Raw genomic sequence first — 576716 nt, 5'->3', positions numbered from 1 at the left:
AGCTAGGCTATGCCACCATTTAAGTGCAAGAGGATTAAGGCTTGGGCTGTTCCAGAATACGGTCCAGATAGGTACCTTTTCACTTTCTTCGGGAGGGATTGCTAGTACTGTGCTGTATTGGATTTCTTGGAAATGTGTTCTGTGAAAGAAAGGTCAGTGTCAATGATGAAATGCAGTGATTTTGGACGGACCCTTCCAAGTTTTTTTTCATTGATCCGGCTGCTTTTGAATCAATGGATGTCATGAGTGGTGGAAATTTTACAGGGAGAATTGTGTTAATCAGTGTGTTAATAGATCTTGATGCTCCTGTAGGCTAGTTTGGTTCTAAGTTGTTTCATTTGGATATTAAAGACGAAGGGGCCATGATTACACCCTGGGGCTCTCTACAGAATGCTGGTAATTTCCAGAATCTTGAGTTTGCCATCCAGAAAAATTGTTGGCAGTTGGTTAGACAGAAAATGAACAATTTCAGAACCATGTCAGAGAACTTCATGCATGTTTTCAGCATGTGTATTAGTGCTTGGTTGTTATCTGTGTCAAAGGCTGCAGCATGTTAAGTAGGGTCAAGATTCAAGAGGAAGGAATCATTCTTATAGGTGATCAGGAAGATGTTGATGATCTGAGATATTGCAGGTCTCTCTTCTGCAGCGAGGTCACCAAAATCATAAACCTGTAGACGGTCATTTAGCTTATCCTGTCTAATAAGTGAATGGAAACTGCTTTCTCAATTATTCTACAGATAAAATGTTTGTTGTGGAGGTAGTTGGTTAGTTCATTTGGGTCCAAGGTTGGCTGTGTCAGTAGAGGAATATTTTTTTCCTATCAGAAAGGGTCTGCACAGTTTCCTTGACTGAGGCTGGTGGCGTTACTTGAGGAGTGTGAGCGCATTTTCCTTAATCAAAGTTTGAGGTTTGCAAGGTGGTTAAGAAAAGCTGATGAGAGCTACCCAAGTCAACCACACTGGATACCTCCAGGTCTCTACTTAAAAAAAAAAAAAAAGGGTCAGTTTTCAGTGGAAAAATGTGATATAGCCGTGTTGCCTTTTGGACCGTTTCCTGTTGCGGACACTAGCCCTACCCTCACAAGTGAGGTAGCATTTTTATTGGGAGACTTGGAGGAATGATGGGTGGTAGGAAATGTGTGGGCCCCCATAGATTCCAGATCTTTTCCTCACAGAAATGTGAGAAAAAAGTGTGCTTTTAGCCAAACTTTGAAGTTTGCAAAGACTTACTGGTACGGAAACGTGGCGTGACCCACACAAGGTAACCCCGCCATGGAATCCCCTAGGTGTTTACTTTTCAAAGATGTACAAGTTGGCTTGGTTTCCCTAGGTGCTAGCTGAGCTTGTGCCGAAAATCCACAGTTACCAACATTGCAAAAAAAAAAAAAAAGGATGGGTCAGTTCAGTAGAAAAATGTGATGTGCCCATGTTTTGTTTTGGGTCATTTTCTGTCGCAAGCAATAGGCCTACCCACACATGCGAGGTATCATTTTTATCAAAAGACTTGGGGGAGTGCTGAATGGTAGGTCAATTGTGGCTCCCCACAGATTCAGACGTTTTCATGACAGAAATGTGACTGAACTGTGTTATTAGTCAAAGTTTGAAGTTTGCAAAAGCTTCTGGGTAAGAAAATCTAGTGAAAGCCATGCAAGTCACCCCATCCTGGATTCCCTGTAGGTGTCAACGTTTTAAAAAATGTACAGGTTGCTAAATTTCCCTACATGCTGTCTGAGCTACTGTCCAAAATCCACAGCTCTCTATATTGCAAAAAATATAAGTTTTCAGTGGAATAATCTGATGTGTTCATGTTGATTTTTGGGCCATTTGCCTGTTGTGGGCAATAAGCCTACCCACACAAGTGAGGTACCATTTTTATCAGAAGACATATGGAAACATAGAAAAGTAGAACATTTGTTATTACCAATTATATTTCTCTGCATTTCTGTCTTCCAAATGTAAGCCAGTGTGTTAGAAAGAAGACGTGCTGAAAAATGCCCTCTGACTCACATGCTAGCTTTGGTACCCACAAATGCAGAGATTTACAAATAACCACTGCTCCTAAACTCCATGGCTGGTGCCCATTTCACAAATACATAGGTTTCCTTGATACACATTTTTCACTCTACATATTTCACCATATGATATAGGGCCTCATTATGACCCTGGCGGTGTTGCACCGCCAGGGCCAACGGGGGCGGGAGCACCGCCGACAGGCCGGCGGTGCTCCCTTGGTCATTCTGACCGCAGCGCTTTGGCCGCGGTCAGAACGGGAAAACCGGCGGTCTCCCGCCGGTTTTCCACTGCCCCTAAGAATCCTCCAAGGCGGCGCAGCTCGCTGCGCCGCCGAGGGGATTCTGACAATCCTTACCGCCATCCTGTTCCTGGCGGCTCGCCCGCCAGGAACAGGATGGCGGTAAGGATTGTCGTGGGGCCCCTGGGGGCCCCTGCAGTGCCCATGCCAATGGCATGGGCACTGCAGGGGCCCCTGTAAGAGGGCCCGCTAGTATTTCACTGTCTGCAGTAGCACCCGTCGCACCTTCCCACTCCGCCGGCTCGATTACGAGCCGGCATCCTCGTGGGAAGGGAGTTTTTCCCTGGGCTGGCGGGCGGTCTTTTGGAGACCGCCCGCCAGCCCAGGGAAAAACTCATAATACCCTCCGCGGTCTTCTGACCGCGGAGCGGTATTATGGAGGGCGGCATCCTGGCGGGCGGCCTCCGCCGCCCGCCAGGGTCATAATGAGGCCCATAGTCTGTACTCTGTACAAATTGAAAAAACATTATAAGGTGCAGCTCGGTTATTGGCTCTCGTCATCATCTTCGGCCCCAACAAAACCATATGGGACGACTCTTGGTGGCCCACCGCCCTAGGCCCTGCACCCACCCCCGCAAACCACGCACGCAACCTCTGCATCATCCTGGACCCCTCCATCTCCATGACACAGCAAATCAATGCTCTAACCGCCTCCTGCTTCCACACAATCCGCACTCGAAAAAAAATCCTTCAACTGGATTCCCCCAGAGACCAGGAAGACAGTCACCCATGCACTCATCAGCAGCAGACTAGACTACGGTAACGCCCTCTACGCCGGCACCACACTCAAACTCAAAAGCAAACTCCAGAGAATCCAGAACACAGCCGCACGCCTTGTCCTTGGCCTTCCCGCCACGAACGAATCTCACCACACCTCAAATCCCTTCACTGGCTCCCCATAGACAAGAGAATCACATTCAAGATCCTCATCCACACACACAAATCCCTCCACAACACCGGCCCAACCTACCTCAACGACAGAGTGAACATCCACACTCCCACCCGCAACCTCCGATCAGCCGACCTTGCCCTAGCCACAGTCCCCCGCATCCAACGCACCACCACAGGAGGGAGGTCCTTCTCCTACCTTGCCCCCAAAACCTGGAACTCCCTCCCCACCAACCTCTGCAAAACCAAAGACCTCCTGCTCTTCAGAAAGAACCTCAAGACATGGTTGTTCGAACAGTGACCCTCCTTCCCTTCCCCACTTGACCCCCCCCCCCCCCCAAGCGCCTTGAGACCCTCACGGGTGAGTAGCGCGCTCTATAAAAAAATGTGATTGATTGGTTACTGCCTCAGCAGTAAAGGGGCTAATTTTAGATTTATTTTCAAGTCACATGATGTTAGCGAACAAAGGCCCATATTTATACTTTTTGACGCAAAACTGCTCCGATGCAGTTTTGCGTCAAAATATTTAATGCTAGCTAACGCCATTTATTTGCGCCGCTCGGGCGTCAAATTTATACTTTGACGCATGGCGACGCAAACCATTGGTGAGGGTCATTTTTTTTTACTCAAACCAATGTGTCGCGTCATAAAGAAAAACAAAGTTAACGCGTCAAAAATGACTTTGAGCCGTTTACGATGTCGCAAACCAGATACGCACCTTTTTTTGACACAATTGCGTCAAAAAGCGGCGCAAACACTGCAAAATGTGCAAAGGAGCCCCAAAATGGATTCCAGAAGCTTGGAGAGACCCCAGGAAGATGACAACAGACCAGGAACCAGCCAGGAGGACCCACACAAGACCCAGGAGAGGGAGCAGAAGAAAAGGAAGTGTCAGTCCAGTGCAGAGGAGCAGGAAATACTGGTGAAAGAGGTGATGGAACACCAGCACCAACTTTTTGTCACACCTAAATTGCCAATTGGGAGGAGAGAGGCAATTTGGCAACAAATTGTGGACAAGATACAGTGTGGCTGAAGTATGGAGAGCAGACATTGAGTGCAAGAAACGCTGGCATGACTGCAAGCGCAGGACCAAGGAAAAGATGGCCAGGAACAGGAAGGCAGCACTGCAGACTGGAGGTGGGAGTCCAGCACCGCAGGCGGCCCTGGACCACATGGAGGAGATGGTGGCAGCCGTCATCCCTGATGAGATCGTCACAGGGATTCAAGGACAGGACAGCGCAGACCACACAGATGCAGGGTAAGTTGCCTGGGGCACAAAAATGGCTATTTGTAAACTGTAAGCAGGGGGGGGCTACCTACTACACAATGCTTGGAAATCATGATATTCAGGGAGTGGAATGGGCAAAGGGGCACGGCACGGGGGCATCGGCTATCCAGAGGAAACCTGGGGCACAGTACTACACTACACCAACAACCTTAGCATTGGGTATGCTGCCATGCCAAGGATGATGGAAAGGTAAAGCCATTCCATGAGGGTAGGGTACAACGTAAAACTGGCCTGCTTTCACATGACAGCTGGTATTCTCCCTACATGTACAAGGGCTCAATTAACAGTCTCAGGCCATATCCGCAAGTGGAATTTAACATTTGCAACAGTTGCCACTACCACCTCTGCTGTGTGCGGCGGTCAAGTAGCTAATGGCAGTTACGTGCCCATGGATCAAACACACCCAAATTAGAGGATTCAGGATGACAATGTTATCAATCCCCTGAAATCAATCAAAATGTGCCAAACCAGACAAATGTGAATGTCCATAGTCGCTACAAACATCAGCCATGGTCATAAACATTATGAGGTACACAGCAGTAATGTCATACCCATGCTGCATATGTCAGAGTCCACCCTGTGCCTGGGTCACAATAGCTGCAATGACACCATGCAACATCCCAACTGTTATACTGCTCCGACAACAGCATTTAGGGGGAGGACCTTTCTTTACTGGCTAGTGAAATACACCCGCACAGTCAGAAGGGGAAATGGAACACTGCTAGGACCATCAGTGCAGTGCAATGTAGCACACATTCCCCAAATTCAACATTACACACTACCAGTGCTGACATTTATAGTGTACCATGCCAGTGCTATACATAGTATATGCTAGGTCTCAGCAACAGATAGCTGGATGTGAAATATCTGAGACTGGGGCAGTTCCACATTGTTAAGTGTGGTTCAAGTGCCATCAGAACACCCACAGCCAGTGCAAGGCCACAACATGAGAATGGAAGTAGACGGAGGGTTGAGTAGGACAAGAAGGTGGCAACATACAATCTGGGCAGAACCTACACCTACAGGATATGACGCTGACATTGCCCCAAACTGCACACACTACATGTGACATGCAGGGGTGGGCAGAGACCTGGGAGAATGCTAATATGAATGACAGGGACAATGAACAGGAACCAAGATCACAATGTTCAACTAATCGGAAGTCAGGCACGTCACATTACAAATACCACAACACAGACACACTAATTGTACCATATCTCATTGCAGAGGACAATGGCTTTCCTGGGGATATGCCTGTCCTGGAATTCCTTGATGACATGGATGACGAACTGACAAACATCAGCCAGCAGACCCTCCAAGATGTCCTCGGAACCCTCCAGATCCCACCTTCAGTCGCAAGGAGGAGCACAGATACAGCAGCCATCACAGAGGACCCACCCACCACCCCAATTGTACGACCTGCCAGCTCCAACCCAGCTGAGGACTCTGACGACACTGGCACCAGCTTTGAGAGAACTGTAGTTGGAGTACAGCGTGAGCTGGCCAAGGAGGTGCGGGTGGGGATGCAAAATATGGCAGCCAGCCTAGAGGCGGTGCGTTCATGCATGATGACAACTGCAGAAGAGGCAGCAGCCATGCAAGGGCGAACATCTATCTTGCAAGAACTGCAACAAAGTGTGAAGGAAATCAGCACAGCAGTAAGGGAGTTGGCACAACACCTCCAGCAACAAACCTTTCAACGCGTGCACGAATGCAATATTGACCCCATCAGGGCCGACCTGGCTGCCTACCACAGTGATGTAGCTGCTATCCTTAAGAGCCAGCAGCTCCTCCTTGCTGCAGTACTCCCCTTAATAGCCCCACAGTTGGCAGCTACCGGGATTTCTGACTCCACGTCTTCAAACACTGAAGTGTGTGTTGCCCCTTCAAACCACCACCACCAAGGGCAGAGGAGACGACACACACATCAGGAGATGAAGACGTGGAACAGATCGCCATCACCCGTAAGAGTACCCGGTAGCACAAGTCCATGCCACATGGGCACTTATAACCAAGGTCCTGTGCTTTGTAACATGCCAGTCTTGCAAAATCTGCTCACAAGCACTGTTCTCCAGCCCACTGTTTAGCTTTTCACTCTGCCCTGTGATTGTCTCTCACTACCTCATTGGCAATTCATGTCCCTCTGCACTGTATGACACTTCACCACAGCATGTCCAATGACATGTCCCATTACACTTGTGTAGGATCACAATGGAAGGTGTCACACTAACAAACTCACAATCCTGGACTATGTTAAATAGCACTACATCACTTTAAAATAAATAGCACTTACACAACCACTTTTTCTCTGTGTAATGTGACACATCAACCGTGAGGGAGATTAGTGAAGTTTGCCTCATGTCAATGCCCATAGAATGTCAATACAACTGCCCTGAAAGAATGTGGGCTGATAACTATGCACTGTGGTCTGGATTGTACCATCATCTACCCTTCCTGATGGTTAATTCTGAGGTAACTTGAAACTATACCGTAAAATGCTGTGTTGGACAGAATGAGTCTTCTTCAAGGGATGTCTAAGCAGAAACAAATAGCCTTCAAATTATTGTTCAAGACAATCTTTACATATGTGACATTTGTCACAATTTTTTCCTTACACACCATACAGCAGGAATGGATGTGTATGAGTGTACGTACAAATAAGTAACCTGGCTGTACAATGTAACAAATGATAGGTGTGGATTATGTATACTATACTACATGAGATAATACCATCACTCACCTTATCAGGGTTCACTTGAACATCAGGCTGCAGGCAGGCGTAACACAGTGTCCTCAATACCAAATCTGGTTCCAAAGAATGTCAGATTGAAAACATACATCAAAAATTAACAACACATTGCGATCCATAGTAACCTTGAGTGGTGGGTGCAATGGATGGCAGATTCCTAGCGAAGTAGCTTTGGCATAGTTGCCAATGTGACAGCTCAATTGGGATTTGGATGCAGGATGGGACACAAATGCAAATACTAAATAGATACCGTTCACTCATACCAAGGCCCCGATCCCCAAGCATATGGCACATACTGAAAAGGAGTACCTAAATATTTATTTACCTGTAAAAAAGGATACTAAAACCAGGGGAAACACCTTAACTAACCTAATCTATCCTAACTACACATTACCCACAACTGGCCCTAGCTAATCTAAGCTAAACTTACTTATCACATTTAACTAAACACTCTAAACATCAACCCCCCCACCCGCCTTCTAAGACGGGACACATGGAGGACAACATATACTAACCTAAACACATACTATCTTATACTAAACAAATATATATTTTTTTGTAATTTTTTTTTAAACACAAAAACCCCAACATCATCCCCCAACACATAAAAAAATAACATGTAAAAATATCATACCCCGCCCCCTAACCCACTACTACTAACTAAACTAACAGCCTATTCTAACCTAAAACTAAGCCCCCTAAACCCACTAATTAAAAGAACCAGGAAAGAGGAGGGAGGGGAGGGAATCATTGCAGATGGTATAATAGTCACAAGTTTGCCCTCTGCAGTGTCTTCTTTATGGCACACACCCTCTTTTTTGATTTGTGACATCTCCTGCTGCAACCTGCCCAGTCTCCGCAACATAAGTTGCAAGTCACGTTGCATTGCTCTAAAATCAGCAGGGTCAATGACTGCAGCAGGGGTGGTCTGAGTGCAAGTTGTTGATGTTTGCCCGGTTGGTGGTGCCATGCTTGGAGGGGGAGGTGCAGGTGCTGCTGTCAGTGGTCCTGGAGCAGTGGAAGTCGATGGTCCTGCAGTAGTGGCTGTGATCCTTGGCGCCACCTGGGTTGTAGTGGTGGTGCTGGTGGTGGCGACTCTTGTGGACTCTTGTGGACACTGAAGTACCCCCTTGGGCAAATGCCCTCCACACTCCTGATTTGTGACACCTCCTGCTGCAACCTGCCCAGTCTCCGCAACATAAGTTGCATGTCACGTTGCATTGCTCTAAAATCAGCAGGGTCAATGACTGCAGCAGGGGTGGTCTGAGTGCAAGTTGTTGATGTTTGCCCGGTTGGTGGTGCCATGCTTGGAGGGGGAGGTGCAGGTGCTGATGTCAGTGGTCCTGGAGCAGTGGAAGTCGATGGTCCTGCAGTGGTGGCTGTGATCCTTGGTGCCACCTGGGTCGTAGTGGTGGTGCTGGTGGTGGCGACTCTTGTGGACACTGAAGTACCCCTTTGGGCAAATGCCCTCCACACTCCTGAGGCTCTTTCTTGGCGATAACGCAGTGCCATGTGGCGGAACCCAGACTCCACATCCAGAATGTGGCGGTAACGCATCGCCCGCCACTGAAACTCACATATCTGGCTGGCATCCATATTGGCTGCTGTTAAAAAAGATAAAACCACACATTAGGTACTTCATTGTGTGATATAGCTGCTGATGAGAATCAGACAATACATCTAATGTAGCTGAAACAGGCCATATCACCATACAGATCACAGATTCTCCCTGAGAAAGCCAACTTAGCCTACACATGTCCTATCTAACAGCACAGCAATGCTCTAAAAGAGGTGTAGCAACTTAAATGACCTATGCATCATTGTTCAGCCATTAGTCACGTAAAAATGCTGCAAGTCCTCCACATGTGACAGGCCAACTAATGAATATCTTCTGGATGACAATCAAGGGCCACAAGATATGTGATTTGTAAATGGAATTGTCAGGATGGTATGCAGTTGTTAATCATGAGTGGGTATCCTAGGTTTGGACAAGTGATTTACAGATTTACATGTCTGTGTACTAAACTTGGATCATCACGCCTAGGTAACACATTTCATAACCCTAAGCCTGTGCCTCGGGGAGGGGGGCACAGGCTTAAGCAACACATACTTTCAAACATCAAGGACACCCAGTAAGCTTTGGACAGCTGTATATGGGTTTAGGCAGTCCACCACAGGTAAGGAGGATGTCCAACTAGGATATACCCAAACCTTGGGCAATCCCATCCACATTTATGTTTGTAAAGGCAGACAACTGTCAACATCATTTGATACCACTAATACCTGTCCTACAACAAGCAGATAGATGCAAGTACACATCTGGCCATGAGCTGCATGCACACCTATGACATCGTACTCAAGTGCCACATACACGTAGCACAACATGTGGAGCTACATGCTGCTAGGAAGTCAAACATACAGTCGACCATGCTCATTAGTGAACAGGGAGGCTCAAGTCTGTGGGTAAGACTTTGGCATCCCTATTCTGTGAGATTCAGGGTCTGACTTGATGACTAAATCATGAATATGGCTCTCTGCTAATTTTTCTTTATAAACATTTCTAAAACAAATGTCACCCTCTTCACATGGCCATGGCTACAGGGCTGCACTACAATCCCAAAATATGACTATATGCTACTGATTGTCCAACTCAAAGATGAAAAAAAGTGAAACTCCAGTCAAGTTACATATCGGATCATGTGCCAGCACATCATACCTTGCTATGTGTCCAACACATAGGAGTCAATCACACAACAGCTGCAAACACAACACAGAACTGAAATATCAACACTTACTGGATATGTCTGGGTCTGCAAATCGAGCCACTTCTCCGATTGTGTAAGGTGCAGGTCCACCTGTAAAGCATGGAAGGGTGAAATGTGATCAATGTCTGTGCATTGTACAACACTTTCAAATAAAATTACTGTGTGTAACATTAAATCTGAAAGTCCAGCCTCTTAGGCATAATGATACTCCAACATACATACCACTGCAAACATGTATAGACCCTGTCACTCCAGTGATACACACATATCTGCACACATGCAGTGGCCCTAACTATCATGTGGTGACAAACATGATCCATCAATTGGTTGCAGACTCATTTATGGAGTGTACTCCTCTCATCATTTGTAGTAATGAAAGACATGCAAAGCCACATTCCTGGAGCAATGCAATACCAGTCACTCGGGTACTGTGGCTTATGCATCAAGGGACAATCATTTACTGTGTGACGCACCTGTGGGTTGATTTAAGGTCATGATTTATCATGCTTTCTATGGTCCCTTACATGTAGGGCATGTGTTGTGTGTAGGTTACATATGCTACATTAACAGTGTACCCTGATCCACATATGCCCCTTATGACACCATAATGGCAGGGATCCTGTGCGTTAATTGGTGACAATTTGAGGCAAAACATGGATTGGGCATTTTTAATATTTTAATACAACAATAAGATATATGCTGACAGTGTATATTGTGGTCATCCATGACAGACTGCATGGCATGGGCACAGTGTAGTCATTGCACATGAAATGTGTCACTCATTGCCCTGTGTACCCATCATGAGTTTTGGAAATCACAGTTAGCCACATTCATCATTTTACATTTGCCAAGTTGGGAGATCAGCGGGGATACAGCAAACTGACACTGTCACATTATTAAAACATGGTTTAGCAAATGTACCACTGTGTCAATCATGATGATGTAGGTTTCAATTTGTATGTACCTTTGGAATGGCAACAGTCACAGGAATACTGGTCTTCTGATCTTAGCGTACACCCATGTCTGTGATAGCCTCCATATTGTAGTTATTGTACATATGCTGCACTAGATCAGCAGGGGTGTACCAAACAAAACTTACAAAGTATTAGGGAACTTTATATGTATGATGGAATTGGTCAGGGGTCCCTTGCACGACATCATGCACGTAATACATTGTGACCATTCATTCCCCAATGTCAGGTATCCCATGATGATCCCATAACTTATGAGAAGTGCATGGCTACAGAGTAACACAGATGGGAAATGCATTAGCTGTGTTCCAGCTATTGTGCCCAAGACCAATAAAAAAACCCAGAGTTACAATGAACAGAGGGCCATGGATAGATGTTATCCCTCAATTTGTATCATTTGCTTAATTTTATATGCTACAGCTATGGAAAGTAGCAGCAAACATTTAGATATGAACCCGTGTGCATTACTTTGGCATCCATTCCTAATTTAATTGCGGCACAACCAAGTCAAACTATCAGCCTAAGATATTACCTGCGGTTAGAAAGAAATTGGTACGTATGGGCCAGAATACAATTCAGACATGTAGTCGAAATAATTGGGAACACATTAATTCTTGGAATTATCTGGTGAAAAACATCTCTTTCCTGGTACACTCACAGACCATGGAAAAAACATATGTTAGAGCCACATTTGCATCATCTATTGATGTGAAGGCAGCACTAATTTACAAGCTCCAGTTGTGTTTTGTAACTTAGTGCAGCGGTTGCGTCAACAAATGACAGTAATGTGTAGCAATTATTGTATAACTCAGGGCCACTGTATGTTTAACTTGCATTCCACATGTCCAAAAACATTGCCTGCAGCATATCAACAAATCTGCTACTGTCACTATAGAGCATTTAAATGTGCACATTACTCTGAATTGTACTCACCAACAGGGCCACCAATCACAATACCCAGGTGGTCCAGCAGGTCTTACTCTCTGGCAACAAGGTCAGCCCAGCGGTTCTTTAGTTGGTGGTTGTTGCGCGGTGTGTTGTAGACACGTCGCAGATGGTACAAGACCTTTGACCACCAGAGCCTCCTCGCCTCTGTGCGATACCCTTGTATCACCCTGCCACCTGCTTCGATCATCCAAGTTGGGAGATCAGCGGGGATACAGCAAACTGACACTGTCACATTATTAAAACATGGTTTAGCAAATGTACCACTGTGTCAATCATGATGATGTAGGTTTCAATTTGTATGTACCTTTGGAATGGCAACAGTCACAGGAATACTGGTCTTCTGATCTTAGCGTACACCCATGTCTGTGATAGCCTCCATATTGTAGTTATTGTACATATGCTGCACTAGATCAGCAGGGGTGTACCAAACAAAACTTACAAAGTATTAGGGAACTTTATATGTATGATGGAATTGGTCAGGGGTCCCTTGCACGACATCATGCACGTAATACATTGTGACCATTCATTCCCCAATGTCAGGTATCCCATGATGATCCCATAACTTATGAGAAGTGCATGGCTACAGAGTAACACAGATGGGAAATGCATTAGCTGTGTTCCAGCTATTGTGCCCAAGACCACTTAAAAAACCCAGAGTTACAATGAACAGAGGGCCATGGATAGATGTTATCCCTCAATTTGTATCATTTGCTTAATTTTATATGCTACAGCTATGGAAAGTAGCACCAAACATTTAGATATGAACCCGTGTGCATTACTTCGGCATCCATTCCTAATTTAATTGCGGCACACCCAAGTCAAACTATCAGCCTAAGATATTACCTGCGGTTAGAAAGAAATTGGTACGTATGGGCCAGAATACAATTCAGACATGTAGTCGAAATAATTGGGAACACATTAATTCTTGGAATTATCTGGTGAAAAACATCTCTTTCCTGGTACACTCACAGACCATGGAAAAAACATATGTTAGAGCCACATTTGCATCATCTATTGATGTGAAGGCAGCACTAATTTACAAGCTCCAGTTGTGTTTTGTAACTTAGTGCAGCGGTTGCGTCAACAAATGACAGTAATGTGTAGCAATTATTGTATAACTCAGGGCCACTGTATGTTTAACTTGCATTCCACATGTCCAAAAACATTGCCTGCAGCATATCAACAAATCTGCTACTGTCACTATAGAGCATTTAAATGTGCACATTACTCTGAATTGTACTCCCCAACAGGGCCACCAATCACAATACCCAGGTGGTCCAGCAGGTCTTACTCTCTGGCAACAAGGTCAGCCCAGCGGTTCTTTAGTTGGTGGTTGTTGCGCGGTGTGTTGTAGACACGTCGCAGATGGTACAAGACCTTTGACCACCAGAGCCTCCTCGCCTCTGTGCGATACCCTTGTATCACCCTGCCACCTGCTTCGATCATCAAGGGGAGGAAGTGGCACACCAGCCAAATGAATCCCCCCAGCTCCTCCTCACCCATTCTCCCAGACGTGGCCTACCCAACATGACTGAAATAATAAGAAAATTAAGGGATACAGAGAAGAATAAAGGGAAAGGAGGGAGGAAAATTAAATAAAAGTAACCCTAAAACAGCCCAGCTAGCCCCAAAATAACAATACCCACAACAGACTCCCAACAGTACAAAGACAAAATTAGACACCAAAAATGACAAAAATACATTTACACAGGATACCACAGACACTTACAAAACACCAAAAGACAATATGAAGGGCACACAGGAGACAAATTCACAATATTCACAGAGAGACAAGTCAAAACACAGCCACACAATCTAGAAAAATCACAGACCGCAAAGTGAAAGTGAAAGTACACCTACTGTACCAATTTTGTAAACAGGATATCCTACTACATCACCTCCTGCCTCAAATGCGGTGCGTTTTTTTTTATGATGCGTCAAAATAATATGACGCTTACAGTCTGTGCGTCATTTGTTTTTGACGCACATGCTTAAAAATTACCCCACATCCATAGTTCCAAATATTTTGCATTGGTAACCAATTTCATGGGGTACATTGTAGGAATTACCGCTCAGGGCCAATGGATGTATCATGGCTGTGAGCGTCATTTTTCTACGCATATGCAGCATTTTTTGACGCATTTGTGTCTTTTTTTACGCATATGCGTCAACATTTATGTCTTTTACTGGGTTTGGGTCATTTCTCACATTTTTATAGTACATGACAGCTGTAACTAAACAGAAATAGGCTGTTTGCACCTACATTGTGCATTCCAGTGTTTGGGCACATGTGGCAGATCACACTACTGCGGACCATGATCCTCTAGTTGTTGTACCGGATTTGCACTCTTCACTGACGCAATAGATACCCAAACATTTTTAATACAAATTGGTATTACCCAGTTTGAGCAGGTTGTGCGTCAATAGAGGATAGCAAGGCTACGCAACTTAATACAGTAACTCATTGCCTGTGTGTCAATGTCTGTGAATTGGCTATTTCAATTTTAGTTGGCCCTCTGTGTGAACATCACAAGACGTGTTTTCATAAATGTGCTTGTATGCATGTGTTGTAAATGTGGATAACCATCCGATGCTATTCAGTATGGAAATGAGTCAGGAAATGTGTTTGTCATACACGTAGCAACAAATGCTGTGTGAACTTCCCTGAATTTTGGGACAAAAGCATCTCCCATAACAAACCGTGCACAGGCTAGATAGTGGATGGTTGATTATGCCAATGTTACAAGACTAAGCCATCACATGTACTGGAATTTTGGATACCACTTCCTGGTCACTTGTTTGGATACTAGACATGAGTCTGGCATTTGAAAATGCTATGTAGGTACAGTGTTTGTGACACAGAGTCCGCAAACCTATCCAAAAATGTAATGTCACTCCACAGTTTGAGTCATATAAATGACCTATGTTTCTCTTGTGGCAGTGGAGGACCAGCAGACCAAGCAGCATGTGTTCCCATATTTCCAGTGGTTAATTGCACAAAGGTGTCCAGTTCAAGTGTGTGGCCATGTGTACCCTGTGTCATTATTGGGGTCCATGTTGTCACAGTTACGTGCAGGTCTAGTCATGAGTATGTGGAGACATTCTCTGCATTAACAAAGTATCCTTCAAAGCAGAATTGAACGAAAGCCAAAGAGGAATTGAGAACACACATGGGGATAGTACTGCTATGGCACTGCAGAAGTTTTATGAGACTGACAACAGGGCAACCTTGGTGTGCTCACAAAGTTGATGAATCAGTAATTTTAAACCGGCAGGTTTCCTCACAACATTTGTACACAGGGTGGTCTCTAAAATTCCCACTGCAACCGGGAACATCAGTGCCTCTGTGCTGATTAATCTCACAGCTATTCACCACCCAAGCCCCATCAATAGGTTGGGGCCGATGTGAATCAGCGTGTGGGCCGTCAGGGCACAAACATGTTTTGACATTTCATGCACATTAGCAAACGTTGTTTGTTGTGCTCAGGCACCATACCCAATCCATGCATACAGCCATGGTACACTGTCACTATTTGTCACTGATGCATAGATGAAACCCAGACAAGGGATGGGCCGTGATTAGGCTATTTGAAGACATGTCCCACCCCATGATACGATAAGTAAACTGATTACGCTATACAATGTATTTGAGTAATCATTGTTGACCTACCAGACACAATACCCCAGGAGGAAAGTGAGGGCATGGAAAGCAACTATGAGAAAAAAGTAGCCACATGGAACCTTTATGGTAACAGAAAGACAGGGACCAATAAGGCTAACAGGTTGGAGGCTCTGTCAGGAACTAACATGAACAAGGCAAGTACACAGTGAGCAGACTGAGACTGGTCAAATCTGAAACAACACTGTGGAAAATGAAAACTGTATTTGTCCTGTGTGCTGCAACGTTACACAATCACCCAAAGCCTGTGTTACACAAGTGATTTATACTGCAATGCATAACAGGGATATACATATAATGGCAGCTTCTAAGCCGTTCCAGGCAGCTGCAAGGGCAGTGCAGGTTCAAATGGCTGGTCTGCATGGAAGTGCTCACAGGTGTGTGCAGCTTCAGTCTCTCAAGTCCTGTAGGTGAGAATCAAGTTCAAAGGGTCAACAGTACCTTTCACATGGGAAGCAATGGACAGGTGATTACAGGTCCTACAGACTACCAGGCAGTGCATTATCTGACCTGAAGTCCATGCAGGCAGATGAACTATGACTATGGCATGCCATAATAAAGAGGGAAGCACACTGGAGTCAGAATGTGAGTCTGGGTGTGTGTAGATGAAGGATTATCTGGCTACAAATAGTCCATTTGAGGGAGCTTGCACCATGAGTATCACTTTGCATGGCAGTTGTTCTCTTGTGTTGTCTGTGACTCATCTTTGTTTGTGTTATTGTGTGGAATCCTAGGCTTCTAGGATGTACCATCGGTATTGGGATGTTTCATTATCTGAACTGGTGTTTGGCTGATTGACCGGATGTCAGCGGTATTTTTGTAGACTTGCAGTACATTGTGTACTCCCATGCATTATGTCATGTGAAAGAGGTGTCCATGTGTCTTAACTGGGGGTGACATGATACTTCCATACACATAATCAGTTCCACACTGGTGGTAACACGGTTGCATCTATATGGCCTGAACATCCCATCAAATTTAACATATGCAATAGAATTTGTTAAACATCAGCGAGGCCCTTTGATTTGGCTAGGTGACATTGTACAACACATCTCCATACGTTGGCAGCACTGATGTGTTGACAATTGACAATACACAAATATCCCATGTGTGACAAGTTCTCTGCAGACCTATTTATCTGCCCTTACTGAGTTGACTCATGTTGAAACGTGTACCTACACTACTGAACCTGGTCCAGTTCAGCTGGCTAACTTGGTTGTGGTGTTGACGGTTTAATTGTCAGAAGGTCCATATGCCTGTACATCTGTTGTATATATCTGTAATTGTCTCAAACCGTATGTATAGGAATGTGCACTTTGCAATATTGTCACATCAATATGTGTTCTTAGCACAGTCCACTTGCTTATTGGTAGTGGGCAATGTCAGACCAGGAGTGATGTGAGATGTTGGTACAGCCTCAATGATTCCATGTCCCATTCATTGGAGTGATCATCATCATCATCATGCTATGTGTGTCATGGTGTTAGACCTGCAGCGAAACACATTGCATACCCCTTACACTGTACATATTGTTTGGAAGGGTGTGTGATTGAGTGTTATTGATGTGATATTGTGAGATTCATCTTCCAAGTTGTACTGGCAGTTAAGGCCATGTCACTGTCACTGTGTGGTTTTAAATTGTTCCCTTGTGTCTGGGGCCTGGCATCTGTTGTTATTTGCATCTGTCATTTGTCCCTAGGTGTGTATCCAATTGGGTGAGGATATCAAACATGCCTAGCAGTGTCACAACCTTAGTGTCTTCCTGGCCACGTGTCAATGTAGTGGTGTATGTGTTGTGTGTCCTACGGGGTTGCTGTGCTGTGTGTATATAAGTAGGTTTCTGTACTTACCAACAAGTAGGCCATTTTCATATCGTCCATCATGGAAGTGTTGATTGATGGTGCAGTGGCGGAAGATGAATTAATCATGTACACTCCCAGGATACTTTGTCACGATGTTGGTGATCAAACCCCGGTGATCAACAATGGCCTGCACAGTGATGGAGTGTGTGTGCTTCCTGTTGCAGTATAGATGTTCGGTTGCAACAGGTGGCACAATGCGTACATGGCACCAAGCACGTGTGGGAAGCCGTTGATTTGGTAGAACCCCTGTTTGGTCTCCTTCTGCTTCTGCTGTGTGTTGGGGAAGCTGATGTGTCGGGGTGTGAGGAAGATGATGGCATCCAATACCTTGGGTAGGAAGGCAGAGAATGAGGGCTGTGAGATCCTGGCAACCAGGTCACCAGTGGTTTGAAACAAGCCACTTGCCAACATGTGGAGGACAGCTAACAGCTTGGTCTCTGGTGGAATGATGTGGGGTGTCTGCAAGCTGGGTGCCAACTGTGGCTCAATGTTGCGCAGCAGCTGCTGAATAGCTTGCCAGTTGAGTCTGTACCTCTGGATAATGTCTTGTTGCCTGAGTCCCAGAAGGGTTGTCCTGGACCGGAATATCCTCTCCTGCCGCCTTCTGCGTTGCCTTTGGGGTCCCTGCTAGTGTGGTGGAAGCTGCTGGTGTTGGTCCTCTGCTCTGCGTCTTCGTGCATGCTGGATGAATAGCACCTCCATGTCTTCCTTTTGGAGCTCTGCTGTTGCTTCTGTGTGTTTTCCTTAAGTACTGGTGTGTTTGCCCCATTTTAACGCCTGCCCTGACCCAGGCGTTATTTTTTTATGCAAATCGGGCTGTGTGTGTCATTTTCCGCCTCCGCCTCCCGGCAGTGCAGGTTTTTTGCGCCGTAGGATAAATATGGCACACAGGTGTTTAAGTCATTTTTTGGACGGGAACGCCTACCTTGCATGTCATTAACGCAAGGCTGTTTCACGCATCCAGAAAATGACGCACACAGCAGAATTTTGGCATTCGCCTGGTCGGGCGTCAAAGTATAAATATGGTGTAGGGTTTGCGCCACATTTGCTTCCAAAAAATTTATGCAAATTCGGCACAGGCAGAGTATAAATATGCCCCAAAGTTTCAAACAACAATTGGCCCAAGGTGTGCAAATGCAACTTGTATAAGCATATGTAGTTACCTTGCTTTGGGTTATGCAAACGTTTTGCCTCCCCTTTAATCCTTGCTCTATTTCTTTGATATTTTGTATTGTGTTTCTCTCCCTGTATCAAGAAAGGAATTGGCAACCAAATCCAAATAGAAGTGGCAAGTAACTGGCTTAAGAATTTCTTAAATGTAGGTAAACATGGGAGGTGTGGCCTGACCAGCTTCGATGGCTGATGGACTGTAGAAGTGCTCCCGGACCTCCTCCGCCATTCATCAACATCCGCACTGCCTGCCATCCCATTTATCTCTAGAGCTACTGTCTTTACCCCACTGGGGCAGGAATCCGCAAATCCAGGCATCTCAAATCTTGTGACATAGCAGGAAGGCTCTCTGCCTCTTGTTTTTCTTTTTTTTGTTGCTCCAGACAGCCTGATCCAACGTGTCCTCCAGATATGAGAAGGAGACCTAGACTGCAGCACCAGCTTTCTGAGGGACACTTGATCAGACCACTACTGCGCGGACACCACCACCTCGGTGGATGACATCTACAATACGGCGGAAGAAGTGCACCCCGACTGTGACGCCTGGGCCCACAAGCAGCCACAACACCTTGACAGAGTGAGGACTTGGGGCATGAAGGTGAGGAGCGGGTGGGTAGGGACATGTGACACCACCTGTCCCTTGTGGGGACCCACCTTGCTTTGAGCTGAAGGTTTCCAAAGGAGACAGTGGAGGGTTCAGATGAGCCCCCCCATATCTGTGCCCTTGAGACACGATTGGTCTCTAGCCGCTGGTTCTGCCTCCTCTTTGGTAGGGGCAGAAGGGCGTACGGAAAGTGGGCCGGACAGGAACACGAACGGGCCAAGGGGTTCTATACTTACTACTGGACAGACCTCTTCCAGAACTGGACACACCCTGCTGCTATGCTGGACGCAGCGGAGGCTAGACTGCCACTTCTCCCCCCCACCCATCCAACAGTTCCCACTAAAGCCACACAAACTGCAAGGGGTATTATGGGGAAAGACAAGGGCCCCACACATCCCACTGAACTCAAGATCTACACATTCACTACAGGGCCCAGGAGCAGAGGCACCCACCATGGCGGTGGCCCGCAAAACACTCAGGCCCTTAACTACTCTGAGATGTCCACCCTCCTCTAAGCCACCGATCCTTCCAGTGACACACTGGAGTTGAGAATCGGGGACGCAAAGGGGGACGTCTCCCTTCTACACCAAGACCTCCGCAATTTTTTGTGGGCAGGGTCATAGAGTGGGAGGGCAGGATCTAGGCATTGCATGATGAAGTCACAAAGCTCCAATGATCTATGACATGCCTGTCACCCATGTTATCTACCTTAGAGTAACGAGCTGAAGACGCCAAAAACATGTCACAACTAAATAACTTTTGCTTTATCAGGTTCCCAGAACAGACTGTGAATCCACAGACCCTGCTACCTTTTTGGAGAACTGGTTGACATCTTGAATGCCGAAGGACATGTTGTCGCAGTGGTTTGTGATTTAGAGAGTGCATAGATTCCTGGCTGAACGCTTTCTTCCTGGGGCACCCCATGCCCTTCTCCTCTTCCTTCTATGGAAAGCCCACAGGAAGGGTGACATGTTCTTCACACCTCCTGCATTATGATTATCCCTGACTGTACTTTGGCAACCCAAAAAGGACACGAATCCTTGGAGGAAGTAAAGCAAAAACTCAAGACCATACATCTCAAATACATTCTTATGTTCCCGGCGAAGTTCAAAATGATCCATGACAGTCATTCCCATTTTTCAAAACTCCAGAAATGGCCTGGGAATGGGTGACGCAGGACGCCCCCCTTACAATGGGCAGATAAGCAAAGAATTCAAACTTCCAAGTTTCTCTAGGGGCTCATCTTACTTCTGATTTGGAAGGACGAAAATGAGGCATATCAGAAGCAAAGTAGCTGGAGTCCTCTCTTCTGGACATGGACAACAGTGAGAAAACAAAGGGAACCCAAATAGAACAAAGATACACAAGGCCCACTTGATGGAGAGGATGTGGTGGATGGGGCCCTCTGGGATGCACCAGTGTGATGATGGCGACCTTCTTGACTCCCCCCTGCAGTATAACCTTTATTGACTCTATATGGCAACAGTTGTTATCCTGGTCCAGGAGGAGGTCCATCTCTATAGCCCTGACGTGTAATGAACAAATTTAGTTTTATGGGAAGTTCATGGTGACTGTTGCTTCTGGAGAGGAATTATGGGCAGGGGGAGGGAGGGGTTCTATGTCGTAGTCTGTTTTCTGCTTTACTGTTCTTGGATTCGACCACGTCACCACCCAACACACCCGACGACACATCTAGCATGTAACTGACACACATCACTAAAACCATCCTGACTAATCCCTTCCACCACAGAACCAGGCCTCACAGGGATAGGCAGGCATCAAGATTGGTTTCACCTGTAAGATGACCTACTCAATTCTTTCCTGGAATGTAAATGGTCTTCTAGACCGTATCAAACAGACAGCCAAAAAATCCCACCCATCCATTCTAAAGTTACAAGAGACACACCTCCTTGGGTCATGCTGTCCGTTCCTGCACCTTTATGGCTATGACAGTCTTCCATGCTGGTTTTGCCAGAGGGTCCAGGGGGGTTGTGATACTCCATCATAAATCCTTCCTTTTAGCGGTCACGTCAGTGGTCTCAGATTCCATTGGCCAATATAGTGGGGTGGAGGGTCGCCTACAGGGACAACAATACAATCACCTCAGTGTTTATATACCTCCTCACCTCCCCAACCAAAGAAGCCTTCACAGAGGTTTTACCCATGTTCCCCATGGGTGCAACAATCATTTGTGGAGATTTCAATACCACTCCACATCCAGGACTGGACTCCTCGCTCCCCTAAGCCCCAACCAGTCTCATAACTCAAGCCAACCAACTACAAGGTTGGATACTTGCACTGGGCCTCTGCGCCGTTTGATGTGTGTGTGGCATCCCTGGGACAGGGAATACATACACGGCTACCCACAAGACATTCTTACATATAGACCTCTTACTCTGTGGGTTACCGTAGCAGAGATCCTTCCTAGAGGTATATCTGACCATTAGCTGCTCAAGAACCAATGGGGGTGGTGACGCCTCTTGACGACCCTGCTGGCAGTTCAACGCCTGGCACTTGTCTTGTAACGACTACTTGGAATTCTTAACTACTGAAACACCAACTTACTTTGAAACCAGTGAAGGGGTTTGGCCAGATTTAAGGGAAAATGACGGTGTCCGTTGCTGCACTAAATTTGGCAGCATCACACACCATCATTTTCAAAACGCAGAAATACGCCGTATTTACAATAATATGGCGCACCCCTGTGTTTCCCCCTGCGCTGGCGCAAAATTGTTGCCGCACGTCAACGCAACCACCCTTGCACCATAGTTCAAGGATGGCTGCGTTGAGGGGGAGATTGTTTTTGTGCATGAAGGGACTCCTTCCTCCACAAAACAATCTTCAGTGGCGATTTGCTCCTTCTATGTATGCTGCAAAAATGCAGCACACATATGAAGAGCAAACAAACACAGTTTGTTGTGCCACTCTAACGCCGCCCCTGGGGTGGCGTTAGATTTTGGCGCTGTTTCAGATTTACAAAAACTTGTAAATATGGGGAAGCATCAAAATGCAATGGGAGTTGCTGTGGCACGCACACAGCAACACCCATTGTACACCCCTTCCACGCAAAGTGGTGAGTGTGAAGGGGCCGTATTTACAAGGTGGCGTTAAGGCACAAAAAGTAGCTTAACATCATCTTATAAATACGGTGCAGGGCATAGCACCGTCAGAACATCACTACAAGTGAAATGCCCCTTAGTGTCCTTGCCTGGCATGCCATGATACCCTCTAAGGCTTGGCCAAAAACTTTGTCTAGCGTTGGGAGAAAGCAAAGACACAGGAGATGACAAGTCTTGAATCCCTCATTCTTCGTTAGACTTTACCTTAGACAGGGCTCGGAAACTGTTAGAAGCCAGCTGGAATTAGCCACGCCAACTCACCCTGGAGCAGGCTAGACAGTGCTGGAGGGCCTCAACACCGTGGGTGTATAAACACAGATAAATACAGGAATTTACTGTATTTGTTGGAACATCTCTAGTAGAACAATCTCCTAATTCATAGACTGAATGGGTTCCTTAAGGTGCAGATCTGCAAATATTTCAGCAACATTTGCATCTTATTATCAGATCTTCTTTGCTTCCCATCTGCGTCTGCCCAGAGAACGACAGCACCCTCTCTTGGACTTTATCCCTATTCAACCAATTTCCCCTGCTGAGAAAGCAGACCTTGAACTGTCAATCACCGTTGATGAAATTAACAGGGCTATACAAGGGTTGAACTCCGGTAAAACACTGGGACCTGATGGGTTCCCACTAAAGTGCTATCGTACGTTTTGAGATTTCCTCACTGCCCAGTTAATGAACCTCTACACATAGCCTACTGACAAAGGTCACTTACCTACAGAACTCGACATGGCCGCCATAGTGGTGTTTCCCAAATCGGGCCAAACCGCAACACACTACCTTGTATCGTCCAATATCCCTCATAAATACCGAAGTCAAAATATTCATTAAAATTCTGGCCAGCTGAATGCAGCACGTCCTACCCACACTAGTTCACCCAGATCAGAGTGAGTTTATGCCCCAACATAGCACCAGTCATTGTATACCGCAGATAAAAGTGGCAATGGCCCGTCTCGCGGAGATAAGAGACACATGCGCCCTCCTTCTCCTCAGCTTCGAAAAAGCCTTCAACTTTGTTCACTGTGACTTCTTGAAGGAGGTCATGGCAAAAATGGGCTTTGGTCCTCGGATGCAAAGATGTATTAACTTGCTTTACTCACAGCCTGATTACTGGTTAATGGTTGCTGTCCGACTCTTTCTCCATCAGAAGAGGCACTAGACAGGGATGTCCCCTCTACCTACTCCTGTTCACTCAAGCAATCAAACCCCTGGCCAGACTCATTCACTGTGATGCACAACTGCAAGGGTGGAGATGGGATAAGTGTCCCAAGGAGCGGTCTGCACTCTACCCAGATGATGCCCTCCTCTTCTTGGTGAAGCCCCAACTCTCGGGACTAGGTGCCTGCAGATATTTACCCTTTATGCTGAGGCATACAGTCTGCGTTTGAATAAGGGTTAATCCCTACCTATTCCTCCTTCAGGTAGACTCCTCAACCACAGTGTGGCAAGACTCCATTCCCATTCAAAGGCTTAGCTTCAAGTATCAGGGGATATATACCTTTTGTGAGCATGGTCTGATCTGAAGTCTCAACGTGATCCCTCCTTCTGAAAACTGTGAAGGCAGATCTCCAGCGCTGGGCGTGCTCCCATTCAATGTTTTGGGACGCGCAGCCCTATTTAAAATGACAATTCTCACCTGGTTCCTTTACATGCCTCAAAACCTTCCACTAATGATTCTGCATTGATGGTTCCAAGACCTCAAGGCCCATAATGGCCATTCCTATGGGCAAACAGGCCACCCCGATAAGCTTAGTAGAAATGTAGGCTGACACCATATGATGGTGGGAGCAGCAGATTTTCAACTGTACTGCATAGCCTTGCGACTCCTAATCATTAATAACTGTCTCTCTGGGGGATGGGATGACGCAGCATACCGGGCTGAGCTTCCACTTCGAGGACTGGACAAGATGATGGAACTTTTATACGAGCACCCTCTTCTACACCGACTCCCAGAACTCGTTTGAGAAGTTTTTCTTAATTGGAGAGTGGTGCTCTGCTCTACAGACCGAGAACACACTCTTACACAACAAACCCCGCTGTGGCAGGGCAGGCATCTTCTACATACGGCACTGTTGGCTGTCTTTCACAAATGGGATAGGATAGAAATCACAGTGCTTGGGGACATCTGGCAGGGCATATCCGCTCGTTTCAGGAACTCCATACTCTATATGAATTGCCCAAGACACAATTCCAAAAATATTTACAAGAAAAACATGCATTGCTCCCATATGGGGCCTTTCTGATTGATCTCTCAGAATTTAACCCACTTGAGGCCAATCTACTTATGGGCGACCTGGGGAAGGGAGGAATCTCCCAAATCCTCAATACTCCAGATAGCGTTGCAGTGTTGAAATTAAAATGGGGAAAATTAAATTGTCCCCCCTAGGTAATCAGAATTGGTGACTAGTACGTCACTCTCCCCACCCCAAGAGATTGCGGTCTCCTTCAAACTGAGAATTATACAATTGCATTATCTTCACCTGAGATACCTCACCCCCCTCGGAGATTATGGCAAGCATGCAAACTCCTAAACCTGACTCGTTTCCGATGTCCGCAGCCAGATGCTGATTTTTACCAAAAGACTTGGTAATGCCTCCTGACTGCAAACTACTGGCAACAAATAGAAGCAGCTCTTGCCAGGGTGTTGGGGATACCAAATGGAGCTCTCACCTAAGCAAGCTCTTTTAGGAGTACTACATAAACTGGTAGAGGGGAGGGCAAGGGGGCCGATGCCTGAAAGGCTCAGCAATGGTGATTGCCAAGAAAGACATTGCTCAGAAATGAAAACTGAAGGATCCACCCAAGTTAGCAGGGATGGACTGGTGTGCCAACCCATCTATGTAACCAGGGGGTGTTCTCACAAACATGAATGGATTTGGGGCAAATGGTCGGAATATTATGGGCTCTTTGGATTTAAAAAAAAAAACAGGGTGCAGCAGTGGGTCATGAGTGTTCATACCATGTTTGTATGTCTTGGGCTATTTGTTATGCTTACCTATAAAAGAAATAACATTAAATTAGTTAAACATGTATAAAATCCTATACTGACCCTATCCGTAGAAGTTACCCACTCAGAAGACAGTGTCATCAGTTTGTGAACTTCTTCACCACAGCTGTAATGCCAGGAATCGTGCCTCACAACTTCTTACTTACACTCCTTGCCAAATGGAAAGACATCTACCCTCCTCATTGTGACTATAACTAGCCGAGCTCCTGCTTGCTTCGAAATTGTTAAGTCCTCCCGGCAGTAATGGAAGATCTTAGAAGATCAGAGAATTGTCCATGCATCACCTCCTGCAGAAGATCCATCTGATCCCACCAGCAACCACCATTTAAAAGGCCTCTTTTTTTAGAAGAAAACAAGTGAAAACTGCTTAGCCTTACAATTTTGAAATTTATTCTGAAAATAAACTCTGTCATTGCCAGTCAGGCCCCAGAGCTGGGACCATTGAGGCGACAATCATCAAAGTGGAGGATGGCTTCCTAATCACAGAGACCATGGCCCATATTTATACTCGGTTTGCACAGAATTAGCGTAATTTTATTTTTCCTTTAATTCAGCCCAAACCTAACTCCATATTTATACTTTGGGGCTAGACACATCTAGTGCCAAAGTTTTGAAGTTAATGTAATTCTGGATGGAAATGCAAGGTAGGCGTTCACGTCCAGAAAAGGACGATATGGCCTTTGTACCATATTTATCCAGCACGGGGGATAGGTGCCTTAAATAATGGCGCTGAGCCTGCTTAGCGTCATTATTTAACGCCTGGGTATAGGCAGGCGTAAGGGGACCTGTAGGCATATTTCCAGGGACACCCCCACCCACCTCCGGAGGACACCTAAGGATGTCGGACCCAACCCAGGTAAGTCCTGGTAAGTATAATTTTTTTTTTCTTCAACACCGCTCGGGGACCCTGACTTGGGGCCCACTGCACGGCGCTGACCCCAATGGCCATAATCAGGGGACATTCGTCTCTGGCTGAGAAGTAAAGGAGAATCAGCCACGCATGTTTCTATCATCCAAAATACCTCTGATTATATCTAAGACATTATTGAAGGCATATGAAGTTGCCAGCCCAAAGCGCATCCCAATTTGCCAACCATCCAGATAATTTTATTGTTACAGAAACTGAGAGAGCTGTCAAGCTACGATTTGTTTCCAATATTTTAATCAATAAAGGGAGAAGAGTTGTAGGCAATTAGCTTCTTGGTGATCAGGGTCCAGTTTGGATGTTTTCGTGTTAAAGTTACACTTTCCTTCCAATTGTTTGGCAGGAGTTGCTTTTCATAATATTTGTCACAGATTTAACACTAGTGTGATCAATCTGTTTTAAAGTGTATGCAAGGCAGGTATCTTCATGGGAGATAGGCTTACTAGCATAATTGCCTCATTTTTGCTAGCTGGCAAGGATTTTGCCCACTTGCCTAGCTTTCTCCTGTGATGGCTCTTGGGTTAAGAGAAAGTTTTCCCATTTCGAGAGCGTTATTATGCCTTCATATATAGGGCCATATTCACAAGAAAGTGGTGCATCAGATTTGATGCACCACTTTTCTTGTGCCCCCCCCAACAACACCATGTGTGCTGTATTTACAATACGGTGCACCATGGCACATGTTAGAACAATGGTGTGTAATCATTATTCTGCTACTGTGGTACTTTGCAGAATTAGTGCCACAAAATGTGGCGCAAATCCTGCAAAGTAAAGGATGGCCAATTGAAAGTAATGGGCATATCATTTTAACACCTGCCTTAGGCAGACATTAAAAATGACGTTAAAAATGGGGTAGTGAAATGTTGTAAATTTCACTGCACCATTTTGCCCCCTTGCACACATTATGCCTGGCGCAGGCATAATGTGGCACAAGGGGTTACAAAGTGGCGCAATACATGCATTGTGCCACTTTGTAAATATGCCTAAGACTGGCCTCCTTAACGCCACATTAGCATAAAAAAAATGGTGCTAGTGTGGCGCTAAGGCCTTATAAGCCTGGCACATAGTTTTCATTTTCTAAAAGAAATAGTTACCAAGTTGGCCATAGAAATTCTGACTATAGGAAATGTTGCCAGAAAGGCATCCAGGCTTGGTAAAAGGTTTTGAAGTTCCAAAAACAGCCTAGGAATGTTTTTGGCTGTCAGTGCTCTCTCTAAATGAACACTTGTTTCACATGATTTATCATATTTCTTTAACTGTGAATTAAAAAGTGAGCTATACATTGAACCGCTCAATTAGATGACCAAAGACGTGCATTTCTAAGTTCCACTGGAATTATGCTGCATTGGAGGGCCAAATTATGTGGTGGGTTTGACAACATTATGAAACAAAGCAAACTATGGGGCACCTTCTGTAGCAGAATTATTTTGTCATTCTAACAACTACTAATACTCTCTGGGCAAAGTTGAACCTCTCTATTGCCTATTTACACATAAATACAGCAATTGAAAAGTGGCATGTTAACCGTTGCAAAGGATTAGCTTTGCATTACCAATAGATGTTTGTACTTTTATTTAGCAATGTCTGATGTATTTCGGCTAGAAAGAAAATTTTTAGGCAAGATATAAAAATTATGGGCAGATGCTGGATTGTGATGCCAATGCAGCAAATCCATGATCATGAAGAAAATGCTGCTTCCTCAGGATCATAATCCCAAGGACCCGGGCATTTCCTTATACCAATGTACTGATAACTGGCTTGCCTTTACATCACCAAAAAAACCCACACTTGAGTGGATGTTCCAATAGCACTTTAAACTGAAGGGGATATTTACAAGGAGCTTGCACCACTGATGCGTCATTTTTTTTTTTTTACAGAGAGGCAGCACGCTGTTAGCTCCATATTTGCAAAGTGACTCAGTTGGCCAAATGCGTCGGTTTTTCTGAGCCTGCATCAGAAAGCCCTAGGCATGATCCAGCTGCCTAGATTTTAATGTACGCAGAGTGAGCGTTCCATCGGAAAAAGTCACTTACAACTGACGCAGTGACATTTACAAGATTTTCCTCATTTAATACATCTGTCAGATGTGTTTTACAAAGCCTGCAATGCGTCGCGTCAGAATTCCTACAGCTCCTAAACTCAATATAAGGACTGATGCAGTGGCTTTTAAAATGAATCCTGACGATTTGAGATCACTTTGCGCCCTGGAAGATGTCTGTTTTCTGCCTCCCTATTAATCGTAGTAGGTCTACACATGTGACAGTCATGTTGTAGGACCCCTTGACCAACCTGGGACCATGGCACCTATGATTTCATCATCTGCTGCTGCAATGCTATGTAACGTTGCATATTGTTTGCAGAGGACAGACCAGAATTATCATGTCTCCAAGGATGAAGGGGTCCCCAAGTCCAGGTTTGTGTACTCCAAAGGACACCAGGTAAGTACACAAATAAGGTAGGTAGTACATAGGAAACATTACAAGACTTGGAATCTTATTAACATGTTGAATTCTTAAAGAAATGGGGTGGATGAGAGGGTCAGTAAGCAATCTGTGGCTTGACTCTCTAACAGAAAGAGCGTTACTGAAGGTAAGTAACTTGTTCCTCTGATAGTAACTTTTGAATAGATACCAAAGCAGTACCTATTGGAGATTGGTCTGTGAGTGGACTCAAACCAGAAAGTCCTGCATGACTGACCTGGCAAAATACCCCTCTCATGAACCTGACCGTCCATCGCTTCGAGAATGTATGGAGGAACATTCACTTAGCTCTCTGGCAGCTGTCTAGGACAGGGTCTTCACTTGCTAATGCAGTGGCAGCAGCTTTGGGCCAGGTGGAATGATAATGCAGTTCATCTGGGAGGCTGCTTTCTGATCTTTATGCAGAGCATGATCTAGCAGGAGATGGTTCTCTTCTGCTCTCCTGCACTTTTTTTTCACTCTAGAGAACCCCACAAAGAGCTGATTATCCACATCCATTTCTCTTTTAGGATCCAAGCGATGGAGCTTCTTCTCCTCCTTAGAGGGGTGAGGTAGAACACACAACGTTGTCATAGTGGTGGTTTGACCAACATGGAATGGCATCACAACTGGCAGAAAGGAGCCCTGAGTCCACAGAACCAGTTTTTCTGGGAAGAAGGAGGCGTATGGTGGATTGACACAAAGAGCCTAAAGCTCGTTCACACGCCATGCTGAGTTGATGGCGGTGAGGAACACAGTCTTGATAGTAAGAAGCCATAAAGGCAGTTGTGAAGCAGCTTGAATGGAATGCACATCAGATAAGTCAGGACCATATTAAGGTCCCACTGGGGCAATACAAAGGGAGAATAAGAGTGCATGTGTTGCCACCCTTTTAAAAACCGCATCACAAATTATGACAAAATACAAGGACTGATCTGGCAACCGTAGGAAGGCGAAATGGCCGAAGGATAACCTTTTACCATGCCCAAAACCAAACAGTGCCGGGAATGAGAAAGAACAACTAACAGAACTTCTGATAACTTGGCATGTAGGGCGATCTACCTGGCAGGTGCCACACCAAGTCACAAATTTGTCTCAACAACTTCTGCATACAGTTTTTGCTGCGGGACTCTCAGCAGCCAAGATGTCATCAACCAAAGCTACAAGGAGGTTGAAGATGTTCAGCTGTTGCTGATTAATTGCCATGCATGAAGATGGAGTTTGTGAAGCCCGAGTGCAGAAGCCTGCACTGTTGCTGCAACAGCAGGTCCTCCCAAAGGGGCAGCATGATCGGAGAAAAAAAGTGTTCAAGTCCAGGGGTTCTGGATACCATCCTCTCTGTGCCCTCTCCAGAGCCACTAGGATGACTTGGGCACAGCTATTCCTGATCTTCTTGAGAACTTGGGGCAGGAGTTCTATCGACGGAAAGGCATACATGAGTCCCAAGTTCCATTCAAGGTGGAATGTGTCGCAAGACTCCTTGGATGCTCCAGGCACAGAACTGCTGACTTTTTGCATTCGCGGTGGTGGCGAACAAATGGAGCCAAGGTTCTTCCCATTCATAGAAGAGATCTTTTGCCACGTCCAGGTGTAGCTCCTGCACCAGCCTCACCTTGATGGATGGTAGGAAGGCTTTTGGAACCAAGCAGGTTGCCCTCAGTTCCAAGAGACTGATGTGGAGTTGAGACTCTGCCAGAGACCAGAGCCCTCAATTGTCCACCTCTCCCAGGTGACCACCCCACCAGGGACAGCATGACAAAGTCCGACCCCTGGAACGGCTCTGTTAGCTCCAGGTACAGAAGCAGAAACTAGAACGCACCTTGGAACAGTCCAGACCAGGAGTTTTCTTCTGCTTGGAGCCATGGAGTTTTGCTTCACATTTCCTGAAGGCCTTCAAGTTCATCAACACTAAGGGGCATATTTATACTCTGTTTGCGCCGAATGTGCGTCAAAACTTTTGACGCACAATCGGCGCAAACACTGCCCCATATTTATACTTTGACGTCCGACCCCGCGGGCGTCAAAGTTCCACCATGTGCGTCATTTTTTAGAAGGGGGAACCAGCCTTGCGTTAATTATATGCAAGGTAGGCGTTCCCTTCCAAAAAATGACTTTAAGGCCTGTGCCCCATATTTATACTGTGACGTCATTTTGACGCACAGGAGGGGGCAGGCCTTAAAAAACGGCGCCCAGCCTGATGGGTGCCGTTTTTTAACGCCTGAGTCAGGGCAGGCGTTAAGGGACCTGTGGGCTCAGAAGGAGCCCAGAGGTGCCCTCCCATGCCCCCGGGGACACCCCCTGCCACCCTTGCCCACCCCAGGAGGACACCCAAGGATGGAGGGACCCATCCCAGGGAAGTTAAGGTAAGTTCAGGTAAGTGTTTTTTTTCGTATTTTTTTTGTGGCATGGGGGGCCTGATTTGTGCCCCCCTACATGCCACTATGCCCAATGACCATGCCCAGGGGACATAGGTCCCCTGGGCATGGCCATTGGGCAAGGGGGCATGACTCCTGTCTTTGCTAAGACAGGAGTCATTTCAATGGGGGTTGGGTGTAAAAAAAAATGGCGCAAATCGGGTTGAGCCCAAAATTTTGCCTCAGACCTGACTTGCCCCATTTTTTGATGCCCAAGCTCCATTTTCCACTATGCCGGCGCTGCCTGGTGTGAGTCATTTTTTTTGACGCACACCAGTCCGCAGCGCCGGCTAACGTCATACAATAAATAAGGCGCCCGCATGGCGCTTTGGAATGGCGTTAGCCGGCGTTAAAATTTTTGACGCACAACTGCGTTGGCGCAGTTGTGCGTCAAAAAGTATAAATATGGGCCAAAGTCTTTGCAGGCCTTGGAGCTGTGGCTTGACCCAGGCACCCCTGATGGTGATCTTTCGCAGACATTAGTTTGCAACAGTCCCTATAGAGCTTGAAACCTGTCGTTGTAGGGGTCATATACCTTGCACACAGAGACATTTTGGGAAAAATCGAGGTAAGTCTATTATGAAAATATTTACTGTCTGTCCTTTCTCTAACTATATGCCAATATAAATATGCTATTGTACTAATGTTACAGAGACGTTATAGTTAGGTTCACATTTTGCGCACGCACAACCATAGAAATTGAGCACTTAGAGTTATCTCAAGTAACTATAAGTGGTGCCGTAAGGTAACTATAACTCGGGCCCTTGCCATGCGCTGCTAAGTTATCCCACATAGTACAACACTCATGGCATCTATGACATAATTGATAATATCCCTGCAACATTTGCTGTAAATGTTTGATGAGAAAACAGTGCATGGCGAGGGCACAAGTTATAGTTACCTTAGCACACGTGTTATAGTTACTTGAGATAAGAAACCTTTGGGGTTTTCTTGTATATATATATATACATATATATATATATATATAAATCCTACTCGTGGTTGCCCGTAGGTAGTTATAGTTAGAACCTAGTTTCAATAGGAAGAACGTGTTTTGTTTTGACAATGACTTTGGCGCAGCTTGAGGAATCTTCACAACATTTTCAAAACTTATATTTTGGTCAGTTCAGCTGCTGTGTTGAAAGTTTTGGGTTGATCTGTCAAGGGGCGCTGAGAAAAAAGGGGGGGGTCCCAAAACGTATTTTCCCCAATCATTTTTCCACAGAGTCTGTAGTCACGTTGCACTACACTGGTGAATAGCATTACATCAATTTTGGCAGGAAGATAGATCTTGTTGCGCAGATTGTGCTTTTTGTAATTTGGTGTAAATCCGTACAGTAGTTTTGGAGATATTAAAGGTAAAAAATATAGATATCTAGGGACGCGGATCCTGCACAGATCCAACTGTCCCCGTGTTGATATCTGATTGCCCACCCCAGGACATAGCAGTTTGATCTAACTTGGCCGGAACTTTGACGGCTATCGCCAAGTCAGAGAAAACACTCTGCTCCCAGCAAGCTAGAGCTGTCAAACAGCTCTTGTTTGCTGGAAGAAGAGGTCTCCTTTATTTCCCTGCCCGAGAGCAGTGAAACAGAGGAAACAATTGCCCTCACAGACAGGGAGCTGCATGTTTAGCAACTCACTGACTGTGACAGCAGATGCGACTACCACAGGAGGTGGGGAGCTGGCTGGAAACACACAGTCTCCAATTCACACTGGGTGCCCTGCAGGGCACCCAGGACTGATGGCCAGGCCCCAGGGGGAAGGGGTCCCCCGGGCCGAAGTCAGCGGGGGGGGGGAGGGAGAAGGGCCACAAGGCGCCCCTCCCCAAAAATAGAAATAAATAATAAACGGCCGGGCCCAGGAGGATGGGGTCTCCATGGCTGAAATCGGTGGCAGAGGGGAGGGTGCACGGCCCTCTCTGCCAAAAACAAAACAATAATAATAATAATAAAAGGCCAGGCCCTTTGGGGTGGGGTCTCTGGGGCCAAAATAAGCCAGGGGGGTGGCTCAACCTCACCTCCCCAGAATGGACATTTACCCAACTAGGTAGCACTTACTACGTATCCCGTAGAAAGTGCTCTAGTTAGATAGACATTTTGTGCAAAACTGTGAAAATTAGCCAGTGAGCTTCAGTTCTGGCCATGCTGTTTATATCACAGAAATTTAATCTCTACAGGAAGCACTTACAAATATAAACATAGAAGGTGTCCCAGTTGGAGCTCCACTTCTAGAAAGGACAAATGATCCTAACGCCTGGGCTTGGCAAACTATAACATCCCTGTAACCTTTGTTCTTTTTAAGTGAATGAATATATATATATATATATCTATATATATATATATATATATGTTCACTTAAAAAAGCAAAGGTTACAGGGATGTTATACTTATTTTTTATTCACCTGCGAGGGCGGGAGTTATAGTTACCTTAAAATACTAGTTATAGTTACTTACGATAACTATAACAGCTGAATTTCTATGCTTTTGTGCATGTAAAATCTGTACCTAACTATAACGCCCTCCATTTTCCATGTGCAGGCCACTATCCCCTCCCTCCTGCCTTGTCTGGTCCATTGTCATGCTCCTGCCCCTTGCCTCCTACCCTTCACGATCCGTTATGCTGCAACTGTCCTCTGTCTATCTAGTTTGGTCAGCTTACTGCCCTTGCCTCTTTCCCCTTTGCTCTCTTTTGTCCATGTGCATGGCGCTTTCCCCTCCTTATTGCTTTCCATGGTCTGTTGTGCCGCACTGCCAACCCACTTTCCCATTGTGGGTTATTGTGCTGCTGCAGCCCCAGACACCTGCGCTGTAAGGTCAGTTTGGTGCCCCCTGCCCATCTCCCTCCTGGCCTCCATTATACAGGTCTATGTCCCTACCCCATTCCGCCTGCATTCCGTGATCCAATGTACCATACTTGTCAACATTTTGAACTTGGTAAGAGGGGGAGATTTTGACAAAAAAGACCTGGGAAATTGATTTTCCCCATAGACTTACATTGAGAAAGAGGAGGTCTCAGGCAGAAGACAGATAAAATAAATCCCTTTTGGGCTTAAAACAGGAGTCTCCTTACTGAACGGGGTCTGTTGGTATGTATAGTTGTCCTGCCACTTCCTTCTTGCCTTAATGGTTTGGTATATTGCTGCAGCCTCTCTTGCCTGTCCTGCATGGTTGGCTTGTTGGCCCTGTTTCCTTTTACCCTGCCCTCTATGGTTCATTGTGCTGCCACAGCCCCTCCCACCTGCCCAATGTGATCAACTTGCTGCCTCTGTACCCTCCTCCCTGCCCTCAATTATCCGGGTCTGAGCCCTTAACCTCTGCCTCCCAACAGTATTCTATTGAACAACTAGGTTGCTAACATTCTATGGCCATATTTATACTTTTTGACGCAAACCTGCGTTAGCACAGGTTTGCGTCCAAAAGCATTGCGATGGCTAGCGCCATTCCAGGACGCCAGCCAGGCGCCATCTTTAAGGAATGGTGCAAGCCGGCACTAAGGCCCGGTTAGCGTCAAAATACATGACGCTAACTGGGTAGGGGAGGCGTAGAGAAAACTGAAGGTTGTGTGGGAAAGAATGGTAGTAGTCAGGTTAGAGTAAAAAAAAATGACTCTAACATGATTAGCATCATTTTTTTGACGCACAACCGCCATGGACATGACTCCTGTCTTAGTAAAGACAGAACTCATGCCCCCCCAGCCCAATGACCATGCCCAGGGGGGACTTGTGTCCCCTGGGCATGGACATTGGGCAGTGTGCCATGTAGAGGGGCTCTAGTTAGGCCCTCCTATGGCACTTTGAAAAAAAAAATTAAAAACACCTACCTGGACTTCTTACCACATCATTCTATTGAACAACTAGATTGCCAGCATTCTATGGCCCATATTTATATTTTTTGACACAAGCCTGCATTAGCGCTGTTTTGCGTCAAAACGTATACTGCCGGCTAGCACCATACCAGGATGCCAGCCAGGCGCAATATTTAAGGAATGGCGCAAGCCAGCACTAAGCCCTGGTTAGCGTCAAAATACATGATGCTAACCATGTTAGGGGAGGCATAGGGAAAACTGGAGGTTGTGCGGTAAAGAATGGCGCTAGTCAGGTTAGATTAAAAAAAATTACTCTAACCTGACTAGCGTCATTTGTTTGACGCACAACCCCCATGGACATGACTCCTGTCTTAGTAAAGACAGAGGTCAGGTCTCCCAGACCAATGGCCATGCCCAGGGGGACTTATGTCCCCTGGGCATGGCCACTGGGCACAGTGCCATGTAGAGGGGCCCAAGTTAGGCCCCCCTATGGCATGTTGTAAAAAACAATTAAAAATACCTACCTGGACTTACCTGGGATGGGTCCCCCCATCCTTAGGTGTCCTCCAGGTGTGGGTGCGGGTGGGTGGGGGTGTCCCTGGGGGCAGGGAACGGCACCTGAGGGCTGTTTCCATGGTCTCTGACCATGGAAAAAGGCCCACAGGTCCCCTAACGCCTGCCCTGACCCAGGCGTTCAATAATGGTGCTAAGGAGGCTTAGCGCCATTATTTAGAGCCCTCCTCCTCCCATGCGGGAGGATAAATAAGGCGCTAAGGCCTTTGAGTCATTTTTTGCCTAGGAACGCCTACCTTGCATCCCATTGAGGCAAGGTAGTTTTCTGCAGGCAAAAAATTACTTTAACTCCAATATTTTGGCACTAGACATGTCTAGCGCCAAAATATAAATATGGAGTTAAGTTTGCGCGGGATTTGCGTAAAAAAAATGACGCAAATTCGGAGCAAACAGAGTATAAATATGCCCCTTTAATGATTACAAAAGTGTGGCATACCTGACGTTGTCTTGATGTAATCAAAACTGTAATACTTAAAGCATTTCCTTTAGAAATTGTAAAAATGAGAGGTTCTTATTCCCATAGAAATGATAGTTAGTGCTCTAATAAACTAAAGTTAGGACATATTGTCTGAGTTCTCAAATAGCAACAAAGCACTTTTAAATTATTTGCTATCTTTACTTTTTTTATACAGTTGAACACTTAATTATATGTTACACTTAGGGAAGAGGATGTGGCGTTACAGCCAGAGCTGCAGATTACCTATGATTCTCGGCAAATCACTTAAACTCCTCATGCCTAAAACCCAAATGAATGTGACCTTGTGTAATGCAACTGATGCTTATGTAAAGCACTGCAAAACCTTTGGATCAAGTCAGCGCTATATAAAAGTGAAAAAAACTAAACAATTAGGGGCCTCATTACGAGGCTGGTAGTCGGACAGCCGTGGCTATGGGGGTCAGACTGCCTCATTGCAAGTTTGGAGGTCAGACCGCCATACGACCACTGTCTCCACCAGGATCCTAGATTCCCAACAAGGTGATGGCGGTCTTGGTTGCAATCAGCCAGGGCGGTGCTGAACTAAGCACCACCCGCTGATTACAACCTTGTTCTCCTCCAGCCTTTTCATGGCAGTTTCACCACCATGAAAAGGCTGGCAGAGAACTAGTGCAGGGGGCCACAGTGGGGCCACTGCACTGCCCATGCCATGGTATGGGCAGTGCAGGGGCCCCCTGCCCAGCACCAGTGGAATGTGCACAGTTTGCTTTGCAGACAGAGCACATTACGAGGGTGCTGGATGGCCATCTCTGTGCTACGAGATAGTACTTGGCTCCTTTAAGGGATCCGAGTGCTATCTCGTAGCACTGTTCCTGCTGTTCAGACCGGCAGGAACGCTCTATTTCAAGCTTTCCACCACTCAGCCAGGTCAGGCCGACGGAAACTTTGTAATAGGGTGGGGGGGACACCACCGAGTTTGGAGGTCCCGCACTGGGACCACCAAACTCATAATGAGCCCTTAAGTGTTTTGCACACTTTTGTCATTGGACTATACTTGGACTACATTTGGGTGATATTTGTGCTAAATGTTGGCTCTTTTTTCTCTGGTGGCATTCTAGGGAGACTTATTTGTTATGAAGCTTCCCAATTTTCTCATTTACTGCAGTATCCTCAGTAGAAAATGCTTTCAGTTTTCCACTTTGATTCCATCAAGATGGCGTTCAGATGTGCCACACTTTTGCCATAAATTCAGAATGTTAGCACTCTAGTTACTCATTAGAACACTTTAGTAAAGCTGCTGATCACCTGGGAGTTAACTGACAGACTGCTGGTGGTGTCGAAAGTGCATGCTTCAGGCTGCATGTCAGAATGTTTTAATGAAATAGAAAAGGAAGATATTTGAGAACTCACTTAAAACGTGTCCTTATTTTTCTTTCTACAGCACTAACAATAATTTCTCTGACAAAATGAACCCCCTTATTTTATTCCATTCTACATTAAATGTTTTAAATTTTACCAGTTTGATTCAATCAAGATGGCTTCCAAGTGTGCCATACTTTTGTCATAAGTAAGACTGTTAGCGCTCTTCTTGTTCTTTAGAACACTCTGGGAGACTGCAGTAGGACACAAGTGAATCAACTGATAGGCTCCTGTTGGAAGTACATGTTTTACTGAGAATGTCAGACTTCATTCTCATATAGCTGAGTAAGAAAATGTGAATTTATAGAAAATATACTCTAATTTTAGCTTCTGGAGTACCTTCCATAACTTCTGTGGGTAAATCATGAGAAAACAGTTTTCTCTCAAACATGATTCATGAAATCGCAGCAGAAGGCTTTTTCACAGGGTAAAATCACCTTAGAACACACCCACACTGCAATTCCTAAAATTAGTATGGTACAATTAACAAATTACTGCTATTGTAACTAAAATCTGTTATCACCCTTTATACGTTCTCCTTTTTGTGAGCCTCAAAACCTGCCATTCACTACAGTGCATTTCAATGGGATGCTATCATGTATATTGGTCCCAACATGGCTGGCAGCACTTCCTGGATCTAGACCTCCTGAGGCATTTATCGGTACACTCCCGGACTTGTGGTACAGAAGGACTGTCTTGTTCTCCAGAGGACTGCCCTGCTGCTTGAGGGGTGCCTAGATCCCCAGAGGACTACTGTGCTGTTTGAGGCCATCCTTGTTCTTCAGAGGAATTCCCTGATGTTTGAAGCTTGCTATACTCTCTAAGAAGGAAGACTGGACCAGCTCCTTTCATCCCATGCTAACCTGAGTGACTCCAGTGGTCAGCTGGCTCCAGAGGCCTTCCTTCAACTGCCTAGCTGACATGCTGCAACTGGCCCGTCTTGACATGTAATGGGACTTGCTTGAGCCCTGCTGGTCTCTAGTGGAGCCAGTTCCTGATTCTCAAGAGGTGCCTCCCCAGGTCCTTCACCATTGGATGGCATCAGTTGAACTCCTCCTGTGAAATCCTGAAGTTTTGAACTCTGCACACCAGACTTTCAGAGGGTAACTTTTCCAGCAGTACTAACCTGGTCTCTGTATCAAGCCTGCACAGCATCACCGTTGACCTGAACCTGTGACTTTGTCCCAGTCTAGCGCAACCAGTTAGCACTTTCTATTGCTTGGCACTTTTTTACTTAAACCTTTAAAAAATGCATATCTTTGGTTCCACTTCTTGGATTTTTATTGTTTTGGTCTAATGTATTTATTTACATTTACTTTTCTAAATTGGTGTGGATTTTTCTTGTGTTGTGTTTTCACTTTATTACTGTGTGTACACAGTGCCTCTAAGTAAAGCCTGACTGGTGTTGTACCAATCTACCAGAGGGTTAAGCATATGGTAATTTGGTGATTTTTCTGGTTCATCCGGACAAGCATTGTGCATGTTGCTTGGGACATGTTAGACCTGTCACCCTTACATTTTGCCTGCTTATCTTCTGTTTTTGCTGTGTCTGTCTGTTGGCCTTGGGACTCTGAGCACTTTACCATTGCTGACCAGTCCTAAAGTGCATGTGCTTATCCCCTATAACATGGTAATATTGGTGTATACACAGCTGGCATATTTAGTTTACAGTATGTAAGAATGTTTGTAGTGTGCCAAGCCAATGAAACCTGACTCTCTCCATGAAATAACTCCTTTATTTACAAATTGTTCTATGGATGCCCCTAAATGTCAGAATTGGCCTCCACTGTTGCAGATCCAGCATTTAATCATGGATGCCTCTCTTCCATATGCCATGTGTGACCCCTTGGACCAAAGATTGCATACAACATGCCAGAAGTGTACCATTAGTGCCATGCATATACAATGAATACGTCATTTCAAAATGTACCTCTGATATGGGCCAGCATTTTGTCATAGTTGCCCCCATTTCATATGCCACTATTGTTCTCCTCTACGGCAATAATTTTCTCAAGTGTGATAGAGGCAGCATTTTTTTCATGGGTGTTCCAATGCCACACATTACCTCCAGTGTGCGAGTGCCAGAATTTCCTCCAGTATGCCAGTGCCAGCATTTAGCCTTGGATGCTTGAATAAGCAAAGACCAACTGCAGGCTTGCAACCTTAACTTCACATTATTACTCACTCTCCTTCTTACTCGTCATGTTTCTCACTCTCTTGCAGTTACCCTTTCTCTCACTCATTTTCACTTACGTTCATTGACACTTTTACTCACACGTGCAGACTCACCCACTAAGTCATACACAAGCTCTCTAAAAAACACACCCTCACCCGCAGACTCTCTATATACTTTTAAAAGCATTTTGTTTATTTACCTCAGCTGCCGGCGAAGACCACATCTCATCTCCTGGTGCTTCATGTTTTTTTACACTAAGGGATTGTTAGGGCTTGTAGGGGCAAGCCAGTGGCTACAGCGATGACACTTTGCAGCCCCTATGTTTACAGGAGTTAACGTAGTTTAAAATATATTGGCTATTTAATCCGTGCACACCACGATTTGTGAAAACGCATCTTCAGACAAATGCTGTCTTGAGCATTTTGTCTCCAAAGGATGAGATTAACTTAATCTGATGGAGGGCACAGGTCTGCACAAGCCATACTGCTGATGAACAGTTTACATTTTTTGGCAAGAAAATATATGAAGTCACTCTCAACGCAGAATTATTCATTATTCGTTTGCATTAGCAAAACAAAGCGCTCTGAGGTGTTCATAATACAACATTCTTGACAGTATATAAAACTGCTGTTAAAAACACAACGAAAATGAATGATGAGTTTTGAGCTTGTTTTTCAATGTTAAGTGAGTATTGTCAGCGCCAATGCAGGAGAAATGTAAAAGGCAAATCTCTGTAGCGTAATATGCAAGCAGTGCTTCCTTTAATTAGAAAAATAAATATTGGCGACTTTTAAAAGCCCAATTGCAGAAGTATTTATTATTGCCTGTCACTGGGGGCTGATTTTTCTGTCAACTGGGCAATTTTGAAGGTCAGAAGAATACATTCCTTCTATTCAATAGATAACATTCAAAATTGTCTTTTAAATGGGAGAAAGGATTTGACTTTTTTTGGGGCAAACCATAACTTGAATGGATGCAAGCGCTTGTTGATTGCTCGCACTCCCTTGCCGCCTGTTTTAAATACCTGTATTCATTTCCAGAGTAAGTTTATCCTCACAGCAGTTAAAAATGGAAACCGATAAGTACTGGTGCAATCGCTCTGCTGTCCGCAGTGCCCAGAATACTGAGAGCTGGGGCCTGTGCAGTATGTCAGAAAAGCTTGTGCTGATCAGTGCACAGGCACCCATGCTCAGTTTACTGCTTCCAGTTGTGCCAGTTTTTAATCACACCTTCCCCCAGTCCTCAGAGGATGGGATCAAGAAGGCTAAAGCTCCCCACCCCATCCTGTGATAACTTGCGGAAGGTTGAGATCTGATCTGACTCCTTCACAGTGATCGACATGCAGCCTGGGCATTGCCAGGCTTAAATTCGAAATGGCCAGGTTGATTTTGCCTGCAACACTGCCTGGGGAGGTTACTCAGCATTGAAGGACAGAGCTTTGCCGGTGTGATGAGATCACAACCCTCCGGGCTATGAGATCGTCAGCCCAGCAAACACTAACTGATGTTTCAGCACGCTGCACAAAAGAAAAGAAAGTACAATAGGTGATTGCTGCCGCTTAGCATGTTACTGGTATAGGTATGTTTTATTTCATTTTATCCTGATTGCTAACATAAAATAAAACAAAAAAAGGCATTTCAATAGTGTGGACAGAGGCCGGACGATCACTTTTAGGAGCCGCTGCTGTACCCAGGGCCTGTAACCTAAATGCTACTAGTGGGCCTGAGGCACTGCTATTGCAGGGCCTGTGTGTGCAGTATACTGCCACTTTGACTTGCCATTTAAAACTAATTGCCAAGACTTAATCTCCCCTTTTATTGCACATACGTCACTCACAAGGTAGGCCCTAGGTGGTCCACAGGGCAGGCTGCAGTGTACTTAAAAAATCAGATATGTCCTTTTAAGTTTTGTATGTCCAGGTAGTGAAAAACACCTACATTCTTTTTTCACTACTGTGAGGCCTACTTCACTGATAGTTTGACAATGGGAATTCTTGAATACACTTTTAAGGTATAATTCCTGATTAGAAAGGAGTAGCTGCTTCATGTTTCATATCTTTGGAATGGTAGTGATACATCCTCTTTACTGGTAAAGTCAGATTTACCATTATTATTTTAAGATATGTAATTTTAAGAACGTGGACATTTCTCTGCTCTTACAGTTCTGTGTGCTGCAGCCTGTCTCCCATATACACGTGGAGTGGGCAACAGCCACACTTTGTGCATTCCCCCTGGCAGCCCCAAACACAGGAAGGTTAGGTGTTTCTGAGTACTCATCTGATTCCCCTTCCTGGGCTGGGAGGGAGGGGCTGACACATCTGAATAGGTAGTGGCCTGACCCCACACAAAAGGCTGATTATTCCCTACTGTTAGTCTGGAGCCAGGGCTGGGAATAAAGGACTTTTGTTCACTTCAAAGACCCTTCTTTGAAGTCCCCCCCACTTCAAAGACACATTTGGGTAAATGTATTGGCTCGCCAATACCCACCAAGTAAGATGCTTCTGGAGCTAGTACCGGACTCCATCAGAAGAACCCCTGTGCTGCATCAAGGACTGTCACTCTGCTGGACGGTTGATCTGATGGACTGCTTTTCTGCTGTGCTGCCCGGCTGCTCTCTGACCTTGCTAAGGGAGAGCTGGACTTTCCCATGCACCCCAAAGTGATCTCCAAGGGTTTGTTGGCTTGCCTCCTGTAGCTAGAGTCTCAGGGATATCAAAGTCTCTACTTCTGCTCCTGCGCCTGATTCGCTGGTCATGGACCCAGATACATGCACCAATGGAATCGATGCATCTCCTGCATGCTAAAAGCGGTAACTGACGTATCAACTCTGTTGTGGGAATTAAATCAGCACATCACACTTGGGGCCTGAGCAGCATCTTCAAGACCACAGCATTGACAGATGCATCCCCTGCCTGCTGGAAGCGGCACATGGCGCTTTGGCATCAACACAGTACTGAAACCACCTCATCACCCCCATTGCTGAAGGAAGATCAATGCATCCTTTCGACAGTATGGAGAAACCCAGTGCATCTGCTTCAGAATCAATGCCTTGCAGCTTCCCTAGTTGCCTTCGGAAATCAATCCATCACCATGCAAAAATCCATGCATCCCTTGACTGCGGGAGGGACATTGACGCATCAACTAAGGCATCAACCCCGCATCTTGTGCTTGCGATCAGGATCAAGGTACTCTGGGCCTGCATGGCTCCTGCACCCAGCCCACGCTCCATTGCGGTCGGCTTGAACTGTTGACTATGCCCCAGTCCAGTGCAACCTCAAGTAACCGCAAAAGTGCTATTTGCTTCTAAGTGCTATAACTCTTTTTTTATTTTTTAACAATTCATAACTCGACTTCTACTTATTGGATTTTTGGTCTTGATTTATTTATAAAATTATTGTCTATTTTCCTAAACTTGGGTGGAGTCTTTTTATGGTGTTTTAATTGTGTTGCTGTGTGAGTGTGTTGCACAAATACTTTACACATTGCCTCTTTCTGTAAGCCTGACTGCTCTGTACCAAGCTACCAGAGAGTGAGCACAGGTTATCTTTTAGTGTGTATCTGACTTACCCTGACTAGGACCATGGCTTCTCTTTGATGAGGGTTCATCCTCTGACAACCAGAAGCCCAGCTTCTAACAGGAAGGAGTTGCACCCCCCTCAATCAATAAACCAGTTTCTCACAATACAACAAATGAGCTAGCAGTCGAATGAACTGCTGCACATCCAAGGGTCACAGTATGGGTGAGTACTAATTACGTCAGTGTCAATTAAGTGAAAATTGATGCTACTACGTTGCCTAGAAAGACTCCTTGCTACCCATGGAAGTCAAACCTTGATGGCCAAACAATTCCAGTCAACAGCTATATGAACAAAATTGGATCTGTGACAAAATATTGTGGTAAAAATATTTTACCACTCTCTTACATACACAATAAAACCATAATGATTATAAATATATGAATAAGGAAATATATTAATTAATGTAGACAATAAATAAAATATTAAAAATGGAAAAATCCAAAAAACACATTTACAAAAATAATATAAACATTAGAATAAATGTAAAAATAAAACCAAATATTAAAAAAATATAAATAATAAACCATTTAGGGCCTCGTTATGAGTGTGGCGGTCTATAGTCTGCCACACTCACGGTGGCGGTCTGGACCACTGCTAATGCGGCGGTCAGACTGCCACATTACAACCCTGGCAGTCGGACCGCCAGGGCACGGCGAGCTCTGCCAGGATCTTGGATCCAGGGGGGTCTGGAGGTGGCAGAGGTCCTAATCCGCCAGGGCGGTGCTGCAAGCAGGACTGCCCTGGGGATTAAAACCTCGCTCTCCGCCAGCTGTTTCATGGCAGTAATACTGCCATAAAAAGGCTGGCGGAGAACAGGTGCAGGCATGGGCAGTGCAGGGCCCCCCCTGGCCAGCACATTCGCAACGTCCACTGTCTGCAAAGCAGACAATGAACATTGCGAGAGTGCTGGTGCCTGTTTCCTGCTAGGCCAGCCGACCGAAACTTAGGTTTCCCCCCCCCAACCTAGCAGGAGACCCATAATAGCTCTGGCGGGGAGGTCACGGCATAGGCGGCGGCCACCCTGTCGGAAGTTTGGCGGACTGAGTTTTCCGTCGGCCAAACTCATAATGAGGCCCTTAATATTAATGCTATCACCTCTATTTAACCAACATTATGAAACTATTGGAGTCTAAGAATATTAAATATACTATTTCTACTTTGGTTTATGTAACAGTGGGGAAAGTGTTAGACTTTGGAGGGGTAACATTTACTATTCCCACTCTAGTCTGTGCTACAGTAGGGAAAATGTTAGATTTTAGAGGGATAAACCTTACTATCCCACTCCAAAGAGAGCAATAGTAGTGAAAATATTGAATTTTGGAGGGGTGAAATTTACTATTCCCACTCCAATCAGCGCAATAGTATGGAAAGTGTTGGAGTTTGTAGAGGTAATATTTACTGTTACCACTCAGGTCTGTGCAACAGTAGGGAAAGCTTTGGATTTTGGAGGGATAAAATGTACTATTTCTACTCCAAAGAGAGCAATCGTCAAGAAAATGTTGAATTTCGGAGGGGTGATTTACTATTCCCACTCCAGTCAACGCAACAGTAGGTAAGATGTTGGACTTTGGAGGGGTAACATTTACTATTGCCACTCCAGTCTGTGAAACAGCAGGGAAAGTGTTGAAATATGAAGGGGTGAGATTTACTATTCCTACCCCAAACAGCACAACAGTAGAGAAACTGTTGAAATGCAAATAGCTTAATTTTACTATTTTTATTGCAGCCTAAAAAAGAGTAGGGAAAGTACTATCATATTAAAATCGTAATATATAAAGTATTAATAAATACATATATATATATATATATATATATATATTAAATACAAAATAAACCATCAATCAATTGACATAACTACCAGTAATTATTCAATTAATTAACTTCCTGCCCTAAACCCTTCAAACCTAGCAGCTACACAGAAAACATAACTTCAAATAAGTATTCCATTTACATAATTAAAATTAAATAAATACTAATTAATAATTGATAATTATTAATGACCTATTACTAATCCCAGCCTAGACCCCTACAAACCTTACAGCCTTAAACTAAAATATAATTAGAGTAATTAATTGGTACTTAATTGAAATATTTAAAATTCAATTAAATAATTAATTTACAAACAGTAATTATGACTACCCCTACAAATCTAGCATCCCACAACTAAAATATCAGTAACATAAACCAGTATTGCATGTTACATAATGAAAAAAGTTAAATTAATTAGAAATTATTAATTAATTATTAATGATTACTTAACTACCCACCCTAGACCCCACAAACCTAGGAGACCGCAACTAACATATCGGTAAAATAAAGGTTCTATTAATTACATAATTTAAATCACTTAAATAATGAACAAATAATAATTAATTGTTAAATATTTATTTACCTATGCCCCTACAAGCCTAACAGCCCCCAAATAACATTTAACAAAAATAAATCAATGTTACTAAATTTGCATAATAAATATCAATCATATAATCAAATAAAATATATTGAATAGTTCACAATTATTATTTACTAATTAACTTCCCACCCTATCCCACTACAAACTGAGCTCACTACACTACAAATTACCATGAAACAATTAAATAAAAAAAATCGAAATCATTCAGAATCACTAGCTGTTTTTATATAAAATAACCTTTATATAAACAATAGTAACACATAAAATTATATCAACTAAAACACATTCAAATAACTAGAAAACAATATTTTAACCATTATATTATTGAAGCAATATTGAAAATATTGATATTATTTGAAACAATATTACTTAAGTCAAACAACGATATTCTTGTCAATGATACTCGTGCATCACGATATTTGTTTATCACAATATTTGTTGTCCGATATTTCTGCCTCCTAATGTTTTTAAATCAATATTTTGTCCAAACATCAACAAAATTGAAGCGGAGTAAACTATTTTGCAGTGTTGTAACAAAGTCCAAAGTTTCTTGGTTTATGAAGTATATATAAATATATATATATATATATATATATATATATATATATATATATATATATATATCCTTTTCTGGATGTGTTACTCACCATGATCTGTACCTCAAGCCTAAAGATGCTTATTTGAATCTAAACTGGACTTCATGTCTCCCACACCACACTAAACTCAGCATCATCTACAGCCAAGCACTCAGAATAAGACGCATCTGCAGCAATGAAGTCACTTGTAAATACCATCTACAGGAGCTTGTTACATTATTTAAAAAGCAAGGCTATCCTCTGCATACCATTCTGCAACAAACTGACAAGTCTTAGCAGTTACCCAGGGAAGCACTTATTTGGAATACCAACAGAAGAAACAAAAGTGACAGAATCCCATTTGTGGTTGACTATCATCCATCAGCTCCCAATATAGAAATATAATACAAACAACTTTTCGCTTACTATCCACTTGTGAAAAATTGCAAAAACCTTTTCCAAAACCACCAGACATTGCTTTCCGCAGAGCTCCCAATTTACGATTGCTTATTGTGAGAGCTGAACATAAGCAAACTGTAACAAATGCAGTTCATTGCTGTGATACTAAAAGGTGCATCACATGTGAATACCTTTTACAAACATCATCAGTAACTAGCTCCTTTACAAGAAGAACCTATGGAATAAGAAAGCATCTTACATGTCGCTCAACATGCATTATTTATGTGATTCAGTGCCAAAGCTGTAAAAAACAATATGTAGGCCAAACAGTGAACGACCTCCGTACACGATTCAGGAACCACAAATCAACAATAATTACCAAGAAACTTGACCAGCCTGTAGCCAATCATTTTAACCTTGTGGACCATTTACTTTTCAGATTTGAAGATTTTCCCTGTGGAACATGTTTTAAAGGAAGAACTATTGGACATCAGAGAAAACTTCTGGATGTACTGTTTACAATGACTGCATCCAGATGGACTGAACATCACTGACAATACCACTTGATTTCTGCATATCTGAAGAGTTCTCAGGACTGCATTGATTCCACATTCCAATTGGAATCTTCACTCATGATGCTTTTTGAAAATCCAGCAGTGTCAGCTGTGCAGCCACTGAGCAAACAATCTTGTACTACCTGAGGAAGGCGGAAGCTGAAATGTTGTAGTAGAAATATATTTTTGTTCTTTGGTGAGATCATCTGTTTGAGTCACTTCTTTCTTGGATATATATATATATATATATATATATATATATATATATATATATATATATATATAAATATATATATATATATGTTCACTGAAAAAAATCAAAGGTTATCGGGACATTATAGTTGGGTTCTGAATTTGCACGCAGAAAACCATAGAAATTCAGCAGTTATAGTTATAGTTATCTCAAGTAACTATACTTGTTCCCTAAGGTAAATAGGGCACGAGCTGTCAGCTCCCCCCAAGCAAAAACAAACAGCTACCTCTCGAGGTAACAGGAGCCGGCCCTGGGGGAGTAGTGGTCCCGGGGCCATCTATTGCTCCAATAGGGGGGGTCCATGACAGATCCTCTTCATTATTTTATTTCAGCCTAAGGACATGGTGGTCCCCAAGGCTGTGGGGGGAGGCACGCAGCACCTTCTTTTAATTTAAATGAATTGCCCCGGGAGGTGGCAGTCCCCAGGGATGGCGGTATGGGTCTCTCCCATTAATAGTAAATTTTTTGTTCTGGGTAGGTGGCTGTCCCTGGGGCAGGGGTGGCCCAGCAACCCCACCTGCCTAACTATATTGAAGTGCCCCGAGTAGGTGGTGGTCCCCGGGACTGTGGGGGGGGCCATGCATGCCCCTCACATTTATTTATGCATATCTGCTCCGGGGAGGTGGCGGTCCTTGGGTTTCGGAGGGGTGGCACATGGGCACTCCTGCATACATTAAAAACAGTGGCCTGGGGAGGCAGCAGTCCCTGTGCTTTCATAAGCCCTAGGAGGGGGGGCCTTGTGCACCCTCTTCTATGATTGTGGCATGCTTCTGGAACCTGGTCCATCTCGGGGTTAAAAAAAATCACGACGGAATTTGCAGATTTGATGCAATTTTCGCAGTGATTTAAAAAACAAAATGAAGCCTTGGGGGACACCCGGGGGAACCACTGCACCCAGGCAAGGGTGGGAGGGTAACACTACCCTACCCCCTCCTTTTCAGTCGAGTCTCAAAATGGCTGCCAACACTCTCTGGTTGAAGTGTTTTCAGATCTCTGCACTAGAACAGGAGTATTCACGAAGCCTTTGCACCCCCAGATACCTGAAGATTCATCAAATGGCGCCAAAGATATAGGTAAGTCAAAAAAACGCTTTGCTTATGAAAACTAGGTCCTAACTATCACTACCTTCTGGCTATGGGAGATATATATATATATATATATATAGATATAATAAATCCCCACAAAATAAAATAGTCCATACAGTCAACACATGTTTCGTCCTACTGGATATTTCAAGGATGCAAAAAAGCAACATTAAGATTCTAGGTTACAAAGGTGAATATCATTAGTCTATTTAATAGAGTACATTTTTTGATGTTTTCTTAATAATGACAAGAATCGGAATAACCGTTAATGTTCCAATCTCCGTAGAAATGAATAAATTAATCCATAGGACTAAATTACAGTAGCAGTGAGTATAGATAACTGGCCCTATGTATGTATACACAACACCTAAACGTAATTAAACCTTATTAATCTTGAGTAGTGGAACCAATCTGCAAGCCTGAGCAACACGTATCACAAAACAGCATAAGTGCAGTGTGCACACAGTAAATGAGAAACTATTAAATAGTAGCACACTCAAGACATGCACAGAAGAAAGGTAAGAAAGAACAAAAATCCAGTAAAACAGATTGTGAGATAAGGTCCTCTGTACCAATGGAGATAAGATATAGTCTATAGATAAAGGTGATTTGATTCTATAAAATGAGAGTCTATTAAGCTGGAATTTTTTAGTTATCAGGAATAGTATTTGTGACCACTTAAAGCAAACACAATTTTAAAGGATACTCAGGCCCATATTTATACTTTTTTTGCGCCGCATTTATGTCGTTTTTTGACGCAAAACCGGTGCAAAGTTACAAAATACAATTGTATGTTGTAAGTTTGCACTGCTTTTGAGTAAAAAAATGACACAAATGCGGCGCTAAAAAAGTATAAATATGGGCCTCAGACTACATTTAATAATGAATGCAACTTTTTAAAGAGTTTATCCCTTGAAAGGAGGCTGTAGCAAATTACTCTGTCATTCAGTAAACAATTACAATGGGGCGTGCTGGAACCAAGAGTCTGCTGATTACTAAAAAGGGGGGGGCAAGCAATGAAGCCATGACAATTTTAAAATAATGTAATCAAACGGTGCTCATATTACAGAGTAAGATGAGGAAAAGACTCACAGTTTGTTGAGGAAATAATCACAGTAAAGAGGCTGTAGCAAAACTGATCTGTCATCCGGCAACCAATGGCAAGGCCATATCGAGTTTCCAGCATTTAAAAAGACATGTTCTTTGCCCAGAATATCACCCAAGATTTTGATAGAGACAATCTCATCTACTGCCAGCGCACTTCACAATTCGCAGATGACATATCTCGCCTGCAGCTGAATAGCCCAGTCCTGGAGAAAGACTGCTTGGCTGCTACTGCAGTGGGTGTTTGCCCTTCATGGGGAACACTGTCTTCATGCCTCCACCAATAACAACCGTCTTTGGTGTCAACAAGATATGCAGTGTGTCCCTTCTCCCTAAGAAACTCTAGAATGCAAGTTTCCTTCATGCTTTCAGGGTATAGCACACAGAAATAGGCAATAGGGTGTTAAGTTTTAGATAAGAGTTTAATGATGTTTTAGCAATGCTGAAAATTTTCATTTTATTCTCATTACTTGTAATGTGTTTCCTGGCTCTTTTTATAATAATCTGTGTGGTTGTTTTAGATGTACTGAGAAGCAGATTCTTTCAGTAGTAATAAATACTTTTAACATAAATGCATTTAATTCTTCTTAGTACAATGAGTGTGGCTGTATGAATAACCAAATTCGGTTGTTGCTGTTTCCACTGTGCCCCTGATGGCATTGCAAAAAAAACAAGCATTTGCAATGCAACTGGTCTCGCGTTTGCTCATGTTAGAGCTGATAGCGTTGTAAACTACTAACCCGACTTTTCACCTATCGGCAAAAGTGCATTTATGTACGTAAGCCGAAAAAGTGCATTTAACTATGTAAAGCGTTCGACTTCTGCCAAGCGAAATCGCGCTAGTAAATTAGAGAAAAAGTAGTCCACCAGCCGGACAGAAAACAGCGAGCCTCGCATGTTTTCTGTACTTGGTCGATGCGCTCGAGGAGGGCTAGCCACCGGAAAAGGCATGACGTATGCGTGCCTTCCACTAATGAAAGCAAGCAGATTTTATTAGGGACACCCACGAACCAATGAAAAACACTGACGTGATGTGAACGGGGCTCCAAGCCCTTTTCTAAACACTAAAGCGTCTGGCTGCGATACGCATGCACGAGTGCATGCAACGCAGGCTCCACCCTAAAAAAAGCAATACTTCTATGTCAGTTACATACTGAATAATGTCTTGCGGGGCTACAATGATTTGTCCTTCACACCAGTGCTGTTGTATTGAATTGGTCACTAGTATCACCCATGGGCGGAAGGGGACCCCCCCTTGTAGAGTTACGCCAAAGTTGTAACTTACTCAACACCTGGGCACCAGAAAGTAGCAGGTATAACAACCACATACTATTTCTGGCACCAACACCATCTCAATAGCCCCTTTGGCTAAAAGGGCCCATGCTCTGTTTCAAAATTGAGAGACAGTCCTCCATTAGTTGAGTAGACAGTGGAAGGTATGGCGGGGACACAAGAAAGGGTAAGGCATGGACTTTGTGAACAAGTTGGAGAACCCACCTGTCTGATGTGATTGCTTCCCAGCCTGAATAGAATCTGTCATTTTTACTTCCCACCAGATAGCTGTGACCCTGTAAGGCAGGGGTCTTCACACTGGGGGGGGGGGCAGCCCCCCTACATGGGGCTTTAACTGATCCCAGTGGGGGGCAGGCTCTGGTCAAAAGAAGCATCATGCTGATACCAGTGCTTTGTTTTAAGCTAAACAAAATGAGCAGCAGTCAACCTTTCTCTAGTGGGCCATCACTAACGTATTTTGTCATTTATATTTGTCTGAGGGCATGTGTCATAAGGAGAAGGGCCTCCAAATAGTCTTGAAACCTCTCTACCCCCATTTCTGAGAATCACATTGTGTACTCCTTTACACATTAGAAAGGCCTAGCCAACCAGTATAGTATTTTTGGCAATCATGCATTTGATTGCAATTTCAAACTAGGTTACAGAACTTAAAATGCAATATTTAAATACGTCTAGTCATGCTAAACAGTGCCAATGTAATTGAACTGAATAATTCTGAGTGGCTCTACTGGGTTTCTTTACACTGGAAGGTGGGAGGTGGCGCAGCATTAAAATGTTTGAAGACCACTGCTAAAGGGGCTTTGCAGGTGGAGCTGCAGCAGGGGGGTGAACATCACGATCTCTCCCGCTGATGTTGACCATGTTGGGGTGGGTTAGGCTGGCGAAGGGGAATACCTCAGCCAAAGCCACGAAAGCGACGTTATAATTGTTTCTGGCAAGGCAGTCTGGAAAGAGCAAGTGGTGGCCCTACTCTCCTTCAAACGCTCAAATGCAGAATCAGCCGTGTCCTTGATCAGATGAGTCCCATCATTCATATGCTCATCAGGGAACCCAGTTGAATGTAGCCACGCATGACAACATTGGTGCCTATAGCCCATCTAATGGAGTCAGTGGTGTCTAAGCCACCACAAATTGTGAACTTGGACCCATCACAACCACCCTGAAAGGCCTGATACAGAACAGGGTGAAGATCTTCAGGAACCCCTGGGAGGACTTCCACCACAGAGTCTCAGAGGGCATGAGCATAGCAACCTAGTAAGCTAAGGACCAAACTGGTGGATAAGAAGTGGTGTTCACTTAATGTCTTCATGTGCTTCAAACTCGTCTGTAGGAAAACTGTTGGGGTTGGTCGGCTGACGGAGGACAGCATTATAAGCCTTTAAGGAGAAGGGTGTTTCGACAAAAGGCCGGGCAGTGTGAAGCCTGGTAATGGTGTATGGCAATCTACTGGTTAACCGGAGGGCTTGTACAATGGTTATCTCAAGCTCCTAGTAAGGTATATGTAAAATCTGCCAAGGCATCATATAAAAAATAGGCGAAGCAGTCTGGCAAGGCTGCAGGACTTCCATAGTGCAGAGGACCTCAGCCACCCTATACATAACAATGGTGTAGGATGAAGTTTCTTCTGAGGCTGGGACCAAGAAGAGAGAAAAATAGACTCCAAGGAGATGTCTAGCCCACTGGCATCTTTCAAGGCCTCAAAAACAGCTCCTTCTGCTCTGGGAACAGGGGTTGGATGGAGAACGAGCTTTCAACTTGGATTGGGATGAAGAGTTGTCCCAGCACTGTGTTTTCTTGTACTTGGCGACAAAGGCTCATCTCACATTCCCGGATGCCTTTGGGTTCACCCACATGCAGTCCCTGCAGGTCTTGAAGTTGTGGCATGACTGCAGACACTGCTGGCAAACCTGGTGGGGATCTATCACAGGCATCTGTTTTGACAGTCCTTACAGGGCTTAAAACCGGTTGTCTTAGGGTGTTACATCCCTTGCGCACTTTGGAAAATTTGGAGAAAAAGCTGACGAAAAGCAGACTCAGATGAGAAAAGCTCCAGATCGGTGTCTAGAGTTGTAGGAGGAAAGGAACGGACATCATTGTGTGGGAGTGGCACGTTTATAGGCCCCGCACGTCATTTCCAGAGTAGAACAGCATCAGTACAGAGCCACACAGTACCATCTTCTGGCGCACAGAAGTACTAAGAAAAAGTTTCAGGATCCAGTCTGATGCCTGGGGAATATTTAAAAGGTGAGGACACTGCCGCTAGAAGTCTCTATCAGAATGGGTCCTATGATTTTACTACTTTGAACTCAGATGGACTGGACTTGAGGCCTTTAGACACTAATATATACATGAACATGTATCTTTCCAAACCCCTGGTGCCTTAGCAAATAGACAAAACCCAAGGTATAACAAATATATCTTTAACAGTAGCCATATACAGTGTGGGTAGATTATGCCAGTGGAGGCTAGCACATTCCAGCCTAACTACTGTTAATTAGCTCTTTTCGACATTTAGTGAAGACATGGTTTTAATGACTTCTACTGGGTCTTCCCAAATATACAATTTGTGTCAATGTTAATATGCAATTATTAAAGTAGAACAGGCATATTCAGGAAAGGAAGCTGCAGAAATAACTAACACATTTAAAGTAATTGATATCTTGCAAATACCCTCAAAATAAATGTACACCAACAGCATTATAATGTAATCCACTGTTTCCTAAAACATGTAAATCTTTTGCATCATAAACAAGCTCACTAAATACGGCTTTATTAACCCTGAAAGCTGGCAAAGTCCGATGGAAGCTCATAGGTGAGTGTCATGTTTAATCCCTATTATCTGACCTCAATTCAGAAAACCATGGCTAAAAAAAAGCAACCTATACTCCCAAGTACCTAGAAGATAAAACGTAGCCCATTTCCCGTGGCAGAAGATCAACATATGTGGCTCAAACATGGAATAATCTCCTTACCAATTATAGCTTTTCATTTCTATGATTGTCAAAAGCACAGGTCCTTGGGTTGGTATGATAGTATACAAAAAATACACAATGCCTTTCTGCATCATGCGTGGGGATTCCCGTTTAACATCCACTGCCTCACTGAAGACAATCCACCATTCATAAGTGCTTCTGCGTGCAGGGTCGAACTGGGACATCACATAGGCCAGGACACCAAAATAAAAGTGGACCCTATTAGCAAACCAGAAAGAAAAAAAAGTAGCCCGCATTTGCAAACCAGGCCAGTTTTGAACTTGTAAAAACATGATCGATGGTTTTTTTGCAAAGTATGTGAGATTGCAAACATTTGTATTTGCTGAAGGCAATGTCTGTGTAACATCAGGGAAACCAACCGTGAAAACTGACCTGTCAAACCAGCCATTTGGGCACTGCCTGGTAGCCTGACAGGCAAATCCGACTCTCTGGGTGTACTAATCCTCTAGGTCATTAATTCCTTTGCAAATCCATAACTCTGCATGGATTTTGTAAACCCTTTGATGCCAGGACTGAACTGTAGGTTGCTTGCAACACCTGCCACATTCATTCCCTCTTATAACATATTTTATAAGCAATTAGCCATGTCTCATAGGGACAAATGACAGCTGTTGTAGAAAGTCAGATGGTTTTCAGTATTTGTTAACTACGCAAAAACAGTAAAACGTGGTATCACTTTGTATCCTCTTTCAAATAAGTTGTTTGAAAATGTTCCTTGTTCAAAAATACATATGAAATATGTACTTTGATAAATCGAATAAGCTTGCTGCAATATTAATGCAAAAACAGGTGCCTTTACTCTCAGCGGTAGAGACTTTTACTTACAAACAACCCACTTCGCACCAGAAGTAAAACACCTGCTTTAGGCCCCGTTTGCTACGCATTGTCTCATCTTGCTGCAAGTTGTATTCTTCAAATACAACAGGAATAACTCATGTTGTCAAAAGCATTGGATCAGTCTCATTGACTGGCTCTGAGACAGTTCACTGTTCTTCAGTTTATTTGGCTGACATTCAACAACACTTCTGATAGCTGGCTGTGCATTTCTGATTTTTCTTTTAGTGAAGAAGTAAAGCCATGAATTTCAATGAGAACAGAAATCCTGACTATAGCACAGAGAAGCAGTCCAGGGAACATATAAGCATTCTATTTTGAAGGGGATTTGTTATCGGCTATCAGTGAACATTGGACCTGGTCATTTCACAAGCTCCTCAAGTGAGACCTTTTCTGGTGCATGAACTGTTTCACAGCAGTCTGCCTGGTTGTCCCTTTGGAGTCCTTACTGGATTGCACTGATGCTGTGCTTCATCTTGGGTGCACCTCATCTTCTGGCAACAACAAGACCTATGTTGTCAAATTCAGCTGAGTCCGTTCTGTAAACTACCACAGCTCTAGCCTTGCCATCAATAGCTTAAGTGTCTTCCATGCCTTCAACTTCTACATTTCGTGACAGGTTCATGTCAACACCATCAGTTAAAAAGAAGTCACAGAATGCCAAGAATGGTTCCCGCTTTTTTTGGAAATTAGATGAAGAAAACGTTTAAAATGTTTTTTCATTCCCAATAATTAGAAAACTATACAATTTGTCTCATTCTTTCATCGTATTTTTGCACATGTAGTCAGAGCCATTGGAATTATGCGATTGTGCGGTTGCTGCGATTTTCACGTGCTTATAGGTTTGCTGCATTTGTCCCATAATCCATCATCTGCCGCATAATCTGCAGATTTTAACAAAAACTAATTCTATCCCAAAGGGTTAAAAAGTTACTAAAAATTCTGCAACTTGTCTTTCCGCGCAGTGGAAGGCCTTTTGCAACGCTGGACTTGTCACCTTTCTGTTGCTTATTGCTATATTTGGGCATTAAACTGGTACTAATGAGGGTCAACCAATGCCCAGACAGTGTTACCAAGTTTTAAAATGACAAAATAATGAATATTATTACAAAATGTGCTGCACTATGCCGCATAATTCCAGTGTCCCCACATATAATCCTAGAATTAGTTATATATATATATATATATATATAAATATACATATATATATATATATATATATATATATATACGCACACACACACACACTGTACATCTTTATTATTCCAGGTATGTAATATATATATCATGTTTTGTCGCCCCCACCCCACCCCTTCTAGGGCCTAAAATCCTCCTCTTTGAATTCCCTTTCTGTGACTGACGTGTGTGGTCACTATTTCATTACAAGTAAATAAATGTGATCAAATCAAGTACACATTCTTTCTATTTCTGTCCTGTTCTTCTGGATATTATGATCAATGTTATGTAGACATAGTTGTAGTGTTTATTCACTGTTTTACGATAATTTATATATTATTATTGCAGAATGATAGTTTCTAGAACATTGATAATTGTGTTACATTGTCTTTCAAAGAGAACACTGTCTGATAGATAAAAAAAAAAAGCTGAAAGGACATTACCCCACTCTTTGCTGAAAATGTATCCTAAAAATCAGCAACAAAGCCTGGGTTAATCTATAAAATAAAAACATAATTAAAAAAAGAACTAGACACAAAGATAGGAGTCAGAGAGGACTTCACACCAGATGACAGAAAGACACAACACAAGATAGAGCACCTGCCTTAACTGAAGCTACTGAGCATTCAGACCTTATCAAGAAGCAAACACAGCTGCCTTTGTGAGCTGAAAATAAATGTATTTGTCTGAAATAAGGTATGCGTGTGCGACCCAACTTTAGAACCCAAAATAAGTTTGACTTTTATTAATAATATAATATTAGTTTATTCAATCACCTAGAACTGGCACATGCTTAAAAGAGGCCAATGAGGATGTTAATAGTATAGCTTCCATAGCACAATTGAGTACATTTTGGTATTCATTTTACTCCTAGACTTCCTTGCTGCCTTACTGTTCATATTCATTGTAGTAACAATTCATCTTGGGTGCACTAGACTAGGATTTTAATTTTAAATGAAACATTTTAAATGTAAATACTATATTTTAGTAATCCCCGAGTTTTGCTCATTTATGGAAAAAGGATTTGGTGTTCCACTAATTGAGGTAAATTGAGGTCTCATGAGATAAGGACAATCACATATTACACAAATACTGCACAGTGGGTTGTGCATCTGTTGCAGTTCAATTGGTTGTCTGATTCAGGTTAGCACACTGACTTAGTCCAGTGGGTCAGAAATACAAACCTGCAGTTCTAGAAAAGCTCTAAAGAACAGCAATGTAGACATCTCACCCTTTAAGGTTGAAGCCATCATCACCCTAGACTGCTCTAGAGGACCACGTGACACAAAACAGTCCCTATTATTTCCTGTGTACATACATAAATATATCCCTAAACCCCTTTAAGTACTTGTGGTTTCATCTATACAGAAGGCATCACCAGAGGCTGATGGGAAAGTGTTGAGGCGCTGTCTCGACCCCCAACCAATTTTTTTGTGGGTTGTATTCTCGCCACATCATAGTTGGCAGCAGTCAGTAAACATTTGGGCCTTTCATGAGACTGACACCTTGCAACTAGGTTCACCAGGATAACTGAAAGCTTGGATGGAACGAATGGTGCCATCCCTACAAGTGCCATAAGTACAGCAGGAAACCAAGGCAGGGATGGCTGTAACCATGTGAGCATATCCATGGCTTGAAGCTAGGGTAAGAAGATGTATCTAAAGCTGCATAATGTACATAGAAATGGAATTCCTTTTGCTCTCTGTACTCAATGGATTAAGGGTAGTTAATTTCAAAGACTCATCTGTGTAGTCCAGTGTAACAGGCGGCTAAATTAAAACAGAGGCTTTGGTATGACCTACAAGAAATGCACCACTAAAATGTGAAATTATGTAAGCCAGTGCTGATCAGTCTTTAGTGAAGGAGACACCTGCTGAGCAATGGACTAGTGTGATTAAACTCCAAAGCTGTACCTGCAATATGTGCAGGAGGCAAGTGAGGGCTGTAGACGGTACCAGAATCTTTGGGTAGAGTGGACACTAACCTGAGTAGCAGGAGTTGTTTTCAACCCCAGCCAATATTCAATGATGCTTTGCTAAACAACCACCTGTAAATCTCGAGAAACAAGGTTATCTTATGCACACGTCTGATTTTGGAAGGCTACACTCAAAGTATGCACTATGCTAAACATTATGCTTCAACTAGCTGAATTTACCCAATTGTGAGGAGATACTTGGACAATATGGAAAGAGGATTAGACTCCGTTGCAATGTAATGTCCGATAATCAACACCAAAAGGGTGATTCAAGTTCTACCAGATAACACAAAAACCTCCTCCAGAAAGGAGAATTGATTATCAACTCCTGAACAAAGCTCACCACTTCAAACAGCATAGCCTTTGGAATCAAGGTGAAGAGGCCTATTTAACCACTATTTTCACCTAAACTGGGTTTACTGGCAGACTTTGCACATACCTTGAGTGCCTAGGTAATACACAGGATATGGTAGTCTCTTAAACTGGGTTTCCCTGAGTTTCAAGACACTTTGTATTGCATCTGGGTAGGAGTCCCTATTCTTAAACTTGTATTCTTCAAGGGCAGGAAAATTCAATGGTAGGGTATTTGATTTGGAGTTCCTTGATCTACACAAAAGGCAAACGCTTCTTTAAGGAACTCATTCCTACAGTTTTGCACAAATGGGGCAGGCAGCGGCCAGGTGCTCAGAATTCATGCGCACTCTACAAATCTGCATAGCAGAACAGTAGTTCCTCCTACAGGTCTTTTTTTATTGTGGTCTGGATCCATGGATGTGTGTCAGATTCACACAGGGGGCAGCGCTGAGCACTGTGTTGGATCAGTGGATCCTTCCTGCCCTCAAAAAACATTTTTGGGCAACTTCTTGCCCATGATGGGTCCCCTCAGAGACCCTAAATCAGTGTGATGGGGTCAGGCTACCTCTATCCTAACCCCTTATGTGCTATTTAATCTTTATTTACCCAAATCCAGGGAACCATGTCTCAATTCATAAAATGGCAGCACAACAAGATTCTTGGGCAAACTTGTTTTCTGGGAACTTTAGGCAAGTCAAAAAATGCTTTTTCAATGGAAACTAGGTCTTAACTAACCCTACCTACTGGCGACTGCCAGTAGGATATATATATATTTCCACACACCCCCAAAACCCATGTGGACACAATCTACCCTGCATTTAAAATGTTTCATTTAAAATTAAAATCCTAGTCTAGTGCACCCAAGATGATTTGTTACTACAATGAATATGAACAGTAAGGCAGCAAGGAAGTCTAGGAGTAAAATGAATACCAAAATGTACTCAATTGTGCTATGGAAGCTATACTATTAACATCCTCATTGGCCTCTTTTAAGCATGTGCCAGTTCTAGGTGATTAAATAAACTAATATTATATTATTAATAAAAGTCAAACTTATTTTGGGTTCTAAAGTTGGGTCGCACACGCATACCTTATTTCAGAAAAATACATTTATTTTCAGCTCACAAAGGCAGCTGTGTTTGCTTCTTGATAAGCACCAACATTGCTACCAGCAGAGCAGCCAGTGAGGTCGTCCATCAAGCGGGGGTAGAGAGCATAGATGGGGGGTATCAAATAAAGTATGTTTGCCATGTTAATTCCCATAGACTCTTTAGACATGCCTGCAGCACGAACCGCTGGACGGAATTACACCAAATTTGACAGAAAGGTAGCTCTTGGTAAACAGATGAGACTTTTCCTTATTTGCTGTAAATACGTTCAGTAGTTTAGGAGAAATTAAAGGACATCCAAATATATAGAGTTGTGACAATTTCGCTAATACAGACGATCTCGTGCCGAGATCTGATTTGCTGCCAACACTTCAACCAGGAACTACCAGTGTTGATAGCCATTTTGAGACTCAGCTTCAGCTGAATCTTTAAAAAGAAAAAAAAAAAAGTTTAAAAAACAACAACCCAGAAACGGTAGCAGGGTATTGTTACCCTACCCGCCCTAGCCTTGGTGTGGGGGGGCAGGACCCACCAGGGCTAAAAAGCATTTTTTTTGAAAAAAAATAAAAATAAAATATTGCTGCAAAATTCGCAACTATTCGCAAATTTAATCGAATTTTTTTTTTCTCCTGCCCTTGCTTTGTTTTTTGCCTCCGGGTCGGCCAGGTCCCAGGAGCATTGCCAGAAAATAGGAGGGAGGCGCATGGGCTCCCCCTCCTAGGGCTTATCAAAGCCCCATGGACCACCACCTCCCCGGGGCAAAAGATCTTTAATGAATGTAGTGGATCTTAGCAGCCCCTCATCCCCGGGGAACACCATTTCCCCAGTGCACTGAAATTATGTATGCTGACGGGCCTACTGGGCCAACCTGCACCCTGGCGTCTGCCAGGGGCAAAAGATCTCCAATGAATGCGGGGGAGGGGGTCTGTGAGAAACACATATTTTCACCACATTTCTGTGACGGAAAGACATGAAATCTGCAGGGAGCCACAAGTTTCCTACCACTCTGTATTCCCACACATCTTCCAATAAGAACAGTACCCCACTTGTGTGGGTGTGTAGTGAATCCTAGTTTGTTTTAATGGGATAACAGGAGTTAGCTTAGCCATTGGCATGCGGACTCGTGCCCCCGCCACCTAGTGACTTTTAACCTACTTAGCTTGCTCTGTCTTAGCCCATTTAATTCTTCTAAGTTGGCTGCCTTGTTTATAGTTAGGCCACTTGTTATGATTTGCATTATCAGTGCCACCGCGTTAAGGCATCAAAATCAAGTGACAAAGACAAACAAACTGTAGGTGTTCACTTTTAGGGAATTTCCTTCTTCGTGCTTTTGAGGGAATTGTTTATATTAATTGCCGCCCCAAGCACGCCATTATATATTGTTTGGGAACACCCCTACGTCAGGGGTCCAAGTAGATCTGTATAAATACATCACACTTTAGACAGATAATCAGAGGGATTCCGACCAGAGGGCATCGCCACCATCACTGATATCGATGCTGCACGTCGTCTTGACGCTGACTCGGTCTTCATGTTCCTGCGGAGTCTGAGATAGAGAACTCATTCCAAGGTAACAAGGGTTGGGGGCTCCTCTCATGGACATGGCATTGACAGATTACGTTTATCATACACAGCTCTCCTTTAGGTAGGAGGTTAGGCCTATCATGATAGGGTATTAGGACATATTATAAACTTCATGTCTTTTCATGTTATTGCAAGCTGGTGGGGGTCTTTGTAATAATGTCTCTTGTCTTTACAATTCTGTTTCTTGCACTGTTCATTATCCTAATCATTGCAGCCCATGCAACTTATCGCAGATTGCAGTTGTGTTAAATAAAATCTTTTGAAACTTTACTGCATCTTCTTATTGCCTGTGTTTGGATGAGACATGATATATATGTGAGGAAGGAGTAATCTCCGTTTAACCACAACACTCCCTGAGATGTCATACTCTTGAGTCCATACGTAAAGGCTGCCACAAATCACCTTTTACTATTTGGGTTTTTGGTGAGGTGCTGCTAGTGAGCCGGAAGGGTTGGGATGACAGCTGCGACTTGTAGGATAGGCATAGTCGCCTACAAACGTAAGTACTGTCATCCTTAAACCAGCAATCTTGCCTAGAGCAAGAGTCCAAACTACAACAGGTGACCCAAGTGAAAATTACACAAAAGGCCCTTAATCTCACTGTTGAGAGATAATTAATAGGGGTAAGTGCTGTATTTGGGGCCATGCTGTGGTGCAACACATGCAAACTTACAAATCACACAAAATTTAGAAAACTAAACAACCAAGGGAGTCTTGGTGTGATGGGCCGTGCATGGATCCCACAAATGTTCTCACCCACAATGTTCTGCAAACCTCAAACTGACTGAAATCACACATTTTTCTTCCATTTCTGTGATATAAACTTCTGGAATCCGCAGGAATCCACAAAATTCCTACCACTCTGCATTGAAACCAAATCAAATGGGATTTATATAGCACGGCTAATAACCCATGAGTATCCAGATGCTGAGAACAATGCTGCTAAGGGGGCACAACCAGGTCATGAGCACTTTCCTGAACTTGAGAGGAAGATGTCCATGGGTAAAGGAAGAGGTCACTCTAGGATTTCACCACGAGGTATGAAAAGGAGCATCTTCCACTGTTGCTTTTCCAGATGCAGTTGTGGTGTGTGTGAGGGAGAGGGAGGCAGATCATATGTGTCGGGAGGGTTAGTAGAAGTTCAGGCGGTGGTTGATGTATGCTGGTCCCTGACTGTGAAGGGCTGTATAAGTGTGGATCAGCTATTTAAATTGACATCACTTCTGAATGGGGAGCCAGTGGAGCTTCTTGAGGTGGCGGGTGGTGTGGGTCCGTTTGGGGAGGTTGAGGATGAATCTTGCCACTGTGTTCTGTATGGTCTGTAGTCTCTTCAGGAGATGGTTGGTGATTCCTATGAAGACTGTGTTGCTGTAGTCCAGCCCGCTGGTGACTAGGGCTTGAGTCACGGTTCGCCTGGTACTGACAGAGCCATATGAAGATCTTATAGAGTATGCAAAGAGTGAGGAACCAGGCGGCGACTGCGTTGATCTGGTTTTTCATGGTGTGCTTGCTGTCCAGGATGATGCCAAGGTTGCGGGTGTGTCTGTCTGAGTGGGTGGGTATTCCCAAAGATCAGCACTTCTGTTTTGTGTGTGTTGAGTTTTATGCAGTTTTTCATTCAGTCGGCGATGCCAGTCATGCATCTGCCGAAGTCAGCTATTGTGGTGTGGGGGGGTCTTCTGAAAGTGAGAGGATGAGCTGGGTGTCGTCTGAGTAGGATATGATGGCAATTCAGTGGGTTCTGACGAGGTTGGCCATCGGGGTCATGTAGACATTGAAAAGAGTAGGGCTGAGGGATGGCCTTTGGGGATGCCGCAGATGATGTTCTTGGGTTCTGAGGTGAAAGGTAATAGGCAGATTCTCTGGGTTCTTCCGGTGACAAAGGATGTGATCCATTTGAGGGCGTCTCCTTGAATTCCAATGTGGTGAAGCCTTTATATAAGAGTGTGCTTGGACACGGTGTTGAATGCCACTGAGAGGTTGAGGAGGATCAGGGCCACCCTTTCTCCCCAGTCAAGGAGGGTTCTGATGTAGTCCGTGGCAGCAATCAAGGCATTATCTTTGCTGTGGTTGGTGTGGAATCCGGATTAGGAGCTGTCCAGAAGATTGTTGTTCCCCAGATGTTCCATGAGTTGGCAGTTGATGGCCTTTGAGGACTTAGGTGAGAAAGGGGAGCAGAGAGATGGGACATAGTTCTCGAGTTTGCTGGGTTCAGCAAATGGTATCTTGTGAAGGGGGTTGACTTTTTCATGGTTCCATTCTTTGGAAAAGGTAGCAATGGTTGTAGAGGAGTTAACAATGGTGGTGAGACTGTTGCTGATTGACTTGCCCCTGAGGTTGAAAATTTAGTGGGGCCAGGGGTTTGTGGGTGCTCCTGAGTGGACAGAGTTCATATTGGCTGCAGGGTTTGCATCAGTTTGACTGAGGAGGCTGAGGGTGCCTGCGGCAGTGGGGTAAGGTTTGGCGTTTTTGTAGATTGTGGAGATTTTGTCATGAAAGAAATCTGCAATAGTGTCACAGAGTTCCTGAGAAAGAGTGATGATGTTTTCAGTGGCTGAAGGGTTGGAGAACTATGATGATGTTGAAGAGTTTGTTGCTGTTGTGAGAGCTTGCTTGGATGCTGTTGGATAGGGCACTTCTTTTTGTCTCTTTCAGGAGGTGGTATTAGTTGAGGGATGCCTTGAAGATCGCTTGGTCTGTGGGCTCCTTGCTGGTGCGCCATTTCCTTTCTAGTTGCTTACAGTAGCGTTTCTTGGTTCTCAGTTCTGTGGTGTATAAGCTGGCCTGCTTGGTCCCTTGGGTCTGGCGGGCTCGACATAGGCAAGACTGTTGGGGAAATAAGTGATCCAGGCTGAGAAGTTTGTGACAGCCTGTTCTAGATTGGTTGCAGTGTCGGGGGGTGTTGAGGGCATCGGTCCACTAGCTCGCTGATACTTTGTTCCAGATGCAATGTGAGGTGCGTGGCAGCTTGGCGGTGGTGCCGGGAGATCCTGCAATGAAGTGGTTGATGGCAAGGTCTTTCCAGGTGATCTCGGTGACATGGCTGTAATTGGCTTGCTGGTCTTAAAGTTGGGGGTCAGGCATGTGTCCTGCGTTGTGTGTGGTTCAAGACTAGTTGAGTGAGGCCAGTGTTGTTTGTGATTTCGTGTAGGTTGGCAGTGTTGGTGTTAAGTTTGTTAAGGTGAAAACGGAGATCTCTGAGGAAGATGTAATGCTTGGAGTCAACGGCGAGCGGAGAGATACAGTCGGGGATGGCATCACAGAAGCCCGTGCGTGGTCCTGGAAGTCTGTAGGCAAGGATGCCATTGATGGTGGGTTTGCAGACAGTTTGGAAATGAAAAATAAGGTGTTCTAATTGGGGTGGTGGTGTCTGCGACGGGGTATTCAGTGGATGGTGTCTTTGTGGATGATGGCAATTCCAACTCCACGTTTGTTGGTGCGGTCTTGGTGTGATATGTTGTAGCCACCTGGAGTAGCTGCGGCAATGTGGGGCGCAAATGCGGAGTTGAGTCAGGTCTCATTGAGGAAGAGGATGTCAGGGTGAGGGAGGTGATGGAGTCCCAGTTCTGTGTGCATGCTTGTGGAGTGACTGTGGTTTGAGCAGGATGCAGAGGAGTTGGTGGTGGTCATGCAGGCTTGTGCTAGTGCTTAAGTGTTTAAGTGCTGCAGAACAGACAGTGCCGACAGGTGAAAGGTCCTGCTGTAGAACATGGTGCAGCGTGGCAGCAGTAGTTGTTGTGGAATCTGGGGTCAAAGGCTCAGAGTTCGGCAGTGGAGTATCTAATTGATGCAGGAGACCCAGGGTCCTGACTGACACTAGGAGTGGTCTGGGCACAGACAAGCTTGCCTTTGGTGGGCAGCAGTGCACCCATGCTGCACCCTCCATTAAATAGGTCCTAGGAGAAAGGGGGGGCCTGGTGGCAGTGTGTGGCGCAAGCAGGAAATGGGGGGCAAAAACAGGCAGGAAACGAGCAGTGAGTGGGAAATAATATAAGAAGAAAACAGGGGAAAAACTTTATTTAACCAGTCAGATACAATGTATAATAAAAAGAGCAAACAATAGAGGACAAAGGCAAAGCAAAACAGGTGATGACAGCAGTAAACAATAGACCAGGGGTCTCCAACTGGTTAATCGCAAGCTGTCCTTTTTTTAGGTAATGTTGCCCGCCTTCAACCAAACCAGCTGATCAGATTGGCTTAGCTTAGCTGAGGCGGGGCAGGCTGAAGAGGATGACATTATTTCTCATAGAGGGGGCAGTAATTCAAATGAAATACTGGCCCCACTGCTGCCGATGCTTACAGGAGATAAAGTCCGCTAAGCATCAACAGCATTGGGGCCAGTATTTCTTGTGAATTATGGTCAAACGTGCCAAGGGGTCTACCCACTCCTCCCCTCCCAAGCCCTCCTCGTGCCTGGCCCCTTTTGCCCTTTCCTCAAGTGCCAATGCCCTCAGCTCTTCCCTACAACCCCACTTGCCACCTGTCCCTCCTTCTCCCTTCTTGCACTGATTGTTGGGCAGGGGCCTAGCTTGGTCAGTAAGATTGCAGGGGAGGAAGGGGGTTAACTTCAGATTTCCCAACAGTCATAGGGGGTCATTCCAACCCTGGCGGTCGGTGTTAAAGCGGCGGCTAACCCGCCAACAGGCTGGCGGTTTAAAAAATGGAATTCTGACCCTGGCGGAAACCGCCAACAGAGACCTCCACTTTAACACTCCGACCGCCACGGCGGGACAAACAAACAGCGCGGCGGTCACCGCCAACAGACAGGCGGGAGACAATGTACCGCCCACCCTATCACAACCCACCAATCCGCCACCTTTTCCGGGGCGGTAGCCCCGCCGATAAAAACACGGCGGAAACAGACATTTCAAATGGAAAACGCTCACCTCCATACACCCCACGAGGAATCTGGACAGCATGGAACCCGAATTACACATCCTACCAACTATTGTATTCCTGCTCCTCTACCAGGAGCACGAACGCCGGCGCAGAAGACAACGGTGAGTACTGCACCTACGACACAGGGGAGAGGGGAGGAGAAAATATTACGGGGACACACATGCGCGACACCCCCACCCCCACCCACATCAATGCATAGCAATACATCACTGTTACAACCCCCAAACCCCCCCCCGAAAGAATGCAAAGACAAAAGGAATAGATCATAAACAGTCGAATATATTGTATTATTGCCTTATAAAAAATCACACATTTAAAACTAATATATACATAAATATTAAAAGTCCGATAATTCTAGCTGTCATTGTCCGTGGACCACTGGGCCCAAATCACATGGGCAAGGCCCACACAAGATACCTGACACCAACGGAGAGAACACTGCAGGGGCATCAGATAGAAAAAACTACAGGCACCTCAGGAGGAAGGGAAGGGGGGGCACCTCAGCCACATGAGTACACGACGCCAGATCCACGAGGGGCCTCCATGGCCACTGTCCCATCCTGGGGAGTGCAAAGCCACAGTCTCACAAGTCTCTACAGTGGGTGGGTTGCCCACTGCCATATCCTGGGGAGTGCAAAGCCACAGTCTCTCAAGTCTCTACAGTGGGTGGCTTGCCCACTGTGCCATCCTGGGGAGTGCAAAGCCACAGTCTCTCAAGTCTCTACAGTGGGTGGCTTGCCCACTGTACCATCCTGGGGAGTGCAAAGCCACAGTCTCTCAAGTGGATAAGTCTCCACTGGTACTGGAGGGGGACTAGTGCCCAGAGTGCCTTGTGCAGCCCTGCCCGACACAGATGCAGGCCTGCCCCTTCCGCCAATGGGCCAGCGGTGCTTGAGACGGCGGTGCCCAGCGGTGCGGTGCTTGAGATGAAGGGCCCAGTTCAGCGGTGCTTGAGACGGCGGTGCCCAGCGGAGCGGTTCTTGAGATGGCGGTGCCCAGTTCAGTGGTACTTGAGACGGCGGTGCCCAGTTCTGCGTTGCTTTAGACGGCTGTGCCCAGTTCAGCGGTGCTTGAGACGGCGGTGCCCTGTTCAGCGGTGCTTGAGATGGCGGTGCCCAGTTCAGCGGTGCTTGAGATGAAGGGCCCAGTTCAGCGGTGCTTGAGATGAAGGGCCCAGTTCAGCGGTGCTTGAGACGGCGGTGCCCAGCGGAGCGGTTCTTGAGATGGCGGTGCCCAGATCAGCGGTGCTTGAGACGGCGGTGCCCAGTTCAGCGGTGCTTGAGATGGCGGTGCCCAGTTCAGCGGTGCTTGTTTGAAAGGGCCCAGTTCAGCAGTGCTTGAGATGAAGGGCCCAGCGGAGCGGTGCTTGAGACGGCGGTGCCCAGCGGAGCGGTTCTTGAGATGGCGGTGCCCAGTTCAGCGGTGCTTGTTTGAAAGGGCCCAGTTCAGCGGTGCTTGATTGAAAGGGCCCAGTTCAGCGGTGCTTGATTGAAAGGGCCCAGTTCAGCGGTGCTTGTTTGAAAGGGCCCAGTTCAGCGGTTCCGGCCCAGGCATGGGTGTCACTCGCCACCTGGCATGTGGCTGGCAGGGCCTTCCTGCCCATCTGTCCGTTGGCTTGCGGGGCCCTCCTGGGCTGCCGTACCGGGCCTCTGGGTGTCCTCCTGCACACCTGGGAGGGGGCTGGTGGGGGACTCCTGGGCAGCTGGCCTGCTGCTGGACTTGTCGGGCGTGCTGCCCTTCCCACCCTTCCCTGGTCGTCTGTGGCCCTTTGACACCTTTGGCGGTGTGCCAGGTGGCACCCCACTTTCAGACGGAGCCAGGGTAGGGATTTTGGTCCCTGGTGTCCGTGGCCTCTCGCGCCGGGCACTGCTAACTTTTGGGTGCTTTTCTGGGGGTGGGCTGGCCGTGCCTTGGCTCCTCGCCGGAGTTGTTGCCCTTGAGGGTGGGAGACTCCACAGTCCTTGGACAACAGTCCTGATAGGTCCTGGTTTGGTGGTGGCTGAGGTGCTGATTGCAGTCTTATGAGATGGACGGGGTGGAGGAGTTGTTGGAAAGAGGTTAAGGTTGGCAAGGAAAAGCAATTTGGAAAGAGAGTGACGGGTAGGTGTAGTGGGTATGGGAGTGGAGGAAGAGGATGTGGTTGTAGGAGTGTGAAGTCTGGTGTCTTTGGGTGCAGGTGCTTGGGCTGGAGGCTGTCGTGAGGTGGATGGCTGTTGGGTGGGTGGCTGCTTGCGTTTGTGTGGTTTGGAAGAGGGGGTAAAAGACACACTGGGAGAGGACACAGGGGACGTGTAAATGGTAGTGGGGGTGGTGACTGCACGTGTGCGGAGTGTTCTGGTGGGTGTGCTGGTGATGGACGTAGTGGCTGAAGATGTTGTGCATGCAAGTGAGTGGAGACGTCACAGGGAGGGAGGAGGGAGATGAGGGGGACACAGTGGAGGCAGTGGATGTTGGTATGTCTGCATGTGGATGTTGCTTGTGTGATGTGTGGTGCTTATGTCTGGATGAGCTCCCCTTGGGTGTTGAGGTGTGTGCAGGCTGGTCTGATGGTGTGTCTGGGATAGGCAGAGGTACTGGGGATTGGGTCTGGGGGGAGGAAGTTGGAGGGGGGAGGCTAGAGACAGGGACAATTGCTGCCGTCAGTGCTGAGGCCAGAGCGTTGAACGATCGCTGATGGGCAGCCTGACCCGAATGAATGCCCTCCAGGTATGCATTACTCCGGTGCACCTCCCTTTCTACACCCTGGATGACATTCAAAAGGGTAGACTGCCCAACAATGATGGTCCTCAGGAGGTCAATAACCTCCTCACTGAGGGCAGCAGGGGTGACTGGGGCAGGGCCTGAGGTGCTTGGGGCAAAGGAGATGCCCACCTTCCTGGGTGAGCGGGCACGGGGCGAAGGCTGAGGGGCTGCTGGGAGGACGGTGCTGGTGCGCTGGGTGGCAGCTGTACCTGTTGTTGCAGGGGGCACGGGTGTTGCCGCCACCACAAGGGAGCTCCCTTCAGAGGACGAGTCGCTGCCACTGACATCAGCACGAGTCCCCGCTGTGGAGCTCCCCTCGCCCTCCGTCTCACTGGTGAAATCCGACTCAGTTGCATGGCCCGCCATGGCCATGTGAGATGCAGCTCCCTTGTGCTCCGATGCCACTTCTCCTCCACCTGATGATGCTGATGCACACATGAACAGTAAGACCACAAAAAAGGGGGGGGGGGGAGAAATAAAGACATGTTGAGTGCATGGATTACCGCTACCGTTGGCGGACAAGACAGACACAGAAGCCCCCTGCACTACGCCGCGCACTTGGGGTCCACTACGCAATCCGTGGGACATGGCCTACAAGCCTATCGACGACAACTGCACACATAGATGACACAGGGCCATGGATACCTGAACTTGGCACCCTACAGAGGTGGGGGGCGGGGGCACAGGGCCATGCCTTACGGAGGGGCCTAGCCTACAGAATTCGCCCTGGCCTAGGGAGACCCACAGCCCTCCTCCCCCACCCAGACACCTCCACTGCGCGCAAAGTCACCAGAATGAGACTGTACTCACCCCCTTGTGTCTGCTGTGATGTCCTCACACGCCCATCCAAATCGGGGTAGGCCACCGCCAGGATCCGGGACATCAGGGGGGTCAATTGACGACTGGCACCCCTCCTACGATGGGAGGCCATCCCCAGCAGAGCCTCCGCCGTCTTCCTGCTCCCGCGGCGGATGTCCTCCCACCTCTTCCGGCAGTGGGTGCCCCATCTGTTGTGGACCCCCAGGGTCCGGACGTCCTTGGCGATGGCACGCCAAATCGCGATTTTCTGGTGGGCGCTGACCTATGTGACATGTACAGGGAGAGAAAAATTGTCATCACCTTCTGCATGCTCGATGTGAGTGGGCCCCCCATCTCCACTCTTGCCATCTGGCACATGCTCTCATCTGTCGTTTGATGCATGCCTCAATCGCTCCCCTCCCCACCATCTTTCATCCACCCGACTCAACCCAGGCTTTGCCCACAAAGCATGGTCCCAGTGTACTTACCTGTTGGTCTGGAGGACCGTAGAGTAGCACATACTGGGGGAGGACCCCATCCACGAGTTTCTCCAATTCTTCAGAAGTGAAGGCAGGGGCCCTTTCCCCAGTCGCAGCAGCCATTGTCTCTTCCAGACCGAGGTCACAGCAGCACTTGCAGTGTAGGTCCTCTCCTGTGGAAGATCAGGTATCGAGTGATTAAGCTGATAGAAAATGGCGGTCACGCCCGCGGCGGTGCGTACCGCGACCGCCGGCGCACATCGTCATTGGCTCCTGAAACCCATAGGATTCAATGTGAACCAATGCGGCTTTGCACCGCGGTCTTCGACCGCCTACCGCCACGGTGTGCCACGCCAGCGCACTGACCTCACATCCCATTGTCACACTTCACAGGTCAGGCAGCCGCCATTTCAAGGGCCCACATGGCTTAATTTCTACTGCGTCACACATACCTAGGCCTTTCCTCAACACTCATACACACCATTCAATACATAGTGAATCGTGTTGTGTGCAAGCTGTGGGAACCTACCTGTGGGTTGATTGACTCTGTGCTCGCTGTTGTCCTTCCTAGGCACAGTCCGCTTGGCAATGCGAGGAGATGGAGGAATCTTCCTGTGTACAGACCGCTGGTGGACCGGTCGACAATGGAGGAACGACATGTCATTCTGACATACAGGCTTGACCGAGCCACTATACATGAACTGTGTGCCCAGCTGGAGGCAGACCTGATGTCACCCATCCGCCAACCCACAGGGATCCCCCCTCTAGTGCAGGTGCTGTCAGTACTCTATTTCTTAGCAAGTGGGTCATTTCAAACAACAGTGGCCATATCATCAGGGATGTCTCAAACTATGTTTTCCAAGGTGTTGTCCAGAGTGTTGTCTGCCCTGCTCAAACACATGCGGAGCTACATCGTTTTCCCTGAGGTGGGGGATTTGCCTACAGTGAAGGGTGACTTCTATGCCCTTGGACATATCCCCAACATCATAGGTGCCATTGATGGGACCCATGTGGCTTTGGTACCCCCCAGAGAAAGTGAACAGGTGTACAGGAACAGGAAAAGTTATCATTCGATGAATGTACAGATGGTCTGTTTGGCAGACCAGTACATCTCACATGTTAATGCCAAGTTCCCTGGCTCTGTGCATGATGCCTACATCCTGCGCAATAGCAGCATCCCGTATGTGATGGGGCAACTCCAGAGGCACCGTGTGTGGCTATTAGGGGACTCTGGTTACCCCAACCTTTCCTGGCTATTGAACCCAGTGAGGAATCCTAGGACCAGGGCAGAGGAACGCTACAATGAGGCCCATGGGCGGACTAGGAGGGTGATCGAACGCACCTTTGGCCTCCTGAAGGCCAGGTTCAGGTGCCTCCATATGACAGGTGGATCCCTAATGTACTCACCAAAGAAGGTGTGCCAGATCATCGTGGCCTGCTGTATGCTTCACAACCTGGCTTTGCGCCGCCAGGTGCCTTTTCTGCAGGAGGATGGTCCAGATTGTGGTGTTGTAGCAGCTGTGGAGCCTGTGGAGAGTGAAGAAGAGGAAGCCGAAGAGGACGACATAGACAACAGGAACACAGTAATAGAGCAATACTTTCAGTGACACACAGGTAAGAGTAGACACCGGCATATTACATTTACTTAAAGACTCCTACCTCTCTACTGTCTGACTTTTCCCCCCAGTGTATGGTAACTGTGTTGTGACTTTCCCTTCCGTTTTCAGAGGTGTGGACCCCACTGCGTGACATCTGCTTAGTTTCCCCATGGACTACAGCTGTGTGACAGCGGTTTTTTGGCATCACAATGTGAATAACAATTTTGGCACTGTCATGTCTAATACATTTGTTAAAATCACAGACAGACTCCAGATTGTTTATGTGCAATAAGTGTGTTTATTCAAGTGCTCTAATTTGGATGGGTGATTGCAAATCGGTGAGGGGTGATGGTGGAGGATTGTCCATGGCAGAGTCCAGACTATCAGGTTCACAGGTGCATTGTCCAAATGCCTGTGGGAAGTGGAGCAGGGGCAATTTAAGGTTGGACAGGGTGACAATGTGGGACAGTGGGATGACAATCAGGGCGGTATCCTTTGCTGGCGGGGGTCTTGACATGTTACTCTGTCTTCTTCCTGGATCTCATGGCCCGCTTGCGGGGTGGTTCGCCTTCTGCAGGGGGTGGGGTTCTGGTGGCCTGTTGGTCTTCTGTCGGGGCCTCCTGTCCACTAGCGGTGGTAGCCAGTTCTTGGTCCATGCTAGTGTCAGGGGCCCTTTGAGGTGCCACAGTGGTCTGCAATGTGGAGATTAACTCATTCAGGGCCACTACGATGGTACCCATGGCGGTACTGATGTTTCTCAGTTCCTCCCTGAACCCCATATACTGTTGTTCCTGCAGAAGCTGGATTTCCTGAAACCTGGTCAGGACCGTCGCCATCGTCTCCTGGGAGTGGTGGTCTTCTCCCAGGATGGAGGAGAGGGCCTCGTGGAGAGTGGGTTCCCTAGGCCTGTCCCCCCCCATCGCACAGCTGCCCTCCCAGTTCCCCTGTTTCCTTGGGCCTCCGTCCCCTGGACCGTGTGGCCACTACCACTGCCCCCAGGTCCCTGTTGTTGTTGGGGTGGTGAGTTAGCCTGGGTTCCCTGTAGTGGTGGACACACCGCTGATTGACGTGTCCTGGGGTCAGAGGTATGGGCCCGCTGGGTGGGTGCTGTGCTGGTGTTCCCAGAGGGGGGGAAGGTCTGCTGTGGCCTGTGCCTGTCTGAGGGGAACCGACTGTCCAGAGGTCCCCGATGGACCGGGCTGGTCATCTAGATCCAGGGAGACAGAGCTGCTGTCATCACTGTGGGCCTCTTCTGGGGGTGGAGGGGACATTTGTGGACCCTCCTGTGCGGTGACCTGGCGTTCGGGTCCTGCAGGGGTATAAAAGTATGGTTATTGCTTCTGTGTGTGCCAATGGCGTGCAATGGGTGGGTGCCCGTGTACCCCAGTGCTGGCATTCCTTTGTGGGGGCTGTTGTGATGGTGTTTTGGGGGGGGGGGGGGGTGATGGGTACGTGCATTGGGCATGCTTTGGTGATGGGTGTCCATGCTTTGGGGCCGCATGCAGGGCTAAGTTTTGGGATGGGTGGGTTGTGATGGTGAGACATTTGCAAGGGGTAGTTGTGAAGGGGGTGAGGGTGGGGGTATGAGTTGGCATGCAGGTGGGGTGGGGGGGATGAAGTAGTGAAGATGAGACTTACCAGAGTCCATTCCTCCAGATACTCCAGCGAGGCCCTCAGGATGCAGGATGTTCAAGACTTGCTCCTCCCATGTTGTAAATTCGGGGGGAGGAGGTGGGGGTCCGCCGCCAGTCCGCTGTACCGCGATGTTGTGCCTTGGTACCATGGAACGCACCTTCCCCCGTAGGTCGTTCCACCTCTTCCTGATGTCATCCCGATTTCTTGGGTGCTGTCCCACAGCGTTGACCCTGTCCACTATTCTGCTCCATAGCTCCATCTTCCTGGCAATGGTGGTGTGCTGCACCTGTGTCCCGAACAGCTGGGGCTCTACTCGTAGGATTTCCTCCACCATGACCCTGAGTTCAGCATCTGAGAACCTGGGGTGTCTTTGAGGTGCCATGGGGTGGTGTGGATGATGTGTGGGGTGGAGTGTATAGTGATAGGTGGGGTGCTATTTAGTGGTGTGTTGTGTGAGGTGCGTGGAAGTTCTGTGGGTATTGGTATTGTGTGCCTGTGGATGCTTGTTTGTAGATTGTGGTGTCTCTCTCTGGTCTTCGTTCGAAATTTCTGGTCGTAAGGGTTTGTGGGTGATGTGGGTGTGTGTTTTATAATGTATTGGGTGTGTGGGAGTGGTGTGTGTATGTGTATCAGGTGTGTGTATTTCGAATTGTCCAATGTGGTAGTGTTTTGTAGGTGTATTTCGACCGCGGCGGTGTGTACCGCCAATAGAATACCGTGGTTGAAAGACCGCCGCGTGGATTCGTGGGTCGTAATGGCATGGGCGTATTTCTGTTGGCATGACGGTGGAGGTTTGGTTATCGCCAGTTTATCGCTGACCTTTGGTGTGGCGGACTTTTGTGGATGACGGTATTTTAGCGGTTTGCCTAGTGTGGGTCAGAATGACCGTGGCGGTTTACCGCGACCTCGGCGGTGTTATGGCAGTCTTCTGTCTGGCGGTAAGCGCCTTTTACCGCCGAGGTTGGAATGACCCCCATAATGTTGAAATACATTATACGATAAGCTTGGCACACAAGAGGGGCTTAAGGGCAGCGTAAAGGGAGAGGAATGCAAATCGGTAGGGGCACTAAGTGAGAAAAAGCACATTATTTTGTGAAAAAACAGCATTCCCAAGCAGAGTGAGGGAGAGAATGTGTGTGTGTTTTTGTTTGTGTGTGTAAAATCCATGGTGAAATCCGACAGACACCTCACCATACCAGAATAAAAGTCCTTAAACCTAACTATTTATCACAAGATGTTTTTGTTAGGGGGTGTACTACCTCATACACCCCTCCCCGAAGCTACATCCCTGTTGTTGGATAACTTCAGTCCTCCCCCCTCCCTTCCTCATAGAGAAGTCATCGCTCTGCCCGGTCTGTGTGCAAGAGGCCAACAGAGGTGAGAGGCCCCACGACCCAGTGCTGTTGCTGGCTCCAGACAGGGCACTGGGTGTACTTTAGAGCCATCTTGTGCCCTGCTGGAAGCGATAAGCCAGGGGCGTAGTTTCTTAGAGAGTAAGACTACAAGGCGGGGGGATGAACTTCAGATTTCCCATCAATCACACTGGCATATAATGTTAAAATACATTACGTGACAAGCAGGATTCATGAGGTGGACTTAAGAGGCAGTGGAAAGGGAGAGGTTTGCAAATTGGTAGGACTACTAAGTGAGAGAAACACAATATTCTATCTATAAAATAGTTTTAAAAAATTCGGGCTTTCAAGACAGAAATGAGTGTATGTGTGCAGAAATGCCTGGTGAAATCTGACAGACACCTCACCATATCCGACTGAAAGCAAGTGTACCCAACTATTCTTCAGAAAATGCATTTATTTGGGGGGGTGTAACACCCCCCTGAAGCTAGGCCCCTTTGAGTAGCTGGTACAAGTGCTTGGAGCAGAGGCCTGCGCTTCCTGCAGGTGGCTTTGGTTTTTGCTGAGGCCTGCGGGGCTAGGGAGACTGGGGAAGTGGAAGAGAAGGACCTCTCCTGGGCAGGGATACAGGGAGTCACCGGCCCCCTAAATATAGGCCTAGGGCCCGGCAGCAGCTGAGGTCTAGAAGCCCACTGGCCAGGAAAGGTGGTCCGCAGTGGGCCAAGTGACCAGCACCATTAAGGGACATGAAGCCCTGAGATTATCAGGCAGTTAGAAACCACGGGCCGAACAGGGTGTGATAAAAGGCTGATTTGGTTTTGGAATGCTTGAAAGTAGCCATACTATGGCATGCTGTGCAAGGGAGTAGCCAGAAAATTGAAACACCCCACACTTGAAATACACCTCTATTACCACCAAGCAAGCAAATCACACCCTCCCTTAAGAGTTCCTTTCATCTTCTTTCCAGCCATCTAAACATCCACCCATTTACCATTTCATCCATCTATCCATTCCTTCACCTTTCCATCTACCCACCCATCTGCCAATAATTCCATCCATCCTTCCACAGTTCTCCGTCTGTTTATTCTTACATCCATTCACCCTTTCACCTTATCGTTTCATTCTTCCATCCACGCTTTCATCCTTCTATCTTTTCAACCGGTTACATTTACATCCGTTTATTCTTTTTCTGTTTTTTTCTTTTCAATGTTTACTTCCTATCATCCTTCCTTTCTCCTCCTGTTCTTTCCCCCGTGTACCCACCTTATTTCTTTTATTCTTACTTTTTCCTTATTTCTTTCTCATGCATACTTTTCTAATTGATCTCTCTCCCTGTGTTGTTTCACTATTTTAATTCTTCTCTTTTTCTATCATTGTGCTCTCAGTTGAAGCACCACATCCCTACTTCATGGTGTTCCACATAATGTTATTTATTAGCATTTTGATTGCAGACAGAAAAGGTCCAGAAATGAGTAATTAATGTTTAACTGAGACGAAGTTCACCAGCCCATGTGCCCAGGGTCAACCCCCACCTAAGGTTCCCTATGCACCCGGTGCTGAAGCATGCTTCTTGCATCTGGCTTTTGCAGCTCTGTAGCATGAATGTCAATTCAGCAAAAGCTCAGGGATAGTGAAAGTGACATCACACACCAGTACCCAACAGAAATCAAGTGCAAAAGTTTCCCCCTTGTGAATTGGGTACTTTGTATGGTACAAATTTTAGTCCTCTTCCTATTTACAGAAGCCAGCTAAACTCCACACCACCCAACAACTATGCTTTGATCACACTGAACCAAACCTCAGGTCATTTGCAAAAAAAAAAAAAGTCATCCAGTGATCACAATTAAACATAGCTACGGTGAGTTAGTTATCTCACTTTCAAATGGTGCTGTTTAATTTACCAGCATTGCTGCCAATCACAAATGGCCTGCAATACAACATCATTAACAATGTCCACATGATACTCTTGCCTATTATGGATTGGATGTTGACTTTATCAATACATTTACTCTTGCTTACAGCATTAACAGCTAATATAATTATGGATGAAGAACCAGGTCCCTCCAAAAGGCCAAAGAGTAAGACATATTACTTCCATCAAGAGTGGGAGAACATGTTTTATTTACACAAATTAAAGACAACTGTGTATGTTTAATTTGTGGAACAAAAGTTGCAGTGGAGGGGGAAAAAAAGGCAATGTTGAGAGGCATTTTTCAACAAAGCACATGCATTTTGAGAGGAAGTTCCCTAAAGGAAGCTGTCTGAGGTCACAAAGTAAACAAACTGAAATCTGCATTGCAGACACAGCAATATATATTTATATATTTGAATCATCCTTTAAAGTTACTCATCACTTGATCAAGCACAAAGCAACATTTTTGGATGGAGCCATTGTGAAGGAAGCAATGCTTCTAATGGCAGAGTCCTTAGTCAAAGATTTAAAAAATAGCCCTGAAATTATGTCTCCCATTTCAGATGTGCAGTTAGGGTCAAACACTATGGCAAGGAGGATATCTGCATTATCGGCCAACACGTTAGAGCGAAATTTTAAGAAATGCAAATATTTTTCTATTCAGTGTGATGAATCAATTGATGCAAGCAATATTTCCCAGTTGGCAAAGTTCACTAGAACATTTTTTGAAGATTTCACTGATAGAGATGAATTTATAACTCTATTACCTCTGAAAACCAAACTCAGAGGAGCTGGCAGCCACAAAGGGATGGAGAATTATTTTTTTTTAAACAAAATATACCATTGAAAAGGTTAGTGGCAATAACAAATAATGGTGCACCTGCAATCTTAGGCATCATTCTGGTTTTATTGCCAACTGTAAAGTAGACCCACATTTCCCTCAGTTAATGGACTACCATTGCATGATATTTCAACAGGCACTATGTGCCAAGGTAATGGGGTATGATCATGTGATGTCTCCTGTTCTTAAAATGAATAATTCAATTTGTGCAAATGCCAAGCAGCACCAATACTTCAAATTATTCCTTGAAGAACTATCGGCCGAGTATGGTGACCTTTTACTACATATTCAGATCCGATGGCTTAGCAGGGGAAAAATACTGCACAGATTCCTTTCACTATAGTCAAAAGTCAAAACTTTCATGGAGTCTAGAAATTAAGATACCACACAGCTATCAAACACTGACTGGTTGCTCGACTTAGCATTTTTGACAGATGTGACAGAAAAAATAAATGTATTGAACTCTGAATTACAAGGAAAAAGCAAGACAATAACCAACATGATTAGTTCTATGAAAACATTCAAATCAAAACGTAACCTTTTCATAAAGCATATACGAAAATAAATATGCAGCACTTTCCCTCTGTGCTCCAAATCCCTTCAGAAAATAAAGCTGAGGCTGAGCTCCTGGACATAGAAAAATACAATAACCTATTGGTTAGGCTTAATCAAGAGTTCATTGACAGATTTAGTGATTTTGAGCAAACCCCTTTGTGGATGTTAGTGACATTTCTGAGAAAATTAGTGTGCTTCTTAACCTTGTCACACTTCAAAATGACATTGAATTGAAAGCACAGCAAACGGACATTAATTTCTGTATTCAAACATCCACACTGCTGCATTGAACCTTTCCCCCCCCCCCGTTTGGATATACTTATCTTTGTGAATCAGCATTCTCTGATATGAACTTTGTAAAATCTAAGTTTCACACAGGTCTGACTGATGGACAATTGAATGACTCCCTTAGAGGTGCCCTCTCAGGCTATCCCCCAGATTACAGGGGATTGGTTGATACCCAGCAGTGTCAAGTCTCTCACTGAAATGGTGTGCACGCAGTTGCAATGAACACATATTCAGTGAAAGTTACTGGTGAAATCCCATATTTGGTGAAATTTACTTGTGAAATCCCAAATCCAGGTATCCGTTTCATTACTGATACCAAGAAAAAAGTAGCTAGAGAGAAGAATCTTCAGCACCTTTCCAAATGTGTATTTGCTGGAGAAGAACAAAGCAGTGTTTACTGGAGGCCTGGTTCATTGAGATCAAGAAAAAAAGATAACTATAAAGAGGAATCTTTGGCATCTTTCCAAGTTTTTTTAATATTTGAATAAGAACAAAGAAATGCGTACTGCAAGCCTGGGTTTCAGACACCAAGAAAAAGTAGCTGGAGAGAAGAATCTTCAGCATCTTTCAATTTATTGATTTTTTTGCTGCACAAGATAAGAACAAAGCAGTGTTTACTGAAGGCCTGGTTTATTGAGATCAAGAAAAAAAGATAGCTATAGAAAATAATTTTCAGCATCTTTCAAAGTTTTTTCATTAGTTGAACAAGAGCAAAGAAATGTGTACTGCAGGCAAGTAAAGGGAACAATAAAAATATAAGAATATAATTGCCAACATGACAGATGGCATATGAACTTTAAAGTCAAAATGTAACCTTTTAAAGAAGGGAGAGTAGAGGACAAATTCAGTATTTTCACAAATAGCTGCACAAAACCAAGCTGAAGTTCAGCTTTTCTGGACTTTGAAAAACACAGCAATCTTGTCAAATCTGCACTAGAAGAGTAATACCGCTTTGAATCCATCTACATTTGAGATTCAGAAAAGCTTTGCACCTGCTGACAGCCACGCACTGTGACTAATATAACTTCTTCGGAATTGACCTCCCAGACTTCCAGATAACACAGTATTAGAGCACAGTTCCACATTAAAAGTCAGATTGATTTTCTTGTATGTTTGTTAATTGAGCTGCATTACAATGATTATTTCAGTGACAGCTATTAATTGAAAGGTCATGAAGTGTGGTGACACCACAAATCCAAATTCATTCCTATCAGTGTTGCTAGGATACTCAATGTATTTTGATCAAATCACAGTATGGCCTCTGAAGAAATTAAGCTTAGTCAATGAAGCTGGGTGTGGGCGGTCTCTAGGAAAAATAAGCGAGTTGCTTCGCCTTGTTAGAGACCCCTGCAATAGACAGCAATGTCATGACAACTGTGCATGGACTCTATAGTCCATTTTAGTACCCTAGAGATCACAATGTCTTTGCTTTGCATTGTTGAACATTGCAACTTTTTTCTTCCGTGCCATTGTTTTGAAACACACCATCATTTCACTTGCTGTGCAGTCACTTTCCTGGGACTCTGTCTGTACATTCTCCGACTGCTAATTGGGCACAACAAGTGGCAGGTGTTGTGTCCTGTCCATTCAGCAATCGCTCTCAGGTTTCTATAGACATAACACAGTAGCTCTTCACTGTATCAAGCTAACATTATAAATTAGGTCCCATAGTGTCTGTTTTTAGAGAGGTGGATTTCAGCAGAGCTGACACCTATGGGGAACATATGCCCTCTGGGACATGCAGCCTGTGTAAACTGGGGTTACACTTCCCTAACAGGACCACTTAACCACGCAAACAGAGGTATGGGGTTCTCACTCTCAGAGATCATAATAGGCCTTCCTGCACATACCATTACAGGGTAGGCTCGGGCCACCAGATTAGCATTATAGTGGCACTATTTTTGTTATACAGTTTTCTAACTGCTATTCTGATTTTCATAATTATTGCCAGCATTGAAATTGCATTAAATTTGCTTCATAATTGACTATGAACCTTAGTGCTGCCATAGCATCATTTATTTTACGCTAAGACGGCACTGAAGTGGCTTTTTACACATTTCATATTTACAATGTGGCGCAATGCATGCATTGTGCTACTTTGTAAACACTTGCACCACATTATGCCTGCGCCAGGCATAATGTATGCAAGGGGGCCGAAGAAATGGTACAGGCATATCTATGAGATTTCCTTGCTCCATCTTTTAGTGCACTTTTAACGTCTGCGTTAAAAGGGGGCATGTCACTGACACCTATGTACTCTGCAAGAGTAGCGCCAACATTTTGGCACTACTCCTGCAGAGTACATCAATAGTGTCAGGCATTCTGCTCCCTGACCCTGAACTATGGTGTGCCGCATTTAAAATACTGCATACACATGGTGGCGGTAGGGGCGCTAAGAGGTGCAAGGAAAGTGGCACTGCACTGGGTGGAGTGCCACTTGTTAGTTACAATCTATATATTGCATACTTTCATAGTGTCTTTTTACTGTTTCTATGGATATGTATGACTGACCTGTTATCCACTGCTCCCTGAGAGATGGGCTAGAACGTCATGCCTTTTGGGTTGCCACAATTGTTTGTCACTCTGTAAGGTTAGGAAGGCAAGTAAGGCACTATGAGCTAGTCATTTATTTTGGTGTGACAGTACTGACTTGGCAGAAGTGGCGCAGCCCCTGCATTCTGACGTTCTGTTATCCCAAGGCACAGTTCTGCAAAATCAGACTCCCTGTGACATGGCACCAAACTTTGTGTCTGGTTCTTATATAATGGGTCACCTGATTAGTACTCCTCAATGTCCATAGTACCCTCACACCTACACCAGAGACATCCATGGTGTGTGGGATTTATCCTCCACAGTATTTTTTAATACAGATGGATGAGCTCAGACCTTTTAAAAGGATTTACCCACTTTTGGTGTTACCACTTTATTACCACTTATGTTTTTAAAATGGCGAATCCACCATGACCAGTTCAACTTGCAGTAAACTGCATACTATAATGCAGGCAATGATTAAATTTTCATGGTGGAGGCACACAATACTTACAGAATGGAAGCTTTTTTATTCATGCATTGCACCACCTAATGCATACAGAGCATATGCACTCTTACACATTGGGAATATACTATTTGGTTACAAGGCGCTCTAGAACATGTACTTGCCCCAGTACGCAGGGGATCCCTTGTAATGAAGGGGCTACATGGCCAGTCTTAGCTGGTTATACACCTTATCCTGATTTAAGTAACTTGACTGTTGCTGAACGTCCAGTTATATACTACCCTTGTTCGACTCTACCAATGTCTGGCTCAATTTGTTATGCACACTTTGATGGCTGCTCCTGCGAGAGTGGCAGAGGTAGGTGCACTACAGTTGCCTGCTGCTCCAATTTTTAGTCCTGTGATTATTAATATGATTGTGGATAAAGCACCCCAGTACGTGAGGAAATTCCCTTTTGAACTGCCAAAAAATAGACCAAATTGAGGCTGTTTCCCTTTACGGGACCACAGGACAAACAGAGAATATTAACTATGTGTTTACCACTTGAGATGGTACCCTCAGATAGCGGTCTAACACACATGGGATACAGCCTTTACAGCTGCCTATACCCTGATTCACGGCACGCTGTCTTTGGCGGTGTTACCGGATGTCCTGAAGAAAGTCCAGGATGGGTATGAGGCCAACCTGGCCCAAAATTTGGGTATGAAATTATTTAACAAGTTACTTACTTTTGATAAGGATTTATCTGGTAGAGGCATATTCTAATTGCAGATTCCTTACCTTAGAATTTCCCCCAGGCGTCAGACTGGATCTGGATATTTTTCTTTGAGCAGTACACTGCGCGCCATCAGGTGGTGTTGGTCGACTCTGCATGTGCCGTTGGCATTGTGGTCGCCTTGATGACACTGCAGTCATATATTGGCGTGGCCTCGGCATGGTGTTGTCAGTTTCTTTTCACAACTTTCCACACCAGTAGTGAACACTGAGAATGGGTACCAGAACTAGGGCCCTGAAAAGGGAATCCCTGTCCCTAGAAATGAGTTTGGAGTGCAGGGAGGATGGGGGTGGTTGGTAAGGAGTCTGCAACTTGAATATGTCTCTACCAGATAAAGCTTTACCAAAGGTAAGTAACTTGTTCATCTGAAAGAGACTTATAGTTGTAGATTCCTTACCCTAGAACAGATACCTAAGCTGTACCATCCTCGGTGATGGGCTGTAAACCAAGATCATACTAGAAAGTTCTGCAGGACTAACTGCCAAAGTAGCTGTCTCTGTGGAACTGACTGCCCAGGCAGTAATGTTTTGTAAACGTGTGCAGGTATGCCCATGTTGCTGCCTGGCAGATGTCCAGGACAGGAATTCCGGGTGCTAACACGGTGGTGGCAGCATTTGTTCTAGTAGAGTGAGCATGCTAGCCCTCAGAGGGTTGCTTCCTTGCCAAAGCATAGCACATTTTGATGCAGACCACTACCCATTGTGAGATGGCTTGCATCTGCACTGCCCGCCCCATCTTCACCCCCACATATCCTACAAAGAGCAGATCATCCACCCGGAAATCCTTGGTACGATTTAGGTAGAACGCCAACGCTCTTTTTGGATCCAGATGGTGGAGTCTCTCCTTTTCATGAGCCGGATGTGGGTGTGTAAAAAGTAGGCAAATTGGTGGATCGGCCTACATGAAAGGGTGTAACAACCTTAGGAAGGAAAGAAGACCTGGTACGAAGCACAACTTTGTCAGGATGGACAGATCAAAATGGTGGCATCGATGAAAGGGCTTGAAGCTCACTCACTCTGCGAGCAGAGGTGATGTCAATCAAGAAAGCAGTTTTTAGTGCGAGGAGCTGCAAGGGAAAATAATGGAGTGGCTCAAAAGGGTCATACATAAGTTAGGTAAGGACCAGGTTCAAATCCCACTGGGGCATTATGAACGGGGTAGGTGGGTACAAATGGGTGAGTCCCTTAAGGAGCCTCCCTACAATTTGAGACTTCAATAAAGAAGGTTGATATGGCAATCTGAGAAAGGTCAAAATGGCAGATATGTAGCCTTTAAGGGTGCCCAAAGCAGAGCCCTGCTGGGCAAGAGAGAGGATGAACAGAGGGACAGAAAGGGGATCAATAGACTTGTTGGTACACCATGCCTCAAATTTGGGCCAAAAACAGGTGAATACCGTTTTGGTGGAGGGACACCTAGCTGCCAAGATTGCAAAACATACTTCGGGCACAAGGTCAAAAGCTGTCAACTGCCGCCACTCAATCTCCACGTAAGAAGGCGGAGACTGAACAGGTTTGGGTAGAGAACTGTCCCCCTGCTTCTGCAACAGAAGATCCTTCCAAAGGAGTAGTCTGATCAGAAGATCCGTGGCCATGCTCAGAAGCTCGGGATACCATACTATTCATGCCTACTCCTGAGCTACAAGCATTAGCTACAAGGATTAAATGGGCCCAGTCTTGATCTTCTTCAGAACTCTGGGCAGAAGTGGTATTGGCGAGAAGGTGTACAGGAGGCCTGAGTTCCACTTGGGATGAAAAGCATTGCTGAGTAAGTGCCCCTTGGAAACTCCAATGCACAAAACAGCTGACATTGCGCTTTCTCTGCCAAGGCGAACAGATCTAACCAACTCTCCACACTGCTGAAAGAGATCTTGTGCCACTTCCAGATAGAGATGCCATTTGTGATCGACCATGCATCGACTGCTGAGTACATCTGCTCTGGCGTTCAGACAGCCCGCCAGATGTTGAAGCACCAGGGTCATGCCCTGGTGTTCCAGCCATGTCCAGAGGTGCAGAGCCTCTTGACAAACGGTCTACGACCCCACTCCGCCCTGCTAGTTGCAGTACCACAAGGCGGTGGGGTTGTCCATGAACACCTGCACTACTTTCCCTTTGAGAGAGAGGGAAGGAATGCTTTCAATGCAAGGCTGATCGCTTGGAGATCCAAAAGACTGATGTGGAGTCTGGACTCCGCCCGAGACCAGAGACCTCTGATCTCCGCCTCTCCCATGTGGCCGCCCCATCCTAGGAGTGAAGCATCTGTCACTACAGTGAGATCTAGCTGGGGAAGGGAGAGGAATCTGTCATTAACCCAGTCCTGATTTGAAAGCCACCACTGCAGATCTTGCGCAGTTCCCTCCGATATCTGGACCATGTCAGAGAGATTCTCCGGATGCCGTGCCCACTGGAACTTCAGGTCCCACTGCAGAGCTCGCATATGCCATCTGGCATGTGTCACTGGCAGGATGCAGGAGGCCATGAGGCCCAATAGCCTCAGTCATTCTCACAGAAATCCAGGATAGAGACTGAAACCTACCACAAACTGCAAGTAACGGCTGTGGGCAGTCAGGCCTGGCATGTGGAAGTAGTCGTCCTGCAAGTCCAACGCTACCATCTAGTCTCCAGGGTCTAAGGCAGACAGGACCTGAGCCAAGGCAAGTATTTTGAACTTCTCCATCTGCAGGAAGAGAATGCAGGCTCAGAAGTCGAGGATAGGGTGAAGGGTCTTGTCCTTCTTGGGCACCAGAAAGCACAAAGACCTACTTTTGGCACAGGAACCCTCTTTGACTCCCTTGGTGAAGAGAGCTGCAAATTCCTTGTGGAGAAGTGCCAAATGATCCTTCACTAAGCAGTCGTACGACAGTGGCATAGGTGGAGGTGAAGTCTTGAAGGGGAGGGAGTAGCCCCTTCGGTCTACTTGCAAAGCCCACCTGTCTATCTTGATGGATTCCCAATGGGGCAGGTGATGTTGAATCCTGCCTCCAACTGATCCAGGATGTTGTGACTGACTAGGAGGGTTTGGAGGCTGCAGCGGGGTGGGGTGGACTGGGCAGACTTCTGTCTCCCTGACCCACAAGCCTGTGGGATTCAGCGACCATGCAGAGGCTGCGCAGCATATACAGCTTGGTGGCTGACAGGGAAAGGAAGCAGGAGGGAGCCCCTTCCATGAGCAAGAAAGGGGCAAATAGCGGACTATGCTGGGTGAGGGGCTGCTGCAAGCCCAAGGGACTGAGCCGTAGCCCAGGACTCCTTGAAACATTCGAGCGCCGAGTCCGCTTTGTCTCAGAAGGGACGGGTGCCATCAAAGGACATGTACATGAGAGATTGTTGGACATCTCCAGAAAAGACAGATGTCCTCAACCAGGCGTAGCGCCATAAGGCTACAGTCAACGCAACTGATCTGCCCACAGAGTCAGTCGTGTCCAGCCCACAACTTATTGTGGACTTGGCTGCATCCCTCCCATCAGCAACGGCCGGCCAGATGATGGCCTGAGCCTCTTCGAGGACCTGTGGCAGCACTTGCGGGACCGTATCCCATAAGGAATGGGTGTAGTGGCCCAAGAGGCAAGTGGGTGTTCACAGACCGCAATGCCAGACAGGAAGAAGAAAACATCATCTTCCCTAGATGATCCAGTCTTTTTGATTCCGAATCAAGAGGGGTGGATGTGAATGCACCAGATGAGTAACAATCCTGGATGAGAAGGCTCTCAGGGTAGCAAAGAACTGGAACAACCTCCCGCTGCACCTCAGACAAAGCCCGTCGCTCACCATCTTCAGAAAGAACCTCAACACGTGTCTCTTCAGATGAGGCCCACCTTGAGACCCTCACGGGCGAGTAGCCACAATTTACAAATATTGATTGTTGGGACAGGAATTTAGGGCCATTCTGCGCAGGCTGATGGCGGCAGGCAATTGTCCTATTCACAGGAGCCCCAGTGCTGGGCCTGGACCAAGTACCTAGTAGGACATCTGTGAGGGCTTCATTGAGAGGTAAAAGGCGTTCGGAGGTGGACCCCCCAGGCTGAAGAACCTCAGTCAGGAGTTTAGTCCTGACCATCACAGAAGGAAGCTCAAGGACTTCAGCCGCCCTACTGACCATCATGAAATATGATGCTCCTTCCTCCGTAGCCTAGGTACGGGGAGACAGCATGCCAGGATCTGGAGAAGTATCCAGACCACTAGCCTCACCCAATTCCTGTGCCCAGTCCGTATCAGGATTATCTAGCTGGTATTCTACAGTGTCCAGTGACCACTCCAAACCTTCCCCGTACCCTTAGTAAAGGCGGTCATGATCCAACCTGGGGTGAGTAGACCACATTGAAGTAGGATCTGGTGTCGAGCGATGCCGTTCCGGCTCTGGGTCATCAGGGATAAGGATTGGGTTGATGTAGATTGTGGGTCCAACTGACATCAGAAGCGTCAACGTCTTTACCAGTACTGTGGAAGGTCATGTTGGCATGAACAGCGTCTGACGGATCCGATGAGGGATCCGGAGGAGTCCTCAGTGGCCAGAGCCAAAGCAACCGGCACGGAACCCGGGGGACCCCCTTCTGACCCAAAGATGCCATGGGGAGAGGAGGGGCTGTTATACCCAAAGATGAGGCGCAAGGCCTCGTAAATCTCTCTCAGCTGGGCAGGGGTGGCTCAGTCTCCAGGAAACTCTGGGAGGCGTGGAGCCGACCCAGATGTAGACTCTGTGGACGGAGGCCTAGAGCATCGATGCTCTTCTTGCGTTGCATGCACCGAGTGACAGGGCAAAGTTGTAGAACATTTGGCCTGCTTCGACTTCTTTTTCTTGTGACCCGAGGGCTTAGAGTGGGACAGCGAAGAGTGGTGGTGACTCCGTGAGCAGTCTTGTGATCTTTTTCCCGAAAGACACTGGGAGCGATGAGGAGTCGAGTGCTGGGCTGCCATGAGCTTCAGGGACGGCTCCCTCAAACCCTTCAGGTTCATGGCCCGGCACTGAGCACGACTTTGGGTCGTGGTTGCGCTCCAGGCACCACAAACACATGAGGGGCAGATCTGCCATCAGCATCCTTTGGTGACAGGAGTCACATGACTTAAAACCGGTCTTTCGTGACATCCTTGATGCACCAAAAAAAAAAGTAACAAATATCGACAAAACGGTTGAAGTTAGTCAAAAAATTACTAAGGGTAGCTCTCTCCAGATAGGAGTGTAGGATGACGCAGAAAGAAAAGAACTGACGTCAGCGCACCAGGGTGGCACCTATATACGATCGCAACATCGTCATAGCGAACTTGACACCAACGACGCATGCAGAGTCGACCAACACCACCTGCCCGCGCGCAAGGGTACTGCTCGAAGGAAATCTCCAGATCCAGTCTGACGCCTGGTGGAAATTCTAAGGTAAAGAAACTGCAACTAGAAGTCTCTATCAAATGGGAAATTTTCCTTTTGTTTCTGAGATGATTCTCTCCAACATCAGACGCGAAGCAGCCTGAGCAAGAGGCTCACCACAGTTTCTGCTGCTGACTGGGAACGTGAGCTGCTGACCATTATCGCTTAAGTTTATACTTTGGGGACCGGACCACCTAAACCACAACTTGGCAAACCTAGCGCAAGCAAGGACACTGCCAAGCAAAACCATGAGTTTGTTTAAAAAAATAAAAAATAAAAATCTAAAGGAAAGGCTAAATCTCGAGGCAGTTCTCCTCCAACAAAAACCTCTTGACAGAAAACAATTTGCGTGATCGTACGCATCTTATACCACCAGAGAGATACCAGCTGTCTGATACTTGTCGACCTCATTCCTTCCATAACACGTCTCACAGACAATACGAGAGGAGGGCGTTCTGATCTCAGACAAGAAGATTACGTGAAATGGAGAAAGGACTCTACACTTCACACAAAGATCAAGCAGGAGGAAGAACCTCCTCAGTTTAAACCCAATTTCTAAAGACAAAGGTTGCAGCCATATCCACCAAACATGCCACAAATCCTGAGAACCCTGCTTCTGAAAGGGAAAATGGCAGTGACTCTCCTTGACAGCATGGCAGAGGTCACCATAGTCTGCCAGACTCTCCAGGAGTTTCTGGCAGTGAAAGCAACTATCAATATGTGACAGTTGAGACCATGGATAGGCACATGGCTGGCCAGTCCAGATCAGCTCAATGATTTAGACATCCAAATTGAGGGTGACAGAGCACGCACTATTTGTGTAATTTTGTGGGGCAATTTAACATTATCCTATGAAATTCTCTTAGTGGACGTTGAGTGGCCCCCAGAGTTTGTCTGCTCTTCCCCGCAAGAAGTAGTAATCCTTTCTTCTTTCTCTGCCCTTGTCCCCGGGAAAATCAAACATGCTTATGCAGCAAAATGGGCTCTTGCTTAAGCCCCAGCTTTGCAGAATGCGTGAAAAGGTGCATGCACCCTTTCACTACAGGTCACCACACCCAGTCACTCTAAGTCACCCCTATGGCAGGCCCTCCTAGCCCAGAGGGCAATGTGCAAGTATCTGTGTATGAAGGCACCCCTGCATGAACAGAGGTGCACCTATGAACTCCAGCTCCATTTCACTGGACTGCATAAGTACGGGGAAGCCATTTTACCTGTGTACTGGTCCTGTAAAGCTACATAATAGTAACTCCAAACCTGGGCATGTTTGGTATCAAACATGTCGGAATCATACCCCAATACTGTTGCCAGTATTGGTAGTATGATTCCATGCACTCTGAAGGCTCCTTAGATGACCCCTAGCATTGCTCCTACCGGTTTTCTGGGCAGCACGTGCAGCTGCCACCCCTCAGACAGGTTTCTGCCCTCCTGCTGCCTGACCAGCTCAAGCCAAGGAAGGCAGAACAAAGGATTTCCTTTAGGAGAGGGAGGAGACACCCTCTCCCTTTGGAAATAGGTGTTACATTGTTTGGGAGGGGTAGCCTCCTCAAGCCACTGGTATGCTTTGAAGGGCACATTTGGTGCCCTCCTTGCATAAACCGGTTCGCACCAGTCCAGGGACCCAAGGTCCCTGCTTTGGCTCGAAACTGGGCAATGGACAGGTGGATGACCACTCCCCGGTCCATCACCACCCCAGGGGTGGTGTCCAGGGCTCTTCCAGGTGGCCACTTGATTCTGCCATCTTGAATTCAAGGTGGGCAGAGGCCCCTGGGAGCATCTAAGTAGCCAGGTCAGGCAGGTGACGTCACAGCCACCTCCTGATAGGTGGTCACCCTGCTAGGTAACCCATCCACCTTACTGGGTTATATAAGGTCTCCCTCCTGGATGGATCTTCAGATTCAACATGCAAGATTCCAGCAGGACTCCTCTGCATCTTTTACTTCATCTTCTGGCCACCGGGACTGCAACTGGACCCTCCACGAACTGACAATCTGCAACACCAGCGACAACTCCGCTCTGCAATGTTGTTTCTCCGGCTCCTTCCAGCAAGTGCAACACTTCCCTGGCTATGCTACCTCTAAGGATGACGAGTCTTCAGCCTGCACAAGAGGCAAGATGGAATCTCCCTTGGAGTGAAGGAATCCCTCCCCTGCATCCACAGGCACCAACTGCAACGACAACTGGCTGCGTGGGTATTCTCTTCCCTGGAGCTATGCGGATCCTGCATCACAGGTGGTGGTCTGGTGTGGTCCCCTTGGTCCTCTCTACCAGCTGCCAAACTTGGCAGAAAGCCTTTACCTCTTCTTGCAGGACAGTACCCCTGTGTACCACGAATCTTGCAGCTACCAAGGCTTGTTGGTTCCTTCTCCAAGGGATCTTCAGGCTCTGTGTAGCCCCGGCCTCCAGCACTCTTCCTTTCAAAGCACATTCTCCTGCCTGCTGCTCCAGCAACGTGGGACTCCTCTTCAGGTGTGCTGAGTGGGCCTCACTGCAACATCTGTGTCTGCTGCCTGTGGGGGCTACCTTCTCTTCTTGTGACTCTCCCAGCTGCTGAGAGTCACTATAAACTCCCCTCCTTGGGTTGAGTCACCTGGGCCTTGCTGATCCTCTTCAGCCTTGAAAAATCATCTTCTTTGACTTTTGCATTTGCCAGGGCATGTTGGTGGTTTTCCTGCAACATTGACTGACAAACACAGGCATGGGACATCACTTGCATCACTTCTGGAACTCCTCTTCTGCTCCTGTGCTGCACTGCTCACTTTTTTCATCCACCGTTGACCTGGTCCTGCATCTACAGAAGGGGGTGGGAGGGATAGTGGGTCCTTCCACAGCCGGACACTCCATCTCGAACTGGACTTGGTCCCTTTCCTTTGCAGGTCCTCTTCTGTCAGGATTCACCTTTGGTTTCTTCCAGTCTTGTTTGGGTCTTTCACAGTTCTCCTGTGGGTTTTGGGGAAAAAACAGGTACTAACCTCTTCTCTCCTGGTCGCTGGGGGGCACCGTGGTACTAACCTTTTGGGGTTCCTAGTTCCTCCAGCTCCCATCTACCAATTCCACTTCTATAGGTGGAGGGGACTGCATTTCACATTCCACTTACTTTGTAAATTGTTTTGTCTCCCCCTTGGGCCTTCAGTATTTGCTATTGGTTTTTCCATTTGCTACTGCTTTCTATGCTAATCACTGACTTCTAATGTGTATATAATAGTGTGTGTACTCACCTCCTTGTGGCGTATTGCCTCTACAGTATTTTAGTATCTGTGTTACTACAATAAAGTACCTTTATTTTTGTTACACTGTGAAGTTCTTTCATGTGTGTAAGTACTGTGTGGCTGAAGTGGTATTGCATAAGATTTGCATGCCTCTTAGATAAGTCTGGGCAGCCAATCCACAGTTGCCTATAGAGAGCCCTGGCTTCCTAGACACTGTCTACACCTCACTAATACGTGATACCGGGACTTGGTATAAGGTGATAACACCATAGGTGATCACCACACACCAAGCCAGCTTACTACATTGGTGGTGCAGCGGAGGGATAAGACACTTGCAGTTGCCTTACCACTCTGTCACTGGTTACTCGCCAACTCTCAGGCCCCAGACTCTAACTATTAGAGTCTCACCTTCCAAGAGCTTAGGGAGATGTGTGCCAGTAGAAACTTGGACAGGGAGAAATCCCAATAAAAGTCTGCGTCTTGGCTTACTCCTCCAAGCTGACCAGGACAATGCTGGCAGCCAGGAGGAAGAAGTAGAAACTGACCCTCCAGTCCTAGAGAGGGTAGATTTAGGCTACACTGGGGAAGGTCGGGAGGAACCTGTGGAATACTTCAGCCCTGTTAGAAGCACTGCAGGTAAAGAGAAGGGGGGGATGGGAGGGTGTCATTCCAATAGGTCCACCTTTACTCCTAGAGGGTTGGTACAGAGTTTTCCAAGGAGGAAGGATAGATCTTCCTCTGTCCATTCCCATGTCACCTCAGTCTCTGAGGGGACCCACTGCTCCACCTCAAAGGAAGATTCCTTAGACAGGGAGCTTAGGAAACTGAGGTTGGAGGAGGCCAAGCTGAGGAGGCCTTAGCAGTGGAGAGGGAAAAACAGGGTTTGGGGTTAGCACCCCATGGTGGCAGCAATTGGAGCTTCAGGGACACCAGAATCGGGGAGGACTCATGATTCCAGGAACCTGAGCAAGACAGTCCCACCTTACAAGGTGGGAGATTACATCTACAAATGGTTCACTGCTTTGGAGAGTGCCTGTAAAGTTCAGAAGGTCCCCCAAAGGCAGTGGGCAGCGATCATGTGGCTCTCCTCCTCTGACAAAGGCACAGACAAACTCCTCACTGTCATAGAGCAGGATGCTGACAATTGTACAGCTTTAAAAGGTGCCATGTTAGATGGTTTTGGTTTGATCACTGAACAATAAGATCAAATTTGGGGAAACCAAGAAGGAATCCTCCCAAGATTGAGTAATTTAGTTGACTGTTGTGTTTGTGTGAAAGCTCTGGAAAGCTGGTGCATGGGAGCAAAGTAAGTGACTACCAGGGCTTATACAATCTAATTCTGAGAGCACATTTTGAACAACTGTATATCTGATCAGCTGCACCAGTACCGGTGGACTCTGATCTGACCTCTCCCCAAGAATTGGGAAAGAAGGTAGACAAGTGGGTCCGCACCAGGTTGAGTAGGAAATCTCACACAGGGTGATCACAAAAAGAAGGAAGCAGGTAAGCATCAAAGGGTGGGGGAAAAAGACAGTCTTTGTGAGGCCCACAAAACTCCTCTGGGGTGGGAATAAATCCTCTTCCTCCAACTTCAAAAAGCCTTGGTGCTACATGTGTAAAAACAAAGGCCAAAGGATAGGAGACAGCTCCTGTCCTAAGAAAGGCACGAGGCCCCCACCACTACTAACACCAATCCTAATTTCCCTAGTAATAGCAGTAGTGGTAGGAGCAACACTAGTAGTAATCAGTCCAAAAGTGTAGCTGGGCTCACCTTGGGGACTGTAGGGGGGGGTCTGGGCTAGTCAGAGACCACCGAGGCTGTGTTGGTCTCTGGTGGGGGCATTGACTTTGTCACCCTAACTGCCTGTCCCCTTAATATTGGTAAGTACAGGCAGCATCCCCTAATCAATGGTGTTGAGGCTGAGGACTACAGGGACAGTGTTACTATGGTGACTGAAAAACTGGTGTCTCCTGAGCAACACCTACTTGGTAACACGTACCAAGTGACTGATGCTCATAATAACACTTTGTGCCACCCCATGGCAGTTATTGATTTCAGCTGGCGGGGGAGGGGGGTCTACTGGCCCTAAAAAGGTTGCAGTGTCCTCTGATCTACCTGTAGAATGTCTGCTAGGTAACAACTTGGAGACTTCAGCTTGGGCTGAAGTGGAATGGGAGGCCCATGCAGCAATGATGGACATTCCTGGGCATATCTTTGCCCTCACCAGAGCACAGGCAAAGATACACAAGGAGCACTGGAGCCTGGAACATTGGCCCAGGAGGCTCCAAAACCAAAGAGCAGAAAGGGTAAAAAGGTACCCCCTGCTCCAGCCTCCAGTGAGGATTCAACTCCTGAGGGAGGAGAATTCAACTCCTTGGGTGGAACCTACACCAAAAGGAGCTTCAGTCTGGCACAGCTGAGCTCTTGGGTGCAGGGGGCCCACCAGGGAGACACTCACTAAGTAACAGCACACCTGTCCCACACTGGAGAGCTTCAGGTAGCAAGCTGCAGCACAAGAGGCAGGGGATATCAGCAGCACCCATAAGGTGTACTGTATACTCCTATACTCAGAAGCAAGGGACCCTAAACCTAGTGCCACCAGAAGACTGGTTATCCCTCTAATGTTTAGGGAGTTCCTGTTAACTCTAGCACCTTATATCCCCTGTGCAGGCCACTTGGGTCATAAAAAGCCTTGGGACAGGCTTGTCCCTCACTTTCACTGGCCCCATATGTCAGAAGACACTAAGGAGTTTTGTCGCTCCTGTGCCAAGCCACTGGCAAGACAGGTGGCACTCCTAAGGTCTCTTTAATTCCACTACCAGTGGTTGGGGTGCCCTTTGAGAGGATTGGGCTGGATATTGTTGCCCCCCTGGACCCTCCAACAGCCTTTGGCAATAGATTCATCCTGGTGGTAGTGGACCATGCCACCAGATACCCAGAGGCCATTCCTCTTAGGACCACTAAAGCTCCTGCAGTGGGCAAAGCCTTCCTAGGAATTTTCTCCAAGGTGGGTTTTCCTAAAGAGATGGTATCAGACAGGGGTGCAAACGTCATGTCTGCTTACCTTAAAGCCATGTGGAAGTACTGTGGTGTAACTTATAAATGCACTGCCCCTTATCATCCACAAACAAATGGAATAGTTGAGAGGTTTAATAAAACTATCAAGGGCATGATAATGGGACTCTCCAAAAAACTCAGGAGGCGATGGGATGTCCTATTACCTTGCCTCCTCTTTGCCTAGAGAGAGGTTCCTCAGAAGGGAGTGGGCTACAGACCCTTTGAATGGTTAAGGGTCCCCTTGATCTTGTGAAAGAAATCTGGGAGCAACCTCTCAAGCCACCACAACAGGATATTGTGGACCATGTACTAGGCCTCAGATCTAGGATGGCCGAGTACATGAAGAGGGCTTCCAAAAAACTTCAGGCCAGCCAAGAATTGCAGAAACAATGGCATGGCCAGAGGGCTGTGCCGACTGTTAACCAGCCAAGACGGAAGGTGTAGTTCCTGGAGCCTGTGGCTCCCAGGGCACTCCAAGACAAATAGAGTGGACCACACACTATTGTGGAGAAAAGAGGGTGAGGTCACCTACTTGGTCGACCTAGGCCTTCTAGAAGCCCCACACCGTGCCTTATGTGAACCACCCGAAGCCCTACTATGAAAGGTCTGACATGACCTTGCTCATGGCAACTGATGAGGGGCATGAAGAAAAGAGTAACCCTCTCCCTGGCCTCTTCTCCCACAATACAACAGATGGCTCAGTAGATGGGGTTATACTTGCAGACTGCCTGTATGAGTCACAAACAAATGACTGCAGGAACCTCCTGGAACAGTTCTCTGAACTGTTCTCCCTGACCCCTGGTCAAACTACATGATGTGAACACACCAGTGGCAAAAGTGACAGCCTGCCTGTTAAAAATAAAATTTAAAGGCAGCCTGATCATGTCAGGGAGTGCATCAAGTCTGAGGTGCAAACAATGTTAGACCTAGGAGTTAGTGAGCCCTCTGACAGCCCCTGGGGCCAGCCCTGTAATCCTAGCCCCAAAACCACACTCCCAAAATGGTGAAAAGGAGATGCAGTTTTATGTGGACTACAGAGGTCTACTGTAACAAAAACAGATGCTCATCCTATCCCAAGGGCAGATGAGCTCATGGATACACTGGCTTCTACCAAGTATCTGAGCGCTTTTGATCGGACTACTGGCCACTGGCAGATCAAGTTGTCAGAAGATGCTAAGCCAAAAACTGCATTCTCCACTCCTAGTGGGCCCTATCAATTCACAGTGATGCCCTCTGGATTAAAGAATGCACCTGCCACATTTCAGAGGTTGGTGAACAGTTTTCCAAGACCTGGAAAGCTTCAGTGCAGATTATCTTGATGAGATGGCAGTCTTCGCCTCCACCAAGGAGGACCACATGTTCCACCTAGGGAATGTATTGGAGGCCCTGCCGAAAGCAGGCCTCACTATCAAGGCCTCAAAGTGCCTAGATAGGTTTATCTGGGCCACCTAGTAGGTGGAGGTCAGATCCAACTACTACAGGGCAAAATCCAGACCATTCTGGATTGGACTGCCCCATCAAACAAACCCAAGTCAGAGCCTTCCTAGGTCTGACAGGGTACTACAGGAGGTTCATTAAGAATGATGGCTCCATTGTAGCCCCTCTAAATGACCTCACCTCTAAAAGGACGCCCAAGAACGTTTTGTGGACAGCTAGCTGCCAAAAAGCTTTTGATGACCTTAAACAGACTATGAGCTCTGCTCCTATAAAAAGAAGCCCTGACTACTCCAAGAAAATGTATTGCGCATACAGATGCTTCTGAGGTAGGGATAGGGGCAGTACTACCTCAATTGAATAAAGAGGGCCAAGATCAACCTGTAGCTTTCATTAGCAGGAGGTTGGCCCCCAGGGAAAAGCGTTGGTCAGCCACAGAGAGGGTGGCCTTTGCTGTGGTCTGGGCTTTGAAGAAGCTGAGGCCTTACTTATTTGGCACTCACTTCGTTGTTCACACAGACCACAAGCCCCTCCTATGGTTAAAACAGATGAAACGTGAAAATCCTAAGGTTTTGAGGTGGTCCATATCCCTACAGGAAATGGACTATACAGTGGAACAAAGACCTGGGGCTAACCACTCCAATGCAGATGGACTCTTCAGATATTTCCACTTAGATAATGAAGACTCAACTGGGCAAGGTTAGCCTTATTGTTCTTCATTTTGGGGGGTGGGGTTATGTAGGAAAGTACCCTCTTTCTGGCATGGTTACCCCCACTTTTTGCCTGCTGTCAGTGTGTTTTTACTTTATTCATCTTGCTAACCAGGACCCCAGTGTCTGTGCTCTTTCCCTCTAAATATGTTGCTTAGGACTTAGCACACCCTACAATTGGCATACTGGTGCCCCCATATAAGCCCCCAGGGCATTGGGGCACCATGGGTTACCAGGATGCAGAATGTGTCTGCATGCCTGCCATTGCAGCCTGCGTGAAAGGTTGTGTGCTCCCTTTTACTACAGATAACTGCACCAGGTCACTAAGCCACCCCTATTGCAGGCCCCCCTAGCCCAGAAACTGCGGGGATGCTATTTTACCAGTGCAGGGGGCACAGATCACTACCTGGGTCCAGCTACAAAATGGTAACTCTGAACCTGGGCATGTTTGGTATCATACATGTCTGAATCAGACCCCAATAATATATAATTATATTCACTCTGGGGCTCCTTAGAGGACCCCCAACATTGATTCTACCAGTCTTCTGGTGTTTTCAGGGCAGCCTGTGCAGCTACCACCCTATAGACCGGTTTCTGCCGTCCTGCTGCTTGACCAGCTCAAGCCGAGGAAGGCAGAACAAAGGATTTCCTTTGGGAGAGGGAGGCAACACCCATCCCTTTTGGAAATAGGTGTTACAAGGCTTGGGGGCAGTAGCCTCCACAAGCCACCGGTATGCTTTGAAGGGCACATTTGGCGATCTTCTTGCATAAACTGGTATACACCAGTCCAGGAATACCGGGTCCCTGCTCTGGCACAAAACTGGACAATGGAAAGGGGAGTGACCACTCCCGTGTCCATCACCACCCAAAGGGTGGTGTCCCGAGCTCTTCCAGGTGGCCACTTAATTCTGCCATCTTGAATCCAAGGTGGGCAGAAGCCCCTGGGAGCATCTGATTGGCCAGGTCAGGCAGGTGATGTCACAGCTCCCTCCTGATAGGTGTTCACCCTGCTAGGTGAGCAATACCCCCCCCCCCCCCCTTTCCTGGGCTATTTAGGGTCTCCCTCCCGGCTGGGTCTTCAGATTCGAAGTGCAAGATTCCAGCAGGACTCCTATGCATTGTTTACTTCATCTTCTGGCCACCGGGACAACAACTGGACCCTCCAAGAACTGAATCTGCAACTCCTGCAAAGACTCCACTCTCAACAGTGTTTCTCTGGCTCCTTATAGCAACTGCAACACTTCCCTGGCTGTGCATCCTCTGAGGACGACGAGTCTTCACCCTGCAAGAAGGAATCTCCCTTGAAGTGAAGGAATCACTCCCCTGCATTCACAGGCACCAACTGCAACGACAACCTGCTGCATGGGACTTCTCTCCTCCAGAGCTACGTGAATCCTGCATCACAGGTGGTTGTCTGGTCCCCTTGGTCCTCACTACCAGCTGTCCAACTTGGGAGACGGTAAGCCCTTGCCTTTTCCTAGCAGGACAGTACCCGTGCACCGCCACTTTCAGCTACCAAGGCTTGTTGGTTCCTTCTCCAAGGGATCCTTGGCCCCAGCCACCAGCACTCTTCTCTGCAAAGCACAGTCTCTTGCCTGTTGCTCTAGGAACGTGGGACTCGTTGAGTGGGCTTCATTGTGACTCCTGTATCTGCTGCCTGTGGGGGCTACCTCCTCTTCTTGTGACTCTCCCTGCTGCTGAGGGACTTCCCACCTTGAGTGGAGTCATCTGGGCCTTGCTTGTCCTCTTCAGCCTTGCAAAAACCTTCTTCTCTTTCTTTTTCATTTTCCATGGCTTGTTGGTGGTTTTCCTGCAACATTGACTGCAACATGACCGAAGGCGTGGCACATCACTTACATAACTTCTGGAACTCCTCTTCTGCACTCCTCAATTTCTTCATCCACCGGCAACCTGGTCCTACATCTACAGAAGGGTGGGTAGTGGCTCCTGCCACAGCCGGACACTCCAACTCGAACTGGACTTGGTCTTCTTCTTTTGCAGGTCCTCTTCTGTCAGGATCCACCTTTGGTTTCTTCCTGTCTTGTCTGGGTCTTGCACAGTCCTTTTCCAAAGATCTCCTGTGGGTCTGGGAAAACCCGGTACTTACCTCTTCTCTCCTCGTCGCTGGGGGGGCACCCTGGTACTTATCTTTTGGGGTTCCTAGTTCCTCTAGCTCTCCTCTACCAACTCCACTTCCTTGGGTGTGGGACTATCTTTCACATTCCACTTACTTAGTGCATGGTTTGGGCTCCCTATAGGGCCTTCAGTATTTGGTATTGGTTTTTCTATTTGCTATTGCTTTCTATGCTAATCACTGACTTCTAATGTGTATATAATAGTGTGTTTACTCACCTCCTAGTTGAGTATTGCCTATACAGTATTTTAGTAGTTGTGCTACTACAATAAAGTACCTTTGTAACACTGTGTGGTTCTTTTATATGTGTAAGTACTGTGTGGCTGTAGTTGCATTGCATAGGCTTTGCATGTCCCCTAGGTAAGTCTTGACTGCTTATCCACAGCTACCTCTACAGAGCCCTGGCTTCCTAGACACTGTCTACACTTCACTAATAGGGGATATCTGGACCTGGTATAGGGTGCTAACACCATAGGTGATCACCACACACCGGGTCAGCTTCCTACAATACAATCCTGACTATGCTCAACACATAAAACCTATGTATGAATTAATACATGCAGGTTTTTCCAGTTCACATCGGACATCTGACGCACTGACATACTTAGATTACTACAATCTGACTTTCTTGCTACACCACATTTACATGCATGTGTCAATACTATAAACCTTGTCATCTGCATAATTGTGGGTGCCATTGGGTTTACTTACGTTTCCTTCAACAAGAGTGAAACAGTGACATATGTATATTAATTGCGTTTATACTCCACTGCAGAAATGCGTTTTGCATTCACTGAGAAAATACTGACTGCAGTGCAGATGACCATCCTAAAAGAATGGCCTCATGCAAAACGAAAACAATTGTTACACCAATTCCAGCCTTAGAGGCTATTACATAAGCTAGCATTCCAAATGCTAAAGCCTGTGCATCCTAGGTTGATTCAGTGGACAACATCCTTTACAGCCACGGATGTAGACTTTAGCTTTGATCTGTTTTTGTATGCCCACTGATATTTTGTCTCGAACAGCATAAATGTATACTTTATAATGATGGTTCGGCTCAACCTGCTCTAGGGACTAAACACCAGTATTCTGCGGTGTGCACCTCCGTTCATGGTGTTTTGTGGGACAGTAAGTTCCAAACCCAGAAATCTCACACAATCCCTAGGGGACTGTACTGCACCGTTACCTGAATTGAAAGCTTTGATCTTGGCACTAGCAAATATGGACCCCGAATTCCCCACACTTATTGGGTGTGATTCGTATTATTGTGTCCAGTCCTTTAATGACAATCTACATTATTGGTGTCAGAATGGTTTCAAAGACTCAAAAGGTAACACTATACAGCATAAAACGCTTTGGGTGAAGGTGGCAGATCTCAAAGACAGGTTGCCACAGACTCATGTACATAAATTGGGTCATTAACATGTGGGAACACATACTGTAGGTAATTCATTGGCTGATGAAGTGGCCAATTAGGCAACTGCTACTGTAGCTGAGATTACACGTTTGCAAACATGCATTGACAAAGATATACTGCCCGCTGTAAATGCTACGAGCAACGACACTCCGTTACCTAAGGATTTTCCTGCTAAATATACATACCATTTAAGTGAACATAATATACCATATGTTACACTCCTTGTAGTTGGTTATCAGCTAATTCCCAGCTTAGACCACAGGCTGGCTTTAGTAAAAGCTGAGCACAAAGGTGTTGCTTCTGCTCATGCTGGTGTAGCGGCTATTTCCCTGCTGCTGCAGCGTTATTGGTGCCATGGCTTATACACTCAGGCCAAGAAATATGCCCTTTGTTTTGAGATCTGTCAACAAATTAAGTGCTCCACTGTAGCACGCCCACCACAGACAGACCTGTTCATTTCTAACAAACCTTTCAGCTGCATTTATTTGGACAATGCAGGTCCTCTTAAGTAAGGAGAAGGATATGTCTTGAGCAGATAAATCGACACTGAAGGTAAGTAACTTGTTCATCTGATAGAGACTTCTAGGTACAGATTCCTTACCTTAGAATTGATACCCAAGCAAATACCTTCCTCGATGGTGGGCTGCGAACCAAGATCATACTAGGAAGTCCTGCAGGACCGAACAAGCGAAACAGCCGCCTCTGCAGACCTAACTGTCTAGGCTGTAATGCTTTGTAGATGTGTGCAGGGATGCCCATGTTGCTGCTTGACAGATATCCAGGACAGGAACTCCGTGTGCTACCTCTGTTGTAGCAGCAGTTGCTCTGGTGGACTGAGCGCGCAAGCCCTCAGAGGGTTGATTCTTACCCAAAGCGCAGCACATTTTGATGCAAAGTAGTATCCATTTTGAGATGGTATGCTTTAGGACTGCTTTCCCTTTCTTCGCACCCACATACCCAAAAAAGAGTTGATCGTCCACCCCAAAATCTTGGGTACAACTGAGGTAGAACGCTCTGTTGGATCCAGGCAGTGGAGTGTCTCCTCTTCATGAGAAGGATGTGGGGGTGCGTAAAAATTAGGCAAAGTGATGGATTGGCCTATATGAAAAGGTGTGACTACTTTGGGAAGGAAAGGGGCCCTCGTACGGAGCACCACTTTGTCATGGAAAACAGACAAAGATGGAGGCTTTGAAGAAATAGCATGAGGCTCACTCACTCTGCGAGCAGAGGTGATGGGATCAAGAAATGCAGTTTTTAAGAATAAGGAGCCGCAAGGAACAATTGTGTAACGGCTCAAAGGGAGCACACATCAAATAAGTAAGAACAAGATTGAGATCCCACTGAGGCATGATAAACGGAGTGGGATAAAACAAATTGGTGAGTTCCTTAAGGAATCTACTCACAATAGGAGACTTAAAAAGAGAATGTTGATCTGGCAATCTAAGAAAGGCTGAGATAGCCGATAAGTAACAATTAAGAGTGCCCAAAGTAGAGCCCTGCTGGGCTAAAGAGAGGATGAACAAAAGAACCTCAGAGAGAGGAGCAGGGAGGGGGTCAACAGACTTGTTGGTACACCACGCCACAAATTTATGCCAATGCTAGGCGTACACCGTTTTGGTGGAGGGGCGTCTGGCTTCAAAGATAACATCACAGACTTTAGGCAGTAGGTCAAAAGCTGTCAACTGCCACCGCTCAATCTTCATGCATGAAGACCAAGATTGGACAGGTTCGGGTGGAGGACCGTCCCCTGTTGCTGCGACGGAAGATCCTCCCGAAGAGGCAGTCTGACTGTAGGGTCTATGGCCATGCTCAATAACTCTGGACACCACTCTCCGTGCCCAGTGTGGAGCCACAAGGATTACTTGGGCCCGGTCGTTCTTGATCTTCTTCGGAACTCTAGACAGAAGTGGTATAGGCGGGAAGGCGTAAAGAAGGCCTGAGTTCCACTCAAGATGAAAAGCGTTGCCGAGCGTGGTCCGCCTTGGAAACTCCAATGTGCAAAACAGCTGACATTGCGATTTCTCTGCGGAGTCGACCATGGCTCCCTCCACTGCTGAAAGAGACCTTCCGTCACCTCCGGATGGAGACGCCATTCGTGATTGGCTAAACATCGAGGGCTGAGTTCATCTGCTCTGGCGTTAAGAGAGCCCACCACATGTTGAACCACCAGGGAAATGCCCTGGTGTGCCAGCCATGTCAAGAGGCACAGAGCCTCCTGACAAAGGGTCCAGGACACTACTCCACTCAGTTTGTTGCAGTACCACATAGCGATAGTGTTGTCCGGGAACACCTGCACCTCCTTCTCTTTGAGAGAGGGATGGAATGCTTTCAATGCAAGCCTGATCGCCCGGAGCTCCAGACGACTGATGTAGAGTCCAGACTCCGCTGGAGACCAGAGACCTCTGATCTCCACCTTTCCCATGTGGCTGTCCCATCCCAGGAGTGACACGTCTCACTACTGTGACATCTGGTTAGGGAAGGGAGAGGGATCTGCCATTGACCCAATCCAGATTCGAAAGCCACCACTGCAGATCTTTCGCAGTTCCCTCCGAGATCTGGCCCATGTTGGAGAGATTCCCCAGATGCTGTGCCCACTGGAACTTCAAGTTACACTGCAGAGCCCGCATATGCCATCTGGCACGTGTCACTAGCAGGATGCAGGAGGCCATGAGGCCCAACAGCCTCAGATTCATTCCCAATGAAATCCAGGATAGAGGCTGAAACATCAGAATCATAGCCTGAATATCCTGTACTCGATTTTTGTGAAGATAGGCCAAAAACTGCACTGTGTCCAGAACAGTTCCAATTAAAGGGAGTGACTGAGAGGGAGTCAGTGTGACTTCAGCAAATTTATAGTGAACCCTAGCGTGTGCAGGAGGTTCACCATAGTCTGAAGATGGAAGACTACTTTCTGAGGCGTGTACGCTTTCAACAGCCACTAGTCGAGGTAGGGGAGGACTGAAAGCCCTAACCTGCGCAGATGAGCTGCAACCACCACCATCACTTTCGTGAACACCCAAGGGGCGCTGGTAAGGCCGAAGGGGCCCACGGCAAATTGAAAGTGCTTGTGACCAACCGCGAGGATATGGAAATAAGCGTCCTGTAAGTCCAACAGTACCATCCAGTCTCCTAGGTCCAAAGCAGAAAAGACCTGAGCCGAAGTGAGCATTTTGAACTTCACCTTCTTGAGTAAGAGATTGAGGGTCCAAAGGTCTAGGATAGGGCGTACACCCTTGTTATTTTTGGGCACCAGAACATAGCGGGAATAACAACCACAACCTACTTCTGGAGCAGGGACTCTCTCTATGGCTCCCTTGGCCAAGAGAGCCCCGAGGTCCTCGCTGAGAAGTGCCAGATCTTCCAGTAAGCGGTCGTAGGATGGAGGCATTGCCGGATGGGACAGTCTCAAAGGGGAGGGAGTAGCCTCTTCGGATGATCTGCAAAACCCACCTGTCCATAGTGATGGATTCCCAGTGGGGCAGGTGATGGCGAATCCTGCTGCCAACTGGTTTGAGACAGACTAATAAGGTTTGGAGGCTGCAGCAGGGATGGGGAAGGACTGGGTAGACCACTGGTTCCCTGTCCCAAGGGCCCGTGGGATTCTGCATCCCCAGCCACACACGGGCTGAGTGGCGTGGGTGGCATGGTGGCTGGGAAATGGTTACGACAGGGAGCCCCTTCCATGGCCACGAAAGGGGCAAAAGTCAGACTGTTGGGGTTGAGGGGCAGTTGAAAAGCCAAGGGACCGAGCTGTAACCCAGGACTCCTTGAACCTCTCAAGCGCTGAGTCTGCCTTGTCTCCAAATACACGGGTCCCATCACAGGGCATGTCCAGAAGGGTCTGTTGGACATCCCCTGAAAAACAATATGTCCTCAACCAGGTGTGGCATCTCAAGGCCACTGTTGGTGCAACCGATCTACCCAGTCGGTTGTGTCCAGCACACATTGAATAGTGAACTTTGTCACATCTCTCCCATCAGCAATGGCTTGGGAGATGATAGCCCACGCCTCCTCTGGGATCTGCGGTACAACTTGTTTGACCGTATCCTACAAGGAGAGGGTATAGCAGCCCAAATGGCATGCAGTGTTTACTAACCGCAGTACCAGAATGGAGGAACAAACATCTTCCCAAATTGGTCCGGTCTCTTGATTCCCTATATGGGGGAGAGGAAGGGAATGCACCAGATGGAGGATGCAGGTCTTCGGGGACATTCTTGACACACCAAAAGTCACCAAAAAACAATACAAAAGTGTCGAATTCAGTCAAAAAACGACCAGTGTAGCTCTCTGTGGATCAGTGCGTGGCACGGACAGAAAAGAAATGACGTCACCTGAGAGCGCACCAGGGTCCTGCTCGAAAAAAAAAACTACGGATCCAGTCTGACGTCTGGGGAAATTCTAAGGAATCTACAAATAGAACTCTCTAATAGATAAACATGTCTCTCTCGGGCCATTTGGGCTCCACATGTCATTTTGTGGGTGCTTGCGCAGTACATCCCAGTGATTAACCCGCAATAGGCATATTTGAACACTTCAGACACAACTTTTGAACTGCCACTCCCATGTCCCCTCTCACAATAGCATCTCATGTTACAAGTTCACATCTGACCATCTACCCCAATGCTCAAGATGCCTGTCATCCCTCCCAACCATGTTACATATTACCAACTGCTTAATGGGCGGTCATGGAGCAGTGTGGGTGGCGTCCGTTCCTGCAGGCAGTCTTATGAATGAAAGAAAGAAATGTTCAATAACACATTTCGCCTCGCTCCTCACCCTACGCTTTTAGGTATTAGCAGTCCTGAAGCCCCACACACCCCCAACAAGCATCCATTACATGATGAATCATCAGAGTGACTGCCAGAAGATTTGTTTTATCTGCCAGATTTGTTTTATCTGTTTCTGCTTGTGATGCAGTAGTTTCTGTGTCCAAGTCCTCTGGATCCCTGTCAAGGGCAGTCCATTGGTTCTCCAATGTCCATGGTCATCCCTATTGCACCTCTTACATGTCTCGGGCTTCCTCAAATTCTGCTTGATCTCTAGTAGAGGTTGTCATGTTGCGTTTGCTTTTTTTTTTCTTTAATTATTTTTATTTGCCATCCAGTGGGGCTTGGCATTCCCATTCAATCCACATAGGGGGGACCATCCCGCTCCAGCCCCTCCCATACTGCCACTGGGGATGTGAAGGGGAATTCTCCCCTTGCAGTGATGCAAAGATGAGCAGGTAGAGTAGCGCATGCTTAGTTGGCGCAAATGTTTTTAGACTGCAATTAATGTTTTGCATTGGCACTGCATTGTGTTAGTGTAATTGAGGTAGATGTTGACTGGACTCCCCTCTCCCTCTACTTACCAAGGTCCATGGGATCTTGCTGTTTGCAGGATGTTATTTCCACCACGGAAATTAAGCTGTATCGCTACCATGGGTCGGCCCCCCCAGAATCGGTGACACACAGAAGCCATGTGTAGGGGGTTCGAAGCCTTGACTCAACACCCCCCCCCCGACCAGCACTGTTGAGATCGACCACTGTTCCACAAAAAGTCCAGCATATGGGAACCCCAGCCTTTTCCAGGATTACTTGTAGGTTGTTCCTCTGGAAATTGCCATCTGCATCATCTAGTTTGGCTGTGAGGAATCAAATCTCTTGTTGCAGTTTGTGTACGGAGGGGGAAGTGTTCCAAAAACTGTAGGGTGAAGCTGTGAGGATGCTGTGTCTTCCACTCTATCTTTTAATTTTTGGTGGTCGGTGAGCAACAGTCCCACGTCTTGCACTACAGACCCAATTTTATGCTCTAACGACTTTAGTGTTTAGAATAACCACAAGTATTTTAGTCTTATGAGACAAGGTACAGCACTTTTCCTGCTTCAGCCTAATGGGTGTACAGAGGGCCCGAGTTTTTACCACTGTGCAGTGGCCTCAAGGACTTAGGTCGTACCATCCTCTAGATTTACGGTTTGTAGTGGTTTACCCCGTTCCTCTTTAGTTGCCTCAGGTCCCAGTAAATGTCCTGGGGGGTCTTGTGTGGTGCTCACTAGGCCGTTGTGTGTCTCACCATAATGACTACTCTGCTCTGGCTCTCTACTGCCTTGATCTAAGTTGATTAATATTTGTATACACTAGTGCAGGCCTGTTTTTCAGTTCATGTGCTGGCTGCCATTCCTGACTTTTCCAGCGGCCCTCAAGGTGGGGCTCCCCCCCACTATCCGTCCCCTATGGGCCCAGCAACCTCTTCTCACTCCTGGTGCCTCATGAGGCAACACGTCTAGCTGAATTTTCGGCCTCTGCTGGTAGCACTCTTGCTTTAGGGGGTTCCACCGCTGTCATGGCCACCCTCAGCTTGAAACTAGATAATTGTGGAATACATTATCGTAATGTGGAAGAAAGAAGGGGATGAACATAAAAATAAAAAGCAAGCACAAGCAGGGCGGCACCATGGAAAAAAACGTTCATCATTTATGAAAGAGGCAAGTTCCAGTCCTCAACAAACAGCTGAAAACAAGGTGTGGGTGCACAGGCACATGCCTGGGGCATTATCATCAGTGGCGGCCTGTCCTTTAGGGCGGAGGGGCCACGCCCCCCCACCTTTTGCCCCCCATGAAGAGTGTCTGTCAGGCTGAACAAAGGTCAGCCTGACAGACACTCTTCATGTTCAGGTCAGGCAGCCAGGAGCAGACATGCGCGATTTCTGCAGACTCCTGGCTGCCTGAGCTGAACTTTGCTGGGCTGAGGAGATCACAGCTCCTATGGGCGTGACCTCCTCTGCCCAGCAAAGGTGCCTTGAGGACTTCCCCTGGGTGACGAGGAAAGCGTCACCAATTGACACTCTCCCTGGGCGCTTCAGTTTAAGCCCTGAAGTGCCCAGAGCGAGTGTCAATCAGTGACACTTCGTCACAGAGTGGGGTGGGGTCAGCAGTCTCACTGACCCCATCCCACTCTGTGACGAGGCTGGGACTGCTGCCTTCACTCATTGGAAGGCAGCAGTCCCAACCCTCCTGGGACCTGGAGGCCGAAGGTAAGTGTGTGTGTGTGTGTGTGTGTATATATGTGTGTGATGTTTCAAATTTTGTTTGGTGCGTGCATGCATGTTTTAATGGTATGAATGTGGTTAATGGATGTGCGTGCGTGTGTGAAAGAATGAGTGTTTGATGTTTTCAAATGAATGTTTGGTGCGTGCATGCATGTTTGAATGGTACGAGTGTTGTTAATGGATGTGTGTGAAAGAGTGAGTGTGTGTGTGAAAGAGTGTGCGTGTGTGAGTGAGTGTGTGAAAGAGTGAGTGTGTGTGTGAAAGAGTGAGTGTGTGTGTGAAAGAGTGAGTGTGTGTGTGAAAGAGTGAGTGTGTGTGAAAGAGTGAGTGTGTGTGTGTGTGAAAGAGTGAGTGTGTGTGTGTGTGTGAAAGAGTGAGTGTGTGTGTGTGTGTGAAAGAGTGAGTGTGTGTGTGTGTGAAAGAGTGAGTGTGTGTGTGTGTGTGAAAGAGTGAGTGTGTGTGTGTGTGAAAGAGTGAGTGTGTGTGTGAAAGAGTGAGTGTGTGTGAAAGAGTGAGTGTGTGTGTGAAAGAGTGAGTGTGTGTGTGTGTGAAAGAGTGAGTGTGTGTGTGTGTGTGAAAGAGTGAGTGTGTGTGTGTGTGTGTGTGAAAGAGTGAGTGTGGGAGTGTGAGAGTGCCGCCCGCCCCCCTCCCTCCTAAAGCTGCCGGCAGCCACTGATTATCATTTTTTTGCCGTGCCAGGGTCAGAAGCATTTTGGTTGCAGCTTTGTGAAGCACCTTCCAATTACACCTTTAGCTCACACAGTAGTTTAATTGTTGCTAGTAGGAAAGAGCCAGGCCGCAAAGAAATGGGTGGTAGTTTAAACCCTAATGAATTCTGAGACTACTGCTACTACCATTTTTTAAAGTAATGTTTTAAAAGTCCACATGCATAAACATCCACCACAAGAAGGTATTGAGGAGGAGTTACTGTTGGCTCAAAACGAGAACACATGAGCAGCCAAGTACAGTCTAAAATATGGCTATACAAGAATAGCAGGTTAAACAAAGTGCAAAAAAACAGAGGGAACAACAGTTGGTCACTTAAACATGATAGAGACCGTATTACCCAGAAAAGGCAGTCTTTTTACTTAATTGAATGCAGGATACAAATATTTTACAACAACCGCTAACATTTACTCGACGATTTGATAAGATGTCCACTACAATATTTTAGGTCAGCAGTAGAGAAAACGAGAAAAACATTTAGAGACATTGTCTCTTAAAAGGTTATATTTTCTTGGATGGCAGTCAAGCCCTGCTCGAGCTCCCAAGAAGTTGAAGGTCATTCAACCGCGAACAGATTCCTTTGTGAACTGCAGCAACTTATTTACACGAAATGCACAAATTTTGTTTGCAACGACATTTCCATTTCTAAACCAGAATTATTTTAAAACAGGCTGCAGAAAACGTACACTGGAAAACGTTTGTAAAATCTCTGATAAACCAGGTCTGCCCCACCTTCCACAAATATTTTTTACAATACATGGCTTAATGCTTGGATACTAATCGATATCAATTTGCAACTATTATGGCTATCATTTCCTTTGTACTAAAGGAAGCATTATGATATTTCTTTGTAAAAGAAAGCAAACACCTTGTTTTTAAAAAGTTTGTCATTTTAACATTATAATAACAGGTAAGATTCAATTTTTGACTGCGAAAAGTGACATATGGATTTATTTACTTAATCTTATGAAAAGATGGCACACTGTCTTTTGGTTATAAATGAAATTTACAGTTTGTGTGATGTGATCATCCTCCTTTACAAAAGCAAACATTTTATAGATGCCTACAAAAATAATTTTTGAGTCTTGCTTAGTGTTCTTTCACTAACAAGGGAAAGATAATCTGAGATTAAGAGTATAATGTTAGCTCGATATGGAGACGTTGGATAGACAGATATAATAGTTTAACAAACACTTGCTTCTGAACCCACACCTGCCAGAGTCCTCAACATCAAAACTTGCTGAAGCTTAACAGTCATTACACAGGAATCACATTCTTTAGGGGGTGGAGGCAGGTGATAGGCAGATAGCCTCTAAGAGTGCAGCTTTGGGGACAAAGTCCCAAGAAGACATGAAGCCAGCACCTGCTTCACAATCCTGCATAGAAGTAGTGACACTGTGGGAACAATCTACAAAGCCATATATTAAGGCACACAAAAAGCAGTCAATTTGCTTTTCTTTCCTCATTCTATTGTACTATGATGATCACTTAGATATTGTGCCCACTCTAGTGTTACTTTGCTGAAGCAGAAAAATATACAACACAGAAAATTGGAGATGTTCAGAAAAGGAAACTTACTTCAATAATTGCAGTTTGTGGGGTTCACGTCGAAATGGGATGCACTGCACTACTGGGTGTTAAGTAAAACATATATACGGTAGTCCTGTATCTTGGATGAGCATAAAATAAATATTCCCTTTAATTCGTCTCATTGAAAGAAAGGGAGAGCCTAACTACAATTATAACCTATTCCCTCTTGTCGAGACCTCTCCATTTCATCGAGCACAGCAATGCCCAAGTCTAGTACAGTGTGTGTTCATAAAATTGATTAGAATGTTCAGGACTTGTCACCTCTAGCCCTCCATGATTGCACAAGAGATATATTTCAAACCTAAAAATGTTTTTCACTGCTTACGTGAAGTGTTAAAAATATTAGGGGTAGGCATAAGTCATGTAATTTGCTGCAGCATAATTATGTGAAATAAGTGTGATTACGCAAGGAGCGTAACCCAGGATATTTTGCACTTCAGTGACAAAATGGACCACAGGATGCCTTTCGCGCTAAGAAAATAGCATTAAATGCAACAGAACAAGAACAGCAGCAGCCACTCGCTCTTATACTCTTTGGAAGTAATTTTCGCTCCACATCACACAAAGATATGCAAGATGGCATAATTGCTTAATTTTCTGTAATTTTGCATCACAAGAATAATGCGAAACTACCAAAATGACTCCAATTACTGGAGTAATTAAAATTATGCCCAGCCCCAATAAATACAAGAATTGCAGGGTTTGTGACCAGTCCCTTCTACATTTTCACCTGGGTGATTTGAGTTAAGACAGTTCTACTTTTCCTTAATTTCAAATGAAGCCAACATGCACACCCATCCTTTTCTGTAGTCTACAAAATAGTTTATGCAAAGGACTATGTGTGTTTCCTGGAAAGAAGCTGATTTTCCAACATTCACAAATCCAATGGGCCGCTAAGTTATCAAGAAATTCTACAATGTGCTTACCGAGTTCATTAGTTTGTGTGAAAAAAGCATTGAAATGTTTCTTTTTGCATCAAGAAAGATTTCCAGTGTATAACCTAACTTAGAAATTACCACAAATAGTTCTGTGTGAAGATTATGACTTTGTTGTATACTTCAGTGTGAGCCTTACATGGGACAGGTATGCCCAAAAATGGGTCCCATCTACACATTGCTACTGGAATTAAGCTACACCATACCGATGAGCCCTCATAATTGTGAAACCGATCTTGGATTGCTTGTGTTCTGATATAGGGAGAAACTGGAGCAGGGTCAAAACTAATTTGCAAATGACAAGGTCCAAACAGGTGTCATGGTGCAAAATGACAAGGCCTGCGATGCAGCCCAAAGTGGTTGAGATTAATTCAAACACTCCATCCATCACCTTTTTATATACTTCAGTGTGAAGAATATGAGGTGCACTAGTTCTAAAAAAAAAAATCCAATAAGACAGGAAACAAACTTTTCTCTTTTTAAGACGTGCAGCTTAGGCTAATGCTTGTTGTACAATGCGACAACTGTTGCTTCTCTCTACCGTTGCCTTCGGACTACAATAATTTTCTATTTCTTTTTAGTTTCTGTAAAACTCGAGGTTTTAAAACTGTGTATTGCTCGTATATCCATAAGCTATCCATAACAATGCTAGCTTGATACCTTTTGGAACAGAACAGTCCCCATTTATGTCTATGAGCATACCACACAGTTTTCTTACGAAAATGACATTTTTAATTATAAAAATATTTTACAGAAAACATAGCAAAATGAAATAAATCTAGTTACATTGCATATTTTAAAGTGAATATCACTACAGGTTGTCATTAAATAGAGGGACCAGAATGTCAAAGGACTGATGAACAGCACTGCTGCGCTGAGTGACTTCACAAATTAACAAGCATAACTTTGCCAATGCCTCCAGTCAAGTAATGATAATTTTTATTGTCCTTATGTGCATGTTTATAAGCTACCAAAAGACGAATGCTTGTGAAAGCACGGAACTGCATCAAACCCAAGGCAATGTTGATGTTTCTTGGACATTACATGGTAAATAGTAGAATACATAAGATAGCGGGTGACTGTGCAACACCTATAAGAGCACATAACTTTAGACCATTCCATGGATGGGAAGGTCCAAGGACAAAAGATCAATTACATACCCACACCATTTCAGAGAACTGCTGTTATGGCAGTCGGGCAGAAATCAAAATAATGTCCAAACTTTTACTAAAACAACCAGGTAGCCAAAACATCATAATCAGGGACCATAGGAATTATGTGGTGCAGTAATGAACTGGTAGCAACCCAGTGTTGCTAAGCCAGCGAAGCTTTTTGTATACACCATGTCCGTGCGTTCGATCGAGTGATAAAAACTGCATCAGAATAAAATAATTTACTGTGTAATTTTGTGTTCTCTTTGAGCGATACAACAGTGGCACATGAAATCGACATCTCAATATTTATAGTGTACTTGTTACAAGGTAGAGTATTCCTCTTTTTAAGCACTCCCAGTTTACAGTCCATAGTGCTGACGGAAAGGCAGACTAGTTTATTTTTTTCCTTGACCTCTAAATAGTTAGAACATGGATGAACTGAGATAGTTTTGGGTTGCGCACTCAACTCAATGTTTAATCATTTGGACAAGCAATTAACCATCTCCTCCGCACTATTTGAGAGGAACACTATGCTTTTGCTTTCACTTTTCATTCAAAGACGACATAAATCCCAGACTGAGGTGGTATGCATCTGAATTTCGAAAAGCAGAAATCAATTGTTTGAAAAGTACCAACAGCACCCTTTCCATATTTTTTCTATGGATAACTGCGGGATCGCTCTTCTTCTTGCCATTTCCTTGTCACCTGAATGTTTCTATAAGGTAGTCACTACTAAACAGTATATTTCTAGATTCAGCTACAATATTCAGTATCTTTGTGGGACGAACTAAACCTCAGATTAGATTTACCAATTTCTTATGTACATACATGTGTGTAAAACATTTAGCAAGTCTTAACCATATAGTAGAGATCACAACAGCACATCACACATTTACCAGTAGTGAGGGGACAAAATTGGGTGCAACTCTCCAAACATAATTCTGGAAACAAACATTAATAATTACATTCCAAAGAAAGCACAGTATTCAAAATAAAAGGCAATATTAAAACATTTAACACGCTGGCTAAAAACTGGGATTTCACCTGTTTTTTTCAAGTAGGCATTAACCCCAAACAAGTCTGAATATGATGATGGTCTACTAGCTTTGTAACTACAACAGAGAGGATCAAGATAAACATATAAATAGATATATATATATAGATATATATACCTAAATATATGACACTATGTACACACACTAAAGAAGAGTTTGGCTCACATTTTAATTTGCACCGAGTAACAAGAGTTCATGGCTTCATTTCCCCTCAAGGACCTCCCTGCAAGTTGTTTTGTCTTTTGAAAGCAAACATTTAAAAAAGTTGATACAGAATAAATCTATACTCTACAAAAAGCTAGAACGTACAGCTTTGGCTTATATAAATAATTCATAGCAGAATGTCGTCTTTAAAAGTATAGAACTTTACATAGAGTCATCAATTCTTAGGGGTATGGTTTTCTTTAATATAAAATATACAGGCGCTAAAATCCATTTTTTTATCTCTAAGATATAGATGTAAAAAGAAACATCTCCAACATATTCCAATTATAACTTAATATATTAATTTGTATTTCTTTTAATGCTCTTATTTTTGTCTAGGCTACTATTTTCTCAATATGTCATGCGTGCTCTTTATATTTCTCTTTCTCGTGCTTATTCCTAATTGTTTAAAAGCTTTCTTCAGCTTTTTCCCTGCAAATTCTATTTCCTTTGCACGTGCAAAAACAAATCTGGTAGCATCAGCCCTTTTCATGCACACGCTGTGCATGAGAGACATATGCTATGTTATGTGAATTATCTACAGTATTGCTTTCTTCGTTTTCTGCTGTTTGGAATTCAAACCCTCCCCTCCCTGTTGTTCCAAAGCCGATTCGGTGTTCATAAACTAACCACACCGTCTGAGTCCACATTCAAGGAATCCATCTGAGCAGGCCTGCTCAACCCTTGGCGTAGTGGGACTACACTGGAGTGGAAAGGTTCCTTTGCAAAATTGCAATATATTTATATAAAAAAAAATCCATATAAGTGCCAGATCAGTCATTTGTAAGCACCGGGAAGCCTCTGCACACATATCAAGAGTTCGCAGTAGGTATCCGTTAGTCCTGTGCATAACGCATACACAAACACACACAAAAACACACATGTTTATTATAATTCTATGCATGTGTATGCGTATATGTGTAACTAGACTTGCCTCGTCCTTATTTATCAACTTGGATATCTCAGGACAGTTTCTAGCTGAAACCATAATAATGGGCCCACGTTTGAGGTCTTATGTCACCCAGGTGTCCATCCTCATGCGCTTCATGGAGGGGCTTTCTCGGTCATCGGAGTTGGAGGGTCTTCCAAGCCCCATAGGTGAATGGAAATCATTCCTTGGATCTTCCCGATCACTGCCATCATACGAGCTACTGGAGCTGCTGAGGCTGTCGACCGGGGAACGTCCCATTTCCTGCCTAGACTGGTGTAGCTGCTGATGCTGCTGAATTTGTTGCTGATGTGGTGGCTGATGTTGCTGCTGAGGGAATCCCGATGGTGGGTTACGGTCCCGCGGAGGGGAAATTGGTTCAGATTTGATATTGACATTTTGGTTGGTATTAATGGATAAGCTTGAGGCCTGAGGTAACTGTCCTCCAGCTCTGCAAAGAAAGCCATTAAAACAAAATACATTTCAAATAGTTGGGCACCAATATTGTATTTGAACATTTTAATCAATGCTACAAAAGGCTACATAATCGTTTGATGAAGACAAGCAGAATGAGAGAGAAGATTTTTAGAAGGGTAATAAAAACGATTAGTCAAACTAGAGAAAAAGATTTGCGGAAATAAAGACTAAAAAGACTGACAAACAATGAGGAATAGATAGTAAGGATAAAAATCAGCACAAAGCACATCACACAAACTGTACAGAAAAGATGGCATTAGGAAGAGGAAAACAAATGAGTTGCTAAGAGCGTGGGTATAATTCATACCGTTTAAATGACAAAAGCAAAGTATGTGGTATTAGCTGGTAATGCAAGGATACATTTCACTGTGTTCAATTACTTGCCTTACAACATATTTATATATATATTTATATATTAGATAAAAAAAGCTTAAGTATGACTGAGGTATTTTAAGCCTATGCTTACTGCTTTAGGTTTTGTAAAACAACATTTCTGTATTGCTACTTGTGCTTCTGACAAGGAAACAAAGGCATAACTAACAGGAAAACAGACCTAATAAATGTAATAAAGGACAATGCATATGTAAGATTGACAAGTTACTTAACTTTGGTAATACTCTTTCTGGTAGAAACAATCTAACTTCCTTTCTTACCTTTTGACTATTCTGCGAGAGTCAGACTGGATCTGGAAACTTTTCAGAAGTACCTTGCTATGCCGTCAGGTGGTGCTGTACGACTCCGCACTGACCCTGTTCTGCTCTGGAAATGACATGCGGGACCCTGTATAAGTGCCACCCCTGCACACAGACAATTGGTTTCGTGGCTGTCCATGCCCCAGACACTGAGATCCAAGAATTAATTGTTTTTGACCAGTGTGGAGGTTCCTAGGACTTTGGATCTTATTAATGGATCGAGTCTAATCACTGAATGGGGAGGAAGAGGGGCAGTGAGGAATTTATCAGAAAGAAGGTTACCAAAGGTAAGTAACTTGTTTTTCTGATAGAGACGCCGAATCACAGGCTCCTCACCTTTTGAAGAGATAGCAAAGCAGTACCTACTGGAGGCGGGTCTGTGAAGGGACTCAAACCAGAAAGACCTGCAGGACCGAGCAAGTAAAATGCCTTTCTAGGCATATTTGACTGTCCAGACAAGTGTGCCTCGTGAATGTATAGAGGGATGTCCACGGAGCTGCCTGGCATATGTCTAGGACAAGGGCTCTGGTTGCTAAAAGCTTTTGGCCCTGGTGAAATGTGCACGTAGTTCTTCAACGGCTGCTTTTTAGCACATGCTTGGCAGATCTGAATGCACAGCACAGTCCAGAGGGAGATGGTTCTCTTCTGCATAGCTTTGCCTTTTTTTCCCACACCAGCGAAGCCCACAAAGAGCTGATTTCCTACAGAACATGAGACAAATTGGCCTGGAAAGGATCAATCAGTCATGTGCAGTACCAGACCACAAATCTGTCCCAACGACAGACATACAGTTTTCGTTAAGACACCTGGCTGCCAAGATGACATCAACCACCTGCGGAGAAAAGTTGAAGGTGTATTGCAAGAAAGGCATACAGGAGTCCCAAGTTCCACTTAAGGCAGAATGCGTCTCTGAGCGAGAGATGCCTTGCAAACTCCAATGTGCAGAAGAGCCGACATTGCACGCTCTTGGTGGTGGCAAACAGATCTAGCCAAGGTTCTCCCTATTTGCTGAAGACATCTTGCTTTGGGTGTAACTGCCACTCGTGATCCACTAGGTGCCAAAGGCTGAGCTTGTTCACTGTGGCGTTCAGAAATCTTGCCAGATGGTTCACTACTAGGAACATTCCTCCGCTGTCCAGCCACTTCCAGAGATGCAAGGTCTCCTGGCACAGGGTTCGTGATCCCACCCTGTTTGTTGCAGTACCACATGGCGGTGGTGTAATGAGTAATCTTCTCCATGAAGCACGGAGGGAAGGCTTTTAGCACCAAGCGGATGGCCTGCATTGACAAAAAGGGCGGTTGGGGGCCTTTGTACTTGGGTCAAGCTGTCGGAGATGGGTAAGGTAAAGGAAATTGCTGTTGACTCTTGTGACATCTTAGCCATAGCAATACAGCCAAAATCTGGTACCCCTGTACTATGTATTAATATCTATAACCGACCTGGCCCTATTAATCAGCAGTCTGACACTATTCATCTTCTGTATAATTTTTTATCTGAATTTCACTCTAAATATTGTATCATCATTGCAGGTGATCTCAATGTTCAAATTGAACTTGGCTCAGCTTTTGTTGAGTCCACCCAGGCTGAAGATGAAGTGTGGAATGTTCCCCCGATTTTATCTCAACCTACGTCATTTATTCCCTCCCCTAGGGCGTCTCAGATAATAGACCTTGCACTTACATACGGCCTTCGTTTTGGAAATGCCCGTTTTCCAAACGATAATCCTGCTAGGCCCACCTTTTTTAGAGGACACTATAGTAGTTTTTTGGATTATGTAATTGTAGATATACGAGTTTGGCATCTAATAATCAATGTAGAGGTGGGTCTTCTCCGTACTAGTGATCATGCCCCTTTGCAAATTGCATATAAGACAGCCCTAGTTTCAGTGTTTGATCTGCCCACTGATTCAGTTGAATCCAATCATTTGCTGGAACTGTCCACTAATAGGCGTGCTGTAAAGTGGCCCTCGTTTCTGGAATCTAATTTGTTGAATAACAAGCTTGGCGTTATGGTGTCCTGTCAACGGCTTTTTGAGGATTCCATCGTATTATCTCCTTCAGAGATTATGTCTTCCCATGCAGTTTTCTTTGTGGAACTTAAGGAACTTTTTACCAAGCCTTTTAAAACTCAATTAGAATCTTCTGCATCCAAATGCAAATGGTCCTACAAAAATTGTCGGGTGGCCAAACATCTTTTATCTGAAGCCTTAAAGTAAAAAAAACGGGATGTCATTATACAGGCGAGAAGGAATTACGCGTCTGTTTGCAAGTTATCGAAACTCAAATATGAGGATCACTTATGGGAGTGTCTGGCGGAGGCTGCTAGCAATCGTGATGCCAAGCTCTTTTGGACGTTGGTTTCGCGTAGTGATTCTGCCCTGTCAGCTACTCCTGAATGTCATATTGATCCAGGAACTTGGTTCTCCTATTTTGGGGAACTGTATGACTCCCAGTCGGATTTTGATGACACACTCATAGATTTTGCATTGTGTCAGCCTGAAATGCCGCCCTTTACCTTAAAAGAAACAGAGTTGGCAATCTGCGCTCAAAGATCTGGTAGGGCCCCTGGTCAAGATGGCATTCCTTCGGATCTGTATAAATCAGATCTATCTGTATGGACCCGGTACATCAATAGGGTATCAAACACTGCCATGAAAACTCGATCCTATCCGGTCTCGTGGAAAATGGCTATTATTGTCCCCGTTCATAAAAAAGGAGACAAGAGTTCCCCCGGGAATTACAGACCTATTAGTTTACTTGATAACTTGCAGAAAATCTTTTCGTACCAGTTGCTAGCTAGACTAAAACACTGGATAACGAAAAACCAGGTCTTAAGCCATCTTCAGGCGGGATTTAGGGACAAGGTCAGCACCATCGATCAGATCTTCCGATTTATTACCATCAAGTGGAAGATCGTAGACGCAGATAAAGGCCACTTATTTGTGGCCTTTGTCGACTTGAAATCTGCGTTTGACCTTGTCCCGCGTGCCAAGCTCTGGGAGGTCCTCAGTACTATTGGTGTTCCGGGTTCTATGATCAATATTATCAAGGATCTCTATTCTGACAACTGTGCTAAAGTCAGCTGGGGTGCCACTGGCGATCTGACTCCAGCTTTTCCAACTGCACGTGGTGTGAGGCAAGGGTGCGTTTTGGCACCCACCTTGTTTCTTTTGTTTATTAATGCTTATTTGCCATACCTTTTAGATTGCCAAAGTGATGCCCCTAACTTGGGTGGGCAGAAGCTCCCTTGTCTTTTATTTGCAGACGATACTTTATTACTATCACGTACTGCCATGGGCCTTTCTAGATTGCTCTCCAGATTCCTGGAGTTTTGTACTGACCATGGGCTATCAATTAATTCAGCAAAAACAAAATATATGGTCCTTGGGGATATTAGGCATAAAATGAAAAGGCCTGTTCATTTAGACGGTGTTCCCTTAGAAAGGGTGGGCACCTTTGACTATTTAGGCATCAAAGTGAAAGATTCACACTTCTGGCATGCTCAACGCCAAAAATCTTTATTATGCCTGAAGCAGAGGGCAGGTGGCATTGTTAGATTTGCCTCCAGATCCCCCAAATTTGCAATGTCCCCTGCCCTTGAAATATACAAATCTCAAGCTAGGGGGGGCGCCTTATATGGCGCCGAACTCTGGGGCCACTGCAACTTGGCGAATTTGGCAAGGGCAGAAAATCAGTTTCTAAAAATGTTGCTAAAGGTCCCATCGAGCACTCCATTGCTTCCTTAAGCGACTGGACCTAAACCTCTTTTCAATTTCACAGATTGCTGCTTTAAGGCCTCTGTTGTTTTGGATTCGGTTATGGACAACAGATGCCCTAATTCCTTTTCGCTGTGGGCTTCTTAATTTGGTGGACCGTGATTCTATTATCAAAATCAAATGGTGCCCCTTTGTTGAACAATCTTTTTCACAGCTCGGCTTTGGGTCCTATTGGCAGGATCCTATCTCCATTCCTAAAAACGCTGCACAGCTGTTAAAGGATGCTTTCTGGCATAATGTTCAGGTTGGCCAATTTGCTAGTTCTATTCCATTGTCTATGTCTGACAATTTCTCATCTGTCAAATGCCATTATGAATTGGAGCCTTTTATGGATGCAGCATTATCGCCATTTGCTCGTGCCCTTTTTAATAGGTTCAGGATTGGGTCTCTACCCTTGTGCTGCTTAACGTACAAATGGTCTAATTCAACTAACAGATCTAAATTATGCCCGATGGGCTGTAAAAGTGAAGAGACTGGTTTACATGTTTTTTTCCACTGTCATGCGTATCACAAACAAAGAGCAATTTGGCTCATCCCGCTTTGCAAACGAATAGGTGTTAGATCCAGTTTCCATGCTGAGAGAATTTTAAGATCCGATCCGTCCGTCCAGATAGTTTTACCAGTTGCAAAATTTCTTGAGTCAATCTGGCGGTTGAGATTAGCAGTTTTAAGGAAAAAGACTAGGTAGTTAATCCCTAGTTTTATTTATGTATATTTATTGAATTTGGATGCATGATTGCAGATTCTGTTTTATAGGATATAGAAATTGGTTTATTGTATTATTGATTATTTGTTGATCTATGGAATAATCAATATTGTTTTATGTTGTGTGAATGTTAAAATGTGATTCATCTGTCTAGACAGTTTTATCAGTGGAATTTTTTTTTTTCTTTTTTCTGGGAGTTAATTTTTAGGTTTATTTATGTATATTTATTCAATTGGATGTGTGATTTTAGATTTTACTCTATAGGATATAGATATGGGTTCATTATATTATTAATTATTTACTGATCTATGGAATCAGTTTTTTTCTGAGTGGACCCTTTTTATAACAAGAGGTGTACATTTGGTTGCTCATTCTGTTTTGATTCTTAAACTTCTTTATAACTCTTTTCTAAATTTCTATTGTGTTCTTATTTTTAGTATCTCCTTGCTCTTAAAAAAGTTTTTTTCTTTCTTTTTTTTTTCTCTTTCTTTCTTTTTCTTCTTTCCTTGATGTGTATTGTACTTTTATGGTATGTTTTTTACTTACCGAAATAAAGTTAAATGATGATGATGATGACAAAAGACTGATCTAGAGTTGGGACTCTCCTGGAAACCAGGGGCCTCTGATTTCGACCATTGCATGGTGGCTGTCCCAGCCAATAAGAGAGACAACTGTCACAATGGACAGCTTTGGGTGAGAGAGGGGTCTGCCACGGGCCTAATCATGGTTCAGCAACCACAACTGCAGACCCTTTGCAGGCTCAAAAGAAATCTGAACATGGTCGGCAAGGTTCCCTTGATGTCGGGCCCACTAGACACTAGAGACCACCACAGAGCCCAATATGAAACTTGGCATGCTCCACCAGCAGGATGCAAGTGGCCATCAGTCCCAGTATCCTCAGAATAGACCTCATTGAAATCCAGGACCGAAGCTGAAAGATCAGGATCATATCGTTAATATCCTCAACTCTGTTTTCCAGGGGAAAGGCACAAAACTGAACCACGTTCAGAATGGCTCAGATGAATGTGAGCGTCTGAGAACGGGTCAGGTGTTTCTTTGGCATGTCAATAGTGAACCTCAAAGAGGACAGGAGATTCGCTATAGTCCGGAGGTGGGCAACGACTGCCTGGGGTGAGTTCACCTTAAATAGCCAATCGTCAAGGTAGGGGAAGACTGGCACCCTGGATCACTGAAGATGTGCTGCCGTCATAATCATCATTTTCGTGAACACAGAGGGGCACTTTTGAGACCAAAAGGGAGGACAGCAAACTGAAAATGCTCCTTTCCCACCACGAACTGCAGTTAACACTGGTGGGCCAGCATGAAGGGTATATGGAAATAAGCATCCTGCAGGCCGACTGCTACCATCCAATCTCCAGGGTCTAGTGCAGACAAGACCTGGGCCAGTGTGAGCATTTTGAATTTCTCCTTCCAGAAGAGGGCTCAGGTCTAAAATAGGCTGCAGGTCTCCATCTTTAGGGCAACAGAAAGTAGCAGGAAGAGTAACCATGATGTACTTCTGGTGAGGGCACCCTCTTGATAGCCCCTTTGGCCAAAAGGGCTTGCACTTCCTGCTTTATAAACAGAGATATGATTCTCAGTCAGTCACTGGGGAGGACAGCTGAATGTGCGTAAGGGAAGAAAGGACGGGTAAGCCAAAGCACCTGTGAACAATCTGTAGAACCCACCTGTCTGAAAATACTGCCTGCCAGCCAGGGCAGAATCAGTGGTTTCTGCTTCCCACTGGGTGACTTCGCTCCTGTAAAGTACACGCTAAAGAGGTTTGGCAGGCAAGGCTGCAGTGGGGGGGCAAACTGAGCAGCTAGTTAACCTGGTCAGCGAGATTGGGGAGCACCACGGCCTTGACTGCAAAACTACTTGGTTCCGCAGCCAAAGCAACAAAAAAAAACACACAGTGGAACTGACGCGAGTGGCAAGGTGGGGTGGAAAGGCCCAAAATGAATACAGTAGCACTGCTCTTCTTAAAATTCACTAAAGAGGAATCAGCTTCATCCCGAACAGGCACGTTTCAGCAAAGGGTTTCTCCATCAGGGAGGACTGGACATTGCTTGAGAACCCAGTTGATCCCAGCCATGCACGGTAGGAAATGGCAAAGGTAGTGCGCTGCCAGCTCTCCAGACAGAATATGTGATGTCCAAGTCACAAGGAATCTTGAACTTGGCCACATCCGGACCATCTTGAATCGCCTGAGCGAGAACAGGCTGAATGTCACTGGGTGCACCAGGGAGGACTTGTGCCACTGAATCTCAGAGGGCGTAGGGATCAACAAGCAGCTGGTGTTAGTAGAGCTGAGGGCCAGACTGGTGGAGAAAAACACACATTTACCAAACGTCCCTACCACTCTCGGGTAGTGTAGGAAAGGTGTTGTGGATTTGAATAACTTGTGGAAGCTTGCACCAACAGGCTTCAGGGCAAAGGGTGCTGTTAAAGAAAAGCAGAGTCACCTGGAGGATGGGGATGGCAACTGACAATGGCAACTGACTGAGGGAACCGGAGCAAGGTTTGGTCCGCGACATCAATAAGGCATCAGTCAGTGCCTTGTTAAAATGAGGAGGGGCTAATAAGGCGTTTGCCCTGTTTGGAGAACTTCTGTCAACACGTTGTTCTTGACCTCCATGATGGTGGGTAGTTGGAGGCCAAAGACTTTAGCTGCCCTACGCATCACTATGGCATAGGAAGTAGATTCCTCTGTGGCAGGTCTAAGAGGGTGACAGAAAACTTGTTTCAGGGAAAATACTGAGACCACTAACCTCCTATAGGTACTCGTACCAATTATCATCCTGGTAGGTCTGATCAAATTCATCACCCAGGTCATAGTCATTGTCTTAATCTGTCCAAAAAAGGGAGTGTAAAGTGTGTTGTTTCCCTTGTGGGGGTGACATATCAAGTGCGGGGAAAGAGGTGCCTCTGAAAAATTGGGCTAACCTTGATCAAAGTCAGATCTGCGTCAACTCAGCATTGGCGAGAACAATGAAGACGTCCTCTTCTGGCTTTAATGGAGTCGGCGTCAAAGGTCCCACAGTAGGCGTAGGCCATGGTCCCAGAACCAGGGTCGGAAGTGGAGCTGGATGTAAGAAGGGCTGGATGTAAGAAGGGCTCAGAGGGTCCAACTGCATCAGGTGCAAGTCTGCCGGTAAGATTTCAGGTGGAAGGCCTCTCAACTCCTGGGGGACCAAAGGAGAGCCAGATGGAGTCGGTAGGTATATGAAGAGCTGTAGCATGGCTGTGTGGAACTCTTATTGTGCCAGAACCAAGGGCATGATTGGCTCTGAAGTCGGCTGCCCCCCCTTAGGTGAATGTGAGTGGTACTCCACACTGGTGCTTTGATTTCTTGTGCTTCTTAGACTTGCCTGATTATTTTGACTAGTAAAAAGAACGATCTCTTGAGCAGCTTTGATGACTCTGGGAGTGAGAACAGGAACAAGGAACAAGACTGAACTTTGGACGCCGACTGAGACTCAGAGGAGGTTCCATCGAGAAGTCTTTTTGTGCTTGTTAATGTAGAGCTTTGCCACACGGTCCCCGATGACCTTCAGGTTCATCGACGTGCAATCGCTGCTGGACTTGGATTCGCTACCCAACCCCAGACACCACAGGCATATCTGGTGGGGATCTGTCTCAGACATTTGTTTGTGACAGTACCTATGGGGCTTAAAATATGTTGTTTTTGGGGGTGACTTCCCTTGCACGGAGATATCAAGGGGATATCTGAGAGATGGGAGCTCTGTATCAGTGTATGAAGGCAAGGAAAGAAAGGAACTCAAGTCAGGGCGCAGGAGGGCACCTATATAAACCCTGCACGTCATTTCCAGAGAAAGACTGCATCACTGCGAACCCATCTGAGGTACTACTGAAAATGTTCTGAATCCAGTCTAACACCTGGGGAGTATTCTAAAGGTGAGAAATCTGCTTCTATCAGAAACACAATCTCTCAACTTCAATCCAGTCATATATTTCACATATCAGCCTCGGCATACCACTAAATAATATATTTCTTTATCTTGGTACCCGTGTCAGTACTCCTAGCTAAATATTACTTTCCAATGCATAGTCCCAAATATCTAGCCTGCCAATAACCATCCATCCTGTGGTGATATGTGTAGACACACTTGCGATATTATGCAGTAATGATGGGAAAGAAATGGCCCTGATGAAGGCGGTCTTTTGAATTTGGTGGTTACCGCCGAAACGCGCGTAGGCTTTGTTCCTACTACTGCTTGTTGTTTATATGAACGCTGAATTAATGAAGTTGAGATATAAGGAATGGTTTCTTACCTGTAACTCCAGTTCTCTCGTAGGGGTATTTCCATGATAGTCATAAGCACTGTATAGTCATAAGCACTGAATAGTTCCGCGCGCCTGCGGGGACCCCGGAGCACTGTTGTGTAGTATATTCTTAAGTGCAATCATCAGCTCCTTGACAAAAAAGGTCTGTGAAAAACACTTAAGAATAACAATGTGCAGCCTATGTGAACAGCTACACAAGCCAAAATTGTTAGAAGAAAAAACAGTTGTAGTGTAAATTTCACGTTTAAACCTCTATTTATTCTATAAATACATAAATAAATACATTCTCATATTTTATTTACACCTCTCATGAGAATAAAACAATGTAGGGCAGTGTAGCCCATAGGCTGCCATTATACAGAATGAAAATAGAGCTGTGCCTTTAAGAAAGTAAAGTCTTCCTGTTTCCCATCATGCACAGCAAAAGGCAGTTTCCTCAGTTCTTTTTTGGAGGCTATTAACCTGACATGAAGAAAAACAAAACATTTGTTGGAGTACCAACCTCCATAATATTCATATTCTATGTCAACTCCACCGGGGAGGAGGGAGGGTTGCTTATGACTATCATGGAAATACCCCTACGAGAGAACTGGAGTTACAGGTAAGAAACCATTCCTTCTCTCGTAGGGGATTTCCATGTATAGTCATAAGCACTGAATAGAGTAGCAAGCCCATCCCCATAACCGCGGTGGAGTAGACATAAGAATACTGAGAAAAAACATGAATCATGCAAACAAATTCTTGAGCAAAGCCTGTCCAACCTGAGCATCTGCCCTAGCGTCTGTATCAAGGCAGTAATGCTTAGTAAAGGTATGGACCGACCTCCAAGTGGCAGCCTTGCATATTTCTGCCAAAGGGACATTTCTCATCAAGGCTACAGTAGCTGCTTTCCCTCTGGTAGAGTGGGCTTTTGGCCTACCACCAAGGGATTTGTTTGCTAACTGATAACATAACATTATACATGAAACAATCCACCTGGATAAAGATTGTTTAGATGTGCCCAAACCTGTTCTGATTGGGCCATAATTAATAAAAAGCTGTTGTGATTTTCGTAAGCTTTTTGTCCTGTCCAAGTAAAATTTCAATACTCTCTTTACATCCAGAGAGTGCAGAGTTCTCTCAGCAGGAGTAGCTGGATTCTGAAAGAAAGTCGGTAATGAAATTGTTTGGTTCACATGGAAGTCGGAGACTACCTTAGGTAGAAATTTTGGATGAGTTCTCATTACCACTTTTGTAGAATGAAAAACCGTGTAGGGTTCCTGCGCGCAAAGGGCCTGGATTTCGCTGACCCTACGCGCTGAAGTGATTGCCACTAGAAAAGCAGCTTTCCATGTGAGATGCTGCAGCGATGCCTTGTGTATCGGCTCGAATGGCGTCAGCATCAGACGTGATAAGACAACGTTCAGTTCCCATGGAGGAGAAGGCTTTCTAATGGGAGGAAAAACCTTCTTTAAACCTTCTAGGAAATCCTTAATAATCGGCATCCGAAAAAAGGACGTTTGTGAAGGACTCTTTCTGTATGCCGTTATCGCCGCCAAGTGAACTTTTATTGACGACAGTTGTAAGCCCGATTTTGCCAAACTTAACAGGTATGGCAGGATAGATTGTTCTCCACAGGAAACCGGGTCAATGTTGTTGTGTAAACACCAAATGCAGAATCTCTTCCACTTGCTTGCATAGGCTGATCGTGTGGAAGGGCGTTTTGCTTCCTTCAGAATTTCCATACAGTCCTGAGGTAGGTTCAAGTGTCCATATTGCACTAGCTCAGGAGCCATGCTGCCAAACTCAACGATGAGGGGTTGGGATGAGATATCTGCCCTCTGAACTTCGTGAGAAGGTCCGGACGATATGGTAGCCTGATGTGTGGTTTGAGTGACCGGTGAAGAAGGTCTGGGAACCACCACTGGCGTGGCCACTCCGGAGCAATTAGGATCATTTTGGTCTGAGCATTGGACAGCTTCTGGAGGACCGCCGGAATCAGGGGAAGCGGTGGAAAGGCGTAAAGAAATGCTCCTGACCAGCTTATCCACAGGGCATTCCCCAGTGTCCCTGGATGGTAATATCTGGAGGCGAAGTTTTGGCATTTTTTGTTTTCTGGGGTTGCGAATAGGTCTGTAGAGGGGGTACCCCAGAGTGCGAAAATGAAATGAACGACGTCGTCGTGTAGTACCCATTCGTGGTTCTCGTTCATTACCCGACTGAGGGCATCCGCTTGAACATTCTGGATGCCGGGCAGGTGATTTGCCACTAGCGACAGGTTCCTGGCTAGAAGCCAATGCCAGATTGTCTGAGCCTCTCTGGATAAAATTCTGGACCTGGTGCCTCCTTGTTTGTTCACGTAGTACATAGTGGCCACGTTGTCTGTCTGAAGAAGGAGAGTTTCCGTTCTCAGAGAGGGAAGGAAGGCTTTGAGCGCAAGGTGGACTGCGCGAAGTTCCAGCAGGTTGATGTGATAGAGACTCTCTCTCTGTGACCACTCGCCTTGGACTCGAAGATGTTCCATGTGCGCCCCCCATCCGAGCAGTGACGCATCTGTTACGATGGTTTGAGATGGAGGCCGTTGTTGGAACGGAATCCCCACCAAGAGATTGCTGGGTAAGCACCACCACTTCAGGGATTGTAGGGTGTGAGGAGAAAGAAGGACTTTGTTCTCCCAATCGTCCCTCAGTTGACACCACTGATCCTCTAGATTTTCCTGCAATGGTCTCATATGGAGGCGAGCATTGGGAACGAGATGGATACAAGACGCCATCGAGCCCAGTAGAGAAGCTATTATTCTTGCAGTGGCTTGAGGTCTTTCCTGCAGTTGTTTGCATTTTTGGAGAATCGATAACCGTCGTTCCTCCGAAGGAAACACCTTTCCTAGCCTGGTATCTACAATGGCCCCTAAGTAATGCAACCTCTGAACAGGTGTTGCTGTAGATTTCAGAAGATTGACTTGAAGACCAAGTTTTTGTAGCAGTTGTAGAGTCCATTCGAAATGGTGCTGTGCCTCGAGACAGCTGGAGGCCTTTATGAGCCAATCGTCTAGATAGGGGTAGACGAATATTCGCTGTTTCCTCAAGTGGGCGGCTACTACCGCCATGCATTTGGAAAAAGCTCTTGGCGCTGATTTTAGGCCGAAAGGTAGAACTGCAAATTGGTAATGGCGTTTTCCGACAGTGAACCTTAGGAATTTTCGGTGTTTCTTGGTTACTGGGATATGAAAGTAAGCGTCGCAAAGATCTATCGCACATAGCCAGTCGCCCTGACGTAGATGTGGGTAAATTTGGTGTAAGCTAACATCCTGAATTTTTCTTTGCGAATCCATTTGTTTGCTGTCCTCAGATCTAAGATGGGACGAAACTCTTGTTTGTCTTTTTTCGGTACAAGGAAATATCTCGAATAAATCCCCTTCCCTTGTTGGCTGATGGGAACGGGTTCTATGGCTCTTTTCTGCAATAGGATATTGACCTCTAACTGCAGAGCTTCGAGATGGTGGTTGGCTGTTTTGGGTGGAACAGATGGTGGAGAACTGGTGAATCTGAGAGCGTAACCATGTCTCACAATATTCAATACCCAGGCGTCTGTTGTGATGCGTTGCCACTCGTCCAGATGATTTGCGATACTTCCCCCTACCGGAGTGGGTAACGGAGGAGGGGGAAGCAAAGATTCAGGGCTTAGACGTGGGAGCTTGTCGAGGTGTCTGGGTCTGAGGTGTTGAACGACCCCTTGTCGACCTTCTGGAGAAGCCCCTCTGATGCTGCTGCTGTTGCTGTTGCTGAGGGCGTGAAGACGTCCAATGTGGAGCCTGATACCTGTGGGTGAACAGTCTTCTTTGATATGGGCGGAATCCTTTTCGCTGTTCCTTAGGTCGCTCCATGCCTACCGCTTTCAGGGTATCCAGCTCCGACTTCATTCTGGCCATCTCATCATCGGCATGAGAGCCGAACAAAGTGGAGCCTGAGAAAGGCAGGTTCTGTATCCTCTGCTGTGCTTCGGGTTTAAGCGATGTAAGCCGCAGCCATGCATGTCTCCTGAGCGCTATACCATGAGCATAGTTATGTGCGGATAGTGTTGAAGAATCTGCCGCAGCACTTATAATCTGGTTAGAAACCATAGCTCCCTCGCTCACGACCTCTAGGAAATCTTCCCTTTTGTCCCTAGGGAGATGCTCCGCGAACTGCAGTATAGAGTCTCAGAGAGATCGATCATATCTCCCTAATAAAGCAGTGGCACTGGCTGCTTTCATGGTGATGGATGCCGTCGAGCATACTTTTCTTCCTGCAGCATCGATCTTTCTGCTCTCTTTGTCTGGGGGAGCAGAGGAAGACGGTGACGTCGAATGCGATTTCTTCGCTGCCACTATAACTACCGAGTCTGGTACTGGGTCCGACCTCAAGAATAGAGGATCTTGCTCTGGTGGACGGTACTTTTTAATGAGTCTGGAAGGAGCAGACTTTGTTGTAGCCGGCGTGAGAAAAATGTCCATTGCTGGCTCAATAAGACCCGGAACCAGTGGAAGTAAAGGTCGTGAAGATGTCCTTTGATGCAAGGTCTCAAAGATCACTGATGTCGATGGGGCCGGAGCTGCTAGCGGGATATTCAGCTTGGTTGCCCCTCTTACTAAGACCTCCTGAAATGTGTTGACATCATCTATGGGAGACACTCTTGGGGACGGTGAATCCGATAAGGTTGGAGAGTAGTCTCGTGTGGACGATGAAAAATGTCCATGATGTGATTCCTGACGACGGTGCCTAGAGGTAGATGTACGCCTCGAGGAATAACCAGAACGCCCTGCAGATCGCGTTGGAGTCCTCGGAACATGTTCTGGAGGAGGCGCCGGAAGAGGAGCCGTAGGCGTTACCGGCGTCTGAGGTAACGGCGACTGCCTTTGCGAGAGCTGTGGCGATGCTGGAAGTAGGATAAGCGAGGCCGAGGATTCCGAGGTTGTATAAACCCTTCTAGGCCTCTTAGATGGTCTTCTCGACGTCGAAGCACTCCTCGACGTCGAACTGCGGTGACGGCGAGTGCCTCTAGACGTCGAGTCGTCTCGCCGCTGAGAACCTCTCGACGACGAACCTCGACGTCGGTGCAGTGACGGTGAACGCCTCCGACGGCGAACACTCTCTCTCGACGGCGATCTCCCTCGCCGTGTCGACGGCGAGCCCGACTCGGATCTCCTTGACGTCGACTGTGTTCGCCGTGTCGACGGCGACCCAGATCCTCTCGACGTCGGGTGTCTTCGCCGCCTCGACGGCGAACGATGCCTTTTTCTCGCCGGCGAAGCACTCCTCGACGGCGAACATGTTGGCGCCGTTCCCTGCTTCGACGTCGATGCTCTCGACGTCGTCGGAGATCTATGTCGTTTTTCAGCAGGTCTGGAAGGAGTCATGGAGGAAACAGGTTGAGCCCTGGTAGAAGTCTGACCTTCTCCTCGCTCTGTAGTGGAATGGCCACTTTTTTTCCTGTCCTCTCTCGCCTGAAGTCGGATCTTCTCTCTATCACGAAGGGTTCTTCTAGAGAAGGTTTTACAAAATGTCACACGACTCCGGTTTGTGGCTGGATGGAAGACAAATTATACAGACCCTATGTGGATCTGTTTTAGCCTTCTTTCTTCCACAAGAAGGACATTTATCAAAAAGTGAAGGCATTTCTAACTAGAAAAAACCTCCAAATTCTGTCAGAATTTAACAGAAATCAGTAGAAAATGATCACTCAAAGGTAAAAACGTCGAGTGAAAATGAAATTCAGAAGATATTTCAATGAATTTCTGTCACAAAAGCTTTTGTGAGGTAGAGCTCAATGCTTCAGGGTCCTGTCAGCAGGAGCCGGAAAAAAGAACTGAGGCAACTGCCTTTTGCTGTGCATGATGGGAAACAGGAAGACTTTACTTTCTTAAAGGCACAGCTCTATTTTCATTCTGTATAATGGCAGCCTATGGGCTACACTGCCCTACATTGTTTTATTCTCATGAGAGGTGTAAATAAAATATGAGAATGTATTTATTTATGTATTTATAGAATAAATAGAGGTTTAAACGTGAAATTTACACTACAACTGTTTTTTCTTCTAACAATTTTGGCTTGTGTAGCTGTTCACATAGGCTGCACATTGTTATTCTTAAGTGTTTTTCACAGACCTTTTTTGTCAAGGAGCTGATGATTGCACTTAAGAATATACTACACAACAGTGCTCCGGGGTCCCCGCAGGCGCGCGGAACTATTCAGTGCTTATGACTATACAGTGCTTATGACTATACATGGAAATCCCCTACGAGAGAATGTCTTTTCTTTTTTCTAAGTAAGATGGAGACACAATCAGAAATTGAATAATAATATGGTACTTATGTGAATATCATTTCATTTTCAGAAAAAATAAGTGTACATTTCTTGTTTGTATTCTATTACTTTATACTTTAAAAAAAAGTTGTTTTGTATATGTTTTTGTTCTTGTTATGGTTGGACTAGTTTTATTGTCTTGTCTGATGTGTCAGTTCGTGTTTGTCTATTTATTTGTATATAGGTGTAAATATGTATAGAAACATTTTTTGTGTTTTCCCAGCCTTACTTCTATATAACTGTATATCCTTATATTGAGATGTGTTTTTGTTTGACATACATTTGTAATAAATATTTTTTGTCTATAAATTTTGTTCCAGTTTAATTGTTTTTTCCCTATGTTGGTTAAAAGTGAATATTATTGGTAGCTCATTTGCTTTTGCTTATATTTAAGTATTATTCCCAGGGACCCTCGATAGTCTTCTTCCTTCTGATACGACACTTTGTCGAGAGGGTTACATATTTGAGATTCTGTAGATGTATGTCGGAATATATACATTGAGAGAGTTGTTCTTGAGACTCTCCTACCACTGGGTGTATTAAGGTTTGTTTAATTTAATTTTGTTTCAGTTGGTTTGGGCACTTCTTTATTTACGTTTATTAATTTTGTTTCCTGGCTGACGGTTGTTGCAAGTTTCCCAGTTATTAGATCCCACTTGGGTCTACCATGGACGGAATTAAAACGTTTGGATTTTCGGAAGATCATCTGATTAAACTGCTAGGGCAATCTAAATCAGGAGTAGGATCGAGCTCAGGGTTTATTCAACCTAAAGAAGGTTGGTTTAGATAAGTGGAACTAAAAAAGAAGGCTAGATGAACAGAGCTACATGCGGATTTCATGTTAGAATACCTGAGAACAGGGGTAATACCAGCAGGCCTTAGGGTGAGAAGTATACCAGGTCTTTTTACAGAAATTAGCAAATTTTCAGAAAAATGGTCTTTAATATTAAATAGATGCTCCCGCAATTGGATGATCCTCATTATAGAAACTGCGAGGGAACTCATTGAAACATTAGCCACTGAAATCCAGACTCTTGAAGAAGAATTAAAAAATCAAGATTCTGTGCTTGAAGCTAAGAAACAACTAGAGATGGTCAACCAGGAATTAGACTCTTTTGATGCTTATCTGACAAAAAGAAAGTCAGATAAATTAAGAAAAGACATCAGATGGTTTACCCAGGAAAAAGCCTACCCCTATTTATCTGATAAATATTATCAGAACTATAATCAAACAGGACAATCTACGGACCGCCAGTTTTAGACCAGTAAAAGAATTGTCACCTTTTCAGATACATCTGAGTCCGAGGGGAAAGGTACTAGTGATCGATTGGAGCAGCCTGACAACAGGAGCTCCTTCCACGATGGCTTTAATCAGTCAAATCGTTTTTTATCCCGGAGAGGATCACAACGAACCAGATACAGAGGCCAACAGAAAGGCAGATTTTACAACACAGACAACCCTACACTTTTTCTACAGACGAGGAGACAACAATACGGGAGGGACTAGATCCCATACCTGTATTCGATCTTACTTCTTTTCAATTGGATACAGATACCGAAACAATCTTGAAAAAAGGTTTATCTTTTGTCCCCAGTGTTTCTATTAATTATTTGGGACTTTTTACCGATTTACATGTTTTCTTCAGACGGATTAGACTCAGGAGATTTTTTGAAAATAGGAATAATATCGTAGAGAATAATCTGTCTGGGTTGAAACCCATTTCCACTTTTACTCCCAGTATTGACATGGTGGGGCCTGAAATAAGAATATTTGAGAATTTAGTCCTTGAGAAAGTAAAAGAATTGTGTAAATTTACTCCTAAACCTAACCCGAACCTTACGAAAAACGAACAACAAGCTTTGTTAAAATTACAGCAAAACAAGAATATTGTTATCAAACCTTGTGATAAAGGGGGAGGGATTGTGTTGCTTGAAATAGATCAATATAAGCAGAAGGTTAATCTTATGCTAGGAGTATCAGAACACTACAGTAAAGCCAACAGTAGTTGGCAAAGGGAACTAAAAAAGGTAATTCAGGAAGTGAGTTTAAAAGCATATAACGAAGGATTGATTTGTGACAAGGAATATGCATTTTTAAACCCCACAACCACCAGAGTTCCCATCCTGTATGGTCTACCAAAAATACATAAGAATGAGATAGACCCTCCGTTCCGGCCTATAGTTTCTACTATAGGGTCCATCACTGAACCACTGTCTAAATTTGTGGAAAAATTCCTGAAAGTGAGAGTGGTACAACTCCCTGCATATATTAAAGATACGGGCCATATTATTTCAAAATTGGAATGGGTCATTTTTAATCCAGATTTTGAATTTTTGGTGACTATGGACATTGAGGTCCTGTATACAAATATCCCTCAATATGAAGCTTTACAGGCAGTGCGTCAACTATTTCTCAAGGAGGGAATGACTGATCATCTGCTCTTTGTTCTTGATTGTTTAAAGATCGTTCTGGAAGGGAACTTTTTTGAATTTGATGGGAAAGTGTACCAGCAGAAGAAGGGAGTAAGTATGGGGGCAGCATGTGCCCGAGTGTTGCGAATATCTATGTAGGCTTATTTGAACAGACCTACATTTATAATGAAATGGCCCCTTTCTATGAGAATATCAGATTATGGTCTAGATATATAGACAATGTTTTCTTCATCTGGTCTGGATTTGAAGAACAACTGAATGAATTCTGTGAATGGATCAATTTATGTGATCCTAATCTTAAATTTTCCATTCACAGAAGTAAGGATCAAATTGAGTTCCTCGATATTTGGATAAAAAAATCATGATTCTCACCTAGAAGTCTCATTATACACCAAATCTACAGCAAAGAACACCATTCTACATTTTGATAGTTATCATCCAAGATGCCAGAAACAGGGTGTTCCGTTCAGTCAATTTCTCCGGATCCGCAGAAATTGTACAGAACTTAGCGAATACAACATACATGCAGATGTTCTCCAAAAAAAACTGTTGCTGAGGGGTTATCCCAAGAGATTGATCAGGGAATCATAGAAACGTGCAAAATATTTCAATAGAGAGAGTATGTTTCAACAACGCACAAAGGAAGTGAAAGCACAACTTGTTTGTGTTATTCAACATTCCAACATGAATGACAAAATCAGGAGAATTATTAATAGTAATTGGCAAATCCTGAATACTGATCAAACTATTACTCCGCTAGATAGGCCTATTTTGGCGTTCAAGAAAAACCAGAACATCCGCAATAAACTAGTTAAGGCAGCCTTACCGAGAGACAGTGAATTCAGTCAAAAGTCCATTACTGGACTATCTCCGGTTAGGGGAAACCACAAGTGTGGAACTTGTAAAGCATGTCCTAAAGTCGTAGTGGGTGACATACTAATGTGGAACCAAAGAAAGTATAAGTTGAATGATATGACTAATTGTAAAACATCAAATTGTATTTATTTGATTACTTGTCCCTGCCCGGCTGGGTATGTGGGAGAGACTGGACGTGAAATAAGAGTTAGAATTTCGGAACACCTATCCAATATTCACAACAAGAGGGAGGGAGCTCCCTTGGTACAGCACTGGTTGAAAGAAAAACACTGTCTGGATGAATTGTCTTGGACGATTCTGGAAACAATTAAGGACATACCAGGGAGAGAAAGGGAGAACATTAGAAAAAAGCGGGAGGTCTTCTGGATTTTTTATCTTGGATACATATGGCAATGGGCTTAATGAATGTGAATGTATACCTTGGGAAAATGCTTTAGTTTGAATCTTTCTAGGTATCTAGTATCCCTTTTTTTGATTTAATCAAGAAGTCTTCCACTAGCCCTGTGAGAATATGATTTTGTTGTTTATGATCAACAGTGTTTGCGCTATTTTCAAGTTCTTACCTTTTTGGATTTTGAAGAGCTGATTGACCCTCAATGGGTATTACGATATATCTGACAGTTCGTGTGGTCATTTTCTAAATTGTATATTTTTCTCAATTTGATTCTATTTTTTATGCTCCTGAGGAAGTCCATTACCATAAAAATGAATTATTAGTATTGCCGCTATGGGTGTACTTATTTGGAGTGCATCCCTGCTCTGGTACTGTGAGAACTTAGGGATTTCTGTATCCAAAGACATCTACGTTTTATAGTGATGTCGCTAAGGAATTGAACCATCATATAAATGTATTATTAGCATTTGGGTTACTGATGTATGTATTGGAGTGTACTTTTACTCTGGTACCATCAGAACCTATTGACATTTGTACCAAAGTTATTATAAGATGGCCGACACGATTTTCTGTGCGAATCGGCAATCTAACACTTATGCGAGCAGTCTCGCGTTTTTTCGAAGCGAGAACAGGGCTTCCGGTGCCTGACTCTATAATGGAGTCAGCATTACCGGTGAATATGCCCGTCGGACGCTAGAGATCAGCGCCGTCTATAAGAAGTAGCAAGCGTTCAGGTATGCGTTTGAATACGAATATTAACCCGTGTGTATGTGCAGTGCTACCTCCCCTTTTTTAGTTTTTCATAAAATCTGTAGAGTAATTTAGATCGCTTTACATGCAAAGTGTTTTATATCAATAGTGAAAACACGAGGTTCGGTTATGATCGGATTCTGGGAGAGCGGATTTTGTTGAAATAAATACGGAAAGAGACTATATTGTGAAAGGTTAGGAGGGACCTACTATGGCTGACAAATTTCTCTACTGTGTATCTCCTTTGCTTTATTTAGCTAGAGGAGACGTATGGATCATGTTTATGAACCCCCAGAGAAGTTCTCTACCTTAAATAACCATTCGGGTAGGTAAAGGAATCTGTCTTTGGGCATATTTTTGAGACTTGAGGTTTTTTACCTTTTTTACCTTGTGTAATGAATTGGTGGATTTTGGAAAACCAAGTGAGGTAATTTTGTCTATATGGTTATATGTCTTTACAAGGTGTCATTTGCGAGTGGAAGTACAAAATTGAATTCTGTTTGTATTAGAATCGAGAAATCTTTGAAACAACATCGCCGGGTATTTATTTAATTTATTTTATTTTATCTATTTACTTAGTAATTTAAGAATGTGGCTATTGGTGATTTTATACACAAGGGTGATGGTGTTGTGTGGAATTTCTTGCTTGTTTCACTTCTATGGGAGATTCATTCTCTATTTCTTTATTAGATTATTATATATATTGTTTTATGTTATTTCCTATATATTTTTTTATATCCTTTTTGGTTTTGGTAATTGGTATTTTGTATTCTCACGATATTCAGTTATTTGGTTGGTAATAATCACTGGTGGTTAGTTCAGTCTCAAGAAATTGGATTAAAATTTATCATGTTCTATTTATTTTTTGTTTATCAGGTTGTATGGTAATGGGAAAGAAGAGAACCCACTTAATTTGCGATATTATGCAGTAATGATGGGAAAGAAATGGCCCTGATGAAGGCGGTCTTTTGAATTTGGTGGTTACCGCCGAAACGCGCGTAGGCTTTGTTCCTACTACTGCTTGTTGTTTATATGAGCGCTGAATTAATGAAGTTGAGATATAATGTCTTTTCTTTTTTCTAAGTAAGATGGAGACACAATCAGAAATTGAATAATAATATGGTACTTATGTGAATATCATTTCATTTTCAGAAAAAATAAGTGTACATTTCTTGTTTGTATTCTATTACTTTATACTTTAAAAAAAGTTGTTTTGTATATGTTTTTGTTCTTGTTATGGTTGGATTAGTTTTATTGTCTTGTCTGATGTGCCAGTTTGTGTTTGTCTATTTATTTGTATATAGGTGTAAATATGTATAGAAACCTTTTTTGTGTTTTCCCAGCCTTACTTCTATATAATTGTATATCCTTATATTGAGATGTGTTTTTGTTTGACATACATTTGTAATAAATATTTTTTGTCTATAAATTTTGTTACAGTTTAATAGTTTTTTCCCTATGTTGGTTAAAAGTGAATATTATTGGTAGCTCATTTGCTTTTGCTTATATTTAAACATCATTCTTTACTTTATTCAATGCTTCCTTCTGAAATACGATTTGAAAACCCCAAATTTAAATTCCAGTTAGCCCTCAGAACGATTAGTCAACTAGAAACCTGCTTGAACTGGGCTTTTATCTAGGGAAGATTATGCTATAGCTCATGATCTTTTTTATTTGAGAAGTGAGATGCTCCCTGGAGGAAGAAACCAGACAAATTAGTACAGTATCAGGAATTCAGGAGCCACACCAAAGAGGAGACCTGACATTCCAATGGCAGGTGACACCGCCCTAACCAACAGGGAGTGAGTCTCAGAAAGAAACCCTCCATACCTACTATAGCCAACCAAGAAATATGACAGGAAGGATACCCCAAAGAAGCTCCCAAAATGGTTACCCAGCCCCACTCTGATCAAAGCTGGGGACTTATAGGACAAGAAGCATTGCCCCCAGGGTAGCTGCTGGGCTTAACACTGAAACCAATCCTAGAAGTGACGTTCCTGTTATAATGCAAAGCTGTGATCCACAACACTAGCAAAATCTCAGGAGATAAATAGTCTTCCTGCAAAGAATAAGAAAGTAACTTCTTTTTCAGCATCATTTATGGCCTGAAGATTACTGCCGCATATGGGAGTGCCAGTCCCCATTCAGTTTCCTGTGCTAGTGGGACACTATGGGCCTGATTACAGCTTTGGAGGAGGTGTTAATCCGTCCCAAATGTGACGGATATACCACCAGCCGTATTATGAATTCCATAGGATATAATGGACTCGTAATACGGCTGGTGTTATATCCGTCACTTTACCGTCACTTTTGGGACGGATTAACACCTCCTCCAAAGTTGTAATCAGGCCCTATGTCTGGATGTAGTTTTTTTCCCTTGATGTTTTGTGCCAAAATTCCAAGATACCTGGTAGCCAAGTATTCAGAAGCAGAAAGAGCTTCTTTGTGGGCACGAGCCGTCTATAGTAGTTAACAGCAATGTTCCACAATACTGAGGACCGCTGCCTGTAACTGCTGCATAATTGATACTGTTCAATAATTTGTTTCTTTTTGGCAAGAATTGGTACAGAAAAAAACAAGGGGTGGCAGTGGGTTCGAGATTTTCTCCTTCCTATGCAAATTTGTTCATGGATTGGTTTGAGGAGAAGTGGAGATTTTCTGTATAATCTGGTGCCTTGGACTTGGACGTTTCATCACTACTCATCAACGAAATCCACACAAATTATCATACTATTAACTGAAGACTTTTTAGCGTGTGCCTCTATCTATGTAAATTTGTCTGAATAACTTGGTTTCTTCAGAAGAGGGGCTGTGGGTGTTCCACTCATGAGAGCACTGCTGTAATAGTAAGCTTGTTATGTACTGTTTGCTGATTTGATCTCTGAGCACCCTTTTTTCTCCGTTGTCCAACGCACTGTTATATTTTCTTAATTACAATACTAGTTTGCTAGCAGCCCAACCTGTCTTTTGAATACAAATCACCTAAGACCACCCATATTTGCACTTAGAAGTTATGTACACTTTGGCTATACCCTCACAAGCACAGTAGCTTAAACTGAAATTCCTGATAAATTAAGGTTGACTTTGAAATAAGATGGCTACAGCTATTTGAATAGCTTTTGCTTGCTCACTCAAAACAAGCATTACTGTGGTTACTATTTTGCATACACATTCTTGTGAGGACCTTTGGTACATATGTTTTTTAACTGTACTGCAATAATGCTTGTTGATTCCTGCGTCCCCCAAATGAGTGGAGTAAAAACGTGTGATCAGATTGTAATACCTAAAGGTAAACTTCAAGGAGACTACTGCCATTTCTCAGATTTGTAAATAGCTGGATTAGACTGCCAGAAAGTTATTTAATTGACTCAATATAGATTTCACACCTCACTTTAACAATGTATACTTTATAGCAATAAGTGTCACATATAGAACTGTAGCCTACATGTGATAATTGTGAGGTATATGCTGAAATGTGATGTTTAGGTACAACACTTACACAAAAGAGTTGAGCGGGGCCGGTCCTAAATGATGCTGCTGCCAGGCAGACACTTGCCCTAAAGAGAGCATCCCTGGTGAGTTAAAGCCTTGTAGTGTTGATAGATCTGCTGTAGCTAGGGAGTAATCTGAAAAGAAACAGAAATACAACAAATTCGGATATGATCATGTGCATGTTATTTAATATACTCCAGAAAGAAATATGTCACCCACAGTTTACAGAATGCCTGGCTACATACTCTTCTTTGGTTTGGTTACAGAGACAGGCAGTTACAAAATGTATTCATAACCAATTGAAAAAATCCCTCTACAGTGCAAATTTTCCTCGAGGACAGAACTTAATAAATAGCAACAAAACCTATTGTAAAGTCTTCATTGTCGTTTAACTATACTTAGTGTGGCTTTCAGATTACTACACATAGAAATAGAAAAATGCAGAACACAATCTATGTTATTTCCATTTCATAATTACAAAGTACAGATTGTGACCGGCAGGTAACCTTTCAGATACATTCAACTGAGCTGATTGGCCAAAGAGTTAAAGTACAAAGGAATTCAGTGGGTGCATTAAGACAAGTAGAGACTTCTAAATCATGGCTTCTCGTCGGTTCTACTTGCTGTAGATTCACATGCTGTGCATTATTCTGCCATCTAGTGTTGGGCTCGGAGTGCTGCAGCTTGTTTTTCTTGGAGAAGGGTTTTCGAGTCAAGGGATCGAGCGGCTCCTCCTCCTCGGTGGTACTGCTCATAGGCATTGAGTTCTTTGTTAGATTGTTTGGCCGCAGGCGGGTGAGAGAGTATAGAGAAGTATAGAAAAGAGTATGTCCATGCAAGTATAAGGAAATATATACAACTATATACAAGTACATACTAATAGACGGCCATAGGCTTCCGGGGAGGAGGGAGCACGCATGTAAATCTACAGCACTCCATGCCATGAACAGATGTCTACTGGTAAGTAACATTTTCCATTCAATGGCATATTTGGCTATGGATACACATGCTGTGCATAGACTGTAAAGCAGTATTCCCAAATAAATGCGGTAGCAAGCCTGTGGGAGTTGCAGTTGTTTGAAAAAGTGTTCTTAGGGCAGCCTGTCCTACACTGGCTTGCTAATAAGCCTGAACATCTGCGCAGTTATGTTTTGTAAATGTGTGTGGCTTTGCAAATGTTAGCTATGGGGATATTCCCTAAGAATGCTATTGTGGTGCCTTTTTTTCTTGAGGAATGTGCTTTAGGAGTAAATGTTAACTCTCTTTTTGCTTTAGCATAACATTTGTATACACTTTACAATCCATCTAGCTATGCTATTTTTTGTAATAGGATTTCCTTTATGAGGTCCTGAAAGCCACAAAAAGCTGTTCAGATTTTCTGAGAGCTCTTTTAATGTCTAATTTGTGGAGTGCTCTTTCTGCCAGAGTCTGGCTGTGGGAAAAAACCCACTAACTCAATAGTTTGATTAGTGTGGAATTGCGAGACAACTTTTGGTAGAAATGTAGGGTTTGTATGCAAAACTAGTATATCCTTTTGTAATTGAAAGAATGGCTCCTCTAATGTTAAGGCACATAGCTCACTAACACGTCTTAGGGATGTAATAGCAACTAAGACAGCCACTTTGTAAGAACCATGAGCCTAGAGAGTACAATATTAAGAATCCAGGCAGGCACTGGGGGTAGCCTGGATGGGGTTACTCTTATAAGGCCTTCCATAAAAGCTTTAATGACTGGTATTTTGAAAACTGAAGTATGTTGTCTGTTTTGTAAATATACTGCAATTGCGACTAGGTGTAATCGAAATTGATGTGTAAGCAAGATTTGTGTTTTGCAGGTCAAGCAAATAACATATAATGTTTTGCACCGATGGCTTTAAATGATCAATGTGTTTAGGTTGAGAGTAACAGACAAAATATTTCCATTTGGCTGCACAACAGGCTGTAGTTGTTTGCTAAAGTGCCCGTTTTAAAATATCCATACATTCTGCAGGCAAATGAAGATAACCAAACTCTATGACTTTGGAAGCCATATTGCAAGGTTTAGTGATTTGGGATCTGGGTGCCTTATTTGTTGGAGATGTTGTGTGAGACAATCCAGTCTGTTGGCGGGTTTCTCATGAGGTACTAGGAAGAGATACAGCAGAGTTGTAACCCACGGCTGGTGAGCCCATGTGGGTGCTACTAGGATCATTTTGAGAGACGTTTGCTCAGGTTTCCTCACCAGGAATGGAATGAGTGGGAGAGATGGAAAAGTGAAAGAAAATATCCCTGACCTGTTGATCCATAGGGCACTGCCTTTGGAGTGGGGATGTGGATACCTGGATATGAAGTTTTGGCATTCTGATTTCTCTGATGTGGCGAATAGATCTTTTTGAGGTGTTCCCCACTTCTGAAAGTATTTTTGAAGGACTACTGGGTGGAGTTCCCATTTGTGGACTTGTTGATGCGTCCTGCTTAGCAGGTCTGCAAAGTCATTGTCTGTGCTTGGGAGATACTCTGCCAGAAGATGTGTGGTGATGATGAACCCACCTCCAGATTGTTTGTGCTACCTGGGACAATTGGAGAGAGTGTGCCCCCCACATTTTTGTAAATAATACACTGCTGTCACGTTGTCTGTGCAGATCAAGATAAATGTGTGCATTAAGTGAGGCATAAAAGCTTTTAGGGTAAAGAAAGAATGCTTGAAGTTCCAAAAAATTGACGTTCATGCTCTGGTGACTAGGGTCCCATGAACCCTGTTCTGAGAGATTGTTGGGATGAGGTCCCCCATCCTGTAAGGGAGGCATCTGAGGTCAGAACTAGTTGGGGAACTGGGTCTTGAAAAGGCTGTCCTTTGAGTAGGAAAGAGATTTAAACTGGATGATCTACCAACACTAGATCCTGAAGATGACCTAGAGCTTGCGACCACTGGCGAGAGACACATTGCTGTAGGAGATGCATATGAAGTCTGGCATGAGAGACGATGGCAATACAAGATGCCATCAAACCTAGGAGTTGCATCAATGTTTTGACTGTGTATATTTGATCGACCTGTACTGAAGAGATTATTTGTTGAAAATTGTGAACACGTGCTGGATTGGGGTATGCAAGGCCCAATTGGGTGCAGAGTGTAGCTCCCAGATATGGTTGACTCTGTTGAGGCTGTAAGTGTGATTTTATGAAGTTCATTGTAAATACTAATTTGTGCAGGTGGTTTACTGTGATTTGAGTGCGAGACTGACATTGACGTAAAGTGTTGGCTTTGATCGGGGAGAATATGTGTATTTGTTGTCTTCTTAGATGTAATGCAACTACTGCTAGACACTTGGTGAATACTCTGGGAGCAGTTGTGACCATGAAAGGTAGAACTTTGAACTGATAGTGCTGTCTTGCAACTACAAACCTTAGATATTTGCGGAGTGCAGGATGAATTGGAATATGAAAGTAGGCGCCTAAGAACTAAAATGGTCACAAAGTCGCCTTTTTGTAGTAATGGAATCACATCCTGAAGTGTGACCATGTGAAAATGTTTTGAGAGAATATATTGATTTAGGGGTCTGAGAGTGCAATCCTTTTTGGGAATGAGGAAGTATAGTGAATACACTCCTATTCCTTTGTATTGTACAGGAACATTTTCTATAGCTTGTTTTGACAGTAGACATTGAACCTCTGTTTAAAAGAGCAAGATGGTCTGCTGACATTTTGTGTTTGCGAGGTGGAATGTTTTGAGGTGTTGATGTCAGTTCTAGACAATAACCATGTTGGGTAACGGATAGGACCCATAGGTCCGAGGTTATGTCTGTCCACTGTTGGTGGTAAAATTGAAGACCACCCCTACTATGAGGAGGAGGAATATGGAGGTAGTCAATCTTTGGCTGTGGAGGGTGAACCACAAGTATTGGTGGCTTTTCCTCTGCCCTTTGAGCTGTTTCCTCTGTAAAAAAACCTCTGGAGTAAGAGGAAGAGGTTTTATGCTGCTGTCAAGTTGAGTGATCAGATGACATGGTTGCTTTGTACCCACCCCTCTATAATGGGCAGTGAAAAAAAAACACTCTGTCTGGTTGGTTTTGTAAGGCACCCATCGCTTTAGCAGTGTCAGTGTCTTTTTTTCAGTTTTTCTAGGGTGGAGTCAACCTAGGACCCAAACAGGCGCTCCCATCAAAAGGCATGTTGAGGACAGCTTGTTGGACTTCTGGTTTGAAACCAGAGCACCTTAACCAGGTATGGCTCCTGGGGAGTATACTGGTATTGACCAATCCATGCAGCTATGTCAGCCGCATCTAATTGAATTATTTGCAATTGTCTGACCTTCGGGGACAATTTACTGTGAGAGTTTCCAGGAGGTGCTGAAGGATGTCTTCTATTTCATCCCAGTATGCCCTATCATATCTAGCAAGTAGTACCTGGGAGTTAGCAAAACACCAATGATTGGCCGTTTGTGCAGCAACCATTTTTCTCACTGCATCACGTTTTTTTCTCTCACTCTTTTTCTGGCAGTGGTGGTAACAATGGAATCTTGTGGCACTTGGGACCGAATATATATTGGGTGAGCCTTATATTTTTAATCTACTCGTGGTGTAATTACACAGGAGCGCACAGTTGTTTGAAAATGTCTTGGACATGTCTAAGCATTCCTGGCAACATAGGGAGGAATTGTATGTCCTTGTGTGCTGAAGTGAGGGTATCAAATAAAACGTCTTCCTCTATTGGGTTTTTATGCAATTGCACATTGTAATATGCATCAGCCCTTGCTATTACTTGCTGATTGCCAGTGGTTTCTTCTGGAGGTGATGGAGGAGCAGGATACAGATCTGGATCTCTATCCATAATCGGGTCTGTATCATAAGTATCCCAGGGGTCAGGGTCTTGAGAGTTTATCCTCTAGTTCTTCTCTACCATATACAGGTGAACCCTGAGATGTGTAATTCTCACCCACTTGAGAGCCAGGTGGAGGAGAGGGAGGAGTTAGTGATGGAGGAGGTGGCGGCAGCTCTTGTAAAGGAACGACTGGTGCAGTAGTAGAAGTATTTTCCTGATGTGGCTTTTTTGGTAAAGGTGAGGTATGGAGAGCCGCCTGAAAAGAAAGCTGCTTCTTCACATGAATGGTGGGAGAAGCCACAATTCTGCCTGTGTCTTTTTTCAAATTGTATTTTTCGCTGCTTAGCGTCCATAGTCTCTAGAATTGGTTCAATTGGAGACAATAAAGCAGAAGAATGGGTAGTCTCGGCTATTTTTGGCACCAAAATGTTCTGTTAGTGAAGAACTTTAGATTGCGAAAGGGCAGATGGTGTACTTTCGTTCGGTGCGGAAATGTACAGTACCAAAGTTGATGGCATCAAACTAATTGATGCAGAAGTTTTCAGTTCCGAACCCTTGGATTGTTTTGGTCGGAACGAAGGAATAGAGGCTGATTGTGAAGACTGATTTACAGTCTTTCTGAATTTCGGACCCGAGCCCAAGGGCAGGGCCCTCGACTCAAGTTTGTGACCTACCATGGCCTGAAGGCAGTGGTGGTCTGGTGACCTCTTTTGGGATCTTTTAACTGTCTTTGTGGAAGGAGAAGGCGCAGGTTTCTTACTCAAGACTTGCACCGAAGTGAATTCCTGGCTCTCGATGTTGGACATCATATCAGAATCTGTGTCTGTGACAGAGAATGCTCCTTGTTGCTCCAGCTCCACTTGCGCATGTTCATCCCCGAAAATATCCGGGGTGCTGTCCTGCGTCAAGTGGGACATTTCCAGCCTGTGAGCTCTTCGGTCCCAGAGTGTTTTCTTGGACCGAAACGATCGACATGCGTCGCAGGTGGCTTCATTATGATCTGGAGAAAGGCAGAGCGTGCATACGCGATGGTGATCCATGTGTGGAAATTTGGCGTGGCACAGAGGACAAAATCTAAACGGCGTCTACTCCGTTAGGGCGCCACGTGGAAATGGGCCTAGGGCTGGGTGAGGCCCACCCCGAAGGGTACGCGTTTGGAATTCAAGCCAAGTCAATGTATATTATGTTTAAGAAAACACAATCAAAATACAATACTGTCAATGGAAAGTAAAGACGGAAAGAGAATCTCGAACCGGAGCGAGCAGAAACATGTCCAAACCCAACAGCAGAGAAAAAAACATTCCAACAAAGAACCCGATGCCCATGCGCAGTACCACCTAGAAGGAGGAGCCACTCGATCCCATGACTCGAAAACCCTTATCGAAAAAAAACAAGTTGCAGCACTTTGAGCCCAACACTGGATGGCAGGATAATGCACAGCATTTGTATCTACAGCCACACAAGCCATCGAACATAAAGTTAGGAGAACACACGTCACAGCACAGATGTAAAGTTAAGTGAATACAGACAGCATGCTGTGAATATAAAACTCAGTGAAGAAGTGTACCGTGGGTGTGAAGTTAACACAGACTTAAAACTACGTACCAATGCAAAGTTTTAGCAACTCCTGCTCCTTAGCATGGGCAGTATAACGGAGTTAACAGTTGCACACTTTGAATTAGAGGTACTTAAGTTTGTATCAACTTTTATACTATATGATGCCCATGTATGCTTTATTCACACTGTCCCATCATATGCTGTATGCGTCATGATCACCGCTTCAGAGTACGAGATAGGCTGGAAAGTCCAAACTGCCAGTTGTTCTCACTGTCAAGTGCTCTGCTGGTGACACTAGAAAAGCAGTACCTTGGAAAATGCATTTGTAGCACGCAGAACACTTGGGCTTCTAGAATTGTGATTTGGACTTTAATGCTGCAAGTTTGGCCACTGCAGTGATGCAGTGAGGTATGCAACTGTAGAAGATTTTTCTCCTCCTTATGTATTTTTTTCATAACTAGCAGAAAATGTAACATGGTACATTAACATTTGATGCATATCTTAAAAAAAAAACAACAACAAAAAAAACACTGGGTGCCTATATACCCCACAGGAGCTGCAATCTGGTTTGTAAGATGATAATTTACGCCCGTTTATTATGCTGACTGCGGCTCAGGAGGCCCCTGCTTCTTTTATTCATCTGATAAAGGGATAAGGGAGCAACCCTTGACCCTGCTTCCAGTAGGCAGGTCGCTCCTCGCTCCGCCACCTCCTCACCGTCCGTTCTTTACTTTCCTTTAGAGGATTCCCCAAACGCTGCGTCCCCGCGGCCCCTCCCACCTCCCCCACCTCCTCACTGTCTGTTCTTTCCTTTCCTTTAGAGGATTCCCCAGCCGCTGCGTCCCCCCGGCCCCTTCCGCCTCCCCCCACCTCCTCACCATCCGTTCTTTCCTTTAGAGGATTCTCCAGCCGCTGTGTCCCCGCGGCCCCTCCCGCCTTCCCCCACCTCCTCACCGTCCGTTCTTTCTTTCCTTTAGAGGCTTCCCCAGCCGCTGCGTCGCTGCGTCCCCGTGGCCCCTACCGCCTCCCCCACCTCCTCACCTTCCGTTCTTTCCTTTCCTTTAGAGGATTCCCCAGCCGCTGCGTCCCCGCGGCCCTTCCCGCCTCCCCCCACCTCCTCACCGTCCGTTCTTTCCTTTAGAGGATTCCCCAGTCGCTCCGTCCCCGCGGCCCCTCCCGCCACCTCCTCACCGTCCGTTCTTTCCTTTAGAGGATTCTCCAGCCGATGCGTCATAGCGGCCCCTCCCGCCTCCCCCCACCTCCTCACCGTCCGTTCTTTCCTTTAGAGGATTCCCCAGCCGCTGCGTCCCCGCGGCCCCTCCCGCCTCCCCCCACCTCTTCACCGTCCGTTCTTTCCTTTAGCGGATTCCCCAGCCACTGCGTCCCCGCGGCCCCTCCCACCTCTTCACCATCCGTTCTTTCCTTCAGTTTTTACAGCCATCCCCTGCGGCCCCAGCCTTCCCATTCGCCCAGCCCTCCCTCCTCCCAGCTGCCACTCCCTCCCTCCCCCCCATTTATGGCAGCCGCGGCGCGGTAACGAGGAGCAACCCTTGACCCTGCTTCCAGCAGGTAGGTCGCTCCGCGCCACCTCCTCACCGTCTGTTCTTTCCTTTCGAGGATTCCCCAGCCGATGCATCCCCGCGGCCCCTCCCGCCTTCCCCCACCTCCTCACCGTCCGTTCTATCCTTTCCTTTAGAGGATTCCCCAGCCGCTGCGTCCCTGCGGCCCCTCCCACCTCCCCCCCACCTCCTCACCGTCCGTTCTTTCCTTTAAAGGATTCCCCAGCCGCTGCGTCCCCGCGGCCCCTCCCGCCTTCCCCCACCTCCTCTCCGTCCGTTCTTTCCTTAAGGAGGACTCCCCAGCCACTGTGTCCCCGCAGCCCCTCCTGTCTCCCCCCACCTCCTCACCGTCCGTTCTTTCCTTCAGTTTTTCCCGCCGCTGCCATCCCCTGCGGCCCCACCCCCCCAGCCTTCCCATTCGCCCAGCCCTCCCTCCTCCCAGCTGCCACTCCCTCCCCCCCCCATTTATGGCAGCCGCAGCACCGACGCGCCACTAGCGCACCAAAGGCAAGCCCGTCTGCACCCGTCCGCGCCCAGCGCCAGTCCCTCTCAGACAAACCTACTCCCCCCTCACCCTCCATTCACTCAACCCAGGGCCTCACCCCACCTGCACCCTTTCCAGCCCCACACACACACACTCATGGCTCCTTCACCTGCCACACCTGTCATTTCCCCTGCTCCTCATCCCTCACCCCACACACCAAACATAGCGACCCCCGACAACAAACACAACACCCCCAACGCAATACACACCTGCTGTGCCCCCACCCCCACCACCATAACACACCCCGCAACAACACCCTCATGCACCACACCAACACCACCCACCACAACCACCTCAACTGCCTGCTCCTCAACACCCGCTCCCTTCACAAACATGCCATAGAACTCTGGGACCTTATCACATCACACTCTCCTGACATCGCCTTCCTCGCGGAAACCTGGACCAACCCCTCCTCAGAACACAACATAGCCATCGCCACCCCCAAGGGATACAAACTCCAACGCAAAGACCGCCTCAACAGGCCAGGTGGTGGCATCGCCATCCTACACAAGGACACCAAAGTCACCACCAGCTCCCAAGACACTATCGACAACACAGAACACATGCACTTCCTGATCCACATGAACAACAACTTCACCACCAGAGGTACACTAATCTACAGACCACCAGGACCATGCCCCGCCTTCTGTGACACCATCGCCGACACCATCAGCTTGCACACCCTCACCTCCACAGACTACATCCTCCTTGGTGATTTCAACTTTCACTTGGAGAACCTACAAGACCACAACTCTACCTCCCTCATAGACAACCTTACCAACCTCGGACTCAAACAACTGGTCACCGCACCCACCCACTCAGCAGGACACACGTTTGACGCAATCTTCACCTCAAGCCAACACATAGCCTACACCCACAACACCCAACTCCACTGGACTGACCACCAGTGCGTCCACTTCTTCACCAAACCCCCCACACACCACCATCAACACACCACACCCAACCGCATGTGGGATAAGATCCCCACAGAACACCTGAACTCCCAACTGGCTCACAACCCCCCCCACCAACGACCCCAACACAGGAGCACACAAGCTCTCTAAATGGATCACTACCTGCGCAGACACACTAGCTCCCCTCAGAAAACACATTGCCACCCGCAACATTAAGAACGCCCCATGGTTCACCCCCGAACTCCAAGCGCAAATGCCGCCACGCGGAGAAAATATGGCAACAAGAACCCTCCACAACCAACTTCTCCACCCTCAAAACCACCATTCGCACCCATCACCAACTTATACGCACCGCCAAAAGAGATCACTACAAGACACTCCTTGACAACAACTCTCAAAACAGCAAAGAACTCTCCGCCATCAATGAACTAGCCAAAACCAAAGCCAGCAACATAGACCCCTCACACACACAGCCCCTATGTGATGCCCTCTCCAACCACTTCCACCACAAAATCCTGGACATACACAACAGCTTCATATCACACACACCCACCACAAACACCCCTCACTCACCCAACTCAACCCCCACTCATGACCCCCACAACACACGAAGAAACCGAAAAAACCATGAACTCCATCCACTCTGGATTCCCCCTCTGACCCCTGTCCACATCGCACCTACAACAAAGCCAGCCCAACCATCGGCCCCATACTCCGTGACATAATCAACTCCTCTTTCGACTCCGCCACCTACCCAGACCCCTGGAAGCACGCAGAAATCACTGCTCTCCTAAAAAAACAAAAAAAAACAAAGTCGACCCGGAGATCCTCTCCAACTATCGCCCCCATCTCCCTCCTCCCTTTCCCCGCCAAGGTGGCCGAGAAACTAGTCAACGCCCGCCTATCCCACTTCCTCAAAGAAAACAACACTCTTGACCCCTCACAATCCGGGTTCTGCAAGAACCACAGCACTGAAACTGCCCTCATCGCATGCACTGACGACATCAGGACCAAAGTCGACAAAGGCGAGACCGTCGCACTCATCCTCCTAGACTTCTCCGCAGCCTTTGACACTGTCTGCCGTCACACATGCCTCCACAACATAGGAATTTGCCACAAAGCCTTAGATTGGCTCACCTCCTTCCTCACCGACCGGACCCAGAGAGTACGCCTTCCACCTTTCCACTCCACCGCTACAAAGATCATCTGCGGAGTCCCCCAAGGGTCCTCCCTCAGCCCCACACTCTTCAACATTTACATGATTCCCCCTAGCCAACATTTACATGATCCCCCTAGCCAACATCCTCCGATCACACGGAATCACTATCCTCTCCTACGCAGATGACACCCAACTCATCCTCTCTCTCACCCGCAACCCCACCGCCAAAACCAACCTACACGCTGCTCTCCTCGACACCGCCAACTGGATGACAACTAACCACCTCAAGCTTAACACCAACAAAACCAAGATCATCATCTTCGGTCCCAACAAAACCACATGGGACGACTCCTGGTGGCCCACTGCCCTAGGCCCCGCACCCACCCCCGCACGCAACCTCGGCATCATCCTGGACCCCTCCCTCTCCATGACACAGTAAATCAATGCTCTAACCTCCTCCTGCTTCCACACACTCCGCACTAAAAAAATAATAATAATAATCCTTCAAATGGATTCTGCCAGAGACCAGGAAGACAGTCACCCATGCACTCATCAGCAGACTAGACTACGGTAACGCCCTCTATGCCGGCACCACACTCCAACTCAAACGCAAACTCCAGAGAATCCAGAACACACCCGCAAGCCTCGTCCTTTGCCTCCCCCGCCACGAACGAATCTCACCACACCTCAAATCCCTTCACTGGCTCCCCATAGACAAGAGACTCACATTCAAGATCCTCATCCACGCACACAAATCCCTCCACAACACCGGCCCAACCTACATCAACGAAAGAGTGAACTTCCACACTCCCACACGCAACCTCCGATCAGCCGACCTCGCCATAGCCACAGTCCCCCGCATCCAACGCACCACCACAGGAGGCAGGTCCTTCTCCTACCTCGCCCCCAAGACCTGGAATTCCCTCCCCACCAACCTTCGCAAAACCAAAGACCTCCTGCTCTTCAGAAAGAACCTCAAGACATGGTTGTTCGAACAGTGACCCTCCTTGCCCCCCACCTTCACCCCCCTTCCCCCCCCAAGCGCCTTGAGACCCTCACGGGGGAGTAGCGCGCTCTATAAAATTTTTTGATTGATTGTTGAAGTTCTGCTGGTTCCATCTTAAAGTTTCCAAAAGGATCCATGCTAAATGAAAATTTCAATAGGTGTGCGCAGTTTCCAAGAGGCAGTCCATCTTGGAAGGTGCTGTCAGAAGGACAGTTTGTGCTATGCAAAGAGTATTTGTGTGCTGCCCTTTTATTCCATCCTAAACCATGCATTATAGGGGGGTTACCCAAATAACTTCTAAAAATCTAGTTCAATATATCAGCAATATGTTCATACAGAAATGGATGTGCCCTGTAAAACTTTAGCACCTAATTGCGACTTTCTGAATCAAACACGTTTCACAATTATCGCGTCTGGCGCTGAGGTGTGTAAATTTTCTTAAAATATAGGAACTTGACATCAAGCAAGACAGAACTTTAATATTGCCAGACGTTTCTACCTGAGCAAGTCACATGTGCTCCTGATATACACTGAATGAAGGCAGGGGTTTACTGCCTACTGGGCTCTGAGAGGTGCCTTCAAGTCTTTAGCGAAAGGAGTTTAAGTAGAATGCTCGGAAGGTTTCTTCCTGTACGATCACCATTGCTGATGACTAATAAGGGATGGAGCGTACAGCAGTTGGTTGAGTGACCAGCAAGCCACTATCATTTTATTTACTGCCCCCATGAGTTGACTATGTATCAACAGCCATGGACACAGTGAACTGGAGCCTGTGTAAAAAGGGCTGAGTTAGGCCTGAAAAGAAAGACTAATGCTCGATGTGTCATAGCAGCTGGAAGGACCCATGCCACCCGTGACACCTTCAGCTGGTCCTGTGTTTAACAAATTCCACGTTGTATTCTGGGACATGTAGTTTTCTTTTTTGTATTATAACTAGGGGATTAAAAAATCCCAGCATGCCTATTTTTTCATTCCAAGTAGTCGTGGCATATCTGTTTATTCTTTGCACTTTGTCCTATAGCTGTAACTTCAAACTTTTTTCCCCAAGATTAACCATATCAATATTTGCTGAATCGACTCATTCTTTGGTTCTTAGAACCAACTAGACCCCTGGCTCAGCTCTGGCTCTTCTTTTCCCAACAAACTAAAGGTCAGAGGATGCTTGGAGTCTACTTATACATTTCAAATTAATTTGTTAAACTCTTGTGCACTTACCACATGGTATCAATGATTCCCTTTATAGCCCTCGTCCCAGAGGCTCCATTCCCTCACATTTTTTACTGCATGTCGTGTAAAGGAAGACACTCACTGAGCTCTGCCCAGTTTCTTCTACAAACTGGTATTGTAAGCTTTCTTATCTTGTGGCAACACATCTGAAAAACCTTGAAAAGGGATACGTAGACTCTAATTCTTGTGGGAGGAAAATACTGCATGCAGAAGATCCCCTTCATGATTGTACTTACTGCCTGCACCCTCATCATAAGGTGAAAGACTAAGATCTGTCACACCTTTTCCACAAAAACATTGCAAGACCGTAAGGCGAGGATTCTTCTGTGGCTTCAGAAAAAAATCTAGACCACCTGTCAGTTCTGAACAGGACAGTGACACTTCACTGACCTCTCACAAAAGATCAAGTAAGAGGGAAAGATTCTGTGACAAGGACTCTAGAGAGGACCCTAGAAAGGCCTTAAAAAAGACTCAATACAAGTCTGTCAATGGCACAATCAGAAAAAAGGAAAAACATCCCCAGAACACAGTAGATCTCATTCCTCATCTCCAAAGAAACCTGAAATACAGTCCTCAAGATCTGCTTCAGAACCGGCAATGGTAAAAACTACCTTAAACATCTCGTTGACGAGTTTGTCACCAACACCATCAACAACAGCGAGCACTACAGGGGCGTCAACGACGGCGCAGACTACAATGACACCGTCCAGTCTTGTGTCTGCACCCATTCAGACGACAAAGATCTCGTTGACAAAACCAGTCAGAGCCACAGAAGCTGCCATAAATGGTTCCACCATCGATGGCCTTGCCAATGACCTCGATGATAGACTCGTCAACGAAGATTCTCCCACCATTAACAGCCATGAAGGCCTCCACGATGATGCAGTCAATGACACTGTTGACGATCATTAAAAAAATCCTGCACCCAGAGCCCACCTCTCCTAGTAAGGTAGTCTCTATACCCTCCAAGCCACCTGCTGGATATAGAGGACTCTGAAGAGGAGGGCCCATTTGGAACAGCCTATAGTTCCTCACAGCTAAGGGTTAAGTGCCACAATTTTGTGGAAGAAGGCCAATACTAAGATGAATTTTATCAACGGCCCAGATTGGCTGACAGACCTGCAGATCAGGAACAAAACTACCAACGCCGTTCACAGTCTCATACCCAACAAGACATCATACAAGTGCAGGTGTCCTTATTGCAGGACCTATATGGCATGTTAAGGGACTACCAAATATGGATTTCAGGACCTGCTCGCTCATCTTCTCCTGAGCAGTTCACCGTTTCTTTTCCACCTCCATTGGCAAAAACTGCAGAACGTATATCGCCACCAATGACTCCCAGGATGACCCCGGCATCCAACACTGCAGCCCCCCAAGGGATGACCCATCTTCAGAGGGTGATCAAGAGGAAGGAGAGGTTCTTGAGGATAGATCAAACCAGAAATGGGATGATTACTTACTTCCTACGCCATCTCCACCAGGCCCCCAACCAGTGGATTCTCCTCCCAATGATATAGGAGGATTCTGTAACCTTATGGAGTGGGCTGTGAAAAGGTTTCAGCTCCTGATGATTGTGAAACATTTGGACTATTCAAGGAGCCAGCAAGAAAATCTTTGCAGACTATCCCGATAATAGATCACATTTGGCAAGAGAGCATGAAATAACACTGAATTTAGCTATGGTGGCTGCTATTTTACCTTGGATTGACCCAAAAAAAATGAAGGCCCTGGAAGACACACCAGTCTGTTAAGTGGGACGTCCAAAAGCGGATTCTTTTAACGCACAAGCAGCCTTGCACTGTTCTAAAAACCACTCTACACTGGTTTCAGCTACTCATAGATCATGACGGCAGACGCCTAGACAGCATAGGCAATCCATTTTCATCAATATCTGCTCTTACAGTACGAGTGGCTAATGCTCGTCCTATTGGGCTGCTACGGCCTGCAGATGTGGTCAGATATTGGGGCATTGATCCACCTGGTGACAGAACAATGGAAGGATGAAAAATCCTTCAGGAGGGAGAGAGAACGTCATCTCAAATAATAGACTGAGCGATGGACATTGCATCTACTGTGTTCTGCCAATTAGCAGGGCCGCAGTTTTAGGACGCCAAGCGTGGTTAAAGTCCACCTCATTTAGACTTGAAGTCCAGACAAAAATATTGGTAATGGCCTTTGACGGAGAAGCCCTTTTTGGAAAGCACATTGATGAAGCTCTGCAGACCATCAAGGCTGTTACGGAAACAGCGAGATCGCTACGAATGCTACAAATCTGTAAATTGCCCTTTTGGGGAAGCACATGGTAGAGGACTTTCCGCGTATCGAGGTACTTACCAGCAATTCCAACAACGTATCAAAAACAATACAGGCCATATTATCAACAGCAGTCCTATCATTCACCACCTGCAACAGCATACAACAAGCAAGGACCTCACCGGAAGCCAGTCTCTCAGGGGAAGGATTCCAGCGGGAAACAATGACCTGTCTTGAGTATCGGCTACACCCAATCCTTTATTACCAGTGGGCGAAAACATCTCCAATTACTCCCATCATTGACGGGAAAAAACTGGCAAGTGGGTATTGGACCTTGTCACCTTTGTACGTACCCTAGAATTCCTCAAACGACCACCTAAAACTCCCTTAAAATGAGCACACCCACCTCGTCTTCACTTACTTCAGAAAGAAGCTGCATCATGTTAAGGAAAGGAACAATAGAAAAGGTTCCATCATCCCAAAAGTGAATGAGTTTCTACTCCTGTTTTTCCTTATTCAAAGAAATCTGGGGAATGGCAACCCATTTTGGATCTACAGAAGTTAAATTCCCACGCAAGCAATTCTTCTGTATGCTCACTCTTACAGACATCCTAATGCTCCTAAATCCCAGAGCCTGTATGACAACACTAGATTTACAGTACTTCCACATCCTCATACATCCCAAGCATGGACAATTCCTGAGGTTTACAGTAGCTGGCACTCATTACCAATTCAAACTTGTTCCCTTTGTATCCAAGTCAGCGCCACGCATATTCACAAAATGCCTCTCTCCTGTGCCGGCTTCACTGAGAAGATACTAGGTAGTCTCATACCTTGACATCTGGCTGATAAAGGCACCTACAGCCAGTCAAGCAATGGAAGCCACTTCAGTTTGCCTGGCGCTATTCAGCAAATTGGGGCTCACAGTCAATCATCTCAAATCATGGAGGAGCTAGACAAGCAGTGGCTACAAACACATGGATCCATCGACGACCTAGCAAGAATCACACCACACAACAGCCCTAGAATGGTGGGCGTAACCACACCATCTTCCCAGAAGTCTTACCTTCCCTAGAGGGATGGGGCAGATATCTTAAGGATTTAAAAATTCAAAGAAAGTGTTCTACAACTCAAAAAGCCATGCACATTAATCAGCTGGAGCTCAAAGCAATTTATCTCAGTCTGCAAGCTTTCCTGCCAAGGATAAAGGGTGCCTCTGTGTTAATACGTATAGACAATACCACCAGCATGCACTATGTCAGCATGCAAGGGGGCACAAGATCATTACCCCTTTTCAGAGAGGCACAGATGATCTGGAACTGGATAATGGTGCACGGGATAACTCTCCAAGCAGAACATGTTCCTAGAAAAAGCAACCAAGCTGAGCAGGACGAAGTCAACTTGCCACGAATGGGAGCTGGATCAACCCACAATTGAGGAAATATTTTCTCTACGGTCAAACCAGCATTGGATCTTTTTGAGAGACAAGAGAACCGCAAATGCCAGTTCTTTGCAAGCTGGCATCCACACCCAGAATCATGGGGGAATGCCTTTTTGATCAGGTGCCTCCTCCCCGATACCTCTGATCCCAACAAGATCAAAGCTGAGAAATGTCACATCATCCTCATAGACCAAGGCAATACTGGTTCATGGAACTTCTTCTCTCCGAGACTACCATCCAAGACCATTACAAGCACTACTGACAACGAACAGAGGCCAAGTCCATCATCCAGACCCGACTTTCCTCCAGTTATGCGCATGGCTCCTGAATTCAATGAATTCCAAAACTTAAATCTCTATCAGGGATGTCGGATTATCCTCTCAAAGGAATGAGTCGATTCTACATCAAAAACAAACAAGTTGAAATAGAAACAGTTCTTCATTTGGTGTCAGAAGACAAACTTACACTCTCTCCAAGTATCGCCGGAGCAGATTCTGCCATATCTCCTTTCATTGGCTCAGTCAGGTTTAGTTAATTCCTCAATTAAAGTGCACTGGGCTGCAATTTCCAGATACACACGTACAGAGCATTCTCCCTCCTTGTGCTCCAACAGGATCGTAAAGCAATTTATGAAAGGACTGTTCACAGTCTTCCTCCAGTAAGGGCTTCTCCACCTGAATGGCACCTGTATATGGTCCTATCTCAGCTAATGAAACAGCCTTTCAAATCCCTACACAGAACAGACATCAAGTGGCTTACCTGGAAGATTGCTCTACTCTTGGCTCTGACATCCACCAGAATGGTTAGCGAGGTTCTGGCTTTTACAGCTCAAGAACCTGTAATGCTGTAATTCTCGGTACCAATCCAAGGTTCATCCCTAAGGTGCCCTTGGATTTTCATCTAAATTAGCCTATTACATAGAGGACTTTCTTACCAAATCCAACATCATCGGCAAAAAGATCGTTGCACATGCTGGATCTCAAAAGGTGCCTCAAGTTTTACTTGCATTGCACAAAACATATCAAAACAACAACTCAGCTGCTGGTCGCCTATGGTCATATTCACAAAGGGGCCCTGGCCACTAAGGCAACCATTGCTCTATGGATTTCAGCTGCAATCCAGTCCTGCCACTCAAAGACAAGGAAGCCTTTGTCAAATAAAGTCAAGATGCACTCACCCAGAGCAGTGTCCATATCAGCTGCTTTGTTTGCTGAAGTGCCGCTGGAAAAGATATGTCAAGCTGCAATGCGGAACAGCATTCATTCCTTTGCGCAGCGCTACTGTTTGGAATCAACTCCGCACAGTGATGCAGTTGTGGGTCAAGCAGTCCTTTTTTAACTATTTTAGTAAGGTGAGCCTCCACTGATTTTATGTGCTCGTCTAATTTCATACGTTTCTTGTATAACTATAGCTTTGTTGAACTACCATACGTAGATTTATTGCCCACCATCTGCACATGTATATATATATGATGAACGTTTTTTCTTCGTACAGTAACCGCTTGCTACTCTGATGCAAGCATGTGAATCTATGAAAGATCCAATACTGGAGAAGAAAGTGAGTTACTTACCTGTAACTTCAGTTCTCCAGTATTGATATCTTTCATAGATTCATATGCGAACGACCCTCCTCCCCATAGAAGCTTACCTAGATTTGGATGACACCCTTGTGCTGGAAAATCTGAGAGAATGGAACCTACTGCATGAGGGTTCTAAAGGGAGCTGTTGCCTGATTGGCTGGACTTTGGATTATTTTTAATGATGTGAATAAGCTATTAAAGTGAAATCCCTTCACACTATTTTTATGAAGACATTATACACTGCCATTTTGACGACTTGGAATGATTCAAGCATGTGCATCTATGGAAGATAACAATACTGGAGAACTGAAGTTACAGGTAAATAACTTATTTTCATACACAGAAACTGCAAGGTATCTGCATTAAGGTCTGGGAGGGGCAGCTGCGCTAAACGTGAAGTATAAATCTGTGGTTAATTAGATGGACCCTTGTCTGTAAAGGATTATCACTCATTGCTACTGTCTCCACTACACAAGCCCCTTGGCCCAGTGGCAGCTTGAATTCAACTTTCTGCTGGTAAGCGGTAAACGTCTTAGCCGTTACATGAGAATATAGAGACCCGCCTTTGGGACCCCCTTACTGTGTATCCGTTTTGTTGTTTAAATTATCCCTTTATCTGTTGTGTGTGCGGCTAGAGTGCATGAGTGTGCCTGCAGTTGAATCCTGGGTGCCCTTAGAAACAAGCGAAGCTTGACTGGTTAGTTCCTGGCAGGTGTAAGTAAACACCAAAGTACCTGAGTGATGCTGTGAGGAAAACAGAAGCAAACTAACGATATAGGCTGTTTCCCAATTCCTGTGTGTGCCTGCTGAAGTACTTGTGCCTAGAAAGTGAGGCTAGACATTCTCTGTTTACCCTGGATGTACAGCAGAGGCACATATGTGGCAAGAGCTCAATGTGGTATATGCACGAAACATCTGTGGCCATGTGCACGCCTTCTGTTGGTGGTGCCAGCATGGGGCAACTTTGAAAGGATGTTTTTGCTGACAGTCTACTGTAGGAATACAAGTGGACCGCATGGAGCAATGTGAATTGTAGGCAAATAAGTCCTGTCCATTCAAATCAGCCAGTAACTTTGTAAATTAACTAATCCACACAATAGATGCAGTCAGTGATGGATCATTCTGTTGTTTTAACTAGTCGCAAAGAGTGGCCAAATTCACCTTACCATATCAATGGTGGCTATGTTTGTGTTTTACTTATGCCTAAAGGGAGAAAGGGCAATGTGTGCCTAGGTTTTTTTAGGATACTGCTACAAATGCCTTCATTTAGGTGTTCCAATGAGGTCTTAAAACCTTTAAAAATGTGATTTTTCCATCTAAGAAAAATGCCGGTAAAGCTGAGCTGCATGTATAGCAGGAGTAGCTACCAGAGTTTTTAATAATGAAATGTGATATACTTATTGATTGCTTGCCCTATACTAGATTCCACGCTTGTGCCATAATCACAACAATTTCTTTTAAATGTGTCAATGAATTTCCAAGTAGCTACTTTACAAATTTCAGCTGGCGGGATGTTTCTTTACCAGAACATAGTTGCTGCTTTTCCTCTGGTGGACCGGGTCTTACTGGTAGGAGTTTACCGGCAAATTAATAAAAGGAGAAGGTGCAAGAAACAACCCAAAGTGAACTTTGTTTTGAGGTTGCCCAGCCTGCATATTTTGTACCAAAGTTAATAAACAGTCATTTTAATTTTCGCATTGTCTTGGTTTTTTGTCCGGATAGAAACTGAAAATTGTCATGGCATCTACTGAGTGGAGAGAGTTCAGCTGATTTAGCTGCATTACAGAAAAGAGTAGCAACAGATTAGTTAGTAAGGAGTTCTGATAATCCACAAGATAAAAAAAAAGACAAGTCATCATGATTACCCTATTAAGATGGAATACCGTATATGATTTCGAGCTTACAGCTCACTAACTGCAGGCATAAGTGATGGGGACTACAGAGCCACAATGCACTGCAGCATTTGTAGATGGCTTTGAAAGGGCTACCCACTAATTTGAAAAGCACTTGCTTGGAGTTCAAGAGGCAATGATGCCCTTTTTGGCAGAAGTAGTTTAAGCCTTCAAGAACATTTGTAATTACTCTGATTTTAAAAGAAAGGACGCTTGATCAGGCTCCTTTTCTCTGTGCTGTTATTGCTGCATGGTGGACTTTTAATGTGAATAACTGTAGCTTAGAACAACTGGCTACAAGAAGTAGATGGAACTATCACTTCTTGGAAGGTGGGATTTAAGCCATGTTGTCAGCAAACACAACAAAATATTTTCCACATCAAAGAACAAGATCACCTCCTTGTTGAAGGTCCCTTTGCTTATTTTAGAATGTTCATACAAGACCGTGGCATTTTTAAATGAACGTATGCTCTAATTTCTGCCATGTTACTGAAGCTCAAATATGTCCGGTTCAGATGGAATAAGTGACCCTGTTCCAAGGTCAACAAGGAGGATTGTATTGAAGTTTCGTGTGTGTGGTTCCAGTGAAATTTGCAATATGTCTGTGAACCACCACTGCCTGGTCATTCAGAGAGACATTCAAGATCAATGCTGCGTTCCTCAGTGAACTTGGCCTCCTTTTCCTGGGGATGAAGCTTGGGCATTTGGGGGTTCAAGCAGTGCCGAACAGGCCAACTTCAAGGGCCCTAGTCTAAGAAGAGATCTTGAAGAAACTTGCTGTTTATCATGCATTTGTGGATTTCTTCAAAGAGCCTGCTGAGTATATCTGCGTGTTGAACTTCATTTTATTTATTTTTATTAAAGCGTTTTTATAGGTACAATAAGATATTTGCAACCATAACAGTAGCTTGGCTGTTATTACAAAGCACAGTAAACTCAAGTTCGCAGCAGAACACAGTTAGAAAATGCACTATGCGACCTAAGGCCATACTATCTCACAGAAAAACACATCATGGACTACATCTAACTAGCAGTGAGCGGGATATCAGGCAAGATCATCGAGTTATGACCATTAGTCATTGAAGGTTATTGAGTAAAGAGCCCGGTAGTGGGGTTGTCTGAAGTAGGAGTTTGTCCACGCAAAGTGGTGCACAAATTTCACAGGCTTAGACTTAGCAGGCAAAACTGTGGCAAAGAGTTCCGCATTAATACTGTGAGTCACCACATAGATGAGCAAACTGCCTTTCGTAGGCAGCAGACGCTTAACTCCACTTCTTGTTTTGCAAATAGTAAAAGTTTCACCACCCGCCACAGTGTTGGCTTTGGTAGCTTAGCGGTGTACCCGATCACCACCGCTTCGGGGGTGGCAGGGATCTGGTATCCAAAAATGCAGGAAATTTCCGCCAACACCGTTGTCCAAAAGGCAGCAACTGTGCTGCACTTCCACACTAGGTGGAGAAACGCTACATGCGGTTGCTGAATTCGGAGACGTGTGTGTGGTGTAAAAGTGTCCAATCAATGCAGTTTTGCAAGGTGATAGTAGTCTGTGTAGAAATTCAAGGTGTAAATGTTTATGTCTACAGTTCATAGATATTGTTTCCAGCTGGGGACAGCAGTATGCCCAATTTGCATAATGCCCCTAAATCCCCTAAGTTGTTTTCCCATTGAATCATGGCTGGAATCTGACCCAGTTGGCGTGCACATTCAGTGTGAAATTATAAATATATTAAACACCCCCCCCCCCTTTTGAGTCTAAGTTCTTCTATAAGATGAGTGAGAGGGAAAACATTCTGCTAGTTCCGACGGGAACTCCAGGAGGTAGGTCTCAGGTGCGTGAGTGACAGAGTCTGTGGTACATAAAAATGCCCAGCATACTAGCTCCTACCACCACGCTGGTATCAACATCCGAGACATGGCCTAGAGACACCACTATACCTGAGTGAATCAACGTAGAATTCACAAAATATGGTACATAGTAGAAAAAGATCATATATACATAGTTACAACAGTGAGTACATAAGTCATTCGTAATATAAGGAATATTCTAAAGTAAATATTTTAGTCTGTTTCATCACAATAGTGCAATAAACTGTTACTTGGTGTATTAGCACCTGAAGATGAAGGCACTCATATCCACATTTAGAAAACATATAGCATACATTAAAAACAAAAAATGCATGAAAACAAAGACCATGGCAGACTCCAGGCTAAAACAGGGATACTTATGTCGGGTACAGTCTTCAAATTCAATAAACAAAATGGGGCTGTAGTTCTTAATTTTGAGATGAGTCCACAAATGAGGTGGTTAAGCGGAGAAAACACACAGGGACTACACTACCGATCACTTGTTTTAAATAAAAGTCGCAAGTATATTTGAATGACATTTCAGCTTAGATAACTCCGCCAAAAAAAAAAAGGTGTTGATGCATTTCGGCCCCTCTCAAATATGGGCCCTCCTTAGGGCCATGGAAGAGTGAAGTACCTAGTAAACACACAATGTATATACAATAATTATAATTAACAATTAAAAACATGGCCCTAGACAATATAGCACCTTGTGACTCTAAACTAAATCAAGTGCGGAAAGCAGCCAGATCAGGCAGAGCCAGAGAACAAAGTGCTGTTCAAGTAAGTGTTTGAGAAAGCCAGCCAAGATATACTGGGCCTCTCTTATATCGTTAGCACCAAACTAGTCGTGTTAGCACGCATTCATCTTGCAACTAGAGAGTCATCAAGTACCAGCCCTACTGTGAATTGTGGCAGTGGTTTACTACCATCGCCACGTGAGGATCATTGAGAAGTGCATATCTACAAAAAAAAGACTCTGAAGATGGCAAATCACATACTACCTTAAAGCAATTTAGAGAGAGATTCGGGAAGTAATGTGTCAGGGTACACTATGGTAGGATTCGTCATAACCCCTTCATGCTGAAAACATTCACACTAGCATGGGGCACGGAAGTGGCACGCCTGTGTTCGCTTCGAGCAAACTAAATTTTATTGAATTAATTGATCGGGCGTGGCAGAGGCGCTGCAGTTCAAAGCAGCAGCTCGGACACCGTGGTCTGAAAAATCAGCAATAATGGGTGATTAAGCCAGAAGCTAAACAAACCTGCCTTGCCTAGCAGGAGACCAACTGGGGGAGTAGTGACTTTCCCGTTATATGGTGGAAGTTTTCTGTGCCATGTAAGAAAAGGTATCCAAGCTGAGCCCTACTTACTTCTGGTCCGTGGGAGTCTATTCCCTGCCAAAGGGGCAAGTGTATGCATGAGCTGGGGGGCAGGTTAAAAAAATACTTGTGCTATCATGTGACATCTGAGTAAAAGGCTTTCCTGAATGGGAAAACGTCGGCCATTTTGAAAGATGGAAGCATCTATCAAGTGCATGTGAGTCTCCTAGAGCAAGTCAATTTGCTGTTTTATTGCTTTTAACTGTTTGCTATTTTAATACTTAATGCTCAAAAACCCCTTCTTTTAAAATCTGTGGCACTTCTTTTGGCCAGGTTTCCTGTGGCAGGGGTCAGGTCTGTCAGAGCCCGCCCTCCCTCCATTAGTGAGCCGCTAATTTTTATTTTTTGGAACCACGTACCAGGTCAAAAATGCTCCTACGTCGGCACCGGCACGTTTGTTGGGTCGGATGCGGCCGTGAAGCGGACGTGCGCAGCGGCGTGCCTAAGGAAAGCCCGTCTGCATCCCACCGGGGCCAGAGGCTGGGGATTCTGCTCCACTTCAGGCGATTCCAAGGCGAATCTCCTATGCATCCCACACCCTCCACTCCTTAGCAGCAGCTCCGTTATGCAAACATTTGAGACCATAGGCCTCATATAATAGTACAGAGAGGGTATGTGAATTTTGCGGTTGGGCACCTCTGACCTCATCTGCTTGCAAGCCGCTACAAGGAGTTAGTAAAAGGCTTCTCTTGAATAGGGCTAACTCCAGGAACCCTTTGGTTTGTGCTTTGATGAATGTGCAGTCCCTGCCCAAACACAAGGTAGAAATTGAAGACTTGATTGATTATCACAAGTTGGATTGTCTCTTTATTACAGAATCCTGGGCCAAGGCCGACTCCAATCCAGATTTCATTGCAGCGACTCCTTTTTCAGACTGGATAGATCTACGGGCAGAGGGGGTGGGCTTGCGATTATCTGCAGGTCTTATTTTACTTGTCAGTGGGAGCTCGCAAATCCATCACTGAAGACTTGCGAGGGCTTGTATTTTAAAATTCGGTAGAATAATCGTATTCTTCTTGAGGGACTCCTGATCTATAGACCCCCAGGCCCTCATGCTACTTTCTTGCAAGACTGGCCTAATTTAATTGAGCCACTGGCGATCTCCACAAATTGTATTACTTTGGCGGGGATTTTAATCTCCATTTTGATGAGTCAACACCCATATTAAGGACTTGGTTAATTTCATGGCAACTTTTGATTGGGATCTCATAGTCACCTCGGCCACTCATTCGGCTGGCCGCATTTTAGATGGGATCTTTGCCTGCCCTGAAGATCAAGTGACGGTAACAAACATCCCTCTGGAGTGGTCTGATCACCACCTTTTAATTTTTAGATGCAGAAATTCACATCCTGGTCAACATATGAGGATGAAACGCAATTCCCCAAGTCACTGGAGCAAGATTACAACGGATCAGTTAAGCCCAGCCTTAACTGCTGGGTGGGAAGCTGCAGGTAGCTTCCGTATGTCTGCTTTAGACGGCTTTCATTTTGGCATTAATTCCGCTTTGAATCAACTTGCTCCAGTGGTGATGAGGACTTCGTCAGTTAACAAAAAAAAAACAGCTGTCCTTGGCTCAATAGGAACCTTAAGCTTTTAGAAAGGAGATATCGCCAACAAGAAAGGAGATGGAAGCTAACTCCCAATTCAGTGGAGAAGGATAAGTTGAGAATAGTCCAGAAGGTCTATAAAGATGCTTGCTTTGAGGCCAAGTCAGACTATTTTACTGCTAGGATTAAAAATGCATCCAACATCCCCAGAGAATTATTTAAGGTGGTTTGGTCCTTGACTACACCCCCTCTTTCCACTGTGGTGGAGAACTTGCAGGAATTTTGCAATAAAGTGGCATCTTTTTTTTAATCCAAAATCCTACAAATTTACTCAAACTATTCGCACTCTGTTGAGATGCAATGTCCTTCCAATGTCTTGAATTCCACTTCAAACATCGACATTCCACTGCTTACGGATTTTCAGCCATTACTGCCTGACAGGATCACAGAACTTCTAATGGGAATTAAGTCAGGCTCCCCAAATGATCCATGTCCACCCTATATTCGACAGATGGTTCCTGAATTAGTTGCGTTGGCGCTTGTGCCAATCTTTCAGGAGGTGCTATCTTCTGGAGTCTTCCCATCATCTTGGAGGAAAGCAACCGTCATCCCTCTGAGAAAGAAACCGGACCGAGCATCACATGATCTGAACCACCTAAGACCGATTTCCCTACTTCCCATGTTGGCTAAATATTTTGAGAAACATATTAACCACGAGCTATCTACTTTTCTTCATCATGAAGGTAGCTTAGATCGGTCTCAACATGGATTCCGGAAGGCCCATAGTACCGAATCAGAGCTTCTGACAACCTCCGACGCAGGTTGTTTGACTAGGGACAGGGTGCAGTATTGGTCCTGTTGGTTCTTTCTACTGCATTTGATACAATTTCTCCTCAGATTATGGTATCTCGACTATCAATCAGGGATTAGAGATTCTGCCCTTAAGATTTTGGAATCCTTTCTAGGTGATAGACCGATTACAGTGAGCTAGGCCGACTTTAAGGCTCCTGCCTTTTTTCTGCCATGTGGGGTCCCTCAGGGCTCAGATCTCAGCCCTACTCTGTTTAATGTTTATGTTGCCCCTTTGGCCAAACTGATCCGTTCATACGGCTTTATATCTACGTCTTATGCGGATGACACCCAACTGATCATTTCTGTGTCCAGGAACAACTGGGAGGAAGAGGCTGATCAGTTTTGGAACCCTATGCGTGAGATCAATCGCTGGATGGGTCAGAATTGGCTAAAGCTTAACAGTAACAAAACAGAAATTGTGCTTTTCGGATCCAGCAATGAGGTGTGGAATTTCCGATGGTGGCCTTCGGAGTGTGGGGAGCTCCCCTCCCCTATCACTGCCACCAAAAATTTGGGAGTCATCTTCGATAATTGTCTATGTTTTAGGCCTCAAGTAAACGCCATGGTCAAAACTAGCTATTGGACCTTAAAAACATTGAGGAAAATCCTGCTGTTTCTGCAGCAGGAGGAGAGTGTGACTGTCATTCTGGCTCTGGTTATGTCAAGACTGGATTATGGTAACTCTCTGCTGCTGGATCTGGATAAAATGTCATTGAGTAAGCTCCAATTGATTCAAAATAATGCGGCCCGATTTATTTTGGATCTCCCTCGCTCGGCTTCTGCCAGCAACAGCCTAAAATGACTTCACTGGCTTCCGGTCGCAAAGCGGATCATATTTAAAACTCTATGCTTAACGTTCGAGGCGGTACATGGAGGAGGAGATTACTTAGCAGCTAGACTACAGTGGTACAGCCCTTGTCGGGAACTTAGATCTAAAATACTCACTTGATTCATGTCTGTTGCACTCGTAGGGCAAGATGGGGACACAAAGCTTTCACAGTTGCGGTGGCTAAGCACTGGAATTCGCTCCCTTGGGACATTAGGAAGGAGGATAACTTTCTGACTTTCAGGAGGTTGGTGAAAACCGTCTGTTTCCTCGTTAATTGGTCTGGCTCTGCATCTGGGTGTCTCTTCGGACTCATACTGTAGTCTTTTTAGCGCTTCGATGCTAAGGCCGGAATGCGCTTTAGATATACTTAAAGACAAGTGAAACGCTGGGATAAGTACACCTCGATTGGTCTTAGCAGGACCGTCATCCATCTAGAAGTACATGTGCTTGTATACATTTCTGGAAAAAATAAGTCCTGAATTTATGTAAGGATCAGTGACTCCTGAGCTTATGCGAAATGTAGAATGACCAAGGCAAGGCTGAAGCTGGACAATGACAGAAAGCAGAGGAACAATCTACGTTCCAAAGAAAGTATATGAAATCTTTTGTTCAGGTAAGTGCACAGTGCCAAGAAGCAATCTAGGTTACTAAAAGAATATATATACAAAACTATGTAGAGAAAGTTTGCTCAGACAAGTCCCATGTGCCATTTTCTCAATATAATAGTCCATTTTACTAATCAAAGCAATTACAATGCATTTATGAAGCATTTACATAAAACTAATCTGAAGTACAATTATTTATTTTTGACAGTCCCCCATAGGATTCAGGTTGTGCATTCTTTTGGATACTCTATAGAATTGATAATTCTTACCATCTGTCCATGAACGCTGTGCAAAGCTAATAAAAGTGTGTGTGTATTTAAGAGACATGTGAGGGGAAGCCGGCATGAACTTAAACCAGGGACCACATTTCGTCCAAATCAATAAGCCCGTGGCGAGCTGTCCCATATCTCTCAATCAACTTAGCCTCCATTCTGTCTAGGACAGTAGAGATTGCTGGCCCTCTGTTATTTGGCTGTGCTACAAAGAGTACTCACCACCATATATCATCTTCTGTATGCATGTGTTCTGTGAAATGCTCTACCAAGGGAGCTCTGCACACTAAGCATCTATCTGTTCCTTGATCAGAACTGGAGTATGCACGACATCACTGGCTTCATTATTTGTCCTATGTATGTTGATGTGCAGGGACATCTGATGCAATACAACTCATTTTTGGTGTTGCAATTCGAAAATTTAAATTGCTGGTGCGATTTACAATTTACGGTAATTGTCTTAGTTTTACTGGTAATTTGACACGCTGTACAATTGTTGCATTTGTAATGTCCACTGAGGGGGGTAGTTCAATCATTTCTCTAAGGCCTTGCTTCCTTTCAGTTGGAAGGGCTGTGCTGTCTGGACTCAATGGTCTCGCAAATTCCAACCCTTTCTAAATGAGAACAATGGTTTTGGGATCCCTACTGGGGTCAAGAGTTTCAAATTTCTTTCAATGATGGACCTAACTTTGTGAACCTTGGGGTTTTTTCTGATGACATGTTAAGGGGTGTCTTTTACATTTTTTTTTTTGATGCACAAACAGTGTTTCTCTACGTGTAAACCGAGCCCGCGCATATTCTGCTTTAACGAGTTTTTCTGGTATCCTGTGTTGATCAGTTTGTTTATTAATTTATCAGCGTTTTCAAAGTAGTCCTCCCTGTTCATGCAATTTCTCAGAATGCGGTGTAACTGCCCCATAAGGTAAATTTTCTTTCAGGGACCAGGGGTGGCCACTTGAAAAGTGCAGTAAGGTGTTCCGGTTAGAAGGCTTTGTATATAAGCTAACATATAATTCCATCTTTTCCAAATAACCATAAACCTAGGAAATTGACTTTTCTGGTGTTGCAGTGCATAGTGAGCTTTAGATCAGGTGTAAGGTGGTTGAGCCACTCCTGGAAGCCTATCAGAATAGATTTCTCACCTTCCCATATCATAAAGACATCACCCCACGGACCAGAAGCAAGTTGGGCTCAGCTTGGATGCCTTTTCCTACGTGACACACAAATCTTCCACCACATAACGGGTAACTCACTACTCACCTGTTTTGTCTCCCACTACGTAAGGCATGTTTTTTTTTTCCAGCCTCCGGCTTAGGCCCCATTATTGCTGTTTTTTTTTTTTTTTTTAGACCTCAACAGCTGCCATATAGACCGAGCCGCTGCTTTAAACAGCAACGCCTCTGCCACGCCTGGTCAATTAATTCAATCAAATTTAGTTTGCTTGAAGCGGACACAGGCTTGTGCCGCGTCCGTGCCCCCAAGCTAGCGTGAACGCTTTCAACGCAAAGAAGGGGTTATGACAAATCCTGCCATTGTGTACACTGACACGTTACTTAGCAAAGCTCTTTACATTGCTTTACGATAGTATGTGATTTGCTATCTTCAGGGTCTGCTTTCTTCTTGTCTACATGCACATAAAGGTAGAGTAGATAAGCACTTCTCAATGATCCTCACCTGGTGATGGTAGCGAACCACTAGCACAATTGACTGGCACTTGACTCCCAAGTTGGGTGCTAATGATACAAGAGAGGCTTGGTACATTTTGGCTGGCTTTCTCAAACACTCATTTGAACGTCACTTTTTTGCTCTGGCTCTGCTCATTCTGGTTGCTTTCTGCTCTTGATTTGATTTCGAGTCACAAGGTGCTATAGTGTGAAGTGCCATGTTTTTAATAATTATTTTATGTATATACATTAAGGGTTTACTAGGTACTTCACTCTTCCACGGTCCTGAGGAGCCCTGTATTTGAGAGGTGCCGAAACGCATCAACTTTTTCGGAAAAGTTACCTAAACTGAAATGACATTCAAATATATTTGGGACTGGGAGTGGGTGGTAGTGTTGTCCCTTTGTTTTTTCCCTGCTAAACTACCTCCTTTGTGGAGTGATCTCAAAATTAAGGATTACAGCTACAATGTGTTCACTGAATTGGAAGACTGGAGTAAGAATGCACCTGACATAAGTATCACTGTTTTAGCCAGAAGTCTGGTATGGTCTTTGTTTTCATGTATTTGTGGTTTTTAATGTATGTTATATGTTTTCTAGATATGTATATGAATACCTTCCACTCCAGGTGCTAACACACCAAGCAACAGTTTGTTGCTCTATTGTGATTAAACAGAATAAAATATTTTCTTCAGAATATTCCTTACATTACTAGTGACTAATTTATGTACTCACTGTTGTAACTATCTATATATGATCTTTGCCTACTATATACGATATTTTGGGTATCCTACCACCACGCTAGGCATTGATTTTTTTCAGGTCACCTCATGACCATTTGCTTAATAATTTTTCCTGCCTTGTTTAGGTTTGCTATTCTATTCAAGTGATCTGGGACATTTCTATCCTTTTGGCTGCATTCGTGAATATATGTATTGTAGGTAGTGACCTTACACAATTGAAGTAAGAGTATCTTGTACATTATTGCAGACGCGAGTCACTATTATTTGGAGGTTGCAGCATTTTCTCTACTGTGTGGTTCCCGCTTGAAAGGTTACTCTATACAGTTTAGAGTGGTTTGCACAGGATGTATGTCATTCTATTGTGATTTTTGGGATACTTTTGGTTTGTATTCCACTGTATGGTTTCAGGAGTGAGGTGGCGGCTTTCCTCCCCTTGTGATTTAGTCTCTCCATCTCCTAGATGCAACCTTGGGGGTGAATTGTAGGCTGATTCGCTTCATGATTTTATTGACGGCATAATTAATAATATTACTGTTTTTATCTGATTTTAATTACTGATTGTTATGTTCTCTATGTGGCGTCTATTTGATAGAAGGGGTCTAGGAAGTATTTTTACTATCAACACACTGTCCTGAAGATGGCCTTAAGTGCTTTAAAGCCTGGAGACAGAAACGTTGACTGATTAACCACCACAATTGCCATGGAATGGACTTATTTTTATTTTAAAAAATCTATTTAAATGAAATAACTTACAAGAAATTATTGATGAGGGGTTCGACGGTTGCCCTGGCTGTCTCGGCTCACTCTATAGGAAACCTGCAATTAACAAGATTATTAATTGACAGGGGGCTAGTGGTGCTATGTTGACCCAATTTATGTGTTGATTGGGGCTAATTAATTAAAAACTGTTTTTGACTACTGAAAAGGACCACACCTAACAGTGATTCATACTTGATGTATGTAATGTGGTGTAAAATATTTTTGTGTGAGTTTGGATGGTTTGACAACACAAAATCCTTCGAAGTGAATGACTAAGTTCAAATAGTTTTCTGCCTTCACAGGGTACTTGCTTGTATACATTTTACCCAGTTCCTTGGGGGATTATTGGGTCACCCTATTCTGTATTACTGCTCCCTGGGAAGGCACAGGGCCACATCTCTGTCCCGATAGATCAGGAGGCGCACTATGATTGGTTACAGTGGGGTGCCAGGAAGCAGTTGAGAGGCAATTGATTGGTGGACGTGCCGACCATGAACATACTGGTTAAGTTGTCCAGAGAGACCAAATTAGTTCTAGTAAGAGATTCTCCACAAATAGTTCCATCCTGGTCGTGCTGGTGGTTCAAGCAATGCCCATAGTTCTGAGGATGCTGTGATGCGATCGTGCCTCGAGCACTGCCTATAGTCCTTGCTCCATCCCCTGCATCCTAGTTTAGTGTCTTCATTCTGGTTCTCCAATTCCGAGATAGAACGCTCTACCCTATCTAGATGTGTGGTGAGTGTCCAGTCGTTCAGTGAGCCTGTCTAGTTGTGTGGTTGTGATATCCAGCCTCCCATCACTAGCCGCAATACTCACAATCAGTTTAAGCAATAGGCGTGTAGTATATGTTTCATGGGTGCTGATGCCATGCCATCCTGTGAAGATTGTGTCTCTTGTCGATCTTCGAGGCATTGCACTGGTCAAAAGATAGTTACATTTGCCGCTGATTAGACTTGCCCAACGTGGAGCACTGTTCTGTGGTTGACTGCAAGGGTGCAAATATCCACTGGAGCAAGGCTAGGAAGAGAAGAGGTGTAGCATGGCATACCATTGTTACTCACCTAAGTACATAATGTGGGTAATCCAAGCAATACGATGTGAGGTGCCTTTGAGGCACAGCCAGCAGACAAGAGCATTGTGGGGAGTGGCCCTACCACAAGGGACAGTGTCAACAATGAACAGATGGTAGTGGCAGACCGGGCCAACACTTCAGAGTCACAGGCAGTCATAACTTGTGGTCAGTAAATGTGTGTGGAGCCTGTGGCAATGGCGAAGTGGGAGCAGTTGGCAGCCACGGGAAAGCACATGCAGGTGAGGCCCTCCCAAGAGCCCCCCAGCATTCTGCAGTGATTCCAGTGCAGAGCCAGCAGGTGAAAGCACCATGGGTGAGGCCCAGGTACAGGGGGCAGCAGTGACCGCGCCAGGCAAAGGGCATTGGCTGGCCAGTGCATCAGACTCTCAGGCAGTCGCAACATATAATCAGTGGGTCTATGCTAGGCCCATAGCGGCAGGAGCTGTTGGCAGTCTCTGGGGGTTGGTGTGTGGCCTCATTTGCAGTAAGCCGTAAGTAGACATCCAGCACTTAACTTGGGTCAGGAACCTTCAAGTGTGTTGAGCAGCGGAGGAGGAAGGCAGAGTTCACCGTCAGCCACGCCAGTCCGTGCTCAGGTGAGTCCAAACTGGTGCATCAATCACAGCAGCTAGGGTAATCCCCGCCACTCGCCAGTAGACTGGGAGGCCCGTGGGTGGCCCCCCAGACAAGCAGGAGCCTGGGAGAAGTAGCCACGGGATCCTCCACTGCCTGCTGATGTAAAGAGCAGCCTGCCATTCGGGCCGAGACTGGGCCGCAGAAGGAGCATCACGCCACACCCACTCAGACAGTCCAGAGGGCGGCTCCGCCGCTCCCACGGCAGCCTCCTACAAGATTAATGGATTAAAAGGTTCCTCTCCACTAATACGCCACGGGCAGGCTGTATGAAGACGAGCAAGAGGGTGCATATATGGGTAGGAGGTCCAGGAATGTCTGATCAAAGTTCTGGATTGCTGGAGAGCCATGCTTAAGTGACCATCTTGATACATGGCAGGCCACGCCCACCCACTGAACTCCTTTAATTGACAAGTTCCTAGCTAAGAACCATGTCTAAACTTTCTGCTCCTCCCGGTAGTGGTAATGATCTGGTGACAATTTTGATTAGTGCACTGTAGAGGTGTCGTCTGCACTAGAATTTGATCCATTGATACAGAGCTGGAAAACTTACAGTAGGATACCATGTTTATGTAATGCTCAGTAGACAAAGGGCATCAGTAGCACGCATCCCACTAAGAAAGATAAGAGGACCGTTTGAAGCCAGTCCACCGCATTTGTGGGAAAAAGCGTCAAAGGGTAAACAGAGCTAAAGTCCAAATCAATGCTTTAGTACAGTTGCTCTTGTAAGTGACAAATTACCTTTAATTAATCAATCAGTCATTTGTACAGCGTGCTTTCACGCCTGGGGGTATCTGGGCCCTAGGGTGCAATGTCTTTGTGGAAGAGCCAGGTCTTGAGTCACTTCCTGAAGTCTGCCAGTGAGGGTACAGTTCGGAGGGGAAGGGGTAGGTCGTTTCAGGCCTTGGTGGCAATGTAAGAAAAAGAGCAGCTGCGCCACATTCTGGGTGTGCGTGCGAGGACCAGAGAGGAAGAGTGCAGGTGTCTGGTGGGTTGGTGGAAGTGTAGACAGTGGTTGATGTAGTCCAGTCCTTGATCGTGTAGGGCTTTGTAGGCATGCGTCAGTAGCTTGAAATTACATCCTATCTGAATGGAGAACCAGTGGAGGGTGATGAGGGTGCGCCTGAGAAGGTCAAGGATGAGTTTGGCAGCAGTGTTCTGTATTGTCTGGAGCCTCTTTAGTAGCTGGGAGGATATGCCAGCGTAGAAAACATTGCTGTAGTCAAGGTGGCTAGTGACGAGGGCCTGGGTGACAGTTTTTCTGGTATTGGCTGTGATCCATCGAAAGATTCTGAAGAGCATCCGGAGGGTGTGGAAGCAAGAGGAGGAAACTGCGTTGATCTACCGCTTCATGGTCAGCTCACTGTCGAGGATAATACCAAGGTTGCGAGTGAGCGTAGTCTGTAGGAGTGGGAGTGGGAGTGGGCCAGTGTTCAGCTGGCCACCAGCTATGGTCCCAAATGGAGGTGTTTTCCCCTAAGATCAGGACTTTCGTCTTGTTGGAGTTGAGCTTCAGGCAGTTGGTCTTCATCCAGTTGGCTACGGTGGTCATGGTGTTGCAGGAGTTGGTTCTGGTGGTAGAGGGGTCTTCAGTAAGTGAGAGGATCAGTTGGGTATCATCTGTGTAGGAGATGATGTTGAGTCTGTGGGATCTAATGTCGTGAGACAGTGGGGTCATGTAGGTATTTAACAAAGTGAGGCTAGGGGATGAACTGTGGGGTACGCCACAAATGATGCTTTTGGGTGTGGAGGTCAGAGGGGGTAGTCAGACGCTCTAAGTGCGTCCTGTCAGGAAAGAGGTGATCCATTTGAGGGTGGTGTTTTGTATTCTGAAACTGTGGAGTCTGTTGATGAGGGTGTGGTGGGAGACGTGTTGAAAGCAACTGACAGATCAAGGAGGATCAGGGGGACACCACTGTATGCCCTATTATAGGGCATACAGTGGTGTCCCCCTGATCCTATGTTCGGTGTTGCTCCTAGTCTATGCTGTCCTGAAACCCTGCTCTGAGTCTCTATTTAGACAGAAAACAACATTAATACAACAGACAAGTAAAATATTGGAAAAGGGGGGTAACAGACTTTAAACTCATTAAGGCAATGGAGAGGCAAAAAATATCAAGTAATAGACCTGTATCCATAATGTTCTTAAAAATGCAATCTAAGCCACAGTTCAAATATGTGGAACAAAAGTCATGGTCAGCATCCAAGAAGAATACACCTCTAAATCCATTACCAGTGTTGTAAGCAGTAGGCATAGCAGAGTACAGCAGTCCCTGTGGGGGCAGGCTTGGGGTTGTCACGGACACAACGGGAGTCGCAAGAGATTGTGCAGACTGAGACGTGTTTATCCTTTGGGTGTTCTGAAAAAATAAAATCACATTCAACATTCTAGAACAGTAGTAAAATATACCAGAGGTCATGTTATAAAAAAAAGTTGCAATTCTAATACAAAGCAGGATATATTGTAATATTAAAAAAAAAATAGAAGATGAAAAGAAATCAACACTCTTTATAAAATACATTTGTAAACAGTACTGTGGAAAAATGAGGAACCTATTCCACTTTGCATGAATGGAATGGTATTTTGGTATATAGTCAATTTGACAAAATTAAAATGAGGGCCCAAAGAATATATTTAAAACCATAAATGCAACAATAAAAATGTATCACAGGCTTCGTTCAATCGTAATAAAAAAATAACAACTAGATTTCATTTTACGGTCTCATTTGTTAGCTAATTTGACACAAAACGCTTCACTTTCTTTCCCTGAAAGCCGCAGCAGAATCACAGGCTAAATTGAAAAAGACCATAACAAATGTCAGAAATCAAACGTCTTCGACAGAATGGGCTCTCCTACTCTTTCTGGGCAACAGATTACGTAAATCAACGTGTGTTAAACAGAACGTTTCGTAGGCCAGGCTGTTTTCATCAAGGTAAGATACGCAAAACCGAAAGCTTGTAACACTTTGTACATGGTATCACCCCAGAGAGATGTGGTTTAAATGTTTGGGTTAAAAAGTTAATTTAAAAAAAGCAAGGACATCTACCACCATGATCGCTTCTATAAAGAATGTATGAGAACTTGGGTAGGAATAGACGAGTGTTAAAGACCCACACTACAGTTCACGCTAACTGGCGGAAAAACAACTAGTGAAGATGAGCGCTGTACACGCCAAATTCAGCATGGACGTGTTTAACAAGAAGCTGTAATATGCTTGGTATTTATTATATCATTTGTTATTTTTGTTGTTCACATTTTATGCTGTACTGTCGCGTGTCTTGTTGTCTTTTAATATTGTGTTCTCGAACTCACGCAGCATAGCTAAACACTCTGTGTTCGAGTGTTTGAGTCAGCTGTCAGTTTGTGACTGGCTCTCGACTCGGATGGTTGTGCCTTCGCTGTCGTGGGTCCCTACTATATGGATTAAACTTTCCTCTTTGGAGAAAACCACTTGAAGTTTCCAGGATCATTTCTTCATTAAGTTGGAGTGACCTCCTCTCTACAGAAGCATACATTCCCCCTTCCCACCACTCGACCGCAGGGTATGGATAGTTTAAGAGTAGGCCAGAGCTAAATTTATATGCAGCAGACGTTAGTGACATTAGGGAACAATCCTGCAGCCATCTTAAGGTTGCGTTCAAGATTGGCCAAACACAAAGAAAAGAAATGTAATGAGCAAAACGTATTTTAAGTGAGTGTTGGCTATTTACACACGCTCGCTTTCTCGATGCTGCAGACAGCAACGTTAAAAAGTAGTGGGAGGAGAGATATTAATTTTTGTTAGCTACCTATTTCAGAACAATCAATCAATTATACTTTATTTGGTTAAAAAAAATAATCATAAAAGTAGGGCAACCCAAAATACTTGTAAGACTTTTTTTTTTTTTTTTAAAGCCAATAAAATAAATAATAATACATGAAAACAGCATGCTTTTACGACATCGAGTCGTACACTTTAAGGGGCCACGAACATATAAGGGTCACAGTGTCTGCAGAAAAAATAAAGGAGGCCTACATAATCTAAAACTATACATCTTCAACGCTGGTTAAAAAACAAAACAAAAAACTAGTTTATTAGATATAAAAGTTACAAAGCAAAATAAAATGCAAAAGCATCTGGAGAGCAACATTATCACATTGACAGACTGGAACATTTGTCTTCACCGTCTGGCCTAGAGGAAAACAAATTAGACTCCATATAGTACAAAGTGGAAATCCCAACAGTAGTGCTCATTCCCAATGGTTAGATATTCGCTGCAGATACGGTCCAATGCCAGTGGAGGTTAGCAATGGAATAAACTGCCCATTAGTAGTTTTTTTTTTTTTTTAAAAGCTCAACGTAATTCGCCAGGTTTCGTCTGGGGAAAGTACACTTTAGCCAGGACATGTCAGACTTGGTAACGCTTTTGGGGTCGTTAAAAAGGGATGATCTGAACAAACTCAAAAAAGATCTTTTTTGACATAGGCAAGCCAAGGAATAAGTCTGCCCTTATCACAATTCACACATTCCATGATTACTTGCTGATTTAAGGTAGCCTTGGTATTATTCCAGATTGACAGTCTCAGCGGATCAAGTCTACTCAGTCCGCAATACAACTCAAACCAAGCTCCTTTGACAAAATGAGGACAACAAGGGGACTGAGATAATAACCTTCAACAGAAACGATTTAATTATGTCTGGAGGCAACTAGCCATTGTAAACCCACAAGCTCCAAACCATAACTAGCTTCTGGCACACACTGTGCATTATAGATTTTAAGGAAGGAGGCTATTGATTTGCCCCTAATCAAAGGAATTAAATCAAAGAGCACTAACCGGCTGTGAATATTTGGGATGCCTAGCAGTGATATTAGTGTTCCAAGTCCTGGTTGAATCTTAGTAGACTTTCAAATAAGGAAAACTACTCACAACTGACGAAATATTACCATTACAACAAACAGGTCTCAGATTCTGTTTCTTGGCACCACAAGCTATAGTGTGGGAATTAAAGTAGTTAATGTCCATCTCTAGAGTAGACATAAAAAAGGATAATGACTGTGTTGACTGCTTTAGGTTGTGAGGCGTCCAAGCAAATTACACAGCATCATAAGCACAAAGTAATTTTGGAACATAGTTCTTACCCATCTGTGAAACATCATGTCCGCTTTGGACCAATTGATAATTAAGATAATTTACAAATAGGGTGAATAATATAGGTGCTAAAATGCATCGCTGGAGAGCCCCCGTGTAGACTGAACAGTTCAGTACACTCTTCCATTTGGTCCGAAGCAAACCCTAGCTCATAAACTTAAATGAAAAAAATGCAAATAATTAACCAAGGCAGCATCTAGACCCTTATCTGATAGCATATGACACAGTTTAGCCCAATTAACCCATTGAAGGTGGTGAAAAAGTCCATAAAAGCTAGGTACAGCGGACAGTGCCTGGGCTCCACATATTCTATAAGAAGGTGGAGATTCGGGTACTGCTCCACTATACCCAAGCTCTCCAGAAATCCATACTGACAAGAACTCAGAATGTTTTGATGGTAGCCCGAAGATCTAAATTGGTTGATAATCACTCTTACGGGATTTTCTGCCTAAAAATCAATGTGGGAAAAAAAACTAACGAAAGGGATAGCCGTTTTAAAAAAATCAGTACGATTACAGAAGCCCAGAATGCAGGTAGTCTAATCATCCAGGCAATAAAAAAGATTTCTAAGTAAAGGGGTCCGGATATCCAAGCTGCATTTAAATCAACTGGGACCCACTCCGGACCAGGAGCATTGTTGGAGGGTCATTCTCAAAGGGCAGTAATAACTTCCTCCAAGGTAACCCTAATACAAGCATATTGCGCACGTCCAGAAAAAGCACTGTTAATGGCATCATTTTGTACAAAATACTGCCAAAAAACATTGCACCCAACAGTCTGCTGCAATGTGAGGGCTCAATATGGCCTTACTACGAGAGTAAATACCATTACAGTCGACTTTGTACCTTTAAGTTTCTTAGCTTAAAAACAAAAAGCATAAGTTACTGCCACAAATCTCCTTCTTCCTCTCCCCCAAGGGTGTGATTTTAGCTGGCCCCATATCTCCTGATTTCACCCATGTTCCTTGGTCAAGTGTCTCAAGTTACAATTTGCCAAGGAGAATGCAAAGATCAAACCACCTTGGGGGGGTGGGGGTGGGGGGTCTGCTTTTCAGGAGCTATGATTGGTTTTATAAGCGAAACTCTCACCTTAGTACAAATTTCTACAAAAGAACCGACTACAAGTGCGGCAGCCTGTGTTTCAGAGAGACAAAGCTCTCCTAAATTAAATTTATTAGGAGAGTTACTGGGTTGTGGAGCTTTCAAACCAATCTAATATTGTTCTTGGGGTGCATTAAAGCAGTGTATCCAGACCAGTCTGGGATGTGGGCGCCAGGAAAGTCAGACACGGCAAGGGGCTGTAATCCCAGATACACAAATATACGGTCTTTCTTTTATCAATCAGGCTAATCATGGTTCTAGGCAACAAAATATGATTTATGATGGATGTGCAACCACTGCCATAGTAAGTCGGAACAACAAGGTTAGCAACTGAGTTTAATTCCACAACACTAACTGGGTACATCTCCATAATAAAATTACCCAACTCATGGCCTTTTATGTTTGATCCAGAAGGGAGATAGGACAGGACAAAGTTGGCCCTAAAATCTTGGCTGAAGGTATCTACATTTAATGGAGAATTAAATTCCCCACAGATTAGAATATGACTATGGATTCATCTTCTTCTGTTCTGGGAAATAACATTATAAACAATCTCAAATAGTTTGATAAAAATATTTGAATAAGAAAATGGTCGTTATAAAAATTGAACTTACAGATAGTAAAGTTACAACATTCAATAAACAGCACCTGAATCGCATGCCCAGCTGTATAGGTCAAAATAATCTTGGCATTTAGAAATAACTCAACAGATAACCCCCTACCCCTTGGCTTTCCTTTGACTTGGAGGGCTGAGCAGCAACAGAACAACAGTAACCATTATGCAGAATATCCGTCACCTCCCAGGTCTCCTGCAGTGCAATATCAATGAACTCAATAAGAGCCAGGAACTAGCCTTGGACCTAAAGACATAGCCTGCAATGTTCCAACTCACAATTTTTATAACATCAGGAAAATGCGTGGAAATCTGGGTTGAACAAGCTTAAGGTTGTACTACCACAGTAGTTCTGCTCGCTACATGATAACGTCAAATTCTGTCAATCTATGCCCTTAAGACCTCTCCAGGAGAAAAACTTATGGAGGGGATAGAACTTTTCAGTGCAGTGGCTACAGGGACAATTTGATTCCACAAAACAGAGGAATGAGATAAACTTGGTTTATCAAAAATAACTAAGAGGAAACTAATGTATACAACTAGACCCCCTAAATAAGTTACACGCTAGTACGCAGAGAACTAACTAAATGGGGTTGGGGGAGTGGAGGGAGGTTCAAAATGAATTACAATAGTATTGCCCTCAAACTGTTTAGGATAAGCCTCAATCCACGCAATCCGTCTCACGTACAAAATCTGATCAAAGTTGGTTAAAATCAAAATCCAGGTGTCTGTTGTTCCAGTGAGTCACCTTACCTCTAAATTAGGTATGATTCTCAGTTGTCCCCTCAGCCAACGGAGGAACATTTGTCAAGGTTAACACAAAGGGACAGGCTTCAAGGAGCAATTTAACAGTGGGTAGCTTCCGTGGCAACCTCTGAAGCAAGGGACCTGTGCTTACGACACCGAATGGCTATAACTCTAAGATGGGATAGGAGGTGCAGTAGGAGCTCCATTAAAGTGAGAATCCACTTTAACTTCTATGAGACGACCATTGGAAAAAGCGCAGGGTAGACCCGTGTCCTTGTTTCTTAGTGCCCAATTTGCCACGAGTTGTGTACTGGACCTGAGCAGTTGGGGAGAGAGCAGAGTATCATCAGGAACATGCATGTCGTGATTCTTCAGGCCTGTTAGCAGTGAGTAAATATGCACCAATCGGTCAACAAGTAGCTTGACCAAATCCTTAAACAAGGCCACCCAAGTTTATCATATATCATGGCTTACAGACTATTGTGAGAGTAGATTTTCTGTCAATAAAAAGAGCATTATGAATTGAGCTTATGCTAACATGAGATTGTGTTTACACTGTCCTCCCTCTTGCCTCAATATATCATGCGATAACTGCTGCTGATTCCTGTTGTAAATAAAACGTGTATAGTTTTCACTTGAATACGCAGAAAGTGTGACAAAATTCGTCACTGTACTGAATCAAGAACACTGTCTCAGGGTTATGTTAAAACAATGTATCAGCTTAACTGTACAGCTAACACTGGGAGAATTGGCACCAACGTCTCTTGTGATAACTGAGTGCGCTTTCAGTGTGTCTCTTTTACGTTTAACAGTCCGCATAAGAACGAGGAAACATTCTTCAAATCGGCCATCTGAGCACTAGATAAGTTCCCGGCCTCATCCTCAGAGTGAGAAACAAGAACTGTGGAGCTGGCAGAGTGGAAAGGCCTTTTGGATAAAGCCATCAGTAGAAAGATGTCTCCCTGCAAGCTCAAATTCTTTGTTCAACTCATCTACTGCTCTTACAATGAATTTGTCACTATAACTAGAGCCCAGAGCTTTCTGCTTATCCATTTACGAGTCCCCAGCCTTGCACCAGAGTACCCACAAATAGCCGCACAGAAGCATTAAAGGCGGATGGCCCAGTCCAGCCTTACTTGGGAGCAGATGGGCCGCTCTTGGCCCAGGCAGGACCCGCGCTACAGGAAGTGCAGGTGTGCTTTCTAGCTCTCAAACAGTGTCCTCGCCTCCTTGGGATACAAGGAGCAGTCACAAAGAATACTGGAGTCTATAGTCCGTGGCTCCCAAGAATGTTTCAGAAACATGTGGTTTCTTATATTGTTTAAATTCAAATATATATATATAATAATATAAAAAGCAGTGGGAGTTCAGAGAGAAGCTGGAGAAAAAATGAGTGAGAAAACAGAGCCCTCAAATGTTTTATGAAACTATTCTGGTAAATACAAGATATGGTCATACGCTGCAAATAGCGTCTGTAAAGTAATAAGAATTTCAGAACTAAGTCAAATATTAGTGGTAATGTTTAAAAGTGTATGTCAGAGCTACTTTTCAAGTTAAGGATTGTGAACCATCTTCAAAATGATGTGGTAGTCAGTAGGTAAGCTTTTTCAGCAGAGGCATCAAAAAATAGGCCCTAGCAATTGGCATTATAACCTAACATCTAATCATATGAGGGGTCCGGAGTGAAGCTTCACTTAAAAAAGAATAGATTAGTTGTGTCCTTGGAGGCTTGGTCAGCAACAGCATTAATTGATCACCGTACTGAAGTGCCATCAATATTGAGCTAACGTTTCTTAAGAGTTGGCTTGTTTTTTGTGAGCATATCTCAGGATGACTGGCGTTTACTCGGGAATATCAGCTGGACATAAATACTCTCTCTCATGTGCTGCATTTCATTTAATGTATATGAATATAGTGATAGGTGAAATAGGAAACTTTATGGTTTCAATTTTACATTTTCATCCTTTTGCCTGCGTTCTCTTTAATGTCAATGTAGTGTCTCTAGCACACCTTTGAATGAAAATGGCATTATTTTGCACATTCATGTCAAAGATATTCAATTGTTGTGGGGTTTATCAGCCTCTTGGAGATTGAATACTGACTTTACCGGAGAGGTTTTTTAGAATCAGGGCTTGGATGACTAAAAAACATTGACAGAAGTGTTTTAGAGTGGAGAGTGAGGCAGAAGTGCTTGGGTGCTGGAGGTCTGCTTCCAGGAGAGCCTGAAAGTACACCATGAGTCTCGAGTGGGCCACAGTTGCAACCTCCATGTATGCTGAGGTGTTTGCTGTTTTTGCTGTGCATTCCATTCATCTCTCCTCGAAGTCGGCAGAAGATCTTCAAGTCCCATTTGGTGCAGCTGGTGGTGACCTATGGAAATATCATCTTTGTGGTTCTGATAGTAATCTTGGTGTCTCTTCTAACTGATGCTTTACGAGAGATCAAGAAGTAGGAAGTCAGTGAGAATGTGGACGTGAAGTAAAACCCTGTGGCAGTCCAGCACATTCACATGAAGCTTTTCCAGGCCCAGCGGAATCTGTACGTTTCCGACTTCTCTCTACTGCTCTCCTTTTTTTTAGAAGACTGGTAACCTTTATCTCCCAGCAAGCGACGCTGCTGGCATCCAACAAGGCATTCAAGAAGCAGGCTGAAGGAGCTAGCGATGAAGCCAAGAAGTATTTGCAGGAGAATGAAGCTGAAGAAGGAGCTGAAAGATGCCAGGATTGAAGTCTGTGATCTCAAAATGAAGCAGACTGATTATGAGGGAGACAACACAAAACTGAAAGCTGAAGTCCAGGGACTCACGGATGGGCTTGAGTCCACCAAGAAAAGTCTCCACATGTCTGAGAACGAGGTACATACCATCAAGAAGCAGTCCGAGGGCCTATCCAAGCAGTAAGAATGGAGGAGCACACAAAGCTGCAGGCAATCGTGGATGGTCCAAAAAACAAGAAAGAAGAATAGGGATGTGGGCCAGTGCCCTCTAGACTCATGGGCTGAGTGACCAGAACCGGTTTGTTGTCCGCAACTCGACGCCCCCCAGACTTGTGATGCATTTGCAACTCCTCCTCACGCTTTCTTCTCCAGCACCAAGCACTCTTATTGTAAAGTTATTTTGAAAGATAAAGCAAGCTGAGTTTATGAGGGCCAATTTGTTCTATTGCTGCGTTTGTTTTATTTCTATTTGTAGGGAAACATTTTTTCACTTGTCCATACAGAAAGCCATATCCAGTGGAGCGGGCCAGCAGCTCTGCCTGAAAACTCTGCTAGGGTAGTGTTTACGGTAGTTGACATTTTTTGGGGGTGGTTTGGCTAGTAAAAATAAATATTAAACCATTGGCTAAGTCAAAATATCAGTCCATGGCAAGTCTGCATTTTTTTTTTTACTCTTTTTTTTTTTTTACTTTTTACATACACAATTGACATTAAAAGTGAAAAGTAATAAAGAGTACAAACGGCACTGTCCACAGGTGTATATATAGTTTAAAAAAAAAGAAAATGTATATAAAACAAGCATTGGCAAGGCTAACAGGTCAGCTCTATGAGATGTGTTTATTTAGCCATGCTGGACAGCTGCTGTGCAATATGGTTGAAAGTAACTAGAAAAAAAGGTGCTATGGCACAGCCGGTGCTGACTGCATCATAGCACTTCTATTGTCTTTACTTTCAGCCATGTTGCAAAGGGTCGTTGAAAGTAATCAAAATAACGGCAATATGACGGCAGGTAAAGCTAACAGTGGAAAGAGGGTGGAAATGGCAAGTAACACGAGGACCGGGTGGGACGGGGGGACCAAACGATGCGAGGAGGGAACAAGCAATATCATTGACAGCAGAAAGAGAGTGGAAAGGGGACAATGAGGTTGAGGGAGAGTAAGCACCACAGGAAGGGGGGAGGGAATAAAGCAAGCAACTCCAGGGCAGTAGGTGAGAGGGGGACAGAATGCAAACACATGCACTCATATCAAGTGCAACAAGTCAAATAAAGAAAAAAAGGACCTCCAGAAGTGCGTGGTCAGTGGAAAGACACTGGCAGAAAGATGTACTTGATCCATGGTCCATGTACTAGACCGCACAAAGAGAAAATGAAACTGATAGACGCTGACCAATGAAAAGTAAGGAAATAAGGGACGTTGAACCAAACCAATGGTAAGTAACAGGTGGGCTCAAAGCCATTTTTTTTTTTGTTAAGAACACACTCTCAAGTCACAGCACATGCTTGGTCGCAGGTGAGATCTAGAAATGACCCATCGAATGTAAAAACATGAAATGAAAGCAGAAATGTAAGAGGAGATTGGCTTACTTGTTGGGGCACTGAAGTGGACTACTTTTTAAGCACATATACAAGAAAAATGTGCTGTCAATCACAATGCGCAAGAATGGCGGCAGAATGATGAACGACCAACTGAAACCACAGAAATGCTGCATTGAAAATTGTTTAGATTTCATATGAAAGATGAAGTTTTTATTTGTATACAAATGCTGTTTTTATAAAAATATTTGTTTGTATATTAATAGGATAAGAAATATGTATTGAGTGATGGCGTGTATTTATTGAAATATTCATATGAAAATAAAAGTGAAAGAAAAAACTATAAAACAAACTGAGAATGGAGAAGGGTATTTATTTTGAATAAGGCTTGTATACGGCTATAGGACAACCGTTAATTCACTTCCAGTAAGATTAGGTATGTGCCAGTAATATAATTAGGGGTTTTATATTATGAATATCCCTAAAGGAATCTTTTTGTTTGTATATGTACATTAACCCTGCACCTTTAATGGTGTGATGGGTAGTTCTCTAATTTGTTTGAGACTATCATTCTGTTCCACAAGGTGGATGGCACCACGGTCGTGAATTCATTGTGCCTTCTTTATTATGGAGTTCTTTATGCTCTGATGATCTCCCTATCTCAGCTGTGGGTTGCACGACTTTCAGTTTTGTCAGAATATCATGGAGAAGTGGCCTCTTGAGGATAAAGTGAACGTTCCTCTTAGCCGTCCTCGTTAATATCAGACATTACTTACCAGTTTCTACATAGCCTTGAGGATTTTGTTTTTGAGTGACTTACCAGCTCTTGTGTGGAGTTTTCAAAACCTAACTAAACTAGAGACAATTCCCTATACCATTGCACAGATGCCCCAGCGTTTCTTTCACTACGTTTAAACATCTTGAGTTGAGTCAACAAGTCGTTGCTGACAAAAACATGACAAAAGAAACTGTGTAGGTCTAGCCAATACAACAGGGGCAATGGTGTGGGGTTTTGGCTCAAAATCAAAGTGGGTAATGCAAAGCATGCCTACGGTCAATTTTCAAACTTTAAATAGGAAAAACTACGCTCTGAGTCGAACTAATAGATGGATGAAAACTATGCGGAGCAGAACTAATAGATGGATGAAAACTATGCGGAGCACAGCATTCTAACGAGGCATATTGAAAAATGTCAGCATGCACAGACAAACTATGATCCCAGTTATGTCCACTTTGAAAGCCTCATATGAATATAACCTGAAGCAGGGCACCTCCGTAAATGTATTGTGTGTAGTACAGAATATCTTATCTACAGTATGATGGCAATTCTGAATGTCTCAGAGTACTGGATCCAGATTTCGAAACCAGGCTATTTTTCCTGCAAACAGTTCAACTGTGATAGAGACAGATTTGAAAACTGTCCAGCGAGGGCTAGTTGATCAATTTGAACCCAGCATCTTTGGAGGAGATGCTCCAATGCATCCACAGAAAAGCCAAGTGTAAGATAGTTCCCAACAGCCCAGATTACTGAAAGCCTGAATAAGAGTTTTCAAAGGAAACCATGCTGTACTAGTTACAGCTTTACTACAGAATGTGATTCGAAAAAAGCTGGTTGGATCTGCTTGTCCTAGAGAATAAGACCAGGCTAACATTGAGATGAATGTACAACCTATATGGTTAATGTACAAATCCGAACGAATGTATGCCACTTCTTATGAACCTTTTAATTTAAAGAGGTCCTTAAGCACTCAAGTCACACATGAGAAAAAGAAGGAGTCTGGCCCCCGTTGTCAAGTTTTGTCATCACATTAAATTTACTCGAGAACCGTCTTGAGCGAAAAGACAGTCATCTCAATATGTGCTGTATGGGTCCATGAGACTGCCCCGCGGGTAGCTGTCTCATTAAATGGTGCTAAGAGATACTGACTGGATGGAGGCATTAAGTCAGACAAAAGGTTGTATAACAAAAACAAGCGCCAGCTGAGAGCACGTGGTACATACAATATGGAAAAAATGCTACACTTAGAAATTACAGAAATATACTTAAAAGAGAACAAACAGTATTTTCAAAGAAACATCCGACAAGGTAGCGTGCGCATTGGATGCAAGCTTCTGAATTCTTTTTGATAGGACTTTTTCTATACATAATGGGGTCTCTCGTTGGCACTGTGATGTCAATTTGACCCAGTGGTTAGGGCAGGGATTCCGAAACCCATTTTTGTAAATCAGTTTGTAAGAAATCTGTTCGAGAACAGCTGCACTCTGCTGTTTTTGGGGTCATGCAAGGCCTCTGGCCACTGATCCGTTTAGCTTTATTATTACAAAAAGACAATAGGACGACCGTTGTCACTTGCCTGAGAACTTCTTTTCCTTGTATAAATGTAATTTACACTGAATGCTAATGAGACTTAAGTGTGCGGCCGTCTCCATGTAATGGAAATTCGTGTCATTTGCGTACTATGTAGTTGTTAGATAAAAAAAAAAAGTGTCAGCATAAAAACCACAAGAGGGCGCCGTAACCTTGTTTTAAAACTGCATGCACCATTTTTGCAGAAATAATTGAACAAGAAAAGCTTCAAACAATTGTTTTTCGTAAACGTACACGATTTGGCATTGCATCCACACGAAGAAATTAATCACTGAAATTGTAAGTCAATGGCTGGCATTTCCTACATAAACACATGAACAGAAGCAAAACATGCAAATTGTATTGGTAAAAGCAACGATGCGTAGTGTGATCATCGCGGCAATCCTAAAACACTCATGGTGTCGAGTGGCTGTTAAAAGGCATTTTTAACTTAAGCTGATCTTAGTCTTTGAATCGAGCTTTGCCTGAGTTTACTATTCCACGTTAACTAAGTTAAATGTGCATCAGATGATATGACCGGGGGGAAACAGTCCCGCCACACACCAGCTCTACATTCATCTTGTTTGTATCTTAAAGTTGCTGCGAAAGCCAGTGGCACAAATTAGGAAAAAAAGTATTCCATTTGGCACAACTTTAGTTTTATGATGCTCAAGGTATTCTTAAAAAAAAATAAAAAAATCACAACACATCACAAAACAATGCATGCTTTCTAAATCCAGTAGTCTAAAAAGACAAGCATTAAACAGCACAGCATGCAAGTGCACCGTCATGACGTCATGCAGTCTTTGCCATGATTAAACGTGAAAACTAAGAACGGGAAAACGTCAATGCAGCGTCTGTGTTTGCACTACCGCGTGACGCCACGTCTCGCCGGCCTCGTGTACTCTGTGTATGCTGCTGCCACAGCTGCAGAAGGGACTGTGTGAGGAAGAACAGGAACGCGTCGTTATCTTTAACCGCTTTTCTGGCGTCAAGGGAGGGCGCACGTTTTAGCAAAGATGCACACTGCGCCTTAGGAAAGAATATCCGCCCCCGTTAGCGCGACTCGACGGCCCGCTCTGGTGCAGAGGGCCTGTAAACAGGAAAAGGCCCTTGTGGTTTGAGACCGCGGCGGGCATGGAATCATGCCTGCACCGGCTCTTGGAGAAGGTGACCTCACCAGGGCTGATGTAACTGCCTCCAGAGAAGGAGACATCCACTGCCCTCTTCATACAATAGGAGGATCTTGGAAATTAAGTCATCAACGTAAAGCACCGAAAAAAAACACTACAAAAAGGAAATTCGTCTGTCTCTTCTTGTAAGCGTTATCAAAGTCTTAACACCATAGGCAATGGGGTTGCAAAGATGGGAAATTATTTTTTCCTCGATAAACTGAATAACAACGGCCAATTTTGAATCCTTTTCTCGTTCAGTGAGTGCATGCAGAGTAATCACTAATTTAAACATGTCTATCGTGCAGTGAAAACTTTTGTAGTAAAGAATATGCAAAACGTAAAATACATCATGCTCTTGAGGCGGAACCTCAGACTCACCAAGTCTAGCTCATCCTCCTCCGTCTGTGCCCGCAAACAAGAGGGATACAAATTACTAAGTCACAGAGTTTCAGCATTATAGATAGTGCGGCAAAAAGACAATAACGCCCATGATCATATACACAACACACTTACAGTGAAACCCCAGAATCAAGGTGCAAAGCCACATCTGGGTTTGCAGGAACCCCCGAAGAATGTACACAGGGCCATTTCTATGTCAGGACTGGAGGCTCCGATTATGCTTCTCAATTCTTTACTACTTTTAACACAGGAGCCAATGAAAAAAACAGTAACATCAAAGAGGCTTTGAACCTTGCCTCCCATAACAACCAATAGTAGACCAACATGGTCTATAAAAGGGGAGGCACCAACTGACGTCCTCTTTCTTTGCTGCTTCCCAGTCAGTTAAGTGCCTCCCCATTTGTGCTTATTTGGTATTGATCTTGCTATTTTACGATGTTATGAGTTCTGGCGCTTTGCTCTTTCAAGCGCGCTCGGGTGCGTGTTGCGCCCGTATGTTATCCTATTTCTTTTATTGTTGATAAATCTTTGTCTCGCTCTGCATACGCGCTTCTTTCCACAGCTTTACGTTTTTTAACTTTATTTCGCCCACGTGCGCGGCCGTTCTGTGCCAGACTGGGCCCCTACCCCTGCTGTAGCGGATTATATGCATCTGCATGTTTGTAAGGGGTTTGAGAAAGAGGTCAGATCCAGATTGATATCGGAGTGTCAGTGTCCAGTTTCACCTCTTAAAATGGCGCTCACTCCTGAGATTGACAACACTATGCTCACATTCCTTAAAAAGTATAACAAGGATCCAAAGAAAGGAATTGACAGAGCCCTCAAAGCTTGTCAAGATAAGTTGCTGGACGCATCTGTCCCTCTCGCAAAAATACTCGAATTGGCTCTTCAGACTCAGGAGACCGGGGCGGCCATCCATCCGGAGGTGCTGGCTGGGTGGACGCAACATGCAATATGTTTCCTTGGCAATGCAAACTGCGCATTAGCGTCTGAACGTAGGAAATCCGTTTTACTGCGTATTGACCCTCAGTTGGCAGACTTGGCTTCGGTTGAAGCAGGCCCTCTAGCAGAGGGACAAGTTTGTTAAAGACACTGCAAAATCTGTTAAGACTTTCACCTCGTTAGATAAATCTCTGTCTTCCCTTAAAAGAATGTTTAACACACTTTTTGGACGGGCTGGTCGATTTCGAGGACGCTCAACTGGCCAACTGGGACATTCAGGAATTGTTAAAGAAAGCCATTGCCTTAACCTCCTGTTATCCACAGCGTTTCTGCAGCAACGTTTTTCTGGTACAAAGGAAGGGAGGTGGTAGGATACTAGTGCTCAATTTAAGGCATTTCAACCCCTTTGTGGTATATCGTCATTTCAAGATGGAAGGCATCCATCTGTTAAGAGATCTTCTTCAAAAAGGAGACTGGATGGTTCGTCTAGATCTGAAAGACGCTTACCTATCAGTCCCCATAGCGCCTTCTCATCGACAGTTTCTTCAATTTCAGTGGGGAGACAGTTGGTACGAGTACCTGACTCTCCCTTTCGGGCTGTCTTCAGCTCCGTGGGTGTTCACCAAACTCCTAAAACCAGTAGTGGAAAACCTTCACAAGCGAGGCATTCGATTGATAATCTATCTAGACAACATGATTATCATGGCTCAAGATCAATCGCTGTTACTGACACACCTGTTTTGGATGATTTCTCTTCTTTAGGATCTGGGGTTTGTGATCAATCACAAGAAATCCTGCATGATCCCATCCTAACGATTGGAGTTCCTGGGGTTCCAGGTGGATTCTGTACAAGCCCAGTTGCTTCTTCCTCCTCAGAAAATGAAATCAATCAAGAGAGAGTTGAGGCTGGCGTTATCGAAACAGATGGTTTCTTTGAGGTCCCTAGCTCGGATTGTAGGCCATTTGGCCTCTTCAATCCAGGTGTTTTTTCTGGGTCCTCTCCATTACAGAGCCTTGCAGAGATTGAAGATCAATTTCCTTTAACGGGGTTTCTCTTACGATCACATGGTTCCTATAGCTCTAGAAGCCCAGGAAGAGCTTCAGTGGTGGCTCTCTCACATGGAGGCATGGAACGGCAGGGCCATCTTTGGGGACATTCACGAGGTGGTGATAGAATCAGATGCCAGTCGTTGGGGCTGGGGAGCGAGATGCGGTCCTTTTTCGACAAGGAGGGAGATGGTCCTCAGAGGAATTGCATATCCACATCAATTGTCTAGAACTCTTAGCGGGTATTTTTGCCATCAGATCTCTGTCCCTCCTCAGGAGCAATTGTTGCATTCTTCTGAAAATGGACAAGGTGTCTGCAGTCCGGTATATCAACCGTCTGGGGGGAACGAGGTCTCGCCTCCTGGCGAATATTGCCAGGGAATTTTGGCATCTTTGTCTGGATCGGAAGATCATGGTGACAGCAGAATTCCTTCCTGGCAAAGACAACCTAGTGGCAGATTGGAACTCTCGATTCCTGAGGGATGCCAGCGACTGGAAACTTCTACCATCTGTTTTTCAGAAGGTCATGGGGTTATTGGGGCCTTGCTAGGTGGATCTGTTTGCGTCTCGCCTCAATTTCCAGATCCCCAAATTTTTCAGTTGGAGGCCAGATCTTCTGGCCATGGCGACGGATGCGTTTCTGCAGGATTGGTCATCTCAGATGAATTATGCGTTTCCTCCGTTTGCCATGATTCCTCGAGTAGCAACGTGCGTGAGACACCAAGCAGCGTCTGCGGTTCCCATAACCCCCCTTTGGAAGAGTCAACCTTGGTTTCCATCCCTTCTGGAACTCTCAATTGCCCTTCCTCTTCGGCTCCCGGTGTTTCCGCAGCTCATTCTGGACCCGGTGTGTTCCCCACATCCTCTTCTCCTATCAGGTCAGCTGTGTCTCATGGCCTGGAAGATATCGGGAGACACTCACAAGTGCAGGGCCTTTCGGCTTCAGCTTCCTTGTTTATACGACAAGCTTGGGCTCCTTCCACCCACAAATGATACTCCCTGGCATGGAAGAAGTGGGTGGGTTGGTGCATTCGAGGAGAGGTGGATCCCGTGGGATCCAAGGTCAAGGACATTATACATTTCCTGTCCGAGTGTGCAGACTCTGGTCTATGTTACAGGTCGGTAAATAATTTTAGATCAGCGATATCAGCTGGACATTCTTGGATCAATAATAAACCGATAGGGCAACACCCATTGGTTTGTAAATTGCTGAAAGGCATCAGAGTGGCCAATCCACCTAGACCGCGCTATTCTCAGCTGTGGGATGTGAATGTTGTTTTATCTTTTTTGTCTAATTGGCCAGAGAATCATTTGTTATCTATGAAACAATTGTCCGCAAAGTTAACTATGTTACTATGTTTAATTTCTTGTCGCAGGGGGTCAGATGTGAAAGCCCTTGATTTCGGAGGGAGGTTCTTTTCTCCTTCTGGGGTTTCTTTTATCATTTCCAAGCATACTAAATGTATGTCTTCTGTTTAGTATCCAGCTTTTCCACATAATGCCAATCTGTGTGTTGTCAAATGTTTAAAAGTTTATGAAGAACGCACTGCAAGTTACAGGGTGGATCCTTTGGGTTCTCTTTTTATTTCCACCCAGAAACCCTTCAAACCAGTTTCAGCGGCTACTTAAGCACGCTGGATTCGTTGGGTGATGTCTGAAGCAGGTATTGATATATCTCTATATGGGGCCCATTCTACCAGGGGGCCATAGCATCAAAATCGTTTATTTTGGGCTCCAGATTGGAAGATGTTCTTAGAGCGACCAATTGGTCTAGTGATTCTATGTTTAAAATGTTTTATTATAAACCTATAGTACATGTGTCTAATTTGGTGGTGGATCAGCTTTGAACCAGCATAATCGGAGCCTGCGGTCCTGACATAGAATACAAAATTTTCCAGTGTAGCGTTAAGAATTTTAGATTCTACTAAGGACAAGGAGGCGAGGATTATCCCACCCAGTATGTAATTAGAATTGAATGGTCTTATTCAATGATTGTATTATAGTCTTTTGTTTCCCACTCTGGAAATGTTATTGTATTAGTCTCGAGTATTATCATGGATTTTTCTTTCAGACACAGAAGGCAAACAAGGGTGAACCTGTGATGAGCAGTCGCTTGGTCGTTCTTGGAGATCTGGATTTTGGTTGATTGTTCTTCACCCCAGAGACTTTGGTTGGACTTGAGCACTTTTTGGTTTTCTGATTTTTCAAAGAAAGAGGACGTCAGTTGGTGCCTCCCCTATTTATAGACCATGTTGGTCTACTATTGGTGGTTATGGGAGGCAGGGTTCAAAGTCTCTTTAATGTTACTGTTTTTTCATTGGCTGCTGTGTTAAAAGTAGTAAAGAATTGAGAAGCATAATCCTCGCCTCCGTGTCCTTAATGGAATCTAAAATTCTTAACGCTACACTAGAAAATTTTGTATTAGTATACATGCTCTTACCCTCCATAACTTGACCCAGAGGTAACGGAGGGGACCTACCAATAGTAAAAGACCACGCTCTGGTTTCTTTGAGACTGATACATTCCAAGAGGAAACAATTACTTAATCATATTGTTGCTATATAGACACCAGCTTAACCACCTTAATGTACATTTGCACTGTAAAATAATCCTTTGATGCAAAGAAACCAGTTACAAACAAAAAAATACAAATGTGTACCAAATTGCTAGCAGAACTCAACTTTTTGCACTATGATATAAGCCAAAAGCATGCATGGAATGGTGTCAAAGAAGGTATGCACAATTCATTTTTTAAGATACATAAAAATAAAATATGGTTTTAATGGTGGGGTTTCCCTCAAAGGAGAAGATGGCAGTTTTACAAGGCACATAATAACTTATGTTATTACATATTGTGCTTGTAGGGCGTCTTTTCACTTATCAGTGTGGGGCTTTTCAGAGCACTCTCTAGATTAATCATAAATAAAAGTAGCATTCTCTTCAGCTGCAAATGATGCCCTAAATCAACAGTTTCAGCTGAAGCAAAAGTCGCATAGGAAATAGGGGAAGGTTCTTGGTGTCGAATATTTAATGACTATACCGGTCACTATGTTTTAATGACTTTCTACGTCTTTTTGATACCTTTCACCTGATACTATTACCTAAATCTCTGTTCATTGTTATGGTATAATAAGTAGTGGAAAATGTGGACTCTCATTGGTTCACAGAGGCCTCCTGTAAGTTTTGATGAAAAGCAGCCACGGGCTAATGTCCCCAAATAACTAATGATTGGCAGAATATTAGTCTACCTTATTATCAGCCAAAAAGGGAACATTCGGGGTTCTATCAAATACACAAGTGTATGTATGTCCATCATTCCCCTGTGATATATATTTGTTTTTAAACAATGTACTATGATTACCAACGTTGGAATGTAGACGTCCAACAGTTTATGGGGCCAAGAACCTACAAAATGAATGTCAGTATAAACAACAATTATGGTAAAAAAAAGTTCCATTTTGAGATACATCTCAAAACATTTTTTTTCGATAATTATTGGGTTAGTCTGACATTCTGTTGTAGATTCTTGGTCCCATAATCTGTTGGACAAATCTACCTTCCAACACTGGTAATCGTAGTACATTGTTTAAAAACGGATATAGATCACAGGGGAATGATGGACAAACATACTTAACATACATATATATATATATATATATATATACACATATATGTTATGTAGGTATGTAGAAAATGTGCCATGACGCAACCCTTCTTGAAGATATGCTTATGGTGGTAGCATGTTCCCTTGAACTAGGATCAATCCAAACAGGATGAGGAGGATGACAGAGAGCATTTGAACAGACAGAAAATCATTCATTTTCCTGCTAAAAAGAGGGTACTGGGCTTCAGGACCATAATTCAACCACCAACTGCTACCATCCAGCCGGCTAGAGAGCAGGGGCAAGAAGTGCATGGTAAAGATGGAGCTGGATGAGTAACATTCGTGAACTAAGGCATCAATGGAAAGGATAGACAGACGAAAATCCTCATCACATGCTGACCTTCATCTGTTTTTTCAGGATATGCCAAAGAAAAAAATGACTTAATTTAGAGTAATCTGCAAAAGTCCTGGTTGTAACAGCTGAAACCTAAGCTACCTCAAACAGTAGGCATCTACAAACAGATGAAAAAAGCTTTATGAGTCAAGGAACAAACAGTACTTTTTGTGTGTGAATCGTGTCCGGGGGGGGGGACGGGGGGGGACTGTCTTTGTCTCTCCATCCCTCTCTCCTATACGGCAACAGAACAATTTAATTTTCAGCAGAGGACTGCTCACCAGAAAATCTGATTTCCAGACAGGCTTCTGTCAGACATCCTTCCTGATCCTTCCTCTATCTAACTTTACAGTTGATGAAGATGTCCGTGCTTGTCAGGAATTCTTCGATTTTCATATGGGCTACTTTGCCGTTCCTAAAAAAAATTCATGAACCATGTTCAACACACAAGGATCCTAACTCACCAGTGGGGGCATCATTCCCTTGCTGGAAGGGGGTATGACCACACGGAGATCCGGCTTACGACTGTTCATGTTGAGACTTCCTCCTGGTGGTGGTGGGGACTTGGACAGCATCACCTTGCCCATCCCGTTCCCATCTGTGCTTCCTAGTAAGCCAGGAGATGCTCGAGCGTTCACAAACCCATTTCCTATCGTGGGAAGAAAAAATATATATATATATATATATATATGAAATAGTGTGACCACTCAACACCGCAGTTCACAAAGAAGACCAGTATCAGCTGTTTGAAAATCCCTGCTAGCATCACCTTGAATTAAGGATTACAGGGGCAAGCATCTGAAACAGTAAACTCTTGTTGATTACTCTGACAAGGTTTTCTTCTGCAAATTGGTGGTGATTCTGGCACTGCTGCAGGCACTCAAGTGTTTAAACGGGAAGCATCACCAGAGTAAGACCAGTATTTACCAATGAAGTCATCCAAATAGGAAAATGCAAGAAAATAATGAACTCCAGCAAACCCACATATACAGATTCTCTAGCAAGAAAATCATATGCCCACCTTCTCACACCCTTAAGATCCGCAGACGCTTGAACAGATCACTCCACTTCAGCAAAGGTGTGCTAGAGTTGGGAAGAAACATTAGCTAGCATAGGTTTCTTTCCACCACTATGAGACACTTCAAATCTCGATGGTTCCAAACTTGGCCCTGTAATGCTGCAGCAGAGCGCATCTTGGACAGGTGGGTGAGATTTTCTCACCTTGCAGCACTGAATACAAAAGCCACCTGAACTTAACCAATTATAACTCATGGAAATCTGCAATCTCTGTATAAAAGTGCCCACTGCTGTACATTATAAGGATACTGCAAGTCACTTCAGAGTTCGTGACCTTAAAAAGGGAACTCCTCAGTGACTTGCAATATTCTTAAAATGTACAGAAGGGGGTACTTCATCTCATACATACTTTTACACTCAGACAATTGCATATGTGAGAGAGAATGAGTAGATCTTAGGGGCCCCACTTACTCCAACGTGTTACTTTTTGGGCACAATTATTCTTTTCCATTTTTTTTTTTTTTTAAATTCAAGTTTGAAGTTCTTGTATGTTTCTTTGGCAACCTTCCTCCCGGTGTCACACCATCACCGTGGAACTGTAGGAAACAGCAATGGTTTTTTTCAGCACCATGTGCTCATACAGTTTGCAAGATGAGCTTTGCTCCTTGCTTTGTACATCCAAACATGGTATTTAAAAATAGTACTGATACTTGGGTCAAAAATGTGAAGCCAAGTCACACAGTTGTTTTCATTTTCTGGCAATGTTATTTTTTATGAAGAAAGTTTAAAAAATACACGTGCTTTAAAAAGACTGCAATCTCAGTTCAACAAAAGAAAACTTTACTGAAAGTAGCCGATACCAAACTGGTTATTTAGTGACAATTCCCTTTCTGGGTTGATTATTGTGCAAGTGTATGCTGCTAAGTGTGGTGAGAGCATGGGAAATATGTTCAGCAGGTACACAAAGGCACGCATAATTTACATGTATCCCTTTGTATGTTACACTTTTTGCTAATTCACATTCAGCCCCTCGTGCACATGTATACATTGTACCTGAAAAATCTATGGGGGTTACAGAAACAGAGAATGCTGGTTAACAGGTTATGGTGAAGTGCAAAGCGAATTAGGTTATATTTTCGACGAGACACAGTTGCCTATGTGACTTGCTTGGCCACGAGTAGGAATACACCGTAAGCTCGTTTTGACCATCACTATTTGCTCCTGAATGGTTGTATGCTGTTGGCATCAGTAAAGTAGAGTATGCCACTAGCATAGGGGTACCAGGGAATACAATTCCAGTTGTGGACATACACACTGGTTGCCTCTGGTGTACCTCTGAATCCGCTGAGCCTTGTCTGTGCCAATGAGGATCGATAGCACCTACAGTCAGTCCACTCTGTAGATCGTAAACTGCACTATCACCCACCTACCCACTACTCCTACCATCTCTCTCCATTTTTTTTATACTAATAACCCATTTTAGTCATCTATTCAATTATATGACAACCACTGCTCATTCACCAATCTGTAGGTCTGCTTACCTGTTTATCAATCTATTGTGCGTAACAGCTGAAGACTTCAGCAGTATTATTGTACACTCTACTACTCTCACTCCACTTAATCCAGCATTTGTCTGACCTCCTCATCATATCTCTATTTTCTTCGATTCACTTTATTCGCTCACTTTTACCGAAGATTTTCCAACGCCTTGAATTCTGCTTAATTTACCAAGGACCACTGAACTTTACAAAAATTCACAGCTGGACTTGCTTGGTTATGTTGTTAATATAGAAGAATTCATCCACGGTTAACGGGAGAAAATAATATACTGGACATCACAAATTAAAATATTAATTTGAGCGGGTTATTGTAGATTTTCATTTACCGATCCGAAATAGATCGGGAAAAAAAAAAAGAAAGTTGTAGCACAACATTGTTGTGTGTTTTTTTTATTTTATTTTTTTAAATAGGTGAGGCGCCCGCCCCCTCCTCCTACCCCCCAGTAAGTAAGCGCCTGATAGAGAACTTTCAGTGGGACAGGTATACCAGATAGCTTGTTTTCCCACTGGATGGTCTGGGGATAAAAAATAATAATTAAAAAAAAAAAAAACCTTCATACCCTCCTCCCCCCAAAACCAAGATCACACAGAAAGGTAGCACGCGGCCACACAAAATAAAGCTTTACAGTATACGAAGTGTTAATGCTGAGGACGGATACAACCAGGCTTATTAAGTATGGATAAAGACAATCATAAGGTGCCATATATTACTACAAATAATAGTGCTGGCTGACAGAACAAGCAAAAAAGAAGCAAACTGCTATTACTGTTATCCGAGTCTTGTTAAGTGGATCATTACCACCTCAGTATTGGGCAGGGAGACCCAAGAAGAAGCACTGGGATTGTGCTTACTGTGCCGTGCAATACCTGAAGCGGCACATCAAAGTTGTTGTGTGGCGCCTCAGAACAACTCCAGAGGTTTCCATGAGTGATAGGGCACAGATGGAGACCAAAAAGAAGGTAAAAACTACAACAACTGTCCTGGATGACCCAGAGGCTGAAACATCACTGGACCTCAGTGATGATGCAGATTCCCATGAAAGTGAACAAAGTGATTGTGCCAGGTCAATGCTTACCTCAAAAAAATGTGCACATGAACTGGTCGCCTGTGAGGAGAAAAGTCAAAGAAAAGTCGACATGTCAAAGCAACAAAATCATACTAGCACTGTCCACAGAGAGCAGTGCAAATAAAAGGATGTTCAATACCTTTCATTAGCGATAGCGGTGTATTGATACATTTAATGCCTGACGAAAAGTACAATTAGCTGCCACCATTACCGCGGCTTACGCCGTCAAAAACCAGAGTGTCCACTTGGGCTACACTGACGCACATGAAAGGCCGAGGTTCGATTATAGCAACAGCGAAACTTAAGAAAACAAAAGTACAAACACCAATCCATGTGCTTCAAGTTACAGCGGCATATGCCTGTTTGCTCAGTTTCAACACATCAGCTGATATGGGACTGTTGTGGGTGAATTACAACATGAATGCTCATCACAAAATAGTACGTCAATTCTCTTCATTGTTTCATGGTTTAGGAAACTTAAAGACTATGAAATTAAAACTGCATATTAATGAGGATGTCTGCCCTGTTGCTCAGAAACAGACATGTTTCTTTTCATTTACAAGAAGCTGTTGAAACAGAACTTAAATCATTACTAATGCACAATATTACTGAACGTTCCACTTGTCCAATATCATGAGTTTCTCCCATTGTAGTAGTGCCTAAAAAGGACTGTGAAGGTGTTGTGCGCATATGCATTAACACTCACTAGGCAAACAAAGCAACTGAACGAGAACGACATCCAGGGTCGCACATTGCTGATATAACGCAATTGAATGGTGCCAAAGTATTTTGCTAGCTTGATTTAAATAAAGGTTATCAGAGCTTGAAGAAGGTTGCATACATATTACAACCTTTTTAACACATGTTGGATTGTTTAGATATAAGAGACTTAGTTTTGGTGTGTCATGGGCTGCAGAACTTTTCCAACGTGTCATACATCGCATCATACAACCTTTTGTGAATGTATTCAATTATAGTGATGAGATATTAGTTTTTGGAGCTACCCACAAGGAGCATGATAAAGCCCTCAGACAAGTATGTCAATCACTCAATGATGCAGGGTTAACCTTAAATACGGACAAGTGTGAGTTCAATCAGAAAAAACTGAAATTCTTTGGCCATATCGTTTCTGATGGGGAATGATGCCTGATCCAACAAAAGTACAAGCTTTAACAAATATCGAGCCCCCACAAGATGTTTCAATGGTATGCTCTTTACTTGGAATGGCCAGTTAGCAAAGAGTTAATAAAGACATTTTTTTTCTTTTGCATGGCCACGAGAATGTGATAAAAGCTTCAAGAGAATCAAACATGTCATAGAAAATGCTACAGAAATGGTGTACTTCAATCCAAAGCTTCATTCAGAGATTGTGGTTGACACTAGCCGGGTCGGGTTAGGTGCTATACTACAGAGCATAGCGGACATCCAAATGCAAGACAACATATTGTGGCCTATGCTAGAAGTCTGTCTCAAACATAACATACTTACTCACAGTCTGAGAAGGAAAGTTTGACCTTAGTACGGGCTTGTGCACACTTCCATGTATTCCTGTACAGAAAGCTGTATACAGTGGTGACTGACCATCAAGCTTTGCTGACAATTTTCAGTAATCCAAAAGCCAAGATGCCTCCTTGAAATGAATGATGGGGACTTCTATTGCAAGAATATGATTATAAAATTGTGCATAGACCAAAATCTTGCTGCCTACTTTTTGAGAGTGTCTATTCAAGGTCATGGTACTCCACCCAAAATGGCTAAGACCTACATATATTTCATTGTCAAGTCAAGTACAGCAGCTGCTGTATCATTAGCCCAGACTGTCACTGCAACGAGTCATGATAGTGACCTGCTGAAATTAAAAGACAATTACACATCAGTTGTGGAATAAACACTTGACCCCTCAGTAATGATGGTGAAAATCTGAAGTACAAGAATGTTAAAGATGAATTGTCCAAAACTCAGGATGGTGTAATACTGCAAGGATCCAGATTCTGGAGAGTCTACGAGAGTCTAAAAGGTGATCGAAGTGGCTCACGAAGGACACTTGGTATTGTTGATACAAACAGAGCTCTCTGAGACAGAGTTTTGTTTTCATACTTAAATAAAAGAGTTGAAAAGGAACTCAAAGCCTGTCACATATGCAATTGCCTGTCAACCAAAGTTACTGAGCATCCTCTGAAATTGTTAGACCTCCCTAAACATGCATGGGAGAGAGTAGTCATCGATTTCTTCAGTCCGCTTGATAATGGACATCAAGTAATAATGATTATAGATGAATATTCACGTTTTCCTTTGGTCGAAGATCTTTCATCCACGACATGAATGAGTAATAGAAAAACCTGATGGCATCTTTGCAACATGGGGTATCCCAGCCTTAATAAAGCCTGACAATGGTCTACTCTTCAACAGAAAATAATTGAAAGAATTTCTGGCGCATCTGAACATACAGCATCAAAAGATCACACCCTTATGGCCACAGGCCAATGGACTTGTTCAGCGTTTTAGGAGTACACTAAAGAAAGCAGTACAACATGCAACTCTTGAAAAGCTCAGCTTGAAAACAGTATTAAATTCTACTTTATGAGCTTATCGTTTGACACCCCACTCGATCACTGATGAGTCCTATGACATTGATGTTCTGGAGAGCAATGTCAACCAAGTTATCTCAATGGCCACAGAAAGAGACAAAAGTGAAAACGAACAAGTTACTTCCCTTCAGTAACAAATGATCTGGTAGAGACTTATTCTAGCTGCAGATTTCTTACATCAAAATTTCCCACAGCCGTCTGTCTGGATCCAGAGATTTGTCCTTGAGCAGTACCCCTGCGCGCCGTTAGGTGACATTGGCAGATTCCACATCCCTTATTGGCACCGTGTTCAACGGACATAACATCCTGGGTCGTATAGAGGCATCACCCTGGCGCGCTGACATCAGTTTCTTTTCACGACTTTCCACGCCAGAAGCACAGAACCATGAAGAACACTGACCCTGGTGTGTCAGAAATGGGGCCCTGGAAAGAGAAGTCCCTGACCCCAGAAATCAGTTTGTAGAGCGGGGAGGATGGGTGGGTTGGTAAGGAATATACAACTAGAATATGTCTCTAATAGATAATTCGTTACCCAAGTTAAGTAACTTGTTCATCTGATAGAGACGTCTAGTTGTAGATTCCTTACCTTAGCATAGATACCCAATTAATACCATCCCTGGAGGTGGGTCTGCAAACCAAGATCATACTAGGAAGTCCTGCAGGATCGAGAGGGCAAAGTAGCTGTCCCTTCAGACCTGGCTGTCAAGGCAGTAGTGTTTGGTGAACGTGTGCAATGAAGCCCACGTTGCTGTCTGGCAGATGTCCTGGACTGGAACTATGGTGTGCTAACGCAGTGGTTGCAGCTATTGCTCTGGTGGAGTTATCAGGCAAACCCTCTGGGGTTGCTTCTTAGCCAATGCATGGGGGGGGTGGGCAAAAAAAATAAAGACTTATCTGTACACAATGCCACAAATTTGTTCCAACAGCAGGCGTTTACCGTTTTGGTGAAGGGACGACTGGCTGCCAAGATAACGTTACAGACTTCAGGCTGAAGGTCAAAAACTGTCAATTGCTGCTGCTCAATCTCCACCCAAGAAGTAAGAGACTGGACCGGTTCGGGTGAAGAACCGTCTTCTGCTACTGCGACAGAAGATCCTCACAAAAGGACAGTGTGATTGGAGAATGGATGGCCATGCTCAACAGCTCAGGATACCAGACTCCATGCCCTGTACGGAGCCACAAGAATTAGGTAGGCCTGATCGTTCTTGATCTGCTTGAGACCTCTGGCAGAAGTGGTACTGCAGAAAGGCATACAGGAAGCCTGAGTTCCACTCAAGACGAAAAGCTTTGCCAAGTGAGTGCAGTCTTGGAAACTCCAACACACAAAACAGCTGACATTTTGTGTCCTCTGAGGAGGCCAACAGATCTAACCAAGGCTCTCCCCACTGCTGAAAGAGACCTTACGCCACCTCCGGATGGAGACGCCATTTGTGATTGAAAAGCATTGACGGCTGAGTTTGTCTGCTCTGGTTTTCATAAAGCATGCCAGATGTTGAACAACCAGGGATATGCCCTGATGTTCCAGCCATGTCCAAAGGCGCAAAGCCTCCTGACAAAGTGTTCACGACCCCACCCCGCCCTGCCCTGCTTGTTGCAGTACCACATGGCAGTGGTGTTGTCCATGATTACCTGCACCATTTTCTCTTTGAGAGAGAGAAGGAATGCTTTAAGTGCTAGCCTGATTGCCCTGAGCTCTAAAAGACTGATATGAAGGCCGGACTCCGCCAGAGACAAGACACCTCTGATCTCCAACTCTCCTATGTGACCATCCCAGGGTTCTGCAAAGTCGGTCCTGGAGAGCCGGGTCCACACCAGATTTTTAGCATTTCCACATTTAGAAACGTGTAGATTTCTGAGACATCATTTTTCTGGATGTGGATATGCTAAAACCCTGGCATGGACCCGGCTCTCCGAGACTCACATTGCAGAACCCTGGGCCATCCCATCCCATCCCACTACTGTCAGATCCGGTTGTGGAAGGGAGGGAGGATCTGCCTCTGACCCAATCACGGTTCAAAAGCCGCCACTACAGATCTTGCGAAGTTCCTTCCGAGATCTGGACCATGTCAGAGGTTCCACTGATGCTGCACCCACTGGAATGTCAGCCCGCATATGCCATCTGACATGTGTCACCAGCAGCATGCAGGAGGCCCAGCAGCCACAGTCATTCTCACCGAAATCCAGGACAGAGGCTGAACACCAGTATTATAGCTGATTATCCTGGACTTGCAGCCCGGGAGTATAGGCATGAAACTGCACTGTGTCCAGAGCAGCTCCGATGAAAGGGAGCATCTAAAAGTGAATCAGGTGTGACTTCGACACGTTTATAGTGAACCCCAGCGAATGCAGGACGACCGCTGTAGTGTGGAGGTGGGAGATGACAGTCTGGGGTAAGCCCAGTCATCGAGGTAGAGGAAGACTGAAACCCCTAACCTGCACAGATGAGCTGCGACCACTGCCACCACTCTGGTGAACATTAGAGGGGCACTGGTAAGGCCAAAGGGGAGCACGCTAAACTGAAAATGCTCGTGTCCTACTGTGAATCACAAGTAACTTCTGTGGTCAGGCAGGATGGTAATATGGATATGAATCCTGCAAGTCCAACGCTACTATCCAGTCTCCTGGGCCCAGGGCAGATAGGACCCGAGCCAGAATGAGCATTTTGAACTTTTTCTTGAGGAAGAGATTGAGGATCCTGCAGTCTAGGATAGAGCATAGGTCCTTGTCCTTTTTTGGGCACCAGAAAATAGCGGGAATAACCACCACGACCTACTTCTTACACATCAGCATTCTCTATTGCTCACTTGGCTCAGGGAGCCATAACGTCCCCCACAGAAGTGCCATCCTCCATCGTCTGATCGTAAATGGTGGCATGGATGGAGGGGTCATCTCGAAGGGGAGGGAGTAGCCCCTTCGGACTATTTGCAAATCACACCTGTCTGATGTGATGGATTCCCAGCAGGGAACCCTGCCTCTTACTGGTCCCTGATGGGGAAGCATTAGACTAGGTAGGTTTGGAGTCTGCAGCGGAAAGGGTGGTGGACTGGGCCAACCGCTTGCTCCCTGATCCACAAAGAAGTTGGATCCCAAGTCCCCAGCCACACAGAGGCTGGGCAGCTTGTGCGATACGGAGGCTGGAGGGAAAAGAACATGGTTGGGTGCCCCTTCTGTAGGACACGAAAGGGCCAAAAAGCAGACTGAGGGGGGGTGAGGGGCAGCCGCGAGGCCCAAGACAAAGTCTGGGACTCCTAAAGCACTCTAGCACTGAGTTGGCTTTGTCTCCGAAGAGACAGGTGCCATCGAAGTCATGTCCGTAAGCGCAGCTTGGCCATCCCCCGAAAAGGCAGACTTCCTCAACAAAGCGTGGCACCTCGAGCCCAACGTCGATGCAACTGATCTAGCCACTGAGTCGGTCGCATCCAGTCCACATCATATTGTGAACTTAACTGTGACTCTCCCATCAGCAACAGCTTGAGAAAGAATGGCCTAGGCCTCCTCTGGGACCTGTGACCGCACCTGCGCAACTGTGTCCCATTAAGTATGAGAGTAACTGCTCAAAAGGCATGCAGTGTTCACGGACCACAATGCCAGACTGAAGGAAGAAAGCATTTTCTTGGCAAGGTGATCAATCTTTTGGATTCTCTGTCTGGGGCTGTGGAAGGTAATGTGCCTGGGGATGTATAGTTCTGGATAACCAAGTTCTCAAGGGTGGGGTGTTGGGTCAGGAATACTGGTTCATTAGGTGCAGGCCTATGGCGGTGGGCGACTGTCCTATTAACAGGAGCCCCTTGCTGGGTTTGGACCAAATCCCCTACATGACATGAGTGAGGGACTCATTGAAGGGCAAGAGGGGTTCTGACGAGGAAGCCCAAGGCTGAAGCACCTCAGTCAGGATGTTTGTCCTGACAGACACAGAAGGCAGTCTGAGGCCCAGGACCTTGGCCTCTCTTACCACCACTGAATGTAACGCTTCCTCCTCAGTAGCCACGGTAGGGGAAGAAAGCATGCCAACATCAGAGGAAATGTCTAGACCACTGGCTTTACCCAGACCCTGGGCCCAGACCATGGAGTCATCAATATGGTATTCTAAAGGGTCCAGTGACCCCTCCATACCCGTACCCATAAGAATACGGGAGCAAAGTCCCCATCGAAGTTTGAATAGGCGTAGTGACGCCAATCCAGCTCTGTGTCAGAATTGACAATAAGTATGGGATCAACGCCAACTGTGGGCCCGGGCAGCTTCAGGAGCATCGACATCTGCACAGTTGTCAGGGAAGGTCGCGTAGCACGACCAGCGCTGGTGCGGATCTGGAAATGGATTCCTGGGTGCCCCTAGAGCAGAGGCCGAAGCCACCAGCGTAGAAGCCGAGGGGGCCCCTTTCGACCGTGTGGGACCCAAAGGCACTCCAGCATTGTCGGACTCCCCAAAAATGAGGCGCATTGCCTCATAAAACTCTCAAGAGTTGGGTAGGGGTGGCTCTGGAACTCAGGGAGGGGCAAAGTCGACCCAGAAGTGGGCTCCAAGGATAGAGCTCTACAGCGAAGATGCTCCTTTTCACGTGCCCAATTGTCCAATAGACAGGGTGAAGTCGAAATATGCTTGCCTTTCTTTGACTTCTTCTTATGCTTTCCCAAGCGTCCTGAAAACTTCAAATGGGACAACAAAGAGTGCGGGCTCCATAAGCGGTCTCGGGACCTTCCTCTCAACCAGGAGCAACCCGAGGCACGACTCCCAAAGACGAGGTGCGGATCCATCACGGACATCATCCAATGACGGGTCGCAAGGCTTGAAGCCAGTTTTCCGTGATGACATCTCAACGCACCAGAACGTCAAAAAATCTTCAACAAAAGTCCTTTCAAAAAGTGACACTGGGGTGCGCTGCTCTTTGGATCTGCGCATGGGCTGGCGTGGAAAGAAAAGAACTGACATTAACATGCCAGGGTGTCACCTATTTAAGTCCTACGATGTTATAGACAGCGAAAAGAACTCCAATGATGCAGTCGACCGATGCCACCTTATGGTGCGTAGGGGTACTGCTCGAGGAAAAATCTCCAGATCAAGACTGAAACCTGGGGGGAATTCTAAAGTAAGGAATCTGTAACTACAAGTCTCTAGCAGATATGATTCGTACAAGGGACTTAGTTCACAAATAGAAAACGAAAGTTTATGCAGATAAGAGGCGAGATGCAAAAGACCTCTCTTTCAGAAAAGAAGTTTTGGTGATAACTCAAAAGCTAAACAAAAAGAAAATCTGAGGCCGCTTACGTTGCTGAACCTTTCCAAGTAGTGTCCAATAAAGGAAACATGGTGACTACCCAGTGCTCTTGGAAGTCTATTACCAGACGCTTTTACCATTTCAATCCTGTATTGCATCAGTGTTCAGCTCAAGATAGTGTCAGAAGAACTAATTCTGACAACTCAGTGACCATTGCTGATTTCATACCATCTTCAGCAATTTTCCAACATTAAAGATGACAGTTCACAGCTTCCAGTAACCAAATCGGATCGACTGATCAAGGCGCCAAGAAGATTGATTGTAGTTATATAGTTGTACCATATATATATATATATATATATATATATATCTATAGATATATATATATATATATAGATAGATATATTTCCAGTGAGTTTCTTAAAAAAAAAAATGTTGTATTTTTTTTATTATTTAACAGCGAGGGAGACTTAGTGCCTTGCACGTTTTAGGATGGAACCTTTCCAGCTCCCCAAGGACTGCACATCAGTGTGACGTAGCCACAGAATGTAATGTTCACAGGTACAGGCAGCAAAATAAAAACGTGCGATTTATAGCTCCATGTGAGGCCTTGTCATTCAGCGGGCACCAAGCTGGGGAAGATGCTATGAAAATGACCCTTAAAATCACTATCAATAACAAATAAAGGGACAGGGAGAGTTGAAGGTCCAGTGTATAATCTCCCACGGTAACTGTAAACAAAATGAATACACTGTTCCTGGCGAGAAAAGGGAAACCCTAAGGTTTAGGAGCTAGAGCCCTCACACATCCAATTGGATGTCATGCTTCATCATTGGGGTGCTCCTCGTCAGACCGGCGCTGCAATGTCTGACGGGCTCCCCGTAAGGGGGTTCTTTGCCGGAGATCTTTTTTAAGGAACTGCAGGGATGGACTACAGCCAGGTCGTATTTCAAAAGCAGGAGAGAGTTTAAAATTGGTTGAGGGCTCTTGTTTACTCTTAAAATCACTCTTAAAATCACTACACATCTTTTGCTTTTAGTTGACATCTTTGACCGAATAAAATAATGCACATTTCTTCTCTTTTAGCATTTTAAAAAGTTTAAACAGACTCCTACTTTGAGAATTCTATCCATCGCTATGTGATCTAGTGTATGTTTTCTGGCAAGCAAGCATTGGGATAACACAAAGGGGCTTAATGCAATTTAAAATTTTAAATGTCTCAACTCAAACGTGGGTAGGTTGATTACATATGAAAACCTTTCTGTGACAACCTAAGTTAAGATAGTTGGAGAGAGATATTTTTTTCCAGATAGGTGAGGTCCTAGGTATTTGATACTGGTGCAGTCAGAAAGTTCAATTTAGCTTTCGACTGAGTAAAGGGGTCTCTCAAATTGTTGGGTCTTTCATAAACCGAGTCTTTACTGATCCTAAAAAGGTTTCAGATAGTATGTATTTGTTTGATGTACGCTTGTATCTGTATTTTTTGTATTGTTTTGATGATCAAATTACAGAAATCGCTGAGGGTGGGGTCCCCCAGCTTCTATTAGTGATTCAGTGGAGGTCACCAGAAGTCAAAAGGTTAAGAATCGTTGGTCTGTGATAAAACAGTGGAGAGCGCATGTTATTTTATCACAAAATTAACAAGTGACTGTCGGGGTTCATTCTCAATCGACACACGATCTGATCAATGTTAACGTGCACATGAAGGCAGGGGGTGAAGAAGGCACCGACAGCATGAGGAACATTTGGTGGTACACAGTGAGTGTGGTCACAACAGTGGGCTGCAGTCAGTGAAAGGAGCTGCCAATGGTGGACACTATGAAGAGTGGATAATGCTTAGCAGTACCAGAAGCTGGCATTGGTGGGCAGTGTGAAGAGCTGCTAGCACGCAGGGCAGGTATACTTGGGCAGAACAAAGAGGCGGCACTGATGGGGTACTGTGAAAAATCAGCACTGGTTGGTAGGGAGAGCAGGTGGAACTAATTATTGGGTCGAACAATAGCACTGGAGTACAACCTGTGAACCAGGAAGCAGTGATTAATATACGCCGATGGCCCAGTGAACACTGTAAATCTGACATGAACCCAGAACTTCAGACTCCAGCGCCCTCAATCCAACACCATTCACAAGCACTAAAGTCACTTCCAAACTTAAAAAAGACTCACTTCAAGTTCAAAAATCTTGAACCGAATGCCATTAGACCAATAAATTAGTCTTCTGGTGATAACACACCAACATACTACAATATACAGAAAGCAGAGGCCCAGTACAGTCTCTAATCTCATTTTAAAAGTATTTCGAAAGTATATTGAAATTAAGTGTCCGTCTTATAGTGTCTACCTTCTATTGCGTATATATATTGATATTTGTGTATATATGGCCAGCTTACGTTAACAGTGAGGATGGCTGAATCATGAGTGGGATGGACAGTTGGTAATGAAAAGAATATATAATTAAGTGGGCCATTTCTCTAAGCTTCTCATGTCAGTAGGGCCCATCTACTTAAGCCTTCCATGGATCTATAAGGCCGGATGTGCAATAAAGAATAGTGTAGTGAGCAAACAGATTGATATTCAACATTAACGTGGTCTAGATGGCAATCTGGACCAGAAGCACTCATCCAAATGTAGGTCAGAAAGGGTCAGCCTCGTTGAATAGAAAGGACAGGAGAAGTCAGAGCAAAGTGTGAAGGATATTGGGATTGAAACGTGGCTGCATTAAAACATTGTATACTGAATTACAGAGTGTGGTTCTTGTGTAACAGAAGGGAACGTTCCAATTCACTAATAGCATTGTGATGAAGGTGGGGGCAGGAATGTTTCTCAGTTCATGTTTAAAAACTCCCACTTTTAATAAACATATTACTAAAGTATGAATCGCTAGCATGACAATATATTTTGAAATGTTTCTACTGTTGATTTACAAGCTATAGAGAAGAACACAATAGGCCAGATGCGGACTATAAAGGGAGGACCATTCCTTCATGTGCCCCTTTGAGATCTCCACAAATGATTAAAGTATTACAGATAGGTCCTTCAGACAACACTTCATCTGTAGCATTGCCAATGATGTGTATAATGCACAATTCTCTGCAGGTTTTTAATCTCTTCATTAGCACACCAACATTACATTTGCTCTCTTCAGACAACTCCTTGATTTCACCCAGACGAGAACACAAAGATGCTAAGACAGAGCAACGTACGCATTGCTGCTGCCTGTGCTCTATCAGTTGCGTGTTTATGACCGAGCGTTGCACAGCTACATGTTAAACCTATCCTGTGTCTGACAAAAAGCATGCACTGCTGTGGTCTGTTCTGCTCTGTGTGGCGAGCTAGGGTAGCCAGGACCGGTTCCCAATTGTGTACCTATTTGGTGAGTGTAGGTGAAACTTGGTAACATTGTTTGACTACACAAAAGACAATAATATTGGCTTTGTCAACCAGTGTTACTAAACAGAAGGCTTTTTCTGATTTTAAGAGGAAGCCCTACAAAGAAAAACCTCTCAGGCTGCCTCCACAGAACCTTTCTATGTAAGGTAACCAGACGCAGATTCCAGGTTTATGTGGGAGAATCTCGACTTGGTGTTAATTCTCCCCACCCAGCAGTGTCATTTCCTGTGGCTTTAACGTGAGATTTCTTCCAACAGACTGAGAAAACATTCCATGTGTTTGACACTGCGGTCAGAAAATAAACCCGGCCCAGTTGCCTGGCAGAGGCATGCTGGATTCTATGGAAAACAGAAGATTTCCTGACAGCCGGTAAGACGGATAGGACTTGGGGTGAGTGTCATGTGACAGGCCAAAGAAAGATGTCCCTTAATTGCACTCTCCCTTAATTACACTGTTGCATTTTCATGTCACTTCACTGAAACTTGACAAGAACTAAAAGTGCTCTATGGCTGCCAGTCTTATAGTAAGGTCTATACATTGCCACATTGAGACGCTGGTTCGAACACCCTAGGTATTTTAATGGGAAAGCAGCTCCTCTTGACCAAAACACAGGTCAAACTTAAGCAACGAAAGACTAACCAGGCCTTTTACAAGTATTGGACACACCCTTTTATGTTTCGTCTCGAATGGCAGTTTAACTACAGAATCCTGGAAATAAATAAAATAACTAAAAATGTTCTTTATATAGTGCTTTAAACAACATCTGTTGCCAATTTCTAAGTGGTACTAATACCAAGTGTTTCTACTGTCAACGGTAAGTGTACTTCATTTATCAACCTCAGGAAGATGAAATGTTGAGATGGCTAATTGTGCTAGGAGAAGGGTAGGCAGCTATCACCAAGCCCCTTTTTGCTGAAACCAAAAATATATTTTTTTATACATCTGATGCATACAATAACTGAGACATGAAATAAATCAAATATGCAACATTAGTTAGGATATACTACTGTTTGCATTCTAGATTTGAAATATTAACACAATATTAGAAAAACAGGGAACCCTCTGACAGAACACATTTGATTACACCTGACACCGAGACTAGAATTTGCAAAAGGTTGGGCCTCAGCGGTATTAAGCTGCCGTGGCTAGCCCTCTCTGGCATGCTGTATATGGCAAATACCACAACCTCTGTAGCTAAAGAAAGGCCCATTAACTTTGATCCTCAACTACCTGTTAGTCCTACCTTGCGCCTCGCCCAATAGGACATACTGGGCTACTTGGTGCAACTAGGTGACTTCCCAGTTACGATCATGCTTGTACCATACTCTGGTGGGACAATGTGACAACAGAATCACAGCTTATCTGACAGGCAGTAAGGTGATGATTCTCTAGGACAGTGGTTCCCAAACATGTTCGAACCACAGCCCACTTTTTAGAGTGACAATCTTTAAGAACCACATTCTTTAAATGGACATGAGGAGGGGGTGATTTTAATTTAACTAAAGCATCGTGTGATAGTGCATTGCCCTTAGACAATACATGTTTCATTTATATAGCTATTACGTTTGCACAGACATTCGGTTTCACTGATAAAACTATATGGCACTTGAATGATAATGTGCAGAAATCATGTTGCAGTGAAAATATATCATTGGTGCAACATTAAATAACGTGCCTTGATTTGTTTTGATCCTGTTAAAATCTGTGTTTGCAGCATGCTTCAGAATTACAGAAAAATTGCTTATTTTTGCCTTACTAACTGCTGAATGCATATAGTTCATTTATAGGTATTTACAATTTTGTGCGTGTTGCAAAAACGTGGCGCAACCTAAAGCCTTTTCTTTCACAGTACCTGAACTCCAGCAAGAATGCCACATAAATTCACTTTAAAACAACTCTTTTTGCAGTCACAGAAATAAAAGTAAACACCAATCACATATTAAACGAACACGCGGGAGTTTATCAGAAGACAGCATGAAATTTGACCTCTGTCTTTAAAGGAGCAGCAAATGTGTCAAAACAAACACATAATTTAAAGGCATCTTTATGTATTGCTCGGACTTCCCCGACCCCCCCAAAACAAATCAGCTCGCCACCCACCATTTGGTAAAAGCTGCTCTACGAAAAAGGTCTGTGCTGCCTACAGAGGCTTTTTCCCCCCGATGTGACGTGCCGGCAAAGGATGGTTGGAGTTGACAAGGGAGGTGCAGCCACCCTCAATGCAAGCAAGCTTCTTAAATCTCAATGATCTGCAGTTCAGACCAGAGGTCTGCTATTGACTCACTGGTTAATCCTACAGGCTAGGTAGGGTTAACTCATCAAGGTATCCCTTTGTGTTTAAGTGGGATGAGAATAGTGGTGACTAGAAAAGGGGTGCGGAGTATATAATTAGGGTGTGGCTGAAACTAACTTTCAGGGATTCCTTTAATGTGCCACCTAACCGGTATTTTGATGCACTTCTGAGTTATTGCACCCAGATCTATAATACAACAGCTGACACACACCTAACGCCAGTCAGGACTAACAGCTTTGTCAGTGGTTGTTAGTTTAGAATAAATGAGTAACAAGAATGATTTATTTATAAATAATTAATATTTAAAATGTTTCAATTCTGAAATTGTGAGATTCAATTAATCACTGAGGCCTGTTGAAGAGGTAGCTGCCTCCAGAGTGTCAAACATTCCTGTTACATTCATTCTACTAAACATGTATGTCCTTTTACTCTCTATATCTCGTCCATCTGCGTATCTTACATCTCATCTCTTTCCTGTTCACTGTCTTTTCCCTCTCACCTGAAAGCACTTCCTCATATCCTCTTCACTTCACCACCCCCCAAAAACACAACACAGCCACCCACCTATAAGGATTGTATTTTCTTTTATGTTACCTTTGTCAGTATTTTAGCAGCTGTGTTATTTCTTCACACACATTTGCACACAATCTGAACTGAAACGGGAATACGTGGCCTTTGCTCTGTATGCTGCTGAGAGGCCAAGATGATAGGAACCCCATTTTTTTTACCCACCGACAGGCACAGTGAGAAACTCACACTGCCTTCAGCCGCAACTCCAAAGTTCTCAATCGGGGTGACTCCGTTCAATAAATGCATGAGTAATATGCTACACGAAAAAAACATACATAAACACAACATCCTGTACATCTGCGGCCTACCTATATTGGCAAAGAGGCCATGCTCTAACATTTTGAAGAGTGGCGGTCAGACACTCTTCTTGTTCATATCAGACAGCCAGGAGATATACATGGTCAAAATGCATAGGCTTTTGGCTGCATGAGCTGAACTTGGCCAGGCTGAGGATTTCACAGCCCTGTGGGCGTGATCTCCTCAGCTTAGCAAAAGTGCCTCGAGGCCCTCCCCCTCGTGATGAGTGAGAGCGTCACAGATTACCTCAGACCTGGGCGCATCGTTTTTTAGGTCATGAAGTACCCAGGGCTGAGTGTCAATCAGCATCACCTTGTCACAGAGTGGGGTAAGGTCAGCAACTCTTACTGAACCCATCCCACTGTGTGACGGGCGAGGGACTGCTGCCTTTCCTCATTGGCTGAGGATAGCCAATGAGGGAAGGCAGCAGTCTCACTTACCCAGTGTATATCTGTTCGTGGCATGTTCTGCTGCAGATTCACATGCTGTGCATTAGTCCACCATCTAATGTTGGGCTTGGAGTGTTACAAGTAGTTTTTTCTTCGAAGAAGTCTTTTCGAGTCACGGGATCCAGTAACGACTACTCTTTGGTTCCATTGCGCATGGACATCGACTCCATTGTTAGATTGTTTTCCCGCAGAGGGTAAAGGAAGGGGAGTAATAGAGTATATAGGTATAAAGTAAGAGATGTCCATGCTAATATAAATGTATATACATATGTACAAATGTTTGTAACTTAAACGACTGCAGATGTCCGGGGAGGAGGGTGGGTGCATGTGAATCTACAGCAGAACATGCCACGAATAGATATACACTGGGTAAGTGACATTTTCCGTTCGATGGCATGTGTAGCTGCAGATACACATGCTGTGCATAGACTACAAATCAGTTTGCCCTCCCATAAATTAGCGGTGGTTAGCCTGAAGGAGTTGAAGTTGTTTGAAATAACATTCTTAGAACAGCTTGACCTACTGTGGCTTGTTGTCGTTATAATACGTCTACACAGTAGTGTTTAGTGAATGTATGTGGTGTTGACCATGTGGCTGCTTTACATATTTCAGACATTGGTATGCTATTACCTAAAAAAAAGCCATTGATGCACCTTTTTTCCTTGTAGTGTGCGCTTTAGGAGTAACAAAAAGCTGTTGTTTTGCTTTAATATAGCATGTTTGGATGCATCTTACAATACATTGTGCTAAACCTTGTTTTGATACTGGATTCCCTGTTTGAGGTTTTTGGAAAGCGAAAAATAGTTGTTTAGTCTTTCTAAACGGTTTTGTTCTGTCTATATAGTACATTAAAGCTCTTTTGATGTCTAATGTATGTAGAGCTCTCTCTGCCACAGAATCTGGCTGTGGGAAGAAGACTGGCAGTTCCACGGTTTGATTTATATGAAATGGGGATACCACTTTAGGTAGAAATTTTGGATTTGTTCTTAGTACAACTTTATGTTTGTGTACTTGGAAGAAAGCTTCTTCAAGAGTTAAGGCTTGGATTTCACTTACTTTTCTTAAATAAGTAATTGCCACTAGAAAGCCAACTTTCCATGTTAGAAATTGAATTTGGCAGGAGTGCATAGGCTCAAATGGCAGTCCCATGAGTCTTGTAAGCAATATATTTAGATTCCAAGAAGGAATTGGTGGTGTTCTTGGTGGAATGATGCGTTTTAAACCTTCCATGAATGCTTTAATGACAGGAACTCTAAATAAAGAGCTATGTTGTATATTTTGTAAATATGCAGAAATTGCAGTAAGATGAATTTGTATTGAAGCAAATGCCAAGTTTGATTTTTGTAAATTAAGTAAATAACATACAATATCTTTTATTGATGCTGTAAGAGGGTCTATATTTTTGGATTGACAGTGATATACGAACCTTTTCCATTTGTTTGCATAGCACTGTCTAGTAGTGGGTTTTCTCGCTTGTTTAATAACTTCCATACATTCTGATGGGAGTTGTAAATATCCAAACTATGACCTCAGGAGCCAAATTGCTAGATTGAGTGTCTTTGGATTTGGATGCGTGATTGGCCTCTGTTTTGTGTCAACAGATCTTGTTTGGATGTGAGTTTGGAGTGTGGTACTACAGACAGATCTAATAATGTTGTGCACCACAGTTGATGTGCCCATATTGGTGCTACGAGTATCATTTTGAGTGAAGTCTGATGCAACTTGTTGACTAGAAACGGAAGGAGTTGGAGTGGGGGAAAAGCGTATGCAAATATCCCTGACCAATTGATCCATAGAGCATTCCCCTTGGATTGGGGATGTGGGTGTCTGGATGCAAAGTTTTGGCATTTAGCATTTTCTCTTGTTGTGAACAGGTCTATGCTTGGAGTTCCCCACTTTTGAAAGTCTTTTTGAAGTACTTGAGGGTGGAGTTCCCATTCATGAGTTTGTTGGTGATTTCTGCTGAGGATATCTGTCAACTGATTGTCTATCCCTGGAACGTATTGAGCTAATAGATGAATTTGATTGTGGATTGCCCATTTCCAAATTTTGAGGGCTAGGGACAGTTGGGATGAATGTGTCCCTCCCTGTTTGTTGAGATAATATATGGTTGTCATGTTGTCGGTTTTTATAAAAACATTCTTCTGTGTGAGAAGAGGTTAAAAAGCTTTGAGTTCTAGAAAGACAGATAATAACTAAGTGGTTTATGTGTAGCTGTTTGTGATTGACATCCCACTGCCCTTTAATGTTGTGATTGGTTAGGTGAGCTCCCCAACCAATCATTGATTCATTTGTTGCAATTAAGTCTGAGGCACAGAGTCTTCAAATGGCCACCCTTTGCTTAGATTTGTGGAACTCCACTGCTGAAGGGACATGTATGTTTAGCGGTCTATCAACACTAGATCTTGAAGTTGACCGTGTGCCTGTGACAATTGTTGTACGGGCCGCATGTTTAGTCTTGCGTATGGTACAACTGCAATACATGATGCCATAATTCCTAAAATTGTCATGACAAATCTGACAGTGTATTGTTGATTTGTTTGTATTTGTGTGATTATATTTTGGAATGCTTGTATCCTTTGTGTATTTGGATATGCTAGAGCCTGCTGAGTGTTTAGTATTGCACCCAAATACTGTTGTATTTGTGCTGGTTGAAGGTGTGATTTTTGGTATTTTATTGAGAAACCTAGTGTGTGTAAGGTTTGTATTACATAACGCGTATGATTGTGGCATTGTGTATGACTGTTTGATTTTTATTAGCCAATCGTCTAGATTTGGAAAGATATGTATATGTTGTCTTCTTAGGTAGGCTGCTACTACTGCCAAGCACTTTGTGAATAGCCTTGGCGCTGTTGTTATTCCAAAGGGTAACACTTTGAATTGGTAGTGTTTTCCTTGAATGACAAATCTGAGATATTTTCTGTGTGCAGGATGGATGGGTATGTGAAAATACGCATCCTTGAGTCCTAAGGCTGGCATGAAGTCCTGTTTTTGTAGTAGTGGGATGATATCTTATAAAGTTACCATGTGGAAATGTTCTGACAGGATGTAAAGATTGAGAGGCCTGAGGTCTAATATTGGCCTTAAGGTGCCATCATTTTTGGGAATTAGAAAATAGTGAATACACTTCTGTTCCTATTTGAGACTGTGGAACCATTTCTATTGCTTGTTTGAGTAGTAGAGATTGGACCTCTTGTTGTAACAGAATTGTGTGTTCTGTGGATAGTTTGTGTGACCTTGGTGGAATATTTGGAGGAGTGTTCATCAATTCTAGGCAATAGCCATTGCGGATAATTGACAACACCCAATTGTCTGTGGCATTATTTTGCCAATTTATGTGGAACTGTTGTAGTCTTCCCCCCACAGGAGAGGTGTGGAATGGAAGGGAATGAGGGAAGTCACTGATTTGGGTGCTGTGGAGGCGGCTTAGAGGCCTGAAATTTCCCCTCTATTTTTGGGGTATTGTCCTCTATATGTGCCCCTAAAACTACCACGTTGGTATTGTGGCTGGTAGGTTGGCTTTGTCTGCGAGGTGGATGCCTCTGAGGGCTGTGTTCTGAAACCACCTTGAAACTGAGGTTTACGAAATGACCCCCTATATGGTGCAGAGTAGAGTGCACCCATTGCCTTTGCTGTGCCAGAGTCCTTTCGCAATTTTTCTATGGTTGTATCTACTTCTGGCCCAAAAAGATGTTTTTTGTCGAACAGCATGTTCAACACACCCTGCTGTATTTCTGGCTTGAATCCAGAAGATCTGAGCATTGCATGTCTGCGTATAGTGCTGTATTATGTCTTGTATTATGTCTTGCATCTCGTCCCAATGGGCTCTGTCATAGCGAGCAAATAGTGCTTGCGAGTTGGCTATCCTCCACTGATTTGCTGCCTGGGATGCAACTCTTTTCCCTGCAGCATTGAATTTCCTGCTCTCTTTATCAGGAAGGGGTGCATCTCCTGATGACTGACTATTTGCTCTCTTCCTGGCAGTGCTAACTACCACAGAATCAGGAGTTACCTGATGGGTGATTTAATCAGGGTCAGAGGGTGCAGGTTTATGTTTTTTCTCTATCCTAGGTGTTATGATGCGTGCCTTAACTGGTTCACTAAAGATCTAATCCGCATGTTTTACCAAGCCTGGGAGCATCTGGAGGCATTGATACCTAGAATGTGTTGAGGATAGAGTGTTAAATAAGAACTCCTCCTCTAGGGGATCTGTATGCATGGTAACACCATGATATGCTGCAGCCCTAGCTATGACTTGATTATAGACAGTACTATCCTCAGGCGGTGATGGTTTAGAGGGATAGCTGTCTGGATCGTTACTTGGAATGGGATCAGGGTCATAAAGATCCCATGGATCCACATTGTCCTGTTGTGAATCGTAAGAATGAGTGGGTGACTGCACTGGTGTAGGGCTGGTAGGAGGAGAGGTAGGTAGGTAGGGAGAGTGAGGAGGAGAAGAAGACGGAGGAGGTGGTGGTTTCTCCTTCTGCTTGGGCACTTTAGCTGGAGGCTGCATAGTGTCCAATTCCTCCTGAAAAGCTAGCTCCCTCTTTGTTTTTAAAGGAGGTGCTGTCATAATTCTCCCCGTTTCCTTATGGATGTGGATCCTGGATTGCCTTTCATCCATAATTTCTAGAATTGGTTGTACCTCTAACTCCTATTCAGAAGTTTTGTGGCTTTCTTTAAGTCTCTTTGAAAGTCCATGCTCCTCTGTGTAAGTTGGCCTTTTCGGCTCCGAAGTGTGCTTTTTAGGGATCGAAAAAGATGAAGAGGATGAAGGTTTTGGCTCCGAAACTGGCTTTCTAATTTTCGACTCCGAAAAGTGGTGTTTAGTGGAGTCGGAAATGGAGCTCTTAGTCGTCTCCGATGTTTTCGGAGGAGTGGCCTTTTTCAGTGCCGAACTGGGAAGTTGGTCACCAACAGTCTTTATTCGGGCTGAGCCATGGCCTTCCGGCAGTGGTGTACCCAAACCAAATGCTGGTCTGTATACAGGTACTTTGCGTGGCACAGAGGACAGAATCTGAATGGAGTCCGGTCCATGAGGCTTCCACACGGTCGGCCCGAATAGGCCCGAGTTGGGCATGCACGCGCCCCGAAGGGCGAACAAAGTTGTTTTCCTGACGGTAGTGCTGTGTCGATGGAAGATTATGAACCCGATAGATACAATACCGACGAAAAGAGAGTTTTTCAAAGTTTTCCAAATCAAAATCTTGGAGCGAAAGGAAACACGTCCGAACCAGACTGCGGAAAGAAAACAACCTAACAATGGAGTCAATGCCCATGCACAATGGAACTGAAGAGGAGGAGTCACTCGATCCCATGACTCGAAAAGACTTCTTCTAAGAAAAATAACTTGTAACACTCCGAGCCCAACAGTAGATGGTGGACTAATGCACAGCATGTGTATCTGCAGCTACACATGCCATCGAACACACACAAAAAAAAAAAAAAAAAATATATATATATATATATATATATATATATATATATATATATATATATATATATATGAATTTGTTGTGAATGGGTGTGTGTGACATTGGTGAATGCATGGGTGTGAATGAGTATGTGTGTTGGTGTGCAGCCCACCCACCCCAACTCCTGTCAAAATTATTGATTCAGGAAATGGCTAACACTGTTAGGAAATGCAAGATTAAGCAAAACATGTGATATATAAATACAAACTAAATAGCTGATATGGATTACCTTAACATTTTATGCTTTCCTTTTTCGGAAATTGATCAGTACTTTTGCCAGTACAGTTACAAATATGAATACAATACCCAGTTTCAATATGTGTTTTTAATTACTATCAGGTCTGAGACCCGGAGGGACCTGGCCCACCTAAAGACCTGGGTATCCCATTTCGGTCTGCGGCAGTGCAGAAATAGTAACTGTAGAAGTGTAGGACAGGTTGGCTAAAGCAGCACAGGTTGGCTAACTCAAGCAATAGTGACACCTTTGATACTAAGGAGTGCCCAGGAATTCTGAATCAGAAGACAATGACTCCAACCACAGACAGGCCCAAACTATGGTCCGTGCTTGGGGAGGCAATTTCACTGACCCTCAGTCAACTTTGAAAACCACAATACGAGCCCCCCCTCACAGTAGTGTGTCTGTAGTTAATGTCATGACCGTAGAATCAAGGACTTCAGACTTTATTTTGCACACCATGTCACATCTATTTTGACCCAATGGGAACAATTCAGCCTGCCAGGCTCTCACTGAACTGTTAGGCAAACAACCCAGGACCGAGATGCGGCCTCAAGCAATTACTAGTGGCTGAGATTAATTCAAGCACTTTTTTCTATACCTTAGTGTGCCACCCTAAGTGAGACAGGTATGCCCAGATGTGGGTCCCATGCACATAGTGTCATTGGAACTAAGCTACACCTAACTGATGAGCCCTAGCTGGGTAAAAACAGTCCTAGGTTGCTTGTGTTCCTGTTCAGGGAGGGTTTAGAATGACACTTCGGGCTGGACTGTTCCCGCTGGAGTAGGGTCAAGACTGATATGCATATGGCTGAGTCCAAACTGAGGTGGCATTGTTTATAAAGTAACGATGGACTGGGATGCGGCCACCAGCAACTACCAGTGGCCGAGATTAATTCAAGCATTCTATCCATCAGTTTTTTGTACACTATAGGTTGATTTAAGGCACCATTTAGCCAAACAGGGAGAGCCAATGTACAACACGATTTACAGGGGAAGCACAGACACTTTACTATTGTTTAGCAATGGTGAACTGCAGAGTTCTACAGCCAACAAAAACAGGGCCCAGACAAAGGCAAAAAATCTGGGGTGACCAACGAGAAAAAACAGATTTGTTACAGTCCTTCTGAGGTAACCCACTACTATTATTCTTCCAATTGCTATACACTGCTCATTTGATTTAATGTAATTCATTTTGCAGCATCACTGCTTTTAAAAACCAGTCTCACTCCTGCTTATGTAAACATGTGTACAGGATCTAGTATAATTTTATTCTTTTGGTGTAAACACAGCGCTCAGTTTCCACTCTAGCTGGGTTTTGACTAAGACGTCTACAAGCATGTGAAAACCTGAAGTCCTGGCACCAAGCCGTAATGAATGCTGCAGTAGTTTCCGTGTTAGGCAAAGGGCTTACCTATCTACTTACAAGATGTCTATGCCATAACTGCGGAAAAACCAAATAACATGGCCTTGCCATTTATATCCATTCAGCAACCAACCTGCCATTGCCTCATTTACTCTGCATTCATCTTTCTATTTGCAATTCATTAACCATCCACTGTCTACTAAATAGTATCCACTCACCAACTACAACTCATCCTCCAACATCCATTCATAACGCATTATCTGTAAACTCACAGTCCATGCACCCCATCCACCACCTCGGGCTTGCCCTCAAGACACTTGACAATTTTATATATTAACCCATACTTATCCTCTTCCGAATTGAAAACAATGTGACAGAGGTACTCTTCAGAAGTGGACACCAAACTCGAGTTGTGGACCCCAGAACTGGAAACATTTTACTCTGGGACTCGAAATAGTCCCAATATGATAGTAAGAAAAGAACACTCAGTGGAGTAGTCTAATGCGAAACAAAATAGTAGGATGGAGTTATCATGCATAACATTAACGTCGATGTGTGGCATTCCCAGGTGAAATAGTTGAATAAACTAACTTCTTTACATGCTTCGATTTCACGAGAAAGCACGATATGGATCCCTTCTTCTACCCAGTCTAAAGACCAGTAGATGAATCTCTTTTCTTTACTGGGTGCAACAAGGCCCTGCATGCCTGTTTGTAGTGCTCTACTAGAGCGTGAAGGCCTCAGTCTCTATGGGGTGTGAGCGGAACAATACAGTCATGACTTTTGCTTAGGAAAAGCAGAAAAAGAAAGTAAACATCATGAACCCAAAGACTTTCTGCAAACTACACGTGAAAAAATCATGTTCGTAGGAGAAAATTATTTACAAATGAAAGGGACACCAATGGGCGTTTTTTTGCCCAGAAATTTGCCATACTGCACATGGCTGAACGCTAACAATGGATTAGCGATCGCCTAGTAAGGACATTATCCATAGATGATGTAATATGTATTTGAAAAGGGACAGGAAAATCAACTATTTAGTTTTAAAAGAAATAAAGAAAACATACAATTTTTAGACAACTAGAGGCAAAATAATGGTCAAACAACCACTACCCTATATATCAAAGATGCATGATACAAAGAACCTTAAAAACTCTGGAATGTGTTTCGGAAAAATAGAGCATGGTACACTAAATAGAACACTCAAGGTCAAACCATACCCATGGGTAACCACTTTTGGATCATATACTAACGACTTTTTCGACTTCAACAAAACGTTATTAAACGCGCTTATTCCAGAAACAATAGACTGTCAGAAAAACAGACAGACTGTTTTTCCAAAAGAACAAACGTTTAAAGGGAGTATTAGTTTGTGCTGAACTGAATAAAGACACTAACCAGAATCACACACTAACACAACTCTGGAATTTCCTGACACTTCAAAGATCGTTGTGGATATTGTAGTTTGCCGAGAGCCCATTACAGTTCACTTACAATGGAAAGAAGGCCTTACATAAAAACGTAAGGAACTGTAACAACGAGTACAGTCCACAGCATCGTATGCACCTGCAATCCCTTAAATACAGGGAAAGCTACCTAAGAAACTAAAAACTTTTTATCCAACGTGATTCAAAGATCTCACGCAGCAACAGGAATGTGCAAATAACTACTACCTTATATATCACATAAACAAAGCTAGGCCTCAAGTCACATTGAACAATTTAAATAGAAAATTCTTCATATCTTGACATTAGGGCGAGAGGAAGCAGGAGAAATGGAGCTACTCCCGAAATTTAAAACCAACAGTTAAGTCGTTAATGAAAGCTAAGTAACTTGCCGAGTACGAAAAAAAAACAAAAAAAACATTTTGCTATCAAAGTAGGTAGATTGGGTAGCCTCTACATCCAGGGGCAATGACCCATCATAGTAGAAGACAGTTTCAAAATACAATAATACGTTGGACACAGGTAAGCAGAATGCAGTGAATGACTGTGAGGAGAAATCCCATGTCGACCAATATACAAAAGTAAATGTAAACAAAACTACACTGCAGAAATCCTCACAACTAGCAATGACAATGAGTTGTTCCAACCTAAACTAAAGAGTCAGTGTACTATGAAAGACATTGCTTGGTCCAATTCATCCAGAACTGCAAAACCTAGACAACCAAGAACTGCAGAAATGCAAATTCCTGCAAAATGTGATGACGATATCTGGAAGCAGCGAGGACTCTGACTGCAATCACAAATGATTTTGAGATTTCAATCTGGGACTACGCCGAGTAAAAAGAAAAGAGATGGTATTTACTCTGGGAAGGCAAGAAGTCCACAGATGGTAATTGTTATCAACTGCTGAGCAATAAAGCAATATAATTTGAAACACATCAGCCATTATCAAAAAGGTGCCCTTCCTTTCCTTGAGTTGGCAAAAATCTTTGAAAAAACAAAAGGAATACCACCACAGCGCAGAATATACATAGATACAGATCAATTTCTATATGCAACTGAGTAGTTCATTCTGACCCAATGTGAAATCGCAAATAATTAAGGAGTTAAAAAATCTGCCGACAGGAAGCATAACAGACAATAGTAAACTCATCTCTGACAAGTGTGTCACAAGGGCAAACACACAAAATCACTAATCGCTCCTGTAGACACTTACAGTCCCCTGCAATCCTGAACAAGACCTGAACAAGAAACAGTCTAAGAATGTTAGACGTTAAAATATGTAGACGTATTGTAAAGGAGAAAGAACGAGGGAGAATTCTAAAACTGAGAGAACACACCCCAAACAGGAGATTAGCACAAGTACAATGCAACAAGAAATCTTTCTACTCCCCAATATGCGTTTTCTTTGTCCCACTGCTCTAGTCTTTCTTCTCTTACCTGAAATATATTTATATATATATATGGAAAATGTCACTTACCCAGTGTACATCTGTTCGTGGCATGAGACGCTGCAGATTCACATGCTGTGCATATCCCGCCATCTAGTGTTGGGCTCGGAGTGTTACAAGTTGTTTTTCTTTGAAGAAGTCTTTTCGAGTCACGAGATCGAGGGACTCCTCACATTTCGGCTCCATTGCGCATGGGCGTTGACTCCATCTTAGATTGTTTTCCCCGCAGAGGGTGAGGTAGGAGTTGTGTATATAGTATTAGTGCCCATGCAATGGAGTAAGTATGTTTGTACATAATGTGATTAAAAGTGTTGTATTTACAAATGTACAAGATTATTTTTATCAACTTATAATGGCTACAGGCTCCTGGGGAGGTGGGAGGGCGCATGTGAATCTGCAGCGTCTCATGCCACGAACAGATGTACACTGGGTAAGTGACATTTTCCGTTCAATGGCATGTGTAGCAGCAGATACACATGCTGTGCATAGACTAGTAAGCAGTTATCTCCCCAAAAGCGGTGGTTCAGCCTGTAGGAGTTGAAGTTGTTTGAAATAATGTTCGTAATACTGCTTGTCCTACTGTGGCTTGTTGTGTTGTTAACACATCCACACAGTAATGTTTAGTGAATGTATGAGGCGTAGACCATGTGGCTGCCTTACAGATTTCTGTCATTGGTATATTTCCCAGAAAGGCCATGGTGGCACCTTTCTTCCTAGTGGAGTGTGCCTTTGGTGTAATAGGCAGTTCTCTCTTTGCTTTAATATAACAGGTTTGAATACATTTAACTATCCATCTGGCAATGCCTTGTTTGGATATTGGATTCCCTGCATGAGGTTTTTGGAAAGCTACAAACAATTGTTTTGCTTTGCGAATTTGTTTGGTTCTATCAATGCAATACATTAATGCTCTTTTTATGTCTAATGTATGTAATGCTCTTTCAGATACAGAGTCTGGTTGTGGAAAGAACACTGGGAGTTCCACTGTTTGATTTAAGTGGAACTGTGATATAACTTTAGGCAAACATTTGGGATTTGTGCATAGAACCAATTTATGTTTGTGTATTTGTATGAAGGGTCCCTGTATGGTAAAGGCTTGTATTTCACTTACTCTTCTGATAGATGTGATAGCTATTAGGAAGGCTACTTTCCAGGTTAAGCATTGAATCTCACAAGAGTGCATGGGTTCAAATGGTGGACCCATGAGTCGTGTTAATACAATATTGAGGTTCCACAAAGGAACTGGTGGTGTTCTTGGTGGAATGATCCTTTTTAGACCCTCCATAAATGCTTTTATGACTGGTATTCTAAATAGTGAAGTTGAATGTGTAATTTGCAGATAGGCAGAAATTGCTGTGAGATGTATTTTAATGGATGAAAAAGCTAACTTAGACTTTTGTAAGTGTAGTAAGTAGCTTACAATGTTTTTTGCGGACGCGTGTAATGGTTGAATTTGATTATTATGACAGTAATAAACAAATCGCTTCCATTTATTTGCATAACAATGTCTTGTAGTAGGTTTTCTAGCCTGTTTGATGACCTCCATACATTCTTGTGTAAGGTCTAGATGTCCGAATTTTAAGACTTCAGGAGCCAGATTGCTAGATTGAGCGATGCTGGATTCGGGTGTCTGATCTGTTGTTTGTGTTGAGTTAACAGATCTGGTCTGTTTGGTAGTTTGATATGAGGCACTACTGACAGGTCTAGTAGAGTTGTGTACCAAGGTTGTCGTGCCCAAGTTGGTGCTATTAGTATTAGTTTGAGTTTGTTTTGACTCAATTTGTTTACGAGATATGGAAGGAGTGGGAGAGGGGGAAAAGCGTAAGCAAATATCCCTGACCAACTCATCCATAACGCATTGCCCTTGGAGTGAGGCTGTGGGTACCTGGATGCGAAGTTTTGGCATTTTGCATTTTCTTTTGTTGCGAATAGGTCTATTTGCGGTGTTCCCCAGGTTTGGAAGTAGGTTTGTAGTATCTGGGGATGAATTTCCCATTTGTGGATCTGTTGGTGATCCCGACTGAGATTGTCGGCTAACTGGTTTTGAATTCCTGGTATGTATTGCGCTATTAGGCGGGTGTGATTGTGAATCGCCCAGTGCCAAATCTTTTGTGCTAAGAGGCACAACTGTGTTGAGTGTGTCCCCCCCTGCTTGTTTAGGTAATACATTGTTGTCATGTTGTCTGTTTTGACAAGAATGTGTTTGTGGGCTATTAGTGGTTGAAATGCTTTCAACGCTAGAAACACTGCTAGTAGTTTTAACTGATTTATATGAAGTTGTTTCTGTTGAGTGTCCCATTGTCCCTGGATGCTGTGCTGGTTGAGGTGTGCTCCCCACCCTACCACGGAAGCATCTGTTGTGATCACATATTGAGGCACTGGGTCTTGGAAAGGCCGCCCTTGGTTTAAATTTATAGGATTCCACGATTGTAGCGAGGTGTGTGTTTGGCGGTCTATTAACACTAGATCCTGAAGTTGACCCTGTGCTTGTGTCCATTGCGTTGCTAGGCACTGTTGTAGTGGCCGCATGTAACACTCCGAGCCCAACACTAGATGGCGGGATATGCACAGCATGTGTATCTGCAGCTACACATGCCATCGAACATATATATATATATATATATATATATATATATATATATATATATATATATATGGAAAATGTCACTTACCCAGTGTACATCTGTTTGTGGCATGTTCCGCTGCAGATTCACATGCTGTGCACTGTTCCTGCCATCTAGTGTTGGGTTCGGAGTGTTACAAGTTGTTTTTCTTCGAAGAAGTCTTTGAGTCACGGGACCGAGTGACTCCTCCCTTTCGGCTCCATTGCGCATGGGCATCGACTCCATCTTAGATTGTTTTCCCCGCATAGAGTGAGGAAGGAGTGGTAGAATGAGAATACTAAAGATGTCCATGCAATAGAATAGATATGTATGTACACAGTTTGTGCTAAAGGAATGTTTATTTACATATATACAATTTACAACTACGACTTAAACGGCCACAGGCTCCCGGGGAGGTGGGAGGGCGCATGTGAATCTGCAGCGGAACATGCCACGAACAGATGTACACTGGGTAAGTGACATTTTCCGTTCGATGGCATGTGTAGCTGCAGATACACATGCTGTGCATAGACTACAAAGCAGTAATCCTCCCCAAAGCGGTGGTCAGCCTGTAGGAGTTGAAATCGTTTGAAATAATGTCCTTAGTACAGCCTGTCCTACTGTGGCTTGTTGTGTTGCTAACACATCTACACAGTAGTGTTTTGTAAACGTATGAGGTGTAGACCAAGTGGCTGCCTTACAAATCTATGTCATTGGTATGTTACCTAGAAAGGCCATTGTTGCTCCTTTCTTTCTAGTGGAGTGTGCCTTTGGTGTAATAAGTAACTCCTTTAGCTTTGAGGTAACAGGATTGTATGCATTTGACTATCCATCTGGCTATGCCCTGTTTGGATATGGGGTTACCAGTATGGGGTTTTTGGAATACGACGAACAATTGCTTAGTTTTACGAAATGGTTTTGTTCTGTCTATATAGTACATTAGTGCTCTTTTTATATCTAATGTATGCAGTGCTCTTTCTGCTATAGAGTCTGGCTGTGGGAACAAGACTGGGAGTTCCACAGTTTGGTTTAAATGAAACGGTGAAATGACTTTGGGTAGAAATTTTGGATTAGTGCGGAGAACCACTTTATGTTTGTGTACTTGTATAAATGGTTCTTCGATAGTGAACGGCTGTATTTCGCTAACTCTTCGTAGTGAAGTGATGGCTATAAGAAATGCTACCTTTCTAGGCACTGGTGGTGTTCTTGGAGGTATGATCCTTTTTAGCCCTTCCATAAAGGCTTTGATGACTGGTATTCTAAAAAGTGACTTTGTATGTTTAATCTACAGGTAAGCGGAGATTGCAGTGAGATGAATTTTGATGGAGGAAAAAGCGAGATTTGCTTTTTGTAGGTGTAAGAAATAACTCACAATGTTTTGTATGGAGGCATCTAACGGTGTGATTTGGTTTGCTTGGCAGTAGAAAACAAACCTTTTCCATTTATTAGCATAACAATGCCTTGTTGGTTTCCTTGCCTGTTTAATGACTTTCATACACTCATTTGAAAGGTTTAGATAGCCAAATTCTAAGACTTCAGGAGCCAGATTGCTAGGTTGAGCGATGCTGGATTAGGGTGTCTGATCTGTTGTTTGTGTTGTGTTAACAGATCTGGTCTGTTTGGAAGTTTTATGTGAGGTACTACTGAGAGGTCCAACAGTGTGGTGTACCACGGTTGGCGAGCCCACGTTGGTGCTATGAGTATTATTTTGAGTTTGTTTTGACTCAGTTTGTTGACTAGAAAGGGAATGAGTGGGAGAGGAGGAAAAGCGTAAGCAAATATCCCTGACCAATTGATCCATAGAGCATTGCCCTTGGACTGAGGGTGTGGGTATCTGGATGCAAAGTTTTGGCATTTTGCGTTTTGTTTTGTTGCGAACAGATCTATGGTCCCCCCAGTGGTGAAAGTACTTTTGTAGTATCTCTGGGTTTATTTCCCACTCGTGAGTTTGCTGGTGATCTCGACTGAGATTGTCGGCTAGCTGATTGTGAATGCCTGGTATATATTGCTCTATGAGGCAGATGTTGTTGTGAATTGCCCAATGCCAAATTTTTTGTGCCAGCAGGCATAGTTGTGTCGAGTGTGTCCCCCCCGTTTGTTTAGATAGTACATTGTTGTCATATTGTCTGTCTTGACAAGAATGTGTTTGTGGACTAGAAGGGGTTGAAAGGCTTTTAGTGCTAGGGAGACCGCTAGCAGTTCTAAGTAATTTATGTGTAGTTGTCTTTGTTGATTGTCCAATTGTCCTTGTATATTGTGATTGTTGAGGTGTGCTCCCCACCCAATCATCGAAGCATCTGTTGTGAGAATGGCGTGAGGCACTGGGTCTTGAAATGGCCGCCCTTTGTTTAAATTTACACGGTTCCACCACTGAAGCGAAAAGTGTGTTTGGCGGTCTATCAACACTAGATCTTGAAGTTGACCCTGTGCCTGCGTCCATTGTTTTGCTAAAGCACTGCTGTAAGGGCCGCATGTGTAGCCGTGCGTTTGGGACAATAGCGATGCATGACGCCATCATGCCTAGGAGTTTCATGACAAATCTGACTGTGTACTGGTGATTTGGTTGTATATTTGACACCATAGTTTGAAATGATTGAACTCTCTGTGGGCTTGGAGTGGCAATTGCTCTGTGTGTTGCTCCCAAGTATTGTTGTAGTTGGGATGGTTGCAAGTGAGATTTTTGGTAATTTATAGAGAAGCCTAGTTTGTGCAGGGTTTCTATTACATACTGCGTGTGATTTTGACACTGGTGCTGAGTGATGGCTTTTATTAGCAAATCGTCGAGATATGGGAATACGTGCATGTGATGTCTCCTTATATGAGCTGCTACTACAGCGAGGCATTTTGTAAATACTCTGGGCGCTGTTGTTATCCCGAAGGGCAGTACCTTGAATTGGTAATGTTTGTCCTGTATGACAAATCTGAGGTATTTTCTGTGAGATGGATGGATGGGTATATGGAAATACGCATCTTTTAGATCCAGTATTGCCATGTAGTCTCCATGTTTTAGTAATGGAACTGCATCTTGTAGTGTGACCATGTGGAAATGTTCTGATTTGATGAAGAGGTTTAATGTCCTGAGATCTAGAATTGGTCTTAGTGTTTTGTCTTTTTTGGGAATAAGGAAATATAGGGAATAAACCCCTGTTCCTTTTTGTGGTGAGGTACTAGTTCTATTGCTTGTTTTGTTAATAGTGCTTGTACCTCTATTTGCAAAAGGTCTAGATGTTGTGCTGACAGTTTGTGCGCTCTTGTGGGAACATCTGGAGGGAAATGTGTGAACTCTATGCAGTAACCATGTTGGATGATTGATAGAACCCATGTGTCCGTGGTTATGTCTGACCAATGTTTGTGGTAAAGTGTTAATCTTCCCCCTACTGGTGATGTGTGTTGGGGAAGTGTGACATTGAAGTCACTGTTTTTTGCTGTGGGCCTGCTTGGTGGGCTGAAACTTTCCCGTTGATCTTGGGAATTGTCCCCTGAAGGATCCGCAAAACCCCCCTCTTTGATATTGGAACTGGTAGGTGGGTTTTGCTTGAGAGGTGGATGCCTCTGAAGGTTGTTGTCTAAAACCTCCCCTAAATTGTGGCTTCCTAAATGTCCCTCTATACTGGGAAGAATAGAGCGCACCCATGGCTTTAGCCGTGTCAGTGTCTTTCTTCATTTTTTCCATGGCTGTGTCCACCTCCGGCCCAAACAGTTGCTGCTGATTAAATGGCATGTTTAATACTGCCTGCTGTATTTCAGGTTTGTATCCTGAGCTTCGTAACCAAGCATGTCTCCTGATTGTGACTGCTGTGTTTACAGTTCTTGCGGCAGTGTCAGCGGAATCCAGTGCCGAACGTATCTGATTGTTGGAGATGGCTTGCCCTTCCTCTACTACTTGTTGAGCCCGTTTTTGAAACTCTTTAGGTAGATGCTGAATGATGTCACTCATTTCATCCCAGTGAGCTCGGTCGTAACGGGCGAGGAGGTCCTGCGAATTTGGTTGGTGTGGCAGCCTGCGACGCCACTCTTTCCCGCTGCGTCAAATTTGCGACTCTCTTTATCAGGAGGTGGTGCATCTCCTGATGATTGCGAGTTTGCACGTTCCTTGCGGCACCAACCACTACAGAGTCCGGTGGGAGCTGCTGTGTAATGAACACTGGGTCCGACGGGGGTGGTTTCTACTTTTTTTCCACCTGCGGTGTGATGGCCCTTCCCTTTACCGGCTCTTGAAAGACTTGCTGTGCATGCTTAAGCATGCCTGGTAGCATAGGCAGGCTCTGGTATGACGCATGTGTGGAAGCTAGGGTATTGAAGAGGAAGTCATCCTCCAACGGTTCCGAATGCATACTGACATTATGGAATGTCGCAGCCCTGGCCAAGACTTGGGTGTACGAGGTGCTATCCTCTGGTGGAGATGGTTTTGAGGGGTAGCACTCAGGGCTATTGTCTGAGACAGGGGGATCGTAGAGGTCCCAGGGATCTACATCATTCTGCGTTTGAACAGTATGTGTGGGTGACTGTGCAGTGGGCGTGCCAATTGGTGACCCTGTCCTTTGTGGTGAATGTGGTGGCAAAATATCTGGAGAAAAATGGCGAGTTGGTGATTTCTCTCTAGGCACTTTAGCTCTTGGCTGATCAGTCTCAGTCTCAGTCTCTGTTTGTGGTTGAAAAGCCAACTTTCTCTTAAATTTGAGAGGAGGGGCAGTTTGGATCTTTCCAGTATCCTTATGGATCTGTAATCGTGCCTGAGTTTGGTCAAACTCTTCAATGTCCAGCTCCTCTTCAAATCTGTGCCTCTCCTTCAGTTGTTTGGAGAGCCCATGTTCCTCTGTGTAAGAGGTCTTTTTTGGCTCCGAAGCTGGTTTTCTCGGCACCGAAATGCCCAGTGCGATGGTTGGACTCTGCTCTGAAAGGCTTTTTCGAGGCTTAGTGGCTTCGACAAGGCGATGTCGGCTTTTTTCGACGCGGGGTCTCGGCTCGAGTCGGATGACTTTGGCACGATTTTGGCCTTCTTCGGTGCCAAAGGTGTTGCTTTGTCACAGCTTTTTTTTATGGGTCGAGCCATGGCCTTCAGGCAGTGGCGTCCCCAAGGCCTTTTGTTTTTTCGGCTGACTTTGGGGTTGGGTCGGGGCAGGCGTACTCACTTTTTGGCCTGCTGTCAATCCCTGGATGGAGAGAGCCATCTCCTCCTCTTCGACGTCGAGGTGTTGCGATGATTTCGACACCATCTGCATGCGTCTCGCCCTCCGATCTCTCGATCATGGTGGGGGTGAGGAAAATAAATATATTCTTTACCATATGAAAAAGCAGCTCTCCCTATTCCAGGCAACAGAGGCAGGAACTGCTTCCCCATCCTACATCTCAAGGGCAGCCACATTAATAGATCCTTTGTATTGCACTATATGACGGAGACCTTAAACTCTGTCCTGGAGTGATAAGTGTTTCTGGTCAGAGATTGCTTTACTGTCATGTTGTTTCCCACGATGGATAATGGATGTGTGAGGACTGATCTGAGCAAATGGAGTGTTTTTGGTCAGCGGTACTGAAACAAAGGTTCCTTTGGTTTATCCTCAAGAGCGAAGCTGAGGGATGGAATGAGAAGGCACAGCTCAGATTACTTGACTGTAATCCCAGAACTTGAGGCCTGCTCTGTCTCCTGGAGGTACTCTATTGCGATACCAGTGGTGATGGCTGCAGTGAAACCCTCTTTGTCTCCTTCTGGACAGAAGAGCGACACATGGTAGAAAACAAAAAGGAGCCTGAAAAGAAGTGCTGTTAGCAACAGTCAGCTACAGGGTGGCTCACCTCAAGAATCTAAGTAGCAGGACAAGCAAGGGTAAATAAGAAAATGATGATTACTGGTAGGTAATCACAGTATTATTCTCTAAAGAAACTGCAGGGAAATAAAATGAATAAACATACATTTGATTTGGACTATTATTTTCTCTGCAGTCTGTTGAATGGGTGTATGGTCCGTGTCCAATTACTGTTAACCTTCAGGTTGCCGATGTTAATAGGAGGCGTTACTATTATCCAACTGAAAAGCAATCATCATTTTCAACACGATCACAGCAACCATCTCCACTGCAGTTCCATTTTTACAGGAAGGGGCACTGCTGTATTACCTAGCATCAATCTCGATATAAATTGACATCATTGTTTTCCTGCCAAAATTATCTTTACAAAGACAACAAGCAGCTCTTATTTCCCCTGAAGTCTATATCCACAGTGAGTGATATCACTATACATATCACCTACAGAAAGGTAACATTAATGTTTCCTGTCAAACCATTTTTGAAAGAAAAAGACAAGCAGACCACCTTCCCCACAACTGGTCTCGACTGGAAGTGACAACATTTTAGTTCCCAGCAACCATCTCTACTCGAAGTGACATCACTTCTTATTTGTTCTCTATTACGTCAATCAACTCCTCGGGCCATCCCACGGTCCCTGTGCTCCTAGCTAAGGAAGACTGTGTATGTGTGTGGGGTGGGGCGGGAAGGGCTGAGAAGAGAGACTTTACCTGATTGCACCCATTAAGGATCATAAAGGGTATTGGGCCACAAATCCTGCCTGACTAATCATAATGCGCACATGGTAAGTCCACACTATCCAAACTAACAATCACATTCAGACCCAGATCACACACTCGCGCAGCATCCTCAAACAAACTACTGAAATCTGATTCCATTTCATGCTCATCGAATCAGCTGTGCAGAACTCCAGGATGCAGACCTCATTACCTATCACAACCTTGACATACTCTTCACCACAAACACATGGCTCACCCCCACATCCTGCTTATCCTAGATGTACTTCACACAGGCTGCAGCATCCAGCATGAAGCCCATGGTCACAAGAAAGGAGGATTTTCAATCATCCGTAAATCGCCCTGTTCCTGCACCAGAGGCAAGAAAGCAACCCTCAACTCCATGGAGCTCTTTACATGCAACTTCACACTCTGCACCACAGTCTGAGCACCTCATTTACAAGCATCCTGGATAAAGAAGATCATAGACAAATGTTCGGACCTTCTTGCCATCTCGTCCATAAGACATGCCTGCACCACAATCCTCAGCAACTTCGACCTCCCACACAAATCAGGCATAAAAAAAAGACAAGAGGCACACTCCTCAACATGATACAACATGTCACAACCAACAGACTCAAAAGGCTACATCCTCTTTACAGTTGTCTCAACATCACCATCCATCCAATACAATACAAGCCTATCATACCCCAGGACTGTGCAGACAAACTCATCGTCCAACAAGCATATGGGGATCAACCCAAAAGGAGAATAAACCTTCAAATATTTCAAATACTTAGCAACCTAAAGTACAAACTCATCTCTCACTGTGCCACCTCCACATCTCAAGTCCACACCCTATAAAAGGCCTTTAGAAAATCACGTTAACACCCATGCCCCAACTATAACACACAAGTTCAATTGAAAACTTCAGCACACTGGTATTCTAACAACAAATGCCTATTCTGCACATAGGAAAGAAAATGGAAGAATAACAGCCCCCCTGCAAAACAACTTGCACTACCCAAGTCCCTCCAAGCAACATGCGGACCACCTATCCTATCCAAAGTCAAGCACCACAGCAACACCATCAATGAAGCTGCTGACAGAGGCAAATCACTCAAACAAATATAAACCAGCCCCTTTCTTGACCATCCAATCCCACACTCCACACAAGATCCAACAGCACCACCTCCTTTGACACCAACCTTCTGTGCTGCATACACAATGGTAATCATTTAAACACCTGTCACTCACAGACCTCATCAACATTCTCAATACCCTCAAAGCAACCACCAATTAAGATGTCTTATCCTAATACTTCATCAAAACCCTCTCAGGAGAAGCACTCTCACCCCTACTATCCACTAGCAATGCTCCTCTCACTCAAGGAATCTTCCTGTAAGCTCCCAGTAGGGGTCAGATCCTACCACACTGGGCCCTAGCGACCTCACCGTTACCTGCCCATTATGCATATACCCCTTCATTAGCAAGATCACTGACAAATCAGTCTGTGCGCAAAATTAAGATCACATAAAAGTAAAGGTATCTCCTGTACAGCTACCATTTTAGCTTCAGATGACACTGCACCATGCTACTTTTAAAATCACAGGCAACACACTCCTTACCTCAAATGAAGATGGCCTCTACCTCTTAATATTGCTTGATCTCGCAAATGCCTTCAAAACCATTAACCAATCCTCATCCACACCCTGGTTTCAAATGAGATTCACTGGCAAGAATCTTCATTGGCTCACTTCCCACCAATCTAACTGAAACCAGCTCAGTCAAATGGGCACCTCCAGATCCCAGAAAATACACAACCTGCAGAGTCCTAATGTTCATCTTGTCCTTCATCTTCAATCACTACATGGAGCACCTTGAGACTCTACTCACCGATTGCAGCATAGAAATTCACCAGCACACTAATAATAAACAAGTATAATGAAAGGAGCCTCTGCTCCATACTGACAGTGCCTCAGACACTGCCTGAAGCTCATCCAGACTTTGATATCTAGCGATTACCAGCAACTGGGCCCCAACAAAAACAAATTGCTTCTATCAGCAAGAACAATCAATAACTACTTCAAACCCAGCTCAACATCTGAATGGATTTGAACACCAACTTTCATACAATGTCAAGTCACTTGGATTCACCCTCAGCATTGACCTCACCCTCATGGAACACAACAATCGAGCAAAGATGGCCTAGTATCAACTATCTCTAGCAAATGTGAAATTATTTCTCCCAGAAAGCGACTTTAGAATTGCCATTAAACCCTTGGGCTCTTGCATCTGGATGGTGGAAAGGCTCTGCTACATGGCCTCCTAGGAACCCATAATAATACACGTATTGCAGCATACCTCATTAACGGCTTCAATAAATATGGCATCATTCGCACCATGACTAAACTCAACGGGCTCTACTTGCCAACCTGCACTATCATCACCCCTTTTTAAAAGGGGTGTATCATCAGTTCTTTTCTAAGTTGAAGGTGGATTTGGACAGTCCTGCTGGACAACAGGGTTGTTATTAGAGACTCTGGGTGCATAAATGGAGAAGTGCTGTTTCTATCTTTTTTTTTTTTTTGGCACTTTGTCCCTCATCTGTTGTGTCCTGACTACACTTGTTCCGATAGTGAGCTTGTCAGCATAAGGGCTGTTCCCTGTCACAATGACGTTCTAAGTGATGCAATTAATTTTGATGATCCATTATATTTTTAGATACCTGCTGACCCTCTAATCACACAATGACTATCTTTGCCCCGTACAATGTTTTGCTGCCTTTCGGCAACGTTCACACTATGCAAATAGTTCACACTATGCAAATACAACACACACATATGACATGCTAAGTCTACTGTGCCAAGAGTCGACCCTGTGAGCTGGAAGGTGGGGTACATTTATTCACTCAACTATTTTACCAGTTCACAACACAGGCTAGGGACCAGAGACTGTTTTTAGCAGACCATATTCTTGTTCTGCCATTTGTCCCTTTGGATCTCCTCTTTTAAAAGGATATGGTGATAACACCCCCTCCCCCCCCCCCCCCCAACCTAAAAAAACAACAGATTAGGTCCGCCAGAACAATTGACTCCAGTGGTAAAGTAGAGTCAACAAAGACCAAGTTTAGTTGCATGTGGTAATGCTGAATTAATATACTCTATGTCGGGGCTTAAATATATGGGGATATGATTGTTTTTAGAGGGCAATGCGTGCACGACATATACTTGGAGTACAATCAAGTCCACTGGGCTGTGGTGAGAAACAAGGGGGAAAGAGAATAGAACAGTATGACAGGATGTACGATAAAGTCTAACAAAACTAAACTGTCTGTCTTCATGAAAACCATAGAAATTGATTTTATTGTGGTATTCATGAAATAAGTACAATGAAATGGCAGATTTAGTAAACTGTGTATGTTCACCTCCCATAACAAAGAGTTACAAAACAAAACATATATACTTGTGAACATCCATATTTTGTTTTTCCAATTATTCCCCATTCTACAAAACAGGGACTGCAGTGCGGTAGTAATACAAGACATCCATCATGCTCTGCTGGTGTAACTTGCGCCCTAACCTAAGAGAGGCAAAGGGAGAAGAACAGTGCATCTTCTAACCCACTGCCTAGTTCTGGGCAAACAAAACCGATGAATTCGAAACAGAAGTTGTAAAAACTCAAACTTCTCACAGTTCAAGCTGGAGGTGGTGTGACCACTTAATCTACCTCCCAAAGCTAGAATAAAACAAAAACTCATGTTTGCTGACTGCGCTAGTGGTGAGAAGGAAGTGGAAGTGAAACCACCTTCAACCACATCAAATGTGCCACCTTGAGCAATTCCTAAATAAATTATGCTTATGAACATCCTTGGGAGAAGCAATGCAACCCATTAGTCAAGTCGCCTAGAACTTAAAGTAGCGAAATGCAGTAAATAGGCTGACCAAGGACTGATTGTTGATCCGACTTTCACATTTCTGAGGTCCATTTCGTTTGGGCGTTGCCTCAGTGAATAAATTGCCCAGCCACAAATCTGCCCGTGAAGCATGCTTCATAAAGAGCAGCCATTACTAGACATGGTTATTACTCGAAGTCGCCCTTGGATTCTCTGGACAGACTGTTAAATAAGATAACGTGTGCAAGAACCTTTGCCACTCGGGGAAACCCTCAAATCACAAAGCAGCATTTAGAGACATACTCTGGTTGTAGTTTGTATTTGTGAGGAGTGCAGGACATCCTCTCAAAGGAACATGAACAGGCATGAAACTAAATTCGCATGTTGGTCATTTCCAGTATAAGACGGCAATGACTTGCAGTCATTAATGACCTTCGGATATTCCGGTGGGGGAAAACTCAGGCAATGAGGAGGAATTGCAGAGCCCTTCATGTGCCACCGATACATTTCGCTTTAAAAAGATGCTCTCCAGAATATGATATGCTGTATGCGGAGGAAAATCAATTTACAAGGGAGGGTGGTGAAAGGTGAGAGGAGAGCGCTGTCTCCCAGAGTACAGCTGGTAGCCTGGAGGAGATAATGATCGCAGGATGACGCAATGTGTTGGCCTCGTGCCGAACAGAAGCACGCGCCAATCCTCTTAATGTAATCATTATTGTGAGCCGTACATTACACGTTGGATTCCACAACACAAGCAGACCTTAAATCCAGGTGCTTTGATATCGCACCAATGCTGTGCGATGACACCCAGATGAATCACATTTTGAGTGCGACCGATTTCTGGAATTGTTGGTGCGCCCCCATTTTATTCTGGTTAATGTTTTACTCTATTTTATTCCCCTCTCCTCACGGTATTTATTTTGGTAAATTTACCCCGCTTTAGTTGTATCAGATGTATCGCCCAATCCAGCTAGGAAGAGACTTCGTGGGCAGTAAGACTGCATTCTGTGGGCTGCTTACAAGAGCAGCTGCGGGGCGGAACAGACGGTTGTCCGCTATCCTTGGCACGGTCTTAGCCAGTGAAATGAAGACGGCTCTGGGGGTATCTGTAAGCGGGGTTTCAGAAGGCCACATTACCCCTGCCATTGTCCATCTTTCCTCTGCGCCAACTGGAGTTACTCCAGGCTAGTAACTACGTGTATATAGATAGATCTGTATGCGTCTATGCAAACACACAGAGCTCGGGCGGGGTCGATGTCATGCCACAAGGCTACAGATGAGGCAATCGATTGCGCTATGTGGTCACATTTTACCAAGCACTTTATGCAGCTACAATGTGTGCTTGCCCTGAGCTATCTAAAGGGCACGGCGCAGCTGGCAGCGCCACTCTCAGCCACCACGGAGTCTCCGACCGTGGCGGAACATACCAACTTTTTTCTTTCATGAAATTCAGGGTTCCAACTAAATAGTCACACAATACAACAAAGGAGAAAATTCATACATCGTACATATAATGCGTTCAGAAAAAACACAATTCAACATGTAATGCCTTTAATGCAGTTCTCACTCACCTCGGGTGATGAGACGGCGGCGAGAGCTGCAAACTCCTTGCGAAAATGCTGCTCCAGCCATTTAAGTGATATTTTAATAACGCAAAAATAGTTACCACCTTCATCCCAAGATGTCACCCGTTATCCTCAGGGTTCACTGAAAAGGCAATGGCATGCATGGGCGTCGCCATTTTAAATATCCTTTAACTATACCATAATGGGACTATGGCTTAGAAAGGACAGATTTACTCACAATTTCACAACAAACGTAACATGGATGGGAAGAGGAGGAAAGGCGCACGCAAAGGAATCATCAATAGCAGGTGTGCCATATAGGAAGTCCTACACATTGAGTGTGGCGCTTTTCGGCTATTTAGAGGGAAGACATCTCAACTCCGTTTGAACGTAATTTCCCTTTAAACCACACAACACTCCAGAGAGATTTCAGAGATAAATGCTTTCAAAATAAAAAAGAACATTATTTTCCTTAAAAACTGTGATTGGAACACTGATGTCTTTAACTGGGATTCCCCTTGAAAGACCTGTAGAAATAGCTATGGCGGGACGTATGTGAATGCCCTTCGAAGGGTCATTCTCGACCGAGGCACAGTAGATATTCATAAAAAAGCTGACTAAATGTGAGATAGTGTGTTTAGTCAATGCCCTGCCTTTTTTATTCCAGTAAAGCCACAAAAAAGCTGGTCATCAACTCTACTAACGTGTGTTGGCAATGTCATATGGCACTGCACGCCTGAGATCAAGATTTTGCAGATGTTCCTCCCTCTTGTTTGAATATGGAGGAGGTAAGAAAGATGGATCACTAATATTCTGAGCGAACTGGAATGTACACACCTCTTTGAGTAAGACTAATAAACAGCTACTAACTTTTACTGGTAGAATACTGAGCAGGACGGGCAAAGTTCTCCGACCCTCCAAGCTGAAGTAATTGCCACCAACATAACTGTCTTTATTTTGAAAGCAAATAAATAATGCTTTCATGCTTATACATGCATTTGTACATGGTATGGCAGTATAGTATTCTAGGAGCATTAGAATTCAATTCCAATTGTTCAATTTTGCAAACATCTGTACATGCTTTTAACTGGAACCACTGTCAGTAATGCAAGCTGAGCTCACAGCATTTCCTCACTGTGTTCACCCTGACAGCATTCTGGTTGGAAACTAATATACTCAAGTAATATCACACGCGCGTCATAGTTGCCACTCTAGCCATGTGATGCAATCTGGAGGCGATGGAGTCATTGCTAAGGGAAACTATTTCAGACCCAATCTTTGGAAAGAGGATTCCAATATAAATGTAAACCAGCATTAGCAAAGCCAACAGATCTCGCCTATGCAAGAGCTATTGGCTTTACCAATGTGTTTTAGCCATGTTGTACACCAGTGTGACTGCTGTTCAGCATGGCTAAAAGTTAGTGGAGAGTCGTGTGGAGTGTCATAGATTGGAATGACAAAGAGTGGAGTAGAGTGTTGTAGAGTGGAGTGGCAGAGTGTTGTGTATTGGATTGGCACACACTAGAGTAGTAGAGTGGACTAGTGTAGAGGGCCGCAACGTAGTGTTGCAGAGTATAGCGGCATAAAGTGCAGTTTATGGCATACAATGCAGCGTCATAGGATACAGTGGCACAAATTAGAGTGGCGCAGAGCCGAGTGGCAAAAAGTGCAGTGGCTTAGAGTGCAGAGTAGAGTTGAGTGGCACAGAGCGCAGTAGTGTAGAGTAGGATGGAGTGGTGTAGAGTAGAGCACCATAGAGTGGTGTAGAGTACTATAGAGTGGTAGAGATTAGAATATAGTGCTGTAGAGAGCAGTAACAAAGTGGTGTAGTGCTACAGTAATACACAGTAAAGTTCAATGGCAGAGTGCATTGACAGAGTTCAGTTGTGTAGAGTGCACTGGTGTAGCGTGCAGTGGTTGAGAGTAGACTGCAGTAGAGTGGGGAGAGTGCACTGGCATAGAGTAGATTGTTTCAGAGTGAAGTGGCGTAGGGTAAAGTGCAGTTGCGTAGAGTAGCATGGAGTGTAATGGCACAGAGTAGTGTTGTAGAGTGCAGTGGCATATACTGCAATGGTGCAGAGAAGACTAGAGTGGTGTACAGTGGATTGGCGTAGAGTGTAGGGGTACAGAGTTGAATGTTACAGTGTAAGGTACATTGGCATAGTGTATTGGCAGAGTGCAGTGTGGTGTAGAGTGGAGCTGTGCAGAGTAGATTGGTGTGGCCTACACAGGAGTGCTGTAGAGTGGCGAAGAGTGCATTGGCAGAGCTGATTGGTACAGGGTAGTGTAGAGAGGCGTAGAGTGAAGTGGCAGAGTGCAGTGGCGTGGAGTAGTGCAGTTACATGGAGCGGTGTAAAGTGGAGTGGTGCAGAGTAAAGCGCAGTGGTGTGGAGTGGTGCAGAGTAGAGTGGCATACAGCAGTGTGTGCATGGTATGGTAGTGCACTACCATTACAGACAACCCATTTTCAATAAAAAAAATAAAAAAAACATTACATTTGCACAGACATAGGTTTTACTAAAAAAAACTGTACAGTGCACAAATGAAAATGCGTGGAAATTGCATCACCTACTGTAATGATTGGTTCTGATCATATTAAAGTATTTGTTTCCAACACTTCAGAAATGAGAAACATGTGCTTCATTTGTGTTAACTGAGATATATTCTGAAATACTTGCACAGTTCAATTAAATGTTGTCTTGTGCTAGAAAAAAAAACTCTTTTATACCCCCAGGCAAGATTGTCACAAAAATCCTCTCACTTTGAAGTCAGACAAAGAAAAGTAAACAAGCGCCCTCGGAAGACAGCGTCTGACTTTTGACCTCGGCCTTTGAATGCACAGCAAATGTGACAAGAAGATTTACAGGTTTTGTTGAAAGGTACAGTAAACACAGTTTAGGCAATGGGAGGAACCAACTGAATCAGGAGAGCCTAAAGAAAACAAAAGCCATCAAATAGAAAGCCAGAAAATGTGAGTTATAAACCACAAAGCCAATGGTAATAAACAAGTGGAATGCATTCTTAGGTCAACTTTTTGAAAGTCCCTAGGATGTCTTTAGCAAACCAAACAGCTGCGCTTGTCTGGTAGGCTGCGACCTTAAAAAGGAGGGATTAAATTAAAAAAACATGATAGATATCCTGCTCCAAACTAAGCTGTTGGAAAAGCAATCCTTCTGTTTAATTCAAATCTTTAGGAGAATAGTATAAAGTGTTAACCCAAATAAGACATGGCTACAGAAAGTTAAATGAGAGCTCTGTTCACATGATCAGTCAATCCAGCCAATAAATATTTTCAATATGCCCAAGATGAGGCAGCAAACATTTTATAGACATTCAAATTCAGTCTGTGACTCAAAAAAACATGCTGACCTGAAGAATGCGGTTTCAAAACCACCTTACCAAATGCAAGTTGGCAACATGTCAGGATAACTAAAGGACCCAGTATTGCATCCTAAGTCCAGAAAAAAACAAACCTTGTATTAAAAAAAAAAAAATAATAATAATAGTCCTATTTTGCAAACTGCAGCGATGGGTTTAAAAAGGGCAAATGTAAAAAAAGAGAACAAACAGAAAAAAAAAAGAAGAAACTTGCCTCTGTCAGTCTTCTGACATGGCCCCAGCCACTCCAACTTCCTGCTCTCCTGGACCCACATCAACGACGAGGATACCATCAAAACCATGAGCACCATCCACTCCGGCTCACCTTCAGACCCCTGCCCCCACCATGTCTTCAACAAAGCAAGCTCCATCATCGCCCCCCAACTCCAAACGATCATCAACAGCTCCTTCGAGTCGCCACCTTCCTGGAAAGCTGGAAGCACGCCCAAGTCAATGCCCTGCTAAAGAAACCCAAAGCAGACCCAAGAGAGCTCAAGAACTACCGGCCCATCTCCCTCCTCCCCGGCCAAGGTCATTGAGAAGATCGCTGGACACTTCTCAATCTGGTTTCTGTAGCAACCACAGTACTGAGACCGCCCCCATTGCCGCGACCGACAATATCAGGACCATGCTCAACAAAGGTGAAACTGCGGCCCTTATCCTCCTAGAACTTTCGGCTGCCTTCAACACCGTCTGCCACCACACGCTTCGCACACGCCTCCACGACGCAGGGATCTGCCACAAAGCCCTGGACTGGATCACATTCTTCCTCTCCGGCAGAACCCAAAGAGTCCACCTCCCTCCCTTCCTTTCTGAAGCCACCAAGACCATCTGCGGCATTCCCCAAGGATCCTCACTCAGCCAGACCCTCTACAACATCTAAATGGCACCTCTCGCCAACATCGTCCGATCACACAACATCAAATCATCTCCTACGCCGATGACACCCAGCTGATCCTCTCACTCACCAAGGACCCCGCCATCGCCAAAATCAACCGGAATAAAGGCCATTGCCAACTGGATGGAGAGCAGCTGCCTGAAACTGAACTCAGACAAGACTGAGATCCTCGGCTCTAACCCCTCTGCCTCAGACGAGTCCTGGTGGCCGGCCACCCTAGGAACCGCACCAAGACCCACCAATCACGCACACAACCTAGGATTCATCGCTCACCATGACCCAGCAAGTCAACGCCGTTTCATCTTCCTGCTTCAACACCCTCCGTAAGATCTTCAAGTGGATCCCCACCAAAACCAGAAGGACGGTCACCCAGGCCCTCGTCAGCAGCAGACTGGACTACAGTAACGCTCTCTACGCGGGAACCACGGGCAAGCGCCAGAAAAAACTGCAACGTATACAGAACGCCTCCGCACACCTCAACATCCCAGGCCGCAACCACATCTCAGCCCACCTGAGAGATCTACCCTGGATCCCCGTCAACAAGAGGATCACCTTCAAGCGCCTCACCCACACTCACAAAGCCGGCCCTGCTTACCTCAACGAGCGACTCACCTTCTACACTCCCAACCGTCAACTCCGCTCCAGCAACCTCGCATCCACCGAACTACAGCCGGTGGCAGATCGTTCTCCCACCTTGCCGCCAAGACCTGGAACTCTCTCCCCATCCACCTTCAACAGATCCAGGCCCTGCTGACTTTCAGGAAACGCCTCAAGACCTGGCTGTTCGAGCAGTAGCCCCACCCCCACCACCCTTCCGCACCTTGAGACCCTAGCGGGTGAGTAGCGGGCTTTATAAATGACTGATTGATTGATTCTATTTTTGCTTCTGTGACTAGTACTGAACGACGATGCAATAGCATGGGGAAAAAAACCTTTTAAGGAAAGAAGGTGGAACAAAATGCATGGGAGAAATATTACATAGAAGATGGAAAGGAGGTGTAAAAAATAAGGCCAACAGTGGAAGAAGGAAAACTGCAAAGAAGAGACCTCAAAACTGGAAGCAAGAGACTGCCCGTCCATCATGCCAATCCCTACCACTCCCACTCCCCAGCGCACACATCAAATGATCTAAAGAATCCTAACAAACAACAACCAAGTCAAGACAGACATTTGTTAAGCTAATTTTGTGAGCTTGGACAACATACATTTTTTTCATTTTCCACATCACCAGGTTTGATTTTCATACAGATCTGCACAAAAGCCTCATACACCTGGCCAAAATTACTGCAAAAGAATACCTACTTGGTTTAAGTGCAAAATGCGTCAAACGTGTAATTTGACTACTTTTTACATAATTTGGCCAATATGATAAGTTCTTATTGAAGAGGTGTAAATCATATTAAGTAATTAGTTTCTGGGGATTGTAAGTTACTTTAGAAATTAGTGGTAACACTGCTTGGACGTTTCATTTTAGAGACCCAGCCTGTAAATAAATAAAGTATCTTCGAATGAATATATTTTCAAGAATGTACTACAAGACTAACCAACTTTTGAAACTGTTTAGTCTGAATTGTAACATTACTGATTATAAATGTTTTTAGAGGAAGAATCAAGAAAAAAACATTGATTCTGTAGAGGCCTTCCTCAATTTAGGACATCAGTTTATACAACAATCGGTTTTCATGTTCACTATAGAAACCACTTCATCACAAATTTCAGAAAGCAAAACACATCTTTGTGGTCAGGAGTTTAACTTCACCTTGTCGCAAATGCCTCTGCAAAGTTGATTAGGCATGTTTTCAACATGAGAAGGTGATCGTGCTGTCGGTGTTCATTACAGAATCCTCAACTCCAAACCTGTGATATAAAAGTCACGGTGGCTACTTTGAAATTCAGTTAAAGAATTAAGAAAAGAAACATAATTAACAATTCCGAAATACTACTGGATCAACGGCTGATGGGGGGGGGATTGTTTGTTTTCAGACAGTTAGTTCACCTCTTCTGCGCTCTCAAGGTCAGACCAGTACAAAGGCCTCCCAAAAACATCCTACAAGGGCATCGCCTCCTCTACAGTTGAAACTATCAGCTTACAGAGTTAACACTAACTCCGACCGAGACCATCAAGCTGCGGGAAGCGCCCACGTGAGGGAGCAGAGGCAGGTCGATGGTAGAAGAGAGGGAACGACACAGTGGAAGGCAGTAATGACAGACAGGCACCGATAGGAGGGAGAGTAACAGCCACCCTTCGAAAGTTCTCTCTTTGGCAATGACAAAGAAACCAAAAATGATGGAGCAACAACTGTAAACTGGAGGAAAGGCCACAAACTCGGTCAAAGACCGTGTTTAAGCATCTAATAGTCTTATCACTGGACGTCCAAGGAAGCTTCCATTGTTTTTAGGTCGAGCCTAAGCAGCGCGCATGCACTCTCGTTCAACGTGCTGTATCTACTTCTGTGGGCTTTCACTATGACCATCACACGCCCATGACTTTCATTCGCTGCTTGGCCTGCCTTTCAAAATCTCTCTGCTTTCTTTGGTAAATGCTTTACATTTGTCCCACTGACTGACTACGCTACATGCATCAGTTCACTTCTGGGCATTTAGTTAGTTTTAGCGCACTACTTTTTTCTTTTGACTGCTTGCGGTGCCGCATCCCCCTCCCACCCGTTGCTGCGTTTCCCGTTTGTCTCGGCACCCATCCCAATTCAGTTAACGTCCCTGTGCGGTGCCATCCCCCCACCACCTTACGCCTGTCGTTCTATTTGGCATTTATATGTTCGTGCTGTGATTTACACAGTGTGTCGTTTTTTTAATCAAATCAATCACCCCTTGTTTTTTGTTTCCTGTCGCAGCAGCGAGAAGATGCAGAAATGCTGCATATTTTCTCCCGGAATGCGTGCACTTCAATTTTGTCATACTAGGGTGTTTTCTGCGAACACGCCTTTATCTCGTCGTTTTGTTTCCAGGTATCTATGACTGCTACCCAGAGAGAGTGCGAGGAAGGGTAGAGTGCGAGGAAGGGTAGAGTGCGAGGAAGGGTAGAGTGCGAGGAAGGGTAGAGCACACCTCGCGTGACAACTGCATCTGCATTGCCCATGCCCACCCCCCTCCCACACCTCAAATACCACCTACAATAAAAGGCAGGCACCATTGTTTTAGAGAGTGGTTTGAAGTGGACTGGTGTTGAAAGGTGAGCGTGTCCTACTACAGTTTCAGTGCACTATAAATTACAAGTGGACCGTAGTATTCTGAACAGCTCATCACCTCTGCGAACGAGTTTTGAGTGGCTACATGCTTGTGCTTTTATCTCGTTTCTTGCATTCGCTTCCTGATATCTATCATGGTTGCCCAGAGGGGGGCTGCGCCTCAGTAAGTACAGAGAGCTAGGTAGGGTACGGCAGACCTCATGTGACAACTGCATCAAAGGCGGGCGCCATTGTGTTAGAGGGTAGTGCGACGTGAACTGATGTTGGAAGGTGAGCGCAACATACTGCCATTTCAGGGGGCTGTAAATAACAAGTGGACTGTAGGATAACCCTTTTTTATTTCCGTTCTTACTCCAGCTCATCACCACAAGGCGTTTCATGGGTCTATTTCGATGTGTATACTATTTTCTCCATCCTCTTTCTTCAGTACTTCTACCACAGTTCTCGGTACTCCACGTGCTCGGAGGCAATGGTGGCGCTAACCAGGAATCCCTTTACCTGCCACTCCTGTCTACAAAGTGGTCTCTGCTGGAGCACTCTGCATCCAGTAGCAAAGCAAGGATGCTATACACCCTTATGTAAGCAAACAAAGGGGAACCCACCTCCTCTTTGAATACTCTACTACTGAAAAAGGTAGGGTTCAGAGGACCCTTCTGATCTCTCGGCCCCAGTGCAACTGCACCGGTTGCCCTAATAGCTATGGCTCTGCCTTCACTCGTGGCTGCTAGCGCAGGGCGCAAGTTCTGCTAGCACATGAAGCTGCAGTAACTTTACTTGCAGCATGACCATCTGACACGGTAGTAATGAGTATTGAGTTTTCTTAGCGCGTGTACTCCTGCAGCATATGCAGAATGCACGCACCAGTGGTTAAGTTGGAATGGCGTAATTTGGGGTCTCTTCGGTACACAGTGCTCCTTGCTCATAGAAGAACATATGCACTGCTATTTAATTTGTTTTAAGTAATGGAGCAGGGTTGGCCCTCACCTTGTTCGTGCCAATAGCTGTACGTCACACAATGCAGTCCCCACTTACATAACTAAACAACCACCTGCTTTGTTAGAGGATTTTGCTTTAGTCAGTTGTCCGCTCTGAAAAAAAATCAGTTCTCTTATTTATTGTGTACCAGTGATGAATAAGCCTGTATCTCCCCTTTCAGAACTTTGAAGCACCTCACACGTTTCTTCTCTGACGTGTTGTACCTTGCCAGAATGCTATTTGTTCTCTAGATCAAGTACAAGCCAAGAGCTTAATTACGTCATATATGTCGTATATGCTGAATAGCCAATAAAGCTGCATTATTTACAAAGTGTCCTTTTGGTTTTATTTCACATTGACACGTGTTCCACCTTTTAGTTCGCTTTACCTACCTGGACCAGTTGAGCTGACAAACATGCTTATTTGAAAATCCTTTTGTATTAAGTGGATGTCACATATTCTATGAACTCATGACATTCTCTAAAATCAGTTTGTTATGCAGAGCAATACTTGCTGCACAGAATCCAGAAGTGCTCATTTGCTAAGAGAGATGTATTGGCTAATAGCTAAGCACTTGCATTGTAATCTCTTATTAAGGTCCCAAAGGCGAGACGTATTGGCTATGCCAATGCTTGTTAGTGTTGTCTGTTAAACATGTATCACTGATCCTCTGCCAATCAGTCCTCAGCGTACTTGGAACATTTCAACCAAACACACATTTTGGAGCGCTATGGGCGTCTTTCAAATGCAACAAAGGCCCCGAATAGTTCCTTGAAACCTCAGCAGATGGTTAAGGGGTGGCCTTCCCAGGTCACCTGTTCTCTGTTAACACGAGCATCCTTAATCAATCACTTAACGAAAGAAATCAAAAAGCAAATCATTTTTGTGTGCTTGTTTCGAGCAGGTATTTCAGTCTTCGAGTCACAGCCTATGTTACAACCAGAGCATTTCAAGTTAATAGTGCCCAAGAACTTTCAAAGGACTGTGTGGGGTTTGTTCCGTTTACTAAGGTTGTTCCAACTCATTTGTCTTTTTGCATTTAAAAACCACCATCCATTTTTCTTTCTGTGATAATTGCATTTTTCTCAAGGCCTGGATACAATTCAAATTACACTGGCAAAATGTTCTTAAATCCTAGAAATTACTCCACAGTTTGTGGTAAAACTGCATCCATAAAATGTGAACAGCTGGAACACATGCGGCTGTTGCTCGCACCACCTGGGTTTTTCGAAATGCAAGCTTGCATCAAAAACTGATGAATTTGCATTTCTCAATTATTTGTAATTTTACATAGTTTTTCCAAGTATTTGCATAATTACTCAAATTAAACTCTTGCAAATTTCGCACACACTACTTTTTTTCCTTGTATCCTCAAATAAGTGCAAAGATCCCTTTTTTAACCCCTCTCTTCCGCCACTCTACCAATGACAGTTGAAGCCTCAATGCAGTTTTGGTGAACAGGCTTCCACAAGTATATCTGCATTGCAAGAAGCAAGTCTTTGGTGGAATGAGGTGCAACACAAACTATCCGGTAAAAGGTGGAAAAGTTGAGCAACAAAAGCAAATCATTTTTGATGTTGCCGCGCGGAACGCTGTTATTTGAAAAGACACGAGACACCGACGAACACTGAGAGGTCCATTTCATACCTCCTCTTTAAGTGTGAAAAACGGGTTACTGATGAGGCCTGCAACACACTTGTAAGAGGGAAGAGACCACGGCATGAGGTGCAGTAACCATGTTTATACTGTTTGGGACTGTGCTTTGCGTTAAGGATAAGCAGCTCCTGGTGTGCTTGGCAGTGTACCGCGGTTATGCTCCACGGAATAAAATAGCTCGCCCAACATGTGCCCTGGAAGCCAACCTATCCATAGTTACTAAAAGCTTCGTCCCCCAAAGTCTTATACAGCACGGCTGTGGTACAATATTTGAGACCTAACAATAGACATAACATTTTAACTAGCCTTTGTGTTGGTTGGCGAAGGTAATGGTTGTGTTTTTAACTTGCTTACCTTAAGTAATATCATGCGAGATATCCGTTTATCGGAGCTATTTTCTTAACAGGTAGGACTGGATACACCTACATTTCAGAGCCCTCAATCTGAAAGTAAGCCTCCATACTTCTTCACAGAGACCAGCCCAGTCCTTATTCCAAATGGCAAAGCCAGCTACTGCCCTAAATACCTGAAAAGCCTCATCTCTGAATTTATCGGGGGTTCTGAGGCACTCTCTCTAATTTGAGTGAAGGCGCAGATCTGACCAGTTTGAAGAGGAGTTTGGCTATGGATGCTTCAACTATGTTTTAACTAAAGCTTATTTTTTAACCTGACATTCTATTGTTATACAAGCAAACTGGCTATTGCTGGCATAACTATTCTCAAACAAACTAAACGGAACAGTATTATAAGAATATTAAATTAAAAGATGCTTTCCACGAAACTGTTTAAGCAATGTGATTACCATCAAAGTCAACTAACCGTCACGGTCGCTGAAAGAGAACTGGAAGAAAAGAATGGCTGTTGATCATTAGGTGTCATCCGAAGGCTCGCTGGCTGTGGAACCCTAATTCTTGTTTGCACCCGACCCTGAATTTAGCAAAGAATGTAGAAATTGAAGATCAGGCCAGATGCCTACCAAAGATAAATAACTATGGTACACTGACCCTAAATTAAGACCCTGTCCTTGCACGTGGGGGTAACGAATGGACAGGACAAGCCAATGTACAACATATGACAAAGATAGAATGAGTGATGTGATCTGGGAGGTGACGCGTCTGAATCATTTTTCAAGTAATGGTTAGTGTACAGTAACATCTAAACCTAAGTTGATTTTTTCCAGCCAAAAGTATTTAAATAATTTTGAAACGACTGACACTGTAAAAGTGATCAAATATTGACTATGCGAATTTGTTAAATATAGCATATGATAAATGTACTCGAGTGCAGGGAAGAGAGGGTATTTAGGAAAACATTTTTCATAAAATCGAGGACTATAAAAACAATTGATCAGAGTCTTTGTCGTGGGGAAGTATAATTTATAGATTGCAATTAAACTCCTTATATACATATACTTCAAAGTATATTCTTAATTTAGGTAAGAAAGGGTTATTATTGAATCCTCCCACCCCCCAAACGGTCGGATCACCAGGCAACCCCACCAGATATGAAGTGGTCCCCCAGTACCCTACATCCTCTATAACATCTAGGAGAGGCACTACAGTACATGCGGGACAGTCTATAGAGGTATAGTGCCAGCCAAACCAGCCTTTAAAATATACTTCCTTACCTAAAGTGGACAGTGAAGAAGAGTCATGTTATGGCATTCCCAGGATGCATTTTCAATCTCTATTGTGTCAGCATATCTGCGGGGTCTTTCGCGCTAAGAGAAGTTTATATATACAATATTCAATATTGTGTCCATAGTGCCCATCAGTTTAGGTAACTGGGTTACACACCACTCCCTCATTCGGGCAGGGGCAACCAGAGCTAAGACTGTGTTCGAACTCCAGTGTCTAATTTGAGCATAGTGCTGCCGCTCAGACTCTGGAATACCATAAGCGACCAGCTATTGCTGAAAGGTTTTCGGCATCATTGAGTCAGACATATCAGCAATTAGAAGTTGTGGGGTAACAGCTTGAGCTGCCAACTTTGGACATAGGGGAACCAGGTACGAGTCTCGGCGCCGGCTCAACATCCTGCAATTATGGGCAAATAAGTCTTCCCATGCTTACAATTCAGCACCTTGAGACCCTGATGGGTGATATGCTGTGCTTTACAAATCCTGGATTTCTTTTGCATCCCCTTCCCTCCATTTGAGGAGAGAATGCCCCTCCAACCTCTCCCCGCCAAAGAAGGGTGTCAATTTCAGGTTAAAGTGGAAAGGGGTGTAGGAAGAAGGATTGATCACCAGGCCTTGTGCACTCCCAAAACTATCCCACGTCTTCAATGTTGTGGCCACAGAGGTTCTAATATAAGCGTTTACAGGTCTGTGTCGTTTCTCTAGTCACTAAGTCCCACAGGGGGTTGATGGATTATGGCATGGTCCATGTGGGACTTTTTCACTTATGCAGAGTCATCCCCAATCTTTTTGCCTCCTGCCTCCTATTTTTTTTGACCTGTTGCTGTTGGCTTTTGAACTCTGAGCACTTTACCATTTAACCAGTGCTAAAGCGCATATGCTCTCTGTGTAAATTGTATGGTTGATTGGTTTATCCATGACTGGCATATCTGATTTACTAGCAAGTCCCTAGTAAAGAGCGCTAGAGGTGCCCAGGGCCTGTAAATCAAATGCTACTAGTGTGCCTGCAGCACTGGTTGTGCCACCCACATAAGTAGCTCTGTAATCATGTCTCAGACCTGCCATTGCAGTGTATGTGTGTGCATTTTTAAACCGTAAATTCGACTTGGCAAGTGTACCCACTTGCCAGGCCTAAACCTTACCTTTTCTTACATATATGACACCCCTATGGTAGGCCCTAGGTAGCCCCCAGCGCAGGGTGCAGTGTAGGGTTAAGGTAGGACATATAGTAATGTATTTTACATGTCCTGATAGTGAAATATTGCTAAATTAGTTTGTCACCGTTGCAAGGCCTGTCCCTCTCATAAGTTAACATGGGGGCTACCTTTAAATCTGATTAAAGAGTAGATTCCCTTTGGGAGCAGATAGACATTGAGTTTGGGGTCTCTAAAATCACAATTTAAAAATACATCTTTTAGTAAAGTTGATTTTAAGATTGTGTGTTTGAAAATGCCACTTTTAGAAAGTGGGCATTTTCTTACTTAAACCATTTCTGTGACTCTGCCTGTTTCTGGATTCCCTGTCTGGGTCAGTTTGACAGTTGGGCTGGTTGCACCTCTCCTCTAGACAGTGAGGCAAAGGGAGCTGGGGTGTAGTCTGCATTTCCTGATGAGCCATCTGTGCTCGGAGGGAGGGGAGAAGTGGTCACTCACAACTGAAAGGGCTGTGCCTGCCCTCACACAATGCAGTCTCCAACCCCCCTGGTGTGTGTCTGGGGCCTGGCCTGGGCAAGGCAGGACCCCCTGGTGTGCGTCCGGGGCCTGGGCAAGGCAGGATTTCACAAACAAGAGAGACTTTCCTTTGAAGAAAGTCTACTTCAAAGGGAAAAATGGGTATAAGAAGGGCACCCAAAACCACAGACTTTAGAACACTTCTGGAAACCAAGAGGAACCTCTGCCTAGAGAAGAGCTGAAGAGCTGAGGAAGAAGAGCTGCCCTGCCTGTGACTGTGCTCTGTGGAGCTATCCTGCAGTTGCTGCTTCTGCCTGTGCTAGAGGACAAAGACTGGACTTTGTGTTGCCTTCCTTCTTGTGAAGATCTCGAAGGGCTTGATTTAGACTTGCCTCCTGTTGTTTGAAGTCTCAGAGAGAGCAAAGACTTCTCTCTGCCAGCACCTGGAGTCTCTGGAGAGACTCCTATGCTGCCAAGTGGTGCCTATCCAGTTCCTGGAACCATGAAAGGAGAAGCTGGCAGCCCAAGAGTGAGAAATCCACACACCGACTGCCGTGCGGGCAAAAGATCGACAACTCCTGATCTGCGGATGAAAAATCGACGTTCTGCCGGCTTCGTGGCTGAAAATCGGCGCTCGCCTGCAACGCGACCGGAAGATCATGCCCAGAGCTGGGGAAACAACACGTAGCATTGCTGACGGAGGCTGGTAAGATCGCAACCCGCGCTGCGTGGTTTTCGGATCATCAAGGCCTACCCTGACCCGAGAGTGCTGACTGGATCGATGCATCGCTCTCCTGTGGAGAGAAGAACCGACGCACGCCGACCCGACTAAAGGACGCAAGGTCTCGTGAGTGAGTGAAATCGACACATCGCAAGCCCTTTTTGATGCACACTCGCCCGTGCAGGGTTATTTTTGACGCACTCAAGGTACATTTTCACGCTAACAGCATTAGAGTTGTGTTTAAAATTACATGAAGACTTTTTGAATTCTTAGTGATAACTTGGCTTGTGTATTGTGGATTTTTGTCTGGTTTTGTTTAGATAAATATTTTCTATTTTTCTAAACCTGTGTTGTGCCCTTTTGTAGAGTTTTCATTAAGTTACTGTGTATGTTGGTACAAATACTTAACACCTAGCACTCTGAAGCTAAGCCTACTGCTCGTGCTAAGCTACCAAGAGGGTGAGCGGGGGTTAGCGGAGGGTGATTCTCTTTTACCCTCACTAGAGTGAGGGTCCTTGCTTGGACAGGGGGTAACCTGACTGCCAACCAAAGACCCCATTTCTAACAGTCCATCTGTTGCCAGTATTTCTCCAAGAGCATAACGGACCACTCCACTTATTAGTCCTAGTTGCGATGTTGTATAATAATGCTGGATATTAGGGACTGTCACTTCCCCTGCCGCTTTCAATTATTTAATGCGTTTCTGTAGGGGCCTTCCCCTTGCATACAAAAGCCACGATTTTACATTGGGTATACTTCAAGAAGGGGAGTGGTTTGGGGCTACCCATATCGTAAGCCTGGAACATGTAAAGGAGGCGTAGAAGTACATTAATTTTAACTGAATTAATTCTTACGAGCCAGGAGAACATCGTATTCTCCCAAGAGTGTAAGGCTTTCGTAATGGCCTTGAGAGATGGGTAGGTGGCATTAAAGAGTTCTGTGACCTGCCATTTAAGCAGAACTTTCATATATTTAATTGAGGAGATGACCCATCTAAATTGAAAGTGGGGATGATAAAACAGCCACTTCCTCGGCTGATAGTGTCAGATTGAAGATTTCAGATTTACTGTAGCAAAGGCCCATAAAATAACCCCAACTGCTGGGATGGAACTGTGTGGGGCTCCTAGCATTAAGAGTACATTATCAGAAGATTTTGAATTCCCTTGGCCTTAATGTATTCTGTGTCACCGCTCTGGTTTGTTGAACTAGGCATACCAGGGGTTCTATAAACAGGGCATAGATGAGGGGCAACATGTGGCCTTCTCAATTAGGTGAATGGCTGTCTGAACACTATCAAGGACCTTGCAGCCCTGGATGAAACTGATTTGGTCAATATGAACTAAACTGGGGAGCACCTTGTTAAGGGAGGTTGCTAAAATCTTCATGTATTATTTAGTATCAATGTTTAGCAGGGCAGGATGCACAAAATCTAACATCCCTTGTTTGGTTTTGGGATCACTGTTCAAATACCCTTCTCCCAACATCTGGCTCACTGCATTCGAAGTGATGCAAAAGTTAAACAGGGTTGTGAGTTCTGTGCCAGCTGGGGCCCATACATTTGATAGAGTTGGGACTTGAGGCCATCAGGCCCTGGTGTATTATTTGATTTGCGGGTCTTAATAGCCAGTCTAACCTCCTCTGGTAGGAACAGGCCCTCCATAAACTCCCTTTGGGCTTCTCCAAGGTTCACGACCTGCATTTTATCCAATAAGCCCCCCCCCATCACCATAAAGAGGGTTGGATGGAATATTGCATTCCGCACGCAGAATTGGTGGGATTTTGGAGACTCCACGCTTAATGCAGAGTTCCAGTCAAATTCGGGCAATCGCCACATGGTGGATTTTTTTTCCTCACACAAGGCTCCACAAAGGTAGGTTGCGAAGCAAGACTTGGCATCCTCTAGCGTGAATTCTGGTTGATAGAAGAACAGCTGGCGAAATTTTTCTAATGCGGTCACGACCATTTGCAGTCAGAAGGCTGCCACTCAAGTACAGAATGTTCTTGATCGGCAGCAAAATCAACTCGCGTAGCTGCGCCCTCTAAAGTAGTGCTTGGTGGTGTTAGAGCTCATTTCTCGGGGCAGAATGTGCTAAATCACAGCACGAGCAGTGCGGTGTCTTTCCGCACATTAGCGGAACTCTGCGGAATCTCAGGCGTTTTATGAATCTCAGCGGAATTCTGCGATGTCAAATTCCACCTACCTCTACGTAGAAGGTCGCAAACTCAAAGACCTTCCCCGCATTCTTGACTACTACTGGGGGGCCTAATTTCTCTAATGTATTCCCTCTCCCTTTTCACCCATAAAACACAGCCGAAAGCGGTGCCTACTTTATCAACCGCAACATACAAATGATTTTTGAGTTGTAGTAAGGAGAGTTCATCCCTAAAGAGTGAAATGTCTATGCAACTGAAATGAAATGTAGATTTATATATTGTGGCTTATCACCTGTGCGGGTCTCAAGGGGCTTTTGGTCCCTGGCCATTGTTAGTGCTCGGGTAGTACGACAGAGGGGGGAATGTGTTATGTAGCCTCTCATTCTCCAGGTCTCGGATTTCTGTCTCGGATTTCAGCACTTTAAGCCTATGGAGTTGTGTGTGTTCTGCTGTTCCTGCTATAAAATGGACTCGCATAACGGTCATGAATGCATCCCATACCCCAGAATGGGCACCTCTTCTCCCCCATGATGCGCAAAATATTAATCTACCTGTTGTTGTATTTCGTGTTTAGTAAATGGCTCTCTAAGTAGGGGTGGATGGAGACCTCAAGTTCAAGAGGGTTTTCTCCATCCTATTTCCAACTAGACTGTAATAGGTGCATGGTCTAATACAAATATGGGCCCAATCTCTACTGCTCGAAGAGCTCCTAAAAGGGGTCACTTACAAGTATATCATCCGTTCACGAGTGTGTGCGGTGTACGTGGCAATAAAAGGTAAAGGCTGTCGCTGTCTTATTGTCTCGCCATGCATCCCACAATCCTAATTCCTCGCTCTTTTTTTGTCTCCTGGACCCTCCATAGGAATTCTGTTCCCCCTCCCTGTCCCTGTGGGGGTCCCACACCATATTAAGGTCTCCAGTCAGAACAATGTCGCACTTGACTACTTCCATTAACGCTTCCTGCTTGTCAACTTGAACATTCATTATTTACTTGACACAACTGTAAAGATTAAAAAAAATATAATTCAACAAAGGCAGAAACAAAATCCTAGTAGTATTTGGGGATGATCATTACAGAAAATGAAAAAAATCCAATAAAGCTCTTGTGTATTTGTATGGGTTCAAGACAAGTCATAAGTAGCGTAAGACAGCGCCAAAAAAAAAAACTTTGTCTAACTTAACCTACAGAGATGTACAATAAATGCCAGTTCCAAGTTAAATTTAATTACTTTTACTTATACCCAAGGCTGCTTCGCTTATCACATCTGATTTTTAAAAAATGTGAATCCAGCAACCGTATATAGATAAAAATATACCTTCAGGGGTTTGGGACTGCAGCAGAACTGCAATTGTAATGTGGTTGTGGCCTGCGTATATCTGACCTTGAAGAACCGCCTCTCACTAGGAACTAATTTACACGGATGCACGTGTTATTTTGTGTCCGGAATGTTTTTAGTAGAGAGTGTTGTTGATTTGTTTTCTTGTTTGGTAGCAAGGGATGTTTTGTAAATGAATAAACACCTGCACTTTGCTGGGTAAGCACAAGCCAATAATTATTAGTTTTCCTTTGGCTAGTCTTGATGGCTTACTGTGATCCCTTATAAACACTGATAGAATCGTTGTGCCTTAATAGAGCTAAGTAGCAAGGGAAAACTTTAAAAGGCAGGGCACCGACTAAAGTAGAGGTGTCTTGAACAAAATGAACAAGTTACTTACCTTCTATGACGCATTATCTGGTAGAGACGGGATATCACCGCAGATTCCTTACTTTAGAATCCTCCCCAGGCGCAAGACTGGATCTGGATTTTTTTTCCCTCAGCACATGTGCATGTCAGAAAAGGGTGTCGCACAAGTCTGTACCAACGTCGTCCATGGGATGTGACGTCTATGGAGTCCATATAACCTCCTTTCCGATGCGCTATCATTTTCTTCTGTGACTATTATCTTTGCCCAAAATACGGAGCCACATATAGAAACTGCCTATTGAAACAGTGTTCTAAAATAAGACGCACCCTGGTGTCAAATAATCACTGAATTCTCAATTCAGGATATGTAGTTCCATAATGAAATCTTTGAGACAAAAGGACTCATCTCGCAGAGCAAGGAGGATTGGAGGCTCGTTAAAGAATATGCGGCTAGATCCTCTCTCTACCAGATAAGTTTCTTACCTTCGGTGACGCATTGTCATCTCATAGAGGCATCTAGCCACAGATTCCTTATTTTAGAATCAGATACCAAAGTCATACCATCCCCAGAGGAGGGTCTGCAAACAGATCATTAAAAGTCTTTAACTAGGACACAACCAGTCTAGAACAAAAGAAAAAGACTGGACAGTTCTAATATTATGTGAGCAATAACATACTTTGCCACATAAAAACCTGTGGAAGGAACCACAGGTAAGTAACGTGATAAGACATGAAAAAGCATGGCAATAAAATGCCCATGTTAAAGACAAATCTATATCAGAAGCCAACCAACAATATGAATATAAAATTATTCTCACTCTTAATGGGATCCAAACCCATGCATGCTCACTTCATAAGAGCTACGGAAAGGACCACAGTAATAAAAGTCAAAGATATTGAAAGCATGGGGATAAGGTTACCTATGACAATAGGCTAATTTTGCCAAATGACCCGATGAATATAAGCTTATTTACTCTTACTTCCAGACCCAAACTGTGTTTGATACCTGTGAAACACAGATCAGTAGGTAATGCCACTGAACAATACCTCAATGCCATATCAAGACTTGTCCTAGCCAGACCTGTCCTGTAAAAAAACACAGAGAAACGTCCATTGCTTGTGGAGAAAGCATAAAACATTATTTATCAAAAAGTTGAAGACAACAATAGGAACTAGTGAAATAGAAACCCTAGGACAATTAACTAGAGATTAAACAAATGCCTCCAGGATAGCCCTAACATATACTGACATAGGAGTAAAATAAATAAACGCCTATGTACCTATGTGTTAACAAAAGATTTTATATATAAATATATACACACATATGTATATATATATATATATATATATATATACACACACACTGTATATATATATATATATATATATATATATATATATATATATATATACACACACACACACACACACACACATATATAAATAAATCCAGTGATCAGTCAGACAATACTGACATAACAGTATTATAGTGGGCATCGTACCACTTAGGAAAGCAACAACCATCCAACCCGTCGGAGTAATGAAAGTTGCCTGAGATACCACCATTAAGCAATAAGATGAATAAGATATTAAGAATGAAAAAGAAACTTTGACAGCCTAGCGAAAATCAAGATTAGTACATGACCCTACTATATGAATGGAGTCCCATCAACAGATTATCTAGAAAAGGTTTCCCTTACTTAAAATTTAAAGGATTCTATAATAAAACAAATCCAAACAATTTTTTGTATTCTATCTAGGGACAACACTCCGCACAATGTGAACCCAAGCCACCAACAACTAGAGTCAACTGAATGATGAAAGCAGCTGTCACCTTAAAGAGCAATGATCCTTTAATATAAAATAAAAGTCTTCTACAGAAAGTATATGTATATGAAGCAAACATCTATTCCCCTTCTGTACAACAGATATGAGCATCTTCCCAGAGAAGAAAAAGTACACCAGTAGAAAAAAAATTCCTTAAAAAAATAAGGAAATCCTAAATAATAAAGCAAAAATGTCAGAACAACTTCTAAAGAGTAAAGAATATTAATTACTCTGTACAATAGAGTATACAGAGAGACTGTCTCAATGGAGACTTACAACAGTAATACATAATGAAAAATTAAATAATGTTCAAGGAACGTGTATAAAGCAACAAGTGTGCAGAATAGTCACCAAACTGTAATGGCTATAAGACACAACTTTCTTTAAATTTAAAATTAAGTCTTAAGGCCCACAAGATGATAACTTTGTTTTATAATGCACTAAATCTAGCAAAAGTAGAAAGCTTTTACTACTAAACATAAGTAATAACATAGGTCGGACACCCTTAGTGCTGTAGAATCCCATTAATGGAACATCAATTTGCTGATAAACGAAGCATACGATCACACAAATACCACACATAAGTATAAGGGACACTTCTACATATTAACCATGATTAACAAGTGGAATATTGAAGAAAATAAATATCTTATCAGAAGGTAAATATACTGAGACTCCCATGGAGCTTCAAATATCAAACGCTTACTATAAGGGAGACTAAGGGCCTCATTCCGACCCTGGCGGTAAAAACCGCCAGGGCCGCGGACCACGGAAAGCACCGCCAACAGGCTGGCGGTGCTTCCTGGGCCATTCTGACCGCGGCGGTAAAGCCGCGGTCAGAAAACCGGGTCCCGCCGGATTAACCCCGGTTGGCCCAATCCTCCATGGCGGCGCTGCAAGCAGCGCCGCCATGGGGATTCCGACCCCCTTCCCGCCAGCCTGTTTCTGGTGGTTTTCACCGCCAGGAACAGGATGGCGGGAACGGGTGTCCTGGGGCCCCTGGGGGCCCCTGCACTGCCCATGCCACTGGCATGGGCAGTGCAGGGGCCCCCTAACAGGGCCCCATTAAGCTTTTCACTGTCTGCACAGCAGACAGTGAAAAGCGCGACGGGTGCTACTGCACCCGTCCCACACCTGCAACACCGCCGGCTCCATTCGGAGCCGGCTTCAGTGTTGCAGGCCCTTTCCCGCTGGGCCGGCGGGCGCTCCCTTGGCGGGCGCCCGCCGGCCCAGCGGGAAAGTCTGAATGGTCCCAGCGGTCTTCTGACCGCGGAGCAGCCAATTGTCGGTTCCCGTTTGGCGGGCGGCAACTGCCGCCCGCCAAACTTAGAATGACCCCCTAAGTCTCATAAATGTATGGTATGATAACTTATAAAAAATAACTCTCTGCAGAGAGAAACTCTATACCGACAAATGTACGTTTAATAGTTCACATGCTGAGCAATCCCAACTCAGTGTGTTATATATATATATATATACACACACACACACACACACATACATACATAAATCAGGCATATGACAAATACTCCAACTACAGTAAGGTAGATACCATAAAGCTATCAACTCTTGAGCTCAAGCTAGAGTAAAGAAACTGCATGGCCTGTATATCAGGTATCATTAAGAACTAAAAAATAAAGAGCTGTCATTGACAGACCTGAAGCGAAAAGCCACCACTTCTGGACCAAATAGTAAATAATAATAATGAAAGCCACCTAACCTAGAAAAGGTAACAAGGCAACAGTGCACCCGCACAATGCGAAGAAAACACCCACTATGAAAGTATAGCTGGGTAGAATCCCACCTGCAGAAAGGGAGAACACCTTGAAGCGGCAGGTGTGAAAACCCACATAGGGTCCCGAAGCAATATAGACCCCAGGGAAGGTAAAAAAAAAAAAAATAAATAACCTGCCATTGACAGTATAAGAAAGAATAAGACCTGCAGAAGGCAGGAACTCCCCACCGGGTGCTACTGTTAAGTGGAACAGACACAGGAAAGAGGAGTGAGGAGGCACGAGGGTGGAGAAGAGTCCAAGCCACTATAGCCACACCTATTTCAGACACCTAGCTGTCCTTTGTAGAAAATTTGAGCAGCTTGATAAATGGGTGGTAGACACCAAACATCTCCAAAATCATGTCTCCCAGAAGGCCAAATATGGGGGGATTCCCCAGAAAGCAGAGTGAGGGTGTCGGAGACAACCGGCATGACTGGCACCATACTCGACTGTCACTGAAAAGGCGATGTCTTGACGTCGGGAGGGGCAAAGTGATATCAATCTTTGCCGCCGTGACGTTGCTGGAGTCGGCTGATCGGATACAGACGCCGAAGGTGGAAGGGCTGTGCACACGCACCATAATGGCTTCGACAACGGAAGCAGAAGGCCTTACTGAGGAAGAGGGCGAACGTGCCGGCGTGGACACAGTCAAGGCACTTTGTTATGGTGCTTACCGAGGCACCACATACAGATAGAGGGGGTCCATGGCTGACATTTATCGCCCACAGGACTTACAGGGTTTGAAATCTAAAGACAGACAGAAAAAAAACACATTGTTCTGTTGACGAAAACATTGAAGTAAGCTGCAAACAGCCGTTGTTCGATCCGCGTTGCAAGCATGGAAAAGCAGGAACTGTCGTCGGGTAGAAGGTTATACGGACTCCATCGACGTCACATCTGGCAGACAATATCAGTACGGAGTTGTGCGAAGCCCTCTTCCGATGAACAGACGGAAAAGATTTCTGCATCCAGTCTCACACCTGAAGAGGATTCTAAAGTAAGGAATCTGCTGCTAGATGTCTTTATCAGACATTAAACTATAATAATGTGTTAATGCTTAAAAAAAAAAAGTGGTCAGTCAAAAATAATTCTAACCGATTTTATAAATATTCAAACACTAAAACACTTTACATATAGAGCAAGCTTCGCACTAAGTAATCTAAGTGGTCCATACAGGGAGTGCAGAATTATTAGGCAAGTTGTATTTTTGAGGATTAATTTTATTATTGAACAACCACCATGTTCTCAATGAACCCAAAAAACTAATTAATATCAAAGCTGAATATTTTTGGAAGTAGTTTTTAGTTTGTTTTTAGTTTTAGCTATGTTAGGGGGATATCTGTGTGTGCAGGTGACTATTACTGTGCATAATTATTAGGCAACTTAACAACAACAAAAAATATACCCATTTCAATCATTTATTATTACCAGTGAAACCAATATAACATCTCAACATTCACAAATATACATTTCTGACATTCAAAAACAAAACAAAAACAAATCAGTGACCAATATAGCCACCTTTCTTTGCAAGGACACTCAAAAGCCTGCCATCCATGGATTCTGTCAGTGTTTTGATCTGTTCACCATCAACATTGCGTGCAGCAGCAACCACAGCCTCACAGACACTGTTCAGAGAGGTGTACTGTTTTCCCTCCTTGTAAATCTCACATTTGATGATGGACCACAGGTTCTCAATGGGGTTCAGATCAGGTGAACAAGGAGGCCATGTCATTAGATTTCCTTCTTTTATACCCTTTCTTGCCAGCCACGCTGTGGAGTACTTGGACGCGTGTGATGGAGCATTGTCCTGCATGAAAATCATGTTTTTCTTGAAGGATGCAGACTTCTTCCTGTACCACTGCTTGAAGAAGGTGTCTTCCAGGAACTGGCAGTAGGACTGGGAGTTGAGCTTGACTCCATCCTCAACCCGAAAAGGCCCCACAAGCTCATCTTTGATGATACCAGCCCAAACCAGTACTCCACCTCCACCTTGCTGGCGTCTGAGTCGGACTGGAGCTCTCTGCCCTTTACCAATCCAGCCACGGGCCCATCCATCTGGCCCATCAAGACTCACTCTCATTTCATCAGTCCATAAAACCTTAGAAAAATCAGTCTTGAGATATTTCTTGGCCCAGTCTTGACGTTTCAGCTTGTGTGTCTTGTTCAGTGGTGGTCGTCTTTCAGCCTTTCTTACCTTGGCCATGTCTCTGAGTATTGCACACCTTGTGCTTTTGGGCACTCCAGTGATGTTGCAGCTCTGAAATATGGCCAAACTGGTGGCAAGTGGCATCGTGGCAGCTGCACGCTTGACTTTTCTCAGTTCATGGGCAGTTATTTTGCGCCTTGGTTTTTCCACACGCTTCTTGCGACCCTGTTGACTATTTTGAATGAAACGCTTGATTGTTCGATGATCACGCTTCAGAAGCTTTGCAATTTTAAGAGTGCTGCATCCCTCTGCAAGATATCTCACTATTTTTGACTTTTCTGAGCCTGTCATGTCCTTCTTTTGACCCATTTTGCCAAAGGAAAGGAAGTTGCCTAATAATTATGCACACCTGATATAGGGTGTTGATGTCATTAGACCACACCCCTTCTCATTACAGAGATGCACATCACCTAATATGCTTAATTGGTAGTAGGCTTTCGAGCCTATACAGCTTGGAGTAAGACAACATGCATAAAGAGGATGATGTGGTCAAAATACTCATTTGCCTAATAATTCTGCACTCCCTGTATACTGATTGAGGGGATTAATAGCAGTCCTCTAAAATAGGTTTCAACTTTGGGCACCTCAGAGCACATTCTATCAGATATTCTTCAGTATTCTCTTTTATGTCCTACACGTTCACCAGCTGGCACCGTTTCTCCCTTGATTTAGGCTGCCATATACTGTCACATGTGAGAAGGCACCCCATAGCGTTATCATGCCTTTTGGAGGCCATACAGCCAAGTGGCACAGTGAAATTAAATTGAATAAACTAACTGGCAAGATGTAGAAAGGTGCACAGGTTTGCAAGAAAACAAATGATAATGTTAAAAATGATATGCACACTTAAAATGAAATATTAAGTCACTTTTACAGGGTTATTTCCCAAATGCGTTAATCCTCCAAAATCCAGGGCTCAAGGAAAAGTTTTAATGTTGTGATAAATTATTGAAAAAAGAAGTCTTACTTACCAACTGGACTGCTACCAGCTCCGTTTGACAGGGAGAGATCGGAAGAAGACAACATGCCACCTAACAGAACAAGGATGTATTTATTGCAAACTGTAAACAGACCTATTTCCAGCTAAACGGATCTTCAAAAACGACAGCTAGTACAAATGTTTAGTATGTTTTCAGTTTGTGAGCAATGTGTCTATATGATGGCTTCTACTCATTCAAAAACTAGGGGAAGACATTCAGATGTAGCAAGTAGAAGGACAACCAAACATCACGGAAGGCAGGCATTGTCAATATACCGATAGCGAAGGGGGAAATTGTGATTTCCTAGCCTGGAAATGCAAGCACATTTACAAAAGAGGCCAAATGAAAAATAAATGTCCAGCTCCAGGTGAGGAAACAAGGTCACACTGTCCCTCACTAAGGCCCTTTCTTCCCTCGGTCACGATACTGAGCAAGTTTCTACACCAGATGCTGTAGTGGGACTCCTACAGTGTTAGGCTCCCATGAGAACATAGCCTTCAGAACAGCTATACATGGAAGGGGCAGGCAATTTCTGAATTATGAGGAAACAGTGTAATGCAGAAAACACAGATCTTGTTGATCTGTTGCTTCATGCGTTATTTAATACGTATCTCGAGCAACACACATATTTCACGAAGACGTTGAAGATATTCCAACCAGAACCTACCCAACCCCTTCTGCCTCGTTTCCAGAACCAGACCCTTTCTTGCACAGAACCTACCCCTTCTGAATAATACATTGTATCACTTGTACACATTACATCCATCTATAACTGTTCAATTCGACCTCTCGGGGGCACTTAACACTGGATCATACCATTTCTAAATACCCCCTACCTTTAGCAGTGTAAGATTGATTGATTGTTAATCTAGCATTACTGTTTCTAGCTCATTCCCTCCATCAACTCCGTTACCAGTTGCTGTTCCCTAAAGCTCAGTCCTGCTCCCCTCTCTCTCACTTATACCTACTTATTTGAACCTCCCCACATACCCACCTTACTTTACAGGTATAATGCTGGCTGCCTATGTATCAATGTTGGGCCCTTCATAAACTACTGACGCGAAAAGACAAGGCACATCATTTAAATTCCTAATATTCCTCACCAAAACATTCTTGCTACATCCCAACATCAAACCTTGGATCTGCCTGCTCACCAATCCACCCAAACTCTACCTAACAGTAACTTGCTCTTAGACGATCTGCGAGCAATCGCCTGTTTCTCACTGCTCAAGCCTGGTCTACAAACATTTCCCGACTGGCTACACCAAGACAAAAAAACTATTCTTTTTCCAAACCCCTTCAACCTTGCTCCCCCCTCCCCTCCCACCCCATCGAACTTGGCACCTACCCCCACAGGGAACATAACATATAGGATGTATTTAATCAATGTTTGGCACACCAACTTCTGTTACACTTACTCTTCTGTTGCGTACTCTTGTATGTTCTCTTACACCACTCTTGTTATAATGTACAGTACAGTATTTTTTTAATAATGACAAAACCTACAAATATAAAAACACTATACTGGCTAGCTAAAGCACAATGGTTCTCTGCAGCACAATGGATGTGTAGTAATTTCTACACTACCGTGAATACCTGCAATACAGTGAATATTAATACAATTGATACTCCTAGTCAATAATATCATAAGTATCTGCAATGCAATGGATATCAAAGGTAGAACAGATACCTTCAGTAGAATGGATACGAATGTCACACAGCAGATATTTACAAGACAACTATTATATGTCATATAATGACTAGTGGTGGAAATGGCCCTCTCTGCAAGATCACCCCCAAACCTTTTGCCTTCCTCCTATTTTTGCTGGATTTTTAGGTTGAGCATAGCAGCGCGCAAGTGCTGCTTTCCCGACATGTTGGTATCTATGTGGGCTTTTAACCACACCCACCTCACGCCTATCACTCGCTCATGGGCTTGCCTTTCAAAAATCCTTTGAGGACATTGGTAAATGCTTTACATTTGGCCCTCCTTGGGGCGGTTTTGTTACTGCCTTGGGGACCAACCCTGTGACATGGATAATTGCACATGTGCCAATATGTTTGACTGCGAGTAAACTTCTTTTTCCTTTTGTCGCTCTCCTTCGCGCTCATGTTCATGGTGGCCATGGCGCTTTGGATCAACTTGCTTTTGTCAACTGTTTTACTTTTCATTTATGTGGCAAGAAAAGTCCAGTTAGGAATTTACAATGTTAATAGCTGTAACTCGAGCAAACACAAGCCCCATTGCATTGTAAATGCTTGTTGCTCTTGTTGGCCTTCGGATTCTGTGCTCCTTACCACTGCTAAACAGTGCTAAAATGGTTGTGATCTCCCCAAAACGTGGCTTCATTGGTTTATACCCAAATGGCATATTTAATTTCTTTGTGAGTCCCTTGTAGAGTGGTATGCCATAAACCAAGGTCCTGTAAATGAGATCTTATCAGTGGGCCTACAGCACTTATTGTGCCACCCACTTACGTAACCCTCAAAAATGTGTCCCAGGCCTGCCATTGCAGCCTAAATACAGTGTCACACTGACATGTTTACCTGGCATTTAAAACCTCTTACCAAGCATTAAACTCCCATTTTACTACATATATGTCACCCCTAAGATAGGCCCTAGGTAGCCCATAGGGCATGGGGCAGTATAATTAAAAGGTAGGGTATGCACTTTTGAGTTTTACATGCCCTGGTAGTGAAAAACTCCCAAATGTATTTTTCAGTACTGAGAGGCCTAAACATTTCATAATATAACATTGGGGATTCCTCATTACAATTAATAAGCTGTAATTCCTAAATGAGAGGAGGTAGATAGCTCATGTTTTGCACCTATGAACTTGTAACGATAAATCCCTGTTAATGGTAAAGTCGACTTTATTGTATGCCACTTAGAAAGTTGGCATTTTTCCGCCCTTAGCCCTCTATGCCTGCAGCCTGTTTCAGGTCACATAATTGGGTGCAATTGACAGTTAATACTTTGTGAATTCCCCCCCAGACAGTCTCACAATAGTGGGATTAGCAGAGCCTGAATGGGTCATTAACTGGCTTGACAGGGGAGGGGAGGGTGGCGGGACAGGAGCTAAGCACAGCCCCACCTTTAGAATAGTATACATGGAAGGAGTGAGCAATTTCTTTAACCCCTTCGCTGCCAGGCCTTTTCCCCTTCCTGTGCCGGGCCTTTTTTTGCCTATTTGGGGCAGTTCGCGCTTAGGCCCTCATAACTTTTTGTCCACATAAGCTAACCAAGCCAAATTTGCGTCCTTTTTTTCCAACATCCTAGGGATTCTAGAGGTACCCAGACTTTGTGGGTTCCCTTGAAGGAGGCCAAGAAATTGGCCAAAATACAGTGAAAATTTCGTTTTTTTCAAAAAAATTGGAAAAAGTGGCTGCAGAAGAAGGCTTGTGGTTTTTCCCCTGAAAATGGCATCAACAAAGGGTTTGCGGTGCTAAACTCAGCAGCTTCCCAGCTTTCAGGAACAGGCAGACTTGAATCAGAAAACCCAATTTTTCAACACAATTTTGGCATTTTACTGGGGCATACCCCATTTGTGCAATTTTTTGTGCTTTCAGCCTCCTTCCAGTCAGTGACAGGAATGGTCATGAAACCAATGCTGGATCCCAGAAACCTAAACATTTCTGAAAAGTAGACAAAATTCTGAATTCAGCAAGGGGTCATTTGTGTAGATCCTACAAGGGTTTCCTACAGAAAATAACAGCTGAAAAAGAAAAATATTGAAATTGAGGTGAAAAAACCATCAATTTTTCTCTACGTTTTACTCTGTAACTTTTCCCTGCAATGTCAGATTATCGAAAGCAATATACCGTTACGTCTGCTGGACTCCTCTGGTTGCGGGGATATATAGGGCTTGTAGGTTCATCAAGAACCCGAGGAACCCAGAGCCAATAAATGAGCTGCACCCTGCAGTGCGTTTTCATTCTATACCGGGTATACAGCAATTCATTTGCTGAAATATAAGGAGTAAAAAATTGCTATCAAGAAAACCTTTGCATTTCCAAAAAGGGCACAAGATAAGGTGTTGAGGAGCAGTGGTTATTTGCACATCTCTGAATTCCGGGGTGACCATAGTAGCACGTGAATTACAGGGAATTTCTCAAATAGATGCCTTTTTTACACACACTCCTATATTTGGAAGGAAAAAATGTAGAGAAAGACAAGGGGCAATAGTACTTGTTTTGCTAATCTATGTTCCCCCAAGTCTCCCGATAAAAATGGAACCTCACTTGTGTGGGTAGGCCTAGCACCCGCGACAGGATATGCCCCAAAACACAACATGGACACATCACAGAAAACAGAGCTGTTTTTAGCAAAGTGACTACCTGTAGATTTTGGCCTCTAGCTCAGCCGCCACCTAGGGAAACCTACCAAACCTGTGCATTTCTGGAAACTAGAGACCTAGGGGAATCCAAGGAGGGGTGACTTGTGTGGCTCGGACCAGGTTCTGTTACCCAGAATCCTTTGCAAACCTCAAAATTTGGCTAAAAAAACACATGTTCCTCACATTTCTGTGGCAGAAAGTTCTGGAATCTGAGAGGAGCCACAAATTTCCTTCCACCCAGCGTTCCCCCACGTCTCCCGATAAAAATGATACCTCACTTGTGTGGGTAGGCCTAGCGCCCGCGACAGGATATACCCCAAAACACAACGTGGACATATCACAGAAAACAGAGCTGTTTTTAGCAAAGTGACTACCTGTAGATTTTGGCCTCTAGCTCAGCCGCCACCTAGGGAAACCTACCAAACCTGTGCATTTCTGAAAACTAGAGACCTAGGGGAATCCAAGGAGGGGTGACTTGCGGGGCTCGGACCAGGTTCTGTTTCCCAGAATCCTTTGCAAACCTCAAAATTTGGCTAAAAAAACACATGTTCCTCACATTTCTGTGGCAGAAAGTTCTGGAATCTGAGAGGAGCCACAAATTTCCTTCCACCCAGCGTTCCCCAACGTCTCCCGATAAAAATGATACCTCACTTGTGTGGGTAGGCCTAGCGCCCGCGACAGGATATGCCCCAAAACACAACGTGGACATATCACAGAAAACAGAGCTGTTTTTAGCAAAGTGACTACCTGTAGATTTTGGCCTCTAGCTCAGCCGCCACCTAGGGAAACCTACCAAACCTGTGCATTTCTGAAAACTAGAGACCTAGGGGAATCCAAGGAGGGGTGACTTGCGGGGCTCGGACCAGGTTCTGTTACCCAGAATCCTTTGCAAACCTCAAAATTTCGCTAAAAAAACACATGTTCCTCACATTTCTGTGGCAGAAAGTTCTGGAATCTGAGAGGAGCCACAAATTTCCTTCCACCCAGCGTTCCCCCATGTCTCCCGATAAAAATGATACCTCACTTGTGTGGGTAGGCCTAGCGCCCGCGACAGGATATGCCCCAAAACACAACGTGGACATATCACAGAAAACAGAGCTGTTTTTAGCAAAGTGACTACCTGTAGATTTTGGCCTCTAGCTCAGCCGCCACCTAGGGAAACCTACCAAACCTGTGCATTTCTGAAAACTAGAGACCTAGGGGAATCCAAGGAGGGGTGACTTGCGGGGCTCGGACCAGGTTCTGTTAGCCAGAATCCTTTGCAAATCTCAAAATTTGGCTAAAAAAACCCATGTTCCTCACATTTCTGTGGCAGAAAGTTCTGGAATCTGAGAGGAGCCACAAATTTCCTTCCACCCAGCGTTCCCCCACGTCTCCCGATAAAAATGATACCTCACTTGTGTGGGTAGGCCTAGCGCCCGCGACAGGATATGCCCCAAAACACAACGTGGACATATCACAGAAAACAGAGCTGTTTTTAGCAAAGTGACTACCTGTAGATTTTGGCCTCTAGCTCAGCCGCCACCTAGGGAAACCTACCAAACCTGTGCATTTCTGAAAACTAGAGACCTAGGGGAATCCAAGGAGGGGTGACTTGCGGGGCTCGGACCAGGTTCTGTTACCCAGAATCCTTTGCAAACCTCAAAATTTGGCTAAAAAAACACATGTTCCTCACATTTCTGTGGCAGAAAGTTCTGGAATCTGAGAGGAGCCACAAATTTCCTTCCACCCAGCGTTCCCCCACGTCTCCCGATAAAAATGATACCTCACTTGTGTGGGTAGGCCTAGCGCCCGCGACAGGATATGCCCCAAAACACAACGTGGACATATCACAGAAAACAGAGCTGTTTTTAGCAAAGTGACTACCTGTAGATTTTGGCCTCTAGCTCAGCCGCCACCTAGGGAAACCTACCAAACCTGTGCATTTCTGAAAACTAGAGACCTAGGGGAATCCAAGGAGGGGTGACTTGCGGGGCTCGGACCAGGTTCTGTTACCCAGAATCCTTTGCAAACCTCAAAATTTGGCTAAAAAAACACATGTTCCTCACATTTCTGTGGCAGAAAGTTCTGGAATCTGAGAGGAGCTACAAATTTCCTTCCACCCAGCGTTCCCCCAAGTCTCCCGATAAAAATGATACCTCACTTGCGTGGGTAGGCCTAGCGCCGGCGACAGGAAACACCCCAAAGCGCAACGTGGACACATCCTAAATTTTGGAAAAAAACAGAGGTGTTTTTTGCGAAGTGCCTACCTGTAGATTTTGGCCTCTAGCTCAGCCGGCACCTAGGGAAACCTACCAAACCTGTGCATTTCTGAAAACTAGAGACCTAGGGGAATCCAAGGAGGGGTGACTTGCGGGGCTCGGACCAGGTTCTGTTACCCAGAATCCTTTGCAAACCTCAAAATTTGGCTAAAAATACACATGTTACTCACATTTCTGTGGCAGAAAGTTCTGGAATCTGAGAGGAGCCACAAATTTCCTTCTACCCAGCGTTCCCCCAAGTCTCCCGATAAAAATGATACCTCACTTGTGTGGGTAGGACTAGCGCCCACGAAAGGAAAGGGCCCAAAACACAACGTGGACACATCAATTTTTTTTATAAAAAGCAGTGCCTACCTGTGGATTTTGGCCTGTAGATCAGCCGACACCTGAGGAAACCTAGCAAACCAGTGCATTTTTGAAAACTAGAAACCCAGGGGAATCCAAGATGGGGTGACTTGCGGGGCTCTGACCAGGTTATGTTACCCAGAATCCTTTGCAAACATCAAAATTTGGCCCAAAAAACACTTTTTCCTCTCATTTCGGTGACAGAAAGTTCTGGAATCTGAGAGGAGCCACAAATTTCCTTCCACCCAGCGTTCCCCTAAGTCTCTCGATAAAAATGGTACATCACTTCTGTGGGTAGGCCTAGCGCCCACAAAAGGAAATGGCCCAAAACACAACGTGGACACAACATATTTTTTCACAGAAAACAGAGGTGTTTTTTGCAAGGTGCCTACCTGTGGTGTTTGGCCTGTAGCTCAGCCGGGGGGGGGGGGGGGCAGAAATGCCCTAAAATAAATTTGCCCCCCCAACCCCCACCCTCCCCCGCCGGGAGCGACCCTTGCCTACGGGGTCGCTCCCCCTGCGTGACATTGGCACCAAAAAACAAATCCCCGGTGCCTAGTGGTTTCTGCCCCCTTGGGGGCAGGTTGACCTAAACTCAGCCAATCTGCCCCCAAGGGGGGCAGAAATGGCCTAAATACAATTTGTCCCCCAGGGGAGCGACTTTTGCCTGATGGGTCGCTCCCCATCTCTAAAAAAAAAAAAAAAAAGAAAAAAAAAGAAAAATTCCCCTGGCGCCTAGAGGTTTCTGCCCCCCCCCCCCGGGGGCAGTTCGGCCTAATAATAGGCCGATCTGTCCCCCGGGGGGGCAGAAATGGCCTAAAATAAATTTGCCCCCCAACCCCCACCACCCCCCCGGGAGCGACCCTTGCCTACGGGGTCGCTCCCCCTGCGTGACATTGGCGCCAAAAAACAAATCCCCGGTGCCTAGTGGTTTCTGCCCCCTTGGGGGCAGATTGACCTAAAATTTGCCAATCTGCCCCCAGGGGGGCAGAAATGGTCTAAATACAATTTGCCCCCCCAGGGGAGCTACCCTTGCCTGATGGGTCGCTCCCCATCTCTAAAAAAAGAAACAACAAAAAAAAAAAAACACAAAAAACAAATTGCCCTGGCGCCTAGAGTGTTCTGCCCCCCCCCCCCGGGGGCAGTTCGGCCTAATAATAGGCCGATCTGTCCCCCGGGGGGGCAGAAATGGCCTAAAATAAATTTGCCCCCCCAACCTCCACCCCCCCCCGGGAGCGACCCTTGCCTACGGGGTCGCTCCCCCTGCGTGACATTGGCGCCAAAAAACAAATCCCCGGTGCCTAGTGGTTTCTGCCCCCTAGGGGGAAGATTGACCTAAAATTGGCCAATCTGCCCCCAGTGGGGCAGAAATGGTCTAAATACAATTTGCCCCCCCCAGGGGAGCGACCCTTGCCTGATGGGTCGCTCCCCATCTCTAAAAAAAGAAACAACAAAAAAAAAAACACACAAAAAAAATTGCCCTGGCGCCTAGAGTGTTCTGCCCCCCCCCGGGGGCAGTTCGGCCTAAAAATAGGCCGATCTGTCCCCCGGGGGGGCAGAAATGGCCTAAAATAAATTTGCCCCCCCAACCCCCACCCCCCCCCCCCGGGAGCGACCCTTGCCTACGGGGTCACTCCCCCTGCGCGACATTGGCGCCAAAAAACAAATCCCCGGTGCCTTGTGGTTTCTGCCCCCTTGGGGGCAGATTGACCTAAAATTGGCCAATCTGCCCCCAGGGGGGCAGAAATGGTCTAAATACAATTTGCCCCCCCAGGGGAGCGACCCTTGCCTGATGGGTCGCTCCCCATCTCTAAAAAAAGAAACAAAAAAAAAAAACACAAAAAAAAAAATTGCCCTGGCGCCTAGAGTGTTCTGCCCCCCCCCCGGGGGCAGTTCGGCCTAATAATAGGCCGATCTGTCCCCCGGGGGGGCAGAAATGGCCTAAAATAAATTTGCCCCCCCAACCCCCATACCCCCCCCCCCGGGAGCGACCCTTGCCTACGGGGTCGCTCCCCCTGCGTGACATTGGCGCCAAAAAACAAATCCCCGGTGCCTAGTGGTTTCTGCCCCCTAGGGGGCAGATTGACCTAAAATTGGCCAATCTGCCCCCAGGGGGGCAGAAATGGTCTAAATACAATTTGCCCCCCCAGGGGAGCGACCCTTGCCTGATGGGTCGCTCCCCATCTCTAAAAAAAGAAACAACAAAAAAAAAAAAAACACAAAAAAAAAAATTGCCCTGGCGCCTAGAGTGTTCTGCCCCCCCCCCGGGGGCAGTTCGGCCTAATAATAGGCCGATCTGTCCCCCGGGGGGGCAGAAATGGCCTAAAATAAATTTGCCCCCCCAACCGGCACCCCCCCCCCCCCCGGAGCGACCCTTGCCTACGGGGTCGCTCCCCCTGCGTGACATTGGCGCCAAAAAACAAATCCCCGGTGCCTTGTGGTTTCTGCCCCCTTGGGGGCAGATTGACCTAAAATTGGCCAATCTGCCCCCAGGGGGGCAGAAATGGTCTAAATACAATTTGCCCCCCCAGGGGAGCGACCCTTGCCTGATGGGTCGCTCCCCATCTCTAAAAAAAGAAACAACAAAAAAAAAAAACACAAAAAAAAAATTCCCCTGGCGCCTAGAGTGTTCTGCCCCCCCCCGGGGGCAGTTCGGCCTAATAATAGGCCGATCTGTCCCCCGGGGGGGCAGAAATGGCCTAAAATAAATTTGCCCCCCCACCCCGCCCGGGAGCGACCCTTGCCTACGGGGTCGCTCCCCCTGCGTGACATTGGCGCCAAAAAACAAATCCCCGGTGCCTAGTGGTTTCTGCCCCCTTGGGGGCAGATTGACCTAAAATCGGCCAATCTGCCCCCAGGGGGGCAGAAATGGTCTAAATACAATTTGCCCCCCAGGGGAGCGACCCTTGCCTGATGGGTCGCTCCCCATCTCTAAAAAAAAAAAAAGAACAAAAAAAAAAAAAAAAAAACAAAAATTTGCCCTGGCGCCTAGAGGTTTCTTCCCCCCCTGGGGGCAGATCGGCCTAATAATAGGCCGATCTGCCCCCAGGGGGGGCAGAAAAGGCCTTCCCAAAAAATTGCCCCCCCTGGGAGCGACCCTTGCCAAAGGGGTCGCTTTGTTGCGTGACATTCGCGCGCAAAAACAAACTCCCTGGTGTCTAATGGTTTCTGCCCCCCTTGGGGACAGATTGGCCTTATCAAAATAGGCCAATCTGCCCCCAAGGGGGGCAGAAATGGCCTAAATATATATTGCCCCGTAGGGGAGCGACCCTTGCCTAACGGATCGCTCCCCACCTAAAAAAAAACGAATTCATCACAAAAAAAAAAAAAATGGTCCCTGGTGCCTAGAGGTTTCTGCCCCCCCTGGGGGCAGATCGGCCTAATAATAGGCCAATCTGCCCCCAGGGGGGGCAGAAAAGGCCTTCCTAAAAAAATGCCCCCCTGGGAGCGACCCTTGCCCAAGGGGTCGCTCCCTTTTGCCAATTTCAAGAAAAAAAAAATCCCTGGTGTCTAGTGGGGTTTCAAAAGCCGGATTGCAAGCAATCCAGCTTTTGAAACCTGTGAGAGACTTCAAAGGGAAGGAAATACATTTCCTTCCCTTTGAAGCCTCTCGGGGCCTCCCCCATGGGATTGAAAAAGAAATGCAAAAGCATTTCTTTTTCAATCGCGCTGGAAGCTCTGCTTCCAGCGCGATGGGGGAGACCCTGTGACTAATCAGCGCGCGCTCGCGCGCTGACGTCACAGGGGGGGTTGGGGGGGGGTCGGGGGTGGGAGGGGAAGGGCTTCCCCTTCCATCCCTGACTTGGGGGGGTGGGGGGGAACCCCACAGAGGGAGCGCTCCCTCTGGGCTGTGTGCCGAGGACGTAGTGGTTACGTCCTCGGCACAGCAGCACTGTGCCGCAGGACGTAACCACTACGTCCGCGGCACAGAAGGGGTTAAAACAATTGTACTGCAGAAAACACAGATCCTGTTGATCAGTTGCTTCATGCGTTATTTAATACTTCTCTTGAACAACACACAGATTTCACAAAGACTTTGAAGATATTCCAACCAGAACCTACCCAACCCCTCTGTCTAGTTTCCAGAACCAGACACTTTCCCGCAAAGAAACTACCCCCTCTAAAGTAATACATTGTATCACTTGTACACATCACAACCATCTACAACGGTTCAATTCGACCTCTCAGGGGCATTCAACACCGGATCACCCCATTTCTAAATACCTCCTACCTTTAGCAGTGTAAGGTCAGTGTTTGATTGTTAATCTACGGTTACTGTTTCTAGCTCATTATCTCTAGGCTGTGCCCTGTCTCCTCACAACAGGCTTATAAACACTATTGTCCGTGCAGCGAGCTTGGAGCCAGGAAACTCCCAGAACTTCAAAGAACCTTTCCACAAATTTCTCCCACCTTCTAGGAGCAGGGCACCAGGTTACACAAAACCAGAGCTCTCATACCCACACTTCAGATTACTACTAGACCTTCAAAATGACTAATTTATTGACATTGTGTGGTTCACCTTGCAAGGGACTGTGGCTGCTGCTTGACAAGGGTTCACATCCCAGTCAACCAACAACTTAATTTCTCAAAGAGTGACAGTATAACAACTACTATCAATGGTACACCAGAAGCCTAAGTATACAAGCTAGGTCGAATACAAATTACCTGCAGCAAATTATAGGTACAGTATAACTACTCAGAGTACAACGGAAAGCTTTATACGGCAACACAATGCTTTCAACAGTACCTTAATTACATATCAATTTCTTATTATATCAGCTTAAAAATGCCTTTTAGTGCAGCCAATAAAATATTAAGATACAGGGAAAAAATAACGTCCTTGCGACCAGTCCATATCAACAAAGACAGAAACCGAGCCTACATTAAAAAAGCAAGTTACTGGCTGGGCTGAATACGTACGGTTTTGAGAGAGGTGAGACCAGACATAAAGGTACAAACTCACTGGTTAGGATTTCTTGTGTGACTCAGCTTCAAGGAAGCACAGATTTATGCTGATACTACCAGGAAGACGTCATGCGAAGCCGTTCTGGAAGGAAACTATGCCTCCCCACAGAGTCTGATATTGTACTTGAAATTCAAGGGACGCAGATCATATCTCCGAACATGCAATGATTTTTCACATTGCATCAAACAAGTGATTGTTTCAGACCTCAGATGGAACAATGGCATTGGTGTGGGTTGTCAAGAGAAGTATAATCATTACCCAGGATACCATGGATAACAGAACAACAGATCTGGTGGACAACTGAAGTGCAATAAACATCTGTAGGACAAACTTCATATTACAATGGTATCCACAGTTATATGAATTTACTAAGTCACAATACATTTACGAGAAAAAAAAGGGAATTAAATTACTGGAATGAGTAATACACCCCTTACCTGCGTTGCCTGTACTTCGAGGTCTCTGAGGGGCAGAGGGAGATGCAACGTTTCTGTGCATGGATGCTTGCTGCGGGGAGAGCATGCCAGTGTCGGTCAACGATGTGCTGGAGGCCAGAGATGGGGTGACAAGGGACCCCCCGTGATTACTGTAGGACAGCGCACTGGGGTTAGATACTGGTACCGTCACAGACATTGAAAAGGTCTGTGGGGGCAATGCAGGCTGGAACAGAAATAAAACAAAGATTAGAATAGCTAGGAAACATCATACAATAATATCAAGTTGCCAGCAAATACCATGTTCATTAGATATCAGTACAAGGCAGATTAGTAAAATTAGTGGGGCCTAAATTATGTACATTAACTTCCTGCTGCACAAAGCCAAGAGGCCTATATTCCCACTCTCTGAACCTTACTGTCTAGTTTGCTAGAAACAAGATCATACACTATAAAAACACTAATCATATATTTGTATATTACACAGTACTGCGTTTCTTATATTGAAGTAGTAGTGCTACACTGATACAAGGCATGGAATAGTGAAAAGGCAAAGCCTCTGACACCACAAGTAAACAAAATGGCCTAAACCCAAACTCCAAGTTTAAGTAAGGCATTCTGATTTATTATCTACGAAACTACATAGCCTCCACTGCACTCATATGGAGGTGTTTCACCCCAACATATAGACATGTGGCAAAATCAGGGGTATGCAATCTGTCTTTAGAGAACTCCCTACTTATTAGGCGTGATGACTCCAGAAAAAGCTCCGCTTACTGTCATTTAAAGGATGTACGCTTCTAAAGGACTCTGAAGACAGGATCTGCCCACAGACAGTCCATGAGTTGGCCCTCGGCATCAATAATGGACTTGCACTTAGAGGTAGGCACATCTGCAGAACCTATCGTCGTGTCTAACTGTGGGACGGACCTAGCACGCCTCAAACTACAGAAAACAAAATGTCTAAAAATGCAAACTATCCTCAAAGTTCTGCAGCAACAACAGCACAAGCTGCCCTTAGGGCCACTGAGCAAAAACTAAAATATTTCAAATAACAACTTTAAGATGTGTGGCATTGCTGTTCGAACACAAGCACACTGAACTGTTGTAAAAGGGTCTGCTGTAAAAGGGTCAGTGTCTCTTAATGGTGGCCCATGGGTATGAAGAAGTGCTTGTGGTATAATCACACAACTTTTTTTTCCAATCTTGCGTAAAGTAGAATTTAAAATCCGTCCAGACTGCAAATGATTTAAAAGCAGATTGAATACTCTATAGTGTGAAGCAAAATCTCTCAAAATTGCACACCACATTGTAAACTCAATAGATCACAAGACAAGATGTCCTGATTAAGAAAGACATTTTTTTAAATAAATTAACATGCATGTAAAACATACGTTATATCATATGACGAGAAAAAGGAAAGCAGTTAGTATATATCTTCCGGCTCGGGCGTGCAGTGTTATTACTGAGGCAGATACTGTATTCCTCCCACGTCTAAATCTGAAATTGTTGTACCGTGGGCTACTATCATAGGAAAGACTAAACTGCGTTCGTTGAGCTCTTCAAATAACAGAGCGGGAAATGTGCAAAGTCAGACAAAGTCTACTTCACCCAGGATGCATCAATACTGGGTTAGAGCAGGCTTTAGTAACCTCCGACTACAAACTAACAAATGGGAACAGTCTTTGCTGCAGGACTGGAGATGAGCAAGTTATTCTCTATACCCTTCAAGCTACTAGAGCCATCAGGCCAAGGGAACTAATGCAAGAAAGGATTCTCCTTGGCTGAGGAATCATGCCAGTCAGGTCTGTTTAATGCGCCTTGAGACTAACTAGTTCACTTGAGTTACGGATTGTCGACAAGCCACTCAAGTGGCTTGCCAGTTAACCTCAAACAAGCATTTGCAATGCAAAGGGTCTCGAGTTTGCTCGAGTTAGAGCTATTAGCATTGTAAACTCCTAACTGGACTTTTCTTGCCACATAAATTGAAAATGAAAAGTAAACCAGCTGACATAAGAGCCAATTCAAAGCGCCATGGCACCCATCTAAGGAGCGACACACATGGAAAAATGTTTGCTCGAAGTCAAACATATGGGCAAAAGTGCAATTATTCATGTAACAGGGTCAATGGCCAAGGCGGTAACAAAACTGCCCCAAGGAGGGACAAAAAAAACATTTACCAATGTCAAAGGATTTTTGAAAGGCAATCCTGGGAACGAGTGATAGTGATGGGCATGCAGTGGGCGTGGTTCAAAGCCCACATAGATACCAACATGTCGGAAATGCAGCGCTTGCGTGCTGCTATGCTCGACCTAAAATGCCTTGGTTTGAGGAAGCTTTGCCAGTCATTGAAGTACAAATTAATTGCTGCACAGCCAGTGAACGCATACTGATGGGAAATGCGTTACATAAGGTGGCAACATGACAGCTGCAGTGGGTGTCTTTCAGTAGTATAAAGCCCAAACTTATTTTAAATGCAGTCACAATGCTGAATGAGATGATCGGATTCCTACGTCAATGACCATCTTAAATAGGTTTCGTGAATGTACAGTTGACTCCATTATTTATTTATTTTTCTCTCTCAACTCACTAGTGGGCTGAAGAGAAAAAGGTTTTTACTGAAGAGCAAGTTCTTGTTGTGGATTGTCTCAGTAGCTAGAAAAAGGGAAGGAGACTGTGCTCAGTCACTCATCTTGCAAGGATTCCTCTGAGTGGCACCCTTTGACTGTTCATGGTAAAATGGCATGCTGTTTATTTCATCATCTACTGCAGAACTTACCCGGTACAACATTTAGTAATTCATGGTGTGCTTTAGTAGGTCTATATACTAATCCAACTGAAGTCTGCTTGGATGGGACAGATTACTTTAGGCTGCATTAAAGAAAAACTGTGATAACGATAGCTAGTGTTGAAGAACACAAGGCACATGAGCCATGATGAGCAAGATGTTTGGCACAAGACACAAACACTCATCAATACACTTTTCTGAATTACCGATTAATCTCTTGGGACACTGAAAGCAATGGACAGCATTTAAATCTAGAACAGATTTATACTACAAAAAAAGCTTTCCTGAAAATACAGTACTAAGATGAAACATGTTACATGCAACCGCCCGCTGTAACTTTAAAGCACCATTCAAGAGTGTTATATGTTTTTTTTCTTTTTTTAAAAAAAAGAATGTCTTTATGTCCAGCAATGCTCACAGAATTATACACTTTTTGGAGAAACCATTTCCAAGTTCTCAGGAGCAGTCACACACACTGGATCAATGTGCTGCCTCGTGACATGCAGACCATTCTCAAACAGTCTGCGGTGGGTGCCATAAAAGGGGCCTGGAGAACAGCTGTATTGATGGCCATTCATTAGAGAGAACAGCAGACAGAGTGTGTGATGGTTTCAACTGTATTATTTAGACCAAGGACAGACAATGAGGGTAGCTTCAGGCTCACATGCTGAAACAGATTGAGGAGATGGGGTGGCCAGCATACCCTGTGTGGTAGCGGGGAACATGGAAAGAAATTGGAACGACTTGGGGATTGATGTCGATCAGCAAACATCAGGAGAACACCTGTGTTGCAATGGGGGACTTCAGCCTTCCATCCAATACTAGTCATTCTTCTGGATGCCGTGACCACAGCGTATGTGAATCTATTCAACCCACAGTAGGCACCACATGAAAAGTATGCAACCTTAATTGGCACATTGCATTCTAATGGTAACATATGTTTTAACGAATTGTTATGGTTTTCAATAACAATGAATACACTTGAGACACGAACATGTGTTTGTGTGTGTGAATTAGGTTTTGCACTTGTATAATTTAAGCACTTTTTGCATAGCATTCTATTCCAGTTATTTCAGCATGATGCCCATTAGTCTACTTCTAGCCATTGTTTTGTCTATGTGCTTTTAGAGTTATTATAGCATCATCTTTGCTGGTGATGGAACTAAACTAGCTCCCAGGTGGTTAGATGATATATACTGTAGCAATTTCGGCCATGTAATGGTAGATTGGTTTGTGTCAGTGGTGGCTCTTCCTCTATACTCTCATCTACACTAATGCATCGGTCAGTACCTAGGTTCCCCTAAAACATGCTGTTCTGAGTTACAATGTTTCCAAACTTGGCGTCCCGATTAGTCCAGGATCTAAAAAAAGGTCTGACCATATTTTTACTGCAAGAAAAAAGCAGCACTCCTGTGCAAGTTTCATATAATTTGCCAAGGCAACGGATTTTTCTGCCTTTAAGGCTTGCGGAGTATTCCAGAGCAAAAAAATTATTCTGTCCAACTCTCACCTTCCTTAACAAGTTTCAAACAGTCTTGTTTTGGTAGATGTTGCCTCGGGTAGTGGGACTTCCATACTGCAATGAACACTTGATACAACTATTGTTCATCCAGAGTCATTTGGCTCTTCGAAGGACTCTAAAGACATAGCAGTTATACAAATTTTCTGTTGCGAGTTGAGATTTATGCTGGCCACTTGTCTTTTAGCAACAAGGTGCTCTCTAGAGTGTATGAGTGCTCTTCAAATATTAAGGGCTTTATTTCGAGTTTGGCAGATGGGAAAGCCCGTCCACCAAACTCCCAACGGGGTGGCTGCCACCTACACATCGACCTACCCGCCAGAGTCATTATGAGTTTCCCGCTAGGTCGGCAGGCTGAAACCTCAGTTTTCGCCCACCTGCCTAGCGGGAAACAGGCTACAGCATTGTCTTTGGTTCTTAATCAAGCCGGCTGCAATGCTGTAGTCAGCAGGGTGCACCAGCACCCTCTCAATGTTCATTGTCTGCGAACATTGCAAGGGTGTTGGGCAGGGCAGCCCCTGCACTGCCATGCAAAGTGCATGGGCAGCGTAGGGGCCCTCTGCATCTGTTCTCCACAGGCCTTTCCATGGCAGTGTTACTGCCATGAAAAGGCTGGCAGAGAACAAGGTTGTAATTCCGATCTCCACCAGGATCAATGATCCTAGCGGATCTGAGGGTCTAACCATCACGGTTGTAATGTGGCGGCCCTGACCGCCACCGCAGGTGTGGAGGTCTTAAGACCACCACACTTGTAATGACCTCCTAAAATGTCTAATTTTGCTTATAGCTGATATAGACCAATAAAAAAATGCCTCGCTTCATCACTGGTCAGGATTGCCTTGACTCCAAATCTAGGACTTGGATTCCACTCAAATAATGTATGAGTCCTCTATGTGTAAATACCACAGTAACTTCACAAGCCAAAATTACAGTGATGATCCAAGAAGAATGAAATGGAAGCCTATAGAAATACATCAGCCAAACTACCTCTGAATCAATGGTAACACAGGACAACAAAGCAGATGCCTGCACATACACATAAGTATGATAAAATCTGGCAAATAAATAACCCAGAACGGAAAAAAATAATGAAAACTAAAAATCACTACAGACATTAAAAAAAAAGCCATCTAAAGCTACATTTCTATATCGAAGCAAGCCTTCTCTGGTCTTTAGATTGGCATCTTTGTTCGTCTACATTTTACGATTCAGAAAAACCTAGGTCAACTTTTCTTCAGAAAAAATTATTTAAACATGCATGATGCCAAGATGAGGCTCCCTGAAAAGGTAAATACGCTATTCCATCCACAGATTTTAGCAAGAATGGATCCATAAAAAAATAAAAGGATGCGCCAGTGTTGCAACTGACGGAAGTACTAAATAAATGGGAGTTGAAAGATGCTGTCACTTTAATAATGGTGACAAGTCAGGAAGTGAGACTTTGGGGGGAATTGGGGAATGATTATGCAGCACAGGTTTCTCCGATAGGGAAAAGCTGATGGTTTCTGATCCAGATTTGTAGCCCTGTCCTTCCATTAACTCTCTAAGTCCACCCATTATTTTTCCTTTTTATTTTTAACCTATAAACACTTAAGAAAATACAACTGGGAGCATATCCTCCAGCAGGGGGTGAAAAGGGGAAGGCAGATCAGGAATAGAGAGACTACCAACTTTAAGGTGTATGGTTGGAGGTCTCGAACCCACAACTATTTAGGCTCACGGGCACGGACATTTCTATTTTAATCTCTCTACCAAAAACTTGCAAAAATGTAAATGCAAATAAAATAACAATTAAAGAAAGAAAAATGAGGTGGAATTTCTTCTTTAGAAAACGCATGTTACTGGCATGCCCTTGCTGTTGCATGGAAGAGCAGGGGGTGCATGGGTTTGGGGGTGGTTGCGCCTCTTCATGCACAAGATAAAAGCACAAGCCATACTTTCGTACTCACTGCGATCTTATGATTCCGCATCATATTATCAAACTCCTCGTTAATTTTTTTATACTTTTCTTCCGTATGTGGAGTGAGCACATAAGAGCTGTCGGGGTCCGGGCTGTCACACCCACGATGTTCCTTCTTGTTCAGAGCCTAAATGACGAAGTTAATAAAAAGGATCAACACATAACAGTAGAGAGAAAACGAAAAAAGTACTTACAGGGCCTCGCTTGAACATAAAATCACTATCTTCATTTAGTTTGCGGAATCTGTCCTCGGAGAGTGGACTGTGCTCAAAGTAATCGTCAGCATCAGGGCTCTCACAACCATTGAGGCCTTTTTTCCTTAACGTCTGAAAATACAATTGGAAAATTCACACTCACATAATACTCACTCCCCAACACTTAGAGTTCTTCGAACAAGAGGGCAACGTCTGAATGCAATACAGCCTGAATCACTAAAGACAATTCATCTGTGTGGGTTTAAGCCTCTAACAGAGGCCGTCCCATAAAACAGCAGTCGTGCCAGTCACTTGCAGGAGTAAAACACAGGCTCAGAGGTCTGGTTCGAAACAGTTCTAGCCCTCTGATGCTAAAGGCCTTTCTGTTAATATAAAGCAAGACTCCCAAATACGATGAGCATATTTCAGAAAGTTTCCTGTACACAGCATGTATCATTTGTTAGTATGTGCCCTGATGTACATAGGGACGGTACTCCGGCTTGTAATGAAGATAGAACAACTTTATTGATAGACGTGACCTAGCATCCAGCCTCTCCGGAGAAACAGGTTAACTGTCATCTCCGGAATGCTCGGACAGCTCGCGCTAGAGAACGCGCTCAGAATGCAGACACAACATATCCTTTTCCCTTCATATAAATAATGTAACCAAGAAAATAACTGGTATAAAACTAAAGCTAAAACGGAGAAAAACTAAAACTATTAATTTGAAACACAATCCTTCAAATAATAAAACATTTGTGAAACATAATCATTCCAAAATATAGTCTTTAAAATAACTAGGACACTTGCGATTCCTCATCAATTGTCCACGAACCACTCCCTTTGTCTGAGAATTCTCTGTCTTGCGTTACACTGGTACTTTGTGATTTGCTCTCTCCAGCCTCAGAAGCAGTACTGTGATTCACACCAGAAGTAGTTCCATCTTCATCGGTAATTCCTTCTTCATCGCTCCTTCCAGCCTCAGAAGCAGTACCGTGACTCACACCAGAAGTGGTTCCTTCTTCAATGCTCATTCCAGCATCAGAAACAATACTATGATCACTCCAGAAGAGGGAGCTAGAACATTCATCTTCAACTTGACCAGAAACACACTTTCCCCCTTTCTGATACAATGCCACATTTCTCACATTCCACTTCTCTCCTCCTTCAATCTCAACTTGAAATTTTCCCACCTTCTTCACACGAAAAGGACCTCTAAATTTCGAAACACCCGCCCTTACCCTACCTGACTTGACTTTGACCCAATCCCCCACCATTAGTCCGTGTTTATGCTCACAAGGCACACCTGTTTTGTCACTACCCCCAGATGCAACCCACTCTTGAAGCCAAGAAGGAATCAATTTCGACCCCATCTGTTTCCCTCTCATCACTCGAAACGGAGTCACACCGGTGGCACTATGAATTGTGGAGCAATATGCTCGTACAACATCAATCATCATTTTCTGCACACTACAATGGTTAGCTAAAGCTAACTGTATAGTTCCCTTGATCAATCTATTTACTCTCTCAACAATTCCATTACCCTGTGGATAGTATAAGGACGTCCTAGTGTGTCGCACTCCACAATTCTTTAAAAACAAGCACATCTCATTCGAAGTCAATTGAGTACCATTGTCCGTGATAAGGACCCTGGGTATGCCTTCCTCCATGAAAATATCCTCTAAAACTTTTATAGTTGTGGACGTAGTGACATCACGAACAAACCTAACCACCAACCACCTTGAGTGTACATCCACAACTACAACTGCAAAACGCATCAGAAAAGGAACTTCCCATAACGGACCAATGAAGTCTAAACAAATAGTATTATAGATCTTCAATGTGTCCTTCCACCCTTCCAACACCTACCTTCAACCTCTTCTCACTCTCTCTGCATAGTCTACACTGTTCCACCCAACCCTTAACTTGTCCATCCAAACCTGGCCACCAAAAATTCTCTTTCAATCTTCTGCTAGTCATCCCCTGACCTAAATGACCCTCATGAGCTAAAGAAAATAATTTAAACCTCAACCCAACCGGTGGAACAAAACGTTCACCCCGCATCAATACATTGTCCCCACAACACGACAACTCATCCAACACATCCAAAAAAGGCCTGACAGACAGCGGAAGGGTACTCTCCCTTGGACTCCCTAGAGAGACTAGTCTAAAAACACATTTAAGACAATCATCAACCGCCATCTCATCCTTCCATTCATCCAGCGTAAATGTACCTAAACCCCATTCAACCACATCACCGATAGAAGCCACAGCATCATCAGTATCACAAGACTTTACCGACTGAGGATCCACCTTCTCCCAGTCAAGGGACAACTTGGACAAACAGTCAGCCTGAACATTTTTCCAACCCTGAACATACTCAACACGATACAGATACTCCTGCAGCCTTGCAGATAGTCTGGCCAACCTCGCTGACCCCTTCCCCGCACCACCAGCAGATAATATTCTTAACAAGGGTTTGTGATCACTCCTCAAAGTAAACTCCAACCCCCACAAATACGTTCTGAAATATTCTGTGCCCCAGACAGCCGCTAAAGCCTTACGTTCTATAACAGAATATTTTCGCTCCGTTTGTGTCAGTGTACGAGAAGCAAACGCAACTGTCTTCTCTTGTTTTCCATGTACTTGTGATAATACAGCTCCCAACCCGGTGCCACTGGCATCGCCACCGGAATGCTCGGACAGCTCGCGCTAGAGAACGTGCTCAGAATGCAGACACAACATGCCCCCACCAGAAAACAAGTTTTGGCAAAGCCAACAGGCTTGGCGTTGGCTGCCAGCCTTTTGTCTTTGTAAGTGCTTGTTTGTCTTTTTGGGAAAAACTTTATCATTGGGGGAGCGGCTGCGCCCTGTCCAATATTAAAAAAGGCCCAAAAGGAAAACTATTTTTTGGTCTCAGAAATCGCACATTACTACAAGTAGGCGCTGAGAAGGGAATTACTCAGTGTGTGGATGTGCTCCTTGTGAAAGGAAAGAATGCTATCATCCACAGTGAAGGGGGGGGGGGGGGGGGAATGTCTGAAGTGGGCTGCCCTACTGCCCCATGATGTATGCTGTAGTGGGTGGAAGAAAATGGGAATGACGACGACAACAACAGACCAATGGATGAAGAGGGCTGACTAAAAGCCCCCATAAATAACGATATTACGTATAGAACTTTAGTAAATTTGATCGGTCTTGGTTAAAGCCTGACCTATAAAGTGCAGTATTTTACACCTGGGCTTTGCGTGTGAATGTAATAAATCAAAGGAATTCAGAGAGGTCCATCTGACTTTGGAGAAGAAAGCGAACAATATATTGTGAACATCAGAGTGATGTCATTGTCTGAAATACTTTCTTCATTCAGACACTGTGGCATGTCGATCAAGAATACACTCTCTGGAAAGTCTGCAAGGACACCGAGGCATATTAACATGTGTACACAAAGACTGGCAGCGGAAATCTGACTATAGTTAGACCTTCTGTGGCCTTCGACAACACTGTACACTTAGGCTCCAACTCTTTGATCATGTACCAGAAACGCTTCGACTACCCTAGGGGACCACTGCTGTCACTAGCCTTGACTGTTGTCACGTTCACAGCTTTGCACTTAACTAATAAAAGGCTCAACTCAAACATGTTTCCTGCGCATAGCAATTATGTACACTTGCGTGCAATACCCAAGAAATATTCACAAAGCCAGAAAACAGAGTACAGATTGTGGAGCAGCCCCATTCAACTTTGCTGGCTACGAAAAGCTTGCACAACTTAACAGCCCTACAATTGTCCACGGTGGAGTAGATCCCGATTCCAGGTGAGTGTCTGAGGAGCGGGCATAACTTCTTTTGAATTGTAGGTGTGAAGGAGGGCTTCTTTTCAATCCCAGCCATAGTAGGAGGGAAAACAGTTTTGACCCAGTCAGGTAGTGGCGTGGCCAGGAGAGTGAAGACGGGCATGACTAGTAACAGCTTGGTTCCACCCTATTGAAACGGCATTCTGGGTAATCTCATGGTAAAGTGAAGAAGAAACTCTGTAAAAGGAAGTGGGGGACTACACAAAAGTGGTTATTAGTGTTGGGTGCCTCCCTTTTTAACGTGGAGACTTCTCAAACTGGGCTTCCTGATCCGGGTCCCCACCAAATATTTTGGGAAACTGACTCCCACGGAGATGACGGTATGGGATGTTGACCTCAATTGTGTAGGGCAGTGGTTCCCAAACTCGTGGCCCGGGGATCCCTGAGGGTCCACAAAGCCTCCTCCGGGGTCCGCACTGCTTAAAAAATGTAATAATATTAACAGATTAAGACCCCAGCTTTCAGTAATGACTCAGTGGAGAGTCCCCGAATTCCAATAATGATAAAGTGAGGGTCCCTGGGTTCCAGTGATGATAAAGTGGGGGTCCAGAAGTCAAAAGATTGGGAACTACTGGTGTAGGGGGTTAACAAGTGCTTGCTTTTCTTTAGCGAGTGTAAGTGGAAATTCGAAAAATGTATAACTCTTCCCAATTTAGACTAGTCTTTCCACCCAATGTATACTCCACCGGCATTAACCAAACATTCGGTTATTAAATAACTAGGACATTTGTTATTGCTCCACAAGACGTCATGCTTAATAAAAGCGCAGCGCTATTTAAAAGTCAAACATGCATCACTTCCAACACAATCCTCTATAGACCCACTTTACCACTTGCCGTTACAAATATTGATTAATGGCTCTTTAGCCCAAATACAATTTCTTTCAAAAATCGTTTCAAACATTACATTACGAATGGAACTATAAAAAAATATTTCCATGATTAAATTGAATCTCCCGAATTTGTTTCTATTCAGAAATGTGTTTGGGTGTACTTTTAACATTTTCGCTGGCCAGATGGTAAGCCTGTGTTCTGGGTTATTTCCTGTTTACAGAATGAACTTCCGCGGTTTGAGCACCTGTCTCAGTGCACCCCCAAGCCACAGAACATCAACTGATAACCTATCATTTCTTGAAAGTGGGTGAAACTGAAGAAATGATGTATGCACAGTGAGCGCAAGAACGGTTTCCGCGTGCTGCACAACGCTAAGCCATCTCTCAGCTCGCCACACTGGTGAACAACGTGCACGTGGACATAAGTGATTCTTCGAAGGTTAGTGTTTGATGGGAAGCTGAGGATAGAACACTGGTCACCTTGTTCCACAATCTGAAATTAAATTATTTCTCAGTTATCTACGTTGCTGTCAAGTCAAAGGTATTCGTGCGCTTCACAAGGAAACTGAGTAGGCGAGTGCTAAACGGTATCAAGCATCATATTAAACAGGACATTACACACAGCCCAAGCTGTAAAGAAGTGAATTCAAGGCCTTCCTGTCAGTGGTAGCTTTGGGGTTTTTTGGGTCCCTTGTTGCGAACAAATGTTGGGTGTATTTGTGAAACACACTATCACCCGCAAGGGTACTCTGGCGCTGTCCGTCTCATTACTAAATTATACGATAAACCTCTTAAATATATGTCTTGTCCAGGACCCACAAATCCTTAAAATATTTCTCAGTGTAGAGATCAAAGTGAGTGCCACCTTTCCTCTTGCCTTCTCTCCTCTTCTATATATCTTCTATTTTCCTGCCTTTCACCATTAGTCTCCTTTTCTCCTGCCTTTATTGCTTCCTCTATTCCCCCTTTAATAATCTTTCCTCCTGTGCTCTCTCTGCACACCATATCTACTTTTCGCCTGCTCATTTTTACCATCACCATATTCTTTCCAACTCTTCACCCATGTTCCTAGCCTTCTCTCTCGTCTTCTGTCCCTAGCTCTTTCACTCCTGACCCCGTCTTTCACTTTTTTGATTTATATCCCTCCCCTTCCATTTTTCACTTGTCTCCCTCTCTTTTATCTGACTCAATCTCTCTCCCTTCCCCCCTCTGCCCCTTTCCTTCTTTGATTTCTCATTTGTTCCCATCTTGTTCTCCCTTGTAGTTCCTCACTTCTTTCTCTCCGACTATGCAGTTTCCTATATTTAACCCTCACGCTCCATCACATGCTTTCTCTTCCCCACCCCTATCAATCATTCTCTTTCTTCCACTCTATTCTCCTCTATCAATTTCCTTCCATTTTCTCTTCGAGCCCCATTGTCATTGTCCCTCGATTTACCCAAGGTTAGCATAGCCTTCTTGCTCTCCTCTGCCCTTTTCTTATACACTTCTTCCTGTCATTTACATTAACTCTTTTGTCCAAGTTTTTCTCTTTTTTTTTTTTAACTTCACTTTTCATTCGCTCGCTCTCTACTCTCTCATTAACTTAGTCCCACACACCATTGTTCCTGTTCCATGCTTGGTCCTAAAGTGTTATAAGCTGCACTAGTTCCAGATGTTCATGAGTTATAACAATAACATGAGCTCCTACGACATCCTTTCAAAACTCCCTCCGCCCGCCCCCGATTTCGCTCCACCCCATTACATCATTGATCCTTTGTAACAATGACAAGGAGTGGACAGGAACAGAAAAATGCGTTCGACGGCTGCCAACCTTTACAATTTGCTTTACCCTAGCCCGGGGGCTTGCTTCTGGGGGCGGAGGAATATTGGGTAGGCCCGTATGAGGAACGTAGGATGTACAGACGGGCAACAGAAGGAAGTCTTGTGAGGGTGTGAGCAGTAAAAGGGCGCAGGTAGCTGTGAGGATGTGTCCTCCCTAAGTGCAGATAGAGCCACTATTGTTTATAAAACTCCCAAAGACTATGAGCACCTTTATGCTAGGACTTATTTTCCAGTATGCCTGCGAAGTAAAAAGCCCTCAATACAGTGTGCCACACAGCATGATCATCCCTCTTTAGAGTAAGCTCATGTGTAGTATAAGGCAGTGCTTTAAATGGGCCGGTACTCTCCGGCACTTTTTTATTTTGAGAGGGCGAGTACCGGCATATCTCAAGAAAAACGTAATACTTTTAATTGGAGAGTACCGGCACTTATCAGAAACTAGCAGGTACTCTGATAGAGAGTACCTGCACTTCTATTTTTCCATTTAAAGCACTGGTATAAGGTACATGAATTGTACACGGACCCCAAGCAGTAAATGCTTGGTAAACCCTGTATAAACACCATGCATAGTACAGACCCACTGGGCAGTTTGTCCCACTGTAGAGTGCACACACATTGTGCGTTATTAACTCATACACAGTAAACTGCCCCAGTCCAAAGAGGGATGAGGTGCAAATCACTTGCCCTCATTACGTCTAGTCGGTGTTCTCGGTGGCTTCATTCTAGGCATTTCAGGAGACAGGGTGTCCACAAAGTCCACCTAATTCCTGTGCCTGGATGCGCCTCCAATGGGAAAAAGACAGCCAGTACCAGCATAGTACATTAGTTTACTTTGGATCAGGACTGTTAATGCAAAAAAATTACAAGGATCCCCGATAAAATAGTGTTGGTGCTGCCCACTGGCACAAATTAAGCACTCCTTTATTATTTCATTGATGTCACCAACTTCATTAGCTCTAAGTGTACATGAAAACAATAAGATCGAGGACCATATCATATGAAATAATTCAGCCCCTACCACCCGCAGCGTAGGCACGCTTCCTTAATCACGTGAAAAATACCTATTGATTCTCCCTGCGTGAAGGTATGCTTTATGAACAAATAGGTAGTTGGTCTATTTAAACTGGGCATTTCTAGGTACTATGGGGGATTGTTCCATGATCTTTGGCCAATCGAAGCCAGGAACCAGAACCCCCAAGTCTTCCTCCCAGTGTTCCAACAAAGCATCCAGTGGTGTCAACATGTCCACCCTGATCGCCCTGTGTAAGCAGGAGAGCAGTTCGAAAGTGACAGAACTCATGATCATGTATTGACAGCTGTTGTGATTAGGTGGTTCTGATGTGCCTGATGCCCAGTGCTTTCTAATCGCTGCCGTTAACTCCTTGTCGAGCAGAAAGTGTCCCTGGGGTAAATCAAATTCCACTGTAAGATATTCAAACAGGAGGAGCCTCTCAGCTCAAAACAGGTTTCCTACGTGAGTTATACCCATGACTGCCCAGTTCACCAGTCCCGGCCATGTGGCAGCAGCTCTAAGATACCCATGGGCAGGCCAGGCGAGTACGGAACCCACGTCCTTGTCTTGTCCAGGCACCTGACCCAACAGAGCAGCATTACTTGAAATTCGCTCATGTCTGCCATAAGAGGGCATTTGGTAGCAAGTAGTAGCTGGAACAACTGCTGGAGCTCAGGCATAACCTGTCCAACCTACCTACCGCCGTCATCCGATTGCCCAACCACTGGGTGAGCCAATGAAGATGCGCTGCTATGTAGCACAATTTGAACTCTGGAACTGCTAGGCGTTACTCTCCCACAGGGAGCTGCAAGGTTGTTAAAGTCATTCTTCTGTGACATGTACCCCAGATGAAGGTAATAGCAAGTGGGACCAGCTCCCTGAATACCGCTCAAGGAATCCACACAGACAAGGCTGCAAAGAAAAAGCAGCCTGGGGAGTGCAACCATCTTGGGAAGAGCAATTCAACCCGCCACCACTGACCAGGGAAGTGGCTTCCAGAAGTAAGTGCTCACACAAAGGGATCGAACAGGTGTTCCAACATTCCCTTCCAGTACGCCAGCCTGGTCCTGGAATATTTCTACCCCTACATACTGCAGACATCAGCGTTCCCACTGCAGCATCCTCAGGACCTCTGGAGGCATACGCCTCCCATCCACTAGGAACAGCCGCAACTTCTGCCAATTGACCCCCAACCCAGAAACGCGCAAAACTTATCTGGCAGCAGCACTGTTGCCTCCAGGTCAGCATCATACTAAGCCATCAGCATACAGGGAAATTTGATGTGGTTGCCCCTTGACCTCTATTCCCCGATAATGGGCCCCTGATCTGGTGCTGCTGGCTAGCGCCTCCATCTCCAGAAGGACAGTCATGCCTGATCCATTGGGCCACCACAAAGTGCACAGAAATTATACAGCAAGTTTATGCTCTGGTTGTAGGGTCCGTATACAACAATCTGGTCTAGCCTACAAAACCCCTTCCTAGCTGCAGTCTCTACGCTATCCCATACAGTAACTCCCACTCCAAGCTGTTGAAAGCTTACTCTGCATCAACAGCGAATACCACAGCTTCGACAATCATAGGTATCCACCTCCATCATTGTTAACAGGTTCCTTATGTTAAGCACTGTGTTGCGGACCGGGATAAATCCCCGCTTAATTCGGGTGTTTCAATTTCCATCATATAGGATAGCAGTCTAGTTGCTAAAAACCCAGTGGAGGATTTTATAATCTATTTAAGCATCAACAGTGGTCTATATGCTTTATAGTCATGTGAAAGCCTCCCTGGTTTCAGCAACGGCTCTTCACAGGTGGAAGGAAGCAGATGCTTTGCATCTTTGCTGCCCTCTACAGGTCCACTAGCTTGGGCACTAACATCAGCATACGTGACAATGAATTGGCCAGGAACTTGTCCATCCTAGATGTTTTCCTCCTCTCCATGCACTTCAGTGCAGCTCTTATTTCCTGAAATTTGATATCCCTCTCAGTTCCTCAGCCTCCTCTCGTGTGTGAGTCAGTAGAATTAACAGGTCGAAGTCAGTTATGGTACTCAGTGTGCGTGGAATCACTCACATAAAGGCGAGAATAGTACTCCTTAAAGTGTTGGTTAATATCAGCCTACCAATAAAGTCAGACTCCCTGGTCTGTTTTCAGTTCTACTATTACTGAACCCCTTCTAGCTGGATTAGGGAGGAAGCCAGCCCTATTGTGTTCTGTATGTGCCCGTATCATGTATTTCTTGCAGTCCAAGCACCTAAGCTTCTGTATCTGTCCCGCTAACTGCTCCTTGGAGTCTATCATGGCCTGCTGCAGTTCTGGGTGACCGGGCCTTCGTTTTTTCTGCCTCCAAGGTCACTATTTCATCCAGTAAAGTGCGCATGACGCCAACCGTCTCAGCTATACACTTCCTTCTAATCAATGTTTAAAAGCATCCCATTCCAACTGTGGAGTGGACGTTGTAGCAGTTTTGTCCTCAAAGTATAGTCTAATGCTATCTCCAATCACGTCCTTGAAGACTGGATGTTCGAAGGAATCTTGCTTCGGTCTCCATTTAGGGATACATGCTCGCATTTGCTCCCAGCTCGGATAAAGGAGTACAGAGTTATGGTCTGATATAGCTCTAGCAAGATATTCAACTTTGTGTACTGAGCCATGCACATCAGGGGGTGCACACTGTGTCCAAGCATACATGGAGCTCATGGAGGGCTGAAAGGAAGGACTAATCTCTGGCCAGCAAGGGGGGGGGAGAGGGAGGGGGGGGGAAGAGAAGGGTATAGAGTCAACAGTCTACCAATCCCCACCAGGTCTGCCACCTAGAAAATTATTGAGCCATTATAATGACCAGAATGTCCCTTAATGGATGGGGGTGGGGAGGGAGGGGACTGATCCAACGCAGGGTCAGCTACGTAATTATACTGTTCCCCTATGAGGACCTATTGCACTAGGTAGGTATGAAGACCACTGGTGTAGACTGTCCCATCACAGTAGAGCCTCAGATCTCTGCAACGTGGGGATCAGCAGATCCCAGGGTGTCCCCCACCACTCTGTCAACAATAGTGTCTCTGAGCCACTTCCCTTAACATTCCTCTTTTGTGTGTATGGTCTGTCGCACTCATCGAGGTGCTTAAAACTTTCAGAGCTCCGTAGCGTAGACTCCAGCCAGGACGGGCCTCCCACCCTGCTCCTCTGCTAAGTTCAGGCTAATCTTAACAGCCCCCACAAAGCAAGCACCTGGCGTGGGGGTCATGGAGGCCCACTAATGTATCTGTAGACTCCACCAGGTTCCCATGCATCTGGGGCCTCCAAAGCTGTCAAATTGGTTGCCAAGTTGCACCTTCTCTCTACAGGCACTGCAAGCAGGGTGACAGGGGGCTTGGGGGGGTGGTGTTGTGGCTTCTGGCTACAGGATATTAGGCCCTTCTGTGCACCGTGCTAGTCAATAGGATCACCACCATGCATTTGCTGCAGGGCCTCTCACCTCAAGGTGCTGCGGGGTCTCTGCTCTGGTCCCTATCTTGAGGCAGCCTAAGACCTCTGCTCTAGTCATGTACCTTAGCGGCCCTCAGTGCATGCGCCACTAGCCCTCTTCATCTGTAGGGGAGCGCTGCACCGTTTCCTCTTGCCCTTGTATCCCTCACCGGGATCGCCACTTTGATCCTCTCTGCCAACCGGCACCTCTCCTCGCTTGGCTGCTGGCTGGCATACTTCACTTTCGGGTGATGCCCCCTCCGGAGTAGCAGGTACCCTCACCTGGCTGTCAGTCTCTCCAGGGCCAGAACCCAGTGGCCTCTCACCAGAGCAGCCCTCCTCAAGGTTGCCACTGCTCAGCTTTTGCGCTGGCCCCCTCTATACCTCAGTCACAGGCTCTGTCTGCCATTTTATGATCAGAGCCTTATGGGTCTCGTCATCGTGCTGCTGTCTGCCTCTTTTTCTGCAGCACTGCGCTCTATGGATGTAGGGGAGCACCCCTCCTTTTATGGGTGCCACCAGCATATCTGGGGAGTCAGGATGACCTGGATGGGGCTTGCACGCCGGCAGCTCCACTTCTTGCACCCTACTCTATTGGCACATGGCCACACCCCAAAGGTAGAGCAGCTGCTTAATATCTGTATTCAACTCTGTACATCAAGTATCTGCAGTTGTCCGTGACTGCAAATTAAGCAAGTAATTATATATTTCGAAATGCTTGGATAATGACTATAATGTAGACTCACTCATTGTCAAACTGTGCCTCCCAAACTTGTTAGAACTACGACCCACTTTTTCGCTTGATACATTTTCGTGTCCCACCTAGCTTTAAATGACGAGGCAGGTTTTTTATGTAACTAAAACATTGTGTGGTAGCTCACTGTCATTTATAGACAGCAGATTTTCCACTGAATTGGCCACTAAACTTGCGCAGACATACTGTTTTACTGGCAAAAGCTATTCTGCTAACAAACGATAATGTGTGCAAATCTAGTTTTAGTGAATAATTATCATTTGGCATCAGAAAGAACAATGGGTTTAATTTGTTATGGTACTCTTAAAATCTTTGTTTCCATCACACTTCAGAATTACAAAAAAGTGCCTTGTTTTTGCTTTCCGAGTCGCTGGGGGAGTACAGTTCATTTAAAGGTACTTAGATATTGTGTGTTACAAAAACTGACATCATACAGCCTTTCACACTGTACCCCAGCACAAATGCCACATTATTCACTTTACAAACATCTTACTTTGCAGACAATGCCAGAAAGGTAAACCCCTTCCTTATGTTTAAAAAAGCAGCAATTTGTCAGAAGACATAGTATGAAATTTCAGTTAGGTCTTTGAAAAGCAGCAAATGTGACAAAATAAATAGAGAAATTAAAGGCACCTTTAATTATTGCTTGGACTTTAACACCTCCCCAAAAATCGACTCGCGACCCACCTTTGGGCCGCAACCCACAGTCTGGGAAACACTGGTTTAAAATATTTACAGCTTGGCTTTCAGAAATCATGTTGATGTATGTTAAATCTACATATGAATACATACACTGGATACATATTGTTACATTCTTGTAGGTAGGGTAGATCGGTAGCTTGGCTGTAAAGTATTACAAACCCTTTTTTATAAGAAATATTCTAGAATGTGGCGTTACTTCCCGCAACGTCACTACGGATAACTTAGACACGCAAATCAGCCCCCTAATAATTTTTCTCTGGACGCGTGACCTGCTTATTAGGTATTTGGAATAAGTACCAGTGCGAGGGGTAATAAGCCCGTCTAAATAAAAGCTCAAAGGTAATTATTTTTAAAGGTTTCACTTTTATTGAAGCACATAATTTAAAACTGACTAGCAGCTCGGAGGGTCTGTTTTGTAGAAGGGTGATAACTGCTTTGCAGAAGAAACGAGGCAATGTACCATGTTGCACAAACACCTATTTTAAGTGTGTACGTGCTGTATATGACCATGTTTGCATGCTCAACTGTGTGCTTCTCAGGTCATCCGAAAGGCAGGCAGGCACCGGGACACGTGCCCGGGATCGCATCGCGTACGCTCAAGAGCTCTGGAGTAAAACAGGGGCATCATATTACCACATCCCAATGCTTACGCTAGCGGCAGAGCTTCGCAGAAATCACTGTGCTGGGTGGATCACACTGGGCGCCCTGCAATGAGTATCAAGTTCTTAGCATGTGATGTGTGTCCCACAAACAAGGGAGGCCCCGGACACCTTTAAATCCACACCACCGGGTCAGAACAAGAACGGAACAGGTGTACCCTTGTGCAACGCCTGTCACCTCTCTCCTCACCGCCGTCCTGGCCAATCCAGCGGCTGCTTCCATGTCCTGGCCATACATGGGCCTGTAGCGTAGGGCTCTGAAGGTCGACGCTCTTATCCTCCAGCAGCTCTCAGCAGCTCCAGCTGCCAGGCCACGCTGCCTGATATTGGCGGTGAAACCATTAACTCTGTGCGTGCTGGCGTGCCCTAGGTTAATAACTGGAGCAGACAGTATCTTGAGGCGGGCCAGACAAAGGCTGCCAGTAAGGCAGATAAGGGATTAATTCAGTGTATCAGACAGATGTGCGCACTAGAAGACTGCGTTCCAACTACAGGGATGTTGGAAATGAACAGCGTTTAGTGGCCCACTGACCTCCATGCTTGCTTACATCGTTTTAGATGCTAAAAAGGGCAGCATGTAAGCCGAAGGTGGAATGGAAATGACATGTGAATGATAAAGGAGGTAACAAAAAGATGGATGAAGAAGTGCAGCTTTTGTAAGTGGACAAGGCTTAAGCATTCAAGACAAGCAAGCATTCGCAAAGCCAACAGGTCTCATCCTTTTAGACCTATTGGCTTTGCCAATTACCCATACTGTCCAGCATCCCTGATGTGTAGCATGATGGCTAAACCTAAGAAACTACAACAAGGGACTACAAAATTATGAGTAAGGAAGCAACACAAGGATGGACGGAAGAAAGACAGAGGACAGGGTGGGGAGGATTAGCAATGTGCAAGAAAGGAGGAGGACACAGGTGTAGGGGAAGCAAAATGAATGACGGGGTGCAGAGTAGGAGTAGCAATAGGTGAGAGAGGAGGAGGTGATGGATGGGGGCATCACAGAGGATGGGTTAGGAAGGAGAAGTAACGGCAAGAAAGAACGATGGCAAGTGTGGTGATGGCGGTGGATGTAGCAACAGAAAGGGCTGGATGGAGAGGTGAAGCAACGGCTGAAAGCAACATGAAACAGACAGAGAAAAAGCACGATAGAAAAAGCAACAGAAGGAGATATAGAGGGGTGAGCACAAAATGGAGTAGGCAGGGTAAACAGAGGCAATTTGGAGTGCAGGGAGATATTGCTGGAAAACACATGCACTCTCTTGGAGTGCTTAACCCAAAAGAAAAATATAGCACTTGAAAAGCCAGCAGTGGAAGAATAAAAGTCAGCCAATCAAAAGATGTTAAAGAGGCCCTGCTTGATGGGAAAGGAAACACAATACTGACAACGGTGGGATACAAATAAGTAGCATGCAAATAAGAGTGACAGAAAAGTCAACCAACTTAGGCAAGCAAGGGGTGGGATCCATTCCCTCGTATGTTCTTGGTAAGCCCAAAGCATGTATTTCACTTGACTTAAAGAAGTAGTTCACAAAAAGTGAGCCGTGGAAGGGCAAAAGTCAGCCATCAAGATGATGGTAAATAGGCTATGCACCATGAGAGGGACAACATAGGATGGACAAAAAAAGGCCACCAAATAATAAGCAAGCAAATAAGTGACAAGAAAGCCAACCAATGATAACAATGGGCAGTATTTAAGTCCACAATAGATCTTTTGCAACCAAACAACCTGCATTGTCTGGTACGAGCGACCTGAAAAAAAACACAGTATGCCGGTTTATATACTTTATGGAAATCACTGTCCACAAGGTAAACTAGGGTTCTCAACAACTGTCTGTGCCACACTGCAATGGTGCAAAACGGCTGCCTACGCTGACGCACTGGTATAATATGTGCACCAAACACTCACTTAAAAGTGCTGTTGCTGAATTCTAACACTGTAGTGTGCAAATCATAACAAAGCCTTGTTTCGATATGCGAATTGTAATTCTCATATCGAAGTTTGCCCACTACTAGAAATTTTTCTGAAAAACGTGTTCTAAACTGCCCTGTTTTTCGGGAGAAGATGGGCCACTCCTTGTTGATTCATTGAAAGTACAGAGAGATCCTGATTACAGTGAGGGCATGTGTTGCCCCTGTGCACTCCCATGCGTCAGGCCACACACTCCACTCCAAGGGTGGTAAGTGGTTCTCTGGGTAGATGTAGTCAAGAGCTGTGGCTTTTTCACGTTAATTCTCTGATGTGAGAACTGCTCTCAGCTTCCTAGTCCTTTCAGCACCTGCAGGGAGGAAACATTTGTGTGCAGAGAAGGGACCACTCTCTAGCCTTCTCGGCTGTTCTAATGCAGAAACACACCGGGGAAAGAGTAGTGTGTTTTCTAAGAGGGCTTCTTAGGAGGGTGTTATGATGCAAGTATGGACATATGCACGGCTACCTGTCAATATATATTTATTGTGATCGTTGTTTACTCACCTAACTGGGTGTCGGTGATGCATTACTAATGTGTTAATACTGCTTTACCGTAAGCTAAATGGGTATGCAGTGCCAACCCTGAAACAGCAGTAGAATGGGTACAGGTGAGGTACCCTTGGGAATCTCTTCTGTAAAGCTACTGGAAAAGAGCAAAGCTGGAGGCAGATTGCAGAACAGGACGGGGTGGCAGTCCAGGTCTCTCACCTCGAACTTAAAAAGCCCAAACATCACTTAGAAATAAAACAAGCATTTGCAATGCAACGGATCTCGCGTTTGCTCGTGTTAGAGCTAATAGCGTTGTAAACTCCTAACAGGACTTTTCTTGCAACATAAACCATGTACGTAACCAGAAAAAGTGCAATTAACTGTGTAACAGGCTCGATATTATGCAAAACGCTCGACTTCTGCCAAGCGAGATCGCGTTGCGAAAATAGAGAAAAAGTAGTCCACAAACCGAATGGAAAACAGCGAGCCTCTTATGTTTTCTGTACTTGGTCGATACGCTCGAGGAGGGCTAACCACTGGAAAAGGCATGACGTATGCGTGCCTTTCACTAATGAAATCAAGCAGATTCTAACAGGCAAGCCCACGAACCAATGAAAGACACTGACGTCACGTGGACGGGGCTCCGAGCCCTTATTAATTCCTAAAGTGTCTCGCTAGTGAAATGCAAGCGTATGAGACGCAGGCTCAACCCTAAAAAGACAGGGGTTTCACTGGTTTTGCCCATCCTGGTGCTTATTAGTTTAGTGGCTGTACGTGGTCCAACTTTAGATATCCTAGTTAAAAAAAAAAAATCCCATTATAAACAGATCATGTGCTTGAATCCTGGCTATTTATCTACATCTTTGGTGCTCAGCATGATCCTACGCAACTCCCATTTTCTTGCCTCTCGCTTAACACTTCTACAATAGGGGCAAGGCAGTAACAGGAAGACTGAAGTGGAAAGGGAAGACCGAGTCAGTTGTAAAATGAGAGAAGATGCGAGACAATAGAGAAGCGTGTGGAGATGGCATAAAGTACAGGCATGTGTTTGATAGAGGAAGAAAGCAAGAAATAGAGGAAAAAAGTTAACAAATCAACTCAAAAGTATAACAAACTAAGGGGAAGGACGAGAATCCGGAGTTAATGATGGAGAATAAAATGTATTCTGTAGGATAACTAAGACTGCACCCTAGCATGGGCACTCCTCTAGTGCACACCCACTCTCGCCCAAAAGGCCTCAATGGAAGCAATGACAGCAGTGCTGGGTACTGAAATCAGCACAGCCATTCTGTGTAACTCCCGCACTTGGATCACTCCAGTCCCCTTCTTGTACACTTATTTTACATTTAGCAATAATCGTTACACAAACGTATTGCGACAGAATGTCGGATGTAAGGCCGCAATTTTATTTGCATGCATGATTACCACATCAAACATTAAGCCATAAATCAATCATGGGTGTCATAAATCATTGCCAAAAATGGTCATAAATCAATCGCAAGTGACAGGCCATCGTAAACCATACATTGCTGTTGGGTAATAACACAAGGGGGAGGTATCTCAGTCCAGTCCTGACCTCTCATTGGCCTGTTTTCTAGCACTTTACTTGTTAGGCAATCACACATGCCGATTTGGGGGTCCTCAGCATATTGTTAGTTTGTCCATGTTTGTGGGGGAGGGCGGAGGAGGGAGGGGAGCTCCCCCAATGTGTTGTTGCCATTTGTTTTTTTTTTAAGGTGCAGCCTGCCTGGACCCTGGCTGCCCATAGATTTGCCCCAAAAAAAACAAAGCCTCCATGCCTTTCTTAGGTATGTATACCTCATCCAGGGTGTATATCTCTGGGGTCTCGGGTGGATTAGCCCATGCCGGATGTTCTCAAGCCCATTCCCTTTGCAGTTCTTGCCGACTAATATTCCGCTTCCTCATGGAATTATCCACTGCACTATTCAATATGGTCCCATGCCACCGGAGTCTGGGGGTAGTTTCGGGCAGTACTTAATTTGTAAATAAAAACATGCCGGTGCCCAAAGCCCTCCTCTTAAACACGCGGCAGCTGCAATTAAATGTGGGAACACAGAAAACTGAGGTGGCGTAATCTTGAAGCCATCTCGGGCCTCGTCAATCCATTTAAAGCCACTTCCTGCCCCTTCAGCTCACTCTTACAGCTTTCTACTTTCTCCCTTTGAGATGCTTTTTTGTTTTTCCCTTCATCCGGCTTTCCCATATGCGTCTTTTGCTCGCAGTAAATGCTTGAGGCAGAAGAATAAGCAACGGCCCGCATAAATAAGTGCTGGTGCTCATCACCGGAAACAACAAGCACAAATTAAGCACTGGTTTCGGACCAGATTATGGGGCTCTCACCAAAAGTTGTTTCTGTCATACCCATACGGATGTCGCTGAGGAGGTCCTTTCTGCCCAATTGAGCCAGGTCATTAATAAGTCTGAATTGGCCCGTTTTATTGGGGGGTTGATGGGGGTGGGGGTGACCTTAGGGGGAGATTATCAAGTCTTTTGAGGAGGAGGGAAGGGGACGAGAGGATTGGTCAGATGACCCTCAATGCAGCCTATGTCATTTTCTTTATTGTATGTTGGACAACTTCTGGGTGCTCGTCTGGAGATTTCAGGTTCATACTTCTACGCCCTGCAGTGGTGCCCTTAAATGGAAACAAATCCTTCCTCAAAAATCTTTACTAGGAGCCATGCGTCCTCATTGTTGGTGTAACCATTGGCTAGTTTCCTAAGCAAGTGTGTGTTGATGGGGGACCTGGCCAACCGGAAACTTGTCCACTTCCCATGACCACCCCTTTGCGCCTCACACACCTTATGGCCTCTTTCGCTTCTCTTTTTCATCTGCTCAATGCTTGCTACACTTGGCGGCTGGGTGATCACCCTCACAAGAGGAACAGGCGTGTTTGCATTTACATCCCAAACCCCATGTGCATTCGCCTGTGTCATATTTCCAGCATAAGGCTGGCAGCCCCCTGTCACCGGAGGCTTCCAGTTTGGGGCTGATTTGTATCTGTGTGCCGGCCTAAACCTCTCCTGTTCCCCTTGAAATGTGTGCTCCGAAAGGGTTGCTCGCTCTTCCCCAGCCATGCCTTCACTTCCTTTACCACTATAATTTTGTGGATGTAGCCAGACACATCCTCCTCGTTCCATTCTATCTCTGGGTGAGCCTGAATCTTTAGCCTGGAACCCTTAGACAGTTTCCAGGGGATGCAGGACTTGAGTATATGTGCCTCATGTATTTTGAACTCATACAGCCAGAGATTTGCAGCACAGTGGGGAAATTTCTCAACTATAACACATGCATTCACCCTGAATGCATCTAATCCATTGTCAAAGTTCCTCTCTTTCCTGGCTCTCTTCCTTTTGCATCTGTCCTCTTCATTTTTAATCACAGTGCGTGAGGTTTAGCCCCTCCTCTTGTATTTCCAATAGGGCGAATAGGTCATTGAACTCCATCCTCCATATTCTCTCTGTTGGACCTGGCCCTTTTTGCAGGGTCATCCCCAAACTTTTTGCCTTCCTCCTCCTATTTTTTTCTGACCTCTTGTTGTTGGCTCTAGGACTCTGAGCAGTTTATCACTGCTGATCAGTGCTACAGTACAGGTGCTCTCCCTTCTAAAGTTGGTATGATTGGCTTACACCTTACTGGCACATTTAATTTACATGTAACTCCTTGTGAAGTGGTATCTCTATACCCAGGGCCTGTAAATTAAATGCTAATAGTGGGCCTGCAGCGTAGCTTGTGCCAGCCACAGAAGTAGCCTTTCAAACCTATCTCAGGCCTGCTAACGCAGGGCCTGCATGCGCAGTTTACTGCCACAGGGACCTGGCATCTAAATTTACTTGCCGGTCTGGAACTCCCCTTTTGCTACATGTAAGTCACCCCAGAGGTAGGCCCTAGCTAGCCTTAACAGCAGGGTTCTATGTATGTAAGATGCAGGACATGTGCCTGGTTGTGTGGCCTGTCCTGGTAGTGAAAAACAGCCTCTTTGGTTTCTAACTGCTGTGAGTGCTGCCTTGCTCTTAGGATTTCTTTGAAATTGCCCTTCCTTATGTCTAGGGGGTTTTGTCTGATCTACAAGTGGTAGCGTAGACATGTTTGGTAGGGTTGTAATGGCACTGAGAAATGCTGCTTAATTTTTTATTACCATTATAGAAATGTCACTTCTAGAGAGTGAGTAGTTCTCTGTGCTTAGGACTCTGGTCTTTTGCAGCTTGACTCCAATCCACATCTGGGGCAGAGTGGCAGCTGGGCTTTGTGCATACTTTTTCAGACAGCCTGTACACAGGGAGGGTGGAGGTGTCACAGAGGTGCATCTGCATAATGAATGGTCTTCCTGGGGTGAGAGAAGGGAGGCGGGGCACACCTGCATTTATGAAGGCTGTGCCCTGGCCTCACACAAAGGGCTTGTTTATCCCCAACTAATATCTGGAGCCTGACCTGGAGGAGATAGGGGACACTTCTAGAACCAGTGGGAAATGGTTGGAATCTCTTCTTCCCCTTTTTGTGAAAGCTTGTGCAAAACTGAGTATAAGTACAGGGCATTTCCCATGTTAAAAAGAGACATTAATGGACTACTGAACTAGACACAGGATGCTGGTGGAGGGCTTTTCCAGGAACCGCCTGGGACTACCGCTGTTGTGCTGACCTGCTGGCTCACTAGGAGGAACTGCCACTCCTTGAAACCCTTCGTGTTAGCCTTCTTGCTGGGCCCTACCGCCCTGTGCTCCCTTTCACTGTCTCCAGGGACTGGGTGGTGTGCCCTCTGTTCCTCTGCAGCTTTTCCCTGGCTGGCCGTGGCACAGGAAGAGCGCTTTTATTGTGGAATCCTGGAATCGCAGAATGAGCGCTTCATTGTCTTGGATTAAGCGTGGGCAGATCGCTTTGTGTGAACAGCGCTTTGTCCTTAGTGCCCAACAGATCATGGAGGCACAGGTGGAGCGCTTCGGTTCTCTCCTTTGAGGGCACTTTTGTTGCCTTTTATTAAGTGCGTGCCAAGCGCTTTATTACAATTGGACAAAGCGCGTGAAGAGTGCTGTCTGTTTTGTTGCCGGAAGAATCACTGCTGCGACCCGGGTGGATCGAGGAAACCAGCGTGCACGAAGCACGCTTATCAGTGCCCCTGGGGCACAGGAGCACGTAGGAGTGCCCCGGGGGCACAGGCAGACACTTGCTTTGATGTGATCACAGCTGCAACCCGGGACGACTGTTGGAGACACTTGTACAACAGATCAGATGGGATCGTGCAGGCCACTGGAGGAGCGGCAGCTGGGAGGGGAAACCTCACTGAGGTCCCTCGCTGGGCCACCCCAGAGCCTGAGCAGGAGAAGCATTGCGCCCGGGGGGAAATGCATGATCCTCTGAGTCGTGAGAAGAGATGTGAGCCTCTGTTTCCTCACCTCCCGCCCGACTGAGGGTAAAGGAGACAAGGTGACCTCTGTCTGAGGAAGGGGCACCTCAGGTACACTGGCGATCCGATCTAGAGTAAGTTCCTCTGCTTAGGTCTCTGTGATAGGAGCACACAAGCTCCTCGTGATCATAAGTCAGGAGAGCTTCCCCCACGAGAGCCTGCTGTGGCACCCACGGCCGATCATTGTTGTATTTGTTTCCGGGGAGAGATCTCCCCACTGTAAAGGAAGGGGTAGGTGCCCCCCATCCCTCACATTCATGGGACAGCTCACATGACGGGAAGGGGATCCTCAACAGAGGTCCCGTCCCAGCGAAGCCAGTTTGGGATTCATTCGGCAAAGAAGGAGACCTACAGCTTCTTTATGTGGCCCAAGGAACTTGTCATGAACCATGCAAGGAATGTTTCATTTTAATGTGCATTGTGGTGACATTTACACAATGTAGTTTCTGATATATGCAGTCATGATGTTGTTTGACCTTTCTGGTAACATGTTTTCCATGATGTGCATTTCTACTGATACTGTTATCCTGACTACTGCTTATGTTGAAGAATAACCAGTAACCTATGTGTTTCATGTGACTACTGCTGGCTTTTGCAGAGTACCAGTAATTGAGTAATGTTATGACAACTGCTTGTGTATCAGGGTATTGCTGACAAGTTGTGTTTGGTCTAATAAGGTTATGCATAATACAGTTTATTTTGATATAACTCGGTGTTGTGTTTCCTTTGTGATGTGGGTAATGCATCATGTGTATTGTGCAATTGTTTTACACACTGCCTCCGGGTTAGGCCTGGCTGCTCGTGCCAAGCTACCAAGGGGGTAAGCAGGGGTCATCCTAGGTGTGTAACTCCCTCACCCTGACTAGAGTGGGTGGGTTCTGTCTGGCTTAGGTGCATGCCCTAGCCAACCAGAAACCCCGTTTCTAACACACTTTCACCGCTAGTGGGATTGAGCTTGCTAGGCCAGTCGCCTCAGTGATCATTGTGGGGTGGCCCAGTGAGGGTCATGCATATGCTTGGGGTGCCTGGCCAGTTGCTAGTAGGCTTTTGGTAGTGGGGCCATTATTAACCCCTGCTATACCCCATGCCATAGTGGGTGACCCCATTATGCCCTGGTCCCCTCTGCTCACTTGCTGATCTGTTTCTCGCACTCTATTCAGCATTGCGTCCTCAACAACACCCCCCCCTCCATAGACTGACTTTGTGCCGTGCCACTATTGTTAAATAGCAAATAGCAGGGTTGAAAAAGATTTCAAGCATAATTTTAATATTGCGCCAATATGCTCACCCTCTTCTGCCTACTCCTTTTCTCCGCTGATAGGTCCCGCCGTTGCTGTGTTAAACGCAGGTGGCGGGCCTGCGTGCAACAGCCACTTCTTTACGGTGCCCTTCTTGGGTATTCTGATGTTGCTCCTCTGGCGCTTTCTTGGTGTTTGTGAGAGGGGTTCATCCGCACTTGCTCCTCCTGTTCCCCCTTGGGAGTTCATTGCTGTGTTGTCCTGCCGTAATCTGGGGGCTACATCTACATCTTCCACCATTTTTTTGCAAAACCAGTCTTTGCTGCACTATGCTGTTTCCATTCTTATTTTATTGAGCATTTCCTCAATGTGATCGATCAGGTTGCTCTAAGTGGGCCTGGCCCTCCTTGCTCGATTTTGTTATCCCCACTCTCCCCTGTTACTGTTGGATCAGGGCGGGTGTGGCCTCTCAAGTCAGTTACCTAATATTTCTTAAGTCATTTCCATGTGTTTTACCTTTCTTCTTCTGACACACCATGACTAGAAACCTCCACTTTAAGTGTAAGGGGCCTGAGACCAAAATCATCCTGACAAGCAACACATATCTTCTCTATACGTGTGCACAGTTAGCCATCCTCCCATGGCTCTCTCCCCACTGCTCTGGTTTGGACCTGTGTCCCTAGCTGTATGCTGTGCCCTGTAAAAACAGGTCAATCCTGTGACCGAGGAAGTCTGCTCGGACCACGCCCCGTAGCTGAATCCAGAAAGAGGCTCGCATTACCCATCAATGGTCCACTGTGCCTTGAGCTCGTAAGCAACCCCGCCTTAACGGCCCTACAAACTGTGCCAGGGGTGCCTCAGAATCATGTTTTCACCTCAGCAGCGGTCCTCTGAGCCTGGGTCGCAGCGGTGAACACGGGTGCACTTATCTTCCAGCAGATGCCAAGTCAACTGCTGCCTGAGCAGCGGTCCTCTGCGCATTAGTATCCTGGGCCGTAGTGGTGATACTGAGAGCAATCCTCTGCTGGTCGACGCAGAGTCGCGTTGCTGCCCTGGCAGTGGTCCTCTGCACCCAGAAAGCCTGGGCCGCAGTGCCTCAAATTTTCAGAATGAGAGTCCGTCACTTTAAACCCTGGACCACCGGTGACTCCAAAACGGTATGCAGTGGGTTGCTGCAGAGTCTCATCGCTGCCTAATCAGAGGTTGTCTACGACCTGATAAATCCACGCTGTGGCAGTGCTCTCACAAAATCGGAGACAGCAATGACTACAGGAGACCGAGCTGTGGCGCTGGATGCCTCTCGGGCGTTAGGCCCCCAGGTCCAGTCTACATGTAAGAGATCCGCTGTTGTGCTCCATTTGCTGATAAATTATATACTATTCCCCATCTTCCAGTATGCCCTAGTTGTGAGGGTGGGGTGATATTGCCACACCGTTATAACCCCACTTGGCACCCATAGCAGTAAGACTCATGACCCCCTATTGGGGGATATAAACATACACTCTTCTCCTCCTTCCCCCATTGGCTCCTCACCTTTGCGCCAAACTTGGCGCTCTTTTCCTTACTGGGGCAGTTGCATGGGAGGGGAGGTCCTTTGAAGAGGCGGCCATCCAGCCACCAAACTGGTCATACTGCTCCTTACGGGTCCGAGGCGGCCATAATGGCGCCGGCCATAATGGCGCCGGCCCTTGATGACCCCTTTGGGGGCAGCCTCTACAAAAAGTGAAGAAACTGTCAGCATGACACACTACTACCCCTCGTGTGTGAACGTCAGTGTCCGAGGAGGTGACAACGTGCAGCAGTCATAAACATTAGCTCTCTACTCAGGTAGAGGAACAAGTCTGTCCTTTCTCAAAGGTGGTAAACTCTTCTTCAGGGACACTCACAGTACGGACCTCCTGACCTATTAATTCAGCCCCCGGTGCTGCAGTTTACTTTCCTTAGCAGTGACATTAAGCTGTTGGATGAGCACGTATTTATTTACACGTTTATTGGAATAAAAAGAAAAGCAGGTGTTGTAGAGAACTTATCCTTAGAAATAACTTCATTTTAAAGACACTGAACAAAAACAGTATCTAAAAATTCAAAATGTAAAAAAAGTGAAATTCATTAACATGCTGAAACGTTTCACCTTAGTGCATTAGATTATACCACTGCATTGAGAGGCATTTATTAAAAGAGAGAGTTTTCAAACACGAACACTGAAACAATCATGAGATGTGATTAGTGAACTAAGAGGCACGTCAGTACTCATGTTCACCTTCTATGTGGCCTAGGTGAGCGAGTCAATCTGTGGTCCGTGTATCCCAGAAGGTCCTTGACAGCTATTCAGGTAGTCTGGAACGGTTTACAATTTTAAATAACATTAGGGGATTTTTAAATTATGAAAATATATATATATATATATTAAAAATAAACTGTGGAGGAACTAAGTAGAAGCCTACGTAGGCACAGTGCAGGTACAGCTAACAAACTAGTAAATTCGAATGGTGGCCTCAACTGAAGCACTGCGCCAAAAAACGCGCTTTAGGAGCAAAATTAGACAAAGGGATATGCTAGAAACTTGCATATCACTTCGTTTGACAGAAATTGAACCACATTTTGGAAGCATTACAATTAAAATTAACGTTTTTTTGGGTCTGGTTTATGAATTAAATAACATTTTCTAATTTGTGTATCTGTTTAAAGGATACTCATGTAAGTATGTACTGTGTGTATTGGTTTTGAGGTTTAACTCCTATGAAATGCTTGGAGCAGGGTCCCTGGACACCAATAGTGGGTCATGGGGGTCCTCTAAAAGTCAAAAGGTTAAGAACCAGCGGCCTGGGTTATTGTACATGGACAGCATAATAGTTTGTGGCCTCTTGCCTGGATTCATTAGCAGTAGCTTGCTGCAGGACAACGTATGTTAAAATCAGTGTCCCAGTACTTGAGATACCATTTCATTACAATGAAACAACCGCATTTCAGCCCTGCTAAGTTTCCCAGGCGCGTGAATGATGAGCTGCTCCAGCTCGGGGGTTTTCTTTGAATTATTATCTGAATTGTAGGCTTGTTTACTTAATTATAAAACAGCATCACAAGTCCCAGAATTCAAAGAGAAAAAACTGGACTGGAGCTGAAGACCACGCATAGACCTGGGAAACTTAGCTGCTACGGTATGACTCTCCCAGGTAGCAATAGGAAGGAGACAGACAATATGCTTCTAACTTTGAACTGCACATTGCCGAGTGATTGATTATGGCGCAGGACACAGGCGATATGTAAACTGTTGAGAAGTATCTTGTCAGCCACAGTTTTCTTTGACCAGCAAGACTACTCCGTAACCTGTTAAGCAAAGAATAATACTTGGCATGTACTGGGCGTCGCCGTTATTTATAGGCCACGCCTCTGGTGAGGGGTTCTCAGGTACTCTTATCAAGCCCCGGCCCCCGCGGCAGAGATGCTGCGAGTGAGAGAAGGAATGAGAGAGGCAGCGCTAGAAACCAGTGGGAGAAAGATAAAAAAAAAATGCTAACCGGGGTTTGCTTTCTGGACCCTCATGTGAGACAGGAACAACGCCCCTTCCCACGCACTCGATTTATTACAGCAAAAAGCGATCTTTCCTGATCGTCGTATAAAATAGATGCTTAAACACTAACGACGAAAACGTCGATGTGATATAGGCTACAATTTTTCTCCGAGCTCCTGGGGTTGTTGGGAAGCCTGCTGCAAAGCTGCTTCCCATTTCCTGCAGGCTTTGAAGGAAACAGGCTAAATATAACGAAGATGTCCGTATGTGCGCATTGTGCAAAGTGCAGATGATGGCTCGGGCGAGCTGGAGGCCCCTGTTTGTCCCGATAACAATGGGGTTAACCCTGCCTTGACTCGAGAGGAAGGAACCCGTCTTGGTATCTGCAGCCTGCGCTCTGGAAGTCCTCACTCCGTATGAGTTCCTGTCATTGTGAAGGCCCCCAAGGCTAGCCTGTATTACTACTGATAATTTGTGACTCACGGGCTCCAGGCCTGATACCCGTACCTCGGCCTCCTTATCAGTCCAGCGAGAAATGTCGCTGCTGTAAAGGGCCGAGCACCATAAAAGGGCTCCCCAGACTTCCCAGGCGCTACGCAACAGCAGTATGGCAAAGTGTCCCACTCCCAGCGCAACAAGTGGAATGTACTATCTAACAGGAGAGAAGTGCCCTAGACCCTGACCAGCTTGAGGAGTAGTACAGCGGGTCACTAACATGCAGAAGGCCACTTATCCAAAAGAGTATTCCCCTCACTTTCCTGTCCAGTTGGAGCAGATTAGTGTGTTTTTATCTTTCCCATGTAAAAATAAAAGCAGCCCCCAATAATAGTGCCTCTCTTGTAACCTCCAGCAAACAGTAAAAGGTAGAATTACATTTTAGCCATGTGATGTAGGACTGTCATATGGCAACTTACGCCTATGTTCTTTGGACATGACTTGCTTAAGCCACTGCCAGCATCCACCGACCTTCAGGGTCTCCAACGTGCAGCTCGTGAGCTATTAGTAGCTTGCAAGCTACTCCTAAGTAGCTCTCCTGTGTGAAGCCCAGCCTACAAAACTGAAAAGTTTATATTTAAAACAAACATGTAAACTTGTCTGATGTGGTCAGTATTAAAAGTCTAATAATATTTGTAGCTCTGGATGATTTTCATTAACATAAGTCGATTTTACTACAAAAAAGATTGGAGACCCAATATAAAGAGTTGCTTTTCAGACATGACACTGGATTAAAATCTACATCTTTTTTCGTAAAAACCCTCTTTGTAACACTTGAGAGCGGAGAGCGCCTGCAAAAAATTTAGTGTGGCAACAGCCACCAAAAATGTAAACTAAGCTCCTCTCTTCTTGCAAGCTGTACTACTGTCCAGTCTCCTGGCACATCACATTTTCCCTGCACTTATATCTGGAACTGTGGGTTTTCCTTCCCCTGGGACGAAGTTGGGATGAAATTCTTTTCACATCTATGAAAAGCTGGAATGGAAGTTCAATAACTGGTAGGACCTGTCTCGGACCCATGCTCACACACCTTTCCCGGCTCAAAATGCAATCCTGTAACAATAGCAGCAAAAGCGACAGATGGGGCCTGCAAGTGGAAGAAAAGTTATACTTTGGCAGACATCTTCCAAGCTACTGAACGTCCCTTATACGAACTACAAGGTGACGAAAAAAACTCCATTAGCCGAACAAGGGCAGCACGGTTCATTCCAACCCACAGTCAGAAAACAAACTAAGCAGTAGATCTTCAAGATACCAGAACAACCCAGAGAGAGAAGCAGAGAGCTTTTCAATGACATCAGAAGACAGCAAAAAAGTAGCAACCACAGTAATAGCAAAACAAATAATTTTATTCAAGAACAGATTTTTCAGGTTACCACACATTTACAAACCCAATCCAACAATCTCAGCAAAATGTGGTCCAGAATATTACATTTTCAGAGACTACGTATCACTCTGAGCAACATTTTAAGGATCTGGTGTTATGCGCTACACTGTCAATCAATCATGTATCGTTCCAACGTACCACTGATCCATATCCTCTGACAAGTGTCTTGCAGAGATAAGAAATCACGATGTTTGACTATTCGCTAAGCCCTATCCATACACCGCCATCGGTCCCATTCAATTAACAGGACGTTGTGTAGCTTTTATTGTCTTACTTTATGTCAAAAGAGAAATGTCTGGGGTAATTACTTCCAAAAAAGGGGTTCCCTAGAACAAAGGTTTCCAAGAAAAGCAATATGCTTGAAGCAAGAGCCCTCACTCACCTTCCGGTGACATGCTTCATCATAGGGCCATGCTCCTCGTCAGGCCGGCGCTGCAATGCCTGACGGGCCCCACAGGGGGGCTCTTTGCCGGAGATCTTTTGAAAAATGATGTGAAACCGGTCAAGACGTGAAAAAGGATTGGTATAGAAAAAGTTAAAAATGACTAGAGGTAAAAGTTAACTATTTATTCTGATATTAATACCCCTGACATGATTAAAAACAATGTATAGGGATGTGGTAAAGTAATGTCTACACTCCCTAGACAAAAATATATACAGTTCACTAAATCTCGTAGTGAAATTGGTACAAAGGGAGAGAACACAGAATCCCTGTGTCACTCAATCAAGTGGGTCAACATGTTTCTCGCTATTTTTAGTCAATAATGATCTCATGCGATTCTTCAGGACCTTAGTACGTACCTAATCCTTATGAAAAAATGTTTATGAAAAGATTATTTCGAGTCCCCTACTAGGGAAGTCAGAAAGCCTCCAAATTTTAATGGTAGGGTCCCATCGGGGAAACATCAGGCTTGGAAATCCACTATGGTTTGAGGTGGAACCACGAGTGTTGGTTCACCTAAGAGCCCTTAGGTTCCTAGGTTGGCTCTTAGGTGAACCAACACTCGTGGTTTCACACAAAACCATAGTGGATTTCCAAGCCTGATGTTTCCAAGCCATTACCCCGTTCTAATCTAATGTGTTCTACTTGGTATGGAACCAACCTTCACACCACCTACTGTAAATAGGCCTTAACCGCTTGCTCATGAATTGTAGGTGAGGCGAAAACAGAATTAGACATGAACTTAGATGTATTTTTTCCATAACAGGATTACCAGATACAGGCCTAGTTTTTTACCAAAAATATACAAGAGACGCTTCAAGTTTAAAGGTTTATTTTCTCTTAATGATGTTCTAGTGTGTCCTTTGAAGTGGAATATTTCAACATATGTTTTTTTCGAGCTATACAGTGGAATGTGTGAATATGAGACATGGGTACCGCCCAATAAATCGTCTTGGATATTTCTTGCTTTTTAGACTAGCTGGTTTATGGATTCTGCTGTGATTCACTCACTGCCAGCTTTGTTATAATGGAATTTGGAGTGCTTACTGGCAGTGTTTGCCTTTTGAAATAAGGTATGCTGCAGCGTGGCTAGGGCAAAATGCTCTGGGTTAGTTGCACATGAACAGTGATACTCGCATGCGTAAGCTGAGCATGAGAAAGCAGTGTTGCTCAGTCCCGCATCTGCACACAGGTAGCCGGTCACAGAAGGGATCCTTAAGGGGTTGGTGCTAACCTGGGCAGGCCTTTAATACAAAAGAGCATTTATAATGTACGAAGGAGCATTAATAATGTCTGTATGTACATCTGTAGTGATTACCGAAACGTGCTTCACTGTATTATATACTATGGGCAAAAACTGCACCAACCTACAATTTCAGCACTGAGGCCTAGAGACAAATATTAAACTCCGATTATATGGTGAAAATGACCCCTGTCAATGTCACTTATCATATCTGCACTCCTGAAACTCCAGACTACACATCTAATGAGATTCCTTCCTTTGTTTAAAGGCCTACCCACATAAGGCAATTAACTAGTAATCAGAATTTCTCCTCATAGAGGAGTGGTTGGGGGTGGAATCTGCATGCGCTAATTACCTTCCACACTGCACCTGGCCTGGGACGGCCCACTCGCACAAAAATACTTTCTGGTCCTCAGGAGTGTGATCTTCAGAAGAAGAGGGCCCCTGACTTCTACTGACCCAGGTGCTCTACAAGTTGACAGACAAGTTGTGGGTCATGGAGGGAGGAAAGTAGTGTTAAAAAAAAAAAAAAAACAGGCTCTCAAAGAAATGCCAAATTTGAGGTCCGGAAGCCTCAAGAAACAACTCCAGCAAAACAAAGTTACCTGTGCAGCAAATCATTTAAAGTATTAATGAGCAACATGGAAATGTGTTATTGACAAGTTGTAAGTGAATCATTATATGCATTAATCAAGGTCACTGAAATGCTTTAAGGGCAATCACAATGTTAACAGTGCATTAGTACATGTCATTATAAATGTCATTGTAAGATGGTACCAACCTCAGTGATTTTAATGGTATTGCATTGAGTTATTTTGCATATTTACTAATGTGATGGCTCCCTGACAAAGCCAGTAGGCCTGCCTTTTGATAATTATACACCTTTATATTGTGTCCACTATATGTGGTGGTGGGTAGATCATGGAGTTGCAGGGCTTAGGACTTGCTGTGGGTGTGAACTGCTAGGTGGGTATTTCCATCTGTCACAATATGTATAATTGTAAATTAATGTAAAGTATTCAGGAGGTGCCCATTATAAAGTACTTTTCCTTTTTATGAGCAAAGATGCTGATCAGACAATAAATTATTGGATATGGTTTGTTGCATGCCTACGGACTGGGGTACTAGCCCACACCACTTCCCGAGTAGGCCTTGGACTGCTTTGCCTCACCAATGAGTACTGGATTCTCAGACCAATGGTTGTGGAGTTATTGTTTCTCAAGGACCCACACTTTTCACAACTAATAACCCACTTTCTAAACTGTGTAACACATCAGAAACAATTAAACAATGACTGCATTAATGTTTAAAACATATGAAAATACAAAATACAACAGAACCTTTGTTGGTGCTACAGGGATACAGGATTTTTAGTTCATCCAGGAAAAAGGTGTGAACATGTTGCAACTTGTGATAACGATGACAAAAGTCTTTCCCCAGATAATTTATCGAACTGATGTGTTACAAATTTATTACGTGGACAAATATTTGTATTCTGTATTAATTGTGGCAGGCTGTAGTTTCACTTAGGGTGTTTACTATGTTCTGAAAGATACACACATACATGCACAAGACTGATAGCTTTGAATATAGTTGTAAAACTCTGAAATATCATAACCCTCAATTCTTCCCATTTACTATCTGCTCTACAAACACAGTTCCTTCTTAGCTTTCGGTGTTACAACTTCTTTGTCAGTACTTTGCTAGTCACACCACAAACCTCAATCAACCTCTTGCCTGCACTGCAATTACTGTCTGTCTGATGGATACGGCTACACTGGGGCTAAGTCACACCCTTACAATAAACACAAAAGCAATAACGATTTTTTTTATTATCCTACATTTTCACCGTAATGCCTTCTCAAACCTGCAGGTGGATAAGTTACTAACAGGCAAAGGGGATCATGCCACATGGCATTATGGAGAATCATAGCAATCATTTTGGCAGATGGGAGTTTAGAATAATATGGAAGAAAATGTATGGACTATTAAACCCACCTGTTATTCGACTACTTATACCAAAGGAAATAAGTGTGAATAAAAACAAATACTCCATAACAGTTCATTCCAAACCTTTTAGAACCACAACACAATTTTTACAACAACCCACTTATCTTTAGTGTACATGAGGCAGGATGATTTTTTAATGTAACTATAGCATTGTGTTGTAGCACTGTCTCATTTACAGGAAGTACGTTTTCCATTGGAACTATCAATAAAGGTGCACACACAAACAGTTTTACTGATTCCACTATACTGCACACAAATGATGTGTGGAAATCGGGGTTCTGTGAATACATTTCATTTGTGCTTCACCAAGTAGTGGATTGGTTGCTTTTGATCCTATAACAATAACAGTTCATAGCACACTACAGAATTACAAAAATGTTATTCATTTTTGCTTTCCTACTGCTCAATGCATATAATTCTTTTCCAGGAATTTACATTTAGATGTGTGTTGCAAAAAATCAACACCCTACCGCCTATCTTTTTTATACTGCCTGTACTCCAGCAAAATTGCCAAATAATTCACTTTAAAAACTCTCACTTTGCAGTCAAAGAAAGTAGACACCAATCACCATGTTAAAAGAATAAGCAGCAATTTGTCAGAAGACATAGCCTGACATTTTACCTTTACAGCACCAGTAAACCTGGCAAGATAAACCAAATTGCTCAGACTTATCGGACCACCCAAAAAAGGCTCACTATCTACAGTTTGAGAAGTGCTGCTCTACATCATCTAGCCCAAATCTCCAGTTGCTGCTGATGGGTAAACCTACATACAAAACATCTATAGTAATGTCGCTTGTCACTACAAGAGTTCGTGTATAAAGAACTTAATGTTTGCAGAACCTTCACCTTGTCGAAACTATTTAATTATTAAAAAATAATAACACCATGCTTCTGGCCAACGTGGCTTACTTCAGATCTAACGAACATAAATAATAAAGTCTCATTCAATTGTTAACTGCAACTAGAATATGTCTCTACCAGATATTTTGTTACCAAAGGTAAGTAACCTGTACATCTGACAGACTTCTAGTTGCAGATTTCTTACCTTAAAATAGCTACCCGAGCAATACCATCCCCGGTGGTGGGCTGCAAACTAAAATCACGCCAAAAAGTCCTGCAGGACCGAATGGCCAAAATAGCCATCTCTGCGGACCCAACTGTCAATGCAGTAACGCTTGGTGAACATATGTAAGGACGCCCAAGTTGCGGCCTGGCAGATATCCAGGACTTGAACTATGCGTGCTATCCCTGTAGTAGCAGCAGTTGTTCTGGTTGAATGAGCGCGAAACCTCAGGAGGTTGCTGTTTTGCCCAAACAAAGCACATCTTGATGCAGAGAACTACCTATTGCAAGATGGTCCTCTGCTGCACAGTCTTCCCTTTCTTAGACCCACATATCCCACAAAGAGTTGATCGTCCACCCAGAAATCTTTGGTACGATCTAGGTAGAACGCCAACACTCTCTTTGAATCCAGACGGTGGAGTCTCTACTCCTCATGAGAGGAATGTGGAGGTGTGTAAAAAGTAGGCAAGGTGATAGGTTGGCCTATGTGAAAGAGTGTTACCACTTTGGGAAGAAAGGAAGCCCTGGTACGAAGCACCGCTTTGTCAGGATGCAGTGCTAGGAATTGTGGCTTTGAGGAAAGAGCCTGAAGCTCACTTACTCTGCAAGCAGAGGTGATGGCAATCCACAAAGCTGTCTTAAGGGTTAAGCGCTGAAGAGAACAGTTGTGAAGCGGCTCAAAAGGGGCACACTTGAGGTATGTGAGGACCAAGTTCAAATCCCACTGGGGCATGATGAACGGGACGGGAGAAAACATGAGTGAGGCATTTAAGAAACCTCCCAACAAAGGGAGATTTGAAAATAGAAGGTTGGTCTGGTAGCCTTAAGAAGGCAGAGATGGCAGACAAATATCCTTTGAGGGTGGCCAGAGCAGAGCCCTGCTGAGCAAGAGAGAGAATAAAGACGAGAATCTCTGAGAGAGGTGCAGAGGGGATCAACAGATTTGCTGATACACCATGCCACACATTATTTCCAATGGTAGGCATATACCTTTTTGGTGGAGGAATACCTGGCTGCCAAGATGACATTACAGACTTTGGGTGGAAGGTCAAAAGCAGCCAACTGTCGCCACTCAATCTCCATGCAAGGAGGCAGAGACTGGACAGGTTTGAAAGGATAACCGTCCCCTGCTGCTGCAACAGAAGATCTTCCCAAACGGGCAGTCTGATCGGAGGATCAATGGCCATGCTCAATAGCTCGGGATACCAGACTCTTCGTGCCCAGTCCAGAGCCACCAAGATTACTTGGGCCCGGTCTTGCCTGATCTTCAGAACTCTGGGCAGAACTGGTTTTGGCAGGAAGGCGTGCAGGAGGCCTGAGTTCCACTCGTGACAAAAAGCGTCTCTGAGCGAGTGCCACTTTGGAAACCCCAACGTGCAAAACAGCTGACATTGCACGTTCTCTGCAGAGGCGAACAGATCTAACCAAGGCTCTCCCCACTGCTGAAAGAGACCTTGTGCCACCTCCGGATGGAGATGCCATTTGTGATCAACTATGCATCGACGGCTGAGTTCGTCTGCTCTGAAGTTCAGAAAGCCTAGCAAGTGTTGAACCACCAGTGAAATGCCCTTGCGTTCCAGCCATGTCCAGAAGCAGAGAGCCTATTGACAAAGGGTCCACGACCCCACTCCGCCCTGCTTGTTGCAATACCACATGGCGTGGGTTTTGTCGGTGAACACCTGCACCACTTCCCCTTTGAGAGTAGGAAGTAATGCTTTCAATGCAAGTCGGATCGCCCGGAGCTCCAAAAGGTTGATGTGGAGCCCAGACTCCGCCTGAGAGCAGAGGTCTCTGATCTTTGCCTCTCCCATGTGGCCACCCCCATCCCAAGAGTGATGCATCGGTCACTACTGTGAGATCTGGCTGGGGAAGGGAGACTGAGCTGCCATTGACCCAATCAGGATTCGAGAACCATCACTGCAGGTCTTTTGCAGTTCCCTCTGAGATCTGAACCATGTCCGAGAGAATCCCCTGATGCTGCGCCCACTGGAACTTCAGGTCCCACTGCAGAGCCCGCATATGCCATCTGGCATGTTGGACCAGCAGGATGCAGGAGGCCATGATGCCGAGCAGCCTCAGAGTCATTCTCACCGAAATCCAAGATAAAGGCTGAAATATTGGTATCATAGCCCAAATATCCTGGACTCGTTTTTTGGAAGGATAAGCCAGAAACTGCACTGTGTCCAGAACAGCTCTGATGAAAGGGAGCGTCTGAAAGGAAGTCAGATGTGACTTTGGGACATTAATAGTGTACCCCAGCAAATGCAGGAGATTCGCCGTAGTCTTGAGGTGGGAGACAACTTTCAGGGGCGTGTCTGCCTTCAACAGCCAGTCGTCGAGGTATGGGAAGAATGGAACCCCTAACCTGCGCAGACGAGCTGCAACCACTACCATCACTTTTGTGAACATCCGAGGGGCACCGGTAAGGCCAAAGGGGAGCACGGTGAACTGAAAGTGCTCGTAACCTGCCACAAATCATAGGTAACATCTGTGGGCCGGCAGGACGGGAATATGGAAATAGGCACCCTGCAAGTCCAACGCAACCATCCATTCCTCCAGGGTCTAGGGCAGAAAGGACCTGAGCCAGGGTTAACATTTTGAACTTCTCCTGCTTGATGAAGAGATTGAGGGACCGGAAGTCTAGGATAGGGCAAAGGCCCTTGTCCTTTTTGGACACCAAACAGTAGCGGGAATGGCAATCACAACCTACTTCTGGCACAGGGACCCTCTCTATGGCTCCCTTGACCAGTCTCCTGACCTTCCTCTCGAACGGAACCGGGAACGACGCAGAATCGAGTGCCAGACCTCCATGAGCTTCAAGAACCACTCCCTAAAAGCTTTTGGGTTCATGGCCTGACACTCGCATCATGACTTCGGGTCATGGTCGCGCTCCAAACACCAGAGGCACACGAGGTGAGGATCAGTCACCAACATCATGCGGTGACAGGAGCCGCAGGGTTTAAATCCGGTTTTACTAGACATCTCTCGACGCAAACCAAACCTCTTCAAAAACAAATTTGACAAAATGTCGTAGTTAGTCAAAAACTGACTGGGGTAGCTTCACTCCAGATCTGCGCGTAGGCTAGCGCGGAAAGAAAAGAACTGAAGTCAGTGCGCCAGGGTGGCGTCTATATACAACCATGACGTCAACGACGCCCGTGGAGTCGACCGACGCCACCTAATGGCTCGCAGGGGTACTGCTTGAAGAAAAAATCTCCGGATCCAGTCTGAAGCCTGGGGAAATTCTAAGGTAAGGAATCTGCAACTAGAAGTCTCTATCAGATATACCCTAACATGTCAAGCCTAAAGAAGTGCTTCGTATTGGTAAAACAATGCAGATTTGATTATAACCAAGGTGCATTTTCAGAGTTTTGGAACAAGTCCGATCTGGGAGTGCAGTGCATCGTGCGAGTCAAACCCTGTGAATATCTCAGAATGAAATTTCAGAGGCCCTTGGAAATTTGATTAGGTGTACAGCGTGAAAACCACACTGATGTCTCACTGGTTGCATACTCAGCATGATTAGTGCTGAATATGTAAGTATATTTTAATCTCTGCAGTGCCTCGATACTATTGCATCGTCAGCTTAAGGTGCAAGCAAAAGTCGTGGCACCACAGATCCATTTAGAGCAGATTTACAGTGAAAACTTTGTAAAGTCAGAGTACAGCTAAGTCACACGCTTCAAATTCAAACCTTCTTCCACTTTAAAATACGCAAAGCTAATACCTTCGGAGCTGGCTATGCTGCACTCTGCAAATAAATAGCCTACCAGAGCTGTATGTTTACTTACTTTATAGATTAGGGTTCCATACAATAACGTTCCTCAGAACTAAGTGTATTGTTAAAAACACGCCCCTACACACGCTTCTCCCACTCTAAGCTCAACTGATCAACCCTTTGTAGAGCCTGTCACTATTTTTTTTTTTTGTTTTTTTTTTTATGAATCAAGTACACCCCATTACTTGTCGGTAGATAAACCTCAATTCCTATAGTATCACTCAAGATACCCAAAATTGCACTAAGGCCAAAACACAACCAGTTGTCTTACAGGGCAACCAAAAATCACTGTGACATACTACAAAAAATAGTCCAACAGATAAAACATGATTTTGGTTGAGTTCTACAAATCACTGCATAGATGTCCACTCAGAGGACTCAAGAGTTCTGAATTGGCAAGCAGCATCCAGCCATCCATCTTTCTATCTACTGTGCCTGCGTATGCGTATCACTTTCACAACAACATATGCTCTGCAGAGCCCTTGAATAAACTGGAGTCCTCAGAACAGCTCTGTGCATGGCATGTCTCAGGCAATGTAGATGTTCAATTTCAAAATGGAAAGAACCATTTCTACAAGGGGTGCAATGTACCACCAATGCACCCAGTAAGTACCTAATACACATATCACACTTAAGTGCTCTTTTAGCAACGCAGGAGATTAAAGGAGCAATATATTTCCTGCAATTTAGTCTATTTCTGGGAATATCTCACTGTAATTTTAAAACTTAATAAGAACAACCACCGACGAAGCCAAAAGGTATGCATTTGTGTTTCAAATTTACAGGCTTTTATGTTAAATGCCCCAAGATGTGATAACTGTAACCATGGAGGTAGCTGGCGTAGAAACTCACAGAAATTTTTGCTAATCAGATTGTTTTTAATTAGCTTCTTCAAAACTTGGTGTGATGCGCTGCTATCACACACAATGCTCAAAGGTACAACCCCCCTAGACAACCTGAATCCATAAACAGATCACTATGTGCATGTGAAAAATCAATATGCAATAAGCATCTCAACAAACTAATTCCATAGAATACAACCCCCTATCTACTTACGTATGCTGCATGAAAGGACTCTAAAGGGGGGTGTGGGTTGGGGCCAATGCAGTAGGGCGTAGAAGAAAGGGGCTCCCCGCCGGAATCCACCACCAGGGATAATCATAAAATAATAACCCCCGGGGCCATGAAGATTATGGCCGCCTACTATATCGAGGGCAGTGCAGGCCGGTGGCGAAGGGCTGAGGACTGCGTGGGCTGTGAGGTGGCCCGATCGAGAGGAAAGGATGGACATGGAGGAAACCAAGATGGCAGGTGCGGCCTTTCTCTAGCATTGAATAACCAGCCCGGACCCCTCTGGCCCGGCGTTGCTGGAGATCCCAGTCGCCCCGCCTGCCTTCCCATCTGCCTGTCGGACCCAGAGCGCAGAGGTCCCCGGCTACTTGATATCTGCGGCTGCAGTCCCTCTACCAGGTGAGAGGACAGGGACGGAAAGGGACCGGATGGAGGAGCTTGGATGATGGGGACAATCCCACCTGGTCCAGAGTCTCGGCCCAGGGTCTTCCGACTAGGCGGAGTTAGACGTGTGGGGGCACGGGACAGAGACAGCTGATCTCTCCGCGATACTGGGAGCCTGTCACCCTGTGGAGTTGGGCGGCTTGCCCCAGAGCAGCGGCATGGAGACCGCCCGCGAGGAGGACTGGGGCTGGGCCGCCAACTAGCAGGGCTTCCAGAGGAGTCCTGATCCGGCTATCGGGCAGCTGCACTGGTGCACCGTCATAGAAGGCCAGGGGCAAACAAAAATGGTGACTGGTCCCCTACAGGGCCTAGAGGGGCCGTGAGGTGCAGGGGGGCGGTTGCATGCCTGGATCAGGCATCGCTGCCAGGCACTGAAGGCTGAGAGCAGCCACAGACAGCGAGGAGCTGACTGACTGGGGGCCCCTGGTGACATTGGTTGAGCCACCCTGCCTGCTGTCGCGGGCAGCACTGAACAGGGCAGGAGCTCCCCCGCTGAGGATGGAGACATTCACCACTGGCCCATACAGCACTGAATTATATTTGGCATGGCTCGGGTGCCAGGAGCAGAGTGAGCGGAAGAGGATCTATTGGGAACGGTGCCCATCATCTCCACTTCCCAGCCAGCACCAAGCCTTGACGACACTTGAAGACCATATCCCAAATGACATAATGGGAAAATCAAGCAGAAAGAAAGACCCTGGAACAGAGAAAATACACCAAATGGACGACAGAGGAAGACCCAGTCATGGGATGGGGTACCCATGAGGGACCGTCCACAAACCTGTCTCTCCACGATATTCTACAAGCTCTCACAGCCTCCCGTGAGGCCCTCAAGGCCAAAATAGACACCAGGCAACAGACTTGGGCATACTATTAAAAGACCAGATGCGGCTAGCGGAAAGAGTGACACTGGAGGAACGGGACAAAATGGAGATTCCACCAGCATTCTCCTCCGCCTATAGCAGCCTGTCTACACTGGAACGAAAGATGAAGACACTTGAAGCCCAGGCAGAGGATACGGAGAACAGGTCTCGCCGCAACAATATCCACATTGTCGGCCTGCTGGAAAAGATTGAACATAATGACATGCCTTCCTTTTTGGAGTACTTCGTCCGCACTGATGTGGCGCCGGAGTACCTGTCCCCTTTCTACACCTTTGAGAGGGCGCACAGAGTACCAACCAGATCGCCACTGCCGGGGGCTTCCCCGCGGCTGATAGGGGCCAGAATGCTATATTACTGAGACCATATCCTTGGTCAAGCCAGGAAAAGGGAAGTGCTGACGGTGGAGAACAGTATGGTCCCTATCTTCCCTGACTTTTCACATGGGTGCATAAACAATGTGCCACCTTCCTGGAGGTAAAGAAGCTGTGTTCTTCAACATTCTTTACGCCATGCTCTTCCCAGCCACCCTAATGGTGGCGGCATGGGGACGCACTCTTCTTTCAGACCCAGCAAGAGGCTTGTGACGGATTGGAAGCCACAGGAGGACTTGAAGCAAACACCAGAGGAGCCAACCCCAGAGCTACCACAGGTGATCCAGGAAGCCCAGCTGCAGCAGGGCTGTACCATCTGTTGAGGAGGCACAGAGAGAGGCGGAAGGCCACTGCAGCAGTAGCATCGTTAGGTGGGGGTGAGGCCAGCCCTCTGTCTACTGCGACTGACAAAAGCGTACAAAACTTCGGAGTCCAACGGACAGTCCGGTGCCTCAATGGCTCCCAGTGTGGAACTGCCAGCGGTGACACCAGGGACCTCAGACGACATCATCTAAAGCTCCTCAGCAGTGCAGAGATGGAGATCTCTAAGGACACATCGTCCAAGGGGGCCTATTGTTCTAGTAACAGTAAGACCGGGTGGGGGGATGTGGAAGGGGGACCCTGAACCACCTCAGGCCTCACCTCGCTTGCCCTACCAAGAGCTCTTAGTTACATTAGTTTGTATGAGGGGTGGTTCTCTCGCCTGTCCTGGGGAATGGGAGTTGGAATGTTTCTCGGTTGTTGATTTAGCCGGATTATGCCGCCGCACCCCTAAGGGATTGATACTGTTAAGGGGTAGTTGGGAGAACTGGGCTCTATGCAGAAGTGGTATGCGCGGCAAGAACTCTGCAACAAGTGGAACAGATAGAGACAATACTGAATTTTAAGACTGTATCGACGATTATCAGGGGCATGCATAACATGATCAAATGTTACAAACTGTTTTCCTACCCACAGAGATGAGTAACCCACAAAGCAATGCTGCAAGAAACGCACATGACAGCCAAAGAGGGAATTACCTTACTGAGACGATGGAGGGGCCAGGTGTACTATACATCCTACTCCAACTATGCTCAGGGGACCCTCATTTGGATTAGAGCAGGAGACCCGTTCCACAAAACAGGGGCAGTCCTAGACCCTGAAGGCTGTTTTGTGGTGGTCACCGGCCGCCTGGAAGGGCGGGATATAGCTCTAATCAGCATCTACGCGCCAAATACTGACCAGAGAATGTTCCTGGCACATCTTTCGGGGACACTGGCCACTTATCTGCTACAATCTGTATTGATGGGGGGTGACTAACTGTGTGGCAGACCCTGACATAGATAGGTCACATCCCCCTTTTGGGAGTCCCCTGCCCGCAGGGCGGCCTGTGTGTTTCGAGACTGGCAAACCAATTGGAGATTAGTGGACTCTTGGCGCTGCCTCTGCCCACATGCTCAAGACTATTCCTTCTTTTCCACTTCACATGACTTACATAACTGTTTAGGCACATTCCTTTGCACACCATAGGTACATGGCCATGTGGAGGGGGGTGAAATACCTTGGGAGGACAGTTGCTGACCACACCCCTGTCCTTTTCCACCTACATTGGGAACTAAACAAACCATGCATACAGATTTTACGGCTGAAACCAGAAATGCTGGAAGACCTTGTCTTCCGAGAACAGATAGTGGGGAACATGAGGCAATATTTTGCAGAGAATGAGGAAACTGCCTTCTCTCCCTAGATCCTATGGGATGACTTCAAAGTACTCACACGAGGTAGATGCATAGCCAAGTCCGTAGGGATATGGAGGACATTACTATGGGAAGTCACAGACGCAGAGGGCGTGCTACAGGAAATTGAGAAACGGAGGCCGGGTTGTCCTGAGCTGCAGCGGGAGGTGCTCAAGACGAGGGAGAGTCACAGAGCACACCGAGAGGCTCTATTGCTTTGACTGTAAGAACTATATGATAAGAGCATATGCCGGAAGGGACAAGACGGGTATATTTCTGGCATGGTTAGCTAACCCTTTCAAAAGGGGTCGCCCATTGGGGAAATTGTGAGCTCAGAGGGTGGCAGAGGGCGTACCGGCAGGAGGAGCTCAACCAACAGCTTTACAGATAGTACACCTCTCTATACCAGCCAAGTACAAAGCAGGGAGGCTGAAGTACAGACCTTCCTGGAAGCGCTGTCACACCTTAACCTCACTGTTGAGGAAAGGGAGGTGCTGGGTGGAGAGGAGGCGTGGGTGGGGGGGTGGGCATCGAAATATCTGAAATCCGGGCAGCCATAAAGGTCCTCACAAGAGGGGAAACGCCGGGCACAGACGGGCTCCTAATTGAATTCTACGTCACATATGTGGACGGCCTAGCCCCCAGACTCGTACAAAGCAGCCAAAGACCAAGGGTGTCTGCCTGACACAACCAAAGAAGCACTGACAGTTCCACTGTTGAAACCCGGCAGGCCGGCACTCGACACCAAGGACTACAGGCCACTGTCAACGCTCAATAAGGATTATAGAATCCTCAGTTGGGTCCTTGCTTGCCTTTCATGACTCACCTAGTCCACAATGACCAAGCAGGTTTTATCGTCGCACAGAACACAGCCCAGAATATACGCCTTACCAATCTTCTTGACACGGACATCCCAGACAAGGCATCGGCTGCTGAATTTGCTGTCGATATAGAGAAGACCTTTGACAGACTGGAGCTACTTAAATGGAGTGTTAGGACACCTGGGGCTGGGTGGCGTTTTTTTTAGCTGGACGGAACTTTTATACACAGACCCTAGCGCCCAAACTTGGAACACAATCTCAGAAATACACAGAGTGGAGAGAGGCACTCGACAAGGGTGTCCCCTCTCGCCCTTGCTATTCACGCTGGCTACAGAGCCATTGGCCAGCCAGGCACAGACAGCTCATTGGTATAAAAGGCTAATACACAGGGATACCTTCCATTGCATAGGGCTCTATGTGGATGACCTGCTCATGTTCCTACGGAACAGCATCGTAACTGAGGGGGAGCCAGAGCACTCCTAGAAAAGTTTGTCCCTCTCTCTGGTCTGCAGGTGAATTGGCAGCAACAGCAACTCTGCCCACTAACAGCAGACCAAGACCCACCTGTGATCTTGGACCACATCCACTGGGAGCCTAGGTGTATATCCTATCTAGGAGTCAGAATTTACCATGCTAGAGCTGACATCCTGGAGGGAAATATAGGTCAAACAACTAGAGCACTGAAAACTAATCTAGACTTCTGGAAGGCGCTTCCATTGTTGGTGGCGGAGAGAGTGGCTATGCTCAAAATGGTGGCCCTACCTAGGCTACTGTACAACGCGGTTTTGCTGCCTTGGATCCCCTCTACTGTCTTTCAGGAACTGGATTCCTTGATCACTGCGTTCACTTGGGGACCGGGATGGCACCGATTGGCCCTGGCTACCACAAAGAGGCCGTGGGCAGGGGGATGGAGGGGGGGACTAGAGCTCGAGGTTCCTGATTACAAGTCATTATTTGGCAACCCAACTGCAATGGCAAACCCAATGGATCGCGCGGCGTAAGATACCGAATAGTGGTGTGAACCCATCGGTCCCACACCTATTTCTACTATACCCAGCATTTTCTATGGGGAAGGACAACCAGTCCAAACATGGCTTGTTTGATTTTTTTACTCTAAAGATGCATGTAAGCTGACTGCTTGTAGCTGCAGCCTAAATTATAAACTTGAGCCCCACTCCAACATTTTGAAGAATTATATCTCCACAGACTTGTAACGACATGCTATGGTGCTTCCAGAATGTAGAGCCCTGGGCTGAAAGTTCTCTGCTGAGTATGTCAAAACTGAATCTTTGCTGAAGCTGAGCTAACCTGCAATACTGAATATTTGTCAGATTCACTACGCCACTGTTGACCATGTCTGCGTGGAAACCACAAGCAAGCCCACCTCATACTGAAGAAAGGCTGGCTGCTGAAGAACAAACATTATTCGAATATCCTTGCAACATTCAGCACGTACACTAGTTTAACACCACTAAATTAAACAGTTGCTCTTAAAGAAAGAAATCAAATGCAACAAAGCCCCATAATAAAATAGATAGGAAGTAGACTGTAGAGGCAACTTTCCACAGCAATGTTACTGCTCTTTATAATGATGGGATTATAGGCAAGTTAACTATATCTTGCATGTTATTAACATAAATGAAGCATGATGACAAACAACCATCTAAAAACAACATAGGCGGAGCCACTGTAAAAATGTGAATGAGTTTTTCAGTCTGCAAATCTGCCACAAAATCCACCCTTTTATGTGTAATTTTGAGATTTAAACAAAAGAACAAATTACTTAAAAATTGCAACATTCTTTCTGGTGAATACTCTAACTGCAGATTACTTACCTTCAGAATATCACAGGCAGCAGCCTGGATCTGGTGAATTTTACAACAATGCTCGCAACCCACTGATAAACGGTGCTGTGTATCTTCATGACGACTCTACACCACCCTGGAAGTGACACAGTGGAGACGCATAAAAGCCTCACCCTGGCACGCTGACATCAGTTCTTTTTCTCCTACGCACTTCGATGCCAATCAGGAATTTTGCTCCAACTTTTGATGGTTTTCTGACTACTTCAAAACTCCGTCCAAACAGTGTCCCAACTGAGTTGTCTACGCGAAAAATGACAGGCTTCAAGTTGTGCTGCAGTTGCAGACAGCCAGTGTCAGTCACTGACCCACATGACTCATGCCACTAGTACTTAGACTATAGTTATAACCCAATGTTGTGGGATAAATATGCCCTCAAGCATCTGAAGGTGATCCAGGAGAGAAAGCCAAACTCTACATCAAACACAAGAGAGGGGCTGCTCAGTGTGCCAGTCATGGACCTGGTCCTGTGTGGCGGCCCTTTCCCCACTCAAAGCCTTCCTTTAAGCCTAAAACACACAATAAGCACAAGAAAGTTAATTCGGAATCAATCTCATCCCTCCACTTGGAATAAGGCAAAAAGGAGCAAGAGTGCCATTCTAAAGATAACACCCATGCATCTTCAAACTCTAAAGTGGCTCTGGTACTGGATCTAGTGCACGCCGAATTTCCCAGGACGTCATCGACCACACAGCAGATAGCGGCCTTCAAAAAAGGCCATGCTGCAGCGATTTTGGACCTTCCTTTTCCCTCTGGCGCTTCAACTGGACGTCTGCCAGTGGGCACCGAAATACCCCTTGGGGTTTGTACCGATGACCGGATAAATCTGAAAATGAAAATAAGTTTACGAATATCCATGGGAGTAGCCAAATAAACGAGGCATATGTTTTATTACAGAAACTGTGTACATGTAGGCTTGTTTCATTCTAATTGCAACACAGTCTATTTTATTATGGGAGGCAAGACTGACAGTTAATAAAATGGTGTACTGTGCACCATGCAAGTCCCGATTTATTGTTGGTGAATAAGATGTTGATTAGAATCTGTTGAATACACCTAATCCTCTTCATTTTACATATTTCATAAACTGTTGTTTTTGTACTAGTGTGCTAAAATGTCAAAAATAACAACATAACGCCACACACACTAGCACATAACTTAATTGCATAAAATGTCCTTCCAAGACGAATAATTTAATGGACTTTGCCCCATAACATCGTCTTTTTACTGCTGCATGAGTCCAGTGGATACGATTAAAACACAATAGCAATGATTTATATTAAGTACACAAACTTACGTGCCTTCTTGACTGTCAAATTGATGTCTGCACACCGTGTTAAAAAGCAAGCCCACCATGTTACAAAAGTATTGCACTTGACCATGTCGCACCTAACACCATATTGTTTTCACATGAAAAGCTAACACTACGTGGAATTGAGTAGAACCCGGTTAGGGGGTATGATGAAGCGGCCAACTTGGTACAGTAAAAAAAAACTAGACTGCACCTAAGTGTCCATAACTCAACCATTGCTTGAAATTGAAAAATAGAAGTGCAGGTACTCTATACCAGAGTACCTGCTTATTTCTGAGAAGTGTCGGTACTTTCCAATTAAAAGTATAACGTTTTTCTTGATAAGTGCAGGTATTCTCCCTCTCAAAATTAAAAAGTGCCGGTACTCCGTACCAGCCCATTTAAAGCACTGCTCATAATAGAGAAGAAAAAAAAAAACGAGGGCGTAAGGGGCACTTAATGACCACAAGAAAAGAGGTTGCGAACATTGTTTCTAATGCTTATCAAGCAGCCATGGCTTTGTGAGAAGCCGCATGAGAAAACGTGCAAACGTTGGGAATAGGGCCACGCCTGGGCCAGGGCCCTGAGGATTATTGCTGAGAAACCCAAACACATTTATAGACAGTATAGGCAGCGAGGAAGAGAAGCAGCAGACGCAGCCCTTGCTCAGAGGGCATGAACATGCCTGTGGTCTGAAAGACGGTCAACAACACAGATGGCAAGGATGGCAATGCAGAGAGGCGGCGGCAGGCTGACGACCTTGGAACCGGGCAGCACACGATATTGTGCTGCTTCCTTGCGCGTTGTTGCTGGTTACACTTCACGTACGTGCTAACTGAATCGTCACCAGGCGCGGCTTTTTGCACCTTCAGAAGAGAGAACGAGAAGCCAGGGCACGTGAGAGTGCGCGCGAGGGGAAGGAAAGCCGGGTTGACTGTGCGCGCGTGAGGGGCACAGGAACCAGTGACAGAGAAGGCGGGACATGTTTTGTCAGAGATAGAGTGTAGGGCCGGTCAGACAGAGATAAACATGGGGACAGAGAGAGAGAGAGAGGATTCACTACCTGGGAGAGAAAGAGGGCAAGCAGTGCCCGAGAAAGACAGAAGGTGAGGGTGAGCGGAGTCTGCCTTAGATGGAGAGACAACCAGTGACTTGGGGAGAAGCAAGCAAGCAACACTGATAAGGGAAGCAGGGTGAGAATAAGAGAGAAAGGGCGATGAGCAGGGCATGAGAGTGGGAGCAGGGCAAGAGAAAGAGGAAAGGAGACAACCTCTATGGCCTGGCACTGACAGAGGAACGATAGTAAGAATGTTCACGATCTCACAGAAAGCTGCATTAAAGCCAAAAGACTAAAGATTTAGCACAACAAAAAAAAAAAAGAGTGAGTGCGCGAGTGAGAAACCGAGCAAGTGAAAAATCACGATGGAAGAATCAAGAAAAGATTTCGGGCAACAAAAGAATTAGCCAGAAAAACAAAAAGGTGGGTTATCTAAGGAAAGAGAAAATGAGTGAATTGTAGGTATAAAATGGGAGAGAATGAAGAGAAAAGAGAAGGACAAATGGAGAAAAGTAATAAAGAGGAAGATCTAAGAAAGAGGAAAGTAGAGAAATAACCATCGACTTACAGAGGAAACTCTCCTCTCTCGTTCTGTGCCTCCCAAACACACAGCGGACCTAGTCTTCTTCAATATTCACTATAAAACCTCCATGGACCCACCAGAACTGACCGTTCAGCAGTGCCATCCTCTATTCCTTATACTAGGCCAAATCTTTCTCTTGGTATCCCTACCCCATAGCACTCTCAAGGGACTGGACCAGAGTTATCCACAGTGTATTTCTATCCTTATCCCATTATCCTTCCTTCGTCTGAGACTGACCCTAATCTTGCAGTCACCAACTTTAACAATATGGTGCATGCGATAGTGGACACTCCTGCTCCTCTTCATCAACCCAAAAACAAACAACAATCGCCGCCCTCAGGCTCATAACGAGTTGTGCAAAACCAAAACTCTATGCAAAACGCTGGAAGGCAAATGCTGATCCAGATATGTTCCTGAAGAAAGTCCTACAAATCAGCATCAGGTTTATCAGCTCCACTAGACTAGCATATTTTACACTCAAAATTAATACAGTGAACAACTTACCTAAAAAAAAAACGTTCAAAATGGTATACACACTAATTCCTGTCTCAATTCCAATCGCTTCCTGACTCTCAGACTTTCTGCTATACCCGGTCTTCCTTTTTTGCCAGTAAAACTGACATCTACAACCCCTTGCCCTTGAGTCCTCCAGACATCTTAGAACAGTTTCATCTCAATCACATACCCAAGAGTTACACTCCTTTCGTCTTTCCTCCCATGCCCTTAACTAGGTATCAAAAAGGCACTATCAGCCACCAAATCAGACTCCCCTTTGTATCCCTTGCAAACTAACTGAAAATAATTATCCCTCATCTTACCACCCTGTGAAATCTGTCCATTCAGCAAGCTGTTGCCCATGCCTAATGCACACGCCCTGGTAATTCCCATCCGTAAAACATTCTGCTGAACTAATGGTACTCAGCAGCTACAGACCGATTTTGTTCCTCCAGCTCACAGCTACAATCACAGAGAAGTTGATTAATACACAACTTAAGTCTTATCTGGAGACCAATACCATTTTGAATCTAGCTCAAACCGGGTTTAGGTCTAATTATTATACTGAAGTGGTCATCTATCTGCTGGAGACAATCTGAGATACATTTCAGACCAGGAACTTTTGGTTGCCCTGAACCTACTGAATTTATCTAGCACATTTGAAACTACTGTCCATAGCATCCTCATCGAACAACTATGGGACATCAGTATTTGAGACAGCACCCTTGACTGTCTGAAATCCTTCCTCATGGGCCATAAGCAACCTATGTGCGCCACCTCCTTCAAGGCAGCTGACACACCTATTAAATACTGCGTCCATCAGTGTTCTCCCGAAGCCCTATTATTTTCATTGTCTGCATGCTCCCTTTAACACCCCTCACCCCCCCCAGAAAGGTCCTTCATATTTCAAAATCTACATCATGCAGATGATACCCAGGCCATTATTCCCATACATAAAGACACTAAGGGTACTAAAAACAAATTCCAACTCTGTATGCGTGTAGTTTCCAACTGGATAACTTTCTGAACCTTAACTCAGATAAAACTAAGCTTTTCAGCTAGGACAATAGAGAATCCTGGCACAATGACTGGTGGTCAGTGTTCTTCAAGCCACCCGAAGCCCTAATTTCCAAACTGGATTACAGTAATGCTCTTTAATTGGGCATTACATCTAGTTTTTTGTCCCAGCTTCAGAGGACACAGAATGCTGCTGCCAGGGCTATCTTCAATCTGACCGCTCTCACACACACATTCCCCTCAATTAATTGCTCCCGCTATGGGGTAAGATTCTTCTACTTCTGTGGACCAATGCTCTGTAACGCTGTTCCCCCAAACTTAGTATGGGAAGAAAACTTTGCTGCTTTCAAAATAAACTGAAGAACTGGTTTTTCACATCCACATAGTCCTGTCTCCTGAGAGTACACGGATCTCATCTGATGGTCTTCTGCGCTAGGACACCCTTCTTTGAGTATCAGTGCGCTTTATAAGCTTAAGTAACATAACAGGATTCAGCCGACAGAGAGAGAAAGAGAGAGAGAGAGAGAATATGCCATAAGAAGAGATGAGTAGAGAGGGGTACAGAGAAAAAATATATAGGGCTCAAGGGTTAGGCAGGGCAGTTAACTGAATGTTCATCGCTTACAAATGTGTGCTCTGGAGATTACAAGTTTGAATATGGACATGGTAGATTCAGCTTTCCATCCATTTTCAAAGATCTCTTAAATGAATGGCATAAGCTGGCTATTAGCAGCATCTGTTATTTACAGTGCACAGACACAGGCTCAAGTGTTTTACAGAGCAAGAAAGAAGCTGCTTATTGGAAACAGCCAGCAAGGAAGATGTGAACGAACCAGGAAAAGAGAGTAAAGGACAAAGGTCAAGATATTCAAATAAACAGATATACAGGAACTAGGGTCTAACAAAAAAAGGCTGAATTGAGGTTGGTGTACAAAAACCATAACATTTACAAACTTTTGAATAGTTTCTGTTATGTCGACTATTTAAAGCAGTGTACTGATATGGTGCGTCAAAGTTATAACACAAGCAAGTGCAAAGCAGCAGATGTACTTCTAGTGGCTGAATTGCATGTGTGTGATTTGCAACTCTGAATTCCACCCTGCTTGGCCAAATTTTATTAGAAGTCAATTCATTACTTTACTTCTGTGATGCATTTCCTGGATAATCAGATTTGAGAGCGCTTTCAAATACCGCTCTTTCATATGCTTATTAAACTATAATGCTGCTTAACTACCTACAAGAATTCATGACTTATGTGGATGGCACATGAACCTGTCTGGTCTCTTAGTTCACTCAGCATCTCTAGCGTGGTGTGGGCAGTGCATGAATGTTTCAAAGTTAATTTTTGAAAGCATTACTTTTAATAAATGGCACGCAAAGTAATATAATCTAACATACTTAAGTGACACTTTCATGTATTAAAGAAAGTTTTTCGAATTTTGATGAGTCTTTGTCCTATTTTTACAGGTTTGCTGAACGAATTGCACACAAAAATATGTCGATGGTTTTGCTCGTGCTCTGGCTCTTACAGCCAAGACTTGGCTAACCTCTTTTTTAAATTGCTGGCCTGCCTCAGTGCAGAGCATCTCAAAATGTCAGCAACTTCGGGTTTATTGCCGTGTCCCGTGATGATGCTTCACAACTCCCCCAAATGATAACTGTCCCACTGGCTCCACCTCACCAAACTAAAGACTGCTGGGATAGGTAAGCCACTGCATTCTGCAAAGGCTCTGCCTTTCTCCCTCGATTGGCCACCCCGAGCCACCTCTGGCAAGTGTATTCGGTAACTTTAACCTGACAACGTGCTGTACCTGCGACGGCAACTCAAACGTGCCTTGCAACGACTTGTGAACTATTTAAAGAAACATAAAACAATAAAGTCCCAGATTGGAAGGCCGCCGCCGTTTCCCGCCAGGAAGCCTGGCTGTTGACACACAGCTTCCTTTCCAAGAGGTACTGGGGGTGGCGGCGCAGCATCAGATGAACACTTACATCAACACAGGCCCTGGAGCAGAGCCAGCTCTTCGGCGCTACCTGACCTGCTTGCACAGACCGGGGAGATAAAAGCCTGCCTTGCTCGAAGCTCCCCGCGTGATGCATGTGCTGTGCTGGAGTAAAGCAGGGCGGGTTAAATTAGGTCACGCTCTTCGACGTCACCCGATGTAACTCAAGCCAAATGTCACAATTCTCAGGAGGTAAACAAAAACCGTGCCGATTCGGACTGTGCGCACAACACAATCCTGCCCAAGTCGAGGCCCACGTGCTACCTGCAGGGCCGCCTCCAGTGCGCACTAGACTCACCGTGGCAAGAACAAAAGTACCATCTATCGCTGCACGATGTGACAGCCAAAGCCAACCCGAGCAATTCTGCAATGAGCTCACCGGCCGCGTACTGCCGCGTGCCAGCAAACCCATAACATGGATACGTCAGAAAACTGGCACCCAAATGTGATAGTACAAATAGTAGTACCTAGAACAAGATTTCACCTTCTAGCAGCGCTTTCCGCCGTCACATGCGCCATAATCTTTCTTCTCCCCAGAACCCGTCAACAAACTCCGTATACCTTTCATTTTCATAACAGCCACAAAACATACAAATTAAATCAATTATCAGACAACCTCTCCTGAGCACAATGTAGCTTGGTTTTACTGCTCCAGGTTAAGAATCGGTTTGTAATGAGTGTGTAACTTAGATATAGAGGTGTCTTTGACCATGCACAGCGCTCCGCTGTCTTTTAGCTAGGTTCCAGCTTTGGAAATGCCATATACATAAATATACATACATATACATTCATAACGAACAGTTTACATATCACTACAAATGCGTGCTTACACGTTCAAATGTGAGAACAAGATTATATTAATTTCTATAAAAGTGAAACCTTTTTAATTAATAGAGTAAATGACCCAGTGAAAGTTCATCTAGTTAGCATAAAATGCAAAATGGAAGGGGAGGGGTATGGTTTGCAAGCAAGGGTCTGAACTTTTAGTGTGATATTTTCCATGCATAATAATGTACTACTTAAGTAAAATAGCCCTTTATTGCCCACAAGTAATCCTGCTCTCCTGCTCTGCTCTCATAGACATTACTATCTAAATTTACCACACCAACGTGATCTGCAGATAGCGTTTTCATAAACAAACTGTAATTTTAATGTCCAGCAGGGGCTAATTACATTAACTATATTGTCACAGAACACCACATCAGTGTTCTTTCAAACCAAGATGACATCCACAACTTTTAATGTTAGACAACAGGACTCCAACCGGTACTGTTCATTCTTCACCAACGCAGCCACAGCATTTGGGGATTCTGATGAAGGATCTGACCAACTTGTAGCGTCAGCAGCTCAACCCAGTGGCGAAGAGGAGGCCAAGTACAAAGGGCCAACATGTCATTTCAGATCCTCCTCATTTAGTCCAAGGGGAATCCGAATCAGCTCACAAATTTGGTATGTGCCTCAATAGAAACAATCAGTAGTAATGCAGATAGCATGCCCTGCAAACAGATGAACCTGAAGACATCCCTCACACAACCATGCAGAGAAGCTGGGGTCAATTCATGTTCTGGTGAAGAGACACACATCTGAACCACCATAAGCAAGGACAAGATAATCACTTTGGGTGAAGCTACCTCCTATGGTCCTTCAAGGAGAGGCTGTTTACAGCATCATTCATCAACTGAAGGAGCTTGCAAGGTGGTCATCTACCAGGAAAGTCCACTTTGGTAAATTAAGTTCACAACCACAGGCAGAATGCCTCCCAACATAGGTTCTATGACCCCACAATATTAGATCTATTGATACGGTGGCCATAGGTGTGTTGTTAGAATCTGAATTGTACTAACAGACATTGAAGAGAGGAAGGCTTTTGTGACAAGGCTGATCACCTGAAGCGCCACCAGGATTAGGTACAGACTCTGTTCCGGCACAGACCAAAGCCCAGCATGGAGGCCTCCGTGAGTACAGTAGCCTGCACCTGCAGAGGGGTTGAAGGTACAACTCACCACATGGTTGGAGAGGCACATTTACAAGTGCAGCTCCATATGAACCGACTCAAAGGCCTGCATGGAATTAAGACAAGAGTTGAGGGTTGACTATGAAGCTTAATTTTTGAGAGAGGATCATATAGTGCTAGTGATGTCCCTTGACCAGAACCATAGAAGCTACTATCACCAACCACTCGTCCAAGTGCGGAAAAATATGGACTTTTAAGATCTGTAGTGAAGCTGCCATAAATGCAAGCACTTTAAGACATCGGATGTCATCAGTCTAAACGGAAGCAAAGTGAATCTTCGGTAATGTCTATAGGCGAGGGAGGATGTGAAGATGAAAATAAACACACTGAAGATTCAGGGACATCAGCCAAACCTAACATTTGGGTCCAGCAGGGGATGGATCAGGAACATCTTGAACTTGTCTTGCCGAATAAACAAATTCAGGATGTGAAGTTCCAGGATGAATCTTACATCTCTGCCCTTGGAGAGAAATATGTAAAAGAGAGTAAAATCTCATGTCTATTTCTACCATGGGCATAACTTCTACGGCCTATCTTTTCAGCAACTCCAAAAATCGATGATGCATACAGAAGCACACACCTTGGTGGAAAAAGGGATGGGCAGGAAGAGTAGGGCCATAGCCCTTGCAGGATTAGCTGGATGACCCAGCATTCTGTTATGATCATCTCCTAAAGGGTGAAAAAAAACAGGAGACCACCAATAGCGCATGCCTGGACGATGGTGGTTTTAAGGGGGTGGAGGTTGGTTAGACAGTCAGAGGTTGGAGATAAGGGGTAGTTTGTTGGGGGAGAGACAGGATCTGCTGCTGATGTTTGTGATGGCATATCCCAGATTAGCTCCTGCCCTAAAAGGAGGAGAACATGTGCACAGGATCACCTGTGAATGTTGGGACTGCTGGAATGGCTAAATCCTAGAATAGTGTCTCAACTTTCTGCACTGCTGAAGAAACTGCCTCTCCGAGTAGGCTACAGTGCTACACCCACAAAGAATCCTGTTGATCTGCTATTCATAAAGCATTCCAGAGGGGAGTCGGCCTTTTAGCAAAATAGGTGATGGTCATTATGTGGAATCACCTTATTAATAGCGTAGTCATTGCCAGAAAAGCCAGTGGAAGATATCTAAGCATGTCAGCCTAGGGTGACAGCTCTGTCACAGATCAAGCCATGGTGTCAGTGGGCCACAGAAAGTTAGTTAGGTCAAATCATACAAACTATAAATGGCCAGTTTTGTGAACTTTTTTTCCATGTGGTCTGAAACTGGTAACATTCAGTTTAGACACTCAGCATAGAGTGCAAATATACCAGCCAAGAAGATTTGTAACGGTCACTCCATCAATGTTGTAGGAGTGAGGAGGCTCTTTGCCTCCGAGCCACTGTATTAGTTACGGTCATCGTTCTTATCAAGCATGGCAGGGCCACCGGAGTTGGACTGAAAGAGCTATCCTTTCTGGTAAATATCGGGGCCCTAAGAAGATGTTTCACCAAGGGGTAGTCAGCAATACATGGCTTAGCTTTCTCCTTTGTCACACAGATGATCTCTCAGCCTTTGAAAGCAGTGCCAAAGGTGGCTGCACAGACCAATCTGACCTTCCTAAGCCTCCAGAGACTGCAGCCGCATGGACTTGGGAAGCATCTAGATAAAGATGCTGGAGTTTCAAAACGCCTTGGTGTGGGGTCGCCCTTGAGGAGATGCACAAAGGGTATCAGAGCAGTACAGAGCAAATCCAGGAAAGACAGCCAATAGACCTACACCTGCACAGGTCGGCCGATGGAGTTTGAAACTTTAGCTTCTTCTTTTCTAGTAGCAGAATGGCACTTTGTGTTCTTCTGTGAGAAGAATTTTTGGGACACTGCTCCTTATCAGGAGACCTACCTGATGGAAACAAAGAAAACTTTGGCATGTCGCTGAGGGCTTTGGATAAAATCAGCTTGGCCTCTCACTTCCTGGTGGCCTTTGGGTGCATTAAGGGACACAAATTGCACACTCAGTAGTTGGTACTCGATAAAACCCCGCCATATGCAGATGATGCCTGGGTCTTACAATGACATCCCTTGCAGAATCTGCGACAGGGTGTCAATCCTGAAATCTTAGGAGGAAACATCTGGCCTAGTCACTTTCAAAAAGTGAAGGAATTTTTTGGGTAAAAACAGTTGGCACCTAATGCACTCTGATGTCACATCCGGCAGGTTGGTGTGGCTGCTGAAGCCTCATGGTACTATACAGCGACACTGAAGAGCTGTTTTTGGTAACAAATAAAAAAAATAAAAAAATAAAAACGTTTCCTGGGCCCATTTTGCCACCTGGAGAATATTTATAAAACAAAAAAATCTGTGGAAAGATGTACCTATTAGAAATAATGACAGTTTGCCACACACACTCACAACTCGGGTATACACACAGTCAAAGTCCATGTTTAATCCTTTTGACCAGCTGTGTAGCAAAACAAAAACAAAAGATCTACAGAATGACTGAACAATATTGATGTTTTAAAAGTGTGCTACTTTTTATAAAAATGACTGCAGCTGAAGCGTAGTGTGTTTTTGTAAACTCATTAAAACATGGATAGGTTTCGAAAAAATGCAAAGTTTTTTAAACTAGTTACACTGACTATAACATGGAAAATCTTAAACCGATTAACGGAACAGTAATGTGTTTGGTTTCAAGGGGGACTAATTAGAAGCACTGTACAAATAATCAAAATGTAATTAGCTGATCCATACGTAGTTTGAAATAACTCTTCCCTGGGGAAGTAAGTTAGAATTATACTTGAGCCCACACTGTCCATTAAAAGTAATCTTCACCACTAACAAAAACGACAGGTGATTTACACAGAAACATTAACTCACACATCCAGTTGGCCTTAAAGTCAAGTTAACACATTTTGTACACACTTAAATTATCATTCGGGCCCCCACCGCACCCCCAAACTTCAGTGAGTATTTTTTGCATAGTTGCTTTTCTCATGCAACAGATCCTTCCGTATTAAAACTCACCTTACAATAGAACATTAAACACTAGGCTTATTACGAATAGGTACAGGCAGTAACAAATGTGCCCGCAGCCCCAGCGGAGCACAGAGCTCCAGTGAATCCCTTCAGCACAATATCAGGGCCTGAGAGCTCCTGAGTAAGGGGGGGGGGGGCTCAAGTTTTGTTACGCCACTGGGTACAGGATAACATGCGAATAATATACAAATAGTTTATGGACAAAAGCTACTGAGACTTGTTGAAAATCGGGCGAGTAATCCTTCCTCTCCAGCAGCTTACCCTGGCATTCAGGTTATACTACAGATTAAGTGTTCCTCAGACCCACTTCTAGGTTCTATAAATGTTGTGTCTTCTGGACAGCCTTCCCAGTATATTATAGGCCGTATAACTCACATACCATAGGCTGAGGCAAAAGTCCGTGCATTCCAGTTCAATTTATCTGTTCTGTGTTCTTTACCCAGTGTGATTGAATATCTGAGCATAGTGAAGGTGCTCCAGGATTATTGCTTCCAATCTGCAGTACAAAGGATCAAATAGAAATCAGACACACTTAAATGATCTGCATGAGATGACCGTTTGTGGGGAAGGACGGCTTTACACATCAAATAGATTGTGAGCCATTGTGTTCTGTGTCAGGAGGACTGAGACATCCCCATTTACCAGAAGCATTTCTACAAATGGCGTGTGTCACGCAGTCCACTGATATTAGTAAAAGGCTTGATCTGAGCTTGGTTGGGTGAGTACATTTGCTAAATATATTGTAGGGATAATGGAATAAAGTTCTGATTGGACCAAATTATGTCGGAGTTGATCATACATTCCTATCATCCAAATGCCAACAGTTTTAATGAATTCAGATGTGTCCTCAGATAAATGCTGCAGCTAGCTACAAGTACATGAATTTATTTGAACTGAAAGGAAAGAGGATTGAGATATATTGAGGTTTTATGTGAAATCCAGGCGAAACTGCTAGGTATTCTAATTTTTTTCTATAATGAGAGGAAGGACATCAAATTCGAATGTTGCCAGGTTTGGATGGGTAAATTGAAACCAGTGGAGTAAAGTTGTGGTGGAGACAAAGCAGTCCGCACCAGAACTATAAAGTGGAACCAACAAAGAAAATGGGCAAGAGATGGATTTTGTGCGTACATGAAGGTAAGCCAAAATGAAATGCGGAGAGGGTGAGGGGGGGGAGCATTCAGAAAAGCACTTCTTCGTCTCAGAGATTAAAAAAAACAAGTGCAGAGAGCACTACACACACTAACACAGATATATATCATTATCGGAGTGACGATGTTCCTGATTGGAGGGTATAGGGTCAGTCATTGATAATTTTATCAGTGAGTTGGGAGGCAATATAACAGTGGGGAGAGAGCACCAAAAGCCAGAGAAGACCGCTAAGGCAAAGAGTGATCCTAGAGACCTAAACCACCAACGCATCACTGAACATCTAACAGAGCAACATACCCCAATCCCATCATTTCTTAGAATGCTTCCCACTTAAACTACTGCATCCCTTAGGCCTCAGTAACTGGCTCCTTTGCCAACTACACGTTTTGGTGCTGGGATCATCCGCTGTTTATCAGTACCTAAAGGAGAACACCACACATCTGCTCTCTTCACAGGTCTCAGGGGTCACCACTCCAGCTTTATTTACCAAAATACATACCTTACTAGCATCATGACGTGCAATACTGTGCCTACGCTAACCACACACGGGGCTGATTCAGGTGCAATGGTCAGAAACACTGAATCCTTAAATAACACATGGTGCTGTGCTATCACGCAATTTTACTTCACAAGCAAAGTGTGCACATGAAGGAATCACAACTCTCATGGCAAAGGTTAAATAAACGAGTGCACATACAAGAGCTTAGTAAGAGGACATGCAGACTGGGTCCTTCAAATATCATGCACTGGAACTTTTCAATGGATCCACGGTGCACAAGTGTCACCTCACAGACTGGAAGACGGCCCAATGGCATTCTCACACAACTTTCAAAGTATCCACATCAAATTCTGATACCTCCGTAAACAAAACAAAAAAAAGCTTCAATGGTTCCTTGAGATGATCCTAACATAAGTCAAAAGCCTCTGCCTTCCCTAGAGATGCTGGCACAACTGTTACCACCACTAGTGTGGTACTAAAGTAATTTTCTACGCACCCACAGGCCCCTGCAATTTGTAAAATTTTCAGATTCACCACAGCACGCTCAGACTACACAGATAATAGAGTGCAAAATGCTACAAATCTTACACAAACTACAAAGCACCCACCAAAATATCTCAGAAAGAACAAGAAATACGTAGACATCTGAAATTTGCGATATGAAACAAGCTTTACTAAATGCATTACATAAGCACTATCTGAACATCTATATAAATTAACGCATAGATCGTAAAGAGTTTTATCCCATCATCCTCCTGTTATGCTTCAACCACAGTGCAGATAAGATATGTCAAATGTTTGACCAGGATTTAGGAGCAGTGCTGGCCATGGAAACAGGTCTTCGAGCAAGAGTTGATTTCCTTGGTCGCTACTCGCCTCTGTACATTGGAGTCTCTGCTGCCTCTTGTCTGAGCCATTCTTTAAAGCATTCTTGTCCTCTACACTGAACAAACTTTTCCATGTAGTGCCAGATGTCATATAGCTTCTCTAAAACAAGCACCTTTGTGAATCTGGATCTTTGAGCACTAGCAATTGACTGAGTGCAAACTGGGCACTGTACCAAGACCAGCACAGTACACCTAGCACTCCTCTCTGCACAGTCTGCAGATTACTAGCTATCAACCCAGGAGGCCATGAGCAGTCAGGTCCGTACCAAAGTATGAATATCGATAGCTAAAATCAGAAAATAGTTTTTGACTTCCTTGCTTAGGAAAGCATCCACAGAGAACGAAAAGAAATTAAGTTTGCATACCTTCCTTATTTGTGATGAGTGGACCAGGCATCAGAGTGCTGTACGTGTGTCTGGTGGAGTTTTAATTTAGAAGAAACGATACACTGAACATGAAAATGGGTCAGTGGACAAATGACATAGGACACCTTGAAATATATAGACCCTGGCAGCGTGAGATAAATTTGGTACTACTGGGGTTGTTAAAGGTGTAAGCAAAACACATCAAAAGTACAATGGCTGGTTGAGCAAGAACAGTCTGGTGCTGTGGATATCAGACAGAGGGAGTCTGTAAAAGAGGGAGTCTGTAACAGAGGGAGTCTGTAACAGAGGGAGTCTGTAACAGAGGGAGTCTGTAACAGAGGGAGTCTGTAACAGAGGGAGTCTGTAACAGAGGGAGTCTGTAACAGAGGGAGTCTGTAACAGAGGGAGTCTGTAACAGAGGGAGTCTGTTTATTTAACAGCATCACAGCTTTCCTAGAAGGTTCTTGAGGTCTTTCTTCAATGTACTTAAAGTAGAAATTGTGCTCAGAGAAAGTAGTAGGGAGTTCAGGGTTTAGCAGTAGATCCAGAGTAAGCGTGTTAAACGTCCTCTGTTTCAGGCTTTTCGGGCTTTCTAGATATAGTCCTGTTCTGGAAGTGCACTTGTTTTGAGAGATTACAAGACATGCCAAGTGTTTGGGAGTATTTAAATGAACATCCTTATACGGTAAAGAAGCAAATTTAACTTGACATCCTAATTTCAGGTGAGCGACCATAGGTCATTTAATATCACAGTGGTGTGACTATTTCCAGCCACAAAGTGGGTGGGGGAATGCAGCACTCTGATCTAGAGTCCAATGAGGAGCGGGTTTCTGTAATTAAGCCAGCTGAGAATCAATGCCTGAACCATAAGTACCATAAGTTTTAGTGTTCTCCTGGCAATAAACAGTTTCATCTTTCTTATCTTACTTTACTAGGTGCTTCTCGTTATGTTATTGGTATGATTGTCCAAATGTAACTTATTACATAGTGTGAAACTCAAAATGTTTTAACCACATTAAATAACATTTTAGAATACTGAGGGGTCTAAGCCAGATTTGTGCTGTTGAGTGGTCATCCGAGGGTAAAAAACAGCAAAAATTCAGGTTTTTCCTGTTTGAGACAGAGTTAACATTAGGACAGCTGCCCTTTGATTTGGTTTAGAAAATTTGCAACATAGGCTACAACTGCACAGGAATTTTATTTTTAGGTAAAATCCAGTGTCAACAGTATATTTCGGTTTGTCAATATCCAGATTGCTGAGGAGGTCTCCCAGAGGTCCACATATAGGTTGAACAGTGGGGGGTGGCAAGGTGTAGGAGGCTGGCCTGGCTTATAGTGGGTATCTTGTGGTACTTACACCCTGTGCCAGGTCCAGTTATCCCTTATTAGTAGAATAGAGGTGTTTCTAGAAGCTTAGGCTGTTAGAGGTAGCTATGGCAAAGCTTAGGCTGAATTAGGAGACATGCAAAGCTCCGACTATACCACTTATATCATATAGCACAATATCATAGGAAAACACAATACACAGAGTTACTAAAAATAAAGGTACTTTATTTTTATGACAATATGCTACAAGTATCTCAGTGAGTACCCTCAGTTAGAAGGTAAGTAATATACACAAGTTATATGTACACAAACCCAAAACAGGTGAGTAAGAAAAGTCATGCAAACAGTGTAGAATTACAATAGGATGCAATAGGTGAACATAGGTCTAGGGGCAGCACAAACCATATACTCCAAAAGTGGAATGCGAATCACAAATGGACCCCAGACCTATGGGAGCTTGTAGAGGGTCGCAGGGACTGTAAGAAAACAGTCAGGGTGTCCAAGATACCCCACCCCAAGACCCTGAAAAGTAGGAGTAAAGTACACCTACTACCCCAATAGGACACAAAAGTCGTGATAGGGGGATTCTGCAAGAGCCACAAACACCAGCAAAGCACTGAAGATGGATTCCTGGACCTGGGGACCTGCAAGGCAAGGGGACCAAGTCCAAGAGTCGCAATAGTGTCCGGGGGTGGGGGGCAGGAGCCCAGGAAACCCCGGATGAAGGTGCAAGGAAGCTGCCTCCGGATGGAAGAAGCTAAGAAGCTTAGGATTCTGCAACAACAAAGGGAGCTAGGAACTTCTCCTTTGGATGGAAGATGTCCTATGGCGTGCTGAAGGTTGCAGAAGTGTTCCCACACAGAAATACCACAAACAAGTCTTGCTAGCTGCAAGGGTCGCCGTAGAGGTTTTTGGGTGCTGCTGGGGACCAGGATGCAGCCCTTTGGAGGAGGAGACAGAGGGGGCACCCAGCAACTCAGAGAGCCCCCAGAAGCAGGCAGCACCCGCAGAAGTACCGGAGCAGTCACTTAGAAGATTTGTGAGCCGGAGCTGGCTCAGAGTCACAAAGGAGGGTCCCACAACGTCGGAGTACAACTCAGAGGGTTGTGCACTGCAGGATGGAGTGCTGGGGACCCAGGCTAGGCTGTGCACGAAGGAATCCTTGGAGGAGTGCACAGAAGCCAGAGCAGCTGCAAATCAAGCAGTACACAGGTTTGCAGTCTAGTGTGGGGAGGCAAGGACTGAAGGATCACTGGACTGTGGGAGTCACTTGGATAGAGTTCCTGTGTTCCAGGGACCATGCTCGTCAGGATGAGAGGGGACCCAGAGGACCGGTGATGCAGTCTTTTGGTGCCTGCGTTAGCAGGGGGAAGATTCCGTCGACCCACGGGAAATTTCTTCTTGGCTTCCAGTGCAGGGTGAAGACAGACAGCCCGAGAGCATGCACCACCAGGAAACAGTCAAGAAAGCCGGCAGGATGAGGCGCTACAATGTTGCTGGTAGTCGTCGTGCTACTTTGTTGCGGTTTTGCAGGCGTCCTGGAGCAGTTAGCTGTCAATCCTTGGCAGAAGTCGAAGAGAGAAGTGCAGAGGAACTCTGGTGAGCTCTTGCATTTGTTATCTGAAGAATACCCCAGAGGAGAGACCCTAAATAGCCAGAAAAGGAGGTTTGGCTACCAAGAAAGGAGGATTGGCTACCAAGAGAGGTAAGAGCCTATCAGAGGGGGTTTCTGACGTCACCTGCTGGCACTGGCCACTCAGAGCAGTCCAGTGTGCCCCCAACACCTCTGTTTCAAGATGGGAGAGGTCTGGGACACACTGGAGGAGCTCTGGGCACCTCCCCTGGGAGGTACTGGTCAGGGGAGTGGTCACTCCCCTTTCCTTTGTCCAGTTTCGCACCAGAGGAGGGCTGGAGGATCCCTGAAATGGTGTAGACTGGCTTATGCAGAAATGGGCACCATCTGTGCCCATCAAAGCATTTCCAGACGCTGGGGGAGGCTACTCCTCCCCAGCCCTTCACACCTATTTCCAAAGGGAGAGGGTGTAACACTCTCTCTCAGAGGAAATCCTTTGTTCTGCCTTCCTGGGCTGGGGCTGCCCAGACCCCAGGAGGGCAGAATCCTGTCTGAGGGGTTGGCAGCAGCTGCAGTGGAAACCCCGGAAAGGCAGTTTGGCAGTACCCGGGTTCTGTGCTAGAGACCCGGGGGATCATGGAATTGTCCCCCCAATACCAGAATGGTATTGTGGTGACAATTCGATGATCTTAGACATGTTACATGGCCATGTTTGGAGTTACCATTGTGACGCTATACATAGGTAGTGATCTATGTATAGTGCACGCATGTAATAGTGTCCCCGCACTCTCAAATTCCGGGGAATTTGCCCTGAACGATGTGGGGGTACCTTGGCTAGTGCCAGGGTGCCCACACACTAAGTAACTTGGCACCCAACCCTCACCAAGTGAGGGTTAGACATATAGGTGACTTATAAGTTACTTATGTGCAGTGAAAAATGGCTGTGAAATAACATGGACGTTATTTCACTCAGGCTGCAGTGGCAGGCGTGTGTAAGAATTGCCTGAGCCCCCTATGGGTGGCAAAAGAAATGCTGCAGCCCATAGGGATCTCCTGGAACCCCAATACCCTGAGTACCTAAGTACCATATACAAGGGAATTATATGGGTGTACCAGTGTGCCAATGAGAATTGTTACATTTAGTCACTAGCCTGCAGTGACAAATTTATAAAGCAGAGAGAGCATAAACACTGAGGTTCTGGTTAGCAGAGCCTTAGTGATACAGTTAGGCACCACACAGGGAACACATACAGGGCACATACTATGAGCACTGGGGTCCTGCCTAGCAGGATCCCAGTGACACAAGGGCTAAAACAAGATACATACAGTGAAAAATGGGGGTAACATGCCAGGCAAGATGGTACTTTCCTACACAAGGACAGACACCTCTGGATGTGGATGGGTGTGGTGGAAAACATGGCATTTATTGCTATATAGTGCCATTCAGTCACCCTGCACAGCCTTCCATCTCAGTCTGTTGTACTGGGTTGACTGGCATATAGGGCAATTAGTGTCTGCTGGGCTGGTCTGACAAGTCACTGCGTAAGCCTTTTTAGAGATGAGCGCGCAAAGCGCTCTGTCCCTGGTGTAATCTCTCTGTGGGCTTCTAACCACGCCTATGTCAGGCCCATCCGTTTGGTTAGTTCGTGGGCTTGCCTTTTAAAATTACCTTGATTTCACTAGTGAAAGGCATGCATACATTATGCCTTTTCCAGTGTTTAGCCCTCCTCGAGCGCACCGGCCAACTACTGAAAACATACGAGGCTCAATGTTTTCTGTATGGTTTCTGGACTACTTTTTATTTTGGAGGCAGCGCGATCTCGCTGGGCAGTAATTGAGCGTTATGCATGACATCGCCCCCTTTACATGGATAATTGAACTTTTGCCGATCCGTTTCACTGCAAGCGAACTTCGGTTTCTTTTTGTGTGTCTGCTTTACACATACGGCTGCCGTTGGCTCGCTTGTGTGAAACTCTTACTTTTCAGTTTATGTGGCAAGGAAAGTTCAGTTAGGGGTTTAAAATGCTAACAACTCTCTCTCGAGCAAACGTGAGACTCATTGAATTGCAAATGCTTGTTTTGCTGTTTATAGGCCAGTTTTGTCTGCTGGGCTCGTTTTATTGTTGATTTCTCTGATAGTAAAACAAACGTTGCCTGCAGTAGTCTCCCATACCCTGCAAAACACTGATAGAAATTGTCATTACAAGTATGGGCCACTTTTTTTGGCATCCAGTTCGTGGAAAGCCTGAGTTTGTAAATATTTATCCACACGTGTCAATATTGGGCTTACCCAGTACAATGTTATATATCCTGTTTTTTCCATATGTGTATCATGTTAAGATCCCAATGTAGGTATGCCTCGTGCGTGGTAAGTGTCTATATATTTATATATTTTCCTCCCACTGCAGAAAAAAACGAATCTTTCCAAACCTTATCAAATCACCACTCTGAATCCTATTTCTCTTCCAAAATGTCCCCCCCAACTCTACTCTGACTCATCCCAAACCTCTTTTACTCAGTGCAAACTACCCAATTTTTATCTTTTAGTCAAAGTTTACTTGAGCGTCTCCTTAAGCGTATGAATGACAGTTAAAGTAATTCCTTATCAAATATGCGGTCACTGAGACACTAAAGAAATGGTGTAAACCTATCACCTACACAGTGACTCATTGGAGAGCGATCTAAAAAACTCTCGCAGGGAAGGCCCAGCGCCAAGCCCCCATCCAGATACACTAAATTACAATGTAGAACACTGTAATGCTTCAATACGACAACACCACTCCAATCTAAAAGTTGCGTTACTGGGGGTTTCACGCTCCTGCTAAATGGTACTCATTTTTAGTATTCGTGGCAGCATGTGCTTTAAGTCACTGAGCATTTTTTCAAGTTCCACATTGTCCAACTGCACTCCCTTAAATAAAGTTGTTATGCTTAAAAAAAAAATATATTTTGCTTAACAAAATGTTTTTATTGGTGTGATATACTACGTTTCTTTTTTTCGGTAAAGAACTGCTGAAAGACCCCGGTGCTGTCGGAGCCAAGTTTTATTGACCGAATCAAAAAAGAAAAACAGAAAAATCGTGGCTTCTTTATTTTTGCGTGTAGCTCTCAATTTACTATTCAAAGAATACGACGAGGTCGATGTGTACAAGGAATAACAACAGCTTAAAAAAAAAAAAAGAAACCTGACCGAAGAAAACAAGCACTTGAACTTTCACCAGGAAAACAGAGCTGACGTCAACTGGGCTATTTACTGAGCTCTGCCGGCAGTAACCAGGTAACAGGCAGGTCTAGCCGAGCTCTCGCTGCAGTGCGCTAAGCATCGAGGGCCCTCAGCAAGCACGAAGACGCAGCACGCGCCATTCTGCCGCCCAAGAGGCCTTCTGAACGGAGGGGTGCGCATCCATCGCGAAGCCCGTCAGCAATTAAGGGAGGGTAACGAGTTCCCTTCGAGTACCTCCCGCGTTTGTGCAAGACTAACGGGAATGAATGTCTGCTGCCGGGCGTGGAAGTTCTACCTATACCCCATTCAGTCCCCAGGCCACAGCATTAGCGGTTTCCGGATAAACTGTAGCTAGTACGGCAACGAAGATACAGCAGGACCAGGAGATGTGAAAAGGCACTGCCGCTACATCTGGTCTGCTGGCGGGCCTGGTATTCGCACAACTCGTGGACGCTTACAGGGCGAACATATTGACCGTACCTCAAAGAGCGTTCCAAAGCAATACTAGGCCAGGACAGTAGCACAAGGAGCGCTCTACCCATGCAAATAATATAAAAATACAGGGCATCCTTTTCCCCAGAACCTCTCGACACAAATGCAGACTTCTCTCCTAATTTACCTCAGTGCGACCGCGTCTTTCACTCATTTAAAATCCAAAAACAAAATGAACACAAGTATCCCCTTTTCAGCATTTACCTACTGAACACTGTTACTACTTTGGATTCTAAAGGAGACTGAGTAAACTGAATGTAGACAGCACATTTTGATGTCTTTGTGGGACCTCGCTTACTCAGGACACTCTTGAAGCCTACCAGCAGACTGCCAGACTGATCGTGGGCAGCCATGATGAAACGCGCTGCAGTCTTCCCAACGTTAACCATGCATTATGGGCCTTGAAGTGGTGCCCCAAGTTAGAAATCAAGCCTGAGGTTAGTTACAGACCACTGCAGGAGTATAACTAAACAGACAGTTTATTAATGCAACTCTAATCAAAAGTCAAGGGACTGTGATGGGAAATTCGAAAGTTAATCAAGGCACAAGTGGCAAGGATTTGAACTGTCTAATTATCTTGGATATCTCAAGCAGTGCGAAGTTAAGGCAGCTACTTTGGTCATGGAGGCTATGTCCCTCTCAGGTCACCTCTTATGAGGGGCTCAAGACAGTGACAGGGTGTTGCACAACTTCCTGGAAGATAGCCTGAAGGATCAATGGAAATTAAAAAAGACAAGACAACATTAATTACGAAAACAAAAACTATGAATGTATATTTTTCAGAGCTCAAAGAAATCCAATTCCATCTGAAAATAGATATAGTTTCTGATAACAACTGAACTGGGGCTAGGTCAGCCAACAGCAATGCTATTCCAACCAGTAGGAATGAGTAGTGTCAGAGGGTGTCAGCAGCACACTGAAAAAAAGTTGAACAGGGAATAAGCGAAAGACTGAAGATTTCTTTTTAAAATGCACATACAAAAATAGGCTAGCACAGAAGATAAATTTACCCTCTTCCATTCCAAACAATAATTTCCTCTCCACATACTTTAAAACCAACAGTCAATAGATGCTTTTGTTTCAAGTTAAAGCTACAGTCACTATTCTTTGGACAACGCCTGCTCACTGTTGAGGCTACATGCACCTCTTTCGGGGTTTAGCTCTGCTGAGTACCTACCTTGAGATTCTCTGTAATTCCATGATTAGAGATTCTCTGTAATTCCAGGATTAAAGATCCTGCACAAGGATGAATGTTGGGTCTGTCAATTCAACATCCTTTCTTCTGGACTGCTGAAAAGGAACTTCTGTTTACTGGGCTCCTCATCTGCTTAGAAAGTTAACCAGGATCTTTCTTGCTAGCCTACTAAGGGTTGTGTGCCATTCGTCAGAATCCTCATCCTTGGCTGGCTGAAGGAGAACTTCCATGCTCCCAGGAACCCCCTTCTGGTCTGGTAAAAGTTTGACATTTCAACAGGGATCCCTGATCTTGGTTGCCTGGGGAAAGTAAGCTCTCTCAGTAACCAGGATCCCAGTTCCTTGCGAGGCTTCCCATGAATCCATCATCTTTGTTCCTGTTCTGACAGAAAGCATCACGTCTATAGTGGTCTTACTTCTGGCCCGCCCAAAAAATCCCCCACCACACAGGAACCTTCTCAGATCTGAAAAGATAAAGACCTTCCCATTCTTAGTCAGATGAGATGGCTTTTAACACTTTATTACCTATAACCCTTGTCCCTGGTCTGCCAACAGTGGTCCCTTCTTTCCCAATACCTCTCCTCAGATAATACCATGTGATTAGGATTCCCTTTTGTGGTCTGATGAGAGCTAGCATCCCATTCGTCCTCAACCCCGGTTCAAGATATGTTGAAAGACAGTTTCTGAAACACTCCTAATCAAGTAAGATGAGCAACCATCTTTTCTAGTATGCTGTAAGAATTTGCTACGAACCTGTGTCCTACTTCATGATCTGCATATAGATCGTTCCCTTCGGAGCCAAGGGAGAGGGCTACCCATGCACTTTTAACAACTGCTTCTGTCTGCTGATAGACATCCTTAGCACTCAAGACATCCTTCTCTCACCTGTTGAGAAACTGCAATTGGATAAGGGGCCTCATTTAAAGTTTAATGGAGCAGAAGCTCTGCCATATATCTGTGGAGCTCCAGGTCCACCAAAGTTCATCACCCACCAAATAACTGCCTTATTCAGAGGTGGGGAAGTGACAGATTTCCAGCTGGTGAGCCACGCTGGCTCTGCTGTCAAAGCCTTGACTGGCAGCTTGTCCACCACAAGTTTCATATGTCAATCTACCCCAGAAGGTCTACCCTATTTAGAAAAGTCCTGCATAAGTACATTTTTCCTGTTTGGGATCACCAAGAAATAAGTAAAATCGTCCCCCACATGCAGAGAGAAAACTTTGTAAGCATAAAGGTCATTGATTCAGAATCTACCATTCTTCGGAGTGTTTGTGAAAAACAAACAATGGTTTTCTGAGTGGGGCCAAAACAACATGGTGCCCACTCAATATACTTATCTACTTTTCCTGCAAAGCTGCACTGATGGATCTACAGAAGACAAGCAGATATTCTCCACACTGGTAGGGAGCTCATGATATGGCGTGCAGTCCTTTGCCAAAGGAGTAAAGACCATGGCCGGTGCTGACCTACAAAGCATCAGCTTCTAATATACAAATTATCCTATTTTAAGAGAGGCATCTTATACATTGATAATCTTAAGGGAGAGGATGGGGTGGTATGGTTGGGGAGGTGGTGAGAAGGATATTTCTATGTGCCCAGTGCCTCCCTTCCTAGTTAGCTGAGACAGCTTCCAAAGCACTTAGTGTGAATGAAACCGCACCCCTCAAAGAACTAAGATAGGACTATGCACAAAGCAATGACTGAACTTTCTCCAATGCTTACTCTCAAAAGTGATACACAATATGAAACCCAACTAGTACACCTGCAGAGAAAAGAACATACATCAGTGATTTGTGTAAAGACACAGTGAATGAAAACATGTCGACTGCAGATGCTTTATAGCAAATTCACAACACTAGTGTGCAATCTATACATGGGCAACCATTACAAATCCACTGCATACGTCTGCAGACAGCACTACAAGCAATTACCAGCCTTAGTTTGCACAGATGCCGATAAAAAAAAAAAACACTCTTAGCCCTGTAGAGATTTCTCTATAGTCCCAGGATGGCTCAGCATGAAGCCCCACCAGATGGTAACATAATTAGCCTACTATGAGCCAGACACCACATCCATTGCATCAGTCTGCACACAAACCTCTACAGCCTTAGAATACAAAGAGCTCCATATGACTTCCATTGCATTTGTCTGCTAAAGTCCCACTATCAATCACTGGTCTTAATAGACATAGAAATCAATACAATTTCAGAGTATTAGTTTGAATAGAGGCTACTAACAAATATGCACCATTAGTCTGCACAGACAACTGTAAAATAAGCAGCACTATGTGCAGAGGCCAATAAAAAACTGGAACATAAAACAAATGGGTATGTGGATCTCAATCATGACACCCTATGAAGTTAAATTATATGTCAAATTTGACCATTCACATTTATTGTTCATCCAAAGGTGCTAAAACAGATCAGAGTACAGAAGCCGCAGTGCTCATAAGTCCAGTAATACGACCATTAACATACAATGAATGTATGCAACATGGATGTCCACAATTCCAATATTCAGTACAGTATTATTCCTGATTCAAGCATTGAAAAGTATTCCATTTTGGACAGTTCCCAATCTAGTGTCGATATTTCGACCCACTAGCTAATCTGAGTGGGTCTCCCAAGGCAAATTAAACAAGTGAGCATGGCAGAGCTCTAGGAATGGGCCTTCAGTTTCTGGCGTCCACTGTGGAGGCTGTCCCCCCGGAGAAGGGACCATTGTTGAGCCAGTCTAGAGATCTCTATTGAGACAGGATACATACAGCTCAGAGGTACTGAGACACGTTTTTGTCATCAGGAAATTCACGCAAATTGACCTGTGAGTTGAAACGTCGACACTGGAGGGGGGAACTGTCCAATATGGAATAATTTTCTATGCTTGAAACAGCAATAATACTGTACACTGAAGTTGTGGACAGTCACTGTGTGCGTATATGCATCATATTTTAATGGTCTCACTACTGCACTTATGAGCACTGTGCCACCTGCTTTCTCTGCTCTATTTTAGCACCTATGGATGAACAATAAATGTGAATGATCACAACTGACATGTAATTTAACTTCATGGGTTTTCATGATAGAGACGAACAGAACCATTTGTTTTATGTTTCAGTACACCCAGTTCCGTTGTTTGGGTCGACTGGGGTTTGGTCCTGTGTATTTTTCTACAACAATTGAAAGCATCCTTTCAATCAAAACCTACCTCTCATTTATGGTGTTAAACATGCATAGGACCCTTACAAAATTCATTGTATTAGGCTGCATACCAGTAAGGGTGTGAAGTCGTTTAACTTAGATCACATTTCCCTCTTAAACCATGATGTTGTTTATCAGTACATTGAAAAGCCTTCTTCATGCAAGTGCACACTTTGCAAAAAAAAGTCTCATGAGCTACTAGCAGGAGATGCTTGGGCAGAAACTGGCTCTCTGCAGGACATTTTCTGCAAGAACAAGTCTTGAAAGCAAACCCGTGGCATTAGTTTGAATAGAGACCAAGAGCTAATCCAAAGCATTAGAATGCATACCTTACAACTCATCTACGGCAATAAACATGTAGACGACTGCGTTAGTCAGCGTGGAGCCCCATGACCGACGATTAGGCTTAGTCTACTGACACACAAATCCAGCACAATAGTCTTCTTAGGGACCACGAACAGAACAAATGCGTTGATCTGTATCTAATAAATGTGCAACATTAGTTCAACAAAAATCCTTATCATTAGAATACAGACCAATGACTATCTGCAGCATTTCTCTGCAGAGACCAGCACCACAAAACGTTATTCTGAGACATCGGGATTTATACTCCCGAAGTCACAGCATCTGGATAAATCGCTAAACACCTCCCACTGTACAGCTAGTGTGGATTATCCCTCTGATTTGCGCGTGGTCAGAGTAAATCAACATACTAAGCGATTAAATGAATTGTAAACTAACATTTGTCTCCACATTCTGTAGGCCACATCATGCGGAAATTTTAAGTCATGGCCCACGGAACTTTGTTATGCAAACACGATGGAAACAAAAAGTGTATATGAAGTGTTCATTATCGTAGGATGAGGTCATTCACTGTATAACACAAGGGTCGTCCATCTTGAAGACGCTACATTTAAAGATAAGATAGCAAATGACCTCCCGATTTCAGGAAAGACATTTTATTTCCCCGTGCCAGCGTTAATTTGTCTGAACTCGGAACCAGGCGTTGCTGCTCCGAGGTGGTAAAAAACACATTGATTGAGTGGTGCTTTCCAAACATGCTTGAACATCAAATTGATTTTGCGAAAGGACACCGTGAATGTAAAGGGAAATGGCGCCAAAGTCACCTTCCTGTCTGGGTCTGCAGCATCTGCACAGCAGAGAAGTGAGAAAGTCTTGCAGTTTCCCACAGGTTGTAGCATCACAGTGGGCGAGGCTGCACGTGGCAGTGCTCTGCGACGGTTGAAAAAACATCTATCCTGCATCCAAGACGACACGCAATTTATTTTCCTAGGAGGGAGGCTATTGGAATGCCACAACCACTTGTGCACCTTGGATTTAACATACATGTCTTTCCTTTATAGGAGCACTGGGGAACTCGCAGGGCAGAAATGTGTGTCCAGTGTTTTAACAAACTACTACATAAGCAAAATTATAGGTTGAAATCCTTCTTCACAAATTAACTATTTACGGTTTTTAAAAGGTCCAACAGATTCCGCTGCATCAGAATCCCAATGAGGAAACTGTAATAAATAGTAACAAAGATGAAAAATGCACCCAGCATTGTGAAACACAGGCATTCGCTGAAACCAGAATGCGGCCTACAGGAATGGTAGTCCCTGAGTGGTTACTGTGCTGGCGCATACTTTCTCCCCCACACGAGGAAGGAGTTATAGCAGGAGTGTGTGGGGCACGATTCTGGGAGATCGAAATATCACACGAAGGTGTTAGTCGTAGGACAGACTCTCGACATCGGAAAACACGACGAACTTAAAGCACGCTTTTAACTATGAATCTGGCCTTTTTTTTTTAACCAGAGTAAAGGAGCTTTTTCAAGCAGTTGTGTATTCTGACTGAGAATCCAGACTTTCCAGTGGGATGGAACTCTCTCAGAGCCATACATTTGAACGGAGCTCCAGGCCCAGTTGAACAGCAGGACTCCTCCTTTAGAGCGCACTGATTACTATTCGCAAATCGTAACAATGGGGCTATTCCAGAAAATAGCTTTCCTCATTGGCCCTACATGTCTCCCAGTAATATGGATGAATACAAGTCAGCTTCTTTTTATCGCTTATTCCTGTGACATACAAGTTACTTACCTTCGGTAACGAAATATATGGTAGAGATGCAGATTCCTTACCTTAGAATTTCTCCCAGGCGTCAGACTGGAGTTGGAGATTTTAATTTGAGCAAAACCCTTGCACGTCGGTAGGAGGCGTCGGTCAACTCCGCGGGCGTCGCAGTGATGACGTCGGGAGTAGTGTATAGACGCCACCTTCGCACAGTGATGTCAGTTTCTTTTAACGACTTTCCACACCAAAGCGCAGAGCCGCTAAGAACAATGAGATTGGTGTGCCAGAGCTAAGGACCTGAAAGGGGAATCTCTGTCCCTAGAAATCAGTTTGCAAGCGGGGAGGATGGGTGGGCGGTAAGGAATCTGCAACTAGAATCTGTCTCTGCCAGATATTTCGTTACCAAAGGTAAGTAACTTGTAAATCTGATAGAGATTTCTAGTTGCCAATTCCTTGCCTTAGAATAGATACCCAAGCAATGCCATCCTCAGTGGTGTGCTGAGAACCAAGATCAAACTAGGAAGTCCTGATGGACCGAACTGTCCAGACAGTAGTGTTTAGCAAACGTGTGCAGGGACACCCATGTAGCTGCCTGGCAGATATCCAGGACAGGAACTCAGTGTGCTAACGCAGAGGAAGCAGCAGTTGCTCTAGTGGAATGATCACGCAAGCCCTCAGGAGGTTGCTTTTTGGCCAAAACGTAGCACATTTTGATGCAAAGAAGCACCCATCGAGAGATGGTATGCTTTTGCACCGCCTTCCCTTTTTTCGCACCAACATACCCAACGAAGAGTTGATCTTCCACCAGAAATCTTTAGTACGATTGAGGTAGAACGTCAACGCTCTTTTTGGGTCCAGATGGTGGAGTCTCTCCTCCTCACGGAAAGGATGAGGGGGTTCGTAGAAAGTAGGCAGAGGGATGGACTGGCCTACATGAAAAGATGTAACCACCTTAGGAAGGAAGGAAGCCTTAGTGTGCCACACTACTTTGTCAGGGTGCACAGACAAGTATGGAGGTTTTGGGGAAAGGGCCTGAAGCTCACTCACCCTGCGAGCAGAGATGATAGCAACAAGAAAGACAGTTTTGAAGGTGAGGAGCCGCAAGGGACAACTATGCATTGGCTCAGAGGGAGTACACATCAAATAAGTAAGGACAAGATTGAGGTCCCACTGAGGCATGGTAAATGGAGTGGGAGGAAATAAATGTGAGAGTCCTTTTAGGAACCTACTCGCAATAAGAGATTTAAAAAGCGATGGCTGATCAGGTAACCTAAGGAAGGCCAAAATGGCAGATAAATACCCTTTAAGGGTGCCCAAAGCAGAGCCCTGCTGGGCCAAAGAAAGAATGAATAGAAGAACCTCGGATAGAGGGGAATAAAGGGGATCAACAGTTTTGTTGGTACACCATGCCACAAATTTATTCTAACGACAGGCGTATACAGTTTTGGTTGAGGGAAGCCTGGCTGCCAAGATAACATCGCAGACTTCGGGTGGAAGATCAAAAGTCGTCAACTGTCGCCGCTCAATCTCCACGCATGAAGGCCAGGGTTGGATAGATTTGGGTGAAGAACCCTCCCCTGTTGCTGCAACTGAAGATCCGCCCGAACAGGCAGTCTGAGTAGAGGATCAATGGACATGCTCAAGAGCTCTGGATACCACATTCTCCGTGCCCAGTCCGGAGCCACCAAGATGACTTGGGCCCGATCGTTCCTGATCTTCTTGAGAACTCTGGGCAGAAGAGGTATAGGCGTAAAGGACGCCGGAGTTCCACTTGAGACGAAAAGCGTCTCCGAGCGAGTGCTGCCTTGGAAACTCCAACGCGCAAAACCACTAACGTTGCGTGTTCTCTGCGGAGGCAAACAGATCTAACCAAGGCTCTCCCCATTGCTGAGAGAGACCCTGCACCACCTTCGGATGGAGACGCCATTCGTGATCAGCTGTGCATCGACGGCAGAGTTTGTCTGCTCTGGTGTTAAGGGAACCCACCATATGTTGAACCGTCAGGGTAATGCCCTGATGTTCCGTCCATGTCCAGAGGCGTAGTGCCTCCTGACAAAGGGTCCAGGACCCTACTCCACCCTGTTTGTTGCAGTACCACATGGCGGTAGTACCGTCCGTGAACACCTGCACCACTTTCCCTTTGAGAAGTTCAACGCAAGCCTGATCGCCCGAGCTCTACAAAATTGATATGGAGCCCAGACTCCGTCAGAGACTAGAGCCCTCTGATCTCCGCCTTTCCCATGTGGCCGCCCCAACCCAGAAGTGACGCATCTGTCACTATAGATAGATCTGGTTGGGGAAGGGAGAGGGATCTGCCGTGGACCCAATGCGGATTCAAAAGCCACCACTGCAGGTCTTTCGCAGTCCCCTCCGAGATCTGGACCATGTCCGAGAGATTCCCCTGATGCGGCGCCCACTCGAACTTCAGGTTCCACTGCATAGCCCGCATAGGCCATCTGGCATGTTACTAGCAGGATGCAGGAGGCCATGAGGCCTAGCAGCCTCAGAGTCTGTCTCACTGAAACCCAAGACTTAGGCCGAAAGATCGGAATCATAGCCTGAATGTCTTGGACTCTGCTTTCGGGGATAAGCCCGAAACTGCACTGTGTCCAGAACAGCTCTGATGAAAGGGAGGGTCTGAGAGGGAGTCAGGTGTGACTTTGGTACGTTGATAGTGAGCCCCAGCGTGTGCAGGAGGTTCGCAGTAGTCTGAAGGTGGGAGACCACTTTATGGGGTGAGTCTGCCTTCAACAGCCAGTTGTAGAGGTAGAGGAAGACTGAGACCCCTAACCTGCGCTGATGAGCTGCAACCACCGCCATCACTTTCGTGAACACCCGAGGGGCACTGGTAAGGCCTAAGGGGAGCACAGTAAACTGAAAGTGCTCGTGACCTACCACAAATCATAGGTAATGTCTGTGGGCAGGCAGGATGGGGATGTGGAAATAACCGTCCTGCAAGTCCAACGCTACCACCCAGTCTCCTGGGTCCAAGGCAGATGGAACCTGAGCCAGGGTGAGCATTTTGAATTTCTTCTTCATGAGGAAGTAGTTTAGGTCCCAAAGGTCTAGGATAGGACGTAAGCCCTTGTCCTTTTTTGGTATCAAAGTAGCAGGAATAACAACCACGACCTACTTCGGGCACAGGGACCTTTTCTACACCACCCTTGGCCAAGAGAGATGTGACTTCCTGGCGGAGAAGCGCCAAATGATCCATGGAGGCATGGTTGGTGGAGCAGATTCGAAAGGGGGGGTGGGGGGGGGGGGGGAGGGGGGAAGTAGGCCCTTTCGAACTATCTGCAATACCCACCTGTCCGTGGTGATGTATTCCTAGCGGGGCAGGTGATGGCAAATCCTGCCACCAACTGGACGGGAGTGAGGGGACTGACTAGGAGGGTTTGGAGGCTGTGGCGGGGGTAGGGGTGGACTGGGCAGATCTCTGGGTCCCTGTCCCACGGCCACGTGGGATTACGCATCCCCTTCCACGCAGAGGCTGAACAGCATGGGTGGCATGGTGGCTGGGTGAAGGACTCAACAGGGAGCCCCTTCCGTGGCCACAAAAGGGGCGAAAAGCGGACTTTGGAGGGCGAGGGGCAGAGGAAAGACCAAGGGACCGAGCCGTAGCCCGGGAATCCCTGACTCTCTAAGGCCGAGTCCGCTTTGTCTCCGAAGAGATGTGAGCCATCAAAGGGCATGTCCATGAATGACTGTTGGACAGCCCCAGAAAAAACAGAAGTACGCAACCAGGCGTTGTGTCATAAAGCCACCGTCATAGCAACCGATTTGCCCAGAGTCTCGGTCGTGTCCAGCCCACAACGGATTGTGAACTTTGCCTCATCTCTCCCATCGTTCACAGCTTGGGAGACGATAGCACAGGCCTCCTCCGGGATCTGCAGCAAGACGTGCACAACCGTATCCCACAAAGAGTGGGAATAGCGGGCCAAAAGGCATGCAGTGTTCACAGACCAGAGGAAGAAAATAACTTCTTGCTAAACTGTTCGAGTCTTTTGTATTCCCTGTCCGGGGGTGCAGAAGGGAATGCGCCTGAAGAAGAGGAAGCCTGGATAACAAGACTCTCAGGCATGGGGTGTTGGTACAGGAATTTAGGGTCATTCGGAGCGGGCCGATGGTGGCATGCGATAGTCCTATTCAAAGGAGCCCCTGTTTTGGGTTTGGACCAGGTACCCAAAAGGACATCGGTGAGTGCTTCATTAAATGGCAAAATGGGTTCTGAAGTAGAAGCCCCAGGTTGAAGCACCTCTGTCAAGAGATTAGACCTGACCTTAACAGTGGGAAGCTCAAGACCAAGGACCTCAGCTGCCCTACGGACCACGATACCGTAAGTCGCTCTCTCTAACATAGCCACGGTAGGAGGAGACGGCGTGCCAGCATCAGGAGAATTATCCAGACCACTGGTGTCACCCAATTCTTGCGCCCAGTCCAAAGATGGGTCATCCTGGTATTCTTAAGGGTCCAGGGACACCTCCAATTCTTCCCCATATTCGTACCCATAAGAAAAAGGGTCCAAATCTGAACTGGAGCGGATAGGCCCCGTCAAAGGCAAAGGCGGCGTCGGCCGACGCCGCTCCGACTCAGTCGTCAGGGATAAGAATCGGGTCGACGTCAATAGTGGCCACTACCGACGTCGGGAGCGTCAACAATCGACCCAGCGCTGGGGAAGGTCTCAAGGGTGCGACTAGCACCAGTGCAGATCCGGAGGTGACCTCGGTGGACGGAGCCGAAGCCCCGGCGCGGAACCCGAAGGCCCCTCATTCGAAACCCTTGGGCCTGAAGGCACCGTATTGGGGTCAGAGCGCCCAAAGATGAGGCGCATGGCCTCAAAACTCTTTAAGCTGGGTGAGGGTCGCTCTGGGAAGAGCGGAGCCGACCCAGACGCAGACTCCGAGGACAGAGGCCTTGTGCGTGGACGCTCCTCCCGCGTCATGTCAGTCAAGCGAAGGGGTGAAGTTGGAAAGCGATGGGATCTCTTCGACGACTTCTTCTTCTTACCTTGACTCAAGGATTTAGAATAAGACGAGTGGTGATGGCTCCACGACCAGTCTCGAGACTTACCTCTCGATCGAGACCGGGACTTACACGGAGTCGAGTGCTGGCCCGCCATGAGCTTTAGGGACCTCTCCCTCAAAGCCTTCGGGTGCATGGCCCAGCACTCGGAGCACGACTTCGGGTCACGCTTGACACACCACAGACAAACCCGATGAGGGTCCGTCACCGACATTGTACGATGATAGTCCTTGCACGGCTTGAAACCGGTCTTCAGGGATATCCTCGACGCACCAAATTTCTCACAAAAACACAACAAAACGGTCAAAGTCGGTCAAAAAGAGACCAGGGTAGCTCTTCTCCAGATCAGCCCGTGGCGTGGAAGGAAAAGAACTGACGTCACTGCGCGAAGGCGGCGTCTATATACTACTCCAGACGTCATCACAGTGACTCCGACGCCCTAGGAGTCTACCGACGCCACCAACCGATGTATAAGGTTATTACTCAAAGAAAAAACTCCGGATCCAGTCTGACGCCTGGAGGAAATTCAAAGGTAAGGAATCTGCAACTAGAAGTCTCTATCAGATATACTGTATAGCGCGACTATGTCCGCCAGAGCTTTCTTCATTGAAAAATACACAGGTACTGTGTGGCGAAATTCTGTCGTAAGTTTTTATGTCCAAAACAGTTTTCTACATCTGGTTCTGAAACACACTTTATTTTGGATGGTTGCCTTCTATGAAACTTCTAATTACTGAACTTAAAAGGTGGCTTCATCGTCCAATGAATGAGAGGATGCATCTGCCTCAGAACATGGATTAGTGGTGGCGGTGATGAGTTGGCAGTCAAGACTTCTAATGGGAGATGGTTCAAAGGTAGATATTAGCTACAGTTTACGATTATGATAGTCACCGTAAAGATGAGCAGCACAGGGTAAATATTTTTGTAAAACAACACTTAAACATATCAAATGATCACTAATAAATCACAAAACAAAACATCACTGATTTATAAATAGCAAATCTGCTTTCCACAAACCAACATTCATAGAAGAACTGAAATCCTTTCACATTGGAAAGACGATACCACTGTTATGCTAATCAAGTCTATCAAACCTTACGCCAGCGGTCTTCAAGCTTTTTTTGATGCCGGGACCCCCTCTCAAGAATTTATGGGCATAAGGACCCCCTCCTGAAAAAACTTCTAGAACCTGGTACTCCTCATCATCGACAATCATAAATGTCCTCAATTCCCACTGCAAGTCATTTTTACGGTGAACAAATCATATTAGTGTTTAGCAAAACAAAGGTCAGTGAGTGTGGATCAAAGCTGTGGCTAAAAGCAAGGGTTCTAATTTATGAGGAATTGGTGTAGGGCAGGGCAGCAACTCTTCTTGCTACACTGCCCTACGCCAATATAAAAGGGCAGGAATGGACCATATTTATGAGATACAGTGCATTTCTCTCCTTTCCCCCTGTGCTGGCTCACAAATTGCAGCCTAGTGCCAATGTAGGTAGGATTGTTCTGTGCAGGAAGGGGCTCCTTCCTACACAAAAACAATCCAGATAGGCATTTTCCTCTTTCTGTGTCTGCTGCAGAATGCAACACATATGGAAAGAGGAAAAAACTAGGAGAAATGAAAACATTTCTCCTCATTATGTCTGCTCTGGGATGGTGTACGGCTTTGGCACTGCTCCAGTTTATGTGATTTTGAAAATCTGGGGCAGCATTAAAATCTATGGGTGTTGCATGGGAACAGATACCGCAACGTCCATGAAACGCCTCCTTGGTGCAGAGTAAGGCAACACAGCAGCTTGTGCTGCTTTGCCTTACTCTATATATGAGGCCACGTAGGGTGGCTTTGCGTTGCCTCATTGGTATGATTGAGAAGCTTGTGTTGGCGCAGTGACGAAAAAAAAAAAAGTCATGCTCCGGAGACGCAAGCCTCTCATAAATAAGTCCCAAAATATTCTATATTTTTTTTTTTTTTTTTTTTTTTAGGTCTTTCACTGTCAGCTACATACAAAATAACCAGCGTAAATGAAAAATAAATAAAAGAAAGTTATTACTCAGTGGGCAATATACTGTAGAGCATTATGAAACCTCTGTTTGTTAATGCACTGCTGAGGTCTGTGTGGAACCGAAGAGGATAGAAAGCACTGTAAATATGTAAGTCATTATTTTATATTTGCAATACACACAGTATAAAATAGACTAGTACAAAATGTGCAAAATGTTTTACCATAAAATAGTGCTTCCAAAATAAAGATTTTAGTAATACCATTTATTTTTACATAACTGTCCATTCAACACTTCCTTTGGGGTAGTAAACTCTATGTAAATACAATTACAATTAAAGGCACACACTTCACGGTTCAGTTGTTGTCTCTTTTTACTACCACTCAAAAAGAATACATCTGTCATCATAGTGATTTTATCAGTATTGGCTCCCAAGCATCCTTTACATTTGCAGATTACAGTTTACATTTGCAGATTAACTAGTAGTGCATATTTTCATTTCTTTCAGGCAAGCAGGCACTGTGGAAAGAACGCTTCTTTAGATATCGGCCCCTCCCATCGGATTCACTTAACAGGAGACTCACTGAATGACAATTCAGCTGGAGCTTTCTAAACTATCTAAATTAACCGCCCCAGGACGGCTGTCGTTTTCCAAAATAAAGATGTTTTGGATTCCAGGCAGAAGTGGCTGAGGAATGTGCTCCCCCCTTCTGATGACTCCATGGCCCCCCTGAGGGTCCGACCCACAGTCTGAAGACCTCTGCCTTACACCAAAACTTTGAAAGCTAAGTAGCTGACCAGTTCTGGCACCCCAAAATTAGATTGCACTTATCTACCAGAGTCCAAAAATACAGGACAAAATCCTAGTCTAGGCAGCCTTCTCAGAAAATAAATCTTGTGAATAGAAAGCTCATAAGTGATTCTACTGCCAGATTAATGGCTTATTGCCCAGAATGGACCGAACTTGCAGATATAAGGGCCAGAATGGGCACTGACCTATGCTTGCAAATACAGATGAGCCCACAAGGACATGAGGCATTACATGCATCTCAAAAGTCAGTTTCGAGCTCCTAATCTAGCTAAACTCTCAGGCCAACTGAGCACTAGACCTCTGCACATACCAGCCTTTCATCCCATCACCCCTAATTTCGGTTTAGAGACACTTCTAGCATCCAAGTTAGTGATCTGCTAATAAACCTGTGCTCATACTGAGAGGATAAGAGTGGGTAATGTGAATAGCAAAGGGATGGGCTGGGCCCACAAAGACAACAATGGGGTGCAGGTGGAAGGAAGCATGCTTGCTAGGCAAAGTGACTTCTTCATTAGGCTTATATGCAATGTTTAAGACGTCTCGAACAGTTTTGGAATCTGGTCAGCTTCTAGGAACTCCTTGAGCCGATTCATGGATTTAACAGCACTGCTGATCATCTTAACTTTGCATTTCTTTGGGGCTTGTTTCTAGCTCTCTAGCCCTCAATAAGTGGAAAGCTCTCAGCTTTATTTTCCGGCAAGCACCAATACAGGAAGCATAATTGTCTGGTCAAGATGAAATTCTCCAAAGTTCTGGAGTGGGGTTCCAACTTAGATTCACTGCTTAGAAGTTAGTTAGTAGCCTACCATGTATCCTCGAACTCTATTATTTGGGGGGAAACTTTTCTTGCTTCTAGAAAGGTGATGCTGGATGGAGAAAACGTATCCTTCTCGCAGCACGCCTTGCTAGGTTTTCCTGTTATGTGCAACGAAAAAGGCATCACACTAGAAGGAATGTTGTTTGGGGTTTGTGTGTATGCATCACTGACTGGTCCTGGAGAAAAATAAATAAGATTTCTATGGGAATAATCAATCCTACATTTAAAGTTTATGTTTTACATAAAGTAATGTTTCTAAGGATAATCTTAAACCAGGTGACTCCCAAAGTAATCACAATAATTTTTCCGTCCATATTCAGTCCACTACTTGCAATCAGCATTCCTCTCAAGTTTGTTCCACTAGTATCTTTCAAAGAAACAATAAGTAAGACGTTAAGACTGACAACGAATGGACTTAATTTAGTCTGGTGTGGTGGGGAGTAGACATCTCTGCTGAGTGTGGTTATACTTCAACACAAGTGTAGGTGTGAAGAGGGGTTTGTACCACCTTGCAAAATATAGAGCAGGGATACCAGTTTAGGAGGCCTTCTGTTTTGGGTGATACAAAGGGTGGCCTGAGTTAGCACTAGAGATGCAGAACATAGGGTTCCCACGTTTATGCCCCCCCCCCCAATACAGTCTGAAAGAAAGAACATCAGGGGACAATTGAGTACAGGACAACTGGTATGAATAGCTGCAGATTTATGTTATAGATTTTCAGATCTAGAAAGTGTTCCTCGGTATCAGTAGCACATTGTGGACAACCACACTTTACCAATACAGGACTTGAAAAATAAGATTTTAATTTGATACCGTGTAGCATCCCACAGAACCAACGAACATTTGAAGCTCTGTAATGCATGAGGGACAAGAGCCTTAAAGCTAATGGACTGAATGCATTATACTAATTTCCTCAGGGAAATCAGATAGCGTCAAAGCTTTACTTCTCTATACAGTCAATAATTCTACGAAAGTTTTTGAAAGCACTGAAAACAAATTACAGAGGAAGAGGTTAGAGTATACTCTTCTGCCGAGCAAGTAATGTACAATAAGAACAAGGCTACTTTAAAAGAGGGAAGCTCAGACTAATAAGGCTACACAGGTCCACCATTCAGCCAGTCGTCCTCCCCACAGAAAAACCATGCAAACCACGCCACTGATGACTTAACCCTTCACATCTGAAGACTGCCCTTTGTTTTAGAAATCTTCATGTACATGTACTGTGGAGCTGATTTGCCCCTACACCTACTCAGAACCTATTCAATGCAATATCCACCCATCCTTAAGGTTGCTCCTTTCTGCCCCACTATATTTTGGTATAACATGGTTCCCACAGACCCAGCCACCTCTCCTACTCAATATCAAAGCGCATAAACTTGCCATCGCCCTTGTCAAAGGTTTTTCATTGCAGAGTCAAGGGAGAATCTGTGAATGAGCATAATGGCACTGCACGACGCCCATTTACTTTTAAACAGTGCCATCTTAGCCACTGGTGGCCCTTGCAGAACAGCATCTGCATTACGTGTTGCACCTGTTCAAAGCAGGGTCCATCACTGTAGTGGTGCAGGCGTTCTACTTAAAATAAGTCAATTGTTAGGCAAAGGATAGGCTCAGAAAGAGGGGTGACGGAACATTGTTTTTCCTTTTCTCAGCACTGCTCCGAGTTAATTGTGTCTATTGGTAATGACATACCCACATCTGCACTTGAAAGGCAATCTGCCCTCTCACCCCGTACTGTTTAAACCTTGATTGCCAACAAGAAAAAGGCAGAAGGTTGGGAACAATATTTTATTCTGCATTTCACAAATTTTCCAAGGGGCACTGTGACATGATGGCATCAGCCATTCTTGGCTTTTCAGTTCAGCAAACTGCATGATGCACTGTGAAGTGCTCGGTTTTGCTTTTAACATGGTCACCGTGGACTCAAACTCCTGGCTGTTAAGGGTTGTTGGCCAAAAGGCCAGAATTGACTGTAGACATTATACAAAGCATGGAGCCATTTGTCAACAATGCTTTCAGATTTTACAGAGTCTAGTCCATTTGAAAAGCTGCTTGCTTTATATGTGGATTCAAAAGTAAACTCTGCTCAAGTGTTTGTGGGGGTTCTGGCTTTCATTCACATCGTGCATTAAAATAATCATTAGGAATGGGTTTTGTGTAGCAGACTGTTCTGTAGCAAGCAACACAAAGGTACAGCATGGATAGTAGCAGTGCAGACTTCCCTAACACAAACAATATGTAAGCAACTTGTTGCAGGAGCAATAATACATGATTCGCTCACATACAGGACAGGTATGACACAGGTATCTTACACACTAAAGAGGGAGTGAGAACAAGTTAAAGGACTGTGTTAGGTTACACTCTGTAGACAAACATACAGAAAATGCCAAATGTCTAATGGACTTGCCATACATACATTCACTTCTTCAAATAGGATTATGAACCCTTGTCTACCGTGTGTGGTGTGTTTCAACAGTGGGTCCCACCTCTAGCACTGTCAAACATCTGCGAGTACTACTGTTCACTGGCTGCACAGTCTCCCAAGATGAGTATGTCCCTTATGTCTACAATGATGTTGTCATTAAACATTCAGACCTATATTAAATGGTGTGTGGATGAGTTAAAAATGATTTTACCGATGACCTACCACAAGGTTAAAAATAGTTGGGTCAGGCAAAACCCCCACTTTTCTTTTCCATTGACTTGTTCTGCAACCCAAATATTGCCCAAACGGGCCTCTGTTTTTCACATAAACTATTTGGAAAGTCCATAGTTCGTAGGGTATATTATGCAAGTGCATTCAATATAGCCTTTATTTTTCATTAGATTGGCTAAGACCAGTGGAAACACTGCTTCACACAACAGGCAAACAGTGCAAGATTCTCTCCTCCAAAAGAGGGACACACCCAGGGCAGCAGCAGCACAAGCTTTCTCCATCACTGGGCACCTACGAATAGGGCAGCAGGGGCACATGCTTTGCTTACTCGCAGAACAGAGCATGACATTAACAAAGCAGGCTCTTCTCATACAAATCACCAAAGGCAATTTTTCATCCAGCGCTGAAACAGATCCAACAGGGCAAACTTGTACAACCTTTCACAGAACATGTACAATTAAGGTACGAGTTACATGCATATTACATGTATATTACAGGCAGATCTCTGGGTGCTTAACTCGCTGAGACGAATATATAGGTGGATGACTGAGTGAATTTGCAAGTTTTGACACAATTCTCAGGCAAATCACATCGGCAGCCTGAACGTTCCGCCTCCTGATTCCTTGGTGAGACGTCCTCAAAAGTAGCCGTAAACTAGTAGCTCATTGTTAATTGGAGCAGCCTAACCACAACCTCAGACAAGCACATAGGTGCCAACCTTTTCAAAAAGGTTTCCAATGCACACCCCAGGCAGTATGCAGTCCCAGCCTTTGTGCTGCACTGGCTCAAACGGTTGAAGGCCGCCACTAGTACTTTCAGATCACAGTTTACGTCGCATGGAGCAGTCCCTAGCGGTATGGTTCACCTTTGGGATGTGTATGGATCTGGCGTCAACATGCACATGCAAAATGCCACAGTCTCTAGGTCATTATATTGTTGGCATGTTTGAACTATTGAAGGTGTTAAAAGTAGATGCTATTCTGGAGATATTTGGATACCTAAAGTTTTCATTGAGCTTTGATTTTGGGATCGGTATTGTCAATGTGTGAGCTGAATCGTACCTAAATGTTTTGACAACCAATTTTGGTTGCTACTATGTTTATTTAGTCGGTAGGTATAAAAGCACGTATGAGAGTTACATACTGTTAGTGATGCACAGAAATATAAAACTTTGTAACAATTCTACATCTATAATGATGGGCTATGAAGGGTTGTGTCGTGCTGCGATCATAGCAGTTTTTCCTTTTAACTACATCTTGAGGTGGGTATTCATTTTCATTTTTGGTACATAAAGAAAAAACTGAAGGAAATATAAGGCAACAAGACAACACACAAAACACCACAACATGCAATAACACGTGAAGTGCAAGTTAATCCGTTGGTTTCTTGCAGTTTTAACTATTCAAAATTAAACTGTACAAGTTAGCAATTACTCTTAGCTGCAAAATGACAGACGTCTGAGTTGGACGTTCTAGCCGCGCAGCGACGCAGGCACTGGCCGTAAACCGTAGACAAAACAGCAAATATTTTGAGACAGGTTCCAGTATTGACTCGTTGAATTGAAAATAAACAGTCTGTTGGCAGGCGAAAAGAACCTCCTATCGTCGGCATTTAAAACAAATTATCTGGCGATAATGCTGTCTGCAATCGTCGTGCGAAACCCGCTGAAACCTCTCAGCCAAAGCCCAGCTTAAAGTGCAGCCCGCCTTACAGCAAACACGAGTTCCAATTACCAAGGGAAGCTGTGTTCTCAGAAACGCGTGTCGTTTGGACCCCATCGATGCTGTGCTCTGCTTATCAATAACCCACAGCACTTCGCACCAGGAACGGGAAGGAACCATTAAAATAATACAAAAAACACACCAGCGGATATTTTGCCTCTGGGGCGGAGGCGGCGAGGAGTTCTAGTCTCGGTTGTGTGCTGGTGTAAACATGTTAACATCGCTTTCTGCTGTACTTGCCATTTCCGCAAATCGCTTCCTACAGGCGCTGCGAAGAGTAAGCCGCGCTGACATGTTTTTAAACGTGACACAGATCATTAAGGATGGCGAGAATGCTGACGCGGCTTAAAACTTACTTTGTCGCCAGTTAGTTAATGTCACTATGCATTGCCTGATGTTTAAAGAAAAATAAACTGCCATAAGTTTAACATTTCAAAAATGATCGGCTTGGGTTCCACAGAAAGGGTATAGTCGAGTGTGCGGGCAAGCCAAGCTTTGGTCCCCGTCTGCTGCCACAGTGGATGCACGGGTTCAAGTTCTGACAATATCAGGAACTGAGTCGCGTGACAAGAACTCCTCGTTCTTAAAATTGTGCTGCTAGGCCTTTTGTCCCATAAATTTTAAAAAGCGCTTGAATGTAAATGTGGGTTGGGGAGGCGGGGGCACGAGCAGCGCTTCAATTCAGGTTTTTTTGTACAAGACAACTAAGTTCACACCTAAAGTTTTACAAGTCGTTCAACTTTTTAGAAAGTTAAAATTCTTTAGAAATAGAAAACTTCTAGGAAAAGAAAAAATGAATCAATTACTAGGGTGAGGTGCGCGACTGAATGTTTACAATCCACATCTTTAGTTATGTCCTAGAGATAGCTGTGCCACTAAACACGTGTAACAAAACAAAATTCTTAAATGCCACTCTGAATGTATTAATTACGTCAACTGTTGTTCATATGTTGCTTCCTCCCACCACGGCATACGATTGGTTGGGCCCACTGGCACTCTTGCGCTGGTAATGTTGGAATTTACCCCATTATATGTGCACCTCCTCCTAAAAGAAGTGCACTTCAGTGAGGGGGGATGGGCAGGTGCAGTAATCTACCAATGAATTTCTTTCCACTCCTTTCTTTTCAGTCATCCTTGTGTGTTTAAACTGTATTCATGCTTCAATAATTCAAAGGCTAATACAGATTAGAACATTGGAAGTTCGCAGCTCCATTGAAAACAATGGAGTGCTGCGGGCTTTTACTGGCCGGTAAAAGCCCGCAGCGCTAACATTCCAATGGGCTTTGTTCACAGCAGCAGCTGTGAACAAAGCCACACGGAGCCCGAGGGGATTCTAATCCCCTCGGGCTCCGTGAGCAATTTGTTTTTTTTAAGAGAACATTCTGCCCTGAGTGGCAGAATGTTCTAATAGCCTTAGAACCCGCCGTAGCGGGCTCTACCGGCTATTAAAGGCCCTTTCCCTTGTTAAATGCCCTCGCCTTCGGCTCGGGCATTTAACTCGGGAGCGGGCCTTTAATAGCCGGTAGAGCCCGCTACGGCGGGTTCTAAGGCTATATTATTCACACTGCCTGGACACACTACACTGGCTGCTGTCTTCTAAAATATAGAGTTGTTCCACTACCCTGGACAACAATTCCTGTATATTAATGGCCAATAAGATTCCCAAAAACCTCAACTAACTCCCAGGCTTATGTGACATCATACAGTGGAAAAATACATCAGTGGAGCACCTTGAGGTGAAACTCATAAAATATAAGCAAAAATGGCTCAGATGAACTCAGTGTAACAATACGACTGAACATTATCTTCAATCAAATCATCCCTCAGAGAACGCGAAAGCAAAAAAGTAGAAAGTAGTAACTCTTTTGCAGTTACACATAGCACAAACTTGACCCAAAAGTATAGGACCACTTTACATGAGCACCAGTGACATTACACAAGGTCACATTCATTCTGGGCACAGGGCGATTACGTGATTTGCCAAGAACAACAGAATTGAGAATGCATGTCTCGTCTTCTCTCCAACTTTGAATGAAGGATAAAGCAGGTCTATGAAAACAATGTACAAATCAAACATCAAAAAAGGAAACATTAAAAAAAAAAAAATCAAACAAGAGTACCACAGTCAAATGCCTCTCAAATGAACTCCATAAGATGTTATTTAAATTGTACAAGATCAAATCTTCAGTCTAACAGCTTTTCCAACCAAATTACTAATTAATTAACTTTAATACCTACTAAATAAAAATAAATCCACACAGTTTCAACAACCCATAAGGGAGTTCACAGGAAAAAAATGCATCCACCTTGTCTTCCTTCCAACGACTTACAGAATTCCATGAGCCAGTGAAATTGACTGGTTTAGCCTTGCAATGAAATAAAAAAAAAAAAAAATCATAGCATCAAGCTCAATGGCAATATCAACAATAAATATTCCCTAAGTCCTTAACCCCTTCGCTGCCAGGCCTCTTCCCCCTCCTGTGCCAGGCCTTTTTTTGCCTATTTCGGGCAGTTCGCGCTTAGGCCCTCATAACTTTTTGTCCACATAAGCTAACCAAGCCAAATTTGCGTCCTTTTTTTCCAACATCCTAGGGATTCTAGAGGTACCCAGACTTTGTGGGTTCCCCTGAAGGAGGCCAAGAAATTAGCCAAAATACAGTGAAAATTTCGTTTTTTTCAAAAAAAATTGAAAAAGTGGCTGCAGAAGAAGGTTTGTGGTTTTTCCCCTGAAAATGGCATCAACAAAGGGTTTGCGGTGCTAAACTCAGCAGCTTCCCAGCTTTCAGGAACAGGCAGACTTGAATCAGAAAACCCAATTTTTCAACACAATTTTGGCATTTTACTGGGACATACCCCATTTTTGCAATTTGTTTGTGCTTTCAGCCTCCTTCCAGTCAGTGACAGAAATGGGCATGAAACCAATGCTGGATCCCAGAAACCTAAACATTTCTGAAAAGTAGACAAAATTCTGAATTCAGCAAGGGGTCATTTGTGTAGATCCTACAAGGGTTTCTTACAGAAAATAACAACTGAAAACGAAAAATATTGAAATTGAGGTGAAAAAACATAATTTTTTCTCTACGTTTTACTCTGTAACTTTTCCCTGCAATGTCAGTTTATCGAAAGCAATATACCGTTACGTCTGCTGGACTCCTCTGGTTGCGGGGATATATAGGGCTTGTAGGTTCATCAAGAACCCTAGGTACCCAGAGCCAATAAATGAGCTGCACCCTGCAGTGCATTTTCATTCTATACCGGGTATACAGCAATTCATTTGCTAAAATACAAAGAGTAAAAAATAGCTATCAAGTAAACCTTTGTATTTCCAAAAAGGGCACAAGATAAGGTGTTGAGGAGCAGTGGTTATTTGCACATCTCTGAATTCCGGGGTGACCATACTAGCATGTGAATTACAGTGCATTTCTCAAATAGATGTATTTTTTACACACTCTCCTATATTTGGAAGGAAAAAATGTAGAGAAAGACAAGGGGCAATAACACTTGTTTTGCTAATCTATGTTCCCCCAAGTCTCCCGATAAAAATGACACCTCACTTGTGTGGGTAGGCATAGCGCCCGCAACAGGAAACGCCCCAAAATGCAACGTGGACACATCACATTTTTTTGAAAGAAAACAGAGGTGTTTTTTTGCAAAGTGCCTATCTGTAGATTTTGGCCCCTAGCTCAGCCGGCACCTAGGGAAACCTACCACACCAGTGCATTTTTGAAAACTAGAGACCTAGGGGAATCCAAGATGGGGTGACTTGTGGGGCTCTGACCAGGTTCTGTTATCCAGAATCCTTTGCAAACCTCAAAATTTGGCTAAAAAAAAAAAACACACGTTCCTCACATTTCTGTGGCAGAAAGTTCTGGAATCTTAGAGGAGCCACAAATTTCCTCCCACCCAGCGTTCCCCCAAGTCTCCTGATAAAAATTATACCACACTTGTGTGGGTAGGCCTAGCGCCCGCGACAGGAAATGCCCCCAAAGCGCAACGTGGACACATCCAATTTTTTGAAAGAAAAAAAGAGGTGTTTTTTGCAAAGTGCCTACCTGTAGATTTTGGCCTCTAGCTCAGCCGGCACCTAGGGAAACCTACCAAACCTGTGCATTTCTGAAAACTAGAGACCTAGGGGAATCCAAGATGGGGTGACTTGTGGGGCTCGGAACAGGTTCGGTTACCCAGAATCCTTTGCAAACCTCAAAATTTGGCTAAAAAAAAAACACATGTTCCTCACATTTCTGTGGCAGAAAGTTCTGGAATCTGAGAGGAGCCACAAATTACCTTCCACCCAGCGTTCCCCTAAGTCTCTCGATAAAAATGGTACCTCACTTCTGTGGGTAGGCCTAGCGCCCACGAAAGGAAATGGCCCAAAACACAACGTGGACACAACATATTTTTTCACAGAAAACAGAGGTGTTGCCTACGGGGTCGCTCCCCCTGCGTGACATTGGCACCAAAAAACAAATCCCCGGTGCCTAGTGGTTTCTGCCCCCTTGGAGGCAGATTGACCTAAAATCGACCAATCTGCCCCCAAGGGGAGCAGAAATGGTCTAAATACAATTTGCTCCCCAGGGGAGCGACCCTTGCCTGATGGGTCGCTCCCCATCTCTATTAAAAAAAAAAAAAAAATTGCCCTGGCGCCTAGAGGTTTCTGCCCCCCCCCCCCCCCCTGGGGGCAGAAATGGCCTAAAATAATTCTCCCCCCCCCCCCCCCCGGGAGCGACCCTTGCCTAAGGGGTCGCTCCCCTTGCGTGAAATTCACGCAAAGAAAAAACTCCCTGGTGTCTAGTGGTTTCTGCCCCCCCTTGGGGGCAGATTGGCCTCATCAAAATAGGCCAATCTGCCCCCAAGGGGGGCAGAAATGGCCTAATTATAATTTACCCCCTAGGGGAGCGACCCTTGCCTAAGGGGTCGCTCCCCACCTAAAAAAACAAAAAAAAAACATTAAAAAAAAAAAAAAAAGATCCCTGGTGCCTAGAGGTTTCTGCCCCCCCCCCTTCCCTTTGAAGCCCCTCCGGGCCTCCCCCAGTAATTGAAAGAGAAATTAAAAAGCATTTCTCTTTCAATCGCGGGGAGGCCCCTGTGACTAATCAGCGCGCGCTTGCGCGCTGACGTCACGGGGGTGGGGGGGTCAGGGGTGGAAGGGGAAGGTCTTCCCCTTCCATCCCCGCCTTGGGGGGGGAGGGGGGTGCACAGGGGGGGCGCGCTCGTCCAGGGCACAGAACCGGTTAACCTAAAGCACACTTCCTTCAGAACACACATCATCATACACACAGCTCTCAGTTAACAAACATAACATGGACCCAAAAGACAGCAACAACCATCATTTCTAACTTCTTAACCCCTTCGCTGACAGGCCTTTCCCCCCCTCTGGGGCCAAGCCCTTTTGTCTGGCTATTTGGGGTAGATCACACTTAGACACTCATAACTTGTTCACATAAGCTATCCATGCCAAATTTGTGTCCTTTTTTTCCCAGCAACATCCTAGGGATTCTAGAGGTACCCAGAGTTTGTGTGTTCCCCTGGAGGAGACCAAGAAATTAGCCAACATACAGCTAAAGGTTCATTTAAAAAAAAAAAAATGGGGAACAGGGCTGCAGAAGAAAGCTTGTGTTTTTTCCCTGAAAATGGCATCAACAAACGGTTTGCAGTGCTAAACTCACTATCTTCCCAGCTTTCAGGAACAGGCAGACTTGAATCAGAAAACCACATTTTCAACACAAGTTTAGCATTTTACTGGGACATACCCCATTTTCACGATTTTTTATGCTTTCAGCCTCCTTCCAGTTAGTGACAGAAATGGGTGTGAAACCAATGCTGGATCCCGGGCTGCTAAACATTTCTGAAAAATAGACAAAACTCTGAAATCAGCAAGGGGTCATTTATGTAGATCCATCAAGGTTTTCCCACAGAAAGTAACAGCTAAAATAAAATTATTTATTGAAATTTAGGTAAAAAAAAAAAAGCAATTTCTGTCCATATTTTCTTCTATAACGTTTTCCGTCTATGACAGTTTTTTTTTTTAAAGCAATATACTGTTACGTCTTCTGGACTCTTCTGGTTCAGGGATATAAAGGCTTGTAGGTTCATTAAGAACCCTAGATACCCACAGCCAATAAAGGAGCTGCACCTTGCGATGGGTTTTCATTGTATACCAGGTATACAGCAATTCAATTGCTGACGTATACAGAGTGAAAAATAGGCATCAAGGAAACCTTTATATTTCCAAAATGGGCACAAGATAAGGTATTGAGAAGCAGTGGTTATTTGCACATCTCTGAATTCCACAGTCCCCATCCTAGCATGTGAATTACAGGGCATTTCTCAAATAGTTGTCTTTTTTACACTTGGTCTTACATTTGGAATTTAAAAAATGTAGAGAAAGACAAGGGCAATAACACTTGTTCTGCTGTTCTGTGTCCCCCCAAGTCTCCTGATATAAATGGTACCTCACTTGTGTGGGCAGGCCTAAAGCCTGCGACAGGAAACGCAACATGGACAAATCACATTTTTTCATTGAAATCTGATGTGTTTTTTGGAAAGTGCCTAGCTGTGGATTCTAGTTCAACTGGCACCTAGGGAAACTTACCAAACCTGTGCATTTTTTTAAACTAGACACCTAGGGAAATCCTGGATGGGTTCACTTGTGGGGCTCTCACCAGGTTCCGTTACCCAGAATCTTTTGCAAACTTGGCCAAAAAAAAAAAAAACACGTTTTCCTCACATTTTGGTGAGAGAAAGTTCTGGAATCCTAGAGGAGCCACAAAACTGCATTTTTGGTCCTGGGCTCAGCAGCCATCTAAGAAAACCTATGAAACCCAGATATTTCTGAAAACTAGACACCCAGAGTCAGTCCAGGGTAGTGTGACTTGCGTGGAACCCCCAGTGTTTTCTTACCCAAAATCCTCAGCAAACCTCAATTTTAGCGGAAAAAAAGAAAATAAATAGAGGCCTATCTGCCGGGGGCAGAAATGGCCTAAAATAAAATTGGTCCCCCATGGGAGTGACTCTTGCCCAAGGGGTCGCTCCCCACCTGTACATTTTTTTAAAAAGTAAACAATCCCTGGGTCTAGAGGTTTCTGCCCTACTTGTGGGCAGATGGGCCTAATTAATATAGGTCGATCTGCCCCCAAAGAGGGCAGAAATAGCCTGGCACTGTAAAAGTTACAACCCTTTAACAAAGCTGTCTTAACCACTAGGAACAACACCAACAGCCTTCCCTGAGGCACAGAATTTAGGAATTATCATGGCTTATGCCCTCTCCGTAATCCCACAAATCAACCAACTGACCAAATCTACATTCCACACCCTGCAGACACTGGTACATCTTCACTCACCTTGGATTCATGTAGAAGGTCCAGACAACCAATTCACTGGTTTTATCAGGTCTGAAATATGCTAATGGCTGTACCATAAACAATCGATATCTACAACGAGATGACATTGATGAATTCAAAACATATCAGGGAGACAACTTTTGCACCTTAAGATTTTCCACCACATCCCCTCAGTTTCGAAGGTTTTGAACAGGCTGCCTGTTATCTGTTGTTGCTTATTCACCTTTCCTGCAAGGTCACTCAAGGTTTTTTTCTTTTTTTTTCCTGGACTCTATTTTTGCTGGTATTAGGACCCAGTGCACAGTGACTGCCCCTTAGCTCAACACCACATGCTCTGGCGTGAAAATGGTACTGGCAAAATTTGGTTTGCCCCCTTTGATCTATCGAATTGTCCTGTAATCAATCCTCTAGAGTTAGAATGCATGTCCGTGGTGGGAGAGTTTACAGCTCTGCCTCAGAAGACAATAGCTTGCCTCTGTGCACAGGAAGAACTAAAGAGTGTTTACCGCTGACCTCTTAGAAGGGATTGGCTATCTTGGAGTGGACAGGGACAGATGACAAGAAAAGGACAGCTTTAGCGCTCCCTTTTTGATTTTGAGATGCGAAGGAGGGCTTCTTTTAGTCATTCCCAGGACCCTGTTAGCCTGGCTCTAGACCAACCAGATAAAAGAACCCGTTCGGACCTTGTAATGTAGGAGAAGAGCTCATTTAAAGAGGAGAGTGGCTAAGGAGACTATGCCAAGCCTGCCTGGTGGCTTAAGTGTTTGGATTGGGTGGTAGAATTTCACTATTACTAGCTAGTGCACAGGATAAATATGGCATCTCAAAAACCACCTCCTCCATTTGTGGACTTAGGAAAAGTTTACCCGAAGAAGAAGGTCCTGTTGGAATAAAAGGACTCCTGACTGCAGGAAAAAAAAGGATCCAAAGACCCCAAAATTTGCTACAAGAAAGAAAATTCCTGAGGGCCTAGGGACTGGAACTGATCTCCAGGTGGCAGATAACTTACCTGTTTACTTGCTTAAGTGGCAAAACTAGCAAAAGGGCGCTTGACTCAAAAATGCCCTGCAAATCACAAAGGATCGGGCCCAGCAGGAAACCTGGAAAGAGAGACACATGGTTCCCAGAACATTGGCACGAGGAGCTATAGGTTGTACGACTAACCAGAAGGAACTTTCACAGCAGTTGAAGACTAAGCCCAGAAGTGAAATCTTTGACCATGATGATCTGCTTGATGTATCAGACTTCTTCTCCATGGCGGTCCACCACTTTAATTTTGCTGGAGAGCCCAGCAGCCGCCATTTGCTGCCAGGCCGCTACGCATCTGAAAACGTGCTTTTGCTCATACTCATCCCCAGCGCACTTCCCTATGCTTCACCCCCCAATCTGTTCCCCTTTCATTCCCCACAATTGTTAGCCTACCCCTCGTAGTCATGTCAATATGTGTATCTTCCTTTAAGTTAATGAGCTAATCTTGGATGAGCTTATTTTTTGGGTCTCGTTTAGATACAACTAAATGTGTTTCAGAGAATAACGATGCTCCACTTTTTTGCTTTATTTTATGATAGCACAATGTGGGTAGGAGACACTAATGTGTACGTCGTCTTTAATGGCTGTTCAGAGATGGGATGATGAAAAGGGACAGGGTGTGTTATCAGTCAGTTAGCCAGAGCTGGCACAATGAGTCTGCTGCCTTGCTGTTGGCGCTCGAACACGAGAGCTACTATTATATCAAAACCAGCCATACACATGATACGCCCAATTTCTTCTATGAGGGTCACTAAAAAAGCTGGGACAGAGATTGCCAATCTTAACCAACACCTGTGGCACAACCTTTGTAGGGCTCTGAATGATTCTTCTAGCATACATGGTGTGAACATTTTTCTTACAGCTGTTGCAGATGAGGAAACTATCTTTATTTTATGTGTGTGTTAGACCTGGCTTTCTTAGGGTGGTGTTACCCCAGATCTATTGCCTTTTTACCTCCTGTTTTGTTGCTGTACCTTTTTGTTGGCCTTAGGAATATGAGCACTACCCCGAGTGCTACCGCGACTTGGCATCTAAAATCTCTTGCCAAGCCCATAACTCCACATTTCTTACTTATAAGTCACCCATACAGTAGGCTTTAGGTAGCCCATAGGGCAGGACACCATGTAAGCAAAAGGCAGGACACGTACCTTTACGTTTTTAATTTCCTAGTAATGACAAACTCCTACAGTCATTTTTCATTACTGTGAGGCCTGTCCCTCTCACATGCCAGCACTAGTGATTCCTCATAATATCTTTAAACTGTAATTCCTGATCTCAGAGGGGTAGCTTCATCATGTTTAGTACCACTGGAATGGTAATAATAAATCCTCTTTACTGCTAAAGTCAGATTTATTGTTATTATTTTAGAAATGTCACTTTTAGAAAGTGGGCATTTCTCTGCACTGTATGCCTACAGCCCATCTCCAATACACATCTGGCTTGGGCTGGGTGACAGTTACACTTTACCTTTCCCTTCAGACACTACACAGGATACTCATCTACATCTGCATTATACTGCATATTGATGGGTCTTCCTGGGTTAGGAAGGGTTCACACTGAGAAAGCTGAAAGGGAGACCTGTGCACTTCACAGAAATCCTTTGGAGCCCTCCGCCCCAACATCAAAGGCACTTTCCAGTATAAGTACAGAGTCTCTAACACAGTACACTACTGGACCCACAAAAAACAAAAAACCTCTGGAGTAAAGGCTGCTGCACCAGGAGGATTGACACTTTGCTGAGCCTGACAGTTCCCAGGAACTGCTGCCCGCTGACCTCTGCCCTACAAAGACATACCACAAACAACTCCAGAGTGTCTCCAAGGGCTTACTGGCTGCCCCCCGTTGTATCTTGAGGTCTCAGGAATGCCAAAGACCTCACCAGAAGAAGAAAGACTTGCCATTTTGCCTGCCACTGCAGTGCTGCCTGAGCGCCTTAAGAGTGTGGCAGCAGAGGCATCGGTGATTCCAGCATAGTCTCTGGCTAAGAAACAACAACATTTCGGGCAGAGGAAGACTGCACCTTGCCCGCAAGGAGTATCTAGAAAGCATCACATTGCACGGGTGAGCCGCAAACTGATCTGAAGTTCTGTGTATCACTCAACCCCACTCCCCTCAGCCCCATCTGCCGCTATGCAGCTTGACCATCTAGCATTGCGTGCCTCGTGTAGCAGGCTTGCCGACATCCCAATGTCTGGGAGCACAGACTTACCTGACAGCCCGGGCCTGTCTGACGCACAGCCAGTACTGACCTGACTGCTTCACCAGCCTGCACCCAGGTACTCTCTTGGTCCCGGGCCCATTGCCACTGGGATACTTAGGTGATTGCTGGACTTGGACCCAAGCGGTCCTAGGTTGATTACCAGTCGCTCCTCGCCGGTGGGGGAATAATACTGCATATATCTACTAACAGGCCCTACTTGATCAAGAGCATAATGACCTTGGCAATAGCCACTTAAGATGCATTCCCTGACATTACCTTAAAGTCCCTAAAACGAGCCCCGCATACTTGGAAACCCTGCTTAATCAGTTCAACTGTCTTTGAAAATACTGCGTGGACTCATCACAGACTCTTATTTCTTGCCATGACCGAATGGTATTCTAACCATAGTTGTTTCAATAACTAACTTCTAAACGGTTTATTTGATTTTTGTTTTTTTGGTCTTCTATTTTCTACATAAAGAGTCACTAATTTTTTTAACCTTGTGTGGAGTCTTTTTGTGATCTCTTACTGTGTTGCTGCGAGTGTGTTGCACAGATACTTTACACGTTGCCTCTGGTAATCCTGCAAGCTCTGCACCAAAGTACCAGAGTGTGAGCACAACATATCTATATAGCGTGTAACTTTCTTGCCCCCAACTACTGTGGTGGGCTCTGCCTGGCTTAGGCACAAACCGTAGTCAACCAGAAACCCCATTTCTAATAGTGTGCATATTGAAACCCTGCTAGACGGCTCTATAAGCCAACCACCTGCTGGAGCCTGGTGGCACACAGTGCTCAGCTCTCTTCCTTTACACTCTGTAAGAGCCAACAGCACCATTCTCTTTCCGATCCCTGGTGCTACGCCTTGCTGCACTGGGAGTCCTTAACTGGAACCCGCCACCATGAAGTTGAATAACTAATTCTCTGACTAGGTTATTGTGACTGCCTTTGTGTGGGCTACCAGCAGTACACTTCAGTAGTCTGCTGGAAGTGCAAAACCAGTGGGTCAGGCTCCATTACGCAAGCCACAGTATTGCAGCTCTGGCTACCATTTGACAACCAAATTTACTTCAAACTGCATTTTTGAATGCATAAATCCATCAATCTTGCCACGATATCTGACGAAGCGTATTTCTATCCCATCCTGCATAACATGGATAAAAAAATTCTACTTTCCATCTGTAAAATCAAAATCTTGGGATAGCAGAGTTTTCCCTAGCCGGGTTCCATCATTGTGGAATTTGCTCCCAAAATCAATAAGATTAGCACCCATCTATCTTTCTTACAGGCAAGAGCTATATAAACACCAGTTTTAAAAAATGTGACACCAAGATTAATGCTAAGATATCCTTTGTAGGGTGTGCCATATCATAAGACAGATAATACCTGCAAGGTTCAGACTTTCTATTTCAAGCCGCCTGTGACAAACAGAACGTCAATGGCCCCACGTTTTACCCTAGGTTTCTAAGGAGGCCTCCTCAAACCAGGTCATAAAGGACTAGCTTTCCAGAAGGTAGCATTTTTGTGATAACCTAATGCAATCTTGGTGTCATAGTCCTGGTTTGCACTTAAGACGCAAAACATCCAGAACTCAAAATAGTGTTCTCATGATTGCTTGGGTAACCCAGATTTATATACTGATGAGATATAAATGCCAAGTGCACATGTAGAACACTGATTCCCACCTTTGAAGGGGTATGACACGCCTGTAACAGTTTAAAGTATCACTTCCTAGGTGGGGTACTTCTTTATGTAGGTTTTTGAGGTGTGCTGAGAGAGGGGAGATAAACAGCAGGTTGCACGGAGAGACTTTAAAGATGTCTGCAACAGAGGGTGAGACTTCGCTATATGCTGCATGGTGGCAAACCACTCCTACATCCTGGATCAGAGACTTTCATATTTTGCTGTCCTAGGCAGTTTGTTCGTTATCTTTTGATGTTTGCAGCATGGCACTAACAGCTGAACACCATCCTTGATGTGCTCCAGGCTTGAAAACAATTTCTTTCCATGTGACACTGTCATAAAGCCCTCACCCACAGTTTATAGAAAGAGTAAACATTATCTAGTCAATCTTCTTCTACTAACCACAAGAATAAAAATAATTAATCTAATCTTTAAGACGGTCCACTCAGTAACAATTTGATATAACCCATGACACCATTTTATTATATACCTGTTCACTACCTTCTCCCTCGTCGATGGAACAGACCTATAATGAATGAAAAACTTTTAAGCCTTGCTGGCAAACTGAAGGCACAGATAAAGGTTACTTCATCACACTTTAATAACCACTCAATACTAACCAGACAGGCCTGCCAAAATCAAAGAGATCTGCCACAAATTACTAGTCAGCTGAAGACTAACAAATCCCATCCCACAGGTCTCAAAGAGTGACTTACTCTAACCACTGACATCAGATTGTGACAAAAAGGATGAGAATCCATGTTTCAAAACCTCTTGAGTTGTCATCTCATAATAGCAAATCATAAGATAGAACTGTAACGCAGTCACTTAAGGCTCAAAGACAACTCTTTTCCAGTTACGGACCCATACAGTGTAGCATGCCAACTCCATCAAAACACCACAGCAGAATAGTAAACACAAAATATTAATACAATATCAGAATCCAACTGATCCACAACTTCCATTTCATAACCAAATGAGATAACTGTGCATTAACCACTAGCATGTAAACATCAAGGAATACCAAATATCCTAATAAACTGCAACCTATTCAGAATGGAGATCTTCCCAGATTTTAACACAAAAAAGGAAAACGTAATCAACCTTTAAATCACAAGCTTCAGTACAAGCTATTGTATTTGGAAAACAATTACAGATGATAGTTACCTTTAGAGATTTCACATTATTACATTATGCTTGTGCTGATTATTTTGCAGAGTTGGGTGTTCGCCAGAATACTTTATAATGCCAATGGTTTACCTCATGTTTCTGTATAGTTTGTGTCTTGGGGACCCTTGAAGAGAAAGTGAAGCAGCATGTGTGCGTCATCTTCAACTAAAAACCCAAATGCGTTGTGAAGCTGCAACAAACCCTAGGCATGTTTCTGAACTTAAACCACCCTACAAAGTGGTAAAATATCAACACAGTACATATTCAACTATCTTGTGTACAGTGACTACTCTAATACTAGTACCTGGAATTTTTTACATTTTTTATTTTTTTTAAGTTTTGATGTGAACCGCTATTTATCCATATCTGCACAATATCGCAGAAGGGCAATAAGATATAGTTTTATAGATGTGCTTAGATCTAGGAACCGCTCAATGTGGGGAAAATCAGCTCAGCGCCATGGTAGAGCAAGATATCTTATTGCTTTCACTACACCGCGTTCCCAGAGATAAGCTCTAATCCACAGTTCTGAAGTTTACGTTGGTCCCAAACCAACCCCACCATTTTCTTTCCCATCTATGAAACCCAAATCCTGTTCAGGACACGTTCCTAGGTTGTTCATGACAGACTGTCAATTTCATTATAAGACTGGAGGCTTCCATTATGCACTATTCCTTTAATGCTACTCCACAAAGCACTTGAAATGAGTTAACATTATAAAGAAAAAATTCTAGAACAGAACCATCAATCCATATAAATAGTATGTGTAGTCAACAAGCTGCTCCTCTTAAATGCTGCACCTCACGGATAAGTACAATTTTAATATTGTCCTTTAATTATGTTATGTAATTTATGGTTGGTTTATTTTTTCTTGCCTGCGATTCCAATTTACGGAATCTGGTACTTGTTTTCCATGCTATTTTAAAAGGATTTATTTTAATGTTGCTGCTCATTGCTCCTTAATTTCAGTGTCTTATGCTTATGGACCCCATCGTGAGCACTTTTCTCTATGCTTGCACTCCTCAACAGATCCGATCCCCTCCAACTAAAAACTAAATCAAGAGAAGGCTCGGATCAGCGTGATTCAATAAAACCATAACACGCTATACTCTGCGTACCTGCTTGAGCAGACAACTGCATCATTTGGGGGATTGGAGCTGACAACTGCTTCATTTGGGCCAGAGATGCCCATTATTGAAGTAGGCTGCATAGGGCCGACGTGTTCACCGAATCGGTGACGTGTCGGCCAGTGGAGCATACGCAGGCTTTCCTTGTGAGCCGTAGGGGCACAGTTCGCAGCAACTTACATCAGATCGCCTCATCTATTGCAACAGTGACGCATCTGCCGGGGTTAGAGGAAATTAGAAGGCAACTGCCTACGTTTACAGGATTACAAAAATACAGACGTTTTTATAGAGGTGTGTGGGTCTCTGCAATGCATTACCTTGGAAACAGTGACAGTTGCAGAGTACCTGATCAGCTGTTTGCCTGGCAACTCATGAGCTGAAAGTTTTCTTGTTCTGGTCCTTTGAGATTCAATTATTAGAATAGTATGCTAAGATTATGCTTATTGTGTGGGCCATTAATCCCTACCATTACTTTTATTCTGTGGGTCATTAATCGCTATCTATATTTACATAACTAAATCATCCTGTCTAGCCAAGAGAGTGAAAACCCTGAACCATCTCAGCACCACATCAATGAAGAGATGATTATAAAAATTATTCATAACCAAATGTGCACTTGTTTGCGAGAGGCCTTTAGTCAGGTTTCATCAATGAGGGTTTTCCAGGCTCGAGGAAGAACAGGATTTAATTTCGAAGAGTAATCCTATTTCAGAAAGCAAGGGGGGCAAAAAGAAGCAGAAAGCCAAACATATTGACAAGGGCGCAAAACCCTGTTAAAAAAAAAAATGGGAGGTCTAAGCACCTCAGCGCAATCAGGGAGTCCAAGCACCTCGAAACAATTTGGAGGTCCAAGAACCTCAAAGAAAACGGGTCTAAGCAACTCAAAGAGATTAGGAGGTGTAAGCACCTTGCTCAGTATGGGTGCCCTAAGCAACACAGATGAAAGACGTACGATATGACACGACAGACTCAGATGTTCTAAGCAACACTTTAATTTCCGCTAAGGAAGAACCTCACGTGCATTCCCCTGCATGAGTATGTTTTAGACTTAAATGAAGGGGATCCTGAAGAGGATAAACTTTTTATGGAAGAGGATACCACCTCCAGTAAAACTGCAAGGAGAGGACGGATATTGTTCTCCACGGATAGCATAAAGCATTCTAGAAGCACAGAATGGTGGCCTCTTGAGCACGTGGCACAGCATATAAAATGCAGGATTCGAAGTCTTCTTGAGAAAGCACAAGAAATATCTTAAGGGCGGAATGCTCAAGGCCGGTGATTGAGGATAAAGTATGCTTTACGCCTAACCTCGACCCAGAACTCATCATCTTTCTATTTAAACTGGGACAAGATCCTAGGAAGGGGCTGAAAAGATCTCAAATCTTGCCAGGATTGCCTTCTGTTTTTGGTTGCCCGGCAGAAAGGGACTTTATGCCAGCCCGGTCTCCCAAAGGTCCCATTTCTCAAGATACCTAAGAGGCTCGTATAGTGGTTTCCAACCAGGATCAACTGTGCACCCTTCTATCCACAAAGAGGACGCTCTGATGGAGCAGTGGACGATATGCGGCAAAGCAGATGCCATTTTATTTTCGAGGCCCACAAAGATTCATCAGTTCAACTGGATAACTTATGCAGAAGGGCAACAGGACAACTGCAGGAGAAGCTGCAGCCTCATCCAAAGGTTAAGGTACAAGAAGGGGAATGGAGAATACCGGATTCCTAAGTTACCACAGACATCTGTTTTTCTGAAAACTCCTTTTGTGCAGCCAGTCAAAGAGCTGAATATTATAGAGGTTATTTTTTCTTAACTGGAAACGTGTCCAGGCTATTTGGAATACTTAAGTAGCTCTATGAGGCAAATCTGTCCAAATAATGGAGTTTAAAATTGTGAGGCCACGCGCAGAAGCTAAAAACTGCAATGTAATAATTATAATTGCTTAAATAATAATTATAAGGCCGTACTGAGTCAACAGGTGTGCTGCTGGTGAAAGGTGCAGTGGAAATGCCGTTTTAGGTCAGAGAATACAGAAGTATAATAGCACAACCACATGGCGCCTCAAAGAACTAACCGTGCGAGTCTTTACAAACCACTAAGGAACGGCAGCTGCCAAACATCAGACCGTGGTCCGAAGCCTCTTCTACTCGCAGCTCTTGGTTAGCACAGTAACCTTCAGCGTTCTGTAAAGAAGTTTAAAAGACATGTCGAAAACTAGTGACAATGGTAGAGGCCACGCAGGAATAACAGCACCCAGGAATGGGTAAAGGTAAACCAAAGGAGCCGCTGGACTGCTACAACACTACAGAATATCCCAATGGTGAAGAATCACGACAAAGACGATAGATATTGTCACCTGTTAAAGCAAGAGAATGATAAACAGGCATAGAGAAGAAGGCAGTGAAATATCTCATGCATCTGATTATGGAAGCAAAGTATATTACCAAATTGCTAGATGTCAGTAAAGCGCTGTACATAATTTATCAGGGTTTTCGGGGAAGTATGCGACATTGTACCCTCCGGATTGATTTACACGGCAGGTCCCTGATAGGGAGCGACAGCTGCGGTGGATTTCATACGTGATTTATGGGCTGGAGGCAGGGGCGGTCAATAGAGCAGGGTGCAGAGATAAGATGGCAGGAGAGAGGCGGAGGGCCGGGACCGGGACAGGCCGCTGGTAGAGGACACGGTGGTAGAGAGCAGGGCGCTTGAGAAAGGCGACAACGGCTAGCGGGGAATCCGGACCACGGTGGCGCTAAAGTCCAGTTGTTCGAGAATCGTCGACACTTGCTAACCTCTGATACAATGGTGCTCTGTACTTAAGATGCCACTCTACAGCCATCTCAAGCGCTTTTATTAGAGACACTACAGACAGGTCACAAGAAGGAAGCACGGAGGGCGTGGGAATCCGATAGGGTGCAAAACACGGTTAGAACATGGCTGGACTGGAAGTGAGGACGAGGAGCCCACGAGCAGGGATCACAGGCGGAAGCAAGTAAACGGCCGGAGAAGAGACACAACGGAGAAATGGAAGGAAAGATTAGGATGGAGGGCGAGGTACGGGGGAGTTAATGGCGGTAAAGACACGCACATGAAGAAAGGCAGAGCTCGGAGGCGTGATGGGACGGGGAGTGAAGATGAGCGAGCGGTAGACCGGCCACCAGGGGGGTGAATGGCAGTCGAGGTGCAGAGAGAGGCGAGAACCAGGAGGAAGACTGGAATCAAAGATGAGAGAAGCGGGCGCAGGGGGCGGAAAGGAAGCAAAGAAGCGCAGGACTGGAGAAAGGGAGATGAAAGTAAAGACGGCGAGAGGCCGAGAAGGGGGCGCCGAGTTAAATGGGGAAGATGGTTGGCTTATTTATCTATTTTCATCTTGACTAGTTCTGAACTATATGACTACTATGACTCGAGTAACAAGAAAAGCTGTGGGAACTAGAGAGGCAATGTGTATCCCAACATTTATTAATATATGTAAAACAGAATTTAATTCTCCATCACTACCTCCCCCCATTGACAATACATGCACATCTCAAGGTGTCCTCTGTCTGGTTCACTCAGTGCAATTTCTCACTTTATATTCTGGTACTTGTAGTCTAGATTTGATCATTCTAAAAGAGGACCTTGTGCCGCTACCACACTATACCATACAAATGTAGCACTACACCCAAAAAAAGAAGTTACTTACCTTCGGTAACACGCTTTCTGGTGGATACTTTAACAACAGATTTCTCACCATGTAATTATCCCCAGATGCCACACTGGTCCTGAAAATTCAAATCAGTGGTCCTGAATGCCAGCAGGTGGCACCGTGGACACTGCATCAATGCCATACTGTTTTGAAAGTGTCAAAGAGAGGCGCACATAAGCATCAACCCCCTCACACATACCTCACTTTCATGAACTCCTCTGCGACCTCGGGCGCAGAGCCTACCTGCAGACTGAAAAAAACTGTGCAGATTCCTAGATTGGGATCTTTTTTGGATGGAAGAGCCCATACCACAGAACAGGGAAGTTAGGTCGCTGAGGAATCTACATTTAGAGTATCCACCAGTGAACAGACACTTAAGCAGTACTTTCCAAGGTGGTGGGTCTGTGGAATAGCTCAAACCAAAAAGTCGTCAATGACTGAGGGGGCAAAATGCCCATTTTGACAGACCAGACTGTCAAGGTGGAAGTGCTTCGACAAATATTTAGGACAGGCACTCTGCATGCCAATTCAGCGGTAACAGCTTTGGCTCTGGTGGAATTAACCTCTGAGTCTTTGGAGGCTGCTTGTTAGTTAGTGCATAGCAGATAATAATGCAGGACTATATTGTAAGATGGTCAGTTTCTGCACCACCTTGCCCTTATTTGCCCCAGAGAACCCCACAAGGAGCTGTTCGTCCATCCAATCATGGGTTCGGAAGCCTCTACTACTCACTCAAAGCTTAGTGCTCTCTTAAGATCCAGACTATGGAGTCTTTTACCCTCTTTTGACCGGTGAGACTGAGGAAAGAAGGTCAACAGAGTGATGGCCTGTCAAAAATGAAATGGCATCACCACCTACATTAGGAACACAGCTGGAGCCCTTAGCATCAATTTGTCAGAGAAAAATGACGTAGAAGGCTTAATAAAAAGGGCCTGAAGTTCACTCACCTGAAGTGCACATGTTATCACCGGCAGGTACACCATGTTTAGGGAGGACTACAACAATGAACAACTGCATTGATTCAAAAGGGGTACACACCAGAAATGTGAGGACTAAATTCAAGTTTCACTGTGGCAATACAAAAAATGTTGGTGGAAACATATGATGCAAAACACTGTATAAAATGCATCACAAACAGTGATTTGAAAAAGGATGGTTGGTCACACAAACCTAAAAACGCTGAAACAGCCAACAAGTAACTTAATTGTGTGCATGGTAAGAGCTTTGCTATGTTTCACATTCAACAGGTCCAACTGCCAGTAGGGTACCAGACCACAAACTTGTCCCGATGCCCTGGATATACAGATTAAATAGATGGACAAAAAGAAAAAAGGGAGCACACTGCCTCACACTCAAGCAAAAGGTTAGCCCCAATGCATCATGGTAAATGCAGTCACTTCGTTTTGTGCTGAAAAAGTAATCAAAAGTCTTTCACCTAAGTAGGTGCAGCAAGTGCTGTGTATCTCTGGACACGTGTTTCTAGGTTTAGCCCGTCATCAGCAGAGAGCAGCCAAGTCTGTGGGGTTGCTTGAAATGCCGCCAAAAGTCTTCTCGGGTTTATGTACCACTCACTGGCGCACAGGTGCCTCTCCAGAGCTCGTCAGCTCGTTAGCTCAAGGGAGCAGTCATTGGACAAAAAGAAAAAAGGGAGCACACTGCCTCACACTCAAGCAAAAGGTTAGCCCCAATGCATCATGGTAAATGCAGTCACTTCGTTTTGTGCTGAAAACCTACTTAGGTGAAAGACTTTTGATTACTTTTTCAGCAATGACTGCTCCCTTGAGCTGACGAGCTCTGGAGAGGCACCTGTGCGCCAGTGAGTGGTACATAAACCCGAGAAGACTTTTGGCGGCATTTCAAGCACTTGCTGCACCTACTTAGGTGAAAGACTTTTGATTACTTTTTCAGCACAAAACGAAGTGACTGCATTTACCATGATGCATTGGGGCTAACCTTTTGCTTGAGTGTGAGGCAGTGTGCTCCCTTTTTTCTTTTTGTCCAATGACTGCTCCCTTGAGCTAACGAGCTGACGAGCTCCCTTGAGCTAACGAGCTGACGAGCTCTGGAGAGGCACCTGTGCGCCAGTGAGTGGTACATAAACCCGAGAAGACTTTTGGCGGCATTTCAAGCAACCCCACAGACTTGGCTGCTCTCTGCTGATGACGGGCTAAACCTAGAAACACGTGTCCAGAGATACACAGCACTTGCTGCACCTACTTAGGTGAAAGACTTTTGATTACTTTTTCAGCACAAAACGAAGTGACTGCATTTACCATGATGCATTGGGGCTAACCTTTTGCTTGAGTGTGAGGCAGTGTGCTCCCTTTTTTCTTTTTGTCCAATGACTGCTCCCTTGAGCTAACGAGCTCTGGAGAGGCACCTGTGCGCCAGTGAGTGGTACATAAACCCGAGAAGACTTTTGGCGGCATTTCAAGCAACCCCACAGACTTGGCTGCTCTCTGCTGATGACGGGCTAAACCTAGAAACACGTGTCCAGAGATACACAGCACTTGCTGCACCTACTTAGGTGAAAGACTTTTGATTACTTTTTCAGCACAAAACGAATTGACTGCATTTACCATGATGCATTGGGGCTAACCTTTTGCTTGAGTGTGAGGCAGTGTGCTCCCTTTTTTCTTTTTGTCCAATGACTGCTCCCTTGAGCTAACGAGCTGACGAGCTCTGGAGAGGCACCTGTGCGCCAGTGAGTGGTACATAAACCCGAGAAGACTTTTGGCGGCATTTCAAGCAACCCCACAGACTTGGCTGCTCTCTGCTGATGACGGGCTAAACCTAGAAACACGTGTCCAGAGATACACAGCACTTGCTGCACCTACTTAGGTGAAAGACTTTTGATTACTTTTTCAGCACAAAACGAAGTGACTGCATTTACCATGATGCATTGGGGCTAACCTTTTGCTTGAGTGTGAGGCAGTGTGCTCCCTTTTTTCTTTTTGTCCAATGACTGCTCCCTTGAGCTAACGAGCTGACGAGCTCTGGAGAGGCACCTGTGCGCCAGTGAGTGGTACATAAACCAGAGAAGACTTTTGGCGGCATTTCAAGCAACCCCACAGACTTGGCTGCTCTCTGCTGATGACGGGCTAAACCTAGAAACACGTGTCCAGAGATACACAGCACTTGCTGCACCTACTTAGGTGAAAGACTTTTGATTACTTTTTCAGCACAAAACGAAGTGACTGCATTTACCATGATGCATTGGGGCTAACCTTTTGCTTGAGTGTGAGGCAGTGTGCTCCCTTTTTTCTTTTTGTCCACAGATTAAATAGATGATGCCCAGCCACTAGGATATTAACAATCTCAGGCATGAGATGAAGAGAACTCAACTTTCGCTGCTCAATCTTCATGCATGCAGGTGCATACTCTGTAGGCTAGGATTTAAGTCCCTGCCCTCCTGCTGCAATAAGAGATTCTCCTGCAGCTGGAGCCTAATTGGAGGGCAGATACTCTGACAGACTCCACAGGTCCAATTTGGTGCTAGTAGGATGACTTGGGCTCGGGTGTTCTTGATCTTCTGATCTCTGGACAGGAGAGGTAATGGTGGGAAAGCATGCAGGAGTTCCGAGCTCCTTGGTGCAGAATATGTCTCCAAAAGAGCTTTCTAGGGAACTCCAGCATTCAAGGTGATGACACTGTGCAATCCCAGCAGTAGAAAACAGATGTAGCAAGGGTTGTCCCACTGCTGGAATATGCTATGTGCCACCTCTGAATGCAACTGTCATCTGTGATCGACTAAGCGTCACCGACTGAGTTCATCCATCCTGGCAATTAACTATTTTGCCAGGTGGTGCACCACTAAGGAAAACCCCCGAATCAGCCAATTCCAGGGGATATGGAGTCCTCTGGCACAGGACTCAGTGCCCCGCCCTGCGTGTTGTAGTACCACATGGTGGTGGCATTGTCCATGAGAACCAGCACAAACCTCCCTTTGATGTTAAGCAGGAGGGCCTTCAATGCCAAGCAAATAATCCAAAAATCTAGCAAGTTGTTGTAAAGTCGGGCCTCGCCAGAGGCCTCTGATTTCTACCTCTTCCCGAAGACCTCAATCCAGTAGTGATGCATTAGTCACAAACATCAACTCTGGATGGGGAAGGGGTCTACTGCACTTCCAACTGAGGTCGAGCACCTGAAACTGCACACTTTTTGTAGTCTTCTCCAAAACCTGGAAGGAATCGGACAGGCTTCTCGGTGTTGGGCCCACTGATACTTAAGGTCCCACTACAAAGCTTGCATGTGCAACTAGGCCTCAGAGTCATCCTAACTGAGACCTAGGACAGACTTTGAAACATCTGGATCACAGCCCAAATGTCCTGGACTGGCTGTTCCGGAGAAAAGGCATAACAGCCTCAGACAAGGAGAATCTCTGAGGAGTCAGGTGTGACTTCGGCAGGTTGACTGAGAACCCTCATAACAAGGAGTTTGCCATTGTCTGGAGGTGGTTTGTGATAATGTGGTGAGCCCCCATTAAACAGCTAACTTAGATTTCCTGCCAGGGGGAGAGTTCGAAAGGTGTTGCACTTTATTTTACTGGGGCACAAAGGTACCACCAAGCTCTGCAGTTTGTCAGAGCAATGCTTAGCTTAGGTGCCAAACAGTGCGTCAGTAAGGACTTCATGAAAAGGGAAAAAGAGGTTTGGTCCATGCCTAGCCAGGCAGTAAGACTTCTGTGAGAATGTTAATTTTAACCTCCATAGTCAGGAGCATAAAGTGAAGGACCTCATCAGCCCTTCTAATTACTGTTCTGAAGGAAGTACTCTAGTCTGTCACTGGTCCATGGGTGTTACCAACCAATTGTTGGGTGAGGTGGCTGGCCTCCTGGACCATTTACCAGTAGTATGCATCATACTTAGTGGCAAGTTCTTGCCACTCCCCTCCAATTTCATCTCCTTAGGGCTTCAACTCACAATATTGGATGGCTTTCACGTTCATCTGGGCACAGTCAACTATCTCAGAACTCAAGCAACAACAGCACACCTTGTAGAGATCAGTAACAGACATCTGTTTGCGGAATCCACTTTAAAACTGAAGTCCGGAAGTCTCAGGGATGACATCACCTATACACTGGGAAAATATGAAGGGAAAATGTTTCTTCACAAGTGAGAAAAAGAAGAAGTGGAAGTCCACATCCCAGTCTGAAGGCGCAGTAAGAAAGGTAATTGTATCAGTGCGCACTGGGTGGTGCTTATGTGCAACTCTGTCACTTCTGGAGCGGAATGGTGTTGACATCACTTACTGGCACATAGGATACATGCTTTGATTTTTCCAGATACAATCTGATGACTGGGGATATTTCGAAAGCGAGCCATTTGTGGTTCAATGTGCCCATCAGAAACAAAGACATATAGGTCTAAAGCTACACAGTTTTGGGCTAAGAAATTTGTAAACCACACATGCGCTAAAGCATAACCTGATGGCACTCAAAAAGAGAACCACGTCAAGTTCTCAGTTTGTAAATGGCAAGCAAACCGTTAGTAGTTTTTGCACCTAGAAAATAATTTTAGCACTGGTAAAATAAAAAAGGTTGAAAATGTAGATTACAAGCATGGACCTTCAACTATAATGGCAAGATATCTTGAAAAATATTTTTTTTAACAGGCAAGGGTACATAAAGTGAGGTTGCCCAATTTGTTATTTTTCAATGTTAATGCATCAACTTGGCTATGATGTGACTTTATGAAGGAGAAAGGATAGTAGTGCAAAAGGCTTAAACATGGGCCGAGAAAAGCATGGAAGTAGGGGGAGGAGGCTGCTGTGCCATGGCAGGTGTAAGCAGCTCCTGTAGTCGCATATATGCAGTAAATAGTAGAGCTCCAAATATTGGAAAGCAGAAAAAAATGCAGGCCTGGTTGTGCCTCATGAAATAAACGGAGAGCTATCGCAAAGAGATGCGTGCTTTAAACTGTTTGGAAGTGACCAAAGCGTGCCATTACCCTTTAAGTCAACCAAGGCATTCCCAAGCTGCAAACACAAGAGCAACCCTTCAAATAAAAAGCGTCACCATGAGAGCCCAATTACAAGATTGTATAATTTTTTTTAATTAAAAAAGACATTATCCAGCTTCGACCTAATTCACTGTGCTAAATTTCCATGCCCGCACAGCCTTCCTAAAAACTATGGTACAGTCTTTCCTGCACAACAATAAATGAGCAATAGTTGGCCAATAATGTGCTATTAAAGTTCATTAAGTTTATTTTCCGGACACCGTTTTTCACACTGAATGAGCCTTTTTTCTTTTTTTTAGCAGAAACCTATGGTCACGCTCAATGGATGTGAATCTCACATCGTGGAGCACTTCAAGCTCAACAAGGCAGGGCTCAATAACCCACTAGCTTCGATAAAGGCTCACATCAACATTTTTCTGTTACAATATGAACTTTCCATTCAAAACACTCATATCTCATTCGTGTGCGATCGTGCAACTAGACATCTTTGTAAAGGTAAAAACCTTACCAGCACTTTCAATATTAAAGTAAAATCAAAATGTTATAAGTGTTGCAAGAATTAAAAATGGTCCCCACTCCAGAACTCAAATTCTGGTCACACAACTAACTTTACATGAAGGAAAATATATTTATTTTATTTTTTTGCCCGATTTTAGCATATGGAATCTGGAGGAGTGCACAAAAATAGGTAAAAGCAATAAGGAAATTCCTGACTAGCTTCCTAAACACAAGAACCTACTATTGCCAGCGGATTTATTTTTACTCCCCATATCTACAACATTAGAACACCCACTGTTCTTAATAAAAATGACGATGGCGTGTGTGCTGTAGCCCAAAGGCTTCTCTCCCACAGGGACCCAGAAGGAACGCATATGGCTTTATGACTATTTCTGAGTACCACAGACGTTCTTGTGCTTTGGGGCAACGAGACGCGCCCCAGACTTACTTCATGAAAACACACAATAAATGTTGTATAGCTGTTGGCTTGGCGATTGTAGAGGAGATTGGTAAACATGTAATTGGAGATCGAAAATAATAAAATCACCTGCTTTTCTGACGTCACGTTGGATAAGGAGGAGTTCCGCTGTCGCGTGCATTACTAGAGAATCTCGGTTTCTATGTCGGCTCAACCTGCGCTCAAGAATAAGACTGGCGGCTTAATATTAATGGTCTGAAGAGGTGTCCTACGGTTGATAATCATGGGCCAGCAGAGCCGGCAGCTCGGTGCTGCCCCTGTGGTGCTACAGATCCCCCTCAGCTGGGGTTAGCATCTGCTCTTGTGCTGCAGGTGTGCGCTCGGCATAAGGGATGCCCTAGAAAGCACTTCTGTCGAAGCATTTGCCTGGAAAGGACGCAGACAGAGGGGCAGCCTGCTCGTCTAGCTAGAACAAAGGCTGGGACAGAAAGGGGCATAACAACAGTGAATCAGCAGGTCAAAGCTGGGGAAATGGGAAGTATGTAAGGAAAGAGCGAGCCGAAAAGCACTGCCACACGAGGCTTCATCTCGGATCTGAAATGGAGGACTAGGACTCGCCCTTCAGATGTGGCTCGGCAGAGGCTTCTGCTGTGCAGTTAGGCCCCAGAAACAGTCCACCCATTCAGTCACGGCAAAGAGGCACACTCCACACAGCAGCAGGGCTGTGCTCCACTACTTTGGGATAATAATGTTTCCACATTTTATCTGGACACCTGCACATGTTAAGAAGTCTATTCCTACATACACGTGTGACCCAGATTCTGGAGTGATTTATTTTTCATTTCCCAGCACTTTCTGCACATTGTACTTCTGTAACTGATGTCAAAGGTCAAGCAACATATCCTGGGGCGTTTACAAATAGGCAAATAAAGGATTTTATTTTTTAATGGAAGTCCTATTGCTTTTACAAACTTACTTCTAGATATTTAAAGCTTTAGGCAAAGGCTCCTACAAAAAACTCAAACACTATAAAAAACAGTTCACAATGGACAGCACACCGGTGCAAGTTAAGGCCGACAACGATGGAGCAGAGGTCGGAAACAGCAGACCGGTTGTCTCAATCAAAGGTTTTACCTTTAGACTTAGTATCCAATTGCTGGGGTAATTTCTTATGGTCAGTCCAGCCCCCAGCTCACCAAGGCTGGCTTTTGGCTGGGCCATAGATCTTGATCTAACCTTGTCTCCTGCAGTGTCAGCTGGACCCTTAGAGTCGGGGGTCCATCGGCTTTTTGCGACTCTGAATCAGGTAAACAGGAGGCCAACCACTTGTCCGTTGGACAGGAAATCCAGTTTTTGGGTTCCAGCAGGATTTAGGGGGGTCCTTGAGTCCCCACTTTCCATCCGGAGCCAGAAGTCAGGATGCCCCTTCTCACAGAGCCGCTTTGTTCGGACCATTCCAGGACCTTACCAGGTCCAGGAATGTTCTGAAGAGGTGGTAGTAGAGGTACCAGATTTATCTTGTGCATTAGCCAGTGACTGGACAAATTCTACCTATCAAGCCTAAAAATTCTTACCCCTTCCAACCCCCACATTCTTTGGCATCACTTCCCCTTTCTCTTCCCGTAAAATTATCCAGGAGCCCCTGTTTCAAGACAGCAGGACCTAGCTGCCACCGGACAGGCCAGTCTTCAGCGTCTTGGGAACTCCCTTACCTGACTGGGTCAAAACTGTTTTCTCTTCATCAGTGGCTGGAGCTGTGGTTGGAGCTTAGCTACCGATGAAGATCCTGGGATGAATAGAACTAGACCTCTTTGGCATTTTCAAGAGAGGTACCCCTCTAAACCTGCTTTTTATTCTGCCATCTGTTTCTGCCCACTCCCAGACAGCTAAGCCCTGTTAAGCAGACAGAAGTTAAAACACATATACCTTTTCTTCAGCCCAGAGGTAAACACTGCCCCTAATGTCACAAATGTTAAGTCTCCTAGATAAGAATGTGTATTTCTGCTCTGGAGGTGTGACAACAGGCAGGACTGATTTTAAGTCATTTCTGGCTTAAGCAGCCTACAGTACATTTTTACAGATTTACTTTTCTGCTGACGTCATCAAAAATCTGATTTCACTTTTAAATCAGATTTTTTTTAAACTAAGCAGGAAATAACTCTGAAGCATATTTCTAGTCCTTTTACTAAAAATAGTGGAAAATAAGCACGGGCAATGCTAATATGCCTGACATTGGCAAGCTAGTGCAAGTGTCACTTTCTGAAAAACATATATCAAGTATATGCTACATGAAAAACAAAAGTCCGATATCGCCTAAATGTGGTGGCCGTATGCCTTCACTAACAATTTAAAATATTAAAATAACTATCACACAATTTTAGTAGAGCAATGTGTGCTTCATTGCAATCAGATCTACTTAGAACAGGCATTAAACCCTTTTTAAGCTCTAATACACATCACTTGAAATTATGATTTTTACTGGCACAAAGAAAATATACCAATTTCCTTTGCATTAAGGAAAACTGGAGAGACAGTTTACACAAATGTGGAATAAGAACACAGGCTAAAGAATGGAAAGAAAAAAAAGTATGATCTTGATGCCTTGACACTGAATTGTACTACTTTTTAGTCAGATGTGCATATACGATAGCAGGAATTTGTTGTACGTTTGTGTTTGTGCAATATTAACATGCAAATTGTGGTTTCACACTCGATGACACATACATGCTGACATGGTATGGATGCTTTCTAAACGAATTTTCCACAAGATGCAGAAGCACATTTTCCTGAATTCTTGTAAACCAGGGCTCAATATGGGCTTAGAAGCCATGCTTTCCAAAATGGATGTCACCCTTGCATTCCCCCTGCACATCTGACTGTCAATATTTTGCTTCCCGATGCTGTTGGACTTACATTTCCAACAAAATCATTAGAATGTGACATAGATGCAGCTCACTTTTATATAAAAAGGACACCACTGGTTACCCTGGTTTAACTTGACCACTGCCACAAATTCCTCTTTACTCAATATTTGGGAGAGAGAGTTTAAGGTTTCAGTATAGCAACTGAAATGATTTACTTATGCTTAACATATTAAATCATATTTTATGCCTGTCAATGTGGAGCACATAGTATGCACTGTTGTTATTCCTGTGCTTCCAAGTCATGTGGGCATTAGTATTTCCCCCACCTTGTTCGGTGACTGAAGAACGCCATTATTTACTTATTTCTTAATTGCCCAGTCCCATCGTCAAAGCCTTCTGGATCGCTAGTGTAAGATGCTTATTAACTTACTCCTTCCCTAGCAGGATCAGCTGTGCCTGTGAATGAAGAGACTCGTGCACGGTCGCCTCCTGCAACCGTGAAGACAAGCGCATTACTAGATGACAACCTAGCAACAGACAAATCCTTCTATGCCGAGACAACAGCAGCACGCCTGTTACCGAGTAGATGATTAAGTGTGGTGGCTTTTGTGAACACAGAACTATGGAACTGAAAGACTAGGTCCTCAGTGCCCTAGCCAAGTGTGTGTGAAGGAACAAATCACAGGATATGACGTTTCACTGTGGCAGCATGGGATCTGAATAACAATGCAAATGGCAGCCATTCCCCCCTCCCCCCCAACTGCTCAACAGCCCACCTGTACTAAGTCCCATCCAAGGCAACAGCACATACTCAGTGGGGAGGTATCCTTTGACATCTGGGCAGTTACATTTTTGTGGAAAGCAACGTTTATGGCATGTGTTTTCGCTGGGCTAAAAACCACGGCAATGCGGTCAGGTCGAACTGCAAGTGAGGATAGAACAATTTTGAAAACTCCTTAAAAGTTTATGTTTAACTGCATGAATAACTGGAAACATCTCAATCTAAAGCAAAATACTGAGTTTATGAGAACTAAGAAACAAGCTCATATAAATTAGGCCAATGGCCAAGACCAAAACATTTATGGATTTGCAGAGAAGACTTCATCATTCTCACAGACCGCAAAGCACATGTATACCTAGATTCTAATCAAACTGCTGTCAATATGAAAATAAGTCAATATGAAAATAAGCAAAATAAGGGTTCCCGCTTTCAGCAACTTTGAAACAGAATAATAAAAATAATATTGCTGTATTTTGTCTTGCAGCATCAACAACTCTTCGGTAGTTGACAGTATCATTATGCTAATGCATACACAGTTCAACGCAGCTAGACTATCGGAACCATGAAAATATATCATGGAAACAGCCTCCCGGGAATTGCATGCAAGTCATGGGGGCTGCCGGGGTTTGACGACACAAGGCTTTGCTGATGGTTCAACTCTACCAGACTGTATTAACATGTGGCACTCTAGGGTCTGCAGCATCCGAGGCCACACAGATGGAACATTTTGCTAAGTGATTTTGCTAGTGTTTAGTGGTACGTGCCCTTCAGTCATCAATGAAATCCTTTGAAGATGGTTTCCAAACAATCAAATTGAGAACTTGTATTTCAATTTACATACCCCCCCCAAAAAAAAAATATATATATATATATATATATATATATATATATATATATATATAAATAAAGGAAAAACACACTCTACGAAGAATGTAATGCAATTAAGTAAAGATGCAGATTATAATTCACCGGGAGTGTCACAAAACTTAACATTCCATACATCAGAAAACTAAGCAGCAACCGGGAGTAAAGAGCACTATGGAGCGAGGGGGAATACGCACTGACGACAGTCTCCAATACTGCTGCTAAAAAATGAGTTGCAATCAGTGTTTTATAGATTAACCACTACAGGCCTAGAGACATGCACAATGGTCAACAGTATAAGCAGTGGAACAGGAGGCTCAGATGTAACAGTAAAGACAGTCATGAGATCCTAGGCTATTTAGTAAAAAAAAAAGTAGGTGACTAAATATGAGGGTGTGAAAACTCTTTAGGTGCCACAAAACATATTGTGAAGGTTCTAGTCCAGCCTTCGAAGAGCACCACAATATCCTATGATAGTTGGTTATTCCTTTAGTGGGTGGGAAACCCACCTTAGGTAACAGAAGAACATTTTCCTAAAGTTACTGGTGCCACAGACTGAACACTCTCGTCTTCCTTCATCCCTCCTCTGTGATCCTGCTTTTTATGGTGAGACGATGACCCTTCCTCCTCCATCCCAAGCCTGTCCTCCTCACCAGTTCTTCTCAACTCCTTCCTCCCCACGCCTTAAAGAATGAATCCCTACACTTAAATTTTCAAACCTATCAAGCTCATTTTGACTTACTGTATGTGCAAACTATCAAGCTGTTGGTCCTCACCGTCCGCATCCCTCTTTATCTCACTTCTGAATCACTACCTAACAGGTACTTACAAGTTTTGCTTAAAACAGCAGTAGTCAAATCAGTACTACAAAAAACGACTGCTCACCATTCCATTCCCCCTAAATACAGCCTGGTCTCCCATGTCCCAGTCTTCTCTAAGTAGTAGAGCGCACCTGACATTTCGCCAGACCTGACACATCTTACTAAGTCCTTTTTAATCAGATGTCTAAGCTCTTCACTACACCGGGACAGAGACTGACATCTTCCAACTTCACTACCTCAGCCAACACAATTACCTATAATGTAACAATACTAGGTATTGGATGGGCCTATCGGGCACTCTGTCACTGCCCAATGAAGTAGCTCTAAAGAGCCAGAGGATAGGTCTTTTTGTTTGGTTCTGTGGGGTGTAAACAACTGAAAAAGGTCAGACAGGACAGACCAACACTGTTCATACTCCTATGACCTCTGCAGCATTTAAAACTGCTCATCATTCCACTACAGCTCTGTTAGAAATGGGGTCTTTGGTTGACAGTCAGGTTACCCCCTGTTCAAGCAAGGACCCTCACTCCAGTCAGGGTAAAAGAGAATCAACCTCAGTTAACTCCTGCTTACCCTCTTGGTAGCTTGGCAGAGCAGTAGGCTTAACTTCAGAGTGCTAGGTGTAAAGTATTTGTACCAACACACACAGTAAACCAATGAAAACACTACAAAATGACACAACAGCAGTTTAGAAAAATAGGAAATATTTATCTAAACAAAACAAGACCAAAACGACAAAAATCCACCATACACAAGTCAAGTTATCAATAAAAATACAAAAAGTGCCTTTAAGTAGTTTTAAACACACACTAGCGCTGCTAGAGTGAAAATGTACCTGGTGCGTGTCAAAAATAACCCTGCACGGACGGGTGTGCGTCAAAAATAACTCCGCACGGCTGTACATGAGTCAAAAATCCAGCCGCACGATGATCCGAAAATCCCGCCGCGCAGGTTGTGATCTCCCAGCCTCCGTCAGCGATGCTGCATGTTGTTTCTCCTGCTCCGTACGTCGAGTCTTCGGTCGCGTTTCCTGCGAGCGTCGTTTCTCAGCTGCGGAGCCGGCAGCGTGTGGTTTTTGCAGTTGCAGATCGGATTTGCGTCAATCTTTTCCCCGCACAGCGCTCTGTGCATGGATTTTCTTGGCTTTATGCTGCCAGGTTCTCCTTTCACGGTCCCAGGAACTGGATGGGTACCACAGGGCAGAGTAGGAGTCTCTCCAGAGACTCCAGGTGCTGGCAGAGAGAAGTCTTTGCTGTCCCTGACACTTCAAACAACAGGAGGCAAGCTCTAGATCAAGCCCTTGGAGATTTCTTCTCAAGATGGAAGGCACACAAAGTCCAGTCTTTGCCCTCTTACTCTGGGAGAAGCAGCAACTGCAGGATAGCTCCACAAAGCACAGTCACAGGCAGGGCAGCTCTTCTTCCTCAGCTATTCAGCTCTTCTCCAGGTAGAGGTTCCTCTTGGTTCCAGAAGTGTTTCTAAAGTCTGGGGTTTTGGTTGCCCTTTTTACACCCAATTTCTCATTTGAAGTAGGCCTACTTCAAAGTAAAGTCTCTTTGGAATGTGAAATCCTGCCTTGCCCAGGCCAGGCCCCAGACACTCATCAGGGGGTTGTAGACTGCATTGTGTGAGGGCAGGCACAGCCCTTTCAGGTGTGAGTGACCACTCCTGCCCTCCCTCCTAGCACAGATGGTTCATCAGGATATGCAGGCTACACCCCAGCTCCCTTTGTGTCACTGTCTAGTGTGAGGTGCAACGAGCCCAACTGTCAAACTGACCCAGACAGGGAATCCACAAACAGGCGGAGTCACAGAAATGGTATATGAAAGAAAATGCTCACTTTCTAAAAGTGGCATTTTCAAACACACAATCTTAAAATCAACTTTACTAAAAGATGTATTTTTAAATTGTGAGCTCAGAGACCCCAAACTCCACATGTCCATCCGCTCCCAAAGGGAATCTACACTTTAATCAGATTTAAAGGTATCCCCCATGTTAACCCATGAGAGGGACAGGCCTTGCAACCGTGAAAAACGAATTTAGCAATATTTCACTGTCAGGACATATAAAACACATTACTATATGTCCTACCTTAACCATACACTGCACCCTGCCCTTGGGGCTACCTAGGGCCTACCTTAGGGGTGTCTGACATGTAAGAAAAGGGAAGGTTTAGGCTTGGCAAGTGGGTACACTTGCCAAGTCTAATTTACAGTTAAAACTGCACACACAGACACTGCAGTGGCAGGTCTGAGACATGATTACAGAGCTACTTATGTGGGTGGCACAACCAGTGCCGTAGGCCCACTAGTAGCATTTGATTTACAGGCCCTGGGCACCTCTAGTGCACTGTACTAGGGACTTACTAATAAATCAAATATGCCAATCATGGATAAGCCAATTACATACACATTTTATAAAGGAGCACTTGCACTTTAGCACTGGTTAGCAGTGATAAGGTGTCCAGAGTAACAAAAACAGTAAAATCAGAGTCCAGCACACATCAACAACCTGGGGAACAGAGGCAAAAAGTTAAGGGAGACCACGCCAAGGATGAAAAGTCTAACAAGCTCCTAACCACTCTTGTTAATAGTTGAGTATCTGAATCAGTTCTTTTCCTACTAATGGTTCATTATTTTAAATTCCTGCTTCATTGTCCTATGCATCAGCAGCCCTCAGGTCTCAGTCTTGGCTTTATTCCTATCTCTCTCCACCACTTCCCCAGGTGACAGTTTCTTCTTCATACTTTATTATCTGTATGATGATACCCAAATCATCAATTGTCTAGTTTTCACTGTAACTCCCCCAGCTCCTCCTCAGAATAGCTCTTCAACTCACTCATGCTTAACAATCTGGATTGCTGAATACAATGGCTATATAGTCTTGATACCAACCTCATGCCACTTTCATCAACCACTCCATATCACTTTAACTTACTCTTGCAGGTTATTTTCACCCCCGCTTTACTCACTATTTTTCAGTCTGTCTTCCTAAGTCTTCATCTGTTGTATTTTTCTCTCTTGCTCGGAGTCGAAGTCTGTTGAGGAAACAGAAGTACTGACTCCCAAAAATAAGTTCCAGTGGGCTCTACCTGCATCCACCAGCTTACATTAGGAAATGATTGCATCACCACAAATCCAGAAAAGCCTTTTGTTGGCAGGAGCGGTTGGAGATGCATGTGTAATTACTGTGGCCAGTCAGCATGGAAGAGACTCTTCTCTAATATGCTTTGCAAACAAGCACAGTTAAAGCCAGTAAAGTCTGGTCTTCATTTTGAGTCCTGAGTAGACCATTAAAAACCTGCTTGAGAATGGGGGGGGGGGGGGTTGGGTGGGGGGGGCACATAAATGTCTGCTTTACTTATAGACTATATATCTACGAGATTAATAATTCGATGTAAGATGATTTAGAATACTTTCGTCATGTTACATAGTTTAAATACAAGCAATCCTCAGAAGGTGGAATGATGCACCAAACAGTCAAATATCAACTAGTTTGATCTGAGAGGAATACTCCTCTGGGCGGAGCCAAAGGACCCTATAAATATTTTAAAGAACTGGGAACAACAGGTATGTAAAAAGCTGTGTAGTGTAGCTGGACCTAAAATATTTATTAGTGATAGGGTGTTTAGTGGAGTATTAATTGGGTCACACTTGCAATGCAGCTGTTTTTCACACACTGGGAAGTAGGAAGTGGCCAAAGAAAAGAAGAATAAAGTGGCTTAAGTCAATCCAACCTTGTAAGTCTTGACAGCCCAAAAATCAATCTCCCAACCCCTTGAAATACCATCTATCTCGATAATTAGACTACACGCAGAAACTACAGTACACACAGAATGGTTAAGAACTGCAAGTGGCCCCATCCGCTAGGGAGGATTGACTAACTGCCACTTTATTGGAGGGAGGGTAGATTGTCATCACCCTTTGCTTTGCTACAGAGCATTATTGCTAGAACCTTCTAAATTGTCTTATCCGCATTTATCTACATCAAAACCCCAAAAATTACAGGAAGCGCTTTATATTTGTTTACTAAGACAGTCTTCTTCCCTAACAACATTCTGGAAAAGAAAAAGCGACAGCTAACGCCATACGAAACAAGGAAAAAAAATATTTCAAAAGAGAAACTACACAAGATAAAATGCATTATAACACTTTAATGTTAAGCATTTGAGTTGGTTTTTGTTAGGTCTGCTCACTACCAGATGGATGGCAAAAGATCGGCTCATTAATCTTTACCCAGAAAGCAAAAGAAAGCGCTTTTTCAAACAGAAGCTATGGATCAGGCGTCTGTATCTGGGTCAAAGAAGGGATTCCCTTGGGAGATACATCTCTGCCCAGGGGAGCCAATTGCACATATTCGCTCTACAAATGAAACTGATAACCTCGTTTATATTCCAAGTCAAAACACTGTCTGCAGGGTATCAATGCTGTTAATATTGCCTCCACAAAATGTGCACTCTTTAGCTACATAGCCAGACAATTTATACACCAGAACCTGTATAGTGGCAAGTCACTTTTCAGATATTACTTTTAATTTTCTTATTGTCTACTTTACCCACCCGAGAATGCACATCAAAAAAGGTAACGTTTGAACTTACTCAAAATAGGGTAATCTCCAAATGTAAGTAAATCTATTGAACAGGCGCTCTTTGAAAATGCTTACTTAGGGTATTTCTCCAAGTCCATTTGAAAAAAATACGCTGTTCTAAAGTATTTCAATAATGGCTGAAAGTGAAAATGCCTTGAACGACGTGCAATGAACTGCATTCTATAATGCACAAGACTGGAACCCGGCAATGGGATTGCTATATAAAAAACACGAACATAACAAGCAAAATGAATACCACAGAAAGCGACCAAGGACAACGACGCCAAAGCCCCACGTCATGGCCAAGGGTACTACCACCTCTTGGATTTGGACTTTCGAGAACATACTATGTACTGCTAGTGTAACTTGATAACACCTGCACTGGGCTACCTCGAGGGTTATGCCGCTCACCAATACAGGCAAGGAGTCACCCATACTAATATAGGATTACACATCTGGCTCTTGATCACAATCAGTAACTGCAATTGTTGAGTCCTTTTTGTGGTCTCACTACAGACTTTGTGATCCGAGGAACAATGCAACCGAGCAAGGTGAATAATCACCTGCATAATACAGGATTGAGGAGCTATGCAATCCAGCAACCTAACCCAACTTTTTCAGCGGAAGGCAAAATAAATGTTAATGTAACATTACTGTGCTTGGTTCAGGATCTCTTTCAGGGATCTAGTATGGTAACCCAGGCTCCTGTAGGAAGCTGCCATGGCAAAGCATGAGTTAGTGCAGTTTTTTCAAGTCTACTGCAAGCTGTGCTGCCCATATCTAAAATCTATGCACAGCAAATGCATCTGATGCAGACCCTGGCCAATCCACCTCTTTGGACCAGTCAGGATTTGTTAATGGTCTTGAGGCACTGGACAGCAACCTGCTAAATGAAGGAGAGGCTTTGTTGACTGAACAGAGTTTCTGAGACCGAATATCAGATACATAGCCTCACTGCTATCCACTTTTGCTTTACAACGCCCAAGTTCATATGTGATTTAGAGGTATCCATTTGGGATTGTTATGTGCATCTTTGGCACTGTTTTGTGATTGACTTACCAAGATTACATTGAAAAAAAAAAAAATAACCTCTTCACATAGCCATCGGATATATGTTTGCAAAATGAATGTCCTCAGTCCTGTGTTTACATAAAACCTTTACTTTTAGTTATTTGATATATACAGGCGCCTGGCTGGTCTAAATGTGAGCAGTGATTGGGAAGGGCACAGTTGTGTCTCACCAAGACAGCATAGTTGTCGGCACCTCATCCATTTTCTTAAGAGAGAACAGAAAAGTATCCCGTATTAAGGGTGGTAAGGGTCACCTACAGCACCTTTTTATGTAAAGTGAAGCCATATCTGCTAAGCAGCTTAGTTGACTGTCAACTAGAAATGACTGTACCAAGGCGGAAAAGGAGTCTTCTCAACAATTATGCCTGCACATGATGTTCCCTCCATGCACAGGCTATTCTGCCAGTGCGCAATTTCACAGGAGGGTCAGGCTGCATTTGCACTCTTTTCAATGAAATGGAAAAGTTATTAGCAGGATTTTTTTTCTCCAAATCAAGGAATATGGCTTTTAGTCAAGAATAGAAATGCGAGGTTTAAAGACGGCAATAAGCATTTATGTACAGGATATCTTAATTTTCTTTAATAGCAATTATTACTAAAATGAACTGTCTGGATTTTATGGATGTAAAGCTGTGCCACTGGTGCAAGGATTGGTCCAAAGATTAAGAATAATTTTGCAGCACAATCCAATCGCATATTTTACGAGTAGGAAGAATCGATCATTATTAACGAGGCTCTATATGCAATAACCTAACATGCCACTATCAAAAAAATCGCGCCCTCCACGTTTTGAGTGATTCATGGTATTTTGTAATATTCCTATTTCCAACAGGAAAAGGCTGATAATTAGCGCCAGGAGGACAGACTGCAACTGTCCACAGAAATTAATTCAACAGAATGCATACGTAAGAGACCAAACATTCAAGCATGTTGCCAATATGGGTCTATAAATAAGGACTCTACAAAGGGGCAATTCAGAGGAGAGTTATTGAAACAGAAATTGGCAATAAGGCTCTTCTTTCACATACCTCATATCATGCAGGTGGGTATGGAAGTATTGTGCAGGAAAGTAGTTTCCTCTTGCCCTCAAAGTGCTCTTTCAGATTACGGTGACTTTAACATAAGAGACTCGCTAATCAGCTAAAAGAGGGGGATCAGGGTGTCTCTAGAGTTTGACACTGCAAGTGAAGAATCTACCGATGAACGTCTTTGCAAATTCTGCATCACAACTCCTGAGGCAGCCGGGCGGCCTGTTCTGGAAACCATGACAACTACTGACATATGCCACACCAACATAAATGCAACAAAAAATGAGCAACAGTTTGAAAGAAAATTCATAGTAAAAAGCCTCAACTATTCTTGTGATGGGAGTCATACAAAATAATTTGCAGATTACAGTGATGTCAAATTCTATCCGTATCTACTTGCCCAAAGGATTACATGATACAAAACGTCTACCCAGAACAAATATTCCAATTGCCACTTTTAGTACAATGCAATGAGGTGACAAGTTAGGGCATCATTCTTATTCTATCAGAGCTACGATAACAGCCTCTTTGATTGTGGCAGAGATCACACTAGATCAGGGATTGCATTCCAACAATGTTCGGATTACACATCTTTCTGATTACACGGATACCTCAACATACCATGTCTTGTTTACCTCATATCTTTGAATATTCACAGGCTCTTCCTATGCAAATTTACTGTTTATAAATGAGCTACGTTTAGGCTTGTCTCCTAATGGCAGTAGGGCTCTAAATATGCCTGCGTTTTCGACTACTAAGGATGGCCGATTGTAGAAGAGCTCAGGGAATGCCATTCACCTGAAATCTCAAAATATCACTGTCAAAACCCAACACCTACTTGCATCTTAGTGCCTAAGTCATCAACAGAGGATCAATGAGGTTGTCCCCCTTCAGAAAGTCTTCTCTTGAACTGAACGTAAATAACCAAACTTGACATGAAACTAGAACTTTACTCAGAGTAGTGCCTTTACATCCATTCACTAGCATTTAGAACTTGACATCACAAAAAAATTGGACAGGCTTCCAAGGGTTAATTATAGCTGCAAATCTGAGTTTGCATTCTGTATGTGGGTTTGAATGTAAAGATAAACTAATCAAAGTAGACATGTTAGCTTGTTCTCCCGCTGACCATTTTCTGTACCCAAACTTGGAATCTGGTATGCAAACTCTAACAGTTTGGCTTGTCACAAAATAAATTTCTGTTGCAACTGCTAATACAGGACTCAAAAATGGCTCAGGACTGTCTAAGTGCCTCCATCCCTCACCCCAACTGAAATAAAACACCTACTAGGATTTCTGTACTGGGTTTGCTATCCTTGCTTTTGGGGTTCGCAAACATGCGGCAGGCTACGATTAATAAGGGTCTTAAACTTAGCTCAAAATTCACAAACTTGTGGGCCAATGCTGGGTCCCCTATCAAAGTTTGATAACTCTGACCTGGGTTGGGACTAAAATAGGAATTTAAGTGTCCTACGAATCCAAAAATTCCAGACACACTTGGAAGCTGTTTAAATTATGATAAATACATTACTTTCTCAATGTATTTTCTGTTTAGGAACGGGCTGGGGTCAGATTGTGTTTTAGGAGGTCTGCTCATTACGCTCATAGTGAGCCTTTTTTTTTTTTTTTTTTACTCTGTGTAAAGTCGACTTCCAACCACGTCTGCAACTCAGTAAGGAGATTTACCGCAAAGAGAGAAAAATATACCAAGGACTCCCCCCTAGCTTGGGAGTTTTTCTGCACATCTCCTAGAGAGAAGTTAAACGCAATAAGGGTAAATTGCAAAATCTGAACAGAAGTTGAGCGAGGGGACCGAAATTTCATAACTCTACGCACCTTCAAATTCAATTATGAAAATACAAAATAATTAAACTCCAAAGAAGGTTAAAAAAAAAAAAAATGAACTCCAGTTAACCAGAACAGAAACATTACAAAAATGTCCTTGACCAGCGCTGAAGAAACACAAGCAAACAATTCCCACTTCAGCCACTCTGCATTGCATCCTATTGTGTACCACAAATGGGTGATGTGGAGAAGAAAATCCCTTGATTGGAAAAAATGTTATAGTACTAGCCAAAATTCCAGCAAAAAAAATATTATTTCCAATTTTTATGTGGCCAATGTATGTGTGTGGCGTTTTCAAGTTGGCAAACACTACACAATATTAAAAAAACATAGGAACACCACTTTGCTCATGAACAGACTATCATAATGAAACTCAATATGAACCTACATTACGGCACAATGTGAGGAAGGGCATACTCGGAAATACTTTAGGAAATTATGACTTGGTTTCCCATTTACGGCCCACTCAGTCTGCTGTTGCGTTATATTGCAGCAGCCTGTCTACCTTGTTCATAAATTTGATTAACCTAGACATAATATGCATAAATTCACCTTGTATGCAAAAATGTATAGCATGACGCGTATGAATACCATACAGTTTTAAAGCACTTCAAAGCCAAAGTGTACATTCTTACAGAAGCACTGTATCGAAAGAGTAGATGACCCTGCATTTCTTTATGTTGTGTACAAAGTCTACAGTGGGTGGCCGAATCGACTTCGGGAGCAAATCATATGAGGGTAACTAACACTTCAGAACGTACCTGCATGAACCAGAGTTTGAAATATGCTTTGAAAGTTTCCACTAGATACCCCTGCAGTGTCAGTTTATGTAGAACTTTAATGTTAGCCAAGCGTGGTCTCTTTCGCTAATTTTTCGTTTGTCCAAGGTAATGAAGCTAGTTTATTCAGCAATATTTAAAAATGCCAGGGCAGTTACTTTTCCAAGAGAAATTCGGCATCCAGGAAGGAGAGGGCGGTGGAGAGGAACGAGTACCATGAATTCTTCCTTCTCAGAGTAGATCGAATTTCCTCCCAAATGTACAGTTTCAAGGATGCGACCTGAGCATTTCTTTCTTTAAACATGTATATTAAGAAGCCTAGTTTTTGAACCAACTGTTGCTCTATTTACCCGAACGCCAGCCATATCTGAGCTTGCGAGTCGCACGGTGGGATTCTACACAGCAGACTATATACTTTTTTTTTTTTTAATCTTTTTTTTTTCAAGTAATGCAGGTTATTCAACACATGTTCAGGGTATCAACATACATCACGTTTTCTTGGTTACAAATGTCAATTCGCGGCAAAAGCAACAATAGCACAAGAATCATAGCAATGGTGTCCCCATGCATAACCGTTATTGAGTAGTGGACATATATTGTGTCTATACTTGACCTTTAATGTGATGGTCGGCACCAGTTGAGCCAGTCTCCTCGCATACTAGCGCCTCTGGCCGATGATGGTATATTGCCGGATAACTAATAACACCTAACAGATAGTAATCCCTGCGTAGGGCTATGCGGGAGTAGACCTGAAAATGCATTATAATTTAACAAGAAAGAAAGAAGAAGAAAAAAGGAACCTGCTTGGCGTATGTGAGGAGGGGACGTCGGCATCTTCGTCTATATCTATTTATGGCTCTCCGACCCCTGGCCCCAACCTCCAGTTACCGAGGACGGAGGGGGAGAAGTGGGAGTGAGCGGTTCAGGCTCTGTGTTCTCATTTCAAAAGGTAGAGCAAGTTTGTAATACGTTTGTAGGGAAATCTAATATTGAGAGTTCGCAGTAATCCCTGCTCTTGCTATGGGGTCAAACAGGTGTTGTCAATATTCAGTAGACGAGAGTCGGGGTTAAAGGAAGAATGACTATGGGGAAGAGCTTGTTTGGGTGAGTCACGTGGTGACAGATCAACGGGGGTGTTCTGATGTCGTCTCTCTGCCAGTCTTTTGTGTGCTCAACTTATCCTCCAGTTTCACTAGGTCAGTGTCCCAAAGTGTTACCCCTCCCTCTCCACCCTGTGCATGCCTATCTTGATCTAATGCATTAACCTCTGCCGTGGTCCAACCCAACACCACCCGGAGTCAGGCTTGTGCATCTGGGGGGCACGTGACCTTTCAAGCCATGGCGATCACGCGCTTAAACAGTGTTAGGGCAAGATCAACAAACTTCATATAATACCTGGATCGTTTAGTCCGCTTGGTCACCCCCAGTAGGCAAAGGAGTGGGTCTGGTGCGAGGGATTTGTCTATAATGTCAGATATATGTTGCATGATGCACCCCCAGGCACTGCATATCGCGGGCATCTCGAGGTGGCTTCTGGAAACATGCGGTGAAGTCTATGTGGGGATAGGGATATTTGGTGGACACAATTAAAATGTGTGAATTTTAGTCTAGCATTTCGTGAGACATGCCGCACCTGGGCTAATGCCATTTTCCATTGTTGATCTGTCAACCCGATGCCCAATCCCCCATCCCATTGTGCTTTACTGCGAGGATGTGGTACAGCTGGGGTATCCCTCAATAGGATATAGAGATTAGATGCTGCTTTTTTCACCTGTCCTTGTGTTACCATATAATGGAGTCCCAGGTGCGTTGCTGGCTTCGGGAGGCCGGACTGGCATATTTGTTTCACAACAGTGCAAAGGGCAGCGTGTGCGAGAAACTGTGCGGGGTCTAGGTGGAATGTTGTACTAGAGTCTGTGAAGGAGCACAAGCGTCCATCATAGAGATCACCTACGCGCAGTAGCCCCCCCCTTCCTGCCATGTGTGAAAATCGTATACTTGCTTAAGAGCCACAGCAGACTATATACTTACATTGTTTGATGTTGAGAAAGCATCCACATTTATCTGGGAAAGCTTCTGTTCCAAATGCGACCCGCAGGGATACGTTTTGCTTTGATTACTTTTAGTATAGGAATCAGAGACTGATTCAGTGTTTTATGTAGGAGAGCTTAGCTTGGAAGGCAAATATTATCAAAGAGGATATCTTATATTTTCATGCACTGAGATGTTGTAAATGACGTCCCAAGTCATTTAGCAAGACCCCAAGACATTTGGATTTATTGTGTTCAGTGGGGAGCCTGTCTCCTAGGTGCCGCGCCCATTTCTTTTTTAATTTCCGCCTAAAGACTACTATGTTCGTTGTTTTCAAAAGCTGCAGTCATTTGACTTTCTTTACAACAGTTGTTCAAGCGGTTTAATAGTTTTTGGAGGCCAACTCCGGTTTGATTCAAAAGAACCACACTGTCTGGGCTGTAGCGATGTTATGTGCTGGGGGCAGATGCTTGGCGGATAAGAGTCAGCTGCATCCACTTATGCAAACAGGTCAGAGATGAACAGATGCAAGAACATCTGAGCAAGTACACAAAGTTGCTTCTGCTATCTCAATCTAAATCTTGGCTGAAAATGCCTTGTTTGTCAACTTCTGCCCACGTATCCGCGCACAGAAGATGTATAGTGTGAAACAGTTTATCAGGAGCATGCCATCTCACCGGTTTTCCTAGAATGTATTTCTGTTCACGTCGAATGTTTTGGGGAAGTCAAACTAGAATAAAGAAGTTCAGTGGATTGCTTCCATTACAAAGCATTTGGAACTGGGGCTTAGTGTACCCTGCTTTACCTGATGCAATCATTTTTTTTTTTCTGATCTTATGTTATAACAAAGTTTACAATATATTGAGGTGACACTGGATTCACTTGATAGGTAATGCATATCAGTAAACATTGAAGTAATTGGTATAGATGGCATACCAATGATCTAAGTGTGGTTTTCTTTTGAAAAATTAAACTCGCAAATTGTCAAAATGCAATTTACAACAGTGACATAAAACACACCAACTTAATTTGTTGTAACTGCACTTAGCTATTAAAAGGTGTATACTCGAGTTAACATGTTGTAATGCACTATGTTAGTCGAACATTAAATCATTTTGAATGTTTGCTTTACATGTTGAAAGCTAAGAGGTCTGCTCACATATTTTCGTGGTTAATTTGCATGAGATATTTTCTTTTTCTTCCTACTGCAGATGCTGTATTTTTCTAGAAGCTTTCTATTAGCTAGTGAATAGGCGTTTGCTATGTATTAGAACAGCGATTCCCACCCTTTTGACATTTGTGGACCCCCTTTATCATTACAGGAACCCCCACTGAATCATTATTGTAATCCAGGGACGCCCCAGTGAATCATTACTGGTAAACGGTGACTCCGGAATATACATTGTTGATGATTTGAACTGCAAAACAATACACAAAAATACAGAAACAAGCATTCATCAAGCAAATACACAAATGAGAACACATTTTATTTAATTTGCAAACAAATAAAACAAAGAAAATGTAAATTGCATAGGAAGGTTGGGGCTTTTCTAAATTCAATAGGAGCCCCACATCGTCCATGCTATGTTCTGTTTGATGCACCTGCACTGCTTCCACAAACCAATTTGCAGATATATATTTAATTTTTAGCCTCCAATTTCAAGTTCCATGACAATTACAATACATTCTAAAATGTTAATTTGTAAATTTAGCCACTAAATGTATATACACTTTATTAATCTGTTAATATTACTTAATTTTCTAAGCAGCCACGGACCCCCCAGAGGAGGCTTCACAGATCCCCAGGGGTCCCCGGACCACAGGTTGGGAACCACTGTATTAGAAGATTGATAGTGAGGTTCTCATCAGGAGGAGGAGAAGATGCCATGGCAGCATGATTCATGGGAAGAGTCATCTGAACCAAAGATTCTGCCCTCTGTAACAACTCAAGGACATAGCTGTGTACAAACCATTGTAAAGATGTGTGAAACCAGAGGGTTTTACATGCTCTCAGCCTCTGGAAAAGAACGACTGGTTTCTGAGAGTTGGAACGAGCTAAAATGTTGCAACAAGAGTTTTGTTGCATTATATTAGAGTGTATTCCTTAGACTAGGGATGTTTGGACTCCCATACACTCTTGCCTGTAGTCTCTTGCACACATTGTGCACTAGTGAGATTCATGCTGACTTTGAACTCTTTGAAAATCTCTCTCTCATATCTGCAACTCTCCACAATTTGGTTCCAAAGGCTTCATGTCTGAGCACTCCTATTCTCTTATCAGAGATCTTTATTTGGTGTTCAAGTAAATACCCTACTTATTTATGTAACCAAATGCCCTTACTCACGACCTAACCTTCCTTAATTTAGATTAAGGGTTTTCCTTCATGGAACACACTTTCTGGATATTCTGTATTCTCTATGTAATTTTGGTACCTGTGATGTTTTTCCTCAAATGTAAATAATCTGCTTTTAAATAATTTACATTGGTATATTTAAATTTAGGATTTAAAAACCTTATCAATTTACTTTATCTGACTAATTTGGTCATAAAACCTTTTAGACGTTCTTCAAATCTTTGTTGTTTCCTGTGGAGCCTAATGACTTCACTGTTTATGGTAATATATGCAAATGTTAGCTCCTAGTCACCTCTTTACACCAACGAACAAAGGTCCGTACAACCAGTGGCGGGGTTTATATAACAATTACATCCATAGATTAAGATTCAAGAATCTTAATCTCTCAGCAACGAATATCGACATCCCTTTGCAGAATTAATCAATATCTTCACAAAAACAGTTCTAAAATCTGCAGTGTGATTGTTACAAAGTTTCCAGTACTCGTACACCCATGAGATACTGTCACACACACTACATTTTCTAAAGTTACAGTAACACTGTCAACATCCAAGTGTCTTTGCTGAAGGTATACGTAGATGCAGCTGTGCAGTGGCAGAATCAACAGCTAAATCGCCGAACAAAACATTTCTGTAGCATATAGTACCCACTCATAATATAAAGTTACTGGAAGTCACAGAGTTCTGGGACAATAAAAAGAACAGCTAAAGCTTCTTTTGTATGATATGGAACTCCGGTCTCTGCAATTCACATTTAACATAAGGTATGGCATAATCGACTCCTAATGCATGGTTGCATTTTCGCTCGTCCTCCATTATATCATCACAGACATCTTGTTTGTTATAACAAACCAGGTTCTCTTTTAACATCAACTTTTGTTTTTTTAACTTATTAATCTGTATTTATTTTTTGCTAATTTTATTAGAATTCTTCCATATTTATTTTGTGAAAAAATTTAACTGCAGCTTCATTCATTGATATTTAACCAATATGGACACTTGGATCACTGATGGCTTTTAGTGTGGTCATAAAACATCAATGATGCATCACTCATATGCAAACATTGAAGTGTAAAAAAAAGTTGAAGCGACTGCAGTTTGCAACATGCAACTCAATCTTGACCATGCTCAACAGGAACAGTCCAGCTCAAACTGATGGGCAAGGATCTCCCTGCACAGGAATGTAAGCATCCAAGTCCAGTTTCTTCTAGATTGGGGCTCCTATTTCGGGTGTAGTCTGGTTCTAAAGTCACATTGAGCTTGGCACCCCATGGGCATACATGTTGCACTGAAGTATACAAAAAAGTGAAGTATGTAACGCTTGATTTATTCTTAGCCACTGGGAATTACTTGGGTCGCATCCCAGTCCATCCCTTTTTGGCACACCATGCCACCTCAGTTGGGATCCAGGCATCTGCAAATCAGTCTTGACCCTACTTCAACAGGACCAGTCCAACTCTAACTGCAGGCCAGATCATCCCTGAAACAGAACAGAAGCAACCAAAGACCAGTTTTATTCTGGTTGGGGCTCTTCCGTAGTGACTGGAGTGTCATGATGAGCAAAAACCCTTGGAATGAAGGCCTAAGCCATCAGCAGTAGAACCGACTGATTCAAGCAGTCCATCCATTACCTTTTTTTGTTACAGATGACTCCTTTAGTGTAACAGGTATGTTCAGATGTGGGCCCTGTGCTCACTGCGCCATTATAATCAACTTACACTGTACTGACAAGCTCCAACAAGGCGCAACTGATATAAGGTTACTTGAGGTCACTTCTGGAGGGAGCTTCACCAGGCAGTTTGGGACAGACTCTTCCCATGAGGATCAGAGTTTGCACTGATTTGCATATGACAGGCCTGGAGGATAAAAACGATGGACTGGAATGCGGCCCGAGTAAGCACCAGTGAGATTAATTCAAGCATTCCATCCATCACCTTTTTGTTTCTTGGATATGAAAACATTAGCATTTTAGGATAAACACTGGGACATCTGCATCTCTTTCAAGCATCACTAGAAAACGTTGCCCCTTTTTTTTTTTTTTTAACTATCTTGACTTTTAGTGGGTGCATCCACCAGCCTGGCATTCATGACTGACAGCAGTGAAAACAACTCAAAAGAATACTTATTTTCCGCTTTTCCCCACACTTAAAAATAAATACAGACAGAGAAGTAGGCGTTTTTGGACTATGTGAAAAACAAGTAAACACAACCGAGAACCTTATATATGAAATATAATCTAACTACTGATTAGTATAATGTAACAAACACGTCAATATGCAGCTTGTAATGTTTATGCAATACACGTATGTATAGTAGTTCTGTCATTAAAAGAGGAGTCAAGCAATCCATCTACTAGATTGGAAATAATTATGATAAATATGGTCTGATATTGTTACAGGATTCATTATGTTTTATATACTGTGTAAAGGGGAGGCATATATCCATTAAAAAATTACAAGTTATCTGAGAGTTCCATCACCTACCTTTGCAGTACTATAAACCTTTTCATACCCACACATGAAATAATTTGGTTGTCCCTGAAAACAAGTCTACGGTAGTGCTTCAGAGCATCTCCAACAAAAACAAACAAAAATACAGGCACAAAAACACACTTCTGACTTACAGGCCACATTCAAATAGTCACTGTGTTCAAACATGGACTGAGGGAATGCTCTCAACATATTAGAGAAGCTGTTAAATATGGGAGTCTGAAGACTTCACATTTAGGATAAACCCACACTTTACCTCAGAAAACAACATTCACTGCTTTCAGCCATCTATTCTAAGCAAGTGAGGGGGCGAGGATGGCAGTGGTAATTTGACACTTGAGGACAATAGTGGGGGAATCAAGTCCTACCTGGAAACAACAGGGAACATGCAGTCGCTTGTGATCATACCTTTTCTTTGAACCAACCTAAAGCTCTCCTGGAGAGCACTAGTGTTGGTATACACTTGGGTCTTTAGATTAGGAGCTATCAGGACATGCTTTAAGCAAACATCTAGGGGAACGGCAGGGGGTGAAACCTAGGAAACTTCGACAAGTGGTGTTAACCTACTTGTGCAACAGGCCATAATCACAAATTACATCATGGGTGCCCAAAGTGCAGTAGATCCATGTTGCATTTTTACAAGCATCACTATGTGAGTGAGTTATTTAGATTTATTATATGTACAATGCATTTTACGTAGTTAACAGTATCGTACAAGAAAGCCACCAATGTGATCTATGGCAGGACATATCCATCTTCACAAGCTCTACAAAAGCAAGTTGATGCATTATACAGACCTAGTTGCGAGGAGTCATACTGCCACTCCCCCTAGACTAAACTTATACCTTGGTTCCCTCTCCTGATCAGTCTTTCAAGAAGCCACATTAGTCAAAAGAACAACACATTAGAGGTTGACAGAAGGGAAAAGGACCCTTGCTGTCTTCACCATTACCAAGGCCCCTAGCAAAGCCCTTCCAACCTTGCCTACCCACATCTAAGTTGCAAGTCACTGATCGCCCTCTAAACACTCAGTGATCACTTACACTACGAAGGACGTTAAGCGGATCTTCAAATGCAACTCACCATTTTTGCCAAGGTTAGATCAAAGCCAAGCAAACAACGTTTCAGCTCAACTAGCACCCCTTCACAGCATCACAAACTAACCCTGGGAGATTTACTCAGCTCCACGAAGCAGGATAAAGGTACACAATTGACCAGTGAACCTACATGTCTAACCACTCACTGACGGCCGGCCTTCTTCTCTGGTTTTCTAACTGGACTAGTTGGAGATCAGTCACCAAGTGGGACCTTGCTGCGGTGTCCTCTCGAACAGGACCTAATCAGGGTTCTTGAAAACTCTGCAGCACAACCTGGGCTTCCTGATGCCCCAGGAGCTGACCCCTCAGCAGCAACATGCGAGCTGGGTGTACCCTGAAGCTTGAGTCACTGGTCTATCACCTGGAATGTGGTCCACGTAGAAAAGGCCCAGAGCATGATGTGCAGGACCACACTGGCTGGAACTGAAGCCACCAGGTTTAAATTCAAACTAATGTCTGAATGAATCAACATCCTAAATTATGTCATGCTGTCAGGAACTTCCACCTCAACAGAAGAACTAATGCTCACCTCGAAAGGAGAGAATCATATACATACCATATCACCAACACATAAAGGGGACTAAGTAGGTGAGCAAAACCAGGATGTTCCACCGCTCCTCAGCAGCTTAACCTAAAGGACTAATCATGTACCTCAAAAGCAGTGCAACACAAGTCTTTACTATCACCAGCACTAAAAAAACAGTGAGCCTTCCCTTGCCCTCACAGGAACAAATTCAGGCAGCTTACAACTGTTCCACCAAATAAAGATAGGAATTGCCTATCCAACAATAAAACACCCATTGCCTTATCCGATATCATCAAGCTCCAAATAAGACAATAACCATTGACTCAGCTATACTTGGAGCTGTTTTATTACCCCTCATTCTTCCACCCACAATGTGCAAAAAAAGGCTCATCAGACACATCCCTATAACACGCAGCAAAAAGATATGTCCCACTCCCATTTAAAAAAAAATGCCAATCTTGACAACCAGATTGTTATATAAAGACAAAAACCCGCTTAGACAATAGAAAAACACTTAATACGCATTATCCATAATGTGAGTTCAGCATATATCCATTACATACAGATTACTACCCTCATGGATTCCAATAATGTAGACCAGTGGTTCCTAAACGTTTTAGACATGACCCAATGTTTAGAACAACAAACTTTTGCGACACACCTACCTTTTGGAAATATGGGTTCGCCACATGGAAAAATTCACACACTATTTAGTCAACGAAAACACAATATTATTAGGCATGTCATATTCTTTAGCAAAGAAAGCCAAAACTCCAATCAGAAAATACAAAAACCTCATAGAAGAATCATTGAGTGCCAACTAGGTCCCACAACTCAAAACACTGCGGATTCAATAAGACATCCATACCCATTCAATCAACTACTCCAAAGTCATTAAAAAAAATTGTTGGCAACTTAACCGCCTGGAAGAAACCAAGAATCCTACCACACAAACTGTGGTTCAACCAAGATCCACACACCCTCAGAAATATTAACAAATATCTATAGAATTCCTGGGCAAAAGACAAATGACCTACAACCAAATCAAAGCTAAAAACAATCATTGATAAAGCCAATAGATTTCGCCTATTCAAGAGCTATTAGGTAGTGTTTCGCAGAGTGGAGCAGGAAGAGTAGAGTGTTGTAGATTTGAGTAGAGGGAAGTAGGGTTCAGTGGCAGAGTGGATTGGGGTGAACTGGGATGGACTGAGTGAATTTGATTGGGGTAAGGTGGACTAGATTGGAGAGGGGTGAATTGGGATGATGAGTGGGTAGATCATATTGGATTTGGGTGAGGTGGATTGGAGTGGCGTGGACTGGAGTGAGGCAGGTAGTTTTAGACTGGAGGTGCAGACTGGCATAAGGCAGAATGTTTTACGTTGGAGTGTGGGAAGATTGTTTAAGACTGGAGCAGGGCATATCAGAGTGGGGCCAACTGTTTTGGATTGGAGTGGGATAGACTGACGTTAGGCAGACTGTTTTGGATTGGAGTGGGGCAGATTGTTTTGGAGTGGGGTGGAGTGGTTTGGATGGGGTGCACTAAGGTACTGTGGATTCGACTGAATTGGTGGGTGGACTGGATTGGTGTGGGGTGGGGTGGACCAGATTGGAGTTGGCAGACTGAAGTAGGGTAGATTGCCTCGCTCCATTCTGCCCCACTCCAATCCAAAACAATCTACCCCACTCCAATCTGCCTCCCCCGTCTACCTAAATCAGTCTGAAATAGTCTGCCCCAAGCCAGTCCAAAACAATCTGCCTCGCTCCACTCTGCCCCCACTCCAATCCAAAACAGATTGTTTTGGACTGGCTTGGGGCAGACTATTTCAGACTGATTTGGGTAGACAGGGGTGAGGCAGATTGGAGTGGGGTAGACTGGAGTGGGACTAGAAAGAATCAAACTCCTATCATCTGACCTACTGAAAATTTCAGCCCAAGCTTTAGTCAACTCCAGAATTGATAGTGGCAACACCATACTTGCAGGGCTACCATCCAAGGCTCTTCTCCTGCCCAAAGCGATTCTCCATTCTATGGCCTGTTTAATTTGAGACAAAAAATGTAAGTCATCTCTCACCTATACTAAAAGAACTACATCAGCTTTCCATTGAAGTCAGAATCAAATTCAAAATAGGATACATTACTTTAAAAGTGCTCCATATAGGAAGACCCAGCAACCTCACTGAACTTATTAAACTTTCAGGCAGCACCAGAAACTCCTGAAGCAAAGCTTCCCTTCTGTTGGAACCCCTGAAATTCTAAACATTGATGGCTCAAATGCAATCTTTCTCTGGCACTGTAACCATGACATGGAACTCTGTTCTCACCATCCAAGAATGGATCAGGAGCTACGTTCTTTCCGAAAACTCCTTAAGACTTTCCTTTTCAAAACTAATTTGAAAATAAGGACTAGTCTACCCAAACTATAAGGTGAACCACGGAAGCTACAGGCACATTTTAACATCTACATACAAATTACTCACCATCTAAACTAGATAGAAGTCACTAGGTGTCACCAATTTACTGCGCAAATCTGGGTAATGGTTCAACTGTTAGTGCTGTGCATAGTCACTGGGTGTGTGCTATATATCCTCATTTCAGCCTTTCTCAATTCCCCACCGAGCCTTTGGTCTCCATTATAATTTTCTATCTCTTGCACAGACAGAACTGTTGTCTAAATCCCGTAATGAAGCAACATCTTGATATACAGCAATATGCAATCTGGAAGAATGGTCCCTTTCCTGAACAGACCACATCAGAATGGTGAATCAAGAGTGTCCGGAGAGGAACGTGCATGGTAAGAGGTGAACTTAAAATCCAGTGGCAAAATACTGCATAGTGGTACTTTTGACAAAGAGACAATATTTTAGTTTCATCGTTAAAAAAGTCAATATGCGCACGCACACTATTATTTTTTTAACAAAAAGTGTAAATTCAACGAAATGTTATGACAGTGAAGTAAAACACAACAATGATTAAGAGTGATTAGTGAACAGAACGGTCTTCATAACAGGATAAGGCATCCAAACAGCAAGGACGTCCTAAACAAAAAAACAATACATCAGCAACTAAAATACTGATGTGTCAGCACGGCAAATACGTTAAAGAGTACACACTGGCTCTACTCTCGAAAGTACTGGTTGGGGCCCGTCACGAGTGCTTAATTTGTGCTTGTTGTTTCCGGTGCTGAGTACCAGCACTTATTTTTCAGGGCAGGGGCTTATTCTTCTGCCTCAAGCATTTGCTGCAACCACAAGACATACATGGGAAAGACGGAGGAAGAGAAAAACGAAAAAGCGATACAAAGGGAGAAAGTAGAAAGCTGCAAGAGTGAGCTGAAGGAGCATGGAGTGGCTGTAAATGGGTTAGAGAGGCCCGAGAGGGCTTCAGGATAACGCTGCCTCAGTATTCCGTGTTCGCACATTTAATTGCAGCAGCCACATGTTTAAGAGGAGGGCTTTGGGCACCGGCACCTTTTTATTTACAAATTAAGCACTGCCCGTCACTAAACCTAATGGCACACAAATAGGGCAATTTAGCCCATCCATGAAATGCGATGATGTTGGACAGCTTACTCAAGCAATGGCAATCCTGGAAAAACATGAAAATTAATATCTGAAGGAGGCCGATACAAAACGTATATATATTGGACTTTCTTTTTGTTTTTTTAAGAACTGATGCCATGAGATTATCTACACAACAAAAGCTGATTTTAGCCACAGCCAATAATAATTCTTGTCTTTTTCACCTACTGTCTTTGCCAATGCTTTTTTGTCAGTGCTTTGCAAAATGGGGAAAAACTGCAATTGCAAGCATATGCATGATGACACTGCTGGTATTCATGTCAAACCTTTGGCCAGTGCAACACACGTGCATGCCTACAGAATAATGTAGTTACCCGTTTTATTTGTTGGTCCAAGATGGCAGATGCAATAAGTGCAAAGAGAAATTTGTTACATCCTTGAAAAGGTATATCCTTGAAAAAGGATCTGTATTTTTTTAATTAACTGAATTGGCTGCATTTAGGAGCTGGAGGGACCTCCAAGAAATATAAATATCTATATATAGATATAGATATATATATATATATATATATATATATATATATATATATATATATATATATATATATATAGATCTATATCTCTCTCTCTCTTATATATATAGCTCCTTAAGGGGTAAAGGAACAACGGAGGAGCATTGGGGGGCAGGGGGTAAACAGCAGGGAGTGATCAGGGGTGCAACTAATGAGGTTGAGGCTGGTGGGGGATAAATACATTTTATTAAAAAAAGCACTGGTAGGAGGTGCAATGGGCAGAAGAGAGAGCACCACTGAGCATGTGGAATGGGTTAGAGGTGGGTATTTTAGGGGGACTAATCGTAAGAAAGAAAAAGTGCAGAGAGGAACAAAACGTGCACTCACATGGGAGGCCAAAAGCAAAAGAAAACAAAGTAGTTGCCTGAATGCAAGCAATGAAAGGCGACATTAACCAATCAAATGAATTGTAAATAAACTAAGCTCCAGGAGAGATGCAAGCAGAAGAGAACGACGAAAAGCCACAGAAGAAACAACCAAATGAATGTCAAAAATAACAATGCTTTTAAGTCCTGATCTGGCACAAAGCTCGCTTTAGGGTATGGTCCACAAGCGGTCTTTCACAAAAAAGCGATCTCAAGGTGACACTCAAAAAGGAGAACTAATTATTACAAACAGAGGTGAGTCGTATCACAAGAGGTGAGTTGTTCATTGACTTGAGACAGGTACTGTGAATCAGACACTGAGCATACTTCATCTGCATTTCTCAGACAATGTGCTCCCACATTCTTTTCTCAGCCTTTCTGGGTTCACGAGATTGCACAAGGCAGAAAAAGCTGCGATTAAACACTGGGAATATTGCAATTATGTGTTGACAAGCACAAGGAACATCTCCCTCTCACCTGCCAATTGCTAACCTGTTAAAATAACAGGAACAGCACCAGTACATTGTGAGGTGATTAACTGCATGTGTGATCTTTTGGCAAATTAAGGTGCAGACGCTTTGTACAGGTTAAAAAAAAATCTCAAACATATTAATACATTTCTTTTCCAGTGTGCACATATCCTTTGAACTCGTTCTCTCAGTTTCTACACAGAGTTCTGTATTATACTAATTTCAGTTCAGATTGTGCCGCAAAACAGGTATACATGCATGTGACAAATAGTCAACCCTCTACCTCGGCCCCCCGCCGCCCCCAAACTTAGCTCAAGGGATGCATTTAGTAGTGATGCTGAACCCTCAATCTAGTAAATACACAAGAAAGGATCTCTAAGCTCCTCGGCTAAAACTGCACAAACTTTAGAAAACGCACAATGCAGCAGTCAGACAGCTCCTCAACCTATCGAGTCAGGCCCATGTCCGGTGTCAATTTCCTTCACTGGCCTCCAAACAGTTACTCGGATCACATAATAATATGTGCGTATGTCACAGAGCTGTCCGTGGGTTGGGACAACCTATCTTTAGCTAACACTTCTCACGTATAATCAAACACGACCACTGAATTCTAGGTTAGCTACACTACTAACGGTGTCCCCCCCCACAGACACAAACTGACTGAAGCTCTTCCTCCGGCCAGTCAGCTTTGGAACTCAATGCTCGCGTGAATAACAATTGACAATCACCTCAAAACAGGGCTCATCCCATCATTATACAGGAAGATACATAATATTAACAACACAAATTGATACGTTCCTGAGTGGCTGCAAAACAGCACTCTCCACAATATAACATGCTTTACATTGTACCATGGATGGCACATATTTCGGAACCTCATGCACCTCAACCATTAACTCAACCACAGGACATACTACAAAGTCCCTTAAAACGATGCACTAGGAAAGAGGCACCTATGAAATGACGCTAATCACAGCACTCTGCAACCTCGCCAAGGGTACGAGTTGATATATGAATACATTGCACATTGAGATGACATACTTGTCACTCAAGTCAAACGCAACAACATGTTTAGATCTATTAAGGTACATAAGAGAAAACAAATGTCTATCTGGAGAACCTCCGCACACTACATTCAGGCCATCCAAATAAACAACCAGGCACGACAGCGCCATGGCCGCAAAGCTGATAGTATGAAGAGAGCAGACATTCAACACTGCCTTCTAGTTCGTTACCAACAAACCGGGTGAACTGAGAGCACATGACTAAGACTTTACGTCATCATGCCTACTGCAGGCTGCCTTAGTCTCGAACAAAAAAAAAAGAGTTCATGTATTAAAAGATAAGCAGAGACTAGACAAATTGCTTTTAATCTCAGAAGCTTGAAGAGGTCATTAGGCAGTGGAGTGCAAGGAGTCATGTGGCATAGTTTCTGAGGCAGGTAGCAGAAGGGAACAATTTAGCACATTCAAAACACAGAATCCACAACCTTTGCCAAAATAACCAAGAAGCATGTGGTGTAAGTGACTATAAAGCCAGTCAGCACAGATACCCGAGTGCCATCTAACACAGAGATCTAAATGTGCATCCTTCAATGAGGCCAAAGGAATCATTGACTGGAGTAACCATGGAGTAATGTCACAAAGTACGCAAGGAGCCATCTGCACCGGTATGCAAAGGACAATTTGGCACGTCATCAGGCATAAGTGGAAGAGGGTCAATTTGATAAGTGCGTCCAAAGACATTGGGAGGTTTATCAAGAGCATAATTTGTTACAATAATTGTCAATTGTCAATGTATAATAAAAGGTATGTAGCAGTGCCTGTGCGCATTTTACTCAGACCAAATACAGTATGTGATTCATTTCTCATAATTCTATGGGTAAACATGTGCATCAACAGTGCAGTAGAAATGTTGAGATGGACCTGCAACATCTCTACAATATGACCCAAGACAGAGGGAGCTTTTCTGTGGTAGGAGGGCACCAAGAGTGATCAGTCTCCCTTTTCATCGAGGCCAACAAGTGCAGGTAGAGAGACACAAGTATCTCCACCTCAAATGAAGGTGTTACATGTGGCGGACCCAACGTGGCCCCTGTCCCTTACATACTGCATAGAGTGTGTAATGTATGATGCTCAAGGGAGAAGAACAAAATTAAAGCCCGGGAAGGGGGGGTGGGGAGGGTTCTACGTGCAGACGTGTATTGCACCAGTACTTGAAGACAATGAACCAGAGAAGGAGTGATCAGGAGTGATGAGGAAATACTGCTTCGGCTTAGAGATCCATTGGGTAATTTGAAACACTGGGCTTTCCTGGATATTAACAGAACGGCTGCTCACATCTGCGGAGCACACTGAGTTTGGTACTCTCTAGGTTGACGATTTGAAAACTGCACCGTTTTGGAAATTCCCTTAGCGGCTGCACCTGCTGCGTTAACTTTGATGCTCGGCCCAGGTGTCTCTTGGCTTTGCTTTACACATCCGCTGTGCATTGTTTACGAGATGTCAGTTCGAAGAAAAAAATAACATTTAGAGCCACATACCAAGTTATCTATCATACAGTAATAAAACAACCTGAAATAAAAACCCGAAAAGCCACACAACAAGCAGACAGCTTCTAGTAGAGAAGCGGTAATGCTACAACAGGATGTGCTGATACTTCCTTCATTAGAGGAAAGGAGAACGCTCATGGGAAGCCTGCTGAAGGATGAGCTATAAGAAAACCCAAGAAGAGGGACAGAACAAGGACAGAGTAAATTGACTATGGAGACAACGGAGACACCTCAAAGGAATAGCTTGCTTCGCACCAACCAAAAACAATCTTAGATTTTAACCAGAGGTTTTCTAGCAAGTGACCTACTGCTGCCCTCAGCTTCTATTAGCATTCAGTTCGTGGTACTATAGATATAGATATTACATCAACTGCCAGCCTTTTTGCTTTGTCATTGCTTGTTTTGTCAATGTTTTCGTAAAACGCATTTCTTAAGACACTGCCGGGTCCATACTAACATAAAAAACAAACACTGGCTAAAAGAAAAAACTTTTTTTTTGGTCTCACAAAGAACACGTTGCCATGGCGGGCCCTGGAAGTGAAGGGAACTACACTTTGTGTTGCTGAGCGGTTTGTGAAAGAGCAGAATGTTTTCACTCAAAGCAAGGCTGAACAATGCTCAAGCTGGCTGACATATTGCTCCATACTTGTAGTGAATGACAGAACTACGTGAATGACAGAGACCACAGGCCGAATAGAGCTTGCTATATCTAGTTATAGTTAGGTCAGCATTTCAATAGAAAGTGTTTTTTTGTGTTGCTAATAACTTTGGCACAGTTTCACAAAACTTTCCAGAAAGTGTTCTGTTTTTTTGCCTATTTGGGGTAATCTATCAAGCGAGGTCTAAGGTTAAAAAAAAAAAGGGGGGGGGGGTTGTTCCCAAAACGCAAAATACCCCTGCATTTCCATAAACTTCTTTAAGAAGCACTACCGCAAAAACTGCTGAACAGAATTACACCAAATTTGGCAGAAATCTAGATCCTGATCTGCAGATTGTGCTTTTTGTGATTTGGTGTAAGTCGTTCAGCAGTTTAACAATTAAGTTACAAAAATATTTGCTTATCTGGACGGCTGGGTCTGCAAGAGTCTCCAGAGCCTTAGGGGGGCACCAGTTTGAAAATATAGTGTTCCGATTAGCCCAGGGAACTTTTTTCCCTTTGGGTCATCTTGCTGCCACGGAAGTGAGTGCTCTGACTGGCTACCAGCAACATGAGAAAAATGTTGCTGGCAGGCATTCCTGGACTCCGGGACACAGTCCCCTGTTCTGAACTTAAAAAACCTATTACGCGAAGAAAGGGTAAGGATACCCTGCCCCCCAGCCCCATGTGTAAGGGGGTGGGGAGTGGCAAAATCAGTTTGAGTAGGGAACATAACCATAACATATTGCTCCTGCCCGGAGGAAGCAGCATAAATAGCTGCTCCCTCCGGGCAGAAGCAATGCCAACTTCAACACCATGCAGGGAGCCTGTAGAGGCCCTTGGACATCCCTCACCAGCCCTCAATATGTTGTTACATAATAAAGCCCAGCACAATTGGACAGTATAGACTCAGAGCGACGGCCACACAGCCTCCCCCTCCCACCCCACCCCACAATTTACAAGAAATATGGCCATAGGGGGTGAGGTCATCAGGGCCTAATAACACTCTGGGAGGGAGAGGTGGGAAGGCAGCCCTCCTCCCCCTTTAAAATAAATAAGGCCCTAGGGGACATTTAGCTAAACTAACTTCAACTTGTGCTCCTGGCATGCACTGCTTGTGACCTCACATTACATCACTTATGACATGTTCTGCCATTTATGACATCAGTGATGACCTCTCAAAGGACATTTATGACACCACTGACAACATCATCCAAGCTTCTTTTGTACACACTACTCTATAAACTAGTATGGCTTTAGCCTGAAGGTAAGTACAAAATAGTTCTGAATAATATAAAGCATCATTAATGCCATCACAGATACAACTCCCTTAGGTCTAGCAAGCATGTGTTAGGTATAACATTGACCTTAAGTGGTACACTACATGGGTAGCCTACTTCACATTTACAAACAACCACAGTTATATGGGAAATCCTCACTGCACACTGTTCAATATGTATACAACTGTTAGTAGAAAGCAAGTTGCTCAAGACACTCAACCTCTGTTCCAAAATAAATGCCCCATTACAAACCGCTTGTATTTTAGCAAACCCCTCAGTCACCAAAACTACATCGAGAAACAAGGCTGATGAGTAGATAAGTGGGTACTGTAAGCAGTGTTTACTATCTGGAGAGAGTTCTCTCTGTACCACACTGTTTGTGGTGTATTTCTCATAAGAATTTCACTGTCTACAGAGTATTAAAAAGCTATCCACTAAGAATAGCATACACTTTACCCAACACTTGTCAAAATACACTATTGGCTTTAAATAACCAAGGTGTGAAGGTGCTAAAGATCATAGTACCTGCAGATTTCATACTGTGGTGAAAACTTTACAGATAGCCCATCTTCTGAAGCAAAAGCAGCACAGGTACATATTAGTACGTGGTGCACACAGTCTTATACGTTATGTATAAATTGTCATGCTGAGACAATTCTGTCTAATAACTCACGGCGGTTTACAATACTTAATATCTAGTACATAGACTCTTTGTGCTGTTGGAAGCTTTTTCTGCAGAACCATAAAACCTGTGTGGGACATACTGGTCACAAGTTGTCAATTATCATCTACACACAGTTATTCTTCAGCACAAAGATTTATAAAGTGTTCAATGCCTCTACACACCTTTGATGCATCAGAAGCACAAGCGTTTTGTAAAAACTTACACACATTAGCTGGACACACATAGAAAAGTAATGTGGTAACTACTCGCCACTATGTAAACTATAAAACAAACTAACACACACACTGGATGACGTCATCAATTATGTAATTTGAGATATCAGAGAGATCAAATGATGTCATAGAACATGTTATGAGTGATGTAATATGTGAGGTCATAAGCAGTGCATGGCGGAGGCACAAGTTATAGTTAGCTCTCCTAACTATAACTGGTGAATGTGTTTTTTAAGTTAAAAATGTTAATGTTATAACTGACATACACCTAACTATAATGTTGCATTAACTTTGTTTTTCAGTGAATCTATATACACACGCACATTTATTCACACAAACATGATTATTTAAATATACATACATATTTACACCCCCCCTCCCAATTTAGAATCACTGCATCCAGAATGACTGACAATACCACTAGGTTACTTCTAAATGGAATCTTCACTCATGGTGCTTTTTGAAAATCCAGCAGTCAGCTCTGCAGACTATGCAAACAATCTTGTACTATACAAGGACGGTCAAAGCCTTGTAGTGGAATTCTTGGGAGAGGGGTGGTGTTGGAGCAGTGTTTGCCTGCCTCTTTTTTTTTTTTTTTTTTTTTTTTTTAACGTTCACACTACGTAGCTAAAGAGTGGTTTGGGCAAGATAAATTCTGGGCAGATAAATGAGGCAGAAAGCCAACTGCAAGCTCGAAGAGAGAAACAAGCATGCTTTTAGTTGTCTACACCTGCTCAACACAAAAGAGGTCAGAAGGGCTGCAGCACCTATGACTGTCAGCTTTAAGTCAGAAAGTTGGAGGGGTTGCGAGAGGTCTCTTCTGCCTCCTAAACAGTCCTGCAACTAACAGCTGTATACAAAATCTGGGAGTCCAGTGAGTCGCACCATAACAAAGAGCTAAAGAACAGGTCTTACCAAACCCAAAATGGTTTGGAAGTCTTGCATACAATTTTGCTGCTCATGTTTAAAGGTTTTGACTATATTGAACAGGACACTGAGTGCGGAGAGAGTGGAGGTGCAACGAATGCTAGGTGGTGAACATATCACATTGTTGTTGCGGGACACCCCAACATGCTCTGTTACAGAAGGCTTGGTTGGGGGGTCACAGCAATAATATCGGACACAGCAGGCCGTGCGGTTCTACCCACACCAGAGTTCTGCATAAGCTAAATGACCAAGGAGGCCAAACTCAGGTGTAGGTTCGTTGACTTAGCACTGATGCCTTTCAAACAACTGATGGCGATGTCGTGGAAGGCCCTGTGGCACCTCCTGTGAAGAGCTGGTTGGGGGATCTTCTAAAATGGGCAGGGCAGATTAGATGTCCTCAAACGGGCCTGGCTATCCAGCAGGAGGGACTCAGTAGTCACTGAGTGGCATATATTTGTCCTGGACCTGGAAACTAAGAACCATGACAGACCGACTGACTGGAGGGCCCAGGAGACACGTCGTAAGACCTATACGTTATATTATCTTTATTGTAGTATGTGTAGCCTGCAGGCTGTACACACTGCACCCAACTATAACAGAGTCAGGCATGAGGTGTTCCAGTGCTCATTGTATTTTGCTTCATGATGCTGTTCCCTGCTCTTTATTTTTTAAGAGATAGTGATAAGTATCCGGGCCAACAACTCCGAAACAATTGTTTGTTTATGGGAATTCACCCAATCTTGTTGTTTTATTTCTTTTTATGAAAGGTTTAAATACCAATAAAGAAATTTAAAAAACTGACTGTTGAACATGACTCGGTCATAGTAGACAGCACACAACGGGTGTTGTGTGCCTAAGTAGTTCACAGGCCTCAATGTACATTTGGCTACATTTGCCAGAACCCTGTACCAGGTCAAGGAGGAGCTCCGTGCAGTGCGCATTAACAAGACATAAACCTACCAAGAACACCGGAAGGAATAATGACTTTAGACCGTGGCAGAGAGGAATTACCGTGACACTTTGATCACAAAATCGCTCAACTTGATCATCTACTGGAGATACTCTGCCCTTTAATAAGTTCATAATGAAAACCTTAATTTAAAAAAAATAAAAAAATAAAAGCAAGAATACCTTTTGCCTGCAATCTGTAGGTTTTAGTATTCTATACAATTTATCTTCGATCTGACAATCTCTTTAATCAGTAAATGAGCGTGTAGTGCCGCTTTTGGCATTTGTACCATAAGATTCATAATAATAAGAATCCACTTGCAAGTCGGCATTGTCTTTTTGTCTTCTGCCTAGGGGACGTGTTTAACCATGCCCTCCTCTCGGGTCTCAAACGTGTGTGGTGGCCATGGTGAACACAACACTAATGCAGTCTGCTGGGAGGCAATTTATATTAACAACTCGTTATTTACAATCCACACCAAGTGAATGAAGTGCAATTGTTACCATCAGTCTTAGCCAATGTAGCTCGACTTCCGCCCACAATACCACCTATGTACTGCACATTCAATATTTACATCATTGTAAAACAAACACTGGTAAAAGAAATAGGTCTGGCCTAGGTAATTTGGTGTGATTGTTAATTTGTATTGTTTTATTGCAAGCACATGCCACAAAAATAAAAATAAATAAATGTGGGCGCCATATCAATGCAATAATATTTGTTAATTTAAAGACGTTGGCGGGTGCAGCCGTTTTATTAGTGATGTGCTTTAAATACCAATACTTTCATTTGTGGCGTGTACTTTTTAAATTTTATTACTTGTAAAGCAGACAAGAGTAAACCACACCTTAACCAAACTCTTAGATCGCCAGCAGCTACAATTTTACTTAAAAACTTCACAGTAGCAAATTTAACAAGCATTTGCAATGCAATAGTTTTGTAAACTATTAACCGGACTTTTCTTGCCACATAAACTGCAAATTAAAAGTAAAACAGTTTCGCCTAAGTGAGCCAATTCACAGCGCCATGGCCGCCATGAGCATCAGCGTCACGGCCGCCATGAGCATCAGCAGTGAAGAGACAGAAAAAAGGAAAAAGAACTTTGCTTGCAGTCAATTATCCATCTAAGAGGGGCTATGGCCAAGGCGATAACAAAACCTTCCTCAAGGAGGGACAAACGTAAACCATTTACCAATGACAAAGGATTTTTGTAAGGGCAAGCCCACGAACGAGTGGTAGTGATCATCGTGAGGTGGGCGTGGTTAAAACCCCAAATGCATACCAACACGTTGGAAAAAGCAGTGCTTGTGCGCTGCAATGCTCGACCTATAAAGGAGACAGAAAAATATAGCCATCTAACTGGGCACCAAGAGAGCATGCAAAATAGATAGCTAGCATTTAAGTTAATATTTATTATTAAAAATTTTTTTTTTTTTTTAAAACACCGTACAAGCCAGCTTTGTCACTGAAGTGGAAGAAAATATTTTAGGCGAGCGAGAACGATGTGCACAGGATTTGTTCAGTTACTCAAAGCCAAGGATCCATTGGTAACGAGGACCGGCCCACTGCCCAATGATCTGTGCTGTAGTGGGCAGAAGCAAAATGTGATGGGAATTAAACCAGTCCAGTGGAGGAAACCTGTTGATCAAGGAACCTCCATCCATTTATATTATGTATGAGTTTTGGGAGTAAAAAATAGTCTGGTGAAGCAGCCAACGCTTTTTAAAGATCAGACCTTAAACGAATCTTATGGAAAGATGAACTGGGTAATTTTTGCATTTAAAATGGCATGTATTTCACCAGAATAAACCCATGTTCATTTCTTTTATGCACTAGACTAGACATTAAGTTCCAAAAGCTGAATCGGGGGGTTACTAACTGCTGAAAGAGCTCTGAGAGTGCTCCCATCCGACTCCACACTCCAGCACTAAAATCCGGAGGTTCCCACTCCATCAGAATGAGGACTTGGCTGACCCATGCCTCCTGGCCTTTGGTGCAGCTTTCAGCACTGATCGAGAGCAGTATTTGATGCTGAGGAGAGACAGAGCCACTTCACGCGGGCAGTCGCATAAACAAAATGGTGACTTTGGCTGCCTGAGAGTGATCGAGAGGACACATATTAAGCCCAGTGGAGCCCACTGTGAGCTAACGGTGCCCAATGAGACAGTTCAGCTAATCTGGGCCTAACACAGGGTGGAAAGAAGAGACTGCGATGTGGAAGTGCAGGAGCACAGGTGAACCTCGAGTTGCAGCTATTCCTGCTCCGGCTGAGCGCATTACTCTCATCTCACACCCCCACTCGTGGAGGGCGGGTGGTAGCGCAACGCTTAGCAACTGCGACCCACATTTTGTAGTCCCAGAGTTACTAGGGCAGAGACTCCAGAGTTGTGAGTGGAGAGACTGATGTGAATTGAGATGGTAGCTGCGACTGCCTGAATTGGATTGGTCTGTAGGCACTAGACTTAATGGAGTTGTGGTGAAAAGCCCAGGTGGGGATGAAAGTGAAACCTTTGTCTGATGGGAGGAGACACTCATGAAATGTGAAATTATAATTTTTCTACAGGTTTGCATTCTAAGTAAGTGCAGCATTGGGAAATGCTGAAGTGGGAGGAGGTAAGTAAACTGGACAGTTGAAATTTTGCCCTGTGAACTCTGCATTGATGAATAGCTGTCTTTTAAAAGCAGAGCGCACAGATTTGATAAGTAGGCTGCAACCACTCAAGCCTGTGGGGGTCTACAGTCATCCAGCGACAACAACGATGACGCAAGGTGCTGAAGAGCCGATCAAATTAGATCACATACTGACTGTAATTAAGAACTCAAGGAAGGCCATCAAACGTGAAGAACATGCAATGACAGTGGATCTCACACAACTCACGCACCAAAACATTTCAGCAAGAGTAGTGGCAGCGATGAACTCCAATCTGAGGTGAATACTCTTCTTTCACAGATGACTGAGGTACAGAGGAAGATGTGGGTGTTGGTGCCCCAGCAAAAGATGCAGAGAGGCAGTGACACTGCAACAATGTAAGGGTTGGTGGCATTCCTGACTGTGCTGATGGTTGCAAAAGGATTAGATGCTGGGAGAAATGGATGAGTGACAGTGGCTTCTCAAGGATTGTTGCAGCACTTTGTTATGTAGAGGGCACACAGGGTACCAGCAGTGTCACCTGTGCCTTGAGCTCCACCACAGCAAGTAATGGCCATGTTTCTCAATTATCGGGATCAAGACAACCTCCTGCAATCTGCCAGAAAGGTAGACCATTAATAACCAAAGGGTCTTTCTCTTTCCAGTTACACAGCTGCAGTCCAGGTCACGTATCGATCTTTCTTGGAGGTTAAGCATCACCTGCAGTAATTTGATGTAAAATACATTCTGCTTTTACTGGCTAATCTCAAAATACTCCTCCAAGACGAAACACTTTGTTTCTGTAAAAAGAATAAGGCATGGACTTAGACAAACAAACGGGCATCAAATCACGGCTTTTCACATGCTGAGGAGCTGCCCCAGGGATGTCGTAAAACAAGGAGAGCTACTGGAAGGATCAGGTTTAGAGAGCCTACCACGGAATATCAGCTTCCCAAGTGGTTGCTTTGAACGTCGCAGGCCGACTGGATTGGAGATCGCAACAGATAAAGATGAGAATACTCACTTAGATTCTGAATTCCAGGGATTGGAGGATGAGGAAGATCTCATGAGGAGTGGATGCCACCATAAGTAAAACCTATGCTTCTAATGATAAAGGGGCCTGACCAAGCCTTTTCAGGGGTCTCATCCTCTTACCTGATTCACTAGTTGTGTTTCACTATAATTTGCTTTACAATAAGGGTGGTAAGCCTCAGTTCCTGTTGAAAATCTTGCTATGGAGATGCCATACTTGGTGAAAGCAGGGATAGAAGTTCTGGTGGGTGTCGTACCTTTAGGTAGAGTTGGAGGGGGTGGGGTGCAAGACTGTGGGCACTAAATAAATAAACAGCTGACAGGATCGGAATGGGAAACCAGAGCAGCCCTGGCAACAATTTTGTTAGATCAGCCCCAGGGTTTTTGGGGGGTGCGGGAGGGTGGTGCAAGTGTGAAGCACTGCTGCCTTTGTTACTGGGGCCAAGTTTGTAGCACTGCTGCAAAACCAGCCCACACTGCTGCAAAACTGGCCCCCACGATTCCAGTCTTCTGGGAAACAGTTGATGCCTGCTATGGTCAGTCCAGCCCTGATGTCTGAGAGTAAGGAGAGAAGTGAATAGGTCAACTATGGCATGGCAGTAAATATGTCTGAGTATACAGAATGGGATGTTACCTATTTCATTGCGCATTCACCCACCCCAAACTTGTGCCAATCACACAACCTGTTGCATGTATGATTATGCAGTTGGCCAACTGCATCCTTTTTCAACGGGGTCCTGATTCAAAACAGTGAGGGATGTTAGTTGTTTTGTGTGTTTGATTGAGCACAAGATTGGTACACGTAGGAAGTAATGTGTGCTCCACTGACTTCAGATTAGTGTTGATTGATTGAAGAAAGAGTCAAAAGCTGGGTTTGTTTTTGCAGTGTGTTGGAGGAGGGGGGGGGGGCAATTAAACTGCTTTTGCAGCACCAGTGTTGAGGACAACGGAGGACTAAAAATATAATTTCCCAACCTGGAATGTGAGGGGGCAGGGTAATTAGGCTAAGAGACAAAGTGCATGCATCTGTAAAGAGAAGAGGTGAACAGTTTGCCTGTCTAAAAGAGATGCATCTCACTGGAGTGAGATGAGGTTGCGGGGTCAGTGTAAGGGGCAGATATTTGGCACAACATACTCCTCTTATGCTACGGGCGGGGGACCCTCGCTCGCATTGATCTGTGAGTGCCCTTTCAGTTGGTGGGCAACAGGAGTGACACGGAGGGTAGATTTACAATTTCAAAGGGAAGACTGGATGGTCAGCTGATAAGGCTGGTCAACCTTTATGCCCCAATGAAGCACAGATAGACTTTCTTGATTTGATGGCTGGGATGGTCCATGAGGACCAGGAGTGCATGATGCTCTGGGAGGTCCTCCGGAGATTTTATCTGAGCTCCCTCAGTGACTCTGGCCAGGCCCCTGCCTATGCTGCCAGGCACTCAGCCAGTTCTGTTGGCAATGCGATTGACCTCTTGGCTTGCTAACTGGGAGTTGTTCAACATTTGGCACATAAAACACCAATGCGAGCAGGAGTATTCATTTTATTTGCACGCATACACATTATAAACTAGATTTGATCTAGTCCTATGCCTTGTGCATCAATAGGAGAAGTTCCTGCACACTGACTATCTCAGCAAAACATTGTGGTGGGATGTGTACACCAGAGTACCTGTGTGCTTTCTCCAGCCCGCTGCCTTCCTTTACCTCTCCATAACTCTGATGGCACAGTACCATTTTTCGAGGAGGATGATGGAACTGCCGGGAGTGTGAGAGTTGAATGGGAAGCCTTCAAGGTCATAATCTGTAGTTTTTGTATGGGTAGACATATGGAACGCAGACAGATGTGGAGTGCAGTATTTCTAAGCTTGAGAACCAGTTCCAGATGTTGGAGATGGCTGGTGTCACTGATCTACTGAAAAAAACTGTAATCCTTTTTAGTTTGCACAAGTTGCAGAGACTTTGGGAAGGTTAAGTCGGGTAAGCCATCACCATTATAAAGCCCATGTTGCCAAAAGAGACAGTGACATCAATAAAGCTGGTAGGTTGCTGGCCCGAATGATTAAGTAGGACAGGGTCACATTACCCAATTACTAGCATACACAAAGTAAATGATGACAGTTGCAACCTAGGTTGGGATACATGAGTTATAAAGATTTTATACTGCATTGTATAGGTGGATTGGGGGCCGTGATTTAGAGGCACAACGTTGATACGTACATGCTGCTGGCTTGCCTTGATTGACCGCAAATTTGGTGTAGATCCTTGAGCTTCCCATCATACTGGAAGTGAAAAAGCTTGCAATAAATGGATTAGTGATGGAGAAAACGCGGGGGTTGATGGCTTTCTTAAGGAATTTTATGCACATTTCTGGAATGAGTTGTCTCCAAGTCTTTTGAAGGTATATAAGCATGCTTGGGATGAGGGTTTGCTTTCCCCCAACCATGTCAGAGGCAATTATCACCTTGATATAAAAATTAAAAAAACACAGGTAGACATCCACTGGTCGTAGGCTCTTCTCAGATCTTGTCCATGTTGAAACTACACTACAAGATCCTAGTCAAGCTACGAGTGACATGTTTGTCTCCATTGCTACTGGGACTTGTTCACCCTAATAGGTTAGGCTTAATTCATGATAGGAATAAGTCACTAAATATTCACAGTCCCAAGCCATCATTTTTTAGCCCACCATGCCACCTCAGTTTGGACCCAGCCATATGCAAATCAGTCTTGACCCTGCTCCTCATGGGATTAGTGCAGCCCGAACTGTCAGGCCAGGTCCTCCCTGAATCAGAACACAAGCAACCCAGAAGTGGTTTCACCTTAGTTCGGGCTCTTCAGCTAGGTATAACCTGGTTCCAGTGGCACAGTGAGTCCAGGACCCAAGTCTAGGAATACCGGCGCACTCAGGGAGGCATGCAAAAAGAACAAAGTGATGGGTGGAACGCTTTTTGGTAAACAGTCCTCTCCTGGGACTCGGAGACTCTGCAGTTACAATGAGAAATATGAAGAAAGCCTTGGGTACTCGTTTAGAGTGGGATTCGGGAGAAGGGTGAGATTACTGTATGTGGAACCCATGGCAAGGCTGGATGGTGTCTAAGGTAATGGCTGGCTATTCAGTGGGGTATGCATCAGGGCTACCCACTCTCCTCCCTGCTGTTCGCACTAACAATGGAGCCAATGGCACCAATGCTTAGGCTGATTGGATTCTCTAGAGGAGTCACAGTGCAAGGTTACACATGTGGTGTTTTTCTACGCCAATGATGCATTTCTATACCTGTGAGATCCAGGGTTGGATCTGCCAGTGATGTTGGCTCAGTTGGAGGTCTTTGGCAGGCACTATTGCTTTCTAGTGAATAACAACAAATCCTGTGTTTTCCCACTGAAGGCTGGGACTTGGGCTCTAGTTGCAGATCCACCTGAGCTGCAATGGAACTCTAGTTCCAAAACATATTTGGGCATTCAAATCCTTCTTGAGATGTCAATGCAGAAGAGGGTAACATGGAGAGGTTAGTTAGAGTCATCACAGAGTCTGTACATTTCTGGACTAATATGTGCTTTAAGAAATGGGTAGACTATCGCTATCCAAGATAGTGTTGTTGTACTTCTTTTCCAGTATCCCTGTCTAGGTGTCCACAACAGCCTTCAAAGAAGTTCATGGATTTCTATTGCATTTGTAATTTGGGGGCCTTAGGGGACAAATAGTTTCAAAGTGGCGTTAAGTAAATTACAGCTAGAGGGGGTTTTATAGCACCCGATTTCAAACTGCACTACAGTACTTAGCAGCCCTGTTGACATGGGTTGTGGCCACACCAGAGGTAGAGCATATTGGTGGCTTGACAAATATATATTGAGATTTCTGTTTGAGGTACTTGACACCAGGTGACACTCACAGAATGGATCTATATTGGAAATGGTTGCCAGGCACTGCTGGAAGAAATGCCTGAGCCGTGCTGCTTTGTTCACAGCATACTCTCCATTGCTCCCATTATGGTTATATAAAAGCTTGAAGGAGATTGGAACAATAACTGATAAGGAATGTTGGAACCAGTCTGGAGTGAGGGTTCTGTTCGGTGAGCAAGTACTAACATCTGACAAATTGTGTCGGAATGTAGAAGTCCCAAAGGGGCATTTTTAATGTTCAAAGCCTTGGTTTGTCTTGGAAGAAGGGTAGTGCAAAATCTCCCACGCACGCACACCACACCTAATTGTATTTTTAACACACAGGAGGGCAAAAAAGGCCATTAGGATTTAATACCACTGTCTGGGGCAACAATCAAAAGGTAAACATCGCTCATTTTTTGACTATTGGGAACATTATTAATAAGTACCTCATTTCCAAACAATGAGTGATGTTTGAGTATCCTTCCTTGGTATCTTGCAATGTCTGTTTTAAACCAATCCAAATTAAGATCTTGCAGAGGACATACCTCACCTCCTTCAGGCTGCATATTTAAATGCGTTTGGGGACTGCCCCCACTGCCAGAGCCCTGAGGTGGAGAGGACTCAAATGTTCAGGCACTGTTGTATACTGATCAGTTGCTGGGAATTGGTGCATGACTTAGTAAAGGCGGCGTCTATCTGGGATTACCCACACTTGCCAGCGACAAAAAGTTTGGGTGTATATATAAAAGAATTAAGATAAAATAAACTAAAAGAGATTTGCTGATGTAGTATGGCTCCTGGATAGGGTACAGATAGCAAAGACACTAAAGTCGGTTCAGGGGCCCCAACTGAAAGTTTGTTTCCCAGAACTGCCTAAATTGGTGGGTCATGCAGCAAGCAGATGGAGGGATAACTGGTTGGACGGTGTGGGATGTCATGGTACTTACATTAAAGGCCAAGGGGAAGAACCAGGCCTCATTAGCGCCCACAGATAATATGGAATAGGGCAGCATTGGAAGCAAGTGGCATGCCAACATGTGCCAATTGCCCTTCATTGGACATGCGTTTAAAAGAGGAAACACAAGTTAGCATTAGATACTAGGGCTAGAGCATATTGCGCCTTCGGGAGAGGTGATGCCGGTTATAGAACATCCTTCCCCTATTTTCCTCTCCCCCGCTTGCACAACATGTATCTCTCCCTGCCCCAAAAACCCAATGGTTTACCATCACTCAGAATTCTGTAAAAACCGCTGGAAAGCAAAAGATTCTGATTGTTTACTCTCAACATCAATTATCAGTTTTGACCATATTTATGTTTTTCATTGCTAATATGAGGCCTCGTCATTCGATGTAACGTTTTATTTGTTCTAAATATTTTATTGGCATTTTTAATAAAGAGGAACAAAGTAAAACATAAGAAAAAGAGTTCGGTACAAGCAAATACAAATAGCAAGACATGTATGCAATTTAAATACATATGAGCATGGCCATCAAATGAAACAAAGCTTATTATTTTTGAAACATTCACAGAGCATCTAGTAAACCACTTTGGGATGATTAGCGAATGGATTAAATGTGTGGATGGCTCCTGTAAAGTATCCGAGTAACATATATGTAACATATGTCATAACTGTAGCCAAGGCAGAGGGTTAAGGAATAAGAGGGGGTGAGTTTTGTAAAATAGTGGATAATTTATTTTGCCATAGTTACAACCAGGGATTATGATAAAATGGCAGGGATTGGTAGGTTTCCAATTTTGAGGATACGCTGCGAGTAAAGATATCAAGCGTTTCCCATATGTGTTGAGAGATTACAGAATAGCTTTTATTGAGGGAATAAGTTATATGTGTACACCTCAATTATGTAACGCAAACCCACCAAGTATTATAAGATACATTGTTGATGGATTTCCCTATGAACAGTAAATGTACAGTTTAGAAAGCTGAAACAATGAAGCAGTTTTCCTTTGCTATGGGGCTGACCACACGGCAGCTATTTTATGTTTGTGTGAAAAAAACAATACAAATTATAAAAATAAAGAACACTAATGGACATGGATCTCTAAATTCACTTCAACTCGATTCTTACTTCTACTTTGCAATTTGTGTACACTCAACATCAAGGCTCAGAGTAGAAAAATCAAAGCTATCCTGGCATCACCGAAATAGGTACCAAAATGCAAACGTCTCAAGCTCCACAAATGAAAACCTGCTTCAAATTAAACAACTGATGAAAATAAAAAAAATAGACATTGAAATACAGAATAGATGCCTAAATCCATTTGGAAAAGCAACTGGTTTGAGATAAGCAACAATTCTTGGAAATCAAGGCAGAATCGGACAATCGGTCTTAAAAACGCAGCATTGTAGGTAACCATTAGTCAGTGTATGAGTCCTTGATACCTCTTAGCACAGACTGACATACAAAAAGAAATAAGTTGAAAACCACAAACATAAACCTGCCCTTCAGTCCGTCACCTGCCTCTGCCCTCATAACTTGATCTTTCTAATCCCACAAGGATCCAATTTAATTACACTAAATTACATTTAGTTTTAGAATTCACTTATTTATTGGTGACTAATATGCTACGAAGAACGGTTTGAACCTAATGAAATGGAATTTGCAAAAATACACAGAAAAATACCCAAAAATGAAACCTTGATGTTTGGATCTTGCGTGACAAACAGCTAATCAACTACCCTTTTGAAGAGGTCTAGTTTGCCATCATCACCTTGCATCTGGTAGTCAACCACCACACAGCCTTCAACTCTACTTCACTGAAAAATTATGGGCATGGTTTAAAAAAAAAAAAAAAAAAAAAAAGAACACACAACAAAAATCAGGTGTCATTCTTAACTACTACATCCAGATGGCATCTCTTCCGCCATCTGATTGACTAACCAAGAACGCAATTATTTGGTGCACTTCATCTGAAGGCAATGAACATCTTTTAACTGAAGTAGCAATCAGGTCGAAGGGGTATGTAGTCACGGTGTTGTATTTGAACTCTGCAGGGCAAGGTTCAAGCAGCAGAGAAGGGCTGCGAGGCTAGAGTCCCACAAACTTGTTTCTAATAGATTACTTACTGAGATGTTGAGACTGTGGCCTGTGGATCTTAATGTTAAGTAGGCAGATCGGAACACGGATGCTATGGTCTAGTTAGCTGTGACTTACAACATTGACTACAGGCTTAATTCTGTTCTGATCCCGCACCCAAAGTAAATTCTTTCTCATCTCTGTGACTTGATCATTTTACTGAAGTCATCTTGCCAAAATAACTACTGCATTTAGCGCCACCTGTAACTTTTTCAGTGGCGTTCTGCCGCAGGGAAAATTAAATGAAACAGCAGACTAAGGTGAAGCAGACTATCTAATGACAACACCTCTTAGAAAACAGATAAAAGTTTCCTCAGAGTTTACTTTTATCGCTTTACCATGATCAGGGTAAATGTCACCCCGAGTTTTAGATTTTGTTAAAGGATTAAGCGACTTCCAATCAAAGGAGAATAGTCAGTAAAGTCTCCGAACACTGGAGTAAGGTGGGTGAACTCAGAAACGGAATCTGTCTTTTGCCAATTTAGCCACAGTAGTTTTATTTTCGACCAGTTGCCGATACGTCAGACATACACCTGGAATAGCAGAAGCGGGACAGGGGAAGGGCAGCACCAACCACTAGCAGGGTATCGCTGGCATAATTCTCAAACACAGGGCCTCTGCTCTTGAATTCGTTAGAAAGTTGCTTGATATAGATGTTAAACAAGCACTTGGAGAGCTGGGAACCTTGTGGCACTCCGAACCGTACAAAGGTAGTTGATGACTGGAACAGGAGAGTGAATCAATCTTAATTCTTGTTTATTAATGCCACCCACTGGTTTAGTCTAACAGACATGTCGTCCACAGCGTCAAACAGAGAGGACAGATTAAAAGGTCCTTTATAGGCTATCCACTTGAAACCCACAAAAACAAATAAAGCTATCTCAGTGCCACGACCTAGACAAAACACATTTAAAATGTTGCCAGTGGACTCACGGAGTCCTACAAGTGAGCATTGTTCCTAATGAATAGATTAAATATCTTTGCTGATTATCTGGGTCATCTGATCCTGGTCCATGGCTTCCAGTTTTCAATTTAGGGTAACAATACCTAGATACTGGTCTGTTCAGAAGGAAATATTATGGAAGCAGTCCACTTTCAGATTTGGTTGATGATGGTCCAGGTATAGATATCTAACCATTGGCTCAAACTTACCTCTGAAAAGACTTAGGTCAGTTACTGGCGACTGTAAGAGCATATGGGGTTGAAACGTTTAACAGTACCAAATAGAAGTTTCCCCAACACCACACAGCTATTAACATCTCCTTTTTGTGTGACCCAGTTATTCAGAGGCAAAGCTGACACATCTCTAGTTGGCTCAAACATGGACTAGGAAACACCCTTTAATTAGGGTTGTCCTAAAATCCTTTGCTCCAAATACAAGTAGTTAAGAATGCTGTGGCTCACGCTTTAGGGAGTGCATCTATTATATTCAGCAAAATATGTATTTACCATATGTGCACTATTTCTATCACAATTTCATTAAGACTTTTCCTTATGTTCACCATTCAATGTACAACACTACTACCTCTTTTCCTATAGGGCAAACTCCCTACTTATGTTCCTGAAGGAGTCCTCCGGTATTCTGAGCTTGGTGTTCTCTTCTGTAGTTTCTACATTTTTGTTGCCCGTAACCTTCCCAATATTCGTCAAGAAAAGATGCAGAAGACTTCCCATTAACATGTGCTAAAACGAGAACCATCTCAACTTCAGAAAGGAGCTCAAAACACAATTATACTTTTTTCTTTTCTGATGAACAATTATGACCTTTTGCCTGTAGTTCGTATCAATGACATCTGCTCTGGTAAACTAGAACCATATAAAAGGCAAATCAAACAAGTATATTTGCAAACACTGTTTCTTTATTTGCTCACCTGTACAATAATCTAGGTATTCTTATATACAGCCCTCAAATGCAGTCTTTAGCTATTTTCTCCCAGCACTTCAATACATCAAGGTTTAATACTCCATAAGAACAAATTAACACCTCGTTTAGAATTGGATCTCACAATGCAACCTTCTGGGTGCTCTAACCAATGTCATTTGAATAACTCACTTCTCTAAGCCAAATGTGCAGTTGACATGCCTTTTATGATTTGCCCGGAGTTAATGTTAAGCCCTTTCTAGAACTCAAAAGTTGTTGGTTGAGCACCGTTTGGGACTCGTGAAGGTCTTTTTGAGCACTGCCTCAGCAAGAAATAAAAGAGCCCCTGCAAGCGGTTCAGTGAGGATAGAGAGTATTATCGCTCATATTCTTAATGCTGAAGATCTACAAAGATTTATGAGCAAAACGGGCCAATGATGAGGAAACTGAAAGAAAAGCAGATTATGCCTCCTTCAAGATAAAATAAGATTTCTGGGCAGGCACAGAAAAAAAGATCGTTGAATCACAGAAAGAAACCGAACAGCTTTTAGGGCCGTAACTACCATTAGCAATATTGATGGAGATGCTTTTGAATCTAATCAATTTATTAGTAAACAAGATATTTACCTTTGTTTTAGCTTTCTGTGGTGGACACTCTAATCGAAGATTATTCACTTTAGAATATCCCCAGGTGCCAGATTAGACCTGGAAAAAGTTTCAGCATAGCTCTTGCATGCTAGTAGATGGCAACGTGCTGCTCCATATCGAATTCTTTCTGCCCCAAAGTAATGGCTGGAGCTGCAACGAGGCACAATCCAAGAGCACTGACATGAGTTGGTTTCTGGAGTCCATCCGCACCCTTGGATGTAGAGCCCAAAAATGAATTGTTTGTGCCAGGAGGCACATCTTTAACTTGGGATCTTTTAGATGAAAAATAGTCCATTCTACAGTTTAGTGAGGCTGGACGGAGGTGAGTAATCTGTAGTTAGAGAGTGTAGCCACCAGAAATAGTGCTACAGAGGGTAAGAAACTTGTTCTTCTGATGGATACTTCTAACCACAGATTTCTCACTCTTAGAATAGATATTGAAAGAGTAGATCCCACGGTGGTGGGTCTGTGGATTGACTCAGACCAAAACGACCTGCAGGACTGAATGGCCAAAATGCCCTTTATGTCAGACCTGGCTGTCAAGGCAGTAGTGCTTTGCTAACATGAGCACATATGCATAAGTTGCAGCCTGACAAATTTCCAAGACAAGCAGTCTGCATGCTAAAAGAATGTTAGAAGCATCATTTCTAGTGGAATGGACCACAACACCTTTGAAGGCTGCTTCTTAGCCATTGTGTAGGAGATCTTAAAACAAAGGACTGTCAAGCTGGGGAAAGTCAATTTCTGCACTGCCTTGCCTTTCTCTACCTGGAAAACACCACAAATAGTTGATCCTCCACCAGATGGTCCTTGGTATGATGGATGAAAAAGCAAAGTGTTCTTTTGAGGTTCAAACAATGCAGACGGTTCTCCTCTCGCGAGATGTTAGACAGGGCAAGAATGCTGAAAGTGTGATGGACTACCCAACAGGAAACAAAGTCACTAATTTTGGCTGAAAGACCGTCGTAGTACTCAGCACTATCTGTCTGGAAGGAGAGTGGTGTAAGGCAGCCAAACAGAGAGCTGAAAAGCTCAATCATGCAATGAGCGAAGGTGACTGGAAAGAGAAAGGCCTTCTTCGTGGTTAGGATATGTAGAAAACAGCTGTGCAACAGCTCGAAAGTGGTACACATAAAGAAGGTAAGGACCATCAAGGTTGCAGTTTATCCTAAAATGGGTCCATGTTATGGGAGCCACACTAAGTCTCAAACATATCTCAGCACCTGGCAACAGATTTTGTTAAAGAAAGCCTGGATGCCAGAATGACATTCACTACTTTGGAGGGTAGCATGAATGTTTTCAACTGTCACTGCTTAATCTCCACATATGGTGTAGGATGTGCAGACCTGGGTGCAAGATCCAGTCTTTCTCCTATGACAGAAGACCTCCCGAAGCAGCAGCCTGATCGGAGAACAGATGCTCATGCCCAGAGGTTCCAGGCACCAAACTGTCTTGGCCCAATCCTGAGCCACTAAGGTAACATGGGCCCAGTCGTTTCTGATATTCAGCAGCAGGAAGGCGTACAGGACTCCCATACTCTACTATAGTAGAGATGGCCTTCTTGGAAAATCCAATGCGCAAAAGTGATGACACTGGGCATTCTCAGCAGTGGCAGAGAAATTAGGCCCAAGTTTCTCCTCATTGCTTGTGTCACACCTCCAGGAGTAGCTCCCATTAGTGATCTGCTAGGCATCACCAGCTGAGTTTGTCCTCCCTGGTGTTTGAAGATCCCTCCTAGGTGAGGTACATTTAGGGAATTGCAGCAAGGTGCACAGGCAGAGGCCGGGACCTCACTCTGCCCTGCTTGCTGCAATACCACATAGCAGGAATGTTGCGCATGATGACCTAAATCGGCCTCCCCTTGATGGACTGCATGAGACTTTCAACACCAAGCAAACAGCCCGCAACTCCAGTAGGCTGATAAGGAGGTACGGCTCTGCTGGAGACCTGTGTCCTCTGATCTCTGCCTCTCCCAAGTGACCTCCCCAACCCAGCAGTGACACATCAGTCACCACAGCCAGTGCTGGGTGGAGTAGGAATCGGAATCAGCTGCAGCATCTACTCCTTGGTAGAGGACAGGGAGCAAGACCAACTTCTTAGAATGGCGAGTATTCTCGCAACTTGGCGAGACTGGGACAAGGCCTGCTTTGACTTATTGTACTTCCTTTTTTAACATTTGACTTAGCCGAAGAATTGGGCCGCAATGATGTAACCGGCCCAGAGAGCAGGAACAGTACTGTACCCTCTACTTCAAGCAGAAGCAACCCTTAGGTGGCTTCCTGCAATACTTGCTGATATACAGCTTAAACTCAGGACCCTGGAACAAATTCGGACTGTCAAGGAGCACGCCTCACACAACTTGCAGTTGTGGGCTGACCCCAAACATCAGAGACACTTTATTGGGATCTGGCAGGGACATTTGTTCGTGACAACCCTTACAAGCTTGCCACTCTGTAGTTTTAGTAGGGGACATGTTCCCTTGCATACAGGAAACACATTTGCAGAGAAAAAGCTTAGCAGCTAACTAGAAAAAGTAGGAGCTACCTCTAAATCCGCACATGAAGACACAGTATGAAAAGAAATTATGTCATGAGCACCTATATGCATCTAGAGCAGTAACTTACTGGACAGAGCAGAATAAACGCAGAGCTGCTTGATGCTATTTACTTGTGTACAGGGGTTATATTGAAAAATATCATGGATTCAGCCTGGCACCTGGGGATATTCAAAATGTGAGGAATCTGAGGTTTGAAGTATCCATCAGAAGATCTTTAAGAATTAATATTGTTCTCTTTACTGTAATGAGAAACCTCTAATGAATAAGACAACCAAACCGGTTTGGCTCCTTAAATAGTGAAGACAATTATATGTTGTCTCTTAATATTTAAATGAAATAAATTACTACTCAATACTGAAACCGAGAACAAACACTTGGCTTATCTTCATTATGTTATTTTTTAAGCAACCACTATCTCCCATGTTAAACTATTCTGATATCGTGCAAGCAGGCAAAACATCTCACTCTATAGAATTGATGGTCACCTCTCATCTTGAAAGAGGGAAAAGATCTTTCACAATGTGCAACTTACAGCCCAAAGCTCACTCACAAATGTAGAATTAAAGGTATTCACAAGGATTCTTGCAGTAAAACTGGAAAAGTATCCCCCACATATTAGATCATTCTCAGAATGGCTTCATTAAAGGAAAAAATTGATTCTAAATTGTAAGATATGCTCTTGATTTAACTCAAACAGAGTGAGACTGTTTACAGCTGTAGTCCTTGACGGGGAAAAGAGATTTGACACAGAGAATGGGACCTTCTTAAGGCAGACGTTGGAGAAGTTATTTTTCCTTCTTGCTTTGCAAATATAGTCTACAGCAATGATTAAGTATCTAATAATGGTGTCTTATCTTGTTTTTCCTCTCCAATGAGGCCCATGTTAGTATTTCCCCCACTATCAAATCATATTCAATCTTCCTTTCAAGACCCTTTGGAATTCACCCGAGAATTGACTATTTGGCAGCAGCCATTCAGTGTGATGAATATACTTGTTGTCTTAAGCCAATGATGCCTCAATACATCCCGGGTGTATAGTGATCTCTCAACTAAAAAAGTAATGTTACTAAGACAAGGGTTTTTCCCGTTCATAGAGCTTGCATAAAGAGACAATGTGGGCAAAAGGGGGAATTGTCTGAAAAATATAACAAATATATAGGAATACAAATAGTTTAGAAGTTGAGTTCATCTCAAGACAACTTCAAAGAAGTACTGTCACAAAATATGGAGGACTGAGACTGATGATTAGGTGTTAACGATAAGCATAAGGACACAAATAACATTTTCGGCACATGTTCTCAAGTCTACTTTCCCACTGTGGAAAAATTTCTCATTAGCATATAATGTCTTTAAGGGTTTCTTTTGGGGGCATGAAGAAGCTTTCTAGCCAACCTTGTGTTAGGTGCTGGGTGTCCTGTTCTGAACCAGTATGAACCCGCTTTTATATGACTTGACCTTTGATAACAGATTTCTTATGTGGAAGAAACATAAGCATTCTATTAATTGAGCCTTGTAAAATGCATAAATTAAACAATACCCAGGGATACTGAAAAGAGGCAGCAGAGGGCCAAATTATGCAGCACAGTTGACTAAATTATGCAGCAAGAAAAGGTAAATTATCTTGAGTAATGCTGCAAATTCTGTGATAGTATTGCTACATTATTTTTCTCATTTTTTACACTTGTTAACACTTATCCAGTATATGTTACATCTTATTAGTACCAGTTTAATACCCAAATATAGCAAGAGGCAACAGAAAGGTGACGAGTTAACCTTTGCAAAGGTCCTTTCACTGCGCACTAACACAAGTTGCTGTTTTTAGTTACTTGTGAACCATATGAGCTAGAAAGATTTTTTTAAATTACAATCTGCAGGCTATGCAGCAGATCATGAATTATGTGGCAAATAGAACAAATCCATAATTATGCTGTAAATGCAGAGTTCGCACAATCACATAGTTCCAGTGGCCCTGGCTATACCATTTTGATGTACGTTATTGCTAATCCTAGAACCGCTACCAATGGTCTTCTACAAGGAAATTTGGATGCCTTTCATGGATCACTTGCGATTATCTTAATCTTGTGTCTTGCTTTTAGCACTGCTGTATTCAAATTTGTTCAATCATGTGATGTGCAGAACATTCCATTCAAATAGCTCTGGACAATAATAAGACCATGTCCCCAGAAAGCCAATTCTAAGAAGCTTGATCTTCGGAATATAAACCCAAGAATTTCACAAAAAGGGCTTTTACAGTAGTTCAATCTGAACTGTGTACTAAATCAAAAATAAAATTGGCAAAAACAAAGGCATCCTTTGCAGCAGTGAGCTGAAGAAGGAATTAGTTACCTCCACAATGTCGGAGTTGGTCCTGCTTTCGTGCGGCTCGTTGTACTCCGTGTACTTAAGAAGAACTTTATCCATGTCTGTGCTAGCATACTGGAACAGTTTGTTGGAGCTGTTGAAGATAATCAGAGCAATTTCGCAGTCGCAGAGGACGCTTAGTTCATAGGCTTTCTTCATTAACCCAAACTTCCTCTTAGTGAAGGTGACCTACAGAAAGAAGAGACAGTAGGTTTTTACTTTCCAATATTTGGGAAACATGGAAGTATGATTCTAAAGATCTTTTGCCCTTTGTGTTTAAACTACTAACCTCACTGAAATTTGACTTTGAAAGTTATGAAACCAGATTCCTGGTGCCTACGATGCACAAGCAAAGGAGGAAGTGTCAGCACATAATTAATGGCCGACCCCACATGGTGCTCTAGTTTGGCCAGTAAAAAATGTAATGATATCTGTTTAATTAATAACTAGTATTCCCCTTCAGTGAACTCAAAGTCAATATGTAATGTTTTACTTAAGAGCCAATAGGACGTGGTTTCCTTTTAAGGATGCGATTTGTCCAACATCTAGATAAAAGCCTTAAACCTGCAAAGCTGAAAGTAGTTTAAAAAAAAGAGAGAAAATTCAGTAAAGCTGTAGCCATAGGAACGTATCGGGAGACCTGTCCCTGACAGACTGTTGTAAATAATTTTAATGAGAGGTTCTCTTTCTGGCCATCAATTGATAATTGCTCCTATGCTGGACAACATGATGTACTTTTATTTCCACAACGACAAATTTGCAATTGCTACAAACTTTGCTTAATGCAGTCAAACCGAATCTCTTTTACCATCAACAGAAATCGAATGTAAAAGACACAAGTTGTTAGGGTAATGAAGCACATTTTTTCAGAACACACTTGTTGAATCTTTTTGTAAAGTTTGTGTGACCTTCCCTTCATCAACAAACCATCAAAACTCGTGTCACGCTTTTACATGGAGGCATAAGGAGAATAAATTAAGCTAAAGCCTTATTTTTAATTTGCTCCCTCTTAGTTCTTCAATAAGTAATCACTGGGGTTGCTCTTCTTTGGTTCGATCAATGCAGTGCTTTCACCCACTACGTGGGACAAAAGAATTACGGGATCTTTTTGAGAGTGTTGGAGACCTAAGAACACTTGCCCGGGTGTAGGAGTGAAGTACAAAACACATTTTATCAACTAATGCTTGTCTTTATGTTTTCACATATGTATTTGCTTCCTACAGTATAAACAGCATGGTTGCAGAGACCGATGGCCCCAAAACACAATCAGCACCAAGCGCTTCTTAGTCTGACCAAAACACGTTTGGAATCAAGTGAGTTTTGGTCAGATCATGACTTCCTCGGCACAGAAAGTAATTACAGTGCAACCACAAGTTTATACCACAGCACCAACAAATAAGCAGAAACTAACAATTGTAGTTAACAAATTGTGATGAATGTTGGTTTATGTTGTATCTTTGCCTAAAACCCTGACCGCTGCTATGATTGCTCGATAAATCCCACCACTGTATTGACAATAAAAACAAGATCACAACCTGGAGAAAAAAATTCCTACAATATTCTTTCCCAATGCATGCCTATAGTGTGGCACCCAAAGGCATAAGATGGCCAACAACCATCCTCACAAACAACCTAACAAGATCAATGACTCATGAGCATGATAACAAGAATTACATAGACTGATGCGGACATCAATAACTAAAGTAACGAAATGGAGCTTAGCAGTAAGTACTGCAGCAGCATCTGTACTGCCTTACAGGGGCAAGCCATCTTGAAGCTGTGAAAGTGACATATGTACTCATCCCAATTCAATGGTACTCAGCTATTGACTTGTGAATTAAGATAATAAGTGCCAAAATTCCATCCTGGGAAAAGAGGTTTCCTACAGATCTCAGCACCAGTCAGTTGAAAGACTGAACTACCTTAACTGATAGTTCACTACAATTTGAGATGCAAAATGATTAACCATCACTGGAGATAACACTCCAATCACACCCTGTCATATTTGCATGGCTGCAATTATTTCTGTGTGCCTGGCAAGATGTTGTAGTCTCACAGCAAAGCAATTAACGGGGCTACGACTCAATTTCTGTACCCTTTAATCATACACGTAAAATGGAATACATTTATGACATGTATGATCGGTTCTCCTGTCAGGGAGGCAGGTCAAGCTCAACAGTAAATGTTATAGTTTAGAGAAATGTACAACTGTCTATTATTACTTATCAATTCAATTGCAATGACAAAAAAAGACCTTGTTACTTCCGCAGCCTGATAACTGAGCTGCGGAAAGCTTTTTTAAAGGGTTCACCCATGCACAAGTAGAGGGAGGAGGAAGACAAAGCAGAAACAGCTAGAAACATCAATTTGCATAAATCTAATACAAGCTTCATTCTCAAATAACAGGATTTTTTCCGTGGCACAAAACGTTGAGTGGGCAGAGCTAAAGGTATCGAAATCAGAGCAATGGTTTGCAGATCCCCCACCACGCACTTTTTCTCCCTTAATCACAGTCTTGGTAAGAATGGGAAGGGATAAATCCCACCTCAGTTATATCAACTTTTTCATTTCAGCCTATCCAAACGTCATAACTCCAACTTCCAAGGGATCCACAAAGTTGCATCATTCTACTTCAGTGGAAACAAACCATGGAACTCAGTCTGCAATCATGCAGACAATCCAATAGCAGTAGCTGCCCGTCAACCAAAATCACGTACTCGCCAAAGTCACAGGCAGTATCCACAAATGTACCGATAGAAGAGCTCTAAAATACTATAGCAAGAAAGCATGATGGACCATTTCTAAATTTCCTCTTGATTTACACAATGCTCTACAACTCACATTCTTAAGACATGTTGCATATTACAAAGAGGCAAGGGGTTCTTGTTCCAAAAATATCACCTGCACTGCACTTGAGTTAATTGGTCTTGGAGTGTGGGACACAGGAGACAATGCTGAAAATCAGTGACAAGCATCTGTTAGGAAAGGGTAGGATAGTTCTATTTTCGTTGCAACATCAGAAGATATATGAAAAGCAGCCTTCCACAGGACACAGTCTGAAAAGTTACATACAAACATGGAATCTATACATAATTTTGCTGAGACTTGTCATGCCAAGGTATAGATTTGCATTTTGTTGTACTGAAAAACTAGGTGTGGAAGTAAGGCTCTGAAAATTAAATATGAAACTTGAACCTTGGAATCTATAAAGGCCACATAGGTTTATCCTAGATAAATAAACTCTAGCCACAACCACACAGTATCAAGTACAGCAGTATTTCAATCGATAGCATTCTAAAAAGAACATTTACTTATGGAGAGTTTTAAACCACTAACTAGCAAGCCAACTGAGCATACAGGGTTAACAGACTACCCCCTCCTAAAGAAAACATAAGACAACACAAGAGGACAAGAAAACAGATACACAAGTTCACTCAGAGAAAAGAGAAACTAACCAGGAAGACTCCAATAAGAAGCAACATGCCTTAGAAGAAGATTAAACACGTGTCACTCTAACATTATTACTGACTACGTATCTTTTGATGTTATATATATATCTTTCCAATTTCCGATTTAACCGCCCCCCAAACATTGATCAGTTTGTGAGGTTTGCTATAATGAGAGGAGCTTAGAGAGCCCCGTGAGAGCTTGACTCTTACTGTAGCTCCCACTTTACCCCTCAACGTTTTTACAGCCTTGAGCCGATCATACTGTTCCTTTCTTTTATTCTGAAGCTGAAGTACTCCAGAAGGCTCCAGCCCTTCTCTCCAGTTCTTCAACTTTGAACGGTTGAATGTTTTTTTTTTTTTTTTTTTTTTTTTTTTTTAAATGTGCCCCCTGCCAAGGAGGACAAACATTGGTATAGTGTTTCCTGAGCAACTGAAGAGGTTTTGTGGTTACATATATTTTTTTTATTGTTTTGAGGTTAAGCACATCAGGCAAATACCCATAGTGTCCCATAGAAAATGAAAATGACCCATAGTGTCAGCATTATATAGTTCACTACTGACAATCATCGTAAAAACAGATGCAGTGCACCCTTGAAAAAAGCAGAGTATCTTAAGGATAATGAGAGTAGATGATGCAAGTATGACAGGGTCACAAAATTTGCCACTGGTGGCAAACAATGTATTTGCGCTTGTAGGGGGTTGCTACATCCTGTGCGCTTTTTGCAGGGCTAACAGTTCATACCTTGACCATGTAATAAGTTCGGCCACCCAGTGTAGTATCTAGGGGAACCCAGGGGACTTGCAAGTCAAAGAGATCTGGTGTTTGGCCAGTACTAATGATCACTGAATTTGCCAGTTACTTCGGTAGCTTTGGTTCTGGGAAAGAAACCTGATAAGCACACAAGTGGTGTAGAGGACAGATCATAACCTGCAGCACGAAAGACTTATTGTAGGAATGGAGACCAATACCCAATAACTGAGATACAGGACAAAACCACATAATAGAAGTCTGTCCCCACTTCGTCACATCTGGGGCACTCTGCAGCTGCTTCCGGGGTACATATGCTTGAACCTTTTAGGTGTAAAGTAGACACTGTTGAGGTAACAATACTGTATTAATTTTAATCTGAAGTTTTCTACAAACACCAGGGCATGCCTGTAGCACTTATTTCCAATCACGATCAGCAATGGGGTATGGATATACATAGCACACTTGTCCCACAATGTTCCGGTGGCTCCAAAGAGAGATGGGCCATCAACGATGCACCTTCGCCAGTACGGCGCAGCGGAAGAGAAAGTGCTTTGGCGATAGACCATATGCCAATTGTAAGTTCTGATAATTTGCCAAAATCATCAACTGCGCTAACAGCTCCTGTAATATCCTCCAAAGATCCTGGAGGTACAGCAGTGTAGTCTTTTTTAAGTGTTAATATTCTCGCAGAAGAGTGGTCCTTCTTGAATGTCGGTACTCCTTTGGAATTCAGATGTGTAGAATGACCAAGAGCAGGAAAGTAGAACATTACCTTGTTGTCATTTCTACTGCAGTGTTCCATGAAAATGCTGTTCCTCCTCACATTCAGGTGCATCTTTGATGTTCTGCAGCAGGAGAGATGGGCAGAGAGGTGGGCTGATGGAACTCCAACATCTATAGAACATGCGAGGGACTCACTGGCGAACCTTGCTGTGTAGTGTGAGCCAGAGTCTGTTCCTAACCCTGGGACAACGGTGCTCTGCTCCATTCAGCGCATGCGATAAGGTCCGCTCTCAATTTCACTCAGCACGCACAGCAAGGGTCATGTTTGGAGCTCACTTTAGAATGCAGGCCCTAGACGACTGAGAATTCCAAAGGTAAACAATGCTCAGAATAGCATGAACAAACGATAATAAATTGGCCCCTAGAAATTAAGAAGAAAGCATAAATGTCACAAAAACATAAAAGACAGTCGCATCTCGGAACTCTCTTTATATCAAGGTGTCGCAACCTTGAGTAGTGCGGAGGAGATACTTTAAAGAAAATAGATTTACCACAACAACTTGCGGGTAGTACTTAAGTTTGCAGTGTGGGACATAGCAATGAATGAGTCTTCGTAGATGTTGCACTATAGAAGTAAAACTATATACAAGCATATTCTTAATGCAGAGGTAGTCAGAAGTGTGGTTTCACAAAAGCCACACGTCGCCATTGTGGAAGTAAAGGTCTGAATGTGAAAGATGAATCTTGAACCATAAAATCCAGAAAGGCAAAATAGGTTTATTCTAGATTGAGAAGCTCTAGCCACAACCGCGGCGTCTCAGGTACAGCTCTAACTTCCTTCACGTTTTAATCTAGAATATCATAAAAGGAACATTTCATTGGAAGTAGTTCAGAAGAAATCTGGAGCAAACCAGTTAAGCACGGAGGATAAAGAGACTATCACACAAGGCTTTTTACTGTGCCAGGTCCAAGAGATCCTGGACACAAATTAAGTTGGAAAGTATGTGGAATGAGTTGTTTCTTATTCCCTTTCAGTAACATTTAACCTCCATGTTACAATCGCTAATTTCATAACTGAAAAGATGTTCAGAATTGCACTGTGCGACCTTGACATGCGAACCACTCTGTTTGCAAGTTATTTCCTGCGTGCATATGCGCCAAAGCTTGTGACCCTTGTTGTAAAAGCAATGTACATAAACAATTCAAAGCATATAAGAAATAACTACGAAGAACCCGTCATCTGCACCTTGGTGCTGGGACTTATTTACCAGCAGGTATCACCAATGGGTGCAGTTACACCACCTCAAAACCTACTAACGCTGCCATCAGGCAGGGCCAGCGCCGAGTGGGTACGGGTAAGCGGGGCTCAAACGCCACGCAAACTCCTCAAGTCTACAGGGTGAGGGACCTAATGGAGACTCACCAAAACTCAAAATACTCAGTGTCTCTAAAACAGCCTACCCCTTCAGCCACATAAAACACTAATAACTTAAGCCACAAACCCGCTACTGACTGGAAAGTTATATGGGACAATTCCTATGCACGAGCAGCGAACTAAGCACTAAGTGCATTTCACCATACAACTGTATAAAATTTGTGTACTTACATTTTTCTGAAAATACTACAAATAATAAACTGCCTAATGATGCCTAAATAGCGAATCTTATGGCTACCTCAGACAATATTGGTCAAGTATGGTTCTGCGATAGGCTGTAGCTTTACCAACACAAAAGGCTCTGCAACAACACATAAGGCTCTGCAACAACACATAAGGCTCTGCAACAACACATAAGGCTCTGCAACAACACATAAGGCTCTGATCATCATCGAATGGGCTTTTAGGTGGAGCCAGCAGAACTTACTCAGTTTAAGAAGGTGATTCTGTAACATTTTAATCCAACAAAAAGCTAGTTGCCGTGTACTGAACAGACAGCAGTGGCATTTACCACAAAATGCCCTACTAGAGTAAACTGATGTGCAATCGACAACCAACAGTGACAATTATGACTGGGAAATAATCACTCACAGAGAGATGTAGAGTTTAAGCAACAAAGAACACACTGACGTTGTGTACAGATCGGGTCTGGCTCACCCGCAGCAGAATTATTCTTGTATTAAAGGAACACTGAAGCGATTTACCCCCATAGCTTCTCGTCGGCTCAATTGCTGGTCTCTCTGCAGCTAAGAGCACACAATGAACTGTGCACGGACACAGCATGGAGATTACAGGGGACACTCCCCTCCACTTTGTGTGTATAATATAAAAACTCTTTTGCTTGTTCTCGGACGGTGTAGTCGGTAGGGAAAGTCTGTGCTGTTTCCTTGGGGAAAAATAAAGGGTTTAGGAGAAGCAATAAGACTGTGCTCTAAAACGGACTGCAGTATCGCCATGCAAGAAAGTCAGAGAGGATAACTACAGGGCGACTAAATGCTGAAAAGGGAATAACAAAAAATAAAAAGCAGGCAGTATATTCCTATGTATTGAAAATGGTGCAAATCTCCCAATAGCTAAAAATAAATAATCACACGAGTGTGCATGAATTCAATTACCATTAGCTTTTTCCGTCAGCACAATGGCATGTGTCTAGTCTCCATACAGGGGAAGGGTTAGGCAGAGATGAAAGCATGACGCGCTGACAGCACTAACTTGGGCAATCATGTTATGTTTGCTGTCGATCAAGATCCTGAGGTTCTTGCATGGGTGATGGTTGTTGGGACTGAGTGATGTTGAGGAGTTGGTGGTTGTTAAGGTATTCAGTGAGCTGTTTGTTGAGGATGTTCTTTAAGACCTTGGCCAGGAATGGTTGAGGGGAGATTGGTTTGTATGTGGCGAGCGCTGAAGGGTTCACAGAGGGTTTCTTCTGTAATGGGAGGACAGTGAGATGTTTACAAGTCTCTGGGAAGGCCATGAATGGGGTAGAGAAATTCAGAATGGGTTTGAGCATGGAGCTGATGGGTTACAATCCTCTGGAGTATGCATGGAGGGAAGTAGAGGTCCAACGTGCCCCTGAGAGTATGGAATTCATGGTGGCGGCAGTTTGACAGGCCATTTGGTTAGCATTGATTCTTTGTATAAGATCAAGAGGAGTTTGACAAGATCGGTCAGGTCCAGTTGCAGGCTGAATTTGCTGGTAATGGGAGTGATTTTGTTGCTGAAGAATTGAGAGAGACTGTTGCAGAGGTCCAGCGAGGCAGTGATAGAGTTGGAGGCGGCAGGTGGGGAGGTGAAATCTTTCAGAATGGCAAATATTTATTTACTTCCGATTGTTCTGGTGGTGCCACAGTCTCAGGGCTGATTTGAACGTGCTGCTGTCTGCATTATCCTGGCTCATTCTCCAGTTACACTCCAGCTGTTTGCAGGGTCCTTTCACAGTCAGAGTTCCTCAGTGTACCAACTTGTCTGGATCTTGTTGTATTGTGTTTGAGGGGGTCAGGGAGTCAGCACAGGAGGTGATCCAATTGATAAAATTCTTGGTAGCTTTGAGAAGGTTGTTGCTGTGTTCATGTCAGTGGGTGTTGAGAGCGGTGGTCTGTTACTTGGCAGTGAAACTGTTCCAGTTTTGGCAGTCTGGTCTGGTGACGGTGCGTTGGACTGGGATAGGGATAGGGATGCTGAACCTGACAAGATTGTGGTCTGTCCAAGAAACTTGTGTAGGCTTGTTGACTCAGATATTGCCAAAGTTGAAGAAAATAGGGTCCAGGGGGTATCCTGTGTCGTGGATAACTACCTTTACTCGTTGGGGACACCAAGGATTCAAAGGTCTTCAATGAGAGCTCTTGAGTTGGGGTCCGCTTGGCCTTCCAGGAGGAAGTTCAGGTCTCAGAGTAGAATGTTACTGCTAGTATTGAGGGCAAGTGGTTTGACAAAATCCATGATGGTGTTTTTGAAGTTGGTGCGCAGCCCTGGTGATCTGTGAATGAGTGTGTCACTTAAGGTGAAGATGGGTGTAACAGGGAGCTTGAACGACAGGGGTTCCATGTTGGAAAATAGCATGTCCGTGGACGTGGTGCAGCTGATCATACTCTTGTGGCTGATAGTGATTTCACCTACTTGCTTTTGAAGTCTGTCTTGCCTGGCAATCTTGAAGCCAGGGGGGATGACTTTGAAGATGTCAGGTGGCAATGCAGAGTTGAGCCAGGTTTCCAGGAGGAACCAGTAGATAACTGTGACTGTCGTGCAGCAGGTCCCATATCGTGTTTGTCGAGTGAGAGGAAGTTGAAGAACATGCATGCAAGTGTGGATTGGTGGTAGGGTGGTTGCAGGACTGTGTAAGTGTCAGAGTGTGGTGTTGGGTCCTCTCTGTGTGGTGGTGGGTGTGGCTAAGTGTATGAATGCTTCTTGCAAGTTCAGGAGAATACAGTCTTCATTGTGTGTGGTGCAACAAGGCAGCAGCGTGTGGAGCAAAATTGAGTCTTACAGCTCATTTTGAAGCTTGACTTGCTTTAAGCATAAGATACAATTGCAAATTGGTAATCACTGCCTAAGGCTAAAAATTAATCTGATCTGTCAGTAGTTCTCATTTACGTGCTAGTGTCTTTTTGTCAACTGCACATTTTTAAACTTTCCATTCTTAAAATGTCGTTTTAAAAGCAAGGAGGTGGAAATTTAGCAAATATGCTCTATGTCCCCATTAATTTTCAGTAAGTTCTGAGTGAAGTAGCAGCTAGAACCTTTTTTTTTAATGGAAGCCTACTAAATAAGATACTATTCTACCTAATATTTCAATGCACAGATTCTAGTTTGTAACAAAAATATTTGTATCAGGTTTTAGCACAGTATGCCATGAATGTGTAAGAAATCCTTGTGAATGACAATCTTATTTGTCTTTTCAGAGTTCTGGTTAGATTAAAGAACAATTAAGGATTAGGTTTGTCGATTTATGACGTTTGCAGAACTACTCAATCTAGGGTGACCGGATTTTCAGATATGTACACCGTTTCCGGCACCTAAAAGATTTTAAGCCACTAATTTATGTGCTGTGCAATAGGGAAAAAGGTGCAGCCCAAACGGAGACCTGATGATAAATCTGTTGATAAATCTGTTAGGGGTAAGGGCCAGAGAGGGTCTGTCGTCGTTGACTTCTAAGGAGTCCCACTCCAATCCACGGACTGGGACCCGATAAACAGAAGAGACCCGATAAACTGAAGAGACGTCCAAAGCAACAGACACATGTCTCACTCCCTGGGGACGCCCCAACACTGGGACAGGGACTACACAGGCACTGAGGGAAAGAATGCTCCCGAGTCACCTACTGATACTGTGAAACATACACAAGCTGAACTGAGATACAAGACGGCAGATCACACCTGTGTGCGTTTGGTGGACGGAAGAAAGGTTAGGCTTTGTGGACACTACCTACGGAATAACTAACCCAAGACCTGTCCATATAAATGGCAAGTGCAGCACCAGGAAAAAGAGGAACAACAAAAATATAAAAAAAAAAAAAAAACACATAGGAACGTGCCGTCTTCCTCACCTGCCTATTCCGTTCGTCCATAATCCGCGTTATCTGAATTTTCTTCCGTCCCATTGTCGCTTCTTTCTTTCTCCGACCACGAACAATTTAATTCAAACAGCGGCAGCTCAGGGATGTCCTAGCGCATGGTATGGCGTTACTCTCAGCGTTTCCCTGCCAACATTCCACAAGAGATTCCAGTCCTCCTGACACAGCCTAGAGAAAAAGATATACATTAACACCTACATCATTAATGTGGAGATTTTAAATGACAGCTCTACCAACAATACAGAATAACATCTATCACAAGGTGACAAATTAGTATTCACACAGGCTTAATACCCGTTAAAAGGAAAAATGGGACAAACAGCTCTCCATTTTCGCATTTCATTATGTTTATCAATCATGTTGCCAGTTTTTAAGCATCAACCCCAGGTTGGTAAGGCTAACACACCGAGATAAAGTATTTTATGCATTAATAGCTTGTGCATCAGCAAGAGGTAAGGAATTCAAAACAGAGCGGCAAATACGTGCAGGTCCAATCAAAGCTTCCAACAGTATCCCACTCTGCAGTTCTCATGTCATTTATATTTCTCTTATTTGTGGTTTTGTGCAGCGGGAACTAGACTCATCCTAGGCAGCAGAGAGCTCCACATGTAATCAGGAGAAAGTGAGAAAGTAAAAAAGCATTTCAGGAATGAAAGGACACTTACAAAATTAGAGTGTTTGTGTGGTAGCCGATGAGAGTGGTTTAGTGAAGTCCACCTGGTTTAGGAACTTAAAATCGGTCAACAAAATATTCTCAAAGTGATATTTCCATTTAAAACTCTGAACTTTCTTTAGAAGTTGTTGTTGACGCTATCTTTGATAAACTGCTAAAACATAACAAAGCGCCTGTGCAAGATCGGAAGCTGCGTTGTCCTCAAGAACATGAGGCAATGTTCGCCTAACAAGACCATACAGACAGCGAAATAATTAAATGAATGCATTTAAATAAGCTTTCCTGAGATGAGTAAGAAAAAACCATGAAAGTTTATTAAATATTTAAAGTATTACAGAAGGCAAAAATTATTAATAATTTTGCATAATAATCCATATGCAGGGATTTAGCATAAGGATCAGGAGCTGTGACATAGTCAAGTCTCACCGAGAAAATATTTTAAGTCCTAAGCAAGAGACAGACCACAAGGGTCCGCCCTCCGAGGCAGGGCAAACCAGGCACGGCTCACCCCCAAATATGGCTCGTTATAAACACAATAAAAATCACATAGCATTAAATAAATTAAATGTAACAAGACTCAATCATAATACAGACAGAAAAGCAACAGTACATTGCACCATCCCAACCTAGATGAATATTTATTAGTCTTTTCTCGATCTAATGTCATCGGATGTGACAGTATACAAACCTGGTTCCCCAAAAAGCAATGGCCGCCTCACTGAATGTATAAACTACAAAGAGCAAGCAGGGAAGGGTTTGAACAATTACATTTGGTAGGGAGCTTCCTTTGGGTTCTTCAAGAACAGCATGTGACTGTACAGCATTTCATTACTGCACATTTTGCTACGTGTGATGAGGAGAAATTAAAACATGGACACACAGAAATACAAGATGGAGTCTAGGCTAGTTCAGCCAAGTTTTGGGCCTTGTCTGCAAAACCGTATTTCCTGTGCGTGTCCAAAGTGCAGTATTTCGTCTTTGGCGAAAAACATTTAATACATGAGGCAAGCGTTGTTAATCGGAAGACATAAAAACATCGTTATAAAAAAGTCAAGAGGTTGTAGGGTAGGATCACAATGTCAGTGCAGGAAGTAATCCTTTACTAGGGAACCCTAGACCTGCATGCAGCTCCTTCCCAACTGCCCAGCTCCCCTTAGAACACACTAATCGATGCAAGAAAGGGGATACTCCGCATGGAAAATTCCTGCTGCCAAAGACAATACACACCATAATACACCCCCCCCACACACACAATAAAGAAAATTCAGAGAGACCGGACAACTACACGTAATGTAATAAGGAACAGGGAAGGAACAGCAGCTACAGGGAAAAAAATATATAATACATTATAAGGAAACGTAATTATAAAATGAAGATTAACCCTTATTCACAAACATAAAAGGTCCCGTTCTTTGTCCCAACTATCGCTATGCCAAATTTACCAGTGGTACCTTCACCCCCAAGGGAGCCATTTGTACCACCACCATCAGCAGCAACTGGCACGTCCTCGACCTCCACCTCACTACCATCAGACACTTCACTGCCACAACTACTCATATTCACACACACATTCTATAGCCAAGTGCAATTGTTTCCCTCGCTCACCAACTAACCTCGCCTCTTGTGCACCCTCCTCAGTGAATACTCAAATGCCACATCTTTCCATCCATCAAGGTGGAGAAGTGTGGCTCAATGGTTAGAGCGGCAGACCCTGAAGCAGAGATCTGGCTCAAGACCAGGGTTCAAGTCCCGCTTCGGCAGGTCTTGGGCTCAATTCCCCTTGACCAGATAATTCTCGCCTCGGTGCCTAATCTAATTCATGGGTCCCACTCTGCAACTCTGGGCAATAGCTTGCTTAATCTCCACAACGGCCCCAACAGCGCTTGGATGCCTGGCTTCACCCTGGAGGTGCTCAGGAGTGGGCGCCTCACAGGGAAAAGCCAGGAGGGGTTCCATAGCGGTATGAGTACAGCGCCTTGAGACCCTAACGGGTGAGTAGTGCGCTATACAAGTGCTAATTTACATTTACATCAATGAAGCAGAATTGCGAAACGGCTCCTCAACATTGTACGGACCAAGTAATGTGCTGTCACCATTCAGTACCGTTATATCCCTTCTCACCACTACTGTTTGGCAACCATTAACTTCACACAGCGTTTGTGATCAGAATAGGTTCCACATGCATTTTGAACACAATCAATTCTTTTTCTTGACTTCATCTGGAACCCATTGCACACATTTACTCCTCCCCATTCAGCCCTTTTTCAACCCTGGAGAACGGTGTGCGCTCTCCCGTTAGTTCGAAAGCGGTATGTTCTATCACACTATTAGGAGCCAAGCTACTATTATCATTAGCGGTATAATAGCAACCACATCAGACAAGATTACATTAGTCGTCATAATATGCAAGACTACCAGCAGCTATCATCACTCCGTGCATCAGGCACAGCTGCTAACAGTGACATAAAAAATACCTGTGTAACGCCTCTACGTTGTAACACATACCAGCCATAATTGCAATGCTCCTAGCACCAAGTCTCAACACCATTTCATTTTTATCACTCAAATATCAGCTTTAAATATACTTTAGAAATTAAACCATTTTCTCCAGACATCCACTTATGAATTCTGAAAATGCACACATTTTTGTCTTTGATACAAGTTTTCAATTTTGGGATGGATATATTAATTTAGCCAAGAAAAGGTGTATTTAGTTCACTGGGCTCCACACAGGAGAACTACTTACAGACAGCTGGAGAGTTACCAGTAGCTCATTGGAGAAGCCTGTAATAGACTAACAGTATCCGCTTGACTTTCTTGTTTAACTTGTTTCTCCATGCCAACTGTACAATATTCTTTAACAACTATAAAGTCTCTAACCTACCATTATACCAAGGCAGACCTGTGCTTAAGCCCATTCCTCTTAAAAAAAAAAAAATACCCATAATCTCAGATCTGAATTGGGGGCTGCTGTAACTCACAAAGCACTTCAGAAGATCCTCGGTTATGAAAAATTCCATCCATGAACTGTATAATGCGTTCTGCAGCCACCCTTTCAACCACTTTGACCTCCACCCCTTTGGAGAAGTCATCTACCATAACTATCAAGTACATGGCATCTCGACACTCTTTGACCACAGGTGCCATAATATTGTTAATCTTTTCACCAAGGCATAAGGGGTCGGGGGCGGGGAGGGGGCTGTTGGTCAAAAGGATACCTGGGACTTATCTGCACTCTCACATGAAACACAGACTTCTACAATGCACAATACATCCTTAGCTATTCATAGTCACCAATAGACATCTTTAACCCTCCTTTTCAACTTGTTGACATCCAGGTATCTCTCATGAAAACCTAGAGTACTTATTTTTCTCAACTTCAAGGTTAGGACCACGCTTTCACCCCCACACCACCAGTTCCATTCTCATATGTCAACTCGTCCTTCAGTCCCTGAAACGTTCCCCGACCATCCTGCTTCAATACATTTCTTCATCTTGATCAAAACTTGTCACTTGCAGTGTACTACCTTCATTCATCTCCATTGACCACCTCCTCTACCACATTTCTCAATGCAGCGACACAGCATTCAACCCAATGGTTAACTGGGATTTCTCTGACTGGTGAAATCTACCACTGTTTACACCAAGAACGTACTGTGGCACAAACAAAAACTGCTCATCTGCATGTCAGCCATGAAGGCTGCCTTAAGGGTGCCCATCCAGCAACAAACCTGAGAACCACCAAAATCACTCAAATATCTCCACCAGTCATCCCTCCAGAGAAGTAAAGAAATCACTCAACTATAAAAAACAAAACTGCAGGTGAACAATGACTCTGTTCAAGAAAACTTCAGTTCACAAACGGGGAAAGCTCTTATACATCAAGAACACCTTGTGTTATGCCCAAGCACCCACTAAACGCCATCCACTATAACATCTTATGGCCCTCAGACTTGGGGTAGGAGCAGAGAGTATGTCATAGGCATACTAAGACTTCCCTGACCCTGCTAGTTGGTGCAAAGGTTGGGTCACAGGCTGCCAGTCCAAGCACCTCTGCAAAACTGACAACTGCGCTCAGAAACTGAACTGTGTCAATGCTGCCTTGTCCTCATTTGGTCTCAGATTATGGAAGACCTGTTTGAGGTTTGGGGGGGGGGGGGAGCAGGGGGCTGGAAGAGGGAACAATACACACAACCTTTAAGAAGGACTCCCTAGAGACCAGGCTCCATGGCACTGCAAGGGTGGCGCATGTACATGATTTAGGATCCTTTTGTTTAGCGAACCTCTAACCCCAACAACATGACAGCCTCATCCATCTGTAAAGGAAATTTACAAGTGATTGCTTACTATAACCAATTGTTCCAGAGATAGCATTTTTTTGCTTAAGTGCATACTTTCAACATGAAGCTAGTTCTGTCAATCAGTACCTTCATACCCTATGACACTGAAATATTTCGACTGTGTTAAGACAGAAGTGACATGGAAGCCTTTGGTGACTACTGAACACAAAACACTCATTTGACTTCAATATGAATTCGACTTTGCTTTATTTATAAAAAAAAACATAATTGAACAGTTTCATATCATAGAAGGCCATTGGTATGTTACTCCAGGAGCATATTTCTGCATGTGACTGACCCTTCTCACTCGCAGGGCACATACAGTGATTTGAACAATAACAATTCCAACACCATGGACAGGTCTAATGCTACAGTGATTAAAAAATAAAGTACACCCTAAGAGCCTATGGCTTTACATATCAAGACATATCTGAAAATCTACTTTATTCTGTCATTATTTGTTAAATAAAATTATAAACAGTCAGCAGTCAATAACAATGTACAACAACGTCCACTCCAACTTCTTCATGAGCTAAGAATGTAAGTAGAATTAGGTGCTGTTAAACGACTGCACAATTATTTCACCATCAAGAAGTGCTATCACCTGTATCTAGACTCCGAAACTGTCTATTTTCTCTGGGGAATTTAGGTTAGACTTATCAGTGCAAGGTAGATGAAGGTCCAATGTGCCTTCAAATGTAAAATCACATAAACCTTAAGAGGGTGTATATTCCATTTCAAATTGAGTATGTTTTCATATAAAGAGGCTTAAAACGTATGAGATTTCGTTAAACATTTACAGTATAGTCAAAGCTCGAGATTTTCAGTCTTGGGCTTCAATTTATCATTCTATAATTGAAAGACGCCCATAACCGCTTTTTTTTTTTTTTTAAATAATTGCCCTGCCTTCTTATTCATATTTATTGTGTGCGTGACAATGTTGTAATATTCCATGTAAATGGGCGACAAAGCTATCCTGCGAAATCAGCAAGGATTTAGAGGTACAACGTTCCAAGCCAGGTCAGGTCAGGTATTCAGCACCCTGGTTTGTATGGAAGATATGTAGCATAATCCTTTGATACTGCTTGATGGTCCCAACTTCAACAACTTGGAAAAGGTGCAAGACACTATACAGAAGGGTGAGCTGAGAACGACTAATCACAGTGAAATTGTCACTGGAAGACTTACCAAAATTCAGAAATATCTCTACATTAGATTGGCATCTAGCCAACAATATTGTACTTAAAAGGACGTAAAGTCATAAGGTCATTAATAGACCTGAAAGCGATCATAATCCTGTGGCAATATGAACTGACCTTGAAGTCGCGAGGCATCAGTCCTGGACAGCTAGTGGGAAGAAGCTATTATCCAGCTTATGTCCTTGGACTAAACAGATTAAATGGGGTACGGTATGAACTATGGAAACAGGCCAACAGCCCACTAATGCTCGAAACTGGGACAAGTCGGGTGACCGACCAGTGGGGAATAAAGATTAATAAACTCCATGATGCAGTTAATAGCTCCAAACATGCAGTTAATAGCTCCAAACAGCATGGGCAATCAGTGGCCAAAAGAAGAGAAGCTGACGAGTTCTTAGCATCCCAGGAATATCAACGTAGCTAAAAGGTATGCAGGCAGGAAGGCAGAATCACAATATAGGAAAAATAAAACCCCTGCTGTGGAAGCCCTAAGAAGGCAGACAAGGAAGGAGCATAAGAAAGTAATTTGGAAATTGAAGATAAAGGACACAGAAGAATGTTGAAAACGAATACATGCATTGATGTTACCAAGGAAAAGCAGATAATTTTGGGACCATGTCAACACTCTGCTACATACATCTGCCAGCAAAGATAGTATGGTTTCTGTTTGTGATTAGGAAAGCCATGTGGAAAAACTTTACGTGGATCCAGATTATGTAGATGCTCATGGCACCGCAGGGCCTCAACATGTACTAGATGGCCTTAACAACAGGTCGTTAAATGTCACTGCCAAGTCAGTGCAAGTTATACTTCGCAGTATTCAGCGTGATGGCTCCAGGAAGCATCTTTAGTGCCGATCATGATTTGTGGGTCCAGCCTTTGACTACTTTATTTAATGATTGTCTACATTTTTCTGTGATTGCGAGGCCTGGAAAGGGTCAATATTGTACCCAATTCATAAAAAAGGGGATATTACCTGACCCAAAAATCATAGGTCGATAGCACTATTGGATGTGGATGGCAAGACCTTTGCATAAGTGCTCCTACAAGAGCTTGAAAGTTGGATCACTGAAAATAATATTATACCAATATACCAGAATGGGTTCAGATCTTGTTCTTCTACAAGAGACAATGAACTTGCCCTCTCATACCTAGGTCAGAAAGCACAGAACTCTCCATCCCAGCCGCTGATTGCCTGCTTCATTGATTATAGTGCGACTTTTGATGGTGTTGAGCGCCATATTCTCTGGAAGAAACTAGCTGCGTGGGGGAATCCCATAAAGTTGCTGGCATCTATAATTGTGCTTTACTCTGACCCATGGGTGTGAATTAAAATATCTCAAACACAAACAACAAAGCACATCTATACTAATAGAGGTTTAAAGCAAGGCTGTGTTATTGCCCCGACTCTTTTCAATCTTTATAATACCAATCTGGGTGTGGAGTTGCTTAAGGGAAATGCATTACCCCCGAAACTGGGTCAGACTGTGCTCCCCATAATCCAGTATGTTGACGATCTGGTCCTGCTTGCTCAGACTTGGTTAAGGTTGAAAAGGGGTCTGGATATATTACAATGTTATAATGAAAAAAATGCATTACAGGCAAATGCGGATAAAACTAAAGTTTTTATTTTTAACCGCCAACCTAAAAAACATCAAATGGACTGGAACTTGGGGAAGAAACGGCACCGGCAGCAAAAGCGGAGAGAATTACCTATGTTCTATCCAAACTTAACCATCGGCTTGAATCTCCAACCTCAGATGCAATGAGGAGAGTCATTAAGATAAAACTACCAACAATTTCCTATAGGCATCTTGCATATCACGGCAGGCTTACTGCATTGCTTGAGAACTGACAGATAAAAGCCTATAAAAAAATATTTCAGATTTCTAGATCCACCAGGCATGCAGGGATACGCTTGAAATTTGACCTAGTAATTATGTATATGGAATGCAAAATGGATGTAATTAAGTTTTATCATCATGTTTGCAGGGCCAACACTGATAGTCTGAGGGCGCTCTTGAAAATAACGTTTACAGATAATTCCAGTAATTGGGCTATCTTAGAAGTGCAGAGGAACTTTTTAATTTGCCCCCTTCCAATGTACTAGGCCCTCTTATAACGATGGCTCTCCTAAAAAAGACTGAAGGAGCATGGGGTGTGAGCCTCAACGGAAAGCGATCTTGCTAGCATCAAGAACATCAGTGGCGCGGAGGGTGTAGTGGAGTCGTATGCGACTATAAGTGGCCAACTGTATTTGAAAGCGGCATTGGGAGCTCGAGCCTTTCAGAGTATTCTGCGGATGCAGCTATTAACTCTCCCTGCTTGGGACTACAAATGCCACTGGAAGTCTCCACATCTATCTGCAAGAATGCACTTTGTGTAAACGTATGCTGCTCTCCGGGCCTGGCCTCAGAAAGACTATTACTACTAAAACCCTTATTTTTGAAATACAGCCTGAGAACATGTACAGACTCCTTAAAATATACATTTACAACGGTGGCCCCCATGGAGCTGGCCTGCTTTGGGAATTTTTTTGCCAGAGCTGGCAGGGCTCTACAGTATGCACGTGGTCAGCAAAAGTTAGCAACTTGTAGGGGCAGCTTGGCATGAAAAGGAACCTCATTATTAAAATGGCTGCTTCCTCCACGGTAACTCAGTATTTTGTCTAGGATTTACTGTATTCTAACGGTTTTTGTTGCAAACAATAGCCACGAATACAGGTTAAGCAAATTACCAGTAATGAATGAAAGACAATACGTAATACTTACGCACTTTACCTGTTCATTTTAGGAGGAAGGTCCTGTGATGGTATGCACTTTTATTTTAATCTATTTTTTGACTACTTATGCACTTTACCTGCTTATTTTAGGAGGACAATCTTATGATGGTATGTACTTTTATTTTAATCTATTTTTGACTTCTATGGCAATGTGCGATAAGATAGTGCCTGATAGGTATAGTACCTCCTTATTGTAGGGAAATGACCTGAAAGATAGCATACATTATTTACGCACTTTAATGGCACATTCCAGGAGGACGACCTGAGTGGTGGGAAAGTACTGTTTATGAATTTGCACTATGTCAATCTATAATAAGATAGCGTCTTAACAGAGTTATAGTACCTTCTTAAAATTAGGGAAATGATCTGAAAGATAGTAGGTAGTACTTACACACTTTATTGGCCTATCACAGATGAATAACTTGAATGATGGAAAAAACTGTTTATGCATCTGCACTTTTACTTTTTTTACTGATTTAAGATTTCTACGACAGTGCTTCATAACGCACCCTGTTTTAACATTTCGTGTTGGTGGGATTGTCAAGAGGTTTATATCCTATGGGAGGTAGTTGATTTCTGGCACTTTGCTAACACTGCAGTATTTTCACTATTGATATCACATTTTTCATCCTTTTCCATTGACTATTGAAAAGTTAGCTACATCAAGATGGGGCATTTTTTACTGTTCATACGTAGACAAATACTGACTTATGGTGATTTTATTCTGTTCTATGTGTGCAATATAGTGTGATATACATAGGCAGATATGAGTTTTGATGCTGATATGGATTTTTTAAATGTTTACATGTGCAATGATTTCAAGTAATCATGCAATAAACTTATTACTTACTTATACAGAATGTCAGAAATCTACTGTAGACCCCAACATGCACCAGGGTGTCCCAATACAAAGGCTCTTTTACTAAACATTCAATTTAAAAAGGTTACTAGGTTTGAAAAGCAGCCTGTTGTTTAGTTCTGTGAATGGGGGATGTTAGTGGAAGACTGATTGCACATTAATTTGTTAGTTGCACAGAGAAGTCTGCTGGAAGTCCGAGTCAAAACAAAAGCAGCGTGGGCTATATGCTCTAAAATAGTCCCTTTGTATATACAAAAGACTTCAGACATGTTAAATCATGCCACACACTATCACACTCAAAGAAAATGACCAACCTACACTTGTGCAAAATCAGCTTACGAACCTTACTACAGGAAGGGGAGTTGAGTGGGGCTGGTGAGGAATCTGCAGGTAGACAGTATCCATCATAAAGACTGTTACCAAAAGCAGGTAACTAGGTTTCACTGTCGCGGAGATCTTCTTTTTTTATTTATAACAAAGTATTTTATTAATTTTAGTGCAAGAAGTAACAAACAAATCGGACAGGGAGATGGCCCCTTCTTTCCAGGGTATAGCAAACAGACGAGCCTCCACCCTTCTATTAACACATACAGTAACCCAACTCAGTGTTTTAATACATTCCGGCGATTTCCCAGTCCCCCTGGGGCATTCAGTGAGACTGATCTCTATTGTATAACATCTGATTCCTCGTTAATGGAGAGTATGTTTGTGCCTTTGTCTAATTTCACTAGACGGGCAGATGTTCCACAAACCAGAAGAATTACCGATATGTGGACACCATACACTAGCTATAGAGTTCCGCTACTCCCCACCCCCAGCCCTCACACAAAATAGGTTCAATGCCTTAAATCTTGGTGATAGTACTCTGGTCGGGATTCCTTTCAGCAAGTATTCCAACAGGGGTTCCCACACCGTTTTGAGTATCCCACCGTCCCCACTGAGTCTTGTTGTGTCTCCATGGCCATAAGTGGCCCTATGCAGGCGTGCCACTGATTAATATCCAGCTGGTTACTTTTCTTCCAGGAGGCTGCAATGGTTGTTTCCGCAGCCCACAGGCTGTTCCAAATGGACGTTTTGTCTGACCTGGATGGATACAAGGAGTCACTCGCTGTAACCCCAAAGACAATTAATCCCAGCAGCTCTGTGACCGGGTACCCTAGCGTGGAACGTAGGCCTGACAGGACTGCTGTCCAGAAGGGGCATGTCTTAGGACATGTCTACCATATATGTAATTGGTCTCCCAAGTCGTCGCATTCTCTTCAGTATAGTGGACTAGCTGTTGGGTAAAGTGTATGCAGTTTCATAGGGTACATACACCAGTCATATAAAACTTTGTAATCCGCTTCCCTAGCCTGCTATACAACAGGTGACGTTAAGATCTCTCCAAGTGTGCGACCACTTTCTATCTGAGGGGGCAGTCTCCCAGAATGTTTGCCCACCTTTAAGCTTATGGATGCGTCTGGGGTACTGAATCGGTTAAGAGTACAGTGTTTACAGGCTCAAAGGGAGCGATTTCACCCTTAGCCATTCTCAGGTATTTCTCCATTGGAGTCAGGTCCTTCAAAATCGATTCTTTTAAGTTTAAGTGAATAACTAAGTGTCTGATTTGGGCATATTGTAATCTCTCGGTCCCCCCACCCTGAAATCTGTTTTATATTCCTCAAAAGTTTTTGCTGTACCCCTGTGCAAGAAGTCTCCCACCATGAGACAGTCCCATCTCTCCACACCTCAAATGGGCTTTGGGTGAGAGCTGGTGTGACCAACGGGTTAAAGTGAATTGGTGTGCTTGTGGAGGGGGAATATGTGGTTACAGTGCCTGTTTTGTTAGCCTCCTCCCAGACTCTTACCACCTTATTTGTTGGTGTTCCCAGATTGACATATTGGGGGAAGGGGGGTCTCTTATTCTTTTATCACTATACCAAATCCCATAAATATGGACTGGCAATCACCCTGTCCATATGCAACCAGGACGTGTCTCATTCCCTAGCACACTATTCCACTAGGACTCGTAGCTGGCAGGCCTTGCAGTATGTTGACATGTCCGGCAATGCTAAGCCTCCCCTTTTGGTCAGCATAGTACTTTGTATGCTATGCTTCCCTCTGTCTCTCCTTGTACCAAATATAGTTTACAAGAATGCTTTTAAAGGATGCAAAAAACAAAGCAGTTGGGATTCAGGATAGGTAAGCCATGAAACTACACTTATACAGCACATTCACAAAATTGAGAGGCTCCTCCATCGTCTAGTTTTTCTTTTAAATGAAGTCTAAAAAGGGCTTAGAGCCAATGTAATACTTACAACTGGAAGGCTACCTTGTCTCTCATTTCTTTGTTAGGGTCGGGTGCGCTAGCGCTGTGGCTTCTTTTGTAATCTCTCTATGGGCTTTTAATCACGCCCATCAGTTTTGTTGGCTTGTCTTTTTAAAATTCACTTGATATAATTTGTGAAAGGCATGCATACGTCATTCCTTTTCCGCTGTTTATCGCTCCTTGAGAGCACCGGTTAACAACTGAAAACATACGAGGCTCCATGTTCTCCACATGGTTTCTGGACTATTTTTTCTTTTTATTTCCTATGCAGCGCGATCTCGCTGGGCAGTAGTCGAGTGCTTTGCATCGACCCTGTTAACAGATAATTGCGTAGCTGCTGATATGTCTGACTGCGAGCAAACGTCTGTTTCCTTCTGTGTGCTCCTCCATGCCATGGCTTGGCGCTTTGAATCGACTTGCTTATGTAAAACTGTATTACTTTTCATTTTCAATTTATGTGGCAAGAAAAGTCCAGTTAGGACTTTACAACGCTGAAAGCTCAAAGTCAAACAAATGTGAGATCCATTGCACTGCAAATGCTTGTTTTTCATTTGTCAGCAATGGCAGCTGGTTTCATTTTACCAGTCGTTCCCGACCACTTTTTGGGGGAGGACAGGTGGATTTTGCTTTCACATTATTACATTTGTGACGCACACACGTTTCGTCTACCACTAACCCCTCCACCCCCCTCTTGTCCCTTTGTTGCTTGCCCTCTCCTACCAAGTCCCACATTTTCCATTCTAATCACAGTAAACCTGCAGCATCACTGTAATGCTGCACTGTTACGTGGGGAACCGTCAGTCACTTTGCATGCTGGTATTTTCAAATCAATATTAATTAATTACACAACGGACTCAAATTAATAATTTTCTTGCACGCAGTTTACTCTTGAATGTGTGTAGGGATGTATCCCGTAAATGCTCTACTTGAGGCATTGAGTATCACGCAAAACTGTGTGTTACTGTGTTATTTGAAGCTGAATTTAAATTGTGACTGAAATCTCCCATCTCTCGCTTCGTGCAAGGATGCAGGTGCTGTTTCGCCATATGTGCATGTAAATTTGCGTTCAACTTAAGGGTGCTAGAACGAAAATAGACATTCAAACACTCCCTCTTCCATCACATCCGTGTTTAGATTCTCGTTCTCTATTTGAGCAAGGTAGCATAGTGGGTTAAATACCTACTGCAACCCTTCAATCACAGATTTGAACATCATTTTAAATTGTGGACTTTTTCCACTTAATATACTATCACCATTACTTGTCCTGACAGCATCACGACCTCTCAGCTGGTTAGGGGCCTACTGGAATCTTTGTGCAACATACTATGGTCCCAGAAAGATCTGATGGGACTCTGGCCCATCCCCCTCACTCCCTAGATTTTTGTCACCCTATATCTCTCTAAAATATCTGAAGGTTAAGCGTTTGCACCTGTGAGCCGCCTGTAAAGAATGCAAAACAGTGTGTCGCGCCTCCCTCCACCCATTCACCACTTCACCTTCCCACTTCACATGATTGCTCAGTGGGTTAAACACCCACAGCGGAGGTTGGACTTGGAGTCTGCTAACACTTCAGTCTTCCAGTGTGGATGAAATGAGCTCCTCGGAGTTGGGATAACAACATCAGCTAACCATCACTGCACTGGGAAGAAGGAATGACTATCTGTAATATTTTAGTATGCGGCTAGTCAGCACTATATCGAAAAACTACCCCACACCCATGAAGGTACCAAATGCCGCTGCTTTCCTACTGCAAGTCCCTTTGTGGTATCTGTAAAGACTGCACTGCAGCACAGACTACTGCACAGACAGGTTGCACCTGTTGTGAGGTTATTTTAGCACTTATGTAGGCACATTTATTTAAGCTTGGGTCTGAGGCCTGTGCCCTCTCACCTCGACGCTTGCCATTTTATTCATTTTATTATTATAGCTTGATTTTAGTGACGATGTTCTATTATTTTACTGTGTGCTTACTCCAAGGCTATACACAATAGTTTACCGGGAATTGCCAGTCCAGGGAGTACAATGTCTTCCCTACACAGAATATTGAGTGTTGTCACACCAGGGCAGTTCTCCGAACAACCATATATTTTATTATGAAACAACATGTTCCCACCAACTTAGAGAAAATACAGCCAGCTTGCCATCTCATGCTGCAGGTCATCACAGTTTCTGTTGAAACCTCACGCTTTCTCTTTGTCTACGTGGGAGGACTCCAAGCAGACTAACAGACCTTTTCGTTACCTCCAACACAGGTATGGGGATTGGGCTTCTTTCCCAGGACTAGAAGGGCGGATTAGGGCTACCACTGCTATTGCTCTCATGTAAAAAGTTAATAGTGTAGGTAGGGATGTTAGGGGTGCTAATATGATAATATGGTGGGACTCTTCCTGTGTTTCTTTCCTGGTCACTGGTGTTATAGTGTTGTGTTTCATTATCTTTGCATGTAGGAGTCTTGTATAAATGAGAGAAAGGGGTACGATTTAGTCTACCATGATTTCCCCAAAGAGTGTGTCATGTGATAGGTTGCCACAAACCACCTTTACCTTTGGTACTGTTAAAGTGCTGCTAGCTAGCCAGAAGGGCTAAGCCGACAACTGTCACACAGTGTGATCAGACCAAGTCTCAGTGGTGCTGCCACCCAAAATCCAGCAGTCTTGCTACTATAACAGGAGTCTAAGACACCAGTGTGGCATACCCAAACCCCAGCATTACTCGGAGGGCGTTATAGCACCCTTTGTTTATCCAAATTGTGCAGTACTATATGGTAAAGTGTCAGGTCAATGTGTGTGCATACTTTTTATGGTGCTGGTACAAGTCTGAGTGAGGAGACATTAGCGTTACACAGTAGAATGGCAAAGATGTGCTAGGCACATATAACAAACCAATGTAGGACAAGCACTTATTGTAATGAGATTATTTTGGATTGGCATAAAGATGCTCAACCCACCCGAGCCCAGGACAACAAGCCTTGGCAAAGCCAATAGGTCTTGCCTAGGTGAGATCTATTGGCTTTATGTTTTTTAGTCATGGTATACAGCAGCGCGGCTGCAGTGCAGCATGGTTCAAAGGGAACTAAATCGCTATCATCACACAGCCAGCGTAGATGGAATCACTGCTGTTTTTTTTGCTTTGCCAATGCTTGTTATTTACCTTCTGATGGATACTTCTGCCTACATACTCCTTACTTCAGAAATACATTTTTAAATCAGTACCCACCCCTGGAGGCAGTTCTAGAAGAACAGGTGAGGAAATCCTGAAGAACGGATCACACAAAATGACCATTCCTTTCCACCCGAGTTCACACAGTGATGCTAAGCAAAGCTGCACCAGAGTTACAACTAGAGCCGAATATCTTAAAATTTTGCACAGCTCCAAAAACCCACTTGTTTACAAAGGATTGATCTGAAGACATTGCGTATGTGAGTTGCTGTAAGGAGTGCTCTAGTTTGCTAGTGTCAGGACATCCCCAGGTTACTGCACGCTCTATAAAACTAATAGATAAAATAAATAAGGTGGAAGGGAAGCCCAAGACGATCTGCAGGTTTCAGTCACCTCAACGCCTTTTGCAAAGTCTGCAGTGAAAGATTTTGCAGCACTGGAAGGGGCATGGATCTTCTCAGGGAGCTCCTTTCTTTGCAAGTGCTTAGCGCATTTTAATGCTTAGTACAATCCAAAGGGACAAGGTTGTTTTTTCATCTGCCTTTCCATGTTTTTTTGCTGCTCGAATACCCTATGAAGAGCAGGTCATCTCAACTTGATCTCTATCATGTGGTTAATATAAATACATCTTTCAAAAAACATTAACACACTTCTAAGTTCAGCCTGCATAAATGTTCCTCCTTCTCCTTTGTAGGATTGGGGGTGTGGGGTGAAATAAAATGTGGGCAGAGTGATAGTTTGACCCAAGTGGAAGGGAGCAACCAACCATTGGCGGAAAGTTGCTTCAGTTCAAAAGGACAAGCTTGTCTGGAAAGAAGTATATGGCAGAGAAAAACAACCACCAAGAACACTGTCTTCAACAAAAAAATACTGAGCGGCTCAAACGGGGCGCCCATCGGAAAGTTAAGATCAAGGTTCAAGTCCCATTGAGGCATGGCAAAAAGAGTTGGTCAAAACATGCTAATTCTCTCAGGCTTTATGTGCCGTCCGGAGATTTCTGTAGGGATTGACAAGCAAGTACCCCTTGATCCTACCCACTGCTCAACCTTATTGGAAGAAGAATAACACAAACTGTATGATGTTCCACAGATGGGCCATAAAGGGATCAACCTGGCGTTCAACACAACACCTAACAAGTCTGTTCCCTCTCCAAAATAAACTGACTTTGTGTAGGGGCAACAAGAGAGAGGATCATGTCAACCACCACCTAAGGCAGCTGAAAAAAGTTCTGAGTTCAATCACCAAACATGAATATTTAGGGTCTGGAGAGAGGAGAACCGGCCTCCAACTAGGAGTCGTCTTCCATGAGAGGAAGATGGAAGACAACACAGGGCAAAGGCGCAGGAGGTCTGTGTACATTAAGCCTATCAGCCAGTCGAGGCCGATGTGAGATTCTTGGGCCCAGTCTTGGCGAATCGTTCTTAGAACCTGAGGAATTTTAAGTATGGGATAACTCCGTGAAGTGGAAACTTCCACTTCAACTGATACAGGTCCCTTTCAACTACAGGGCTCAATACATCGGCAAATGGGTGCTGTCCTGAGTGCTAAAGACCCACGTGAGGCATACCCCACTGAGCAATGCATATTTCACTCACGGATGTCAAGATGACGTCAACACAGGCTGTCCGACCCAGTGTTCAACAAGTCAGCAAAATAGTTTGCAACTAGTCAAATCCCATGCTGTTGTGCCCATGCTCAGAGTCTCAGCAATTCAAAATGGAAGGTGAGATCCCCCTCCCCTCTGCTTCTTAATATGCCATATTCAGTTTCTATTGTCCGTCAAGATCTGGACAGACTGGCCACTAAGGGAAGGGAGGAAGGTTTAGAGCACTAGCCAAATTGCTTGTAGTTCGAGGAGTTGATATGCAGAACTTGCTCTTCTGAAGATTAGATGCCTCTGATCGCCTGTTCCTCCAAATGAAGTGGCCACAGCTAGTAGGAGGACAGAAAGACCTCCCTTGAGTCAGGTTATTCTCTGTTGACCGTTAACTCATGTTTGCTCCGGTGTTCCTGGAGATCAGAGTGATTTCTTCCCAATCTCCTTTGTGCAGACAGACCACTGAAGGGCCTTTACATATCCGCATCCATGGGTGACCAGTAGGATACAGGAATCCAGGAGTTATAGAATTGTCAAGAGTATAATCTGAAACCCTGTCCAAAACAATTAAATAATACTCCAAATGGCCCAGAACTTCTGTGGAGTAGGGAGGCTCAGACTGATGGTATATTCAGTACTGCCAATAAGAACAGAGGAGCTGAAAGTCCTCCAGGTGAGATTTAGGAATACTGATTAAAACAAAGATCAAAAAGCAGGGACACTGTCACCTGCAAGTTATGAAACACCATCTGCAGCAATCCAGTTTTCAGCAGTCAGTCGTCCAGATATACCTGAATCCCTGATAACCTGGGATGGGCTGCAACCAAGGGCATCACCTTTGAAGACTCTTGGTGCAGATTTAAGCCCAAACAAGGGGACAACAAACTGGTACTGAGCAGGCCCTACACTGAAAAGCCAGTACCTCATGTGTGACTCAGGACTGGTATTTAAAAGTATGTATCCTTTAGGTTGAGGGACATTACCCAGTCTTCCGCTTTCAGCAACCAGAATACCAAAACGAAGGACAGTATTTTTAATTTTTTCTTGCAAGAGTGAAAATTTAAGAGCCTTAGGTCTAGGACTGGACAAAGACTGCCGCCCTTCTTGGGAACCAGGAAGGACCCTTGCCCAATTTCCTGCTCTGGCACCAACTCCACCACTCCTTTCTGCTAGTGCTGCAGTATGGACAGATGGTTCTCAGACTTAAGGAAATGTTGGTAGGTGGGTTGCCGTTGGAGAGGTACTGTGTAGCCTTTTTCTACAATTTGTTGGAACAATCGGTCCTATTAAATGGCCCTCTAGATCTGAATAAAAGCTGACACCCAACCTCACACCAGCAGTGCATGCTCCTACCAGGATTAACTACAGTGGCTTCCCTGGTGGTGCTGGAGAGGAAGCGGAGTAAAAAGACTGGGCTTTGTGGTCTCTGCTCTTGCCTCCGCACAAAGCAGTTTTACTGCTGTTGGGATCACAGCCCAGCTGTGTTGCTTGCTATGAAAGTTCCTACAAAATCCCTTAAAGCTCAAAAAGTGGCAAAGCTCTTGGAAGAGGACTGCAGGTTCACAGATCTCACTGTTGCTCTTCTGGCCTTGAATATTTCTAAGACTGCATTAGCCTGGTTCCAAATGCTGATGATATGTTCATGTTTTAAGATTTTGCAGAGGCCCAGATACAGAACTTAAACAGAGGTGTACATACAATCATCTGTATTAATATTCAAAATTACTTTTAATTGTTTACTTTAAAAGTGTGTTCTAAGACAACCTTAACGATCACAGACTGATAACTGAAGCAATTTGTACTCATATTTACTGTTTAAAATATGTGATAAGGGGAAAAATACCAGCTTTTGGCCATTATGCTGATTTTTGTACTGGCCAAAACATCTAAACAGTGGTCACGCAGGTAAAAACAGGGTTATTGTGGTCCTAGGTTGCCTTGAAAAGAAATACTGGCCGCAGCTTTCAAGCAAGAGACTGTGTAGGGCTTGGGGAGGGGTGAGTGATAGGTGGGTATTTCATGAATAGGATTCGGGACTGGCTGTGAGTGAAATGGAAATATAAAATTGCAGGTATGCACTAGCCCAGAGTAACTGTTCCCTGTTGAGAAGTGCTGGCACACTCCCTTTCAAATTAAGGAAACACAGATAGTCACAACATAATAGCATGAAAGTAGGGGCTGGTTATGGCTCCAAAGACGACAACATTGTGGGCGGTTTTAGTTGGAGCTTTTCATCGGCGATCCGGATGGGGTTCTGAAGAGTGGTATCTGAATGGAACTTTGTAAAGGATGTCTGAATGATGGTCTGTAGTATGGGGTCAGGGTAGGGCTTTGCAGGTGACATCTGGTGATTTCTAGAGAAAGTCTGTGAAGATTTGGGGTGCAATATATGAATAGCTGAGTAGCCTTACCGTGCAGTACACGCACAAATACCGTCTTGGGTCCAATCAGGTAGGTTTTCTCAACTTGAATGTTAACCCTGGGTAGCTGTGGCTGACAGAAGTAAGGCGTAGCAAAGGAACAATGTGTAAAGCATTTAACACCACCAAACAACGAAATAAAGTCACACAATATGAAAGAAACAAGACAGCAGGTTAGAAAAAAAGATTAGATTTTTATGTATCTTTAGAGACCACGTCGCCAAAATCGAACTAGAGCGTTCCGGAGACATAGATTTTTAAAGGAATTAATACCTTTAGCATCAACCGCAAACAGGTCATCAAAGACTTTGGAAACTTTTGAAAAGTATGGAAAAGTTAGTTCGGCAACTGTCCAGCAGGTCAGAGGGCCAGAGAGGATGCTTAGGGCAGTTACCTGGCCAGGAGAGCGTTTTTAGAGCAAGACCCAAACTTTACAGGATGACCGCCACAGGCAATAATGAAGTGGTCCTGATGCTGAAGGATGCAGGCACAAATACGCTCAAGGATGCTCCTGAAGCTGTGCGGTCCAACGGTCAAGTCCTCAGTCCACAGGTGAGTGGGAGCGACTCTGGCCATGGAGGGGTCCAACGAAGTCCTCTTTGCAGGGTTCCAAGGGATTCCAATGCTGACCGTACACTTTGGCAACACAGTGGTCACAGTGCAAATCTTTGGTGGAGGCTAATGTCCCTTTGGGGTGACAAATCCAGCACAATCAACACTCACAGGTACATGAGTGAACCTTGTGGCTATTTCCGAATTGTCCTTAGATGCACCCAACATTCAGTAGTGGCAAGATTTCTGTGGTGGCTACCAATGGTAAGAATTGGGCCTCTCATTGTACTCTTCCAATGGGTGCAGAGTGTTTTTCTTCTCATGCTCCTTCCACATCCGAGGACTGAAGGTCAACATGTCAGGGGTGCCATATTTATACCAGGAAAGTGTCCTGAGGGACCACACGGTTAAGCGCCAATAGGCTACTTGGTCCCCTCCTATCTAGTCACAAGATACTGTGACGTGTGGCATATGGGTATCCCATAATACCATATTCTTGTCCCTTCCCAAATGGCACGACTCTTCCTCGGCCGTGCAGAGAATGGTGCCCCCAACATAGAGGTGTGGCTACCTATGGACAACACGCCTACTGTAAAACCGGGTCTGGGGCAAATTTCCCGCTTCTGGCCCTGTCTCTATACTGTTTTCAAAGACAAAAGACATTCTACTCGGGGGTGTTGGCCCAGGAAGCACATCAAATGTGGCTTCCCCTTTGAATCATGCCTTGGGGCTAATTCCCAGAGTGGACATTCCAGCAGAAGAGTTGACACCTCGCTGCTGCTGCACTGTCTTTGTCCTTGAGCCTGGGAGTCATTCACATGTCTCCCTAGCTGGATGAACAGAGAAAAGAGTGGTCACTTTTCTAAAAGTAGTCAACCGTTAACAGTGACATTAATTTCAACCTCAGTGTCTGATCGCATTTAATGTCACAATTAATTTGATACTTCAAATGACCCATTTTTGTAGTCCCAGTCAAAAGTTGACCAGGTGGGGATGCTGTGCGGTAACCCTGTGTTAGACAATGGTGCTATCAACCTTACCCACAGCAAAACAATAATTTAGAAGCACTGCTGTTGAGACATACTGAAATGTATCTATAGCTCCCTGCCATAGGGCTCCAAAGCCTTCCTTAGGGGAGACTGGCATAGAATGCCAAGGGGCAGTGTGACTTTGCCATAGGTTAGAATGGCAAAGTCGAACTGCAGTGGCAGTCTGGGAGCCACTTTGTTCCTTGTCACACAAAGGGTGGGACAAGCAGTGCTGCAGCCCTGAGTGGAGACACTGCCTTACGTACCGTGTACTAGGTACTTATAAGTAAGTCAGGACTTGCCAATTGGATGAGTCCTATTAGACATATGCAATTAGACATATACTTTGCATGGGGTCAGAATGCAGGGACTGAGGTCTGGATAGCAGGCCTCAATGGACTAGAGTCTAAAAACCAGAGGAATTAGTCGAAAAATATGGGGTGAACATGCAAAAAGAGGCATTTCCTTACAAAGTCGATATAGGGATTTGCCCAAGCTGGAGATCTGTAGATTGACTTACAGTGTAAAAATACAAAGTGTTCAGGATACAACTTTGTAGAGAAAACGTTAGGATGACACTTTTCAAAGGTGGTCTAGATTTGGTTTTAATGAGTGGACCTCAATGTGACTTCTGCCCCAGTGTAATTCACAATGTGCCAAAGATTTAGTGATCCTCCTTACACTCATCTTCATCCACGACCTTTAAAGGTTTGAGCTGGGTTAGGAGGGTTGGGCTCAGCATAATCAAGGTTGTCGATCACTGGTGAAGAATCGCCTGCAGGTTTGTATTAATTGACTCATCGAGGCATTGATGATTCTAGAACTGAAATGATGCACTCCGACTGCCATCCTCACACTGCTTCTCTCCTACAGGACTGACTATTTGCTCTCCTCCATACCAAAGTAACTACAACCAGCACCCTGTGACTAACCATTCTGTGTGTCATGCGCCACTGAATAACATATTGAACTACCAAACAGATCCCTACGCACGCAACGAGCATCCCATTATGAATAATACACGAACCTTACCTCTGAACACCACAGCGATATATGAACTGGGTCAAGAAAAGGGAAAACCTTCAAACAATTAAACTGGAGCAAACCAAACACCCACGGGAGGTGAGACATGCCAGGCCTTTGAGCATTTTGAGACTAATACAGGGGGAAAAAAGACCGGGGACCAGGTAGAAAACTGTTCAGAACCTCAGGAAAAACTGCTGACTTAAACCATGTAGCCGATCATACCTAAAGAAAATATCAAGTCACTTAAAACCCAAACTCAAGGGTAAGCTATTGAATAACTACTGAAAACCTATTTGCAGCTTCACAACTTAAAGAACACCAGCATAACTAGGTAACACATGGAAAAACAGTAATTGTGTGGCCATTCAGATGTTTGGCAAACTGCCATACCATCAGGCTACAGTTCTACAATAAACTCAGGTTAAGCAGAATATAAGAATGACCTGAGCACTCACTGTGATGCACCACTCGGGGACAATGTAACCTAGATTAGGACAGGTCTTTAGATCCTCAGACATCACAGACCCCATTGCAGGTATCCACCACACTTACTCACTACCCAGACATCTCCCGCGGAGCACTCATCATATTGGCAAATTCACAATCTGTCCCAAAGCCATAAGAGAACAAATAGTCTATGAAAGTGAGCTACACAAAAAACATATTAAGTTATATTCTATCTAAAAGCAGCCTTTCTGAACTCATTCTTTTTTCCTTAATAGTAGTGACATGCAGCTTACAAGTCTTGTGCTACCCAGCGGTCCAGTTTAGAGATAAACGAAAATTCATGGCCATTTCGAAGGATGTCTAGCAAGACTAAAAAAAAAAAAAACTCAAACTACAAGATTTCCTCAACAGCCATGTTTTCTATTTTATTTTTTAAAGCTGGAGTAATAAGTGAGAAAGCAAATATCCACAGGTAGATTGTTCCAGACAATCTCTGAAACAGCAAAGGATCACATTTGTGTGATATCTACAGACTAGTAATGTGTTTACCTTATCAGGTGTCAGTTACCAACGTGGTTATTTATTATCCTTTTTCCACACCATGTAGAGTTCATTAAAGCTACCTGCAGCTAGCCATGATTCTGATTTTAGAGTGTGAAACTTTGACCATCTTAAAATTACATATGTGAAGACTTCACTTGGGTAATTTCTAAGTGTATGTACACTCACTGCATGGCATGGGAAATGTCAATTTGTCTTCCTATTTCACAGTAAGCAGTGTATAAGAAATACTGTATAAAGAAACTATCAGAATCTGTTAATGAACGCACATTGGAAAGGCCTAAAGAGGTACAGGTATACAAGGTGTCTAAAGGGAAATCGGGGTACGGGGATACACATTGCTTTGCTGTAGGCAGTGTGATGGCGACAGTTGAGAAATCTAAACTCCACTAGAGTGACGTAACAAGAGGGCACATAGTGCAGCCTGCTCATACATATCTATTACTAAAACTGTGTTCACATTCGGACTTGATAATTCACATGGTGTTATGGTTCGTTCGGATCGTTCATGGTTCCTAGATGAAATACTATGATTGGAACAAAAAAGTAACGTTTTTCCATTTTGATGAATCGGAGACACTTCTTGGCTACGGTTTGCAACTGACAAGGATACCAGAGTGCAGGGCTCGGCAACCAAGCAGGCATGTTAAGTAAGAGGCCTCAAAATATTAGAATACATTTAAATGAGGACGCTAGATTTTCAGAGTTAAGGGGTCATTGTTCTAACATGCTCGTCTTTAACAATCTAAGTAACCCTCTTCCATTTAACTCTGCAAGCACGAGGCCCCGGCCAATAAAAGTGAAAAGTGTTTCAATAGCTGCTCGTAAGAAACATGAAGTTAAACAATTCCAAAAGGTATGGGTACTTAGGCTCTAAGCACGTGACTACCAGCACAAACATTACTGGGTACGGAGCCACATTTTGAAACCGTACAGGACACAAAAAAGCTCACAGAACCTAATTTCAGCATTTCGAATAATGGAAATGACTAACCAGATTTAGTAGGTGAAGTCATGCAGGAGGCACCAGTCTTCATTTCACCTACACTGAACATGCACAATTTCCTCAAACTGTCCAAAGGAAAGGTTTTGTTGGTTACCATTCGCGTTTTGAACGGAAAGCAACTCAAAATATATTGTTCGAACCCAGAATAATGAATTAGGCACGTTACTTAACTGGCCTCCGTGTAGCTCAGGAGTCTCCAACTGGTAGCTCGCCAGCACCCTGAAAGTAACACACACACACCCCTCGCCTCCCACCCCCGCAACATTACCATCTGTCTCCAAAGGCACATGGAGATTAGTCACTGTGCAAGTCCTTCTGACCTGTTAATGACCCCTGATGTGATCATGAGGTACATATTTATAAATATATACATTTGTTTTTTTCATTACATATTAGTCAATATTCTTGGATATAATATTTTGTCACTTGATAATGAGACATACATCTGGATGTTAACTTCTAGTAACCCTGCAAGGTAGGGTTACTATTGTGATTGTATTTGATGTGGCTAATACTGCATCAAAGGTTGAAGCCAGTAGTAGCTCAGGACTCTTCACAGATAAGAAGTAGCTCTCACTATAGAAAAGGCTGGAGACTCCTGCTGTAGGAAGGATGGCTGGAACGATTACCATTTCTTAACAAAAGTACTGTAATATATTTCAACTGCACTCTACAAACATGCTCCTAGAGTAGTGGAGTCGAATTTAATCCCACGAGGACCGAATATATGCTGGATATTCAGAATAACCCTAAATAAAAGGTGTTAGGTATGGATTCATATGTCCATTTATCCTATAAATGGTCCCCAAAACTGTAATGGATTCAACCTTGCTCGTCCTAGGTGATGGCACCCCTTTCGTAAAATACATCAGCCCAGCTGAGACGTGCAAGTAACGCAATGCAGACCTGCCGATAAAAAAAGTTGCAGGTCCTAAGTGTAATTAAGAATGGAAACTCTTCTAAGAAGCGTTGGCACCGTACAGCAAACCTGACGAGACACGTCAGTACAATTTCAATGAGATGCACTCAATTTAGTTCCTTACAATGTATTATTAAAATAACTTGGGCATTATTGGAGTCTTCCAGAGACTACAGGATTGCCTCGCAGAGCTGCAAACCCTAACTGGGAACACTCTAGTTTCACTTTGCACAACTAAGTCGCGTCTCCATGTGGTTCTGGACAGTGCCCCTCGGTGTCTTCGCAAGCAGTTGTTTAGAAAGGAACAGGGCTCGGCGACGCCTGCAGCCACATCCTATGTGAGCCATGAAGGAAGCAGGCACAGTAAAGCTACCTTGTGGCCTCCTGTACAGTGCAGTATCTCGCACCGCTGTGACAGCTTTCCTAGGAAAAGGCTGGTTTGGAATTTCTGAAACTCGGGGACAATTTCACACAGTCGGGTGGAATGCTGAGTTGGCGCCGAGGCTTCCAACAGCACTGCCGCTACCGCGCTGAAAATCGCCTGTTTGTGACACCATAGGGTGAGATTGCGGTGGGCAGGTCATACATAGCTCGATGGTAAATCGGGTTCACTGATATGTACAAGAGAATTAAGTGTCCTGCTGTACGTCTCCGGATTGAATCATACCAACAACAGGTAAGGGGGCAGAAGCGCTGGGAGGGCTCTGGCCAGGATCACAGGCCCATAATTCTGGTTTGACAGTGGACAGCCAAGCCACCATATTACGATGAAAAGGTCTCTGAATCAATTCCCTATTGGAGGCCCCGACCGGAGAGATCAATGATATGCAGAGCAGCTCGTGCCCAAACAGCAATATGCTACGTTACACTTAATACAGGTCTCACCTGCCGTTGGGCCCACTGCTTTCGTATAATCTGTGGTCGTCACAGACGTTCATTAGACTAACTTTTAGTCTAAAACACAAAACACATCTATTTGGAAAAAGGACTACTCAACTGTCCTTAATGCAACTTACATATTTAGACGAATTGTTTAACACTCGAGTCATGCAGCGCTCAGTGACTGAAGTGTAAAGGCTCTGTTGAAGCAGATATGCCAATTAGAAATTATTAATGAATGTTTGTGTTTTGATTAATAAGAAATTGATAGAAACATATGTAGAGAAATTAATGTGCAAGTTTGAAAATGTGCCCACGGAGAGCGACAGCCAGTTTATATGAACTTGTACTAAAATGATAAAAAATGTGTGAAATAATGAAAAAAAGTAATAACGTAGTAATATGTCATATTAAGATGTATAGCCTATGTTTTACATTATATTGTAGAGTTAATGCAGCCGAAGTTGTGGCCTAGTTGCCAGGCCTCATGCAGAAGCTGAATTTCTAGTGCGCTGCACAGAAGCTGGTGCATTGAACTGTCCATGAACTGCATATGTTAAATAAAATCTGCTTAGCTAGAATTTTCCGCAATGTACCAACAGACAGGAGATGAGGGACTAGAGTATGTAACAATTTTGGTGTAAGGCAGACTCTATGTACTTTCACAATAGGAGCAAAGACTGGACAAGATGCAACATTTTCGATACCGGATGAGCCAGATAATAAGGACATCACTGATTTGCAAAATTAATATTATTGGTCAGGGTAATAATTGGTGATTGACTGACCAATTAGGAATTAGGGGGATGGACTGGAAAACCTTAATAAAAAGTCATGACAAGGGGCAAAAACTTCAGATGCAATGATGAGATGCCAGGGGTGAATTGGTGATGTCAGAAGACGCAGTTCGAGATTCTGTCACTGGGCTCATGCTCTTGAGAGCCTGATGCGTTGCTGATCAACTGATGACCTGAAGACGAAGACTGACTTTGTTGCTGATCCATTCTGTGGATAGGTAGCTATGACAATGTGACTGTTAACTCTGTGTCTTTCTTTCTAGGTACCAACTGTGCTGGTTAAGTAAGTTTTTCTTTTAGCTAGATGTTTTCGAAATTCGTGTTTCTAAATTGTTTTCGCATGAAGTCCCACATGCTAATGCTAATTGGGTTAGGTAAGGTGTTCTTTAAGTGACGTTGACCGTGACAAATCATTGACGAAACAGATAGCTGGACTCTGCTATTAATGCCGATATATTAATCTTTGTTAGCTTATGCTGAAGCCGTAGAGCGTATGTTTTCTCAAGTTCTGATTAGATTATGTTATTGGTGGTCATTAATTAACTAATTCTTAGCTGATCGAATAAAATTTAAATTAACCATATGACTTAGTATTGTAACTAAAAGGGAAATAATTGATAAAACGTATAATTGAGTTGTAGTTAATCATGAAATGTTGATATACTGTCTCATGTTTAATGATTCTCTTAATGGTTACTGATTACATTGATAATTGACTATCATCGATTACTACATAGCTAGGATACTTCATGCGATCCAAAAGGTCCATCGGCCTATACGTGTCCCCTTGTAAGTTTACTTACTAAGGACCAGGTGCGCTAGCAGCTCCTTACGACGAAGGTAGGTTTAAATCATTTAATTTAAGCTCTATATTGAAAATAAGGCCAACACCCAACCCAGCTGACCTCTAAAATCCAACTGACACTTTCCCATCAACCACCTTCCACATTCTCTTACCCACATACATTCTATGCCACCACACAAGGTGGAGGTCCAAAGATAAGCACAACAGACTGGTTAAAGGCTGCAATAGTAGTCTGTGATGCAGGAACAATTTTGAAAGCGGGGTGCTGCTATCACTGTTAAATCACTGACTGTGAAAATTTCAAGTGCCACACTGTTAGAGTTGACCCCTTCTGCAGGGCCATCCCCAGACTTCTCATTTTTGTTGGCTTTAGGACTCTGGACAAAGTGCTTCTGCTCTCCACTCAAAACATGGTAACATTGGCCTAGCCCTAAAAGGCATATTTACCTATAAATCCCTATTGAAGCACACTACATGTGCTACTCATGGGCCAGCAGCACAGGCTGTGCCACTAACATAGCCCTTTTACCAGGTCCTGTCATTTCAGAGCCTGTGTGCAGTTTATAACTGCCATTTTGACCTGGAAAAATAACCCTTTTGCCAGGCCCAAACCTTCCTTTTTAATACATATAAATCACTCCCCCTGGGTAGGTCCTGGACAGCACAAAAGGTAGGGTGAAATGTATTTAAAAAGCAGGACATTTACTTTTAAGTTTTACAAGCCCTGGTAGAGGAAAACTCACAAAGTTGTTTTTTCACCATTACAAGGTCCATGTCTCCTATAGGATAACACGGGGATTACGTTATTATATTTTATAAATGTAATTTCAAATTGTGTAGACAGACTTCAAGTTTTAGGTCTCTGGGACCACAATTTAAAATCCAAACTTATGGTGAAGTGGATTTTAAATACATTTTAGAAACCTGGCATTTTCTTTCTTTAGCTATTTGATGCCTGCTGCCTCTCTCTGATCACGTCTGAAGTAGGTGACGTCTGGGCATTGTGTATTCCCCCTAAACAGCCACACACAATGGGAGCTTAGGTGACTTGATGGGCCTTTTTGGCAGGATGGGACGGAGGAGCTGGACCCAGCCTCTCTTAGAACTGAATAGGCTATGTCCTTTCCCCATACAAAGGGTTGCATACTCCCCTATAATGAGTCTGGAGGAAGGGCCTCTGTGGACTTCAAAGGCCTATCTTTAAAGTCATCACCACTTCATAAGTTATCACTGTGTATAAGAACTGGACCTCAGACAACACCACTTCCGTACACTTGTCGATCTGTGAATACTCTGCCAAGAAGGAGGACTGCTGTGATGTTGAAAGAATTGCCACTCTGCCAGACTGCTACTCTGAAGGAGCTGCTTGCTGCCTTGCTGTGCTGACCTGCTGCCTACTGCCCTATTGTCTGGAGAGAAAACTGGAACCAAGCTTGAACCCAGTGCCCCAGAATGACTCAAAGAGCAAGTATGCTGGCCTCCTGATCTGAGCCTCAAGGACATAACAGGCTCCCACAGCTCATCAACGAGCTCCACACCCTCCAAGAGGTGCCTCTCAGGTCCTGGGCTCCTGGAAGTAAGTTCTTAAAGTCAAGCTTCTGGGCTCTTCACAAACAGGTCCATTTGCTCCAGAACCTAGTCGCTTGCCCAGCAATCCAGAGTGATCAGCCACAAGCATGGTCCACCCGCTTGGATTGTCACAGCGAGGCTCCAGCCTGTCTATCTGCAACACCCAATCTGCTCCTAGCACTAAGCCCACTGATGCCTGTGAAGCTCTCCTTCCGACCCTCTCCAACGCAAATAGAACTGTTGGCACAAAACTTGAGAAGGTAAAAAACTTCAACTGGATGACTAATTTGGAACTGTGTCTGACCCACACTCTACTGCAGTAAGCCTGAATCTTTGACTCACCCGGTCCAGCGTGACCAGATTGCTGCGATTAACGATTTATGCTTTTAGGTGCTGTATTGCAATTTAGTCTTTAAAAAATCCTAACTCAGGTTGCACAGATTGGATTTTTGTCGTTTTGGTCTTGTTTTATTCATTACATTAAGCTCTATTTGTCTAACATGGTGTGGGATCGTTTTTGTGTGGTGTCACAGTTTTACTGTTTCAAGTGTTGCACAGATACTGTACACATTACCCTTAAGTTAAGCATGAGTGATCTGTATCAACCTGACTAGGGCTGTGGTTGCTGCTTGACCAGGGCTCACAGCCCAGTCAACCAGTAACCCAATTTCTAACAATCTGACTTGTCAGTCAGACTGAATCCTGTCAACTTTTCCTCAGTCTTTAGTGCTGGGATACTCTTCAGAGCAGCTGTTTGCGCTTTATAAAACCTGTTCATTCATTCAGTGTCAAGAAGAGGAGATAGGGCAATCACCAAGTGAAGGCATTGTGCTTGCACATGGGCATATCAATCACCAGCGTCAATGGGGCATGATCTAAGAATGTGCACAGCAGATGCTCAACAGACATTGTCCAAGCACACACAGCATGTTTGCTGATCCAGTAGTCTGCCAGAGCCCAGGGGTTGTGCACTGATAAGGTGTGTGTGCGCCCTCTTTGCTGGAGGGGAGCTTTTTGCACTCCTCCATACGTCTGTTGACTCATATCACCCAGCACCAATGCCGCCCGTTGTACATGCAACTTTATGGCATAAGAGCAGTCCATATGTTTATTTGGGACTAGAAGTTCTCGACCTAGATAAATTGTCTGTGGGAATAAAGTGCATCTGTGCCATACTTGCCTGAGTAAGTTTGGGTCATTTGTGTTGGGGATGCATGTGTTAATTAGTGAGACATGTTTCCAATTTATGGTAAACTGTAACAACCTGGTGAGACATTTAGCACATGAAGCGGTCGGAAACAGACTCCGCATTTGGCCAAAAGAGCTGTGCCTTTGGCATAAGAAGAGTACATGACCTACGCTGTGTATCCAACCCATTTAATGGCATAACAGGAGCACGTGACCATAACAAGGTGTGCTTCCTGGAGTAAGGCTATATCTATTTTATGCTGGGCTAGAAATGTGAGGATTTGCATAATTTTAAGCAGGTTAGTTAACCCAAGAGCACCCCATGTCAAAAAAATGGATTGGTGCTATTCTGTTATATCGCACGCATAAAGAGTGCCAGGCTTAGCTAACTGGGGACATGACATAAGATTGCCTTATGTGTTGCATACCTTTTCCGTCGAAAAGAGTTGCAAACCTTTATGTACAATATAATGTACATTATAGTAGGTTTTGCATGGAGGTGCATCTACCCTTACCAAACATTAGCCTCCCCCAACACTAGCAACCCCAATCAGCCAGTTGCTATTCACCCTAAAAACCACTCTAGCCCACACAAACATGGTGTAACAACAGTCATGTGTACAAAATAGGTTTAATGAGTGCAGGGGGATTACCTCAGAGGGAGTCCAGTGCGCCTGTTGACCAATGCTCGCAGTAAAAAACATTTGCTGGGTAAATACTGTACGATGTGCAAGAACAACACAGCAAATGCTAATTAACAGATTCAATGACAAATTAACCACCAACTATTAGAATGGAGAATTTGTGGCATACTTCAGTATACAGTGGGTTATCCTTGGACCACAAGCTAAGCTACAACTGTCTGGTACATGATGTTTTCACCAGTACCTCAGAAACCTGGTGTCATAAGATAGAGTCCGCTGCCGTTCACCCCGACATATGACCTACCTACCATAGCTGCAGTGCCACATACTGCTTCATCAACAAGCATCTAAGCAGTACAGCGTTTATCTGAAAACAAGCTCATGTTAATCTTGGCACCCTACCACCACCATAAATTTACTCTACTTCATTCAGTCTCTTATCTGGTGCATGCAAATCTCACACAGTCAGAGCTGGATGCAGAACTGAGTTACTTCACAAATAGGCAGGGCTCTGCAGCATTGGAAATACATGGGGTCTGTTGCAATGTGTGCTCTTCAGGCACGGGCCTTAACACCGCATATTGGGTCCCAACTATGGCACAGTTTACACTTGATTGGCAGGCATTCTCAGAGAACTTCTTAGATGTCAAGAGTGAAACCTGATTAGACTAAAAGGGTATTGCACTCATGCGTTAATGTCATCTTCTCTTGACAGATTCGGAGGGAAACATCAGAATCCCTAGAACTAAAGAGTCTGGTGAAGGAGCACTGCACGGTCCCAGTGACGTGCGAGCCTGCTCTACCATGAATAGGGTCAGCCCCAAAAGGGATTTGAGCAGGGCGTCTTCGCAGTCAGCCATGTTCCCAGTATTGACAAACTAAGAGATGCCCACCAGGAGCAGGTTACTGCACCTTGACCTAGCCTTGGGGTCTTCTTTCTTTGCTTAAGTAACACTTTAATACCGTGGCTATATCCAACAATTATTCACTATGCCTCAGGATAAAAAGAAGGGTTTCTATAGCTGTTATATCCTTCTTCTGGTGCTTGTCAAGGGCAGTGGTAATTTTGTCCACCACTGCTGCAAGTGTGTCTAGCTTACCATCAATAGAGTAGAGGTTCTTCTGTATGTGAAGTAGAAGCGTTTTTTATGCCTAGAACTTCAGCCCCACGGAAGCCATCTGCGGGCATCGGACCTGTCTGGAGTCAGCGCCTTCTTTGGGTGCTTTGTCTCAAACTGGAGCTCACACTTCAGCAAGGACGATTCCATGGTGGCCTAACACAGAAGCGCCAGGTAGAAGCTCTACGATTAACCCCAAGGACAAGGCCACAGCCCGGGCTGCTGGTTGGGGGGAGGAGGGGCTATCCAAAGGTGATCTCGAACTGAGTGATGCTTGGCAATGACAACAGAATTTTTGCTTATTTCTGGCAGTGCACATCAGTAGCACTGTCCACAGACCTCCCCCGCATGCCTCAGCAGTAGTGTCTGGTACTCAGCTGAAGTGCTGTGCTCTACCCACTAAATAAGGGGCTATCCAAGGTGAAAAGCATACCAGCCAGGTCCCACCCTATGCCCAGAAATTGTCGGGTGGGGGGGAAGAGGACAGCTGTGTCCAGTATAGCCAACACGTTCTTCACTACAAGTGGTCAGTCTGGCTCAGGCAACAGACAGCAGGGCCTCAGGTAGCATGCGTTCTACCTGGTCACCAAGCTGCTTCTTTTACTCAGACCCTCCCGTCCATCTACCAACGTGGAACCCAGCAGTCCCTTAATACACAAACAGTCCCTGCAACTGAGTGCAGTTCAACCCACGCCTCACTGAAGTTAGGTATTCAGGGCTCACAGGCGTCTACTTTGTCTCATCCTCGTCTACACAGTAACCGCTCTAAATCCACAGCAAAATAGTCTATTGGAGCCGTTTTCAGCAATGCAGCTCCCGTGTGGTCTTTGCTGCTACAGTCTATGTAGTGTCAGGTAAAGATGTTCTTTGATGCTACAATGAAGACTGATTACTGGCCTAGCACAAGGAGCCCCTTGAAGGCGTGGCAATCTGTGGCACCCTGCTCATTGAGCAGTCCATTTGTTGAAATACACCACTTCAGAAATCTTCATTTAGCCAAAAAAAACATATGAACTAAATCAGCAACCAGGAATTCAACGTGTGCATTCTTCAAAATAAAAGGGATCCTAATAGTAAAAATGATACCTGTGGTTGAAAAAAATAATTTCTACGACATATAATGGGGATGGGGAAAAAAAAAGACTACATTTTTATTTTTTCTTTGAACCACCACCACTGAAGACATTTCGAAAAGTAAACAGGTTTACATAGCACAAGAAGATTTGAAGGAGCAGTGGTAGAGGTACCTTGAACAGCCCTTTAAAACGGAATGTGACAAGAATAAGTCCTCACAATTAAACATTAAATCCTCAAGGAAAAGGAGGCGGAGTCCCAGGTTTCAAGACTATATGAAGAGTGTGGGGAGCAGACGTACAACACATAAGCATCAATGGCTGCCAAATCATGCCTAAATGAATGGGAAATGCAGTTTCCCAACAAAGTATATTGAAACAGCTCAACTGAAACAAAGCTAGGACAATGGCCTTAATGATAGTATGATATTGAAATATTAGCCACCTCTTAAAAACGTCTGTATATGCAAGATATACCTAACTGCATGTGCAAAGCTCGTCAAAGAATCCACTCAGTGTATGTTGATCTTTCCAGTCGTACATTTCACTTGCAACACCATAGTTAGCCACCGTGGCCTGCTATTCCATAAAACTTTGTGGGTTGGATGCAGACAGACCAGTATTCTCATAGGAAGTTGCTAAAGAGAGAAACAGAGTAAGCAATAACGTTGTGAGTGTTAAACGTTTAAAATAGATTTTTCACACTTACTGCACTACTGAAAATACACGTATTTGAAAGCAGCATATATGATGCAAAGTGCTGCCAGGAGCCACAACGCTCTTTTTTGAGAGGGAGGTGTGTTTGAAGGCGTTTCTTAACACGGACAAAAAGTATCCCCAGGGAAGAAAAAAATACGAAGAATCCGATATACAAAGCAGCTGGTCGATGACAAACGCTCCTATTCACAGATTGCAACAGAAAAACTGTATTTATTTATGTAACAAACCCAGCATTTTTTTTTACTGACTCCTAAAATAACTTGAGAATAGAAATCGATTGTTATTTGGAAAGAGTGTGCTGTAGGATTCCACTTTCAAATAGCGAATCCTATCAATATGTACTAACGATTTAGGACCAAAATACTTCTCAATTGACGAGCTACTGACCGCTAAGTTTGGGTGGTAACCTATTAGCAAAACTGAAGGCATCCCTTGGGGACTCCTCTCCCATTTTGAAAGTTAAAAAAAAAATGTTTGTGGATAGGCAGTGATCCTGTGGACCACTGCCAACTCTCAAACAAAAAAAGTAAACTTCCTTTCAAGCACAGTCTTGTTTCCTTCAAGGAAAACGGGATGATTTTTTTTTTTTTTAACTTTATTAAAAAGGCAATTACTAAGTGGTCTGCTGACCCCAGGAAGCCACCATCCCGGTAACGGTCTTCAATGGTAGTGAGTAGCAATTTGCGAAACACCTCATTATTAATGATGAGGTAAATCGGATTGCAACCCAATATGATTTGGATTTTTAAGAAGCCATCTATAAGTACATACGTCAGTTCTTAAAAATCTTTCCTCATGGTAAAAATACTGATTGCAATTTGCAATCAGTACTTTGCAAACAGATATTTATACATCTGTCCCAAAGTGTTTTTTATTAATGGTCTACACCTGCAAATGTTCTACTCTGAAGAGAGTCAGCAGTTGTGAAGTTAGGTGTGAGAGGCATAAACCAAAGGAACTAGCAAATGTTGTAGTATGCTCTGGAGAATGCAAGTCTCTTTCAAAATAAATTTTAAAAAAAAGTAAATCGGAAGGTTGCACATAAGTAATCTTCCAAATACTTTGTGAATCATCCTCATAGTGTTTTTAGTGCCAAGTACTTAAAGAGTGAAAACAGGCTTATTACATAACCCCAATGATGCTCATACCAGTCACAAGTAGTTAAGTGCTTATTTTGCTTTAGAAACCATCAATTGAATTTTTGCTTAAAACAATGCCGTAAGTCCCTTTCCAGTCCCTTAAAACAATGTACTAATTATTTGCACAGGTAGTAAAGATTATGACTTGAATCCAGTGCTTAATTTGTTAATAAAAAGGTGCTGGTGCCCAAAGTCCTCCTCTTAAACATGCGGCTGCTGCAATTAAATGTGCAAACACGGAACACTAAGGCAGCGAAATCCTGAAGCCATCTCGGGTCTCTTTAATCCATTTACAGTCAGCCCCTGCCCCTTCAGCTCACACCTGCAGCTTTCTGCTTTCTCTCAAAGTGACCTTTTTCATTTTTCTCTTCCTCCGTCTTTCCCAAACGTGTCTTTTGCTCGCAGCAAATACTTGAGGCACAAGACTAAGCTCCGGCCCACAAAAATAAGTGCTGGTGCTCAGCACCGGAAACAACAAGCACAAATTAAGCACTGCTTGAATCATATGTGCACATCTGTATTTGTCAATTGTTTTCTCAGCAAAAATATGATTACATGACAAAGTTATCAGGCACAACAACTGAAAGAAAAGGTTGCATCAACGAAAAACTAATTTTTCTTACTACTAAGAAAGGTACAATACAACAGGAAGAATATTTTACGTGACAAAGCTGGACATAGATTTCTGCCCAAAGACAACTGGCTGACTTTTACAATATTCTCAATTGAATATAAATATATCAATTTGTTGATGTTACTGCGATGCAATAACTAAACTGAATTTCATAAATTCCCTCCTTTCTACGCAGTCACAGACAATCTTTGGGATATTCCCCAGAACTGTTTAAAAAAAAATTGTCCAGTGCTAATGCAAGCATTACAGCCCAAAAAATACAGGTGACTGTATATATTTCCTAGTGCTGCCCTATGGCGTCCTGATCCTTATTTAGATCACCTGAGAAAGTGGGAAATAAAAATTCTCTTGAAAAAGATGTAATACTTCTTGTGAAAATGGCCTTGATTTTAACCTGGTCTTATGATGTAATAAGAGCAACAAAGGGCCTCAGTTGATACTCTAGATCAGGGGTCTCAAACCTTTTCTGTAGCGAAAGCTACTTCTGATTAGTGAATAACATCATGAGCTACCTATTACCAGACACCCCATCCCCAGCTCCCTTGACTTTAAGCCTAATGTCCATAAAGCCAGGTACTATGACGGGGGGGTGTCAGTGAGAGTTTGGTCTTTAGGGATGTATGAACATGTGTGCACAGAAATGGGCTATATGTATATGGGTAGCAGAGTCTGTGTCATATGTATTTGTGGCACAGGACATACCTTTCACCATATGTGGCATCATTACATCTATAACACATACAACCATTTTTTTTTTTTTTTTTTAAATGGGAGAATTTTAAAGTGCAAAAATGTTCAGAATGTGGAACTTTATTTGCCCTTTAAATTTCTCCTATTAAATAAAATGCCTATTTTTCAGTTACTTTAGAAAAAAACTGAGAACATTAAAATGAAGTCAACTTAATATTTACAGTAACATTTCATTTCAATTTTCTCCAATTTAAAAGTATTGAGAAACATCATTTTGTTCTCATGCTCCAATACGGAGTTGACAAGGACTTTTAGTTAAGATTTAAATACCTAAGTGCTTCAGTTGTTCACCTCTGTGCCCTGGGTCATACATCTAACTTCAGCACTGCTCCTTACCAGGCCCTGCTATGTGCAGCCTGATGATAATAATGTAAAATAAACTCACGATTGATTGGTTGAAGACACCTGCTCTAGATCCCTAAAACAGACAAGGTGTGAATGCTAAAATATGGCACACGTGAGGAAATGTGTACATATCACAAGCTAGAACTCCCACTCTGACCAGCACTAGCAAGATCCAGCATAATTTGCAATACATTTGCTTAAAAAATAATTGTCATTAATTTCCCCTAATTCTGCTCCTTGCAGGATGTGGTTCCTTTTACAGCACCAAAAAAACAAACAAAAGGATGCCACTAACAACATTGATTTAAAGAACCTGGGGAATGCACACTTTCAGTTCTGGTGCTTTTCTGCTACCAAGCTAAGATTCCAGACCTCAAATATAACAAGCATTGTCAAAGCCCCTAGGTCTCGTCTATGCAAGAGATATTCGCTTTGCCAGTGTGTTGTAGCCATGTTGTACACCAGCATGGCTAAAAGCTAGTGGCATAGAGGGGAGTGGAGCAGAGTGTCGTGGAGTGGGCACGGGTGGAGCAAAGTGTCAGAGTGGAGTGGTGATGGATGGAGCAGAATGTCGTAGAGTGTCAGAGTGGAATAGCGAAGAGTGGGGTAGAGTAGCATAGTGTGGAGTCATGCAGAGTGGTATACATTGGAGTGGCATAGTGTGGAGTTGTGTAGAGTGCATTGGCTAGAACGGTGCACAGAGTGGTGTGGAATGGCACAGAGTTGAGTGATGCAGAGGGCAGTGGCGCAGAATACAGTCGAGTGGCAGAGTGGAGGGGTGCAAAGAAGAGTAGCATCAAGAGGTGCAGATTATAGTGCTGTAGAGTGTAGTGGCATAGAGTGCAGTGGTGTAGAGTAGTGCAGAGTTCAGCGGCACAGAGTACAGTGACAGAGTGCACTTGTGTAGAGTACACTGGCATAGAGTGGCGCAGAGTGGAGTAAAGTGGCACGGATAGATTGCGCCAGTGTAGAGTGGGGTGGTGCAGAGCAGAGTGCAGTTGCATAAAGAGTAATGGCATACAGTAAAGCGGTGTGGAGTGCAGTGGCAGAGTGCAATGGTGCAAAGTAGATTAGAGTGGCGTACAGTAGGTTGGCGTAGAGTGCAAGAGCATGGAAGAGTGAACAGAGTAAAGTGCACTTCTGTAGAGTGTACTGGCATGTAGTGCAGTGGCATAGAGAAGTGTTGCAGAAAGGTGTACAATACTGTGGCATGCTATGGCATGGTGTAGACTGGTACATGGCAGAGTGGAGAGGCACAGCGTGAAGTGGCATAGAGTGCAGTGGTGTGAAGTGGCGCAAAGATCAGAAGAATGGTGTAAAGTGGAGAGGTGCAAAGTAGACTGCAGCGGTGTGGAGTGGTGCAGAGTGGAGTGGCATAGAACGGAGTATGCATGGTATGGTAGCACACAGCCATTTAAAATGTACAGACATACAGTTTTACTAAGACAACTATACCATGCACAAACGAAAAAGTGTGAAAATTGCATCACCTAGTGTAGCGATTTGTTGTGATCATATTAAGGTATTTGTTTCCAACACACTTCAGAAAGAACAAAAAATGTGCTTTATTTGTGTTACTAATTCTGATATATTCTGAAATACTTACACATTTCATTTAAATGTTGTCCTGTGCTAGGAAAAAACTCTTTCCTACCCATTTAATCTAGCAATATTGTCACATAAACCCTCTTGCTTTGAAGTTAGAGAAAGAAAAGTAAACAAGCGCCATCGGAAGACAGTGCCTGTTATTTGACCTCGGCATTTGAATGCACAGCAAATGTGACAAGATAAGATTTAAATACCTGTTTACAGAAAAGGAGTTTGTGCAACAATACAGTAAAAAATATGGATTAGAAAACGGGAGGAAACAACTGAAACTGGAGCGCATACAGCAAAATAAAGCTAGCAAACAGAAAGACAGAAAATGTGAATTAGAAACCACAAAGCCAATGGTAATCAACGGATGGAATGCATTACTGGGTTAACTTTCTGAAAGTCCCCAAGATGTCCTTAGCAAACCAGACAGTTTCACAATGCCAGAGAATCTTGCCCTCTCAAGAGTGCCTTAAAGCTTCAGTCATTAGGAAGGAATGCCTTCACATTTCAACAGTAGTGTGACAAGCCGATTCTGGGAAGCTAGTCCATGCTTTACTACAAATCTGTCCACCAGGTCCTAATCATTTTTACACCACCCCGAACCCTATGGTATTGACCAGCCCTGCTTGCCATCAACTCTTCTCACTATATTGAGGTGTCCAAGGTTACAAGATGTTACACTACTGCACTGTATCTAGAGCACAAAAAATAGACCCTTCATTATATCAATGGAACTTTGTGCTATCTCTGTCAGAGCAGTGCCACCTTCTAGGAACAAGGTCCGTTTCAAACGTAATTGGCACTGCTCCCCACTGACAGCACCTGCACTCCCCACACTCCAACTTCACAAGGAGTCTTCTGTACAATCTAGGTTTCTCCTGTGTATGTATATTCTATTTCGTTACTCACAATTCTGCTTTACTTGATTGCAACAAGGTAGAAAAGCCTTAATATTTAGCAGACTCCTACCACCAACATGTACCATGTCTCAACTACAGTCAAGCACGTTCATCTGTATTGACTACTACAAGACAAAAAATGAGCAATCAATAAATAAAATATAAAACATCACCACAAGACCTAATTTTCGTTCTTGGGTACCCACTGAAGGTGCCATCTCATCTCTCTGTGGCAAGGGAAGCACAACGACGTGAGATGTCTGATGATTAATGTAATGGCCATTGCTTCTGGGTTGAAAGTCCTATATAAGCAACACAAAACTATAATAACTGCATTTTAGAAGCAAAATCACATGAACAAAAAGAAAAATGACAACAGTGTATATACTGAAAACCATAAATACATGTCTTCTGCTGTTAAGTTTTATTTTACTTTTAGTTACTTAAAGGGGGAGATATCCTGAGCTCTGTCTAAAACCACTTTGGGGAGTGTTTTCAAACTACAAAAAAGACCAACTGGAAAAACAGTCTTTATGCTGTCTGAATTACCAAGGCAATCTTAGTGAGTGTGTGTGTACTTCCATAGAGCCAACCTACCCAAAAAAGCAGAGGCGAACTGTGCATGGTCAAGGACCAGCTTAAAGTCAGTGAGTAATATGAGAGGAAGCTAATGCATTCTGATGCAGTGTTCCTTCAAGAGGAGAGTCGTCCAACTCTTTCCTAAATTGGAGCAGTGTTGGGGCTGACCTGATAAATAGAGATTTAGTGCCATATCCTTGATTCTTACATGGAAGTAGCCGGTTGTCTTGTTTTTCTTTCTTTTTACACTTCTTAGTCTGCAGTCTGATGGCTCTCAGCACATCTGCAGCCAGGGAACCATCAGAGGTGGAGAGCTTGTCTGCAAGATAAGCAGTGGTGCTGGTTGTGATGGCTTAGTAAATGATGCACCTAATTTTCAAGATTTCAAGATATTTCAGGCTGGCATGGGAGTCAATGGAGTTCCATCAGGGTGGGGGTGATGTGATCAGATTTTTTTGGCCCTGGATGAAGCGTCCTGAGGTTTGTAGGATGTCCCTAAGGGATACCAGTGGGGAACCTGTGAGGCTATAGAGTGAGTCATTACCACCATCCGGATGCAAAAGTACAGGGACGTGAACAGCAGGTCTGGAGTCTTGCTTTCCTGGTTTATAAAAAAAAAAAAGATGGTTTGACTTGCTTTAGAAGAGAGGCGATATCAGGCAGTTTTTTTATTTTGTTTTCCTTGTGGAAGAGGTAGGTGCCCAAATTGTTTCAGCATCCGATGAAAGTTAGGGATTGAAACTGTCAAGGTTCATGTCACTGAGACAGGTTTGTTTTGCACCTATGTACTGCTCTATGTAACTAATACACCCATGCATTGTAAAGGAGTTTCTTGTATTGATATAATAAATGAGAGGAGGTGGTATGTATGTAAATATGTGGTATTTCAATATCACAAATCTATGCAAAATATGGTGTAGTGTTGTACAGCGTGAAGAACAAGCATCAAGTCAATGAGAAAAAGAAGAGGTAGCTAGGTAGTGGACTGCTAATGTGATACAGTGCTCTTTAAAGGGGGGGGGGTTGTCTTCAACACTTTCCTAAACCAGAGCAGTGTTAGGGCAGCCCTGGTGGATAAGGTGGTGTTGGTGCATAGATGGAAGAGGTCTGATGCATTTTCTTGCCCCATTACATTGCGAAGTGTAATGTTGTCCAGCACGCGGGTGCACCAAAAACCAGAGATGATGAACTTGTCTGCAAGATAAGCAGGAGGTGCTGGTGCCATCAGAATGGGGTTGATGGGTTCATTTTCCACAAGCCCTGGATGAGACACGTTAAAGCATACAGGAAACAATAAGGGGTGCTACAGTAGAGTCTGGGGGGCTACAGAGAAGGGTGTTACCACCACCTAGATGCAAAAGCAGGGGAGCTTAGACAGCAGCAACGTCTGAAGTCACTGGAAAAGACTATTTCACAATCTTAAGAAGAGAGCTGGTACCCGGAGCTGTTTGTATATTTTAGCAATATGTTCCTTGAGGGTGAGGTCCAGTCTAGTGTGAATACAAGTGACTTGGCATTGAGAGAAAGGTTGGGTTCAATGCTGTCAAGGTTCATGTCACGGAGTCAGGTTTGACAACAGGAAAACAGGTTTAGCTAATAACAAGAATTCTTGGTTGGGTTGAGCATCAGGAATGCGATGAACAGCCAAGTTTGGATAATGTGCAGGAAGTGTTTGTGGCACTGTGTATTCAAAAGAGAATGGGACAGATTAAAAACCCTAGCACACAGCCTTATCCCTTCCATCTTTTTTACAGGGCTGAAAAAGCGAAAAGCACATATTATAAATTATATTAATTCTCAACTATCTGTCGACTGCCAAAATCACGAAGGTTGACTGCATCTTAAAGCCACCCAAACCTGTGACTTCTTGGTTGATGCTGATCACTGCAAGGCACAGACGGACAACCAAAAGGTTTATCAGACTTTATCCTTTACACAGTACCGTTACCGTAGGTGAATTAATTTTACATTTGCTAAAAAGTCTGGTGAATAGGTATACTTCAACACCCAAGTTAAAAAAAATAAATATAGAAATATCACTTATTGCGCTCAAGCCTACTTGTTTCTAAGCACTTTAAATTTTGGGTGGTAACCAAGTTTCTTTAGTGCATTTTGTTTGCGCCACGAAAGGCACTTACTGCTGCAAACTTAAAAGCATTTTCCGCAGTTTTATCTTACTTGAACATCATGCTTAAAAGCTCTCGGGAACACTGGGTCCCAGCGATCTTACACAGCAGGCCCACAGTTATAGCGATGCACTGAGCTCCATTTCTAATACCCTGGCTAGCCAAACTTTTTCCATTTCAGCTAAAACTGTGAAAGCACCAGAGATTAAAGCCATTTGCCTTTTAGGGTAAAAGTTGAATCATTTCTAAGTCTAGCGTTTGTTCCGTCCCCCACCCTAGTGAACTATGCCAAATGTATTTGATTTTCAATGAACTTCTCATCAAAGCGAGTCACGCTCTGAATAAATTGGTTCTGAAGTCCCAGTTGACAAAAGGTGCCTAAAATCACGTGCTGCGAGGCTTCCTACAGGATAGCACGAAATCAATTGTTTGCAACACCTACTGTACAGCAGTGACAAACCAACCGTCTCTTTAACCCCTTAGCAGCTAAGGCTTCTCCACTCCCTTTTTTGGGCGAGCAAAAAGTGCTCCGTCCTTTCTGTTATCTCTCTTTGGGCTTGAAACCACGTCCATACCACAGTCTGTCACTTACATTGGTTCGTGGGCTTGCCTTTTAAAATCCGCTTGCTTTCATTTCTGAAAGGCATGCATACCTCATGCCTTTTCCGGTGTTTAGCCCACCTACACAGCACCGGTAAAGTACCAAAAACATACGAGGCTCAATGTTTTCAGCCTGGAGTCCGGACTACTTTATCTGTTTATTTTCCACGCAGCGCGATTGCACTGCATTTTACATAGCGCGATCGAGCTGTGTTTTTTTTGCTTTACAACGCTAATAGCTCTAACTCGAACAAATGTGAGACCCGTTGCATTGAAAATGCTTGTTGAGGTTCGGGGCACTTTGTACTTAAGCCTTTGTAACTTTTTCCCCCGCAAAAGATATCCAGGACAAATGTGTCTTTTTACCCCCACACATTGAGGATTCTAAAGGTATGCAGGTCGTGTGGACTTCCGTGTAAGGAACGGAGAAAATAGCCAAAATACACCAAAAAGTTTTTTTTTTTTTTTTTTTTTTTTTAAATGGGAAACATGTGCACTGCACATTTCTGTCTAAAAATGGAGTCAACTAAAGGTTTGCTGGAGCAAGTAGAGTTGTAAAATTACTACAGCCTTTGCATTTTTGGAGGAGGTAGTGCATTTCTCCAATTTTGGTGGTTTCTACCGACTTGCAGTTCGTGCTGAAACAGGTGTAAATCCCATTGGTGAATCTGGAAAACTACACACTAAAAATAAAAAATAAAAAGTGAACAGAATTCAGAAAAGGGCTATTTGTGTAGATATCTCACGGGTTTGCAAAGAAACTAAACATTTCTTAAAACTAGACAAACAGGGGAGTTCAGGGTGGTGTGACTTGCGTGGACCCCACTATGTTTTCATACTGATAATGTCTTGCAAACTTCGCCTAAAATCACATATTTTTGAGAGGGGGCATTCAAGAATCTACAGGACCCTTCAAAGTCCCCAGGACCCAAAGTTCCCACACATCTCCCGATAAAAACAGTTCCACACTCCATTGTGGAGGCTGACAACAAGAATGGACGAAAAATTTCACCATATCAAGTTAAAGTGGTCTTCGCAAGGTCCCTGGTATGATCATTTCTTGTCTCTGGAAATTAGCTAAATCAGGCAAGTAGGTAAAGCTTTGAATCGCGAGATGTGTGAGAACGCAGGGAAGCAGGAATATTTGAGGACAGCCAAAGATTCGGTAACTTACCTGTCACAGAAATATGAGGGAATTGCATACATTTGCACATAGTTTGACATTTGCAGGATATTGTAGGTAAAATAATGAGATCCATGCCAGCCACACCATTCCAGATTCATCCCAGTCTCTACTTGCAGAAATACCCACTGTCCTACGGTTCCCTGGTTGCCAGCTGACCTAGAGCCCAAATAGTGTGGTCATTCACCATCAAAAATGGGAGTTAATCCCCCACTGACAGCCTATATATCAAGAACTAAGCCAAAAAGAATCCATATTTCCACTCTTACAATGGGGATGAAGATGTTCTTGGCCAATGAGGGGGTGCAGAAAGATTGTTGGGCCTTTAGAGGTGGAGGTGCGGCTTGGCATCAGGATGGGACAGCTCCACATTTTTTTTTCTTTTTTTTTTTTCTTTCTTTTAATATCCTTGACACCTAATGGTGCAGATTGTTTTCTCCTTCAATCCCTATGACATCAGCATCACAGTGACTGAAACAAAAATAATATTGGGACATGGGGGAAGATTACCCCTTGCAACCTGACATTTTAAAAAAGAAATCCTTCTGGTGCTTGCAGCAGGACTGTCTTTTTAAAGGAACTTAATTAACCATTCATGCAAGCACTAGAAGAATTAAAACATATTTTAAGTGAAATGTACTTTATTTTTCCACAAAACAATTGTTTCGCTAGTTGGTTTTGGTTCAAAGAATGTCAGCTTGTACGCAGACTTACAGCTGGTTAGTGCCTCTGCGACAACCCACTTACCACAGGTCTGAATCTCAACGGGTTTTGCTTAGCGTTTTCATTCTGAAGTAAACCAAAGTTTCAAAAGGTTCACCATGAACCAGGATAAATATTACACCTACTGCTAAGAACACCACGCAAACAGCAGGGACGCGTTTGGACGCACTACCTCAAATATGTATTCTGAAATACTTTTGTACAGTGCTCCAGCTACTAGTCACAGAGGCCACTGGAAATAATTTAATACACAAATGTGTATCTTTCAGAATTATTTCATTATACCTTGTTAGCCTCAACAAGGAGTCTTTATGAAACCATCCCAGAATAAAATAAAATGGCTTTATTTGACATTTCTCCCTCTTAAACGTCCTTTGCTTTAATGCAAGCTAGCAGGAAATGTAATTCCCCGTCTTTATTATTATTTTTTTTTTTAAAGTTCCCCCTTTTCTGTGCACAAATGTTCACTTTAAGGGCCTTGACAAATGTTCGAAGTTCTTTGTCACAAAGCTGGATTACTGTAGTTCACACAGCGAGTTTAGGTAGGTTCCATGGCTACACACTGTCGCATACGCATAAGTTTCAGTTCCTCCAGTTAATAGGGGTTTACAGCATTTTCAATTATTTTTCCCATAACATTGCATAGTTTATTCAAAATCACTCAGCGCAATACATATGGCGTATATTGTAAGTATATTTTCTCCCTAAGGTTATACCACAGTACGAAAACTCTCAAGATACCAGCAAGAGACTAGTTCAAGGGGTAGGGAAGGTCTCTCACTTAGGTATTTTATATCAAATCAGTCTCGGGTAGTCAAAAACCACAAGAAACTTCATAATATGCAAAATCGCAAAACTTCTGCCCATTTTGAGTAATACAAATTTGAGAAATCACACTGGTGTTCACAAGGTTTTCGTAGATGCCTAGTGTTAATCCAATTCAGGTGACAGGAGGCCAGTAGATCGCAGGTCCCTGGTCACTCCTGGGTGACTTCCAATTATGAAGGAACAACTTTAACATGTTTTTACCTCTTCACAACATGGCCACTTCTTGATACTGGAGGTCTTAAACAGTCATTTTACTTCGACAATTTACAAATATTTATAGTGAGGGATACAGGTGCAGAAACGTTCGCCGCTAAGGAAGCATGGCAACAGAAGAGGCATTCCTGCCATGACTAACTGGTGGCAGGGTGGAAGGGAAGGAGGTCACTATGACCTTGTTGTTGTCCTTAACCTGCATTTCACGTGTACTTACACACCACATTCTGTCGGATTAAAGGATAAAATGAGTGCATCTGAAACGTAAAGGCAGACATTGTAGGTAATAAAGGGGGAATTAAACTGCAGCATTCAAGTAGCGTGGCAGATCTCCGCAAAGAACGACGACACTGGACACATTTATACATTGGCAATTGGCCCAATAACTGTCAGAAAAAAAAGAAAACTATGTAAAGCGTGTATTTACTGAAACAAGAAAATGTTAAGAAGAACTTCTGTATGTTTAACGTTTCACCAAGAGCTCTGAAGTGACCAAAAGGTAACACTTTGGAACTAACAAAAGCACAGACTGAATATACATGGATAATGCGAGATTCTAGAAGGAAAGATCATCAGTGCATGGCTGTCCAATGTCCCTCAATTTTCATCCCCATTCCGATCTCTTAGAAAGCCAAATTCAGAAAATGCAAACTGTGACAAACCATTTCAAAGAAACTAACATGATGTAGTGGTGCACCAAAAAAATCAATCAAAAAGATTTATAGAGCGCGCTACTCACCCGTGAGGGTCTCAAGGCGGCCGGGGGGGGGGGGGGGGGGGGGGGAAGAGTTCCAGGTTTTGGGGGCGAGGTAGGAGAAGGACCTGCCTCCTGTGGTGGTGCGTTGGATGCGGGGGACTGTGGCTAGGGCAAGGTCGGCTGATCGGAGGTTGAGTGTGGAAGTTCACTCTTTCGTTGAGGTAGGTTGGGCCGGTGTTGTGGAGGGATTTGTGTGCATGGATGAGGATCTTCAATGTGATTCTCTTGTCCATGAGTATCCTGTGAAGGGATTTGAGGTGTGGTGAGATTCGTTCGTGGCGGGGGAGGCCAAGGACGAGGCGTGCGGCTGTGTTCTGGATTCTCTGGAGTTTGCGTTTGAGTTTGAGTGTGGTGTCGCCGTAGAGGGCGTTACCGTAGTCTAGTCTGCTGCTGATGAGTGCATGGGTGACTGTCTTCCTGGTCTCTGGGGGAATCCATTTGAAGGATTATTTTTTTTGTATTTTTTTTTTTTAGAGTGCAGAGTGTGTGGAAACAGGAGGAGGTTAGAGCATTGATTTGCTGTGTCATGGAGAGGGAGGGGTCCAGGATGATGCCAAGGTTGCGTGCGTGGTTTGCGGGGTGGGTGCGGGGCATAGGGTGGTGGGCCACCAGGAGTCGTCCCACGTGGTTTTGTTGGGGCCGAAGATGATCTCGGTTTTGGTGGAGTTATGCTTGAGGTGGTTAGTAGTCATCCAATTGGCGGTGTCGAGGAGAGCAGCGTGTAGGTTGGTTCTGGCGGTGGTGGGGTTGCGGGTGAGGGAGAGGATGAGTTGGGTGTCATCTGCGTAGGAGAGGATAGTGATTCCATGTGCTCGGAAGATGTTGGCTAGGGGGATCATGTAGATGTTGAAGAGTGTGGGGCTGAGGGAGGACCCTTGGGGGACTCCGCAGATGATCATGGTAGCGGTGGAGTGGAAAGGTGGAAGGCGGACTCTCTGGATCCGGTCGGTGAGGAAGGAGGTGAGCCAGTCTAAGGCTTTGTGGCGAATTCCTAAGTTGTGGAAGCGTGTGCGGAGTGTGTGGTGGCAGACTGTGTCAAAGGCTGCGGAGAGGTCTAGGAGGATGAGTGCGACGGTCTCGCCTTTGTCGACTTTGGTTCTGATGTCTTCAGTGCATGCGATGAGGGTGGTTTCCGTGCTGTCGTTCTTGCGGAACCCGGATTGTGAGGGATCAAGAGTGTTGTTTACTTCGAGGAAGTGGGATAGGTGGGTGTTGACTGGTTTCTCAGCAACCTTGGCCGGGAAAGGGAGGAGGGAGATGGGGCGAGAGTTGGAGAGGATCTCCGGGTCGGCTTTGTTTTTGTTTTTAGGAGAGCGGTGATTTCCGTGTGCTACCAGGGGTCTGGGTAGGTGGCGGAGTCGAAAGAGGAATTGATTATGCCGCGAGGTACGGGGGCGATGGTTGGGCTGGCTTTGTTGTAGATGCGATGTGGACAGGGGTCAGAGGGGGATCCGGAGTGGATGGAGTTCATGGTTTTTTCGGTTTCTTCGTGTGTGGTGGGGGCCCAGGTGGTGAGTGTGGTGGGGGGGGGTCATGAGTGGGGGTTGGGTTGGGTGAGTGTGTGGTGGGTGTGTGGTATGAAGCTGTTGTGGATGTCCAGGATTTTGTGGTGGAAGTGGTTGGAGAGGGCGTCACATAGGGGCTGTGTGTGTGAGGGGTCTATGTTTCTGGCTTTGGGTTTGGCAAGTTCATTAATGATGGTGAAGAGTTCTATGCTGTTTTGAGAGTTGTTGTCAAGGCGTGTCTTGTAGTGATCTCTTTTGGCGGTGCGTATGAGTTGGTGATGGGTGCGAATGGTGGTTTTGAGGGTGGAGAAGTTGGTTGTAGAGGGTTCTAGTTGCCATATTTTCTCAGCTTGGCGGCATTTGCGGTTGGAGTTCGGGGGTGAACCATGGGGCGTTCTTGATGTTGCGGGTGGCGATGTGTTTTCTGAGGGGGGCTAGTGTGTCTGCGCAGGTGGTGATCCATTTGGAGAGGTTGTGTGCTCCTGTGTTGGGGTCGTTGGTGTGAGGGTGGGGGGGGTTTGTGAGCCAGTTGGGAATTCAGGTGTTCTGTGGGATCTTGTCCCACATGCGGTAGGGTGTGGTGTGTTGATGGTGGTGTGTGGGCGGTTTGGTGAAGGAGAAGTGGACGCAGTGGTGGTCAGTCCTAGGGAGTTCGGTGGTGTGGGTGTAGGCTATGTGTTGGCTTGAGGTGAAAATTCCATCGAGCATGTGTCCTGCTGAGTGGGTGGGTGCGGTGACCAGTTGTGTGAGTCCGACGTTGGTGAGGTTGTCTATGAGGGAGGTAGAGTTGTGGTCTTGTAGGTTTTCCAAGTGAAAATTGAAATCACCGAGGAGGATGTAGTCTGTGGAGGTGAGGGCATGCGAGCTGAGGGTGTCGGCAATGGTGTCGCAGAAGGCGGGGCGTGGTCCTGGTGGTCTGTAGATTAATGTACCTCTGAGGGTGGAGTTGTTGTTAATGTGGATCAGGAAGTGCATGTGTTCTGTGTTGTCGATAGTGTCTTGGGAGCTGGTGGTGACTTTGATGGTGTCCCTGTGTAGGATGGCGATGCCACCACCTGGCCTGTTGAGGCGGTCTTTGCGTTGGAGTTTGTATCCCTTGGGGGTGGCGATGGCTATGTCGGGTTCTGAGGAGGGGTTGGTCCACGTTTCCGTGAGGAAGGCAATATCAGGTGAGTGTGATGAGGTCCCAGAGTTCTATGGCATGTTTGTGAAGGGAGCGGGTGTTGAGGAGCAGGCAGTTGAGGTGGTTGTGGTGGGTGGTATTGGTGTGGTGCATGAGGGTGTTGTTGCGGGGTGTGTTCTGGTTGTGGGCTGGTGTGCGGCGGGGCGGTTTGGTGGGGGCAGAGCAGGTGAGTATTGCGTTGAGGGTGTTGTGTTTGTTGTCAGGGGGGGGTCGCTATGGTTGGTGTGTGGTGTGAGGGATGAGAAGCAGGAGAAATGACAGGTGTGGCAGGTGAAGGGGCCATGAGTGTGTGTGGGGCTGGAAAGGGTGCAGGTGAGGCGGGGGCCTGGGTTGAGTGAGTGGAGGGTGAGAGGGGAGTAGGTTTGTCTGAGAGGGCCAGGGGGACTGGCGCTGGGTGCGGTCTTGGCACAGACGGGCGCAGACGGGCTTGCCTTTGGCGCGCCGATGCGTCCGCTGCGCGACCACGCCGCGGCTGCCATATATGGGGGGGAGGGTGGGAGTGGCAGCAGGGAGGAGGGTGGGCTGGGCGAATGGGAAGGCTGGGAGGGGTGGGGCCGCAGGGGATGGCAGCGGCGGGAAAAAAGAAAGAAACGGAGGTGAGGAGGAGGAGGGAGGCGGGAGGGGCCGCGGCGGCAGGGGAATTGGACTAAAGGAAAAGACGGTGAGGAGGAGGGGGGAGGCGGCAGGGGCCGCAGGGGGGACAGCGGCAGGGGAACTGGACTAAAGGAAAAGGAAAAGAAGGTGAGGAGGATGGGGGAGGTGGGAGGGGCCGCAGGGGACGCAGCTGCAGGGGAATTGGACTAAAGGAAAAGGAAAATACGGTGAAGAAGAGGGGGAAGGCGGGAGGGGCCGCAGGGCACGCAGCGGCAGGGGAATTGGACTAAAGGAAAAGACGGTGAGGAGAAGGGGGGAGGCGGGAGGGGCCGCAGGGGACCCAGCGGCAGGGGAATTGGACTAAAGGAAAAGGAAAAGACGGTGAGGAAGAGGGGCCGCAGGGGACGCAGCGGCATGGGAATTGGACTAAAGGAAAAGACGGTGAGGAAGAGGGGGGAGGCGGGAGGGGCTGCAAGGGACGCAGTGGCTGGGGAATTGGACTAAAGAAAAAGACGGTGAGGAGGAGGGGGGGAGGTGGGAGGGCCCACAGGGGACGCAGCGGCAGGGGAATTGGACTAAAGGAAAAGATGGTGAGGAGGAGGGGGGAGCTGGGAGGGGCCGCAGGGGACGCAGCGGCAGGGGAATTGGACTAAAGGAAAAGGAAAAGACGGTGAGGAAGGGGGGGGGACGCGGGAGGGGCCGCAGGGGACGCAGCGGCAGGGGAATTGGACTAAAGGGAAAGACAGGGAGGAGGAGGGGGGAGGGGCCGCAGGGGACGCAGCGGCAGGGGAATTGGACTAAAGGAAAAGACGGTGAGGAGGAGGGGGAGGGGAGAGGGGCCGCAGCGGCAGGGGAATTGGACTTAAGGAAAAAGAAAAGACGGTGAGGAAGAGGGGCCGCAGGGGACGCAGCGGCAGGGGAACTGGACTAAAGAAAGAGAAACGGAGATGAGGAGGAGGGGGGAGGCGTGAGGGGACGCAGGGGATGCAGGGGAATTGGACTAAAGGAAAAGACGGTGAGGAGGAGGGGGGAGGCGGGAGGTGCCTCAGGGGACGCAGCAGCAGAGGAATTGGACTAAAGGAAAAGACGGTGAGGAGGAGGGGGGGCGGGAGGGGCCGCAGGTGACGCAGCAGCAGGGGAATTGGACAAAAGGAAAAGACGGTGAGGGGGAGGGGCCGCAGGGGATGCACGGCAGGGGAATTGGACTAAAGGAAAAGACCGTGAGGAGGAGGAAGGAGGGGGGAGGCGGGAGGGGCCGCAGGGGACCCAGCGGCAGGGGAATTGGACTAAAGGAAAAGGAAAAGACGGTGAGGAAGAGGGGCCGCAGGGGACGCAGCGGCAGGGGAATTGGACTAAAGGAAAAGACGGTGAGGAGGAGGGGGAGGTGGGAGGGGCCGCAGGGGACGCAGCGGCAGGGGAATTGGACTAAAGGGAAAGACAGGGAGGAGGAGGGGGAGGGGCCGCAGGGGATGCAGCGGCAGGGGAATTGGACTAAAGGAAAAGACGGTGAGGAGGAGGGGGAGGCGGGAGGGGCCGCAGCGGCAGGGGAATTGGACTAAAGGAAAAAGAAAAGACGGTGAGGAAGAGGGGGGAGGGGCCGCAGCGGCAGGGGAACTGGACTAAAGAAAGAGAAACGGAGATGAGGAGGAGGGGGGAGGCGGGAGGGGACGCAGGGGATGCAGCGGCAGGGGAATTGGACTAAAGGAAAAGACGTTGAGGAGGAGGGGGGAGGCGGGAGGTGCCTCAGGGGACGCAGCAGCAGAGGAATTGGACTAAAGGAAAAGACGGTGGGGGGGGGGGAAGGGGCCGCAGGGGATGCAGCGGCAGGGGAATTGGACAAAAGGAAAAGACGGTGAGGAGGAGGGGTAGGTGGGAGGGGCCGCAGGGGACGCACGGCAGGGGGATTGGACTAAAGGAAAAGACAGTGAGGAGGAGAGGGGAGTGGGGAGGCAGGAGGGACCGCAAGGGACGCAGCGGCAGAGGAATTGGACTAAAGGTAAAGACGGTGAGGAGAAGGGGGGGAGGCGGGAGGGGCCGCAGGGGACGCAGCGGCAGGGGAATTGGACTAAAGGAAAAGACGGTGAGGAAGAGGGGATGCAGCGGCAGGGGAATTGGACTAAAGGAAAAGGAAAAGACGGTGAGGAGGAGGGGGAGGTGGGAGGGGCCGCAGGAGAAGCAGCGGCAGGGGAATTGGACTAAAGGAAAAGGAAAAGACGGTGAGGGAGAGGGGCCGCAGGGGACGCAGCGGCAGGGTAATTGGACTAAAGGAAAAGACGGTGAGGAGGAGTGGGGGAGGCGGGAGGGGCCACAGGGGATGCAGCGGCAGGGGAATTGGACTAAAGGAAAAGGAAAAGACGGTGAGGAAGGGGGGGGAGGCGGGAGGGGCTGAAGGGGACGCAGCGGCAGGGGAATTGGACTAAAGGGAAAGACAGGGAGGAGGAGGGGGAGGGGCCGCAGGGGCCGCAGCGGCAGGGGAATTGGACTAAAGGAAAAGACGGTGAGGAGGAGGGGGAGGTGGGAGGGGCCGCAGCAGCAGGGGAATTGGACTAAAGGAAAAGACGGTGAGGAGGAGGGGGAGGCGGGAGGGGCCGCAGCGGCAGGGGAATTGGACTAAAGGAAAAAGAAAAGACGGTGAGGAAGAGGGGTCGGCGGGTGGGGCCGCAGGGGACGCAGCGGCAGGGGAATTGGACTAAAGGAAAAGACGGTGAGGAGGAGGGGGGGAGGGGTGAGGTGCTGCAGGGGACGCAGCGGCAGGGGAATTGGACTAAAGGAAAAGACGGTGAGGAGGAGGGGGGGGGGTCAGGAGGGGCCTCAGGGGACGCAGCGGCAGGGGAATTGGACAAAAGGAAAAGACGGTGAGGAGGAGGTGGGGAGGCGGGAGGGACCGCAGCGGCAGGGGAATTGGACTAAAGGAAAAGGAAAAGACGGTGAGGAGGAGGTGGGAGGCGCCGCAGGGGACGCAGCGGCAGGGGAATTGGACTAAAGGAAAAGACGGTGAGGAGGACGGGGTAGGGGGGAGGCGGGAGGGGCCGCAGGGGACGCCGCTGCAGGGGAATTGGACTAAAGGAAAAGACGGTGAGGAGGAGGGGGGAGGTGGGAGGGGCCGCAGGGGACGCAGTGGCAGGGGAATTGGACTAAAGGAAAAGGTGGTGAGGAGGGAGGGAGGCGGGAGGGGTCGCAGCGACAGGGGAATTGGACTAAAGGAAAATGAAAAGATGGTGAGGAGGAGGGGGGAGGCGACGCAGGAGACGCAGCGGCAGGGGAATTGGACTAATGAAAGAGAAACGGAGGTGAGGAGGAGGGGGGATGTGGGAGGGACCGCAGGAGACGCAGCGGCAGGGGAACTGGACTAAAGGAAAAGGAAAAGACGGTGAGGAGGAGGGGGAGGTGCCGCAGGGGTCGCAGCGGCAGGGGAATTGGACTAAAGAAAGAGAAACGGAGGTAAGGAGGAGGGGGGAGGCGGGAGGGGCCGCAGGGGGCGCAGCAGCAGGGGAATTGGACTAAAGGGAAAGACGGTGAGGAGGAGGGGGGAGGCGGGAGGGGACGCAGGGGACGCAGCAGCAGGGAAATTGGACTAAAGGAAAAGACGGTGAGGAGGAGGGGGAGGCGGGAGGGGCCGCAGGGGACGAAGCAGCAGGGGAATTGGACTAAAGGAAAAGACGGTGAGGAGGAGGGGGGAGGCAGGAGGGGCCGCAGGGGACGCAGCGGCAGGGGAATTTGACTAAAGGAAAAGGAAAAGACGGTGAGGAAGAGGGGGAGGTGGGAGGGGACGCAGCGGCAGGGGAATTGGACTAAAGGAAAAGACGGTGAGGAGGAGGGGGGAGGCGGGAGGGGCCGCAGGGGACGCACCGGAAGGGGAACTGGACTAAAGGAAAAGGAAAAAGTCCCAATCAATTTTGGATTATTCCAATTCTTCTTTAATCCAAAATCGTAGTTAAAAATCAATAAATCAATCATGTCGTACAACAGATGCACAGCCAACACATTTGTTTCACACTGTGAACTTCTTCAGGGCATCACAAATTGATTGGGACTTTTTCATACTCTCTTTCTGGTGCCCCATTACATAATTTGTATTTTATCTGCCTCGGCAGTGTACACTAGAGCAGCTGGTACTCTGGAATGTGCGCTCATCATGTGTGGGGTCCTTTTTTGAGAACATGTGGGAAGTGCGTTTCTATTAGACCTGTCGCTCACTATTTGGATTACTCATTTCAAAGAAACTGTTTAATTTACATTTAAGATAAACTGCATAAATCATTTGGTAGATATCAATCCAAAGAAAGCAATTTGTTTTCAAAACTGGCTTGCATGCATGTTTTAGTTGTGAACTTATTTTTCTTGCACGTCTTCTGTGTTTGTTTTTCTACAATAATGACCGACTCAGTGTCTTCATCCTCATTACATGTCCTGTTAATCTTTCAGCCCAAAAAAAAAGACTGATGCTACTCTTGGGGGATTAACCCTCAAAGTCTCTTACATATTTTCATTGCCTCCCCTCCACCACTGCGTTCCTTTCCCTACTGCCTTTTTTATTTATATCCATTTAAACTTAAGTGGTGGATCATCAATGTGATTTTTTTGCTAAGCCACGGGCCTGTTTGCACTTTCTTTTGGGGTGCCACCTTCTGAACTCATATGCCTGCCCTCTTTCCACACCACACCTCCCACTACCTTTGTCTCCTTATTTCAATGTCTGGTCCTCCTCTTTTTACCTTTTCTTCCATCCTTCTTCCAGGTTATGGTTTGCAGAACAAATACAAAAAACAAGCACTGTGAAGGGCAAGACGTCTGGCTTTGGTAAGCCTACAATTTATTTATATATTTTTGCAATAAAAATTAAAACTTTAAGGGAAAAGCACTAAAACTGCATGTCAATAGCGGGTCAGGCCCTCATGAAAATGTAATAAACAAAATATCTTCACAATGAGTGCAAAGGAACAAATCCTATGCTGCGGACACCCAACTCATCCTCTCCCTAGCCAACTAATCCAACACAGCTAGACACAACTTCCGCGGAGGTATGGTAGCAGTCGCCAACTGGATGAAAAGCAGCTGCCTACAACATCGCAGAGAAAACTGAAGTACTCATCATGGGTCCTCAACCCAACGCGTGGAACGACTCCTGGTGCCCCCCGCCCTCAGAAGCCCATCCACCCCCATGAACCAAGCCTGCAACCTCAGAATCATCCTGGATTCCAAACTCAACATGGACCGCCTAATCAACTCAGTCGCATCCACCTGCTTCCGCACCCTCCGCCTCCCACGCAAGACATTCAAATGGATCCCCCTCAAACACAGAAAGACCATCACACACGCCCTCGTTACCAGCAGACTGGGCAATGGCAACGCGCGTTACGCCGGAATCAACAAGAAACTCACCTGCAAACTACCGAACATCAAGAACACCGCCGCCAGACTGGTCCTCGACCTACCTCAACACTGTCACATCTCCCAGCACCTGCGCACACTACACTGGCTCCCCATAGAGAAAAGAATCACCTTAAAGATCCTAACCCACGCACACAAAGCCCCCCATGACACCAGAGCAGCCTACCTGAACAGGCGACTCAATTTTCCACGCACCCCACAGGACCCTACGCTCAGCCCAGCTCTCTCGCCGAAGTACCCAGCATCAGAAAAACAAGATCAGGGGGATGCTCATTCTCCTACCTTGCCACCACAGCCTGGAACACCTCACCGCCCCACCTCAGACAGACTACATCCCTCCTCAACTTCACGAAAGAGCTGAAGACATGGCTATTTGAAGAACCACTGCACTGATGGATGCTCCACACCCCCCTCAGCACCTTGAGACCCTCACGGGTGAGTAGTTGCGCTTAACAAACACTGATTGATTGAAGGTCCATATGTCCCAAAGGAGTGCAGAATGCCACTAGATACCAGGGAAAGTTTCTGAATGTTTTGTGACAGGGTGTTTTTGGACTGACACATTACTTGCATTTGTGATCCCAATGTTTTAGTTCTCCTTTTTATTCTAGTTCAAAGCTTTTGATTCCTTTGTTGTGACTCCTGCTTGCGATTTTGGCAGTGGTAGACCTGCAGTTTGCGTAGTTGCATGTGTTTGGTAAGAAAAACTTTTTTGCACTGTTTACTCCAAATGAGTGTCGTTGCCATGCATGAATGAGTTTTTTGTAAATGGTTTTATCCTCTTTAGATTTGTACACAATGTGTTTTGTGTTGCCTTATGTGTGATTTTACTTTGCTTTTCCCTTTTAGCAGGATCTCATTGTCGGTTGCTGTGTAGAGTAGGTGCTGGTAAATCTAGCTGTCTCTGGCAAGTGAGTGTTATCATTTTTGAGTATACAGGTCTTAGTGATAAAACCACACTTTGTTTATTCCTCATTTTAAAGTGTTGGTTGTTGTAGACATTTGTCAAGTTACATTTATAAATAAGGATCATGGCTAGCTGCAGGAATACCGCTCAGCAGGTTGTTGGCACACGTTCTGATTCTTCCTCTGACCATGATTATGAGACTGACTCCACATCTGAGGCAGAGGAGGAAGTATAAGATTCTGGAAGTCCATTTTCTGTTCGAGATAAATCATCTCAAGATGAAGCCACACTCAGTGTGGATGAAGTGCCTGTTTTTCACAAGGACACTGATGTGCAGCAAGAGGAATCTGGATTGAAGCCTGGGGCTGCAAGGCTTCCCATTGGAAGAGCTGAAGTCTGGATTGCCTCAAACGTGGTGCAGCCGGAGTTGCCTGTCTTTACTGGTGTCGCAGGGTGTAGAGTGAATACTGAAAACTTTTTTAAAATAAAATTTCTTTTAGTTGTTTATGGACAATGTGTTTTGGGGTTTGATTGTTGAGCAGGCTAACCTGTATGCTGAACAGTATTTGAAGGACCACAGTGCCAGACTTGCGCTCTACTCTTGGGCTCCCCAGTGGACTTCCACAAATCTGGAATAATTTAAGAAGTTCTAGGGTTTAACTTTTTTGATGGGCTTGATAAGGAAGCCATTGCTCTATTCATCTTTGTCTACCAGCCCTTTGATAGCAACGGCCATATATCCTGTAATCATGAGTCATCATCAGTATCTGCTTCTGATGCTGCATTTAGTTGATAATGCTTTAGTGTTGCCACAATATCACCCTGATTGTGACCATCTTTTCAAGGTTCGGCCTGTTCTTGCTCACTTTGTAGACTGATTTCCAGAGATCTATGTTTCAGGGAAAGAAATAGCTGTGGAAGAGTCTTTGGTCCTGTTCAAGGGCCATTTGGTTTTTAGGCAGTACATTCCTAGCAAGAGAGCATGTTATGGAATTAAGATGTATATGCTGTCTGAGAGTAGTACAGGATAGACCTATAATTTACAGGTCTACACTAGTAGGGATTTCACTACTGACTCCCCTAGTTGTCCGTTCACTTTTGGAGTTTGTAAATCAATTGTGCGGGAACTTCGTAGCCAACTATTTAACAAAGGTCATCATTTGCACCTAGATAACTTCTACACTGGTGTGTAACTGTACAGGGAGTTGTTCAAAGTGGACACTGTTGCTTGTGGCACAGTCCGCTCTAAACCTAAATGTTATCCAACGGAGCTTGTGTGTAAAATAAACTTGAAGGGACAGTGCAGTGTCTTGTGCAACGATAACTGCTAGCTGTGAAATATGCAGGTAGGAGGGATGTCTACATGCGGACTACCATCCATGATGAAAGTACTTCACTTGTAACTGTTTGAGATCAGGCTGCGGAAGTACGCAAACCTGTGCGCATTTTAGACTAAAATAAGCATGTGTGGTGTAGAGTAGATCAGAGGTTGGAACCTTACACTGCTGTTCCTAAGGTTTACGTTTAGTATAAGAAGTTGGCTATCCATTTGTTTTATCTAGCAACCTTCAATGCTTTTGTTGTGTTCAAGGACTGTTTTCCAAAGTCAAAGGTGACTCTTGGAATATGTGATAGGCAGCCTTGTTGTAGTGGAGCAGCCAAGTGTTCCTGGAGTCGGAGTGGTGGTGGATGGGGCTAGATTGAAAGATCATCACTTTCCTGGTCACATTCCTCTCCCCCCTAAAAAGACAATCCCTTTAAGCGATGTTTAGTCTGTATGTGAAGAGGCATGAGGAAGGAGAATCGTATGCACTGCCCTAATTGTCTTTCTAAACTTGGGCTGTGTGCGCCTGCTTGTTTTCAAAAGTACCACACGAAAAATACTTTTTGGGAGCACCCGCGAGTGTTGCCTGGTCTGTATTTCATATATTTTTATTCAGTTTATCGGTTGGCATTACTGTGATGTATTTAGTAAGAGCTGCTGTGTTTGCAGAGTTATATTTACTTACAGTAGGTTTCGGTTTAAAGAAAATGTTATGATGGTGTGCATGGGCTGGCGCTTGGTGTTCAAGTAGTGACTCGCTGCTGGTCACTACACACACTGCTAGCCATACGCCAGTCCACACACTCCTGGTGAGTTGATGCGATTGCTGTGTCAGGCATGTGGCAGTATGAAACTGATGGGCTCGTGGATGGTGCTATCTGTTGATGTGAGTGTTGTAATGAGCTGGGCCCGTGGCTGGCGGCGTGAATGGTCTTGTGTGCGTCACATATGAAAGTTGTGTGAATGGACTTAAAACGGTTGGTGCCTTGACATGGCTTTACAGCGCACGATCTGGGAGTCACTGGTTCAGTTTTTTTTTACCTTTAAATTATTAACAGTGCGTTTCATTTTTGTGAAATCTCTTGTTAATCAAATTTGATCTACTGAACCACCCCTCAGCATTGTGCCAAATCCAACCAGTATGTGGGTGTACTTGATGAATATATGGTTGTGCAGTAGTAATTTTCTTTTCTGTCTTTCTCTGCCAGGGTGCACATTGTCTCTTGTTCTGAATGTTGTAATGTGCCGAGCTAGCAGCATGAGTGTCAGGTATGAAAGGTGTGTGAATGGATTGTGATGCGGTTGGTGCCTTAAAGCGGCTTTTGCAGATCACGAGCTGTGAGTGACTTGTTCAGTTTATTGACCTTTTAATTATTAACAGTGCCTTTCATTTTTGTGAAATCTGTGTGTGTGCACACTTGATGAATATATGGTTGTGCAGTAATATTTGTCTTTTTCTATCTTTCTCTGCCAGGGTGTACATGGTCTATTGTCGTGAATGTTGTAATGTACTGGGCCAGTGGCTGGTGGTGTGAATTATCTTGTATGTGTTACGTATGAATTACCTGTAAAGCAGTTGATGCCTTGTCGTGGCTTTACAGCTCACGAGCTGCAAATCATTGGTACAGGTTTTTTTTTTTACCAATGAATTAACATAGCATTTAATTTTTGTTAAATCTCTTGTTAATAAAATTCTATATATTGAACAATCGCTCAACCTCATGCAAAACCGTTATGCCCAGCTACTTGGTCCTGTAGAGTCCACAGCAAAAATACTACCTCACTTCTGTGGGTGGGCCAAGTGCTTATGACAGAGAAGGGCCAAAACACTACGTGGGCACACCAAAATTATCTATCACAAAATTACCTGTTTTTTCCAGGGGGGCACCTGGGTTTTTGGTCATGGGCTCTGTGGCCATCTAGGGAAATCTACCAAACCAAGACATCGCTGAAAACAAGATACCTGGGCGAGTTCAGGGAAGTGTGGCTTGCATGTATCACCCTCCCCCCACCAAAGTTTCTTGCCCAGAATCTGCTGCAAACCTCATATTTAGCTTTAAAAAAATAATAAAAACAATTTTGGTTGAAAAGAGAAAAAAAAAACAACAAAAAAAAAGATTCTCACGTTTGTGTATGGGATCACTGCACCGGCACAAATGTGTCAACACCCAGCCTTCCCCTCTGTCTTCCGATAAAAATGATACCTCACTTGTGTGAGTGGGCCAAGTGCCTGCGACAGGGAGGGGCCAAAACGTGTAGAGATTGAGGGGGAACCATAGTGTGTTCCTAAGCGCAGTTTTAAAAAAATACATTTTTAGGCTGACTGCTTTGGGCACCCACACAAGTGAGGTATCACTTTTATTGAAGGAAGTTTGTGGCTCCCCTCAGATTGCAGAACTTTGAATCACCGAAATGTGAAGAAAATGTTTTTAGACAATGCAAACCTCAAGTAAAGGATTCTGGGTGAAAGAACCTGCTCAGAGCCCCACAAGCCACCCCATCCTGGATTCCCCTAGGTGTCTAGTTAAAATAAAAAGTACAGATTTGCTAGGTTTCCCTAGATGCCGGCTGAGATAGAGCCCAAAATACACAGCTAGGCACTTTGAAAACTGATGCGTTTTTTGCAGTGGAAAAATGTTATGTGCCCATGTTTCGTTTTGGGGCGTTTGTCGCGGGCACTAGGTCTAGCCACACAAGTGAGGTGGCATTTTTATTTGGAGACTTGAGGAAACAGAATAGCAGAACAAGTGCTACTATCAATCATCGTTCACTGAATCTTAGCCTTCCAAATGTAAGACTGTGTGTAAGAAAGAAGTCATTTTGTGAAATGCCCTGTAGTTCACGTTAGTATGGGTATCCTCAAAATCAAAGATGTGCAAATAACAACTGCTTCTAAACTCCATATCTTGTGCCTATTTCGGAAATACATTGGTTTCCTTGATACCTATTTTTCACTCATTATATTTTACCGAATTAATTGCTGTATACCCGGTACACAATGAAAACCCATTGCAAGGCGCAGCTCATTTACTGGCTCTGGGTACCTTGGTTTACTGGTAAGCCTACAAGCCCTATATATTCCTGCAACCAGAAAGGTCCAGTGGACGCAACGGTATATCGCTTTAAAAAAATATGCCATAGCTGGAAAAAGTAGCAGATGAAAAAACAGAAATGGCTTGGGTTTTTTGAACTCAATTTCAATTTTGTTTTTATTTCACCTCTTACTTTCAATAGGAAAACTTTGAAGGACCTACACAAATGACCCCTTGCTAAATTCAGAATTTTGTCTACGTCTCAGAAATGTATAGCTTCACCACTGGTTTTACACCCATTTCTGTCATTAACTGGAAGGAGCTTAAAAGCACAAAACAAAAATTGTAAAAATGGGATGTGTCCCACAAAAATGCCAAAACTGCGCTGACAAATTTGGTTTTCCGATTCTAGACTGCCTGTTCCTGAAAGATGGTAAGATGGTGATTTTAGCATCAAAAACCCTTTGTTGATGCCATTTGCCGGGGGAAAAAAAAGATGCTTTTTCTGCAACACTTTTTCCTCATTTTTCCCAGAAAACCCAAATTTTAGCTGAATTTTGGCTAATTTCTCAGTCCCCACTAGGGGACCTACAAACCCTGAGTACCTTTAGAATCCCTAGGATGTGGGGAAAAAAGGACGCAAATTCGATGTGGATATCTAATGTGGACAAAAAGTTATGGGGGCCTAACCACGTTTGGTAAACATTTGAATAAAAGCCCATAATGCTGCCTGCCATCCAGGATCCACGACCGAACTCCGCATGCTAACGCAGTGGTTGCAGCTTTGGCTCTGGTAGAATGAGCACTCAAGCCCTCAGGGGCTTGCTTTTTGGCCAATGCATAGCAGATTTAATGCAGAGAATGACCCATCTGAAGATGGCCCTTTTCTTCACAGCACGATCCTTTTTAGCTCTGACATTCTCCACGAAGAGCTGATTGTATACCCGGAATTCGCACATGTGGTCAAAGAAGAACAACAACTCTCCTTTAGGGTCCAGACAATGGAGATGCGCCTCATCCCTGGAAGGGTGAGGTGGGGCACAGAAAGTAGGCAAGGTTATGGATTGACCAACATGAAAAGGCGTGACCACCTTTAGAAGAAAGGAGGGCCCAGTGCAAAACACCATTTTTGTCAGGATGAATAGGGCGGCTTAGATGATAATGCCTGTAGCTCACTAACTTGTCGAGCAGATGGGATATTCATGAAGATATTCATGAAGAAAGCCGTTTTGACGGTGAGCAACTGCTGGGGACAATTGTGAAGCGGCTCAAAGGGAGCACACATAAAGAATGTGAGATCTAGATTCAAGTCTCACTAAGGCATGATAAAGGGAGAAGGGGAAAGAGATGAACTAAGCCTTTCAATAATCTATGTACAATAGGAGATTTAAAAAGAGAGGGTTGATCAGGCAATCTTAGGCATGCAGAGATAGCAGAAAGAGGACCCTTAAAAGTGCCCAAAGCAGAACCCTGCAGGTAAGAGACAGAATGAAGAGAGGAACTTAGGAAAGTGGGACAGAAAGAGGAATTAACCTTTCGGTCAGAAAACCAGGCCACAAATTATTTCCAACAGCAGGAGTATAACTGTCTTAATGGAGGAACTCCTGGCTGCCAAGAGGACATCACAGACTACGGGAGGAAAGGCAAAGGCTGTCAACTGCCGCTCCTCAATCTCCACACAAGAAGGAGGAGACTAGACAGGTTCGGACGGAGATCCCTTCCCTGCTGCTGCAACAGAAGATCCTCCGAAGTGGCAGCCTGATCGGAGGATCGATTGTCATGCTAAGTAGCCCGGGATACCATACTCTGTGCCCAATAATGTGCCACAGGGATAACTTGGGCCTGGTTGTTCTTGATAAATCTGGGTAGGAGTGGTATGGGCGGAAAGTCGTGCAGGAGGCCTGAGCTCCACTCTAGACTAAAAGCATAGCCAAGCAAAAGCCTCCTTGGAAACTCCACCGTGCAAAACTGCTGACATTGCACGTTGGATGGAGGCAAACAGATCTAACCAAGGCTCTCTCCACCAATGTAAGACCTTGCACCACGTCTGGATAGAGATGCCATTCGTGATCCGGTAAGTAAGTGCGACTGAGTTAGCCTGCCTCAGCGTTCAGAGAACCCACCAGGTGTTGAACCACCATGGAAATGCCCCGATGTTCCAGCCATGTCCAGAGATGCAGGGCCTCGACATGGTTCCATGACCCCACCCAGCCCTGTTTGTTGCAGTATCACAAGTCAGTGGTATTGTTCATGAACCCCGACACCAGCCTCCCCTTCATGGAAGGTAGGAAGGCCTTCAATGCTAGCCGGATCAACCGCAACTCCAGCAGATTGATATGAAGTCCGGATTCCACTGGAAACCAGCGTCCTCTGATCGCCACCTCTCCCAGATGGGTGCCCCATCCCAGGAGTGACTCATCTGTCACTACTGCCAGATGTGTTTGGGGAAGGGAGAGGGATCTGCTACTGATGCAGTCGCGGTTCGTTAGCTACCATTACAGATCTTGAGTAGTTCCCTTCAAGATCTGGACCATGTCGGAGAGACTTCCCCGATGCTGTGCCCAATGGAAATTCAGGTCCTACTGCAGAGTCTGCATATGCCAAAGTGCATTTGTTACTAGCAGGAGGCCATAAGTCCCAGCAGCCTCAGGGTCTGTCTCACTGAAACCCAGGATAGAGGTTGAAACATTGATATCATAGCCTGAGTATCCTGGACTGGTTGATTAAGAGGATAAGCGCAAAACTGCACTATGTCCAGAACAGCCCAGATGAAAGGGATCATATGAGAACGAGTCAGGTGCGACTTTGGCACGTTCATAGTGAGTCCCAGCGAGTGCCAGAGGTCCGCCGTATTCTGGAGCTGGGAGATGACAGTCTGGGGGCAAGCCCACCTTCAACAGCCAGCCGTTGAGGTAGAGGAAAACTAACACCCTTGATCTGTGCAAGAGAGCTGCAAACTCCACCATAACCTTTGTAAACACCCTAGCGGAGCATGCCAAGCCAAAGGGGAGTATGGCAAACTGGACATGCTTGTGGCCGACCGCAATCCACAGGTAATGCCGGTGGGCAGGCAGGATAGGGAGGTGAAAATATGCATTCTGCAAGTCCAAAGCTACCATCCAGTCTCCTGCGCCCAGGGCAGACAAAATCTGAGCCAATGTGACATTCTCCAAAAAGCCAGAACGAAGAAAGGGGTGGTGCCTAAAGGCCACCGTCAACAAAACCGTTATGCCCAGCTACTCGGTCCTGTAGAGTCCACAGCAAACTTTGCTGCATCTCTTCAGTCTGCTACAGCTTGAGAGAGCAGGGACCGGTCCTCCTCTGGGATCGTAGACAGCAACGGTCAGCCATATCCCACAGAGAGTGGGAGTAGCAGCACAAAAAGTATGTGGTATTCATGGACCTCAATGCCTTGCTGGCATCTTCTTCCCAAGTGTCTCCAGCCTCTTGAATTCCCTATTTGACAGAGCAGTAGGGGACACGCCAGGTTTGACATGGAAAGTAGAAGCCTGGACCACTAAACTCTTAGGGGTGTGGTGCTGTGTGCGGAAACTTAGGTTCCCTGGAGCAGGGCGATGGTGACAGGCTATTATCCTATTCACACAGCCCCTGTGTTGGCTTTGGACCAAGTAACCATAAAGGAAATCTGTGAGGGCCTCCTTAAATGGGAGGAGGGGTTTAGATGGATAGACTCCCAGCTGAAGCACCACTGTCAAGACACTGGTCTTGACCGCCACTGAGAGCAACTGGAGGTAGAGGATATCTGTTGTCCTCCGCACAACCATCGCATAAGATGCTCCCTCCTCTGTAGCCACAGTAGGGGGAGAAAGCATGCCAAAATCTGGGGAAGAATCCAGGCCACTAGCTTTACACAGCTCCTCAGACCAGTTTCTCTCTTGCTCTTAAGGCTGGACTTCTTAAGGATCCAGCGACCTCTCCCATACCTCCCCTAGGCATAGGAATTGGGTTCAGTCTCCCGATGGCGCCAGACACAGATGTTGAGTGACACTCCGGCTCCATATCGGAGTCGAGGATCAAAATGGGGACTGCCAGCGGCGCCGGAAGCGTTGACAACAAGACCGTGAAAGGTCGAAGTGGAACGACCGTCATCGGTCCGGATCCAGAAGGGGATCCTTGGGGCCCCACTTGCACCAGACCTGCCTGCGCAGAACCAGCAGGGGCCCCTGATGACCCTGTGGGGCCTGAAGGGGCACCAGAGGAGTTGGCCCACCCAATATGAGGCATATGGTGCCATAAAATTATTTAAGCTACGCAGGGGTCACTCCAGGTCCCAGAAACTCGGGCAAGCGTGAAGTTGACCCAGAAGCAGGCTCAACTGTAAAGTAAGGGCTGGAATCTGGATGTTCCCATGTCTCGCCGGCCGACAGGCACTTGTTAGAGCACGCTTCAACTTCTTTTTCTTTTTGTGCCTACACTTAATCGAATGTCCAGAAGATTTGAGTGGGACGATGACCTCAGACTCATGACCAATCCCGGAACCTTCCTCTTGACCGGTACCTCGACCGGCACAGAGGAAGCACTCCCTCCAAGTCTTCAGAGTCCGAGCCCGACTTTAGGCTGTGGTCTCCCTCAAGGCACCACAGACAAACAAGGTTTAGGTCGGTCACCAACTGAAGTCAACACGCGTGGGTGGCATCTATAAAAAGGTGCCATGGACGTTACTTCTCGCACGGACGATGCAGACGACGCATGCAGGGTCGATCGACACCACCTACCAGCATGCAGGGGTACTGCTCACGAAAACTCTTCCAGATCCAGGCTGATGCCTGGGATAATGCTAAGGGAAGGAATCAGCCACTAGAAGTCTCTATCAGATATTGCATGCTCAAGTACTCCCAAAACAATGTGCTGAGAAACATCCTGAATTTCATTTTGAATTGAAAACCATTTATCTTTTAAGTGCCCAGATCTTTTATTGCTGCAGTCCTACCCTCCTACAAGGAGAAGACAAATGATATATTAGGAGTATTTATGTAGCACGTTCAGCCCCCAGACAAGGAACCAAAGCACCTTGGAGACAGGTGAAAAGCGACTCCAAAGGAGAGAAATTTTAGTTATTTAATCATGCATAATGGTTACAGTTGTCATGCTTTTTTTATGTCATGCATTTTGCAATATTTTATACAATTGTCCACATATGGAGATTTAAGCTGTTGTGTATTTTGAGTAAAATGGCCAGCTTCACGCCATTAGGAATTTGTCATTGTTTTGTGTTGTACTAGTGTTTATATTTCGGTTTCTACTAAACCTGAAGCACTTTGTATATAGGCTGCACACTACTCCAAGGGATACTTACAAACTTCAAGACACTTGCCAGGGAAATTGAATTAAACATTTTAAGCTCTTCATCACACAGATCTCACACAATTTGTAAACAGTTTGACTTGCAATTTATCATGCATATGCTACCAACATTCAGCTGATTTTAAAGATGAGCTGTGATCTTGAGGCATTGCAACTCCATTTTCAAGACTATTTGCTCCCTTGCTTTATGGGTAAATAGAAACTGTCTAAATTCTGACGTAACTGAATTGCACTTATCTGGTAAGAAGGAAACACAGATTTCTTCTTGGAGGCCATCCAAACTTGGACATATATTTGTTCCCGCCACTTCTCACCATACCATATATATTCTTTTTGATCATCAACTTTTCTTGTCCTATACAAGTCAACAAACGTCTTCAGTCTCTACATGCTTCAAATCTTGCTAAATGTACTCCCCATTCTACTTTCTAGTTGAAGCAAATCATTGTTCAGGGACTTCTCGTCTGCCTAGATTTTTACAATATTCTCCAAATCCAGGCCTACTGGGTTACCCGATGACAGCTTGAAAATCTCAAAACACATCACTGAGTACTAAACAAGGAATTCTTTCATTCATCAATGTCCTCCTATTTAACCACAAGTCCACAACCATCCTTGAATTTTTTAAGTGTCACCGGATCTCATCCTGGTCCCTAAAAACCAGGATGGGCTCAACCATATTCCAGGGAGCACTTAGGATAGTTTCCTACCGGGGACTGCTAAAACACCTCTGAACACCTAGGTATCTCTTTATTAGTGGTGTTCCTTGTATGATCGAAAAGACTGAGGAGCGGTGCCTATAGAGATAATGTTCCTACACCCTATGTGAAGTCAAAACTTGAAAATCTTCAAAATGTGCTGGTGCAGGATGTTGAATGCCTTAAAAAGATGCTCTTGCGTCTTCTCCCACCGGCACTGGTTCCACTGGCATTCACAAGGGGTGCCTTAAGGCTCGCCGTCTGATATGAAACTGTCCGTAGCTTCACTGCTATCTATATGCAGAAACTCTTTGCTTCCGTCAAACCTATAGAATATTTATGCTCCCTGAATGCTCATCATCTCAGTTTCCAGATTTCAGCGATCAGGTCTGGCACTCATGCCCTTTCAGTGACCGCTGCCAACACTTAGAATGATCCTCCTCCTCCCTTGCATCAGTCCTGACAATCTGGGCTGCCGCTGCAGATCATTGATAATGCCAGTTTTCTACTTCTTAGAGCTCTGTGCATCATTCACAGTTGTCCTGAGCACCAGGACACCCTGCTCCTGGGCAGCTGCGTGCTATAATAATCATCCCTTAAATCAGTTACATAGTGGGCACAAAAAGGTCATGCATCCTGCCCTACATATCATGTGTCCTGAAGAGGTAATGTCATGTAGGCAATTATTCAGGTGACTACTCATTCAGTTTTGTAGCGATCATGTAAGTAGTTATGTAAGCTTCTAGTTATCACCTGCTGATAGTGGTACCAATGAATTATATGAAGTCATTAAAGCAGTGACAGAATTCCAACCCTGGTGGCACTGCCAAGCCACCAGGAAAGTACAATATAGAACACCAGAATCATAACCCCTGACAGCAGTGCCAAGCCACCAGGGGCCACCATGAGGTCTAATCGAGTGAGACTGAGATGACCTTTTTCGACAAGGAAATTACTAAATTATTAGGTAGACTGCGGAGCCGACATCTTGTGTCTGTAGGAGGACCACTGCATTAGTTTAAGTGAGGAAAGAGTGAGGGGAAAGGCACCAGAAAAAAGAACACTTTAAACTATAGCCTAATGCCCATCTTGCTATTGACATTCAACCTTTTGTCACAGTAGCCGACAGTGCCAGGCTGATATCAGACTTTGCTTGCTAGGGTATGCACGGAAGCAACAGAGGAGCAGTCTGTGGCATGACCTGGTTACAGGTAGGTAGGATAAATGCCAAATACAGTCTCCAAGAATGAGAGAGGAGCAGAAATCAGCGTGAACTGGTTACAGACGGCTAGATTAATATTCACTGGGTCCAGGAGGGACTAAGGAGAAGCACATGGCATGCACTTGTTAGAGGAAGTAACAATGTCCACTGGGTCCAGCCAAGAAGCAACAGATCAGCCATATGCCTATAATCAGATGTAATGGGTATGATTATTGTTTTTTTTTTTTTAATGCTGTATATTACTGAGATCTTTAAGGGTGCCACATGACTACCCCAGGTCCTGAAGATGGCGTTCTTTTTACCTTCTTTCAAAGAGTAATGTGACTTACCCTTGCAAAAGCAAGGGTTCTGCCCCAAGGCCCAAACAGGGAAGTCACTTAAGAGTCACGCTTTAGCACCAGATACCCTTGACCTTAGGATGCCCGGGTGATGCTGCTTTGTGAATGTGAAGAAAAAAGCTGTTCAAGGGAGGGTACCAAGAAAATCCAGCTAACTAACCAGGATGTGTGTTAGAATCTGGCACAGGTAAAAGTTAATAGTACATTTAGACGGGGCGGCAAGAGACGGTCAGCAGTCCTATCACCATTGTTTGCATTTTCCTTTCTTACACGATTTAGGAAGGCACTTCCAAATTTATTCTAATGGCGCATGTCCTAACAGGCCTCTCTGGGTGATGTAAACAATGGGGACACAGTCTACACAGAAATAAAGAGTTCTTCTCTTCAAACACCACAACACAACTTGCCAGACGTTTTCACTGCCAGCTGATCTGCTCAGAGATGCTCTCAACTTACTATAGCCAGTGTACGTTCACCAGTGTCTTGTCTGTCTTTGGACTGTACATTGACAAGTGTCCCGAGTGACCTTCAGTTGATACAAAAGAAATAAGTTAAAGAAACTTACTGTGTAAGAGAAGGGAGGTTACCACTGCTGCCAGGGGCGGAAATAACAGTTGGGAAAAGTCTGTTAAGATTGAGTATGCAAACGCTTAGACCTGTTGTAAGTATTGTGGGCTTTAACCCAGGCCCATCAGCATCACTCGTTCATTGGGTTGACTTTCAAAAATTCTTTGTTATCATTGGTAAACGCTTTATGTTTGTCCCTCCTTACTGCGGTTTTGTTATTGCCTTGGAAACCAACCCCATTATATGGATAATTGCACGTTTGCCAATACGTTTGACTGGGAGCAAACTTCTTTTCCTTTTTGTGTCTCTCCTTAGCGCTCATACTCATGGCGCGTGGCGATTTGAATCGGCTTGCTTATGTCAACTGTTTTACTTTTGATTTTCAATTTATGTGCCAAGGAAAGTCCAGTTAGGAATTTACAACGCAAATAGCTCTAATTCGAGCAAACGCGAGACCCACTATTCCAAAACATTCTTTCCACTTTTTACTCCCGTAGGAAATCTACATCGCCACAGGTCTCGTAAGCCCAGTCTTACCTGCGTAGACTAGGTCGCTGCATCAGGCAGGCTTCACACCTCTAAGAGGAGGAAACCCATTGCAAGCTTGGCCCATGATACAGATAAAAATCTAAAAAGCTGTTTGTAAAATTACTAGCGGTTTGTCCTCTGGCTACTAACTTTCCGGTGGACCTAATTTCGATCAACTCCCGTTTTCAATGGGTACTATTTTTCTTGATAATACAAAATGCACTTAATAAATATACCAGCATTGGATACACCTTTACCATCTCTACTAATAGTAAACTAAAGCATCCCTCGTGAGATACAGTGGGCGTGTATTCATTTTTCCATTCAGGGCACAACTGCCTCTAATGATGCAGGGTCCCTGGGGATGGTTTGCCAATTTTTGTGGCACTAGTTAGGAAGGTAGTTTTCTGCAGACGTGATCTCATCATAACACCGGCTCATCATTCATCGCACACTTTCTCCACAATATGTCTATCACAAGCAGCACCTAAATCCATGTTAGTATGCCAGTGATGAGATCATTACTGGCTTTTGCAAACAATTCTCTCTGGTGTATAAACACATACTGACATACAGAGGAGATTTTTTAATTCACAGAAGACCCACAGACGAGAACAGTGTTATTAGGCAAATATCAGGTAGCCTTGCGTAGGAGTAAGTATATGTTTCCTGACCAGTTAGCTTTCTGAATGCCTTAAAAGTGGTCTCAATCAATAACTAAATGCAAAGTTCCAGCAAAGAAAGACTTGCCTTCTGAGAAAATCTACAATTTACTTGTAAGCACAACCCATTTTGTTTTTTTTTTCCAACAAGTCTCCAATCAAGCTGCCAAGAAAAGAACATAACAAGAAGGGGTCTGCTGTTAGTGGCATGAAACTAACTCAGTAGAAATAGGACTAGTCTTTGTATGAGCAGATTAAAAAAAAAAAAAAAAAAAAACTCAAGACTTTGAGCTTCGACAACTGACTAAACAAAATCTTTGCAGATTACTGGCCAATTTAAAATGTAACTTAATAACAGTATTTAACTCACTTCTGGTTGTTCCTAATTATTATCAACATCAAAGAGAGGGACAGGGAGAGTTAAAGGTCCAGTGCACAGTCCCCCTAGATAGTCAAACAATAAAGAGTGCACTGTTCCTAGTAAAGAAAGAGAAACCTATTTGTTTAGGAGCAAGAGCCCTCACACATACATTCGGATGTCATGCTTCATCATCAGGGTGCTCCTCGTCAGACTGGCGCCGCAATGTCTGACGGGCTCCCCGTGAGGGGGCTCTTTGCCGGAGATCTTTTATGGTTGCTGCCGCGGTGGAATATACAAAACTAATACCTACAGGCAGACAATAGCTCAAGACAGGAGAGAATTAAAATTGGTTCTGTGCCCCGTCAGGAAATCACTATTTAATAATCAACACAGGGTTAAGACCAAGATTAAAAACAACAACACGAAAGTGGTATGATGAGGTGTAATGCTCACACACTTTCAAAAATGAAGGGGGGGACGGGAAACTATCACGGAACCCCTAGAAACTGGTCAACTAGTTTCCCGTTCGGTAAAACTGTGAACCGAAGAAGGAAAAGCTACTAACCCTCAGGTTACATCACCATTATCATTGATAACAGTAAAACATGCTGCATTAGTAAATTTCATACATATTACCCAATGTCGGCTGCACATTCTTTTTTTGTTTATCACAACAATTAAGAAAAAATAACAATTGTGGCACAATATAAAATGCAAGCAAAAGCCATGTCATTATTGAGGGACAGCTACAAAAAGTCTGGTCATGAGCTGAACACCAGCTGGCCCACGACAAAAAAAAAATAGGAAGAAGCAAACCCACACCATCACAATATGCAGCAAGGACCATCTCATGATCCGAAGTAGATCACATCATGAACTGGATAGGTGATACCTCATTTGTATAACATTTTACACAAAAGCAGAGGAGGTGCAGATATCCTGTTTAATAGAAGGTCTTTACAAACAAGTTAAGCACACTATGTAAAGCACATTCAGCACAGACAGAACCACTGAGCATTTCCTGTGGGACCTTAAACTCTCCCTGGGATAACCTGTGAAACCTTTTGGAGCCACAATCTAAGTGTGTCTTCAGCTGGTGGACTTTCATTTCCTAATGCTTCTGGTCAGGCCAGTGACAGAGGAAGACTTGCCGGCAGCATATGGCAAGACGTTATGCTCACAGAGCTTATGAAATAAGGAAGTTGGGGCATGAAGCGCGGAAAGTAGGACCGAAGAAAAATGAGTGATGTTCTCCTGTAAACTACTACTTCAAATTTTGACAGCCAGCAACAAAGGATTTACAAGCATGTTGGACAGAGACAGCCACTGCTAGAAATGCATCAAGGGAGCAGGCAGCAATGTTGAGTTGCCCGGGTATTTAAAACACTGTAATTTTGCTCAAATTAACTTCCTTGTGGTGCATTATCAGATCTATTGCTAGATGCTTTTAGATGGGAAAAACAGACCGCGGCTAGCTATGTACCAGGCATCTAGTAAGGAGATTTTTTTTTTTTTTTTAACTACCCTTTTTATGTAATCTCTCTTTGGGCTTCCAACCACGCCCATGTCACGTCAGTCACTTACATTGGTTTGTGGGCTTGCCTTTTAAAATCCGCTTGCTTTCATTTGTGAAAAGCATGCATACGTCATGCCTTTTCCGGTGTTTAGCCCACCTACACAGCACCGGTAACCTACTAAAAACATACGACGCTCAATGTTTTCAGCCCGGGGTCCGGACTACTTTACCTGTTTATTTTCCAGGCAGCGCGATCACGCTGCATTTTACATTGTGTGATCGCCCTGCGTTTTTTTTTTGCCCCTTTACAATGCTAATAGCTCTAACTCGAGCAAATGAGAGACCCGTTGCATTGAAAATGCTTGTTTACACTTCTCTCAACATGCAGGACACACCTTTGACCTTACAAGTAGCTTTAATATACAGGTACAAGAGAAGGAGATCCAAGGACCTGGGGTGTGCTTCTTAACACCCGGTCCTGCCAGTCTTTGAGCAAACCTATGCGTGTGCGACAAATCTGCAGTGCAGGGGACGTTTGGCAACAAGAGGCAGAAGCACGTTTGGATGTTCCAAGGGGGTGTATGATTACCCATCAACTCAGCCCATCCTTTGAGGAAAAAGAAGGAGGAATGTAGATGAGCAAACACACTAAGATGCACAATAACGGTCTGTAGTAAGTGCATATCAGTGTTCCTTTCTGCATTAACCTTTACTGCAATAACTGGTTTTGTAAAGTCTGTCCAGCGTCAAAAGGAATAACACAAAGGAGGACATTAAGAGAAGGAACTGGGGAAATCATTGGTACCAAAGGAAATATATATAGTATCAAGATGATTAAAAATGTATATTAAGGAGAAGATCACTATAATCTTCAGGCAGAAAGCAGTGGAAGTGCTCAAGTGACAGTAAAATATATACTGTCTAAACTCTTAACACACCCTACATCTGGCTAATGAGTCCCAACTAGAGCAAAACTGGTCCTATGTTGCTTGTATTATGGTTCAGGAAGGACTTGGCCTCGCAATTCGGACTGGACCATTCCCATGAGGGGCAAGGGTAAAGCTGACTTTCATATGCCTGGGTCCAAACTGAGGTGGCATGCTGGACAAAAAACAATGGACTGGTATGCGTCCCAAGGAATTGCCAGTGGCTGTGATTAGTTCAAGCATTCCATCCATACTTTCTTTTTTAAATTTTAAACAGACACAGATTTAATAAGCAAGACTGCCTGATTTTCCTACTGGATTAAAATGCATGGCCTTTCACCACAAATAGCACAAAATTGCAGAAAAGATGGTGTCTGTCACCTGCAAGTTCTGATCTATCAACCACTGCTTTGGAGTAGGGATAAATGTGCACAAAGTATCTTACGCAAGGTACATAAGAACTGTACAATGAAATGTTTGAAACATGCATTTCCTAAATCTACAACAGAACAAAATCTGTGTGTTCAAGGCATAGCTATTCAACAAGCTTGGTATCCGTTTTTAATCTCAAAACCTGTCGGGAACAGAATGGCCTACATACAGAGCAATATTTCGTAGAGGTCTTTCAACTTGCATACTGACAAAATACTGAATGATTAACCTATGTCACCAGCAAACCCCTGCAAAGTAACAAACTACGTAATGCTGTAGATATGTCTCCCACTGAACTTCACATACCACTGAAATTTAAAAACAGCATACATGTGCCATGGAGGAACATGCAATGCTGCACATCTCACCATCAGAATTGTACAAAAATACTAAATCTTTTATACGATGCGTCCTCATCAGAACTTTGACACAATCAAAGCAGATTTTTTTTTTTAAATGCATGGATCCAATAGTGTGATTTACTGCTCTTTACCCAATCAATTCTCTGGGTAAATCATGCTTCTGTAAGAGGTTTGGCTGGAGATAATGAGACCTGATGGTAGCACCTGAAATAGGCAATAAGCTGCATCTAACAATAACTCTATAAAAAAAAAAAAAGAGTGTTTCCTCGCAAAGGCTGTCACCAATTGCCATGACGAGTTTTATAGTCCAGTGATTGTATTATCAATACTAGTTGTACTTTTTCTGCTTATGCTCGGTCTAGCATTAGGAACAGCATGCAGCCACCAATATTCCCTGGAACCATGTACACTTTTAGGCCTTGGCAACGTCAATGGTGTTGGCTGTGGAATTTTTGTCCTGGTCATTCCTTGTTTTCTTTCTTCGCTGTTGTTGAAAAACTTTGTTGATGAAGGAGCTGATGGCTCTTCACTAATATTTTAAAAAGCATTATTCTTCATGGAAATATGACACCAAGCGACATCTTGAAAGAACCACTGTTCTACCTTACACTTCTTAAGCCAGCTTGTCCTAGTACACGGGGTTTACCTCATCACCTCGACTGGCCTCAATTTGTAATTCAAAGAAAAATGCCATGCCACCATCCAGTCTCTCATGATGTAATTAAAGAAACTAGGCCCATCAAAGCATATAAACGCTGTGCCTGGAATTTCATTTCAAGACCAAAGGCTGTTATTATGCATTAACCTTTTTAATGCCACTCGTGCAGCAGTTGACAGAATTATAAATTACAAAAGAGGCAACAATCCAGAATTAGAACGCCAATACAAATATATCCCCAACTGAATATTGTTCCCCTTTAAAAAATGCTGCTCCTGAATGAGATAAGTAGTGTGTTGTGTTTTTTTTTTTTTAATGTTTGAGATTTGTAAAGGATGCGAGTTGACGGGGATTTATGGAAAGTGTATGCGGAAGAGTATGTAGAATTGTATATTTGTATATACTGTTTGAAGGCAGCGGTATGTTAGTCATATTTAATGAAGATTAGCTGGAGGGCAACAGAGGTTTCGGCCTCAATTTGAAAAAGAAAGACAATATTTAAGAAAATACCTGTTTTAGGTCAATTAGGGAATATTAGAAGCTCATTGGGGATCAGACACATGACTAGGGTGCGTGCAGACAGTCGTGTGTGGTTGCAGGGACTTTCCATTTGAAAACGGCTGCAGATAGCGAGATGAGTCCTGAGCTTGGACAAAAGCATGTGGCATAGGAGACCTTTGTTTTGATGCAAAGGCGCAGCCAAACATGTTAAACAAGTCAGTCCTCCACTGGCATGCATTATTTGGTGGCCATCTTGCTTTAGGCTGGCTATAAGCAAATACAAAGAGTGATGCAGAAGCGCGTACGCTCGCGGAACAGCTGCAGGATAGCAACTGTCAGACTGTGTTTTGAATACTCAGATGTTCGGTTTCAAGGTGGTTGGTTTTCTGAGAGGTGTAGTGAGAAAGATTTATGGGGAAAGGATAAATTAAAATAAGCAATGAATTCAGAAAGACAAAAATGAGGAAGAGGTTTCAGAAGAGAACCATGAGTCAGGAGAAAACAATTAATACAGAAAAAAAATTAAAGCTTCTCTAAAGGTAGTTATAGAACCAGTATTCGATAAAAGGAAGAAGTCGGTACTCGGAAAATGATTATTGGCCAATTTCGGATAGAGAGACGGAGGTAATGAAATAAGGCAAAAAAGAAAAAGGAAGACCATACACTTGGAAGCAAGGCAAAAGAGCCAAAAAGAGAGCTAGTTCTAGTACCAGTATAAGAAAGGGTGTCCTTAGTTGCACACAGAAAGGTGTCCGAAGCAGCAAGGAGAGGAAAGGTGTCTGAAGCAGCACACAAGGTGTAATGAATTACAATGAGGAGGAAGAGGTTTTGGATAATGAGTAGAGGAGATCAGAGTTTAGATGAATATTTTTACAGCAGGACGAGTTAAGCGAGAATTTATTTGGTGAAGAGGTAGTACCTTTTATTTCTAAGGAAGGGATATTGAGTCCTTTAAGAGAAGAGATGCTTTACCCATACAAAATAAAGCACCCAAGACGAGCGGATTGGTGACCCTTAGAACATGTGGGAAAATGTATTAAAAAATGTATAAGAAAACCATTAGAAATGGAGGTCAGAAGTGTTCTACAAGCTGAATGTTTGAGACCTATTATAGACGATAATGTCCAGTCCACCCCTATTCTAGATACTGAACTAATATATCTGTTTCACCCTTAATCTAGATCCTGAATTAATTACATATTTAAGAGATCCTAGTGAGGGTCTAGAATGATCTTTAAAACTCTGTCAGGATAGGGTCCTTGATGTATTAGGACAACTGGCATCTATTAAAGACATGCCGGAAGAGGCATTTCTAAAAGAAATTCCAGTGGATTTGGATCGGAGGTTCAAAGGTTTCTTATTTTCTTAGCTAATGCAGGCCTAAATGCGGAAAGTAGTAAAGCAGTATTGATGAAAATAAATTCTAAATCAGCTGATATGGCAGGAAAGGAGACACCATGAGTAAATGGGTCAACCTTCACAGCCTTAGATAAAAGGGGGGAAAAAAAAACTTGGAGTTTTTTTAATAGTGTTTTTAGAAGAGCTGGTAGAAGGGGACCTTTTACCAGCCGAGGATATCAAAGGTCCCAAAATAATGTTGGCCAGAGTAGAGGAAGAAGAGATTTTTCATTAGGAACAACATTCTATCCACAAGGGAAAGGTTTTGAACACCTAGAGGAGCACAAGGAGTTGCAGGGAATCAAGGTGAGTACAGTGACTTCTATTGGTTCTTTCCAAGGAAAGGTACGTTGTTTGAATTTTAAAAAAATATATTTTTTAACACACAAGTGTGAAGGGATTTAACTTAAGATCCATGGGTTTTATAATCGATTAAAGGTTTCAGAATAGAATTCACAGAAGTACCACACTAAAATTGAGAACCAAGAGAATTGGTTTTAAGCAAAGATTCTAGTAATAGTAGAGGAAGATATAAAATCTATGTTAAAAAAAAGGTGCAATTTTTAAAGTAGGGGAGGAGAACAAAGGTTTTGTGAGTACAGTGTTTCTAGTGGAAAAGAACGACTAAGGTTGGAGGAATTGTAATAGATCTGAACAGGTTTCTGGTATACAGGCATTTCAAGATGGAAGGTATCCATCTCTTAAGAGATATGCTCTTGAACAACAATGTGTTGGTAAAATTAGATCTCAAAGATGCATTTTCTACAATTTCAATGGAGAAGACAGGTCAGTCTTTTCTTCAATACTGATGGCAGAATCAGCTGTTCCAGATTCTTGGTCTTCCCTTTGGTCTTGCTTCTACATCCTGGTGTTTCACCTAGGTGTTAGGGGCAGCATCGTATCTGAGGGAAAGAGGAGTTCACTTGATTATTTAGTTAGTGAGGAGTTTATTAGAAATCTTGGGATTTATTGTAAACAGAGAAGTCAGTTTTGGTTCCAGCAGAGAATTTGGAATTTCTGGGTTTCAACCTAGATACATTGAAAGTAATGCTATTCTTGTCAGAGAGGAAATTAACCAGAATAAAGAAAGAAATTCACCATGTTTTGAGGAAAGATTGTTTTACCTTGAGGTATTTGGTGAGATTAACAGGGCTTACATCATCATCATCATCATCAATACAGACAGTGTTTCCATACCCCTTATATTATAGAGTGCTTCAAAGAGTGAAAGCAGAAGCCTAGAAGGGAGGATTATGGTATGGTGACAAGATATCTTTAGATCAGGAAGTAAAAATGTAATTATGTTGGTGGTTGGAAAATCTAGCTGCATGGAATGGGCGAGCCATTTTTGGATGCAGTCCAGACTATATGTTGGACAGATGAAAGTTTGTTAGGTTGGGGTGCTTGCATGAATCACCAGGAGACTGGTGGATTGTGGTCACATTTAGAGAAAGAGCAACACGAAAATTGTTTAGAGTTGACAGCAGGTTTATGTGCGTTCAGGAGCTAAGAGAATTTTGAGAGACAGAACAGTGCTCCTAAAGATGGACAATGTTTCTGCGTGGCTTACATAAATCGATTAGGGGCAGCAGGTCCCACTGTTTATCGGAGCTGGCCAAAGAACTTTGGATTTATTTTGTTTGGAGAACAAGGTAAGTTTGAGAGCAGAGTATTTACCTGGAAGGAGAAGGTAACTGTAGATTGGAATTCACAGGGGGATTTCAGCAATTGGAGGTTGGATCCAGTTTGTTTCGGGAAGATAGACTGGATTTGGGGTCCACTGAGTGTAAATATTTTTGCGAGCAGACTAACTTACTAATTAGAAAGTTATTACAGTTGAATCCTGGATCCAAAAGCATTGGCAGTAGAAGCTTTTCAGCAAAATTGGAAGGAGATAGGAGCTTAAGCATTTCCTCCTTTTGCAATGATTCGGGGGGTCTTTCAGAAGGTTTGGGGAGAGTGGTGCCAGATTGTGTTGGTGACGCTAGTTTGGGAGTCTCAGTTATGGTTTCCGATGGTCATGGAGCTGACTTACAAAATACCTTTTTTAATACCGGCAAGGGAAGAACTTTTGAGCAAATGGCATGGAGACAAGCACCCTTTGGTAAGGCCGAAGGTACTGAACCTTGTCTGGAGGATATCAGGAGATCTTCTATGTTCTCGGGCTTTCGGGAAAAGCTGTGGAGTTGCTCAAGGGATTGTGGGCATCAGGAACAAGTCGTAGGTACAGAGGAGTTTAGAAAATATGTTGGTGCATGAAAAGCAATTTGGATCCCGTGGAAGCTTCTATACCAGAGGTAGAAACATTTTCTGGTAGAGTAGTATGAGAAGGGACTTCGTTACAGAACACTAAACTGCTATAAGGTCTGCAATTTCTGCAGGACACAGTTAGGTGGGTAGCAGAGGTGTTGGAAGACTGTTTTGATATGCAGAGTGTTGAAAAGTATTAAACGGCCATGTCATACATTTTTAGACTTGAAAATACTACTTATGAAGTCAGCTTTACTACTGTGTTTAATTTCTTGCCGCAGTGTATTGTATGTTAAGGCTTTGGAGGTAAGTAGGTTTTATGGTCTAGTTGAGGGTATGTTAGAGTTACAGAAAAGAACTAAAACGATGTCAGAGTCATTATTTTATCAGAGATTTGGGAAGTGCAAGAAACTTTGTGTGATAGGCTGTTTGTAAGAGTACAAGTGTAGATAGGCAGAATTTCGACCGGAGAGGGTAAGTCAATTGTTGATTTCTTTTGTGAAAGCTTTTAGGGCAGTATCTTCAACTATTGCAAGATGGGTTAAGTGGACTACGGACCAAGCTGGAATTGAGTTATAAGGACTTAAAGCACATTCAGTAAAGGTTAACCTTGGGGGACCTTTTCTCATCTGAGAACTCCATCTGTGCAGCACCTAACCGTACCTTGCTCACAGATGCATCCCAGTAGGCAGACAGTACCACCAGAGCTAACAGTGTGATGTGCCCTATTCCACCCCTATGGTCTGACTTCAGTCCCCCTCCCAGGGAAAACCCTGACCACAAGGATAACAACCAACAGAGGCCACTGACAGCTGTCAGTGTCAACAGCAAAGACCCAGGCCATGCTAGGGTTTCTAACCTCTGTGGTTTTAAAAAGTGGGGGGCAGTAACCCCAGGTGACTTGCACCCTTTTTCTTCTTCCATTCCCACCAGTTCAGGAGCGGTGTCCTGAGACTGGTCACTTACCCTTGGGTCTGTACCCTCAGGCTGAGCAGGGGACAGGGGTGGGCTCTCCCTCCTCCTGTCCCTCATGCTGGGATACAGTACCCTCCACCTTGGAGTGGTACCCCCAGCCCCAGACAACTGAACTGTGAGGGTGCCTCTGGGGGCCACCCCTCCCAGTTCCCCTGACACCTGGGGCAACTCATTCCCCAGAAGGCAGTCTATGGGCATCTGGGGACTGACTCTGACCCTCCTCTGGGTCACCTCCCCACCCCACCCCACTCTAGGGGTACCAGGGCCATAGGACGGAAAAAGTCCTACCCATGGGCTGGTGTCACCCGACACACCTGGCTGGTATACTGTTCTGGGGAGACAAGCCTTTCCACCATCATTGTATGGCTAGCCCCACTGTCCGTCAGAGCAGGTACTGGGACCCCATTCACTGCTACCTGGTGAAAGTGACGACTCCCACCCTCAGGGATCACCGACTCACCCTCTGTGTCAACCTCCCAACTAAGGGATATCATGGCATGGTCTATGACCTGCCCCTGGGGGCTACCTCCCCCTAAAGCCACGTTAGCTACCTCGGTAGAGGGGGCACCAATGTGGGTTGTCTTAGGACAGACAGAGTCCCCTTTCAGGTCTCCTAACTGGGAACACTCAAAGCACCAGGGTTAAAAATGGGTGCCCTGGGTCACCAGGACCTGTCTGCGTCTCCCTTGACTTCCCTCTCCTTCTTCTGGGAACCCTGGCCACCTTTGGCAGAGTCTCCCCCATAAACCTTCTTGTGGACCCTGGTACTCACCCAGCAGTGTGCCTCCATAGCAAGCTTCCTAGGGTCAGTTAGCTTACCATCAGTCAAGTGCTGGCGCAGCTCTGCAAAACACAGACTAGACAAATGCTCCCACGCAATTAAGTTGTACAGCCTCTGAAAATCTGTCACATTACTGTCCTTCACCCAACCATCCAGTGCTCTGCAAAACAAATCTACACACTCTAACCAGGTCTGGGACGCAGTTTTCTTACTCTGCCTAAACTGATCCCTGTACTTGTCAGGAGCGAGACCATACCGAGTGAGAAGGGCCTCCTTCATGTCAGCGTAGGTGAGGTTGTACCCATTACCCAAAGCTAGAAAAGTGTCCCTCCCCTCCAAAGTGGTTCCACAATCCTGCTCCCCAATTCTTCTCAGGGACCCCATTCATGTGGATGGACGCCTCATATCCCAGAAACCACCTCTGTATGTCATCTCCCTTCTTGTACTGTCTCCCTACGTTTTTAGTAATGTGCACAATTCTGTCTGACTGGACTGAGGAATTGCTGCCACCATCCTGGCTGGACCTGCTCCTCACGTCCAGCTCTTTTACTTTAAGCTCATGGTTCAAAAGCATCTTTCTTTCCTCCATGACTCGCTGCTCCCTCTGAGCCTCCATTTTTAATCTCTCCAACTCAATCTGGTGCCTCCTGGCTTCTCTCCTGTCCTCCAGCTTCTCTGGAGTCAGTCCTTTTGATCCACCACCACTGCTTGGCACAGGGGGTACCTCCCCCCGGCAGCTCCTGCACACTCAGTACATCTTCCCTAGAATTTGTGTCAGTAGACTCTCCATTTGGATCCTCAGACTGCCCACTGGCAGTTCTGGCTGCTACCCAGGACCTCAGCTCCTTCTGTAGCTCCTCCTTTTTGGTGAGGCCACTGATCTGAACTTTGAGGTTTTTATAAACTGCCTTCAGTTCCTTCATGGAATAGGTTTCCAACCTATCCTCCTCAAAAACAAATCCTGGGATACAACTGAAGATGCTCTTGATTGAGACATGTCATCGTTGGGGTTCACTTGAACTCAAGATCCAAAATAGGTCAAAGAGAAAAAAAATATATATGTATGTGGCACGTAATGGTCTGCGATATGGTAGTAGTGTACACCAATCACTGTAGGTCAAGTGCAAATGCAAGTCCTATCCCACTGCTGCCACCAATGTTAGAAATGGGGCCTCTAGTTGACAGTCGGTTTGCACCCCGTCCAATTAGGGACCCTCACTCTAGTCAGGATAAGGGAGAGACCCGCTCAGATAACCCCAGGAGTCGTCGGTCACACGTGTTGCAGATCGAACTCCAGGCTGATGAAGTCAGGTTCGCCGGCGTGGATGGCGTCGGGGCTGCGGTGCGAAGTGGGACGATGCGACGTGCGGTGCCCACAGGTCACTGTGCAGGCAGCGGCTCGGTGATGGCGTTCAGCGGCGTCGGTGAAACTAGGGCTGCGGTGTGAAGCAGGGCGGTACAACGTGCAGTGTCCACAGGTCACGGTGCAGGCAGCTGCGTCGTCGTTGCTGAAGCGCTGTCATTGGTAGGCCCAAGCCAGCGGGACGGGACGGTGCTTTGTGGCCCTCACGAGCAGTGTCCACAGACCACGGTGCAGGCAGGATGCCTGGTGACGACACAGGAGTCGATGGTGCTGGCGTCGGGTGATCGGGGCTGCGGCGCGTTACGGGACGGTGCTTTGTGTACCTCGTGAGCAGTGTCTACAGGCCACGGTGCAGGCAGCGGTGCCAGTGTCAGCAGGAGCGGTGTTGTCGGGGATGCCCAGGCTGCGGTGTGAGCAGGCGATGCCGGAGTGCGGGGCCTACAGGTCACGGTGCGAGTAGCGGCTCAGTGAAGTCATCCAATGACGGCGTCAGGGAGACCAGTGTCGCGGTGCGAAGCAGGGCAATGTGACTCCATGTGGCGTTGGCAGGTCACGGTGCAGGCCAGTGGCGTCGTTGACGGCGTCGCAGTGCTTTCTCTTCTTGAACAGCACAAAACACACAGTTCCCAGTGCTGCAGGTCGAGGAAACTAAAGTCTATGGTGTCCCGGAGTCTTCCAACAGGAGGCAAGCTCTACTCCAAGCCCTTGGAGAATTTTCTCAAGCAGGACACACAGCAAAGTTCACCCTTTGCACTCTTTTCAGGAAGAAGCAGCAACTGCAGGCCAGTTCAGCAAAGCAACACAGCAAAGGGACAGTACTCCTCCTTCAGCTCTTCTCCTGGGCAGAGGTTCCTCTCGATTCCAGAAAGATTCTAAAAGTCTGCGGTTTTGGGTCTGCTTCTTATACCCAGTTCTGCCTTTGAAGTTTCCAAACTTCAAAGCAAAGTCTCAAGTGTTTGCAAGATCCTTCCTTGTCCAGGCCAGGCCCCAGACACTCACCAGGGGGTCGGAGACAGCATTGTGTGAGGGCAGGCACAGTCCTTTCAGGTGTGAGTGACCACTCCTCCCCACCCCTCCAGCACAGATGGCTAATCAAGATATGCAGGCTACACCCCAGCCTCCTTTGTGTCACTGTCTAGAGGAGAGGTGTGAACAGCCCAACTGTCAAACTGACCTAGACGGGGAATCCACAAACAGGCAGAGTCACAGAATGGATTAAGCAAGAAAATGCCTACTTTCTAAAAGTGGCATTTTCAAACGCACACTCTTAAAATCAACTTTACCAAAGGATGTATTTTTAAATTGTGAGCTCAGAGACCCCAAACTCCACATGTCCATCCGCTCCCAAAGGGAATCTACACTTTAATCAGATTTAAAGGTAGCCCCCATGTTAACCTATGAGAGCGACAGGCCTTGCAACTGTGAAAAACTAATTTTGCAATATTTCACTGTCAGGACATATAAAACACATTACTATATGTCCTACCTTAACCATACACTGCACCCTGCCCTTGGGGCTACCTAGGGCCTACCATAGGGGTGCCATACATGTAAGAAAAGGGAAGGTTTAGGCCTGGCAAGTGGGTACACTTGCCAAGTCGAAGTTACAGTCAAAACTGAACACACAGACACTTCAGTGGCAGGTCTGAGACATGATTACAAAGCTACTTATGTGGGTGGCACAACCAGTGCTGCAGGCCCACTAGTATCATTTGATTTACAGGCCCTGGGCACCTCTAGTGCACTTTACTAGGGGCTTACCAGTAAATCAAATATGCCAATCATGGATAAATCAATCAACAGTACAATTTCTATATGAGCAGTTGCACTTTAGCACTGATTAGCAGTGGTAAAGTGCGCAGAGACAATAAACCAGCAAAAACAGACCTGAAAAAAATAGGAGGAAGAAGGCAAAAAGTTTAGGGATAACCCTGCAAAAAGGGCCATTTCCAACAGTTGCAATGGCTAGTAAAGCATTTTGGAATGGAGGACGTTTGGAAGAAATTAAGAAAGCTGCCGACCGGTGAAATGCAAGTACTTTTGCACAGTATTACTTTAAACCTATTGTGCATATGGCTAATATAGTGCTGAAATCTAACAATATGCATGATATAGTCTTGAAATGAAATGGCGATTCTCCAACTGAAATGAAAAAAAAAAATATGGATTTCATTAAGCACACGGAGGACAGCATTATCCCGCCCTCAAGTATATACAAAAAAAAAAAATATATATATATATATATATATATATATATATATATATATATATACACACACACACACACACACACACACACACACACACACACACAATAACATTTGGGAAATAGTAATGTCAAATGTTTTAAGTATTTTTTATATGTTTGGATTGTTTGCAAGATTTTGAAAATTAATTGAAGACTTTTTTTTCTTAGAGATTCAGCTTAATGTGGAAGCTTTTATGTAGAAGGTTGGATAATAAAAATGTCAGTTTATGGATAAGCGTCTATGCATTAAAAAGTGAAAGAACATTCTATGGGAGCTATATTTATGTGTTAGAGAGTACTAGTTCGGAATTGTTGACTTTATTTTGATATTGTTTAATTCTTTAAACTGCAGCAGGAGTGGCATTAAAATGGTTAATTCATAATGCTTACCTCCTTGTCTTTAAGGAAACCTAGATTCTCTTGCCATTTCAACTGGAGAAACGCCATTCCCCGAGAAGTTGATAAGCCTATGATCAGAACGTTTAAATGTCTTTTAAAAGACCCCCTTTGTAAGCTGCATACCTCCTACACTTCAATAGAGGCTTAGACTGGAAAAGTCTGCACGAAGCACCTACTCTGGCTGATGTAATAGAAGGGTAGAGTGGGTGTGTCCTGAGAACGGCATCTGCCTGTGCTTTCACCTAAAACTGTTTCACTTAAATAAAATAACAGCTTGAGGAGGGGTATGGTTACTTTTTTGCTGTGCAATTTGTAATCACCAAATACTAGACGCTCTCGCCTTAACATAAGAGATGTCACGGCAGTGCGATGGTTTTTAACAGTGCTTTAAATAGCCCAACAACCCAAAATTACTACCAATGTACCCAAAATACCCCTAAAATGTGCTCAATAACACTGGACGGAATTGAATTAAAGTCCTCGTGCTCAAGTACAAATAAATGCTACGTTTAGGGGAGTTGCACTGCCCAAAAAAATTGTTAAAACGTCTCAATAAAACACAATGGGGAAGTCATTGAGGCAAATACAAGGCATGTATAATTGCTAAAGATTTAGGATCCACCTGATCATTGATAGAAAATATATGGCTGCTTCATTACTGTAGGGCCCATTCATGAAACTGCCTGGGATGCCTTAACAATCCAGTTAGGAAGAATGATCGACTACATCAACCTGGAATCATTCTCCACCTTCTGTGATTGCAACTTCATGAATGCATCCAAGTGCTCGACTTACTATCAACTAATACAGTGGCATGCTATTCAACACAGTACGCCCTCAATAGATACTCTCAAAAGCAACTGTCAAAAACGTAAAACAAGCCCTGGCAAAGGCAATAAATTGTGCCAAGAGATGGACTTAGCCAATGCTTGTTTATACTGCACGGTCAAAAAAAGTCAAGGAACAAAATCAAAATACTGGAAGAAAAGCAAACATTTTTAATGTATCTCGAAACTGTACACTGAATTCACTGTTTTGAAACTTTATAAAGGCGTGGTTTAGGTTTCAGATACTTTTCATCCAGGAAGCTGAACAGTATTTACAAATAAGGAAGTGTCAGTATTTAAAGTAAAGCCAGTACCTCAATTCACTTCTATTTGGTGGGCCCCAATTACAACATTAGATAACAAACCTCAATGTCAGTCATGTCAATGGCACCTTCTACCTCAAATGCCAAATGAATGCAGCAGGCCACAGTTCCCTTAGCACCATAAATGCTGCCTTGTCTTTCAAGCAGCCGGTGGAATTCAGAGGCTAAAACAAATCCAACTCTTAAAACCTGCTCTTTAGAAAATCCCCAGAAAAAATATACCAAACAGGCTGGAGGTGGTAAATGCCATAAAGCCTACAAAGGTTACTACAAATCATGAAGAAGGAGAGAAAGCGAGAAGGCGTTCATCTTACAACATGCAATCAATCAATCAATCAATCAATCAATCATAGTATTTATAAAGCGCGCTATGTACCCGTCAGGGTTTCGAGGCGCTGAGAGGGGGGGGGGGGGGGGGGGAGCGCTGCTGATTTAGCGGTCGAAGAGCCAGGTCTTGAGGAGCCTTCTGAATGCGAGGAGGTCCTGGGTCTGGCGAAGAGATGTGGGGAGAGAGTTCCAGGTCTTGGCGGCGAGGAAGGAGAAGGATCTGCCGCCGGATGTCTTGCGCTGGATTCGGGGTACGATGGCGAGGGCGAGGTTGGCGGATCGGAGTTGACGTGTTGGAGTGTGGAAGTTAAGTCTGGTGTTGAGGTAGGAGGGTCCGGTGTTGTGAAGTGCCTTGTGAGCGTGGGTCAGGAGTTTAAAGGTGATCCTCTTGTCTACCGGGAGCCAGTGGAGTTCCTTTAGGTGAGGGGAGATGTGACTTCGGCGGGGTATGTCGAGGATCAGTCGGGCGGAGGCATTTTGGATGCGTTGGAGTCGTTTGATGTCTTTGGTTGGGATGCCTGTGTAGAGTGCGTTGCCGTAGTCAAGTCTGCTGCTGACGAGGGCCTGGGTCACCGTCTTTCTGGTTTCTGTTGGGATCCACTTGAAGATTCTGCGGAGCATTCGAAGGGTGTTGAAACAGGAGGAGGAGACGGCGCTGACCTGTTTGGACATGGTGAGGGCGGAGTCCAGGATGAAGCAGAGGTTTCTTGCGTGGCTGGCAGGGGTGGGCGGGGGTCCGAGGACGGAGGGCCACCATGAGTCGTTCCAGGCCGAGGGAGTGCGCCAGAGGATGAGGACTTCCGTCTTGTCGGAGTTGAGTTTCAGGCGACTGTTGTTCATCCAATCGGCGATGGATTTTAGTCCCTCGTGGAGGTTTGTTTTGGCGGTGAGCGGGTCTTTGGTCAGGGAGAGGACGAGCTGGGTGTCGTCGGCGTAGGAGATGATGCTGAGATGATGTTGGCGGGCCAGTTGAGCGAGGGGGGCCATGTAGACGTTGAACAACGTAGGGCTGAGGGAGGATCCTTGGGGGACGCCGCAGATGAGGTTGGTGGCTTTGGAGCGGAAAGGGGAGAGACGGACTCTCTGCGTTCTGTCGGAGAGGAAGGATGAGATCCAGTGGAGGGCTTTGTCTTGGATGCCGGCTTCCTGGAGGCGGGTCAGTAGGGTGCGGTGGCAGACGGTGTCAAAGGCGGCTGATAGGTCGAGGAGGATGAGGGCTGAGGTTTCGCCGTTGTCCATTTGATGTCTGATGTCATCTGTGGCGGCGAGGAGAGCAGTCTCAGTGCTGTGGTTTCGTCTGAATCCGGATTGTGAGGGGTCCAGGATGGAATTGTCTTCGAGGAAGTGGGTGAGCTGAGTGTTGACGATCTTCTCGATGACTTTCGCTGGAAAAGGGAGGAGAGAGATCAGACGGAAGTTTTTGAGATCGTTGGGGTCGGCCTTGGGTTTTTTGAGGAGGGGTTGGATTTCTGCGTGTTTCCAGCTGTCCGGGAAGGTGGCAGAAGTGAAGGAGAGCTTGATGATCTTGCGGAGTTCGGGGGCGATGGTGGCGTTGGCTGAGTTGAAAACATGATGGGGGCAGGGGTCCGTGGGGGAGCCTGAGTGGATGGTGTTCATGGTTGTTATGGTTTCTGCCTCGTCCACGTGGGTCCAGGCGGTGAGGCGGCAGTCGCGGGAGGAGACGTCGGGGGTGGGGTCTGGCGGTGGACCGGTGTTGAAGCTGTCGTGGATGGTAGCGATTTTCTGGTGGAAGAAGGTGGAGAGGTCGTCGCAGAGTTTCTGGGAGGGCGGGATGTCGTTGGAGTTGGCTTTTGGATTGGAGAGTTCCATCACGATGCCGAAGAGTTCTTTGCAGTCGTGGGCGTTGTTGTTGATGCGTTCGGTGAAGTGGGCGCGCTTGGCGATGCGGATCCGTTGGTGGTGTTCGCGGTTGGCGTTTTTGAGGGCGACGAGGTTGTCGGGTGTGCGTTCTTGGATCCATTTCTTTTTGAGCTTCTGGCAGATGCTTTTGGAGGTGGTTAGATCGTCTGTGAACCAGGCTGGTTTTTTCTTTCCTTGGGTGGCGGTGGGTTTCTTGAGAGGGGCAAGGGTGTTGGCGCAGTCGAGGATCCATTGATGGAGGTTGATGGCGGCTGTGCTCGGGTCGGTTGCGTCGGGTGGAAGGTTGTTGATGAGGGTGCTGGTCAGTTGGTCTTGGGTGACTTTGCCCCAGCGGCGGTGGGGAGGTAGCTGGATGCGGTGTTGCTCTGTGGTTTTCTTATAGGTGAAATGGACGCAGTGATGGTCGGTCCAGTGGAGTTCGGAGGTGTGGCTGAAGGAAACGTGGTTGCTTGAGGTGAAGAGGGGGTCAAGGGTGTGTCCGGCGATGTGGGTGGGCGTGTTGACTAGCTGGCGGAGTCAGAGGTTGAGGAGGTTGGAGGTCAGTGATGCGGTGTTGACGTCGTTGGCATTTTCCAGATGGTAGTTCAGATCTCCCAGGAGGATGTAATCCGGGGAAGCGAGGGCGTGGGTGCTTGCAAGGTCGGCGATGGTGTCGCTGAAGGGGGCTCTTGGTCCTGGAGGGCGGTATATGAGGGTTCCTCTGAGGGTCGTGTTGGGGTCCGTGTGGATCTGGAAGTGGAGGTGTTCGGCTGTCCTGAGGGTGTCGTCCGAGTAGGTGTGGATTTTGAGGGTAGCTTTGTGAGCGATGGCTATTCCGCCGCCGATTCCGTTGGTTCGATCTCTTCTGGTGATTTTGTAGCCGTCCGGTATGGCGATGGCGATGTCCGGAGACGAGGAGTCGTTCCACCAGGTTTCGGTCAGGAAAGCCACGTCAGGAGCAGTGGTGTCGAGCAAATCCCAGAGCTCGATGGCGTGTTTTCGTGCGGAGCGGGTGTTGATGAGGATGCAGTTCAGGTGGTTGGGGTTGAATGTTTCAGTAGTTGGATTGGTCGTTCTGATGCAGGAGAAGTTGCAGGTACGGCAGGAAAAAGGTCCTTTAGTGTGCTTCGGGGATGCCCGGCAGCATTCAGTGGAGGGGCCGGGGTTGAAGGCGCGGAGTTCGTTGATCGAGTAGCGGATGCGGGGGGCGCGAGGGTCCGGGGGTGTGGAGCTGGGCGCGGTCCAGGTGCGGACGGGCGCAGATGGGCTTGCCTCTGGCGCGCCTCCGGCCAGCCATTAAGAAGGGAGGGGGGAGGGAGGAGCAGCTGGGAGGCGGGAGGGAGCGGCAAATGGGGGCGCGAGGGGGGCGGGGCCGCAGGGAGGCAGCGGCAGGGAACGGGGAGCGCACAAGGGGCAAAAAACACTGAAAACGAGCAAAACTACAAGCAGTTACAATGAGAAAATACAATCAGAAATACAATCAGAAATACAATAATGGCACAATACACGATCAGGGAGACAGCAATCAGGGGGGCACAAAGGGGGCAGAAGCGCCGGCGGCGAGGCGCTGAAAAAACGAAAAAGCCAAAAAACACTTACAGGACGGCGGAAGCGGCACACGGGTCAAGTGAGCCCACTAGCCACCAGGGATGAGGCGCAGGAGGATGCCTGCGGGTGGAGGAGGGCCTCGAACACGCAAACGGCAGCGTGCTCGTGGGACAGAGGCAGAAGGCAGCAGGTTGGCGCTGCAGTCGTGGGGGGCGAGCTCAGGACCTGAAACAGGTCAGAGTTCGCTCACTCGCGACGCGCAGCGCCAGCCATTAAGAAGGGAGGGGGGAGGGAGGAGCAGCTAGGAGGCGGGAGGGAGCGGCAAATGGGGGCGCGAGGCCGCAGGGAGGCAGCGGCAGGGAACGGGGAGCGCACAAGGGGCAAAAAACACTGAAAACGAGCAAAACTACAAGCAGTTACAATGAGAAAATACAATCAGAAATACAATCAGAAATACAATAATGGCACAATACACGATCGGGGAGACAGCAATCAGGGGGGCACAAAGGGGGCAGAAGCGCCGGCGGCGAGGCGCTGAAAAAACGAAAAAGCCAAAAAACCCTTGCAGGACGGCGGAAGCGGCACACGGGTCAAGTGAGCCCACTAGCTACCAGGGATGAGGCGCAGGAGGATGCCTGCGGGTGGAGGAGGGCCTCGAACACGCAAACGGCAGCGTGCTCGTGGGACAGAGGCAGAAGGCAGCAGGTTGGTGCTGCGGTCGTGGGGGGCGAGCTCAGGACCTGAAACAGGTCAGAGTTCGCTCTGCAAGAAGTTGTTTGAAACACCGAGGCTACTAAGATGTGGGACGATCATAGCGAAGCGGGCACCCAGAAGGGTCTCTGCTGATACAAGCAGTCAAAACAGGCTCTGATGCAGAAGACTGGTTACATGGTCTACAAACCAAAAGCCTCAAGTTCTTATCCACACTTCTCCACTTGATCAGGCTGTGTGAGCCACAATTTATCACCCATTGCCACAGTTCCATAAACTGGGAGGGCCTAGAAAAACAGAAGATATTGAGCACTACGGCATTGTTTAAAATGCTTCAGGTAGATGCTCAGATTCTGATGAAAACGTAGCTGTTGCAAACGTGTGTGTATTTTTTACATGCTGCCATGGTCATTGAACTGACTGCTTTCTACCAAGATGTTATTTAGGGGTGAGCGAAATTTGTGCAACTTGATTCCGAGGGATAAAGCATAATTTAGGAAAAATGAGGAATTGCAAAAAGTGTCAATTCACCATTCAGCACTGTATTTTTAGCACGAGTTGAGTCTGATACAATGTTTTTTTAACAACAGGATGCATTTAACACTAATGAAAAAAATAAGTCTAAAAACACAACTGCAGTGCACAACAGTCACTCACGTTTTGGTTTTCACATTGTCGCTCTGCACACCTGCGTTATGTTTTTACCTTGAACGGCAGCGTAATTTTCGTAATTTCACATAACATCCATAATGCAAAATGCCTCAAATTACGCAAATTATGCTGACTTCATTAACATTTCACCCGGGCCCGATATTAATAGTTATGGTCTCCCTGAAAGCTCTAAAGTAGTCAAAATGCTTAACAAATGTGCTGTAAAGTCTAAATACAACTAATGTAGACACAAAAATCCAGACGGGCATTCGGAAATGTTTAATCATATACTAGCAAACCAGCCCACAGCATTCAGTAATGTCTCTTTCACTGGAGAGAAATATGTGAACCCCCATCTTCAGAGCTAGTCTTCAGAACAACAAAACGGTAAAAGGTAAAGTCTGCAAAGAAAGTGCTGAGTCACGACAAGATTGGAACACTACAGACAACACATTGAAGACACCAATCTGAGCTTTAACCCTAGTGTTGTAAATAGTACATTTGCCTTACCGTCAGATCTGAGGCCAAGAGACAGATCAAGGCAGAATCACAGCAGCAGCTCCCAGGCCTGCTTACGCCGTGGGACTCCACGCCAACACAGCCACGTGCCAGAGCCCAACTGCTTTGGATCCATCACTGTACCAGGATGAGACATATCTGGGAGCCCAGCATGGACGCATGCCATGCTCCTGGCCCTCTGAAGTGCTCCGGCAGCTGAGCCCATGAAGGTTGACGTCTGGCTGCTGACAGCTGAGACCGTGGATATTGGGTTTCACCGACATCAGCAAAGCCACGTCCGAGAGGGGTCGCAGAAGAGAGCGACTGGGCCTTCACCATCCATGTGAGTAGCTTTCTGGAATACTTGTTTACCTACCAAACACAGTGGTTTATGCTCCTTTTAGCACAGGCTTAGTTGTATTCACACGTTTAAAGAAAAAGAAACCTCTTAAGATTAGATATAAGCGTAGTAGCACTAGATTCAAATCGTGTCCGTATGCCCGGGCAAATAACGGGTTATGCCTGAAGTTTTTTTTTTTTAAAAAGGTACACATTCTGTGATAAATACTTCACAAATGCAGTCCACTTCTCCCCTCCTATTCTTCCTTCTATAATTTCACTATAACTCGAGGTGCAAACATAAAAGCTATGAGATACACAGAAGTTCAAAGAGGAACGCAGCCTCTTCTTTTTTTAGCTTGCCAAAATACTAGCAAAAACCCCAACAAAAGGGCATAAGCTTCAGGCAGCATCACCCTAAACGCAACCTGGTGAGCCAAACACATATACCTTTCAAAGATGCTCGAAGAACACAGGACAGGTTTCCTCTTGTTTGGGGCTCATCAGTGGACACACCCCGAGGACAGGAACACTCCATGATAGGTGGTTATCGTCTTACTTACTGAAGCCTCTTAGTGTACTCAAACTACATAGTTTATTTTGCTAGTGCACATAGGACATAGCATCCAACAAAAAAAGTAATGACAACCCCATTTGTTTTAGATTTTGTGCTTTGGATACTGTGCTTTAGCAAGACACAAATCATTCATCACAAAGACAGCATCAGTGCAGACTCTCTATACCTTTGCTCATCTTTTAGCTCTCCAACTGAATGACCTCACACATCGAATAGCGTTTGATAAGGTCGCCTGGGTGCAAGCTAAAAATTAGAGATTCGAGTAATTTGTATTAAGCATCTGCAAACCACTGTTAAGGCCTCAACTTACGTACTGGTTCTGGGGACTTCTTCATGTACATTTCAGAAGTCATTAGCAAACCATTTAGGTTAACTCTGCTGGTTGGACACCTGCACCACCACATTTTCAGGGGTGGATGCGGAGTTAAAGTGTCAGGATCGCCTGTAGCTCGTTTTTAGTGATGGGTGGCCTATAGATGGACCAGAGAGCCAGAAAATGGTTTTGCCCAAGAAGCCAGAAGCATGTCTATGAGGGTCTCGTAAAAAGGCAGAAGAGTTTCAGTCAGTGCCAGGTCAGGCCGGAAGACCTCAGTGAGGAAATTCGTTTTTATCTCCATAGAAGAGAAGTGAAGGTCAAGGACGCTGAATCACAGAGACAAAAGATGTCATTTCTCAGTGTTGAAGGAGTTATCTAACCAACAGGTCTTCTGTAGATCCATGTCCCAATTGCCTACATTATCAAAGGGGGGGGGGGGGAAATCCACTGTTACCTCTATATGGCTGGCTTTGGTCAGAGTCGGAGCCAAAATGTTGGTATAAAGTCTGTGCGCAACGCATAGGAGTGCAATAGTGGCTGAGCCTGAGGCTTTTAATATTGGCTAGCAACATCGGGATCCGGGCACTGTCTATTTTGTGGTTGAAATTAATTCAGATCAGAGTCAGAACCAATGACGGGTTGCGATTCATCTTCTGGCAATGGTGGTGCAAGCATCGTCATCCATGGACAAGGCAGAATTCAGCACTGAACTCTCAATGGAGCCGGTGTGGGACCCAATGAAGGCTCAATGGATATATACTAGGCTGAGGGCAAACACACCAGTGGTAACCAGTCTAGAGGCCCGAGAGGATTTTTGGAGCCAGAAGGGGCATGGGGGAGGGGAGAAGCGGCATATCAGCATGACTTTTCAAAAGACTTCGATCTGCCGCAATGTCGCAGATGGACACAGAGACTCCGGGTGTATCTGGACAAAAGACAGAATTGGCTCATCAGTGGAACGGGAGTGAAACCTCGAGGCACAGTGACGCCCTTATGCATTCTCTGGAAAAAGAGTTCTAGTGTATATTCTTGGACTGGGACAAAACCTTCTTGCACAAAGATGATCTGCCGTAGGAACAACTTCAGGTGTGGGTCCACACTTCACTTTGACCCAAAGCGGGAACTAGGTGGAATCTTGTGAAGTTTCGCCACAAAGTTTTGCTTCTACAAATGGCCTTTGGACTCATTTGCACACAGATGTTGCAGACCTTGTAGTTGTGCACCGAACTACAACACCAGACACACATCTTGTGGAATCTGTGTCAGACATCTGCTTGTGATAATCATTCAAAGTGTTTAACCGTGTAGTCTTCGGGTGTGACATGCTTCCTTGCACACTTTTTATTTATTTATTTTTTTACATGAATTTGTAGAGTGAAGTGAAAGAGGAGCATAGCTCCCGAACCGCGTCTAAAGGTACAGAAAGAAATAACAGAGGTCGGTGTGCATAGGTGACACACATATGTGGCTCCTTTCATCACTTCTGAAGTGTGGATGCAGACCCTTAGACCGCCACTTGCTGGTGCTAGCGCGCCTGGTCCTTAGTAAGTAAACTTACAAGGGGACACGTATAGGTCGATTAACCTTTTGGATCGCATGGGGTATCCCAGTTATGCGGTAGACTATTGAACCATCAATAACACTATAATCAATATCAAACGTTAATGAAAACCTATCTAATAAGAAATACCATCACTCTCAAAAGGTTAATCATTTTTATTCCCTATTAGTTACAATTCTAATCAAAAACTTTTATTCAACTTTGTTAATCAAGCTTTATTAATCATCATGAAGCATTATTCAACCAAGGATGCAAAATCAAACAACTGACTAATAATTTCTCAATACATTATATAGTAATTCAGCAAAGCAATTTCGTCAGTCAATTGTCACCGTCAAAGTCACCCTTGTCAGCCTACCTAACCCAGATTAGCATCAGCATGTGGGTCTTCATGCTGAAACAATTTGGAAAAACATTAATTTGGAAAAAAATCTATGTAAGAGAGTAAATATTTAAAACAGAGCAGTTGGTACCTAGAAGAAAAAGCACATATTAGTCAGTCACATTATTATAGCTTCCTATCCAAGATGGATCACCAACGAGTCAGTCTTCGTCTCCAGATCATCAGTCATCAGCAAGAATCAGGCACTTCTGACAGAGTCTCCTGACGTCATCAACTTTCTCCTCTCCACTCTCTTTTCTCCCCTTGTCATGACATATTAGGGTCTCTCAGTCCGTCCCACTAATTGCTCAACCTTATCAGAAGTTATGACTCTAACCTATAGTTTTTGTTTACCGCATATACACGTCTATTCAGGATTTAAGTTCCATTAGTTTGATTGGTTCTTCTGTCGATGAGAACATCATCCGGCTCTTCAGGTAACTAAATTGTTGCACACAGTCTTTTAGTCAGTGCTTCCATTGTTCAAGTCCTGGGAAAGTGCGTTTAGCCTATACTACACATAATTGTATCTTCATCATCTCCTGTCTATGGGTACATTTGCAGAATGTTCTAGCAGAGCCTTCTGAACTCTGCACAGTTCAAGGTCCTTCTCTCCAGTTCCAGTCCTCGGAAGCCTTGTTGCGTCTCCACGTTAAAGCAAGCAAGGCCCAGCGAAAACCAGGCCCTTAGCATGGCTAAGTTAAGAATGCGAATTAACACAAAAGATAGGTTATACATCCAGTTATGATATATTAATACATTTTACATGAATTTCTCATTATTTAGCATCTTGTTAATACACAGTGACCACTCCCTGTGGGCACATTTTACTTACACACGTTATTTTCAAATATTAGTTTCTTTATCGAATGTTCTCATTAGTAAACACACGCAAATCATAAAAATTTCTCATATGAGCATATCTGCTCCAACACTGGCATACAGGAGCACTGCTTTTTGAGTTTCACAATCCATTATGGCATCTGGGAATATTCACAAGGTGAGGAATATGCAGTTATAAGTAACCATCGGAAAAATATGTTAATAAATAACACTATTATAGTATACCAAACTGTGCAGTCAGCCTGACTCTAAACTTAAAATATCTTTAGAGATGCATATGAAAGGAACAGAAGGATATTTCATGACAAGCAGATGCCTTTGAAAGACTGCCTGGGATGAACCAAAAAAAAATAAAAAGTTACGTCAGGTGACCCTTGACCGGCTTCACTACTTTTTTTAAGGAAGCAACCTTGTCTGAAACCTTTCTAATTACTTACGGGTTAACCCATATCTGTCAAGAGCAACATACACACACTGAACGACAATACATTCAGAAATCATCGGGCATTGGTAGAGGCATAAAGCTCTTTAGAGCCTGTTAGAAGTCCATGGAAACTGCGCTATGCAAAGCTTGAATTTAAACTCTTTGTTACAACCAACCACAGATGTAGAAGTAACATTTCTGTCATTTTGCAGAAGGGAGCACTTCACACAGCCTGTGTCCTCTAGCTGAATAGATCAGGGCAGGATAGCTGAAAAGAAATGGAGAAAGCTATGTAGCACAACCAAAACTCACATTTGTTTCTCATCCATGCAGTGAGCCATCACTCGGAAGCACTGAGAAAAAAAATCTGCTGAAAAAAAATGAATGTATCATCAGTATGGCTACAACTAGAATTTCACAAAGTATTTCTGACTAATATAAGGCCAAGGAATGTCACAGAAAGGACATTCTAAGGAGTATGAGACAGTAAAACACCCGAGGCATCTACCTTTTTATGATCTCCGTAACCATTATGAAGACAGTCAATAACAATGTGGACTTCACCAGCAGGGTGAGCACTCGCTGTAGAGGTATTGGTGCAAACTTAGAACTCTACCTCAATTCACTTTGGTGCTCACTGCATCCTTCAAAGTTAATAAACGGACAACCATTCAGTTTGCTAACGCAACCACCAACGGCTAACCAACTTGTGATGTGAACCATACAAATCGCCAATATCTCTACAAGAAATCAAACAGCTGCAAAAGCAAGTAAATTGAAAGGGAACGAAACTGGAAGGGGCCACCCTGCACAGAACATGCTTGTCCGCACCCCACCCCCACACACACACACAGGGGCTGTGGGGGCCTTTGTTACGCCCCTGGTGCAACCCTAATATATCAAAAATGCCAAAGGACAATCAAATGCAACTAATGTTACATTTACAAGGGTTTTTGGCATTTCTTCACAAACTCTAAACTTAACCATTACCACTAAAAATTTCAGACATATGCACTATGATTTGAACCTTAGTACTAAACACTGAAACAACCGTAACTATGACGGCCTTATCTTCCAGGATCGCGTGTCCCCAGGAACTAGTCTTTCCTAGTTATCCTAACCATTTTAAACCGCTCCATCCCGTTGACTAACTGTAACCGTAACACCCAGGGTTAAGCTACACATTCACAGTGATTCTGGGTGAAATGGAGTAAAAAAATAAAAATAAAAAAAATAAAAACATTGCATTCGAAAATATTTCAAGGGGGCACAGTGCTATCATCGTTAAATTATGAAAATGTTTGTACTTTAGGAAACCGAAACATGAACTAGTGTACATGATAGACTATTTTTTTTTGTAGTCTTATAAAGGGCGAACCCGACCCGAAGGTACTGGAGCGCTTTACATAAGCACTAGTTACATCAAACAAGGTCACAATTTTTTTTAGGCACACGGAGATTAAGTGATCTGCCCAGAATCACAGCTTGTTGAGCCGACGCCGAGACTTAAACTCGGTTCCCCAGTTACAAAGTCGCCTACTCCTGCTGAAATGTCACATCATTTCTATGAATTGCTGTACTATCCATTTTCAATGTGTCCCAAAATACTGTTGTAAAAAAGCAACTTAAGTCTTGGAATAGGAGTTTTGATCCTGATGACTAATAATCATTTATCATGATGGATATTCATTTGCCACCTTTAACACACTAGCCTTACATGTTTTTGCTTTCTTTTTAGGGAGGGGCGGAGTGTGGTATGCAGCAGTCACCTGCATATAATCAAAAACAACCTTCCACTGTCTCTGCCATTTTAAAAGCCCCAAATAAAAAATGTGCTCACAAGTTAGCCACTGAATGTGGTTCTAGAGATCGTAGCCAGATTACCACGGACCTAAGCATGCGTGTCCTTTTGCCTGTATGTTATAAAACGTATTAGCTCAATGTTGGACCCTAGATTTTAAAAGTGAACACCTAGCCGTGAATAAAGATCTGTCACATTTTTCCTTACTCCTGGATTGATTTAATATGGGATTACCTATGTTTTTAGTGGTGTACAGTAAAGAATCACTCGCAGCAATTGTATATGAAAAAGTAAGGAAGCTCAAGTTATGGCATGTCCAAGTCCGACAAAGCACCAAAAGAATAGGGGTGCATCAATTTAGATTATTTAACCACAATTGTTTTCTTAAAAGGCCTATATCAACGGAAGAACTGAGGACCCTCTGCAGTTAGAAGAGGACTTTAAGTCTATGCTGGTGGCTCAAGCACATTCTTCAACACCTTTGTCCGAAGTATCAATAGCCACCTGCAGAAAATAAAACCACAAGACACAGACTATTACAAATTATGCAGTCCCCGTATCATGGACTTTGATCTTCCATAACAAAGGAAATATATTCCATCTGTCAGTACCAGAGATAGCCCAGCTGCGGTGGTGGCTTTGTAAGTAAGTACAGCAAATCCAAGGCCTGTACAAGTGACACAGACTGCTGCCGACAAATGGTTTACAGTTTATTTAGACTAAAAGTCTGGGAAGTACGAGCTTCTAAACATGGCTTTTGTAGAATTCACATTTAACTCAAGGCAGCCACAGGATTGCATGGATTAGGCCAAGGTACCAAAAAAATAAACTCAAAAAGTGATTGCCATAGGCTTTAAAGGTAGAGATCTATTACACATTTTAATTCATTATACCTCCCCGGTTACATCCTGGAAGGTGGGTAAAAAATATAATCTGTCTCTTACTGAAATATTTTACAAGTTGCAGGCGTAAAATGTGGCAGAAAAACTGTATTTTGGCAAGCGACCTGTTGAAAGGTACGCCTATTTACTTTAACATAATTACAAAGTACAGGGGCAGATGGCCACGAATCAAACTATTTTGGTAAGATCGGGAAGGATGTTGCTATCAGTTTTGATTTAGTAACGCATTTTAAATCTGTGGAAAATTTAAGTATTTTGACTTGCATACATTTTATCATACTGCCAGACCAAATAGGTCTCAAAAGGAGTGCGACTCAACTTGTGTTAAAATTCAGTGGGTTAAACTATTGCAGCAGGTTAGACTTTCAAATCCCAGCATAGCCGACTCATCTCTTAAATTTTCCTGAGGTCAATAAAACAAGTATCATGGAGTTGAACACCTCCTATTGTTTAGGATGAAAATAATAGGTGGCTATGCTTGTGGTGGGTATAATATATGCAATCTGGTTACATTAATAGTAACTATTTCTTATCAAATAGTGTTACCAAAGGTCATACCTTTGGGTCAAAGAAGAAAAAGTGTTTAAAAAAAAAAAAAAAAAGATTCAACCAAATTAACAAAAGAAAATAATAATCGCTAGCTCCTTTATCAGTAAGCATGCAGGGAGGGGGAAAAGGGGTTCCAGGTGTTATTCCACACAATTTTCTAAATCAAAAAGGCACTTTCAAGGTTGTTTTGACATCATTTTGAATAAAAACCCTTGACGGTGCTAGCATGCTTACAATAATAAGAGCTTCTCTTCAGATAGCAAACTTTCTTTTTAAAGAAAAATACAAGCAGGAAGGCACCCAGTAGCCAAGACCACCAGGGAAGAACTAAATTGTAAATAAATGTGCTCTCTGAAACTCTCTGGAGCACCCATAACAACATCTAAGAACATGAAAGAAAGGTACCATCAGGCAAACAGGGGAAAGAAAAGTAAGTGGGAAGATTCCTACTGATCATCAAGGTCTGGTCTAGAGACTAGAAAAATCTTTTCAAGGCCACTTCACCTCTTCCTCCCCCCCCTCCCATTAAACAATCAAACATGTACGGAAAGGTGCCTGCACAAAAAAGTTGTACATCAAAACATTTTAGAGTTCCCACCACAGGCTCCGGTTGCCCAAGGTAAAGTATAACTAAAACAATAGTAATATTCCAAACTGCTGAGAGGAGGCTATGGTAAAGCAAAGGACCTGGAACTGCGGGCCAGGAGTCAAACATGTTGACGGCCCCTCTACCCCACCCAATCAAGCCGGGAAGGTACAGTGAGTTTAAAACAGTGTTGTGCTTTTAGTGACAGAAAAAGTGGCAGCAAGCCTTTCTATATTGGGCCATCAGTAATGTATTTTTTAGGGTCGAGCCTGCGTTGCATCGCAGCGAGACGCTTTAGTATTTTGAAAAGGGCTCGGAGCCCTGTCAACTTCACGTCAGTGTGTTTTGTATTGGTTCGTGGGCTTGCCTAATAAAATCTGCTTGCTTTCATTAGTCGAAGGCACGCATACGTCATGCCTTTTCCGGTGGCTAGCCCTCCTCGAGCGCAGCGACCAAGTACAGAAAACATGCGAGGCTCGCTGTTTTCCATCGGGCTCGTGGACTTCTTTTTCTCTAATTTACGAGCGCGATCTCGCTTGGCAGAAGTCGAGCGCTTTACATAGTTAATTTAACTTTTTCGGGTTATGTACATAAATGCACTTTTGCCCGATAGGTGAAAAGTCGGGTTAGGAGTTTACAACGCGATCAGCTCTAACATGAGCAAACGGGAGACCCGTTGCATTGTAAATGCTTGTTCTCTCATGTCGTGGCTGGTAGTAGGTGTCAAAGTGTGTGGGGGATTCGGAGGGCTCCACGCAACCCTCAAAGTCCCTTCCCTCATTACTGACAGTCACTCTGTAGACAAACTCACTTTTACAGAGTCCATGCTGCCACTGGCAAGTTGGAAATCGTGTATCTGATTGCATTTTTGTAAGGAATAACTGAACTTATCTACAATGCTTAAATTGTTAATTTACTTCCAGGGGCGCTACATTAAAATGTTTAAAGACCTCTGTGTTAGAACGTCATGCACTTGACAGAGCGTGTAAGGGATCAGATCACAAGCAGTATGACATTAATCAAAGCCACCTTTACCAAGTGACATTCCTTGCACAGGCTGGTGTAACTCCATACCCGGCATTTGCTAAATTTTTGTAAAAGTGAACAACCCTTGAAGTAAATGCTGTGCACAAAAGACATAAAAATAAAACACTAAAGACATCAAAATATAATTTTATAGTATTTGTTTCAAATTCAAAGCCTCTCGCTGGCCCTTTTCAAATACAAAGGTTCTCTAAAATTGTAAAAGCAGTACAGGATGAGTGAGTTGGCTATAACTGCTACACTCTACCATATCATAAGGAAATTAAATGGCAGGAAAATGTACCATGTTTTCCTAAATGAAGAAAAAAAAAACACATTTCTCACCTGATCCACGCACACTATATAAAAGCAGATATACAGAATTTAATATGTTTTTACATGTGTGATTTATGACATGTTCTATGTCTAGATAAAAATAGTTTAAAATGTCTGTAAAATGTCATATGATCCCAAAAAAAAGGGAATAAAAAAAAAAAGCAGTATTGGTACAGAGGCTTTGACTTTGTCTCTTTGATGATCATCTTTACAGGCCTCTGATGAGGCAACAGTTGTACAAGTTCCACCACTCGCAACTGGTACAGACCTGTATCAAATACACTAGAAATGGCCATGGCAATGTGGTAACCTCATAACACGTACAATAAAGAGGAGTTTTACACTTCTAGCTCTTTTGACATACCAGGGAAAAGAGCTTTTTCTGTTTTACGCTAAGAGACCTTAGACAGTTCCATACTTCAGGAGACACTAAAAAGGACAGTTGCAGTAGGAAAAACACTGCAACAGGTCTCACATCTTCTTGAGTTAGAGCTATTAGCGTTGTAAATTCCTAAATGGACTTTTATTGCTACATAAATTGAAAATGAGAAGTAAAACAGTTGACATAAGCGAGCCGATTCAAAGCGCCATGGCCACCAAGAGCATGAGCACAAAAGTGAGATACAAAAAGAAGTTCGCTCACGGTCAAACGTATCAGCAATCATGCAATTATCCATGTAACAGGGGCAGTCTGCAAGGCGGTAACAAAACCATCTAAAAGAGGGACAAAGAAAGCATTTTTGAAAGGCAAGCCCACAAACTAGTGAAAGTGATGGGCGTGCGGTGGGCATGGTTAAGAGCACACAATTCTTACAACAGGTCAAATCGCTTGTGAGCTCGACCTTCAAATGTGGGGAACCAGGAAAACATGGCAAGACGTTGCCTTGGAAGGATTACTGGAGCAAAAACTGAAAAGACAGGAGAGGGCCACAAGTATGATATCAACACCTAAAAATAATGACAACTTAAAAGCACAAGAACAACTGCATCATCATCATCATCATCTTCCGTTAAGAGCAAACCCCCACTCAAAAAAAAAAAACAAAAAAAAAAAAAACCACATGTAGCCCCTGTGGACTCTCAGGGTTTTATTAGCAAAGCTTAAATTCTTATATGAATACTTTAAGCATACTCTGGTGAAACATTTGAGGGTAAACGGGGACAATCTAGAAATTTCATTCCAGAACCAAGCTATTAATATCACATCCCTGTAAGAAATGTAACTCCTCACCGTACCCATCACACTTCAAGTATTTCATTTGATGGAGTCAGAAGATGTAAACTAGGAAGTATGTAGTTTATTCACATCACCATTATTTACACCACCCAATCCATGAAACAGACACATGCTAGATTAGGGACTACTCACCACTAAAGTCAAAGGGCAGTAAAATCAAGATACAGCTTATGAGAATTATCGGAGAAGATAGCAATAAAAAAGTGAAAATGAAATACATTAACTGAAAGTTACTACACATCACCCAGTATTGCATCAGCTATTCCTCACTCAATTTAATGAGAAATAAGTAATGGTAATGCCAATAGGTCTAGCGTATGACAAAGTGTTTCTTCTGTCACAAGTGAGTTTAAGCACTCGATAAATCATCATACATGTGCTTTTGCGTTGATACTCTTTCTTGGGAGGGGGTACACCTGGGTAAAAGTCATAAGTCCCAAAAAGAGTCATATGTAACATACCATCTTCAGAGAAAAGGAAAAAAGTTGGGGGGCGGGGGTATTTGTCTCACTCCGAGTTATGTTCATCCAGATAGGGTGTGTTAGAAGTCAGGAAACCCCAACATCTACAAATGATTTTCACAATAAATAAGTCAGGCCTACGGTTTTTGTCATTACGTTTCATAAACAGATCAGTCCACAGATTCTCACATAACTTAACCCAATGAACCGATCAGCCTATAGCTTTTATCATTGGCTATTCCCCATAACCAACCCAAGTCTACCGTACTGCACTTGATCTTTCTCACAAGGTCCTCAACAAGTATTATCACAGTGCAAATCAAAGTTTGTCAGAGGAAGCCTTGCCTGCTAAGGTAATCTGCGAAGACCGCATAAAACAATGGCCCTCATGTAGAAATGAATTTTATGGCTGCAAAGGTAAAATGAGCTTTTGCAACTCTAAAATGGCATTTTTAAAAATACAAAGCCGATATTGCAATTAAGCAACATGTTACCATGTTGCAATTTGAGTTTGAGTAAAATACCAAAGTGGCATTTGGAAGGGGCATATCAAGGCTTCTGCATCCAAATACCAATTCTTAAGTTATTTATTAATGTTTTACAACTAAAATCCAGTCACAAACATTAATATTTTACCACCACCTGCAAAAGCATTTCAGAACGGGAAGGGGATCCTTCCCCTTTGTGAATGTAGACAAAATAAAGTGTCTGAAGGGGGGGCAGATGGTGTGGTCCCTGGGACCACTGCTTGCTCCTTACAAACATTTTTTTTTTTTTTTTTAAAACACATCCAGCTTTCATAAAAGGCTACATTTAAGGGGAAAAAATGCTTTGCTTAAAACTGATTATAGACATGGCAGTCTGCTGTCTCCAGTAGTCCACCATGCCTGTGACTCTAGCTAATCATAGTGCGTTGCCTATTAATGAGACCAGTCGAAATGAAACCCACTACAATTTGGTATTATGTGAACTAACCTATTAATACATAGTTTGGTTTACAAAAGAACAATGCATTCAGTAGAAGTCGGTGCGCAAATTGCAACCACTTCTTTGAAATACATTAGAATAAATTGCAAATTAGAAATCCCAAGTCAGTATCTGTTGCAATTTATGATTTATTTGGACTATTCAAACATGAGGGCTAAAATACCTGGATACAAGTATAAATACAGTGTAGCATAATGCCATTATTAAAAGCCTATTGTCTTTTACATACAGGAGCACAATGACTAAGGCCTACAGCCTCAGTTCTACATTTTCATAATAAACAGATTAGACGTTTAAGGCCTTAATGAAACAATCAGTTCAACTCCGGTACGACAAATAGAGCAAAAAAATATGGTAAACTTCAGGAATACAATCATAAAATTAGAAATTGCAAAACATTGCATTTGTCAAAACAACATTAAACCCTGTCAAACAGCTTAGCAAAGATGATCACATTGTAAATATTTAACTGAAAGTGTGTGTTAGAGGAGTACGATACACCAAAACTCTTTGCCTACTGAAGTACTATGTTAGATTCTGTGTAACAAAATGCTATTTACAATACCTTGGGTTACTATCTTAGTCATAACTTTCAATATTAAATAGATTGTACTTTTTTTTTTAGTAGGGAAATATATATAAAAAAAAAAAATCAGAACAATTTGTGCATTTAAAACAGCACGATTCTAGTGCCCTAATTTTAACAATCAAATATTAATGGAACATGTAATATTGCAAAACAATCTCATAGATTGAATTAGTTTGTTGACCCCCAGTCTAACAGCAAATATCCTTTCCCTAACCATTCTGCAAAAATGGAAATTTGTCGCTGTGAAAACTTTTTTATTTTTTTGGAGGGGTGGTCACCCATGTCAAAAAATAATTACACTAACTTTCCAGGGTGAACCTTAAATTCACTAAATTAACCTGGGCTCAGCCCCCTGGTATCTCAAGCACAGAGCAGAGGCTTAACTTAAGGCAAAGTGTAAAAATTGAGTAAATTCTAATGAAGAAAATGCCACCCAAAACGACAACAATTCAACAAGGGGGAACCATACCAATGTATTTTTTTTTTAAGTTTAAAGTAAAAATATAGATAAACAGCACTAAGCTCAATGGCAGTTGGTGGAAGGGATAGACCGGGCTTTAAAAGCAATTTTAGGCCGACCGCAATGGCGCACAAGTGGAATGCACCAAGCCTATTTGCCCCGTTCTAAGATTTTACTTTCGGATTTTGTCTTTTGCTATGGAGCTCAAAATCCTCCAGCGGGGCAAGTCTGAAGCTGTATTTGATTAAGGTGCATCAAATCCAGAAACCTTTGCTGCAAGTCTCCCCCGACAGCTCCATTGGTTTTGGAAGTCCAAACATTTTTAAGTCCCCACTTCACAGGGCTTCGGGAGCACCTCCTCTGGATCACTTGTAGGACTCCCAGGGCCTCATACACAGCTCTTAGAGGGCAGTACTCACTCCTGCAGAGGCCACCAGCAAGGTCTAGTTGTTACTGGTCAACTCGTCACTTCAAGAAAAAGCTATCCTGCAGCTTGCTGTGTTCCCGAGGTGGTCAGCCAATTCACCCTTACAGTCCACTTCTTTGTCCTGGGTACAAGAGGGAGCAGGTCCAGTCTTTTAGGGCTCTTCTCAGGCCTCAGACAGCAGGTGCAGTCTTCTTCTGAAGGTCCAGAAAGTGCTGAGAAGGGTGCCTTTAGCGCCACATTTTTGGTTGACCCCAGCTTGTGGGAGGGGGTGCCCCTTGACTCCTGCCTAACCGACGGGGTAAAGGTTCACAGGGACATCCCTAACCACTTTAGTAGCAGGTCCTGTTCGCCCTACTGCAAATAATCCCAAAGTGTACCTTACTTCTAAAATTTACAATAAAAAAAACCCTCCTCCGTTTTTCAAAGTTTGTGTGCCTATACAGAGGTGTGGCCAGCGAAATTAGAAAATGCCTCTTCTGTGGTCACTCTACACTGCTTCTGGGAGTAGCTCCCCTTCCACCGAATTCGGTGCCAGCCTGGCTTTGGGGACAAAGGGTTGCTTCTTCAGGTCTCACATTCACTTGTGAAATTGCAGGCCTCTTTACAGGGTAATTTCCTCAAATATTTATTTTTAAAAAAAATTAAACTTTAGAAATGAATTAGACTTCTAATGAATATGGAAAATAGTCCTTAAAATATTACTTTAGATGTGTCCACAAAAGTCACAGGTTAAAGATTATAATCTGACCTATGATATTTCCTAGGATTCAGCTACAGCCCTGCCACTGAAAATAGATTTGGAGCCTAGTCACTAGAAGAACACACCAATTTTAGTTTCTCACATGTACCACTTTTAAATAGCATGCACTCCACATTGTGGATAACAAAAAGTACTTAAGAGTTACTTATTATGTACAACAGGAATTATCCTCTCGTAAAAATGGTTACGTTGACAGTGGTGGCAACAGGTTGTAAGTTACTGCATTCAGACTACACAAGAAAGGCCTGAAGCTAGTTTTCCTGCCACTGTAGTGGATGGTACGATCAGTATTGTAGTCCACAAGTGACATTTAACTCTGTGTCATGGGTGACACTGTAAATTGTATGCCCTAGAGGAAAGTTGAATATGCACAGACATGTGCACAGACTTTGAAAACCAGTAAAACAGATAGGGTAAAATTGAGGGGGGAAAAAAAAACACACAAAAGATGATTATTTTCTTCAGCTGTGATTTTCATTTTGGAGGAACAAACATCTAGCTGTAAGCATTGAAATATGCCATTGAGATGCCATCTTTCTAAAATAATAAATTAATTTAAAAAAGCATAACTCAACAGGCATATCTGAGGATCCCTAGGAAATTATACTGAACATTTATTTTCACAAAAGATACATCACACTTATGGCATCTGACAAATTTTCCCATTCTCATTGACACGATCAGACCTTTCATTGGCTTGTCACCAAAATCATCTCTTGTTCGCCATACTTCAATCAAGGCAACCACCACGCAGTCCTAAAATTATAAATATATAAAAAACGAAAGTTGCAAGGGCATAACTATGATTATTACAGAGCACATCTTCTATCCGTTAGTGTTTGTCAGAGAGAGTAACAAACACCAAAACCTTTATTCACCATCGCTTTCAGAGAGCTTTTATGTAACAGAATACCTTTCTACATGCTTTAACTTAGTGAAATACAAATTTGCTGATATAGACCTATTTGCTTTAACATATACTTTCATAATAATTATTAAAAGGAGCCCTCCAGCCTTAGTGATACCAATTCATAAAAATATCAGGGAACATGACTGCTCCCATTAAATCAAACTGGTCTATAGTCATTATCATTGGCTTGACACTGTAACCGACCCAAATCTACTTTACTGCACATAGGCTTGTCCATAAAGCAGTCAAACATCCATAAAAAATTACAAATATGTACAAAATTACTGCTAAGACAACCAAACACAACCATCTTAAGAAAGCCCAACAAGGATTCTCCTGGTGCAAATCTTCCACCCACGGGGTTTGTCAGAGAGGTAACCAACACCAGCCCTTGCTTTCTATAGTTAAGTGTGAGATTCCATGTAAAAAAAAAATCACCACTACTTGGTTTAACACAGTGAAATAACAATACGCACTTAAATGCCCTTTTACTTTAACATAAGCTTTTCACAAATGCCTAATCCTACTGTTTTTGTCACAACTTCTCATAATAAAACAATCAGGTCAGTAGCCCTGATCCCTGGCTTGTCATAATAAACAAATGAGTCAAGCTTTATTAAATGTAAGCTTCCCCACTAGGCAAAAAGTGAAACACTGCCATCCTTTGTCTTTAAAGGGTTTACAGAACTTCTCCCCAATCAAATGCTGTACTCAAGTGAATCAACAAGTGAGTGGTATCAGGACCTCTCTTTCTCTTGTAGTGCTTTTAAAATGTCGGTTTGTGTTGAAAACACAGGGAGTCATGAAAGCACAGCAGCCCAATCAGATATAAAAAGTATTCCCTTTATATGGGCTTTCACCTACTAATCTTATATTTCCCCTTCATCTTTTTTTTTTTTCATCTGCCATCAGGTATATGGGTATTAGTCCACATTTAGATGTTTTAATGCTATCCTGTGCAACAATATTAAGGATTGTTGCATAAAGGTTATACAAAATTTAAACAACCATGTGTCTTTCCAGTGAAGAATTAATAGATTTATTTTTAATAATATTAAAGTGAAAACGTATTTGCCAATTCGTGGTGTCACTTTACATTCCTTCTTGTACTAAATATTAGTACAAGTTGCATATCCTAGAGAAAAGCACCAACTAATTAGCCTCAATTGTAGCCTCTAGTTCGTCTGTATATTCTAATTTTTTTAATGGCCCCTTCCCCAACACCCTATTGGGGCTGAGGGAGGGAGAACGATAGGCTTTGGTAGACTGTGAGACAATCTGGAAGAAAAAAAAAACAGAACTAGAAAAGGCACAGGCGAAGGAGTTTGGGGTGACGCTTGACTGGAAAGATGGATGATTAGGAAAGTATTATTTGCAATAAACTTAAAGATTGCTCATCTGCAGAAACCATAGAACAAACAGAGCAGTGCTGCTTAAGATCACTGGCTCCAAGAAGGTCCGTCTAAAAGCTGACTGATGAATAGCAGAACGGAGGTCACAGGAGAAATGAGAAGAAGTTGTTCGAAGCGGTTGCAGTGAATTCTGCATAATTTTATTAGTATAATCGTGTGGTAAAGCACCATATTCTAATGCAGTCTCCACACAGGTTAAAATTATGATAACGTCTGTGCAGTACCGGAACAGCAAGTTTACGTGAACTGTTAGAATGTGTCTGTAGATTAAAACAGGTTATACAATTGAGCCCATCCTAGAATGCTACACAACCGTAGTAAAGGCCTGATTCACAGTGTTGAGGCACACAGGTCCCGATTCAAAGGACGGTCTAGGGATGCTGTCCTGTCTGCGCATGGCTGTCTCCAGATGACCAGTAAAGCAAAGGACATGCATCCCTCCTTCACTATTCTTTGTCTGCCATGAGCCACACGTTAAGAGGCCTGCTCATGTCAGGAGGCTCTCAATTGACAAATCATGTAGTGTAAAGAAATGCAAATATCCTTCTTACTAGGTATAAGACTGTAAACTTCAGAGCTCATTTCTGCCAAAAGCATTAGTACAGTCAGGGGACTTATTTGTGCCTGCTTGTGCTTGCTCTAAGGGAAACTAGCAACTGGTGTAAACTCCTGCAGAGAAAGGGAGGACTGCAAGTGCATTTTTAGGCATCTTTCTGGAGGGAGGCTGCACCCTTTGCACTCCTAACTCAAGAGCAAACTTTGAGCAACAGAGCAAATGCATGCAAACACATTAATTTATCCACAAGCAACATATTTTATGCAAGGATTAATTTTGGTGTATGCATTATCACTCCTCTACGTAAAAGCTTCTGGAATAGGGCCCCCACTGTTTCACATGTTGGAGGTGGCTAGAGCTGAATTTATCATGCCACCAGACAAATCATGAAAAGAACTGATACCATGATACATTGTTCGCCATTGCATAGCCTCCTCAAAATGAATCCACTGTGTGCTTCAATAAGCAGTAACTGTGGTGTGCACCTGTAAAAGACTGATAAAAAGAAGCGTTTTCTAGGACACGAAAGACACTTGGTTGGAGAACATAACGAGTCTTTTTAAAGATATATGTTTGAAGCTTTGGTGAACAAGAGTGGATTGTGGTAAGTACTGTCCAATACTGACTGCTGCACCTTTGACCCTCACCGTTGACTAGCATGCTATAAAAAAAACTTACATAACACAGAACTGCAAGAGCAGATAGTCCAACCACAGCCAAGCTTAGGTCAATGGCTAGGAGAAGGCTCTTCTGGTAAGGCCTAGGAACATGGGCAAGAGCAGCCAGTACTCGATGTAGGAGCTGGCATTCTCCCACTGGAGTGGACATGTTCTTGAAAGCACTGAATAACCCCTCTCCACCTGCACCATGTGGTTTCAGGTTATGGGCAATTCAAATTTTTCTGTCTAATTGAATGCGTTGTGTACATATGATTGTGGTAACACTCAGCGAATGCTGGTGGTGTGGAATTACAGATCATCAACCGGGGAATAAAAACAAATCTTTGAACGGTCAGGCACATACCGAAATAACGATAGATGGAGATTCACAGCAGAGGATCATTAGAATTTTGTCTATGTTTCGATATGGTATCAAAATACACTCGGTGTGCATAGTATGACATACATAACATTAATAACATTACTGTGTTATAAATGAACAACAAAAGATGGTACTTGAAGAAGCAGTACTATCTAGAGCAGTGCATTTCAAGCAGGAGTTCAATAGTCAAAAGTTGGTCCTGTCACTGAGTCCTCACGGTAATGCTGATAAAGCGCCTATGGAAAAGACAACAAGAATTCACAAAACCAAAAGATCTTGCTCCTGAGACCCATTGGCTTTTGGTGACGCTGTAAAGTGAAATAAATAAACCAAAGGCATGATGATGCAGCCAGCCACATTATTATTTTATATGCATGCGTCCCCATGCACGTGTGCCTACAAAGTGACTCACTTTTTTTGTTTTGTTGTAAAGGTGGAGGAGTCTGGAGCAACTGGCTTCCTGTCCTGGTCCTCCAAAAAGAAAAGCAGGTGGGGCGGGGTGGAAGCAATGTGGAGCAGGCGACAAGAAGAAAGCAGCACTCAAGGAAGAACCACCATGGAAAGCAGGGGAGAAGCGCAGCAGGGAGAAAGCACCACAGAGCACAGGGGAGTTTGGTAAGGGAAAGAAGCACACAAGACTGCTCGCAACACAAAGGAAGACAGCAGTGCGGTAGCTGTAGCTAATTAGAGAGATAATAAAGAGGATACGCTTCGGGTGAGGGACAAACGTAAGATGGACAACCGAGAAATAAGAAGCAAGCATATGAGAGTGACCATAAGGCCAACCAGCAATAGGAGCACTGTAAGCACTGTAAACTATTGGAAAGCCCACAATAGGTCAGTTGCAACCAGACAGCTGTGCTGTCTGGAAGGCTCATCTTAAAACTGTAATAAAATTCACGTAAAAACGGAATGGTAAAGTTAAAGCCATGGGTATGTGAAACAGAAACAAACCTGACCAGCAAAGATCACATACAGAGCAAACAAATATGAACTCCAAAAAGATGCCTAGTATGATTTTGGCTGTTTATCTACCACAACATAAAGTGCCTCTGCACATAAAATCAGACGCGGTATCGCCACCCAACTTAATAGTGCTTAATTTAACAATGATTGAATCACCTAAGGCCAAGTTGTTGTTGCGAATATTAAACTCGGTGTCCTGCGAGTTGCACACATTTGTGAGAAGCATTCTACCCACTAAACTATCACACATTTGCAAGCACTGGGCTTTAATAGTACTCTGCCCTATGTTTTTTTTGTACCCGCATTGGTTTAGCTGTCCTAAGCAATGTTAGAGCCGAGTCTCATTGTTATCCAGCTCCACGCTGCTGATTTATTTACCTTGACAGAAAGAAATCTAAGGTGGCCCCCAACAAGATTTGTAACGTAACTACAGAAGGCATACAATTTGGAGCAGGTATATGGACCTACTAAGCAGTCTTGAAAATACCAGAAACAGAGGCATAACTTTGCTTAGTTGCACACACTTGTTGCTGGTCATATCACATCCAAGTCGCAAAATGTCCCAGTCTCATAGTAGCGGAGGTCACAGGCTCTCCGGTAGTCCCAACTATTCCTAACTATCGTGCCAGCGATGCTTTATTCACAAATTTCGTGGCGACAAACAAGCGCAACACGTTTCAGAGAACGTGACTCCTTGATCACGGGCGTTGCTTGCTGCACATTTCTCTCACATCCTGCCCGAGTGCAGAGAAAGCCAGGATCCCCGACAAAAGCCAGATGACTTGGAGAAAGCAAATGTAAGTCTTGTACATCCCTGTATAAATATTTATAATTTACCCACGTTTTAGTACCTTGGAATGAGCTCACATTTCAAAACAACCACCAGCAGCGCCAAAAGACGGGCCGTGGCCTGCATTTGTGATTTTTCTGCTTCATTTTATTGTCTGGGGGAACTGTTCTGACTCAGTTGTATGGTTTAATGCAGCTTGGGAAGAGAGGAGGAAGCCCTCCTCCGGCTATAAGAGCGAGCGATGCGGAGCCATGGGAGGACAGGGTAGTGATTAGCAGGGGGGTGGAACAGGTGCTGTTAGAGGGCAATGGGACGTCTTCCCTTGGAAAAGAGTTGGGAGCTAGACCTTTAGCGGTGGGCGGTTCAACTATGCTCCACCCTCCCACCCGATTTGTGTTGAAGTTAGAGCATGGTAGACTGAGTGAGCACGTTGGCTGTAGGGAGGTCATTTGAATTAAAAAGGTCCTTTGGTTTGGCTTACTTTTGAAGAGTTTGGCGCGTTCAACTGGCGGTTGGTAGTTGTCGCTTAACAGGTGCAGTCAAGGGTGGCAGATTTCAGGTAGACGGTGCATTAAACGCTGGCCTCATTACTGGTCGAGCAGATCAGTTCGAGGAAGGGTATGGGGACGGCAGGGAACTAGAGAAATAGTTATGACGAGTTAAGACAATGTTTGGTTAAAAGGTTCTGCCTTTGGGGGCCTAAGCTACGAAAGAGGGTAACGGGGGACATGTTGGTAGTTTAGGGAAAAGGCTGTTTGGGGGGGCGGGTTCTGCAGCGCGAGAACCTTTTGGAAAGATTCACATTGGTGTATATTGAGGCCAAATATTTAGCCTGTAAGGTTGTATCTCCGGTCTGCCATGATTTTGTGGCACTTTCAAATTAACTTTATTCTGTACGTATTTTTAAAGCACGTTATAAATGTAGCGTTAGTCTGCACTAAATATATTTTCGCACCTTTAATTGCATGCTGTTTTTGTCGACTGATTGTGGGTGCTTGGTACATTATCTAAATTCGGTACCTTTACTACAGAGCCTCATAACTGTAGAATGAATGCATAGAACACACACAACACATTTATATATCTCACTTGGTGGGTTTGTGATTTACTACGATGGAAGCCTTGCAGCCATCAAACTATTTTACTGGCCCAGGTCCAACTGCCTGAGCTACATGGATTCGCCGTAGGTCCCAAACGCTCCCCACATTTCTTTGCCTCAGAGTTGTGCACCCTCCATTATTGCCTTCAATCCCATTCTGTGATATAGGGCCGTTGTCTATCATTATGCCCCCATGCTCTGCCTTTCGTCTGCTACTTGCACCGATGGTGCTGCTTAGTTGCAAGCGAGGGCCTGGCCTGCACAGAAAGGAAGAGACATTTTGCTACAAGGCTGTGTAAGCCATAGGAGCCAGTCCTCGTCTCAGTAGTCTTTTGGTATCTGTTTTCTTTCAGTATTTAGAATGCTTTAAGATAACGCGGAAACAGCAAGAACTGTTCCTGACAGGAAACAAGAGGGGGGAGGGGGACTACAAAAATGCCTGGAACCTAAACAGAGAAGGAAGCTGCGCATTTTACACAGCAAACGGTAGACTCGCCCCCAGGGGGCATGTGAGAGCATCTCACGTACATAGCGAGGAGTCTAAATCGGATAGACAAGGATCATCCACAAGAGTGGCTGCGGCTGACCAATCTTTCGGAGGTCATCTATCCCGAAGATAGGGAGCACTGGGTGTTTACAAATCTGCAAAGGGTCTGTCAGCTGCAGAAGCTGCTGTCAGGACCGAATGGTGGATAGTTGCTCTGTGAGGGGAGTAAAATAACTTGACTACTACTCTTTCCTACGTATGTCTTCCACAGTTCAGCGCACGAGGAGGGGTCTGCTGGCTCCATGGACTACTTCCGCTATCAGACTGTGTGTGACGTCATGTGCACAGGTTTGAATACTGGTGGATACTTTCAGTCTTTCGTCCTTTCCGGGTCACTGAAATGCATGCCCTGGGGTAACAAACATCTGTTTTATAGCGCATGGAAAATAAACACCTGGCACCATCAGGTGAGGATGCGCCTCAAAAAGGCGCGCTGGATTTTGCGAGATGGGAGAAGTATGGTGCCGCAGAATGCGGTGTGAATTAGGATCTGAGAATCCTGAGTAGTGCATTTGCACTTGCAGCTAGATTGCACACTTGAGATTTTTACGAGTGTTGATAAACACGACAGCGTTCTCTTCACGACTACATACAGCCTGTAATACTGGGACATGTAGGAGGAGGGGGCGGCCAGATCAGCGGTCTACTGTAGAGACTCTTCAGAAGCAGAAAAGGAAATTAACTCTGCTCTCAATGTTACACTCCACCTGCCCCCGCTGCACAACCCGGGACCATCGTGCTGTACGTACTACACGGGTTGGCAAGGCCTATATGAGTGTGGGTGTCATTTGTATCGCGTTTGCTTCCGCGAATGTTGTCTAGAGTTTGTGTAACTTCTTAACACCCAAAGTGAAGAGTAAAAACTCCAACCCCTGCGAATTTGTTGAAACTGACAGAAGGGACTGCATAAAGTTTCGAGTCATTGCTAAGCGGATTTAATACACTTAACATAAAACACACAAAATACATGTATAGGGCAGTTTCTGAATTTAGATTAACCCTCATTTCTGCAGTCTAAACTAGTATTCCCTAAAGCACCAGTGCTATCCCAGATTATTTGGTGGTTAAAACAAGACTATGGTTGTAAATTGAGCCTACAAATTTTCACATCGTTTACCGATATTCTGTGAAATTTCGAACACTTCAATTGCATCAATTTAGGAACCCGCGACGGCACAGCGTCAAATCCTCTGCATATGATAACAGGCTGCGAAGAGGGTGCACGGTATGTGAAGAAGGGGCGTTCCATTTGAACTGAATACTTTGCGCCCAGAGGGCTCTCGGCGGCGCATTAATGCATTATAAGCGTCTCACTCCTCTATAGATTTTCCACACTTATTTTCCGGTTGGGGTGTTAAATGTTTCGTTTTAAATAGTACTAGTTTCACAGTTCTCAGCGTATGGTAACTTCACTGCTGAATTATAGGGCAATGAGGAGATGCGTTCCGCCAGGTCAGTTTCTTTAAGGCAGGTGCGGTGGTTGAGGGGGTGGGAGGGGTAATCACTTGTCAGACTTGGTTCACATTTCCTGAAATTTGAACATCAAATCCACTCACAAGGACCGTAATGCATTTACAATTTTCTAAGGTGGTTTTGGAAGCCACAATAATTCCAAAAAGCTGTCGCACGCGTATCGGCTGGCTTTGCTCAGCAGTAGGTTCTCGCAGTGGCGTAGCGTGGAGGTGCAGGGGGGGCCGGCCGCACCGGGCGCAACATCTTGGAAGAGACTAAATCCACGGGTTAGGGGGCGCAAATTACTTGCCTTGCCCCGGGTGCTGACAACCCACGCTAGCCACTGGGTTCTCGTAGATGACCTCAGGGCACTCATGCTATTCGTGGTGGGCAGAATCTCAAACTTCTTACATACTGACAGTTTATTCTACCCACGGGTGATGTTATAAATGTCTGCCTTCATGGGGAGCTCTATCGTCGCACGTGGCCCCCTGGTGCTATCGATACTGGCAACAAACACTGAACACCGACAAAATCAACCGAGACAGATGTGATGGTCTTTAAAGACGACTAAAAAGTGATCCTCAGGGCAATAGCCGCAGTGGTAATTTTGCTCCACTGGGAGATCCTGGCCCTATCCCTCCTAGAGTTGAAAGCTAGCTTGTCGAGATCACCAGCTACTTTTCTGAACTACTTTATTGGAACTAGAAATCGGGAGGTGTTACACTGGATATAACAGGGAAATTTGAAGCATGTTTCCAAGAAAATGCAGTGCCAGAGGCTCACACCTCCTTCCTAAAGGTGCTAGAGACACTCAATATGGTTCACACAGGTGCTTGGAGTATGCATTTGCCAAATAAACGTTATGTTAAACCCGTTTTTCTCGTGTTTGGGCACATCATTCCATCTTTCAAGACCAACCCACAGGAGTCACTCAGAATGGAGGGGCCGCCTGCAAAATGTGATCAGGGGCCACTAGGATCCGGCACTACATAGATAAAGGGACATGGCTGTGTGGAGCCTATGCCCCCCCCTTCCCAAGGGCGATGATCAACCCATACTACAAAGGAGGCAGCGACTTGCATTACTGCCGTGGTCAATCCCCTCATCCAGGTCCGTTAGGCATTGCATGTTAAACGTTTTTAATAGTAGAGACATTACATTATTAAACAGTATAGTGTAAACATAGAAACCTTGCAAAAACTAACATTTGGACACCAGTTTCTGTTTGCAGATGCTAGACTGTGCGGCTACACAACATATGGCATTTGACTGTAAGAATGCAATATCAAGTTCCCCATCAAAATCGATCAGAGTTGCAGACGCATACCTGCTCAGTTGTTCCACGTTATGTGTGACATTTGCAGCTAGTCTTAGCTTTTTTTTTTTTTAGTATCCGTTACTTTTTGGTGCTGCCGACTAACGCGAAATTACGAGTGCCAAATGGAATGCTTTTCTGCCAAAAAAAGCCAGGACTGGCTGATTGTTTCACACGTGACATGGGGTTACTTGTCAGCCATAAAAGATGTAAGCCTAGCAGAGGTGTGACACCCTTGCCGTTGCTTGCATTGGTTCTCGTGAGTGTCATGGAAAATACACGCCGATGTTTAAAGGGATCTATATGGGAGGAGAATAAACAACACCTTAATACAAAAACAGGGGAATAGCAAAATAATCACTAAAAAACACCAGGCTGCTATTCCTAAACATAGCAACAGAAATAACTGCTTGTAAATCAATTACTGTTTATACTTCTTAAAAAAAAAGTAAATTAGCCCATGTCATGGGCAACATGCTATAAAAATACCACTGCATGTAAAATAAATATTTTACATTTCGGATAAACTGACAGCGTAATCTATGCACGTTTAACACCATGTGAAACATCGTACTTTAACAAGCAAACAAAAGTTTGCAGTTTGGTACAAAGTCTCCGCGGGTTTCTGTACTTGTTCTTACGTGTCAGGCAGGTGCTTCATCGCCTCCCTTCCATGATCACTTACTCAAGGGTCTCTAAGGCAAAGGCACTCACCGCCGAACATGACTCCCTTCAAGCCGTCTATGGCACCATCGACATGACAGTAGTTCTCGTAACGTTGTCTCTGCACCCAGGCAGCACCCGTACCACCTCCGGTGACTGGACAGCCTGCCTGACTCGAGGCTTCCGAATGTACCCGCACGCTCCTACTTTTCCCTGGCTCCTTATTTCCCCCGGCTCCTAGGGGCTTCCAGCCGCCGTCGACCTCTCGTCCTCTGTCGGCGTCACTAGCCTTCCAGGCAGAGAGTCGCGCACTAACGTAGAGACGCTCGCACAAGCCGCCGCCAGCCCCCTGCGCGCGCTCGTGTGAGGAGCCGCGCGCCCCCGCTCGCGAGCCACTTCCGCTTCCGTGCGCAGCTACAAACACAAACCTAGCTAAGGCCCTGTGAGTCTAGGTTTCTCCGCTCCACCGCTAAACATGGAGCTTGAATCACTTCTCAGAACCCTTCCGCATTACATCTGTCACGAGTGTACTCGGATCATTATAGCTTGCTCAATCACACAATGACATACAATTAAAAAAAATCGGTGGAAAAAAACCCACCCTAGAACAACTGCAGCCGCATACTCATTTTGCAGCTGTCTAATGCTTATGGGTGCTGAGGCCCTAAAGGAGGGACTAAGCAGGTGCTGGACGGAGAGCGACAATTTTCGAGAAGGGTTTGGAACTCCATCATGAAATGTGACACATGCCAAGCTTTCTGACCTGTTGTTTCATAACTAATTGTGTTTGAAACATTACAAATAGTGCGAGTGGAAGTTTCTAAAGCGTCACCTTTCACTTGTGGGAAAAAGAAAGCTTTAAATAAAACAAAATGAATATCTTTAGGTGGGGTTTAAACCTTAGTCAAAATGTTTTTGTGTGCGCAGAAATCTATATAAAATTCTAGCTCATAGGGTGCACCAACATCAATGACTGGGAGCAATGTAGTCCCAAAATGGCCTTTGGTGCTTCTTGATTGGAACCATCTTGTCTCTAGTAAGGGGAACCTATACAGCTGAAGGAGCATGACCTGGCTGCACCATTATGCTTCTTTAAACATGAGAAGAAGGTGTTGTGAGGTTATTTTAGCATTTACACAGGCATGTTATTTTGCCCTGTGCTTGAGGCCTATGCACTCTCACCTAGTTACATTTCGCCTTTTTTATTTTAGCAAAGCTTAATTTTAGCGGATATGTTTTCATTCTTTTATCAGTTGCCCTTAGGGTGCACACAAAATTTACCGGATATTGCTGGTCTGAAGAGTACATTGTCTATCTTACACAGAAAAATATATGTTGTCACGTCAGGGCAGTTCTTAGAATTACAGATATGTTATTATAAAACATCACATTATCCACACCAGGGTAGAGGGGACATTCTAGCCAGATTGCCATCTCATGCTGCACATCGCTGCAATTTCTGCAGATACCTTTTGGTTCCTCTTCGTCTATGTGGGAGGACTCCCAGCAGACTAACAGACCTCTTCTTCACCTGTAAATGCAGGTGTTCGGGTTGGGCGTCCTTCCTGGGATCAGAAGGATGGATTAGGGCAATCGCTGCTATTTGCTCTCAAGTAGAAACTTAGTAGTGTAAGCAGGAATATTAAGCACACTATTGGGACAATATGGTGGGACTCTTCTTGTGTTTTACTTTCCTGGTCACTGCTGTGATAAAGCTGTGTTTCATTATTCTCATAATCGCTATTCATGCCTCTTTACGTAGAACGCAGTTGCTTCAATAAAATATATATTGAACCAAGCTCCTGCTTCTGTTTGTCCTTACAAGTATGAGACTTGTATAACTGAAAGAAAGGTGGACTTCCCTGAGTCTGAGTGTCATGCGATAGGCTGCCACAACTTATTCTTACTTTTGGTATTGAAGAGATGCTGCTAGCTGGATGGAAGTGCTAGGCTGACATCTATCACACGATGTGGGATCAGACTCTGTCCCTTATACTCGGTGGTGCTGCCTCCCAAAATCCAGCATTCTCGTTACTGTAACGGAAGTTTACAAGAGAGAGGTGGTTATTTCTCCTTTTGAAATATATTTGTTAAAAAGTGCACAGTGAAAGTTAACGTTTTATGCAAGCCACATTTAATACACGTTTGCAAGAGTGTCAATGTTATAGTCATTTAGAAATGTTATTCTTTATAATTATTTTATATTCAATAAGTTTGACATTTAAAACATATTTGAACTAAAAGTATATTAGTGTTCATTTTAGTTAGTCGGAGTGAAGGTCGCATTCTTTTCGTATGTTCTAATCTTCAATGTGAAAGCTTGATTTTCCAAAGCTGCAGGTGCTGACATTAACAACAAGCTTGTTGTGCATGAAAGATAAGAGGGTCTGAGAGAAACGCTACAGAACAATAGGAGTATCCTGGCATCGGCAGCTATAGCTTTTGAGATTCCTGAATGAGAGGGTATATCAAGGTCGGGTGTCGAATGCTTCAGAAGACTGACGTGTTAATTATAATTGATTTGTAGCTTTGCTTTTCCAATGAGAGTTTTTGTCATGCTGTCATCACACCTGGAAAATATAAGATTTAAGTGTGGTTAGTAGGAGAGAGATTCAGACTCTCTCTGCCCCTTGCTCAGATTGGGCCTTTTGAGGTACAGACCTCATAATTTCTATGTGGCTTTATGCCACCCCACCTCTCTTAGACAGAATCTTCTACTGAAGTTCTGTTTGCTAACCTTTCTCAGATATTCCTTTATTACTAGAATAGTTTAGGAGCTAGATGCAATGGTTAGGCAAGAGAACTTAATTTTAGAATCCTGACACTACATACTTTTCCTGATTTTCTGCATTGTTGCTATTTGAGTTTTAGTCTTTTATATGTTGCTTCAATTTAATATTGTGGGACACCTTAATTCTTCATTGGTGATTTTGTATATCTGTACTATGGTTTTGAGACTCACCTACGTAACTTTGGCTTCAAGTCTGTAATAAAGCCCTTTGAAACTTTAATTTGACTCTGAGGTTTAATGTGTGACTACTGATTTGCACTGTAATTGATTTGAATAATCTGGTAAAACTTTCTCTTCACCCCTCGGAATTGAGAAGAAAAGATTCATCGATCCCCAGATAAAAAGATAGGCCCCCAGGCCCTATCAGATTTAGCAAATGAGGACGGTTCTCTTTCCAAATTGAGGATAACCAGAATTAGGCTCTAGAATAGTTAGTCCCCAGAGCCCAAACCCTAGTGTCCATGTCCAGAGTTGAAGAATCGTCGAAGTTGCAAAGGATCGGAAGAGAGTTGTACTGGCAGCGTAAGAGTGACTATTAATAGGATTGCGGAGTGCAGCGGTTTGCATTTAGGTTGCGGTGATTGTGAATTTGGATGGTGTTTTGTGGAGATGTTTGCATGTTGTATAAGTGTTGTGATTTATAGAGACGTTGAAATGGTTGTCGGGCCTGACATGGCATGATATGCTGGGATAGTTTAAAGGTGTAGAAGATACCGTTTACATTGTCTGCTGAGTGCTTGTGTTCATTGTGAGAAGTTGTCAGTGGCACGGTTAACATAGGGACGTACTTTGTGTGAGTGTGAGACGAATTGGTATAGTGGATGCAGAAAAAAACTGTACAGATTTAGAAGTTTCCTCGCAGATCAAAATCTCATCAGAAGTGATTGTAAAATTTCTTGTGTCATTGAAACTGTTCATTTTTTAGCAAAGCAGACTGAGGTTATTCTATTGTATGTTATATGCATGTGATATTTCGAAACAAGTGTGCATGCAGATTGTAAAGGAGGGGGAACTGCTGCGAGGAACGTCTGCTGTACTGGACTGCTATTGGTGTGCAGCGCTGAAATTGGTGGTTGTATCAGAGAAATGTTTGTGGATACAGCGTTATTTTTAATCAAATTGGAAGATTATGAAGAGTTTGAAATATGAAATGCTTTAAAGTTATATGAGATATGTTCAGAGGAGATGTTCATATTCCCAGTAGGGAGGGAGGAGTGGCGCCTCAGAAGGTACTCTCAGTCACAATATGTCGATTAATGTAGGGCTCCATACATGTGTTTGGCTTGGTCAATGGTACAAGATCACAAAAAGGATGGTCCATTGAGATTCCCACAATATGACACATTAATTTTGTGAGTTATTGAAAATTTGAGGAGAGTGTTATATGAAATGAAGACACCTCTTAAACCAGCACAATGTGAAGCACTCAATGCTTTGGAAAGTGCTGCTCATGCAAGAGACAAAGAAAAATAGCAGGGCAGAGTAAAGAAAGCTATGAGCAGAGAAAGTGGAGAAGTGACATGATAGAAGGAGGAAGATTGCATCCAGCATTGACGACAGATGTGGTTGAGGGAGAAGGGGAAAGGAAAACAACCCAGAGACCAAAAGAAAGGAAACAAAAGGAGCCTGATAATATGGAGAGTGATGAAGGCTCTGGAGATAGTCTTTTGGATGTGTTACTTTTTGAAAGTCCACCTCAATATAATGAAGTTAGGGATGGAAGTGGAAATCAGATTGTTAATGGTAGTGGTCTGACTAATGTCGCAACTGACTCCTAGTCCTGTGGTAGTTACTTCCTCTGGTGTACCGTGTGAATTAAGAAGCAAAGATTTGCGAGAATGTGCCCCAGTTGATCCTACAGTGAGTGCTGTTGATGCTCTTACAGTCCCAGTTACTATAGGCCTGGTAGTTCCTATGTAAAAAACAGAATGTTATGGGACAAATACATACAATTTTACTTTACCCAAAAATACTGAAAGGCAGAGCTGAGTTCCAAATACTTCAGGCGTTAGGGAGTTTGTTCCTTTAGTTCCAAAACACACTAGCACTCCATTTGGAGCGAGTGCAGATACAGCATTAAATATATTAGGATGAACTTTGATATGTACATATCAGAAGATACCTGCATACAATTCTTTTGCATGGGAACCACCTTTGAATTTGGGAAACGGTGCTCAGGGAAGTGATTCTACATCTAAAATTCCTGTGGTGACAGGATCCTTTAGTGGAAGGAGATAGATGACTGGGTACAATTCTTTAATGGAAACACCCCAGCCAAGGAGAATACTAGTTCGGAAGTGAGTCAGGGAATACTTCCATCAACACCGAGAGAGACGACTTTGAACATGGCAAAGTTGACAATAGAATTGGACACAATGATTGTTGGAAATTTCGGCTTGGAACAGCTAGAGACCTGCCAAGAAGATGAACTCGCATTCATGTGTAGAGTTATTACTAAGTGAGTGGGCAAAGTTCATGGTGAATTGGCAGAATTGGCTAAAAAATATGAGCTAGACTTAAATAAAACCAAGGCTTTGCAAAAGAGCTATAGAATGTGCTGCATTGAAAAAAAACACTGCTGATATGAGAACTTTAGGATTAAAAACTCAGATAAAAGAAATGATTCAGAACATTAGCAATTGGAATGAATTAGATAAGTGGGAAACCAAATGGGCAAATAAGAAAGAGGTGAAGAACCCTTCGGGTGAACCGCCACCCACTGGAGCAGAGGGAGGTGAGAGAAGTGCTTGTTGTTGTGCCATGGAGTCAAAGTGATCTTGCATCATTTACTAAGGATTTCCCAAAGTTGCGCGAGAAGCCAGTAGAATCGTATCAACAGGTTGAAAGATTTGTCAAAATTTCATAGGTGTGTATTTATTTGAATACATTGTTTGACACTGTCAGTCTGAGTCACTTGTGGACTGAGTGCAAAATAGCTGTTCGATGGCCCGAGACTGAACCAACTAGGAACATAGTGAATAAGGGTTCTTCACCATTGTTGATGAAGAAATATCAGGAGGTCATGACATTCCTGGAAGAAAAGGTCCTTCCTCAAGATGTTGATTGGGTCAAGATTGATAGAACAACTCATGAACCAAAGAAGTCAATCCATGCTTACTATGAAAGGCTGTTTGAAGCATTCAAACAGTATAGTGGTATGGACACTTTAGAGGCAAAGGACATGGGACATTTTGTTTTGAGGTTTATGACAGGATTGAGGCCAGAGATAAGTCTAATGATTCAGCAGCATCTTATCTGATGCTTGCCCAAATGAAAGCTGCTCAATGAACTAGCCAGATGTCCATGGCCGTAAACAATGGCGGTGCAATGGAAGGTGTATATCAACAGCCACAGAATCCAATGCCAGGTAGTGTTCGAGGAGTATCCATAGACCCTAGTACAGAAATTGATGTAAATAGTCTAAAAAGATCAGCTCCTTGTCACCTCTGCAAAAAGCAGGGACATTGGAAGTGGGAATGTCATTTAAATCTGGCTAATCAGGTCCAAAATGCAGGATTTGTACCTTCTCAGAATAACAATCCTAACCAGATGCAGGGTGTCCAAAGACCCAGGAGCCAAACTTCTAATATGCCCCAAGCTCCGGTGATGCAAGTACCCAACCCCGATGCTACAGCAGAGTGCTGTTGGATCACGCCAGAATATAAATCAGGGCATGAGAATTAATGCAAATGGGGTATAGGATAATAATGCATTTCAACTGTTCCCTTTGACACAGGTGTAAGAAATGGCTCCAATCAGACATCCTGACAGTGCGTGAGAAGGGAGGAAGACCACATGATTGGTGCAGGATTAGTGGTAGATCAGAGTGGACCATTCATGTATAGTGAAGTTGATGGCTGTCCCGTGTCATTTTTGGTTGCTACTTGTGCTACCCATTCTACTCTGAGAATAGTAGAAGCCCCATATCTACACCTCTTGGGAAAAACAGTTAAAGTTGTTGGTATGGAGAATAAACGAATGACAGCTCCAGAAACTGCCCCAGTCTCAATAAAAATAGGCTCTTTTGAAGACAAGTACAAGTTTATAATATGTGATCGCAGTCCAGTGAATCTCTTGGGAAGAGATCTACTGTCAAAATTGATTTGTGTCATCTATTGTACTCCAGCAGGAATAGAAGTTCATACCCAAGATGAGGATGCTGACTTTAAGTTGCTGAAAAGTGAAACGCACTGCACTTTCCTGACTTTGTTAACAGTTGATAATTTGCCCCCAGATTTGAGAGAAACAGACTTGAAGTGGGGGAGTTTTCAGGAAAAGATATCAGACTGATAAAATGTTTGGAACTTGTCCGAATTACTGTCAAACCAAATGCAGAATTTAAAAAAAAAACACCATATAGTTTGACCCCTGAAACGATTGCTGGAATAACTCTTGTGATCGAGTCCATGATACAGCAGGGAATTCTGAAGGACATCATATGAAGATCTTGTAACTCTCCCATCATGGGTCTTCAGAAATCAAATGGAAAATACAGAACTATACAGGGCCTTAGGAAAATAAATAATATTGTTGTCCCTTGTTGCCCTGTGCTACTGAATCCAGCTATAATAATGTTTTAGATTTCATGTGAGGCTGAGTGGTTCACTGTCATTGATTTGTGCCAAGCCTTCTTTTCAATATCATTGCATGAGGGTAGTCAATTCCTCTTCACATTCTGGCTTGGAAATAGGGTTTTGGCATGGTGCTGCGTTCCACTGGGGTATAACGACTCACCATCAATTTTCAATCAGATCTTTAAAAAAATGTGAATTCTTGGTCATGCCAGGCAATTTATTCATACTTCAGTATAACAATGACTTCATGCTAGTGTCAAATACTCAAGAAGCTTGTATACAGGATACCATTGCATCACTGAACCACCTGGCTGAGAATGGATATAAAGTATCCCCAGGAAAGTTGCAATATTGTCAAAACAAGTCCAATATCCTGGGCACCACATTGCGAAAGGAGTGACAAAGGTGTCACAACAGAAGATTTCAGCAATACTGAAAATGGGTCTGCCAACTACTTGGAGAGAAGTCAGGATATTATTGGGAATGGTTGACTACTGTCGACAGTGGATACCAAACTTTTTACTGGTGGCTAAGGCTTTACAGAGGCTGACACACAAGGATGTGTCTGATCCCGTACCATGGGACAACGATTGTCTTTCTAGAGCTGTAAGAATGTCTCTGTTGTGGCCCAGCTCTATGGATGCCCGATTATAACAAATCTTTTGCAGTTTTCTGCAGTGAGAGCCAGGGCTGTGCTTTCTCAGTGCTGACTCAAATGCATGGAAGTGCTAAAAGACCTGTGGTGTATTTTTCTGCCACATTAGATCCTGTTGCTTCTGCATTGCCTGGATGTTTAAAATCAGTAGCTGTGGTTAGCATTATCATAGAGAGATGCAAAAATATTGTTATGGGAAACCCATTAACTGTGTAGGTCCCTCATTCAGTAGAGCTTTTACTGACCAGAACTAGAATGCGGCATCTAACAAGACTTACCAAGTACGAGCAGATTATATTGGGTACAGAAAATGTGACAATCAAACTTTGCGGGGTTTTGAATCACACTACTCTGCTGCCAATAGTGGTTCAGAGAACTACTGAAGATTGTGCAAGGGACCAAAACTGTCTCAATGTCAATGAACTATGTACCAAACCAAGACCAGACATACAAGATGAGCCATTAACTGAATTGATTATGTCCTTTATGTTGATGATTCATGCTTGAGAGACAACAGCGGAAATTTGAGAGCAGCTTATGCTGTTTGTAATTTGTCTGGAGTTGTTGAAGCTTCTTGGCTTCAAGGAATATTTTCTTTCCAGGTAGCCAAATTAATTGCTCTTACTAGAGTATGTTGTGGCTCTGATCGGTTGAAAGGGACAATCTGTACTGATAGTCAATACAGCTTTGGCATCATTCATGACTTCGGACAACTGTCGTCTCATCGAGGTTTTATGACATCCTCTGGATGTCCGATCTGGGGCAGCAAACAAGTGAAAAACCTCCTCAACTCACTGCATTTGCCTGAGAAAGTTGCAGTGGTCAAGTGGCTTGCACATCGTTCTGGAGATGATCATGTGACTTTCAGTAGTAGGTATGCCGATGAGGTTGCGAAATGCTGTGCGTATAATGTCTGTACCTTTAATGGTGACTTCACAAGCAAGGGAATGGATGAGGCTAACTTTAAACTTTTGTTGACAACAGCTGATACTTGGGATGAGGTGAAAAGGCTCCAAGAGGAAGTGTCTGAAGAGGAACAACAAGGTTCAGTCAGAACAGGTTGTGTTAAAAGAGATAATGACATTTGGGTTTCTGTGGATTTGGCCAGTGTTGCCAAATAGCCTGTTACCTCCTATGGCTCGACATTTTCATGGTCCTGCTCATATTGGTAGGGATGCTATGGTGAGATTGTTCAGACAGACTTGGTTCAAACCTAAATTCAGATTGATGACTGAAGTGTTGTGTCACCAATGTGTTGTTTGTCAACAGGGCAATGTTGGAAAGAGAACTGCAGTTATATTGGGTCACATAAGAAGGTCAGGAGAACCTTTTAAAAGGATGCAGATGGATTTCATTGAGATGCGTGTGTGATTGAGGTATCTTTTTATTGTGTTATTGTGTGTATCTTTTCCCATTAGGTTGAGGCTTACCCAACTAGGCAAAATGATAGTCTTACTGTGGCCAAACTGCTGTTGAGGGAGCTCATAAGCAGGTTTGGCTTTCTGACTTCTTTCGAATCTGATCGAGGAACTCATTTCAACAATGAGGTTCTGAAATTGTTGCACGCAGCATTGCAAATGGAACAGAGATTGCACTGCAGTTATAGACCTGAGGCTTTGGGTCCTGTTGGTCAAGTGAATGGCATACTGAAATCCAGATTGGCAAAGGTGTGTGCTTCGACATTCTTGAAATGACCTCATGCTGTGCCCCTTGATTGAAAGACTGGCCTGTCTCCCAACGAAATCCTGATGAGGAGGGCGATGAGACTGCCAGCGATTCTTGCGAATACACTTCTGAATATAACAGAGTATATGGTCCTAGACTATTGCAAGGGACTAGCTGATGTGGTGGGTTCTGTGTCTCACCAGGTCGGATCGACTTCAGCTTTTCTACTGCAGGAACAGTGCTAGGACCTTAGTCCCGGCAAATGAATCTTGATAAAAAAAGGGAAAAAAAACATGTCTGGAACTTCAGGGGTGTGGACCTAACCAAGTGATCCTAGTGACCACGACTGCTGTGAAGTATGGAGGTCTTCCCAATTGAATCCACGCTTCTCATACCTGCAAAGTCGAGTATCTCCTTGATATGACAGCTCCTGCCCCAGAGGAACCAGTGGTGTGAGAAAGGCAACCAGAGACAACCAGAATAGGTCAGCCGAGCTGTTAGGACCAAGGAGAGCCAGATGTAGCACACAAGTTGAAGAGGGTCTTGAGCAAGCCACGACTGACTCTGAAGCTGAAACAGTAGAGTCTTGTTCTGTGGTGAGTGAGTCAGAATCAGAATCAGACCATGGAGAAGGAACGAGTGCTGGAAGAAAGCGAGTGGAAGCTGGAGACCGTTGGCCCAGAAGAAAAGAATGAGGAAAAGTGAATCTGCCTAAAGAGTATGTGCCGCAGGCGATTGCTGAGGAAACTGAGAATTCTGATCTGAGGGGAAGTGAAGACAAAGGTGTGGCATTGAGAAATTCAAAAAGAACAATAGTGCCTAGTCGTAGGTATTCTTCATCTGAGTGGACCTACTGCACAAATGATGGAGATCAATAAATCTGAGAGTATTGGAGTAAACATACAGGTTCAACTGAACATTGTGATTGAACTGTATCTAGAAATTTCATTGTCACTGTGAGTTTAGTTTGTGTGCACATTAGAGACATTTACATTGACTGGGATCAAGAATTTGGAAGATTTCCTAGGCCCCAGTAGAAGAAAGATGGTTGTCACTTAGAAGAACACACAGTAGGGCTATGGAAGTATCACAGAGGTTTTATATTGTAGGTCAATGAACTTTTTAACTTTCTTATGCTGCTTGCATTGGTGAAATCAACAACGAAATATTTTGCTGCTGCCATACTTGCTTAATAGTAGATCTGATTCTAAAGACATAATGGAGCTAAACAAGATAAATAGATGTAAATACAAAGTAGGTGCTTTATTGCTCATTTCCTTCGTAATACTGATACTTTTGCTCGTAGGAGAGTTTTCCCCTACCAGTCCTACAGAAAAGGAGACATCTTCTAGTGATCCCCCCCAAATTATTAATCCTCAGAAAAGTGGTATGCCAGATGAGAAAGCATTACACTTAGATGCACTTAGGGCAGATTATTCTGCAAATGTATATTTCTGTTTATTATTAT

The 576716-nt window shown here is 44.3% G+C and overlaps 1 protein-coding gene and 1 pseudogene across 8 annotated transcripts; one reads left to right on the top strand and one right to left on the bottom strand.

The window, feature by feature from the left end:
- Positions 1–110229: 110229 nt before the first annotated feature.
- MEF2A (myocyte enhancer factor 2A) lies at positions 110230–566023 on the bottom strand. 8 transcript variants are annotated; one of them, XM_069222772.1, is made up of 11 exons: positions 565615–566023; positions 449991–450185; positions 439576–439779; positions 277131–277268; positions 270878–271100; positions 258523–258582; positions 191226–191410; positions 184754–184777; positions 171246–171372; positions 136885–137011; positions 110230–113104 (listed from the first exon to the last, which is right to left on the bottom strand). In XM_069222772.1, the coding sequence occupies exons 2-11, from the start codon at positions 450042–450044 to the stop codon at positions 112738–112740; spliced, it is 1509 nt and encodes a 502-aa protein (XP_069078873.1). In that variant the 5' UTR covers positions 450045–450185; positions 565615–566023; the 3' UTR covers positions 110230–112737. The 8 variants fall into 8 exon arrangements, with proteins under 8 accessions (XP_069078873.1, XP_069078874.1, XP_069078879.1 ...); XM_069222773.1 differs by lacking the exon at positions 277131–277268 and adding an exon at positions 277336–277467 and having other exon boundaries at positions 565615–565928; XM_069222778.1 differs by lacking the exon at positions 565615–566023 and adding an exon at positions 277336–277467 and having other exon boundaries at positions 449991–450178.
- Positions 178840–179568, top strand: LOC138284235 (B-cell receptor-associated protein 31 pseudogene; annotated as a pseudogene).
- Positions 566024–576716: the final 10693 nt, after the last annotated feature.

The sequence above is a fragment of the Pleurodeles waltl genome, chromosome 3_1 (genome assembly GCF_031143425.1).
Source record: "Pleurodeles waltl isolate 20211129_DDA chromosome 3_1, aPleWal1.hap1.20221129, whole genome shotgun sequence".
Lineage (NCBI taxonomy): Eukaryota > Metazoa > Chordata > Amphibia > Caudata > Salamandridae > Pleurodeles > Pleurodeles waltl.
The sequence above is the reverse complement of the archived record's forward strand: the minus strand, read 5'-3'. Positions and strand labels throughout refer to the sequence as shown.

What these genes read in the sequence shown, in the direction of transcription:
- MEF2A (XM_069222778.1), bottom strand. Translation starts at nt 450,044, where the DNA reads ATGGGACGGAAGAAAATTCAGATAACGCGGATTATGGACGAACGGAAT. An exon ending in TTATGTTCAAGCGAGGCCCT is followed by an intron (nt 277,269 to 277,335) that starts GTAAGTACTTTT and finishes TTCGTCATTTAG; the next exon opens with GCTCTGAACAAGAAGGAACA. An exon ending in AGGGAATGATGCCCCCACTG is followed by an intron (nt 184,778 to 191,225) that starts GTGAGTTAGGAT and finishes TTGCGGGCACAG; the next exon opens with ACGGAGGAGGATGAGCTAGA.